Source organism: Prionailurus viverrinus, chromosome C2 (genome assembly GCF_022837055.1).
Source record: "Prionailurus viverrinus isolate Anna chromosome C2, UM_Priviv_1.0, whole genome shotgun sequence".
Lineage (NCBI taxonomy): Eukaryota > Metazoa > Chordata > Mammalia > Carnivora > Felidae > Prionailurus > Prionailurus viverrinus.
Genome location: NC_062569.1, coordinates 104,947,040 through 105,523,755, shown reverse-complemented (window position 1 = coordinate 105,523,755; position 576,716 = coordinate 104,947,040). Strand labels below are relative to the sequence as shown.

Below are 576,716 nucleotides of genomic sequence, written 5' to 3'. Positions count from 1 at the left end.
CCATCTCTCTGAGGAGAAAATTTTTATTTTATTTATTTATTTATTTATTTATTTATTTATTTATTTGGGAGAGAGCATGAGAGTGGAGGAGAGGGGCAGAGGCAGAGAAAGAAAATCTTAAGCAGTCTCCATGCTTACCAGGAAGCCCGATGCAGGGCTCAATCCCCGAGGCCCTGGGGTCATGACCTGAGCCAAAATCAAGAGTTGGACGCTCAACTGACTGAGTCACCCAGGCACCCCTCTGAGGAGAAACTTAGAAGAGGGAGGTTAGTAAGTTGATCTCAGGACTAAAAGTGGTTCCCATCCTTTCCTTCCTCTACTAGCCCATTTTGGATTCCCCTCACAATGATCAGTTGCTTTGATCAGCAGTTCTTGGTGGTTTACCTGATGATGTGATACCAACTTTTATTCCTTAGAAGCCTGAACTCTTGGTAATCATGCCCTTCTTAAGTTTGGTTCACAGCTACAGTAAGGCAAGGAAGCATCAGGGGGCACAAAGTAGATCACCTGGGATCCACACATATCCCTCGATGTCCCATTGTGTAGAAGCAGCCCGACCTGCTGCTCATTGTGCCCAATTACGCTGTGAATACAATGACTGCTTACCTGCACACCCTTGTGTATGACACAAAATTCCCTTAGTGGTAACCATTTCTTATAGCTCAGTGGGATCTGCACTGTAGCCCCTGTCAAGAGTATATTCCCTTTGGGAACCAGGAACCAAAGCTTATAGAGGACAGAGTTGCAGGGAAGGAAGCACAAATGCTCTAATAATAAGTCATTGGGAGTGTTGTAAATAAGGCTACTTCTTTTGCCACCAGATTTGACTCTCTTAATCTTCCCATTGGGGATATAGCACCATAAAGTTCTCTAGTTTAATGAATACACTGTATCCTGGAGAATAACAGCCCATCCTTTCAGAATGTTGTCTCAAAGTTCATAATTTAGCTGCTGTGTCATTTTTTTTAAAAAAAATTTTTTTAATGTTTACTTATTTTTGAGAGAGGTGGGGGGATGAGAAGCAGGTGGAGCAGGGAGGGGTAGAGAGAGAGGAGGACAGAGAATCCAAAGCAGACTCTGCACTGACAGCAAAGAGCCCAAGTGGGACTCAGACTCACTAACCATGAGATCATGACCTGAACTGAGGTCAGATGCTTAACTGACTGAGCCACCCAGGCACCCCTTAGCTGTGTCTTTAGAAGACCATTCCAGCATCCCATGGGGATGGCTGCATGGATGAAGATGCAGGGTAATGTAGTATGTTATAAAACCCAAGGTCCCAAGATCATGGGCCCATTCTTGCATCTTCATCACCATGAAGTGGTCAGATAGTGTGTAAGTCCTGTATAGTGGTGCAGCTGAGGCTCTGCAGGTAGGAAAGGCAAACCCATACCTGCACTAGGGTCTATCTCTGTGAGGACAAACTACTGGCCCTTCCAGGATAGAAGAGGCTCATTATAGACAATTTGCCACCAAGAGACCTTGAGGAATAGTGCCATATTGAGGGCTCAGTGTTGGTCTCTGTAGCTGACAAGGTTAGACATTCAGAGGCTACAGTTCGGTAAGTGAAAGTTCATGTGTGGGGCCCACACATAACTTCTAGCTCTGTTACTATAGGTACTCCATTCATGTTCCCATTAGGTTAATTCAAGGTGTCTGATAACAAAGCGCGGCTAACCTCAACTGGCCAAGTCATTTTGTTTATTTGGTTGCTAGGTGCCCTTCCATGATGGATGCATTCTTGTGGGTATTAATGTATGAAACAAAATCTTCACAGTCTGTGTCCACTCCCCTATGTCCATCCTCATACCCCTGTATCACACTTCCTTGGCTCTAGTTTTTCAGTCCTTTTCCATCTAGGCCTCTAAATGGATTGACAAGCCATTTGCCACTGTCCAGGAAACAGTACATATTCTCATCCAGAACTAGCTTTCTACACAAAATAGATGACTACGTATACCACTCATAACACTGCTTATTAGAATTATTTGCCCTGTCCACTGTCTTTCAAGGCGACTCTTGGATATAGTTACAATGTAGCCAACTGTTTTTGATCTTCTTCCTTAATTGGGATTAAAAAGAATACATTCACCAGATCAAATAACCACATACTATGTATCTGAGCCCTTCTTAATCTCTAGTAATGAATGATCCCACATCTGCACAGCAGCTGCAATCAGGGCTAATACTGAGTTACACCTGCAGTAGTCCATAGTCAATCTAACCAGCTTCTTCAAAACCTAGGCTAAGTAAATGGAGAAATCATGGGACCCACCAGTAAGCTCTACTCCCCCTAACTCCAGCCAAATGTCTTTGATTTCTTATCTTGGCTAGGATTAAGGAGGATTTTCAGAGGTTTTTATTTGGCTTTCCCTACTATGATAGCTCGTACCCTGCTAGCCAAAAAGTTTTATGTATATACTACAATTATTTCTAATTATACACTGAGGCACTATGAACATGACTATTTGTAGGTCCACAGACTCAATGTGTTCATTGTGAGCTATAGTTTAGCCAGTACCACAGGGCCTGGTCCCCATGAGCCCCCATTTTAATGGGGGGCCATGATGCTACTTTGGGTTTCCATGTGTCAATATCAAATCAGATCCTATGTCTAATAGTCTTTAAAATGTCTGAATATTCACCTTTCTCAATTTACAGTCATCCTTATAGTTTGCCATATGTCCATTTAGGGAAGATCTTGGTGATCTTCACAGTTATATGCATGTCACTGTATAGCGGGGTCTTTCTTCCAAGGGACTCAGCTATCTCTTCCATCTGTGGATTCCACATCTGAAAATTGTCTCAGGTCTGGGAACAAGCAAGGGATTATGACATTCCGTGGGGGCCAATGCCTCAGCCTCTTTCTTTTTCATTTTTGCTTTTGTTTTTATGAATGTTAAGCAGCATTATTGTTACCTGCCCATCTATTTTGGCTGTAGGGGAGTTTTCTTCTATTAATCATTTCCAAAACACCCTAAGAGTCAAGCCCCCTCAATTGCCCCTCAAACCTCACCAGTTGTTAGAGTAATTATGGTTTCCTGGCTTTTGGTAATGAAGCACCAGTCCTCTATTACTTTAGAGCCCCTCACCCCTGAGTGACATTAACAAGCCCAGCTCTGGGACCACCTCACCCAAAATCAGCACTGGCTTAAAGAACTGAACTCATGATGCTCATGCCCTCTCACAGGTACATTCTTGGTGGACTTGGTGAATCATGTGTCTTCTGGGCCCTTCTTTGGAACAAAATCAGGTAGTGGGTTTTCTTTTATTATTTATTTATTTATTTATTTATTTATTTATTTATTTTTTTTTTTTTTAATGTTCATTTGTTGTTGAGAGAGATAGAGTACAAGCAGGAGTAAGGCAGAGAGAGAGAGGGAGCCACAGAATCTGAAGCAGGCTCCAGACTCCAGCTGTCAGCACACAGCCTGATGTGGGGCTTGAACTCATGGACCATGAGGTCATGACCTGAGCCGAAGCTGGACATTTAACCGACTGAGCCACCCAGATGCCCCAAATCTTTTTTTTTCAAGTTTATTTATTTTGAGAGAGAGAGAGAGTGCATGGGGGAGGGGCAGAGAGAGAGAGGGAGAGAGAGAGAGAATTCCAAACAGGTTCCACACAGTGAGCTCAGAGCCCAATGCAAGGCTCAATTCATGAACCATGAGATCATGACCTGAGCCAAAGTCAGATGCTTAACCGACTGAGCCACCCGGTCACCCCAGGTGGTGGATTTTCTAACCTCATGATATATCCAATCCAGCATGACCACTTCCCTCAGTGTCTTTATTGCTTCTGCCATTTACCAGGACAACTTTACTTCTCTCAGCATTAGCCATAACGATATAATATGGTTCCTAAGGACAACGCTGTCGATGAATTTGTCCCATCCTCTGGGTTTCTTCATAGTAGGGCAAATCCTGTGTCCCAATAAAGTACACCTAAATAAATTTAAGTTCCTGTTTTTCTAATCTTATATTCTGGTATCCTAGATAAAGCACCCCAAAATCCAATCCCAGGAATACTGCCCTGGCTCCTGGTGGTACATGATATTCCTTACAGCTTCTTCAGTGTACCATCTTTTTCTTTCCTTATCAGGCCCAGCACTTCTCAGTTGAGGTCATTCTGTATTTAACTCTAATCATCTGCCTAACAACCAGGAAAGAAGATGGAGGCATCTCATGAAGGGGCACCCACCTCTTGCCTTGTTGAAGAGGAGCTTTTATGTGCCATCTTCCACCACAGGGAAAGTCCATAGCTTTTCATAAAGTACTATTCAGGCCCATGCGACTGCATTGGTAAATTCTTCCAAATATTTAAGAAGAAAAAAAATACCAGGTTTACACAATTCTTCTACTAAATAGGAAAACAATAATGCTTCCTAACTTGTTTTATGAGACAAGCATAACTTTGATTCCAAAACTTGACAAGGACATTATAAAAAAAGGGAAATTATAGATAGAGACAACATAAAAGACAGGATTGTCAAATCAGACTCAAAGACCCTCAGGAATAAGAGATTTTATCCATTATAAAGTTTTGCTAACAATCTCAAGAATATAAGCAGTCAAGAGAATAGGTAAAGCAGAAAGAAGCCTTTAACAGTGTCTACACTGTCCCAGATCCTTTCTTATGGCATTGGATGAGCTATTTGGCTAAGCTGGAAAGATATATTCTCTAAGTGAATCCACTTCACACAACATGAAGCATTTTAGGTCATGACACTTCCCTATTTTATACCCAGATAATTATGTAACTTACATGACATTTCCTGGGGGCCCATAAATTCATAGATTCTGGTTTTGTTTACATTAATCAATCCCAAATCAGGGGCATCCACCTCATAGATAAGGACTCACCTCCTAATAATACTACTTTATTTATATAAGCTCTGGTATCAATATGTATACAAGGTTATTTGGGTTATCTTTCTTCTTTCTTTCAGGGAAATACCCTTCCCCCCAATGTTTCCAGGAGATAAATTAATTGGAGATTAGCTACTTAACTCTCTCCTACTCAGAAGCCAATAAATCTCACAAACATAAATGCTAAAATACTAAATAAAATATTATCAAATAGAATCTGAAATATGTAAACAGGCTAATACATCATGACATTGGTTTAACATTTGAATATTAATTAATGTAATTCATCATGTAACAGAATAAATAAGAAAAACGACATGATAACTTCAATAGATGCAGAATAAGCAATTGAGAAATCAACACTCATTAGCACTATAAATTATCATCAAACTAGAAATAGAAGAGAAATTTTCCAACCTGATAAGGATATCTACTAAAAACTTACTGCTAACATAATAACTTAATGATAAAACATGAAGTCTTTCCCCTTAACACTGGAATTAAGGCCAGGGTGTTCACTTGCATCACCTCTATTCAACATTGCACTCATGTCCTAGTCAAGACAGTGAAGAAGAAAGCAGAAGAGAAAGAACACAGGAATATATATTGAAAAATAAAATAAAATTGTTAACCATGTGACTGTCTAGGTAGAAATCTTAAATCATCTACAAATAAGCTATTAGAGTAACTATGTGAATTTAGCAAGGTCAGAATATCATATAATACTGGGTCACTATCAAAATCAATTGCATTGCACATCCAAGTGTGTAATTACACATCCAATTGGATCAGTTGGAGAAATTAAAATATTTAAAATTTATACTAGTATCAAAACATCAAACATTACCTAGAAATAAACCAATTATAATATTAATAATTTTTCTACATGGAAAACTATAAAATAATGCTAAGAGAGGGGCACCCGGTTGGCTCAGTCAGTGAAAGATGTGACTCGATCTCAGGGTCACAAGTTCAGGCCCACACTAGGCATAGAGCTTACTTAAAAAAAAATACTGCTAAGAGGAGCACCTGGGTGGCTCAATAGGTTAAGTATTTGACTCTTGATTTCAGCTCAGGTCATGATCTCACCATTAACAAGAAATTAAAGAAGATTTAAATAAATAATGTTAAAGGAAGAACGACTCACTATTTTAAATATCAATACTTTTTATTTTCTCTAACTTTATCCATAAAGTAAATGTGATACCAACCAAAATCCTAGCAGGTTTTTTTTTGAGGAAATTAATGAACTGAATCTAAAATGTATATACAAATAGAAAGGACCAAGACACTACCAGATATCAATACCCATCATTCAGCTATAGAAATTAAGACAGATAGTGTTTGCACAAAGATACACTAATAGACTAATGGAATAGAATAGAATATAAAACTATGGGTATTTTTCTCTAGACACAAATGCTCTGTTCCTACACCAGCTCCTTTACCCCCACCAGCTCCTTACACCAGTTCCTTACCCCCACTCAAGCTCATCCCCTCACTCAAACTAGAGAAGCTTACTAGAGAGTAAGCTTCATGCCTTGAAGAAGAGAGTCCATAGACAATTCATCAAAACAAACATGCAAAAGAAAGGTTAGTTATTGGCTTTTGAGTTTCCAAAAACCAAAATCATGTCACAAAATTTAGGGTTAGAGTGATGCTTGTCTAGCTAATCTCTTCCATGCCGTACCCTCTCCAAACTCACTCAAAGGAAGAAAAAAAATCTCATCACTGAGTGAGAAGAAAATAAATCACAGTTGGACAGAAAGCAAATAAGTTAATGGCTGGGGAAGGCTTCTAAAGAGAGCTTCAATATTGTAAATCAGAGCATAAAAGAACCACCAGAAAAAATTTATGTGATCTAAGAATGGAGAGACCAGTGCTCTACCTCCTGTCTGGTTATCTTGAGAAAGTTCCATAGTGTTGTTTTGACACTGTGTTATTACAAATTGGAGTAGAAATATCTGCACTGAACAATTAGGCAGACAGATCCTAAACTACCTCACAGACATTATGGGGTCACAAGATGAAGCCAATGTTTTTCTTAATGTGATTGAAAACATGGGAGAAATGACAAGAGCTGACAGACCTGAGGGACCTTTTAGGTGAAGATGTAGTATGAACTCTTTGAAGAGGTTCTGGATGGAAATGCAGACATCTCAAAAGATGTCAGCATGGAGGGTGATATCAGTGAGGACAAGAAAAGATAGTGTTTATGTCACTTGATGCCATCTATGGACAGATGCCAATTCAAAATTGGATATGTCCCCCAAGGCATGACATAACCTAAGTCCTCTGGAGCTTAGCTGTAAGAGAAGACATTATAGTAAATTATTTTAAAATATAATGTCTACATAACTGGAAAATGACCAAAGTGAAGGATTTGTTGTGTGTATGTATGTGTTTGCCATCAGGCAGAATGAGAAATTAAGATACAAATTAAGTTCAGGGGTGCCTGGGTGGCCCAGCTGATTAAGCCTCAGACTCTTCATTTCAGCTCAGGTCATGATCTCACAGTTCGTGGGTTCGATCCCTGCATCGGGCTCTGTGCTGACAGTGCAGTGCCTGCTTGCGATTCTCTCTCTCCCTCTCTCTATGCCCCTCCCCCCCCACTCTTGCTCTCTCTCTAAATTAAATAAATTCTTAAAAAAAGAAACAAAGAGATTAACCTCAGAGTTCAGTTACAGAAAAATTAAGTCATTTTCCCACACACTGAGTATGTGACTTGCAAGGCCATAGCTAATATAGCAACACCAAAGTTTTCAAGAAGGACTGCTGGGCAAGATTGCCTGGAGCAAACCATCTGTATTCAGTTCTTTCAATACAGCCTGCAAGGCACTGTAAGATCGGGGAGATATTTATCAAATTATGTTCTGTGAACACTAGCTCCATTAGATGTTAGCAGAGAAACAAAGTTGGAAGGTTTCTTTGGAGCCAGATTCTCAAAGCCATTCATATATGAATGTTTAGTACAACTCTCCAAAAGACCTGATTTGACCTGGCCCATGTGGCAGCATTGTGATATATGGCCCAGAATCCCCTTCAAGGAAGGACTTGTTCCACATTTGCTGGGAGTACTGTCAACAGGCAGCCTACAGCTCACAGCCCTATTTGGGACTTGCCCCAGCTTCAGACAGCCAGTTCACCTGAAGTCCTTCCTCTTCATGGGGTTGCCCATATCCAATGACCTATCAGTGCAAAGGGTACAAAGTTGCTCGCTTGCCCATCTCAGGACAACTCTGAAGGTCTTTCCAACTCCAGAGCTCCCATGGCGGTGGCCAAGGCTGCTGTTGGATCTGCATTAGGTTCAGCTTCTCCCTTTTGCCCTCTTTTCTACAATTGTTGGTCTGGCGGGCTCTTCTTAATAAACATCCTACAAATTAAACTACATCTTGGAGTCTGAATCCTGGAAAACCCAGTCTGAGATGCCCCACTTCCCAATTCTATTTGCCCACTGAAACCTTTCTTCTCCAAGTACCTAGTAAGCATAGGGTTGAAGAAGCACATTTTGGATGCAGGTAAATACAGGCGTGAGATCTGGGTATTTGTGTGGAGGTTGGGGGAGGGGTGCCTGAGACTTGAACATCAGCCCATGATTTCCTTTGAAATTTGAAACCAGACAGAATTGAAATATAATTTTTAAAGTGCTACAGAATCCATTACCTAATGAGGTGGATGGAGAAGTCTAAATATTATATGACATATGCAAATAAATTTTCTTGTTTCTAATAAAAATGCTTAAATCTCTAAGGTGATCAGTGGTATTGGATAAAATGCACTCATTTCCATCTGACACATACAAATACTTTGCATTCACAGCTGTCTTCGGATATTTAGTGGGAGAAAAAACTGGAAAAGTACAATGAAAGCCTTTGAAAATCGGTTTCAAAAAATAAAAACTGGGCAGTAGGATTTCCACAAAACTGAAAAATCTTCAGAACTGGAAAATCTGTCCCCAAAAGTCCAGTGAATTATAATACACTTAACTTATTAAAATATTTGTGTTTGGCAAACCACTCCGTAATATCATTTCAAGATGTTAATTGTATTAGCAAAAAAAGGGGGGGGGATGAATATGTCTTCTATAAATCTTTGAAATAATCACTGTTTAAAATTTTAACACTGCTTTGTAACAAGGAGCTGGCTTGAAAGACTAACGCCTAAATGATCAGAGACAGTGAACTATCAGACTGCATGATCAGCATAGAGCTATTCCCAAATAAGATGAAACGCATGTAGCCTCTACAAATGCGGCTTGGGAGGAGTTTGCTCCAGCTCACTTGAATAAGCTACTGTCTATGGCTCACAAGGGTCCCGTTCTTAATGAGGTGGTGCGTAGCAGCAGCACACTGTGAATCCAAATAGCAGATGGCAACACTGTTGGGTAGGCTGGCAGTCTGATGTCTAGCCACCAACTGGCAGCAATCATTATTAAACTGATTCATGTGCCCAGGGAAGGTCTTCATAAGAGTCTTAGCAAATGTGAGCAGTGAGAAGCAAATGATCTGCTATTCCTATCTTCTATGGATACTACCTATATATTTTTTTAAAAATATTGCCCCCTGAGGCAATCCACATGAAGAAATGGCATGTCCCAGTGTGAACGGCAGACCTTATTCATTTCTTATATACGCATGTACCTTTAAACATTATAGCTATGATTTCTCTATTGGGTAAATCGCTTTTACTTGAAGGAAATAGCTTCATAGCATTTACCTTATGGACTTAAGGCAAATATTCAGTGATAGGCAAGCACTTACAGATTCTCTAAATAAAGCTTCTGTGAAAATGGTGCTATGAATTTAGTGATAACATTTTCTGTCTCACATAATGAAGCAATGGCCTAAATTGCTCATGGTCCATCTACTTAAAGCAGGTAACCCATCCCCGGGTGAAAAGATTGTTATTGTAATTCTTGGTTAGAAATGCAGAGTGAAAGAGGCACTAGATTTAGAAAACTGTTCTCATGTAAGGACCTTTCATAAGTAAACAATCTGGAAGTGATTCATTTTTAAAATTTCTTTCTTTACAAATCAAAATGCTAAGCAAATAGCATTTTTTTCTTTTCAAGTGTTGAAAGGATCTGTTGTTTGTCACCGATAAAGCCAATTTCAACATTGCTATATATTAATAAAGAAGACTTAAAAAAATAAGGCTTTTATTGAAAAACGAACCCCTGCTTCATTCACTTGTAATATGCTTGCACTTAAAACAAAACAAAACAAGCCTACCTGTTCTCTAAATCTTTATTACATTTGTGTTCTAAAATTAAGACACTAGGTGTCTCTTATGTCATGTGCTTATCATAACAAGGAGAGAATACTACAGTCAAATGTCAGGTATTTTACATGTCATAATCACAAATTTTATTGTATATTCTTTTTATGGTAATTTAATGGAAGCAAAATTTTAAACCTTTTAAAAAAGTGTTAAGATCTTTCTGAATGGATTCTCTTTGACTCTGTCAATTTGATAAACCAATTCAGGCTGAAATATCATTTATAACTTCTAGGGAGAGTTCCTATGTCCTGTATCCAACATGAGGGTGATTCTTTCCAAAGTTAGATACCCAAGCCCTGACAAGAGAGCTCAAAAGTAAGCCCATATGCCAGCTCTCAGATATTACAACATGGAATAACAAACAAGAACAAGAAATCAAGAAGAAAAAGAAACAAGAAATCAAATACTAGAAGTCATCATATGCTTTAATATTTGAAGCTAAAAAATGCAAATCAATGAAAGGTTTACTTAAATTTGTTTGTCTCTTGTTACTTTATGAGAAATAATTTATATCAATGTTAGAAGATAAGATGTCCATATCTTGTCTGTGAAAATAAGTGCCATGAAAAAATATCACGTGTTTAAAAAAATGTCTAAAAATGGTGGCATATGAGTTACTTAAAATGCCTAAATGTTCTTAAAACATTCAACAACTGATTAGACAACAAAAGTTATGTTTTTAATTAAACATTATAAAATGCTATATATTAGGAAAATAAGATAGGATGATGAATGCGTGTCCCTGGATATTAGACCCCACACAATGGTAAGTATAAAAGAAAGCCAGCAGTAAATAGGTTAGTTCAAAGGACATATGTCCAGGTATTCTGATACAATGATAGAAACTTGAAGGTGGACAGATGTATTAACAGCAATATTACATATCCTCAATTTGAGTAAATTTGCCACATTACCAAAAGATGAATATTCTCTTTTAGAAGAGAAGAATTCTAGCAGTCTTGAGCTAAGAATGCTAGAAATTCATTCCTGAGAATTTGTATTTACCAAGTGATTGTTTTTCTCTTCTTCCACCCTTTATTAAAATGACCTTTACCAAAGACAACTATGATATGCATATTGCCAAAATCAAAGTTTCATTCTGTAGGTCTTGCTTACTTTGACTCTCAGGGGCATTTAATGCAACTGATCACTACCACCATTTTGAAACCCTTTCTTGGCTTGGTTTCTAGAAGAGCGGTACACTTGCCTGGCTTTCGTCCTCCCTTACTGCGATTAATTATCAGTTTCCTGTTTTGCTCGTCATCAAAATCCTGACCTTCGGACATCTGAATATTCTTAGATATTCTGCTGTGTACCTTCTCATATCTGAATGAACTTAGACTTGCTATGTACACTCGAATCAGGGCAAGGACTATGTATGTCTGGTTTACTGCACAATGTCCAGTAGATAGTGGATGTTCAAATATTATTGGAGGAATGAATGACTACTGGAACAACATACCTAGTTTTAATAGAAGAGTGTAATCATCATGGTGATGCCCTGGAAATTAAATAGGTCCTAACATTATTTCATTGAGGTAGGTATAAAGATCATAATCCTTGTCTTTTTAGGACAGGAAATTGAAGTTTTGATAGGCCAAGTAATGCCCAATAACATGCAGTGTCTAAGTGTGGGAGCTAAGACTTGTACTCCTACTGTCCCAGTCCAAAGGCCATTGTCTTCATTCACTGCTGTACTTATTGACAAGTGTAAGAGAAAATGAAGAATAGGAACCCTAGTTGAGCTTATGTATCTCCTGGTCCCTTGGTACAATGATATATAGTCTTGAAGTTGATGGCTCTGATGACAGGACTACAAATGCTATTTTTCTTACATTCAAAAGAAAAAGGACCCTATCTATAAAATGGAGATGAAAATCCTGTTAGTGTATCTTTCATTGAGTGTTATTTTTAGGCTAAAATAAGATAATAGGTATGCAAAATATAAATTGCTTTACAAAAAAACATGGATGATTTCCATTCATTAATTATTAATATTAAGAGGTACTAAAAGAAGAAATGAAGTAGACAGGCAGAAAATCTCCCTACTGACAGGGACAGAGTGGAGGAGCAGGAAGAACACAACCAAGAAAGAGCTAGAACATTGCTCACTTACCTAACCCTGTCAGTATGGCAAATAGAAGAAAAGAGAACTAATGTTCTCTAGTTCCCATGTAAAAGATAATGAACATTTACTACACAATTATAGAATTAAAAGATCATTGAGTTAGCCATACTACATTCAAAGAAGAAGAAGAAGAAGAAGAAGAAGAAGAAGAAGAAGAAGAAGAAGAAAGAAAGGAAGGACGGAAGGAAGGAAGGAAGGAGGAAGAAAGGAAGAAAGAAAGAAAGAAAGAAAGAAAGAAAGAAAGAAAGAAAAGACAATCATAAGGACAAAAGTCTGCTGATGCAGTGAAAAAAAAACCTGGTAATTCTGCAGTTAATTTGTTTTGTACCGGTGTGATTTTACCTTCCATTGACTCCAGAGACATTACAATTAGCATATCCCAGGGATGACTGAAGACAGAGTAAGCAGGGGAAATTAGGTTAATGAGGCAGCATAGAGGAAGGCAATTCTGTGACCTCCTGGTCCTCAGAATATACAGCCCTTTAAACTGTAATCAGGTAACACAATTACGAATACTCCCAAGATTTCCTTTCACCACTGGATTCCAGGTTGTAATATTCAATTATTATAGAAAATGGTGACCATGTTCAACTTAAATTCTGGGATTTCACTTAAAAGTTTACTACAGGTACTTTATTCCCTTCCTAGCAAAATAGTCATCACATCTCCATTAGGGAGACTAAGGCCTGTAACTATAGATACCTAGATTTCTTGGTCATGTTTGTGTTTCCACTGTGGACATCACACAAGACATTTCACTTAGTTAAGCAGAAGTATTTCTTAACCCAAAAAGTACAAAGGTATGGCCTAGTTGGCAGAGCTTTGGAGTCCATTAATCAATATCTGAATATCAGTTCATATACTTAGCAAATGTTAACAGTCTACTTCAGCCTCACTATGTGCATTATTTAAATAGATACAGCCCTTCACAAGGGAGTTTTGAAGTATGTGATAATATACTTAAAGTGATCAGATATCCTGGCAGAGTCAGTTTTCAATAAAGCATGGCTGTGACTATTATCACTGATCATTGGAACAGTGATCCCAAAATTGGCTGTAACTTTCACTATGTTTGGGTTTTTTTTTGTTGTTGTTTTTTGTTTGTATAAAAAGAGAAATCCTTAAGTATGTTTACATAGAAGCTATTCTAATGATCTGGGAATTTATGCAACAATCACCCCCTAGTTCTCTTGTAACTTATTTATTAACAGACAGGTGGAACACTAAATGCCAACTACGTCTTAAGTACCATGAGTCTAGGGTCTAGAGAAGACACAAAAATGAATATAATATAGAATTCATTCTAGAAAATACGTAAAGAATAATTTCAAGAAGAAAATAAACATCACAAAAGAGGCATAAATAAAATACTGTGAGAATGCAGAGTACGTGGTCCTTCTATGTGAGGGAAACTGGAAAAGAATCATGGGAGATGTGGTATCTGATCAAAACCTTAAAGTAAGCACAGAATTTAGACACTCAGAGATTGAGGAGGAAGTAGACAAATGAATGGATGATTCATGAATGATTCATTCATTTCAAAGTCTTCCCATGGCTCTACTTTTCCTGGAAATCTGGTGATGACCAGCAAGGCCACAAGAAAGTGAAGTGACATAAGCAAGAAACATGGGAATGGTTTATTATCGCCAAAGGGAACACCGGCCGATAATAAATTTCCAAGCAGATCATGGAAGATATTAAATGCTGAGGTAAAATATTTGGACTGTATTCAAGCCTTTTGGAAAGAAATTTCAAAAACATCAACCTCATATTGAATTTAAAAAATAAAAGCTAGAGGTCTGGCTGAAAGGACAAACGGACTCAGAGAACATTGTTAAAAGATAAACTGAGGCATAGTAAAAATTATAAGAGTTCATTTGATTCAAAAATCGATTTGAATCAGGCAGCTCCAAATCAGAAGTGGTCAGGAGCACTCTGCTAACAGGAGCCAGAGGAAAAACTTTACACAGAGAAAGTGCAGGAGCAAAGACAGGAAATTACTGACTGGCTGAAGCTTGAAGCCTAGTTGATGCTGTGTGATTGGCTCCCCTTAGTGTTTTGGTTTTGTAACTTTGAAGCTTAGATTCTGGTTTGCTTACTAGGCCACCTCAGCATTAGAGCTGCATCAGGCTACTTCCTTGTTTAATTAATTTAACAACACACATATTAAGATCGGGGGAATGGGAACAGTGTCTAAAGTTCTTTCTAAAAAAAATAAAATAAAATAAAGTTCTTTCTAGCAGTGTTTGAAATGTATCAGAAGGAAGGAAGTCTGGAGATTGGGATACAATGGATTGGAGACTATTTCAGTAGGTCATAAGTGAAGTCATGAGGACCTAAACTGAGGCAGAAAGAGGCAAATGAGACACCATGATGATGCTTCATGACTTCATCACTCTGTTCTCCCTCCTACCAACACAAGGAACTTGGTTAAACAAACAAACAAAAATCAAATCCATGTTGCTCTCAACATTTGTACTTACAGGGATGCAAACATTTCCATTTTAAAATTATACATGAAATAAATAGCAAGGTGATTGAAAACTCAGTTAGTCTGGCAGATCTCATGCAAGACAAAAATGTAGAAGACAATGGCTTCCCAAACCACCTGTTATTTTTCATTCTGACATTGTCCTGTCTGTCTGCCTTCTGTGTTTTCCTCAAAGATTTCCAGTTAACTCCTCCCTTCAAGTCTAAATCAGTTGACAAATACTGAACCCCTTTCGTGGCTGCGACCAGCAAGGCATATCCTGCTAACTTTCAATCTGGCCCATTTTTGTGTGATGACACTTTCTTGAAGCGACTAATATTATCTCTATGAGAAAAAGCCCTATGTGTGACTTTTCATTATAAAAATATCCACTGGGTACATAACATTATTCAAGAAAACATGAAAGCTTGCAGAACAAGTAAACAGCTGAAAAGAGCAGCAAGACAAGATACATGTTTCCTAATAAAAACATGGGAATACATTTTGTTATCTGAGAAAAGTAGAGAGATTATCCGAAGAGATATGTAAGGTTAAAAAATACCATGAAAAAATATGTTCACACATAACTATAGGTAAACATACTAATAGAGATATATAAAAATCAAGTCTGTCATATTCACATCCTCTTAGTGTCTACTTATTTTCACCTCACCCCATTCATTCCTCTCCACTCTATTATTCATCCAGTTATAAGATCAGAGACCTGGGAAGTTCACTTAACCTGTCCTTTTCCTAATCTCCCGTACTTGATTATTTTAAATGTTCAGGTCTAGGGAGGCGTTGGTTAAGCGTCTGACTTTGACTCAGGTCATGATCTCAAGGTTCATGAGTTCGAGCCCCACGTTGGACTCTGCACTGACAGCTCAGAGCCTGGAGCCTGCTTCAGATTCTGTGTCTCCCTTTCTCTCTGCCTTCCTTAGCTTGTGCTCTGATAATAAATAAACATTAAAAAAACTTTTTTAATGTTCAGGTTCTAGTCTACTAACTAAATTCCTTGTACCCCTAACTAATTTCAACCAATGGGGGTTCCCCCGCAAATTCTGGTATAGGATAAAATTCAGACTCATTATAGCATAAAGAGCCATTAGGTTTAGCCACATTATAACTTTATCTCCTATTCTTCTTCCATTGCATACTTGCACCTGCTGTTCTCCCTGTTTCCTTCCACTGTGGATGAACTCCAACCAGAAGGCTCAAAGATTACTTCCTTGGTGAAGCCGATGGTGCTCCCAACTGCCCAAGTGTGCTTTCTTAAAATACTTGTTACTTATACTCAACATTTTCTATAATTTACCTTTCTCTACCACTAGACTTAGTGAAATTGTTGAAATCACAGATGCTGTTTCATCAACCACAGTGAGAATCAAAACCATTTACCACTTGCACACACACATACACACACACACACACACACACACACACACACACAGTTTACAGTCAACACTAAGAATTTTACTGCTCAACTCTCTTAGTTAGCATAACTTTATTATTCCAGGAGATTCTGCCCAGGAAGATAGCATTGCAAATAACTATACTGTTCATCCCATGAATTTCTCTAAAATCCACCAAGTCAACAACATATGTCAAACAACATTCATATGTTAAGGTTCTTTAATAAATGTAGATGAAGTAAATATCTTTAAATATATTACTATTATGATAATAGCAACAGAATAGTGAATGCAGCAGAATTATTACCAAATAAAATATACAAATTAATTACAGTCTATTCTATTAACTCTTTCTCTACAGTGTCTGGCAATTCCTCCCACTTTACTAGCATATTGAAAAGGAGAAAATATCTGTATTTTCTGAGAGTGGCACAAAAACTTTTCCAGATAAATCTTTGATCAGAACAAAGGCAGGGCCAACAAATATCCTCAACCAGTCAAGTCCTGTACTTGAGTCTATGCAACTATCAGTGACATGAGAATTGTGATGGTTTTTTCTAATATCTGAAAATTTTTAGGGCAAAAAATAAACATACTAAGTGATTATTTGCATACTAAATATACTAAGTGGTTTAACATGCAATATATGTTCAATACATGCTAGTATTCACCAGGCTTTCATTCCCCACCTCCTTTTCTCCTTCCACTAATTAGTTTTGCCCACTGTCTCAATCTTTTTCTAACTCCAAGCATCGTTCTCTCTGCCCTCTAGATATTATGAGTTGTCATTGTTACTGAATGATCAATCACAGCTGCTACCTCAGGGCTGAGCCCTGGTGCTGCCACCAACTTCCTCCCAGGGAATCCAGAGGGGATTAGACAAATCAAGCACATGCAGGTTGCCAACACTGTTGCCCAACAAACCCATTGCAAGAGAAGCCAATAATTCAAGGGACGAGGGTTTGGAAAAGAAAAGGGGAGAAATTTATTTTGTGTGCCAGCATCTGGAGCAAGTGGCAGTCTCAAACGTTAACAACTGACTTCTCCCCCAGAAAGATGGGCACTTAGAATTTTACAGGAGAGTTTCAGGAGGGTCTGGGCAAGAAAGAAGTTATCATAGGTGGCAGTCAGTATGTGTTCAGCCCCTGATCATGGGCAGGGAATGGGATGTGCAGGGTGTAGTCTTGTAGGCATTCCATTGCTATCAGGGCTTTTCTGGTCTGGTGGTTGGAATGTTCCCGTCATTGCAAAACATTTTCATCAATGCCTCAAGAAAGTACGATAAGAAATAACTGTTGAGGTCTACAGTTGAGCAAGAGGGCTTGTTGACATCATCAGCTAAGTTACCTATATATTCAGCTTTCCCTCTGGTTAATTTCTTTACCTTCTTGCTTTAACTGAAAGTTGGCAGTGTGCTAGGAACACATCTCACCCTTGATCTTCCTCTCATACTCTATCTTGGGTTCTTTAGATAAATGGGTAATTCTAGGCCTAAGGGGAAAAATATACAAGATGATCCTGGATTATCTTGACAAACTTATAGCAAGGAATGTATCAAAGACCACCAGGATCATGTCAAAAGGACACAGAGCTAACTTAAAGAGGCTTCCAATGATCAAAGAAGGGAAAATTTGGGCATCATTAAGAATAACACCTATCACAGATTAAAGAATAATAAACATGTTTAAATACGTGAGTTCATAATTATACTAAAAATAATAATATTGGTTAACACTAGAGGATACTAGAGAATCATCTCATTATTTGAAAACAGATAAAGGAAAATGATCATGCATTTACATGAACTATACCATTGGTGTACCAAATGTTAGATGAGGAGAAATTTCTGTTCATAAAAATGTTCTAAGGGATTTCCAGGCTCAGCCATGCATGATAAAGTGGCTGGTATTAAACTAACTCTTCTGCCAAAAACAACTATAAAAGCTGGATGACATACATAAATCAACTGTTTGAAGGCTTTGGCAAGAAACCAGGACAGGGAGGACTCCCTCAGTCCCTGAGAAAAGGGAAGCACATATGGTGAGCTCTACATTCATGCTATGGCTTTTTTATGAGGACATTTTTCAAATTGTGATACAGGGAATATAGCTCAAACTGAAAGTGACAGTCTTATTGGACTGAGGGAGAAGAGGTCTAAATTCAGGACTGCCAAAGTGGCTTGGAATTGAGCTTCAAAATCCCAGACAGGAAAGGAATTGAGAGAAGGATCCAAAAATCTGTATTCAAATTCCTCTCAACTCATATTGACGCCTCATGGCATTAACGTATATGGCACCACTCATACAAATGGTGGCTGGTGGGTAAATGACATTAAACTGTTGAAGAATTCTTACATTGGTCAGTAACTAGTAAAGCCCTTCATTTAAGCTAGACCACCATAAGATATGGATGTATACTGTAATTATGTGGAAAACACCAAAAGAATATTAAATGTATAAAAATCTTGGAGAGGGAAAATGGTATAATAAACACCACCTGATAAATCTAAAATAATTCAACGAGGGAAAAATAAAAGATTAAAGGACATATATATAAAACATATATAGATCAAAGGGATATATAGAAAACAAATAATATGTTGGTAGATGTAAACCCAATGGTTTTACTCAATTTGGGCTGCTATGTTTTGTTATAGCAAAGGACGGATGGCTTATAAACAACAGAAATTTACTTCTCACAGTTCTGGAAGCTGGAAATTCAAGATCAAGGTGCCAGCATGGTTAAGCTCTGCTGAGAGTCCACTTCCAGGTTGCAGACTGGTGATTTCTGAGTGTGTCCGCATATGGCAGAGAGCAGAGAGGAAAGCAAGTTCCCCTTCCAAGACTACTAATCCCATTAAGGGATCCACCATTATGGCCATCTAATCCTAATTATACATTCAATCCATTGCACCAACTATGCCAGTAGTTATATGGGATATAAATGGACCAAAAGACTTCAATTAAAAGACAAAAACTGACAGAGTAAGTAAAAAAAAGAAAGAAAGAAAAACAAGATCCAGCTAAACGCTGTTTACAAGACACATTAAATATAAGGCTCTGGAAAACTTAAAAAACAAAAAAGAATGGAAAATATATACCATGCAAAAATTAAGCAAAAGAAAGCTAGTATAGCTTTATTAATAAAAGTAAAGTGGATTTTAAGTATTACTGGAAATAGAGTGATATTTCTAAATTATAAAACAGTCCATTACATAGGTAGATAAAACATTCCTAAATTTGTATCATCTAATCTATAAAGGCAAAAAAAGATAAGTCCACAATCATTCTTGGAATTGTTACAATAATTGATAGAATAAACAGGGAAAAATCAGCAAGAATATAGAAGATTTGAACAACACAATAAACCACCTTAAATTAACTGACAGAGACAACACTACAGCCAATACCTGCAAAGTACATTTTTTTTTTTTACAATACACTTAGACATTTGCCAAAATGGACCAAAGAGGAATTTGAATACAGATTTTTGGATCCTTCTCTCAAAGCAATTTTTAACAAATGTCAAAGAACTGAAATAATAGAGTATGTTCTCTGACCAAAGTGGAATTAAACTAACAGTTACATAAAGGTAACTAGAAAAAAAATGTTTGGAAATTAAAAATACACTTCTAAATAACCTATGAGGAAGAGAAAAAATTGCAAGGGAAATAGAAATAATATAAGTTCTTACAAAGTCGCTTTTGTAAGTCTATTTGCTTTTGAATTATTCATTTCATAAACAGCTTTTGGACAACTTTAGAGGAAACTTATGGGCTTATTCTATTTCTCAATCTAAAATAAACTTTTTTCCAACTATAATTCTAGCAATTTCTGGACTTATATTTGTAAAGAGCTGTCAAGGGTCTGATATTTTTATTGCACTTGGTACCTAACAAGCTAACCTACCACAGGTTTTTTTTTTTTTTTAAGTTTACTTATTTATTTTGAGAGAGAAAGAGAGAGGGAGAGAAAGCATGTGCACACATGAGTGAGGGAGAAGTAGGGAGAGAAGGAGAGAGAGAGAATCCCAAGCAGGCTCTGCACTGTCAGCGCAAAACCTGACACGGGGCTCTAACTCACTACCATGAGATCATGACCTGAGCCCAAACCAAGAGTTGAACGGTTAACCAACTGAGCCACCTAGGGGCCCCCATAGCTCACCACAGATTTAAGGGTGCTAGCCTAAGACACAAGATTCCTGGACCAGAGCCAAAGGACTTTATTACTCACAGCACAATAGCATCGTGGTCTTCAAGCTTCTAATGGTTCCCTGCTTCCCAAATCCCACGGGGGTGATATGGAGCATCTCAGGTGCACAGAACTCATAAGAGTGATCAACTCCCTGGTGTAACCAAAACTGAAGGGTTCCTGGTATAGGACTTTATGCAACACTCAGAAAAATCTAATGCAAACTAGGACAAGTTGGTCATCTGTGTTGCTCACACACAGGATTTTGTAGAACAGTTGTGATACCTTGAGCTTAAGAAACACCAAACTTTAAAAGGCGATTGCTGACAAATTTGTCCAAACTTTGCTTTATTAAAGGCATTACCTTTATTATCCTAGACAGCAAACAAATCTGACTTTTGCCTCAGAGAGAGACACTATCTTTATCTTCCAAAGCTGTTTGCCATACAAACATACTTGAGAAGATATTCCAGAACCAGAATCTGTCAATGTATCTGCTCCAAAGATGTGCAGAAATGTAAGACATCTGTGGAAAATTGTCTCCCAATAAAATTCTTATAAAATTATACTACAATTATACTAGAATCATCTCTGTATTAATCTGTATCTTGGCTATGAAAATTAAAAGTCTCCCATACCGTAATCAAGTTTCCTTTGTTAAGAACCCAAAACAACCCACAACTATATGGTCAATTAATCTTCGACAAAGCAGGAAAGAATATCTAATGGGAGAAAGTCTCTCCAACAAATGGTGTAGAGAAAACTGGATAGCAACATGCAAAAGAATGAAACTGGACCATTTTCTCGCACAATACATAAAAATAAGTTCAAAGTGGATTAAAGACCTAAATGTGAGACAGGAAACCATTAAAATCTTAGAGGAGAACACAGCCAGTAACCTCTTTGACATCAGCCATAGCAACTTCTTTCTAGGTATATCATCTGAGGCAAAGGAGACAAAAGCAAAAACAAATTATTGGGACCTCATCAAAATAAAAAACTCCTACACAGAGAAGTACACAGTCAACAAAACCAAAAGGCAACATGCCAGAATGGGAGAAGATATCTGCAAATGACATATTGATAAAAGGTTAGTATCCAAAATATATAAAGAACTTAGAAAACTCAATACCCCCAAAATGAATAATCCTATCAAAAATAGGCAGAAGACACGAATAGATATTTTTCCAAAGAAGACATACAGATAGCTAATAGATACATCAAAAGACGCTCACCATCACTCATCATCAAAGAAGTACAAATCAAAATCACAATGAGATATCTCACCTCACATATGTCAGAATGCTTAAAATAAGTAACACAGGAAACAACAGGTGTTGGCAAAGATGTGGAGAAAGGAGAACCCTCTTGCATGGTTGGTGGGAATGCAAACTGGTGCAGCCACTGTGGAAAACAGTATGGAGATTCCTCAGAAAGTTAAAAATAGAACTACCTTACAATCCAGCAATTGCACTACTAGGTATTTACCCAAAGAATACAAAAATACTAATTCAAAGGGATACATGCACTCCTATGTTTATATGTTTATAGCAGCATTATTTATAATAGCCAAACTATGGAAACTGCCCAAGTGTCCATCAACTGATGAATGGATAAGGAAGATGTGATAGATAGATAGATAGATAGATAGATAGATAGATAGATAGATATTTAGAATGTTACTCAGCCACAACAAGAATGAAATTTTGCCATTTGCCACAATGTGGATGGCACTTATTATGCTAAGTGAAATAAGAGAGAGTATTTGTCTTAATACTTAATAGTACAAATACTATATGATTTCACTCATATGTGGAATTTAATAAACAAAACAAACAAGCAAAGTGGATAAAAAAAAAAAAGAGAGAGAGAAATAAGCCAGGAAGCAGATTCTTAGCCGTAGACAACAAATAGATGGTTACCAGAGGGGAGCTGGGGGAAGTTTGGGGTTGTGGGGGAAGGGGTGTGAAAAAGGTAATGGGTATCAAGGAGTGTATTTTTGATGAGCACCAGGTGATGTATGGAATTGTTGAATCACTATACTGTACACCTGAAACTAATATTACACTGTAGGTTAACTGAAATTAAAATAAAAAATAAATAAAAAGGACCCAATACAAAATGCTTGCTCACTATTTTTTAATAGGAAGGTTGTAATAAAGGCATCTAAGCATCTTGAAAAAGATGACCTATCTCTCAATAATAAGTTGCTAGTTTATCTCAGTGGCAAAGAGTTAATAATAAAGAAAAATACAGGTTTATTTCTACTGTTTTCATTATTCAAGAATATACTTACTAAACAGGTCTCTTGGCATCTACCAAAAGATATCAGAAGCCAGGAAAAAGGCAAAGGAATTTTAGGAGTGGGGAAATGTAAATCAGAAACAAAAAAATAAAAACAAAACAAAACAATAGCAAAAATGATGTCCCTTTTGTTGAATGAAGTATATACACTAGCAGACTGAACTAACTTGGACTTTATGTAAAATGTGTGCAATCAATTTCCCAGACTTTATCAGCCTGTAAGTTCTACTGGCTCACGTTAATTATAACAATTAAAATCTCATTGGCTGTTTCTTCCACCCAGGAGAATTCCTGGGAGTTCCCAGGGGATGTGTTATAAGCCCTCACCAACTCTACTCTCACGATGCTTCACCGTTCACCCACTGGCATCCACTGTCTACCACTGGCTGAGGCCTGGGTCCCACAAGATACCAAGTCTCATCATATTCTGTCAACGAATTAGTCTTCTGTTGCTAGTAATTTGATACCAAATTACCATAAACGTAGTGACTTAACACAAAGGAATTGTCTCACACTTCTCTAGGTCAGAAGTATCTAGAGATACTTCTGGGTACTGCTTAACTGGATTCTCTGCTTAGAATCTTACCAGCCTGAAATGAAGGTGTCTCTGGGATGGGTTTATAGCTAGAGGCTGTAGGAAAGAATCTGCTTCCAAACTCATTCAGGTTTTTGACCAAGTATGGACTGAGGTCCGTGTTTCTTTGCTAGCAGTCAAAAAGGGACCATTCTTAAACTCCTGAAGGCCCCCTGTATTTCTTGGCACAACGCCCCCTTCATATTCAATCCAGGAACACGCATCAAATCCTTCCTTGGGCTTTGAATTTCTAACTTCCTTTTCTGCTCCTACCTACAGAAAATTCTCTGCTTCAAAAGGGCTCATCTGATAGGATCAGGCCCGCCTGGATAATCTCCATTCTTTAAGGTTAACTAACTTGGGACTTCAATCGGCAAAATCTCTGAAAGATGTACCTAGATTAGTGTCTGAATGAGTAACCATGGGATAAAAATCTCAGTGAGGGTGAAGGGAAAGCATCTTTAGAATTCGGTCTACCACAGTTAACCATGCGGGGAAGAGCTCTCACCTCTGCATCTGTTTTAGAGAGTGTCAAAAAAGCGTTGTTTGTGCATCTACATTTGAAAGTTTTTAGAAAATCAGGTCTTTTAGGGTTTAAGTACAGACCTAATGCTCTCCACAAGACTTAAACCTGAATCCAGTATGGTCTTGGCTACAAGTCAAATGAAAGTGAGTATTTTGGTGCCGTATTCAAAACCACCCATCTTCCCAGACAACTAAGATTTTGTTACAGGGTCATACTCTCTTAAGACAAATACTCTCTCAGAAATCTTCTCAGTCCATCAGAAAAACAAATCTTTTGGAGAAATGGCCTTACAGTCTACCGGGCTCGCCCAGACATGTCTGAATTCTAGTTGAGGCTACAATCTGTTCTTCTGCTACATTTACATAATATTGATACGGGGTCTCTGGGCTTCCTGTCAGTCAGAACAGGTCAGAACACTGAGGGGCTGCTCTCTGTGGAACAGAGTGTATGTTTCTTGTTGAGTAGCTACATACATGATTTGCAGTTTGAGATAAACAGAGATTTATGCTTCCCTAGTTCATGTGCTTCCTCAAAGGACAAGCCTCAGGGTTTTTGTGCTTGGAAAGGGTTAGGGCAAAGTAACAATTAACCAAACATTTCTACAAAGGATAGGTAGAGAAACAATGTTGATTTTGCAAGAAGGTCTGCAGGCCCAGAAACAAGCAAATTAGGCTTTGTTTTCTGAGTATAGTCTAGAGAATAGCAAAATCAAAGCAAGATAAAGTTAATGTTAGGAGAAGGAACGGTTGTGTCCTCTCTTTTCACGGTTTTCCATCCATTTTGCTCTAAACATACAGCCCAAATGTCGACTCTGAGTGAATTGTAAAAGAGGCAAACAGAAATGTAAAGGGGGGGCATTAAAGGGCACCAAAAATCTTTATTTTTTTTAATTTTTCTTGTTAACAGGTGTCAGGTATGAACATCCTTGGCAGAAACTAATTCTAAATGTGGAAAAGACTGCTACAACTCAAGCTATATGTGTCTTATCATATTTTTTTAAGTCTAAGATTCACATAATTGCTTTTAGCATCTGTTTACAAAAAAAAAATGGTTATGTGTCTTGACTTCTGAAAATATGTGGAAAAATAGCAAAGTGGATTGTTCAACTTGTTATATGTTTAGGGAGTTGTTCTATTAAACCAACCAGTCAACAGGCAACTGATAAATGAACCAGCAAAAGCAATGGCAAAATTCATTGCAGCATTTTATTTTGCTTTTATGTGTGTCAAGATTATTTATGTAAGAGAGAATCATGTATATAAAGAAAGATACCTTCCGGATTTATATCATACTCACCCCCAAAACTAATGAAAGACTCCGAGCAAGAATTAGGTTTTGTGTTTATGCTCAATCCAGAAAAAAAACATAAAATCTCCTATGAGATTTCGTTTCTAACTCCATAGTCTTAAGTCAGAAAAAAATAAAATTGATAAATAACATAGAGAAAAGGAAAGGCCACTTTCTGTCTGTGTAAATTAAGGAATTAAATGGACTTTCACAAGGAAGTTTAAGTCAAATCTAAATTATTGATAGACAAGTACATATAAATCATTTTGATATTTACATTTAGTCAAATATTTATAAATATTTATTTTTAGTTAAAAAATGTAATCAAGTATTAGAATTCAGATAAAATTAAAAACAATAATCTAAATCACTTAAATCTTAGCTCTCGTTAACTCTAAAGATTCAAAAGGTGCTATAAAGTGTGATTTCTGGGAACAACAAAGAAAACTTTGGGATGTCATACTACATATTGAAACTTGAAGTGAGATAGACTCATATTTGATGCCTAATTCTGCCTCTTTTTGACCGTGTGGCCATAAATAATTTTCTCAGTTCCTCTGAACCTCCGTTTCTTTATCTGTAAGGTGTAAATAACACCTTTCTTTTTTGTTTTTTTTTGTACTGCATATATCTTTCATGTCCTTCCTTCATTCATTTGTTCTAAGGTAGTGTGACAGATGTTTACGAGATGTTTCCCAAACCCATTTCTTGTTTCCGGGCCAACAGCGAAACTACATTTCCCAGAAGCCAGGCATCTTCATGGTTCACGTGACCTGTCTCTCACATGGAATATAAGTACAAGTGCTGTGTCTCATCCAGTCCAAGGCAGTTTCTTTTCCCCCACAATTCATGTGCTTTAATCAGTTTCTTTGCTTTCTAAGATCATATCACAGGTAGTTTTCTGAAGAATTAATTTTTTCAATGTAATTTTTAAAATTTAAAATTGCCTCTATTGTTCTTAAACTTATATTTTATGACTAAGAAAACCCAAATTGTTAAAATTTTCATTGGAAAAAAAAAATGAAAGAACAAATCCTAAGCCAAATGGGACACAGGGACAGCAGTATAAGCCAGGACTGTTCTGGGCAAACCAGAAAAATATGTACAACCTGACTAGAGAACCAGAGAGAGAAAGACATGGAGAGGTAAATAGATATTTCCTACACACATGTCAACCCTCCTGAGAACTGAGAAATATCCTGTTTCTGATGTTGAAACATTAGCAGCAAAAGGCAAGAGGCATCAATTATGAGAAAACAAATGATAATTTCACATCAAACCACTGTTGAGATTGGATCTATATTGTCTTCCAATCGCAATGTTATCCCTATTTTACTTCTTACACAATGAGTAAATTTCCTATTTCCAGCATTTTTCAGCCAACTATCCCCTGAGAAAAGCAAAGCTGCTAAATAAGCTTCCAAATAGACAAGGGAAAAAACATATACCTGAAAAATACATTTACACCTACCCACAAAATAACAAGAGATGGGTTTCAGAAGAGATAGTGTCCTAACACCAAATTCCCTCCTCTTAAATGGAAGCTTTCCCCAGAGCAATTAAAAGGCCACATTGGAGGGGTGCCTGGGTGGTGCAGTCGGTTAAGCGTCCGACTTCAGCCAGGTCACGTTCTCGCGGTCCGTGAGTTCGAGCCCCGCGTCGGGCTCTGGGCTGATGGCTCAGAGCCTGGAGCCTGTTTCCGATTCTGTGTCTCCCTCTCTCTCTGACCCTCCCCCGTTCATGCTCTGTCTCTCTCTGTCCCAAAAATAAATAAACGTTGAAAAAATAAAATAAATAAATAAATAAAAGGCCACATTGGGGAACCATTGCAAGTTAAAGAAAGAAGAAATTTAATGACAATTACTGTTTTCCTACAGGGACAAAATTCCAAGTAGAAAGCAGATTTCTTTCAGTTTAGGTGGAGAGATTTCTTCCCTCAGTCACATCCTCAGTTCCTCCCTAAGGTTAGCAATACAAAGTTCACAAACACTCTCAAGAAGGTCCACACCAACACAGCCTAAATGGTTACTCAGCTTCATAGAACCAGTCAGGGAGAAAAGAAGAAGTTCTAACTATTCACTGAAGTTATCTCTGAAACCAGAATTTCTGTTTTCTCAATATGCTCTCATAGCAGGAATTATTTTTCTCAAGAACCACAAGAGGGAGTATTCTTACTTCTTTGTCACAGTCCATCTGACACCAAATAGATTTGTATTATTATCCTTCTGCTTGTCTAAAAATGATAAGACGTATTATTAAACACTAGGCAATCTTCCTTATTCATCTGAAATTCAAGTGATTATCTGCTTGTCTCTCATTGATTCATATTTATTATATCCAGGATATTTTCTTAGCCACTCATGATAAAAGAGAAAACAGACAGTATTTCATGCTGGTTCTTTCTTTCATGCGTTTTATCTTGAAATTGTGAAGGAAGATTTCCTGCTCAAGTTGTGTTCAGCAAGTGCAAGACAGCAATGGCAATTCTCCCTAACCAGGAAGAAAGTTATCTAAAAATAATGATACCACTGTTTTGAGTTGATTTCTTGCCTGGTCCCTAAAAGGCTGAAAGCAAATCACAAACATGATTCTGTCAATTATCATCATATGCCTGCATATAAGATAAAGAGGTGGTAACTAATGCTTTCTGCAATAGCCAACAAGTAGTGAGAACCGTAAAACTACTAAAAGTCCTTCTGCAAGATTCTGCTTTATATTAGCCAGGGTAATTAACACCATAATATCCCTGGATTCACACACACACACACACACACACACACACACACACAGTTTATCTCCCACTCAAGTCACTGTCTGATGGGAGTTGAGTGACTAGCCTGGGCTGTTGTCTTCCAAATGATGACTCAAGAATTCAGGTTCCTCCCATTGTGTGATTCCATCATCTTCCCACTGAATTGTCTCCTGACTGACAAGCAAAGGGTGGAATAATTTTAGGGGAGAGAGCTGGAAGTGGTATACTTCACTTGTGTCCCCTAGCCTTTCTCTAGAACTCAGAACCAACCTAATTGGACGAAAGGCTAGAGAGTAAGGCTTCCCATGAGCCTGGAAAGAGGATATATAATTACTGAGCTTCTAGATCAAATGTTTTTAACATGGGCTGTCAAAAGGTCTGTTGGCATAGATGCAAAATAAATTTTGTCCTAACCTTCAGTTGAAATGTAGCATACCCTTCAATTATAAATGTAGGTGTAGTAGATGCTTGTGATATTCAAAGCCACATCCCAATTAGTCCATCTGATTTCAGTGTAGGTGACATAAACAATTCCATGCATATTGTCAGCATCTCTCCTCAAGTATGACATCTCTTTGTTTTTCTGCCTCAGGAATTTCTCTGAAGTCTTGGAAGGTCACTGAGTAGATGCAAGATGCTCAGTAGATACAAAAATGCAGAAATGTTTATAACCATGGGAACAACCCATGTAAACAGACTGGACTTCAGTTCTTTAGCAGGATAATTCCGACTCATATTCTATAAGGTTCTTCTTCAAAGTTCACAAGTGGGATTGAGTCCCAGCAATTCTCAGCAACAACTTGCTCAATAGTATCCCATTTGTTGGCTTTTCTCTCTCCTGTCTCATTCTTTCCCATCTCTCACTTCTGTTTCCTGGGATTATCTCCCAAATTGACTACCTGCACTGAGTCATTATCTCAAGCTCTGCATTCACTCATTATCTCAAGCTCTGCATTCACGGGAACCCAATTTAAGAGTTGGAATGGAAAGTAGCTCCAGAAAACAGCCCCTCAGCATAGGATTTTGAAACTGAATTACCCAGTAGTCAGACAGCAACTATAGCAGGAGGCAAGTGTAGGAGGGAGGTTAACCCCTAATGTGCTGTGGTATTACAATGACTAAGGCTTTCATATATAGTATGTTGAAATGAGGTACAGTTAAAAGGTAAAACGTTAGCATATAAAGTATCACTAGTACTTGAATGGTACAGGGGCCGAAGTAATTGAAAGAATGGAAAGCATTGGTGGATGGATTTTGTCAATTGCCTTACAGGCCTTGAAGAAAGGCTGCTTTCTGTTAGAAGTTTTTTCAAAGTATTCATCTTAACACCCTACTTGAGATTCCAAAGCAATTCCTACATGTTTTATAGTGTTGTTTTTTTTGTTTGTTTGTTTTGTTTTGTTTTGTTTTTTTTGTAATAGCAGCATCCCCAGCATCACTTCCAGGTACCAAATACTAAAATCTATTCCATTTAACTATTGCTAAATAACATACAACGCAAAATATACAGGCTAATAATAACAACATACATTTTGCTTAAATAGCAACAATTCAGGCATCACTCAGGACAGTTTATCTATGCTCCACTCAGCTTTGGCTGGGATAGCTTGAAGGCTGGGAACTGGAATCATCTGAAGTCTTGCTCACTCAGATATCGGCTGGTTGATGCTGGAGATATCCTGGACGTTTGAATGTGGATGTCAGTTAAAACAACTACATATGCTCTCTACATGTGACCTCACAATACGGTGGCAGATTTCCAAGGTGAGGGTTTTTTTTTTTAATTTTTTTGTTTGTGTTTTCAAAAAAAGAGCCATGTGGAAGCTGTATTGCCTTTTCTACATGACCTTGGTAGTGACACATGATCATGTTTCAATATATTCTGTTTGTTAGCTGCAAGTCACTAAAATAACACTGAACACTATTCACAGGAAAGGTAGTTAAAGCGAATCTGTTGATGGAAAGAGCGTTAAAAAGTTTGTGGACATGTTTAAAAACCACAAATGCACACATACTTTACATGAAACTAATTTATAATGTATTGAGGAGGGTACCTTTTGGGATGAGCACTGGGTGTTGTATGGAAACCAATTTGACAATAAGTTTCATATATTGAAAAAAAGAAACTAATTTATAATGTCTCCTATTTCTCACTGATTTAACTGGCTGGTAGCTTATATTAATACAACAATTAATAATAATACTTTCTTCAACACATAAAATATGAAGCAAATATAAGACTAGGAATTTTCAAAAAACCTTTTCAAACAGCATGATGTTTTTAAAACTTTACATGTCTAATTAAAAACTCCCTGGATAGGCTCAATAGCAGAATAGAGATGAAAGGAAAAAGGATGTGTGGGACAATACCAAAAGGTCTAATATTTGTGTAATTGGAGTTCCAGAAGCAAAGAAAAACGGGTGATGCATAAAAAAATCTGAAGAATTCATAGCTGAAATGTCCTACTTTTGGTAAAAGCCAGAAATTTATAGAATTTAAAAGTTCAGGAAATCCCAAACAGGTATGTTCATGCCAAGACATATTGTAATCAAACTTCTGAAAATTAAAGACAAATAAAAAATATTAAAAGTAGAAAGAAAGAACAATGCATTAACTCTATGGAAACAATAATTCAAATGTTGATCCTTATCTGACATCATGGAGGCCAGAAGGAATTGGCTCAATATTTTCAAGTCCAAAATTTTCTTCAGGAATAAACATAAAATAAATGATTTCTCAAGTGAAGGAAATTTATTGCCAGATAACTTACTTTAAAACAATTGTTAAAGGAACTTTTTCAGATCAAAGGGAAATGATATCAAAATAAAACTGATAATATGAGGATGGAAGGGAAAGCTGCAGAAATGGTAGAGACTTAGTTAAATACTACTTCTCTTTAGCTTTTTAAAATACATTGAATGATTAAAGCAAAAATTATTACATTGTTGGATCATTTTTCAGTGTACATTGATGTTACATGAGACAACTACAACATAAATGGGAGAGAATAAAATAAATTTTATTCTCACAAGCTTTCTACATTCTAACTGAAGAGGTAAAATATTGATTTCAAATAAACTGTGAAAAAGTTGAGTATGTATAATATAACTCCTGAGCACCAATAAACTACAAAAAGAGAGAGAAAGAGAGAGAGAGAGAGAGTCAAATACAGTAGGTAAATGAAAATGAAATACTAAAAGAATTCATGCACTCCAAAGGAAGGCAATAAAGGGGAAACAGAAAAGCAAAAAACTGGAGAGGAAAAAATGGAAAATGAATATTAAAATGATAGACTTCAAACCAAATATAGTAATAATTACATTAAATATAAATAGTGTAGACACATATATTAAAAGACATTGATTATCAGAAAGCATTTAAAAAGAAAAGTTAAGTAAATTAAAGATAAAATGATGGGAAAAGATATATCAGGCAAACACTAATCAAAAGAAAACTAAAGTGATAAACAGGGATATTACATACTGGGATATTACATAAAAGAGTTAATCCACCAAGAAGACAAAACAATCCTAAATGAACAACAAAGCTTAAAATATAGAGAGCAAAATTGACAAAATTGAAAAGGAAATGGACCCATAATTATACTGGACAACCTCAAATTCTCTCAGTAGAATAGATAAATAAGCCAACCAAAATCAGAAAGGATATAGAAAAACTGAACAACACCAACAACTAAGTGGATTTAATTCACAATTATACAACACCTGATAATAGCAGAGGGCTCATTCTTTTCAAGTGTACATACAGACTAGATCCTGGGTTACAAAACAAAAAACAGTTTTTTAAAAATTTAATTCACACAAAATATGTTCTCCATAATACCACTGAACTAGAAATTGATAACAAATACAATAAAATTTCCAAACACGTGAAAATTAAATAATATACTAATAAATCATCCACACATCAAAAAAAAAAAAAAGGAAATCTCAAGGTGGTTAAAAAATATACTGTACTGAAAACAAAATTAAAACTCAAAATATTAAAATTGGGGGGATGCCTCTGAAGCCATCCATTGAAAGAAATTTGTAGCATTAAATACTTAGGTTAGAAGAAAAGAAAGGTCTCATTAAACTTTTCCATTAAGAAACTAGAAAAAATAAAATCTAAATCCAAAAGCATAAGGAAATAAAATTGAGAGTAGAAATTGAAAAGAGGAAAACAATAGAGATGAATAAATTGGTTTTTATTAACCTTTATAAAGGTCAATAAAAGTGATAAAGCTCTAGCAAAACTTGGGGTGCCTGGGTGGCTCAGGTGATTGAGTGACCAACTTTGGCTTAGGTTATGATCTCATGGTTTGTGGGTTTGAGCCCCTCATCAGGCTCTGCTGACAGCTTGAAGCCTGAAGTCTGCTTCAGTTTTTGTGTCTGCGTCTCTCCTGCTCACACTCTGTCTCTGTCTCTGTCCGCCTCTCTAAAATAAATAAACATTTAAAAAAAAGGTTTCTTTAGGGGCGCCTGGGTGGCTCAGTCGGTTAAGCGTCTGACTTCGGTCAGGTCAAGATCTCAAGGTTTGTGAGTTTGAGCCCTGCATGGGGCTCTGTGCTGACAGCTCAGATTCTGTGACTCCTTCTCTCTCTGCCCCTCCCCTACTTGTGCTCTACCTCTCTCTGTCTCTCAAAAATAAATAAAATGTAAAAAAATAAAAAGAGAAAACCAAAGTCCCAAATGGAGACATTTAAAATAAATAGATAAGCAAATAAATAAAATAAATTAAAAAAAATTTTAAAGCTCTAGCAAAAGTTAAAAGAACAAGAGAGAAAATACAAATTACTACAGAAACAAAATGGTGGGTATCATTATAGACTCCACAGTTATTAAAAGGAAAATAAAGGAATACTGTGAATAATTAATTGTATGCAAATCCAGTAACTTTTTTGAAATGGACCAATACCTCAAAAACCATAAATTACCAATACTCACCCAAAATGAAATAGATATTCTGAGTAGTATTATAACTATTAAAGAAACTGAATTTTTTTAATTGAGAAAACTTTCCAAAAAAATCTGTTGAGTCAGATGGTTTACTGGTATATTTAAAGAATAATATCAGTTCACAAGTAAGAGAGCAGGGAAGACTTCGCAAATCTATTTGTGAAGCCAGCATGCCTGTGATATCAAAAACCAGACAAAAAGGACAAGAAAATAAAAGAAAATTGCAGACCAGTATCACTCTTGAACATTGACACAAAAATCCTCTAGAAAATATCAGCAAATAGTATGCACGAATACATATAAAGAATAATGACCACTGGACATTGTGACCAATCAATATATCTCAGCCATCTAAAGAAGAGAAATTAATAGATAACCAAAAGATATTTTTTTAAAATTTAAAATTTCTTCATGATTTAAAAAGAAAAAAGTCAGCAAACTAGTAATATAAGGTAGCTCCCAGAACTTGTTAAGAAGGCATCTACCAAAATAAATAAATATATAAAACCTCTCACTGAGATCATACTTGTTTATGAAAGGCTGAATGCTTTCCATCCTAAATGAGGAGTAAAACAAAAATATCCACTTTTACCACTCTTACTCAATATCGGAAATATTGGAAAAGAAAAAATAAAATTATCCCTATTTGCAAGAGACAAAATTGTCTATGTAGAAAATAAAAAGCATTCTACAACAACAGTAAAAACAAAACAAAAAAAAACACACAAAAAAACTAATAAATGAGTTATGGAAGTTATCAGGATTTATAATCACAAAAATCTTATTTCTCTATGTTAACTATGAACTATTGTAAACTAAAAATAATTTTAAAAAACATAATAGTTCTAAAATAATGAAATGCTTACACATAAATCAAACACAGTATTTGCAAGACCTATATGTTGAAAATCACACAGTACTGATGAAAGAAGTCAAAGCAGCCTGAAATAAACGGACAGACATATTATGTTTAGGTGTTATAAATTTAACATAATAAAGGTGTTGATTTCCCCCACTTAAAATTGACCTATAGATTTAATGTAATACCATTTAAAATCCAACAAAATTTTGTAAATATATACAATCTGATTCTAAAATTTATATGGAAAGGCAAAGGGTAACACTTTGAGACCATAGAATAAAATTGGAGGTAACTTAAGAATGACCATAAACTATAATCATCAAGGCAGTGTGTTATTGGTGAAAAGATATACATAAATATCAGTGGAACAAAATAACAATCCAGAGACAGACCAACATAAATATGGCCAATTAATTTTTTACCAAAAACAAACCCTCACATCTTATATAAAAATTAACTCAAAATGAATCCCAGATCTAAATGTAAAATATAAAGCTACAAAGTTTTCAAAGAAAACATAGGAGAAAATTTTCATGACATGAGGTTAGGAAGAGTTCTTAGACATGCTACCAAAGGTACATATCATGAAAGAAAAAAAGTTGATAAATGGACATATTTAAAACCTTTATTTTGTGAAATATTGTTAAGAGAATAAAAAGACCAGTCACAAACTAGGAGAAAATATTAATTCACAAGTCACATATCTAAAGAATAATCTGTATTCAAAACCAACAAAAAATATGGGGCACCTGGGTGTCTCAGTCGGTTAAGCCTAGACTCTTGATTTTGGCTCAGGTCATGATCTCACAGTTTCATGTGTTCTAGTGCTGTGTGGGCTTCTCTCTTGGGCTTCTCTCTCTCTCCCTCTCTCTCTGCCCCTCTTCCACTTACGCTGGCTCTCTCAAAATAAATAAGTAAACTTTAAATAAGAACTCTCAAAAAGTTCAAAGAACTTTCAAAGAACTCTCAAAAAGTTGCCAATAAGAAAGCAACACAATTTAAAAATGGACAAAATATATGTACAGACACTGCACCAAAGAAAAGACTTGGTTTTCAAATAAGTGTAAAAAGTATGCTCATATTATTATTAAACTACAATGTGATACCACTTCATACCTATCAGAAAGGCTAATTAAAAAAAATAATAATACTAAGTGTTGGTGAGGATGTTGGTGAGAGCAACTGAAACTCTCATCCATTCCTGGAAGGCAAAATGGTACAGCCACTCTGCGAAACACCCTGAGAGTATCTTACAAAGTTAAACCCATCTTTCCATATGACCTAAAAAACCACTCCCATTTACCTTAGAGAAATGAAAGCATATATTCACATAACATATGTTTACACAGAAGCTCTATTCAAAATTGCCCCAAACTGGAACTCACCCAAATATCCTTTAATGAGTGAATGGAAAAACAAACTGTGATAGATCTGTACAGTGGAACACTATTCAGCGGTTAATAGCAACAAACTATTGCCACACACAAAAACCTGGATGAATCACAAGTGTATCGTGCTAGATGAAGGCCAGTCTTAAAAGGTTATGTTGTATGATTCCATTTATATGACTTTCTAGAAAAGGAATAGCTATAGCGATGGGACATAGATCAGTGGCTTTTACAGGTTAGGGGATGGCAGAGAGCATGACTTCAAAGAAACAGCATGAGGGTGTTTTTTGGGGGGATGGAATTATTCTGCATCCCAACCCTGATGATGGTTATGAGAATGCATACATATGTTAAGAACTACATGCCAAAATTAGATGCCAAATTTTATTGTTTGTCAATTTTTAAAATTAAAAGTAATTTTTAAAAACTGTTTTAATTATAATTTTAAATATTTAAAAAAAAATCTAAACTCTAGGTGGCTCAGTCAGTTAAGTGTCCAACTCTTGATTTTGGCTCAGGTCATGATCTCACAGGTTCATGGGTTCAGGCCCCGCTACCCTCATATCAGGGCAGAGCCTGCTTGGAATTCTCTCTCTCCCTCTCTCTCTCTCTCTGCCCCTCCCCTGCACGTGTGCACACACGCACTTGCTCTCCCTCTCTCTCTCTCTCTCAAAAGTAAATAAACACTTTTTTTTTTTTTTTTTTTAGAATCTGAACTCTGAGGAGGAAAACAGTTACCATTTTCACCATTTCACTTTCCGGCAAGTGCCGGAAACTTGCTAGCTAAAGGGTTTATATATACATTAACTTCTTAATCTTTACCATAACCCTGTTATTTAAGTATCCTTTTCTACCAATGAGGAAATTGAAACATAAAGAGGTAACTTGCCCATCATCACACAAATAATAAGTGGCCAAGTCAGGATTTAAACTCATCTTTCTCCATCTAGGTCCATACACAATCATTACTTTGGACATTGAGACAGAAAACCAATTTTGGAAGAAGACTGATGGTGGGATATTTCTTTCCAATGGTTAAGATGGGTATAAACTAATATTTATTACAGGCATCAAAACTGAAAAATATTTTAGAAGCCTTCCAATTCTCAAGATACTCAAGAACTGTAAAACTAAAACTTACCTTATCTACAATGCAAAAAGCTAAGAAACTCAAATAACTGAAGTTTTTATTTTTTTAACTGCAATTTACTTTTATGTGAAAAATATAAATGACAAGTAAACAAGCTGATATCAGGAATTTTGAAGCAATTTTCAAAATATACCACAGGGTCAGCATATTTTCAGCCCAATTTCTTAGACTGTCTTCTCTGAAGTGCAGAATGAAAATCAATAAGTATTTGACCACCAACTATTTATGTTCATTATGATAACTGTGTTACTTCGAGATCCTGAAGTGTCTTCTGAATCATTAAAGCAAGCTTAAAATTTGTCCAAATGGTTTTATGACTGTTCATTTAATCATTTCCCCACCCCAAAATTGAAAACCTATTGGTATATAGTAATTAGCCAGATTATTAAATTAACTATAAAATCCCATTCCCTCAATCATTTCAACAACCGGGAGTTCACAGTGCTTATCTAAAAAGCAAAAGCCAAAAAAAAAAAATCTTCACCTTTGTTAAACATACTTCCTGGTTACTGATTTTGAGTTCCATGATCAAGGCACATCAGAAGCTTTAAATTCCTATTATTCCTTATAATCCTAGGGTTAGAGTTCATGTTAATTTTTTTTAATAATTTAAACTGCTGTGAGGGAAAATGCATTCTCAGCTTCTTTTCTTTGTATCCATCATAAAATGTTTCTGCTTTGGGATGCTGGGAAATTCTGCCAATTTAATTTAATTCCTTAAAATTCTTAGTATTATGCCAACTATTGTATTAGATTTTGAGAATCAAAAAGTAAGTCAAGCAGGAGGCTTACTCTCGAGTTACTCAATATCAAATAGGAAAGACAAGCATTTAAACAAATGACAAAATTAGACTTATCTCTAGAGTTTAGAGAGACACAAAGGAAGAAGCAACTTTGGGTAAATGAATGCAGCATAAAACTACTGAATGGATCTTAGCCCAGCTGTATCTACATTATTCTCTGCTCTTCCCCAGGATCTATTACACAAGCAACCATAAAGAAAACCCATGAGGTTTTTAAGAAAGTTTTAAGAAAGATATGTATCGATCTAGAGATCAGCAAACTTTTTTTTTTCCACGAAGGACCAAATAGCAATTATTTTATACTCTACTCATGATCTCTGATTGAAAGCAGCTGTAGACAATATGTAAACAAATGAGCGTGGCTATGTCCCAACAAATATTTACAAAAATAGGTAAAGGCTATATTGGGTATGCAGGACATCATTTGCCAACTCCTGCATTAATCAAGTCAATACAATTTTATGTCTGAGCTTCAAATATAAATGCCTTGGTCCTTCATTGATGAAATGATAAAGGATTAATATCTATAAAAAATTTGACTTCTTACCAATAAAGTTGGTAAAGACTCAAATTCTTCTGTTGGAGATACCTGAAATGCAAGATCCTTCTCCTTACAAATAAAACCTCCACTCTTAAGAACTTTCTTCCTGGCTTAACAAATTGTTCTTTGCTACTGAAACTTACAGCATATATTAGGAAGCACTGAAATTAAAGAGGAAGAGTTTCATTAATCATGTTCTTCCTCTTTCTCTCAGACTTCTGTTTTGAAGTATGTAAGGATTTAAACAGATGGAAATGTGTGTGACCTGTGTGTGGAAGTGCTTCTGTGTTCCATTGTGGCTCATCAGGTCTTTATTCCCTAGCAACTAACACTTTTATAGCATAGTCCTGCAGAGAGCTTTTCAGCAAGTTTTAATTGAGCCAAATCCAGTCCATGGGTAAATGCTTTGAGCTTGACCCTCGATTTGAGGGTGACAAGAACTACCTGCTTACACATAATCCCATACTTCTTTCATCACCGTGTCTGAAGAACGGTAACAATCAGAACGGACACTGCCTAAATACGTGACATCACACAGGGACATGTAATGCCATGACCAGATTACCCTAATTTGTGGCTAACTCTGGGATGCTACTTTCAAAAAAAGTCAATCTGGCATCATCTAGAGGCACTAAAATTCAGGTGAGTCAGCAGGTCAGTAATAAGTGGTACAGCTTTTTTTCAACTGCTGTTTTTTTTTTTTTAAACAGAGTAATTATCATTGAATACAAAATACATCCTGCTTTTAAAAAATATTCTGATGCTTAGCAGAGGTAATGCTTTTATTTTATTATAAGCTGCCCACATGCACTTCTTAGGCTGTGATTCATCTGAACAGTTTTTCATTTTAAAGAACATTTTATTCCAGAATGAAAAAAAAAATACTGAATGCCCCACACTGGTATGGGGTTAGCATAAACATGGGATGACAGGCAGTTAAATCTAAACCCAGAACAATAGTATAATCTTGCAGTATGTTAAAGCTGCTGTATGATTTCTTATGTACAGTATTTTGGTTTTCACGACCATGATTTCAGGGGCCATATGATGAGTCATGGTCCTGTGTATGGCGCTCACATTTTGTTTTCCCTTGTAACTATGACGAGAGTCTGAAGAGATTTTCAGCTCATTCTAATTTTCCTCCCTGGAGCTGCTACTTACTGTCTGCGGCAGATGCTCTGTGCAGAAGTATTGTGGATAGCTCTAGCTTTCAGAATCTGAAGGACATCTCCTAACCAGAGTGCAAGGACCTAAAAGCCCTTAATTAAGTTTCTAATCACAAGCAAGATGGTCTTGCATTAAGAGCCCTTTGAAAGTAGCAGCAACCATGTCATTGTGCCTTTGCCATCATATCCAACAGGATGGTTATTTTAGGACCAAAGGCAATTCTTTCCTCGTAAAAAATGAAGAGAAACTCTCAACCGTCAGTGTGAAGAACAGAACACAGTAGAACAAAACATATTTCCATTTCTCTCCCACATGGCTCTGGAGCCCATTTTACCTAATTTAACAATTACATAGCAAATCCTATTTTACAAATGTTAGGTCATTTAAACCTCAGAGCCAACTTGTGACATAGTTACTATTGTTGTCTCTAATTTACAGAGGAGAAATGAAGCATAGAGGGGAACACAGGGACCTGCTCAAGGCCAGCAGGAAGTGAAACCAGATTCAAATGCAGGTTACTCAGCCCCACTACTAATAGCAATGGGCTACTTACTCTTCCCTTCTTGGAAGAAGTCTCCAGCATCTCCAGCCTCCGACGGGGCTTGAGGGAAATGTCTGATGACTAATACACCAAGCAAACAGCATTCTAGAGTCACCACATTTTAGACATACTTAACACACCGCCATGAATTGTTATTTTGAATTCCTTTGGCCTGTGTAGAATTTATGCCTAAATAAAAGAGAAGGCAACTTCACATGTCTGAGATCATCATGGTTCGTTTGCCAAGGATGGTCTCCTCATACATCATGCTGTACTGCTGGCCTGTTCAGGTGTAGCGTTTGCCTAGGTGAACCTTGTCTGGTTAACAATAGTTGCATTAAAAATCTAAGATGGGTCTGGTGGACTTTTGCTTTTCCAGCTTCAGTTTATACTCAGCTAGGAGCAGTTGAGATTTTGTGCAGTAAACAGAGTTCCCGCTTTAGCCCATGATTTCTGACAGATGCCCAAACTTTCCTAGGAGGAAAGCAACACCAGTCCCCCAGGAGATAACGCAGGACACTCAGTAATGAAAGGAAATGCATACAAACACCATCTTGGAGCTCCCTGCCCTGCTGGCTTAGTAAGGGTCCAGTCAGTGGGGTGTAGCTGATATGCAATTCTCAATTCTCACAGTCCTCCTCCCAGCCCGCAGGACACCTAGAGCTGATACATGTGAAATTGCAGGAGAAATAAAGTAAAAGATGTCCTAATCTGTGTGTTACTGTTTAAAGTATTGAAATAAGTACCCAAAAAATAAGTTAAAAAAAAAGTATTCAAATAAGACCAAAAATGCAGCTTATTATGCAATCTTTTTACATTTTGCTTTAATGTATAGGCATATCTTGTTTATTAAGAATTTTAATTTTAAATAGTTTTAATAGAATTTTTATTATATACATTTGCCAATAAAACAGTGAAACCAACTTATCAATCAATAAATACTTATTTCAAGAGTTATGCAACCACAATTATTAGTACCTCATTTTACTCTCAAAATTTTATATGGTCAGTTGATCTGAGTAAGAAATTCGTTACACAGTGAGGCTGTCCCTTCCATTCACAGATAAAAGCTACAATCACTAGAAAGTTCTTCCTCATATCTGATTCCTGATCAATGTTTGTTTAAGTTCTGCCTTTTGAACTTACACAAATTAAATTTCAGGACCTCTTCCCTAGGAGAAATATTTAAGAATATTTAATCCCACCCAGGCAGATTTTATAATCCTTACGATTCCAGTGTATCTACATTTTCTGCCTTCCTCTTGTAATAACCTTTAGAATATGCACTCAAGTCATTTAACAAATAAATGTTTTCTCCTAAACAAAACAGATAACAAGAGGTATTTCTTTTTAAAAAGTATCTATCTTTTCCTTTGTGGTGGTGGCATTGTCCTCATTTCTTCTCTCTAGTAATTATTTCCTACAGAGACAGTGAAATCCCTAAGCTAAAAAAATCAAAAAGAAAAAGAGGAAATAGAAGTGTTCTTTCAGGAAGAAACAAAATAACAGCAAGATACAAAGAAGCAGATTTCAATATGCCAGCTATAGAAAATTGGCATAGGGTCTTTCAAAGGGCGTGGGCTTTCAGTTTATTATCTACCTCCTAGGGCTTTGTGAGGGTTATATAAAATAATATAAGAAAAGCAGAACAGATTGGAAGTACTATGCAGGCATCAGCGATTATTATAATAACACGTCCTTTTAGATCTTGTTTTATATACCGCTTCCTGATCAAGAAATAAAAAGAAAAAATGAAAACATAACTGTCAGAAATATAGGGGGAAACATAAGAAACAAAATGTTAAGAGACCACATTGTATACTCTATGACAATAAATTTTAACATCCTGTTTAAACATATCATATACTAGAAAAACAAAAATTACCAAACTGATTCAAGAGGAGGTAGGAAATCTGAATAGATCCTTGCAGCCACACAGGGAGAAGGTTGTGAGTCATGGCTGCACTGCTCACCATAGTAATTGCCCCCACTCAGGGCACCTCACCATGTTACTGGAGAGAGCATTCAGTACATACTTGTGGAGGCATGGAATGAATCAAACAAGTAAAAAAAAAAATGAAGATTTTCACCCAAAAAGGCAAGAGAACTAGGCGATTTTAGAGAAAGGTCCATCAAGCATTTTTGAATCAAGGAATTTCTATTACTCTCATAACCAATTCCTCGCTGTAGTTAAGCTAGCCTAGTTAAGCTTGAAATAATATCTATTAATACAGATGCCAAAATCCTAAATACGGTGTTACAAAATTACTCCAGAAGGTAATAAAGAAGTAAAAACTCAAGTGTGTTACACATCAGGGATAGAAGAGCAGTTCAATATTAAGACATCTGGGGCGCTTGGGTGGCTCAGTCGGTTGAGCGACCAACTTCAGCTCAGGTCATGATCGGTTTGTGAGTTCGGGCCCCGCGATGGACTCTGTGCTGACAGCTCAGAGGCCTGGAACCTGCTTTGGATTCTGTGCCTCCCTCTCTCTCTGTCCCTCCCCCGTTCATGCTCTGTCTCTCTCTGTCTCATAAATAAAGAAACATTTAAAAAAATTAAAAAAAGACATTTATTAAGGCAGAAAATCATGATCATATCAATAGATACAGAAAAGACACTTGATAAAATTCAACCATATTCCTAAAAAGAAATATCATAGAAAATGGGAATTAAAAACCATTTCCACAATGTGATTTTTTTAAAAGTATTTATCATAAACCAATTCTAAACATAATTTTAAACATAGGAACACACACTTCCCAAAGACAGGAACAATAAACGATGCACTCTTGTTATTTTAAAGGACTATTTTTTTGTTTTGAACAAAAACTTTTGAACGTTGAGACAAAATCTAATATATATCACCACAAGCTTATCACCACTTTTAAAGTATTTCATAAATGGGATTTTTATGCCCCAGAATTTGCATTTAGTGAAAGCAAACCTCAAATTATTCAGGAGACTAATTAAGTGACATCAATAAGTAAAAAGTATCATCTCCACGTGAGTTTACCAGTGAGAAATTTTCAGCCACCCCAACCCCAGATAAACTGAGAACAATGAATTCCATAATGTCTTTATCAGATGAAACCGTGAGTCTGTCATTTGAGGGGCACCTGGGTGGTTCAGTCAGTTAAGAGACACACTCTTGATTTCTGCTCAGGTCATGATCTCATGGTTCATGAGATCGAGCCCCAAGTTGTCTGCAATGACAATGCTGAGCCTGCTTGGGATTCTCTTTCCCTCCCCCTCTGCCCCTCCGCCTCTCATTCATGCACTCTCTCTCTTTCTCTCTCAAAATAAATAAACAACCGTTTTAAAAAAATACCATTTGAGGGGCGCCTGGGTGGCTCAGTGGGTTGAGCCTCCAACTTCGGCTCAGGTCAGGATCTCGCAGTTTGTGAGTTTGAACCCCGCATTTGGCTCTGTGCTGACAGCTCAGAGCCTGGAGCCTATTTCAGATTCTGTATCTCCCTCTCTCTGCCCCTTCCCCGCTCATGCTCTGTCTCTCTCTGTCTTTCAAAAATGAATAAACGTTAAAAAAATTTTTTTTAATAAAATAAAATAAAAAATACCATTTGATCATTGATCAGAAGATTTGAGCAGTCCTCCAGATACAATCACTGATTGGTTCTTCCCCATTGAAAATTCTTGCCCATGGTGGAAACCTGTCCTCTTGTTTCCTGTCTACACTCTTGTCATTTCTGTTTGAGTCTGTAGTACAAAAGTAAAGAGAACAAAGGCCTGAAGCACGTGGTTAAGTCATCTCTAAGGACTAACAAGTCAAGAAGTTCTTGCCAGATCAAATTCTTTGGGCGCTCTTTGACCTGTATCACCTTTTCAACATCTTGTTAGGATCTTCTTGTCTTGTTTTTGTATCCTTGAGAACTGCTTTATTTGGTTTTGTCTGCCCCAAGACAGAGGTTCACTGGACCCCAGCTGGTGACAGATAATCTTTGGTCAGCTTCTGGAGCTGGGAGGTTTGCACAAGCATCATTTCTGGTAATCACTGCGATTCTAGTAGGATTTTTTTCCCATTGTTTGCCCACCTAGCCAGATACCTTCTTGCTTCTGGGTTTATTTCCTGTGCATTTCTCTGTAACTGACATAATGCTACAGTGATACTTAGTGGCCACTTTGGGGAGATTTTGACAAGAATAAGGTTATTCATTTGAGAGGTGCATTCAAAGAAAAATGGAAGAAACTTTCATGAGACTCTGTTTTGTCATTCTAAAAGAGAGATCACTTTGATAGCAAAGGAGAAATCCTCCTTTTTGCTTTTATACTTCAGGGATTAAAAAGTTTTAGCGTTTTAAATTGTACATTTTATGGTATTGTCAAGGGCCTGAGTTATGGTTTATACTGGTTAAGTCTCGCTCAATCTCTCTCTCTGACTCTCTCTCTTCTTGCCTGTGTACGTATACATGCACATGTGTGCAAGTACAAAAGTGCCTATGTATGAAGATGAGTTTTCCCCAATATAAGCCTACTCCATCCTTGCAGAGGGGAGATAATTAGCCTTTAACAATAATAATTTTATATTTATCTGAAGCCAGCTACTTTTTTTTTTCCTTGTTCCTTTCTTTCCTTCTCCTTTTCCCTACTTGTGGGCAACTTTGGAGATTAACTGATCACACACAAAACATTATTTTGTACTAATTTACACATTCTAGAAATATCTACCTCAGACAGTCAGGAATTTCAAAAAGAAAGAGAAATGTTAGCTGTGCTTCTTTTGTATGTTTTCCCCAGCTAAAACAGTAACTCAGAAAAAGAGGTTTAACTGTGAATTTGGTTAATCACCTTTGAGTCCAGATAAGAAGAAAAGCTAGACACTCAGAGCTTTTGGAATTAATTCAAGAGTCTTAAAATATACCTGATAAATAGATGAGCCCTTGAAAAATTAGAGTAATTTAATTTTAGCTTCAAAACAACTCCATGTCTTCTCCCTGGTTTTCTTACCCTATAAAAATTAATGTTTGCATAATATTTTAATCAGTACAGGATTTGGGTTTAGCTTGTAATGATTTCTATTTTTTAAAATTTCCTCTATTAGTTCCATGGGTCTTGGAAGGTATAATTTTTTTCCAGAAATTGTTTAAAATTTTTTAAAAGTACAAATATATTTCTGATAAGTGAAATCAAACTGACAGATTTTTTTTAAGAATTTAATTTTGTGAACTTTTCTAATGCTACAAATCATAGCATTGCTCTGATTTAAATTGTTCTTTCCAGACCTTTAACTACCATGGTTAAGTCACTAAGATTTTAGACTAATGTTAAATTGTGTTATTTAATAAATGATCTTTGGATACCTAAGTAATTTCAGGTCATTTCAGTGAGAAAAATACACTTTGGTCATTCTATGTAGCTTTTAACTTCCCATGTCTTTTTTTACTTTTAGATAGAGAATGACTACAGATTGAGGAGAGGTGCAAATGTCTATAAATGATATTAAATACATATTTAGTTTATTATCTTAAAATGTATTTAATTAAAATAAAATATACGCTCATAAAAAATGAACTATTACTGATTTTGGTTTCCTTTCTTCTTTTCTGTCATTGCTAAAAAAAACTAAGGGGCACCTGGGTGGCTCAGTTGTTAAGCATCCGACTTCAGCTCAGGTCATGATCTCGTGGTCCATTGAGTTTGGGCCAAATGGGGCTCTGTGCTGACAGCTCAGAGCCTAGAGCCCGCTTCGGATTCTGTGTCTCCTGCTGTCTCTGCCCCTCCCCCACTCATGCTATAGCTCTCAAAAAATGAATAAATGTTAAAAAAAATTAAAAAATAAATAAAATAAAATAATTGAAATTGGTTAATTTTGTTGAAAGTGGTAATAAAACTGACTATGGAGAAATCATGTAGGTATACACGACAATATTTGTTTTGTTTAAAGTATTTATTTACATACTTACATACTTATCTATTTATAAAACTATATAAATAAATTGTATATATATAAATATACAAATAAATATATTCTTAAATATTGCTAACAAATATATATAATTTCTACACTAGTCTTTTTTAGTTTACATAGAGTTAAAATCACTTTTCTGAGCACTGTTCTTTTTTTTTTTTTTTTTAATTTTTTTTTTCAACATTTATTTATTTTTGGGACAGAGAGAGACAGAGCATGAACGGGCGAGGGGCAGAGAGAGAGGGAGACACAGAATCAGAAACAGGCTCCAGGCTCTGAGCCATCAGCCCAGAGCCCGACGCGGGGCTCGAACTCGCGGACGGCGAGATCGTGACCTGGCTGAAGTCGGATGCTTAACCGACTGCGCCACCCAGGCGCCCCTCTGAGCACTGTTCTATGAGTTTTAACACGTATAAAGATACTTGTAAGCTCCACAAAAACAGGATATAGAATGATTTCAAAACTCTCTCAAAATTCCCTCTTACTGTCCAGGAGATGGTCACTCTTCCCTAACAAGTAAACCTGGTAACCGCTGCTCCTCTGTCCCTATAGTTTTGCCTTTTCCAGAATGTCACATAAATTTAACCCTTTTAAGATTGACTTCTTTAGTTTGGTATAAAACATTTGGGATATAACCACAGTGTTATGTATATCAGTAGTTCGTTTCTTTCAATAGCTGAAAAGTATTCCATGATTTTATCTGTTCACTCAATGGAGAACATTTAGTTTGTTTCTTGCTTTAGGGAATTGTGAATAATGCTGGTATAAACATTCACATCCAGGCTGTTGTGTGAACATAAGTTTTAGTTCCTCTAGAGTAAGTACCTAGAAGCCAGCTGTGACAGTGTATGTTGAATTTTATAAGAAACTGCCAAACTTTTCCAGGATAGCTGTTCCACTTTGAATTACCACAAGCTAGGATGTTAGTTGCAGGTTGTTTGGTTTGGGGTGGGGTTTTTTTTTGTGTTTTTGTAGATGTCCATTAATGTATTCCAAAAGTTCTATCCTCCTTCTAGTTTGCAAGATTTGATCATAAGTGAACATGAAATTTCATCAAATGACTTCTCTACCTCTCTCTATTGATATGATCATGTGGTTTTTCTTAAGTCTGTTGGTATAGAGAAATACACTGATTGATTTTTGAATGGTAAACTAGCCTTGCATTCCCCAAATAAACTCTATTTGGTCATTAAGTATTTTTTTAAATATAATATGTTAGATTCAATTTGCTCCTTTTTGTTGAGGATTTCGCACGTGTGTTTATGAGAGATATTAGTCTATAGTTTTCCTTTCATGTACTGTCTTTGTCTGAATTGGGTATAAGGGTAATGCTAGTTACATAAAATGAATTGGGAAATGGTCCTTCTACTTTGTGGAAGAGATTATGAAAAATTTGTGTTATTGTTTCCAAAAATGTTTGGTATAATTCACCAATGAAATCATCTGGGCCTGGAGTTTTCTTTTTTGGACTATTTTTAATGATGAATTCCATGTCTTCAATAGATATAGGACTCCCAGGTTATTTCCCCTTGTTTGTGTATTTCAAGAATACAGTCCATTTCATCTAAACTGTCAGACCTGTGTGCACAGAGCTGTTCATAGTAATCTCTAATCTCTTAATGTCTATGAGATTCCAGTGATTTCTCTTCTCTCATTACTAATATTGGTATTTTGTGCCTTCTCTCTGTTGTTCTTCATCAGTCTTACTAGAGATATATTGATTTATTTATCTTTTCAAGAAAATATCCTGTGGTACTTACTGGTTTTCCTTTATTGTTTGTTTTCAATTTCATTGATCTCTGTTCCTATCTCTATTATTTCATTCCTTGTGCTTGCGTTAGATGTAGTTTGCACTGATTCTCTAATTTATAAATATGAAAATTTATCTTATTGGCTTGAGACCAATATCAGCATTGAGTGCTATAAATTTCCCCCTAAGGATTGTTTTAACTGCATCTCACAGATTTTAATATGTTCTATTTTCGTTTTCTTCAAAATATATTTTTATTTTCCTTGAGACTTCCTCTTTGGTCCATATACTCTATGGAACTATATTATTTAATTTATAAATATTTAGGGACTTTCTAGGTAACTTTCTGTTGTTGCTTTCTATTTCATTTTTTCTACAGAGGCTATAATTTTGTTTGTTTTAATTTAATAAGATTATTTGTGATTCAGAACATGGGTTATCTTGGTCAATATTCCTTGTTCACTTGAAAAAATGTGTACTCTGTTGTTGAATAGAGTATACTATAAATGACAAATAAGTTATTAATTATTTTTAATTATTGTATATTTTCAAAATATTAAAATTGATAATATTATTGATAGTATATAGTACTATTGATAGTATTATTCAAGTCCTCTATATCCTTGGTGATTTTCTACCTACCTTTTATACAGATACTGAGAGAGGAATGTTAGTGTCTGTAAGTGTAATTGTGGACTTGTCTATGTCTCCTTTCAGTTCTGTTAGGATTTGCATCATGTCAACCAGAGCCTTTTAAGTTCTCTTGTTAAATGCACACACATTTAAAATGATAATGTCTCACTGGCAAATCAAGCCTTTGTCATTGCAAAGTCCCTCTTTATTCCTGGTAATTTTCCATGTCCTGAAGTCTATATAGCCACTCCAGCTTTTTTTTTTCCATTAGTGTTCACATGTTACATCATTTTTCAGGCTTTTGCTTTTAATATATCTATACCATTATATTTCAAGTGGGTTTCTTTCAGACAGAATATAGTCAGGTCTTAATTTTATAGCCAATCTGACAATCCCTGTTTTATTTTTTAATTAAAAAAAATTTAACATTTAATGTAATGATTAATATGCTTGGAGAGAGTTCTACCATATTATTATTAGTTATTCATTAGTCACTTTGGCTTTTGTACTTCTTTCCCTTTTTTTCTCTTCTTTTGTATTATTTGAGTATTTTGTAGTAAACCATTTTAATTATTGGCTTTTTAACTATACCTCCTCATATATATTTTTTTGCAGTGGCTGCTTTAGGGATTACAAAATACATGCCTAACTTTTCACAATTCATTAACTGAAAATATAAGTTTAGAGTTAATATTTTGCCACTTCAGACAAATATAGAAAACTTACAACTCATGCATCACTTTTTCCAACCCAACGTTGCACTTGTGATATATATATTATCTCTAATGCAAAGAAAGAAATGCATAGAAAACCCCATCTCACAATGCTATAGTGTTTAATTTCAAAAGCCATATATTTTATAGCATCAAGAGATCAATTGGCCTTATTTAGAAAAAGAGTTCTTACAGATGTAATTAAATTAAGGATTTCAAAATGAGATCATCCTGGGTTACACATGTGGGCCCTAAATCCAATGATAAGTGTCTATATAAGATACAGAGGGGAAAGTACAAACATGAAAGGTAATGTGACCATTACCATGAAGGTAATGTGACCACCAGAGAGGCAGATACTGAAGTGATGCAGTAAAGGAAGCCAAGAAATGCCTACAGCCAACAGAAGCTGTGAGAGGCAAGGATTCTCCCCTAGAGTCTTTGGAGAGCATGTAGTCCTGCCAACACCATGACTTTGTACTTCTATGAGGGAATGTGTTTCTGTTATTCTAAGCTACCAGGTTTGTGCTAACTTGTTAACAACAGTCCTAGGAAACTAATACACCCAGATATTGATCATTTCAGTTTCTTTTCTTTAAATTGCAAACTTCCAAATTTCACTCTGTTACCTAAAGAACTTTTGAGATTTTACATAAAGTTTATTTACTTATTTTGAGAGAGAGAGAGAGCGAGCATGGGGGGGGGGGCAAAGAGAGAAGGAGAGAGAGAATCCCAAGGAGGCTCCATGCTGTCAGATCAGACTCCCACGCAGGGACGCAGGGCTCAATCTCAGGAACCTTGAGATCATAAGCTGAGCTGAAACCAAGAGTTGGACATTACCAACTGAGCCACCCAGGTGCCCTTCGAGCATTTTTTTAAAGGCAGGGTCTTAAGGCAGTAAATTCTCTTCAATTTCCTTCACTTAAGAATGTTTTTATTTCCTTTCATTCAAAGGATATTTCCACTGGCTGTAGAACTTTGGGTTGATAGTTCTTATCTTTTTCAGCACCTAAAAAATGTTCCACTGTCTTCTCACCTCCTGATTTATAATCAGAAATATTCAGTCATTTGGATTGTTGGCACTTTTCAAAGGCTGTTTTCAGGAATTTTCTTTTCTTTTTTAAAATTTGAATTCAAGTTAGTTAACATACAGTGTAATCTTGGCTTCAGGAGTGGAACCCAGTGATTCAACTCTTACATAGGACCCCGAGTGTTCATCCCAACAAGTGCCCTCCTCAATGCCCATCCCCCCCACCCACCTCCCCTCAAGCAACCCTCAGTTTGTTCTCTGTATTTAAGAGTTTCTTATGGTTTGCACCCTTCTCTGTTTTTATCTTATTTTTCCTTCCCTTCCCCTATGTTATCTGTTGTGTTTCTCAAGGAATTTTCTTTTTTTTATATTTGATTTTCAGAAGTTTGATTACAATGTGTTTGGAGGGTTTTTCTTAAGTTTATCCTGTTTGGAATTTGCTGACATTCTTGGATGTAAATTTATTTTTCTTTACCAAGCTTGTGAATTTTTTAGCCATTCTTTGTTCAGTAACAAAGCTTCCTTTTTACCACTAAGATACTTTCCTGAATTTGGGGCATATTTCTCATTTGTTTTAACAAAAGTTTTCTTATTTTTGAGAAAATGTAAGTTACCAATACTAATTTTTACTTATTATTATGTATTTTTGAAATATCACCTGAAACTAGATTAATTATATTAAATGTAACATAATAGTTTAATAACTCAGTGAATTTTTATATTAAAGGAAACATACTAATGTTCATGTACACAGACTGTATAATTGGAAAATATCTGACTTCTAGGCTACTCAATTTCAAAACCTATGTTAATCAGGGATAGTCATATTACACTTTATGGCACAAATCAAAATGCCCTGGAGGTTTGTCAGTGTCCTCACTGTTCATAATATATTTTTACTCCCAGAGTAAAGTTTTATTGTGTTTTCCACCTCAAAAGAGAATTTCACTCTTTTTCCATTCTGAGATTTAGTCTTTAGGAGAGACATCATAGTAAAACTGTCTTGATGGGGCTTGATGAAAAGATCCTTACTAGGTCTTATTAATAAATAATATAAAAGAAAAACTATAGGGTGCGTACCCATAGATCTACACCTGTCAACTAAAGAGATGTAATTCATCCATGAAACACTGAGAAACATCACAACCACACTTTAAGCTGAGGATCCTTAGGAATCTTCTAGAAGCGCATGATTTTGTGGGGTGGAGTTAGTTCCTATAAATGACCCTCAGAGTACGAGGACAACTGTGGATAACAGACAGCTTCCATTTAAGACCTACGAATAAGATCCAGATGAACGGAACCACTGATTTCCATGCCTTAATTTGCATTATTTTTCCTCTATTTCCCTACATATTTTCTTTCCTGTTTTCTTAAAAAAATTTTTGTTAATGTTTATTCATTTTTGAGAGATAGAGCATGAGTGGGGGAGGGGCGCGCACACACACACACACACACACACACACACACACACACGATACATGCAGGCTCCAGGCTCTGAGGCTCTGAGCTAACAACACAGAGCCAGACGCAGGGCTCGAATTCATGGACCGAAAGATTATGACCTGAGCTGAAGTCGTAGGCTTAACCAACTGAGCCACCCAGGTGCCCCTCTTTTCTTTTTTCTGGTTTAAGATTCCTGGTTGTTGGCAGACACTTGTTATTTCTTAACCATGAAAACTGCTAAGTTCCTATACATAAACATTTTTTTTTACATACTTACATACTTTTTGGCATGATTCCAATACCTGCCTATAGTTTGATCGTGATTTGGTTAATGCACGTAATCAAATTAGCAGCTGGGTTATACTTATTTTACTTTGGGTGCTACCCAGGTTTATTTGGTACCATTTCCTTGTTACAAATCAGACAAAACAAATTCTTTGTTGTAATGTTTGTTAATTGGTTTCATCCACCAAGTGACTTATTTAGATGGAAGAAAACACAGTAGATGAGACAAAAACCTAAATAAAGTTCTACCATGTCAAACCTAGAAAGGGGTGTTGTGCTTTTTTTTTCTATAGAAAAAAATACGTAGACGAGTTTGCCTTTGCAATCAAGCTTTCAGAGAAATAGAGGATAGAAAAAGCTAGGGAACAGATAGGGTATATTGAGAGATTGCCTCACTTTTACAGACCTTGCAAGAAAGGTGCATTAGTTAAGCTAAACTCTCATCCCTGTCCAATTTACAGATTGCAGTCAATAGTTTTTTTGTGCTTCAAATCCAATACTAGTTGTTAGAAGCCATCCAATGATCTGCTTTCAGTGGAAATACTCATATATGGATGTCAAATAGAATAGGCCTGGCACAAATTCCATTGCCTGGTGCCAGGCCAATTCTATTTGATATCCACATATGAGTATTTGAAGCACAAAAAGACTACTGACTGCAATCTGAAACCTATAAATTGGACAGGGATCTATAATATCAGTAAACTGATGACTGCCTTCAGGATAGTTCTTAATATCACCCTGAGTCCATTTTGACCCATCAATTTCTCTTCCAAGAAAAATAGACACTTAGGTAATTTAGTTCAAAGAGGAAAAAAAAATCCGAGCTTCAATTTACATTTAAAAAATAACCACTGAAAGAATATTTTAGATTGCTTTCTTCATTTCACACTTTACATGAGGCTTGAAAAGTAGGCAAAGGTACAGAGAATGCAGGAGAATGACAATGTTACTGAGCCCATAGAACTCCTCATTTAAGAGGTTCATGAATTTGGACACAGAGTGGTACAAAATAGAGGCAAGTGCTGCCTGACAACTTAGGGAAACAAATGTTCATATATTACTACAGACCTCTCTTGGATATTGACTATTAACTAAGATTATCTGGGAGGCAAACATAAAAATCATAAAATTATACAATTTGGCTCGTAGCCCCATATCTAGTTGTGTGGCCTTTTTAGATTAGGAATGGTACCAATTCTCTTGATTTAATGTGTTCACTTTTGGCTCCCGCCTTAGAAGTGATTACAAGTTCACATCATAATCTTTCTTGTAGCAATTGCCCATGTTGCAATTCTCAAATGTGTGCTCTCCAGGATCTTAAATTCTTCTGTGCAGTTTCTGTTCCATCAAATGATCCAAACATAATCTTCCAACAACATGAACAAGAAAATCTGTTCCTAATGTAGGTTGTAATGACTACGCCCAGAAATTCTTCACATGACCACAACACATCAAACAATGAGGTAGATCTCTACTGATCATGTCGCTAGATGATAATGGTCTATCATGTGGCTTGGGCTGGAATCCTAAGAAGTGAAAGCAACACAATTTGCAGTCCTTATGTTAAACAATACTGAGACCAGGCACACTTTCCTGTCTCTGTGTTAAACAATACCAGGGCAGAGCAAAAACAACTACCTGCTTGCTCCAGGAATTACTTGCTCCCAAGAAGATAAGCCTGTGAGCCAACTTAACAGCATACTTATTAAAACTAGCAATCTGTTATAAAGCTTCTCTTCAAAACCCTCATCTTGCTGTGCCCATCAATCCAAAGTTATTATACCATATATTCTGTCCAATCTCAACAAGTTACCTATCTTTCAGGACTCAGCTTGCAATTTCCCAACCTCATTGGCTCTAAGACCGTGTGAACACTCTTCTATAATTTTCCCATTTTGAGAAGCTATCAATATTTTTTCACGTTGGTGTTCTCCCTCATTGCTGTAAGTTTGATAAATATAGCCTTGGTTCATCACGGGGCTCCTCTGCTACTCCCCAGTAGATCATTGATACTACTAAACTTTTCATCAAAGTCCCTTTTTCTTACCACAAGTTGCAAAATGGGCCTTTTGTCCTTGGAATATCTTATCTGACTGCTTTCCTATAAAGTCAATAATTATTCCTTAAGTTTCCTTAGAAGTTTATGCAAGACTTTCATCCCCACCTTCAGTAATCCTCACCCCTCTGGCTCATCCCTTAGCCATGAACACTACAGCAGAATGCAGGTAGATATTGGGGATTGTAGAAGAATGAGAAATTTATTCGTTGTCCTACTCTTCTGCCAAACCTACAAAGTCTTATTTTGTTGAACTATCTTGACATGCAAACATAACAGGGGTATTCCTCACTATATAACAAAGAGAAATCCACCAACCACTTTCATGCTTGCATATGCTGCAAGCTTTGCTTTCTGGAAGTCAGTTACTATATGTCCCTCAACCAATTACGTAGTCTCAGATCCTCAGGCCAAACACATGATGATGTGTTTCTCTCCCAGGATGCATCCACATCTTTGTGAAAGCAAGTGTCTCTTGGTCCTAAATTTTTCCCAGTTTTGGTTGCTTGTCTTCTCCATCAACTTCTGATGACATAGTATGGAAAAGCATAAAGTGTTGGGCCTACTAGTGGTTACTTTCTTTACATTTACAAACTCTCCTGAAGCCCAAACTGCCCACACTTATTCAATAGTCAAATTTATCTTTGGAAAGTTTATAGTAAGGGAGATTTGCACATGATAGTGCTCTTCTCCCCACCTTGTAGGATGGCTTCACAGCCTTACAGCCTGAGTCTGTGGAGCTGCTGAGTTAATTAGGGCCAATTAACTATATTACATGATTATCAACTACAACAAAACACTTTTGTGTCTCTTAAAAAGACTAACTCTCGGGAGTTGCGGCAAGATGGCGGCTTAGGAGGACGCTGGGCTCACCGCACGTCCTGCTGATCACTTAGATTCCATCTACACCTGCCTAAATAACCCAGAAAACCGCCAGAGGATTAGCAGAACGGAGTCGCCGGAGCCAAGCGCAGACGAGAGGCCCACGGAAGAGGGTAGGAAGGGCGGCGAGGCGGTGCGCGCTCCACAGACTGGCGGGAGGGAGCCGGGGCGGAGGGGCGGCTCGCCGGCCAAGCAGAGCCCCCGAGTCTGGCTTGCAAAAGCGGAGGGGCCGGGCGGACTGTGTTCCGACAGCAAGCGCGACTTAGCGTCTGGGAGGTCAAAAGTTAACAGCTCTGCTCGGAAAGCGGGAAGGCTGGAGGACAAAGGGAGGGAGAGCTGCTGAGCCCCCTGACAACAGAGCTCAGTTTGGTGGGGAACAAAGGCGCTCGCCAGCGCCATTTCCCCCGCCCATCCCCCAGCCGAAATCCCAAAGCGAACCGGTTCCTGCCAGGGAACTTGCTCGCTCCCCGCAAACACCCAACTCTGCGCTTCGGCGGAGCCAAACCTCCGGCAGCAGATCTGACTCCCTCCCGCTGCCACAGGGCCCCTCCTGAAGTGGATCACCTAAGGAGAAGCGATCTAAGCCTGCCCCTCCTGCCCCCGTGCACCTTGCCTACCCACCCCAGCTAATACTCCAGATCCCCAGCATCACAAGCCTGGCAGGGTGCAAGTAGCCCAGACGAGCCACACCACCCCACAGTGAATCCCGCCCCTAGGAGAGGGGAAGAGAAGGCACACACCAGTCTGACTGTGGCCCCAGCGGTGGGCTGGGGGCAGACATCAGGTCTGACTGCGGCCCCGCCCACCAACTCCAGTTATACACCACAGCACAGGGGAAGTGCCCTGCAGGTCCTCACCACGCCAGGGACTATCCAAAATGACCAAGCGGAAGAATTTGCCTCAGAAGAATCTCCAGGAAATAACAACAGCTAATGAGCTGATCAAAAAGGACTTAAATAACATAACAGAAAGTGAATTTAGAATAATAGTCATAAAATTAATCGCTGGGCTTGAAAACAGTATACAGGACAGCAGAGAATCTCTTGCTACAGAGATCAAGGGACTAAGGAACAGTCACGAGGAGCTGAAAAACGCTTTAAACGAAATGCATAACAAAATGGAAACCACCACAGCTCGGCTTGAAGAGGCAGAGGAGAGAATAGGTGAACTAGAAGATAAAGTTATGGAAAAAGAGGAAGCTGAGAAAAAGAGAGATAAAAAAATCCAGGAGTATGAGGGGAAAATTAGAGAACTAAGTGATACACTAAAAAGAAATAATATACGCATAATTGGTATCCCAGAGGAGGAAGAGAGAGGGAAAGGTGCTGAAGGGGTACTTGAAGAAATCATAGCTGAGAACTTCCCTGAACTGGGGAAGGAAAAAGGCATTGAAATCCAAGAGGCACAGAGAACTCCCTTCAGACGTAACTTGAATCGATCTTCTGCACGACATATCATAGTGAAACTGGCAAAATACAAGGATAAAGAGAAAATTCTGAAAGCAGCGAGGGGTAAACGTGCCCTCATACATAAAGGGAGACCTATAAGACTCGTGACTGATCTCTCTTTTGAAACTTGGCAGGCCAGAAAGAATTGGCACGAGATTTTCAGGGTGCTAGACAGAAAAAATATGCAGCCAAGAATCCTTTATCCAGCAAGTCTGTCATTTAGAATAGAAGGAGAGATAAAGGTCTTCCCGAACAAACAAAAACTGAAGGAATTTGTCACCACTAAACCAGCCCTACAAGAGATCCTAAGGGGGACCCTGTGAGACAAAGTCCCAGAGACATCACTACAAGCATAAAACATACAGACATCACAATGACTCTAAACCCGTATCTTTCTATAATAACACTGAATGTAAATGGATTAAATGCGCCTACCAAAAGACATAGGGTATCAGAATGGATAAAAAAACAAGACCCATCTATTTGCTGTCTACAAGAGACTCATGTTAGACCTGAGGACACCTTTAGATTGAGAGTGAGGGGATGGAGAACTATTTATCATGCTACTGGAAGCCAAAAAAAAGCTGGAGTAGCCATACTTCTATCAGACAAACTAGACTTTAAATTAAAGGCTGTAACAAGAGATGAAGAAGGACATTATATAATAGTTACAGGGTCTATCCATCAGGAAGAGGTAACAATTATAAATGTCTATGCGCCAAACACTGGAGCCCCCAAATATATAAAACAATTACTCATAAACATAAGCAACCTTATTGATAAGAATGTGGTAATTGCAGGAGACTTTAACACCCCACTTACAGAAATGGATAGATCATCTAGACACACGGTCAATAAAGAAACAAGGGCCCTGAATGAGACATTGGATCAGATGGACTTGACAGATATATTTAGAACTCTGCATCCCAAAGCAACAGAATATACTTTCTTCTCGAGTGCACATGGAACATTCTCCAAGATAGATCATATACTGGGTCACAAAACAGCCCTTCATAAGTTTACAAGAATTGAAATTATACCATGCTTACTTTCAGACCACAATGCTATGAAGCTTGAAATCAACCACAGAAAAAAGTCTGGAAAACCTCCAAAAGCATGGAGGTTAAAGAACACCCTACTAACGAATGAGTGGGTCAACCAGGCAATTAGAGAAGAAATTAAAAAATATATGGAAACAAACGAAAATGAAAATACAACAATCCAAACGCTTTGGGACGCAGCAAAGGCAGTCCTGAGAGGAAAATACATTGCAATCCAGGCCTATCTCAAGAAACAAGAAAAATCCCAAATACAAAATCTAACAGCACACCTAAAGGAACTAGAAGCAGAACAGCAAAGGCAGCCTAAGCCCAGCAGAAGAAGAGAAATAATAAAGATCAGAGCAGAAATAAACAATATAGAATCTAAAAAAACTGTAGAGCAGATCAACGAAACCAAGAGTTGGTTTTTTGAAAAAATAAACAAAATTGACAAACCTCTAGCCAGGCTTCTCAAAAAGAAAAGGGAGATGACCCAAATAGATAAAATCATGAATGAAAATGGAATGATTACAACCAATCCCTCAGAGATACAAACAATTATCAGGGAATACTATGAAAATTTATATGCCAACAAATTGGACAACCTGGAAGAAATGGACAAATTCCTGAACACCCACACTCTTCCAAAACTCAATCAGGAGGAAATAGAAAGCTTGAACAGACCCATAACCAGCGAAGAAATTGAATCGGTTATCAAAAATCTCCCAACAAATAAGAGTTCAGGACCAGATGGCTTCCCAGGGGAGTTCTACCAGACGTTTAAAGCAGAGATAATACCTATCCTTCTCAAGCTATTCCAAGAAATAGAAAGGGAAGGAAAACCTCCAGACTCATTCTATGAAGCCAGTATTACTTTGATTCCTAAACCAGACAGAGACCCAGTAAAAAAAGAGAACTACAGGCCAATATCCCTGATGAATATGGATGCAAAAATTCTCAATAAGATACTAGCAAATCGAATTCAACGGCATATAAAAAGAATTATTCACCATGATCAAGTGGGATTCATTCCTGGGATGCAGGGCTGGTTCAACATTCGCAAATCAATCAACGTGATACATCACATTAACAAAAAAAGAGAGAAGAACCATATGATCCTGTCAATCGATGCAGAAAAGGCCTTCGACAAAATCCAGCACCCTTTCTTAATAAAAACCCTTGAGAAAGTCGGGATAGAAGGAACATACTTAAAGATCATAAAAGCCATTTATGAAAAGCCCACAGCTAACATCATCCTCAACGGGGAAAAACTGAGAGCTTTTTCCCTGAGATCAGGAACACGACAAGGATGCCCACTCTCACCGCTGCTGTTTAACATAGTGCTGGAAGTTCTAGCATCAGCAATCGGACAACAAAAGGAAATCAAAGGCATCAAAATTGGCAAAGATGAAGTCAAGCTTTCGCTTTTTGCAGATGACATGATACTATACATGGAAAATCCGATAGACTCCACCAAAAGTCTGCTAGAACTGATACAGTAATTCAGCAAAGTTGCAGGATACAAAATCAATGTACAGAAATCAGTTGCATTCTTATACACTAACAATGAAGCAACAGAAAGACAAATAAAGAAACTGATCCCATTCACAATTGCACCAAGAAGCATAAAATACCTAGGAATAAATCTAACCAAAGATGTAAAGGATCTGTATGCTGAAAACTATAGAAAGCTTATGAAGGAAATTGAAGAAGATTTAAAGAAATGGAAAGACATTCCCTGCTCATGGATTGGAAAAATAAATATTGTCAAAATGTCAATACTACCCAAAGCTATCTACACATTCAATGCAATCCCAATCAAAATTGCACCAGCATTCTTCTCGAAACTAGAACAAGCCATCCTAAAATTCATATGGAACCACAAAAGGCCCCGAATAGCCAAAGGAATTTTGAAGAAGAAGACCAAAGCAGGAGGCATCACAATCCCAGACTTTAGCCTCTACTACAAAGCTGTCATCATCAAGACAGCATGGTATTGGCACCAAAACAGACACATAGACCAATGGAATAGAATAGAAACCCCAGAACTAGACCCACAAACGTATGGCCAACTCATCTTTGACAAAGCAGGAAAGAACATCCAATGGAAAAAAGACAGCCTCTTTAACAAATGGTGCTGGGAGAACTGGACAGCAACATGCAGAAGGTTGAAACTAGACCACTTTCTCACACCATTCACAAAAATAAACTCAAAATGGATAAAGGACCTAAATGTGAGACAGGAAACCATCAAAACCTTAGAGGAGAAAGCAGGAAAAGACCTCTCTGACCTCAGCCGTAGCAATCTCTTACTCGACACATCCCCAAAGGCAAGGGAATTAAAAGCAAAAGTGAATTACTGCGACCTTATGAAGATAAAAAGCTTCTGCACAGCAAAGGAAACAACCAACAAAACTAAAAGGCAACCAACGGAATGGGAAAAGATATTCGCAAATGACATATCGGACAAAGGGCTAGTATCCAAAATCTATAAAGAGCTCACCAAACTCCACACCCAAAAAACAAATAACCCAGTGAAGAAATGGGCAGAAAACATGAATAGACACTTCTCTAAAGAAGACATCCGGATGGCCAACAGGCACATGAAAAGATGTTCAGCGTCGCTCCTTATCAGGGAAATACAAATCAAAACCACACTCAGGTATCACCTCACGCCAGTCAGAGTGGCCAAAATGAACAAATCAGGAGACTATAGATGCTGGAGAGGATGTGGAGAAACGGGAACCCTCTTGCACTGTTGGTGGGAATGCAAATTGGTGCGGCCGCTCTGGAAAGCAGTGTGGAGGTTCCTCAGAAAATTAAAAATAGACCTACCCTATGACCCAGCAATAGCACTGCTAGGAATTTATCCAAGGGATACAGGAGCACTGATGCATAGGGCCACTTGTACCCCAATGTTCATAGCAGCACTCTCAACAATAGCCAAATTATGGAAAGAGCCTAAATGTCCATCAACTGATGAATGGATAAAGAAATTGTGGTTTATATACACAATGGAATATTACGTGGCAATGAGAAAAAATGAAATATGGCCTTTTGTAGCAACGTGGATGGAACTGGAGAGTGTGATGCTAAGTGAAATAAGCCATACAGAGAAAGACAGATACCATATGGTTTCACTCTTATGTGGATCCTGAGAAACTTAACAGGAACCCATGGGGGAGGGGAAGGAAAAAAAAAAAAAAGGTTAGAATGGGAGAGAGCCAAAGCATAAGAGACTGTTAAAAACTGAGAACAAACTGAGGGTTGATGGGGGGTGGGAGGGAGGAGAGGGTGGGTGATGGGTATTGAGGAGGGCACCTTTTGGGATGAGCACTGGGTGTTGTATGGAAACCAATTTGTCAATAAATTTCAGAAAAAAAAAAAAAAAGACTAACTCTCAACTGAACTCATTTTAATTTGTTTATTTTATCTAGAAGGGACCATTCAGTGCCCAGTCTCTTTCTTCTAGGGATGAAGGAGGGAAGGGAGAGGTAGGAGGTCTCTGCTCCTTCTGAGGGCTCCTGTTAAGGTCAGGTTGCTTTGCAAATCTAGGTCTATTATTATTGTTGATGATCTGCTACCTCCAAGCCCAGTCACATATTTAACTCTTAAGGAGAGGAAAGTGGCTTTCTTTTGTTGGAAGAAGCATCTGTGAGAATAATTTGACAGGCCCTTCCATTAGGGCAAGAGTTTTCACCGAGAAATGATGGGCATATAAGCAGTTCAAGGTACACTATTAAACTTATGTTCTTTCCTCATAATATTTAGCACAACTTAATTATATATTTATTGAGGAGATTATTCAATGCATTCCCCCCACTAGAATGTTAGGAACCATATTTGTACATGAAGATGGCTCTTTGGCATATAATTGCTGCTTTTTTTTTTTTTTTTTGTCACAGAACAGGTTCTTATTAGGACATAGAAAGCCCTAAGTGAAGACTTCAAATGAATAAATGAAAGAAACTACACTGGTAGAATGGAAATCAGTCATCTGCAGGCAATGTTCCCTAAATTGTGCTTGTCTTCACTAATATGTTGTACAGTGAAAAAAAAAAGCAGAATGGAATAAATTTTTCATAATGTTGTTTATATTACATTTGATTCCATCCACTCTTTTGGAGTGTAAAAGCTCTGCACTGCCTTCTATGAAACAGAGGTATGAAGAGATGATAGTTCCCTATGTTTATGGTCTTTAAATTGACACTACTTGTGAAGGAGGACTTCAGCTATCTCCATTTGGACCTCAAACTTTCGAATGGATTGAGTTCTTCTTTCCACCTTATTTCTTAACTCAGGCAAAAGACCCTGCAGGCAAAACATTCTGTGATGGGAACAAAAACTAGTGCCTCAGGCAATAAGGACAGCCCTGATGCCCACAAGACCCTGCATGATTCACCCCAAGACAATGATCAACCTTCCCTGTTTACTGCCCATCTGCATGTACCAACAGACCTTTGTCCCACAGTTTCCTTATATAAACATGTAAGTTCTTTCAGCACTTTAGAGACCGTCTTTAAGACATTAGCTCACTGTCTTCCCAATGTTGGCCTCACTGAAATAAACTCCTTTCATGTTTCACCACCGGCCATTTCTCTGCCTTTGGATTTTGTCAGTGGTGAGTGGCCAAACTTGGTCTGTTTGGGACCCCTGGAGCCAGGTGCTCTGGCACCCCTGTGCCTCAGCTACACTTGGAAAATTAACATTGCCAACTCTCTCTCAGTCATCCAACTTCGGTTTATTTTAACAGTTTTTCTTCTTTGTGAACTCTGAAAGTTTGGGAACGACTCATCTGAGATATGTCAAAGTATAATTTTCAAAAAATTAAAATCATGACTCATACTAATATATAGTGTACAGATGTCAAAGATTATTTGAACTCATTAATGAGAGAATCAGCATGATGGTAAACCTGTTTCAAAAGAGGATATGAGAGATTGAAAAAGTTATCAAAAGAAAGAAGGCTGAAATAAGATTGCTAATTTAGATACAGGGCAATGAAATTATAACCTTCGGGGGTTATCTTTTCTACAGAACAAAAATCATCTGAATCTCTACCAGAAAAAAACTAATTTGCAATTTATCAATCTTCTCAATGTTAACATGCAAATTTGTAGAATCTGGGCCTTAATCAGTAGTAAATAGTGCAAGAAAATTAACTTCCCTTAGAGTGGCAGACAACTCAGACCAGCTTGATAGTCTCTAACATGAGTATGAAAGGTGAACAGTAATCTTTCTGCCTTATTTCAAGTTTTGGATAGTTTTTAGTAACGGCCCTGCCTCTAATATTGGATGGAGGTTGTATGTATATATGTATGAATAAGTAAATCTGGATCTATTGATTTATAGATGTGAAACTGGAAGGTGATAAACCAATTAACAGTTATTATGACTTGGAAATAGCATTATGGGTGCCTTAATTCGTGAAGGCTGCAGTAACAGAGTACTTACAAACTGAGGAATTAAACAACAGAAATGTATTGTCTTATGGTTCTGGAGGTTAAAACCCTGTCCTCAAGGTGTCGTGTTTTCTTGAAGGTGCTAGGGAAGGATCAGTTCCAGGTTTCTTTCCTGGCTTCTGGTAGTTGCTTGTCTTTTGGCTACCTAACTCCATCTTTACATGGTATTCTCTCTGTGTCCAGGTCTGTGTCCAAACCTCCCCTTCTTTTTAAGGATACCTGTCATAGGGATTGGACTAGGCCCATCCTAGTCCAGTATGACCTCATCTTAACTAATTGCATATGCAATGACCCTATTCCAAACAAGGTCATGTTCTGAGGTATTGGGGATTAGGATTTAAAGATAAAAACTGGGGGGCACAATTCAACCCATAACAATGGGTAAGTTTTTCTGAGACTTTACTTTCTACACTGTCAGAAAACTAAATGCCAGCACCCATTCCCAAAAACATTCAGTAACAGTTCTGAATGTCTTTATTAGTTTCCTAGAGTTGCCCTCACAAATTACCACAAATTGGGTGGCTTAAAACAGAATTTTTTTTCTCTTACAGTTTGGGAGGCTGGAAGTCCAAAATCAAGGTGTTGCAACGCCACACTCCCTCTAAGGACTGTAGGGAAGAACTTGTCCGTACCCCTTCTGTGATTGCTGGCAATCTTTGGCATTCCTTGGCATTCTTTGGCATATAGCTTTATCACTCCAGTCTCTACCTCTGTCTTCACATGGCTACCTTGAATTATCTTCCTCACTTTTTTTTAAAGTTCTTCCTTACTAGTTTTTCTACGGCTTACCATATACAACTTATCAGAATCATCTTCAGATTTATACTAGTTGAATTGCAGCATGATATAGAAATGTTATTCTTATACAGATCTGTTCTCTCTTCCCATTCTTATATTACATATATATGTTTTGAATCCAACAGTGCATTGTCATAATTATTACTTTATAAAATTGTATGTCTATTAAAGAAGCTGAGAAAAGAAAGAAAAGCAAGTATGCATTTATGGAATAAGTTATATTAACCTTCTTATTTACCATTTCTGTGTCTCTTCACTTGTCCCTGTGGATTCTAGTTACCATCTGGTGTCTTTTCTTTACTCCAATACAGCTGTACTCCTACTCACTTTCTTTGTGCTGTTATTGGCAGATATATTGCATCTCTATGTGTTATAGGTCCAACAATACAATTATGTACATATATTCTTTCACAGTTGCTTTGAAATCAGTTAGGAGCAGATAGGAAAATAATATGTATTTATACTATCTTGTAAAATTACATAATTACTTTTACTAGGACTCTTTGTTTTCTCATGTGGATTAAAATTACTGTCTTGGATCACAGGCAGTTTTTGGTGCTTGCTTTTTCTTCCCTTGTATGGGTCATATTTCCCCGGTTTCTTGCATATCTCATAATTTTTTTTCTTTGGAACTGGACATTTTAAGTAACATTGTAGCAACACTGGATAGTGATTCCCTTCCCCCTTCTCTCTCTACAGCTTGCTTTTGTTGTTGTTATTATTGTTTATTTGTTTAATGACTTGGATAGACAGTTTTAGTGAAATCTACTTCTCCTGCAGTGTGAAACCTCAGATTTGCTCCTCAGAGAGAACAGCTTTGGGCATGCCCATAGTCACTCTGGGACACAGCTTCAGCAGAGGGCTCTTTGACTGTCTCTTTCTCTGACTTCTCTGTTAAGCTGTCTGCCTCCTTTGGCATCACACCAAGCTCTTAGGCTCCATTAATTGCTGACTGATTGGTCTATTGTTTTTGACAATGCCTTGGGGCATAAGATGTTCTGCAGTCTAATCTAATTGAATATGGGCGCCTTTTCAGGAATACTTTTGGAGGACAATTTTTGAGGTTTATTCTGGCCCCAGGAGGGCTCTTCTTAACTGTCTGTTTTGCTGGTTCTCTCTGGTAAACTAGCTGGTCTCTGCTTCAGGTTGTTGTTGTTCATAGATGTACCAACCTCCTCTTAATTGCTTATCACCAAAATTTCCATTTTTTTTTTTTTGAGCATCCTTGGGCTTAAAATTACTCACACTCTGTTTTAAATAAAATCAGTTCCTTTCGGGAAAGCTTTGTAGATGTCTGTTCTTAGGACAGTGCCTCTCCCCTTAGGGGGAAAAAAGATGTCTCTGAGCCAATGCTCTGGGCACTGGGCAGGAATAGTAGCCTCTGATCTTCTTAGTGGGGCCTCTCCAACATGGAACTTCCATCCCAATAGTGAGTTGGAGTGAAAGTAATCAGGGCTCCACGATTCTCAACCTGTCATGCCTGGGTAAAGACTCCTCCCTGGGAGTGAAGACTAGGTGAAAAAAGGCACTCCTGACCTCTCAGCCACACTTACCAGGAATTTAGCCTCTGTATCTCAGAGTGGGAGAGTATGAGAAATACTAGCAGTCTGTGCCTCAGTGTGAAATACCGCATCCCTTGACTGAAAGCTTAGGAAAGAGGGAATCCCATCTTCTTGGCCATATTCATGTGGAGTGCTATTCCCATCATTCTGTGTGGGGGTGGGAGTGAGGGAATGAGCCATGGATCAAGTGCCACAGAGTCTTGCTATTCTTACAGAGTTTTAGTAGATTTCTTGAATTAATGTTTCTACATTTGCTGCATGCCCTTAGCACAAGTTCCAGAGACTTGATTTCCTTAAAAATAATTTCTACCAGTTATGCTTGCTTTGTTGGGGAGCAGGTCCACAAAACTCACGGCTGCCATTCCTGATATATGCTCTTCATAATTAGTCAGTTTTTCAATTGTAAACTTGAACCCACACATGGGGTTGTTGAAGTGAAGAAAAATAAATGTTTACTAATGTTGAGTTTTTCTGGCATTTGGCATTAGAAATATTTGAAGAGTGGACAAGATGGCATTTCAGACTTTTTTTTCTCATTCCATATGGGAGAGTACCAATATTTAATAGAATATGGTTAGAAAAAATGTTTTTAGAAGATTCTATATGTTCAGAGTATTGTAAAAATGTTTGAAAAGCTATGTTTAACATCAAAAGCAGACATCTGTTGGAAGGCAGTTGAAAATGAATATTAATGATATCTAGGTGCAAAACCAAATTTGCCTTCATGAGTCAATCTAACTGTAAGAGCTGATCCAATTATAATCTCTCTCTTAATATTCTTTAACACCAGTTATAACCAAGACAGTTCATTAAGAATCCACATCAGAGTATAAGGTCATGGCTAAAAATAAGTATATTGCCCATGCCATTTGTCAATTTGTTTAATGCATTAGAAATTAGAAGTGGTTTCAATTTCAGAAAAGAAAAAAAAAAGCCATATTAAAGATTTGTACTCAAATATGAGTGTAAAGAAGTGCTTTATGATGCTTTCTTATTTACATTTTCATTTACTTGTATTTCCTGCGATGTGTCAAGTGATTGTCAGTTTACAAAATGTGGCACCTATAAATATGCTTTAATTAGTGATTTAGTTCAATCATTTAGTCAACAAATACTTATTGAGTAAATACTAAGCCACGCTGTTCTAAATTCTTGGAAAATACAGACAAACAAGTTTCCTGTTCTCTTGGAGTTTATATTCTAACTACTGTCTTAAAATAAACAGAAAACTGCAGAAGTGCATTATGTGTTGTACTGGCAGCTGAAGTGCCCTCTTCAGATGCCTTTATCAGGACAAAGGCACTCATTTTTGAGCTACTGGAAGTATTAGTGGTTGATATCTCATAGCCACATCTCTCTCATGGAATTGCTCTCTATCAAAGGGACCCACTTTATCCAACATTACAATCACTGTCTCATGGCAACCTACATCCAATATCTGGTTAATACAAAGTAGGAAGACCCGTCCTCCTTGCATCAGTTTGTGGAGAACTCGGAAGAGCTGTCTCAGCTTCAGAGATCCATGAAGGATCATCTGAGACATTTGCTACAATTCACCACAGTGGAATTTTTGTCTCTATTCAGTTCTGCTTTCTGTACTTCCTTAAAGGTGTTGCTCCTGAAGGAACTCCCCAATACACATTCTACATACAAATCTTCATCTCAGGTCTGTTTTCAAGAAACGCAATCTAAAATGTTAGATACTAGAAACAGTTAAGAAGTCGGATGTAAGTGCAACCTTTGATCCGGATCACTTGCTAAAAGGTGCGATAAAGCTAAGGTCAGCCTAAGAACATAATTATAAGGGTAGTGAAACTTCAGAGAAGGTTCAACTCTAAGCCCAGCAGCTCTGCTATACTAAAGCAAAAGGTTCAATTAAGCTGAGGGACAGAAAAGGAAACCATTAACAAAATGGAAAGGCAACCTAATGAATGGGAAAAGATATTTGCAAATGATATATCTGATAATGAGCTAATATCCAAATATATAATGAACTTATACAACTCAACACCAAAAACAATCGAATTTAAAAATGGGCAGAGGACCTGAATAGACATGTTTCCAATGAAGACATACAGATGGCCATAGAAAACATGCTCAGTATCACCAATCATCAAGGAAATGCAAATCAAAACCACCTGTCAGAATGGCTAACATAAAATAAATAAATAAATAAATAAATAACAAGAAATAGGGGCGCCTAGGTGGCTCTGTTGGTTAAGTGTCCAATTTCAGCTGAGGTCATGATTTCACGGTCTGTGAGTTCGAGTCCTGCATTGGGCTCTGTGCTGACAGCTCAGGGTCTGGAGCCTACTTGGGATTCTGTGTCTTGCTCTCCCTCTCTGCCCCTTCCCGGCTCATGCTCTGTCTCTCTCTGCCTCCCAGAAATGAATAAATGTTAAAAACAAAAATAAAAGGGGCGCCTGGGTGGCTTGGTCGGTTGAGTGTCCCACTTCGGCTCAGGTCGTGATCTCACGGTCCGTGAGTTCGGGCCCCGCGTCGGGCTCTGTGCTGACTGCTAGGGGCCTGGAGCCTGCTTCGGATTCTGGGTCTCCCTCTCTCTCTGCTCCTCCCCTGTTCATGCTCTGTCTCTCTCTGTCTCAAAAATAAATAAACGTTAAAAAATAAAATTTAAAAAAATAAGAAAAATAAAAATAAAAACAAAACAAAACACAAGAAATAACAAGTATCAGTGAGAATGTGGAGAAAAGGAACCCTTATATACTGTTGCTGGGAATGTAAATTGGTGCAGCCACTGTGGAAAACAGTATGGAGATTCCTCAAAAAATTAAAAGTAGAAATACCATATGATCCAGTAAATTCCACTATTTAGTATGTACTGTGGTAGTAGTGTAATAAGGAGTTACAAAGACTTGGTGCTTTGTCTCAACTTGCCAACACTAATTTGAAAAGATATATGCACCCTTATGTTTATGGTACCATTATTTATGATAGCCAAGACATGGAAGCAACCTAAGTGTCCATCAATAGACATATGGATAAGGAAGATGTGGTATATGCATACAATGTGCTCAGCAATCAAAAAGTAAGATCTTGTCATTTGCAACAACATAAATGGACCTAGAGTGTACAATGCTAAGAGAAATAAGTCAGGCGGAGAAAGACAAATACCATATGATTTTACTTATATGTGGAATCTAAAAACCAAACAAATGAATAAACAGACAAAAAGCAGAAACAGATTCATAAATATTGAGAACAAACTGACAGTTGCTGGCAGGGGCAGAGGGATGCAGAATGGATGAAGAGGAGTGGGAGGTACAGAATTCCAGTTATGGAGTCATGGGGATGAAAGTTACAGCATAAGGAATATAGTCAATTATATTCTAATAGCATCCTATGGTGACAGATGGTAGCTACACTTGTGTTGAACATAGCATAATGTATAAACTTGTCAAATCACTACATTGTACACCTAAAACTAATATAACATTGTGTGTCAACTATACAGAAATAACATTTTTTAAAAATTTTTCTAGAGGTACCATAACAAAGTACCACAAGCTGGGTAGCTTAAAACAATTTATTCTCGCACAGTTCGGGAGACTAGAAGTGCAAAATCAAGGTGTATTCAGGTCCATTCTCCCCTCTGAAAGCTATAGAAAAGAAAACTTCTTTGCCTTTTCCAGCTTCTGGTGGTTGCTGGCAATTCTTAGGGGTTTTTTGTTTTTTGTTTTTTGTTTTTCATTTGTAGCAGCGTAATTCCTATCTCAGTCTGTGTCTTCATATGGCCTTCTTCTTTATGTGTTTGTTTCCAATCTCTTTCTCCTCAAAAGAACACTTGTCAGTGGAACTGGGGCACAATCTTGTCCAGTACGAGCTCATCTTAATGATTATATCTGCAAAGACCCTATCTCTAAAGGAGGTCACATCCACAGGTACAGGGGTTAGGACTTCATTGTATCATGTAGGAGACACAATTCAATTCAACATACAACACCCTGAAAGACAGAAATGAGGGGAAATCCTCCCATTGGGCATACTTCAGACAGTGTACCTGGCCATTGTATTAGTCAGCGTTCTCCAGAGAAAAAGAATCAATAGATTATATGAAGAAGAGATTTATTATTTTGAAATTGACTCACATGATTATGGAAGCCAAGAAATCTCATGATCATCCATTTACAAGTTGGAGAACTAGAAAAGTCCATGGTATAATTCAGTCCAAGTTCAAAGGCCTGAAAATTGGGTGGAGGGGAAGAGGTTGAGGGGAGACCTGATGGTGACAGTACAGATCTGTGTCCAAAAGACCAAGAACCAAGAATACCAATGTCCAAGGACAAGAGAAGATGAGTGTCTTAGCTAAAATTGAAAGAGTGAATTGGCACTTTCTACTCCTTTTTGTTCTGTTTAATCCCTCATAGAATTGTTGTTTTCCCACGTTGGTGAGGGTGATCTTCTTCACTCAGTATACAGATTCAAATGCTAATCTCTTCCATAGATAATCTCACATGCCAAATCAGAAAAAATGTTTTACCAGATATCTGGGCATCACTTAGCCGACTCAAGCTGACACATACAATTACCCATCACAGTCATCTGCTTCGCATGTGGAAAGAGAGGTGGCTGAAACTAGGAACACACAGAGACTCATGTGCAGAGGCCAATGATTTGGCTGGTTACACAAGTGTCAGGAAGGAGCAAAATTGAAAGATCAGGAACAAAAAGGGCTGTGGAAGTGGCACAATGAGGGGATACAAAGACTCAACATGTTTTCTCAGTTTGGCAACAATTTTATTTTTTTATAAAGTTTATGTATTTATTTTGAGAGAGAGAGAGCAAGCGAGCCTAAGTGGGGGAGGGGCAGAGAGAGAAGAGAGAGAAAACCCCAAGCAGACACCTCACTGTCAGCGCAGAGTCTGAAGCGGGGCTGGAACCTTGAGATCATGACCTGAGCCGAAATCAAGAGTCAGATGTTCAATTGTATGAGCCATCCAGGCACCCCTCAATTTGTCAACAGTTTTAAATGGTTACCATGCTCCAAATTACAGATATAGAAATAGATTTGGAGAGTAAAGGCCTGATTTTAGATGTTTCTGGAGTAAAGCATGTAGGACTTGTTAGCATCCAGTACCTGGATCAGTACCGGGCACAGTGTAAGTGCTTAATAAATGTTATAGTTAAATGAAAGATTCTAAGTTTTGGCTCTTTCTATTGGATAGACTGCGATGTCATTACTGAACTAGGGAAGATTGAGGGAGAAACTGCTTTGGTGAGTTGAAGGAGGAATCAAGACTGTTTTCTGCATTCCGAAGCCCTCCTTCTGAGGAATTTCTCCAGCACCTCAAGAGCTGGCTAAGCGACAAACAGGTACAAACTAAAATACTGGGCACACAACCCTCAACCAATGGGAAGTGTGAGAGCTGGTGAATAAATGCCTCAGCTTCCCTGGTCAGAAGGAATAAGTCTGAGATGTGTTTCACATTTCTTCCTCAGAGAATTCCCAATGAGACTGAGCTCCATTTGACAACAGTGGTAATAGGCTCATTAACATATTCTGAATTAGCTTTTCTTACTACCCTGTTATTTTCACCAATTACTTGCTTGTGCTTTCTGGACTCACCTTCCAAATAAATGGTTGCCTTGGGCTTTAGTTTTAGAGGGTACACAAACCAAGAAAAACAATTAATGATGATCAACTTTGAGTCTACACATCATCTTTGCCTGAAATTCTTTCTTTTCCCCATCATTCAACATTCTTCACATTCCTTAAAACCCATTTCAAATTTAATCTTCAAGAAACTTTCTCTGGTCGCATAACCAAAAGGGATCAACCCTTCCCTTCTATTTTCCTCTAAAAATGTTCTTTGTTGAGCAATGTGGAGTTAATTTTCCACATGTTTATATCATCATGGGCTTAGGACTCTTTCCACACCCTAAGAAGTCTTGCAGTATACACTTCTAGGCCTCAAAGCAAACACATTCTCTTTCTTTACCTGAATTTATGTCCTCTGAATAAATGGTGCATGTGGCTCTCTGCTTCTTTGGCATGATGAATCTGGAGGCTTGGGTTTGAATATGGGGGAAAGAGGCCATTTAGACTTACAATTTGTGCAAAAAAAGCTACACAGCTCAGATATTTGACTTTTTCCCAAAGGAGCCAAAAACTACAAATAATGATGACATAGTACATAGTAGCTTTTGCCCTGTGTGTATATGTCCAGGTCTTTGAGGACAGAAAGATTTGCTCAAGGCCCTTCTTCCTGTGAATGCCGAAGGGATGTATACACCAGGAGACAGAGCCAAACAAAATAAAACACCTATATCTTGTTAGTGGAACTTGTATCTAAAACCCCAAATGCAAAGAACTGTGCATATCTGAGCTTGCCTTCCTGTGGCCTGAGCCTCCAAACTGAAATCTTGTAATAACAGTCTTTGACAGCCACTTTCTCTCAAGCCACACAGGACAGAGACTAAAAAAAAAAGTGTACTCTATAAAGTGTATACAAAAGAAGAAGAAAGCTCAGGTGAGCAGGTCTTATCTTGTGGGAGGTGCCCTATGGAAAAAGGAAGCTAAGACCATTGTGTGGGCAGGGCTCAGCTCAAGAGACCACTCACTACTTCTGAAGAAGGGGCCAAATAAGCACATGCATGAGATACGTGCTGGGACCTCGTAGTGCACACTGATCACAATTTACTAATAAGCATGACTCAATCAGCATGCTTGAATCTAACTATCCAGATTAATAACTCCTCTATTTTGTAGAAACCAAGAAAGAGAGGTGAAGGAGAAGAGCAGAGAGCTTGGGTATCTGTCCTCTCCTAGAACAGCGCGCTTCTCATATATTGTACCCATTGTCCCCATAAATACAATGCCATCTATTACATCTCTTGGTTTTATCTTTGTGTCAGAAAATAAGTCTCCATATGTTTGTCTTCTCTTCCCAAGCATATTATAAAATCCTAAAGAACTGTCATCTGCTTCCTTTGTGCTCTCCACAGTGCTGGACAGATGAATAAATAAAATTCTCTGGATCACACTTATTATAGCAATTGTATTTATTGATAGTTTTACACACCTTGACTAATTTAATCCTTACAACAATTCTATAAGGTATATGTTGTTAACATTCTCATTTTATAGATGAAGGAGTTGAGACTCAGAAAGATTAAGTAACTTCCCTAAACTCATACACCTAGAAAGTGGAAGAGTCAGTATTTGAATATTTATCCTATACTGTATGAAAACTGTGAAATGTTACAGAGAAAGAGAGGGTGTTGGGGTTGGGGGAGGGCAGTCTACAACACGGTGAGTATATCAGTAACAATTCAACCAGAGGAGCAGAACCAGTAGCATATACATACTACATATCAAGAGATTTTTTTTTTTTACAAGGAATTGACTTATGCAATTATAGAGGCTGGCTAAGCAAGTCTGAAGTCAGCAGGACAGGCAGGCAGGAAAGAAAGATCACAAGCAGGGTTAGAGCTCACAGGCACAGTCTGAAGCTTATCCAATGGAAGCAAGGAAGAAAGGTCCAGGGGGGAAGGGAGAATAATTAAAGACCCATATGCTGTTTCTGGCCTTTTCCTCACGGATGGCCTAAGACCTCTCTTAAAGAACTTCCAACAGATTAAGTTAGGTGCACCTAAAATAATCCTTATTTTGATTAATTTAAACTCAACTGACTAGGGACTTTAATCTGTACAATTGCTTCACAGTGGAACCCAGATTAGTGTTTGAATGGATAACTGGAACAAAATCTGTGTAAGCTATGAAATTACAATCTATCAATTTCCCTAAGAAAATAGCACATCTTAACCAGAAACAGACTGGAAAGAGAATTCTGGAGACTGTTATTTACCCTACCCAAGTTGCCATAACCCAAAGTCATTAAAGGAAGCAAGGGGATTTTAAAAGGCATAGTACAGGGTTAGGTGGAGGGACAACCAAGACAATCCCAAGGGTAAGAACATAGAAGAAGCAAAGTACTCATGGCTTCTTTTGAAAAGGTAATTGAGGGGAGCATGAAACTATAAAATATGGCAATGGCAAATATTCAATGCTTATGAGGGGAGATGAGACCTGCTGGGATTGGAAGGTACCACCAGGATTGAGCACATAGGAGGCCCACAAGGCCAAAGGACACAGAGAAGGTGATGGAGTGAGTGCCATGGGGTAATGGAACAGGCCAACATCTCAGTGCTTCTGAAAAATTTAACATGAATAATTGAATGACCTAGCAGATACAATTGATTGTCACTACTTATGTTATATAAAGTCTCTGTGAGCACTAAAATAGCAAATACTGGACTTTTGCTTCTGGGGAAATACAGGGATAAGTTCCTGTGAGTCTCTGGTCATAACATTTCCATCAACTGATCAATGCATAACCTTGCTTTATGTATGTTTCTGTCTAAAGACACCTTATTTAACATATATTGTTGACTCATTAACATTGAGCTCATGGCCAATAGCACTATAACTTACACCTGAACAAAGCTTACATAAAACATACATTTTTCTCCATAAGGTAAATTCCAGATTTCTTGTGCTTAGAAACACATATACTTGTGGGCCATAGCAAATAGTGAAATAACCAACCAAACACACATACACACACACACACACACACACACACACACACAAACACACACACAGCATTAAGTAGAGTGAGAAAAGCATACTTGTATGCAAGCTGAAACAAGAAGGCAGACCATAACTTTGTTTGACCTCAGCTGGGAATGTGCACAGCAGAGGGCTCAAATTTTTCACCATCCTGTGCATGTCCACAGATGACTGTGAAAACACCATAAGTATTAATTTGGAGGTTACAAATAGATTTTAGTGAGCAGGTAAATTCACAAATATAGAATCTGTGAATAATGAGGATTGACTATGTGTGAAGTTTCACCCTTGGATTAATGTTAGGGATTAGAGAGTCCCAGTCCCTGACACTGACTCCATATTAGACATATTTGTGATTAAGTATATAGTAGGGCAAACAGAAGATTAAAATTAAGCAATCCATTATCCATGCTTTTCTGGATTCAGGACATCCTGATATTGAAACTCCTTGACTTAAACTTAGCTGATCTAGTCTAACTAGAGTTTCATTTAACTCTAGTTAAATGAACCACAGACTCTGCTCTTCTATTGAGTATGGGGCTGTGGTTCATTGCTTCTTTGTTTATTATATCTACTTATGATTCCTCACTGTGGCTGGACATGTAACAAATGCTTAGTTGTCCTTCTCTCACCAACTCTTACTACATGAGCAGTAAAAGGACTATCTGTGACTCTGCCCCTGCACAAAGAAAGGTAACTGGTGAAAACCACTCTCTGGATGACAGGTCTCACTCTGAGTGTATCAGTTCCAATCTTTGGTGAGCCCTCAGGGCTAACTAGCAACTCAAATTTTTCTAGTCCATTCCTGTTGCCCTCTCCCAGACAACTGTTCTGTAACTTTACCTTTCTCTTAGCTTGCTTGGGTGACTGGATGGCTTAAACAACAGAAACTTATTTCTCACAGTTTTGGAGGCCAGAAAATCCAAGATCAGGGTGGCAGTATGATTAGGTTCTGGTGAAAGCTGTCCCCCTGGCTTGCAGATGGCTGCCTTCTCCCTGTGTCCTCAGTTGGTAGATAGAGATGGAGAGCAAACTCTTTGGTGTCTCTTCCTATAAGGGCACTAATCCTATCATGAGGGCCCCACCCTCATTTTCTCATCTAAATCTAATTACGTCCCCAAGGTCCTCCCTCCAAATACATCCTGTTTGAGTGTTAGGGCCTCAACATATGAATTGGGGGAGGAAATGGGAGAGGGATGAGACACAATTCAGTCCATAGCAACCTCTCTTAAAACTTCTGATTCAGCCAGTTTGGACTGGTATGGCTATTTTTTTTATAACTAGAGTCCATTCTGATTGGAACTAGACTAAACTCCAACAGCATGTTCTTTATCCTCAGTATCTGCTGAGAAATTGACTTCCTATGTTGCAACAACAGCAACAATAACAATAATAATCAGAATAGATTTTTTATATCCTCCCAGCATAACCCATCTCCTTAAATCTAGACTCATATCCCTTATCTCCCTCTCATTAATATTAATGAAGTGTCTGTGCTTGTATTCAAAGCCAGTCCTTCCCCTTGTGCCCTAGACTCCATCTGCTTGGAAACATCTATTTCTTATCTACTCAGAAACACCGCCCTAGTAACTGTTCCCTCATGCTCTTCTGTCATCAAAACTTTCTTCTCTAGGGGATAATTCCTTCCACATAATAACATACTTTTATTTCTAGAAAAAAAAAAATTGACCTCTGGGAACCACTCATTTCACTTCTAAGTTCTACTCTAGAGAAGTTTTCATCTCCACCACTCAACCAAACAGCTCCTACCAAGAACACCAACAACCCCCATGTAGCTAAATTCAATGGTTAATCCTCAATTCTCAACTTACTTGGGCCATTTGGCACTATTTACACTTTTCTGGACACATTTTCCTCACTTAGCCTCTGGATCATCACTCTCTTTATTCACTGCTCTGGTTCTCCGTTGTTTGTTCCTCCTTATCTCCCTGATCTCTAAACAGTAGAATGTCCTGTATCTCAATGTTATCCTTTTCTTTTATACATCTACTTCTCAGAATCTTCAGAGCACTTCAGTCTTAGGGCCCCTGCATAGTTGTTCCTTCTGACTGCTACACTCTTACTTGAATACTGCATGGCCTGTTCTTTTGTGTTCTTCAAGCCACATTATAAGTGAGGCCTCTAATGACTCTGATAAAATAGAAACCCACACCCACTCTTCCACTTACTGGCACTCCCTATCTACTTTATCCTGTTTTACTTTTTACCATAGAACTTAGCACGAGCTGACATCCATGTTTACTTAATTATTTCTAGATATTCCATCTACTTCCCTTTGACAAAGACTCTCTCCTAGACCTAACTTTAACCAGGCTCCTCTGAGCTCTTAGATTGACTAGGCTCAACCTTAGACTTCCTTCTATGTCCTTGTTTGATGCAATACAGTTTGAGCAAATTGTTCTTGCTAAATTAGTTTAGCAAAAATCCCCCACTCCCAATTTTGTATACTCCAGCCTCCCATCAGCTAGAATCCTGTTGTGTCAGCCTAGCAAACCCCCACCCTTATGCCTGATGTTTCCTCTTAGTAATTTTCCAACCACTGACCCCCATGTTACTCCTTGGATATAAACCCCCATTTGTCCTTGTTGGAGTCAGAGTTTAGTTCAATCTCTCTCCCTATTCCAAAACTCCACTGTAGTAGCACCCCCTTGAATGAAGCAGACCTTACCACTTTTAACAAGTGTCATGAATAAAACACCTTCATCTCAAATATAAACTCCCAGGGGCTCCTGGATGGCTCAGTCGGTTAAAAGTCTGACTTGGGCTCAGGTCATGATCTCATGGTTCATGAGTTCGAGCCCCACATCAGGCTCTCTGCTGTCAGAACAGAGCCTGCTTTGGATTCTCTATCCCCTTCAATCTCTATGCTTCCCTCACTTGTTCTATTTCTCTTTCTCTCTTTGTCTTTAAAAATAAATAAATAAACTTAAAGAAAAATAAAATGTAAGCTCCCTGAAGTCAGGGATTTTGTGCTATGATGCATTGCAATATTCTTATATACTGTGTACCATATAATATTTGTTCAATGAATGAATGAATGAATGAGCACCTCATGTTGAGAAGCAGCCACCATTGCTTCCATGCCCATATTCTATATGCTCTATAAGTAAACTAATGCACGTGAAGCTGATGCCATTCTTCAAGAATCTTGAGATGATATCAGAAAGGTGTTTTAAATAAGCAAAGAAGTGACTCTAGTCTAATTGAAGCAAAAGCCATTCATTTGACAATTAGTCTTACAATTTTTTTGAGAGCCCATGTGTTGCTGCCTCATGGAGATCTTTATTCTTCCACTGTTATTTAACATTCTTACATGTTGAAATGTGATTTTTCCAATTCTAAGTGTCTCCTTGTACATAGCAAGTTCTCCCTTATAACCCTTCAGAGAGAAGGCCACATTACCTTGGGCCAGGAAGAATCATTTTATCGGTATAAAATGGTTAGTTGGCCCAAGACCCCAGGATAGATATTAATAGATGTAGACATACCATAATTCCAAACTTTTAAGGAGGGGCCAGAAATTTTTACCAGGAAATCCACTTGTGCAGTTATGTTACAGTTTTCTGTGACGAACATAATTGGTGCTCTGCTCCGACTTACCTCCTTGCATACCTATCTACCAGCTGCTATACGTGTTGACTAACACTCCACTCTTCTGAGAATTGTTGTTGTCCAACTCTAGCCCAGAAGGCTACACCCCTCAAACACATACCCAGTGACTCATCTGGGGGTTAAAAGCCAGCCTCTGGCCTCAGGGTGGGGCTAACTTTTTGGTGCAACTTGCTCCAGAGTTTCCCCACAAGATTAGACAGAAATCAGTATCCTGTTGAATCCAAAGCCACACCTAGCCTTTTACACTTAGTCTCATTCCTCCTTGCTTCCCAAGAATCCTAGTCTAGGGCTATGTCTTCAGGGATGAAACCTAAATCACCTTCCAGAGACAATTTGTAGATTTCTTGTAGTAGGTACACACCACACACACACACACACACACACACACACACACACACACATACACACACATAGAGTCAGATTTCTGTGTATCTTCCAAGACTTACAGTTTCACTATCATATACTATATTGACCTGTTATGGCTCCCTATTTTACATTCTCTGAGTCTTTGCACATATTCTTTTTTTGGATGCCCTTCTCTGACTTGCCTAAATGATAAAGTGTCTGCTCCTTATTCAAGACTCAGCTTAAATATCACATCCTCTGTAAAGCTCCCCAGATTTCTCTAGGCTCAGTAGGTCCCCCTTCATAGGTTCCTATAGCATACTCTGAATGATAACAGTATTTGGTGTATGACTTCTCCACTTAACTATAAGCTTCTTAAAGGTATTTTTTATAGGTTTTTAGGAATATCTGGAGTAGAGGAAAGAAATAATATACAACTTTAGAATGCATAAAGCCAATTCATTTTTGACTTACAAACAAACTAATTTAAGAGCCTAATTCTTTCTGAAAGTGATTTAAAAATTGAGAAGACCCTAGAGGGATATATATCTAACATATTAATAGTGATTATATTGATGGTAAGGTTATTAGTGGGGTATTATTTGTATATTTTTATCTTTTTTTCATTTCTTGTGTCAGCAGACCTTAAATGTAATGCAAAATGATTATCCCAATAATAAAAAATAAAACACTGTAGCTTTTCATAAGAATTAAATAATGTTTATAGAAAGGAAAAGAAGAGAAATTTTTATTTTTTAAGAAGAGATTTTTAAGACAAATTAAAATTTATACAAAAAGAAAGTTCAACACAGAATCCAAAATATTATTTTTCTCTGTTGTCTGGTTTTTACACAATGAACACATGTTGCTTTTGTACTAAGAAATATGCATTTTTAATTTCAAAACAATTGAGAAAGATTGCTTAATTTAAGAAGAAAATAAATGTGTCTGTTAAATGCATTTCAGTTTTTACAGCAGCTTTGGCCGAACATCCTGGACAAAAGATATGGTCTGAATCAAACACAAGTTCATCCCTGACTCACTCGCTCTTCCACAATAACACGTAGAACACATGCTTTTCTGCTACTGCACATCATCAATGCCTGCAGCAAACAATGGTCTTTGAATGGCATTAAGGTTTTTCATTGGTTTCTTATATTCCTAACATTTTAAGGTCATGTTCCTTTGCTCTGCACTTATCCTATAATATCTGTGATGAGTGAAAAAGCACATGAACTAGGGTGAAAGGGATAGATTTAGAAAAATCACCCATTGCTCCAGGTAGCCTTTCTCTCAGAAGAAAAAAAAATATATCACCTTATAGAAATTTATTCCTGAATTCCTAACACAAATAAACTTTGACTCTTTTTTCTTGGAGAGAAAAGTAATAACAACAATACTGAAAATGAGATACCATTTTAACTTTATGTATTCTACACTGATAAGTCTTTTGTTTAAATATTGATTTGTCTAAACGAATTTCAGCTTCTTTTCTCTACAAAGTATTATTTAATTCTAGGTTCACCCAGTTAGGGAATACAATACTGTATTTTCGTAATTGAGATCATAATTTTGTATATTGTGATTCAGGTTTACTGGCCCATTTAGAGATTTTGTGCATATCTTAAGGGATAATGTGATAGGAAGTCTGAGCTACACAGCTTGATTCTGTAATTTAAAAGAATCTGTTTGGCTAGGCCTAGTAAAATTAACAGTAATGATACTTATTTCAACAGAGTCTTTCATCTGAAGATCTCAAAGCATCCAACATTTAGAGCACATTATTAGGCCATGCTGACTCTGTGACAAAAATACTGTATTTTAGACATGTTTAAATTTTTCCATTATTTATCTTACTTCTTAGATTGGTGGGTACATTTGTAATTTTCAGAGTCTTGCTTACTCTTGATAGATAGGCAGCCTAGAGAGTTATTACAAACAATGTAATTTACTTTGTACACTAGCACAAAAAGTGTATGGAGGTTATTCTTAGCTCAGATGGGAAAACAATTTAATGTATTTTTAATATTTTGAACATCTACTATGCACCAAGCCCTGTGCCAGGCACGCTACATTTGGTGTCTTATTAAAACCTCACAAGAATCCTACAAGGGAGGTATAATTATTTTTAATATACACGGGAGGGAACCATACATGTAATGGTTTATGCTACCTAAGAGCTCTCAGCTAAAAAATCTGGACTAGAATCCAGATGTATTCAGCTACATTTTGTTGTGTTCTGACACCCTAGTTGCTTTTAGAAGGAGAGAGTGGAGGAGGTTTCTATTATCCAAATTTTTCTTTGCCTCTTTCATCTATTAATAATCCCAACTGTTCATAAAAAAGTTAGAATCAGAAGAAGGAAGCAAGAATATTGACAGATATTCTTCACAGCAGTTTATATCTACCTTTGAATGGCACAGGGGATGGTCAGATGACTAAAAGATAGTGGGTTTATTTAGCTGACTCAGGCCTTGCCTCAACCATAAGGCAATGTTTCCCAAAGCATGCACATATATCACCACTGGTCCACCAGATGATTTTGTTAATATATGAACATTACACCAGTTATATATTTCTAACATTTTCACATAGTTATATATTTTTAACATCTATCAGGAGAGAAATTAACTAGCAGAACAAACTCGTTTTCCTATAGGTGCTATTACTTGCAATAAGGCCAAAAAAGATGGTGCTATAATAATTCACCTTGCAGAGTAAGACTGGCTACTCAGGCAAATTTATGAATGAGTCAAACCTTCAACAATCAAAACTTATCCTTTGGATGTAAGGATGGTATGAATGTACAGACAGCTGATATAGATTCTCATATGTCGTTTTTCCACATTGATCATCATGTATTTCTTACTAATGTATTAATTCATCACTTCTGAAAGTCAGTCAGAGCTTACTATACGGGTATACACCATTGCGAATTATAATCTGGATTGGGCTGGTTTTTTAATTGAAACTGTAATGGGTAAGACGTTTTAAAAGATGTTTAGGCATAATAAAAGATGTTTATAACAAATATGAGCACTAGTATTAACAGCAATAATACTAGGGGTGCCTGGGTAGCTCAGTCAGTTGGGTGTCCGACTCTTGACTTTGGCTCGGGTCATCGTCTCACAGTTCATGAGTTCTAGCCTGCATCAGGCTCTGCACTAACAGTGCAGAGCCTGCTTGGGATTCTCTCCTCACTCTGCCCCTCCCCGCTTGCTGTCTCTTTCTCTCTCAAAATAAGTAAAAATAAACTTGAAAAAATAGTAATAAAGGGGCACCTGAGTGGCTCAGTCGGTTAAGCATCCGACTTTGGCTCAGGTCATGATCTCACAGTTCATGAATCCATGCCCCATGTCGGGCTCTGTATTGACAGCTCAGAGCCTGAAACCTGCTTCAGATTCTTGTCTTCCTCTCTCTCTGCCCCTCCCTCAGTCTCCCACTCTTTTTCTCTCTCTCTCTCAAAATAAGCAAACATTAAAAAAAAATTTTAAATAGTAAAACCACATTAATGATTGAATCATTTGTTAATGTTATAGAAATACCAGCTTCAACCAAGAAACACAAAATATTGTACAAATATCATAAAAATTCTTTGAAATCTGCAATTTCACTGCCAATTGGGAGTGAATGTATTTCATTATGTGTTGTGTTTAGAAACACTGGTGACCTTTTGACACATATAAAGAACACTATGAGAAACTTCCCAAAATATCTGAAGCAAAATAGGACATTCAAGCATCCTCAAACTAACATGCTGTGTAAGAAGTATAAGAATATAAGAGCTTAGTGGTGTTTTGAAATAACTGGTGAAAATATGAGGAATCCTACTGGCAAAATAATTAATTAATTAATTAATAAAAAATAAATAAGTAAAAGCAACGATTGGGGACAAAGTAAGTGAAATGATTGATAAAGTGTCTCTGTCAAATAACAAGAGTTCATTTTAGAACTACAGATATGAAGAGAAAGTAAGGCAATAATTATTATTCAAAGAATGACAAAGCCAATACAATTCTCTGCAGAATGATGAATCCACTAACATTCTACGGTCAAAACTCTTTGGTATTTGTATGACATGAATAAAAGTAATCAATAAAATCTTTTTACAGCCAAATTGTACAACTGGAGAAGTGGGTTTTTTTTTAGAATTTATTGGTGAATCCAAATAAGCAAAAACAATGACAAAAGTGATATTGGGCTGGGGCGCCTGGGTGGCTCAGTCGGTTGAGCGTCCGACTTCGGCTCAGGTCATGAAATCACAGTCTGTGAGTTCGAACCCCATGCCGGGCTCTGTGGTGACAGCTCAGAGCCTGTAGCCTGCTTCAGATTCTGTGTCTCCCTTTCTCTGTGCCCCTCCCTTGCTCATTCTCTGTCTCTCTGTGTCTCAAAAATAAATGAAAACATTAAAAACAAATTTTTTTTAAGTGATATTGGGCTAAACAAAGAAGGTGTGTCTAAGACAACGGGTTCAACAGGAAGACTTAATTAACACAGTTAAGCTACTGCACCTATACATGCAGCTGTATCCAGAGAAATCCTCCCCAGTTGAGATAGACATAAAGAAGTAAGAAACGTGTTTATTAAAACTGTCAGTCATATGCAAGCCTCTGAGTTCTCAACATTTTCTCAGGCTTGGTCAAAAAAATTAACCTAAGTTAAAAATCAGAAATCACTGGGGGTGCCTGGGTGGCTCAGTCGGTTGAGAGTCCGACTCTTGGTTTCAACTCAGGTCATGAACTCACAGTTTGTGGGTTCGAGCCCAACATTGGGCTCTGTGCTGGCAGTGCAGAGCCTGCTTGGGAATCTCTCTCTCTCTCTCTCTCTCTCTCTCTCTCTCTCTCTCTCTCTGCCCCTCCCCACCTTGTGCTGTCTCTGTCACTCTCAAAATAAGTAATTAAACTTAAAAAAATTAAAAATCTGAAATCATTCTCATATGTCATTTGTTAGATCCTCTGCTGCCAACAGGAGCCCTTACATATCCATTCAAATTAATAAATCTATAGAATATTTAATATCCAGGCCTAATATGGCTGTATCACAGATTTAACATTTCTCCTAAAATGATTTGAAGTTCTACTGACAACATGAAAAGCCAAAAACAACTTTGAAAAGAAGAACAAAGTTGGGAGGTCTTACACGACCTGATTTCAAAACTTACTATAAAGTTACAAAAATGAAGACAGTGTGGTATTAGCATAAATAGAGATATACAGATCAGTGGAACAGAACTGAGAATCCAGAAAGAATCCTTACGTTTATATTTAATAATTTTTTGACAGAGGTGCCAATTCAATGAAGAAAATATATTCTTTTCAACAAATGATATTGGGACAATTTAATGTCTTTAAACACAAATATGAACCCTTTACTAACATTGTTAATTAAGTCAATTAGCTAGGGCACATATAAATAGCTCAAAAATGGATCACAGAATGAAGGGCTAAAACTGTAAATTTTCCAGAAGAAAACATAGGAGAAAATTTTCTGTAATATTGTTTGGGCAAAAAGTTCTTAGGGCACAATTACAAGTTATAACAGCAGCAATGAAAAAAAGCCCTGATGAATTGGAATTCATTAAGATTCAAAAACTTTCATGCACAAACACATTACTAAGAAAATGAAGAGATGATCTATAGACGAAGAGAAAATATTTCCAAATCATATATCAAATCAGATAAAACACTGTACTAAAAATATATAAGAACTGTTACAATTCAATAAGAAGATACACAGCCAAACAGAAAAATACGCTTGAATAGACACTTCACGCAAAAAAACAATACAAATAGCAATGATCACATTGAAAAGTGCTCAAGATTATTAGTTACTAGTGAAATGCAAACCCATGAGAATAATGACAATCAAAAATACAGACAATACCAAGTGTAGGCAAGAATGTAGAGATATCCAAACATTCACATACTGCTGGTGAGAATATAAAATGGTATAACCACTTTGGAAATAAGCTGGGTAATTTCTTTACAAATTCAAATATAAGTTTGTCATATGACCTAGAAATTCCAGTCATAGGTAGGTACCCACAAGAAATGAAAATATGTCCATACAAAGGTTTGTACATGAACATTCTCAGGACTATTATTCACAATATCCATCAATTGGTGAATGGATAAACAAAATACAGTATCCATATAATGGAATACTATTCAGCAATAAAAAGAAACAAAATATTTATATATTCTACAAAATAGATGAACCTCAAAAAAATTATGCAAATTAAAATCCAGGAGCAAAAGAGTACATACTGTTTGATTTCATTTTTATAAAATGTTCAAAAAAGACAAATTTATAGAGGCAGAAAGAAGATCAGAGGTTGTCTGGGACTAGAGATGGGAGTGAGCATTGACTCAAATAATTAACTTTAAATAGACTTAAAGGAATTTGGGGGTGGGGAAATGATAAAAATGTTCTAAAACTGGATCATGGTCATAGTTACACAACTTCATAAATTTACTAAAAAAAAAACCCCAGTAATAATAATAAGCATAAGGCTGAAGTCAGTGTCCCCAGTTGGCATGTCACAAACCCTTGCCAGAATTTAGGCAGTTCTTAGATTCAGAATTCATTAACTGAAGGAATGACTAGGTCCCCATAAGGAAATACTCTGAGTACATTAGGGTAGTGATTGACCCACTTGTTCCTTAAAGGAATTTAACTATTTTGTGTGTGTGTAAATGTCCACAGGGAAAAAGAGGGAAATCCATATTCCATGATGGTTCTTGAATACAAAGTCTGAATCAACATTGACACCTGAGGAACTGAAATGCTATAATGTCTATATTAGTCACCTTCTAAACTTTAGCATGCATCGAGTCACCAAGAGGGCTTGTTAAAACATCGATTCCTGAGCTCCTTGTCAAAAGAAATATTCTGGTTCAATGAGATGCTGAATTTCTAAGGAACTTTCAAGTGATGACGATGATACAGGTCCACAGACCACACTTTGGATAGCACTTGTTTATATGATATTATAATGGAAAACTTACATATGACCCATTTGTGGTCTGAGACAACTACTCTGTTAGGAAAATTGCCTCCAGGGCATGCATATGAATCATAAATTTACATAGACATGAGAATATAACTTGGTATGACATTTATATCAATGTGCATGGAAATTCCACTATCTGCACTTTAGTCAAAAATAATTATGTTTCCCTCCTTAAATTTGTCTCAATATTTTAGTTCCCTAATTGGAACTCACTTTGTCTTATAGTTAAGAAAGATTACCCATTGTTTCCAATGAAACATATGAATAAATATAATGTATTAATATTTTATAAAAATATTATGATCCATTAGTAAAAGCATATGTTATGTGGAAGATGGCTTTTTAAAATTTCCACGAAAGAAAATATACTACTAAATGTAAAAATAATTCATCACTGGCCTATTCTGATGATGATTAAGAACAAAAATACTCAGGCACTATTCTTCAAATACTCCATTAAACGCTAATCTAAACAAACAACACACAGCCAAACTTCACCTAAAATGTGCAGGAAAATACCTCCGCATCTAGGCATTGCTTTAAATGTTACCAGTGATGTGCTGCCTTTATTCCTTGCCTTCACTTTTTTGGATGAAAAGGTATCATATTGATATCATCGGTTAAAGCGCAACATTTCCTCCCAGTGATTGCTACTCAATAGTCAAGAATGAGATGCATGAAGTTGGATCACATCATGGGTAATTGCTGGATTGTTGCTTTTAAAATAACATCTGTGTGTATGTGTGCTTTGAGGTGAAATATGTCAGCTCCGATGCCAGAAGCTGATATTATTATAGCACATTTCAAAAGTGGAACAGCTTTCAAAAGAATTTCTTAAAGCACTGTACTTTTATCATGGGAAAAACTTCAGAGCTTGCACGTGAATTCAAGACAAAGCTATGCCTCTCTATGCCATCTGATTTCTCAGCATATTGTTCTTGCTCTTATATTTATACTTCTCAGATGATGAGGGGTCTGTTCCTCTGCCCTTCTTGATCCCCTCTCTGTACTAGACAGGATATTACCCACCTCCTCACTGGAATACTGTGGGGCTACTGGTGTTAACAGAAATGTGAAATAGCGGTAAACTTCTGTTCAGAAATCTTGTCAAAGTTTCTGATGAACATTTTGTTTATAAATGTGCTGGCAAGATTAGAAGCTTTGGAAAAAAATATCAGTGTTGCAAGTTTCTGTGAAAGCATATTTTGGTACAACTTTAATTTGGCCAAGGGGGTAAGTGAGTCACTCCCCCTCAGTGTAGTTCTGGGGGGCCGCAGCGTACTAGTCTAGACCAGCAGTATTGCTGCCTTAGAGAGAGTAACCAATTCAACCAGACTCTCCCCGGACCCCTAGGACCTCATTGATTTCCAAGAGCCCCTCATAAGTGAAGGGCCCTAGGGAGAGGCCATATACAGATGCTTTCTCTGATTTAAAAGTCTGCTGACACCTCCATAAATCAACGTAGCAAGAATGAAACTCCCAGCATGTTGTTATTCATCCACAATCCATGTAAGATATAAACACATGACTTAATGCTTAAAAAGTGTCTGCTTTTTGCAACTGTTTTTTTTTGTCATTAAAAAAAAAAGCATAGCTAATTTTATTAGGAAACACAACTCAAATCCTTTTGTGTAAAGAGTATTTCCTGAAGATCCCAGATTATGCCCCAGAATCAAAGAAAGAGTAACAAGTGGCACAAAAACAGACACATAGACCAATGGAATAGAATAGAAACCCCAGAACTAGACCCACAAACGTATGGCCAACTCATCTTTGACAAAGCAGGAAAGAACATCCAATGGAAAAAAGACAGCCTCTTTAACAAATGGTGCTGGGAGAACTGGACAGCAACATGCAGAAGGTTGAAACTAGACCACTTTCTCACACCATTCACAAAAATAAACTCAAAATGGATAAAGGACCTAAATGTGAGACAGGAAACCATCAAAACCTTAGAGGAGAAAGCAGGAAAAGACCTCTCTGACCTCAGCCGTAGCAATCTCTTACTCGACACATCCCCAAAGGCAAGGGAATTAAAAGCAAAAGTGAATTACTGCGACCTTATGAAGATAAAAAGCTTCTGCACAGCAAAGGAAACAACCAACAAAACTAAAAGGCAACCAACGGAATGGGAAAAGATATTCGCAAATGACATATCGGACAAAGGGCTAGTATCCAAAATCTATAAAGAGCTCACCAAACTCCACACCCGAAAAACAAATAACCCAGTGAAGAAGTGGGCAGAAAACATGAATAGACACTTCTCTAAAGAAGACATCCGGATGGCCAACAGGCACATGAAAAGATGTTCAGCGTCGCTCCTCATCAGGGAAATACAAATCAAAACCACACTCAGGTATCACCTCACGCCAGTCAGAGTGGCCAAAATGAACAAATCAGGAGACTATAGATGCTGGAGAGGATGTGGAGAAACGGGAACCCTCTTGCACTGTTGGTGGGAATGCAAATTGGTGCGGCCGCTCTGGAAAGCAGTGTGGAGGTTCCTCAGAAAATTAAAAATAGACCTACCCTATGACCCAGCAATAGCACTGCTAGGAATTTATCCAAGGGATACAGGAGTACTGATGCATAGGGCCACTTGTACCCCAATGTTCATAGCAGCACTCTCAACAATAGCCAAATTATGGAAAGAGCCTAAATGTCCATCAACTGATGAATGGATAAAGAAATTGTGGTTTATATACACAATGGAATATTACGTGGCAATGAGAAAAAATGAAATATGGCCTTTTGTAGCAACGTGGATGGAACTGGAGAGTGTGATGCTAAGTGAAATAAGCCATACAGAGAAAGACAGATACCATATGGTTTCACTCTTATGTGGATCCTGAGAAACTGAACAGGAACCCATGGGGTAGGGGAAGGAGAAAAAAAAAAAAGAGGTTAAAATGGGAGAGAGCCAAAGCATAAGAGACTGTTAAAAACTGAGAACAAACTGAGGGTTGATGGGGGATGGGAGGGAGGAGAGGGTCGGTGATGGGTATTGAGGAGGGCACCTTTTGGGATGAGCACTGGGTGTTGTATGGAAACCAATTTGTCAATAAATTTCATAAAAAAAAAAGAAAAAAAAGAAAAAAAAAGAAAAAAAAAAAAAGAAAGAGTAACAGGAATGAGGGTCCCTCTGGGAACAGGGTAGGAACAGACTCAAGTGTTGTCAGCCCATTTTGCTCCCTCTGTTTGCCTTATTTTACTCATCACTGCATGACGGCGTTACCCTCAGTATTTTCAGGTGGCAGGAGACGTGGCCACATTTTAACAGCTCCTGAACACATCATACTTTCATAGCTCCTGAACACAGAGGAAAAATACCTTTTCTCTCCCAACTTCAGTTCAGAACTTTCTAGAACAGGACACTAGCTAACTTGGTCTAGACCTCTTGATGCCCCCTGGCCAGTTCACTGCAACCACATTGACCCAGTCAGGCTGGTTATCTACCTCTGTGACCAAGGCATTGGGTGTGTGATTGTGTGTTTGACTGCCCCCGGCAAAACTGCAGGGGCACTTCCATCAAAGAAGCAGGGCGTCTGAGGGGGTGGGGGGAGCAACAAAACCACAATCATTCTTGCTTCAAAATAGTTCCCTCAGCTATCAGCTATAGGAAAGTTATTTTCTCCATTAATAAATGAGAAAATAGAATAAGACAGTGATTAAGATACAAACACACACAGAGTGGAACTGGAATGGGGGCAAATGATATTCATAGCACTCACACAGAATCATTTGTGAGGAATAAACATACTTCGCATAGCAATCTATTACTGCTAGAGTTAGGTTTTCAGAACTCTGGTTTTAGGAAAGCTGAGAATTTCAGACCTTTAAATTGATTAATCAAATATCTGTTTTTAGAGATGTGAGGAAAGGTAGAAGAAAACTTCCAATACATTCCTCAACAGTCTGGGGACATGTTAGTTCGAATATCTCTGGTGACCCAGAAAACAGGAATTAGGTGGTATTTCCAGTATCTTTGTCTCTATTCACAATGGTACCCCTTCTTTCATCTTTCATCTCCAGAGAACAGGGACAATTCTGTGGAATTCGGATCTCTGATAAATGACCAGTGGTTATTTGGAAGTGTCTAATGGTCTAACATCTAAAACTCTAGAGTTATGTATCATATTCAGTCAACTTTTTTTTTTTTTTTTTTTTTTTTTTAGTTAACTAGGTGACTTAATGGTACAGATTCATATTGAACCATCATTATAAGTCAGGTAAAATTTTCATTTCTGTGTATTTCTTGCAATCTAAATGAGACCAACTGTTTTATGAGAGGAAAGGATCCTAAAAAGAACTAAAGGCCAAGCTTATTCAAAAACACTGCAGGCTTTAGAAAATTAAATCAAATTAAGTGGATTGTTAAACTTTATGCAAAACTATACAAGCAAACATTAAATAAAAGTGTCTTGATTGACCAGATATAACCCAAGTTGAAACCAAATTTAAGGGAGACGTTTTGACCTGATACATTACAGTCATTTTAAAAACTGCTTAATTTTGTAAATTTACATTCACTTGAGTTTTGTTTTGTTTTTTAAATAAGAATAACACTACTTTTCTAGCCCAGGGTTTAGGCAGATATTTTTCTCTCTAACACAAATTAGATATATGATGAGTTGAGGGTTTTAAAAATAATACAGAGACTAAATCATGATACATAATTTAGTATCAAATCACATACTCTATAGGAATGTATACCTGACTTCTCAAAGGAAGGTAATGATACAAAACAACCTATTAAGCAAATTTAAAAGTGTTATTCGGGAAGCCTTAGGATATTGTGGTGGCCTGCCATGGTCAGATACCAAGCGTGAATTTTGAGACACAAAATTCTGTCCTTTTATTATAGAAAGACCAGAACAAGAAGCAGTATGATGTAGGGGAAATAACACCAGCATAGGAGTCGAGATGTCTGGAATTTAGTGCCTTCTACAACCAAATAGCCAGTGACCTTGGATGAGCACAAAACCTCTCTGGGGCTCAGTTATTTCTGTAAAATGAGACGATTTGATAGATGGCCTCAAAGTGTATTCCAGCTCTATAATTCCATGACTCCATACATGGAAACATGGTTAGCACAATGCTTAGAGCATAATAGAGAATTAAAAAGATGTTACTACCTCTCAGTTCTTTATTCTTTTCTTTTTCTTCCCTTTTCTCTCAATCCTTTTCATGAACCCAGCCACGTTCTCAAAATGTATTTATTTCTGTATTTTCAATTCCTAGCACAGAGACTGGCAAAAATTGCTATCTATACAAAGGGCTGTCTATCTTCAAGAAATTCAGTCTAATAGAGCAAACATGTAAATAAATTGCATTACTGTACTTCAAGTCCAAAAATACCTTAGTAATTTATAATCCTCACAAAGACAGTACAACAACAGGACTGATGAACTGTTCTTTACGCTAGACCAGAGCAACCTAATTAAGCAGAGAACATCTCAACATCTGAACCAGATTATTTTCAATGATTAGGAACTAGTCGGGTCAGGCAATAGAGGGAACAGAACGTTCATTGGAACCATGACACTAGTGTATTCTATTCAAGTGCAGATACAGTAATTCTAATTACCATGAATTTTCTGCCCTTAAAAATCAGATTTCCTGGGACATACATACCATTCCTTCTGAGTGATTTTTTTAAACTGGTAAGTGGTTTAATTAGTTTAGAACTGCAACTCAATAATCTCTATAACACTTAGTATTCTTTGATTATTATAAATATACATATAATATTAGAGATTATATTTTTATATATTATTTGGGGGCTTGCTATTCAGTTCTATTGATCAGTATGTTTATCCTCTTAAAAATATTAAATACACTGACTATCACAGCTTTGTAACATATCATGATGTCTAATATAGCAAGTTCTCCCACCTTATTTTTCTTCTTTTTTTTCTCCTTCAAGAATGCCTTGTCATGGGGCACCTGGGTGGCTCAGTCGGTTAAGCGTCCGACTTCGGCTCAGGTCATGATCTCATGGTTCGTGGGTTCGAGCCCCGCGTCGGGCTCTGTGCTGGAAGCTCAGAGCCTGGAGCCTGCTTCAGATTCTGTGTCTCCCTCTCTCTCTTCCCCTCCCCTGCTCATGCTCTGTCTCTCTCTCAAAAATAAACATTAAAAAAAATTTAAAAAAAAAAAAAAGAATGCCTTGTCAAAAAAAAAAAAAAGAATGCCTTGTCTATTCTGGGATTTTTTTTTTCTCTTTCATATAAAATTTTAGAATCAGCTTGTCAAGTTTCACTAAAATAAAAAAAAAACTTGAAATTTTTATTGGAATTTCATTAATTCTGAAGACTAGTTTGAGGAAAACAAATCTTCATGATATTAAGTCTTTCTATCAATGAAATATTATGTATTTTCATGTATATAGATATTTTTAAATATCTTTCAAAAAGTTTTAAATTGTTTCCATACAGGTTTGCCAATCTTTTGTTAGATTTGTTACTCTGCACCTATCTTTGTTGCTGTTATAAATGGTACTTTTAATGCTTTTTATTTCTTTTTCATGTATCACCACGTTAGCTAGGCCCTTCAGTACAAGGTGAAATGGCAATGTTGATGAGAGACAACCTCCTGATTTTCAGTGAAATGCAAATACATTTAACCAACAAGAATGCTGCTCATTTTTTGATAGAGACTTTTTATCAAAATTAAAATGTACCCTTGTATTCCTATTTTCTGAGTTTTTATAATGATTATATATTGACTTAATGTTAATGCTTTATTTGCTTTTATTGAAACAAAATCATGTTTTTCCTCTTGAATCTATTAATGCAGCAAATTACATTAATGAAGGTTCTAACATAAAACTTTCTTGCATACTTGGAATAAACTAAATTTGGTCATGATATGTTCTTTTTTTATACTTCATTGGATTTCATTAGCAAATAGTTTATTTTGAAATTTTATATCTATGTTCATGCCTGATATGGGACTGCAAATCTCCCTCATACAATCTCTTCCAGCTATTTATTGCTATAAAACAAAGTTCTCCCAAACATAGAAGCTTGAAACAAAACAATATTTTTAATATGTCTCCTGATTTTCTGGGTTAGAAATTGGACAGGGCTTCCCTGGGAAATTTTTCAGTTTTATGTGGCATTGACTGAGATCACTCAGTGGTATTCCACTAGTGACTGAACTGTACTAAAGTTCAAGACAAATTCAGTCAAATGCCTGGGGTTGTAGCAGGGAAGGCTGGAATGCTAGACTCACTGGGGCCCCTCCAGGCAGTGTCAGGGCCTTTTCACATAATCCACGTAATAGGATAGTCATACTTCTTACATAGTGGCTCAGGGCTCCAAAAGACCAAGGTAGTACCTGCCAGTCCTCTTAAAAGTGAGCTCAGGAACTGGCATAGCACCATTTCTTCCATTCTTTATTGGTAAAGACAGTCACACGCAGTGAATATCATAGAGGAGGAGATATAAATATCACCTCTCTATGGAAGAAGTGTCAAAGAATTTGTATACATGTTTTATCTATCATAAAACCTGTTTGTGATTTTGTTATGAAGGTCAAACTAGTCTAATAACATGAGTTTGGAATATTACCTCTTTTTCTATTCTCAAGGGAAAAAAATCGTAAGATTGTAGTCAACTGCTCCTTAAATGTTTGGTATGTTTCCTCTAAAGCCATTGATCCCCATTGCTTTATTTTTTGTGAAGATAATGATCCTAAGACTATTCAAGATTTCTATGTCTTCTTGAATCAGTTTTGGTAAGTCATTTTTCTAATAAATTATCCATTTTCATATGTTTTCAAAACAATGAAAAAATTGTTCATTGTATTCTGTTTTTATTCTGTATAGAATCCATAGTTATGTTAAATTTTATTAATAATATTATTTGTGTGTTGTAAATCTAGCCAAAATTTCTTAACATGATTTATCATTTTTATTGCATGTTTGATCCTTTCTCCTTATTTTATGTTCAAATTTACTATTTCTTTCTCTCTAGATTAATTCCATTTTTTTATATCTTTCATTCTTATCTATATCATTTATTTCTAAGAATTCATTATATTTTCTGAATTCAAGTTTTCTGTCAATTATAAGTGTGGTGAATATATTCTACTCTGTCACCTGACTTCTCACTCATTTAATGAATGAAAGTTCTTAATTTTAAGGTACTATAATATATCAATCTTTTATTTTATGATTAATGTTTTATATGTGCTGCTTAAGAAATCTGTCACTATTCTCAAAGTCATGAAGATATTCAATATTCTTTTCAAAGAGATCTTATATCTGGAGTTTCTATTTGCACATGGTATCAGGCAGGGTGAAGTATCACTTTTGTTTAAATGGATATCTAGTTGAGCCAGAACTATTTATTGGGAATATCTTCCTTTTCTCACTGCTCTGTAGTTCCTTCTTCATCATAAATCAAGTAGATATATATGCATGGGTTTGTTTCTGGGCACTACTCTATTATGTTGGCCTACCTAAACATCTTTGTGCCAGTACCACATTATAATAATACTGTAACTTTATCATAAGCTTAATACCAGATAGACAAAATTCTCTCATATTGTTCTTCCTCATTAAGATGGTTGATTATTCCTGGCTCTTGGCTCTTTGCATTGCTATATAAGTTTTAGAATCAACTTGTTGATTTCTACAAAAAATCAGTCAGGATTTTTATTGTGATTTCACTGAATCTAGTGGCTCATATTGGGAGGAAGTGCCATCTCTGAAATACTGATTCAAGCCATGAATATTGTATATTCCTCCATTTATTTATGCCTTCAAAAAATTTCTCTACTTCTATTTTGTTTGATTTTTGAACAGTGATCTTGCTCAACTTTCATCATATTTATTTCTAGGAATTGTGTGTGTGTGTGTGTGTGTGTGTGTGCGTGTGCTTAATGCTACTATAATTGCTATTTTATTTTACTTAATATTGTAACTCACTGATTATATATAAAAATACAAGTGATGTTTTCATATCAACCTTGTGTGCAAAAAAACTTTCTAAAATCATTTATTAATTCTAGTAATTTATTAGTTATTTGCTTGAATTTTCTTGAGCACAAAATTATATTATGTGAATAGTGGCAAGTTTTCTTTCGTTCCCAATTATAATATTTTTATTTCTTTTTCTTGATTTATTGCACTGGGTAAGACCTACAGTAAAATGTTGACTAAAATTTATAATAGTTAGTACCCTTACATTGTTCCTATCTCAGAGAAGAAGCTTTTTAACATTTTACCATTGAGTATGATGTTTGCTATAGTTTGTTTTGTTGGATTTGTTTGTTTTAGAATATCCTATATCAGGGGTATCTGGGTGGCTCAGTCGGTTAAGCATCTGACTTCGGCTCAGGTCATGATCTCATAGTTCATGGGTTTGAGCCTCATGTCAGACTCTGTGCTGACAGCTTAGGGCCTGGAGCCTGCCTGGGATTCTATGCCCCTTTCTCTTTCTGCCCCTGTCCTGCTCACACTCTGTCTCCTAAAAATAAATAAAATAAACATTTAAAAAAATTAAAAAAGAATATCCTATATCAAATTAAGGAAGTTTCATTCTATTCTTAGATCAGACTTTTATCGTAAATAACATTAAATTTCATCAAATAATTTTTCTGAATCTACTGAGATAGTCACAACATTTTCTCATTTATGCTATTAATGTGGACTAAACTGATTTCTTTTCTTTTTTGTAGGTGAAATTATTCTATTTTCTTTACACTGATTTATTTTCTAATATTAAAACTAACTTGAACTTGTGGAATAAGTTGAATGAGGTCAATATTTTTTACATTTTATATATTGCTTAATTCCATTTCCTAAGTAAACTTTTAGGACTCACTATGAGTCAGTTTATATATAATTTCCATTTTTTAATATCCTTTTAAAAGTTTTATTATGTGGGGCACCTGGCTAGCTCAATCAGTGGAGCATGTGACTCTTGATCTTGGAGTTATGAGTTTGAGTCTCATATTGGGTGTAGAGATGACTTAAAAATAAAACCTTAAAAAAACATTTGTTTTGAAAATTATACTAGCCTCATAAAGTGAGCTGGTGAGTGTTTCCTCCTAATTTATTCTCCAGAAAAGCTGATAAAATTTGCATTTGTTCTTAAATAGTTTATAAAAGCCACTGGTAAATATCTTTATTCAAGAATATTCAAATCTTTATATCTTCTTGCATAAGTTTTCAACATTCTATTTTTCTAAGACTTTGTTAATTTCACCTAAATTTTCAAATTTATTGGTATGAGATTGAATACATAAAAATCCATAGAAATGTTACCTTTCATTTCCAGTGTGGGTATTTCTGCATTTTCTCTCTCTCTCTCTTTTTTTCTTGATCAGTCTCACAAGAAGATTTTCAATTTTATTATTCTTACAAAAGTATCATTTTGGTTTTGTTGCTCTATCTCATTAAAAAAAATCTACCATTGATTTCTTTATGATTTCTTTCTTCTTTCTTTAGGATTCATTTGCTGTTTTTTCTAACTTCTTAAGACAGGTGCTTTCATTCCCTGACTTTAATCTTTCTTCTCTTCTAATATATATATTTACAACTAAAAATTTCTCTTTCAGCATGGCTTTGGCTACATACCATGAGCTTGACAGATAGTGTATTTACTAACATCTTAAAATGTTTTCTAATTTCTGGGGTGCCTGGCTTGCTCAGTTGGAAGAGCATCTGACTCTTGATCTCAGGATTGTGAGTTTGAGCTCCACACTAAGTGTAGAGATTACTTCAATAGATAAAACAAAACCGAAACAATAAAAATTTTTTTCTGGTTTCCATTGTCATTTCTTCTTTGATTCAGAGATCATTTAGAAAAATGTTTGTTTTCCAAACATTTGGGTGACTTTCTACTTGTCTTATTATTATTAACATTTATCTTAATTCCACTGTGGTCAATGAGCATACTCTATTTTAAATACTTTGGATCCCTTGAAATGTGTTATGAGATGCTTTCTGGCCTAACACATATTGAATGTTAGTGAATTTTCTCTGATCACAGAGAATCAAGCTAAAAATATGATCATTCAGTGTTACTGTGTCTCTTTCTTACCTTTTTTGAACAATTGACTATTTTACACATTCTTTACTGTTTGTTTCTGGTTTTTTTTTTTTTTTTTTTACTGGGGGGGAAGGAGTTACCCTGAGAGATTAAAACATAGATTCTTGATTTATCAAAGTCTTACATAATGTAGTAGTTTTGCTTCTTCCAAGATAATGCAGAAACCTTAGGATACATGACCTCAGTTTATCACTGTTCAGATTTATATGACTTTGTTATCATGTGTTTTAACTCTATATATTTTAAATTCCAAAGATGATGATGATGATGTTGATATTATTATTATTATTATTATTATTATTATTATTATTTTAACAGTAAATATTTCTTCAGGTTTACCCACACACTTTTGGTGTTCTTTTTTGGCATTTCCAATCATCTATCTGGAATCATTTCCCCCTTCTTACTGAAGGACATGCTTCAGGGTTTCTGTGTGTGTGTGTGTGTGTGTGTGTGTGTGTGTGTGTGTGTATGTGTGTGTGTCTGTTTCTTTTTAGTGTGGATCTGCTAATGATGAATTCCCTCAGTTTTTGGATGTATGAAAAATGCTTTCATTTCACTTTCATTGGAAATAGAATCCTAGATTGACAGTTAATTTTCTTTCAGCACTTATTTCATGGTCCTCTAGCTTCACTTGCTTCTATTTAGCTCATTTAGTCTGTCTCCTTTTCTATACATGTATTTAAAACCAAAACTCTCTCCCCAAATGGCTTTAGCTACATTCCATGAGTTTGGATGGTTAATCCTATTTTGATTCCTTTGGAGCTAATAATTTTTTTCTGGCTTATATATCATATAATATTATATCATATCGTATCATATCATATCATATATATATCATATATATCATATATATATCATATATATATGATTTTATATTTAACTAATCTTTAGACTTAAGGTGGGGCTTGAACTCACAACTCTGAGATCAAGGGTTGCATGCTCTTCTGACTGGGCCAGCCCAGTGTACCCTGGCTGCCTTTGAGTATTTCTGTCTTTGTAGTTCAGTAGTTTTACTATGCTATGCCTGTGTGTGATTTTGCTTTTATTTACCCTGTTTGGGTTTCATAAAGCACTGTGAATCCATGGCTTGAAGTCTTGAATCATTCTGGAAAATTATAAGTTCATCATGACTTCAAATACACTTCTGCTTTATTTTCTTTCTCCTCTTCTCCAGGAATTCTAATTATCCATATGTTAGATGTTTCTCAGACTGTCCCCTAAGTTTCTCATGCCATTTTATCTATTTTCTATCTTAAAAAAGAGTATCTTCTTTGAACTATTCTGATTCATTTATCTTTTCTTCTGCTGTATTTAATTTAATTTAGTCATACTCATTATTGCATTCTCTACTTCACAAGGTTTTTCTTTTTTTGGCTGCTTGTTTAGTTCTAGAGTTTCCATTTGGTTCTCTGTTAAAATTATCTTGAACATAGTCAGCATAGTTACTTTAAAATCTGTGTCTGGTACCTCCATTTTCTGGATCCCCCATGGGCCTACTCTTTTTTGTTGTTGTTGTTATTGTTTCTCTTAAATTGTAATCCTATTATCTTACATATTTATGAATTCTTTTTATTAGTCATTTACTTGAGTGCCTGATATTTTACATAAAAATTTCTAGAATTAAATTTAGGTCTATATTATCCTCCCGGGGAAAGATTTTATATTGCTTTTGGCAAGTGGTGAAGGTCCCTGATGGTCTGCGGTCACCTCAATGCAGTTCTAAAAATTGAGATTATTTCAAGCTCGGTCTCAGTCTCTGCAAGGGCTTGCTTCATTCCTGGTTCACTACTGTTCCTAGGGTGTAGCTGTTTTGCTATAAGAAAGAAGTAAAGAAGGTAAGAAAGAAAAAGTAACACAATGTACAGGGTCCCAACTAAAAAATGAGGATTCTACCACTCCTCACCTTTCTTAACAGACCCTGCTCTCCAATGTTTTGAGAAAACACAGGGGCCTAAATTGAATACACTATCATCCAGAGAAGAATTAAATTTGTTTCTTCTGAGACGTAGCTGGTGCTCCCGACTTGAGAACGCTCCAGTCCAGTCAAAGATCTCCAGCTTAATCTGGGGGTCTGGATGCCAGCAACTCATCCCTACTGCATACCTAAGACTCTGTTTCATTATCTTAGCTCTGGCATTGACATTGCAACCAGGAGAACCCTGCTCTTTCACAAATGCTTATCCATTGCTCTAATTTTATATCTTAATTGTTTGTGTTTTCTTCCTCGTGTGTTCATGTGTTTGGGGTTCTTGGAGATTTTTCTTTCTCTCTGTAAGCTCAGTGATGTTAAGGAAATCTTTCTAATGCAGGATTTATGCAGAATTTTCTTATATGGTGGAAGGCTCAAAAGCAAAAATTTCTGCCTTCTTTTTTACCAAGTTATCACTTTGTGAGGTTTTTTTTTTTTTTTTTTTTTTGAGGAAGTATTCTCAGAATACTTACCAGATAGAAGCCAGTTTAGGCTTAGAGCTCTTAAGGGGAAAAACTAATAGTGAACAAAACACACACCTCTGCTAATAACAAATATATGTTTTTGAAAGACTTTATAACATAAATAAAATAATTAAGTCTCCTCTTCTTTCTTATGTTTTACTTGCTTTATAGATGACTAATAAAGCTTAGATGAGTCAATTATATAAAAACTTAGTCTCACAGGGGATCAGTAGGTAATCAAGACAGTCATTTATTTAAACCTCAAATTCTGACTTTGAAAGAAGGATTCACACAATGGTAGTCATCCCAATTGTCTTATTTATACGCACTAGAACTGTCTATACACCTCACGGGCTGACTCAACACAAATGGGAGTTTTCAGTAGGTGTTGAGCGAATGTGAAAGAGGAGAACTAGACTCAAGTCTAGAGAACAAATTACAGCTTTTTTAAAGTCACAGTGAACCATTTTTGTTTCTTCTTTTTTTAAATGTGTATTTATTTTTGAAAGAGAGAGAGAGAGAGACAAGAGTACGAGCAGGGGGAGGGGGGCAGAGAGAGAGGGAGGCACAGAACCTGAAGCAGGCTTTAGGCTCTGAGCTGACAGCACAGAGCCTGATGCAGGGCTTAAACTCACCAACCCTGAGATCAAGACCTGAGCTGAAGTCGCTTAACCAACTGAGCCACCCAGGTACCCTGCCATTTTTGTTTCTTTTATGATTAAAATATATTTGGAGAGTTGGAGCATGCATGAGGAAAAGTGAAAAGTATTCCAATCTCTGGCAGCATGAGTAGTCCAAAATGGCCTACTTCTGCCTAATCACTCATATTTTAACCATAAAAGTAGTACCACTGTGTCCAAAGTTGTGGGGAAAAGGTGGCATAGGGGAATGGTAAAACTATAGACTCAGATCAGACTGACCTTTAGGCTTAAATCCCTGTTCAATCAGTTGCAATTTCACTTTGGGTGAGTTTCTCAACTTCCCTAGACTTCTAGGATTTCAGTAAAATAATGTTAGCACTCACTTCATAAGATTGCTATGAGGTAGGTCACGATCTCACGGTCCGTGAGTTCGAGCCCGGCGTTGGGCTCTGGGCTCAGAGCCTGGAGCCTGTTTCCGATTCTGTGTCTCCCTCTCTCTCTGCCCCTCCCCCGTTCATGCTCTGTCTCTCTCTGTCTCAAAAATAAATAAATGTGGGAGTTGCGGCAAGATGGCGGCTTAGGAGGACGCTGGGCTCACCGCACGTCCTGCTGATCACTTAGATTCCATCTACACCTGCCTAAATAACCCAGAAAACCGCCAGAGGATTAGCAGAACAGAGTCGCCGGAGCCAAACGCAGACGAGAGGCCCACGGAAGAGGTCTCCATGCCCAATATGGGGCTTGAACTCATGACCCCGGGATCAAGAGTCACATGCTGTACCAACTGAGCGAGCCAGAAATCCACTCCTAGGACTTTCGGCAAGATGGCGGCTTAGGAGGACGCTGGGCTCACCACACGTCCTGCTGATCACTTAGATTCCATCTACACCTGCCTAAATAACCCAGAAAACAACAGAGGATTAGCAGAACAGAGTCGCCGGAGCCAAACGCAGACGAGAGGCCTGCGGAAGAGGGTAGGAAGGGCGGCGAGGCGGTGCGCGCTCCACGGACTGGCGGGAGGGAGCCGGGGCGGAGGGGCGGCTCGCAGGCCAAGCAGAGCCCCTGAGACTGGCTTGCAAAAGCGGAGGGGCCTGACGGACTGTGGGACTGTGTTCCGAGAGCAAGCGCGACTTAGCGTCTGGGAGGTCATAAGTTAACAGCTCTGCTCGGAAAGCGGGAAGGCTGGAGGACAAGGGGAGGGAGAGCTGCTGAGCCCCCTGACAACAGAGCTCAGTTTGGTGGGGAACAAAGGCGCTCGCCAGCGCCATTTCCCCCGCCCATCCCCCAGCCGAAATCCCAAAGCGAACCGGTTCCTGCCAGGGAACTTGCTCGCTCCCCGCAAACACCCAACTCTGCGCTTCGGCGGAGCCAAACCTCCGGCAGCAGATCTGACTCCCTCCCGCTGCCACAGGGCCCCTCCTGAAGTGGATCACCTAAGGAGAAGCGATCTAAGCCTGCCCCTCCTGCCCCCGTGCACCTTGCCTACCCACCCCAGCTAATACTCCAGATCCCCAGCATCACAAGCCTGGCAGGGTGCAAGTAGCCCAGACGAGCCACACCACCCCACAGTGAATCCCGCCCCTAGGAGAGGGGAAGAGAAGGCACACACCAGTCTGACTGTGGCCCCAGCGGTGGGCTGGGGGCAGACATCAGGTCTGACTGCGGCCCCGCCCACCAACTCCAGTTATACACCACAGCACAGGGGAAGTGCCCTGCAGGTCCTCACCACGCCAGGGACTATCCAAAATGACCAAGCGGAAGAACTCCCCTCAGAAGAATCTCCAGGAAATCACAACAGCTAATGAGCTGATCAAAAAGGATTTAAATAATATAACAGAAAGTGAATTTAGAATAATAGTCATAAAATTAATCGCTGGGCTTGAAAACAGTATACAGGACAGCAGAGAATCTCTTGCTACAGAGATCAAGGGACTAAGGAACAGTCACGAGGAGCTGAAAAACGCTTTAAATGAAATGCATAACAAAATGGAAACCACCACAGCTCGGCTTGAAGAGGCAGAGGAGAGAATAGGTGAACTAGAAGATAAAGTTATGGAAAAAGAGGAAGCTGAGAAAAAGAGAGATAAAAAAATCCAGGAGTATGAGGGGAAAATTAGAGAACTAAGTGATGCACTAAAGAGAAATAATATACGCATAATTGGTATCCCAGAGGAGGAAGAGGGAGGGAAAGGTGCTGAAGGGGTACTTGAAGAAATAATAGCTGAGAACTTCCCTGAACTGGGGAAGGAAAAAAGCATTGAAATCCAAGAGGCACAGAGAACTCCCTTCAGACGTAACTTGAATCGATCTTCTGCACGACATATCATAGTGAAACTGGCAAAATACAAGGATAAAGAGAAAATTCTGAAAGCAGCGAGGGGTAAACGTGCCCTCACATATAAAGGGAGACCTATAAGACTCGTGACTGATCTCTCTTTTGAAACTTGGCAGGCCAGAAAGAATTGGCACGGGATTTTCAGGGTGCTAGACAGAAAAAATATGCAGCCAAGAATCCTTTATCCAGCAAGTCTGTCATTTAGAATAGAAGGAGAGATAAAGGTCTTCCCGAACAAACAAAAACTGAAGGAATTTGTCACCACTAAACCAGCCCTACAAGAGATCCTAAGGGGGACCCTGTGAGACAAAGTCCCAGAGACATCACTACAAGCATAAAACATACAGACATCACAATGACTCTAAACCCGTATCTTTCTATAATAACACTGAATGTAAATGGATTAAATGCGCCTACCAAAAGACATAGGGTATCAGAATGGATAAAAAAACAAGACCCATCTATTTGCTGTCTACAAGAGACTCATGTTAGACCTGAGGACACCTTTAGATTGAGAGTGAGGGGATGGAGAACTATTTATCATGCTACTGGAAGCCAAAAAAAAGCTGGAGTAGCCATACTTCTATCAGACAAACTAGACTTTAAATTAAAGGCTGTAACAAGAGATGAAGAAGGACATTATATAATAGTTACAGGGTCTATCCATCAGGAAGAGGTAACAATTATAAATGTCTATGCGCCAAACACTGGAGCCCCCAAATATATAAAACAATTACTCATAAACATAAGCAACCTTATTGATAAGAATGTGGTAATTGCAGGGGACTTTAACACCCCACTTACAGAAATGGATAGATCATCTAGACACACGGTCAATAAAGAAACAAGGGCCCTGAATGAGACATTGGATCAGATGGACTTGACAGATATATTTAGAACTCTGCATCCCAAAGCAACAGAATATACTTTCTTCTCGAGTGCACATGGAACATTCTCCAAGATAGATCATATACTGGGTCACAAAACAGCCCTTCATAAGTTTACAAGAATTGAAATTATACCATGCTTACTTTCAGACCACAATGCTATGAAGCTTGAAATCAACCACAGAAAAAAGTCTGGAAAACCTCCAAAAGCATGGAGGTTAAAGAACACCCTACTAACGAATGAGTGGGTCAACCAGGCAATTAGAGAAGAAATTAAAAAATATATGGAAACAAACGAAAATGAAAATACAACAATCCAAACGCTTTGGGACGCAGCAAAGGCAGTCCTGAGAGGAAAATACATTGCCATCCAGTCCTATCTCAAGAAACAAGAAAAATCCCAAATACAAACTCTAACAGCACACCTAAAGGAACTAGAAGCAGAACAGCAAAGGCAGCCTAAACCTAGCAGAAGAAGAGAAATAATAAAGATCAGAGCAGAAATAAACAATATAGAATCTAAAAAAACTGTAGAGCAGATCAACGAAACCAAGAGTTGGTTTTTTGAAAAAATAAACAAAATTGACAAACCTCTAGCCAGGCTTCTCAAAAAGAAAAGGGAGATGACCCAAATAGATAAAATCATGAATGAAAATGGAATGATTACAACCAATCCCTCAGAGATACAAGCAATTATCAGGGAATACTATGAAAAATTATATGCCAACAAACTGGACAACCTGGAAGAAATGGACAAATTCCTGAACACCCACACGCTTCCAAAACTCAATCAGGAGGAAATAGAAAGCTTGAACAGACCCATAACCAGCGAAGAAATTGAATCGGTTATCAAAAATCTCCCAACAAATAAGAGTCCAGGACCAGATGGCTTCCCAGGGGAGTTCTACCAGACGTTTAAAGCAGAGATCATACCTATCCTTCTCAAGCTATTCCAAGAAATAGAAAGGGAAGGAAAACTTCCAGACTCATTCTATGAAGCCAGTATTACTTTGATTCCTAAACCAGACAGAGACCCAGTAAAAAAAGAGAACTACAGGCCAATATCCCTGATGAATATGGATGCAAAAATTCTCAATAAGATACTAGCAAATCGAATTCAACGGCATATAAAAAGAATTATTCACCATGATCAAGTGGGATTCATTCCTGGGATGCAGGGCTGGTTCAACATTCGCAAATCAATCAACGTGATACATCACATTAACAAAAAAAAAGAGAAGAACCATATGATCCTGTCAATCGATGCAGAGAAGGCCTTCGACAAAATCCAGCACCCTTTCTTAATAAAAACCCTTGAGAAAGTCAGGATAGAAGGAACATACTTAAAGATCATAAAAGCCATTTATGAAAAGCCCACAGCTAACATCATCCTCAACGGGGAAAAACTGAGAGCTTTTTCCCTGAGATCAGGAACACGACAAGGATGCCCACTCTCACCGCTGCTGTTTAACATAGTGTTGGAAGTTCTAGCATCAGCAATCGGACAACAAAAGGAAATCAAAGGCATCAAAATTGGCAAAGATGAAGTCAAGCTTTCGCTTTTTGCAGATGACATGATATTATACATGGAAAATCCGATAGACTCCACCAAAAGTCTGCTAGAACTGATACAGGAATTCAGCAAAGTTGCAGGATACAAAATCAATGTACAGAAATCAGTTGCATTCTTATACACTAACAATGAAGCAACAGAAAGACAAATAAAGAAACTGATCCCATTCACAATTGCACCAAGAAGCATAAAATACCTAGGAATAAATCTAACCAAAGATGTAAAGGATCTGTATGCTGAAAACTATAGAAAGCTTATGAAGGAAATTGAAGAAGATTTAAAGAAATGGAAAGACATTCCCTGCTCATGGATTGGAAAAATAAATATTGTCAAAATGTCAATACTACCCAAAGCTATCTACACATTCAATGCAATCCCAATCAAAATTGCACCAGCATTCTTCTCAAAACTAGAACAAGCAATCCTAAAATTCATATGGAACCACAAAAGGCCCCGAATAGCCAAAGGAATTTTGAAGAAGAAGACCAAAGCAGGAGGCATCACAATCCCAGACTTTAGCCTCTACTACAAAGCTGTCATCATCAAGACAGCATGGTATTGGCACCAAAACAGACACATAGACCAATGGAATAGAATAGAAACCCCAGAACTAGACCCACAAACGTATGGCCAACTCATCTTTGACAAAGCAGGAAAGAACATCCAATAGAAAAAAGACAGCCTCTTTAACAAATGGTGCTGGGAGAATTGGACAGCAACATGCAGAAGGTTGAAACTAGACCACTTTCTCACACCATTCACAAAAATAAACTCAAAATGGATAAAGGACCTAAATGTGAGACAAGAAACCATCAAAACCTTAGAGGAGAAAGCAGGAAAAGACCTCTCTGACCTCAGCCGTAGCAATCTCTTACTCGACACATCCCCAAAGGCAAGGGAATTAAAAGCAAAAGTGAATTACTGGGACCTTATGAAGATAAAAAGCTTCTGCACAGCAAAGGAAACAACCAACAAAACTAAAAGGCAACCAACGGAATGGGAAAAGATATTCGCAAATGACATATCGGACAAAGGGCTAGTATCCAAAATCTATAAAGAGCTCACCAAACTCCACACCCGAAAAACAAATAACCCAGTGAAGAAATGGGCAGAAAACATGAATAGACACTTCTCTAAAGAAGACATCCGGATGGCCAACAGGCACATGAAAAGATGTTCAGCGTCGCTCCTCATCAGGGAAATACAAATCAAAACCACACTCAGGTATCACCTCACGCCAGTCAGAGTGGCCAAAATGAACAAATCAGGAGACTATAGATGCTGGAGAGGATGTGGAGAAACGGGAACCCTCTTGCACTGTTGGTGGGAATGCAAATTGGTGCAGCCACTCTGGAAAGCAGTGTGGAGGTTCCTCAGAAAATTAAAAATAGACCTACCCTATGACCCAGCAATAGCACTGCTAGGAATTTATCCAAGGGATACAGGAGTACTGATGCATAGGGCCACTTGTACCCCAATGTTCATAGCAGCACTCTCAACAATAGCCAAATTATGGAAAGAGCCTAAATGTCCATCAACTGATGAATGGATAAAGAAATTGTGGTTTATATACACAATGGAATATTACGTGGCAATGAGAAAAAATGAAATATGGCCTTTTGTAGCAACGTGGATGGAACTGGAGAGTGTGATGCTAAGTGAAATAAGCCATACAGAGAAAGACAGATACCATATGGTTTCACTCTTATGTGGATCCTGAGAAACTTACCAGGAACCCATGGGGGAGGGGAAGGAAAAAAAAAAAAAGAGGTTAGAGTGGGAGACAGCCAAAGCATAAGAGACTGTTAAAAACCGAGAACTGAGGGTTGATGGAGGGTGGGAGGGAGGGGAGGGTGTGTGATGGGTATTGAGGAGGGCACCTTTTGGGATGAGCACTGGGTGTTGTATGGAAACCAATTTGTCAATAAATTTCATAAAAAATAAAAAAATAAAAAAAATAAAAAAAAAAAGATTGCTATGAGGTGTTCAGATATAACAACGAGTTCCTAAAATATAGCAAAGATTCAGGAGGTTTATTAAGTTATTTCTTACTTGCTATGTGTTTCTTGTCTAGGAAGAATGATAGTGTTCTGAGGGACAGTCCTCCAGTCAAGCTCCAAAACAGATCTCACAGCTTATGAGGGAACATGAAAAAACATAAGCTGGTGTTCAATCCATGCTTTGTCTAAAGTGAGTAAATCCTAAATAGCCAACACAAATAAGGAGAAACAAATGGGATGTTTAAGAATCTTTGGTACAGTCATCTATGATATTTTTAGTAATAAAATAGAAGAATTATTTTAATTAAAATGCAGAATCCTAAATCTGACAGTGTTAAACTTGAAAGAATTATTGGTACTGTTGGAGGAAGTAATGAATTTTACAAAGAGAAAAAGAGAAGAATGGCTATTTTAAAAGGCAATTAAATGCTTGGGAGTTGGAAAACAGAGACAATTCTAAAAGTACGCCTCAAGAAATTTATATTAAAATAGTTAATATCCAAAATAACAGAAGCTTTAAGTATGCATATATTATAAGAAAAGATACAAAGCAGCAATTCAGGTATCAGGCCAGCTAACATATCTTACTGCACTTAAAAGAACCAGTTACGTCTTAATTCATTGGGAAGTTATTTATTTCTAATATTTAATATATTTTAAAACTTTTTTAAAGTAATGTTTAATAAGCATTTACTGAGCATTGAACTACTATTGTGCTGGCTTGGCTAGTGAAACACAAAAGAGTAGGATGTGGCTTTTGCCTTCAAGTAAAGCCATATGTTACAGTATGATTTTAATTGTACAAATTTGACTGATAATAGTGTCATGCACGACATAGTGCATTTCAAGTATATAAAGACTGAGAAAGAAGAGACATCTGAAAACATCAAAGGAAAAGATCTATGCCGTATTGTTATTCAAAAGTTGAGAGGAAAGATCCTTCTATATTCTTTCCAATTCACCCTAGCAAAAATAATAGATTACATGTATTGATTTATGCTTATTATAAGGGAAAGGTATGATGTCAAACTCTTCAAATATCTTATTGAATGCCCATAATAACCCTACAAGCTGGTCACTCTTTTTATTCTATTTTCTAGATAAGCAGTTGAGATTGACTTGAGTCACAGATAGCAAGTGGCAGAGCTAAATCTTGAACTTAGGGAGTCTACCCAGGAAAAAGCACTTCACCACTTGCTATATACTGCTTAATAAGCATCCAAGCAAACAGCACATTCTGTCCAGAAGGGACTCCATCTCAGATAACCCATTCCAGTGAAGCCGGCACGCTCTGGAGAGTTCTGTACATTCTTACTTCATTCTCTGGTGCTGCAACATAAGTCCATTGACTTTATTTAGACACTGTCTCAACATTATGCTAAGTGAAATAAGTCACACACAGAAAGACAAAGATTGTATGGTCTCACTTATATGTGGAATCTAAAAACACCAACCTCATAGAAACAGAGTAAAATCGTAATTGCCAGGGGCAGAGGGGTGGGAGACGTGGGGGGCAGATGTTGGACAAAGGGTACCAACTTTCAGTTACAAGATGAATATGTTCCAGGAATCTAAGGTACAGAACGGTGACTATAGTTAATACTACTGCATCGTATACTTGAAAGTTACTATTAGGGTACAGCTTTAACGTTCTCACCATAACGAAAACAAAAGAGTAATTAAGTGAGGTGAAGGATGTCTTAACCAACCTTACTGTGGTAAACATTTCACAATTTATATGTGCATCAAATCATCATATTGTATACCTAAACTCACACAATGTTATACGTCAATCATATTTTAATACAGCTGGGGAAAAAAAGTGAAAATAAATGAAAATTTTAAATTGCTTCAAAAAACCTCTAGGCCCCTTTAGTTCAAGAACTGTTTTATCTTATCATCTGTCTTAACATATAATTATAGGGGCACCTGGGTGGCTCAGTCCATTAAGCGTCCAACTTCAGCTCAGGTCACAATCTCACAGTCTGTGAGTTCGAGCCCTGCATTGAGCTCTCTGTTGTCAGCACAGAGCCTGCTTCAGATCCTTGGTCCCCCTCCCTTTCTGCCCCTCCTCCGATCATTCTCTCTTTCACTCTCTCTCAAAATAAATAAATAAAATTTAAAAATACATAATTCCAATATGCAACAAATTCCATTCAACTCTAACAATTCTAACAACATGCTAAGCACTGGGAATACACCAGTGATTCTGTGAAGTATCTAAAGCTCTCATTATTACTATGATGCAGCAGCCCCCTTATCCTCAAGGGCTATGTTCTAGGACCTCTGAAACCGCAGATAATACTGAACCTTCTGTCTACTATGTTTTTGCCTACACACACAAACCTATGATAAAGCTGAATTTATAAATCAGCCATAGTAAGAAATTAACAATAATTACTAATAATAAAATAGAATAATTATAATAAAACACTGTAATAAAAGTTACATTACTGTGGTCTCTCTCTCAAAATATCTTATTATACCGTACTCACACTTGTGATGAGGTGAGATGATAAAATGCCTACGTGATGAGATAAAGTAAGGTGCATGATGTAGATGCTGTGACATAGCAACAGGCTATTATTGAGCTTCTGACTATATATCAAAAGGAGAATTATTTGCTATTGGACTGTGGTTGGCCAAGAGTAACTAAAACTGCAGAAAGCAAAACCACAGATAAGGGGGAACTACTGTAAAAAGTTTTAGACATAAAAAAATACATATAGAGTTCCAACTATGTGCATGGCATTGATTTAGATTCTGTAACACGTACAAGAAGTTTAGGGCATAGTTCCGGTTCTCAACAAGTTAATAGTTGAGCTGCAGAGAAAGATAAACAAATTCATGAAAAGGTAAATAATTTAAGAGTTCTATTATACACGAGAGAATAAAGCAAAGCTTACTGCAGGGTCTTATGTGATGACTACTTTGTTAGGATATTATGGAGAATATATGTTCTGTAGTATAAAAAAAAAGCAACCCTGAAGATTTTAGATTATAGATATTCAAGAAGGTTTCTTTAATGCATGGTTTCTCATAGGCTTTGTTATGGTAATGTTCATTGTGAATTCCCAAGAGTTCCATAATTTGCACTGTTTGTTTGGAAAAGGAACACTCGTTTCATGAGATTTCATTGCTTCTGTGTAAAGAAAAGCTGTCTTCTGTGGAAAACCTTTTAAAGAACTGATAGGGTTTTATTAAATATGTAACATGCATGCTGCAATCTCCATATATATACGCCAGCTCCATGGACTGCATTGCTCATGGTTGCCCTTCTGAAGAGCTGGGACATGGTGTCACAAATTCTCAACAAAGTACTCCAGCCAGCCACTCCCAAATGATTAAGTATATGTGCTGAAGCATTTTTGTCACCCTTAGAATTAGCGCAGTTGAAGGAGGAAGAAACCCCTGTAATCTGGGATAAACCAGCTTCAAGGAGGAAATAAATATTAAACTGAGTTTTCAAACATGCCTAAGAAATGTTTTCATTAATTGTAAAACCTTATTGTTTTTTCTTCTTTAATTAGATGAAATTATTTGCTTACTCAGTCTTTCCTTTAGCATTCTGGGGAAAGGAAGGTTAAAGGACAGAAATGGAAAAAGACACACTGCCAACTATAATTAGGCTGAAAAGAGTTGCTAAAAATAGCCATTCATACATCTAAGAACTCGTGAGCTCTACTGAATAAGTACCACTGGTCTGACCCAACTCCCTTTAGGCAGGTCTCCCAGCATTTGGATACTAGTAGGATGGTATTAATGGTTACATCTCAAATTTCTCTGCCTCTTCTTCTCACCTGTATAGGAGACAGAAATTGATCCCATGAAAAGCCAGCCCCTGCCCAACTACTTCTAGAGGTTCTGGAAGAACATCTCTAAGGTTTTCACAATCTTCTCATGGTTTCCAGGCTGCGACCCATGTTGCCACTGTCACACACTGACAAGGAAAGTCAGTGAGAGTGTTGATGCTGATGTCAATAATACTGTTCCTTGGTGCTCCTCAAACTGCAAACACGTGGCATGCCTACAGGGCATGGCCTCCCCATAATTCTCTCTGAGCTGAAGTCCCTCTGTGCTTCAAGAAGTAGGAAGAATGTCCTCCTCCCTACCGTATGTCAAGGGTTGCTTTAGAACCAACACAGAGCTGTCTCTCTGCTTTGGGCCCATGTTTTCCTGAGTCACTTATAAAAATACTCCCTTAGGGGCGCCTGGCTGGCTTGGTCGGTTAAGCCTCCGACTTCAGCCAGGTCACGATCTCGCGGTCCGTGAGTTCGAGCCCCGCGTCGGGCTCTGGGCTGATGGCTCAGAGCCTGGAGCCTGCTTCCGATTCTGTGTCTCCCTCTCTCTCTGCCCCTCCCCCGTTCATGCTCTGTCTCTCTCTGTCCCAAAAAAAATAAATAAATGTTGAAAAAAAAAAAAATTAAAAAAAAAAAAAATACTCCCTTCAGCAACTGTTCGGAGCGACTTTTTGGGAGACGATTCTATACGGGTCTCTTACATTTGTGCACATGTTAGAAGTACATATACTGGTTGTCTTTGTTCTGGATTATGTTTTAAAGGATATCTGCATAGCCAAAAGCCTTGGAAGACAGAGTGTCTGCCTCTGGAGCTAGGGACAGATTTGCTGGGGCAAAAGTCAGGCAGGCTGTCTGCCTATTATAATCTTTTATGAAAGATTTAGATTCCCCAAGCTTGAGGTTCTTCTCCTGTAACATACCCCACTGGATGTGCAGACATCAACCAGCCCTATTTATATCACCCTGTGGGAACAGGCAAATATCCTATCTACTGTGCCATGAGTAATAAAGTCCTTTGTCTCTGACACAGGAGCCTCATGTCTTCTGTCAGCATCCATGACAGTGTGCCAGGCTAACCTGTCAGCTTGCAAGCAGAGCAAAATCTTAGACTTTACACAGCTGTAGTCACACCTCTCACTCCTGGATTCAGACATAAGTCCTTGGACAAGAACTGCTATCTGGGACAGACAGTGTGTTGTCCAGGGTAGCTCTCAGATCTCCCATCAAGAAAGAATCTATGTTTCACCCACAAGGAGTGTAGCTCGTGGATATTCTCCAGCTATAACTTGCTCAAGAGCACCTCAGTTTTCAAGATTTCACCTCATGCTCTTCCTGGGCAAAAGTCCAAAGAGACTGGGGAGAACTAGGATGAAGACACTTCTGCTCAGTAGGGGACTCGGTCTCACAAACAATCTTTGCTCCAGAGCTCCCCAGTTGGGCTGGCCAAGACTTTGTCAGATCAGTAGGCTTTCCATACCCAACGCAATTCCCCTTGCTTTGATCCTTCACAGATGTTTCCCCAAAAGCCTGTACTCCCAACCCCTTATCTCAGTGTCTGCTTTCCAGTAAACCCAACTGATATGCCTGTGTCCAGTCACAGACACTGAAACAAACATTCTTCTTCCTCCAAGTATGTTTTGTTTGAGGAGACAAATTATGCTCGGAGACTAATTTTGTCTTTCCTGACAATTTATTTAACACAGGTTTTGCTATGGGAATTTCACAAGCCAGTAGCATAGAGGATAATGTCTCTTAAGAAAATAATAAAGAAATAACATGCTCCAGATCATTGATAGATTAATCACTCTATTGTTCCAGGCAAGGGAAGATGAAAGGAAGGAAGTCCAAATTTAGTTGAGATGCACCTTTGTATAAGTTGGTGAGAGAGTGAGTGAGAGAGAGTGTGTGTGTGTTTAGCCAACTGAGAGCTAAAGTCCAGCTGCCAGTGCAAAAGTAAAAGTCCCTTGTTGCTAGAGCTCGTTGCTAGGGAATGAGTGCACTGGTGTTGACAGGCTGGCAGATTTTTTTTTTTCTGCGGGGCTGCTGTTTGGATTTCACCACTGCATGGTTGTCTTTACCATGGCAGGAGCTAATTGCCCCAAGGTCTTTGGAGAGCTATTTAGATCAGCAAAATGTCACCTTGCCTGGACAGAACATTCTCTGAGAGCCCTCATGAAGTCTCAGTATTTATAGTCAAAATGTCCCTTTGTCAGAGTTATTTCTTTATATGTTTTTTATCAATAAGCCCCCAGTGGGACCCCTCAGCAGCTGAGCTACTGACTTCTGAGAACAGACAAGATGATGGCATCCTCACATAGTTTACTTCATTCTTATATCAAAACAACTCCCCCCGCCTTTTGTCTTTGTCATAAACAAGTAGATGAAAATGAACTTCACTTAAGTGGATTTGAAATCATATCAAACCAATACACAAAAAGAATACCCTGTATGAAAGAATTCATAGGGGCGCCTGGGTGGCTCAGTCGGTTGAGCATCCGACTTCAGCTCAGGTCACAATCTCACGGTCCGTGAGTTTGAGCCCCGCATCGGGCTCTGGGCTGATGGCTCAGAGCCTGGAGCCTGCTTCTGATTCTGTGTCTCCCTCTCTCTCTGTCCCTCCCCTGTTCATGCTCTGTCTCTCTCTGTCTCAAAAATAAATAAAAACGTTAAAAAATTAAAAAAAAAAAAAAGAATTCATATATGTTAACATCTCATATGCATGTGCAGGTTCACACAACATGCCCAGACAAGTTAAGTCCCAGTTTAGGTTCTAGTTGGAACTTCCACTGAATGAAAAATGTTCAATATAGCCTTGTGTTATTAAAATGGTTATTTTAGGATATATTAGGTTCACGAAATGCTCAGTTAAGTTTAAGGATTAACATATATGATACACTGAGGTAAAACTAGAAAGCTAGTCTTAAATTTGGGTATTTATAGTAAATTAATATTTACTGTCTACTTCAATAAATCTAAGATGCCATTAATTGTAATGGTGCAATAATGTTATTAAGTATCATTACAAAAAAGAAAAGCATCACCATTTAATCTATAACACAATGCTAAGATGCCATCTGTTATAAGGCAAATTCCAATTTTAATGATATTAAAATGTGAAAAAATGTGCATCTTTGACCCAATCAAATGCAGTGACCTTGGATTTGCTGGTCTCAGATTATTTGTATGTTTCTAGTACCTGAAGGAAGAATCTCCAACTCCTTAATTATTTTATATGGCATAGGATCATTCTCAATTAAATAAGTAAGCATTTAATTTAATCAGTTAATAACCACATCATGAATAACAATCAAGTGATTTATTTTAAAAGCTTTAAGCTTAATAAGTATATAAAAGTGGGTTTATATTATTAATGTGTTATATAATAGAATATTGAACATTTAATACAACAGGGGCTTTTTTTAAATTCAGAAATCTGAAAGTTGGGGCGCCTGGGTGGCGCAGTCGGTTAAGCGTCCGACTTCAGCCAGGTCACGATCTCGCGGTCCGTGAGTTCGAGCCCTGTGTCAGGCTCTGGGCTGATGGCTCGGAGCCTGGAGCCTGTTTCCGATTCTGTGTCTCCCTCTCTCTCTGCCCCTCCCCTGTTCATGTTCTGTCTCTCTCTGTCCCAAAAATAAATAAAAAAACGTTGAAAAAAAATTTTTAAAAAAAGAAATCTGAAAGTTAATTAAATACTCCTCCTGACACTTAAGGTATACTTTTTCTAATATTGGAATTGGAGTGGAATTAAGACATCAGTGATTCTATTCCCTTCATTTTTCTGAAGATCACCACGAAGCCCAGGAAGTGAGGTGTGTTTCCTTTACAGAAATAAGGTTAAGGGTTAATGACAGCCCAGAAGTGGAGCCTTCTGCTGATGAGATCCCTACCCCTTACCACGGCAGACTGCAGGCAGTCAGACTTGCATTGGACAAGCCCTCCTAAGGCCTCTCAAAGAAAACAAGATCTCCCTCCCTTAGCACAAAGACAATGTGGTCTCTTTGTTGCCATCAATAATGAGGAAGGGAACAAATCCAGTAGGCCCAGACCTTAAAACGTGAGAAAGAATTCCTTCCTCTTATTTTTTTTTAAATCATGACCCTACTAGGAGATTACTGTGATCTACCAGTTGAGGGGGGTGGGGATGAGATGGGACTGTTCAAAATGGTGAATCTGTCGATCTACTTTATACAGCAGCCTTCCTTCTTCCACAGCACCACGAGGAAGAACCAATCCGACGGAGCCATTGCAAAGCAGGAGACATAACAAGAGTCAGGGTTCGAACTTCAATCCCTACCCTCTACTTCCAAAACCTATGGTTCATGAGCACTTATAGAAAGGAAGTTTGGCCATTCCATAGGAACAGCAAAGAAACTAAAAGAAATTTGGTGACGTTTGTTTCACCTTCCGGACAGAGAGGAAAGAAAATTTTGAGGCTGTCTTGAAACATTTCCCTCTCTCTCCTTTTGTACCTCAAACTCAGTTTAGACTAGTCTGGCAGCATGAGCCACCTTCCAGCCCCCCCAGCCTCTGCCCTCTGTCCTGGGGTCAGTTGATTTCACAGGAGGAGATGCCAACAAGAGAACAAACTAGCAGCAGACTTCTGGCTTTCCCTCTTTCTTAAAGCAATATTAACAATTTTAAAAGGAAATTTCAGGGGCACCGGGGGGCTCAGGCAGTTAAGCGTCAGACTTCTGCTCAGGTCATGATCTCACAGTTCATGGGTTCTAGCCCTGAGTAAGGCTCGGTGCTGACAGTGCAAGCCTGCTTGGGATTCTCTCTCTCTCACTCTCTTTCTCTGCCCCTCCCCCTGCCTGCACTTTCTCTCTCAAAATAAATAAGCTTTAAAAAAATAAAAATGAAAAGAGAAATTTAGAGGATAGAAAGGGAAAAGATGAGATCACCCGTAACAGACTGACTTTTTTTTCCTTCTTTTTAAATAGCTCTGTCTTGAACAGCAAAATGCTGGGTTACTGAGTTCACTGATTCATAAAGAATACCCTTTCTATGACACAGCGCCTGGCACACCACAGGTGATTATTAAACATTTATCGAATGCTTATGATGGGCCAGGTACTCAATTGTTTCTCATACATATTTTCTCATTTAATGTATTCCCCTCAACAACTCTGTGAAGTACTACCATTCCTATATCAGAAATAAGGAAACAGGGGGCATAGAAAACTTCATGAAACTGTTTGAAACACCTACACCTGACAATTTCAGGTTACTCTTCACAAAGCTCTATTAAAAAATTGGGTCAATATGTTTTTTCTCAGGTTTGCAATGGAAGGAAGAAACAAACAAACAAAAATGTCCAGTCATATCTAAATTACAAATCCTGTACCTAAAATCAAAATTTCAAATGCATAGACTTCTCATCAAATACAATCCATTCTAAATAGGCTTTACCCTGGGCTTCTCCAAAAACAGTAAGCTCAGTAATGTCATCCAAATTTGTAATGACTAAAAATGAGCCTATTTCATTGGGTGTATGAGAAGGTGAATAAATTATGCTGTTTTTCCTCTCCCAATTTCCACAATTGAAATAGGCAGGAGAGCACAGCAAATAAGACATAAAAATATTACCCTTATGATGGATGTGGCATAAATGTGTGGCGAACATAGTCTTCCTAAAAGCCAGTATCAGAATTGGATTGATTCTCGCGGCTTCTGCCCCACCCCCACTCCCTGATATGGGTGGGGAGGGGCAAAGGGGAGCAGAATCTGCCATGGTTGGGCTCCTCCGCTCATGGCACGGAGAACAGAATGAAGAGCTCTCAGCAAGCAGGCAAACCCCAAAGACAAAGGAAAAGAGGATGTTGATGAGCAAAGCCTCCTCTGAGGGGATGGCAAGAAGACAGGAGTAACATGCTGATTATTTGATTATTGCCCCTCCTGGTGGAACCATGAAGTCTGAGAAAGGAGGTATCCACACACACACACACACAAACACACACACACACACACACACACACGATACATGCTATGTGACTGGGCTGTGATATGGTCCAAGCTCTTCATTTGGAACGTGTTGTGCTTCAGGCACTTCACTGTGTGATCATTTTATTCATAACAATCAGTAGGAATGAAAAATGAAATGACAGAGTCCTGCCGTGGGTAAAGTCGACGTTTTAAGAGGGGAACACTTGTCACTTGCATTAGATGTATAAGACAGACAAATATATGCATAGATATGCATATCTATGCTCACCAGTAGCTTGGGATTTAACGAACTAATAGCTAATGGTTAAATTACATCTGGGAACAAAGGAAAGCCACAAGCTGACTCACTCCGCTGCAGCAATGACTCTGCAGGTGGGGAGCCCACACGTTCAGGTAGGAAGAGGAGGGAGGAGGCCAGAAAAGCGTGGGGGTGAGGATGAAGCAGCTTCGTTGTTTGACAGTAACACCTCCTTTTAAAATGGTACCGAAAGAGGAGAGGGGAGAAGTCAAAATTGAAAATGACTTAGTTGTCCCACAAAGGCTTTCCTTCTCTCCTCCCGCTGTGGGGAATTAAGCGCAGTCGCAGTCCTTCGGTGAGGACTGCAAACCGGAGGGGGCACCGTGAGCCATCGCTGTGGGGGCCGTGGTTGTAGGAGTCCGATTCTGCAGTTTGGAATCCCCACTCCCCAGGGCTAGTCGTAAGGCCTATCAGAATTTCATCATGAAATACTGGATAGATCACTTCTGTTGTTTCTTAGTTCCTGACCTATCAAATTAAGTATTTAAATTTGCAGTTTTGGCCTCCCAGTAACTCCTAAAGTACTTGCAATGCTCCTCACTGATCACTAGAGATACCTGGACCGGCAGCTAGGCAGCTAATGTTTCCCCCTGTCACTTTGCATCAAAAGCAAAGTGGAACTCCAGCCCTGGGTTGATGCCACTGCTTTAACTGAAGCTCTTCACTTGAAATGAGGTGCAAAGCACTGTATCTATATAGATATATTTATATTTATAGAAAGCTTACACATATACGCAATATATATACATACACAGTGTGTGTGTGTGTGTGTGTGTGTGTGTGTGTGTGTGGGTGGGTGTGGGTGTGGCACAATGAAGAACAAAGTACATACAGCCCCTCACGTCATGGTGCATACAGGACCCTTCTTACTTTCATCTATCCAGATCTCACTCATTCTTTTTTCCTTTTTCTTTTTTCTTTCTTTCTTTTTTATTTTTATTTTTTAATGTTTATTTTTGACAAAGAGAGAGGCAGCATGAGCATGGCAGGGGCAGAGAGAGAGGGAGACACAGAATCCAAAGCAGGCTCCAGGCTCCGATCTGTCAGCACAGAGCCTGATGCAGGGCTTGAACCCGCAAACCGAGAGATCCTGACCTGAGCCGAAGTCAGACATTCAACCAACTGAGCCACCCAGGTGCCCCTTTATTTTTTAAATTTAAATCCAAGTTAGTTAACATATAGTGTAATATTGGTTTCAGGAGTAGAATTTAGTGATTCATCACTTATATACATCAGCCAGCGTTCATCCCAACAAGTGCCCTCCTTAATGCCCATCACCCATTTAGTCCATCCGCCCACCACCCAACACCCCTCCAGCAACCCTCAGTTTGTTATCTGTATTTAAGATTCTCTTTATGGTTTGTCTCCCTCTCTGTTTTTATCTTATTTTTGCTTCCCTTTCCCTATGTTCATCTGTTTTGTTTCTTAAATTCCACACATGAGCAGATCTCACTCATTTTTTTTTAACATTTATTTATTATTGAGAGACAGAGAGAGCTAGAGCATGAGCATGGGAGGCGTAGAGAGAGGGGGAGACACAGAATCTGAAGCAAGCTCCAGACTCCGAGCTGTCAGCACAGAGCCTGATGCGGGGCTCGAACTCACAAACTGTGAGATCATGACTCGAGCCAAAGTCAGAGGCTTAACCGACTGAACCACCCAGATCTCACTCATTCTTAAAGGTCCTCACTGGAACCATCCCCAAGCCACTGAATTGCACACACCTCTCCTTCCTTTGATCTCCAGATAATCAACTGTCTTTACTCTCTACACTCCACCTATTCCAAGTTCTTGAACCAAACCATCTAAAGGACCCAGGCCTCTCAGAAGCAAAACATCCATAAATAAATACTGGAACCTGAATGATCCTTCTTCTTGACTGTCAGTATTTCACCTGGTATAATTAACCTATAATTTATAGTCTCCATAAGTGCCTTCAGAGAGGAGAGAGATCTATGAACCACCAAAAATTATATGCAAAATTGTGTGTGTGTGTGCTGTTTCTGGAAGAAGCATGAAAAGCTTTCATGGAACTCCCAAAGGGATACTGAAGCCAAAAAAGTTAAGCTCCTCTGTTTTGCTAGGTGTTAAGCAATTATGTCACCTTTTCAGTCTTACAATGAGCCTGGGCATCCGTTTTACTTCAGCTCTAATTTCTAATAACATAAACATGTCATTTCCAGAAATATGTATTTTTTTAAGTGCTATTAAAAAATTTAAATGTTAAGTCCAATGGAGGTTATGATAAAGATTTTTACCTATTGTAATATGTAAATTGTCCGAGGGCTTATGCCAGCTTGCTATCATTTTACACTAGACCATGAAGGAGAAACTTATGCACCTAAATAGAATTAGTGGTAATTAATTCTTACTGGTTACCATGAGAATCATCACCAGTAGCCTAAAAATGACGCTGAAAATTATTGAAATATGTGTCTAACAGAACTGCCTTGTCACTCTCCATTTCTGTCATTTGATACCTAACATTGCATTAAGACCACCAGGAAAACACTTCAAATTTCCAGAAAAAGATGGACCAAAAAAGTCAAATTCTCAATCTTACAGCTAAACATTCCTAAATATCTTTTATGCTCTAGTTGGCTTTTGGTGTAACAGAATCAGCTGCAGCAGCTGTACACATTTGGGGAGGGGGCTTCAATAAATATTTAAAACAATGAATAAGTACTTGACCTCTTTGATCACAGCTGTAAAAACCTAGGTAGAGAAGAAGAGGGGAAAAAAAACCTTCGTTTTTTTATTGTCTTTTGAGCATTTTCTATTTTGTGTGTAATCAGATGCATACAGTTTTAAAAAGATGCATACAGGAGAAAAGATGCATACAGTTTTAAAAAGAGAGGAAAGATGCATACAGGAGAAAAGATGCATACAGTTTTAAAAAGAGAGGAAATGGGGCCCCTGGTGGCTCAGTCTGTTAAGCTAAACATCTGATTCTTGATTTCGGCTAGGTCATGATCTCACAGTTCGTGAGTTCAAAGCCCCTCATCGGGCTGTGTGCTGATGGCTCAGAACCTGGAGCCTGCTTCAGGGGAGACTCTGTGTCTCCCTCTCTTTCTGTTCCTCCTCCACTTGTGCTCTCTCTCTGTCTCTCTCTCTTTAAAAAATAAATAAAATTTAAAAAAAAAAAATTAAAGACAGAGGAAATGATTCTAAAATCAAACTTCCGAAGAAAAATACTGCAGAAACAGTGTATAATAATAGTAATAATAATAGTTCACAATTCTTAAATAAGAGGTGTTACATAAATTAAAAACTTGGATGTAACAAACACTTCCATGTAAATCCTTATGGCACTCCTTTCATATCAGCACATGACTGTCGCTGTTCTCCTTGCACAGATGAAATAGAATGAGAAGGAATATGCCCAAGATGGACAGAGAGCAGATGAAGGACAGAAGGAAAAGTAGAGCCAAGGGATAAATACACATTCACTTCACACAGAAATTGGTGCAAATTCCCTCAGAAACATAAAATGCCATAATAATAGATGTCTTGCAAGGTGAAAACTATTAAGGAAAGCCAGTGAAAATTTTCACATTACAATCTTAAAAACTTTAAACTAAGAATGAAGATAGCCCCTTAGATTTTGTAGTCCAAAGTACTATAAAACATCATTACAGTAAAAAACCCAAACACTGAAACAGATCTTAAAATTAAGGCTAGACTAACATATTAACATACCCAAATATGACAATGCAGTGAAATACACAGCATTCATAATTAGAAATGGAGAAAGTAACCTTCTTCAGTTTTTACACTTTATGACCTCTGGATTTGTTTACATTTTAAAATCCTCATTTCCTGTGTGATCACTAGGTAGTCCATATTAATTTGCAGTGTTCCCTAAATGAAGTACAGTGCAATTCAGGAATAAGATAGCAGGTTAATCCTTAGCTGCCCTCACCACATCATGGGTTCCAAAAAGATCTGCTACATGACAGAAGTTCAGTGAAAGAGGTGTTTAAATAGACTAACCCACTGAACTTATGCACTAATTCCATTAAAGAAAGGAGGTGAATGGTTAAGCAAAAACATTCCTCTTTCATTTTCTCTTCCTTTTTCCGGCCATTTATTTTTATGGCTACATCAATTGTGCACATCAGGACTTACAAAGCACAGTAAAAAGAGTGTCAGTCATAAGCATACAGAGAGCAGAGGTTTAAAGGTAATATCGGAGAAGTGAAACCAAAAGGTGAAGTTGAGAATTACAGACTCAGTGCAACCTTATATAATATATTATCAGGGAGAGCCAAGCATAACAGAAAGAACTGGAGGAAGATGACAGGGAGGAGAGATTACATAAAATACTAATGTGCCCCCAGGGTTCTGGAACTAAATGGTGAAGGGTATGTTAGATAAGCTAGAGAGAGTTCATTGTAAATTTGGAGTTCAGAGTATAAGATGACATGAATATAGAGATAAGTGCCTAAGTACCCAAGTCAATGACAAATGCATTTGTAGGCATTTTCACAGGAGCTTGGAGAATACACTGATTACCTCTGGTACCCCAGAGGCCTGAAAGAAATAATATGTAGTAGAGGGGGGAAGTATGCTGGGTACCTTAGTCACCTGTAGGATCAGTGTCATTAACAGCTGTCCTATTACCATCATTATGGGGCTCTCTCTCTTATTCATGCCATAGCGGTTTCCATGTTCATAATCATTTCCATCTATCTGATCTCAATTTACCTATCCTGCCATTTAACTCCTTCAGGTCTTTGAGGAAGCAACTATTAAATCCCTGTCCCAAAATTGCTAAAGTGATCCTTCAGGAACTGAGAAAAGTTATCATAGATCCCCTTTATGAGACAAGCAATGTGTTCTGTAGCCCCCAGTAGAAATAGGCTTGGGAGTGACCTAATGTACCTTGACAGTGTACCTTGACACGTACATTCACTCATTCACTGAATAAAGATCTACTGAGCACCAAACACATGTTAGGCTTTGTGACACCGAGGATACAGAGTTTAAAAAGTAAGTCTCTCTCCTCAAGGAGCTCATGGTCTGGGGGAGAGAGGGGCACACCAACAGTAACAATACAATATGTCAACCTCTGCTAGGTTGGGGACCCAGAACATGCCGGAGGGAGAGGGTAAGATGAAGGTAAGAGAGGTAAGATGGCAGGGAGAATCAGAGTCAGCAAGACAAGGAAAGTATTCCCTGGATGTCCCCTAAAGGATCAGCAGAAGTTTGCCTGGATGATAAATAGATGGAGGACATTCTAGAAAGAAACCACACAACTTCAGTTGTAATGAGAAAGTAAATTATTATTACCAAATATTATTTAAGGGAAATTATCATTCTATTATTTCTTCAGAGGTATTCATCTTATTCTTTTGGCAGCTAGTTTCCTACTCTAGCTTCTAGAGTATCATCGTGAACATTTACTGACACCACAGAGTGGAAGTGGCCCTCTTGCTCCAGGTTGTCCTACCAATGTCATTGAGCTTTCTTACTTCTTCAGCTGACAGTCTGGCATCACTGCCTCAAGATTCTGCCTGCCTTATAAACACTATGTCTTTGCTTTCCTCTCCATCCCTGCCTTGCTTAAGTGCAATGGCTTTAATGCCAATTTCATTCTCTTCCATTCCCAATGGCTAGAAAGGAAAGAGAAGTAGAATAAGAAGATGACTTCACTTTGGGGTCCTTCATAACAACTTGTGTAGCGCCAGATTTGAGCTCTCTAATGAACCCATTCTTATCCTCTTGGGTCAGCCACTCTGTTCACATTTGAAAGACCTTCTTGGTTTCTGTTCCATCAATCTGTCATCTTACTTGGCACATGACAGGTGATATGCAGGTGGAAAGGCTCAAATTCCTATATACTTTGCCCTCAAATTTTGTGGGGAAAGTATTTATTATCACCATCTCTAAAGGTACATGAATAAGGGTATGTGACTATAGGTGAAACATAAAGGTTACAAATCATGTCTAATTGTTGGCAGAAAGCTAGAATTCTACCCCATTTTTCCTACTTAAGAAAGCATATTAAAAACATGTCAATTAAGGTAATTTTATATTATATTTATATTATATAGACTCAGATAATCTTGACTCTACCATAATTAATTTATAGCTTACTTATTCAAAACCACCAGAATTTTAAATATTAATAATACCATCTATTATTAGAATCATCTCTCCAATGGTTATCCAATGCCAGTCTGCCTGACACTGTAGCTGGTTGTCTGAGATATACTAGGAGACAGAATGCTGGTTTGTCTGGTCTAGTTTGCTGCATTCTGGTATCCTTCTAATCCACATGCTTTATCTGCATGGTATACTTAATGGTGAATAGCACATGCTTGGTCATACAGATGGTGGAGTGGCCTCTTGATTTAATGAGCGAATGAAAGGTAGAGGAAGAGATTGAGAGAGAGAGCAGAGCCAAAGCTTAAAACTCTTAACCATTTCCTACTGTCATTTGAAAAAAGAAGAGTGAAAAGGAGGTGATTAGAGAGGGGAAGGAAAAGGATTTACAAACATTGAGCACTTTAATTCTCAAAACCAGTCTATGAAATAGGTGCTGTTACTATCCCATTGTGTATGCTTGTGACAGGCTGGTAACTTAACTAAGAGTACAGGTCTAGTAAATAGGACAGACTTGACCTCTAACCTTTCTGGTCCCAAATACCACTCCAGCAAAAGCCAGTCCCCTGGATGACATTTTTCCTTTGTAGGTGTCCACCACTTGGCTCCAGTCTACCAGACTTATTTTATTCCTAAATGTCTCCATATCTCTGGAAGGAACCAGAGAAAAGGAGTCAGCTCATTTCCCATTTTCATTCACTTTCTGACTGCTCTCACAACTTCACCCAAATCAATAGGCTTATGTCCTCTCCACTATAGCTTTTCACTGCTCAGTAAGACCCAATTGGCTGGAGGCTCCTTTCATTAATATTAATAAGTAAGTAATTAGAACCTCAAATGGATTTCTGTTTGTATCAAATCTACGAATTTTTTTATAAAAATAATCAGTAGGTATAATAAATATTTTTGGTTGAAAATTTTAGTCTATTGTTCTTTATTATAATTGTTAGACTATTATTACAATAAGTCAAGAAAAACCTGTAAATGTTCATTTTTTACTTACTTAAATTAGAGATAGTTCAATTTCTGGGGCGCCTGGGTGACTCAGTCAGGTGAGTGTCTGCCTTTGGCCCAGGTCACGATCCTGCGTTTTGTGGGTTTGAGCCCCACGTGGGGCTCTGTGCTGACCAGCTCAGAGACTGAAGCCTGCTTCAGATTCTGTGTCTCCCTCTCTCTCTGCCCCTCCCCCACTCTGTCTCTCAAAAATAAACATTAAAAAAAATTTTAAAGAGATAGTTCAATTTCTAAAGCCTTTACAAATTTCTGCTTCAAGTAGCTTTGATAATACAATACCAACTAAATCTTTAGTGTTTTCATACTGCTAAACAAATAAAAATTTAATCAAAATGTCTTCTATAAGTATGTAGTGCAATTTTTCTAAAAAAAGGAAATGTCCATCTCTTTCTGAGTTACAAATACATATGTTTATCATGATTATGTGGTGGCAGAGGTTCTAGACTCTAGAATTAAAATGTAAGGATTTAAAATTTGATGTTACCCATTTTTTAACAGAAAGGAAAATTACTTGATTTCTCTGAACTTCAGTTAAATAAACTAATATATAAAACAGTGTCTGGTATGCACCCAATAAGACTTGGCTGTTATTAACCTAGAGGGAGTATTTGCTACAAGCAATCCTTCTGAATTTAATTGGGAATTATTGTAAAGTAACAATATGTAATCTACAAATTTCCTCCAAATGTAATGAAATTTTAATACTAAATTTAACAGTGAGGATGATATAATAGTATACTCTGGAGATATTTAATTAAACATTCTTTGTTTCAATCTTGAAGCTTTCTTTTAGTATTCTGAGCCCAGGTTTTTGGTTGTTTTTTTTTTTCTTTCCACTCTCAAATATTTTCATTGGCCTTTTGAAAACTTCATAGGCACTAAGCAAGGAAGGTGTCTGTAGAGCTTGATGGATAGAATGGCCTTGGCCAAGGTAAATAGGACAGCTTTGAATCCTACCTTTTTGGGCTCCAAATACCATTTCTGTGACAGTCTGCTTCCAGGAGAACATTTTTCCTCAGCAAGAGTTTGGAAAGGTTTCTAGAAGTTTTAGTAAGGTTACTAAACAGGGATTCAAAGATAAGATGTAAAGCAATATCCCAGATACCACATGACGGCCAAAATTCCTAAATTACTTTTGCCTGAATTCAGAGTTTACAACAAAATCTAGGTCAAAGCTGGACTTGCAATTAGGCATAGATAGGAGAAAGAGGGATTTATTAAGAGGGTTAGAACTGAGACTGATCCAAGAAGGAATATCCTCTTTAGTAGAGTGGGACTGTACCATAGGAAAATGGTTGTCACGTCATTTTAATTCCAGAACATTATTCCTATGTGACCAAAGAATAAAATGAAGTTTTTACCTCAATATATAAAATATACAAAATATTTACTCTTTCAAAAGGTTTGGATTTCAAGAACCATTATTTAGAAAATCTATAAAGAGTAGTGTATAATGTTATTTTAAAATTCTAAGGAGTTCTCAAAGTGAGCCATACATAGGACTGACCATGCAAAAATATTTCGAAAGTAATATTAAAACACTTTTGCCTTTTTCATTGTGTTGACATTTGCATTTTGCAAATCACATTGCAAAAGCAATGGTGTGTAAAACTGTCAATGCCTTAGCACAAACCAAAGCAGCAGTCCTAAACTGTGCCAGTAGTGACTGTATTTTTTACCTCCACTCAATCAAAGAATACAAGAAAAAGTCCGTGTAACTCTAGAATGTCCTTGATGAAGCAGTAAAAAATTTAATTTTATTAAATCTCAACCCTTCAGTATATTTTTTTAGTATCATATGTGATGGTGTGATGTAATGGGAAGTACACATAAAGCACTTCTGCTGCTTACCAATGTATAATAGCTGTCTCCAGGGGTGCCTGGGTAGGGCAGGTGGTGAAGTATCTGACTCATGATCTTTGCTTAGATCATACTCTCACAGTTCGTGAGTTCAAGACCCACATCAGGCTCTTCGCTAATGGTGTGGTGCCTGCTTTGGATTCTGTTTCTCCTTTTCTCTTTCTCTCCCCCACTTGTGCTGGCTCTCTCTCTCTCTCTCTCTCTCTCTCTCTCTCTCTCAAAATCAAAAATAAACTTAAAAAAATAGTTGTCTCCAAGAAAAGTACTGATTTGAGTTACAAACTGAACTAGCTGTTTTTGTTTGTTTTTTTCATGGAACATCATTTTTACTTGAAAGAAAACCTGACAGCAAACTATAGTATTCATATTTGGGTATTTGGCAAGCATTTTTGCAAAAAAAAAAAAAAAGGCAGGGGAATATGTAGGGAGCCTATGACTTCAGGAAAAACAATCAATAAGTTTAATAAATTTCAAGCTTTTCAAGCTAGTATTAGAATTTTGGAAAGTCTTAACTGCCACTATGAGCTTGGCCTCTTCCCAATACTTAAAGACGTTGCTGGTGATATTGGTGATAATATTAATGAATATGATGTTTTGATATTATATAACAAAATTAGTTACCATTTGGAAGATCTGCATAATTCAGTAAGTCATTATTTTCCAAATAACAATGCATAACAATGTACACATACATTCACAATGGAAGACAGGCCAATGAATTTTAATGTACCAGTATTGCCATACACATGGCAACTAACTTCTAAACAACTATCATTTATCAAATTTTGGCAGAGTAGCAACGAATAAAATCTTCAATTATTTGAAAAGGCTATTAAAATACTTTCTCTTTGGGGCACCTGGGTGGCTTAGTCAGTTAAGCATCCGACTTCAGCTCAGGTCAGGATCTCATGGTCACTGAGTTCTAACCCACATCGGGCTCTGTGCTGACAGCTAGGAGCATGGAGCCTGCTTCAGATTCTGTGTCTCCCTCTCTCTCTGCTCCTTCCCCACTCGCTCTCGGTCTCTCAAAAATGAATAAATGTTAAAAAAAAATACTTTCTCTTTTCCACTTACATATCTCTGTGAGGACATATTTTCTTCATATCCTTCAACCAAAACAACATATCACAGCAGAAATAATGCAGAAGCAGTTATGAGAATCTAGGTGTCTTCCATTAACCCAGGAATTTAAAACATTTGCAAATATGTAAATAATGACATCCACTTCTTTTCTTTTGGAAAATATAATTATTTTTCATTAAAATGTGTCATTTCTTTTAAGATTTAATGAGTTTAACTGCTTTTTTATTTTAATAAGTTGACATCTTAAGTCTTCCTTAGTTTTAATTTCTAAGATGGAATATCATTTGACATAAGCTACATAAAAAAAGGCATTCCTCAATTCTTGCAAGTGAAAAGTGTCCTGTGACCAAAACTTTTGAGAATCACTGCCCTATGGTTAAATGTATTCTAAGCCAGTAACCATTGTGACATCAGCACCAGGTCAATGGTTACCAAATGAAAGATTCCATGCAGTTGACCATTACTTCACAGAGCTCTCCAGTTGGATAGCCCCATAAGAAGCTAACAACCTAAGAGTGCCTACTATTGCCCCTGCTGCTGTCCATAGGGCTTTCTATGATGTTACGAGGAAACAAATAGTACAACAAATAGTTGGACATCCAAAAAATAGTAAGAAAAAGGCCATTTCATTCTGATACTGCTTCTTTTGACTGTGGTCAGGTTTCCTACTCTGGTTTTATTATTAAAGATGTACAAACTTTAAACCAAAAGGGTAAAAGCTGCTGCTGGGCAGATGTGGACTTCAAATCTCTCCAAGATCCGACAAGCTCTTAAAAATTTTTACCATAAATGTAAGAACCACCCAGATTCAACTAGACATCCAACTATGACTTCCTATGATTGTGATCAAGATGACATGAGTACTGATGAAGAAATGAATCTTATAGTAATGCTCCAAGAATATTAAAACTGCCCAAATTGAACTCCTCAGTCAAATGACTGACATTCTCAGTGTGATATCCAAAATGCAGGAAAATACTGACTTTTATCAGAAGCAGATGGAGATACTGGAAACCAGAATGAATGTTAATGAAGACAAACAATGTACAGTAACTAAAGATATCTTCTCTACGAAGAAACACATTGATGCTTTAAAGAAGAAGGTAACAGAACTGGAAAGCCAGAATTGTTGCTCCAGCATACATTGTTTAGAAGTTCTGGAAGGAGAACTTCTGGGTAAAGAGATCATAGAACAACTTCACAAACTCATACAACCAGAAACTTTGAAGAACACATTGGCTTCTACACACGACAGAATCTCTTCAGCAGAACCAGAAAAAGTGCCCAGTTGTCCTGAGCCCACTGATCATCTTGAGAAGAAAACAATTTCCTCCAAAATTAAAACTCCGAAAAAAAGTAACGGCCAAAATGCATTAAGAAGCCTTAGAAAACCAAAGTCAAATATTTATATTTATCCAGACTTTAGTACATGGATCAAGCTAACTTTTGTCCATGAAGGAAAGTGGAGATTTTTCCTCAAAGCTACCAAGTTACAGGAATTCATCCAGGGGCTTCTTTCTAAGCCAACCATCCCTCCTGAGGAACCACAACTCATAACCCAGAGATATTGTCCCTTCACTGGGCCTATTGCGAGTTTGACGGCATTCTGTCTCTCTGTTTTCAACTACGTTCATTGTCTTTTTGGTTTCTCAAAAGAGGAAGTAACTCGACTATAGAGTCCTTTTCTGCTTTGTTTGGCACAAAATAAATGTAACTTGGTTGTTCCAAGCATTGACACATCTTTGCAGTGGTTGTGAACTCCTTGGCAGTTTGTTCACTGTAGGCTTACGGCCTATGAAGTTTTTACGTGTCTCAGGCAAGATATATCATCCCACTGGACAATTGTGATGCATTTTCTGTCAGTGTTCTTGTTTTCTCACAGGCAAGTCATGAGGACTCACCCAGTGCCTGTGTTATAGATCACTGGAAGGAAAGAATAAAGAAGTCAAGGGAATAAAGAGCACATTTGGTAGTCCCCACATCAGTTTTCTATGTCCTCTTGTCTTAGTGGCCTTTGTAGATAAGATCTGTAATACCAGAGACAGACTCCACTAACAAAATTTTAAACAGCATGCAATGGAAAAGATAGCCACTATCAAAGCTACTAAAGTTAGAATTATAAAAATAAAGGGCACTGAAAGAACAAGTTACTGCCAGGAAAATATTCATTGCAAAAATGGTATTTTTTTTTCTTTCAACTTCAGCTTTATCTCCATCAAACAAAGAGGGATGCTACTGGGTATTTTTTACATTTTCATGAAGTGAGACAAATACCATGTCTTGTAGTTTTGATACAGAGGAAAAGGGAACCACTAAAGAGGCATGTGTGAACCAAGTAAAATCTCAACACTATGCTATACAAATTCTTATATGACAACGTCTTCTTTTTTATGAGTCATATACTACATATCCAGGGTGGGCTTCATTTTTAGATACAATAGGTTATTGCGATCCTGATGTAATTTTTCTAAATATCATGCAGAATAGCTGCAAAAAAGTGTTTCCCTCACCACTTAACTCAGTAAATGAAATCTGCTGTCAATAGAGAGTCCTGTGCTGTTAAACTACAAATATTCTTGGTAAGTGTGCTACTTTAAATTATTCTCAGCTAAGAACTTGAAAGGAGGGTTCTGGCAGTTAGTTAAGAACAACTCAGTTTCAAATGAGGAAAAAGAAGCTAAGGTTGGGTATAGAGGAAACTAAGGGAGAAGGAGGATAAGAAGACAGTACTGTCTGGTGCCCGCCTGGTAGTAATTATACATTATAACTTCTTTCACTTCCCAATGCATTTTATTTGATCTTTCTTTACTAATTTATGATAAGATGTATATACAAAATAACTTTTAAAATCTGTCAATGTGGGGCGCCTGGGTGGCTCAGTCGTTTAAGCATCCGACTTTGGCTCAGGTCATGATCTCATGGTTCTTGAGTTCAAGTCCTGCATCGGGCTCTGTGCTGACAGCTTCAAGCCGGCTTGGGACTCTTTCTCCCCCTCTTTCTGCCACTTCTCTGCTCATGAGTGCTCTCTCTCTCTCTCTCTTTCAAAATAAATAAACTTAAAAAAAATAAAATATGTCAATGTGCGACAGGTGCAGCATGGAGGATCTCATTTTTCTCTTCAGGGATTCCTTACCATATTCATTTTAACCTTCTGGGTTTTGTTTTTTGTTTTTGTTTTTTACCTACAGAAGAATGTTAGAGGAGCAGAAAGTGAGAGGAATACTACATGATTTTCTCATGGTCTCAGACTTTCCCCGGAGATGATGACCATTTGACCTGTTGATTCACATAACTTCCCAGTAATGACAGGGAGAATTCTACTTTTGAGTCGATTATTTATTATCATCACCTACACGAGATCTCACATGACTCATTAAAATTATAACTCAACTTGGAACTACATGTGAGCAAAGTTTTCCTCAGTGCTTGCTTGCTTTCAAATTAACCTGCTTCTCAACCAACTCACCTCCATCTCACTTGACTCAGAGGAAGTGATGTCTTTCTTGCCCATATTTCCCTTCCGGTGGTTTGCAGGGTCTCTATCATTAGCCCTCTTCATCCCTCCGTCTTAACCACCCCCTACCAGTCCTTCGTACTCAACTTACAAAAATATGTGCTGTGTTCCCTTGTGTTCCCGTCCGGTCTGGCTGATCTCTTTGAAGAAAAGACCCAACCTCCCTGTCCTTAACTACTACCCTCCCATTCTCTCCAAAGCTCATATGATCATGTCTTCCACAACAGTCCTCTCTCTTCTGGTCCTCTCCCCATCACTCTGGCAGATCCCTCTACCACTACTCATTCCCTTGAAAGTATGATGATTCACTTTAATGGTGTTCAAATCAAAGGATTCCTAATCCAGCTCCTCTGGAGACCTATTGAGCTTTCATTTCAAGTGACTTGTCTTCATCACTTGGGTGTCTATGACAGTCACAAACTCCTTACTCTTAAAATTAGCCTGATTAACACTTCTGATTCAAACTCATGTCTCTGCCAGAATCATAGCACACGTTATCCATATCCCCAAACTGGGAATTACTCTCATCTTTTCCTCCTTCATTTGATGTATTAATCATCAAATATTTTCCTGTTTATCTTCCAACTCTTCATGGAATCCATCCTCCGTCTCTGTCCCCTGGTTCAGGCTTTAATTTTACCTCATTATAAATGAAAAATGTTCCTGCTTGGTTACTCCAGCCTCCAGAATGTCCATAATCCAATTTTAAAAGTCTGATTTTTTTTTTAATGTTTATTTTTGAAGGAGAGAGAGACAGAGTGTGAGTGGGGGAGGGGCAGAGAGAGAGGGAGACACAGAATCTGAAGCAGGCTCCGGGCTCCAAGCTGTCAGCACAGAGCCCAATGTGGGGCTCGAAGTCACAAACCATGAGATCATGACCTGAGCCAAAGTTGGACGATTAACCGACTGAGCAACCCAGGTGCCCCAAAAGGGTGATTTGTTTTTAACAGTTCTAGAACCTTTCCATTGCCCTTCATATCAAGATGAATAAAATCCAAAGTTCTTAGCAGAGCATACACATCCCTTTCCATCCTGCATTTTTACCTTAGGAAAGTACTATTCCATAGTGGTAGAGTGCAATGGCTTTAGTATCAGACTGACCTGATTCAAGAGCTGGCCTGCCATTTACTAGCTGTATGACTTTGGAATTAAGCTAAAGTTTATATTCCCCAAACCCTAGTGTTCTTATTCCCAAAATAAGAATAACAGTCATGCAGGGCGCCTGTGTGGCTCAGTCAGTTAAGCAACTGACTTCAACTCAGATTATCTCATGGTTTGCAAGTTCGAGCCCCACGTCGGGCTCTGTGCTGACAGCTCAGAGCCTGGAACCTACCTCGGATTCTCCCTCTCTCTCTGTCCCTTCCCCGTGCCTGCTCTGTGTGTGTCTCTCTCTCAAAAATAAACATTAAAAAAAATAAAAAAAAAACAGAATAACAGTCGTGGATTGTTGCCAGGAATAATGCAGATTGTTATGTGAAGCTCTCATCAATCTAACTGACGTAGAGTAAGTGTGAAATTAATTGTATTATTATTACTTCTTCATCCCCATTTTCCCATGATAACTTTACATGCAAACCACTATCCAGCCACACTAAATGTCTTGCAGACCTTTTCATATCTTATATCTTTGTAGTTGTTGCTCCTGCTGCCTTGGATGCCCTTCTTTTATCTGGCTAATAAAAAATAATTTGTCACTTGAGTCTCAATTAAAATATTTTTTTCTCTAAGATACCTTCTCTGATCCTTACCCTGTGCCTCAGACTCTTGAGGCAGAATTGGAGACTTCCTCAACAACCCCCACCCGTGTTGCTATTGGTTTTGTATCAACAGAGAGAGAGAGATAGGAAAACAGAGAATAGTATTTATTTTCACCACATTGTCATTTTGTGTTCACATGTCTGCCTCCCTCACAAAACTTGAGCTGTTTATGATAGAGATAGAAACTTAGCTGTTCAGTGAAGAAGGAGAAGAAGAAGAAGACGAAGAAGAAGAAGAAAAGAAACTTACCTGTTTACCTTGAACACCAAAATCAGTTTTACTGCTAACTTCTCAGTAAATGTTTTTGAATGAAAAAAAAAAGAAGACAGAGAAGAAAACACCATTTTTCTCTACCCAAAAAGTGGGTATAAATATAACTAGATGAATGTTTATAATGTATGCCAAACATGAAACCATTGTACATTCATCAAAATGTCTCAGATCATTGTTACTATTAAATTAGATACATTTAATAGGAAGGTAGCACTCAATAGTAAAAGTGTAAGGACACTCAAAGCAGAATAGATCTTAGAACAGTTGTTTCCTGAACATTTATTATGTAATAGGCACTGCGCTAGAGCAGGTGTACAATGGTAAACTTCATTAACTGTGATTTTGGCAAATTCCTTAAGACCTGTGTTCTTCAGTTTTCTCAAATCTAAATTGAGAACAATTTATCTCTTAAGGCTGTTGTGTTAATTAAGTGAGAGCATGTGTATAACCTCCTCAGAACAGTGTTTGACTCAGTGGATACTTAACAAATGGTAGTCATTTCCTTCCTTTGCTAGACTGGAAGTTAGCAGGGGCCATGGACCCTGCCTCAAGGAGCTCACATTCAATACTTTTGTTAGTCATAAAAGAGTTCGGACAAATAATGAACCAAGTGATGGGCTAAATACAAAGGTTGAAAACCAACCTTTGACTCCCGTATCCAAAGATAGTGTGATAAGAATAAGACAGGGTGTGAAGCTCTCCTCCTGTCTGGGCATTCAACCAATATTCCATCATCTGTAACAGCCGTTCTCCAACCTTTAATTGCACACTATAAAAATAAGCATCAGAGAAAAGTATTTGAGGGGAAAGGGAGAGACTCAGTTTAAGATAAATAACTTAGTTCAGTTTGGAATACTTGCTTGCGTGGACAGACACTAAGAGTATTTTGTTCATTCAAAAACAACATTCACCAACATTTACTGAAATCAGACTCAATGCCAGGAACTAGCTGAGCTAGACATAAAGAAATAGAGATGGAAAAGACACCAGTTCTATCCTGAAGAACATACTCTCCAGTGGTGTTCTCTCCAGCTGCCAATTATTTTGGCCTGTGGCTTAGATTTGGAGTAGAAAACATAATGGGCACAGAAAAAGGATGACCATCCCAGTCCATGGGCGGGTTTGTCAAATCGGATGGTCGTAACTTTTTCTGCACTTGGTTATGTTTTAGCTCTAAGGAATCGGCACAAGCTTCTAGGAACAGCTCTCAACGGGACTCTTCCAATTTTTTCTTTAGTTAAGGATCCCCCCCATTTTTATTTTTTTTAATGTTTATTTACTTTTGAGAGAGAGACAGAGTGCAAACTGGGGAGGGGCAGAGAGAGAGAGGGAGACACTGAATCTGAAGCAGGCTCCAGGCTCTGAGCTGTCAGTACAGAGCTTGACGCTGGGCCCAAAATCACGAACTGTGAGATCATGACCTGAGGTGAAGTAGGTCGCTCAACCTACTGATACACCCAGGCACCTCCCCCGCTCCTACTTTTAGATACTCCCCCTCTTCTCAACTCTTATTGAGGACAGGAAAAGAGATGCATGAAAATGCACCCAGGTGATAGCCTGATTCTGATGATATATTCTTTCCACCAGTCTCTTCAGAAAGGATGTTCCCACGAGACAGTGTCCTGATGGAAGGTGGCACACATTTTTTGGATATCCCAAAATCAAAATGTGGCAACCACTCTCAGTTATAGTGACCCTCAGTCAACTTACATTTGCCACCTATAAAGATAATAATTGTTTGATGTACAGTTTGTAATTGGATCACAGCCATCAGTGACATGGTTCTTTGTTGTTATAGCAATATTAAAAAAATTATTCCTATGGCACTCTAATTAGAGGAGCACCATAGGTAACCCAGCTGGCATGTTCAATATGCCATCTAAGAGGTGTAATCAGAAGACAAATCAGGGATGACTTAATGAAGTTTCTGGTCAGAGGCTGGTCTAAAGACAGTAAGTTATTGAAGGAGACAAAGAAGAACTGATGACTGGTGAGTTCAAGCAGGCTATTAGAGGACAACAAAGAGCGATAGAATTTGCTAGATTCAATCTTGTGGCAGCCGATAACAATCAAAGTTTCCTTCCTTCTCAGCAGTAAGATCCTAAAGTCATAAAAGGTTAGCTGTTGGAGCTCTAATGTATAGAATTGTTGAATCAAATTGTGGAATTGAAACTAATATAACATTGTATGTTAATTATAATTGAATTAAAAAAACATATTAGCTATGAAAAGAAACCTAAAGATTACCTAACTCAGTGATATTCAAGTGGGGTAGCCCCAAGGGGCTTTTTAAAATCTCCTGGTAGAGGGGCACCTGGGTAGTTCAGTTAGCTGAGCATCCGACTCCTGATTTCGGCCCAGGTCATGATCCCAGGGTTGTGGGATCAGGCCCCACATTGGGCTCTGCATTGACAGTGTGGAGCCTGCTTGGGATTCTCTTTCTCCCTCTCTCTCTGCCCCTCCCCCACTCATGAGTGCTCTCTCAAAATAAATTAATAAACTTAAAAGTATATAAATTCTATCTCCCTCTCTGCCCCTCTCCCCCACTCACACCCTTTCTCTAAAATAAAATAATAATAATAATAATAATAATAATAATAACAATAATAATAAGTAAAATCTCCTGGTAGATTTTTGTCAATTATTCCCTCCCAGTATCACACATAAACTTATGGGGACATAAACTTATCCCTAACCCATTTAAGAATCCTAACTATAAGGTGCAGTATAACGTAGGGACCAAGAACAAACATCTAGATATTAGACAGGCCTGAATTAATGAGGGCTATGTCACGCACTAGGTGTGTGACTTTGCTAAGTTTCTTAAATTCTGTAAGCAAAATTTCCTTTCTCTAAATTGGGGATAATAATAGAATATACTGCAAAATTATGTGCAGAGGATAAAATGAGGAAAAGCACTTAGCTCAGCATCTGAGATATACTAAGCACTCAATAAATGTCCCATATAACTTGTGATGGTTAATTTTATGCCAGCGTGATTGGGCCAAGAGATGCCCAAATAACTGGTAAAACATTATTGCTGGGTGTGTCTGTGAGGATGTTTCCAGAATATATTAGCATTTAAATCAGAAGACTGAGTGAAGAGGCTCGCCCTCTCCAATTCAGTGGGCATCCAGTCTGCTGGGGCCTGAACAGAACAAAAAGGTGGAGGAAGAGTGAATTTACTCTCTTGAGCAAGGGCATCCAGCCAGACATTAGCATTCCTAGTTTTTGGGCCTTTGGATTTAGACCAGGACTTAGGCGCTGTTCTTAGGCCTTCAGACTCAGACTGGGACTCATGCCACTGACTCCCTCGGTTCTCAAGGCTTTAGGTTTGGACTAAAACTACACCTCCAGCTTTCCTGGACCTCCAGCTTGAAGATAGCAGATCATGGGACTTCTCAGCCTCCATGATTGCATGAGTTAATTCCTCATAATCTCTTTCTATATATCTATATCTATCCTGTTGGTTCCGTTTCTCTGCAGAACCCTGACTAATATGTAACTATGAATGGGTAGCTAGCCAGTAGTTGAGGAAGAAAAAGACTGTGGACCAGAAAGTTAGTTCAACTCACTGAGGAGAAACCTGAAATCCAGAGGCATAAGTGAGTTCCTCAAAGTTACACAGCTTATTGCCAGTCTGGACCAGATACCAGGGCTCCAAACACTGAGCCTGGTACTCTTTAGGCCAATTGAATTATTATTGGATTCTGATAACTGAATGAATAGCAAGATGTAGCAGGAAATGCATTGGCCTAGTGGTCAAAGACCCCTTTAACTGAGTCTCTCACCATCTGTGTGGGATTCCTAATGTTTCTTAAAGTAGGGCAATGCATTGATCAAGGATAAGAAATCTGCCATTATTGCTATACAACCAAAATCCATGTTTCACTATCTCTGAAACTTTGACCTTTCTCACCAAAGTTTGCCATGTTGGTCTTCTGTTATCTGAGCATTTCATCAGGGACCAGGTACAAATATTATATGGTAATATGTGCATATATATACACATATATACATACTTATGTGTGTGTGTATATATATATATATACATAGTCTCAAATTTATATCAAGTATACATATATATCTATATCAAATATATATGTATAGATAAACCTTTGGATTAATTTCTTTGCCTATTCTCAGTGATACTGTTCTGGTTCTTATAATTATAGCTAAAAAAATAGTTATAACAATATTAAGCAAGTGCCTGTGCTCACAGAAACACACACACACAAACTCTTCTAGGAGAAGCCTTAGATGGTACTTCTAAATGCTAAAGTATTTCAAAAAGATGAGGAGTTGTGGGACGCCTAGATGGCTCCATTGGTTTAATGTCCAATTCTTGGTTTCGGCTCAGGTTATATCTCACAGTTTTGCGAGTTCGAGTCCCATATGGGGCTCTGCACTGGCAGCATGGAGCCTGCTTGGGATTCTCTCTCTCCCTCTCTCTCTGTCCCTCCCCCACTTGTGCTCTATCTCTCTCAAAATAAACAAATAAAAACTTAAAAAATTTTTGAAGACCTGTGAATACTGTTTAAGTACCTTATATGTTAAAGTTTGTTATATGTTAGAGTTTAATAGGAAACCTGTATTAATACATTTAACATAAAACCTAGTGAATCACTCTTAGCTTGTCTTCCTTCTCACCATCTTCTTTAGAACCATGGGAGTGCTCTCTTTCCATATCTCTCCTTTTGTATTTTTGATAAAGTGTTACTTTTTCCACCCATGGGTTTCTCCCTCCTTTTTGCCTCTGTCTCTCTCCACCTATGTCTCTCCCTCTTTTTACATCCATCTCAGTCTTTCTCAGGGTGATGTGGCAGTCCATGTTGTCACACATAGATTCACTTGCCAACCAAAGTCATATGGACTTACTGGTCTTTCCTCTTTTCTCCTACTCGATTTCAGTCAATGAACCTTCCTGTTGACTTCTCCCTATTCCTCCCAAATCCCCATCTAGGCATCCCTGACATATTAATCAGGGTTCCTCAGCAACAGAGTCAATGAAATTTATTTATTTGTTCTAATATTTAATATTTATAGAATATAAATATATAGTATATAATATAAATTATATGTACAATTAAATATGTTTATATATTTATATTATATAGAGCACTTATATATGTATTACATGTATATATATTACATATATTATAAATATATAAATATTTTACATGTATTACATATAAATATAAATTATATATTGTATGTATATATATAATTGTATATAGTATATGATATATAATAAAATATTAAGAGTATATAAATACATATAAAGAGATTTATCATATGGTATTGGCTCACATGATAACAGAAGCTGAGAAATCCCACAATCTGCTGTCTACAAACTAGAGACCCAAGGAAGTCAATGATGTACTGTGAAAGCCTGAGAGCCAGAGAGCCAATGGAACAGACAGCAGTAAAACCATGAAGGCTGAGAACCAGGAACACCAAGGGCAGGAGAAGATTGATGTCCCAGCTCACTTCAGTCAGGAAGAGAGTGAATTCAAGTTTCCTCCACCTTTGTATTAATCTGGGCCCTCATTACCTTAGATGATGCTCATTCACATGGAGAAGGCCATCTGCTTTACTTAGTTCAATTCAAATGTTTATATCTTTGGGACATACCCTCCCAGACACACCCAGGAAGAATTTAACCATCTGAGCATTCTGTGGCTCAGTCAAGCTGACAATAAAGCTAATGACCACACCTGATTTCCTGCTCCAATGTCCCCTCAACGTCTGCTGCTGCATCCATTCTCCAGACTTCCCTCCTCAGGTCCCGATCATGCCAGCAACCTTCTTTCACCTGTCCTTTTTGTGTGGCTGCTTAAATGTCCATATCTGATCCTGGACTGTAGCTCCACTCTGATTAATTCTGTAGGGTAGGTCCCTAAACACTTTCCCAAATACTCACTACTTCCTCTATTTTTGGTTAATCTCCCTAAGTTACTCTCCTCACGTATCTTTCTTTTTTTACTCCAACCTTCATTTTTCCCCCCACAGAACTAATCATAATATAGAATAGAATTTTAGTATAGAATTTATTGTGTATAATAAAGACAATTGAATGTTCCTTAGTCTGAATTTCAAATATAGGTGAGTGGAATAAGTTATAATTTAGCTAGGAAAATAATATTAACTGTAGTTTGGGGTTTTTTTTTACTTATTATTTTTCTATTTTCTTTTATTTGAGAAAAGAACTCGCTATGCTGAGAAAATATATGAAAAAGGGTCTAAATCTAATTTTCTTCTCTTTATTTGCTCTAATAGTCTGGTCACTTTATAGCTTCCAACAAATTAATTTTTTTAATTTCTAAGGAGGGGTAGAAGGTATTTTGTTTGCCTTTTTTGGGCAGGGGGTCTGGTTCACTATAAATGGCTTTTAGAATAAGCCTGTTTTGCAGAAACACTGATCATAATTCTGTCTTCTGCAACAATGAAAAATAAAGTCAAGAATGACATGGACGAAACAATTAAACAAAATTTTCTAAACTTCAGAAATTACTGAATTTGAGACGAGATAGCTCACATAGTTCCTCCTTTTCTCTGTCTTTTAAAAAATTCATACATTTTGAACTTTCACAATCGTAAAATATATTCCAATATATTTATATTTATGGAAATATTAAATAACTGAACAGCTTAAAGAAGACAGAGAAAACTGGACAGATTCAATTCACTATGACTCATCTAAACAGACCAAAGAGCTAGGCCTTCTCAGATTCATTTCTCTTTCACTTTATTAAAACAAGCCAGCTCATAATAAATGGAATTTTTAATAAGGAGTGAAATTTCCCCAGCCAACTCTTCTAGTCTCTTGTTAATTCGATGTGTAGTGTATCTGGTAAAGCCAGAAAGACACGTGTGGACATGTTGGGGCTGGACTACAGTAGCTCCCTCTCCCCAGCGTGTTCTTCTGCAGTCTCCACAGTGGGTAAGAACCCCAGTTTAGCAAAGCCCTGAATCAAATCTCCACCCCAAACTCCTCAGTTCTGAGTGTTTGTTTAAATAGTCCCCTTCCCAGGACATACATGGAAAAAGAAAATGAAGAATATATGTCCTCCTCCCAGTCTGTGAAAATTCACCATTTTTACCTGTCCATTCAAATAAATCCCAAATGGAGCAAGGCAGCAGCAGATTCCTACTACTATCATCTTGGGTTTATCTCATCATGATTATAAATGATCTGTTTATTCATAAATTAATTTAACGATCACTGAGTGCCTATATACTGGGCACCATGTTAAGTACTTGGTAGTATGCTCGTGGCTAAACAGATATGGTATTATCCTGAGGCTTCCAGGAAATGGTTTAGAAGCCCCCCACCCAGAGGTTTTCTATTCCAGATGACTCCTCTTCTCACTTTTGCAGATATCAACCTGCTTTCAGTCTCTTTGGAGCCATTGCTATGTGATGACTCTTGCCTCCTGCTTTGGCCCTGGCCATGGCCTGTCACTGCTACCAACACAGGCTGCAGCACTTTCACTTCTCCTTGAGAATTACCATCTCCTCCTGGGATGCCTTCTTGGATTCCCATTGTTCCCAAGAGGAACAATGGTGATTGGGATACCCAAAAGCCATGTCCTAATTTCTTCCACCATGATGCCTCCAACTACATTTCTGTATCTCTATATACAAAATATGCTTTTTCCGCTTCCTTTTATTCCCTGGCCCCAGATTAAGCAGAGATCTGCTGGAGGGGATTCTGGGGAAGCTTTCTTCCTTGATAAAAAGAGACACATGCAACTGGTAAGCACTTCCACATTTCTCCTTCTTCCTGCTTTAAAAGCAGAAATAGTGACTAGAACTTCAGCACTTAAATTATGAACATGAGTCTCCAGATTCTCTTCATGATTATGAACAGAGAATCACGGAGATGCTGGCCCTGGCATTGTTTAGCCACTAAAAAACAAAACAAAACAAACAAACAAACAAAAAAAAAAAAAACACCAGCAAACTGTACCTCACGACTTCTTATTGTATGAGAAATAAACCCCTATTGTTGAAGGGGTTGAATTTTTTTGTTACTCGCAGCTGCAGTTCTTACTGACATATTGCCATTGCCTCTATCCCAGCCAAAATTGCCTCTGCATCTGTGGGGCTTAGTGAATCTTTCTGTTCCTGTGCCGTCCACAAACAGGAGTGAAAAACTCCCCCCAAAGTGTTATCAATCCTGATAAAGTCTACAAGCACATCAGGACTCTCACGATTATTTGGTGCCCGTCAACTTTTATTTTGGTTGTTTGTCTGGGGTTGTGAAACCAGGTGTGAGAAGTGCAACCTGCAGCATGTGTATGCACTCAGATCTCCATGCCAGTGGAATGACAGGGATGCCAACTCATTTCAAACAAGGTTTTGACACCTCATCTCTCAAACATTCCCCTGGTAGGAAGGCACCCACAAATGCCCTCCTCCATCTTATTCTCCAAATAATATGGATACTAATTTTAAGCTCTGGAAGTATATATGTCAATGACCTCAGATCACTAAGATTGTTCCTTCTAGAGAATTTTGGTCATATTACATTCTAGAAGAGAGTCATATTTAAATATTCTAAACTTCACACTCATCATCTCTTTCTTTCCTCCTGTTACTGTTAATAAGTAGCATTTTCTTTCATAGAAAATCTCTTGATCTGTGCAGTAAATCCCATGTCCTCCCACTTTCTCAGGAACTTCCCCCGCCCCCCTCTGGATTATATCCATGGCTTCTTACCTAACTTCAAACTTTCCTTCTTTACTGGACCTCTTTCATAATCATTTAAACCTGCCATTGTCTCTCCTATTCTAAATTTTACTAGGCTACACATCCCCAACTAAAATTGTATCTATTCTACCAGTTACAAGATATATAGTTATAGCTTCAGTTTCTACTTCCTCTGGCTATTGACTTCTCAATCTGCCTTCTGTTCTTATCACCCAAATCCTAGCATTAAGTCACCACTGACCTGCGTGTTGCTACATCAATGAAAACATTCATATCTATCCTATTTAAACCCCCTGTTTCTATTGTTCCCTCTAGCAACTGTCTCTCCTTGCCTTCCATCCTTCCATGAACCTACACTTGACTCACTTTTCTTCTGACTATTGTCAGGCTGCTGTGCTGACTTTTCCTCCTCTACTCAACTTTTTTGTGTAGACCTTCCTCAGGGCTCAGCCTTGGGTCCTTTTCAATTCTCTGTCAAAGTGATCTCATCTACTCCTGCATTGTCAAACCCCATCTATAAACTGTGGTTTCAAAATCATGTCTCCAGTCCACACTGCTCTTCTGAGTTACAGACTCATACATCCAAATGTTTAGAATATCTCCATTCGGGATACTTGAATATATTATAAGAATCTCAAATACAACATTCCCCAATTAAAGTTATTATCTGTAACCACCTTGCCCCAGACAATGTTTCTCCTCTAGTGTTCCCGGTCATGGTGAATGGTACCAACATCTTCCCAGGTGCTCCAGCCAGAGCCTGTGAGCCATCCTTTACACATCTTTCATCTTCACAGATTCAATTCCACCACCACTCCTCCTCTAACCCATTTTGCCCTGTCCCAACCCCAGTTTTCATATGACAATGAGAACAATCATTTAAAATGTAATACCGATCAAATCATTTATCTACTAAAATCATTTCATGGCACCCCAGTACTGAGTATTAAATCGAAAAATCTCTTTGTATTTCTTGAACAAACAAGTTCTTTTTGCCTCAAGACATTATATATGCCTCTGCCAGAAATTCTGTTTCCTCCAGACCATGCACAGCTAGCTATTACTCTCTCAGGTATGAGTTTAATTACTATTTTCTAAAGGAACTCTCTCCTGATTAAGTGAAAAACAGTGTCAGAGTCTCTATTTACTTTCATACCGTCTTCTGATTTTCAAAAGTAGGACTTGTATAAAGAGTACATGTATCATGATGAGCACTGGGTAATGTACACAATTGTTGAATCACTATATTTTACACCTGAAACTAATATAACACTATAGGTTAACTATACTGGAATTAAAATTTAAAAAACTAAAAGAAAATAAAGTCAAGAGCTCCTCTACATTAACGAATCAAATTTGGTAAATCAAAAACATCAACAAACATACATTTTTACAGATATGTAGAAGCTACCAGATGAAAGAAAAAAAATAGGACTTGTAATTAAATCTTACTTGTGTGATTATCTAGTAAGGAGACACTAACTAAATAAGTTAAGCTCCATGAGGGTAGAGACTGGATATAATTTGTTCACTAATGCTTTCTCAATGTCAAGCAGAGGGGAATAGGAATACTGGGTGCTTAATAAGATTTGTTGGATACAGGGGGGCCTGGGTGGTTCAGTCATTAAGCATCTGACTTCAGCTCAGGTCATGATCTCATGGGTCATGAGTTGACCCCTGCATCGGGCTCTGAGCTCATAGTGTGGAACTTGCTTGGGATTCTCTGTCTCTGTCTCTGTCTCTCTCCCTCAAAATAAATAAACTTGGAAAAAAAAAAAAAAGATTTGGGGCACCTGGGCAGCTCAGTTGGTTAAGCGTCCAACTTCGGCTCAGGTCATGATCTCATGGTTGGTGAGTTCAAGCCCCGCATCAGGCTCTGTGCTGACAGCTCAGAACCTAGAGTCTGCTTCGGATTCTGTGTCTCCCTCTCTCTGCCCTTCCCCCACTTGTTTGAGAGAGAGAGAGAGAGAGAGAGAGAGAGTTAGTTGTGTGTGTGTGTGTGCGCACGCACACACTCTCTCTCTCTCAAAAATAAGCAAACATTAAAAAAAAAATTTGTTGGGGGCACCTGGGTGGCTCAGTCAGTTAAGCATCAGACTTTGGCGCAGGTCATGATCTCACAGTTCGTAGGTTCGAGCTCCCTGTGGGGTTCTGTGCTGACAGCTTAGGGCCTAGAGCCTACTTCAAATTCTGTGTCTCCCTCTCTCTCTGCCCCTCCCCTGCTCGTGCTCTGTCTCTCTATCTCTCAAAAGTAAATAAACATTAAAAAATTTTTTTAAAGATTTGTTGGATACATAAACTAAGTTTTATATAGTTCTGGCTTTAATACCTATATTGACATCCTGTTCTATTCACAGACATAAATGATTTTAATTATGACTAAATACTTATGCTTTAACTATGACAAGTGTTTAATTATGATAATTATTTAATTGGACATATTTGTACATCCAGAAGTATGCAATTATAAAAAAAGGATATATTTATGCAAACTAAAAGAAGTTCTGGATTTTTCTAGGAAGTTTATTTTAGGGATTAGATTTTATTGTACTGAAGACTACTGGCCAGACAATCATCATGTATTTTTAAAAAGAGTCTTTAAAAAGTAAGAAAAAAATCAACTAACTCAGTAAAACTGGTATACTGCCCATCAAGTTTCAAAATATACTAGAATGACATTTTCTCGAGACATTTTCTAAGTTCAATGAAATTTTAATTCCAAACCTAGAGCTGTGAGATTAAGTAAGAAAAGAAACTGAAGAGTAACACTCTAAAAATTTTCTCTAGCAACATTCTAATACAAGGACTTAAAGGCCAGTCTGTGTCCCAGAGGTCCATTGATTAATACGTGTAGGAGTAGAATAATTAACATGGAATGAGAGACTACAGGAGCAAACCCTTGCCAATGAGGGAAAAGACCGTTGAGGATTTGAATTCTGAGAAAGTCCAAATCCTCAAGGGCTCTGATCTATTAACATCAGCATATTGTGGCAGACAGAAGTGAAAGAAGTAATTGAGGCAGTTTTCTCAACCTTGGCACTATTGACATTCTGCACTGGGTCATTCTTTGTTGCAGGGGACTGTCCTGTGTAGTGGAGGATATTTAGCAGCATGCTTGGTCCCTACCCAATGGATACCAATAGTACTCCCCATCACCAACAGTTACACTCAAAAATGCTCTTAGACATTGCCAAATGTCCCCTGGAGAGGCAAGATTGCCCCTGACTGAGAACCACTGAATTAGATAAAATCAAAGGGGTTGGGTAATTGAAAAAAAGTACAAATGGACACAAGTTTTCTATCATTCACCCGCATATTGATTCATACATTCATTCATTCCTTGGACAAGACACATGAATAGTGGATACTGCATCCCAGAAAGGACTAGAGCACAGTTTCTGTTAAGAACTGAAAGTCTACTAAAAGACAAAGAGGCCATTGTTTAGAATGTAGCGTGTATTTGCAGTTATGTGACATGTCGGTTTTAATGCATAAACAAAATTACCCAAGAAAGGTCCCAATCGTGCTTGAAATGCATACTACACATGGCTTTGGTAGATGTAGGAAATTAGCAGTCGGCATCCAATTCAGCTTTACAGAATGCCCTCCTGACCTGCAGTTGGAGAGCCCTGAATCTTTTGCTGCCAGGTTTCCAGCTGCAGAGTGGCTCAGTCCTTTAGTCCTTTACATGATACTGAATCCACAAGAGCCCACTTTCTGCTGCTTACTGCTCAGAGGCACAGTCCTGGAAACTTTGGGTTTTCCCCAGCAGTGTTCCAATGTCCATTTCAAGCTCAGAGGGGATCAGAGGTAGGTGCAGTTGGGGAAAGTGTGGCTTCTGGACCCCAAATGGCAGCTATAACACTGTGTTCTTGAATTCAAAAGGTTGGTAGTAGACTCCTAATTCCACTTTCCTGCTCTGAGAGAGGCAGTAACTTTCCTGGCAGGCTAGGTAGTAGTACTATTCTGGAACTTTTCTGAAAGAATTCAGCCATAAGTCTCTGGCAATCTGATGAATATGTATGGGTCTGATTCCTTGAATTATAGTTCATCCTGCTTAAAATATCTAGAATGAATTCTGTTTTTTTTAATTGAGCCCTACAACTCTATACAACAAACTGTAATAGCTCAGTGAATCTATCACACACAGTGTGATCACACACCCACAGTATGGAAACAGATCATAGATTCTTCGGTTAAGCACCAGATGAAGAATTTGGCTTCCATTTAGGGGCCATGCTGCATGAAAAATATGTTTGCTTTTGTTTGTGTGTTGTTGAATTGATACAAGTAAAAATATAAGATTGCACTGTAAATGCAGTGCCAGAGATAAGCGCAGGATGCAATATGGAAATGGTACACAGTCAGGAAGGTTTTCTAGAGAAGTGATATCTGAACTGAGTCGTAAAGTAAAAGTAAGAGTGTATGAGGGAACTTGCATTTGATGGTAGGGAAAAGGACAAAGCAAGCCAACCAGAGGATGTTCAATAGATATGAAAAGTTGCGAAAGCATAGTATATTTACAGACCTGGAAATTGTTCAGGGTAGCTGGAATGTACAATGATAGGTAGGGAGTGATGAGAGATGCACTGAAAGCAAAGAAAAGATCGTGAAGTAGGGGGAGCAATACTACCCCACATTTTTTTACTCTTGAGAGGACACTGATTCTAAGACACATCATCTATTTTATAAGAGCTCTGAAGGGAAAATGGATACCCTACACTAAATGTATTCATTTCTTTTAAAACCAACTAAAAATACCACTCATTTATCAATCTAAACTCTCTCTTTTCAATACCTAAATCAGAATTTGCATCTAAATCTTCTTGACATTTCCCTATAAGGGTCTAGAGGGTCTAGCTATCCTTCTAAATCACTTTCTGTCATTTTGTGGTTAGTTATATTTAGCCTTTCACCGGTGCCTGTGGTCTTGACTTTTTTTAAGATTGACAGTACATTTCAAGCCATATCAAATTATATTAAGATTTCTTCTTCTGCATTTCCTATTTGGTTAGACTCAGAGTTTTGTTTTTTTTCCATTATTAAACTGCATAGTATTATAAGTCAAATAGCTTCTTTTAGAAGTTAGCCAGAAACTTTTAACAGGTCGATATTCCATAACCAAATAAAGGTCCTATGTGAAAACAAATTAACCACACTAACTTCTTCCTGCTTTGCAAAGCCTGTGATCTGTTGCAGGAGATTTGGCAAGTTTGGCACTCTGATTCCATCGCTTAGTGTATGATAGGTGATCTTCTATATACAGAATTTATTTTCATTTCACTGCTGCATCATAAAGATATCTTTTTGCAGACATCCTATGCAAAGAATTAGGGATACAAATCTAAGATTAAATTCAACCACTTGTTATCAATGCAAAAAAAAAAACTGAACTGGAAGAACAATAGGATGAAGAGATTCCATGATGCATGGCTTTGTTCACACAAGCTCAAGAAATTACAACTGGCACAATTCTACAACTCTCTTCTCTACCTGGAAACTTGTAAGACATTTGACAGAGTTTTCTTGTCTTCAGAAAAGGTAAAAGATAAGAAAAAAACTTCATATATATATATATATATATATACATATATATATATATATATATATGTATATATATATATATATATATATCAGGCATACTGGGCCTGGAACAAGTCCAGGTGGGTCCCTGGCATATAACAGGAAAACTTTTCCTTCATACCAGAAGATATGGGGTGTGAGTAATGTTAAGCAAAGAAGATGATTTGAGGTGAGAAGTGAGAGTTAAAAAAGGGGAAAAGAAAATAGAAGTTTCTGCTTTGGTAGAAGAGATAATTTTATCCAAAAACAAAACAAAACAAAACAAAACAAAACTCAAAAACAAAACAAAAACCAGAGGGCAAATGACTCACCATCATACTTGAGAGACACTCTGATGTACAAATAATATATGGTTCCTTTAATTTCTAAAACGTGCTTAATCTTCTTTTTGAATTGCCATCTTGCTAAATAGCTGTAGCATTTTAAAGTTGTTCATTTATAATATTTTGATTTTTCTGGTTTATACTATCTCTATTTATTTTAAGTGTACAATCTACCAGGATTTCATTTCCCTCTCCAACTGGTTTAAAAATCTTCTTTGCAGGGCACCTGGGTGGCTCAGCTGGCTAAGCGACTGGCTCTTGGTTTCAGCTCAGGTCATGATCTCACGGTTTGTGAGTTCAAGTCCTGTGTCAGGCTCCATGCTGGCAGTGCAGAGCCTGCTTCAGATTCTCTTTCTCTCTGCCCCTACCTGGCTTGATCTCCCTCTCTCTCTCTCAATAAATAAACTTTAAAAGAAATAAATAGAATAAAAATCTTCTTTGGATGAATCAGTTTTATGTCTTGAAGATTTCTACCCTACCGTTCCCTTTAGGGATGAGAAGAATCCCTAAAGTGGTATCTAGAATACAGAACATGGGAAGGTGTGTGGCTAGTATAATTTCCAGCCAGCAGGGGCAGAAATGGCCTGACCCTTACTCTGCTCTCTGCCTCCACTCCACAGCAAGATCCTTTACCACCACTTGAGCATGTGCCCTACTGACACTTGAAGCTAATATTGGGACGTTGATGTAGCTCATGAGCTGATCTGTATGGTGGTAAGGGTTCATTCAATATCTCTTGCTGGCTCACTCAGTCCCAGCTCTGCCCACTCTAGAGTTACAGATCACACACACACACACACACACACACACACACACACACACACAGGTCTGGTTCTACACCCCCTGCATCTCTTGTCTCAAGCCACTTCACCCCCTCCCTCATGGCAACACTCTCCTTCACACTGGCAAGCTCTCCAGCCAGTCTCTCAGGGAATTCAGGGATTCCCCTCAAGGGGATGAGAAAATATCTAGATCCCAGCCATAGATTGGAAATTGAGAGTGACTTGGGAAAGTTAAATGTCGGCATTGCTCTCCAACTTTGCTGAACTTTTGAGTGTATTTTGATGTTGTCAATCCCAGCATGGTGTAGGACACTCTATGAGGCATCTCCTTCCTGTGTTCCACATGTGAAAACAAGCAAAAGCCCTAGGTAGTTGATGTTTCCTGGTTTTTTATTAAACTTTTTTTTAACTTTAGAGAGGGATATGAGCAAGGGAGAGGGGCAGAAGGGGTAAGAGAGAGAGTATATTAGGCAGGCTCCACACTCAGCAAGAAGTCCGACACGGGGCTCAATCCCATGACCCTGGGATCATGACCTGAGCTGAAATCAAGACGTGGGATCATGACCTGAGCTTAAATTAAGAGGTGGATGCTCAAAAATGACTGAGCTAGGCAGGGTCCCCTGGATTTTTCTAACATGCTGCCTCTCTATTGTCCAGGCCAAAGCATGGAGAGAGATGATGGGGACTCATACCTGCCAGTTTCACTCTGCTTCTCCATCCTCCCTCCCTTCCTCCTTTTCACAATCTCTTGGACCCGGTAAGAGCTTTTCACATCCTCTGAAGTGATATCTAGAATATAGATTAGGGAAATGTGTGGCTCATGTAATATCTTTGTAGTAGTTAGGAGAACACTAGGTGTTGTAAAAAATATAATATATACCTTGAAATATTATGGCTTAACACAACAGAAAGTTTGTATTTCACCCATATTCTCACAGTTCATTGCATATGTTCCTAGTCAGATGCCCTTCCATGTGGTCTTACAGATGCAAAGTTTCTTCCATCAAGTAGTTTCTGATCTTCTCTTGGCCCTTAAGGGATCCTGCATTTCAGGTTGTGGCAATGACACAAATCATTTCCATTTGTGTCCCATTGGTCAGAACTCAGTAACACAGTTAACCCTGAATGCCAAGGATGCTGAGAACTATAAACTAGATGTGTGTCTGTGAAAAAAAGAAAATAATTCTGGGGGAACAAACTTCATGGTATAGGTCATAGGCAAAGAGAAATCTTTTTACACTATGGAAAAAAAACACTAAATTTTGAGTTCTCTAGACTCGGTTTTTTATATTCTGAAGGAATTTTTATAATCCTTTTCTAAAAGCTGTATCTTCTAATATATCGTCTTGCTTAAAGTCTTATTTTGAATTTTAGAAGCTGAGAGTAAACCTTTTTCTTTGCACTTCTGATATACATGTAATCCACACAGTAAGCATCCCTTGAAGCATAGGGATATTTCCAAATACCCTGAATTGCAAAAGACTAAAGCATATTAATACTCTGGAAATAGTCCTTTTTACACAAAATTATTGTAGCACTGAATGCTGTTTCTGAGACTTCCAAAAGTGCCCAAGAAAGCTACAGAAATGACGCTATCCCTGAAGGAGGTCAGCAATCTAGTCTCATATACCACATAATAAATTAAGGCCCACAAGGAGACTGAAGTCCTCAGCTCCTAGGTTAGCTCAGTATTAATCAAATCTATTCTCCTTGTCTATCAACCTTTGGCCTCAGCAAGACCACCCTAACCTCCAACTTCAGAGTGGTCCTTGTAAGACTTGTTAAGATTTCAGATTTTATCCCAAAGGCTATGAGGAGAGTAACATAAATAGATTTACATTTTTGAGAATTTTGGAGGATAGAGGCAGGAAGTTTATGGCAGTGATCCATAAAAGGCAATGTGAGCATCAGAATTCTAAAAATGCAGAAGGAATTCAATTAGTAGGTCAATTGGATGTGAGGATGGGAAGACCACAAGCATGATTGCCATATTTCTAACCTAAAAATCTAGAAGAATGGTGTTGAAATTCTTTGAGACACAGGAGGAGAAAGTTGGGAGTGGGGAAATATAATGAGCTCAGTCATAGGTATTCTGAGTTTGAACTATCTGCGGTACATCAAAGAGATGTTCACCTTAAGCACCTCGATATATGGCTCTAGAGCTTAGAAATAAGTCTAGGTTAATCCAACACATTTGAGAATCTCTCTAATAATAAAGGTATCATGAAAGTGGATGGGTTTACCTTCCAAAAATTGTGTTAAAGGAAAAGAGAAGAGGAATGAAAGAAGATCTAAGAAACACCAACATGTAAAGACTCTGCAGGAAAAAAAAGGAGCAAATAAAGAGTGAAAAGAAACATCCAGAGAAGTAAGGGGATAGAGGGGGAAAAAAGAAGAAAAAAATGAAATTATCAAAGAAGTTATCTACTTTTCTTTTTATTTTTTTTTCTACTTTTCTTTTTAAAAAATTCAAAAAGCAAATAGGAGTATAGGCTTTACACTGTTCCCACTTGTGGGATGCTGGGGGCCTTGATGTAGTTTCATTCCATTCCATTCCCCTAACCTGATCTAAGTCTTCAAGGACCCACTTTTCTTCCATGGATGCTGAAAACTGGGGTAACAGGGGATTTATTTATACTGTGTAGTTGGACAGAGGATGGCTTTGAACAAAGTCTTGCACAAGGACAAGAAATAACACTACTGTTGGACAATCACCGCGCAATTCCTGGCTTGGACCAAGGGAAATTCTCATTAAGGTCGAAGGAGAAAGGCAACTGGCAGAGTCCGTGGATGACAAGGATACGGACTGAACTCTCAGAAAGCCCTTAGACAGTTGACATTGTGTCAACTGACATCTTACATTGTCTTGCTCTGAAACAGCCCCCCTTCCCAGCTGGATTAGCCCTTTCAGGACCAGCTACCTTCTTCTCACCCCTGTAACCTCTCTGCTCATTTCCTCAGTCTCTGTCCATCTTCAGTTCAGGTTTGGAGGATGGCTCTCCTTTGGGGAATATGGGAAGGAAGGCTTGCTTCCATTTTTGGTGCCTCCTCAAGGTCCCATGGGGTTTTTACACCCAAGTCAGGAAGACACTTTTAGTTGATCTGTCCCACTTTGTTATATCCTTCCAATGGGACAAAGAGCTCAAAGAGATGAGCTACTTCCATCAAGGGTGGGAGGGGATGTCAAAGGAGAAGGAAGGGAAGAAAAATGTTATGTCAGTGAGAAAACATCATTTACTATGTAAAATACTACGCTGATACCAGGGGGCAGAAATCTGGTGTGGGCATCTGGGTGGCTCAGTTGGTTGAGTGTCCAACTCTTGATTTCAGCTCAGGTCATGATTCTAGGGTCTTTGGATTGAACACTAGTTTGGGCTCTGCACTGAGCATGGAGCCTGCTTGAGATTCTATTTTTTTCTCCCTCTGCCCCTATCCCCTGCTCACTTGCTCACTCTCTCTCTCTCTCTCTCTCTCTCTCTGTCAGTCTCTCTCTTGATTTCTCAAAAAAAAATCATGGTGCTACAGTCTGAATGTTTGTTCTCCCCCAGAATTCACATGCTGGAAGAAGGTGGGGTCTTTGGAAAGTGCTTAGGTCATGCAGATGGATATCTCATGAATCCCACAGAGATCCTTAGCCCTTTTACCATGAGATGATACAAGAAGTCTGACCGAGAAGAGAGCCCCCCATCCAACCATGCTGACACCCGGATATTGGACTTCTAGCCTCCAGAACTGTGAGCAATAAATTTCTATTTATAAGCCCCATCCAGTCTGTGGTATTTTGTTATAGCAGCCCAAATGAACCAAGAAAGCTGGACGGTGTTAAAAGGGTGACTTTTGGACATAGTGTACTAAGAATACTATGTGTCTAAAAAGATAAAGATAAAAATGGCCAACAGAGATATAAAACCTTCCACTCCTTCTGAAGAAGCAGTCAAGAGAAACAGATAGGGATGATAAGTGTTATATTGTTACATAGGTCAGTTTTTCCAGGGCCTAAATCCCTCTTCTACCCCAAGAACAAATATGTTTCTTTGGATTGGACATTGGCTCTTTTTGAGCTTCAAGATACCATTTACAATGCAGGAGATCTGTAAGATAGTCAAGAGTCAAATCATAGAGGTACATGTTTTATCAGTCAATATTATCCAGTGTCATATCATTAATTCCAACAAATGTGGCTGTGGGTCAATCCACTGCACATTTTTCCCAACCTCAGGTTCAGGTAAAACCATCAGCCAGGCCCAGGCCACAGGCCCACAATTTTAAAAGGTGCAAGTGGCACCTAACACCAACATCTCTAGCTCTGACCTCATCCTTCACCATGGCTCAAAGTGCTAGACTTCTTCCTATGAGAGAGACTGGGGAGCGATCCAGCTCCTTATATATCTCTATCTACATATCTTTAAAATCTTGCCTTCCTACTTTAATGAGAGGTATTTTGCCAGTATTCCTTTTTCCACAGCACTCCTTTATATTAAAAATAATAATAAATAATAATTTATATCACAGTGAAAATATTCAAAAGTACAGAAATAAGGGGGGATATAATCTTTCTAATATAATTCTTTTCATTAGAATCAATTGTAGTTTAATAGTTTAAAATGTTTTTTCTAGGGGCTCCTGGGTGCCTAGTCAGTTAAGTGTCTGATGTCGGCTTAGGTCATGATCTCACGGTTCATGGGTTCAAGCCCTGCCTCAGGCTCTCTGCTCTCAGTGCAGAGTCCGCTTCGGATCATCTGTTCCTCTCTCTCTCTGCTCCTTCCCCCACCTCAAAAATAAATTAATTTTTTTCTTTCCTCTGGAGCCAGGTTGCCTGGGCTAAAATCACAAGGTCACTATCTATGTGACTTTGTGCATATTCTCTGGCCCTTGATTTCCTCATTCAAAAAATTCAGAAATAATCCCTGCCTCTTACTATTATGAAAATACTGAAGCTCTTAGGACACTGCCTGCCAGATGTCAAGCACTCAGTTACTGTTATCTACTGTTGGTTTACCTTCTTCAATTACAAACCCATTTTCAGCTTGCTAACTTTTTATGTTATCATTTTCTTTAATGCCCATCACTATGCCAAAGATAAAAATTAGTCATTGATAATGATGATAATGCAAATGTTAAGAATCAAGTCTCAAGAGGTCAAAAAGGAGAACTCAGGGTTTTGGTACAGAATGGCTTGGACACTTTGGAAAAATATTATTGGAGAATCTGATCCTCACCCTTACCTGACCACTTACAAAAAAAAAAAAAAAAAATCAACATTTGTGAAGAAAAACACCAGCCCTCAATAACCCATTTGACTGACAATGTAGTCAGTTCATGCATTATTGTGTTTCACAGATTGCCCCCAAAACATTCATTCCATAGTGACTGCAGCAAGATAATTTGTTGTAATAGAAGACATACCATGTTAATGTATTTTCCTTTTTTTTTAAAGTTTATTTATTTATTTACTTTGAGATAGAGAGCATGAGTGGGGAGGGTCAGAGAGAAAGGGAGAGACAGAATCCCAAGCAGGCTCCACACTATCAGCACAGAGACTGATGCAGGGCTTGAACTCATGAACCCTGAGATCACCACCTGAGCCAAAATCAAGAGCTGGATGTTTAGCCGAGTGAGAAACCCAGGTACCCCTCATGTTAATGTATTTTCATACTAAAATATTAACAATAACCAATTCATCAAACTAATTCAGTAACAAAAATTATTACATAACCAAAAAAGAAAACTCATTAGTATTAGTCTGGAATCATCAAAAATATTTCTTTTCCTTGTTTTCTTTCTTTTTTTTCTTTTTTTTTTTTTTAAGTTTTTTGACAGTGTCAGCTGAGAGTAAAAATGGACTGAACAATTGAGTCTAAGGTTAGAGATTACGGTCAGGGTGCTACTTTAATGGAATTTTTTATTATAAATGAAAAAGAATATAGGATTTTTAACACAGAGGAATAACCACTCTGACACTTAGGCCCAAAAGGCTAAAGAGAAATATCCTTAATATTAGCCTAACATGGTGACCTCATTACGCCTTAGTCAGTGTAATCCTTAGCCATTAGCTGAGATATAGATTTTTGTACATGAGGGCATTGTTCTCTCTGTGAAAGAAATGCCTTTAGAAACATTTCAAATAATTTATCAGAAAAGCTTTCTGGTGAGGCTGTAGGGTTAGTGGTGAGAATGTGGCAGTAGTGCGTGTGTACACACTGTGGGGAGCCATCCGGATCCACCCTTCACGACTCAGGCACACATTTTGTCAGCTGCAAGGGAGACTGGGACTGGTGGCAGACCTCTCACAACTCGGGTCTCTCTAGCAAATGCCCTGGGGGAAAGGGAGATGACTCAGTGGAGTTTACACCCCCTCTTGGGGGGCAGTCCACATCCAGTGACTAATTAGCGTGGCTGTAAGAAGGCTAGGTCTCTTTGCTCCGAACAACTTGAAAAGACCAACCCAGCAACGGTGCTTCCTGTGATACCAGCTGAAGCCTTTGTTGCACGTATACTGCTCCCCTGTCCTCTTCATAGGAGTCATTCTGGACAGTATGTCCCAGTAAACTCTCTGAATACAAATCTCCACCTCAGAGTCCATTTCCCAGAGAATCCAAACTAAGACATCACGCATTTATTATTAATATCACTTTTAGCAGAGGGTTAGTTTACTGATTTATAAATGTTGAAGGAAGATGGAGGTAGAATGGATTCCTGAATTTAGCCATACTACTGATATGGAAACAGCAAAGAACTAAGATGGTGGGTTATTATTTTGCTAGCCCAATATCTTGCATGTTTTCTCTCAGTGCAGATCTCCAAACAATTGTCTAAATCATAAAAAAAAAAAGACTTTCAGTCCACTTGTGCCCAACACTCCTCCAAACACCTCTTTACTACCACTACTGCCTTTCAAAGGCAGTAAGCAGTGTTGGCGTTGGGTGATCCTATGAGATTAGAAGGGCTTAAATCAAGTCCGGGCAGATAACATTGGAAGCAAGGACAGTGGAGATGACAAAACAGTGTGTCTTTCCAATACAGTAATAGACAGTATGTGGTACTTTAGATAAGCAATGAGTGACAGAGAAGTCCAGCAAGATATAATCACGACATGTCAACCATTGAGCCTCCACAACTTAGAGATCAAAGCAGCAAGGCATTTGACATCAAGGAGATCTAGAAGCAACACAGTTATGGAATTGAGGTTCAGAACTAACGTTCTAACGTTGTACATATGAGAAAGGCCTGGGCTCATGTTTGATGGAAGAATAAGTGTCTAAAAAGGAGCCACCACTTGATTCTCTCCCATATTCCTAATATTTTGGTTTCTCACCACTTTCTCAACATATTTTCATCTTAGTCATAATCACCTTTTAAAAAATATTGACATTGTATAATTTTTGGAGAATATTCTTATGGGAAGAGACCTGCTTCCATTGTTGCAAATCCAGCTTCCTAGAGACTAGAACCTAGGCTTAGGCTGGCACCTTGGAATCCAACAAGGAACAGTCTAGTCAAAACTCAGGCACAGGTATAAATAGCAAGACTGGATAGATCCTTGGCCAAGTTCTTTTGTCTAAAAGGAGGATTGATTTGTTGATCTCAGAGCCCTGTGTGGGGCTAAACCTACAGGTGGGGATCAGGGAATCATAGCCACTGAGAGAGGAAACATGAGGGGAGCAAGGAAGGAAAATTACTGCAATAGAACAAGGGTAAGACCTGGGACAGTCAAGCAACTATCAAGTTGTTGGGAGAAAGTGGCAATTTGGAGAAAGAGGAGAAAATCACAAGTGCAGAAGAACTCTGGAAAACCTTCTGGGAAGAAAGACACTGTAGGTACAAGAGAAAATGAAAACGAACACGTTCAACTTATTGCTTGTGAAAACTAACTTAGCCGCCAGCATACAAATAGGCATATCTTCTCTCACATGTGAAACCCTGAAGCTTTTCCCTAAAAGCGTCGAGTATATTCTCTTACTTATTCTCCACCCTAAGGAGAAACGAGCTCATTAGTTTCCCTTGCCCCATAGTTCTGATAAAACCAAAAATTCTATTGAATCTAATCAACATTGGTCTAAATATATCCAAAGAGATTAACTCAGAAGATGATGATGGATGGATCTCATATGTGTTTCATACTTGATAAAACTTCAACTATACATTATCTCACTTGAAGAGTGTTTTGACCTGGTATCATTTATTTTACAAATGTGAAAATTGAAGCTGAAGGTAATATTATAAGAGACATCTTGCCAGGAGGTACTGGAGCCAGGACAGAAACGGCAGTATCTGGACTCCCAAAGTAATTCTCATCACATCATTCCATAAAACCTCTCTTAACCTTAACATAGAGATAGAGTCATATACCCTCTGAATACTCGATAAATGTCAATTAAACGGATATTCTGTGATTAGCATTGTTTACCTGTGGCATGACATTTTCTGCCATCTAGTAGTTTTCTAGACCTATGCATGTCAAGTTACCTCTGGGAGCCCAAATTCTAACTGTATAATAAAGAGTTTGGAATAAATATTTTTAAAGATTCCTTCCAGGTATAAAATCTGACAGGTTTCTTTTCCAGTGAATGCGCAAAGCTTCACCATCTGGTAGCCTCTGGAGGAGGGGATATGTGTGTCTATCTGTGTCCACACAAAAGATTTTCCATGTTAATTACATCCAAAGGTTGGCAAATGATGTTCATTAAAGGATATTTGATGGTTCAAAACTTGCCTATATTTTTAATATTCATAGGGTTTTTCTTCCTTCCTTTGAATCTTCTCATGTATATTTAAGGGAGTACTTAATAGTTTTCTAGCACTAATCAACTGAAGTTTAACTTACATGACTCTGTTAGTAATCAGTTGCTCACGAATACTGATACAAACTGTGAGAGTTAGAGGTAGCTTACTAAAGTATATCTAGATTTGCATTCACAAGTCCAGTTGTGTCATAAATGTAATTACTCTTCATAATTACAATTTTACATACATACATTTGATATATAAAACACTTGGTTCATGTGATTTTACAGTTTACAGCTTTCTTTTGCATACACCCACAGAGCTTTTTGTGCAATATTTATGTGACCTTTGAGTCATCCCCACTTATTTCTTTGCCTAGACTATTGAGTGGCTCTGATTGTCCTAAATTCTTTTCTCTGGTATGTTACAAATACAGCCCACAAACTTTAGAAATATGCTTACTACCCAAAGATCCAACTTGATGTTTTACCAAATCTATAAATGGAGACTAATAAGAGACCTCAGTTATGTAAAGCATCTAAAATTCCAAAGTAATTCAGCTCTATATACAGACTAGACCATTTGTTTTCATTAAGAAGCAGGTGTCTACTGAGAAGCATTTGACTGGATCTCTTCTTCTGTGATAGACTATCCTATTTGGCAATTGAGAACCCCTAGCATTGAAAGAGATAGCAGAATATTGCTGGAAACATGGATTAGGACACACTAGGTTGTTTTTGGTTTAATTGTTGCTCTTCATTACTTTTGATGAAAGTCTTTTCATCTTAACAAATCACTTAATACAAAGACAAAAATGTTTACAGTTAGGGGATGGTCCTAATTGTATGTGGGACTGAGTTCCTGTTTACCCAGGAGGTAGGAATGACTCTACTACTTACTAAATAAGTGAGGTTGGGGGCGCCTGGGTGGCTCAGTCGGTTAAGCCTCCGACTTCGGCTCAGGTCATGATCTCTCAGTCTGTGAGTTCGAGCCCCGCGTCGGGCTCTGTGCTGACCACTCAGAGCCTGGAGCCTGTTTCAGATTCTGTGTCTCCCTCTCTCTGACCCTCCCCCGTTCATGCTCTGTCTCTCTCTGTCTCAAAAATAAATAAAGGTTAAAAAAAAATTAAAAAAAAAATAAGTGAGGTTGTACTACTCAAACTGATTTAAAAAAAATTTTTTTTTAATGTTTATTTATTTTTGAGACAGAGAGACAGAGCATGAACAGGGGAGGGGCAGAGAGAGAGGGAGACACAGAATCTGAAGCAGGCTCCAGGCTCTGAGCCATCAGCCCAGAGCCCAACGCAGAGCTCGAACTCGGACCGCGAGATCGTGACCTGAGCTGAAGTCGGACGCTTAACTGACTGAGCCACCCAGGCACCCCTCAAACTGATTTTTATATGGCATTGTATTTTCACATGCTTTTAGTGGTCTTGATGTACATACATTTGTGGAGTTTTTTGTTTTTGTTTCTTAAGATTTTAAGTAATCTCTACACCCAATGTAAGACCAGAATTTATAACCGCAAGATCAAGAGTCACATGCTCTACTGACTGAACCAGCAAAACACCCCCATAAACTTGTTTTTATTTTTAAAATTTTATTTATTTTTAATTTATTTTTTTAATTTTTTTAATGTTTATTTATTTTTGAGACAGAGGGAGACAGAGCATGAGCGGGGAAGGGGCAGAGAGAGAGGGAAACACAGAATCTGAAGCAGGCTCCAGGCTCTGAGCTGTCAGCACAGAGCCCAATGCGGGGCTCGAACTCACGGACCGTGATATCATGACCTGAGCTGAAGTCGGACACTTAACCAACTGAGCCACCCAGGTGTCCCTTTATTTATTCTTTTTAAAGTTTGTTTACTTATTTTGAGAGAGAAGATAAAGGCAGAGAGAGAGAGAGAGAGAGAATACCAAGCAGGCTCTGGGCTCAGTGCAGATTCTGATGCAGGGCTCCAACTCATGAACTGTGAGATCATGCATGATCTGAGCCAAAATCAAGAGTTGGACACTGTAAGCCACCTAGGTGCCCCAAAGACATTTGTTTTTAATTATCAACTTTTTTCCTTCATTTGACTTGGAGTTTTCCAACCAGCACTTAGCATTATTTTACCTTGTTATTTTCCCAGATTCTTAGATGTAATACTTTTTGTTTCTGAACATTTGGATACTTATAAAGAAAGTTATTTTTAATAAAAATAGTACACTAATCTGCATTTGACATTTTTCTTTTATAAGTTGTAATTTTTTAAATATTTACTTTTTCTAAGAGTTTATGAATTACTGTCATTCCACTTTAATATGTACTAATTGTTGTTTCATAATCCAATTTTTATTTTGCTTCTATATAGTTGCCTTTATTCTTTCTATTGACTTTTTCTTATAGTTTCTGTAATTAATAAACAATTTCTAAAATTTAGAACAGAATAAAACTATGAAAGCAAGATCAGGACCATATATACTCTGCTATAGAAACTTAAATAGCCATATAGCCTTTAGTAGAATAATTATAGTATAAAGTAATATTCTGTCAACATGAAGGACAAAAATAGTTAACTTAAAAGTCCAAATGATAATTTTCTTAGGACTCATAGTATAAGGGGCTGAAATATAAAAATAAATCTTTAATATATTTCTGAAAACTAAAATTAGTATATAATTTAATCATTCCTTTATGTAGGAACATTTGAACAAATCTATTTCTCAAGAAATAATGAGACAGAAAGAGATGGCTTTTATAGTGTCACAAAGATAGAATTATTTTACTGCTTTACTCACTACTGAAATGAATTTCTCTATTATATCATAAACTGGGCCAAGACACCATTATGGTACATATATGAATGAGTTGCCATCTTAAATTAATTCTCCTACAAAGAATGCCTCAGAAATTTGTGGAAATCCTTGAAGAATCAAAACATTTTATAAATAAAAAACAATTGACTGAAGATTCATCCCTCAAGCAAGATAGAAGTTACAGAAATTGGCTGCTGGAGGTTTTTTTCTGACTAAAGTATTTCAAGAGACTCTGATTGAAGAAATCATGGTATTAGAAGTTACATGTTTATTTTAAAATAGATTATAGATATAACTGACATACTTATTTAGAAGAAAATACCCTTCCCATATATCTCTGGAAAATGAATTGAGATGCTCCTGGGCAAATGAACTTCTTATGAGTTTACATGAATCTAAAAGGCAAATAAATACTCCCAACTCTTCTAGAAATATGATTCTGAAAATGTCTTCACCATAATTTATATTTCTTGCCTATGCCAGAGTCCAGTGAAAGAATAAGTCATGACTGAAGCCAAGGTAAGATTTAAAAACAAATTTAAGTTTATTTATTTTGAGAATGAGAGAATGAGCAGGGGAGGAGCAGAGAGGGAGAGAGAGAACCCCAAGTAGGTTCCACACTGTCAGCGCGGAGCCTGATATGGGGCTCAAACTCATGAACTGTGAGATCATGACCTGAGCTGAAACCAAGAGTCAGAGGCTTAACTGACTGAGCCACCCAGATTCCCCCCAAAGTAAGCTTTTGATTAAGATCTCAGGGAAATCTGAGCACACAAGTTTGCTGAGATAAAGTATTCAGTGTATCAGCCCATCTCCCCATTTGCATCCTGTAGATCCTCAACATCATTTATTCTGATTAGCTGACAATCCTCCCCTATGCATATATACATGTAAGCTACTCCATTCTTCACCCTCCAGGCAATGGTCCTCTTGCAGACCTCCAAGGTCTAATCTCTGATAATCAGAGTAAATGGACCTAAATTTTACTTCCTAAAGTTATTTTTGACAGAACTGTGGTTTTATAAGGGGCTGTGGTCTATGTATAGAATAAAGATATTATTTATCACCAGACCAGGTTGTTTGGGAGGGAGTCAAGGGACTCAGTATAGTTACCTATTGCTGCTGTTGTCAATTACTACTAACTTAGTGACTCAAAACAACAAAGAAATTATTATCTTATAGTTCCAGAGGCCAAAAAGTCCAAAGTTGCTCTCAGTGGGCTAAATTCAAGGCATTGGCAAGGCTGGTTCATCATAGATGCTCTGAAGGAAGAATCTGTCCCCTGACTTTTTTCAGCTTCCAGAAGCTGCCCATCCCTTGGCTTATGGCCCCTCCTCACATCACTCCAACTTCTTGCTTCATCATCACATCTCCTGATCTCCTGCCACTAACTCTGATCCTCTGCCTCCCTTCCAAAAGCACTCTTATGATTACATTGGGCTCATCCAGATAACCCAAGATAATCTCCCCATCTCAAGATCCTTAAAGTAATCACATCATTAAAGTCCCTTTTACCATGTAAGATAATGTTCACCAAGAAAAGAGGCAAAACTGAAGTAAAACAAAAACATTTATTTGGGGTCTCAGAATTGTAATTTGGGGAGCACAGATTTGGGCAGTAATCCAAATTGTGTCTGCCTGGAAACAAAAGTCAAGGGCTTAAAAGAAAGAAAGAAAGAAAGAAAGAAAGAAAGAAAGAAAGAGAAAGAAAGGAAGAAAGAAAGAAAGAAAGAAAGAAAGAAAGAAAGAAAGAAAGAAAGACTTGTATTCAGTATTTGCAAAAATTTTGATTGGTGTTGGCAGCAGAAAACTAATCTTAACTGAATATAATTGGTTGCCATGCCTATCACTAAGCAAAGTCGCTTACTATAGCAAATTGCAGGTGTTCAGGCAGAGTCCTTGGACTATTTACAGTTTGGCCCAGTTCAAGTTCTGGTTTCATCCAGTGAGGACTTATGCCTATCCAGTGAGGACTTCATGCATAAGGCCCACTTCCTTAATGGCCTCCCAGTTCCATTTTAAAAACCTTTGACATGAGTGACTCCATTTAACTTTATCTTTCACAGTAACAAATTCATGGGTTCTGGGAATTAAGGCAAAGACACATCTGGAGGACATTATTCAGCCTACCATTGTTACCAGAAGTCAGAAGGTATAAATTGGGACTATTCTAACAAAACTGGGACACTGGGTCACCCTTCCCAATGAGAGGTCTGTGACAGAAAAGACTGAACATCGACGGCCATCTTCCCTCTGTGTACTTGAGATTGCCATTGTCAGGTGCTGGTATGCTGTTTCTTCTCCCACCCACAGTCCCATCTCTGCTGCTTGAAATAAATTCCTATTATTCAAGGCCTGTTCCAAAAGCCACCTCCACCGTGAAAGCTATGCGGCTCAGAGTCATCTCCCCCTTCTCTGCTCCCTTTTCAGTATTGATTTATGTCATTTCCTACTGCACTTGCAACCATCTACGCAATTTAATATAAACATATTTGTGAATGTGTCTTTCTCCTCTACCAGAAGTAAGCTCTTGATGGGAAGGACCATACTTTAGGCCAAAGCACAACCACATGCATTCAACACATGCAAAAGAAACATGTCCTCAGCCATTTCTAGGCCAAGGTCTGTTACTGCAGCCTCCCTAAGTCAAATTCCCGTCAGCCTCTCTAGGCAACCCACCAAGCGTACTTGACATTCCAGATAACTGAGGTGCGCTTTCTATACACTAAGGAGAAAAACATTTCACCAGAAACTTCCTTCACGCTGGGTTAAAGCCAACATTTTGGGGACACCTGGGTGGTTCAGTTGGTTAAGTGGCTGCTTCGGCTCAGGTCATGATCTCACGGTTCGTGAGTTTGAACCCCACGTTGGGCTCCGTGCTGACAGCTCAGAGCCTGGAGTCTGCCTCAGATTCCGTGTCTCCCTCTCTCTCTGCCCCTCCCCTGATCTGTCTGCTCACACTCTGTCTCTGTCTCTCAGAAAAGAACCAAAAAAGCCAACATTTTGATGGAATTATGTCTACTAACGGATGTGATTTTTATCAGTAGGATGCTGCCACCCTATCTGCTCATCCTGGTTATTTATTGTAGAAACAAACAAAAACCCCACTTTGACAGTGTTTAATTGTGAACTAAATGCTTTCAGATGTTCACCAACAGTCAAGTCATTTGAACTGGTTTTCGGTTTTTGGTGTTTTTTTTTTTTAATGTCAGACCATGATAAAGTAAAAAAAAAAAAATTATTAGGGGAAAAGATACAAACTGCTACAATTCCATTGGTCATTATTTCTCCGAAAACTGTGTGTAATAGTAGAGGTAATAAGTGGAATCCACAAGAAGGCATGTTCATTTAGTGGACCTCAAATAAGGATATTTATATGCTGAAGTAACCCAAAATAGCCCTTGGTATATTTGCTTCACCAGATGCCCCTGCAGCACAGATTCCTAATACTTTGAGCCAGATTTTAGTGTATCAGAAACTGGGAGAGTAAACACTGCAGAATGACTTACTAGGAAAGTACTTGGGAAGTCATTCAGACCACTTTCTTTTCTTTCCACTATTAGCCACCCCTAGGTTCATTCACAACCCAGGGAAAGAAAAGCCCAAAATAGCCATCAAACCAAGCCTATTGTGAAGCAGCTGTCTTTGGTACATGAAGGCAAGCAGACAGTTGCAAGTCCGAAGTGCAGAGAGCAAACAGACTATACTGAAACAGTAATCATGCTAATCATCAACTTGTTGGCAAATGTGCTGCATTTGTATTTTCAAAGCATTCTATCATCATTAATTAATTAATGAGTGATAATCACTATTGCAGTGGCCTATAAAATTGTATGCAAAATTTGAAAAGAAATTGTTTTGTGTAGTGCGTACTTAAAAAGTGAGAGGGTTCTTGCTGTTTTTTAGTTTGTTTTCCACTAAAAGGTTTTCTAGTATTTAGAAAGTTTTGGTTCTAGTATTATGCCACTCCTTCTGCTGGTAGCATTCTTCCCCAGATAACTCTTGTCCATCTGTCAGATATCAACTCAAACATCATTTTCTCCCACAGACAGTTCCCCAGCCCTGCCAGGCTATTTTAGGGACTCCTGCAGTCCGCCGGCATAGAACTTTTCACCTTCTATTAAAGTGCCTATTTAATTGTCTGACATCCATGCTAGACCATTGATTCCATGAGGGCTGAGGCCTCGTATGTCTTGTTCATCGAGCACAATGACTGATACATGGTAGTCGCTCAGTAAGTGTTTCTTAAATGAATACAAGAATTTCCCATGAGAGAAAGCTAAAAAGAGGCTCTTATTTGCCAACATGAGTTCCCATTCTGTAAGAAATAATCCTGCTCAGCATTCTACTTGCTTTATCTTATTTAATGCTCATCATGTTCCTTTGAGATAGGTACCAAGTAGGAAATTGAAGTGACAGAGAGTAAGTCATGCCCAGGATCACACTGCTGGATAGTGGTGAAACTGAGTCTCAGTCATGGGTTTCCTGATTCCAAACCTACACATCTCCAAAACTGGTGAAGAAGAAAACAGTGGCTCCTGAAATCCAGAAACTAGTCTGACACTCAGAGCTCAGTCTCAGTGTTATCACAAACCGGACTGACCTCAGCGGCTAGACTGTGGGTTCCTCCTGTTGCACATAGACAATCTCACAGAGCATCAACATCAGATAAGTGAGACAAAACAAGTCCACTTCATAATTTTGTCTAAGCACAGACCACAATATGGTCACTGTGAACAACTCACAAAATATCAAGCATACCCCTCTCCTGGCTAATATTTCTGGGTCCCCCCCGCAATTATAGCTTTACCCCTGCCCTCTCTATAGATAAGATTTATTGCTATCCCAGTCATGGCACTGCCCTCACTACCTGATTAAACTCATCTAGAGGGATTCTCTGCCCCCTTAGGCCCTCCTCAAAATCTCCCCAATCCTATAAGTCTTTCTTAACTTCCTCTTACTGAGATGCACCACTGTTCCTATGGTATGTGGCTCCCCTTGCTACAATGAGTAATAAACTTGACTTGTTGAACTACAAGTATATTCCCAACAGTCTCTGGTGAAGGGCATTGACGGTGAGTCATACAAGACCATCCATGGTGCTGAAGAAAGAAAATGCCAGAAATTTTACTTATATATTTTTGTTTAAAAAAATAAAAAAATGAATGCTAAACAATATTTATGTTTAGTGTATAAATATGGCTTTCTTCTTCCATCTCTCCTTCTGTGAGACGGTCACGTGACAAATAAGGTGCATGATAGGGTAACAATAGGTAACCAGAAGGTCACAAAAGGACAAACACTGTATGATTCTTCTTATATAAGACACCGGAGTTGTCAAAGTCATGGAAATATAAAGTAGAGTGGTGGTTGCCACAGGTTCAGAGAAGGGGGAAATGGGGAGTTGTTGTTTCACAGATACAGAATTTCAGTTTTGCAAGATGAAAAAGTCCTAGAGATCTGTTACACAACAATGTAAACAGAGTTAACACCACTGAACTGCACACTTAAAAATTACTAAGACTGGGACACCTGGATGTCTCATTTGGTGAAGCATCCAACTTTGGCTCACACCATGATCTCACAGTTCATGAGCTCGAGCCCCATATCAGATGACCTCCAGCCCCACTCGAAGCTCCCTACTCTCTCTCCCTCTCTCTCTCTCTGCACCTTGTAGGATTCTCTCTCTCTCTGCCAATTACTCACTCATACTCTCTCTCTCTCTCAAAAATAAATAAACAGATACTTTTTAAAAAATTTTTAATGTTTATTTATTTTTGAAGGAGAGAGAGACAGAGATAGGGAGGGGCAGAGAGAAAGGGAGGCACAGAATCTGAAGCAGGCTCCAGGCTCTGAGCTGCCAGCACAGAGCCCGACGCAGGGCTCAAACTCACAGACCTTGTGATCATGACCTGAGCTGAAGTCAGATGCTTAAATGACTGAGCCACCCAGGTGCCCCTAAACAAATAGATACTTAAAAAAATTTTACCAAGACAGTAAATTTCATGTTACATGCTTTTAAATTTTTCAAAAAATATTTAAAGAATTTTTAATTAAAACAATTAAATTTTAATTTTAAAAAATAGAAGAGTGAGGGTTTTACCAAACAGAAGATTTCACAAAGTAACAACACTTGTTCTCCTCCTAGATACTGGGACCTACTGCTGTTGACCTGTGCCCATTTAAGTGAATTTATGTATTATATTAGCTTAAACAGAATATATGTCATACTTGGTAATAATATATAAAGTAGCCAAGAAAATAGTTCTATACATAACAGTGGTTCTCAATCCTGAGTGCATGTGAGAGTGACCTGGGTTGTTTTTTAAAAACACTACCCTCTGAGTCCCACAGCATGTCAATGAAATCTGAATCTCCAGGGGTAGAGCCTAGGAACAGTTTTTCTGGTTTCTGGATTTTTTTTTGTTTTGGTTTTTCTTTTTCTTTTTTTTTTTTCTTAATGCTTATTTTTGAGAGAGAGGGAGAGAGAGAGAGAGAGAGAGAGAGAGAGACAGAAAGCAAGCAGGGAGGGGCAGAGAGAGAGAGGGAGACAGAAGATCCAGAGCAGTCTCTGTGCGGACACCTGAGATCATGACTGGAGCCTAAGTCAGACACTTCACTGACTGAGGCACCCAGACCAGTTTTCTTTGTTGTTGTTTTTTTTTTTTTAATGCTGCAAATAATTCTAATAGGTAGACAAAAGTGGAGAACCATTGAAAATAGGGGTTCAACAGAGATAAAGTTATCCTGACAAAGCACATAAAAGTTCTCAAACTTAAGGGCATGTTACACATTGTTCTTTCACAAGTGACAAGTGTTCCTAATTTATCGAAAACTTGCTATGAATAGTATTCTACCTAGCAGATTTTTTTTGAGAAATACATGAACTTTATCTTTCTTTTTGAGGAAAAAGTAACCCTTTGGTAACAAGTGAAATAATCAGTACTTTTCAAAAGAAATTTGAAAATGTGTGTTGGGAGATTTTCCATCGTTTTGTTGCTGAAAAAAGTGCTGTCGTCATAGCTGTGCAATCAAAAATTTGAAAACAAAGTTTTCTATTCTGTTTAAAAAGAGTTTGGATGGGGGCGCCTGGGTGGCGCAGTCGGTTAAGCGTCCGACTTCAGCCAGGTCACGATCTCGCGGTCCAGCAGTTCGAGCCCCGCGTCAGGCTCTGGGCTGATGGCTCAGAGCCTGGAGCCTGTTTCTGATTCTGTGTCTCCCTCTCTCTCTGCCCCTCTCCCGTTCATGCTCTGTCTCTCTCTGTCCCAAAAATAAATAAACGTTGAAAAAAAAATTAAAAAAAAAAATAAAAAGAGTTTGGATGAATCTGGGAACCAGTGTTAAAATATAGACTATTTACATTAATTTGTAAAAGGAACCAGTTGCCATGAAGGAAGATGGTAATTTACTACACAAATTTCAACTAAAACATTTCATAACTAGTAGATACTGGAAAATTGTCACAACTAACATTTTTTTTTAGCCAATGATACAGTTCTTTCACTTTAATCTACATATTTTGTGAGATTTTTTTTTCCAGGAAGATAGGATTAAAACTAAAGATGCAACTATAATTTCGAATTGTTATTTAAGAATGTGCTTATTTTTGGGGCGCCTGGGTGGCTCAGTCGGTTAAACGGCCAACTTCGGCTCAGGTCATGATCTCGCGGTCCGTGAGTTCAAGCCCCGCGTCGGGCTCTGTGCTGACAGCTCAGAGCCTGGAGCCTGTTTCAGATTCTGTGTCTCCCTCTCTCTGACCCTCCCCTGTTCATGCTCTGTCTCTCCCTGTCTCAAAAATAAAAATAAAACGTTAAAAAAAATTTTTTTTAAAAAGAATGTGCTTATTTTTTTTAAAAACAAATTATATTTCGTAGTAGTGCTCTAATTAACATATTGATATACCATCAAAAATAAAACAAAACCAAATTATACTTAAATATTATTTAATGGATTTCCTAAGTCTATTTTTAAATGTTCTTTATAACACATACTAATTTATTTACATAATTAACAACATATAAATAAACATATATTGCAGCTGCACTTAAAAACATTGGTATTGGGGAGTATGTGCTAAAAGAAAGGTTAGAGAGGGGTGTATGGGTGGCTCAGTGGATTGAGCGACCAACACTTGATTTCCACTCAGGTCATGATCTCACAGTTTGTGGGATCAAGCCCTGCATCAGGCTCCACCTGCTTAGGGTTCTCTCTCTCACTCCCTCTGGCCTCCTCCCTTGCCATAAATAAATAAATAAATAAATAAATAAATAAATAAATAAAGCATTGCACGATACTTCGTCCTCCCCAAAAGTTTACTATTCCCAAATCATATAATATTTTCACATTAGCTATTTATTCCCAGCAAGTGTGGTTAAATCTTAAAATATTATTTATATTGCTTAAGGCTCTAAGTGTGTTAGAAGTAGGAGGGTTTATTTATTTTGTTACATAATCAAATTCAAAGCTGCTACTTCAGAAAAATCTGAGTTGAGTACCAATAGAGCCAACTGGTCTAAAATAGCAATGCTAGTAAGACTAACAACAAACAAACAAAAAACAAAAAACAAAAAAAAAGAACAACAAAAAATTTCAAATATAAAACGTCTAAGAGAATATTCAACATAATCAATAACATCAGAAGTACACTTTGTTCTTTTAATCACAGGTAAAAATTAAAAAATATCTTTCCTATTCCTGGAGTTCCAAAACTGCTTCTCCTGGTAGACTCTATAATGCAAACTATTACTGACTTCTCTTTCTTTGTCCTTGTATTCATATTTTTTCAAAGATAAAGGTATAAAAGATACATTTACATCACTTGGTAATGTAAGTGGGTTTTTATTATGAATTCTTCTATTAGGTGACTTTGCTATGGATGGAAAAATCTTAGGAAACAGAACAAAACAAAACAAAATAGCAATTCATTAAAGAAAACTCAGCCTATCTACAGTGCATGTCATAGGAAATTATGAGTGGTGTACATATGAAAGTCTCATGACACCCGTAAAACCTGATACGGCTATTTAAAATACACATTTCTGTCGTTCATCCCCAAATATATTGCCTAAATTTCATTCATGTAACTGGTTTGAAACACCGGTTTCCTATCAGCCTTATAATACAATAGCATTGCTTATATCTTGTCACTGGTCTTGGGGAAACCCAAACTAAGTATGTCTTGTCTGCTGTATTGGCCGGATCATGTAAGTGGAAATTAGAGACACTTTCTGCCTCCATGTGGTAAAGCCTCTATTTAAAAACCATTTTTGAACGTGCTTTATTAAGGCTCAAAGAAGGAAAGACATGGGCCTGTAAAAGGAATCTTAAAATGGTAGGAAAACCTGCACATGTAGGCAAAGAATAATGGGTGAGTAGAGCCAGGGACGTCACAACTGTGTTCTGAGCCCTGGAATTCTCAGGCAGAGGCCCCAGGGGTCCCTCTTGAAACCAAATCAGATGGATCTCCAGTCTCTTCCACTTGGTTCTTCATCTGACTTTTCCATTCTTTCATTTAAGAACTTTTTCGAAAAATACCTCTGCTGCCTTAAAAAGAAAGTATGAGCATGACCAGGTAAGGCAATGTTCTGATATTGTCTAATCCTGAGAAACCAGACAGTGAAAGGAATCAAGGGAATGCAGAGGGCCCACACAGGGGACACACTGAGTACGAAAATCAAGGAGCCACAAAGAAGTGGGCCACAGAAGATCTCAAATTTCTGTTTAGAGATGGAAAGAGGCTGAGAAGTTTGACAATGAGGAGCACTGATCACAAAGAGAACAGATTCAAGAAGGTAGGAGAGCCAACATTGGGGATTTCTCACATACCTACAAAACTAAATGCTGTGCACCCAGTTCGAGCTTTCTGTTTTCCAAAGTACAGCAATAATTTTCACTCTGAATATCTTCCATCTTAGCTTCTTGGCTATTTTATTCATTTATCTTGTAACTATAAAAGTATTATAGTTTCAGAACCAAAGAGATGGGTAACTTTTAAATAAATTACTATGGGAATACTAGCATGTTTATGTTGGTGATGCTTTTTAAATTCAGTGTAATCTTAATGAGCAGCCATTATATATTTTGCTTTATACTCTCAACATTACATGCAGAATAATGCAAGTTATTTAACTTCATTTTGGTGACAGAATCAAAATTAGCATGAACACTTTTAAAAGTTAAAAGCCTAGTGAGAAAGTTTCCTGTTTTTGTTGAAACTAAAAATTCTTAATGTCAGTTATAAACATATAAATAAATTTAAAAAATAGAAAAACTACTATCTGCTTAATACATGGTGATTTGAAACATTGAAAAATAAAGTGTTCTATTTCTTTGCAAAAAAGCTTTCAAGATTAGCTTGAATGGTGCTTTTGTGTTCATAACTTTGAGGTATAGTATAAAACAAATATTGTGGCTATGCTTTTGTGAACTGGATGCTCCTTTCTAAGTCTGAATCAGTTTCCAACATTTTATCCTTTGCACTTTTAATGTCATAACTATTTGCAAAAGGTCCTCTAGTGAAGCTTTTTGCCAGCATCACTTCTTCTGGGACATCTCCATTTTTGTCATCATAACCACATGAGTCTACAAATTCACTGTCATTATTTTCCTCTGGTTGCACATTTAGAATCTCTTGAACAGCAGAAGTATCAACATTCCATGGCCAGTTCTTGCTTCCATACCCCCATTTACATGTGATTCAAAGTTCATGTCCAGTGTTACCACTTTCATTATTTTGTTGTATGTTCATTTTGTTGGCCAATTCCCTCTTTTGGTAAAAATGTCATGTGGGCTTACCACTGGAAGACAAGGAAGCGACATAACTACATGCTTTGCTGTCCATGCATAAACTGTATAACAGATATCCAGTGACCAGCCACAAATGGCAAGATCTCCTTCTTTATTATGGCTGAGTAATTTTCCATTGTATATATATACTACATCTTTTTTATCCATTCATTTATCAATGGACACATGGGTTTCTTCCATATCTTGGCTATTGTAAATGATGTTGCAGTAATTATAGGGGTGCACATATCTTTTCAAATTAGTAGGAAGTGTTTTGGGGGGGAGGGGAGAGTAAATAGTCAGCAATGGAATTACTGAATCGTATAGTATTTCTATTTTTAATTTTTTTAGGAGCCTCCATACCATTTTCTAGACTGCACCAATTTACATTCGACCAACAGTAGAAGAGGGTTCCCTTTGCTCCACATCCTCTCCAACACTTGCTATTTCTTGTCTTTTTGATATTAGCCATTCCTACTGGTGTGAGGTGATCTCTCATTGTGGTTTTGATTTGCATTCCCTGATGATCAGTGATGTTAAGCATCTTTTCATGTGTCTGTTGGCTATAAAATTCATTTTCTTTTGATTATTAATATATTTGCTCCAAAATTTGTTAATATTCTTACTTTTTGTCTATGTGTTAATTACTGGCAAAAATAAAGGTATATGTATAGTCACTGTATCTATCAAACACTTGGAAAATTTTGCTTGTCTCTTAAGAAAAAATAATAAAATCACTCAGTAAAGATGTTACCTGACAATCATAAAACACATCATTCTGCTTATTATCTCTTTAAATTTTCTACTTTGCTATTAAATTCTAAATTTAATAACATATTTCTTTTTTTTTCTCTCCAATGCCAGCATTTGTTTTCCCCAATATCTGAGCAACTAAAATGTTACCTTATTCTCCAGAATCCTCATTCTTGAGGGTTATTGGCCAGCTAACAGGCAGCATATGTCCTTACAAGCATAAGAAATAAGAAATAGAAAAGTATTGCTGAAGGGACTTTCATGTCACAAAATGACACCTTCAATGATCTCTGAGAGCTCTCCTCATCACTGTTTTAGTCACTGAAATACTGCCACCTTCAGGAAGAAATGCGGGAATCCGCGATTACATTCTCCGTTGGGAAACCTAAATCCAGGCTCCACACTTCCTTTTCTTTAAACACAGCCTTGAAGTATCCTGTTATTTTTCCCATATATCTAAATATTAGTAACTTATTTCTGTATACTTTTTTTTATCATAGACTTTTCTGCAAACAACTAGATCTTATAGTGAAAAGCTGTCCAGAAATAATAAGTACAGTTCACTATTATCAAATAAAAATTACTTCAATAAGGCCAGGGATTTTCAGGTATTAAATTATAAAGCATGAAAAGCAAGCTCGAAAATGTTTTCTGTGCTCAAATAATGAAATATATATAGAAATCTAGGTACATAGTTTAAAAAAATAATTGCAAAAACAATGTATACATTTTATAAGAAAACTATTCTTTAAATGTATTAAATTGAAGCTTCTAAAATAGAATCCCCCCCTTTACATTTTAGTTTCTTCTTCATTCATGGGTTAACAGAAAAATTAAAAGCAGCTCTGTGCCGGTTTTCTTGTGTTTAAATTATTTCAGCTGACATCAAACATTTACTCTCTTCCTCCCTCTTCCTCTCTCCCTCTGCTTTTTTTTTCTTTTACAAATTCAACTTTTCTTTTCATAATCTGCTCTTGATATATTTTTGTAACTTTTCCTTTTACTTATTTCTTTTGCTTATTTCTCATCTTCCCTCTCTCATTAGTTTACTTTTTCTTTATTCAGAAAGTCCATTGTAAGTTATTAATTTCCTTCATGTCCTATAAGGAATGTAGACAATGCCTTCTTTCTGCCTTCTCTTTATTCAAAATCCATTCCATAATATTAGACAATGCCAACAAGTACTTTTTAAAAACATGGTTTTTTTAAAGTACAATTACTGTGATATGTCACAAATAAATTACATAGTCCAATTGCAAAGAACACATACATAAAACCTCTTATTTTTATCCTCTAAAATAATTTGATAGTTACAAAAATGTCAGTTCATCCTAGATTAATTAACAAATTGTATAAACTATGATCTCAATGTGAAAAAAAAAAAAGAACAGATGAATGGGACAGAAACAGCCATAGTATAATATAGAATTTAGCATGTGTGAAAGTTATCATTTTTAAAAAGTGGACAAGATTGCTTATTTAATAAATGATGATAGAATGACTGTTTAACTATTTGGGTAAAAAGAGATATTTTACCTCATAAATACACCAAAATAAATTCCCAAGTAAAATAGAATGATGAAAAAATGCTCAGCATCACTGATCATCAGGGAAATACAAATCAAAACCACAATGAGATACCACCTCACACCTGTCAGAATGGCTAAAATTAACAACTCAGGAAACAACAGATGTTAGCAAGAAAGAATGTGAAGAAAGGGAAACCCTTTCATACTGTTGGTGAGAATGCAAACTGGTGCAGCCACTCTGGAAAAGTTTGGAGTTTCCTCAAAAAGTTAAAAACAGAACTACCCCATGACCCAGCAATTGTACTACTAGGTATTTATCCAAAGGATACAAAAGTATTGATTCAAAGGGGCACATGCACCCCAATGTTTATAGCGGTACTATCAGCAATAGCCAAATTATGGAAAGAGCCCAAATGTCCATCAGTTGATGAATGGATAAAGAAGAAATGGTATGTATGTATGTATATACATATGCATGTATGTATATACATATGTATGTATATGTGTGTGTGTGTGTGTGTGTGTATATATATATATATATATATATATATATAATGTAATGTTACTCAGCAATCACAAAGAATGAAATCTTGCCATTTGCAAAGACGTGGATGGAACTAGAGTATATTATGCTGAGTGAAATAAGTCAGAGAAAAACAAATGCTTATGATTTCACTCATATGTGGAATTTAAGAAACAAAACAGATTAACATAGGGGAAGGGAGGAAAAATAAAATAAGATAAAAACAGAGAGGGAGGAAAACCATAGGAGACTCTTAACTATAAAGAACAAACTGAGGGTTGCTGGAGGGGTGTTGAGTAGGGGGATGGGTTAAATGGGTGATGGGAATTAAAGAGGGCACTTGTCATGTGCACTGGGTGTTATGTGTTAAGTGATGAATCACTAAATTCTATTCCTAAAACCAATACTACACTATATCTTAAATAAGTTGAATTTAAATAAGATCTTGGAAGAAAAAAGAAACAGAATGAACTATTTTCTTAATAAAGGTTTATCTAAAAATGCATGTAAGTATTTATCAGATTATAATGTATATAAGAAAGAAACAATAAAGAAACAAGATTGATATGTGGGGTAACAAAAATTAAAAGCAAATCGTGGGCACCTGGGTGGCTCAGTCAGTTAAGATTCCAACCCCTTGGTTTTGGCGCAGGTCATGATCCCACGATTCTTAGATTCAAGCCTCACACTGTCAGTGCAGAGTCTGCTTGGGATTCTCTCTCTCTCTCTCTCTCTCTCTCTCTCTCTCTGCCGCTCCCCAGCTTGTGCTTACATGCTCTCTCTCTCTCTCTCTCAAAGTAAATAAATAAACTTTAAAAAAATTAAAAGCACATCTGCTATAAATATGGTAAACATGGTAAAGTCAAATGGTAAACATGGAAAAATTATTTTCAGCATTAATGGCAGGTAAATGTTTAATATCCTTATATCTGCTCATATCTTGCAAATAATAAGAAAAGGTAAAAGGCAAAAAATAAGCAAAGGTCATGAATAGATCATTCAAAAGAAGCATTCTCATTTTTTATTTTTTTATTTTTTAAGTACTCTCTACTCCCAATGTGGAGCTCGAACTTGTAACCTGGAGATTAAGAAGAGTTGCATGCTCTACCGACAGAGCCAGCCAGGTGTCCTTCAAAGGAAACTTTCTTGTTTAGTATATATTTTTTAATGTTCAATATCATTAATAATCAACACCGAAAATTAAAACAGCACATTTTTGGGGCACCTGGCTGGCTCCCTTGGTAGAGCATGTGACTCCTGATCTCAGGGTCATGAGTTCAAACCCCACATTGGGAGTAGAACTTACTTAAAAGAAAGAAAGAAAGAAAGAAAGAAAGAAAGAAAGAAAGAAAGAAAGAAAGAAAGTTTTTGCTTCTCAAATTGATGAATATTTTTTAAGTTATAATACTCAGTTTTGGAAAGGATGTCGCAAAAACGGCACTCTCATATATAACCTTTTCGGATGACAATTTGACAATGATATCCAAAGTTTTAATGCTTACCATTTGCACAGTCCTATATGTCCACAGGAAATAATATAGATGTAAAAGAAATTTATATGTAAGAATAATCACAGTGTGGATTGATAAAATAAATAATGGTACATATTTAATGGGATAATATTCAATTATTTATTCAGTTTCAAAAACAATTACATTAGAAAATACTCAAATAGGGGCGCCTGGGTGGCTCAGTCGGTTAAGCCTCCAACTTCGGCTCAGGTCATGATCTCGCAGTCCGTGGGTTTGAGCTCCACATCGGGCTCTGTGCTGACTGCTCAGAGCCTGGAGCCTGTTTCGGATTCTGTGTCTCCCTCTCTCTCTGACCCTCCCCCATTCATGCTCTGTCTCTCTCTGTCTCAAAAATAAATAAACATTTAAAAAAAAACAAAAAAAAATACTCAAATATTTATAAAGTGACTAAAGAGAGTTATTAAACTATGTTACAGAATGATCATAATGTATACTTATACACAGAGAGAAGAAACTGACAACAAATTGTGAATTGACTTTTTTTTCAATTTGAAGACCATAGTTAATTTCCTTTCTTTTTTAAAAAAAATATGTTTTTATATTTTCAAATTTTCTTCAATACTATAATATTCTAATCAGGAACAGAGTTGTTTTTAAAACATTGCAAACCCTTATTTCAATTCCATTTTTTAATGTTTATTTACTTATTTTGAGAGAGAAAGAAAAGGGTACGAGTGAGTGAGGGAGGGGCAGAGACACAGGGAGAGAGAGAATCCCAAGCAGGCTCCATGCTGTCAACGCAGAGCCCAACACAGGGCTCGATCTCACAACAGTGAGATCACAATCCCAGACAAAATCAAGAGTTGGACACTTGGGGTGCCTGGGTGGCTCAGTTGTTTGGGCTCTGGACATCAGCTCAGATCATGATCTCACGGTTCGTGAGTTCGAGCCCCGCAGCCAGCTCTGTGCTAACAGCCCAGAGCCTGGAGTCTGATTCAGAATCTGTGTCTTCCTCTCTCTCTGCCCCTCTCCTGCTCACACTCGCTCTCTCTCTCTCTCTCTCAAAAATAAATAAATATTGAAAAAATTTTAAAAAAAGTTGGACACTTAACTGGGTGTGTCTCAATTCCATTTTTGAATAAAATGTATTAAATGTGCCACTCTGGTGCAGATAGTGAAAAAACTGTGCATGTGGTAGGGAAGAAGTGTATGGGAACTCTCTGCTCAGTTTGGTTGTAGCCTAAAACTGCTCTAAAAAAAAAAAAGTTAAAAAAATTTTTTAAAGATTCCCAGAATACAAATTGGATGCAAGGTAGATCTGACACTGCATGATACAGAATTTTAAAATAATATTGACTTAGTGTAGAAGCCTTTAAGTGTTCTGATCAGGTGCATAATAAATTTTTGTATATCAATTTATTTGAGCAAATCTGTATCTCACATAATGAGGATGAAATTAAAACATAATAATTTTTCATTTGCCTTCTTATTTACATAGGTAGGAAAAAGTGACCTAGGAGAACACTGCCCAGTAGAAACAGAAGAGGCACATATGTAATTGTAAGTTATCTGGGTGCTGCAACAAAACAACAACAAAAATAGTAAAAGGCAATGGCTAAAATGGGGGCACATGGCTGGCTCAGTCAGTGAAGCATGTGACTCCTGATCCTGGGGTCATGAGTTTAAACCCCACATTGGGCATAGAGATTACTTAAAATAAATACATTAATTAATTAATTAATTAATTTTTAAAAAACAATAGAATAGAGAACCCAGAATTGGACCCACAAATGTATGGCTAACGAAGCTTTGATGAAGCAGGAAAGAGTATCCAATGGAAAAAAGTCTCATTAGCAAATGGTGCTGGGAGAAGAATGAAACTAGACCACTTTCTTACACCATACACAAAAATAAACTCCACATGGATAAAAGACCTAGATGTGAGAGAGGAAGCCATCAAAACCCTAGAGGAGAAAGCAAGCAACAACAACCTCTTTGACCTCAGCCGCAGCAATTTCTTATTCAACACATCTCCAAAGGCAAGGGAATTAAAAGCAAAAATGAACTATTGGGACCTCAACAAGATAAAAAGCTTCTGCACTGCAAAGGAAACAACGAAACTAAAAGGCAACTGATGGAAAAGATATTTGCAAATGACATATCAGATAAAGGGTTAGTATCCAATATCTATAAAGAATCACCAAACTCCACACCTGAAAAACAAATAATCCAGTGAAGAAATGGGCAGAAGACATGACTAGACAATTTCCAAAGAAGATATCCGATGGTGAACAGACACATGAAACGATGCTCAATGTCACTCATCATCAGGGAAATACAAATCAAAGCCACACTGAGATACCACCTCACACAGGGAAGGGTGGCTAAAATGAAGAACTCAGGAAACTATAGATGCTGGTGAGGATGTGAAGAAATGGGAACCCTCTTGCACTATTGGTGGGAATGCAAACTAGTGCAGCCTCTCTGGAAAACAGTGTGGAGGTTTCTCAAAAAATTAAAAATAGAACTACCCTATGATCCAGCAATAGGACTGCTAGGAATTTACCTAAGGGATAGAGAGTGCTGATGCATAGGGGCACTTGTACCCCAATGTTTATAGCAGTGCTTTCAACAATAGCCAAATTATGGAAACAGCCTAAATGTCCATCAACTGATGAATAGATAAAGAAGATGTGGTTTATATGTACAATGGAATACTATTTGGCAACGAGAAAGAATGAAATCATGCCATTTGCAGCAACGTGGATGGAACTGGAGGGTATTATGCTAAGTGAAATAAGTCAGTCAGAGAAAGACAGATACCATATGTTTTCACTCATATGTGGATCTTGAAAAACTTAAAAGTAGACCATGGGAGAAGGGAAGGGGGAAAAAAAAGTTACAGAGAGGGAGGCAGGCAAACCATAAGAGACTCTTAAATACAGAGAACAAACTGAGGGTTGATGGAGGGTAGGGGAGAGGGGAAAGTGGGTGATGGGCATTGAAGAGGGCACTTGTTGGGATGAGCACTGGGTGTTGTATGGAAACCAATCTGACGATAAATTATACTAAAAAAAGTAAAAAATAATGATACATAAGTAATAAATAAATTAAACTAATGAATAAATAAAAGTAATGGTTAAAATAAATTTTAATAATATATTTTATGTAACCCAATATATTCAAATACTGCCATTTCATCATATACTCAGTATAAAAAATTACTGAGATATTTTACCTTTTTATCATATGAAGTCACTGAATTGTAAAATTTGAATTTTACATTTGCAGTGCACTTCAATTTAGTCATTAAATTGTCTTTGGAAATTTTGATTGGTATTTAGATTTCATAAAATTTGCAGTTGAGAAAGTAGACTAACAGACCCAGGTTTTTCCAAACATAATTAAATCTTCCTATAACCGAACTGAAAAATGATTTTCAAATTTAAATTTAAATTAATTAAAATTAAATAAGATTAAAAATCAAGTTCCTCAGTTGCACTAGCCACATTTTATGTGGCTAGAGGCTACCTTATTGGTTATCTCCCCACCCAGGAAGGATTACTAGTGAAATATTGACATTGCATATGCTACTTTATGGGGAACAGGCCTGAACACACCTACTAGTCATCAAGTTAAAATCTAAATCTTAGTCATGTTAAAAGAACGCATACTGGGGATTCTTACCCACTTTCTTGGCCTGTCTTTATTACCACTGAATCATACATGTGGTGAGTTATTCTCAGCAAATGTATTTACAAAAAGAGAAGTAATATCCCCATACTGAAAATGAGGTATTGCTCCTGGCAATAAATTGCCTGCACAATTTCACTTCCCCTTGCTACTTTTAGGGATGATTCTGTCACTACATGATTTCTAATAGTAAAGACTAAGGGTGTGAAGAGTGCAAAATACAGGCATTGTGTTATTTTTAGGAGATGGTTTGTGACTGCCCAGACAACAGAACTTCCTCACATATTTAAAAAGTCTCGCATGACCCAAAGGAGTGGAACTAATGAACTGTCCAATGCTCAGCTGTGCTTTTCAGCTTGTCCAACAAATTGGACAAGCCCTTTACTGTTAGAAGCCATTCCTCTGGTGGTGCTAGTGACTGTAATATTTTAAATGCATCACAGACCGGACTTGAATTCTTACACACCTGTTATGTGACGTCGTGTCCTGAGTACTAGCAGTGGAACAGCTAAGCTAAAATAGAGCATGCACATGAACATGGCTGCCAGTGACGTTACTGTTTGAAAAAATTATATCACGACAAATGTTCCTTCCCTTCCTCTGAATAAGTGTATGTCCCCAAAATCATCATCGTCACTTAGTACCATAAGTAAAAATCAAAAACAACTACCAGGGTGCCTGGGTGGCTCAGTTGGTTAAGCATCTGACCTTAGCTCAGGTCATGATCTCCTCATCTGTGAGTTGGAGCCCCAGGTCGGACTCTGCTGACAGCTCAGAGCCTGGATTCTGTGTCTCCCTCTCGCTCTGCCCCACCGCTGCTTGTGCTCTGTCTCTATCAAAAATAAATAAACATTAAAAAAAAAAACCTAGTATGTGTCATGTGATAACACATGTGTGTACGTGAACCACTATTTCCAGTGTGTCAATCAATCATCAACAAACTTTAATTGTACTGAGTGCCAAGAATTTCAACAGTGGTCAGGATACAGTGACATAAATGATACAGTTCCTAATGAGAGAGATTAGATTTGTAGACAGAAGACAACTAACAACATGGCAGCATGTAATTAAGTCAAAGCAAGTGAAACTGTATTGTTCCTCATCACATAATTGCAGCAAAAAAGGAGAGGGGGGAAAAGGGCAGGTAGGGGAAGTGAGAAGGAGAGGTGCAGGAGTGGGGTGAGGGGGAAGAGGGAGAGGAAGGGGAGGAGGACAGGAAGAAAGTAATTTTCACTTAAGAATGCCTTTGATAAAGCAGTGAAAATTATTAATTTTTTTTAATTTTTTTTTCAAAGTTTATTTATTTTTGGGACAGAGAGAGACAGAGCATGAACGGGGAAGGGGCAAAGAGAGAGGGAGACACAGAATCGGAAACAGTCTCCAGGCTCTGAGCCATCAGCCCAGAGCCTGACGCGGGGCTCGAACCCATGGACCGCAAGATCGTGACCTGGCTGAAGTCGGATGCTTAACCGACTGCGCCACCCAGGCGCCCCTAATTTTATTAAATGCTGACTCTTTAGGCCATGTTTTCTTAGTATTCTCTGGGATACAATGGGAGGGAGACATAAAGTACTTCTGCTACATACAGAAGTACAATGGCTGTCTTGAGAAAAAGCATTCGTACAACTGAGTTTCAAGTTGAACTAGTCACTTTCTTCATAGAGTGGCATTTTTATTTGAAAGAACAACTGACAGACTATAGTTTATCAGACTTGAGTATTTGGCAAATATTGTCTCAGATATAAACAACAGTAAGCCTGTCACTTCAAGGAAAACAACCAACTGTATTTCTTACCAATGATAAAATTTGAGGTTTTAAGCAGATAAAATCTAAGATTTAGATTTTAACTTGAATTTTGGAAAACTTGTATGTAAAATTTTTCCTGAGGAAATCAAGCATAAAATGAATGAATATGATGTTTTTGGTACTGTATGATGAAATTAGTCAAAGTTTGAAAAATCTGCATAATTCAGTGAATCAACAGTTTCCAAATGACCAGGGCATGATATTACAAATCATGCATGGGTAAAAGGTCCATTCAGTAGACCAGTGGGCTTTAAGGTAACAGAATATGAAAAGTGTATTGATATGGATTTAAACTCCACATTTTTTAAAATTATCACTAACTTTTTAAAAACTACCACTTGAAGAATTTTGGAGTAATATCAAAGAATAATGACAATAATCTGAAAAAAGCTACTAAAATATTCTTCCCTTTTCCTACTATATATTTCTTTGAGGCCAGATTTTTTTCAAACACTTCAAACTATACACCATATCACAATTTTTGGAATGCAGAAGGAAATGTGAAAATCTAGCTGCTTAGAGCCAGCTAGATACTAAGTTAGATATTAAAGACATTTACAAAACAGAAGACATCTTTTTCAGTTTGTTTTGGGAAGTATCATTATTTTTCATGAAAAATATGTCATTTGTATTAATATGCAGTGGCCTGATCATTATTATAAGTTAGTAACAAATAGTTTAAACATTTCTCCAAGTTTAATTCCTAATACAATGAGTATCCATAGATGCAATTCACATCAACAAAAGCTTTTGGGGTGCCGTCTCAAAATATTTGAGAATTACCAGATACACTCTAGGTAAGGGAGCTATCAGGAGGATCTAAGGAAACCATGCTATGAAACCAGGTACCCGGAATCTCCAAACATACTCCTTCCCCACGATCTTTTGAGGCCTTGAATAAATGGTATTGATTATTTAAGCATGACCGATTTACATTAGTGTTCTTCAAATAACAATGTATTGTACTTGTGGAAATGCAATATTAAATCCCCCCAAGGCAGCAAAAGTCTGTTATTATTATCAGAGACCTACTAATATCTAAGAGAATAACTATATTTTATGAGATTTTACCATGTATTAGTGGTTCCTTTTCATGTCCAAAGTCTCCTTTTTAATATTTATTATCATTTTTACAACACTCCATGGATCTAACGTAAAGATATTGTCTAGCAAATAAGCGGCATTTATTAAGTAACAGTTAATTCATTTTCCTGTTTTACACTGCCCATACAGCTCTGTATTCATGTAACACCAGGCAAAGCAAACATAGCAGAATTTTAGTCTATCTGCAGTAATTATGTGATTTCTGCTTAGATTGTTAAATTTTTAAAATAGTTTGTGGACACCTCCCTATCCCATTTTTACCTCCATAAATCTTTTGGGATATAGAAACTCCAGACTGAGGTTCTCTGTGGCATATAAGGGTTTTTTCTTTTGTTTTGTTTTATTAATTTAGGTTTTGATCTCAAATTGTGATAGAAATGAGTTTGCCCGTTTTTGCTCAGTCAGCAGACATCTGGGAGTCTAGATGTGTCCCCTACAGGAATACACTGTAGTCTCAGGATGTGCAGCAAGAATATATAAAAACTTTGGACTCTAGAATCAAAAAGTGGCTCTCCAGTTAATAACTATGTAAACTTAGGCAAGTAGCTTAAGCTCTTTGTACCTCAGTTTCCTTATACGTGAAATGGAGGTAATGACATCTGCCTCAAAGAGCTGTTGGGTGGCACACCAAATGACAGCCTAATGCCTCATTATGCAAATAAAGTAAGTTGTGTTAAACACTAATATACTGCTTCAAAACTTGAGATTACAAATATTTCATATTATTGCCAATCTATGGCAAACATTTTTTAAAAAGAAACTTTTTGTGGTTGGTCATTGGTACAATTTTGGCCACCTTCAAAACATGGAATAAAACATGGGTCCATACTCAGTGTGCAATTGCTTAATACATACATTTAAAGGTAAATAGCATTGGTCTTTAGCAAATTTAAAATTGCTCAAGTTTATCTTTAGGCACAAAGATCTGTGTTCCAGATCTCATGGTGAACCAGTCCTCTGGTTCAAGAGCTGTAAGAATGACTATCCAAAGAAGCAGGTGGGTCTCTGGTTTCTCTTAGGATAGGATTTTCAACCCAGTTTGGAAATCTCCTATTTGGATCTAGTCACTTTGTCCCACCTGGACCACAAGTCAGTCCTTCTCTTCTCCACTTCTAATTCCTCCTAAGCCCTCTCAAATTCAAATTTAGTATTTTCCTACCAGTTTCATACTACATTAATTAGTATTCATCATTATTTTGGGGAGATTCTACATTCTTACATCGTAATATGGACTTCCATGTTAATGAAATTTCTGACAGTTACTATTTAAATTCTTCCTTTCTTTTGTAATCATGGCTGCATTTCTACAAAGTGTTACAGTGTTGGGAAAAAACATTAAAAGTAGTTATCAATATGTTTTGTTCATAACTGTAATAAAATGAAAACATCTTAGCTTTATGATAAATTCTGTAATTAAAAACTAATTCTTCCCTACTTTGCAAAGGTAGTTCAGGGATTAATTAAGGTCTTTAAATTGTGCATAAGATTTATGTACTTTCTCATTCATATAACTTAGAAGTTGTCACTTTGTAAAAACAGTAGTTAGAGATAACTGAAATAGCCTCTATATTTGTACATCGCATTTCCTTTTCTTAAAAAAAAAAAATCAGTGCTCCACAAATGTATTTTTAATTTACTAAAAAAAAAAAAAAAAAAGTGCTCGTTTCTGAGAAAACGTGGCTTTGTATACGATCTATAACGTCCTTCTGACAATTCAGAGAATTCAAAAATGCTAGGCTATCAAGGGCGGTAGGTTTTCACGAAAATCCGGCCGCTGCCCGATCTCTCCCGGTCTGGACCAATCCGAGCCGCCACAGCGCCGCGATCTCGGAAAAGCTCTGCGCTGCAGACGTATGGCCTCGCCCGCAGACACACGCCCTGGCCCAACTGCCCGGTCCTCCCGGCTTCCCTTCCTAGATGCCTCGGAACCGTCACCGCAGTAATCTGATGACTCTATAGGTCAGCAGTAGTTCCCAACTTCTTCTATTAAGAGAAGTCTTTGTAAAATTCAAAACAATTTAACAGATCCCGCTGCCACCGTCCAAACACATTGTGATAGCCGTAGTTTTCTCTAGTGACTAAGAAAACTTTTAAAACGTCAAAAGCTTCAATAGTTCTGTAACACTCTCAAATGCCTGTACATTTTATTAATCATAATATTTGCATACATAGTAATTTATGCTGTGCGCTAAATTTACAGATGATTGCGCCCACTCCTTGCCCAGGGAAGCCCCAGGGTCCCCAGAAGGAGTCCAGGGTCCGAGGCCAGGGACGCAGGACCTGCTACGGTGGACGTAGAGGCGGTAGGTCTTGCCTCCTACTCCAAAAGTTCAATTATACTCGTTTCTCAGGGACAGCAGGACGCTCTTCCTAATTGTCGCCGGGGCATCGCAGAGTATCTGCTGCCCCCTATCGGTGGTGAGGCGAACAATAGTCCGAATCCGGTTAGAATCAACTAGAAGAGGCCTCTTGAATAAAAGAATATTCCATGACTACGCAGTAGCGAAAGGACTCTCGGAGAACCTGTTTTTCGGAGACAGTCAACTCTGGCCGCCGCGTTTTCACGGAGGGGTTGGCAAGTGAAGGAGAGGATGTTGTATTGTGAAGGGGAATCTGACGCTGCTTTGGTGAAGGCTCAGGATGGGCGGGAGTTAGGGCGGGGTCCAGGATACCCTAAGGGTTCAGTTTATTTTCCACCCACCTATTCAGCAACCCACCTCCCTTCTGGAAACCTTTCATTCTCAGTCGGGATGAGGATATTCATTAGAGCACAGCGTGGGGCTCTCCCAATCCCCTGAAGCATCTGTCCCCTCATATTACACCTTGAGAGCAGAGAGTTCAGTGACACAAGCATAGGTGGGTGACAAAGGCCATCCCACCCTGGGAAGCTGACTCAGCTTTGTCCAGTAAGGGTCTCCCAACAGCGTGTTATTTCTCCAGTCCCTTTGATGGGAATATGGATATCTTCAGAAAAGTAAAATAAATACTGAGAAGAAAGCTCCCAGTTACCCCGAGCTGCCACTGATGCCTGTATATGCGAAATTTTCTCCTAGAACTGCGTATGTAAAAATTGCCTCCACTTGGACATAGCCAAGACTGCTAACAGGCTCAGAACGTGTGTGCCATTGTTACTCAGATATTTCCTATTTTTATTTTCATTAATTTCTTCCGCCCTACTACCACTCTAACACACACACACACACACACACACACACACACACACACACACATTCCAGTATCCTAACTTCTTCACTTATGTCCATATTTGCTCTGGCCCTTTTGGGATGATGGCAAGAGGCAGATGAACGAAAGTGAGTGGGGGAAGGGAGGAAGGGGAAGAAGGAGAATCGTCTTCCACACCAGACTTTGTTTAAGCGGGAAGACACCTCCGGCGGCGGGTCTTTAGGACGACAACGGAAAAGTCCCACTAGGAGCTCACAGCACGAGTACTGGCGCCCCCAACCTGCTGGTGGCGGCAGGAGGTCTGGGATCTAGTCGGTCCCCTCCGAGGGTCCCGCCCGTCAGCGCTGGGGGGTCGGGCCCTCCAGTGTCGCTGGGAGTCTGGGAGAGGAAAGAGACTCCGCTGATTCCGTTCTTCCTCCCAGCTCGCCTTGGCGGCGGCCGCCGGCCATGGCCCCGCCAAGTCTGTGCTCCCAAGCGGCCGCAGGTGCCGAGTGGCCCATCCCGAGCGGCAGCGACGCAGGGCTGGCTGACCCCTCCCAGCGTCCAGCCCCGAGAGGGTCTTCGGTGCGTGGTCGAGGCCCTGGGCCCGGGAGCTCCCCGTTGCAGCGGCCTGTGGGCGCGGCGCGCAGGGGCGCGGGCGGGCGGCGGCAGCTCCCAGGCGCAGGCGGAAGGCGCGGCTCGGCCACGGTCACGGCCGCCGCCGGGTCTCGGGCGGAAGCGCGGGCTCCGGAGGGGAGGGGCTGCCGCGCCGGGCGAGGCCCAGGGCTCCCGGCCCGCAGCGGCGCCGGTAGTTGCAGACCATATCTCAGGCGGCTGCTACGCCTGCCAGGCAAGGATGGCCCTGGTCAGTTTCAGCCCCGTTCCCGCGCGTGGTTGGGACAGGCCGGAGCCCACGCGTGTCCGTCTGTCACTGCGTCTTTCACTTCCATACATTAAGCCCCCTCCACCCGCACAGGCCCCAGCTCTGCGGTTGGTCGCTCCCGCGTCTGCCACCTCCAGGACCCAGAGCCGCCAAAGCAGCCTCCCGGCAAGCCTTGACTTCCCGGATGGGGCCATGCTTTTCTTCTAGGACAATCAGAGCTCCTCCCCTCCCAGCGATCTTTCTAGGAGGCCACCTCCAGAGATTTCGAGGCGATTTCCTCCCCCGCCGCCTTACTAAACTGGTAACTCCTCTCACCAGAAACACCGCGGGGGAATCACAAGCTGAATGTTTAGCGAGGGACCACCACCACTACCACCGTGAAAAACACAACTCAATGTGCGTGTAATGTTTTGATCAGTGGGTTAATGGGGGATAGAAGTTCGCTCTCTATTTTTCATATCCTTGATGTTCACGCTTTTTTAAAGTTACATTGCCCTGTTTTCTGCTCGGTCAACAACACGGAAAATGTGATACTGCTTTTTTGTGTGATTCAAAATCAGTTCTAATGACAGTGACTGAGAATTTCATGGCATCTTGTGAAATAAAATGGAGATGCACACCTAGGTGAGAGTCATTGTATTATATAGTGGAAGGCTAGATCCACCAGCAGCCCTTGAGAATCATTCTCTGCCTCTCTCGGCTCACCCCCTCTAGTGGGACTTCCATCATTTAATTATTTTTTTTAATTATCATGAGACTCTCAGTCTAAGAGTAAGCATAGGGCAAAAGATTGAGCATAACACTTAAACAGTTCCCTCAAACTATCTTTATCCTTCTTGGGGAAGTAATTCCTGGGCTAATAAAGAATTTCAAATTACAGGACACAGGAAAAAGTTGCTTAAAAAAAAAACACTGAAGTTATACTTCCGTTATTTATTCACCAGATATTTATGGAGCACCTACCCAGCACCAAATACACACACGCACACACACACACACACACACACACACACACCCCACCCCACCCCACCCCACACCATACATACATACTCTGGGCTATACAAATGATAATATATTACATCTATTGAATACTTAGTATTATATAGGCAATATAATTGTTTTAAAAGCATTATATCATTTTACCCTTTCAGAGACAATATAAAGTAGATACTGTTATTGTTATTTCTGCTTTATAAATGAGAAAAATGACATATTGCTGACTTGAAATAACTTTCTCAAGGTCGCCCAGGTAAGTGTTATGGCAGGGGGTTAAATCCAGCCAGTCTGATGCGGAGTCCACTCACCCACTACATTCTATCCTCCAGTCAGATCTGGGAATCTGTGTATTTTGGAACCACCTCAGATGAATCTGATGCAAAGTAGAACTTGAGAGGTATTGATATAATCACACTCTCTCATTTTCCTGATCAGAAAACAGACCCATAGAAATGATTTGTCTGAAGACACAGAATTAATTAATTGCAGAATGAGATCCAGAGAGCCACTTCCTGGTTCCTTACCCTAGGTTCTTTCTACCATCCAAACCACACTGGCTCAGTCCAGGAGGAGTCAAGGAATGTAAATAACTTAACAGTTACAATAAATGTACAGTAAAATCTTGATTATCCTTAGCTTTCTCTTCTAATTGTTTGCCTTCTGGAAATTTGAGTGCTGTAGTTCTTCTCCCAGAGGGAGACAGAAACCAGGTGACATTCAATTATTTTATTTCTGCTTATATCAACTGGTAATAACTCTAATATTAAAAATAAAAAAAGGGGGGGGGAGCCAGAGAGGTTTGGTGACAGAAAAGGCTAAAACAAGTTCCTAAAATAAGACCTACAGATGATCCCTGGATTTTGGTTTTCCCTACTACCAATAATTCTCATTGCTGTGGTGAAGGTCTAAAGAGGGAAAGAAGCGAAATGGATGCTCTCATCTTTTTCTTAAATTTTGTCTTATTATTATGTTTGTTTTAGAGAGAGAGAGAGAGAGAGAGAGAGAGAGAGAGAGAGACAGAATGTGAGTGGGGGAGGGGCAGAGAGAGAGGGAGACACAGAATCCGAAGCAAGGCTCCAGGCTCTGGGCTGTCAGCACAGAGCCGGACGCAGGGCTTTAACCCATGAGTGTGAGATCATGACCTGAGTCGAAGTTGGACGCTCAACCAACTGAGCCACCCAGGCGCCCCAGATGCTTTCATCTTAAGGCTACCATTCCTCTACTCTTCCTGTGTACCCAAGTCTTGCCCATTGCTGATACTTGAAAAGTAGAATAAAGGAGAAGGAAATAAATGAAGAGAGTATGATGAATGACTGTAGAGCAATTTCTTTGTTTTGGAGAATAGAAGGGTTCTAGGGCTAAGAGGAAATAAATAACTAGGCTGCTATTCCTCCATCCTCAGCCTCAAGCACTGAGCATAGATAGTCCTACATTGTCATTAAACAAATAGATTTAGCCTGCTTATAACATCCCAACTTCGACTTCTTTTAAAAAATTTTTCTTTGGAATCTCTTGAATCATAGACATGTTGAGAAGCTATGCAAGTACCATGGGGGCTGCTGCCTTTTCTCAACAACTGTGACCACGTTATTTCCTCACTTAAAAATCACTTGCTGATTCCCTAGCAACTCTAGAGAATAACATGTGACTCCCTAACAAGGCAAACAAAATATTATATGATTTTCTCTGACTAGTTTGGTTGGGGCAGAAGAAGTGAGGAAACTAAGTCAATTTGGTTTCTGGGAAGAGAGAACTGAAAAAAAGTGAGGGATAATCTCCTGGTGAGGGGAATCATGTAAGGATGAGCTGGGCAGATCCACTAGCCTCAACTCAGAAATCCTTCTACTACCCTATCTACATGAACAACCTGCTGGTCACATAATGCACTGCCCTCTGGTTGGAATTTTGAGCAATACTAAACTCACTCTAGTCCTCTGTACATACAACTCTGTCTCCTGCCTTGTGTTCTTGCATTATGTCCATCCTCTCCTTGGAATTCCTTCCCCTCTTGTCCTCTTGGTAAATGCATTTATTGCCCCAAACCCTGCTCAGATAGCACATACCTGTGAATTCTTTCCTGACCCTCTGTTACATCCACCCCCCACCCCCCAAAGCAATAATCTCTTGCTTCTTCTGTTCCTTCTGTATCCTCTATCATGGCTCTTAGTCTATGTAATGATTTTTTTCCCATGTCCTTTTCTGTTATACTGGAGCTCCTTGGGAATCTGTCTCTGTAAGTTTTGCTTAGTGTTATTAGAAAAGTTAGGGGACACAGGATTAACATATAGTAGAATATTATTTACATTTTGAACCAATATGCTCAGTGTATTTAAAGCAATAGGCCCACTTGTTACATAGTACAGAATGTCCAAAAAAATCTGGAGAGGAAAACATAGTGTATTTAGGATACTTTTTTTTCAGATTACCCCTTTACTTTAAATTTAGAGGTGCCTAAGCTAAAAAGTTTCCTGGAACTTGAAGAGTAGCATATTGAGCATATTATTTGAAAATGTAAATAAAATATTATATAAATGTAAGTATATCCTGTTTCCTGAATTCCAGGCCCCTATAGTCCTAGCACCTAACACTATGTCTGGTGTCTAACACATAAAAAGTATCTGCTGATTTGTTCTGAATTGAACAGAGCAACCACTAGTCTAGAATATCCACTGGTCGAGGGACCAGCTCATCATAGTTCCAGCCTCTACCTGTACTTTGGATGAGCTCCAATCAGCTTCCATCTCTTTGTCAATCTCACTCCTCTATTTGCTCTTTCAGTTTGAATTAATGTTTTTGCCTAAATTATGATTACTACATGCTTTTGACATGTATTAGGGAAGGGAGTCCCCAAACTTGTCTCCACTGATGACAGTACAAGTTGTTGAGGGGCACAGACAATTAATAAAGCAATAGCATGAAAAGACCTCTGGATCAACTAGTGGGTCGTTCATTCATGTATCAAACAATTTTTTTTCCAGATCCCTCTACATGTCATCCTCTGGGTCAGGGAATACCCTCCTCACCGCCCCCCCCCCACCCCAGACTTGAAGAGAAACTGTGTTCTGTGTGACATCTCCACTTGTATTTGTGCAGAATTTCCTACTGCCAGAAGCTTACAAGTAGACAAGAACTTTTTCTACCTTCTGAGACCATGAGGCCATGCCTGAACCAGCCACTTAAAGACTTTGCATGGATAACTCTTCTGCCAGGTTAACTCTTTAGTGAATAAAACATTTTGTGCATATTTATGCAAAATTCAAGAGATAATTGGTAGATATTTAATAGCACCTCTGGAGCACAAGTATACATATATATGCCCATAGTTCATATCCCTGAAAAGTAGTCTCACATGAACAAACCTATCTCTGTGGTATCTCTAGAAGTTTCACATGAATTTAATAATACCATGAATATCTCGTATGTTTGACCATTTAGGTATATTAGTAATGTTCACATACTCACCTCAGATAACTAATGAAAAAGAAAGCCTGTAATTTAGTAGGTACAGTTGAATATACTTTTAACATCATTAAAATACAGCTTATATATTACTAGGGAGAAGAATCGAGGACTTTAGCTTCTTTAGTCCTGCTGAAAATAATACGAAATATAACAAGAAATGGAGAATTAATGAAGTCTATATGTCTGAGGAATGATTATATTCTTTAACAAAAAACATTTGGGGAACTCTTGGCTCAAAAGAGATTTGAGAAATAGGGGGCAAAGGTTCCTGCCCCGATTAAGGGGCATTTTTAGAAGTGTAGTTTTCATTGTTTTTTTTTTTTCCTTCAGTGACACTCAGGTCATGTCTCAAATTGCAAAGCAACCAAAAATCTCCAGTCCATTATCTGAGTAATTTGGGCCCCAGATAAACTATCTTTGCTTGAATTACCTCTGTGGTTATCACCATTACAATCATATTAGCTTAAAGTAAGAGAGGCAACACAATGTATTGGGAATATCTGGAGCCAAATGATTTGGATTCAAATCCTGATTACCCCATTTATCAGCTCTGTGACCTTGGCCTTGCTTTCAGCTTCTTTCCTCTTTTGGTTAACTACTTTGTGAAACAGTCTATCTCAAATGCCCTGCCGACCAATAGGGAGATACTGTGAGGCCAGCTAAGGTACTGTATATGCAAGCTACACTTTGGATTGCTGAGCAGTTCAAATATATGTTTCTGATGTAGGTCATAAAATTTTTAATTAAAGGAAATATTCCTTGAAGTGAATTAAAGAAATATCCAAATTGATTTCTTGGAATCACTCACAGAATAGGATTCTCTGAATTAAACACCAAGAAACCACTTTCTCAAATATTTGTCCATTTTGTTTCATTTTGCATTTGATCAGTAAATGAGTTCTGATATTGCTATAGCTACCAAACAATTTCTGCTCTGAACCAACGGAGACAGCATCAAGGCATTGACAAAAAGTATCATTGACTTCTCTTGTCATTTTATGTAATTTTTTTCTACTATGAGTTCACTGGATTCACTATTAGCATCTATGCTGATATCCTTGAATAAAACATTTACCAATCTGCAACCATTTATTCAAACATAAGTTTATATGCAGGGCAGAGAGAAAATTAAGGGACAAAAAAGTTCTATTGTAGATCTTCACATTTGTTTATGAGACCATTTTTTCCTAAGGAAAAAAAAAGGCTACAAATTCATAAATTCTGACTTTGTGCTGTTCAAACTGGAAGTGAGAGAAAATGTATTAATACAAATACCTGGGGGTGCCTGGATGGCTCAGTTCGTTGGGCATCTGACTTCAGCTCGGGTCATGGTCTCATGGTTTGTGGGTTCAGGCCCCGTGTCGGGCTCTGTGGTGTCAGTACAGGGCCTGTTTCGGATCGTCTGTTTCCCTCTCTCTCTCTGCCCCTTGCCTGCTTGAGCTCTCTCTGTCTCAAAAATAAATGAATAAACATTTAAAAAGTGTAAAATCAAAGTTAATAAACGTTTAAAAAAAAAAAACCCTGCCCCCAAATACCTGTATAAGAATTAAGCAACAAGAGGATCATAAAACGATACCCATTTCCTTCAGTTAAATTTTCTTAAGACGTATGCTTTATTTTTCACCTCTATCTTCCCCTATGAGTTTGGTGATTAATGATTAAAATATATATCCTTTTCATAATAATTGCATCAATATGCCTCTCCCTTTCATCCTACCTACTGGAAAAAAATGGAGGAAAAAATATTGCAAGATAAAAATATAAAAAAAGTTTGATTCAAAACATTTTTTTTTACCTTGGGTAAGAAAAGAGAAAATTGAGCATCACTGCCCTAAATAAATTATGTAAGAATTACATGTTATATTAAGTTCCTTACATCTTTTAAATCTTACAAGGTTTTAACCATCCCGAATGACTTCCTGAATTGAGCTCCTTTTTAACAGGTAAAGAAACCAGGTTTGACATGATTCCGGGTATCTATACAGCTGGGGTGGGGGGCAATGACCGGCAATTCCCATCTCTTCGCAAATAAGAAGTGATGTTCACTGGAGGTTTCCCTGGAAAGGCCGAGTAGTGAGTAATGATCAGATACAGGGTTGCAGAGGTGTCCAGGGGTTTATAGTATGAATATCTGTATGTGTGGGCATGGTGAAGAGACTTCTCAGAGGCCAATGTTCAAAAACACTAGAAAACACTAGCATTACTACTAGAATTATTACTGCCTCTTCAGTTTTAGGGCTGTATTTTCCTGATTAACTTGGTAAATTAAACTGTTCTTAAGTGAGCAGAAGATAGGTCCATGCCTACACATAGTTCTTTTGTGTTACAGAAACAAAAGAAGGGGTTTCATGATCCACTGTGCCAATGAGTGGATTCATGAGGAGAATTAGTCTAAGTATCACAAGAAAAGGAAGGGAAGACTAGGAAAACCCTCACAACATCTCCACGGCTCCAGTTCATTTTATACTCTCTTCTATTTCCAATCTTCCTTGAAGAACAAAGGACCTGATTTCTTGTTTTTCCTTAGCTCCATTTTCGGTATTTGAGAGACATGGGTTTGCCAGCAAGAGCTCTGCAGTCACCATGTTATATTGAATTCAGCAGTGTGACCCAAAACTGGCGTCAATAGACTTGACTATGTGACTGGCTTGGAACAGTGTCCCTGGTCTCAGGGCTTTGAACTTCTCTCTGACTCTAGGTGTGTAAACCTTCACAAGGGTATCATTTGGTGTACAAACTTCCAAAGAATGTACAGTGTGTGTGTGTGTGTGTGTGTGTGTATACATACATTTATATGTATGTATATATATATATATATATATATATATATATAAATTAAAAAATTTTTTTTTCAACGTTTATTTATTTTTGGGACAGAGAGAGACAGAGCATGAACGGGGGAGGGGCAGAGAGAGAGGGACACACAGAATCGGAAACAGGCTCCAGGCTCTGAGCCATCAGCCCAGAGCCTGACGCGGGGCTCGAACTCACGGACCGCGAGATCGTGACCTGGCTGAAGTCGGATGCTTAACCGACTGCGCCACCCAGGCGCCCCTATATATATAAATTTTTTAATGTTTGTTTTGAGAGAGAGAGACAGAGCACAAGTGAGGCAGGGGCAAAGAGAGAGGGAGACACAGAATCTGAAGCAGGCTCCAGGCTCTGAGCTGTCAGCACAGAGCCTGATGTGGGGCTCAAACTTGTGAACCATGAGATCATGACCTGAACCTAAGTTGGACGCTTAACCAACTGAGCCACCCAGGATCCCCACAAAATTTATATTTTAATAACACTATACAAAAGTTCTAGAACAGGGCTGTGAAAAACCAGCTGCTCTGCTTTTAGAGACTTTTCCCATAGATATTAATTAATAGGAAAATTTAATAATGGCAAAACTTTTTGAGAAATTTAAAAATTAGCAAATAATATTTGACATTTTTTTCTAATTGTGGATTCATCTAACAATTGATTCCTGAGTACCTACTATACAGCAAACATTCTTCTAGACCCTAAGGTGACAGCAAGTGATACAGACAGAATTGTGTTCCTCCACTCCATTCATATGCTGAAGCCCTAACCCCCAAATAATGGTATTTGGAGATGGGACCTTTGGAAAGTATTTAGGGTTAGATAAGGTCGTGAGGGAGGGACCCTCATGATGGGATTAGTACCCTTATAAGAAGAGACAGCAGACGGCTTGCTCTCTCTCCCTCTCTCCATGGGCGCCTGCACAAACAAGTCACACGAACACACAGAGAGATGGCAGCCCCCTATAAGCCAAAAGAAGAGGCATCAGAATGAAATTTGCCAGCACCTGCTCTCAGACTTCCAGCTTCCGAACTATGAGAAATAAATTGATGTTGTATAAGCCAGCTAGCCTGTAGTGTTTTGTTGTGGTAGCACAGGCAGACTAAGACAGCCAGGAACAAAACTGACAAATAACACAGAAGTAAAATCTGTAATGTGTCAGGTGGTTATAAGTGCTGTGGACAAAAATAAAGCAAGGAAAGGCAATGGGGCAGGTGTTATAATTTGTTAAAGAAGACTTCACTGAGAGGGTGACCTTTAATTAATGACCTGAAAGAGGTTAAGAAGCCAGCTCTGTGCCGCATGGGGAAAGAGCAGGCCGGGCAGGGAGAGAGACAGCAAGTGCCCAGGTTCTGAAGCAAGGGTGTGCCTGGCAGGGAAAAGCAGGGGGTGAGTGTGGCTGGAGTGGATGGAGGAGATGGGGTCAGACATAATGAGTGGGCAATGTGGATCAGACGTATAGGACCTTGAGGCCATTTGTTGTAAGGGCTTGGCTTTATTCAGAGAGCCCTAAGAAGGTTCTGGTCTTCTGTTTTATAAGGAGCACTGTGTCTGTGGAGTTGAACTAGAGAGGGCAAGGGTGGAAGCAGGGAGACAGGAGCCGCCGCAGTGGTCAAGGTGAGAAATGATGGTGAAAAGCGGCAGCAGGAGAGGGAGTGACAAGTGGCATAGGTATTTGGAAGGTGGAGCTCACAGTATTTGCTGATAGCTTGCATGTGGGTGTGAACAAGAGGAGTTAGAAAAGACCCCAGAACTTGAGAGGCAGAGCAACTGAAAGGATGAAGTTGGCATTACCTGAACTGAGGAAGACTGTATGAGGGGCAGGTTGGGAGGGGAAATTTGGGATTATTTTTTTAATTTTATTTATTTGAGACAGCATGAGTGGGGGGAGGGACAGAGGAAGAGGGTAGGAGACAGAGAATCCCAAGCAGGCCCTGAGCTGCCAGTGCAGAGCCTGATGTGAGGCTCATGAACTGTGAGATCATGACCTGAGCCAAAACCAAGAGTCAGACATTCAACCGACTGAACCACCCAGGTGCCCCCAAATTTGGGATGTTTTAGGTTCAAAATGTCCCTTATGTAATTTAACTAGAGATATTGGAGAGGCGATGGGATAAACAAGTTTTGGAATTCAGGGGAAGTTTTCTGATCTGAGCTGGAGAAATAAATTTAGGAGTTCATTTAAAGCCCTGTAAATGAATGCAAGGATGGTATTCAAGATATTTAACAACCGGTATGGTGCTGGATGGAGCTAACCAGTCAGAAGATGCTGCTGTTCTAAAAGGTCAAGCGTTTACATTTTAGAAACTAGATCACCGGTAGATGTGAGGGTTCCTGAGTGAGGCCAGAGCCGTGGAAGCAGGCAGGGTGGAATCAGAGAGCCAGAGAGCAGCTCTTTACTAACTTGAGTGGAAATATTTCAACATTTCATCAAGCTGTATAGCATACCAGTGTGCGACAGGTGGAAAGTAGCCCTGAAGGAATATAGAGAAGGAGGAGGAGAAGGACGAGGAGAAGAGCAAGAACAAGAAGAGGTTCGAGGATGCCCTGGAAAGTCCAATATCTAGAGGTGGGGCGAAGGGGAGGACAGCAAAGGGGACTGAGGAGGAAGGGTCCAGGAAACGCAGGAGGGTGTGGTGTCCTAGAAGCACAGTGTCTGCATTGTCCAGTTTGCCTAAGCCGGCCCAAGTTGCTATCTGTGTCAGTGTGATTACTTGTTGTGCTCATCATTCATTCTCAAAAATGCCTTCATCCTGAAAAACAACTACATGGCCTCCCTGCAAAGAAGCAGTTTAAGTGAAGGAATGGTCCGCTATTTAAAGTGCTGCCAGGTGAAGTAAGAGGACAGAGAACTGGTTCCTGCATTTAGGCTCATGGATGCCACGGGGACCTCATCAGGAAAGCAGTTCCAGTGGTGCAGCATGCATGAAAACTGGGAATCAGGGGAGAGGAGGAGGAGAGTGACTGATGACAGTAAACAGAGACAAATCTCCTAAGAAGTTTTGCTGCTAAGAAAAGGAGAAAATTTATGGGGAGCAGGGTGGTTGGAAGGGAAGGTGAGTCAAGACAGGGTTTAGATGATGCTATGGACTGAATGTTTGCGTGTCCCCAAATCCAAATGTTAAAGCCTAACCCCCAAGGTGATGGTATTAGGAGCTGGGGCCTCTGGGAGGTGATTAGATCCTGAGAGTAAAGCTCTCATGATGGGATCCGTGCCCTTAGAAAAGGCCCTAATACCTATTCTTACTGTATAAGAATGAATATATTAACATTATGTATTAAAACCTTTTCTTTGACCTAAAAGTTCCTATTTGCCTTTTGACTTTAAAGGGAATTAAACATTTTCATGGGCCCGTCAAAGTAAAATGGGTCGCAGGTACTGTGATAGCTGTGCCTGCAGATCGATGGCCCTGGATGCTAAGTAGATAAGAAGGGGATGGGGTTAGTGCTCAACAGAGTGCTAGCCTAGGAAGAAGTCCTCGCTGCTCATCCACAGAAACAGGAAAGAAGGCAGAGAACAGGGATGCAGAAAGTAGGTAGATACAGGGCTGGGAATTTGTGCAGGGTGGGTTGTTTTAATTTTTGTGTTTTTCCCCTGGACTGTTTCCATTTCTCAATGAAGTAGTAAGCATAATCATAAGTTAAGAGTGAGGATGGAGGAGGAGGAGGCCTGGAGGTTTGAAGAGAGAAGGAAAGAAGAAAGCAGCCACAAAGGAGTGTGGGAGAGAGGTCAAACTGGGGAATGCATGGTAGAGTTCCAGGGCAGTGCTAGAGGCCCCCTAACGTTAGGTGAGGAATTGAGAAAGACACCAGGCAGCATGAGTTGTGTGGTTTTCCTCCAGCCACATTCAGCTGCCAAGTGCAGGGGTGAGGTGTAGGAGGAGAGCTGGATTCAAGCAGGGATGGAGTTTACCAAGTAAGTATGGAAAAGAGAGAACTGGCAGGGCAGTTAAGGTACAAGCACAAGAGTGATTATGATAATGCACCTTGGAATTGAAGCTGGGTAAGTGTGGAAGTGGGGACAGGAAGGGAGGGGAGACATTGAATGATGGGGGTCTTGACTGTAGCTCCTGGTGGGTCAAAAATAGAGTTAAGCTCTAGAGGAAGTGAATTGGAAAGGTGGCCAATGATGGTGTGAGAATTGGATGCTTGAAATACAGATTATGAAGGGATGTGCAGTTATCATTAACGAGGAGGACTACATATAACACATGAATATCTATCATGCAAAATTTTAAGTATCTCGCATCTCCACACATTCTCCAAATGTGACCACTGTTAACAATTTGGTATGTATCAAATGTATGTGACATTTACATATTACATACAAATACACATTGCTTCAGTGTTGGTTGGTTTGTTGTTGCTGTTTTAAGATTTTAAGTACTCTCTATACCCAACATGGGGCTCAAACTCACAACCCCAAGATCAAGAGTCACATGCTCCACCAACTGAGCTAGCCAGGTGCCCCTATTTGTTTTTTGTTTTGTTTTTTTACATAAATGGGATCATGCTATGTTATCCCATTCCTTATTTGTTTTGCTTAACAATATATTCTGGCATTTTCGTGATTGTTTACATAAATCTATCTCATTTTTTAATGGCTTTTTTTTTCTTTTTTAATGGAATATTCTAGATACATTTCATGTTTATAGTGGCTGATGGAATGTGAAATTCAGGTTTCTGGGTTCCTTTTTATAGACCCTTTCCAAGACCTTTGTAGGGGTTAACAACATGTCACAGGGCCATAGATTTTTGTAAAATTTGCAAATGTGATTCCTTAAGACTACAGTCTCTGTTCGGATTTCCTCCGTGGTACCTTCCCTGTTTTGGGTGGTATTAGAGAGGCTATGAACATTAAAATAAATATTTACTTCCAATTGAATTCAAATCTGAATAAATCTGCATTTTCATAACTAATTTTGAATTGTTCTTAAAGAGCATCTTTCAGATTGCATAAGCTGTAGGTCCTCGGAGCCTAGCTCTGCCCCTACAGGTTAGCAATTCTTCTTTAACAGCCTATTTCCTCAGTGTTGTCTAGATTCCTGGATACTTCCTGGGGCCCCAAACATGTATTGCTGAACTACAGAGCAAAAGTTCTCTCCCTCCCCGCCTCTCTGAAAGCCTATCCTGAGGTGACCAGAGGGGTCTCACTTCCCTGGGTCCCTCAAACCAAGTTTAGGAAATTATGAAAATATACAAGTAATTCTGATTGTCTTGAATGCTATAATTTGGGGTATTTCTGTCATTGTTGCCTTTATCTCTGTATCAAAGCAGATCATAATTAACTGAGAATTTTGATATATAAGACCATTTCAAGATCATCTAATCCTGTCCTCTCATTTTACAACTTTGAGCGCCAAGGCCCAGAAAAGGAGGACCATGACGGTTTATAATTTTATAGTGAAGGCAAATCATTTCTTAAGTAAGGCCAGGCCCTGGGTTAAGTGGGAGGTGTGAAGATCAAGGAGGCAGATCCCAGCTCAGAGACAGAAAACTGTTGGCCACACACCCTTGTAAACTTCAAGCACATTCTCCCTTGCTAGCTAGCAGGCACTAATGACTATAATAAATTAAGAGGGATTAAGTTAGGCAATAAACAATTACACTTGACAACAGGGTGTAAACCTGATGCCTTAATTAATGTATTGACCCATAGCTCTTTCTAGGTTAAGAACCCTGGTACTAATTCAGCCATAATATCTGTTTCTTTCTTTCTTTTCTTTCTTTCTTTCTTTTTCTTTCTTTCTTTCTTTCTTTCTTTCTTTCTTTCTTTCTTTCTTTCTTTTATCTTTCTTTCTTCTTTCTTTCTTTCTTTCTTTCTTTCTTTCTTTCTTTCTTCCTATGCACTAGGACTACACTATATTCAATTTTCAAATAATAATTGCACAGAGCAACATATTAGAAAAATACAGAGACTCAAAATAAACCCGGGTTTGGCCACCCTTTCCTCTAAGAGTGATGATACTTTGACTTACCTCACAGTATTATGAAGATTAACAAGATTATGCCTATAAGTATTCTAAGCTCTTTGGATTTAAAAACTGCAGTTGGCTGGCAGCAACATTTTCTTTATGTCTAGTCTGCTTGGTTGGTAATGAGATATGACTTTAAAGAGAGTAATGTTGGACAGGCATATCCCATCAAGACTTATGCATCCAAACCTGCTTTGTCCCATCATGTGGTCACTGTGGGAGACTACTTATTTTGATGAGGCTGACGTTGCTTAAAACATTTTCTGAACTGCTCCTTAGGAACCGCTTTGGAGGCAGCTTGTAACACATAAGAGAAAAACAGCCTGCTCATGGTTTAGGGCAATTGTGGAAATACAGAAAGGTCTTTATAAACAACAACAATTCAGGTAGTGGGTAACTGAGTAGCCCGCACAGATAAAGTTATGTATGTCTAGCAAAGTAGCAATTTCATAAGAAGATGAGTGTCAGGTTAAAATTCCTCAGCAGTTGTTATAAGGCTCATCAAAAGCAGTTTTAAGCACATCCAGGCATGTGACATTCTCCCGGAAGATAGGAAGAGGAATTTTTTGAATATGAAAAGTCAGACATCTAGCGTTCAGTGATTTGACAGATCATATGCTGGCCAATGATTTTAGTAACAGTGAACATCTGAGTAGTAGTACATTATAATTATTTAAGCATTTTTATGTACATTGGTTCATTTTATCTCCACAACAACCCTAAGATATTGCAAAAATAGACAGTATTATCATTTTCATTTTACTTATGTAAAAAATCAAGCTCAAAAAGTTAAGAGATAAGCCCAAGTTGGCCAATTCAATAAATGAGGCAGACCTCAGATCCACCTCTAGTAACTTCCACTCCAAATTCTTTCAACATTATAATTACTGTTCTCTAAAGTGTGTTATAAAGGATTCTGGACCTCCAGTATGGTCCTTGTAGTGATTTGAAAATAGGCCCACAAATTCTTTGACATTGTTCTCTTCAAAAGTTGGAGCCTAAAAAAAGACTGGAACCTAAGTCATCTGCCCACTGAGTGTGGGGTAAATTTGGTAACTCATGGGTAGGTGTGACAGTGTGTGACCTCTGAGATGAGGTCATAGAAGACATTATACCTTTCTCTTTGCTCTCATGGATCATTCACTCTGGGGGCAGCCAGCTGCCATCTTGTGAGGGTATTCCACCAGCCTACTGAGAATGTGAAGAACTAAGGGCTCCTGGGGTGCCTGGGGGGCTCAGCTGGTTCAGCCTCCAACTTCAGCTCAGGTCCTGATCTCACACCTCCTGAGCATTGGGTTCTCTGCTGTCCGCTCAGAGCCAGCTTTGGATCCTTTGTTTCCTTCTCTCTCTACCTGTCCCTACCCTCCATCTTCTCTTTCTCTCTCAAAAATAAATAAACATAAAAAAAAAAAAAAGAACTAAGGCCTCCCACCAACAGCCATGTGAGTAAGACATCTTGAAAGCAGATCTTTCAGGCCTGCTCAAGCCTTCATATGACTGCCCCAGCCAACATCTCTGCTGCAACCTGAAGAGAGACTCTGACCTGGAACCACATAGCTAAGCCACTTCCTGATTCTCAAAAACTGTATAAGATAATAAATGCTTGTGACTTTAAGTCCATGTTTTGGATAATTTGTTATATAGCAAAAAATAACCAATATATTTCTAGGATCAATTAAGTTTGGGAAACCCTCTAAAATCCTCTCAAAGATTCATAATGTCTATTAATATACAAAGGTTCTTGAAAGTCCTGCAGCAGAGAAACCTGTTTTTACTTTTTTTATAATATAGTTCCAAGTCCCCTTTAATAAAATATCTTTCACAGAATTGGTTTGGGACACTTTGAACTGCAACAGCTATTTCAGTTAGTTGTAAATTTCCAAGTGAGCATTTAGACCAAATACCAAAAACTGCTACAAATCTTGTAGATGTTTGGGCCTCAATTGGACATTCTACAAAGCAATGGCTTAAACTCTTTAAAAATGTCAATATCCTCGGGGCGCCTGGGTGGCTCAGTCGGTTGAGCATCCAACTTCGGCTCAGGTCATGATCTCACGGTCCGTGAGTTCGAGCCCCGCATCGGGCTCTGTGCTGATGGCTCAGAGCCTGGAGCCTGTTTCAGATTCTGTGTCTCCCTGTCTCTCTGACCCTCCCCCGTTCATGCTCTGTCTCTCTCTGTCTCAAAAATAAATAAACGTTAAAAAAAATTTAAAAAAAAAAGTCAATATCCTCAAAGACAAAAAAATTTAAGAAATTGTTGTAGATTAAAAGGAGACATAAAAAAAAAGTGTCAGTTAAATGCAATCCATGATTCCTCATTGGATTTTGGATCAGAACAAAAAAATAGTTATAAAGGACATTATTGAGACAATTCGGGGAATTTAAGTTATAGACTGTATATTAGATAATATTATTGTATTAATGTTAAATTGTCCAGTTATAAGAATTATACTCTGGGACTGCCTGGGTGGCTCAGTCAGTTTAAGTGTCCAACTCTTGATTTCTGCTCAGGTCATGATCTCATGGTTTATGAGTTCATACCTCATGTTGTGCTGCGCTGACAGCACAGAGCCTGCTTGGGATTCTCTCTCTCTGCCTCTCCCCTACTCACACCCTCTCTCTCTCAAAATAAATAAATAAAAATTAAAAAAAATTTAACGGTTAGTCATTTTTGAAAGATAGAGACAAAGTGCAAGCAGGGGTGGGGCAGAGAGAGAGGGAGACACAGAATCCAAAGCTGGATCCACGCTCTGAGCTATCAGCACAAAGCCAGATGTGGGGCTTGAACTCATGAACTGTGAGATCATAAGTTGAGCCGAAGTCAGACACTTAACTGACTGAGCCACCCAAGTACCCCAAACAAACAAAACTAAAAAAAAAAAAAAAAAAAAAAAAAGAATTCTACTGTGGTTATGTAGGGAAATGTCATTTTCCTTAGGTGATATGTGTTAAAATGTATAGGGCTACAATATCAAAATATAACTCTCAAATGATCAGACAAAAAGTGGGTGTGTATTTGCATGTGTGCATACAGGAAGTGTGAAGATGAGTATAGGGCAAATGTGAGCAGAAAAATATCAAGGCCTGTATCTGGAGGTACAGCTCAGCATTAAGATAGGGCAGAAGACATGAAGGCCCTCATCATAATTGCTGAGTTTCGGGGTCTCTGCTCTGAGGCAGCCCTGAAAAACCGGTGAGGGAAGTGAAACACCTGTTCTCTTCTTTTTCCAATACCGAATCCTCCTAAACCTTCTGGTTACAGCAGAAATGTTTCTTCCTGACCATCCTATCTGAAAAGGTTCTTCTCAGTCATTATCACAAAGAACTATGTAAATCTCATAACACTTTCTGTTTTTAAATTTCAGATTTATTTATTCTATACGTCTTCATTGCTCATCTTGTCCTACTAGACCATATGTTCCCTAAGGACATGAATAATGCCTCTTACACTTACTCTTCTTCCAGTGCCCTGCCCAAAGCCTGGCCCATAATATGACTCACAATATTTTTTAGAGTAAATTAACGTTCTTGTCACTTTCTTTTCTACTGCATGGTAATCCTGGGTTACTTCTCATATTCAGTGGACACCAAGTGCTTTTATGCTACTTGTGGAAACACATGTACACACACACACACACACACACACACACACACACACACCAGTATCAGTGTCTCCTATCATATGATGATTTGTTGTCTCCACAACAAGATCTTTTATAGAGGTCAGCTGAGCATCTAACCTTAATCCATAATGTACTGATTGAATAGTGTTCCCCAGAAATTCATGACTACCTGGACCTCAGAATGCAACCTTATTTGAAAATAGGGTGTTTGCAGATGTAATTAGTTAAGTTCAGATGAAGTCATACTGGATTAAGGTGTGCACTAATCCAATGACTTGTGTCCTTATGAAAAGAGAAAACAGAGACACACAGAGACACAGACACAAAGAAGAGAATTGCACATGATAATGAGGGTAGAAATTAGAGTGCTACATCAACAAGACATGGAACACCCAAGGTTCTTGGCAACCACTAGAAGCTAGGAAGAGGCAAGGAAGGATTCTCCCCTAGAACTTTCAGTGAGGGCATGGTCCTATTGACACCTTGATTTCAGGTACGTAGCTTCCAGAACTGTGAGACAACAAATTTCTAAGCCACCTGGTTTGTGGTGATTTCTTATGGCAGCCAAGGAAATGAGAACAGATGGTTTGCACAGATAGTTGTAAAACTGAACTAATGTGCTCTGATATACCCTTCCCAGGTAAGCCTCCACTCTAGGTCTATAAACCTACCACAATAACTGGCCCTATGAGTCAAGTGCACAGAGACTGACCACAATGGAAAGAATTTTGATAATAAGTCCCCAGCCTACCAACTTGTTAAATAGGGGTTGACAATTTATTTGCCATTCCTCTCAGAATACTTGCATTTTAATAGGATACTCAATCATTCAATATTCATGGATCCATTTACTCACAAGGGTTTACCGAGTGTACCCTACATCAGGCATTGCTACAGGTCAGCCAGAAAACTATTTTAGGATACACAAACAGCTTTCCTTGAATGCTTCAAATCACACCCTGGAGATCTCTACCTACTCATTCAATGAGCTCGAAGAACTTATTGGATATTCTACCTGGGGAGTACAGCATGTATATCTTCTGTTGAAGAAGAACATGCTCTATATTCTATCAAAGTTTCTCTGTGTGAGCACAGTTTGGGGAGCTATAAACAGAGTAAAGAAGATGAAAAGCCACTAGTCATATAACCAGTCGAGCACGGTTAGGCTAATCAACACTGGAGAATCTCACAACACATTCTTTCTTGGCTTTGTTCTTAGCTCTCTGGCCTCTTGTTTTGCACCTTCTTTAAATGCCCATCTTCTTCTATCCATTCTGAAAATGTTGATGTTCTTCACCATTTTGTCCTGGGCCCTCTTTGTCTTCTCCCTGGATCTGACATACTCTCCCTGGATTTTTGCATCCGGCTCCACTGGCCTCAATTAGCATGCATTATATGCTTATGTCTCCCCAATCTTTAACTCTAAACCAGAACTTCCTCCTAAGCTACACCCCATTAAATTCAACTGCTTACTAGATAGCTCCCCTTGGATATTCCACAAATATCTCGAATTAAACATCTCCAGAACCCAACCAATTGCTTTCACCACCAAATCTGCTCTTCTGTCACTATCCACCATGTTGCTTAAGCGAGAAACCTCAGGGTAATGAGCTCCATACTGTTTAGCATTGTATTTCCTTTATTTGTCCTAAATTTAGTTCTTCCAAGCTTTGAGGGTAACCCAAATTCTAGTTCTCTCTGATTTTGTGAATATGTTTTTGTTTACCCTTTAACTGATCCACCATTTCTCCTTTCATAATCTAATCTTAATTTCCAAAAAGCCCATCTCCATTTTTTTTTTGAGAGCTTTAATAATCACCTGGATCCACCCCAACTCTTATGTAAAAGACTAGGAACAATCTAAACTGCTAATAGGTCTGGCTACCCAAATTATGATACATCAATATGATGAAGTATTAAAAAAATATTCTAGATATATACTTTATACTCCAAGAAATGCTTGTGACTTAACATTATAAAAGTAGGTTTTGAAATGACACAGAACACGGTGATAACTTTTGTTCCAAAAAAATGTATGACCACAATAGCCAGGTAAATATTGCAGACTGAACAACATTTTCCTTTATTCCTTCTTAAAACCACACTAAAATGACAATTCCATGAAGAAAATAAAGAGGATGATAAGAGAGTAACTGCAGGTGGCAACCTAACACATGAGGTCAGGGAAGACCTCTCTGAGACAGCGATCTGTTATGAAAAGGATGCGAATGAGCAGCTGTCTGTGTGAAGAACTGAAGAGAAGCATGCCAGAACTAGGGAACAAGTGCAAAGGTCCGGAGTTGGGAAAGGGCTTTCATTTTTGAAAAATAAAAACTAGGAGAAGGCTTTGCGGAATTTTAATTTGGGGAGTGACGTGATCTGATTTATGTCTTTATCTCTTTCTGTGGTGAGGAAATCTAATGAAGCATAGTAAGAATGATGGCAGCTGGGTGGTAAGGAAGCCATTCATGTTGTCCAAGTGAGAGTCATAATATTGTTTGCACTTTGGGGTGGCTATTGAGATAGAGAAGTCTGAGATAGTTTTTTGGCGGTATCTTTTGATGATATTGAGACATTTTATGCTGTATTTAGATATATTTTGCTAGTATAGCCTATTTGGTCAATAGGACTTGGAGTTGGATGTTGAAGAAAATAAGCATCTTTAGCTTAAGCAGTGTGGTGAAGGTTATGCCATTTGCTGGGATGATATTTGTATATCGAAGATATCTATTATGATTGAGCATAAATGAAGCGCCCCTTGGTGGAGATGAAGAAGTACTTAATTGCTTTTATTGCTACATGTATAGACTACAAATTACCTGCACAAATCTTCTAGTTCAGGGAAGAATTATTTTAAAGGAAATTCTTAGTTATGGAAATAACTAAGTAGCCAAGGTTTTAAAAGGAGGGTGTAATAACAACTTTCAAAAAATATTTCAATACCATCTGCCTCATTGCTTCATAAAGAAAACTTGTCCTTGGAAGGTGATGGATTGTTTTGCAAAAGGAAACCAGACCTTCTGCAGCAATGGGTCCAACTTGTCGAACTCTGCTCCTCGAAATTCAAAGTGAAGTAGACTTGGAAGGTGGACAGGGTGGTCCTGCCCAAGGCTCAGGAACTGACACTCTCAAGGAGGCCCCTGAAATAACCTTGAGAAAAGGGCAACTTGAGGGTAGTATCCCAGGCTACACTTGTGGAGTAGTCTCCACAAGTATGTGACTAAGGCTAGCTATAATGACATAGTGACACATAGAATGTTTTGTTGTGATGAACAATGGCAGAAAATCTGAGTGCAAACTGAGAGAGCCGTAAGTTCCAAGCACAAGTTTAGAACCCCATTGTGAGGCTGACAGGCATCCAGACCAGCAAGGACATCAAACAGAGCAGACAGGCAACTGTTAGACTTTGGGCACAGTCTTAATAATGACACTAAACACCAACCAGAAGCATTGGCAATTCTGAGCTAATCAGTCATCCCAGATCTCTCTCTCTCTTTTTAATATTTTTTTTAAGTTTATGTATTTATTTGGGGGGGAGGCGAGTAGAGAATGCATGGGGGAGGGGCAGAGACAGAGGGAGAGAAATAATCCCAAGCAGGTTCTGCGCTGATAGTGTGGGGCTATATCTCAAGAACCTAGAGATCATGACCTGAGCCGAAATCAAGGGTTGGACACTTAACCGACTGAGCCACCCAGGCACCACCTAGACCTCTTTATACCTAGCACTAGAGCAGGAATGGCCCTGCCCATCAATGCATCCTCTGCCCTGAGTTCATTTTATCCCTTGTATTCTTGGGAAATTGGCCAGAAGAAAGGAGAGGGGAGGGTGGGTGGAGAAAGCTTCCAAAGGGCAATATTCACTCTCAATGACAATAAGCTCTGTAGATATATTCAGTCAAACTGGTTCCAAGCCTGCATAGACCATAGACCAGCCTCTCTTCACCTGGGTACATGCACCTCTGAGCCAGCATTTCTGGAAGAGTAGGTAAAATCCTTATAATATTGGTTCTCATGTTCCAACAAATAGAGGGCTTTGGTTTCTAGTATCTTAGTGACAAGCTTTTAATTCACTTTAAAAATGTTAATAACCATTTATATTATTAGCAAGATCTTTTTCTTAAAAGTTTCCAAATGTCTAACCTTTTTTGTAAGAAAAATAGACCTTTTTTTTCAGGAAAGAGGGAAAATTTTACTTTGCCATAATACATGGCATGAGTCATGGAAAGGGCTTGAATAATTTGTAGACACATTGCTATTGAGTCATCATGAATGATACAAGACCACTTGAATACTGATGAAGTCAAACTCTTTATAATCTGCAAGAAATAAAAATACTACTACTTTATTTCACAAAGCTCAATTTCAGTTTTACCCTAGATAAGACTCTGGGGCTAGATCGCAACAAATCTCATTCATAGATGAGCAAGCTTGTTCCCTAAGAAGCCAAGCAAGATCTTCAGCAAAGAGAAAGAATCAATGTATCATGCAGAGTTTAACGCAATAAACTCTCCTTGTCCAATAGGCTCCTTTCCTTTACAATAGGTAAAATATTATATTTAAAAACAAACTGGCCCAATTGTGACTAAAATACTCAGAGATCTTGTAATTTTAAATGTTTTAAACACTATAACTGATGGGTTTGATGGGTACATTGGAATGCTGGTGATTTATTATATAATTTAAGTGCCCATCTGTGCAGCTCGGCAAAGACATAGCTGATGAAAATATCAGCTTTCCAGCTGTTTTCTCTGCTCAACAGAGGTCATGAGGATTGCTTCTCTGGCTGCCATCACCACTCCAACAAACTCATCTCTGTCAGGAGGGCTCTTCATTTCCATATTCTCTTGAAAAAGCAAGCCAACAACACTGGTCCTTAATCCTGAAGAATATCCCAGCTATTTTTGAAGCTAGTTGCAACTAAATGAGCCTTGACAATGGTTAAGGAAGTCATTTTCTCAAACTTTGTGTCACTGTGCTTCATCTCTCAGCTAGCTGGCCTGGAATATGGAGGAGCTATGGTCTGACCTAGTTTCCTGGGTTGAATTTCTGGCTCTTTACATTTGTTTTTCAACCCTTAAAAAAAAAGAATGAATTATGCAATACCAACAATAATCTATACCACATTACCTTCCCACCTTTCATGTGCTGCTTAGATACTTCATCCATTCTCCATGGCTCTGGGACTAATGACAAGTTTGGGGACTGTAAGAAGTGGAACAGCAAACTTAGAGATAATTTCCAGTGGATCCTGCTTTGTTTTAACATCATTTACTTGAGCCATATGGACCTAAGTGACTCTACTTATCATCCTTTCCATTGAGATAGTTACTAAGTGGCAGGTGTTATGGTTGGTACCCAGTATACAGGTATGAACAAGATAGAAAGGTGAAGAAGATAGTGAGTTGTTGGTGACTGGTAAACAGGACTAGAAGAAAGGACTGAAAATATATAAAGTGTTTCTATACTATGTTATAGACCCAGTGGGTATTAAAAATTCTTACTACATTGATTGCCTTTAATAGTAATTTGGATACACACTGGAAAATTGAGGAGTTATGATTAAGCAGTCATTGATTTCATAGCTAATGAGCCTTTTATATGCCTTTCAGAGCCCTAAGTAGCAAATCTGCCCCAAGTACAAGGAGTTCAACAGTATCCTCAAATCAGTAGTGTGGGGAAGAAAAGAGAAAGAGGAGAGGCATCCTAAAGGCACTAATAAGATTCCTAATCTTGATCTCTGGTCTCCTGCTCCATCATCTTAGCTTGCTGCCAAGGGTGCTGGCCCAGGGCCCAAAACATTTGCCACCTTGAGTAGCAATTCAGGAGAGGCCAAGTAGAACTGGCTTAAAATTTTGCGTATCTTTAAGAAGCATTATTTAAATACAGAGAGAGTCTTTCAATATCAGTGCTTTGGGAAAAGGCCTGGTTATCCCACTCTAGTTTTGGTTTCTGAGACGTGTGTGTGTGTGTGTGTGTGTGTGTGTGTGTGAACAGATAACATGAAATCTATTCCCTTAACAATTTTTTTGAGTGCACAATAAAGTATTGTTGACTATAATCACAATGTTGTAGAGCAAATCTCTAGAATTTACTCATCTTGTATGACTGAAACTTTATACTCACTGAACAGCAACAACCCGTTTTCCCCTGCCCCCTGCCACTGGCATCCACCATTCTAATCTTGGTTCTATGAGTGACTATTCCACACACTTCATACAAGTGGAATCACAAAGTTATTTGACCTAGGACTGGCCACTCAGCACAATGTCTAGGTTCATCCATGTTGTCACATATAGTAGGTAGATTCTGACATTTTACCTTCACTGCTTAGAACACAGCCCCCAAATACTATGCATCTTGTAAGCATATGCACAAAGCACTTCCTCAACATTGAATTAATTCCTAGTAATCATAGGAATTGTTAATGATAAAGATTCTTCTATGTAACTCATTCAGAACAAACATATATAAATGTGATGGGAAGATTATAGTAAAGCAACAGAAGACAGCTAGATTTTATTTGGAGCATTTTGCTCTCAGTTTCTCTGAACCTCTGTTAACTGCTTGTTTGAGGCGGAGTGGGGTGGGGGGGGATGATACAGTTCTAGAGGTTTCTCTCGAAATTTCTCCCTAGCTTGTCACAATAATAATGAATAATATTTGAATGGTGCTTTACAATTTGCAAAGGATTTTAACATTAATTTTCTCATCCTACCTTCAGTGATGAAGGAGTTGACATCCCTTTTCACAGATGATGAGACAAAGGCTCAGAAAAGTAGTGATTTACCCAAAGTCATCCTCTAAATCCTAGCTGGTTTTAACTATATCCTAAAGCCTTTTATGCTCTGTCATTTTAACTTCAGGTATTTCTATTGCTTGAAAAGTAAACTCTGATGTGGGCAATTATAAGTCAAAAACTTTCTAAGTAATATCAATAAAATTAATTAAAATTAATAAGTTCATAATTGCTTATCCTCTCTCACCTGCAGGCTTATTCATAGAATTGTCATTCAAAGCAAAATTAATAGGGGCATCTGAGTGGCTCAGTTGGCTAAGTGTCCAACTTTGACTCAGGTCATGATCTCACAGTTCATGAGTTCAAGCCCCACAACAGGCTCTTTGCTGTCAGTGTGGGGCCTGTTTCAGATTCTCTGTCCCCCTGTCTCTCTGCCTCTCCCCCATTTATTCTCCCTCCCTCTCTCTCTCTCTCTAAAATAAACATTTTTTAAAAAGCAAAATTATAAGCATGGCCATAAAACACATGTATAGCACTAAGTAGGTATCTCTGTTATTTATTTTCAGTGTGCTAAAATTTACGTACAGTCCTGACATATAAGGCATGCAATAATGTAGCAAGATATTGTTGTAGGCTGAATTTTATCACCTCAAACTCATATATTGAAATCCTAACCCCCAAGTACCTCAGAATGCAACTGTATTTGGAGATGGGGTCTTTAAAGAGGCAATTAAGTTAAAATGAGGTCATTAGGTAGTTCCTAATCCAATCTGACTGGTGTCCTCCTAAGAGGAGGAAATTTGGAGATGGACCACACACAGAGGGAAGACCATGTGAAGACACAGGGAAAAGACAACCATCTACAATCCAAGAAAAGAGTCCTCAGAAGAAAGCAAGCCTGTGGACACCCTGATCCCAGACTTCTAGCCTCTAGAACTGTTAAGAAAATAAACTCCTGTTTCTTCACCACCATTCCGTGGTACTTTGTTATGGCCCTAGCAAACAAATACAATAGCTAAAACTTAGTTGCTTGTATAGGTTAATAACATTACTGTCTTTCAATGTAATGTATGGATGTTCAAATGCCATCGTCCTCAATTTTCAAAAAAATGACTATATTTGTTAATGACAGGGATATGTCTATTATGTTTTGAAGAGAGGCACTGCTCATTCGGCACTCACAATCAATGCATAAATAAGCACATGCAAGTTAAAGTGACACATAAAATGATAATGTTATATTCAGATTTTCAGATCAATTCTAGATGAGATGTAAGAGAAGTTTTCACTAAAGTGGTGTGATTTACACTGAATATTAAGATTAGATAAGGTTTTGACGTAAGTAGCTAAGGAACAGGATAAAGGAAAGGGTATAAAAGTGAAAATCATAGAGAACACTAAATAGGCCAGTTTCACTGGGGCAGAAGAGATTGAGGAGACTAAGTTTGGTTTCTGGGAAGAGAATTGACAGTGACAAATAATCTCCTGATGAGGGGATGGTGTGAGGATGCGCTGAGCATATCCACTAGCCTCAACTTAGAAGTCAGTCTACCACTCTATCTGTAAGAACAACTTGCTGGTCATATAATGCTCCATCTTGTCACTGCCTTAGTCATGTATTGAATCCTTTTCCAGAAATATCCAGAGAAACAGATGCTTCTATTTATGGCAGTGACTCCCAGAATTTCATGGAGGGGCTTTATTCATTGTCCCCACCTTAGATATAGTCAAACCAACCCCCTAGAGCAATGTTCTCAACCTTGGCTGCATAATAAAATCATCTGAAGAGCTTTGAGGAAATGCTGATGCCCAGGCTATAGTCAAGACCAATTAAATCAGATAATGGTGGTAGAAGACAGGCATCAGTATGTTTCTTAAGCTCCCAGGTGATTCCAATGTGTAGCCAAGTTGGAGACTCACTGCCATAGGCAATAGAGCCGTGGTATTAGTGCTTTTAGTAGACTTCCCAAGTGATTCTTTCTAGCCAACCTATGGGAAACATTTGATCCTCAGCACTAAGCATACATCTCCCATTCCTCAGTTAGCTTTCTTTAATCCTCTAAGAGAAAACAAGCATGTCACCTCTTTTTTTCCTCTTCTCTTTCCTACCAATAATCTCATTTGCTAAACTTACTTCCCAATTTGATAGGATTAAAAGGGGCTGTTATACATAGAACTTACAACATAGGAACATAGGGATGGGGTTCCACATTCAAGTTGATATCAAGACTGCAGTAGCTATATTATGAAGCAATGAGTTTAGAAAATACAGTATTGAAAAATAAGATAGGGGCACCTGGCTGGCTCGGCAGAGCATGTGACTCTTGATCTCGAGGTCGTGATTTCAAGCCCCATCATGGGCATAGAGCTTAAGAAAGAAAGAAAGAAAGAAAGAAAGAAAGAAAGAAAGAAAGAAAGAAGAGAAAAGAAAAGAAAAGAAAAGAAAAGAAAAGAAAAGAAAAGAAAAAAGAAAGAGGAGCACCTGGGTGGCTTAGACAGTTAAGTATCCAACTCTTGATTTCAGTTCACGTCACGATCTCACAGTTTGTGAGACTGAGCTCTGTGTTGGGCTCCGCGCGAACAGCGCAGAGACTGCTTGGATTCTATCTCTGTCTGTCTCTCTGCCCCTCCCCCGTTCACCATGTGCTCTTGCTCTCTCTTTCTCAAAATAAATAAACATTAAAAAAAAGAAGAAGAAGAAGAAGAAGGGCGCCTGGGTGGCTTTGTCGGTTAAGCGTCTAACCACTGATTTTGGATTCAAGTCATGATCTCGCGGTTCATGGGTTCGAGCCCTACATTGGGCTGTGCACTGATGGTGTGGAGCCTGCTTGGGATTCTCTCTCTGCCCTCCCCCACTTTCTCTCTCTCTCAAAAAAAAAAATAATAAATTAAAAAAAAATTTTTTTTTTAAAGAAAAAAGAGAAAGAAAGACAAGAAAGACATGGCCCAGATTACAGAGGGGCTAGTCTTTCAGCTGCAAAGCCAGTGGTCTTGAAAAAAATAATTCAACAGGAGAGTAACAAGATCAACACCAGAATTCAAGGAAATTATAAAGAAGAGAACAATGGGACAGAAAAATTTGAAAGAATGTAAAGGAGGAAAATTAACTAATAGATTAAGTATATGAGAAAGCTGGGAATGAATTGAAGATGTAATTCTGAGGTTGTAAGCCTGGGTAATAGAAATTACAAAAATGGGGAAATGACGAGAAGATGCTGAATTTTCTCTGAAAGAAAGTGGAAAAGGGAAGTTGAATTGGGTTCTTGGACTCATCTGAGATAACATGACATTTAGAAAGAAAGGCCAGTCTAGAGACAGAGATTTGAAATCTTCTGCCAAGAAATCTCAGTTGCAGCCAAAAGAGAACATTGGGAAAGATGAGATGAGAACCAAGGATGGAAACTTGGGAAATACCATTGTGGAGATGATGAAGCCAAAAAGAGGTGTCTTATTAGAGACACAGGAGGGGAACCTGGGTAGGGCCACAGAAGAGGAAGAGAAAGGGGAAGAAGGAAGTGATCAGCGGTGTTAAATGGCTAAAGAGAAAGAGGGCCTGAGATAACACATATGATGACTGCTCATTTCATGGCAGTGCCTGAGAGCCACTATTGGCTCTCCATCACCTACAGAATATTAGCCCGGCAAGAAAAAGCCTTTATACATCGGCTCTAATATACTTTTGTGGTGCCTCATCTCTCAACCCTCACTGCTCTATATACTATTCTCCATGAAATATGCTCTTTTAGGCTTCTTTATGTTTATATAAGCTACTTTCTTCCCTTGAAAAAATTCTACTCATTACTCAAGACCCAGCTCATAACACCATTTTCTCTGTGAATCCCTGTGTACCCTTAGTTCATAGGCTAATGCTGTATACTCAATGCTTCCTCGATGCTACTTCAGTTTGTATATAGTTCATTGATAGCACTTACTACAGGCATCATAATTTCTTTTTTACCCACCTGTTTCAGTTTTCTATTGCTATGCAAACATCCACTCTAAAATAGAATAGTGTAAACAACAGCTAATTTTTTATCCCTAGAAACTCTGAGGCTTGACTAGGATCAGCTGCACAGTTCTTCTGTCCCATTGATGTGAGCTGGTGTTACAGTCAACTGCAGGTTCACCTAAGCTGAGGTTCCAAGACTGTACACCCATATGTCTGATGCCCTGGCTGACATAGCTGGAAGAGTGGACTCAAGTTGGGATGCTGAGAAAATGGGACTTCTTTGTTTATATGAGTTCTCTCCACATGGTCTTTCCACATGGTTTCTTCACCAAGGTAGCCCAACTTCTTACACAGCAGTCCACTACTCCCAAAGAAGAGCATTCCAATGGAGGGAATCAAGAACTATAGGTTCTCTTAAATTCTAGTCTCATAATTCCACTACTATTAACACAAGTCATGGGCCCAGAGCTACTCAAAGGTGTGAATACCAGAAGGCACAGTTGTGTGGGGACCACCTTTGGGGCTATATCCCTTATTAGTCTGCCATTTGTCTGAGGGGCAAAGATTAAGTTTGTTTTTTTTTTTAATCTTTGTGGCCCCAATATGTAGCATGGAACTTAACACATAGTGGACATTCATTGAATGATGGTTGAGTGGGAGAATAGAGGTGGAAATGGGGAACTGAGGACTAGGCCAGGTTAAGAAAAGTCAGGGACAGGGTGCCAGGCTGGCTCAATTGGTAGAGCATGAGCCTCTTGATCTTGGGGTCGTGAGTTTGAGCCCCACGTTGGGCATGTAGATTATTAAAAAAAAAAAAAAAAAAAGAAAAGGAGCAATATAAATTTAGGGGTGGGAGTGAAGCGCCTCATAGTTAAACTTCTGATGTTATGTCAAAATGAGGTCACACACATGGTCATCAATTCTGTGTCTGAGTTTAACGTGTTAAACTGTTAGTATAAACCTTTAAAATATATCATAATTCGCACAACCCTGTTTGGCCTTTCCATATTTCTTATATGGAAGTGGCCTGTTAAGTATCTCCTGACATTTGAGAGTCCTCAGGAATAACCAGTTAAGTGTATGTGCTAGGTAGTCACTTTTAAATTGTGTTGCTAAGAGATGCCGTAATATTTCAAGTGGAACTCCCTCAGGAACCACTTCAGTAGGGATGGGAGAGAAGGGTCAGAACTGAGCCTATAGGCTGTGGGCCCACAACCCGATCCCTATTCCAACCAGGGAAGATTTCATTGGTCTCATTCATTGGCACAAGAAAGGCTTTATTTGGAAAAGTAAATAAAGGCAGAGTTTTTTTTTTTTTTCCCCTTTTTCCCTACTAAATAAATTGAGAAAATTACATGTGAAGAAAGAGGAAATGAATAAAAAGATTAACCATGAAGACTTAGTTAAAGCTGGACAGCCTAAATTGGCAGCAAGCCAGCTCAACATGGTCCTATATGGCCGGGCAGGTGTAAGAGACATTGAGGTGACCAGGGAGTCTGGAGAGACAGTTCAGAGGAGGGACAGTGACATACCTTGAGTGTGGGGTCCAGATTTTAGTCCATCTCTGTCACTAACTGGCCCTATAGCTGGGGTAAGACACTTAGCCCTTTTGGGCCTCAATTGCAAAAGGTCACTAGTTTAAATGACTTCCAAAGTCTGGGGTTCGTACTCTACAACTGTGATTCCATGGAGTTAATGAAGCAGTGCAGGTGACTGACAATGATTTCCAGACTGCACATATTATCCATTATAACCAAAGAAAGCTCATTATTTGCAGGGTATGGAGACCAGAAGGGAGAAGTGAAAGGTTGCAGAGTTTGATAGTGGAGTATAGAGTACTCAACTCGGAAAAATACCTGTTAAATTAACTAAACAAGTGAGATATCAGACAAATTGGCTCTAATGCCTTAGGCAACGTACAAAAGCAAACCAAAATATAAACCCATAAATGCCTCCAGGTTACAAAATTGAAATCTAAGGACAACCAATTACAGCCAAGTAGCCTTTAAAACCACAGCCAATCAATAATTTCCTTACTTTGCTGCTGTCTTTTCTCTAGAAGTCTTTCCCCGAGTATCTGTAACCACTTCCGGTTTACCTCTGCCAAATTTGATCTATTTTTGCTCTAATGAACTCAAACTATGCTTCAGTTTATCCTCTAACATACTTAACTAATATAGGCTGTGCATGAAGTACTGATATTGTACTCAGGACTTCGCGGGAAAGATAGCATTTCATTCCCACATCTCCATCAGATAGGTAAATTGTTACCACCATTTTAAAATTGAGGAAATTGAAATTAAAGAGATTGCCATTTGCCTAGAGTCACTCAACTATGTAAGGGACAGAAGAGGGATTCAAATGTAGTCATTTAAGTGAATATCTTTATTTTCCCCTATTCATACAAAATCTGCCTGTATTATGCCCTAAAGAACTAGAATTGTTATCAGCTTAACTCACTTTGTATAACCATAGCTCATGCCTTCAGGCAGACAGACACCTAGTGAGTGTCCTTTTATAATGATGATGCTTGGAGTACTGACAATGTTGTTGCTGGTTGAAGAGAATTTGTCTTTGAAACGCAAGTTAACAAACCAAATCTAGTATTTTATTATCATTTCTACCACAGCATTGTTACAGAATTCTACCGGAAGCTCAACCCTTAAGAAGAAACTATGAAAAGAATGAAAGCATTTTCACGGAAGCTAACAAACTCTGGGTGCTGCTCTATCAAGTAGCTAAATGTGTAGGTGGCAGAAATATTTCGCATGTTCTCGTCTTGACTTATAAATTTGTAAAGTAGGTATCAAAAATAATAATAATAACATCTTATATTTGTAAAACATTTAACCAACTACAGAGGACCTTCCTTCATAGACATTATTTCAGCTGATTCTCACAACTCCTTGAACATTATCATACCCATTTTAGAGATCTCAAACCTGAGGTTTATAGAAGTTAAACTTTTTCTCTAGGGTGATGTAACTAGCAAGTGGAACCAAATTTTTTTTTTTAATTTTTTTTTCAATGTTTATTTATTTTTGGGACAGAGAGAGACAGAGCATGAACGGGGGAGGGGCAGAGAGAGAGGGAGACACAGAATCGGAAACAGGCTCCAGGCTCTGAGCCATCAACCCAGAGCCCGACGCGGGGCTCGAACTCACGGACCACGAGATCGTGACCTGGCTGAAGTCGGACGCTTAACCGACTGCGCCACCCAGGCGCCCCGCAAGTGGAACCAAATTTTAATCTTCGGACTCCAAGTCTGGTACACTTTCCAGTACACTACAATCTATTTTATTAAAGCAAACATTTTATATTATAGTAAAATATAGTAGATGTTATCGGCTACATAGAGTAGAATTAGGGGCACCTGGGTGGCTCAGTCGGTTAAGTGTTGGACATTGGCTCAGGTAATGCTCTCCAGGTTCTGAGTTTGAGCCCCCGTCGGGCTCTGTGCTGACAGGTCAGAGCCTGGAGCCTGCTTCAGATTCTGTGTCTCCCTCTCTCTCTGCCCCTCCCCTGCTCACTCTGTCTCCCTCTGTCTCTCAACAATAAATTAATGTTAATTTTTTTTTAATAGAGTAGAATTGGCTGGTTTCGCCCTCTAGAGGAGGGACCTTCCAAAGACTTGGTCGCTAGAGGTAACAATGTATAATCACAATATTTATAATCATAGTATTAATATTGTGATAGATATTGATTAAAATATGTGGCTATTTTATTTTGTAATGTTTATTTTTGAGAGAGAGAGAGAAACAAAGTACGAGAAGAGTAAGTGCACAGAGAGAGGGAGACCTAGAATCTGAAGCAGGCTCCAGGCTCTGAGGTGTTAGCACAGAGACCTTATGTGGTGCTCCTAAACCACGAGATTATGGCTTGAGCCGAAGCTGGATGTTCAACCGACTGAGCCACCCAGGCACCTCATCTGGCTAACAATTTAAAAGAAGCAAATAAATATAAACCCAAATGTAAGATGATTTTTATTTTATTAAGTAAGTTTTATGCCCCTATGGAGCTTGAACTCACAACCCCAAGATCCAGAGTCCCCATGCTCTGCTGACTGAGTCAGCCAGAGGCCCCCTAAACAAAAGAATACTTTTTAACTTAGGACTGTGAGCACAATTAGTGCTTTTAGTGTACATAGGTTTGGGTCATCTGTTGATATCTGAATGTCTTTTGTTGTAAACTTATTCATAAATTAGCCCAAGGGATCAATAGCTTATGGTTGAGCTTCTGGTAGTTACAATGTTTAAAGAGCTTAATTTCCTTGATCTCAGGGAGAAAGACTGTATGGGGCACATTCCTCAAACCAATGCAGGTCTAGAATTTCCTGTAGTTCTGTGGCCAACCATAGGTATGACCTTGAGGAAATGCATTCACCTCTGATTCTCAGTTTCCTCAACTGTAAATGGAGTAATCATTCTTATATCATCGAATTGGCTTGAAAATTAAACCTGAAGGTGTAAATAAACAATATAGCAAAGGATCTAGCACTTTACAAACATTAGTTCTCTTGACAGACTTGGAAGTGTTGGTATATTGGGCTTCATATGTCTGAAAACAAAACAAAGAAACAAACCCCCAAAATATAAACAAAACCCCTTCATCTCTACCTAGATCTGACACTGAAGACAGGGCTACTTAGTAGCTCTCCTGTTCGTGCTCACAGCCAGGAACTTGGTAGATGCCCGGGAAATGTTAGTTGAATTAAACTGAAATCGAATTACCACCCGCCCACCTCCAGGGTCTCCAGTGTGTAATCAGAAGCCCGCCATAGACCGAATCTCAGCGCCAGGACTGGCCCATATATAAAAGGACGCTGTCCTTTCAGCAACCCTCCTCGGTCTCTGGGCCTTGCTTTTTTTGTCATGGCTCATTCCAGCTGAACTAAGATTTCCCCAAACATGACTGGAGTGACGGGCCGAATCTAACAAGATTAAGTTTAATAGGGATAAATGTAAAGACTTATACTTCAGTCCAAAAAGAATCTTGTACAAGTACTAGATAGGGAATATGGGGATTAGTAGCAACATGTGTGAAAAAGACTTAGGGGTTTTAGTTGATATTAAGCTCAATTAGTCAACAGTGTGCATTTGCTAACAGGGAAGTTGATGTGAACTGAGCTTGCATTAACTCCTGCCCAAGCCTGGTGATTACCCTACTGCTCCAGTTCTTTAGCTTCAGCAGAATCACCAGGAAGGCTCATTAAAACCCAGATTGTGGGCCCCATCCCCCAGAGTCCCTGATTCAGTTGGTCTAGGGTGAGGCTGGAGAATCTGCATGTCTAACAAGGGTCCGGTTGCACTCCCCAGGTCCCTGCATCACACTCAAAGGACTGCCTGCCTCTGTTCTGCCTGGTCAGGTACTCCTGGGAGTGCTAGTAACAAGGACAGTGAAAAAACCAAAAACATAAAAGCGACAAGAAAAGAAAGAGAATGACTGGCTGTCAGGCGCTGTAGTCATATTAGTAAAATTAATAGTAATATTTTACTTAAGGGTTTATTGCAGGTTGGAAGTTCTACCAAACATGTTATATAGAATTAATAATAGTAATAATAACAATAGGAATCACTATAACAACCAACACCCAAAAGCATTTACTATGTGTCAAATTTTATTCTGTGTGTTTTACATATTTAACCCTTACAATAATCCTATGAGGTACAGATTACTATACTCATTTTGCAGATGAGGAAATAGTTTGCAAGAAACATAGCTGAGATTTGGATCTAGATATGCTGACAACAAAATTCCTGTGATATCATGAGGCCTCCCTGGAGGCATGAGTGAAGAAAGATTAGCTTTAGCCTAAAGAAGACAAGAATAAGAGAGAAAGATAAAACATTTGGTAGTGAGTGAATGAACAGAATAGGGTGTATCTAAACAATAGAATACTACTCAGCAATAAAAAATGACTATTGAAGGGTGCCTGGGTGGCTCAGCCAGTTGAGCATATCACTTCTCCTCAGGTCATGATCTCACAGCTCATGAGTTAGAGCCCCGCATCAGGCTCTGTGCTGACAGCTCAGAGCTGAGAGCCTGCTTCTGATTCTGTCTCCTCTCTCTCTGCCCCTTCTCAGCTCATGCTCTCTCTCTGTCTCTCTCAAAAATAAATAAACTAAAAAAAAAAAAAATGAACTATTGAAAACAACATGCAGCGTGAATAAATCTCAAGATAATTATGGTGAGTCAAAGAAGCCAGACAAGAAAAAAATCAGAAAATGGTAACTAATCTACAGTGACAGAAAGCAGATCAGTGGTTGGCTAGAGATGGCTGGAAGGGAACCTTGAGAAGATGTGGGAGGGAAGGATTACAAATGGGCACAAGGAAATTTTTGGAGGCGATACATTCCCTATCTTGACAATGGTGATGCTTTCAAGGGAGTTTGTTAAAATTTATCAAACTGTACAGTTTAAATATACACAGTTTCTTATATGTTGATTGTAGTGCAATAAAGCAATAAAAAAAAACCATATTTGGGCTTAAATGTATTAATTAAAATCCACAAATCCAATATTTGGATTTGGAAGTAGACCATTATTATTCTTCTAATAACTGATGGAAGAATGTGTTTGCTATAATTCCACACCTATAAAACACCTTTTTAATGTTTATTTATTTTTGAGAGAGAGACACACACAGAGTGCAAGTGGGGGAGGGGCAGAGAGAGAAGGAGACACAGAATCTGAAGCAGGCTCCAGGTTCTGAGCTGTCAGCACAGAGCCTGATGCAGGGCTCCAACCCACAAACTGTGAGATCATGACCTGAGTTGAAGTCAGAGGTTTAACCAACTGAGCCACCCACGTGCCCCCCTTCAGCATTTCTAATGTAGACCCAATATGTCTTACCAATGTCTAAGTAGAAATATCAATTAAATAATAATTTAGGTTCTATGAAAATCTAACTCAATGGAAAAATCTATTATTAAATTCTAGTTCATTAAAAAACAATTGGGCCTTAAGAAGTCATGGATTCTAAAAACCAAAATAATACATAAACATAATTACATAGTAGAAATAATACCTTCTTATTAAATTTCCCATTTTAAAAAATTGGCATTTTTCTTCTGAAATAAATAAAAAGATAGATAAGATTATTCCCATTTAATAGATGTTACTATTTAAGTTGTCCCCAAAATGGCTTTTAATAACTTTTTTCTTAACCACTTTTAAAAAAGTTCTTTTATTTGAACAGTTTTTAAAAGTAATCTCTCTGCCTAATGTGGGGCTCACTCACAAGCCCTCAGATCAAGAGTTGCATGCCCTACCAACTGAGCCAGCCAGGTGCTCCTCTTCACCACTTTTGGGAACAAGAATCACAATGTGTTTGGAAGTTGGCTTTGCTCAGTGTCATAAAATGACACTGGTTTAAAATTCACTTGAATGTCCTGGTTTGTCAGAGGAGCTCACCAATATGCATAATAGCCCATTAATGAAGAAAATTACAATAAAATTAATTCATGCAGCCCATGTGTTTTTAAGACTTGGAAGAAATATGATGGCAGTGAGCAAAGATTTCTAATCAAATTTGGAGACATTCCTATAGAACTATTCTTGGAATTTTTCAGGATTACTAATACATGTTGTTCTCAAATTATCTGTGACTTAGTAGATACATGAAACCCACTTGGCTCAGGAACACAAAACTGACTGTACAGCAGAGGCAGATCATGTACCCACTACATCGTTATTCTAATTCCAAAAGAAAACATAAATTGTTCAATTCCCTCACTCTATTCCCAGGGAGAGTAATAATACAAGCCAAGGATAAACTCAAGGATACAACTGGGCCTCCAAGATAAGGAGAGGAGTGGAGTTTGGGTCAGGAGGAGAAAGGAAGACCAAGCTCTCTAACTCATGAAACTTGTTCTCATCCCTCTACCCCACGCCTGGGAGTGAGGTGGGGAGGAGGAGAAGGTCTAAAAGAGACTGCTCCGACCTCCCTGGTGCATGGCCCTGAAAAAGAGAGGTTTAAGGGTTCAATTTCAGCAAGAGAGATCAGGGAGGGATTTGTGAGAAAGACCACAGTGAAATAACAACATGGGTGCATTTGCCATTTACCCTTTGTTCCCAATCACTGTGGGAGCAGGTGATTGCCTAAAACCTCAGGATTCCAAGACTGGGGACTGGGCTTTAACAGGTGACAATCAAGTGGGAAGAAAGGAGAGAATATCCTTCTAAGATGAATTATTGAGGTTCTATAAGAACGAGCCCTACCCAACAAATCTCTGATGTTTTTCAGTATGGTATGGATAGGTAGAAATTACAGAATCATGCTTACGCAGCCCTTCTCTAGGTTCAAGGATACTTTATTATAATTCTTTTTTTTTAATCTTTATCTTTGAGACAGGGAGAGACAGAGTGTAAGCAGGAGAGGGGCAGAGAGAGAGGGAGACACAGAATCAGAAGTAGGCTCCAGGCTCTGAGCTGTCGGCACAGAGCCCAACCAGGGGCTCAAACCCATAAACAATGAGATCATAACCTGAGCCAATGTCGGATGCTTAACCAACCGAGCCACCCAGGTGCCGCCCCCCCACCTTTTTTTGAGAAAGAGTGAGAGAGCACTCAAGCTGGGGACAGGGACAGAGGGAAGGAGAAGGAGGATCCTAAGCAAGCTCAATGCTCAGCATGGAGCCCAAAGGGGGATGGATGCCATGACTCTGAGATCATGACCTGAGTCAAAATCAAGAGTCAGATGCTCAACCAACTGAGCCACCCAGGTGACCCTCAGGTGTACTCAGATTTCAAATGTGTGTCTAGCAACACTTTATTTGGTCAAGAACCACTGTGAATGGCTTGTGGAGAAGGATTTCAATAAATGGAGGGTAACGAGGACTAGCCCTGTGGGCACAGGACATGCGTGTTCATACAGGCTCTTCTCCCACAACTTGGCTTAAATATCTGCTGCCGCTGCTGCCCTGAAATTCTGAAATTCTTATTTATTTGTTTGTTTGTTTGTTTGTTTATATTTTAGAGACAGAGAGAGCACATGTGAGCAGGGGACAGGAGCAGAGACAGAGAGAGAGAGAGAGAGAGAGAGAGAGAGAGAGAGAGAGAATCCCAGGCAAGCTCCACGCTCAGCACAGAGCCCAAAGGGGGCTGGATCCCAGGACCCTGAGATCATGACCTAAGCTGAAATCAAGAGTCAACTGGCTGAGCCACCCAGGAACCCCTGTCCTGAAATTCTTGATAAGTTTTGGACAAAGAGCTCTGGGTTTCCATTTTGTATCAGGCATCAGATGATATAGCCAGTCCTAAGTGTAACAATGTAATATCTGGATGGCAGATTTCTCCCTGTTGGCAAATCTCTTCTGCCGGGGCACCCTCCTCTTGGTTGAGATATTTGTCAAAAGAGACATCATTCAAAGCAACTGCTACTCCCTGATGACCTCTGTGTTCTATTGTTCTTTAGCAATATTTTTTTAAACCTTTTGGAGTTCAAATTTATTTAATCTAAAGTTTCTTTTACATTAAAAAAGAATGCTAGAAGGGTAATCCTGTGAGTATAGTTTCATGCAGAATGTTTTTTTTCTTTATATACATCTGCATCATATCTGCATTCCTACTCCAGAATCACTGCTTATGAACTACCACTACATCCACAAACCTTCCTCCCATATCCACATGCACAATACATTAAAAAATGTCTGACTTTGTCTCTTTATGTAAAGTCATGCAGATTTGTAGATCATCCAGGGACGTAAAGTGAGTACTGACTGACCCCTAATTTGTCCCTTCTTGGCTACAAATGCCACTGGCAGAGGAACCTCTGACACTATTTCCTAAGGGATGAGGCCCAAGTGAAATTATGACCTCTCAGGACTTACTGATGATTAAAGAAAGCTGAAATCCCAAACACAGAAAGAGTTGCTTTATAAGGAAGATACAACTGGGTCCAGGCCATACAACACTGATTTCCTCCCCTCCCTCCCCCCCGCCCCATTGTTTTGTGTTCTTTTATTTCTTTTAACTAAGCTAACTTTTAAAGGGTTATGTCTACAGCAGCCTAGGGAACACACACAGCTGTGTCTGTTATGGTGAATTAGATTTTCTGGCTGCAGGAAAAGTTACAAGATCTGTAGACTGCCTCTTTGGAGTGGAGAGAGAGCTCAATGTGAACAAATGCTGCATTAGAGATGACAGCAAAAACAAAGAAGCTGAAGGATGAAGCGTACAAAATTAGGATCTTCAGAGACCATTTATTTGTATCACACACTCTTTCTACAAGACTCTCATTTCAATAATTGTTACTGTAATTTCATAAGTACAGTAAACCCCATTAATTTGGAGGCTTTAAACTTAAAATTTATATAAGTAATATGATAGAACTCTGCTGGTTTACTTTTCTATAGTGGGCATAAAAATGACTAATATAAAGATGATTATTGAAAATAAACTATGTTAAAAAACATTTAAAAACACTCTTAGTGCATTTTTTTTATTTGAAAGAGAGAGAGAGAGTGCATGCAAACAGGGAGAGGGGCAGAGGGAGAGAGAATCTTAAGCAGGCTCCATGCTCAGTGCAGAGCCCAACTGAGGGCTCGCTGGGATCATGACCTGAGCTGAAATCAAGAGTCAGACGCTTAACTGACTGAGCCACAAAAGCACTCCTGAAAACCCTCGTAAGTGCTTTATAACCCATGACTTTATTTAAAAATGTTTTTGGAGGACACATCCAGCTGGCTCAGTGGAGACAGCATGTGACTCTTGGACTCAAGGTCATGAGTTCAGGCCCCATGCTGGGTGCAGAGATAACTAAAAAAAAAAAATAAATAAAATAAATAAAATAAAATATAAATAAATAAATAAATAAATAAATAAATAAATAAATAAATAAATATAAACTGGGGCGCTTTGGTGGCTCAGTTAGTTAAGCATCTGTCTTGATTTCAGCTCAGGTCATGATCTCATGGTTTATGAGATTGAGCCCCCCCCACTGGACTCCCACAGTGCAGAGCCTACTTAAGATTCTCCCTCTCCATCTGCCCTTCCCCTGTTCAAGCAGGCTCTCTCTCTGTCTCTGTCTCTGTCTCTGTCTCTCTCTCTCTCAAAGTAAATAAACATTTAAAAAAAAGTTTAAAAAATTTTGGAGTTGACTACATACTGTGTGTACAACATCAGGCTAGGTAGGGCCAGTACTGTACAGAAGCATAAAGCAAAGGCCTGTTTTCAGTAAGCTTTGAGGCCAGGGGTTGAAACAGGAAAGGTATAAGGAAATATGATTCCCAATGTCAAGTAAGTTGAAGAGTATGGAATAAAGGCAACAAATAATTTGCTCATTTGTTAGAGCAAAGCTCCTAAGGTGTGAATGGTCATTGCTCTGTTACAGAGCTCTGTTAAATACCTGAAACTTTTAACTTTAGTTCTGTAATGCAGACTTTCCTCTTTACTCAGACACTTCCACTCAACTTTTTGTTGTTGAGCACCTACTTCAAGTAAGAGATGATACTAGATGTTGAAAGGAACATACAAGGAAGATATCATTCCTAACATCAAGGATTCTGATAGATTCCCAAATGAGTATTTCCCAAGGTAAATAGCCCAGGAAGCCTACTAAATGCTTCCTGTGTGTTACTGTTGGACCCCACCAGGAGTGGACCCTGAGACAAGACTGTGTGTGCAAATGGTCTATTTGGGAGGTGACAGAAAGCACCAGCTGGGGAGCAGGGAAGTTAGGCAAGGAAGCAAGGTAGCAATAATAAAAGGTGATTGCTCAGCAGATTCCTACTGTGAGCAACTGGGTTCAGTCTTGCTGGGGAATTCTGGAGACAGTACAGAAAGAAGATGTCTCAGTTATCTGAGGACACCTGGGTTTGTATCCTTCAGCTTGCTTCATTCATTGGTTGAGAACTACTCTTGGGAGAATAAAGGAACACCAGCTCTTATGGCCTGCCCAGCTCCGGGAACAAGAGGGAGGTCCTCAGGCAGCTGGTCACAGCTGGAAGCCCATTTGCTTGGGGTGTGTGGAAATGATGTTCCCAGGGTTAAAGGCAAGGGTGCTAGTGGCACTTGCTCTCCAAGGGGAAAATATGATTCTACATGTGATTAAGAGAGAAGGGGTGTTTTAGTAAGGCCACCCAAGATGAGGGTGGAGGGTGGAGGAACAGCATCACTGACAATCTAAGGGCAGACTATAAGGCTAAAGGCACAGGGGCACCTGGGTGGCTCAGGCAGTGAAGCGTCTGACTCTGGATTTCGGTTGAGCTAATGTTCTCAGAATTTATGGGTTTGAGCCCAATACTCGGCTCTGGTCTGACAGTGCAGAGCCTGCTTAGGATTCTCTCTCTCCCTTTGTCTCTGGTCCTCTCCCACTTGTTCTCTCTCTCTCTCTCTTTCTCTCTCAAAACAAATAAATTAACTTAAAAGGAAAAAAAGATTAAAGGCACAGAGATGGAGAGGGGCCACTAAAGAGTATAGCAGCCATTAAAGATAAACAGCCCTGGGTACACCAAGTTTAGGTTCACAAGGAAAGAGAGATAAAGGGAACCATGACTAAAAAGGCCAACAATAATCAGAACAATAAGGTCTCCTTAAATGTTTAATGTCTTGTCTAGCAAGTTTCAACTCTTTCCCGGCAGGTCTCAAGAAGACCGAATGTTTGATTACTGAAGTGACATGATTAAATTCTTATTTTAGCAAGATTGCTCCAGAAACGTTGTCACAATGTTCAAAATGGCATGGAGGAGGTAGACAGGAGACTACTGTTATAGCCAGGGTGAGACATAATCAGCGATGGTACAAGGAAACTGACAGTAAGAGCAGAGAAGGGGAATAGGCAGGAGGTTCTCTGAGAGAAGTTCCCAGGGCTGCGTGCCAGAGAGGAAGATGGAAGGGCAGAGGACCTTCTTACAAATGAAGCCTAATGACTCATGGGATTCACGACTTTAAGTGAGATAATACATGAGAGCAGGAAGAGGAGGTTTTGTGGTTGGAATTTGGATTCACTGAACTCACAGTAGGCTGCTAATCTGGAGAGGTCCAGCAGACAGTTAGAAAGATGCATCCAGAGCCTCAAGAAAGAGCTGGAGCCAGAGGTATATATTTTGGATTCATCCAAAGGAATTTGCCAAGGGGTGCCTGGTGGCTCAAGCGGTTGAGTGTCTGACTCTTGATTTTGGCTTAGGTCATGTTCTTATGGATATGAGATTAAGCCCCACATTGGGCTCGGTGCTGGGTGTGGGGCCTGCTTAAGATTCTCTCTCTCTTGCTCTTGCTCTGCCCCTCCCCTGCTCATGCTCTCTCTCTCTGAACAAATGAATGAATGAATGAATGAATGAATAAATAAATAAATAAATAAATAAATAAATAACAACAACAAAAGACAAAAGAATTTACCAGGGAAGAGGATAAAGTAAGACAGTTCCAGGTTGACAACTCCTACATACTCAGAATTAGTGATCCTCTGTAAGTACAATCTGGGATAATCATTTCAGAATACTCACTAATTAGGATATAGAATTCACCTTTCCAATTTTTCTTTTAAATATGAACGTAAAAAGCTATGGAGCCATCAAATATAAAAGCTTCCTTCTCTTACCAAATCAAATTTTCTCTATGAATCAGAATATAGAATTTACAAGTATAAATTGAGGATAAAGTGTGAATGCACTGTTCACATCTTTGGGTAATGGCTGAAAGTACCTGAAGCACTACATCCTGACAGGAGTGACTGGCTGATTCTAGAAACATTCTAACTGTGTTCCAGGAGGGGAGCTACTAATTTTAAAGTATAAAATAAAGCAGTCACCCACTTCATATTTGCCAAGCTCTTCAAATATTCTAAATTGGCCACTTGACTTCCTTTTCCAAAGGCTATGTAACTGGTGATCTGCACCTCCAAAGGCTCTGAAGAATATGTCCTGAGCAACTGTAGGCCATCTTTCTGCTGTTTTCCTTACTAAAGCCCAGTAGACATTTTTTTTTTTTGAGAGAGAAAGAGTGTGCAAGTGGAGGAGAGGGGCAGAGGGAGAGAGAGAGACAGAAAGAATCTTGAGCATACTCCATGCTCACTGCAGAGCCCAATGCAGAGCTAGATTCCATGACTCTGAGGTCATGACCTAAGCTGAAATTAAGAGTCAGATGCTCAACCCACTGAGCCACGTAAGCACCCCTAAAGCCCAGTAGACAATTGGTGAAGAAGACATCTGTTTAAGCTTGTGTGAAGACAATTAATAGCACTACTTTACTTGAGTTCTGGATCAAAAGATATCAGCCCAATGGAGAACAACATACTACCTTTATTATTATCATAATCATGATCATTATCACTACCATCATAAACATCATCATCGATAAAGACCAAGTTAGAAGATGTGGCTTAGATGAAGAACAACAATGGGCATCCTAAGGCTGAACCTCTGAATTAGAAAGGTTTATCCATCAACTTATAATCAAAAGTGGACAGCCAAAGGCCTCCCCAGGTGCTAACCTCCCTTGTAAAACAAACTTAAGGCATGAAAAAGTTGACCAGAATGGATGCTCCCAGCAATTTATTCTCAAAAGTAAAAGAGAATGAAAGGGGTAGAGCCATGCATGCCCCATTCTTTAACCCATACTCACCAACAGTTAATTTGTTCTTCAATCACTTTATGTACTTGAATGTCCCGTATCCTGAAAACATAAAGCCATCTGAAAGAGATTCCTCTCTTCTTTGTCACATCCCTCCCTTCTCTACCACTCACAAACTCATAATCCAAAAACTTAGGAAGATGTAGAAAATAGAATCTAGAGTCAGAAAAGTCCTCTAAAATCACCTAGCCTGACATGTCAGTGCAGGGAGATGAAGTGACTTGCCCAAGGTCACACAGTTAATTAGGGAAAGGTCTTAAGATAGTATCCCTTAAGTTTAAAGAAGAGATCTGGAAAAACACAATGTTACTTGATTCCATAACTTTTTGTACCATTCAGAGGTATCTTTGAGCAGAAACATAAGCCAAATGGTGATAACTTTTTCAAAGAATCTCTATCCCAGGAAGGGAACTTACTGAAGTAGCAAATGTTCACATGGCCCTTATTTATCCTGATCCAAGCAATATTTTCTGAGGCCACTAGTTGTGTTCCTTCTCACTCTTGAAAGACAGTCTTTTCTACCTAGAAAATAGCAAAAGACTTATTCTGTCCGTTGGTTGTGGAATCACCTCCCAACTAGCACAGGGCCTGGCAGATAGTAGACACTCAATAAATGGGAAAAGGTGAATGAATGAATAAATGAACAAGTGAATGAATAAAGTTTCCCTCTCATTCAAAAAGAGTATAAGATAAAAAATATTAATGCTGTTCCACAGGCAATAAAAACCTCAATAGAGAAATGCATCAGTTTACTTTCTAAAAGCTTTTGCCTGAAAAAACTCAAATATGAACAGTTATCATTTATATTGACTTAAGTGGAAAAGAAAACTGAGAGAAAGGAAACAGCAGGAGAAAGATCCAACTTAAAAAAAAAAAAGTAGTCAGGAGAGCTTCAATATGTATGAAGGACAATCCTGACAACCTCACGATTTCCAAGATTGACAAGAAAACAGTAAGCACTAGACCAACTTTACTCTTTTTTTTTTAAATTTTTTTTTCAATGTTTATTTATTTTTTTGGGACAGAGAGAGACAGAGCATGAACGGGGGAGGGGTAGAGAGAGACGGAGACACAGAATCGGAAACAGGCTCCAGGCTCCGAGCCATCAGCCCAGAGCCTGACGCGGGGCTCGAACTCACGGACCGCGAGATCGTGACCTGGCTGAAGTCGGACGCTTAACCGACTGCGCCACCCAGGCGCCCCTAGACCAACTTTACTCTTGAGCAAATACTTCCCTTCTGAATACTAGCCCTAGAGCATTTGAAGTCTGTATTTGTGCCAGGAACTTTACATATGCTATTCTATTCCAACTTTACAAACACTCCATGAGGTAGGGATTATAAACTCTGTCACAAACTACACATGTCATGGACCTTCTCAAATGTTAAATTGAAATACCAAGCTTATGCTGTATAAATCTATCCTTAAGCTCACCTCCTTCTCTCTCCTTTGGCTAAAATTTTTTTTCTTGCTCATTCACATGTCAATTCACTAATTTCAAAGGTATTTATTACACAAAAAGTGGGATAATAACTTGTATACACAGGAAATTAACAATTTAGTAATGACATTGAGATACAATTCTATTCAAAATAGCATCACAAGGAAAAATACTTTGGAATAAATTTAACAAAAGAAATGCAAGGCTTTTGCCCTGAAAAATTTAAAATTTGCTAAAGAAGATCTAAATAAATAGAGATATTTCATGTTAATTGAAAGAAAGTCTTAATATTGCCAAAATGACAATTCTCTTCAAATTGATCTATAAATTCAATGCAATTTTTATCAAAGTTCCAGCAGGCCTTTTTACAGAAATTGACAAGCAGATCCAGAAATTTATATTGAAATACAAAACATCTAGAATAGACAAAACAGTTTTGGAAGCAAACAAACAAACAAGTTGCAGGACTTTCACTTCCCGATTGAAAACCATAGCATAAAGCTACAGTTATCAAGACAGTGTGGTAGTGGTATAAAGACAAATAGAGATCAGTGGAACAGAATTGAGAGTCCAGAAATAAATTTTTATAGTCAATTGAGTTTTGTTTTATTTTATTTTTGAGAGACAGAGAGAGCGCACACGCATATGCGCAAGCACAAGTGGGAGGGGCAGAGAGAGAGACAGAGGATTGGAAGCAGGCTTCACACTGACAGCAGAGAGCCTGATGTGGGGTTTGAACCCACCCACCACGAGATCATACCCTGAGCTGATGTTGGACCCTTAACCAAAAAGCCACCCAGGCACCCCCCCGCCCCCCGCCAATTGAGTTTTGACAAACGTGCCAAGACAATTCATTGGGGAAAGTATTCTGTTCAACAAATGGTGCTAAGGACAACTGAATATCCACAAGCAAACAATTAACTTATATCTTCACCTTACACTATGCACAAAACCCAACTAAAATATGGGAGAAAATCTTTGAGATCTTGGGTTAGGCAAAGATTTCAAACATGACACCAAAAGCACATATGTGAAAAATATATATATAAATGGGACTTCATCAAAATTCAAAACTTTTGCACTTTAAAGTACATCATTAAGAAAATGAAAAGACAAGCAACAGGAACTCCTGGGTGGCTCAGTCAGTCAAGCGTCCAACTCTTGATTTCAGCTTGGGTCATGATCTCGCTGTTCATGAGTTTGAGCCCTGCATTGGGCTCTGCACTGTCAGTGCTTGGGATTCTCTCTCTCTCCCTCTCTCTCTCCCCCTCCCCCACTCTGCTGTCTTTCACTCTCTCAAAATAAATAAATAAACTTTAAAAAAAGACAACCAACAGACTAGGAAGAAATATTTGCAAAACTCATGTCAGATTAAGGACTTGTATTCAGGATATATAAAGAACTCTTACAACTCAGTAAAAAGAAGACAACTCAATCAAAGAATGGGCAAAGGCATGAACACATAGAGTTCATCAAAGAAGGCATATGAATTGATAATGGCCATATGAGAAGACGTAATAACACTATTCATTAGGGAAATTCAAATTAAAACCACAATGAGATATCATTTTACACAACAGAATGGCCAGAAGACATAATATAACAAATGTTGGCAAGGATGTAGAGAAATGGGAACCCTCATCCACTGCTAGTGAGAATATACATGGTACAGCCCCTTTATATATGTACTGCCAAAGCAAGCATGGGATAGCCCCTTAGTAAAACAATTTGGCAGTTTCTTAAAGAGTTGAATATAAAATTCCCATGCAACCCAACAAGTATACTACTAGGTATCTACTTCTACTCAAGAGAAATTAAAATATGTCCACAGAAAGACTTGAACTAGAATATTCATACCAACAAATACTGGAAACAACCCCAATATCCATCAACTGGTGATGGATACATAAAATGTGGTCTACCTGTACAATGAAATACTATTCAGCAATAAAAAGGAACTATGTGATGGATGAACTTCAAAAATATGTGAAAAATAAGACAGACACAAGAGACAACATACTGTGTGATTCCATTTATATAACATTTCCAAAAAAAGAAAAATTGATACAGAAAGTAGAACAGTGGTTGCCTGGAGCTGGGGTCTGAGCTGGGATTAACTAAAATGGCAAGAGGGATTTTATTAGAGGGATGACCATGCTCTAAAATCTATTTATGTTGATGGTCGCACCACTTGATAGTTACTACAAATCACTGAATTTTATACTTCATATAGGTGAATTATGTATGCAAGATATACCTCAAAGAAGTTGTTAAATAGAAAAACCCCCTAAATTTAAAAATAAATTAATAACAGCCAATGTATCATTTGGATGCTATACACATTATTTACGTAAGCTCAACTCTTAAAGTCATTACAGAAACATTCCTCTTTTTCAAGGTCATAAAAGTCAGATATCTAAGGCCTTCCTTGTTTTTATGATCTTTACTGCATGAACCCATCCCTTTATTTTTTTTCCTGAAGCCATCCTACTAATCCAGATTTCCCTCACTTTCTTACTTAATTTTGTTATAATTGTAGGTGGTTTCCCTAACTCTATTTACTCCCTGTAGGTTAAACAGCATTAATTGCTAGATTAACTCTCCAGTAACATTGGTTTTATCAGGTTGCATTTTCAATCCCCAGACCTCTAATTGTTTTCATTGCAGGCAGTACACTATGCAAACAATGGCTTTCCTATTTGGACCCACCATATATTTCCAATTTTATTTTTCACTCTTACTGCAATACCTTTACTCTATCAGATTGGTTTCCTCACTGTCCCCTATATTAGTTTCCTAGGGATGCCATGACAAACTGCTACAAATTAGGTGGCTTACAATAACAGAAATTTGTTCTCCTATAGTTCTGAAGTCCAGAAGTCTGAAATCAAATTATCAGCAGAGCCATGTTCCCTCTTAAGAGTCCAGGAGAGAATCCTTCATTGCTTTTTTCAGCTTCTGATGTTGCTGGCAATCCTTAATATTTTTTGGGTTGTATACACATCTCTCCCATTTCTGCCTCTGTCTTTACATGAACTTCTGCTCTAGGTGTTGTGTCTCTTCTCTTTTCTTCTAAGGTCACTTGTCATTAGGCCAACCATAATTTGGGATGATCTCATCTCAAGATCCTTAATTCAATTATATCAGCAGGACCCTTTATTCGAATAAGGTCACATTCACAGGTTCTGGGTGGACATACATTTTGGAGTGTTACCATTCAATCCACTACATCCTATGTCCTTTATATACCTTTGGCCATGTTATTTCCACGTTTGAAATTTCTCTTCTATTGTCTATTCCAGATTCTGCTCAGAGTCTGAGTAGAGCTCACAAAGCTTCTCCTAATCAGAACACCTGATTGGCTTCTCCTTTTTCTGAATTTCTGTGGCATTCACTGTTTCCTTCATTTCTGCACTGTTTATGTTAATGCTTGTAGGTCCCATTTGCCAACCAGATTTTAATCTCCTGTAAGAGGATCTCAAATTCTATAGCAGTGCATCTCAGCTTTGGCTGCATACTGGACTCATGGGGATCTTTAAAAAGATAGTCTTATTTGTGTCCCACTCTCAGAGGTTCTAATTTAACAGATCTGGGGGTGTGGCCCAGGCATGGGTATTTTTTAAAAGCTTCCTTCTTTCATTTACTATGTAGCCAAGACTGAGAACCCATTGTTTTAAAGCCTATTATGCTCTCAGTTGGTTAAGCATCTGACTCTTGATTTCCTCTCAGGTCATGATTTCACGGTTTGTGGGATGAATCCCTGTGTTGGGCTCTGTGCTGACAGCACAGAGTCAGCTTGGGATTCTCTCTCTCTCCCCCCCTCCCTCCCTCTCTGCGTCTCTCCCTCTCTCTCTGTTCCTCCTCCATTCACATGTGTGCGTGCTCTCTCTTTCGCTCAAAATAAATAAATAATCTTTCAAATAAAATTTTTAAAAAGCATGTGATCTCAATAGGGAAGGCTAAAATTGGTTCATGGGGCGGGGGTTCCAAAATCTTAGGTATTACAATGGTTTGTAATCCTTGCAAGCACCCAAGTATAGAAACAGATATATAGTACATATACCTATGGTACTAAAATTTTATGAAGGGGGGGGTAATTAGAGAAAAATGTCTAACATGGCTTCTTAGAGGGGCTAAAATGAAAACTATTGGGAAGCTCTGCTCTAAAGTATATCACCTGTGGACCTTGAAAAACTGCATGTGGCCAAGCCCCGAGAGATTCTGATTCAGGCGTTTGGGTTGTGGCCCAGAATTTTATGTATCAAGTAACAAGTAACATTCATTATGTGCTTACCATATACCAAGTTTTCTCCTGACTGCATCCACACATAATTTCATTTTACAGATGAAGAAACAGAGGCACAGAGAGCAATTTATCCAAAGTCACTCAGCTAGTAAGTGACAGGAAAGATATGAATCCAGGCATTCATGCTCATGTAGTTAACCCCTAATCATACACCCTCAAATACCAGAGTTGGAGAATCACTGTGCTAGAGGGTAGGAAACATGCTTCATAGTTCTCTATTTCCTTCCACTAGAAACAGAGAACTTCATATATAGAAGAGGCTGAAGAGCATTTGTTGAGTTAATGACTGAGACACAAATAAAGAACCATAGAACTGCCAACCAGACAACAGTTGGGCACCTAGATCAAGATCATCAGTCAGGACCACAAGGGATTGGATTCCATTGGCTGCCTGGGTTAGTTATTGTAACACTGGTTAAATGGTAAAGGATGAAGAAGCCTCTGTCCTTAGTCTGAAAGGTTTAGGTAGTACTTAGGTAGTAATCTCCAGTGTATCATGATGATTATTAACACAGTTAAACCAACACAAATCTCAAAATCTTCATTCTCATTGTTTCAAAGCCACTTGATAGTTTGAGATTCCTTCTTAACTTTTTGTAAGTTTTATGGACTCCTGTAGCAATCATATGTGAAATCATATAACATATATTTAGAAAATTATTCTGAGAAAGGCTTATAGACCACTTCTCAGAATACTGTTTCTAATGTATAAAATAAAGTCATGAGATTACAAAGGTAACCAACTATATTGAATTACATTTATCAAACTATCTAAAAAAATGCATGATGGGAGGCACTTGGGTGGCTCAGTGGGTTAAGCGTCTGACTCTCGATATCAACTCAGGTCATGATCTCTCAGTATGTGAGTTCGAGACAGTGTCGAATTGGGATTTTCTCTCCATCCCTCTCTATCTGCCCCTCCCCCATTCTCTCCTTCTCTCTCAAGGTAAATTAACTTCTAAAAAATGTGTGAGAGGGTAATATCTGTGTTTCCTTATTAACATAAAAAATATCTAGTGACAAGTCTAAAAACAACTGTAATTTGAAGTTGTGATGAGTGTAAATAATATTTCAAGATATCCATGACTAAAATGTGACACAGGACTAGCTAGCTAATTTCTACTGGTGACAAAGAGTTACAGGTACTGCTAACACTAATGCAGTTTGTTGCTAAATTCATAGTTGAAAGACATGCTAATTTTCAGTTAAAAGTTAGTGAAAATAAATGTGCAAATGCTTTCCCATCCATGGACAACACAGGGAGACTACTGGATCCCATGTTAAAATCCCTGCTATAGAACTCAGTAGCCTAGCCCTATCTGTTTAATCCTGTCCAACTTTGCCTGCCTTGATTTAAGGAAATGCCATCGACCAGCTCCATCACTGTCAAAATCTTTTGGCCATGAAAGTTCTTCCAGAAGTTCAGCATACAGTCTCTTGACACAGCAGCAGCTTTGGACACAGTGACCCTTACAATGACAAGAATTGAGGTGTGTTGTGGGGAAGGATTAGTTAGAAACGTGTTTCTGGAAAGCAGGCTTTATCTTTGCTGAACAGTCAACTGGAGGGTACAGAAAAAATGCAGATTCTTGGACACTTCCATACCCCCTTCCAAACACCCCTTGAGCTAGCTTCTAATTCAGTGGGTTTGGGGGAGGCCCTGGAATCTGCATTTTAAGTTATCCTGCCAGATGATTAAGCTGTTGCTGATTAGGTACATTAGCTTAGAGTCTAGCTTACCAGATACCTCTTGTGAGAGCAATTTGTGTTTCCAAATGGAAAAGAAAGAAGAAAGCAGTGAAGCCTTTCAGACTATTTCCCAGCAGCTGCCAGGCCAACGGCTCAGGTGGCTGGTTTAGAGCAGCCAGCAGCCTAACTAAAGATTCAACACCAGGGCAGAGCAGTTTATGGTTTCTATAGAATGAATATCATGTGACTAAATTTTCCTCTTTTGAGAAAAGGAAATATTCATCCTCTTCCCCACCTCCTATTTTTCTCCCCGCAGGATGGTGCAAAGACTAAAGGATTCACAGAGAGGCTTGAACTTTTAACAAAGGTGCCAAAGAAACACACTGATGTTTCAGGAACCCCATAACTCTGGAGCACACAGGGTAAGGATTTCTTGGACGCAGAAGCTTGCTGTTCCGCAGCATATGGGATATAGCCTTTATCTTACCTGCGATAATTTTCTCTGCAATCTGGAAGACAGCTTCAGACTGGGTTAAGAGAACAATGATATAAACCTCTCTCTGTCATTCAACCCTTGACCTTTCTCTGGAAGAAACACAGGAGGGAGGGTTGTGGCTTCCTGATCCTTTCATATCTTCAACCTCACCAGTCAAGACTCCATTAGAAACTTAACTAAAGCCACACAGACTCTATCTAGCAAACAAATGGTGAAAGTCTTCATTTAAGACCAAATTAACCCAAACTGAAAGGTTGGAATAGTAGTTTTTTGTTGTTGTTAATAAAGAAGCTATTAAAATAGCATATTTCCCCAACATACTGAACACATCTTTTATATATAACACGATGCTAAATTATATTTAGCAATTACAGTGTGATTTATTTCCCCCCTCTTGTTATAGGGCTATTTATAGTCCTGGCAGTTAATTTATCACTGTTTTAAATTTTTAAAAGCTTCCTATTTAATAGATAGATTGGTCAGTGAAATGTATACAGAGTTTATGGACTTCTCTCCAGTGTTCCATTCACCTTCCATAAATAACAACAGCACTTATTACTACTTTTGTGTCCCCCCTCCACCTCAGTATATCTCCAATGCTTACAACAAAGTCTGACACAGAACACAGACAGTATTTGTTGAATAAATTGAGCCAGGCACTATATTTACTACTTTACTATAGTTAATTTCATTTAATCTGATTAATCAAATATTCCTCATTAAATTCTATGAGGCCAATTAGAATTTTTATCACAACTTCGTATTATAAACTAAAAAACATGAGACTGAAAAACATCAAATGAGTTTCTAAGATTTCAGAGAATCACTGGAAAAACTACCACCAAAACTTGAAGGTGGGTAGGCCCAGGGTTTTATAACTGTTTAGTCCAGGGGTCAGCAAATTATGATTGAAGGCCAAATCTGGCCCACTGCCTGCTTTTTTGGAACACAGCTCACTCATTTCCAAGTCTGAAAGGTAATCTGAAATAAGGAATACTACATCTCCAAATCTTTATTTCCCAAACTTCAGAAAAGAATATACATGTTGAAACTATTTGGCAATCTTATTAACAGCATTTTAATAGTAAACTGTGTTTATATCTGTCAGATTAACTTTTTTTTTTAATTTTTAAAGTTTATTTATTTTGAGAGGGAGGGAGGGAGGGAGGGAGAGAGAGAGAGAGAGAGAAAGAGAGAATCCCAAGCAGGCTCCATGCTGTCAGCGTAGAGCCTGATGCAGGGCTCGAATTTATGAACCATGAGATCATGACCTGAGCCAAAATCAACAAGCCACCCAGGCTCCCCTTGTCAGATTAATCTTAGGCGTCTTAAAACATTAAAACATATGGACACTTACTAATTTATTTAACTCTCTGTCCTGATGTTCAAGGATCATTTGATGATAAGAAAAAGCAGCACACTGGAGAAAGCTTAAGTAAAGACTGAATACAAGGAAATTGCAGAATCCAAGGGCAGGAAGGATCACTGAGTCTCACAGCTGGAATGGACTAAGAACTAGAACCCTATCAGAGCCCATGGCCACTTACTGCTCCAGCTCTCCCTCTTTCCAAAAGCATATTAATGCTCCTTGCCTGTTTATCAACACACATGGCCCACAACGAGTGCCCCTAAGTGGTGGCCTCAATGCAAATGACCTTACACACTTAGCTTTTTTGGCCATTAACACAGTCTCTGTGTCATATCCCTTATTCAAACATCTAATGCACTATTGCTGGGGAAATATGTGATATAAAGATCTGTCTCTTCCTGGGGCACCTGGGTGGCTCAGTTGGTTGAGTGTCTGACTTCAGCTCAGGTCACGGTCTTGCAGTTTGTGAGTTCGAGCCCTGCAATGGCTCTGTGCTAACAAACAGCCTGGAGCCTACTTCAGATTCTCCACCTCTCTCTCTCTCTCTCCCCCTCCCCTGCTCATGTTCTGCCTCTCTCTGTCTCTCAAAAATAAATAAATGTTAAAAAAAAAAAAAAGATCTGTCTCTTCCCATGTTATGGAGGGTCAAATTCTCCAAAAAGACTGTATAGAAGAGAATAAATGGTTGACATCACTAACATGCCCTATTAAAATGATTCACAATATGAAAGGGTAGGTGGCTACCTTTCAGGTGGCATTATAACACTGTAATGAACTAGTATTACTCATAGGAATATATCAGGTCCTTTAGTTTTGCTTCTCTGGATAAAAAGGTAGAAAACCATGCCCTAGTGTGATTTATAATAATGTACTACGTTAAAGAGAAAAGGCTTTGTTATTTGCAGAAATATTATATTTAGAACTAATGTAAACATGATGAATGTCATGCCTTAAAATAATGAACTTTGTATATATTCTTAAACATAAACAACTTACAGTTAAATGGAGTTGAGATGAAGATTTGTATTACTTCTAGATATGCTTGTGTCACTTTTTTTGCTTCTTAATCTGACCTATATATTTGCTTCTCTTCTGTATATTTCTTGTAATATTTATGCTTAGAAAATAGGAATACCAATAAGTATCACAATTTTATAGGCCTATCAACAGCATATTGGCAGACTTTAATGATATTACCATGTCTCTGTCCCAGTACACCTTGTGGTGATTTTCCAGCACATTCTTAAGTTTACCTTAATAATGCAGTATTAATCAATTTACAAACTCAGATCTGAGGTCATTATGCTGACCTACAAAATTAAAGTATACTAGTGTTATTCATCCAGCAGCTAAGTATAACCTTCAATTATTTTATAATTGTTTTGATGAGTGTAGTTTCTCTCGTTCATGAAAATGATAATCCTTTTAGGGATTGTTCCCCCATGTGAGACAAAGATTCACATTTGGAAATTAGTTGATCCATATTGGTGGTGTTTTCACAGACCAAATTACAGTATCTTCCTCTATAAAATTCTAATTTATTCTAGGAATGAAACTGTGATTTTGGACTGGATTATCATGTGTCTTTGCATCACACGAAATTTACTGAGTACCTATAATATTCAAAGAATTTTGCTAGAAGTTTGAGGTACAAAAATGAATAAGATAGTCACTGCCCTCAAAGAGCTTCTCTTTGTTAGAGAACAGCCACTAAATCCTCTAAGCCTGATTAACTGTAGCATGTGTTATAATAGTCTGGGGATAGGAACAAATGCCTCAGGGGAAAAAGAAAAAGACTATTAATCTGGGAGTGAGACAAGAAAATAATGAATGTGACATGAACTTTGAGTTTGGCCTTAAAAGATAAAAGAAAAACTCAGGCACAACGTGAGAAAGTATGGTGATGTAAGGTAAAATTAGTAAAAGAATTGTGTCTAGGATGACTGCACTATATTGGGGAAAGAGGCAATAAATAAGGCTGGATAAATAAGATGGAACCATGGTATAAAAAGCCTTGCATGCCACTGTGAGGCATTGGAATCAATAATAAGGACAATGAAAAATCACTGAAATTTTTTCATTTGGGGATTTATAAAAACATATTTGTGTTTTAGAAACTAATATGGCATTGTGGATGACTGAACAAATTGCAATAATTTCCATAAATATTCATCTAGTATCAATCAAGTTTTCCTTCATTTTGCAATAAAGATATTTATCCAATTACTCAATTAACAGCTATCATATGCCAAGAATCCTATTTTAAGTTATCTTGACCAAATTCGTATTAATACCATTGATTGTCTAATGGCTAATTTTTTTAACTTTAAGACACCCCAATATTAGATTTTCTTTGTACAGATTTTCAGTAGTAGTCAATCTTCATTTATATCAAGTTTGCTTCTTGCCATTTATAATTATGCAATATGGAGGTTATACAATATTAATCATTACTCACATTTTAAAACTTTCAAAAAGAGAAAAGACAAATTACCAATATCAAAAATGAAAGAGGGGGGCGCCTGGGTGGCACAGTCGGTTAAGCATCCGACTTCAGCCAGGTCACGATCTCGCGGTCCGTGGGTTCGAGCCCCGCATCGGGCTCTGGGCTGATGGCTCAGAGCCTGGAGCCTGTTTCCGATTCTGTGTCTCCCTCTCTCTCTGCCCCTCCCCCGTTCATGCTCTGTCTCTCTCTGTCCCAAAAATAAATAAACGTTGAAAAAAAAAAATGAAAGAGGAAACATCATTATAGATTTTATATATATTAGGAAAATATAAAGAAAATTTATCAACAACTTCATGCCAATAATTCCAACAACTTACATGCAATGAACAAATTTCTTGACAGGTACAAATGATCAAAACTAACAAGAGAAGAAACAGAAAATCTGAATCATCCTATTAAACAACTAGAATAACATAATTCAAAAGTATTTCACAAAGACAACTCCAAGTCCAGATGTCTTCACTGGTAAATTCTACTCAATACTTTGAAAATGATAACAAATGTACACAAATTCTTTAAGAAAATAAAGTAAGAGGAGTGCTACTTTCCAACTCGTTTATGAGGACAGCATTACTATGATACCAAAACTAGACAGGAATAATACAAAAACAAAAACAAAACTACAAACCAATATCCCTACAAACTCAAAACTTCTCAGCAAAATATTGGCAAGTTGAGGGGTGCTTGGTTGGCTCAGTTGGTAGAGCACATGGCTGGTTCTTCATCTCAGGGTTATAAGTTTGAGCCCCACATTGGGTGCAGAGATTACTGAAAAATAAAATCTTAAAAAAATATTAAGAAGTTGCATGCACCCATGAATGTGATATTATATCATGACAAAATGTGGTTTATTCCAGAATGTGAGTTTGGTTTAATATTCAAATTATTTTAAAAGTTTAAAAGCTGAGATTTTAAAGCTTCAATAAGCATGCATAGGGTAAATGACTGATAGAGGGACACAAATCCTCAAAATTGATGTCTTATTTTCTTATTTTCTTAATGGACTCAGACCCAGTGAGACACATAGTAAGGGCTGAAGAACCCAGGCTAAGAGTCTGTGCATGACCCTCCCCTGGCCAAATGATTGGTTTATATGTGAGTCCAGACTTAGAAGTCTAAGACTTCTGTGTGTTAGCTAAGCAAAGAGAAGTCTTCTCTGATTCTGGAATCTGAGTCATACCTCCGTTATCTCTAGAACTGCTGCAGCCATCTCGTTGAAAGAGTGAAGCTGACATATGAAGGCCAGTGACAGAATCATAAAAAGAAATTATAGAGATGAAGCCCAGATCAAACCCTTTTCACAAAGCCCTTTTACATCTGAACTTTTTCACAAGAAGCCAATTAATCCCAATCATAGCTGGTTGGATTATTTATTATTAGCTAAAGTAATAAATAACCATAGAAGAAAAATGTGAAAATACAGATAAGCCTACTCTATTTCCATTACTTTTGCATTTACCATAGAAAGTTTCTTTTCTTTTTTTTTGAGAGAGAGTGTGCAAGTGGGGGAGGGGCAGAGAGAGAGAGAGAGAGAGAGAGAGAGAGAGAGAGAGAGGGAGAGAAAATCACAAACAAACTCCATGCTCAGGGCAGAGCCCAACAGGGGGCTAGATCCCATGACCTTTGAAATCATGACCTGAACTAAAATCAAGAGTTGGACACCTTAACTGACTGATCCACACAGGAATCCTTAACCATAGAAATTTGACCATAATATTTAACTTATAAAACCTAAAATTAAGCTCCTCAACAATACAATGTCTCTAGAACACTTTAACTCTGACAATCCCTTATGATTTATAGCTTTTTATATTAGGTATGTCTTTTTCTAGCCTCTCAAAATTATTTTTTGACATGTTTGCTTACATTTACCCATATTTTTACATTTTGTTTTATCATCTCTTGACTCACAGATCACCAATTTAGAATCACTTTCTTCCATGTAAAACACATATTTTAGAATTTTCTTAGGTTAGGGATTGGTGATTGCAAACTCAATTTTTTTGGTCTGAAATGTCTTCATTTTGCCCTTGTTTTGAAGTACAGTTTTTAAAACACTTATTTATTTATTTTTAAGATTCTATCTATCTATCTATTTATTTATTTTTAATATTTTTAATGTTTATTTATTGGGGGGGGGCAGAGAGAGAGGGAGACACAGAACTCAAAGCAGGCTCCAGGCTCCAACCTGTCAGCACAGAGCCCGATGCTGGGCTTGAACTCACAAAGTGTGAGATCATGACCTGAGCCGAAGTCAGATGCTTACATGACTGAGCCACCCAGGCACCCCAATTTTTAAGATTTTATGTTTAAGTGATTTCTACACCCAATGTGGGACCTGAGCTTACAACCCCAAGATCCAGAGTTACATGCTCTACTGAATGAGCCAGCCAGCCACCGTGAAATACATTTTTGAATGGTATGCAATTCCAGGGTAAGACTTATTTTCATTCAGCACATTAAAATTATTCTTTCTTTTGTCTTCCATGGTTGCCCTCATTTTAGTTATCTTTTCTTAGTTATTTGCTTTTTTTCTTTTAAGAGCTTTCTTGCTGCTGGTATTCCTCATTTATCTACAAGGTGGCTGGGTGTTCTGTTGTTTTAAAAGTTTATTCTATTTGGGAATTGATGTGCATTTTGAATATCTGGATACATAGTTTTCATTAGTTCTGGAAAGTTTTCTACGATTAACTCTTCCAATATTTCCCCTGAGCATTCCACCTTTTATCTCTTTCTGGAATTCCAATTTGATGTATGTAAAATCTTGACACCCTATCATTTATGTCTCAATGTCTCTTCATATTTTCTGCCTCTTTAGATCTCTGTACTACATTCTGCATAATTTTCAGTACTATCTTCCAGTTCACTAATTCTGACTTCAGCAGTATCCAATCTGCTTTTAAACAAACCTATTGGATTATTTTTTTCAAGTACTTCATTACACTTCATTTGTAAACATTCTATGTGGTTCATTTGCAAATTATATTGGTTATTCTTTAGTCTTTTATTTCTTTAAATGTATTAAATATACCAACTGTGTTGTTAATTCAAATAGTTAAAGCTTTTGTAGGTTTATTGATTCTGCTGGTTCTTGCGTATTTTGTCCATATTTCCTGGTGTATTTTGTGATTTTTGATGGTGACCTAGTAATTGTTGGGATTTATCTGTAGGACTTTTTTTTTTTAATTTCTGGATTGAAAATACCTTCCTTCTATAAGGATTTGTGTTTACTTTTTCCAAACCCTACAGGAACACTACTAACTCTAATTAGGCATCACTTTATTTTATTATTTTTTTAAATATTTATTTATTTAAGTAATCTCTACACCCAACATGGGACTTGAACTCATGACCTTGAGATCAAGAGTCACACACTCTTCCAAATGAGCCATGCAGGTGTTACAGGCATCACTTTAAAGTTAATATTCACCTTGAATTTCTTCAGACCATGTGGGTGGTATGAATTTGGGCTGTAATCCCTAGGGCCTGGCTTGTGGTTATGAATTCTGAGGGGAAAATTTTCATCCTTCAACCAGTGCCAAAGTTTGAACATTGCAATTTTACTTGCAGTCTTCTTAGGAAATGGGTAATAGGATGGGTTTATTTCACTGTCACACTGAATAAGGGTACAGATTCACTACCAGTGTTTAGTTTACTTTTACACCGAGTATCCTGGATCCTAATGAAATGCAAATCTCAAAATTAGATTCTCCATTTTGGGAGGACTTTGGAATAAATCATGTGTCCCTTGTACTCAACACCCAAAAGTGAGATTCAAGTTCAAAAGATTCAGCGATTGCCACCAAAATGAAAGATATTTTCAGTGTTCATCTTTTCACTTAGGTTTGGCATCTATGTATCCCATTACTTGCCATCTCACTGATGTATTTAAACATAAGTTTCTTATTTTTCAATCCAGCATATTTAGGAGTTTCTCTTTGCTTGTGTTATAGTGGGAATGCCAGTCTGGGTATCTGGTCCATCGTACTGCCAGATATAAAAGTCTTCTCTACATGTCTTCTCTCATGCTCTTCTGTTAGGTAGAGGACTTTCTTTCCACACTGTGCCAGTTACCAATTTATCACCTCCATTCAAAATTCATTCTTCATTGCCTGCTGTGCAAAAATTCAGGTGGGCCTTTCAAAATAGTTGTTATTTTCCAGCTGACATAATGCTAAGCTTCATTAATAGATGGAGATGGAGAAACACTGCAGGATAAAGGGAATTTCTTCCTGTTCTTGATATGCTTCTTCAGTAGCCTTCTGCAGCATGTGCAGCTTCTCCAGCCCTGGCTCCCATAGCGCTCATGGCTTCCCCATTGCCTGGATCCTGTGGTGCACATGGCTTCCTGGGCACCCACTTCCTGCAGTATGTACAGCTTTGCCAACAGCAGGTTCCTGAAGCTCAGGCACCTTCTCCAGTACAGGGCAGCCAGCGGCAAGAAGCAGCCAGTAACCTTCCCCTGCACCTGCTTGGGCTGTTTCTTAGCAAAGTGTCTTCAGTGAGATACCTTCTTGTGATCAGCTTTCCCCTGCACTCCAGAGGGTGTATTTCCAGGACTTCCACCCCAGCAATTTCTCTGCCATGCAGCAAGTCATGGATGTAACCTTTTCTGGATGTCAGATCTGGAGTGGAAGTGAGGAGTTCTTCCTTGGGTATTCCATATCAGTGCCAGGGTTGGATCATTACATTTGCAAATTCTATCTGTGGTCTGTAGAACTCTCTTTACTTCTTACTAGTTAGTTCCTCCTTAGTCAGATACCCAGTTTCTTTACATTAAATTTTTCTTGTTCAGCTCACTGTCTAGTTTTTGTTTCCTGATTCAACCCTAACTGATAAAAACACCTTTATATGTGTATGTATTTTTTATTTCCCTCCTCCTCAACATTCACCATCACCATTCTGGTTCGGTTATATTAGAATTAATCATGTGAAAATGCCATTTCTGTTATATTATTACTTTTTTATCTTAGAGAGAGAGAGAGAGAGAGAGTGAAAACACAAGCAGAGGGGGGAGGAGCAGAGGGATACAGAGAGAATCCCAAGCAGGCTCCACACCCAGCACAGAGCCCGATGTGGGGCTCAATCTTATGACCCTGGGATCATGACCTCAGCTGAAATCAAGAGTCGGATGTTCAACTGACTGAGCCACCCAGGTGCCCCCAAAATGTCATTTTTGTAGATCAACAATAGTATTGGCCATTCCAAGTGATTCAAATGAATATTTTCTCTGTAGTTCCCACTGCATACCTCTGCCAGCACTTATCCTATTAGTTGAAAATATCAATTTTTTAATGTAATGTTGCCTACTATAAGAATATGTACTTCTGGGAGTAGTTTTTAGTCTTTTATTCCTAATGCTCAAATGCTTAATCCAACTCATGGTAATTACTATATGCTCAAAAAGAAAAAAAAATGGGCTTGTTGAATGAACTGAATACTGATAAATCATTTAGGCTCTCTAATCTTCAATTTTTTCCTCTTCTAACTAGAATCATTAACACTTGCTCTATTTAATTCAAAAGTTCTTACAATGTACTAAATGAATATTTGTTCCTATTTCTTAGTACAACTGAGGGTAGATCATGTTGCTGACTGTGTTATGTCATGCAAGAAAAATAATTGAAGAATTACTCCTTAAGAATATTTTATTTTTTTAATATTCCATTTAAATTGTAGAGTTATTTTAAAAACATAAAAAATGCAAAGAAAATAAAAATTATTCAAAGTCCTACTAACTAGAGATAAAATTGTCAATACTTTCATATCGTTATTTCTAGTACTTTTTCTAGGAACATTTTAAAAGCTAAAATTGAGACTACATATATGGTTTTTTACCCTGTTTTTGTTTTTATTCAGTATAATGTTGTGAGCATTCTCCTGTGTCATTAGTCCTTTAAAAATATGTATTTATTGGCTGAGTTATATATCATATGAATAACTCATCAATCATTTATCAAGTTATTGGGACAATTATGTTTTAATTTTTTTGTAATTAAAACAGTATTAAATTTGTATTAAGTATACAAACGTTTACACACATCTCTCATGGTTTCCTTAAAGTAAACTAGTGGGAGGACATACTGGATTAAAGCAAGCAAATATTTCCATGATTTTTTTAAATATTGCCAAATTTCCTTTCAAATACTATGCACTAATTTGCACTCCAACATAAGAATTGCATTTCAACGCACACTCAGCAACACAAAGGTTTGGGAAAAAATGCCAATTTCATTGTTGAAAATACTATTTACTTACATTTGTATTTATTTTATTTTTAGCATGGTTGTACATGTTTTCATATTCATTCCTTTTGATGTTAACTACCTATTTATATACACCTTGTTTGTTTGTTTGTTTGTTTGTTTGAAGTAATCTCTATGCTCAAAGTGGGGCTTAAACTCTCAACCCTGAAATCAGGAGTCACATGCTCCACTGATGGAGCCAGCCAAATGCCTTATACTTTGACATTTTTTTTTATTAAGGTCAATATATTTTTACTTCTAGTTTTTAAAAGTCCTTTATAGCTACTAATCAATTTTTCATATATTTTGAAAGTGTTTATTTCTTTTCATTTTAGTTATGATAGGTTTGTGAAATTTTAATTTTTTATAGTCTGGTATCTTGATTATGTATCAAATATGTAATTATTCCTTCTCCTAGTGTTTCTTGCATTGATTTTATGTTAAAAGGATTCTTCCCCATCCCAATATGAGAGTGTCACCTCTATCCTATCCTTTTTTATCCAGTCCTAGCTCTTATTATTTCAATTTTAGTGAACCACTTGAGGCAGACTACAACTTTTTTTCTAAAAATCTAACATATTCATTATTTGATGATTTGAAAGTTAACCTTAATATATTTGCAAAATCTATAAACAATTCCAGGCATTTTACAGGGGTAGGGATTTAGAGAAACTGAGCTATGTGCTTTACGAGAAGCTAATATAGTAATAAATATGGTTTTGCTTTATTTGTTTTATGATTGTCTGATAAAGTATATAGTGCCCATAATGGCCCAGCCTTTACAGGTCTTTTATTATTTATGGTTTTCATTAAAGATATCATTCTTCTCAATATGTGAGTGAATCTTGTTTGCTAAAGTGGATTTTCCTAGCTTATTATCAAGGTAGGTATGTTGATAGTCAATTGTCTTTAGAATTTGAAATACTATCTTTGCTGAAGAAACGTGTATGTGTGTGCACATACTCACACACACATGTCTTATGTTTGTGAAATATCTGACAGCAATTCCAGTGGAGCCAAAGGAAATGAATGGTAGCTTTACAGAGTGCAAAGTGCTTCTCCCTACCCCATTCTGGCTTTCAATACATTCTGCGTTGCTTGTTTGCCACAACTGATGGCCCTCTTGCATTAGTTTCTTCCTCTCAACCAGCATCTCAGACATCCAAAGTCCTCAGGTTAGGTAGTAGGAGGACAAAGGAGGTTTCTGGGGTGTTCTACTTGGGTATGACATACACTTTCATGTAATGTATTAGAATTCCCCAGGTTTTGGATCCCCCAACCCTACCACTGGAGTTTGCTATATATTTCCCACAAGCAACCCAAAATAATTATCCTCAAGTCTACTTGGAAATCCAGAATGGATCAAAGGTCTTATTGAAAACAATAAACTGCCATTCTGGCTAACTTACTCAGAAAAAAGACCTTCACTTAGAAAATATTTAATAGCTCATGGAATCCCAAAAGGCCTGATGAACCAGGAGTAGAAGCTATCCTGCCAGGCACAGTGCCCCAAAACATGCCACAGAACTAGCATCATGATGTGGTTGCCACTGCCACTGCCACTACCCACTACCAGGATGGATTCTGAGTAGTTCCTGTTTCTTTGACTCAGAGACCAGAGCGGGTGAATCTGATCAGTGGACTTAATAACATAGCTGCAAGGGAGGCTTGGAAAGTGAGTTGCTGGTATTTTCAGTGTTTAAGATGAGGGCTGCCCATTTTTATGCAAAAGGAGTTCCCATGCTGGGTAGATATGAAGAATGTCAAATGCCCATTCCCTAGACTAATGCGGATGAACACCCAGTGTTCTTAAAAGACTCTGGATATTGGGTGACTAGAAGTTCTCAAAGGGACTGATAGCCTCTCCATATACCATCTTGAGTTTGAGATTTACTAATAGAAATCTACCATGTGCCAGACATGATATAACACATAAACAATTCTTGCTATCCTCAACAGACTATAATCTAGATGTGGAAGTAGGACTTATATCAACAAAGTTTTAAAAGGCCTATTTAGTTAAACAAGGGCAATATAAAGTAGTGCATAACTGTTGCCTTAGTTTGGACTTCTCTCAAAGCAGAAGCAGAAGCAGAAGCAGAAGCAAGAACTTGGGTCCCAGTCCCCAGGACTTGGTCCCAGGAAACAGGAGTGAAGGAATATAGAAAGTGGCGCATGGGAAAAAGAGGAAAAGCCAATATAATAGTGCTGTTTAAAGGTCATTATTGTAGACAATGGCAGCTCAGTTCTGACAGTATCTTTAAGAAACATATAGACTAGAAATGGTCACCTAAAAACAGCAGATGAAAATATTTATCCACAGGTTCCCACACCCTGTGGATGGAGGGTTTTCCCCAGAAACAATAACTCCCCCACGCTGCCAGGCTGGGCTTATCCACGGCACCAGTTCCCCTGTGTTGGAGAAAGACCCCAGTGAGCAAGTGCCTCGGGTGTGTGAGGTGGGATGCCCACTGAGTGAAGTGAGAGTGGGCTTCCATAGGGCTCTTCTACCAGCTCTGCAGCTGAAATCAGAGGTGGGTCAAAGGGATGTGACAAGGGACCTAGGGATAACTGTTATAACTGTCAACCTACAGAAACACTTAATTGGGGTGATACATTCAAATGAGTGCAAGGTCACCGTAGGCTGCAGTGTTTGGGGAGGCTTCCTTAAGGAGGTTGGATTCCAACTGAGCCTGGAAAGAATTGACAGAATTACTCATGCCAGATATTTTTGCAGCACATCAGGATCTGGCTGTGCTGAAGGCACCAGTTACATATTCCAGTACACCATGCCTCTGTGATTCAGTCTATATTCTATTTGCAATACGGAATTTGCAGTAACATTACACTGAGGTTATAGCATTTAGGCATCTTTCAAATGCTTGTCCAGGCTTTGACACCAAAATATATTCCCCCCATTTCAAGTGATTTTAGAGTACTAGAAATTCTGATAAAGTTAATAGGGGTTATTTTAAGAGTCTTTATGTACAGAAAATACAGGCTATGATAATTTAACTTAGTGATGATTCTGGTAAAATAAGCTATTTCTACTGAGTAAAATAGGTAACGTATTTTTTCCTCTTTGAATTTTTGTAATCTTTTAAGGTATCTGTAAGATAAAAAATAAAAATAAAATAAAGAACTTGTGTTATATTTAGGAGCCAGCAATTATATCAAAGTGTATATATTAAAAAAGCATTTATAATCTGAATGTAAAATATTGGTCTATCAAGAGTTATATTTTTTTCATCATTCACCTCATCTTACTTATTGCTGTCAATATGTTCTACTCATTATATTGGAAGACATAAAACTCCATTTCTCTTACAATTTGTACAGTAGAGACTTTACCTCAACCTGTCTTGCATAGTCCTCAATTATTTCTAAGCCAAATGTTTTCAGACTTAGAAGTGACTGATTTACAAACAGTCCTGGCATAAGGCTGATTGGTTGTCTGCTTTCTTCCATTCCTCACACTGAGTCACTCCTCTTTCTCCTCCTGTGACCAATCTCTTCACAGATAACCGCTAATCTGACCTAAGTTGATGATACCGTTGAATGGCATAGAAATATGTATAAAAATCCCATACACCAAACCCCATTCATTCCTCTTTTTTCCTCAGGTCAGTGGTGGTCCTGAGTGACTGCTCTGAGGTCTTCCTGCCCTCCTTCCTCACTACTTCATCACCTCAGGTGAGGGTTTTCCCCACAGAGACAACTGCTTACACATACAGGTTCTTTTAAAACACCTTTCTGTTTTCCTTGGCTTCTCCAACTTTTAACAATTTCCTCATGAAATCCCTACCTCTTTGCTCGATGAAATGAGATCATGCTCTTGAATGTAATTTGTAAACTATAAAGCAGTGTACAAAGGCAGTTTATTGTTGTCACTGAAGATCTCCCAAGTAACCCAAGTCAGGTCTGATGAGTAGTGTTCATGATGTGTGTTTCAGAAAGCAGAGTAAAGTCCAAAGTTTTATAAATAATATTTCCTTTTTCATTCTGAAAGTATACATGCTGAGGAATGTAATATTCTATAAAAATGGAAAATAAATATTTAACCTAAATCCAACCTAAATCCAATAAATAAATATTTATTTTAAATAAATTTTTTTTTTTTAACGTTTATTTATTTTTGGGACAGAGAGAGACAGAGCATGAACGGGGGAGGGGCAGAGAGAGAGAGGGAGACACAGAATCGGAAACAGGCTCCAGGCTCTGAGCCATCAGCCCAGAGCCCGACGCGGGGCTCGAACTCCCGGACTGCGAGATCGTGACCTGGCTGAAGTCGGACGCCTAACCGACTGCGCCACCCAGGCGCCCCTTAAATAAATATTTAACCTAACATCCAACATTAGCCATTTTGTCTTCCTTTTTGTCTTTGCCTATTTTCTTACAGGTGTGGTCATATTATATTTACAATTTTGGATCCTGGACTTGTCCATTAACATTATAATAGAAAAACTTTTAATGTTATTATATATCCCATAACATCCTATAAAATGTAATATTTTATTGAAATTCTACACACAAAAATGCCAGTACCATTAACCTCTTAAACCTTTGAAGGTATTCAGAAGTTTCCCTTAAAACACCCATAAATTTTTCCAGCTATTCCCTCTAATTAAACTTGCCTTTACTCAAACTTACTATTAAAAATACATACATGCACATTAAATAGGTTAATTGCATGGTATATAAGTTATATCTCAATACAGCTGTTATTTCACAAACATTACAATAAAAAACAAATACTAATCCATTCCTTCCTAAATGTGATTACATTTTAATTACTTGATAGTGTAGCCGGATAATTTATTGAAATATTAATTTGTGTTTTGGCCTGTGTATTTTTCTCTGCCCTCGATCCCAAATGTTAGTCTAGGATTTTGTATGTCTTTTCTTCAGAGGTAGAAGCTATATGAAGTAAATTTTCCTTCCAACTTCAATAAAAATCTAAATTCACTGAAGAGTTTCTGCAAGATTTCCAAGAGAGGGAAGGGAGAAAGGGAAGACCATTTGAAAGGACCAAGACAGGAAAAATAAGTGCTGTTCTCAACTCTTGGAGAAGCCAAGGGTAGAGAGGGAACAGGATTCTGGGTAGGTGGCCTGGGACTGGGATACCTGGCAGGGCCAGATCCCAGGTGTCAACATAATCAGCCTCACCCAAACTTGCCTTGCCTTGGCAGTGTCAGCAAAACATCAGAATTCCTGAGGCAATAGGTCCTCATGGATCGGCACAGGTCCCAGGGGAAAAAAAGGTTGACCCTAGGGTAATCAGAACCATTTTCCAGAAGCTCTGTGAGAAAATTCAAGAGAATCTGGCAATTGTGCATGAAATCTTTCACAGATAGGAAGTCCCCACAATCACAGACTGGATCTTTCACCAGCCTAGAGGCCAATGATGTGGGCTCAGATTTAAACTGGTTTACAGAATGGAAAGAAATGGAATGATTTTTTACTAAGAACATTCATAATCACTATACTCTAGTGCTGCAATTGTATAGACTGCAATTATTTTGTAAATATCACTTCAGGTATGATATTACTAATCAGTTTCTTAAAGGGAGGATTTTTTTCTCCCACAGTGGAGTAGTACTGCTCTATTTTAAATCTGAAAGAGGGGCAGCTGGGTGGCTCTGTCGGGTAAGTGTCCAACTGTGGATTTCGGCTCAGGTCATGATCTCATGGTTTGTGGGATTGGGCCCCGTGTTGGGCTCTGTGCTGATGGCAAGGAGCCTGCTTGGGATTCTCTCTCTCTCTCTCTCTCTCTCTCTCTGCTCCTCCCCCATTTGCACACGCTCACTCTCTAAATAAATAAATAAATAAATAAACATGAAAAAAATAAATTTAAACCTGAAAGTGATCTTGTAGATCCATCCCTGTCATTTTATAGATTAAAAACTTGAACCCACAGGTTTGATGAATTCCCCAGAATCACAGAGGTAAACCTGAGCTCGAATCAAGTATCCTCACTCCTAGGCACATATCCTCCACTTTCTCAGAATAGTTGCAGTCTCCACATTATGGCACTGGCAGGCATTACCAAGTCCTGTCAGACAGCCTTATAATTATTTACTCTATGGATACAGATTTTGAGTTGGATAATCATCCTATGTTGACTTATAAATCTTGGCTTTTGTGTGATTCACCTGAGAAGGGTGGACTTTCAAATTTGTATATATCACCAGAATAATGCCATTGCCACCTAAGTCACATATTTTTCCATGGCCTTTCTCCTAAGAACAGTGGCGAACACCTGTCATCGTTATATATTGTATAAGAAGAGCACATTATTCCAAGATTTGTCTCTTTTAGAGTTCCTACAGTGATTTCCAAAAGACACACTCTGACCTACATTTTTACTACTTCTTTTTTTCTTAAGTTTATTTATTTATTTTGAGAGACCAAGAGAGCATGAGCAGGGGAGGGGCACAGAGAGAGAGAGAGAGAGAGAGAGAGAGAGAGAGAGAGAATCCCAAGCAGGCTCTGTACTATCGGTGCAGAGCCTTTTGTGGGGCTCGATCTCACACACCGTGAGATCATGACCTGAGCCAAACTCAGGAGTCGGACACTTAACCGATTTGAGCCACCCAGGCACCCCTATGTTTTTATTACTTCTATAACATGACAATGAGGTAATTCGCAAGTAAGAACTAGCAGAAATGACAGCATAACGTGTAAAAGGTCAGAAATACTGTGAAGCAAAAGAATGATATGCTGAGCAAGGGTGAGTTTTACATAAAGATATGCAAATAACACAAAAGAGTAAAACGAAATAGATGCTTTCACTTGTTGTACACGAGCTAGAAACATCAGTATGGAGTGGCACGAGTATGCACAGTTTATTATGACACTTGCAGAACTGTTCCTTTCACTGTCATCCCTTGCATACTGGTTAAACATTTGTTACACACTTTATCACCATTTAAGCGCTTTTCCTACTCACTAGCTTAGAAGCAATTTAAGCAATTTTAACTTCCTACTCTGAGAAAATAAAACTGCCATTAGAAGAAAACACATTTACTTTGATTTATTCTTATCAATACTTTTTAATTCAAAAATATATTTTTCTGGTTCCACCTTTGTTTGATAATTGCAACTACACATTATGGTTTTTGTTGAAGGCATCAACAGATAATTTTTTATCTGGTAACCTCACTAAATTTTGTACTCTAAGGTTTGGGCTTTATTTATGAGAGTGGTTTTCCTCGTTATATAAATATGTTAACAGTTCTCTCTGGTAAACAGATTATGTTGTCATATTACCAGGTCACCAAATGCTGAAGTTAAAGTTCAGAAATAGGGATGTCAGGGCACCCAGGTGGCTCAGTTTGGTGTCTGACTCTTGATATCAGCTCTGGTTGTGATCCCAGGGTCATGGGATCAAGCCCTGTGATGGGCTCTGCACTGAGTGTGGAGCCTGCTTGGAATTCTCTCTCCCTTTCTTTCTTTCTTTCTCTCTCTCTCTCTCTCTCTCTCTCTCTCCCCCTCCTGCCCCTCTGAAGTGTGCTCTCTCTTTCTCTCTCTCTCTCTCAAATGAAAGAAAAAAAAAAAAGAAGAAATAGGGATGTCATGTGGACAACCTGACAGCTCTGACAAGAACTTATAGGATCAACAACTTTTGAGAAGTTTCCTCAGCCAGTATTGGGTCCTAAGTATTCTGAGACTAGAAATGATACTGTGAACATACTCAGATTTAATCAATTCAAGTAAGTAATTCATATTTAAGAAATTTAAAAAATGTAATAAATATAAAACTAATCTGGGGCACCTGGGTGGCTCAGTCAGTTGAGTCTCTGATTCTTGATTTTGGTTCAGGTCATGATCTCACGGTTCATGGGTTTGAGCCCCGCATAGTGCTCCATGCTGACAGCACACAGCTTGCTTGGAATTCTCTCTCTCCCTCTCTCTACCCCTCCCCTGCTCATAACTCTCTTTCTCTCTCTCTAAATAAATAAAAATTAATGAAAAAGTAAATAAAACTAACCTATAAAACCAGATTTACTCCTTTATAATGGTAGGAAGAACTTGGGTGATGAAGTCAGCATAACCGGGTTCTGATCCAGCCTCACCACTACTGTGAGGGCAAGTTACTGAGTATCTCTGAGACTCAGTGTTTGCATCTGTGAAATGCAACATCATGAGGATTAAAAGAAATATATAAAGTACCTAGCACAATGCCCAGTATTAGCGCGTGGTGGCTGGCTATTATGATGAGCATGATGATGACAATAACAATGAGGAGGAGGGGTTGGGGGTAGGAGAAGGAGGAGGGGGTGGCTGTAGGAATCACAGGGATTAGAAGACTCTGTTGGCTGATCCGCATATTTTCTTCTTGAGTTCAAAGACACTCAAGACAGAATTAGAAGGCACTTGTGTACAAGACAATCAGAGCAAAGTGAATTAAATGGAATATTACAAAAGCTTAAACCTTCATGCCATCAGGATCTGGTAGATTCATCTCTACTCTAGGTCCTTACCCATTTGGCAGATAGGATAAGTTTTTTTTCTATTCCAGTGCCTAGAACAGTGCTTGGCAAATGGCACTTGACTAATAGTTAATGAATAAATACGTTGAGTACCCCAGTCCCAACAGTGCAAGAGATAGTGATAATCCCTTTATCTTTGGTTCACCTATTTCTGAATTCAACAAAGGTATTGCTCACTTCTATTTCTCTCCAATCCCCACACTAAATGAACACAGAATTTCTTCAGTAATATAATCAAGGGATCCACAGATTTCTCTGTTACATCAATCACATTTAGACGTTGTCTAATTAAACTCAAATCACTTTGTCATTCACTGCAATCATATTTCCAAATTCTGCAAGTTCTGCCTTAGAACCTAACATATGCTTATGATAGAGACTGGCTAGATGCTCCTGAAACTCATATTTTCTTTGTTCTGGAACACAGCTAGATTACATTTCTCATGACCAATTCAGTTATGTGTGGCTACATTATGGAGCTCTAACCAGTGGAATGTGTGCACAAGTGATTTACATTTCCAAGCTTGGCCCTTAAAAGTACCTATTTGCAATTCAGTTCTCTATCTTCCTTTGTCCAAATGAATGTAGAGAATCTAGTGGCCCTAGAAGATGGTGGAGTCAATGAAAGGAAAAGTCCTGGTTCCCAGAAAAGTCACATGGAGCATAGATTTCCTTCCTCCTCACCATCACATGTATACATGTCTACCCTCAATGGATTGTGACATGAATGAGAAATATATTTTTATACTATTAAGTCACTGAGATTTGGGGGGTTATTTTTTTATGGTGGTTAGCCTGTCCTGAGTAATTAGAACTATACTTATATCACTCTACTGACTTTATTTTAAATATATATACACCTTGAGTACTTGGAATGGTTCATTTTTGTCCTGTAGTCCATATTTACATGGTTACCTAAGCATAGCCTTTTTCTTCTGTTCTCCTAGTCACCCATATAACCAAATCGATCAATAAGCAATCAATTTTTCCCCTAAAATTCCATTTGTCTTCCTTCCCATTACCTATGTTTTGTTTAATAGAACTCTGATTTTCCCACCTGGATCACTAAAACAGCCCCCTATATTTTCTGCTTGCCCCGAGTCTTTCATTCCTTCAATTCATCTCCAAGTCCTTGCCAGAGTGATCTTTCTGACACGAAAATCTGATTTGGTCATTCTTTTGCTAGGAATTCCATAAGTCCCCATCACCTCTTGATTAATATCTAACTAAATGAGCCTTCTTTTAGAGTCTTTTTGCTTGTTTCTCCCTCATCATACACCCTGAATATTATGGCTCAATGGTTCCCAAGTGTGAATCTAAAATACCTAGGTTCTGGGGCACCTGGGTGTTTCGGCTCAGGTCATGATCTCATGGTTCATGAGTTCGAGGACTGCATCAGGCTGTCTGCTGAAAGCACAAAGCCCACTTTGGATCTTCTATCCCCATCTCTCTGCCCCTCCCCTACTTATCCTCTCTGTTTCACCCAAAATAAATAAATAAACTTAAAAAAATAATAATAAAATAAAATACCTAGGTCCCCAGACATCATGGAAGAGTTCTGGAACACACAAAAAAAGTGGTCTAGGCCATTATTTGTTGATTGAACAAATGTTACAGCTTGAATATATATGCATTACAATTAAATTAGTTAATGTACATAATGCATGCAATAGAGATCAGCTATTGTTAACACCGTCATCTTCCAAATGTATGTATTTGCTACTGTGATTAACAAAATAAAAATTTACTTAAATGTAACTATTTGCAATATATTTCTCAATCATAGGATGTTAAAATATAACTACTGTCATGTGCATCAGGGGCTCAACATTTTGAAGTTAAAACACACTTGACTGTTTGGGAACTACTACTCTAGCCATCCCAAGCTATTTGCAATTCCTTGAACGGACAGTGACATTGATTCTAAAAATGTGGTGGATTCTGTGGCTTGGCTTGCTCAACTTCTCTAGAAAGCTGATGCTACTTTTCTCAACTTTTTTTCTAAGTTTTATTTATTTATTTATTTTTAAGTAATCTCTATACCCAACATGGGGCTTGAACTCACGTGCCCAAGATCAAGAGTAACATACTCTACTGACTGAGCCAGCTAGGCATCCCTTGACTTCTTTTGCAGCAAGAGTTTTAAATGCATAAAATAGATGTACCCCTGTGAGATGTAGATATTTAAAACAGAGCTGAGGCCATGGTCCTGCTCTCCTGCCTGTTTTTCTACTGGCTAGCAATTTTGTAGAGATCCTTTTCCCTGGCAGAGTTCCAGCAGCAGCATCAGTGGATGGCAATGTGTTCTTGGACTGAATAATTCCAGTCATGGCCTCAGTATGACAGTACTGTAGTCTTTGGGGAATCAGTCCCGGTGGGCCAGCCCGTAGACTATTTTTCTGGCCCTTCCATAATTTTGTCCTAATTATCCATGCATCCCAAGTCCTTTCCTTCTTAAAATGACTACTTTGGTTTCTCTTTCCTACATTGAACCCTGACAAATACAGATCTTGGAAAGTACAGTAGTTTCCCTCCCCCCCCCACACCCCCCCGACTGCTTATCCATGGGGGATACATTCCAAGACCTCCAGTGGATGCCTGAAACCATAGATAGTACCAAACTACCAAACCCTATATACATGCATATATGTATATATGACTTTTATGTATATATGTTTTTACCTACACATATACACGTATGATAAATTTTAATGTGCAAATTAGGCACAGTTAGAGATCAACAATAATAATAAAATAGAACAATTGTAACAATATACTGTAATAGAAGTTACATGAATGTGGGCTTTCTCTCTCAAAAGATCTTATTGCATTGTACTCACCGTTCCTGTGATGATGTGGGATGATAAAATGCTTATGTAATGAGAGAATGTGAGGCGAATAACACAGGATTGTGACGTAGCATTAGGCTACTACTGACCTTCTGATGATACATTAGAAGGAGGATCATCTGCTTCCGGACCACGGTTGACTGAAGGTAACTGAAACCACAGAAAGCAAGGCCACAGATAAGGGTGGACTACTGTATTGCTCTAATATGAAATGTATGTTCCCTCCCCAAACTTCATCCTCTTCCCGTCCGCAGTTCAAGTGTCTTCCTAGGAAGCCTCACCAACCCCCTCAGCTGAGCCAAATACTTTCCTTTTTGCCCCAGTCATAATCTTAGGGTGGTGCTTCTCACTACTATAGAATAATGGTTTATATTTGCCTATTACTTGTCTCTAAAAATGAACTAGTCAAGCTACTTTTCATTAGTTATGCTTTCCCAGGCAGGTACACCATAAGGACTTGTGGAGTGAATGAATGAACAAATGAACAAACAGGAATGTCCAAAAATAACAAGAACCAACGAGTAACCAATCCATAAAGGAGGAAATGCAGCAACATGGGAGAAGACATGTGTAGTTTTCTTGGTACCCTGTGCAAGTATATGTAAAATAAGGCAGAGCTGAAATGCCATGAGTCTACATATGTTCTCCTTAGACCCCTAACAAAGACACCCATATGGTCTGGACCAGGGATTGGCAACTTTTTCTGTAAAGGGACAGACAGTAAATATTTTAGGCTTTGTGGGCCATATGATTTCTGTCACAACTACGCAACTTGGCTATTTTTGAGAGAAAGTGGTCATATACATAAGCAGATAATATAAAAGTAATGGGAGTAGGTGTGTTCCACTAAACCTTTATCTATGAACATTGAACTACGAGTTTCATATAATTTTCACGTGTCACAAAATATTACTCTTTTGATTTTTCTCAACTGTTAACAAATGTAAAAACCATATAAAAACAGGTTTGGGGGGAAGGAGGGAAGGGAAAGCAGATTTGGCCTCCAGGCAGATCCTTAGTTTGCCAATCCCTAGTTCAGAAGATTAAGGAAAGGTGTGGGTTTGCGGAATGGAGTCACTTTGATATTTTTTTAGTAGACTTTTGTGTGCATTTCAATTTCTTGCCATGTAAAATGGAGGTTATAATATATACTTATATTACTACTATAATTAACTCTGATATAAAAATAATGATGATAAGTAAAAATGGGGGCTTTGAGACCTTGAGGGCATGCCTTTGTCACTTGTAGGTCTCTCCAGGTTTATAAATACTGAAATATTTTAAGTGTTTGATAGATAACATCTGATGGTAAGGCCCTGAAATTCCATGTATATGGCAAAAATGCTGATGAGCAGGGGCACCTGGCTGGCTCAGTCAGTAGAGCATGCGACTCTTGGTCTCAGGGTCGTGAGTCCAAACCCCACATTGAGAAGAGAGGTTACTTAAAAAACTAAAGAAATCAAATAAATGTAGGATCTTTTTTTTAAAAAAATACTGATGAGCAGTATGTGGTAAGAAAGCATTCTTCCCTTCATTTATACCATGAAAAGTAAAGAGGCACAAATAGTATGAGGAAGATTACCACTCCACTTTTGTTCCTATCCAAAAATGGACAAATCACCTTAATTGCAGTTTTCAATAAAGTAGATGTCAAGAGATTAGAGGCCCACACATTATACCTGTTTTAGTTTCTAGGAGAGAAATTTTCTTGGAGCTTTTCAAAGACTCACAAAATTAGAGAGGTGGAGGAGATACCTCCTCCCACCTGCAATTCCCAGCTAAGAAAGTCTTGGACACAGAACTGTCTCATGATGGCTAGTGGGCAGACCCCAGACTCTGAATTCCACTGCAGGGATCTTCCTCCATTATTAGCCTTAAGAAAAAATTATGCTACTTTGTTTTAATAAAAATTGTCTGAAGTTAAACCCAATCATGGCTTTATAACTAAATCACAAATGTTTCCCTGAGTTGCAAAGGATTTCTGTTACATAAAACACAGAGATGTAGCATAAGAAGCCCTAATTTCTCCTCTTTTACTGATAATATTTCCCAAGGTCTTGAGACATGAAACCAAAGGGAGAAAGGGAAGAACATTCTATGGCCTTAGAGACAACAGGTGAGTCAGGTCAAAAAGAAAATCAACAAAAACAGTTCTTGCCACCGAATGGGCGAGCATTACTAAATTCCTTCTGCTGGCTTTGCTGCTGCATTTGAAAAATTAAAGAATGAGGCTCCACTTCCTTTAGGCATTCTAGCCTCTCACGTTTACCTAGTTACCCAAGGATAGTGAACTCTGTATGACTTCATGGCATTTCTCATTCCCTCTGTGTTTAAACAATAGAGTAAGGCCTATCCTGATCATCCCCATTTAAAATTGGAACACCTCTACGCTCACACATAGTCTCCCTTCCCCTGTTCTCTCTTTTTCCATAACACTTATTCTGTTGGCATATTACGTAATTAGCTTATTTACTCTGTCATCTATTATATTGCTTCCCTCAATTAGAATGTAAGCTCCATAAGGGCAAGTATTTTTATCTGTTTTGTTCTCTGATTTGACTAGTGCACCTTGCACAGAGCATGCACTCAGGAAATATTTGCTGAAAAAAAGAAACTGAGAAAATGAAGAATAGAAAGTTAGGCACATCTTGACATATCACATGGTTACATTCAAAAAAGTCTTGCACAAGGTGCAAAGCAAAGATGGAGACAATAGAATCCTAAGAAGACAGAAGAAAGAAGTCTGAGTGAGAGCTACTGCATGCCAGGCATAACACAAAGAGCTTTCTATCCATCATCTTACTCTTCTTCCCACAGCTACGATCAATCTACCTTACAGTTGATGAAACTGAGGCTATAGAACTTGTATGGGTTACACATCGGGTGAGGGGTAGACCCAAGACTAAAAAACCCACATCTGACTCCAAAGCCCATGTGTGTAACACTGTTTGGTGCAGACTATGTAATTCTATCCCGTGGAGTGTGGATGGGGCCATCTTAGCACATAGGCCAAATTTTACTAAAGTGGCTAAGTGGACAGGTTTCTTTTGTAGGACACTAGCTGATTCATGTGGAAGAGATTTTGCTTTCCTGAGTTGCAATCTCCAAATTTACTACCTAAAGAATGTCTATTTAGGAGGTGCCTGGCTGGCTCAGTTGGTAGAGCATGTGAATCTTGATCTCAGGGTTGTAAGTTCAAGCTCCACATTGGGTGTAGAGATTACTTAAAAATAAAATCTTAAAAAAAAAAATCTAGGAGGATCTCCTAAAAATATTCTCTCTTTTTTTTAAAGTTTATTCATTTATTCATTTTGAGGGCGAGACAGACACAGAGCACATGAGCGGGGGAGGGGTAGAGAGAGAAGGAGAGAGAGAGAATCCCAAGCAGGCTCCACATTGCCAGCGCAGAGCCTAACATGGGGCTCGAATCCATGAACTCATGATTTGTGGGTTTGAGCCTTGCATGGGGCTCTGTGCTGACATCCTGGAGCCTGGAGCCTGGAGCCTGGAACCTGGAGCCTGAAGCCTGCTTCAGATTCTGTATGTCTCTCTCTGCCCCTCCCCTGCTCACACTCTGTCTCTCTCTCTCTCAAAAATAAACATTAAAAAAAAATTAAGGGGCCATTGGGTAGCTCAGTCAGTTAAGCCTCTGACTTTAGCTCAGGTCATGATATTGCGATTCCTGAGTTCCAGCCCTATGTCGGGCTCTGTGCTGACAGCTCAGAGCTTGGAGCCTGCTTCAGATTCTGTATTTCCCTTTCTCTCTCTGCCTCTCCCCTGCTTGCAGACAGACAGACAGACACACAGACACACAGACACACACACACACACACACACACACACACACACACACAAACTGTCTCTTTCTCAAAAATAATTAAACGTCAAAAAAAAATTTTTTTAAGGTAAATCACCATTGTTTCACCAACCAACCAATCACTGAAACCACAGAACTTCAAATATCCAAATCTGTCATGTTGTCTGGGCAGTAGAAAATGGTTTAGCAAGCTCAGTGTTCACAGATTCAACATATTGGGGGCAGCAGGCATCAGATCTGCCTCCATGGCTCATGCGTCTCTTTGCCTGTAACCATGTAGGTCAGGCAATATAAAGGTAGAGATCTTGCCCCTGCCTTCATAGGTGTCTTTCCCTCCCTCTCCTCCACCCCGAAACTCCCATTGACACTTTTACACGTACACAGTATTTCTTTTCTGTTTACAAACTGGAACGTGGAAATATAATTTTTTACTGCCTTCATGGATAACAAATTTCTTCTAGAAGCAGTCAGGGAGCAAGTGCAGGCATCTGGCCTGACGTGATCAAAATGGATCTTGAGTAGTGATCAGGACAGAAGGGTCAGGTTGGGGATAGCGTGGGAATATATGCCAGGAGTATATAAGACTTTAAGGATTGGGGAAAGAAAGGCCAGATTTAGCAAGTTCAACTATGGAGAAGTTTGTGTAAACCAGGGGTTCCCCATGGACTCCAATCACACATCTATTACATTTGCCCCACCCTCAGCCCTACCACAGTAACAAGGATAAGGTAATAGTTTAGCTGTTACCACCACAAGCAGGGAAAGGCAAATGTTTCTGAAGGCTATGAGAGAAAGTAAATCATTATTAATCAAGTGATTTGGAATGGTGGTTAAGGCATAGAGAACAAAAAGCTTTATGTCCTGTGAAGATGTTAGGGTGTGTCCCATAAATGTTTCACACAAGTTACTATTTAAAGAAGAAGCACAACCTGACAGAAGGAGCTTCCAGAGTACAGCTCACATGTGTGTGGTCTAGTCATTCTTAAACTGAGGTGTTGATAAAATTCAGCTGGGTTGGTATATTTATTTGAAATTCAGAGACTTCTTCACACGTCAGGGCCAGGAATCTGAATTTTAAACAAGTCACCTGGGTGATTCTGATGAACCACATTTTGAAAAATGCTATCATAAGACTGCTGGGTGCTAAGGGTGCAGCGGTAATGTGGAGCTAAAAACGAATTCTTGTTCTACTACTGACATATGTTAAGAATCCTAAACAAGTTAAGCCAGAAGTGCATAAATACTCTGAAATTCTTCAGTGTTACCTAAATAATTGTGAACACCACTATGTTGTAAAAAAACAAAAACAAAAACCAAGAAACCAGAAGGAAATATTTAGTTCTTTCCATCCATTGCAATTACTGTGCCACCATATTAAATTTTAGCAATCTTCAAAGAATAGCCCACCCAAATTTCTCAAGCATTTCAATGATCACCCCATGGGAAATAAAATCCAGTGCTCCATATCATTGGACACAAAACATTCCTCTATATAACAATCCTTAAACAAAAGCTACTATTTATCGTCAGGGATTGTTTTTACATGCAGCATCTTGTTTAATCCCCACAACAAGCTGTAGAGGTAGGAATCACACTAATCCCCATCTTCCAGTTTAGGAAACTGAGGCCTCAGGCTTGGTAGGTTTAGGAAGTTTGTTCAAGGTCATACAACTAACTAGTAAGTAGCAGAAGCAGTGTTCGGATTCAGATCTTTCTGACTCCAGAAGCCCCAGCTCTTAAGCTCTAAGCAATTCTGCCTCCACTGGGAGCCTCAGTTCACACACACCCTATGAACATGCACAGATAAAGCAAATATCAATACAAATTGCAAAGCTTACTGAGGATACACGATCCCAGTAGAGTAACAGGTCTCTTCCATAAGAAATGACATAAAATCAAAATGTAATTATGCCTCTCCAAAATATAAAAAAATCTAAAATCTACATCAATATCCAGTGTTTGTCATTCTTACCAAACATGATTTAACTATGGAAATAGTCATTCTTATTGCCAGCACATAAACTTTCTTTTTTGTTCAATGTAGCTGCCACCTGAAATCTCCCGTGTGTAGTATTTCCTGACATATCTTCTTATAATTACTAATACTTCTAAACTCTTTTTTTTCCTGAATATTCCTAATACCTTTAGCCTTTTATTGAAATTTCTGAAGCAAACAAAATAATCTTGGGGCGCCTGGGTGGCTCAGTTGGTTAAACATCTGACTTCAGTCATGTCATGATCTCACAGTTCGTGGGTTCTAGCCCAGTGTTGGGCTCTGTGCTGACAGCTAGGAACCTGGAGCCTGCTTTGAGTTCTGTGTCTCCCTCTCTCTCTCTGCCCTTCCCCCACTCACTCTGTCTCTCTCAAAAGTAAAATAAACATTAAAAAAAAATAATAATAATCTCTCCCAACCATTCACTACTACACACAAACCCTAGAATTTAAAAATGAATAGAACTGACCACAAAAATCATAAAAAGGACATGTCCAAAAGTGCCATTTTCTTTCACTTAGAATATAAAGCCAACTTAAGAATCTATATATCTCATAATTCAGCCTTTTTCCTTCCCTGACTAAAGAAAACCTCTTTACTCTTTAAAACAGCTAAACCGGGGCGCCTGGGTGGCACAGTCGGTTGAGCGTCCGACTTCAGCCAGGTCACGATCTCGCAGTCCGGGAGTTCAAGCCCCGCGTCGGGCTCTGGGCTGATGGCTCGGAGCCTGGAGCCTGTTTCCGATTCTGTGTCTCCCTCTCTCTCTGCCCCTCCCCCGTTCATGCTCTGTCTCTCTCTGTCCCAAAAATAAATAAATGTTGGAAAAAAAATAAAAAAATAAATAAATAAATAAATAAATAAAACAGCTAAACCTTGGGCAGCCTCAGATCCTGCAATTGTTCCTTCAGTTTTAGATTCTTCCAGCACTGCGAACTGGTTGTTCTGCCTCTCTTTCTGAATCCAAGGAGCATTGTTTTAAATGCTTATTTTATTTTTGAGAGAGAGAGTGAGAGTGCACATGCATGCGTGTGTTAGGGGGAAGGGCTGAGAGACAGGGAGACAGAGAATCCCAAGCCGACTCCATGTTGTCAGTGCAGAGCCCAACGCCGGGCTCGAACTTGTGAGATCATGACCAGAGCTGGAATCAAGAGTCTGATGCTTAACTGACTGAGCCACCTAGGCGCCCCCCAAGGAACGTTTTTTATTATGTTGTATATCACATCTGTCTCCACTGCTAGAACATAAGCAGGAACTGCATCTGCCTGGTGTCTCTTGCAAGAGCCACCATACCTGGCAAAGAGAAGGCACTTAGTAAATGTTGAATGAATTAATGAATGATTGACCCCATGAAACTAGTGGCTCCTAGAGCTTGGTTCTTTCTTCCAACCTCACCAGAATAATAGGTGCGCTTTACTGAATGCCTCTTTCTTTACTTCGCTCAGGATTGCAAAGCCATGATTTCTCGGATGACCACCAAGACCATGGACCAACACTTCTCCATTCATCACTTTGAGATAACTTTCCAATTGGTGGCTCCCATTCTTTTGGAGTGCTAGAGACCACTCCAATCTGTGAAGGTTGGGAGAGCCAGCCCCCAAATTAGGAAGGGAAGCCTTGATGGAGTGGTGGAGGATGAAAAAGTGAAGGCTTTCTGCTGCCTGTTTTTCTCCTCTAAACAGAACCAAGTCTGCCTGGAGAGAAGGAACTCTGGGACTCTACTTCGAAATTAAGGCTCGGTAGGAAGGACACACATTGTCTAAGTCAGGATGATGACAGGATACCTGTTCGTGTGCAGCCACTGACTTGGTGATGTCTACAGTAGTTGGGCACTTAGAAGGCAGACAGACCCTTATCCCTCTGTCCAAGGCTAGGGACCCAGGTACTGCTGAAGAGGCTTTCTGTCTCTAATTCAGAATTATCTACTTAGAGAAAGGTTTTCTTGGTATTTACTGCCTCCGCCTCCCCAACCCTTCTCGGGTCACATCTGAATGCAAAGTCAGAGCCAAGGGTGGGTGGCTTCTGAACTCATCTCAGCCTTACTTCCTCAATTAAGTCTTTCTTCCTTCCCTTCCTGTTTCTTTCCTTCTTTTCTCTTTTTTCTCCCTTCTCCTTCAATGTGGTGACAAGCAAAGTAACTCATTTCAGTTTTTCTTTTTTTGAATACATCTGGCCAAAGGGCAGTACTTTAACAAACTTACAAGAGTCAATCTGAAATTCAGAAAGACAACTTCAGCAATTCAGCAGATTAGAAAGTTTGTTTTTAAATGAGGAAGAAGATAGTATTGTAAGAAAAAGTGTGAAGCGACAGAAAAGGAAACCATCACTTTCCAAATAGCAAAGTACTCCTAAAACCTGGACTCAATTCTTTGGTAAAGAGACTTCAGCCTAATTTGAGGAAGTGTATTTAATGCCGCCTTTTCAAGCACCATCACATTGTTCTTTTTAAAGCTGTCCTTTCTGGTAGGTCAACTTCAATATATTTGCTTGTTTGTTTTCGGGAACTCCCATATGGTGAAGGTGAGCCTAGAGGTGAATTCACACAAAACCCTTCATTCAACACAACCCTTCCCCTTCCCTTAGTTTTATCTCTTTTAGCTCAAGAAATCATTGTTTTAGTTAACTTCTCCATTGTATGCCTCTCCTGTCAGTCCTATTCCACTTCAGGAAAAAGCAACCTTTCTGCCAGCTGTACTTCCGGCATTGCAGCTGGACCTTCAATGTCCCCGGCCTAATGCCTACCTCCACTTCTTTTGGGGTTTAAATTATAGCTGTTGTCCCTTGCTGTAACCTTACCTGTGCAGTGAATCTAACAAATCCTCCTTTCTTCAGCTAGTTTGAGTAGCTTGCTATAGAATGTAACAGAAAGTAAAAAATATGTTAAAAAAAATTAAGAGACCACCTAGGCACTCTAAATGAGTTGAGAGATCCAAGATCTATTGAATAATATCTGAGAGTCTAGGGAAAACATGTAGTAAAATTTGAACTGTTGAAGACCAACTGAAATCCTCTCTGGAAGGAATCAAGGAATATAACAAATAAATGTACAGTATTAAGAAATCACTTACTTCTGAACATTATGTGGGTATGAAAACCAGGCCATAAACATTCTGAATAACTGCACTGAAATTTCTTAGGATTAAGAGGAAAAAGGTGGATTCTGCAAATTATAGGTGGTAAATGAGACACTGGGTCTAGATAAGATTCTAGAAAGTTCTAGGTAACAGAATTACTCCTTATAGCCTCCCATTCTGGTATTTACTTAAGAAAACTGTTTCTGTCCATAAACACCAAAAGGGCAGCCCTCTGAAACAGGTGAATACTTGCCCCTGACCTGGGGACAAAGACAGCAATGAAGGTAATGCACTTTTGTTTCCAAGCCTGATTATTCTTATTGCCCTTGAGTTCTGCGAGAGACCCCAATATTTGCACAATTAACTTCCCCTTTTTCTTAAGCTTATCTGAGTGGCTTTATGGTCCTTGAAATGAAATGAAATGAAATCTAGGGTAGGTAAAGGAAGGAAGAAAAATCTGGGCACACTTAGACTCCGCGTACGGTCACTGAGACTAGCCTAAGCCTATTTTTCTATTGTAACAGGGTTCATAACTTGATAGCTTAGTTGCACTGTGGCTGTTGGAGATGTTACAAATCTGTTTTCATCTGCCCAGCATCTATTTGCCTTCTCTTACTAGTACTACAATTTTACATTTTACTTTGGGAAACGAAAAGCCTTCTTCATATGCAAGCTTCTCCCCGCCACCCCACCCCCCCCGCCACCCCCCCTTTTCTTTTTTTAAAGTTTACTTTTACTTTCAAAATATATTTGCTACATGCAAAAGAATAATGTAACATCTATGTAAGTTATCAAAGCAACACCTGTGAGTCCACCAAGAACAAGAATGTTACCAATACGTTGCATCCACCTAAATTTTTCTCTCCAAACTCAACTCCCTGAAGCCTCCACCACTGGCCTATCTCCTCTACCCCAGGTAAACATGCAATCTGGTTGGGAGAGTCAAGCAAAATGTCATCTTCTATTAAACAGTTCTTTTTTGTTTTTAATGTTTATTTATTTTTGAGAGAGAGACAGAGAGAAAGAGATCAAGTGAGGGAGGGGCAGAGAGAGAAGGAGACACAGAATCTGAAGCAGGCTCCAGGCTCTGAGCAGTCAGCACAGAGTCAAACGCAGGGCTTGACCTTGTGGGGCTCAAACTCACCAAGCTCTAGATCATGACCTGAGCAGAAGTCAGACGCTTAACTGACAGAGCCACCCAGGTGCTCTGCAAAATGTCCTCTTCTAACTGGACAAAGGGTGAACTTAAAACTTGGGTAAAGGTGATTGGACTCTTCCATTCTATTCTCTTTGTTGACATAAAGAAAGGATGGAAGGAGTTTGAGCAAATTCATCATAATGAGAACAAAGATATTCTCACCTGAAAGTGATCTCCTTGAGTTGACAGTATTCTTGGGCTTTCTGGGATAAGTTCCCTAGCTTTTCTTTTATTTCTAAGAGCCATTCCATATCCTTCCAAAATTACCTGTTTTCACTGTAATTAATCAGTTAGTATACCCCATTCACCAAAGAATTCTTCTCTAACTAGCATTAGTGAATGAAAATTATGAAAATTTCATAAAGCCTTTTCCTTGATAAAGCCACATCAGGTATTATCATGAGTGGGCTGCAAAAAAAAAAAAAAGAAAGAAAGAAAGAAAAAAAGGTAGGATGAGAGTGAAATTGAAAAATAATGGTCACCTCTGGGGAGAAATGGAGAGGAATTGGAACACAGAAAGGGGCTTCAGTTGTATATAAAATGTTTTATTTCTTTTTTTTTTTTTGCAAAGTAGGCTCCACTCCCAGCATGTAGCCCCACACAGGGCTTGAACTCATGACCCTGGGATCAAGACCTGACCTGAGATCAAGACCTGAGCTGAGATCAAGAGTTGGACGCTTAACTAACTGAGTCACCCATATGTCCCTAAAATGTTTTATTTCTTATAAAGAAATCTAAGGCAATTAATAATATGTTAAGAAATAAAATGTCTACATTATCACCATATTAATCTTTATACATTTATTTAGGCTTAAACTTTTTTTTAAAGTCTTATTGTTTATTTTGAGAGACAGGCAGCAAGTGGGGGGTGAGACAGAGACAGAGTGAGAATCCCAAGTAGGCTCTGCACTGTCTGATACGGGGCTCCATCTCACAAAGCTAGAGACCATGACCTGAGCAGAAATCAAGAGTCAGACGCTTAACCAACTGAGCCACCCAGGCGTCCCTTTAGTTTTAAATTTTTTAAATTTAGGTGAAATTAGGTGGCTCTATCACAGGTTCAAGAATTGTGGTCATGGGAGTGCCAATAAATAAATAATGTTAACATTTTGGGAGATACGTGCTCTGGGTTCTGCCTTAGACAGTGCTTTAAACATGACTTGGAAAAATGTAGAGAAGGCATCAGATTTGTGAGTAGATGAAAGACGGTGAGATCAATAGCAAACATGTTGAATGAAATTGTCAGCACACAAAAAAAAAGTTAGCAAAAAAAGTTAGTAAGTACTGAGCAAAGCTTTAACCCATGTTGTTATAAATCCTGAGCCTCAGTTCTTAACCACTGTATAACATCAGGGTTATACAGGTTTATGCCTCAGTTTCCCCAAAATAAATTATATGATACAGAATGGAGGAGGCATGGCTTAACAGCCCACATTTAAAAAAACATTTATTTTTCTTTTGTGAATAAGCACAATATCAGTTAGCAGAGAGATGTGACTGCCAAAAAAGCAAGTTCCATCTTAGGCTGCAGTAATAGAAATTTTGTATCAATGATAAGGGAGTCATGGTCATGCTGTACTCTACACTGCCTCAGTCTTCCCACCCCCACCCCCCACCTGCTCTAGATGTCCCACTTGAAGGAACACCAACAAAGACAATAGGCAGTGTTTGAGAGGAGACCAAGAATTGAAAATGGTGACCTACAAAGAATGTTCTAAGGAAATAAGACTGTCTGAAAAAGACACAACTCAAGGCAGGAGGGGACCATGATAGCTGTCTTCACATATTTCAAGTGCTACATGGAAGAGGGATTAGATTGTTCTGTGTGGTAACAAAGGAATAGGAAAAAGAACAATGGATAATACTTAGAGGAGAGAATTTATGTTCAATATCAGGAAGAACTCTGTGGTGGTCAAAACTGTTAGAAGATGAAATAGATGGTCTTGGGAAGAAGGGAGTTCCCAGGAGTTGGATGTGTCATATTAAATGGTCCTCGTTGGGGGTATTGTTGAAGCTTGTCATGAGATGCTGGCTAGAAAGATCATCTAATGCTAATGTCAGTGCTTACTGGTTTTATTATCAAATCCATTAGTGTAAAATCTTCGTCCACTTAGAGACCTATTTTTATGGTATGATCCTTAAGAGACTCCTTGGTGACTTCCCCTCCTTCTCTCTCCCAGGGCAGAGGGTTTGCAGAACTAGCTGTCTAGAACCTTAGTACTAATTCAGCTTTGCTACTAGTTGTATAATACTGAGGGAATCATTTACACATTACTTGCTTTAATTTTCTTCATCTTTAAAAAGAAAGTCCCTTTCTCTGTCTCACCTAGCTCATGTGGATATTAGTGAATATGCTAGGCCATCTCACATGTATCTAAGATATCTCAGATGGGTAACTCCCCATTTTGTGAGATACCCAACTTTCTCTGGCACCACTCTCATCTCTTTGTTCTCTTTGATCCTTCTTATAATTTATAGACTTTTAGTTTGTTTTTACTTCCTTTGTTCTTTGTTTTGCAAATCTTCCTTGAGTTACTGTTACATGTTAGGCAATGTGCACGTTATTATGCTAGCCACTGTTGTAAAATAAAACGATCAGCAAGACATCATCATTTCTTTAGGTGTTTCTTTTCTTTACACACAAATAATGTAATACAAGGCAAGGCATTTGAATGCCTTAAGAGTAATCTAGATCAAATGCCATAGAAGATCACAGGAGAGGGGGAATTCCAAGATACTTTGCCAAAAATCACTCTAGGAAAGCTGGATAATCTCTTCCTTCATTGCTATCTTCAACTCTGCTGGGATCTAGTATAAGGTGGTTCTCTTCACAATTAGGAATTTTTGCATTGGTGCTAAAAAGTGGTTCAACCGCCCGTTTCAATTTTTAGTCCCTTTGATTTGGCCTTGAGGAGAGAGGTATGTTCTATTTTTTTTTCTTATAGAGTAAAAAAAAAGGGAAGCTAGCAAGGTCAAGTACAAGTCAAAAACTGTTATTTAAGGCAGACCCTCATCACTGTAATGACCCAAAGTTTCCAAGGGCAAAACAAAGCTGGTCTCAAAAAGGGATTTATTACAAGTTTGCCTTTTTAGGTGCCCAGTAATGCTCACTCAATGGGATGTTTGCTTTAACCTGGGATCTGTCTGACATCCCTTTTAAGTACAGAGATGCTGGAATTGGCAGAATGGAGGCTAAAGGGAAATTACAAACACTGGGTGAGTAAGTTGCAACAGGTTCCATGAACTCTATTTGATATTCTGATTAAGTCTTAGAAAACTTTCTGTAAAGCAGCTGTTATTGGCTTTTTCTGTGTGAAATATAAATAAAATTAATATTTACTGAATGTTCAGTAGGTTCCAGGCTTCAGTATTCTACATGGATTATTTCATTTATGGTTAGTCTTACCGTCCCTATTTTACAAATAAGAAAACGGAGTCTTAGAGTGATTAAGGAATTTTTCCAAGGTTACAGAGTTAGGAAGTGGTGAAATCAGGATTTCAATTAGGACTGTATAAAGAAGCAGTGTATAAATAAGGAAATAAGGGTGCCTGGTTGGCTCAGTTGGTTGAGCGCCACACTCTTGATTCTGGCTCGGGTCATGGTCTCATGGGAGATTAAGCCTTACATTGGGCTCTGCACTGACAGCGAGGAGGCTGCGTGGAATTCTCTCTCTCCTCCTGCTTGTATGCATGAGCACATGTGCACACAGACGCTCTCTCTCAAATATAAAAACTTAAAACATTTTTTAAAATAAGGAAATGAATGTTATTTATAGACATGTTTACATAAATGTATACTTATACATATGTGTATACACATATTTAAATTTAGTCTCCCAAAATTACTTTGTAATAGAAGATTCCTATCAAATACAATTAAGAAAATGGACAATCAAGGCCATGAGAAGAAGTGTGCTAACCTTGTAAACTCCACTTTTGTTTGATCATCAAATCTGAAAACAAGAAAGGAAAAATGTAGACCTTTTTATTTTTAAAATTTTTTATAGAACCTTTTAAATGTCCTTTTACAGAGACAACAATCAGTTGTTTTTATTTTAATAACCTCCTATTATGAAAATTGAATAAACTCTATAAAAGTTATTATTTTTCTGGATCATATTAAAAAATGTTTCATTCATTTTTGAGAAAGTGTGAGCAGGGAGGGGCGGGGCAGGGTGGGGGGAGACAGAGGATCTAAAGCAGTCTGAAGCTCTGCTGTCAGAACAGAGCCTTATACGGGGCCCAAACTCAGGAACTGTGAGATCATGACCTGAGCCAAAGTTGGAGGCTCAACCAACTGATCCACCCAGGCACCCTTTTCTTGATCATATTTTCAATTTTTGAGTATCACTGCCATTTAAAATGTCTTAATATTTATTCTCAAATGAGAGTATAAAAATATAAAAAGTATTTCCTAAATGGTAAAATACCATATTATATTAAGTTCTAAGCCTCTTTTCCTTAGCGGTGAGGTCTTATCTATTATACAGGAGACTGATAGTCCATTCCATTGCTTCTCCTAAGAGCAGGCAATTTTCCTTTTCCAGAATCTGGCAATTTCCATTCTGGCAATTTTCCTTTTCCAGAATGTGTTACAGAAGTGTCTAACACATAGATCCCTCTCAATAAAGGATCTGCAAAAGAATATTGAATGATAGCTTATACTGCCATATGATGCCTAATACACCACCAATATATAAAATGCATCTTAAAAAATGTGTCATTCTCCCAATTTAAAGCCTCTGTGGACTCACCAGTTTTCCAGTAACAGTAATGTCTTGCAGTGAGACATTTCTATGCACTTCTATATGCTCTCTTGCATCAGTCCTGATCAACATCTTGCACTATCAGAGGTCTCTAAAGTTGAATGCAAAACTTAGGGGCATGTGCTAAGACTGTATCACAGGAGTGTAGGAAGAAAATGAAACTCTTAATTTTATTTTTCAGTTCATGCCTTTTCATTTTGTTTTTGTGAGGATATGCTTTGTATTGGTAAATATTATATCCATGTAGTGGTGCACTTTAAAGACACAAAGAGGGAGAGACAGAGATAGAGAGAGAGAGAGAGATGGAGAGAGAGAACATGCTCAAACACTTTGCTGATAGCAACATGTGATCTAAAAGTTTGAAAAGTGTATCTGTAAATAATTCTGCTAAGCTAAGCATCATTCAGCCAAAAAAACCAAAACAACAACAACAAAAAAAACACAACCCAATCTTTGCAACCATAAAGAAATAAAGGATGTTTTCCTATGGTTGGGGTTGGGGGTTAGGGGTTAGGGGTAGGCTGGTCTTTTATATTTTTCATAAAATAAATACCCTAGCAAATAATCACAACATTTAACTCAGCAATTAAATACAGCAGCTTGTTTTGACTGTTTTTTTTCCTCCTCAGAAAAGAGCACAGTGAAATCCTGAGAAAGTTTTTCTGATTTTCCTCCATTTGCCTCTTATCCCTGAAGTTTGTCATTTGGAAGGAAGGAGTATCAAGTTACTCAAAACTAGAGTCCTGGGTTTACGTTCCTTCCTCACTGCTATTCTGTGTAATATCGAGGAGGTTATATAATTTGTCTCTGTCTCATTTCTCTGATGGGTGAAATAGAGATAATAATGCTGAGCACCTACCTCATTGCAGTGTAGTGTGGATAAAGAACACTTTGTTCCATCTTTCAAATAAATGCAAAGTGTCATTAATACAGTTTTTAATATTATCAGTTTAAAATGCAGTGGTTTCATGTACTTTTTTCATTTTAAAAGTCATTTTCCTTTAAAAAATAAACGAAATAGCACATTTCTAAATACCACTATTTGTTTTCTAAACTTCATAAACTTAAATGTTCTCTGTTTCTCTTTTCCACTCTTACACACACTCATATATACACACGCTCATTTGATAACTTTATGGAAGTGAGAGAAAAACCTTAAGATGGCATCAAGGAAATAAAAGGAATTTGAAGTAAGTTCTCTTCAGTTTTCCTTTAAGTTTTAAAGCTATGCATCTAGGCCATAAAATCGTTGTGTTTATTTAATCTTCAAAATGTTTGTGTTTAAGGATAATTCACAGACTCTTAAATCAGAAGGAATCTTAAGAAAACATCTGGGGTCTATGATAATGTCTGGCACATAGTAGATGCTGAATAAACATTTAATGAAGGGAACTGGGGGGAGCTTCTTATTTTAATCTTAAAAAAAAAGAAAAAGAAAAAAGTAACCCCAAACCAACTCTGAGCATTAAAGAGGTAAGTTAGTTGCTCCAGATTGTTCATCTAGTTTAAGCATGGGGTCTAGAATTTATTCCTCTTAATTTCCAGCTTTGTTACCCCCCCCTCGCCCCCCAACCACCCAGCAGTCTGTTGACTTGTTTATATAGGACTGCCAAATGTAATCTGCCAAAGATGGATCACAGGAAAAAAAAAATCAGAAAGAACAGTCTTCTTTGCCTTCACCATGCCCAAAAGTCATCCAGCATGTGATGTTCACGTAGGATATGAAATATGTAAAGTAAATATCATATACAATATGCAAAATGTAAATCATATATCGAGCGACTCGAAACGTCTATTTTTAAGGGAAGGGGTCAATAGACAATCTTCCAGGACTTATTCTACCTTATAGCACCGTTTGTATACCCACGCAGGTGATTTGTGGTAGTCTGACCAGCTATAAGTAGACAGGTTTTTTTCAGCAAAACGTTTATCTTTGTCTCTGTGTATTGTTGTATTGATTTTTCTGAATTTACCTATGAACGAGGCATTAACAACCTCAATGCATTATAGCCCCAATAAACTTATCTTGCACTATTTTGGCCTAAGTGATAGCTAACCCATTGACCAAAGAAATCCAGGCTGCTAAAAGCCTTTCTTGGCCACTTGTTAGCCAGGTCAGGCTGTAAAATCATAACACAATGCACGCCTCTTCCATGGGGCACCACACGGCAGCGATTAAAAAAAAAAAAGAACCCTCACTTCCATATCCAGTGGAGTTGTAGTTTATTACTATAACCCTCCCAAGTCAAAAGGACACCAGTTTCAAGCCTAGCAACTTGGTGCAGACAAGGTTTTTCCTCCTTACCCTACTCTGCTGGGCCTCTGTACCTGTCCTCTCCTACTGTCTACAGGTCCCGAACATTAGAAAATAGAAAATGTGATGATCTTTGTGTGTCTCTGTAAAATGTGTGTATGTGTGCGTGTGTTTGGGTGTAACGGGCCTTCTGTTTGGCCGCGCGGCCTGTCTGTCAGGCCGCGGGCCAATGGCAGGCTGCCTTATATAAAATGAGTGTTTTCAGTCTCTCCGGGTTGCATGTACTGTATGTGGAGCAGTGTACAGTGAAGCGGAGGCAGAGCGGCTCCGCGAGCTCCTCTCCACTTTCCCATAGAGGAACCCTGACTGGCCGCTGAGGGCGAGCCACACACACGCCCTCACGCCCGGCGAGCCCGCGAGGTAAGCGCCCCCCATCCCCAGCCCTTCCCGGGCGCTCTCCCCGCACTTTCTGTTTTCCTACTCACTTGCGAGCCGCCGGGCTGCAGCCCCAAGGACTCCGCGGCAGGAGCAGCGGCGGCGGCGGCGGCGGCGGCAGCCGGTAGGGTGGACTTGAGGAAGACGGAGGGAACCCCGCGCGACCGGAGCCGCCGCTGGCCGCTCCGCTCCCCGGGCACTTTCCCCCTCCGCCAAAACTTTGGGTCGGGAGAGGTCGGGGGCGAGGGTCGCGGCGGCCGCGCCGGCGGGGGGCGGGGGGCGCGGAGGCAGTGCCCTGCGGGCGGGAGGCTGGGGGCCGGGCTGGGGAGTAGTAGGCCAGCCGGTGCCAGGCTGCGTTTGCAACCAGCACCTCTCGACACACAGGCAGCGCCGCCCGAGAGGGGCACGGGAGCCGGGGCGCGGGCAGAAGCAGCCCGAGGAAAACAACAACAGAGCCAGCCCTCACGCCGGCGGGCGGCTCGTGGCCGCCCGGGGAGCCCCAAACTTCATCTCGGCGAAAGTACGTGGATCCCAGCCTGCCTGGGAGGTGGGGCCTGGGGAGCTGGGGCAGGGGAGGAAGGTACGAGGAGCCAGCCCTCGGTGGATTTATTGAACGTTTCGTGTGCGTCGGTGACCGGGAACAGCAGCCCAGTTGCTCGTTCATCTGGAGAGTTGGGATTTGGGTGTTCCGGCCCCGCAGATCGGTGCCCTCTCACCCCCCACCCCTAACCAAATGCGCGGCGAGTAGAGAAAGTGCTGTTTTAGTGCCAGAGTAGCCAGGAGGAAGAATAGGGGGAGAGGGGGAAGAGGGCGAGGGAGAAGGGGAGAGAGAAGAGGGAGGGAAAGCGGGAGGGGGGGGGGGGGACGAGAGCGAGAGCGAGAGCAAGAGAGAGAGAGAGAGAGAGAGAGGAGAGAACGGGAGGGAAGAGAGGAGGGGGAAGAGGAGGAGGGAGGCTGTGTCAGGATTTTGCTTGAATGTGGGATTATGTTGTGTCAATAAGTTTAAGGTGGAGAGAGCGAGGCTGGGGGTGGTGGTGGAGGGGAGGAGGAAGGCCTTCGCTGTTTAAAGTCTTATTTCTGAAGGTAAGTTATGGCATTGCATGGTCGCGATGACAGAAAACTTGCAGATCCTTTATCCGGGGATGGGGTCGATGCCTCTAGAAAGAGCTCCCCAGTCGTCTTAAGCCACACTCGTGTTACACTGTTATTTGCTGCGATCCGGGTCGCTAGTAAATTACAGAAATCAGACTCGAGGTTTCTTTTCCTCCTCCACCTCGTCTCGTTCGCTTACCCTCAGAAATTTATTATTTTTTTTTAAATTTCTTGGTATTGTATGAAACTTAACGTAACTGTGACCAAACCCGAGTCCAGTAATTTACAAGGACCCTAAATCCAAGAATCTGGAACACGTTTATGTGTGAAATATCCGCGATCATTTCTGCTAAATGAGGAAGGTAAAACGAAACGATGCAAAAAGCTAAGACACAACATGTACGACAGAGGGGGGGGGGGGGGGGAGAGACGGAGAGAGAAGCTATTTTTTGCTTTCCTTTCTGTAGAAAGGAAAATAAAGCGTGCATTCCCCTTCCCTCCCGGTGTGTAGGGTCTAGGCAATATTTTAACTGTCTGAGGACAAATTAGTCCAGGTGGATCTTGTTGAAAAGTTTTCGCGAGGTGGGGTGGAGGTGGGGGCGGTACGAAGGGGAAGGTGGGTGGAGGTTGTGGGGGATGGGGACGGAGCGAGCTCTGCCACTGCTAATGGTCATTGGCCTGGGGCTTTGAAACCATTGCCTGTCCTGCTAATGACACGTCCAGTTCTCTTCTCCAGGCCGCCGACGCCGGGCTGCCGGCGACTGGGGTACTTTCCCCACGCGGGGAGGGGCTTTCTTCGCCATCCCCTGGGGTTGCCCACTCGCGGCGTGGGGGCCCCACGCGCGCCCCCTCTCCTGCGCGCCGCCGCCACCTCTGCTCGCGCGACTTTTGTAGCTAGCCCGCGGCGAGGGGGCGCGGGGGGTCCCCAGCGCGGACGTCCCCGCGCGGCCACCCCGCGTCGGGCCCCACGCGCGCCGCGCGGTCCAGGCTCGGAATGGCAGCGCCTGGCCGGGCGGCGGTGCCTCCCCGGGGGGCAGCGGAGGCAGCGGCGGTGGCGGCGGGATCTTCGCCGGGGCCCGCGGGAGGAGGAGGAGGAGGAGGAGAGGGAGGAGGAGGAGGAGGAGGGGAAGGAGGAGGAAGAGGAGGAGAGGGAGGCGTTTTCTGCCCAGACCGCCGCCAGTTCGAGCGGGCACGGGGACGGGGACACCCCACTCGTTGCTCCTCCGTTATGGAAAGGTGTTTAGCAGACTTTTACGCCCGGAGTGTGGGATTTGTACTTCATTTTTTCTCTCCCCCCTCTTCCCCAAAGCAAGATGGACTCTATTCCCTTTCTCTTTCTCCCTGTGCCTCTGCCTCTGTCTTGTCAGCCTTTAAGATCGACATTTTGTACTAAGATGCAAACTTGATGGTGACCAGCAACAAAGGCGGGGTGGGATCCCTCGCTCCCTTCCTCCCTCTCGGTTTCCTAGCTACCCCCACCCCGACCTCCAAGACCTGGTGGCCCTGCACTTGCCGCCCGGGCTCTGGCGAATGTGTTTCCAGGCTCGGTTCCGATCTCCAATCTCGGGATTGTGACTGGGGCCGGGCGTTTGGGCGACGGCTGTGGCCGCCCCAGGTCTGCAGGGCTGAGGGCTGCGCTACCTGGACCCGCTGCCGTCGCCGTGCTACCTCCAGCCGGCTCCTGGGCACCGTGGAGGCTCGGGCTGCCTATCGATTGCTATGATTTGGTTACTGGTGTATTTGTCCTGGGGGCGGCGATCACTTGTGCAAGTTGATGAATGATCGCGGTGTGGGTTTTGGGTTTGCAGACAGGATCAACTTTCAGCTTTGTGCATACGGGGAGTAGGGAGTGAGGGTGCTGGAGACACCCTGGAATGCCAGCTGGGCATTCCCTCAGCTCTTTGAATACAGGGAGCTTCTTTGCTTGTATTGCTCCACAGTTCGCGCGTGGCGGTGGGAGGTAGACGGGGGGGGGGGTGGGGGGTGGGGTGGGGGGTGGGGGGGGAGGGGTTGGTGGGGAGCTGAACTCCTGGGTTTTGAGGACCTTCCTTCAGAGGTGTTGCAGGAGTTGGGACTCTATTGTAAAGCTCTACCATACTGATGATGTACCTTTATTTGATACTTTATAGGTCACTATCATATGACAAAGGCTTTGCTGCAGTTCATCTTCCTCCCTGTGTACTTTCCATTTGCCTTCCCGGGTAAGTAAGCAAACTCTTTCTACAGGGAAGCTGGATGGCTATTAGCAATGACCTGAGGGTCCTTACTGTTCACATAAGAAGGTGGCTTATTGGGGTTCCAACACCCCAGAAAGCTTGTCTCCCTGAGTTTCCCACAGCAGAAATCAACTTATGATACTTAGTATTTAGAATTCAGTTGCTGTTATTATTAAGATAGTTGAAATGTTTATTTCACATTTATCTGCAAGTGTCATTTGAAAACTTATTTTCAAATAGTCATTTAGTTGATAATGAAATTTTACAGAGTTGAAGGCCTAGGAAATTTAATACTAGATAATATTGTAGAAAGAATGCAGCCTATGAGTGGAGAGAATTATTAAAAACCCAAAGAAGCATTGTGCAGAATGCCTCTCTAATTATAGTGACTGACATTTGCTTACTCTTTCTTAGGTGCTCTGTCTTGGGTAACTTGTGCTGTTTGTGACAGTTATTTTTGTGGTGGGGAAGGGTGGACTAAGCAGTATAGTAAATCTAGTATTTAGATATAAAAGGCCTGATACAAAAGGCAAATAAACATTTCCAAATTAATCATAATTTTCTGCAAAATTAATATACTTAGAGAAATTGGGTATACTTTAGCAGCCTGTATATGCAATAAACAACGACTCAGAAGTCCCTGAAGCGCCTTTTTCAGACGTATGCCCCCAAATGGAAAAATTGCTGAAATAATGTGTGGGGCAGCAAGTGCCTGAAAAATTAGTTTGTGAGAAGTAACAGTGTAGGTGAGGGTTTACAGAACATGCGAAGGTAGCACGGTGAGCCCCAATTGTTTGCAATTTGCCCCTCAATTGTAAAGAACACCTCAGGTATTCCAAATTGCTGATAAATTCAGAAAACTGGTTGTACTAAATGTGTAAATCAGTTGTAATACTTAATCATGTTACTGTAGTGAAGATGGAGTTTGTATTTTGTGAATGAAAATAGACTTGAACTCTGTTTTCCATAAAAGAAAAAGGAAAGGGGCCTTATCTTTTTGGGATATTATATTACTATTATATTTGTTGCTAAAATGTGGTTTTAATATTAAGAGGAATTGAGGACCATGCCTCTCTGGTAGTTTCCGTATAGTAGCAAAATGTACTTTGACATTGCTGAGAACCTTAGGTGATTAGAAGCTCGGTGTCCAACATCTTTCATGGAATGTAAATATCACATTATTTCAGATAGTTAAGAGAACCTCTTAATGTGTCACATACATAACAGTCTGGAACAATCAGAATGAGATGGTTCTGTAAGATGAATTTAGTGCACACCAAAATATGTGGATTTCAGTGTCTTTGATTTTTTTTTTTTAAGCTTGTTTGCAAGAGAAGTTTTTCATTTTTGAACATATGGCAAGAGTATTCAAAATGCATTCCTGATTTACTAAAGAACACCACATTTATACATGTGAGGCACATTATTTTGTTCACTGGAGCAAACTTTTAATGTCAGTTTTTTTCCCCATGGAAATATGTTTGACCAATTCAAAATTTAAAATGGGAATCAGTAATTTCCAGAATAAAAGCGATCTGATGAGCTCTTGAATTTCTTTGAGATATCAAACAACTGCTTCATTAAAACAATATTTTCAAGAACTGGCTTGGTCTTTGAAGTCAGAGTAGTTTTTGTAGTGTAAAACTTGTAATAGTGATCTCAAAGAAGTCACCCTGACAATGAATTACCAGATATTTGCATCTAAAACATATTTATTTGATTTGAAGCTTAATTATCAAAATAAGAACTTAGATAGAGGTTTTGCTATTTTATTGCCAAGAGTTTTCAAACTTCTCATTTTATTATTCCGCATATCTGTATTAAGTTTTGAAACTGAAGTCTTAATTTGCATTTCACATTTAATGCTAGCTATTGAAAAAGGGGTTCATATATGTTGTTTCTTAGTGCTACGTCCTTTAAAGGTACCCTGGTGGGTTAAGTCCACTAGAGACTTCGATATAAACAAAAACTTGCAATTTTGACACCTTCCTTTTTTTTTAATTCATTGGATCTTTGCGTCTAAATTAAAAAATAAAGTTCTGGGTTTAGGAGTTTGTGAGATGGTTTTGCCTTACACATATAGCTGTGCTATACAACTTGGAAAGTGTATACCTTTGACCTACAGATCTGATCTTTATGCTTAGTCCATTGAAACAGAGATTTGTTTAGACATTGGAATTAAAACACAGCTTTGAGTGAAAGCTAATATGAACAGGTAATTATGGTTTGCTTATGCTGTAACTATGTAATTGATAAGGCTTTTTGTATGTAATTAAAAAAGAAGGAATAGTCTCAAAACAATGTGGCACAATTCATGAAAATCTAACTCAGCAACTAAAGTATAAAGTCATACTTTTCAGTAAAATTACAAACATAATTTCTAATTAATCATCAGCCAACATGCTAAAAGTTTACATTTTCCTAGATTTTATAGAGCATGGGTAAAACAAGGACCATACTTTTAACTGGATCTTACCACGAGTATCAACTACTTTTATATCAGAAATCTTTAATGGAAGTAATAAAGACTTCATAGTTTAACCCTACTAAAAAAACTCTTTGAAAATAGCCTCGTTATCGACATACTTGTACTAAAGGAAATCCTTGATATTATTAATGTCTTAAAAAGTGCAGAAATGTTTAAAATTGTGATATTTAAATGTTTTAAGTTACTAAATTTAGGCAATTAGTTTTGACATATTGCATCATGACCAGTATGGCACACCTGTATTTTGAGATTTAATCTCTTTTTTTTTTTAAATGCTTATTTATTTTTGAGAGAGAGAGAGGGAGAGAGAGAGGGGCAGAGTGTGAGCAGGGGAGGGGCAGAGAGAGGGAGACACAGAATCCAGAGCAGGCTCCAGGCTCTGAGCTGTCAACACAGAGCCCAACGTGTTGGGCTCCCAACTCACAAACCACGAGATCATGACCTGAGCTGAAGTTGGATGCTCTACCTACTGAGCCACCCAGGCGCCCCAAGACTTAATCTTAAGCAGTGCTTAAGAAAGAGACACTTTTCTTGAATTTGCAGCGTGAAGTCCACCTCATTTTTTAACATTTTACCAGAGGGCATCTTTTAAAATAGGTCCGAGTGATAGCTTGTTTATATTTTTCATCAACTTTCTTCCTCTCACTGAGAAATGAAAACAAACCCAAATTATAAAAACATTGTAATTTTATTGTTTGGTTTTTATCACGTGCCCCAGGTATACTGGATACAGGTGGTCCTCAGGCTATACTTTGAGAAGCACTGCTCTGAAGGTACTAAGGATTGAAGCTAAAGATTGAATGAATCTTCCGGCTAGAAGATTCTGTGACCGTAATTCAGTCAGTGGGTTTGTACTACCTCAGGGGCAGTCATCACATACTGTATCGAATTGTAGGGATTTCTATATATTAAGTTACACCTGAGGAAAGCACTTTTTGAGTACAGCTTCACTCAACATTCATATGTGTTCATATTATCCTTTAGAAGGCAATTACAGTTTCTTGAAATGCCAGGACATCATGTTAAAACTGTAAGGATATATGCAGAAAATCCTCATGTATTAATGGGGATTCTTTACATTTTTTTTTTCTTTCAAAGGAAAAGATGAGATGAGAGAACTGGAATAAGTATCAGTTACACAATGGAAATACAAAAGAAGGCAAACCAATAACAAATTCTACCTAAAAGTTATAAATACAAAGATGAAAGACAAAGGGAGTGAAAGACGTAAAGGATTGATTATAGACCATGAAGCATTGACACACCTACCAAAATATAAACTTAATAAGTTAAAATATGTGAGTCACTTCAAGGATCTAGATAATGAAATAACTTCAGGTTCTGAGAAGGTTGTATAGAATACAAAGTAAAAAGAATGAGTTGGATTTTCTCAAGTCTTAGAAAAATAAAATGATACTGTAAAATATTGATTAAATAATTAAACCAATAGTTAAACATGGCCCTTAGGTGAAGATTAGGGAATAAAACAGAAGTTCCTAGAATGGAGTAACTGAGATCATAAAATGGACACAGAATGTTGGGTTTCTGGTAAAGGGAATAACTAAAAAAAACCATCGATAACTTATTTCAAAGGAGAAATAAGAATGAGGGTAAAATTGTTTAAAGCAGTTGTATTAAGTGTTTTTCACTGAGATGTATGGTAAGAAATACCTTTTATATCCTAATCCATGTATAAAAACTGTAACAAAAGTTTCCTTGAACAGTATTAAGGGCAGTGCACTCTGATATTTTTTATTCCTATCTAATCTTTATAAATCTGATGTGTTCCAAACTATTTTATTTAAAAAAATCATGATGTTATTCACTAAATTAATCTTAAGATTTACATTTTGAAAAACACAAACCTGGAGGACTTGTTAAAAATGGAGGTCCCCAGGAGTGCCTGGCTGGCTCAGTTGGTGAATGTGCAACTCTTTATCTTGGCGTTGTAGGCTCGTGCCCCACACTGGGTGTAAAGATTACTTATTATTATTATCATCATTATTTCTAACATTTATTCACCTTAGAGAGAGAGTGCGCGTGCAAGAGAAAACCACAGAGTGTGAGCAGGGGAGGGGCAGAGAGAGAGGGAGACACAGAATCCGAAGCAGGCTCCAGGCTCTGAGCTGTCAGCACAGAACCCATTGCAGGGCTCATACCCACGAACTGTGGGATCATGACCTTAGCCGAAGTCGGATGCTTTAACGGACTGAGCCACCCAGGTGCCTCGGGTGTAAAGACTACTTAAAATCTTAAAAAAAAATGGAGGTCCCATATCTAGATAAGTGTGAGAGGTGGGGCCCAGGAATCTGCATTTTAACTAGTGCTTCAGTGATTCTGAAGCAAGTATAAGGCACTCTAACACACTTTGAGAACTCTGGTTTGGGGACAGGTGGCTAAAGAGTGAATAGGAAGGAGTCATGCACTGAATGTGGGGTTAACGTTCTTTGATGAGTTCTCTTCCAGCTTCAGTCTGTGACTGTATTTCAGTCAGCACGTTTGCAATATTGAGAGAGCCCTTGTCACCCTCTGTTGATATTCCTAGAGTAGCAGGTGTAGTACAAGGAACAGAGGCTTTGAAGCCAAAGATCCCTGAATTCCACTACTGTTGCCCCTCTTGCGTACTGACTGAGGGAAGTTAAGCATGTCACTACAAAATAAGCTTCCATTATTATGTGCAAAAGGGCGTATTAATATTTACCATGTAACAGAATGAGAATTACTGTAGACAGTAATGTCTGCTATGACCCTTATTCACAGACAGCACTCAATATGTATATTTTTATAGTTGTATCTCACCTCATCCCAACTTCCACTAAGTTTGAAGTTTCTTGAAGCTGTGCCTTTTAGTTTTTTTTAACATCCTTTTCTTTCTTTCTTTCTTTCTTTCTTTCTTTCTTTCTTTTTTTAAAGTAAACTCTATTGCCATCATGGGGCTCGAACTCACGGCCTCAAGATCAAGAGTTGCATGCTCTACCAACTGATCAAGCCTGTGCCTTTTAATTTTTGTTTTCTATAAAGTACAATTGACCATTGAACATTGGGGTGCTAATCACACCCCACTCCTGTGCAGTCAAAAATCTGCACAGAACTTTTGGTTCCCCAAGAACTTAACTACTAATAACCTATTGTTGACCAGAAGCCTTACTGATAACATGATCACATAAACAGTCGATTAACACATAATTTGTATGTTATATGTATTATATGCTATATAACAATAAAGTAAGCTAGAGAAAAGAAAATGTTATTAGGAAAAGCATAAGGAAGAGAAAATACATTTATAGTACTGTACTGTAAATATCCATGTATAAGTGGACTGACTTAGTGTTCAAGGGCCAACTGTAATTCTCAACCCTGGTGTCAAGAAACACTGGTGCATTTTTAACTGGATGTGAGGTGTTAGATAAGCACTTTATTACTGAAGAAGGAAATAGTAAGAATAACAAGGATAAAAGATAAAAGGGTAAAAGTGACGAATAACTGAGGCATGCCATAGTTAAGTATGGTGCCCCTTCTAATTTGGGGAATGATTTCCCTACCTCTTTAAAAAGACAGCACAGGACAGGAGGATAGCTCTTTTCATATTTCAAAGTGGTTAGTCAACAGCACTGGGCATTCTCTCTGGTGACTTTAGCCCATCTTGGAATGTCTTAGAGCATCAGTTCTCAAATTTTCTTCTGCTAAGACACATGTGACTGATGTTTAACATAGGGTGTTCTAATGTCCCTGGTTATAGACTTAGATAAATTATGTGGTAGTTCTCAGTGTGAGAAAGTCACTTCATTCCTTATCAAGAAAATATATCAGAATATAAGTGAGAGTGATACATTATAATGAAAACTTTGAATACACCCATATGCAAACATGTCAATTTCTTTATAAACTGTGGTACTTTGTTCATAACTAATTACTTGAGCATTCCTCACAACCAATTAAAACTTACCCTTGTGTCAAGGCATGAAGATTGAGAAGCATTACATCCGGAGTGCGTAACAAATTACATTGCACAGAATAGGCACTTAAATAAAAAAGAGGGGCAAGCTAAGGAGAAGATGAATGGGAAATACACAAAATCCCTGAAATCTCAAACAATGTGAAAACCAAAAGCAAGGAAAAATGCAACATGTGGTTAAATGCAAAGGAAGTACAAAAGACTATGAGTATCAGGGTTCTCAGACTTTCCTATCATACTCAAGTACTCATTGCCTCTAACATAGACATTCATTTAATTTATTTGAATAAATTAAAGTTAAATAACTTTGTATTTCCTAATTTTTAAGGTTACATTTGCCAGGAACATCTTTTTACTTTGCTATATTTTAATTTAGCTTACTTTTTTTAAAATCTCTAATACATTAATAAACTATATGTTTTGCAAATGTCTTTATACTTTGATGTGTAATGATATTGGATATACATTCACAGTCCTTTATCTAAAAAAATCTCTGAAAAACTAATTTTTTTTTTTTCCTCCAAAAGTTTGGCTTCAAAACTCATTTGGTGGTAGAACCTGACCCAAACCGTCATGGCCTTGTTTGAAGTAGTTTAAAGCCTACTTAGAAAGGATGTTCGCATATTCTGCTGTAGAAATAGTAATGTATTTGGCTATGAGGTGCTATCGTAGATCTAGCTAGGAATGTTACGTAATATGTGCTGTCCTCTCCATCTGACCTTTAAGACTCACAAAAATCTGAAGCATACCTGGACCTAAGGGTTTCAGATAAGGGACTGTGATCCTATTGTATTAACTTTCTTAGTTCACAGAGTGAAATTGTCTGGTATTTCTACCCATTTAACTCCGTGAATATCCTTTTGCTGATTTTGATCACTGGTCATCTGAACATGTTGAGTTCATTGTAAGCTGGTGAATCATGTAAGATAGCCTAACAAGACATCCAAACATTATATATTAACTTAGTCAAACTGTCTTTGGAAACCCTGTGGCTTCAGTCATGAGGGTGGAAAGCATCAGAGGTTATAAAGTCAGCTAAGCAAAATGGTAGTTGACGTTTGTACCTCCTAAGTTGAGTAAAGTGAAGGGCTCCTAGGTAAGGAAAGATTAAACACACACACACACCCACCCCACTCCACCCCACCTGTTAGTTGAACTTCACCTGTCCATTTTGACATTGTGATTCCTCTTTGGTATTTGTTGTAGTTGTTAGTTTATTAAACACACACACTGAAATCTGTACTTGAAACTTTTACTTTGTTGGACGTTTCTCATATAATGGTGAACAAAATTTAGGCTACTTTCATTATGGTTTACTGTTATGAGAGGTTTCATGAAGGGTTATATTTCCTTTATTATATTGCCACTTGCACATTTCTTCTATCAGAAAAGTAAAAAACAAAGTGTTTTATGCAAATTTAGTCTAAGGTGAGAAGGCCTTTGAATTATATTGTTTCATATTGGTTCTAGATACCTTTATTTTCAATAATTAACCGTGAAATGCTAAGTAAGATTTTTCCTTTGTACTTTTTTTTTTTTTTAAGTAATCTCTGTGCCCAATGTGGGGCTTGAACTCACAGCCCCAAGATCAAGTCAGATGGTCTACTGATAGAGCCAGCCAGGCACCTATTTTTAATTTCCTATAAAACTACTATAGAAAAACGTAAAGTGTGATGTGAGGAAGAGTACACAGGACACTCTGGGAATAAAGTTAATAGCTGGATCATGATAAAACTTCAATCAGTCTTCATTTATTATGGACCGAAATGGTTAATGGCCAAAGAAGGTTTTTCTTCTTTAATTATTTTTTGATACAACTATATCCTTTGGGGTAGGAAAACCACAGGTTGAGTAATTCAGAGGGAGTCTTATTAGCAATGCTGATTCTTTTAATCTTAAAAAAATGCTGAGTTGTTTTTCAGCTTCTGGTGCACCTCCTGAAACTCACCCAAGTGTTGAGTTCTCATTGACTGCAAAGGGAATGTGGTAGAGCGTGGAACAAAATAAGAAATTAATTCTCTACATCCAGCTGTCAAATTTTGATTATCTTTTGAGTTACTGAAGTTATATATTTTTTCTTTCTGATCCCCTCTCCCTTCTTGTTCCTGCCTTTTTTCCCCCTTCTTTCTTCTCTCTCCTTCTCTTTTCTCTCATCCAAGTACTAACTAGGACCAATCCTGCTTAGCTTTTGAGATAGGTGGCCATGGACTCTTCTCTCCTTTCTGTCCTCCCTGATGTCTATTTTTCTGTCTTTTCTTTTTCTTTCAGCCTTTTATTGTATTCACTCATGTGCAATCTGTGATACTACCTACAAATATTTGAGAATGAGAGTATGGAATTGAACTTTTTTTTCTTTTTACCATTTGATTTTAAAGATTTTTTTTGTAGTTTTGAGTTACTTTAGTAATCATCACTACTCATGTAATAAAGTTGTTAACATATGAATTTGAGACTTACACAGTTCCCTACATAGAAATGTCAATTAGGAAGGGATTATGTGAGTCAAAGTCACCTGTTATTATTATGAAATAAATTGAAGTAAACTCCTTATCCAATCATTTTTGCGTTTTAGGGTGGTAGGATGACTATATAGCTTCATTTATATTTAAGGGAAAGTTAAAAGCAGATTTTTAGCAGAGTTTCCCACATACTATTTTACTTTGGGAGGAATTGAGAAAGATAATCTGGCCTGAGGGTGTTCTTATGAAGCACAAGTTTTATTTTTACTACTTTGTTTTTCACAACGGTTTTCTGATGAGAGGTAATCCTATTTTCGTGGCAAAGAAACTAAGTGTCAGGTTAAGTAACTTGTCTGAGGTCACACAGGTAGCAAGACACTGTCAGGATTAGGAGGGCTGTAGTCTCCTGGGCTTTTTCTGTATTTGCCTCCTTTAGGGCCACATTCCAAGAGGTTAGAACTGAAAGGTTTGGGGCAATTTTAGCCAAGAATTCCTCCCAATTTTTCTTTTTCCCCAAATGTAAAATCTTCATTTTGAAGTCATCGGGTTGGAACACTACTTTTTTTTTTTTTTTTTTTTTACGTTTTTTAAAGTTTTATTTGTCAGCCAGGAGCTTGCCTTGGGGCTGGAACTCATGAACTGTGAGGTTATGACCTGGGCAGAAATCAAGAGTGGGACACTTCACCAACTGAGCCACCCCGTTTATCCCCACTACTTTATCATTCTTAAGGGAGATAGATGAGAAAGTTTCTGAACTGGGGCCTGCTGTCAGTTCTCCTCAGTGAGATCACAGTCAAAGACTATACCAGCCCCAAACTGTGTTTATAAATTGACATTTAGTGAACTTTCTTTCTGGTTGATCTATCTATTATAGAAGTGTCTAATAACAAGTTACTGATTTTACTGTTTATTAATTCCTCTGGTACATCAGTAGAAATCATTTGTTCTTTCATGAAAAGGTGAGTTTTCCAAGCTGAATGTTCTATGATGTTTTTACTCTGATACTTATTTACTTTATTTTAAGCAAATATATACATTTATCTGTATAGATATAGGTACCTTACATACTTTTTTTGTTATTGACTTGACAGTTCTATGCATTACTTAGTGCTCATGATAAGTATAGTCATCGTATGTCACTATACGATGTTATTACAGTATTATTGACTATATTTCCTATGCTGTACTTTTCATCTTGGTGGCTTATATATTTTATAACTGGAAGTTTATACCTGTTAATTGCCTTTACCTGTTTTGCCCATTTTCCCATTCCTCTTCATCTGGCAACCACCAGGTTATTCTCTGTATTTAAGAGTCTGGTTTTGGTTGGTTCATTGGTTTGGTTTGGTTTGGTTTTTTAGATTCCACATATAAGTAAAATCATACAGTATTTCTCTTCGATATATTTCACTTAGCACAATACCTTGTAGGTACATACATATTGTTTCAAATGGCAAGATCTCATTCTTTTTCATGGCCGAGTAATATTCTGTAGCGGTGGTAGTGGTGATGTGTGTGACGTCTTTATCCATTCATCTATTGATGGACACTTGGGTTGCTTTCATATCTTGGCTAGTGTAAATAATGCTGCAGTAAACATAGGGGTGCATCTATCTTTTTGAATTAGTGTTTTCTTTAGGTAAATACCCAATAGTGGAATTATTGGATCATATGGTAGTTCTGTTTTCAATTTTTTGAGGAACCCCCATAGTGTTTTGCAGAGTGGCTGCACCAGTTTGCATTCCTGTCGAGTCAACAGTGCATGAGGGTTCATATCTGTCCACATCCACGCCGACACTTGTTATTTCATGTGTTTTTGATACTAGCCATTCTGACTGGTGTGAGACTCTGGAACTTTTTAATACAGTAAAACTTGGTTTGCAAACATAATTCATTCTGGAAATATGCTTGTAATCCAAAGCACTTGTATATCAAAGTGAACTTCCCCCTCAGAAATAATGGAAACTCAGATGATTCTTTCTACAACCCAAAAATATTTATATAAAAATGATTACAATACTGTAATACAATACAAAATAATAAAGAAAATATAAAGAAAAATAAATTAACCTACACTTACCTTTGAAAACCTTCATGGCTGGTGTGAGGGAGATGAGAGAGGAGAGTTTTTTTTTTTTTTTAATGTTTGTTTATTCTTTGAGAGAGAGAGCGAAGAGGGGCAGAGGGAGATGTAGAATCTGAAGCAGGCTCCCGACTCTGAGCTGTCAGCACAGAGCCCGACTTGAGGCTCAAACTCAAAAACCACGAGATCATGACCTGGACCAACGTTGGTTGCTTAACCTGCTAAGCCACCCAAGTGCCCTGAGAGGAAGGTTATTGGACAGGATGACTTTTACTGTCACTAATGGAATCATTACTATCTATTGGCTCAATGGATCTTTTTCTTATGGGGACCAGTGAATACACCTGCATGGATGTTGACTACAGTACAGTATTAATAAACTCTTATCATATACTGTATTTAATGTAACTGACAATAAGGCAGCAGAGGAAAGGGTCTCTATCTGCAGGCAGCCTGACCTAAAATGAAGCAGAGCATTCCTAAGCTTACTCTTGTATGGAAAAGCAAAGGACTGTCCATAGGTGCTTTGAAGTGACAAAAAATACATGAGTGCCAGTTGTGGGCACCTTTCAACGTTCTGAAAAATCACTTATTTCTGCCAAACACCACAGCCTGAGACCGAGCATCCAAGCATGAGAGATGATCGCCCACAATCCCAGAGAGAAAGAGAGAGGGGGGGGGGGAGAGAGAGAGAGAGAAAGGAACCATTGGCTCAGTTGTGATCATGTGACGTACAGCATCACATACTACTCATATTGCAAGACATTGTTCATTTATCTAGTTAAAATTTATTAGAAATGTTTGCTTGTCTCAAATACTCGCAAAACAAGTTACTTTCAATCCAAGGTTTTACTGTACATTTACCAATATAACACGGATGGTGTTACAAAATAGTTTATGTCATTTGTTTTGAAAATAAGTTCAATATGAGTAGAAAAATTAAGCACATTCATGGACTTTATCATTTCAGAGTATCTGATGATCAAACATGAATTAGATATAGAGTTAGTCAAAAGTTATCCTGTTTTTAATTTTTTTTTAATGTTTATTTTTGGGAGAGACAGAGCGTGAGTGGGGGAGGGCAGAGTGGCGGAGACACAGAATTCAAAACAGGCTCCAGTCTCTGAGTTGTCCTTATAGAGCCTGACTCGGGGCTTGAACTCACGAGCTGCGATACCATGACCTGAGCCATGACCAGCGCTTAACTGACTTGAGCCACCCAGGTGCCCCAAAAGTTGTCCTTTTTGAAGTGGCTTATGGATGCTTTGATTTATTTTTACCGAAGAAACTTATTTCTCCTGTGATTAAGAAGAGATCTGATAAATTACACATTTATATACAAGAAGGAAATCATTTAGAAAATACAAAGTAACTTGTTACTTTTTTTTTGTGCCGAGCCCTATTCATCTGAAATTAGTAAATTCTATCTTTGCAAATTCAGCAAAATCAGAGATATACAGATATAGAAGATAAAAAATTTGTCATTCTTGTTGTTTTTTTTACTGACTTGTCTTTTTGCCTGATCTGTGAAACATGTAAAGAGGATACTTACCTATTTTGGCAGGGTAATTTTTGTCAATGATAATCTTACTAAGGATGTGCCCTTGAATTGTTTTAGCCACATGATACTTTTTCAAAGGTGGTGGACTTCCATTTCTTGTGTTTCATTCCCCTCCCCCACATAAACTACTTCAATACTGTTCTCTTTCAAGTAGGTGGGTTTTCTGGCACTTGACACCCTTCTTTCTACTTGTTTTCTTAGGTCATGTTAAAAAAAAACAGTTTGCACATTAAGAAATTTGATCAAGTATTGGTGAGATTCAGGTAGCAAAACAACTATCGGTTTAATTAGCTGTTTATGGATCGAGTGCCTGTGGTGTGTTGATGCTGACTTCGACTTTGAGAATATAAAGATGAGTATGGAATAGCCCTGTCCTTAAAGCACATGAAGTCTAATGGCTGGAAAATTCCAGTAGATGTAAATATCTATCATACAAGTTATTCTGTGTTAATTGTTTTAACAGATACTGCATAAAATAGTATGGGATCAAATACCCTGAAAAACTAGCTGATTCCAACATAGGAGCTGAGCATTGAAATATGGGGGGAGTTTCTTGCCTGTTACAGTGTTTGTCCTAATTGTCATTGAGGTTGTAAAACTAATTTGTTCCAAGCACTAGAGTGGATTTAAAAAAATTAGGCCTCTAACCTTCATTTGGCTTTTATTTAAATATTAGTGCATCATTTTGTCTTTGGGTCTGTTTTTAAAAGGCCAACTACTTTGTTTTTTGTTAAGGCTTTCAATTTATATTAGAAAGTTAAGTTTCAGTCTCAAGTATTTTGGACTTCCTTTTAAATTATTTTTCCTTAAAAAATGTTTTTTTCTTAATGTTTATTCACTTTCGAAAGACAGAGAGAGACAGAGCACAAGCAGGGGTGGGCAGAGAGAAAGGGGGACACGGAATCCGAAACAGGCTCCAGGCTCTGAGCTGTCAGCACCAGAGCCCGATGCGGGGCTTGAACTCACGAACTGTAACATTATGACCTGAGCTGAAGTCAGACGCTCAACCAGCTGAGCCACTCAGGCGTCCCAAGTTATTTTTCCTTTTTTTATTTATTGCTATTAATGTCACAATCTGTGATGACAACACTTTTGAAGTGAAAGGAAATGGTTGAGGATTCCAAATTATGTTAAAAGCACCTTACCTGGAGTAAGTTTGAATTAGACATCCGAACTAGGAGTCCAAACACATGCCAATAAAAATAGTATAAACTGCAATACCTGAGACTTATTTTACTAGTTAGGAGTGTATTAATAAGATCTGTAGCCCACATATTAAACACAAAATGAGATTTTTCTAGAGAGAGAAAAAAGTGCTTTTCTATTCATGAGAGATTATAGATTAAAAGTGATGCCCAGATTTTCCAGTATGTTTTCTTTTTTTTTTTAAGTTTATATATTTTGAAAGAGAGATGAGCATAGTAGAGGGGCAGCGAGAGAGGGAGAGAGAATCTTAAGAGCCTGACACAGGACTCAATCCCACAAACTGTGAGATCATGACCTAAGCTGAAATCAAGAGTCAAAGCTCAACCAACTGAGCCACCTATGTGCCCCTAGTGTGTTTTCAACCTGTGTTTGTAACTGCAGTTTCTCTCGTGGTTTAGTAAGCCATGGCCTGGAGGGTACCCTAAGTTTGGCTTTCTTTGATCTGCTTTATGCTTGGTGATCTAGATCTGGTCTTTGGAGTCCCCTTTGACTTATCAGACTTTCAGTATCACTTCTTACTCATCATTTTTGTGTTTATTTCACCTCAGAATTATATGCATTTTCACCTATTTTTATTTGTGGCACTCTTTTGACTGGTCATTTCACAATATCAGCCCAGTTTAGATTAAAACTGTTTCTGAAATATTCTGCTCAGTGTTCCAGTTGCCAACCTTGGGTGCTTTAATACCAAACAAAAGACATTCATAAAGAAGAAGCTCATCTGGGAAAATATTTCTTCGTAGGCTCACAACATTGATAATGACCCTAATGTTTACATTAAAGCAGCAAAGAGGAACAGAGATACACAGAATAGTAACTTGTGAGTCCTTTCTTCTATTCTCTTTCTGTTTGGCATCACGGAAGTACAACTATTTAGATCTCATTATTTATCAGTCCTCGTGGTAATAATGAGCTTCTTTGTAAGTTTTGTGTATGGATATGCGTTCTCGTCTCATTTGGTGCCATATTTTAGCTGGGCCTTGAATAACACAGGCGTTAGTGGCACTGATGCCTGTGCAGACAAAAATCTGAGTATAACTTGTGACTGTCCCAAAACTTAACCTAATAGGTTACTGTTGACCAGAAGCCTCACTGATAACAAACAATTAGCACATTTTGTTATATGTATTATATACTGTATTCTTAGAATAAAGTAGAGAAAAAAAAGTTAAGAAAATAAAAAATATTTACATTTTTTTTACAAAAAAAAAAAACATTTACAGTACTGTACTGTAAAAAATCTGTGCATAAGTGGACCCGTGCAATTCAAACTTATGTTTAAGGGTCAGCTGTAGTCCCAGAGAACATGCTCAGGTTTGTCGTCAGTCCAGAGTTTTGTTTTATTTTAATAATTTTTCACATATAGTCTTTACATGAATAAGGCAAATCCATGCAAAATTTCTTACAGCTTGAAAGGGTTTAAGGAATGGGATCACAGGTGAGGACAGAGTTATATGTGTGAGGACCCGATCTCACATACAGTGATGAGTTTACTGCATAAGGAATTATGATCATGAGTCAGTTGTTAGGAAGTGAATGTCCTTTACTTTAATTTTTTTTAATGTAACTGTATATGTCATTCCTGACATATTTCAAATACAGCTAGATGACCTTGAAGTCTAGTATGTAGGTCTTAAGAATTTGGATAATTGGAACTTCATTAAAGATGTTTTCCTTGAAGTTTTGACTTAATCAGTTTTTCAAAACTATATATTTTTATTGAGAAACTATAATCTCAGAATGCTTCATGTGTGTTTCTAATTGATCTTCAATTAGCAGTGGCTACTGATTTTACAGATTGAGCAAGTTTTACTATTCCCAGGTCCCTATGTAAGTAGTTAATGATCTGTAAAGTACACATGGGGGTGCATAAAGGAGTGCAGTACTAATCATTTTATGAAGAAAAGCAATCAAAGAATTGTTCTCTGTCATATCTGTTTGGTAATTCTGGGTTCCATATTTGAATTGTCATTATTTTTTGCAACAGGTATTTATTGAGTTACCCCCAATACATAGGAATTCTGGGGTTTGTAGGATAAAAGGATAATGGCTTTGGTCTCAGGATGTTTCTAGCATAGTAATGGTACACATGTCCCAAATGTGAATGGCTAGTAAGGATGCTGTACTATGTATGGCACACAAGGATGGGAGAGTATAGGCAGTAGGAGTTGATTAGGGAGGAGAAGTTGGGATGGACTTGAACTTTGGTTGTATAGCTTAATGTTTAGACATCCTTGCAAAATGCTTATTTGGGTCTATCAGAGAGAAGATTAATCTAGTGGACAACCCAGGCTAATCCCACCTTAGCCAGACAGTTCACTCCAAATGTGTCATCATCAGTCAAGCCCACTAGTGGCCCATGGGCTTTTAAAAATGCTATTTCCCTCTGCAAAAGAATTTGAGCATGTATCCTTGCTGTGTGTACATTTATTTATAAATTATATTTACTGGGTTATTCACATATTGTGTTTTAAAAATATAGATAGCTTAGAAATAAAAAAAAACCATGAACATGAAGAAAAATGCTAGTATTATCTACTCTAGTGGACTTTCTTGCTCATCTTGGAGTTCAGGAACCCCACTTTGGAGACTATTGGTTAAATTTGGCAGTATCACCTCAAATTTAGGTTACTGTGAGATCATAGTCTTCTTGATTCGCTCACGTCTGTTTCCTCAGCCCCTAGAACATGGTAGAGCTCAGTAAATACTGTTGAACGAATAGGCAGAATTAGGCTGGTTGGTAGGGGTGACAGTCTAGCTCAAGCATGAGGGACCTGGCAAAAATAGAGACCATTTCTGCGCATAGCATTATCTCCCATACCTATAAAAGTGCTTGCTACATAGTAGGGATTAAATAAATAATTACTAGTTGACCAAGTACGGGTGTGGGCAAGCATGCAGCTCAGCATGAGGGATCTGGCAGAGGCTATAGATCCACCGGCATGAAAAGGTTAAGATCCAGGAGGTCCCTTCAGCAGGGAAGAATATGGAGATGGACTACATATAGGTAGGCAGAAGGGGCACAGCCCCTGAGGAGGACACAGTGTTCATAAGAACAACTCTGAGGAATGGCTTCAATGGCCTATGATGTGATAGCAAAAACTATGACCTTTGTTCAAGCATTAAAATCTGGATTTTACTCCTGTCTGTGTCCATGGCATCTAGGACATAGCTGGTAAGTGATTAATTTTTATTGAATTGCTCTGTTTTATACTATCTGTGTGCTGGGTATGGGAGACTCTGAGCCTTCAAGCATGGGTCACCATCAAGATCAGAGGCTTGTAAATGAATCCTGCCCTCATTGAAGCAAAGTCAGCGATTCTGGGTTTGCCTCATACACAGATGTGTTTGTTTTTTTTAATTTTATTTTTTATTTTTTAAAATTTACATCCAAATTAGTTAGCATATAGTGGAACAATGATTTCAGGAGTAGATTCCTTAATGCCCTTTACCCATTTAGCCCATCCCCCCCCCCCACAACCCCTCCAGTAACCCTCAGTTTGTTCTCCGTATGTATGAGTCTCTTCTGTTTTGTCCCCCTCCCTGTTTTTATGTATTTTTGTTTCCCTTATGTTCATCTGTTTTGTCTCTTAAAGTCCTTATATGAGTGAAGTCATATGATATTTGTCTTTCTCTGACTAATTTCACTTAGCATAATACCCTCCAGTTCCATCCACGTTGTTGCAAATGGCAAGATGTCATTCTTTTTTGATTGCCGAGTAATACTCCATTGTATACATATACCACATCTTCTTTATCCATTCATCCATCAGTGGACCTTTGGGCTCTTTCCACACTTTGGCTATTGTTGACAGTGCTGCTATAAACATGGGGTGCATGTGTCCCTTTGAAACAGCACCCCTGTATCCCGTGGATAAATGCCTAGTAGTGCAACTGCTGGGTCGTAGGGTAGTTCTATTTTTAGTTTTTTGAGGAACCTCCATACTGTTCTCCAGAGTGGCTGCATCAGCTTGCATTCCCAACAGATGTGTTTTTAAGCGTTGGCAGTGTCGCCTCCACAGAGGTGTGGTGGTGGCTCTGGTGACCACAACTACCAGATCACATTTAGTTGTTCATTTAAACATCATTTTTAACATGTTGCTCACATACTGTCAAGGAAGAAAACGGAGCTTATGATGGAATTCTTTCTTTTCTTTTTACTTATTTTGGGGGAGAGAGTATGAGCGAGGAAGACAGAGAGAGAGAGAGAGAGAGAGAGAATGAGAGAATCCCAAGCAGACTCTGTGCTGTCAGCACAGATCTTGACATGGGGCTAGATCTCACGAATAGTGAGGTCATGGCCTGAACTGAAATCAAGAACCGGTTGAGTCACCCAGGCACCCCCAATAGAATTATTTCTTATATGCTATCATCCCATTCCTTCTGTCCTCATCACTAAAGCTGGGATATGTCATGGCACCTGCGTGGCTCAGTCAGTTGAGAGTCTGAATTCAGCTCAGGTCATGATTTCACAGTCCGTGAGTTCAAGCCCCGCGTCGGGTTCCGTGCTGACAGCTCAGAGCCTGGAGCCTGTTTCAGATTCTGTGTCTCCCTCTCTCTGCCCCTTTCCCGCTCATGCTCTGTCTCTCTCTTTCTCTCAAAAATGAATAAAAGTTAAAAAAAAATTTTTTTAAAAAGCTGGGATATGTCATGGATCACCCCAATATATACTTTTAAAATTAGTACTGAATTTATTTGCAAATAAATAAAACAAAGTAGTTTGCATTTTTTCTCTTCCTTTTGGAATTTTATTATTTAGACTTTCTCTTTAAAAGGTGGTAAAAAATTCCAGTTTTGTGGTCATAAAATAAACCTGTCATGCATTTTATTTAGCGTTGTCTGAGTGGGGAGAGCAAACATTTCCTCCTTGACAAGAAGCTGGCCGGGCAGCCTTATTTTGGCTCTGCCAACACCAGTCAAGGCAGGTATTCGCTGGTCCTTCGACAGTTTAATCTCATTTGGGACATGTTTATTTAAAGCACTTTTAAATCTACACAATTAATAAATGACTATGCTGTAATTCCCATTTCTGATGTCTTGCAGTAAACATAGGAAGTTCCCCTTTGCCCTGACAAAACAGTTTAGTAGCCCCAGCTTCCTAGAGGTGGACAAAAATTTCTTCAGAGAGCACTCCTGAGTCTGTAGCATGGTCTCCAGATAAAAGCTTAAATAGTTAAAAACTTTTTGCTCTCATCCTTTTCCTCGTTAAGCCATCAAATCTTTCTTTATTGCAAGGCTGTTACTGTTAAGACACAGCAACTGTAAAATAGGTCTTGCGCTTGTTACTGCTATCTAGAGTTTACACTGTGATTTCACTGACCTCTTACTTGCTCTTTCTAACTATGCCGTGAGGTAGATGGTAGGGTATCCTTATTCCCATTTTACAGATGAAGCAGCAGCCTGGGTCAAGTGGTTTTACCCAGGTCACTCAGTTTGCACTGACTCCCCTCAGAACGGAACCCAGTATTCTGGCCACTCCTCCGGAGACCTGCCCACTGTGCAGAGCAGAATTTATTTTCTTTGAACTAAGATTTATTTTTTTTCTCTTTTCCTTATTTTCAGCCTGAAAAGTAACTGTAAATAAATGGAAGAGCAGTGGCGTAGACAACATGGTTGTTTAATTAGTGAAATGGGCCTTAAATTTCTGGTGTACTTAAATCTCTGTATTTAAATAAGTGTTCTCAGATCATATGGAACAACTGTCCATTTGACGATAACTTTTTTACAGCTTGTAATGGAAAATTAAATGCATAGGGAACACACACTGACAAAGAATGTGCTTTGAAGTGTATATTAGGATTCTTAAGTGAGATTTGGATTATGTATCGGGGCCATATTTTTTTCCTGCAAGATTTATTTCTGAAATTATAAGAAAATTAATTAGAAAATATGAATTGATATCTAGATATCTGAGCTACACCCATTTCTGGAACACATTCATATTATAATTTGAAATCAACTGGTGTTTTGAAAGAAGTGGAGGTAGGTGCTGAGGGTTTTTTCTTTTTAACTTTAAAAGGCATTTAAATTTGGCACTCTAGGAAAGGAATGCTTCACAGGCCAGTTAGAGAATTCAATATAGCACCACTGCCAACTACAAAAGAGAAGATCTTTCTATTCAAAAATTACTATAAGATCAATTATTCAATTAATGTTTTACATAGTAGAAAAGTTTTATTTGTTAGGATCTTATCTCAAAGTTCCCCAAGAGTAAAGAGGCCCACTAATTATTTTACCATACTGAATGATAAAATATTGATTGTGTTAGAGTTACAGTACATTTTTACTTAAAAGATTTAAGTTCTGGTGCACCTTTGTGGCTCAGTCAGTTAAGCATCCTACTTCGGCTCAGGTCATGATCTCACATTTTGTGAGATCGAGTCCCGCATCGGGCACTCTGCTCTCAGTCCAGAGCCTGCTTTGGATCCTCTGTCTCCCTCTCTCTCTGCCCTCCCCTGCTTTCTCTTTCTCTCTGTCTCTTCCTCTCTCTCAAAAATAAGTACACATTTAAAAGACTTAAGTTCTGACCCAAAAGCAATTTATTTAGCATATTTATTTGTATAGGTTCCCTTCAATTTTTTATAATTTGTATTTGAATATTTATACTAGCTTTGGCACATGGTGTAGTATTGATGGCTGAATAAGAGGTTTGTTAAAGAATTGCAATTTGAAAAAAAGCCAGAATGTGTGTGTTTACTGAAGGCGTATTAAGAAGGAAGGAGTTAATAACTATGAACTTTCTTTTCTTTCGTTTGACTTTTCATTTAAAATAGAGTATGGAAATAAAAGTCATGAGGATAATTAGGTGCAATTCCTCCTTACCCTCAGCTGTTAAGCAGTGGAATGCAGTGGTCTTTCTTTACCTCGAAACAGCCTGTGAGGAAAGAATTATCATCTCCATTTTAGATGAGGGAATTGAGTCTCAGAAGCTAGGCAGCTTGCCCAAGGTCATTCTTCCGGTAAGTGGTGGAGCTGGCATTCCATTCCAGCTCCTTCTGTCTAAGGAGGCCATGCTCCTACTCACTCCCTTACACTGCCACACTGCCTCTTGTGCTGCCCGCGTGGCATTGTGCCACTCTATAGTGCCATGTACCTGTTTTGACTCCTACTGAGTTGTAATGCTGAGGTGCTGGCTCAGGATAAAAGTACCTTTTCTCTATTTGTGTTCCTACATTGTCACACAGATAGCCATAAACAGACTTGCTTGTTAATAACTATTTCTTGAGTCATTTTAAGCATATGGTAAACCTCTACAGTTTAAAAAAATTAGTATTATTAAATAGCATTCTAAGTGATGAAATACCTGATTTTTTTTTTTTAAATAAATATTGTGCCATCACATAGAAAAGAAAATAAGTTTTGGAATTCAGAAAACTTAAACCAAAAGAGAGTAATAGAATTTTAGCTCTAAAAGGGATATTGTAAATGGTCTTAGCGTAGTCTAATCCATCATTTTAAATTCGAAGAAAGTAAGGCACAGAGTAAGGATCCCGGCCATGTGAGTGGCAGAACTGGAACCAAACCTAAGACTGCTTCGTTTGGTGTTTTGCTCTAGAAATCTGTTTAGCACCAAAATGATGTAGAAAATATTGTTTGTCAATTGATGGCACCATTTTCACAGCAGGAATATGTGACTTTTCCTTGTGCTGTTGTTTATATAAATGGTAAAAAAGATCAAAGAACTAAAATGGTATTGTTAGCATAAAGCTATATGTAATGCATTATACATACTAACTTCGAAATCATTTTATTATCTGACTAGTTGACTTCTAATTTATTTAGTAGTATAACATAATTTTGGTAGCTAATAGATAATAAACTGAAACATGGCTTTGGTGTAGCTCCCTGTGTCCTGAAAACAGAGGAAGAATTTGCAAAACAATAACACATTGTTAAATGGCATGCCAGTTTATCAAATGCCATAAGTTTATTACAGTGTGGTCTTAGGAAAAACCATCCCAGCCTTAACAGCAGCTCATCCTAATCTTAAAGGAAAAGGACTTTTAAAGTTATTCTAGGGCTGTTAGCTTTTGTTCCATCCATGAAAATATAAACTGCTCATAACTGTTGATTAGGAGAAAGAAGTTTGTAAAACCACAACAGATGTAGTTGTGAGTGATTGAGCTGATTTGTGTCCTGGAACGCCTCATGGTGGCCTTGTTAAGAAACTGCTGTAGTGAAACATAGTGACCACATACCTTGTAACTGACCGAACCCACTCAAATGTATGTGGACTAAACATGAGTGAGTTAGGACCCTGGATGATATTTTCAAGGTTGGTATTTTTAAGTTTCATTTGGGAGAAACTAACCTCTCCTCTGCAGGGAGGAAGCCTGGTATGTCTTATCAGAGCTCTGCTTCTGGGAGATCCCCTTGGGGACTGGTCATCATCTAACCCTGACCTTCCAGAGAATAAGGACCAGGTAGTCCCAGAAGCTGCTGGCCTACTTTGCTTGTGTTAGAAAGTTAGGAAAAAAGGTACCCTTTTCTTGAGATATTCTAGTTCCAAATGTTGAAAAATTTTAACAATAGATTGATTTACTTAGAACAAGACACTTTATTGCCTTCTGGCAGGAAGCCAGAGCATAGATCTGTGCTCTGTGATGTAAGTGGCGCCCCCTAGGGTTGTGCATAGCACAACTCGCCCAGCTTTTCACAGAGACCCTGCATTTCTATCCAGGGAAATCATGTGTTTAGATCTCAGATATTAAGACATCACATCAAATCTAGAAATCTATAAATACAGTACTTGGGTATAAAATGCTAGTTATTTAGGAAACCATTACTTTTTAAATCATAAACATACTAGAAATGGAATTAAAAGACTGGATAGTGGAGACATTTCTTTACTTCTGCAGTGCACAACAGAAGGCTCTGTATTACACATACCTTGGTCCATGCAATCTATTTTCAAAGTTCGTCTGTCTTTTAGAGTTCTGATTAAAGAAGAAAATTTTCTGACCTTTATAAAGGAGCTTTCCTTTATTAGATAGGTGCAGTAATAGAATGCAGAATGACTTTATGCATCCACCTCTTTTATCCATCATTAAAAGTTAATTGTCACATCATGTAAGTGCAACTTGATGGGATTTTTACCGTACCAAAAATTGGCAACCTGCGATAAAGAAAGCATGCTCTGTGAGGACTTGAGTTGAGAATGAAAGGGAAAATGAACCTTTTATAAATCTTAAGTGGCAGCTAAGTGGAAATAAAAGCTTTTATTTATTTTTAATTTTTAATTTTTTTTTTTTTTTTTTTGAGAATGGTGATAGCAGATCAGTACCTTATGTTTCGTTGGAAGAAGGTTTCAGAATGCAGCTTGTCTGACTCCAGGGTGGTGGCTTGGGTGACTAGGGACTGTAGACGTTTAGTCTTCTATACATTTGGAAGGATAATAATGCATTCACTGTCTTCGTTCTGGTCCGTGGAATTATTTTAACAGGAGCAATAATTACCTTTCTCATTCTTATTTAAGGAGTGGCAATTGGTGAGATATTCAGCAGGAAATCCATTACCCTACTTGTAGTCTGGTGCTTCCCTGGTTGAGTTTCAGTCTTGCCCAGTAGGTAGTGATGATGCATTAAGTAGTTAAAACCATGGTTGTACTGGGTCATTCATTCAGCTCAGTGACATGTGATTGTAAAATAAAGGAGGCCAAAAAAGATTTTGAAATGGCGCTGTCTTACCAATCCTCACTGTTTGGGAGAAAGGGCAGTAAAGTGTTGCTGGTTTGTAAGAAGGAGACTGCTTATTTACAGTAGCTCAAAGGTGTTAATTATTTCTAGTAGGAATATTTCACCTGAAACCTCAAGGTAATCCTTAACCTTTTACTCTTATTTGGGTCCTGCTGGGCAGTGACGGGTTTTCCCACACTATGGCACCTCACCTGTCTAGAGCTTTCCTGCTGGATTCCTGGCTCACAGCAGACTGATTGAATAATACGTTTGTTTGAATCAGCGCCCTTTTCTGTACCCTCTGAAAGTCAGTTCTATTTAAGACTTGGGAGCCACTGACCATTCATATTTTGATTCTTCAGTTCTTCAGACTTTGCTGAGATAACACTGGTTCTCTAGCCATTCCTGCCCATAAATTACTAGTGTTTACATTTTAATTTTACCATTGTCATAATTTTAGGAAATGTTAGTATTAATAACTTAACAACTTTTAAAGTTCTTTGTAAAATACTGGTTATTTTCTTACTTTATTGATTAAATAAAATCCGGATTTCTTAGATTACATGCCACATTAAGTAAAGCATTAACAAATAGTTTAAGTCACAAATCATTTTAGGAAACGTAACAAAATCAGTTTTTCTCACATGAGACAGATAATTGTGCAAGAAACTTGTATCCTGTCTTGGTGTTTTGTTGTTGTTGTTGTTGTTTTTAACCTTTTAGGTTACGAAAAGGATCAGAACTTCTGGAATTAAGTAACAGAAAAATGTATTTTATCTTCATAAGAATCCATAGTAATCATAACATTAATATGAGGAAATTTTTTTTTGTTAAATATGTCTTATTAATTTAAAATGTATAAATTAGATAGATTTGATCATGATATTTGGAAAATGGGGTGTCCTGCCCAGCCTTTCATTTAGCATACTTAGAAAACTATCTTTATTTCATTATAAATGTGGTACAGTTATTGAAACTGAAAGTAATATATGCGTCCTTTATATCCCCCCAACTCCTGCTGTATTTTCAGAAGGAAAAGTAATTCTATTGGTTTGCCGAGTAGCTTCTTACCCAACCAGTTTCTGGGATGGTCTATTAATGTAACTGCTCTGTGGGTTCATTTAATCTGACTTGTGGGTAATGAGTGTTTTAGGTAAACATCATAATGTTCAGGATAGTTTACTTATTTCCTTGCTTTAAAAATGTGTAAATGCTATGTAAGTAACAATTATCTAAATAATCTGTTTTATATTATGAGAGAATGCTAGAAGAGTATTCGTTCTGACAACATGAAATAAAATTCAAACATTCTCAGATTTTTTCTGTTAAGATTTGTACCTTTAAATCTTAGCTATAGTTAGGATGATGGCATAATTTATAGTTATCCTGCAGAACTTTAAGAAAAGTTTGAAAGAGTTTATGATGGTTCCAAACATCTTTAGTAAATTAATGGTATTGGGGATAATTTACTAAATAACCTGTTCAGTGAATGAAATTATTGAACTTGGTCTTATTTGTATAAGTTATGATTGTGCCTTACATGCTTGACAGTACCTGGTTCAATACCTGTCAAGTCAAGAGGCATTCAGGAGTTACTGAACACATGAATGAAACGTAAGACTGAATTTAGCATCTGCAGGCTCTTCTGACATAGAATTTTAAGATCTGATCGTTTTTTTTCTCAGATTCTCATGAATCTTGGTTTTCTTTTTGTTTTGCATGTGTCCTACCCTTCAGGAAATGAGTAAAATATGATGTTAAACATAACACGTATTTACTACCCCTTGTATGTTAAGTGCTCTTCTGTGTACTTGCAAATAATCTTAAGTTAAAGATGATAACAAATCTTGCTGATAGATATAACTCATCCAACCTCTCCCACTTCTTTTTTTCCTTTCCTTTCTCTTCTCTCACAGATCTTGAAACTGAGGTTCTAAGAGGGTGAGTAACTTAGCTAGGAACATACACAAGGCACCAGCATCTAAGTCCAGAGCCAGTTTCCTTTCTAGTGTCCTCACTCATCCAGGGAATCTTAACACCTGGACTCTTAATTTCGGATTCCTGGAACAACTGTTTTTTTTTGTTTGTTTTTCATCTGCTGGGCTCTTCTTTTCTGTGATTTAAAGCTGAGTTCTAGGCCTAGCCACACTCTTAGACACCTAATTAAGTTGGTCTTTTAATATCTACCTGAGAGGCAGCCTGGTGTCAAAGTATTACCGTGTGTCAGACGAACCCCATTTGAATGTCATCTGTGCTACCTCTTAGCTGTGTGACTTTGGGCTCTGCCGTTAACCTCTTGGAACTCTGTTTTTCTCATCTCTACACAAGAAAAATATTTTTATTTATAAATAAATAAGAAAGTCATTTTGAAAGTCATTTTGAAAAATAAAAGCTACAACCTATGTAAAGGAGTCAGCTGCTTTGCACAGACTCAGCAGCTATAAATTTATACTCCTTTGTAGAAAAGACACTCCTGCCTCTGTTAGTTATATTCAGGGTGTCCGTGTTTATGTCTGTGTTCATTTGTCTGTTAGTAAGCCTAATGTGTAATGTTACAGTTTTGCTCACTTACGTATTAAAAAAAAATGGTTCGGAAAACAAGTGGTTTCCTCGGGTTGGAGGGAATCCTGAATAGGCAATGGTACACATTTAAGGACCTGTGAAGGCTAGTTGGCCTGCAGAGAGAGCACTGGAGGAGGCTTGGGTGGGCAGTAGTAGCATCAGATGAGGAGACTCTTCCAGCATCAGAGGCCGGAAATAATTAGGAACTCTTCTAGAGCGGCCACAGGATCGATGAGGCGCAAAGGGAGCCGAGCGATATTTTACAGGCCCAGTTGACAGCACACTGAAGTACTTCATCTGTAGCTCAATAGAATGATGGTGAATGCCTCCTTTTGCTATGGGAACTCCTTCTGAGAAAATGAAAGCATCAAATCAGATTCACTGGAACAACTTTTCTAAGAGTGTAGCACTATCTAAGTCATGCTCGCAAGAGCCCTTCTAAACACTGTGATAGCAAAAAAATGTTAAGTAAAGTTATTATGTCAACGTTTAGGTAATTTACAGTGGAGTTCAATTTTTATATACTGTAAATATATTTTTATAGTTCTTTGGGGCCCTTTGTATATTCTGTATTATAAATACACACACATCGGGAAAGGAGAGAGGAAATACAGAAATAACCACATATCAGTTTCTTATTTGATGATGCATCTTGAATCAGTAATGCAGCCCAGTGATAACACTGTTGATTTTTATGTGAAAATTCTTTATGATCATCAGTTTTATAAAGTAGTTTCCAAGAAAGCATTTCAGGGAGGTTTCTTTTTTTTTTTCCTTCCCCCCCCCCTTCGCCCATTTAAAGAAACATTTAGAATAATAATGGTATTTAAGTTTATTTAGTACAATACATTTTTGTTAGGAAAAACATTCTTCAGAAAAATCATATCAGCTTTTGCTTTCACATCTAGCATAAATGTAGAAGGCTGTAAGAAGAGACCATATAAAATTTAATATGTATGATTTTTTTTTTCCTTCCAGCATCATAGACCTCAGTAATACACTTGTGTCTTAGGGTGTAAGCCCCGAAAATTGATAAACCCAGATTCCAGCCCTGGCTTTTGCACCACTGAAATGTGTGCATTTCAGTGCCAGACATTTTATTTCAACAGGCCTCAGTTTTCCTACCAATGAAATAGGGACTGGCTTGGAGTGATTAGGAAAGGTCCTTCCCAGGATAACTGCTAGTGACTCTGACCTGTTAGAGCTGCAAGGGAAGAATCTCCCATAAATGCTGACAGATTGTAATTCAGATTATTATTCAGTATTCTTCAGAAGTTTTCCTGACCTGCATCTGTTTTCATGTTAGGAGGCTGAAAGGCCCATGGTTACCTGTGTTGGAGAACGTTGTCCTTTTCTGAGTAGAGTGCAAGCCATGTGAAAGGATGCCCCCAATTAATAACTGCTGGGTTTCTTTCCTTTGTGAGAGATATCAGACTTGATCTGATCCTCTGCCAATGTTAGAGAAGCAGTTGAAACAAACAACTCTTGCTATATTCAGAAGTAAACTTTTTAGTGGACAGTCACAGAAATCTTTATGTTCACTCAGTGAACATTTACAGGGGTCCTTCCTTTTGCCTGGCTGGCGTAGTATTAAGCTCCAAGAATATAAAGTAAACACAAATAAGTACCTGCAGGGCCAGCTTCTATAGTAATAGAGAATATAGGCAGTAAGGACTTAATACAAATTGGTATGAGTACAGTATTACAGATGGAAAAGTGTGAAAACTGAGTGACTAGTCTCTAAATTGTTGTTAAAACTAAGATTGTATTAAAAAAAAAAAGTCAAATCAGTAAAAGTGCTTGAAAAAATTAAAAGAGAGTAGGACTCTTTCCAGCTTCTCCTCCCCCAGCTAAAGGGTCTTTATCTTGAAGTGAGTTGATGAATGAATTCTCATCTGGGTTTCTTCATATTTCCCTTGTTCAGGTTTGAAAACAGGGACATTTCAGCTAGTCTGAACAACCATGACAAGAGGCAGGGAGATGTGCAATCTCTAAGGACATTGCAGCTCCAATTATTTAGGGATTTATAGATCAAAGCCATTTATAGTCATTTTTGCTGAGGTGGCAAAGACCTCATTTTACTCACCCTTTAACTTCTCTATTTCATTTGACTTCATAAGGAGAAAAAAATCTTTATTCCAAAAATTTTGTTTTGAAGTAACAGTAACCTTAGGTTGGTAAGGATCTGCTAAATTTGCTGAGTTTGAAAGGACTGGCCGGTAGTGAAAAGTTTGACTTAATTGATATTTAGATACCCCATTAAAATGAATGATGAAAATTCTCACTGTATTATACCAATGGATTAACAATTTTTATAAATTCTTCTCTATTTATAATAGTAATTGCTACTGTCTTATTGAGTATTATGTACTGGATAATGTGATAGGTATTTTAAATCACTTTATTTAATCTTTATAGGAATATTAGGAGATAGGTATTATTATTCTCTGTTTTACCTGTGAAGAACCTAGGACTCCTGGTAGTTAAATATCTTTTCCACTCAATGGTTTCTGTGCTTCAGGATGTGAATTCTGGTCATTTGGACTCTAGGTTTTAAGTCCAATCTGCCTCCAGTATTTACAGCTGATGTCTAGGCCTGTGCTTTTTAATGCATGTGCTAAAGCACATATTTTGGGTGGATGAGCTTTTTGCCTGTGAGGGCAGCATGAGGAAGGAGAGACTGGTGTTTAAACAGGAGAGGTGCATTGTAATGTTTTTTATTTTTATTTTTGAGAGAGTGCAAGCTGGGGAGGGCCTGAGAGAGAGAGGGGGACAGAAGATCTGAAGGGGGCTCTGTGCTGACAGTAGCGAGCCTGATGCGGGGCTTGAACTCACCACAAGATCATGACCTGAGCCGAAGTTGGATGCTCAACTGACTGAATCACCCACGTGCTCCAAGAGAGGTGCATTTTACAGGCTGAGATTACAATAAGATTGCCATAAGTAGCCAGCAGTAGAACCCAAGACAGCAACTGAAAGATACTTCTCATACACTAAAGGGAAAGGTGAAGAGGTAGGTGAAGGGTAGGTGAAGAGGTAGATAGATGAGGCCTTCAGATATAGTTATTACTACCCCAACTAATGCCTCCCAGGTTTACTTCTGAACAGTTGGAGTCTTCCGAGTAGGATCTGAGAATTTGTATTGTTCACAAGTCCTGCAGATGACTCTGATCTGCGCAGATGCTAGTGGTGTACCAAATAGGTACCTGCGAGCCTAAAGTGGATGAAATATGGGGGATGTGGGATCTGAACCCAGGAGTGCTGTCTATGTAAATGGCTGTTTCTTTTCTGAAGAACAGAAGCTGAGGATCAAAGAATAAAATAGACAGCGGTGAGGAACTATTGCTTACAGATTTAGAGTATTATTCATTCTTAATTTTTAAACCCTTTTGTGGCTATTATTTGTAGAAAATAAATTGATATTTTTCTCTCACATTTTCTGTATTTAAAGTGGGTCTATCTTAAATGATCTGGTACCCAAAGAGGTTTTGTTGCAAATAGACTGATACCATTTCACTTCTCTTTTTTGCACAATATTAATTTTAAGCAAAAGACACGGTTTACTTACTGAGCTTAACATGTACATACTTTATTACTTAACTTTTCTAATTATTGTGTGTATTTGCATTATGCCTTCAACTGTGGAACATTTATTTTCTAGGTTTCTAACAATAGTGGACTGTGTTATTTCAGGAAGATGGTAATATTTTAGGCTTGTTTTGTGATCTTTTTTTTTTTTTTTTTCCAGTGCTCCAGACACACAGTACTATGAGTGATTCTGGATGTGTGGTTATATCTTATGGTTTGTAAATACATTAAACTTGGTAACAATAAATTTTTTTTTTCTCTAAAATCTGGGGTAATTAAAAAAGATGATATGGAAGTAAATCTATGGGAAGAAAATTGAAATGTAATATCGAATTTACTGATAGGCCTATCTTCAGGCCTTTTTATCCACAGCAATGATTATATCATCATTTTTTGCCTCTTCATATTTTGTAAGGCTCTCTACCACATAAAGAATATTTTTTTAGCAAGAAATAAATCCATACAGATAACTGAGAATGGCTTTATCTTAACATGGAAATCCAATTTAAAAAATACCTTTGTTTTCTGCTTTCTTTTCAGAGTATTTATTTATACTAGAACAAAGCCTGTTTGAGGTTCAGTTGCTCAGTTTCCCACCCCTTGCCCTACTCTGTCTACTTGCTTGCAGACCTACAGTTTTGAGTATGAGAGGTTGGAAACAGGATGATTTGACCAAACAGTTGGAATACGTCTGTTGTTTAAGGCTTTAGATGCGTCCAACTCGACAAAGGAATTTGTAGATTGCCAAGGGCACTTTAGCAAAGGAAAAGTGATGTACAGAGGTCAAAATAATCCACATAGATCATGAAAAAAGCTTGGGGAATGCTTAACTTTTTCAAGAAGACATTGACTGCTATGATCATACCATTGCAATGATCATAAAAGTTCAACAACAAAAATACTCATCAAATGGCAGAAACTGAACCAAAAATACTGTCCCACTCACATTTAAGAACATGATCCCCAACTTCTGGAAATACACTATTCATCTCTAGGTTAGAAAGATGTGAATTAAAGAAGCCTCAAGAAAGGACATCTGAGACACCGTGGGGATAGAGAGCCCTAGTTGAAGGAGGCTCTCCTTTCAAATGCTGAAAGCATCTCTGGTTTAAACCTGTGAAATCATGGATAAAACCAGAAAAGAACTGTCCTCCCAAATTCTCGTGAATTTGAATGAGTAGTAATTTCTTAGAGTCCATAAAAATTTCTGGACAAGTAACCACCCCCACATGCATGACTGTCATAAACATTAGCACAGAAATGTTATAAAACTGTTGTCCCTAGAGAAGATAAAAATAGCAAATACAAAATATAATTTAAAAAAAGTTATGATAGAAAAATAATGGGGCATTATAGCAAGTAGGAGGTTTTGGAGTTCATCCATAATCTTGTGGGGTTGATGTCAGGGGAGAAGCCATGTCCTGCCACAACAAGCCCTTGTCTCTACTGTCGGATCGAGTGCCGGCCTGGGTGGCTCAGGGCCTGCTTGGCTCTGTTGTTCACGTGCTCTGATGTTCTATCACTCTTGATTGCTATCCTGCCAAGTTCTTTCAAGATACTAGGATTTTGCTTTCCAGTTTAGAAAATTATTGGTTAATAGAATTCATTGCCTATGAAGCTCTGATTCAATAGATATTTATTGAACAAGTTTATGTGCTTCTTATTATGTATAAAATGTCTTATATTAGATTGAAAGTTTGGAGGTGTGTGTATATATTATTTTACTTTTTTGGATTAGATGTTGTAGTTTCGGGCCTTGAGCCAGACCATTTTGCTGAGCAAACTTTCAGAGCCCTTCTCTCTGTAGGGAAGTATTACATGTAAATGCTGGGTGTTAAACAGCTTTAATAGGTATCTGGTAACTTTCTGCTGTTATAATTTTAATTAACAGAACCAGTGTGGCCGTCCCCCTGGACCTACTGTGATTTTGGTGATTTTTTGGCATTTCTTTTGAAGAGATTGCTTTAGGAAATGTGTGTTAAGGCACAGACAAATCTTATGTGGTAATCCTACCATGTCACCCATTTAAATTTCAAGAAAAGGCTCAATTTTTATAAAACAACAGGTGAAGATGTTAGAAAACTTTGAGGAACCAAGCATCTTTGGCTAGATTCTGGAGCTCTCTTAAATAAGTCTAGAAGCCAGAGTCGGAGGGATTTTTGGTTTTCTTAGTGTTCTGTTGCTCAAATTTTTCTACTAACGTACCTAAATGGCAGAAGAAAGTAAACTCCTATTCAAATAAGGTCAGGGGTCCTAGGCTAGATTGTGCTGCCAGAAGCTCAGATTTGTTGAAGTTTCGAAAGTGCTTTATCTTAAAAATCCATTTTAGTACTGTATTGTAAAATATATACCGTTTCGTTAGGGTAAAATTGACATGGTAAAATGCACAGATCTTAAAAATCCGGATACGTTTTTTAAAATTTATTTTGAGAGTGTGCATGAGCATGCGTGTGAGCAGGGAAGGGGCAAAGAGAGAATCCCAAGCAGGCTGTCAGTGTGGAGCCCAAAGCGGAGCTTGAAGTCATGATTGCGAGATCATGACCTGAGCTGATACCAAGAGTTGGATGCTTAACTGCTGAGCCACCCAGGCGCCCCACTTTTTTTTTTTTTGAGGTAAAATTGGCATGGTAAAATGAACAGATTTTAAGTTTAGAATTTGGTGAATATTGACAAAAGCATACACAAGTATAATCCACAATCTATTAAGAACATACCTACATATTTTAACACAGAAGTGCTGTTTGAAATTATTTTCCATTAAGAAAATTGATACCCTAAGAATATTTACCTTTTTTAAAAAAATTTATTTATTTTGAGAGACAGAGAGAAATTGCAAGTGGGGGAGGGGCACAGCGAGGAGAGAGTGAGAACCCCAAGCAGGTTGTATGCTGTCAGTGCAGAGCCTGATATCAGGCTCAGACTCACAAACCTTGAGATCATGACCTGAGCCAAAGTCAGATGCTTAACCAACTGAGCTACCCAGGCTCTCCGAATATTTACCTTTTTTTATTTTGTGGCTTCTGCTTGTTATACCACTTTGTGTAAGACCACTACCCCTGAAATGGTGGTAGTGGACATGGTATGGTTATTTCATTTTAAGAACTGCAGGCTTCATCACGACAGCTGTGCAAAATGGTTGTACGTCTTAGTGGACTTTAAAGTCTACCTTCAGCTAGAGAAGTTGTTTAATGCCTATTGTTCACCTAAATACCAAAAAATTCCTACTGCTCTAGTTGCGAATAGTTTATCAAGTCAAGCAGTAGGTCTATGGCTAAGAAATTGAATATCCCTTCACATGCACTGTTTTGCTGGTACTCTTAGAGTAAGGCCTATTCACATATATATGATCTCCCATTTAGTTCCTTTAATATCCTTTTAGGATAACAGCTGACACTTTCCTTTGCAGTAGTCACCCTCCAGGAATCTGACTGATGACCCGCTCTCTGTGTTTTATTCCCATTTCTTGAATTCTTTCTTGAGCATTGCCTGCAACTATAACTGCAGATTTCTTCACTCAGATTTTTTCAGAGAGGAGATATTAAAGCTTCCTTTCAGTAGAGAGCAAATTTTAGTTATTATATCTAGTGCAACACACAATATATCAAGCCCACTAGATTGATTTCAGTTGTAGGTTTTGCTGTTAGGTAATATAAGAGATACATAGGGATAGGGCCAATGGTCAAGGAATGTTTAATAGTATTAGGGGAGCTGATGGTGATTACTAATATTTATTGAGAGCTTTTTATGCACTAGGTAGTAGTCTAAGCCTATTGAATGTATTATCTGATTGTATCTCCACAATAATCATTTGATTATTAATAATAGACCCATTTTATATGTTAAGAAGCTACGTGTCTTAGGACAGGTTTCCTAGAAGTAGAGCCTGATACGCAGATTTTTATGCAAGTGATTCACTTGGGGAGGGCCCTCGGGCTCTCAGGAGGAACCTGAGCAAGGAAGGGAAGCGGGATGCTGAGGGCAGTGGTCCCTGGACCTGCAGTGTCAGCATCACCTGTTAGAGATACATATTCTCAGATCTCACTCAGTAATCCTGGCTCAGCAACTCAGGAGTTGGGAAGTAACCTGTGGTTTAACTACTCTTCCAGGTGATTCTGATTGATTGTAAACTTTAAGAACCACTCTGGTAGAGGAAGAAGCCAGGTAAAGATACAAGTTTTGCAAAAATGTAGCCTCGGTGGGATCCTTTGAGGAGTTTTGGAGCATGAATGGCACTGTGAATGACACTATAGGGTTGCCGTTGAGAAGAAAGTTACTTTGGTACTTTGATCTGTCAGACATTGACTGTGGGGGACTTCCCTGGGGAACAGGCAGTGAGGGAGGGGTATAATTTCCCAAAGTCTCTGGAAGAGGTAGCCCTTGTGTAGCTGTGAGCCATTAGCATCCAACACCCCTGGCAGCTGGGTATGCCCACTCAGAGGAATCTGGATGGGGCATCCTAGCTTCTGCTACACTGAGGCACAGGGAAGTTATGTAAATAGTTTAAATTCTCAAAGCTAGTGATGGGATTTGAACTCAGGCACTCTGACTCCAGAGTCCATTTTCCTAGTCATTAGGTTTACTCTCTCCCATGGTTGGAAAAGTAATACCAATAACAACATGAACATAAATGCTCAAGAGACAATTTAGAGGAGGAAGTTGGTTCTGACTGGGGAAAACAGAAGCCCTCAGGAAAGAGGTGTCATATGATGTTTGCCTTGAAGTTGGATAAGGTCTGGACATGTAAAAATGTATGTAAGAGCTTCCTAGGTGGAAGGAATAGCCTAAGAAAAGGCACAGTAGCATGCAAATGTGGGTTTGTTACAGAAAACCAGTTATTCTGTTTGACTGCAGTTTGGCTTATTAAAGAGTTCTGGGAGAAAAGTCTTCAACCTTGATTTGAGGCCAGGTTGCAGAGATCCTTAGATGCCAGGCAAGTGAAGATTTTTAATCTGGGAAGCAGTGTAGTCAGAACTATCCTTTAGGAAGATTAATAGGACAACAGGTGTGTAGGTTGAATTTTAGAGGGGGAAATGGGATAAGCTGAAAGGAAACAATTCTGGAAGCAATCAATGTAGATGATGAACTAAGACCTGCTCTTGGCTGTGGCAATTAAACCGGAAGAGAAATGGGTAGAAAGGATACTACAGAAGAAGTGGTATGGGTGTTGAGGGAATAAAGCAGAGCAAGCCATTGGAGAAGCTCCCTGCCTAAGAGAATGCTAGTTCCTCCACCCAGGGGTGGAGCTTCTGCAGTGGAGGGTGTTTAAGAGTGTGCAGACAAAGTACAGTTCAGGTTCAGGGGTGTGAATTTGGTAGGGGGCAGCCCATGTGGAGGCGTCAAGCAAGTAGCTGGACTGCTGAAATAAAACTCGGGTGCATATGTAGATTTAGAAGACTTCATTGTAGTAGCAATTATTGAAAGCCACAAGGTCTGATAATAAAATTGCTAAGGATGGGAGTAATAAGAGAGGGTCAGTGTCATTTAGGATTAAAATTCTTGGTCCCTTCTTGTTCAGTTTTTTCATCCATTGACTCACATGGCCTCCAAATGAATAATGAAATTAAATTACATTTTGCGTGTTAAATCAAGAGAAAGTCAAACACCTAATGCTTTCTAACTCAGGGTAGGGAATATAATGGGAAAAACAATGGAAAAAGAGTCTTCCCAGGTGAAGGGAAACCTGTCTTTTCAGCTCTTCCTAGGTAGTATCTTGACCCTTTATCTCCTTTTTTTTCCCTTTTTTTTTCCTTTATCTCCGTTTTTTTTTCCTTTTTTAATTAGAGGTAATTAAATAGTTTGGCTTTAAAAAATCTTTCTTGTTTGCTTGCTCTTGCTATAGGCTTATATTTGTAAATAAAAGAAAAGGCAAAAATATCAGCCAATTACTGGGTAAAGTCAACTAGGAAGTAAGAGTAAGATTTCTTTCTTTTTTAAAAAATATTTTTAAAGTTTATTTATTTTGAGAGAGAGACAGTGAGCAGGGGAGAGGCAGAGAGAGAGGGAAAGAGAATCTCAAGCAGGCTCCATGCGGTCAGCACAGAGCCCGATGCGAGGCACGAACTCACGAACTATGAGATCATAATCTGAACCAAAATCAAGAGTCTGATGCTTAACTGACTGAGCTACCCAGGCACCCCAGATTTCTTTCTGATAAGTCATGAGACTCCGATTTAGTTGTATTTCCAGTTGTTTCAGTTTAGATATGTATAGTCAGTTATTTCAGAAAGAAATGTTTAAGTACTCTTGATTAATGAGGCTTGGAATGGCATTTTGTGCTGTAGCTCATTCTGAGTCCAGCTGTTAATGATGTCAGAAGATGCTTCCACTTCGGGTGTCCACTTATTATTATCTAGAGAACGATTTCGTAGACCACAAGTTTCTGGAATTTGTAGTTGGCCAAGGAGTGAAAGTGAATTTTTGCCAGAACGAACTAGGTAGACATTGTCTTCAAAGGTAATCCTGGGGAAAGTGAGACCTCCCTGGCCTCCAACCACTAGTCATGGCATTCCCCTAGTCATGACAATCAGAATGCCTCCGAGGGGGCAAAATCACTTTTCGTTGGAACCACTGTGCTAACTGACCTAAGTGGATCAGACAAGAACATGGAAGTCTGTATGCTCGAATCTTAGGTGTTGCAAGGTGTGGAATAAATGAAGTTTTGCATTTTAGAAACTGATTCCTTGAACACTGTGCTTGGGACAGATTTTCCTGGTTATGTAGAACCCATTCCAAATCCATACAATTTGATACAACTCTTAGAGGAGCAGTCTGTCGATATCAAGCAAAAAATGAGAAATACAACAATTTTACATCTACTCATACCTTAGAGATACTCAAACATCTGCACAAGGGCACATGTTTAAGGACATTTATGGCAGAGTTGTTTTGTAGTGGAAAACTGGAAATGGCATCATTGACCACCAAATAAGGAAACAACATACGTGGTGGGGTAACTGTGAACCAGTAACAATGAATGAAGTGAATTAGTATGGATCAATCTCAAAAACAGCGTTGACAGATGGAAAGCAAATTGCAGAATAATATTTCTTTATATCTTCTGTATACATTTTAGAAAACACACAATGCTATACATTGTTTAGCTCAAATTATGACAGTGTCCATTTCTGAGGAGGAAGGGATGAAGATAAATGGGATCAGGGAGAGAAAAATGGAAGATGTCAATTTTATTTACATTGTTTTGTTTATTTTTTTTAAGTCAAGTATATGCTGCAGAATGTTAAGTTTTGGTGATACACCCGTGCAATTTATAATTAATCATTCTTTGCATTTAAAAATTTTTTTTCAAATGAAATATAAAAGAAACACTTCAATATTTGATGGGCTTAAATTGATATTCTCAAGTTCATTGTGGGATATATTAAATTGTACCTTTTCCCGCAATACCTTTTAGATTTAATGTTCAGCAATGTGTTTGAAGAAAGTGATTGTTCTGTGTGCTATTTCCTTGTCACATTTCCATGCACTAAGCCATGGTTTCATGATTCATTCTTGCACAAACACATGTAGATCTGGATTCTCACACGTTGAAATAAACGCAGCTGTGTTTATTTCAGTGAGATTACATTCAAATAAACACACATGTGATCCCTTATGAGCGTGAACCCGTAAAACACTTGTTGATTTGGTTCTGAAATTGTATGTTCAAATAAACACACTTGTTTTAAGGGAAGTTTCGTTTTACTCGAGTGTTCATGCCTTGAACATGTGTTTTATAGTAGGCAGATGCAGACAATGAGTGTCTTAAAAGAATAAATAGTTCTTTAGAGTCTGTCATTGCTTTAGACAAATGCAGGGTTCATTTAATGGGATGTTTTGGGTTTTTTTTTTAACATGTTGGTAGTTGTCCTATATAAGTAATTAATTAAAAATAGTCTTTGGATAGCACGGTTTATATAATCCATTTATTCTTGACAGGTTAACTGAGTGGAATAGATTTTGAACAAATTAAATAATACATAAAATCTATTTATGAGTATAGTTTTAAGAAGTATTAATGATAAATTGAAAAGTGAAGGAGCTTTTTAAATTTTGGAAACTGCTTCTTTGTTAACCAGACTTGTAAATCTGTGTTTTTATATTTCAAATTTTAGAATAAAAATAGAGATAAGTTCCAAACCTGGAAGAATACTATTCACATTTATATTAATGCTGAAATGACTGTAGGTAACCCGAAAAGAAATGAGTTAACATGCTTCAGCCTTCCAGAAAATATTTTAATCAAATAGAATACAATGTAAAAAATACCAATACTATCTTTTTTTTTTTTTTTTTTTTACCATATGAACCACAAGACTATAGCAGTCAGAGGTCTTTTTATCCCCTTAGAAAATATGGGGTAAATTTTTCTGTGGTATTGGGCAGATATTTAGGAAGTAGACAAACCGATATGTTTTTAGCCTGGAATCCTGAAAGGTACTTTGCTGCTATGTAAGGTTCTTTAGTTTAGAAGTCCTGTCAGTCTCATAGCCTTGGGCTCTCTGATGGATGGAAGGAGCTTCCGGCAAGGGTATGTGGGGGAGGGGATGAATGGGAGAGTAGGAGTGGCAGGTTTTTAGTGGAGGGACATCTTCAGACAGTCCCCTTTGCCCACTTAGGGCTTGAGTATGGCATCTGGGCTCTTCCCAGCCTTTTCCTCAAGACCTGTCTAGCTTGCCCACCATCTCCGTGAAGCTCAGTGTAGCGTTTAGCTCCATGTCTCCGGAGCAGATAAGAGGCACAGCCTTCTGCTTGCTGCCACGTACCTTGCCACAAAGTCTGTATTCCTTTAGTAAACTCTCTTTTCTGGTCACTCATTGCTTTGCTGGATTTGGCCTTTTAGGAACTTTTATTCAGGCATTTCAGAAGGTTAAATATTGTTATGTGCATAAATTCCCTAAATGTAAACTATTATACAGAAAATAAACTTACAAAGTTTAAAAAATTAATGTTTCTGTTTCACAGGTAATGCATGAATACATCTTTATTCATTTATTTATTTTACTGCTTATATATTTTTGAGAGACAGCGCACGGGCAGGGGAGGGGCAGAGAGAGAGGGAGACACAGAATCCGAAGCAGGCTCCAGGCTCTGAGCTGTCCGCACAGAGCCCAATGCGGGGCTCGAACTCACAAACCGTGAGATCATGACCTGAGCCAAAGTCGGCACTCAATCGACTGAGCCACCCAAGGCCCCCTTCCTCCCCTGCCTTTTTTTTTTTTTTTTTGGTCAGAGACCAATACATTCCATAATAAATAGTTTTATTTTTTTTTAGTATTTACTCATTTCTGAAATTAATATAAAAAGTTTTTAAAGTATTTGTTGGCTTACATGTATAGAGCCTATCTTCCTTCTCCCTGTAGAAAAGAAGCTTCATGAAAACAGGGCCTATGACTGTTTTGTTTGCTGTATATATATAGTACTTAGACTAGGGCCTGGCACATACCAAGCACACAATAAAGGTTTGTGAATTAATGCTGTATGAAGAACAGATACAAACTTCCTTTTGACTTTTATTCCCAGTGTTTTGCCACTTACCCCACCAGTCCCTCAGCTTGAGCTTTGATCAGTTAGGTGTGTAGTCTTTAGAACCCTTCAGTGCATTCACTTATATGTAAATTTTCATAGAAGAAAGCAGAGCATGGTCCCTATTTTCCTATACCTTTACAAAACTTGGTATTATTGAACTTCTAAGATTTTTCAAGTCTAATATGTGAAAATGTTATCTTGTTTTACTTTGAATTTTCCATGAAATCAAGCATACTTTCATCTGTTTATTCATTTTTTCTTTCCTGAAATTACCTGCTTATATATCCTTTGCCCATTTTGTTATTGGGCTTTCCTTTTTTTTTTTTTATTTTTGGTATTGCTTTTGGATGGACTTTATATATGTAACTTATATATTAATGTATTGTTTCTTTCTCTAATATATGTTAATACATATGACAAATATTTCTCACAGTTTGTTTTTTTTTTTTAACTTTGTTTATAGTGTCATTTCTCCTGGGGATATTGACATTTTTTACGTAGTCAACTTTATCAATCTTTTCTTTCTTGTCTTTTCTTTTTGTGCTTTGTTCAAGAAGGCCTCTCCTACCCCAGTGTCAGTAGCACTCCCTTGTGTATTCTCTTATACATTTATCTCTTTCATTCTCATGTTTAAACCTTTTTTTATTCCTTTTTTTTTTCAGTTTATTTATTTACAGAGAGGAGCAGAGAGATAGGGAGAGAGAGAATCCCAAGCAGGCTGTGCACTGACAGTGCAGAGCCCCATGTGGGGCTTGATCTCACAAAATGCGAGATCATGACCTGAGCTGAAATCAAGGGCCAGATGCTTAGTGGACTGAGCCACCCTGGCGCCCCATGTTTAAAACTTTTAAAAAATCTACTTACAAGGTAGAGGAGAATCTTTTTACCCCTCCCATCCCTCACCCCCTACACAAAGGGGCAGCCAGATGTTCCAGCTCTGTCTGTAGAGTAAGTGTGTGCTTTCAAATACTTTTATGATGTACCAATGTTTTGGGGTTGATTTTTGAACTTACATACTGTGTTCTCTTGATGTATTTTTCTATTTCTTTGGAAATAGAAGATGGAATTGTAAAGCTTCATAATGTCCGTCTTACTAGTTTTACTAGTTTGTCAGTTGATTCTCTTACAGAAAATCAAGTCATGTGTATTTTCTTACAGAAAATCAAGTCGTAGGTAACTAATGATAGTTTGTCACTTTGTTCAGTCTTTCACCTTTTCTATTTTTCTTTATTTCTGTTTCTACTTTTGGTTAATGCATTGACTAATACCTGTGGTATAATATTGATTATAACTCCTAGTTATACATACACCCTTTTTTGTGTATATTTTTCACGTACTTTAATGTAGCCAATATTTATTTCACTACTCCTAGATCCAGTTTATCATAGGTTAAGGAAATCCTCTCCTATTCTTGGCTAAGAAGTTTTATTATGAATGTGTGGTAAAATAGTTTGTTGACTGAATTGTGTCATTTTCTTCTTTTACACTATTAGTGTAGTGAATTGAATTGATATTTTCTTTTTTTTTTTTTTTAATTTTTTTTTTTCAACGTTTATTTATTTTTGGGACAGAGAGAGACAGAGCATGAACAGGGGAGGGGCAGAGAGAGAGGGAGACACAGAATCGGAAACAGGCTCCAGGCTCTGAGCCATCAGCCCAGAGCCCGACGCGGGGCTCGAACTCACGGATCGCGAGATCGTGACCTGGCTGAAGTCGGACACTTAACCGACTGCGCCACCCAGGCACCCCTGAATTGACATTTTCTGATGATCATCCTTGTATCTGTGAGATTAATGCTACTTGATGTCACTCTTTTTATACATTGTTTTATTATATTTTTTTAAAATTTTACATAAGAATTCTACATCCCTGTTAAAGTGTGATTAGACTTTTTTTTTTTTTTTTTTTTTTTTTTTTTTTTTGCTATTTTTACCTGGTTCTAACATGAGGTTAAATGAACCTAAGCTTACATACTTTTTTATACCTTTATATGCTAGGAAACAGTTTGCTTCAGGTGAAAATTATTTATTCTGAATGTTTATTAGAATTCATACAAAACTGCCTCAAGCTAGTTCCTTTTTTGAGGATGTAGATCTTTGGAAACCTTTTAAGAGGTTTTTCTTTTCTTTTCTTTTTTTTTTTTTTTTGACTTTGGTTGTTGTGTTGTTGGTTTTCTGCTTGTTCTTTGGGAAGTTTTGATAACTTGTATTATGTTAGCCAGCTGTTCATTTCATGTAGGCTTTAAAGTTTGTGGTATAAAGTTGTTCTTAGTCTTCTTTTTAAAATTTTTTTAAAGTGTTTATTTTTCAGAGAGAGACAGAGACAGAGACAGAGCATAAGTGGGAGAAGGGGAGAGAAAGAGGGAGACACAGAATCTGAAGCAGGCTGCAGGCTCCTAGCGGGGAGCCCTATGTGGGGCTCGAACCCACAAACCATGGGGTCATGACCTGAGTCCAAAGTTGGATGCTTAACCAACTGAGCCACCCAGGCACCCCTATTCTTAGTCTTCTAAAGCTTAATCTTTTCTCTGTCTTTAGTTTTTCTCAAGTATTTATGAATTTGTTTATCCTAATTAAGTTTCTCTTTTTATCCTTTTTTTTCTTGTTCTCTTTTTCTAGTGCTTTTGAAACATTTCATCTGTTTTTGAACTTTTATTCTGACATGTCACTTGTTGCACTGTTTCCTAGGAGTACCGTTTTGATGACATCTCACAAGTTTTCTTATAGTGTGTCATTGCCAGTTTGAAATATTTAAAAACTGCACTTTGATTTATTCTTTTATCATTATATCACTTAGAAATGAGGCTTAAAATTTGCAGTTAAATATTTGGGGGGGGGGGCTGTCATTTTCTCATTGATTTCCTATTCTCATTTGTTAGTGGATGGCTTATAGGACAGCAATATTTAGGAATTTGTTAATATGATCATTCTCTGAATATTTCAAATGTCTTTGAGAAGAATGTGATTTCTTCACATGTGGAGTTCAGAGTGCTACATATTTATGTCTGTTAGCTTAATATTATCTTTTAGGTTAATTTGAATGTGTTATTTGTATCCTTCATGGCATTACCTATTCTGCTTTGAATTTACCTGTTATTTTCTGAGAGGTATTTTAAACTCTCCCAGTGTGCCTGTGATTTGTCATCTTCTGTTATCTGAATTGTTTTTTCGGTATATATTTTCCAGCTGTGTTGTTAAATGTGTAAGAATCAATGACTGTTACTCACTCTTGGAATATTATTCTTTTGGACAAATAAATATTTCTTTATCCCTTTTAATGATTTTCTCCTGGATTTCTTCTTTGTCTGTTGTTACTGTTGTTATATGTACTTTCTCTTTCCATTTGCCTGCTGCATAGTTTCACATCCCTGAATTTTAAAACCTTTGTGTGTCATTTTGTTTTAGGTGTGTCTCTAATGGATACAAACATAACTAGATTTTACTTTTTATTTTAATTTAGCCTGAACATATCTCTGATTTTTTTTATTACTCTCTCTTTATTTCTATTTTCTAGACATTTTTTGGAATGATCGTTTTTCTCTATTCTTTCTTTGCTCTGCTGGTTTGAATAGTATACATTTATTTCCTATTTTGTGGTTACTGCTATTTATTTTTTCTTTGAGTTTTAATGAGATACAATTGACACACAACACTGTATAAAGTTTAAGTTGTACAGCATAATGACTTGACTTACATGTATTGTGAAACGTCCATTACCTCATAGAGATACAAATATATATATATATATATATATTTTTTTTTAACTTGTGATGAGAACTTTTATGATTTACTCTCTTAGCAGCTTTCAAATACCACAGCAATATAATATAGTCATTGTGTTATACATGACATCCTCACCACTTATGTATCTTATACTGGAAGCTTGTGCCTTTTGACTACATTTATCCAGTTTTCTTGCCCCCTAATATATTTTTAACATGCATATTTAAGCATGTTTTTCTAACATTGGTAGCTTCTCTCTAAACAACAGAATTTGGATGTGCTCTTACTCTCCTTCGATTCTGTCTCTTGAACTTCGTAGGTTGATAAAGAGATTTCCCCTGGGATTATTGTTATAAGTTTGGTATCTCTTTTGTGGATTATCCTTTCTCTAGTTTTCTGATAATTTTGAATATTTTTGGTTTATTTTCATTACTCAGAATTTCTCTTTGATACGTTTTAAGCGTTTTGTTTTTAATTTATCCCTGTTGGCACTCAGTGGCTTCTTTCACTGTGAGGCTCTGTGCCCTGGGAATCATGTTCTTCAGTTATGTCAAATTCTCAAATACATTATTTTCATATATTGCCTCTCCTCTACTCTCTGTTCTCACTTCTTGGAATTGCTCATAGATAGATGCAAAATAGATCTATCCTCTTTAACTTACATCTCATAACTTTTTATTTCTTTTTCCGTTTCTGTTGTGTTCTGGAGAAGTCTTTGGCTCAGGTTCAAGCTCAAGAACTCATTCTTCAGGGGCATCCTTTTAATGATGCCCTACTATTCAGTCTTTAGTTCAGTAAATGCATTTTTTTCATTTTCAAGCGTTCCATAGTTTTGATTCTAGGATTCAAGATTCTTTTTATATACAACCAGAAGATTTTGAAGTGTATGTAAAGTATAAGGCTGATGGGAGCATATAGATTCCAGCAATAACACAGACCGGTGTTCAGATCTTGTCTCACTACCCCTTAACTGTGTTATGCTGGTTACTTGATGCCTTTGTTTAAGCTTCAGTTTTTTAGCAAAATTTGATTAGAAATGCCACTCTGCTGTGTGGTTATAAGGATGAAATTCTGTACCTATAATATTAGCAAATTTAAGTCACTGTGTGCTAAGAACTGTACTAGGAACTTTACCTCCTTTAATTCAGCAATTCCTTTACAACAAGCCCCAGAAAATATCCATGGTAGTTTCTTGATACCTTATTCCCCTGAAAGCAACCAGTCCTGTCCCTCTGGTTGTTGAAATGTACTACAGAAGCACACCTCTCTCCATTAGTTCTCCTACTTACTGGCTTCTCAAACTTCCTCAGTTACACAGTATTTTCAAGAGAGGTGTGTTTGGCCTGTCCTTGACAGTGTTTCTTATTTAGTGTTTCTTACTTAGAGTAATTTCTTTCTATCCTTGTTTTTCTGCTCAGTGTTTGGTCCTTGTGTATACACGTGTGCACTTATGCATCATTTAATCCACTTACTGAGATTCACTAGTTGAGTTAGGTACCACTGGCGTGTGTTCTCTCCTGCTTGCCATTGTCTCTGTAGGGGATTTACCCTTTTTGAAAAATAATATACTTATTTTGTGAAGAAATCATTTAGCAACTCAATATGAAAAAGTAAATAAAGGTTATGGGAAATTAGTATCATTCTAGACTGAGACCGAAAATGTTTCCTAGAAAGTACACTACTTTTTTTTTTTTTAAAGGTAGTTGGGGATGGTATAGTTATTCCTAACATAATCACTCTGTGCCTGGTGACCAGATCTGAAACTCTGTGTCTCCTAAACTTTTCAGAAATGCTATAGTCAGATGATTTTTTTCTTGTCAGAAATTAGTAGTGAAAAGATTTGTAACAGTCATTTATGTTTTTAAATAAGAGCAAAAAGTTAAAACTCATTACATTCTCTTGAGACAATTGGTGCCTATCAAAGGGCTATTTTATCGGTTTTGTTACTTTTTAGAGAAGCCCAAAATGTCTGAAATGGATTGGGGATTGTCATGTGTTGAAAGTAGTTGCATGTTAGTTTGTCTTTGTATCTAAATGGTTTATAATTACAAGTAAACTCAACATATTACCTCCATTCTTCATAGCCTCATTATTATTAGTTTGTTTACAAATTCTTTTTAAAAGTTGAAATTACCATCAGTATAGTATAATCATTTTAGTATTTATTGTTACAGATGTGGAAACAAGGTGATTTTATTTTATTTTTAAAATTTATTTATTTACTCTGAGAGAGAGAGAGAATCCCAAGCAGGCTCTGCACTACCAGTGCAGAGGGGCTCGAACCCACAAACCTTAGTGAGATCATGACCTGACCTGAAATCGAGAATTGGACGCTTAACTGACCGAGCCACCCAGACGGCCCAACAAGGTGATTTTAAAAAGTAGCATTTACACTATTAGTCATTTAAGTGAAAGATTATCTATTGAAGTATGACTAACAAAGTTAAGGGGTTTTTTTTGAAATATACTGATTTACCTTTGTTTTATTAAGAGGTCCATTAAATGATGTTATATGAGCCACCCCGTTTGTTATTTTGTCTTCAAAAAAAGTTAACACCTTTAATTTACTACCAGGGTACCAATACATGTGTTTTCTGGCTTTTTATAATTTTAAATTTGTAATTTATATATTAATTTTTAATGTTACCCTAATTTAGTAATAAACAGGTTAAACAAAGTAAAAACAATGAAAAGATCTTAACACTCATTACTGGAATAAGGTCGTATTCATAATAACTAAACTACATTAGTGAAACTTTTTCAGTGTTTTATAATTATGATTCTTTAATATGTACATAAATTAAAGAACAAAAAAAGTATCAAGTAAGTTATGTTTAATGGAGATTAAAAGTATTCTTGAAGATACACTAAAATCATCTGATGTCTTTATATAAACCCAAAGTTTCTTGAGGTACAAATAATAAAATGTTTATGAAAATATGTAGGCTTTAAAAATGAAACTAAATTAGACATAGTTCTTGCTTTGTTGACTATTTTCAATAGATTTTAGGGGAAAAACACAGTTTTGGTTTTTCAGGACTGTTCTTATATAAAATCTCTCTTGTTTTCGTAAGTACACTAACATTTTTCATACCAGGTGTCTCCAGTTTTGGTTGTAATGTATACATTGCAATAAAAATAATTTCATAACTATCATTTATTGAACTCTTACTATGATAAGGCAATATAGTGTCAAGGATTATATCACTTCTTCTTCCCCAAAACTGGTGGTAAGAATTATAAACGTCCCCATTTTATAAATGAGAAAATTGAGATCTAGGAAAGTTAGGTAACTTATCCATGATCACACAGCTAACAGAGGACTCCACATTCAAACCCAAGATAACATTGTGTTAAATTATATATGGGTACAGGTTGTTTTACTCTTCTTTGCAATATAACAGCTTTAGATCTTTTAATAAATATAATTTCAAGTACATATTTTTTATTATCTATTAAAGATTAGGCTACTCTTTGGAAATTATGAAGGATAAAGGATCATATCATATATATTTTGGTACTCTATAACACTTAGCACAGTGTCATGCATGATAATAAGCACTTAATTATTTGTTAAAATGAAGTTCCTCATTAGGAGATTAATGAATGAAATGGGTAAAAAAGTGTGTAACAATATTTAAAAATCCAGCTTCGAAGTCCCCATTATTAATTTGATTTAGAGATGAAGCCAAATGCCAAAAAGAGTATCTCTTGACTCTTTGTTTGGTGTTGTCCTTCCACATTATGGAAATACAGATTTATTTTTCAGAGGGATGCCTCAAGGCTGTAGAGGGCAGTGTAAACCAACTCAAGTAGACTTTCTGGGCTAGTGAGGTGCTATCATAGTTGCTGTTGTCCAAATGTCCAGTTAGATTTTAATACCCCAGTGATCTGATCACTGACTATTAGAATTGTTCTCAGATTTAAAAACAGAGAAGGATAAATAAAAGGTGTAATAGACCCACAGAGTTACACAAACCCACAAATGAAGTTAGCAATTAAACATACGCTGTTTCTACCCATACAAAGTCTAGTGACAAAGCCAATACCATTACTTAGATAATCTAGGCCTAACAGCATTTTTGTCTTCATGAACTTGAGGATAAAGTTTCTTGTAAAGAATTTTCTCTTCTCTTTAGTTGTCAAATTGTAAACTTTAATTAAAAATAGTAAAACCCTCAGTTGTCTTTCCCTTTTCTCTTTCCTCCCTCATCACTTTATGAAGGCATAGACTATTTAGTTGTGTATCAAATTATAAGCCATACTAAATTTAGAAAGCATTTAACACTGTCAATTCAAGTTTACTTGACATTCTCTCATTCTGTTGTCCGTATTCATAGACAGTTTGATTATCAAGGATTTGCATGATTGTGTCACTTTTCTGGTGAATAAGATGCTTTTGGACTATATTTCACAGTCAGTGGTATAGGTTTTCATGTAGGGGAAAAAACCCTCAAAACTTACCAGCTCACAAATATTTCAGTTCTGGCAAAATTGCCACCTGTGTTGTTCACACTGGTCATCTGATGGAAATGGATATCTGTGGTCTAAAGAAGTAATGGAAGTAATGGAGAGGATTGTGTTAGTTATAATATTAATTTTTATTATGTACCACATTATCCATTCATTTCTTTTAGGTTTTTGGTTTTGGCTTAAGATAAACATAATTTCCATCACTGAAAATTTCGTAAGTAAAAATCACATCTTTGGTAATTGCTGATAAAGTACTGGTCATTGGCCTGATTTCAGTGGGCAATCATTTCTACTTGAAATAATCTTAAATAGGCATGTCCCTGAGTAATAATAAAGTTTTAATAAATGTGTTTTATTAAAGTCCTTAAGTAAAAACAAAGTTTTTTTTCTTTTTAAAGTTCATTTATTTATTTTGAGAGAGACAGAGACAGCGAGAGTTAGAGAGGGAGCAGAGAGAAAGGGAGACGGAGAATCTCAAGCAGGCTCTGTGCTGCGAGCACAGAACCCGAACCCACGAAATCGCGAGATCATGACCTGAGCCAAAACCACGAGTCGGATGCTTAACCGACTGAGCCACCCAGGTGCCCCCCTAAAACAAAGTTTTAATAAAAACGAAAAAAAAGGTTTTTTAAATGTAGATAAGTGAAGCACGTATGCCAGAAATTGTAGGAGTGCTGACTTCAAGTTTGACTTTTTTAAAATGTGATAAGAACCAATGAATATATAGTTCAGAAGAACTGACTTTATATTTTTATATCCTGCCCATATTCTCATTTGATTTTCAGTACCACCTATTGGTACAGTCAGGGCCGCCTTTATTATCTTTGCAGATGTGGAAAAACTGGGTCTCAGGCAACATGAGGGATACACTGGCATTGAGGTGGCTGGGAAATCACAGCACCAACTGGAATCCAGTCATTCCTACGGTGTTTGCTTAGAATGAAATGGCTATTTTATGATTTTGTTGGCACAAACACTACCTATATTTTGTACCAGAGAATGTTATCTGGTAATTCTTGATAACAATGTATAACTTCAGTTTATTGACCTCACCAACTCACTAACTGTAGGTCAATTTTCAGTTTTTGGTTTTGCTTAGAGGTCTTCTTTTGTTTGATCTAAAGTATAGTTTGAAGCTTGTTTGTGTATTTCATGCATACTAAGGCCAGAATTTAAGAGGATTCATAGAACTATGAGCAAGGATGTGTTAACAGGACAACATTATAAGCTGAATAAATTTGTGATGCAGATTTACTTTCTGACATTCAGTATTCCTTAGGTACAAGTTTACATTCTGAGGATTGATCTCTCTGGTTAGTTAATTTTTACCTTGTGAATTTTGTAGTAGCATTAGGGTCTTGTGTCTTTGGCTACAAGAGACTGACCAAAACTTTTCTTACGACTTTTTGTTTTTCCCCCAAAGCTCTTTATAAACATTAAATCACAAGAAATTTATTTTTTACTGCATCTCTAAAAAGACACATAAAATTTGTTTCCATAAATCCTATTAATTAAAATCCTAAAAAGGATCCCTAAAACACCTGTTCCTCTCTAAAGGGAGGGAGGGGGTGGACCAGTGTGTGGTACGGTTGGTGAGTGTGAAGCAGAATGTGATTCACCTAGCAAGGAAGTAGATGCACATTTGTGGTTTTAAATTTATCAAAACAGCGTTTCCAAAGAGAAAAATTAGTAGGAATAGAAGGAACGATTAGAAGATGAAGATATTCTGCTTCTGTCTTCGGAGGAGGAGAGTTTGAGGCTTGCTTTAAGTGTATATGACTGTGTAAGTTAAGTAAAGTCCAAGTCTCAGTTTCCTCATCTGTAAAGCAGGATAATGCCTTCTCTACCTCTTAGCATATGGTACTCCCTAAGTAACTGATAGTAATAGCAGTAGCTCTTGTTGTTGCAGCAATCTTCAGTAAAAATTGGTACCTGAAGTTCAGTGGAAGCAAAAGGAGTGGACAGGAAAGGTTAAGTGAGTAGAATAAATAACTAGACTCCATAAGGGCTTAGCAACTGGTATGATGTGGGAGTGGAAGTAAAGGGGTACCAAGGTGACTATGGTGGTTCAGGCATGGGGGCTGTTAAAGAGATGGTGTCCTCCCTGACCCAAAGAAAGTAGGGCTTTCAAAGAAGTATCAGTGAGGTAAAGCAGTAGCTTTAAAAACTCAAGATAAGTTTTGTTTTTATTTGACACACTTGTAGTAAATTTGTGTTTAACATTCACCATTTTTAAATGCTTTTAATTAAAATGCCTTTTGCCGGGATGGGGGGAATAAGAGGGTGGTGTTCTCCTGCCTAAGTTTTCGGGACTAATTTGTTTGGCTAGTGAATGTTCTGCCTAAGCAGTCAAATGGCAAAATTTCTATTTAAAATAATCAGCTCTTCTTTAAGACAAATAGTATCTAGAAGTGTGGCCAGGTACATTCATTGCACTGTAAGAGGGAGATCGTGGGGGGTTGGGGGGAGTAGTCAGGAAGCATGTAGGTGGGAAGGGTTTCCTGTTTCCAGGCAACAGCGAGGAGCTCCAGAGAGAAAGCAACTTGAATATAAATTCATTCAGGAGAGGACATTTTACCACTCTGCCTTCTAGCCGGTGGGGACACAGACTTGATTCTGGAAGATAGGGTGGAGTTTAAACTTCATTTGTCAATGGGTAAAGTTATTGGAAGCCTATTTCTCATCAGGTTTTTTGTGTACAAAAAATACCACACACCAGTGGCCCGGTTAGAATTTTACAGTATTTTGAAAACAGTAGCACCTGCGTGTTCAACTCCTTTCTCCTTTTCCAGAAGCACGGGGCTTTCTGTGGCCTCATTTTCCCCTGTCTGCTTAGAGAGCAGAGGGGCTGTTGGCCTTAGAGCTGGCTCTTTCCCTGCCTGCCTCCATCTGCAGGAAGGAGGGAGAAACACAGCACACACAGCACGCTGGGAGCTGCTTCCTCCTCCGGAGAGGCCAGCCCCACAGTTTCACGGTGAGCAGATGGGAGAAGAATCCCTCCCGCCCCCTGGGCCATGGAGAGTGTGGGCCGGTCACCTCCCAGGGACATCGTCCCTGTCCCATGAAATTCAGGAGAGTGGTGGATTTGGAAGAGTTGAAGAAGACATTTGCAGGAGGTAGCTACCTGATCGGGGTGGGTAAATCTTGAGGCTTTTGAGATAACAAGAAAGGCAGTTGTTTAAATATTGGTCCCTCAAAGATTTTATAACTGATACAGTGACTCTGTGAGCCCTGAAGGACCCTCTTATTTTATATTCCAGCCCTCGAGGACATGGGTAGTCATAAGCAGTTGGACTCCGGGGAAGGATTACACAGGCTGGGAAGAGTTGCCTGTGTAGAGTGCATGGGTTCTCTTTTCTCACTTACACATTGTGTTCTCTCTAGAGTTGTTGAAGTGAGCTACTTTGCTTTTAAAATCGGCTTTTCTTTGTTTCACTATACAGCTTATGTTTAAGAGTTTTCTTCAAAATCTAAGTCCAGTGATAGGTCTTGTAAAAAGGGGTGAGTAAGTACCCTGGCAGATCTTGCACTGGATTTGTCCTCTGCTTCAACCAGAGGAGAAAAGCAGGTGCTCTTGTTTCAGGAAGAGTTGTTGGTTTTATGGCTCAGTCTGGAGCCTCCTTTAGTAACTTACCCTGGGACTGTAGGTGGCTTTTGCACACTGGTTAGTTACAGGGCTCCACCATGAGCTGCCCAGACACTTAAGCAAACATGCAGAATCCAAGCTTTATATTGGATCCCCCTCTCGCCATGTGTCGGAAGATGAATCATCCCTTGAAGGGTCTAATCTGTCTCCTTATTGTCCTTTCTGGAAGGGTCACATTATTTAAGTGTAACTCCTGAAAGCCTGGCAGGTCTTTTCAAACAAATGCTGATGGATACTCTGCAGTCCCTCCCATCTCAACAGACTTCTTTATGCTTCTTTCTACATAGACACTTAACCTATGTTGAGGGTGCCTCTTTTATGACCAGAGAGAAGAAATTAAAGGAGGTTAATCCTCATGGTTTATACAGTTTGTTCTTCCTCAGTTTTGCAGCCGGCTTTTAGTCAGATGTTGAGACATATCCCTCTTTTTACCTCTGTCTTCATTCTGAGAACATTAAGAAAGAACCTATATGGGTTGAATATCTTTTAAGTTTTACTATCATTTTCTATAGAGTTAAGTTTTAAATCTAGTTTTAAGGCAAGAGTTGGCAACTTCTAGGGTATTTTTGTTAGTTGCATAATATAATTATATATTTATGGCAGTGGGTTTTCCCAAGTAACTTTGCATTGTATTTGAGAAGGTCATTTTCAATCAGCGCAGCAGATTTTAAAAAGCCAATGATCTTTTATGTAAAATTTGAGTTACTTGTGGCATTATTGTAGATAATTAATTGCATCTAGTTCATTTTAACTGTCTGACACCATCTATAGAGTTCTAGTTCAGATATAGGAAATTATGAAAGATTAATGTAATAGACTATCCATCATTCTTGTTTAAAAATGAAAAAATAAAACATTTAGTTTACCACAAGTTTATGTTGACTGTTTATCTGATTTTCAAAGACAGTGCTTCTGTTGTGCTAGTATTTTGGCAGAAGATGTCTCAAATCCAAAGGTTTTTTTGTTGTTAATTTTTCCCCTTATTATTCTTGTCACTGTTCTTCAGTGTTGTCACCCTTGCTATTTCTTTGATGTCCAGTATTGTTATGTTATGCTGGCACATTCACGTAATTAACACATATTAACAATTTGTTTTATTTACTGAAGAGTCAAAAGTAAAATATCCACATGGGATTTGGTTTAGGAAAAGAACATTACCTTTTGATGTCAGTTACACTAAACTTTAGTTGAATTCTTAATAGTTAAGTATTTACCAAAAATATGACTGATACAGGCATGCTATCAGGAAAAAAAATCCCATGTTTTTAAAATATTAAACAGTCAATATTTTTAAAGAGAAATACTGAATTTCATGATTTAGTCTTCTGTAATTATGCAAATAAAATGTTTAAAATATAGAAGACCTAGGGGTGCCTGGGTGGCTCAGTCGGTTAAGTGTCTGGCTCTTTACTTCGGCTCAGGTCATGATCTCATGGTTCGTGGGTTTGAGCCTCACATCGGGCTCTGCACTGGCAGTGCGGAGCCTGCTTGGGATTCTCCCTCTGTCCCCTTCTCTCTGCCCCTCACATGCTCTCTCTGTCAAAATAAATAAATAAACTTTAAAAAAAATATGGAAGACCTAAACTCTTCCTGATCTGAGGCTGACCTTTTTAATTGTTACTCATAAGTAAATTCCTGAATGAATTTTGCTTAAAGATTAGTCTATATTTAGGAGCAAATGTAAACCAACCTTTTAATTTCTCCTGGAAGCTGCTAGTTTTGCCTTAAAATATCTTTAATCAGACTTTTACTTAGCTTTTATTGAGTAATCACACTTAAGTTCTGAAGTGTGGAATGAATAAAAGAGACATCTAAGACATTTCCCCTGCACCCTGGGAAAGAAGTAAGCCTTTTCTCTATTTCTGCTGAATCTCTTTTGGTGATACAGGCTGGTCTCTTTCAGGATTCCAAAATTTGGGGATTTCCCTTCTGTGATCCTCTATTAGCCAAGTATGAAGTGAAGGGGGACCTTTTTCCCTTTATTCTTCTGTCTTGCAGGGCCTAGCAGTGCTTTTGTACATACTACAAAGATAATAATTGTGGAATTAAGCAGAGATTTTAAAAAAGTAGCTTTGAGAATGGAATTATATGCCAAATTATAATTAGTTTGCTAATTGGACCCCTCTGCTATGGGCATGAGCTGATGTTGTTCCATTTTTATACATTGCATACATCCTTGGTACTTAATATCCTTGAGTTGGCTATTTGCAAACAGAAATTTAAGATAATAAAACTTACTTGAGTTATACATAAAGAATGCACTTTATCAGCAAAAGGGAAGAATTTGTAGAGTTTATTAAATCGAATACTTAGGTACTATTCTCTCGAAGAGTAGTTGTCTGATGTTTTTTAAAAAAAAGAATTCTAGGGGCGCCTGGGTGGCGCAGTCGGTTAAGCATCTGACTTCAGCCAGGTCACGATCTCGCGGTCCGTGAGTTCGAGCCCCGCGTCGGGCTCTGGGCTGATGGCTCGGAGCCTGGAGCCTGTTTCCGATTCTGTGTCTCCCTCTCTCTCTGCCCCTCCCCCGTTCATGCTCTGTCTCTCTCTGTCCCAAAAATAAATAAAAAACGTTGGAGAAAAAAAAGAAAAAAAAAAAGAAAAAAAAAAGAATTCTACATCATTATTACTACTGATAAACATTTTAGAGTTTAGATTCTATCAATTTGTATACAGTATTAATCTATAGTGGCACTTAGGTATTTTAGTACAATATGTTTATATATGAGCCAAAGTATGCCTTTTTTTAAAGAAAAAAAATCTCTAACTTAAAAAAAATTCTTTCAAAGATTTAGGCAGAAGCAATAATTTCTTCTTAGCTTGTTAGGGCATCAGATATTTGGGCAAACTTTGTGTTTAATAAAATAATTCACATTAACCTGGCAAAAGTATTTTTAAAGTACTTTCTGTAGCTAGCAATTGTTTTGCAAAATTGTATGCTTTTGGAAACATTGGGCAAAAATTTGTGCAGTTTTAACTTAAAGAATTTTCATCTCTTCTGTTTCTAAGTCACATTGTATTTAGTTTTATACAGGTGTTCAGACAATGTTTATAAAACTAACATTTTTTTTAAAGTATTGATTTTGTTTACAAAAATATTGAAGGTTATGTCTTTGTGATTTAAAAGTTATTTTCGTCTGTCAGTTAAGTAGCCATCTTAAAGATGGCTTAAAACCCACAGCCACCCAAATGCCAAACTAATTTTAATACTGATTTCAGGACAGCTTCCAGATATGAATTTCAACAAAGGAGAGGACTTTTCTCTCTGTTTTTTCATTGTTTTCTTGTTTGTTTTCAATCTTCGATGAATAGTTCTTTGCTTACTAGTGTCTTACTAGTATTAGTATCACTATTACTGCCTTACTAGCATTGTCCTACTTTAAAGCCACTGGCATAGAAATAAGGTAGTACTTCCTGTGCTAATGTTTTGTCACTGGGACTATAAGGCCAGTTAAAGTATAATGTTTGCGAGTTTAAGTTCTAGAGTCTTTTGTTTTTTAATAGTTTTTAACTCTTAGAAGTTTAAATTTAAATGTTAAACTTTCAATGATGGTGTATTTTCCTGCCTTACTAAATAGAATTTAATAAACATAATTTTACTTTTTTTGATAATTCATAATCACTGTTATTACTGTTAGGATTAATGGAATGAGTTTTGGAGATCTGTTGTGCACTTTGCCTCACTATACATGCTCTATGTTGCTGTTCTTTAGAGAATGATCTGTGCTTTAATCTTTTCTCCTATTGCCTTTTTCTTATCCTGTTTCCTTTTTGACTCTTCTCAGTACTGTTAGCATTCTAGTTCTATGATTTGCTACTAAGATAATGAACTATGTATCGCAACAGTTATCAAAATAAAAATGAACATGTTGTGAAGCTTAAAGGCCTGTCTTTAAATATGGGACTTGTTGGGTATTAATAAAATAAATGAGGACTTTCTCTGCTTTTTTAGGCTTATAATTATTTGTATTTTGAATAGTCAATGGTCTCAAAAGCAGAGTTTTTGATTAACTTGAGTGTTATTGTGTTAAGTTTCTGGTGTAACTCAAACTTTCCAAAGACTCGGAAAGAACCTCACTGATGAGGTACTCAACTGCTTATTTTATGAATAAGGAAACAGAATGAATGATTGATTTGCAGCAGCAATATAGGATACTAGATGTTTGGAGTAATTAATGCTTTATCATTTTAAGAGCAAACTGAGTTATTGAGAGTAGTTTGAAAATGTTGATTCATGTTTGAAAAATATTAATTCTAATGTTTATGCTTTCCTTCATTATAGCCTGATTTCTGCTAAGCCTGAGTAGACTAATGATTCTGCAAAATAGTCTTCAGTTTTGATTTCTGGAACTATTTTTTCATAAAGCTGTTTTGTTTTACAAATGTGCTAGTCATTTCAATTTTCAGGATAAATTGTACTTTTAAATTACATATAGTATCTCTAATATTATTAGTTCTGAACTTCAGCTAATTTTGCAGCTGGTTTGTTTTTAACATCTGAATCCAATTACTGAAGCTATACTATTTTTTTTCTTTAGTTTTACACACCTTTTAGAGTCAAAGTTAATGGTTATTAATTTAACTGGGGCGCCTGGGTGACTCAGTCTGTTGAGCATCCGACTTTTGATTTTGGCTCAGGTCACGATCCCAGGGTCAAGGGGTCGAGCCCCATGTTGGGCTCTGTAGTGAGCATGGAGCCTGCTTCAGATTCTCTCTCACTCTCCTTCTGCCCCTCTCCCCCATCCCCTGCTCCCACACACTCTCTCTCTGTCTTAAAAAAAAAAAGTTACCAATTTAGTGATCAGTTACCAAAACACACTTTTCCCTTTCGCTCTGCCTTCCTTTCTCTGTTTCTTCATTTCTTCCTTCAAAAGTTCATTTATAGACTACTATGTGGTGAACACCAGTGAGCACAAGCCCCTTAACCTTACATTCTACTGAAGACCGTTGATGTCAAATAATTACTTATGCATTACACTAAAACCTTGTTTTGGGAGCATAATTCATTTTGGAAACATGCTTGTAATCCAAAGTTCTTATATGTTATAGCACATTTCAAGAACCAGATGTGATCGTGTGACTTTCAGCGTCAAGTATTGCAAGACATGCTCGTTTTTCAAGTTAAAATTTATTAGAAATGTTTGCTCACCTTGCAGAACACTCGCAGAAGTTACTCGCAATCCAAGGCTTTTAATTCAGATGGTCATAAATGCTTAAAAGCATAAAAGTGGGGTGGGTAGTAAGAGAATTAGTGTAAGTGAGGAGCTGACCAGGTTGTTAGGAGCAGGGCATGCTTCTTTGAGGAAATGATGTTTCAATTGAGATCTTAATTTAGTAGGCTTTTGAGAGACAAAAATGCAGGGGAGAGTATAGGAACAAGGTTGAGCAGAGGGCAGATGGGGTGGCATGAGCCAGTACAGGAGCTGAGAGCAGGCCAGGAGGCAGGAGAGAAACCAAGAGAATGTCTAGTCAGTAACCCAAGAGGGGGAAACAAAAAAGTGTGCATGTAAACCCACCAATTCATTTAGCAATCTGTAGGCCACTGGTGGTCTTACAGAAAGTCATTTTTGAAAAATGGAGGGGGTGAGAGCCACCATAGAGCAGTGGATTGAGGGGCAAGTAAAAAGGGAGAAAAAGGTGGTAGTTGCTGTTGACAATTTTTTTGAAAAGTTTCACTTGGAAAAGAAGAAGAGGGAGAGCATAGAACCTGGAGATGGAATTTGGAGCTGATTATTTATGCTAAGGTAAAAAGGAAATATCTATATTTCAAAGTGGAAAAAAATAGCTTTTCAAAAGGCCCATACTGTACATGTAAAAGCAAATACAGTTAAAAGCTCTTGAAATTATTATGTTTTTAGTAATGTGGATGTTTATAAGAAACCTTTTTTTTTTCCAATTATGGGGCTAAAAAGTTAACTCAGTACTGCAGAAATATGATTCTGCTTCTTTTTCTGTGGTTCTTTATTTTCAGTGGAACATGTTTTATCAAAATTTATCATTTTTAGTGATGCTACATTGGCATAAGCACTTGAAATAATAAGAGAAATATTTCCACAGTAGGAAGCCTATGTAGATACATGAGACTCTTTGGAAAACTAAAAATTGAACTTATTTTACTTATGTTATTAAAACACAGTAGGGGATGCAAGAAAACAAGATATTTGGTTATATTTATTTCACAAAGGAGGCCAATAACTCATAAGCTAACAGGTTCCAGAATCTTCAGATTTCAGTCTATGATTACTTTTATTGGTTATGTTTACACTTTATTTACAGTTTTTGGACATTTCTGTGAAGGAACAATAAAATATCAAGTCTCAGATATATTTTCTGAGCTTGTCCTTATAACTTAAATGTTAAACAAAGGTTTCATTTTAAGAAAACTTAATGTAAAATCAGAAGTGTTAATAATAAGTAGAGGATAAATAAATAGAGGATATTTCCTTGGCCAAAATAACTCATCCACATGGTTCTCTTAAATATCAGTAATCTATTTAAAGAGTTTACTTATATATTATTAACTATTTTTCTATCAGAGAATGCTAGCTGTTAGGCAGAGAAATTTAAAATTTTAAAGTTTTAAGAATCACTACTATTTGAATATTAATCAGGAATGAACTTTGATTAAATAGTCAGTCTGGGGGCACCTGGGTAGCTCAATGGGTTAAGCTTTCAGCTCTTGATTTAGGCTCAGGTCATGATGTCACGGCTCTTGAGATCCAGTCCTGCTTAGGGCTCTCCACTGATAGTGTGGAGCCTGCTTGGGATTCTCTCTCTGCCCTTCCCCTGCTCACCATCTCTCTCTCTCTCTCTCTCTCTCTCTCTCAAAAAATAAGTAAGTATTTAGAAAAATAGTCTGTTATGTATATATCTCCCCACAAATATACATGAATTCATTTCTTAAGAGATACCTTTCATTGTGTGTGTGTGTGTGTGTGTGTGTGTGTGTGTGTGTGTGTGTGTTTATGTTTGCTTATTTTTGAGAGCATGAGCGGAGAGGAGCAGAGAGAGGGAGGGAGACAAAAAATAAGTAAATATTTAGAAAAATAGTCTGTTATGTATATATCTCCCCACAAATATACATGAATTCATTTCTTAAGAGATACCTTTCATTGTGTGTGTGTGTGTGTGTGTGTGTGTGTGTGTGTTTATGTTTGCTTATTTTTGAGAGCATGAGCGGAGAGGAGCAGAGAGAGGGAGGGAGACGCAGAATCAGAAGCAGGCTCTAGGCTCTGAGCTGTCAGCACAGAGCCAAGTGCAGGGCTCTAATTCACCAGCCCTGAGTTTATGACCTGAGCCGAAGTCTGAGCTTAACCCACTGAGCCACCCAGGAGGCCTTTCATTGTGTTTTTTTAGATCTGGTTTCTTAAACTTGAGTCAGGTAATAGACATATCCTCAGGTGTTAGCCAATTCTTTTATTTTTTTTCTGTTTATTTATTTTTAATGTTTGTTTATTTTTGAGAGAGAGAGAGAGACAGAGAGACAGAGAGACTGAATGTGAGTGGGGGAGGAGCAGAGAGAGGGAGACAGAGAATCCGAAGCAGGCTCCAGGCTCTGCTCTGAGCTGTCCGCACAGAGCCCCATGTGGAGCTTGAACTCCAGAACTGTGATATCATGATCTGAGCCAAAGTTCAACTCTTAACGGACTGAGCCACTCAGGTGCCCCCCACTTTTTTCTAATGTTTACTTTTGAGAGAGAGCACGTGTGCAAGAATGTGCTTGGGGGAGGGGCAGAGAAAGGGGGACAGAAGATCTGAAGCTGACAGCAGAGAGCCTGATGTGGGGCTTGAACTTAAGAACCATGAGATCACAACTTGAGCCAGTCAGAAGCTTAACTGACTGAGCCAGGTGTTAGCTAGTTCTTAATGAGAATTAAAAAATTTTTTAATGTTTTATTTAGATGATAAATACAAAATAAATAATGTGTTTTCTAGGTGTTTTGATTACTTACCTTATAACCGAAATTACTATTGGATTTTTGTCACAAAGTTTGCATTTGTGTTTATGATACTGTTGACAATTAAATGTGCACCCAAAGTCAATTTTTTTTTTTATTTTTTTTTTCAACGTTTATTTATTTTTGGGACAGAGAGAGACAGAGCATGAACGGGGGTGGGGCAGAGAGAGAGGGAGACACAGAATCGGAAACAGGCTCCAGGCTCTGAGCCATCAGCCCAGAGCCCGACGCGGGGCTCGAACTCACGGACCGCGAGATCGTGACCTGGCTGAAGTCGGATGCTCAACCGACTGCGCCACCCAGGTGCCCCCCAAAGTGAATTTTTTTAACTATTAAGACCATATTCCTTAGACTGGGGTCCACAGTGTTTGTGGATTTATGTTTGTTGTCAAGGCTAAGTAAGTTTGAGAAATGGTGTCCTTAATTATGGCCTGTGATTATGGTGTCCAGTGATACAGGCAGGCGATTTCACACTGTTGAGGGCTTTGCCACTTTATCTTGCTTTATTTAAAAATATATTCCACCACTTTTTCTGAATGTTTTGAAATCTTTCACATTTTTACAGATAAATGAGATTGTTGTAAGCTATTGAGATTTTAGTCCCATTAACTGGAATGATTTGGATCTCCTTGCAATTTTATGTAATCTAGACTAGAAATTGCTATTATCAGAATTGCTAAAAAAAGTAGTGAAGAATATGTTACAAAGCTTTTCAAGTTGCTATCTACTGTTATTAAATGTTCGGACCCTGTCCTAAAGGAGAACTTATATTGAGGCAGATGCTTGTAGGAGGCGGGTGGAGAGGGTGACTGTGGGACCTGGGTATGTCTAAGCTGATAGGAGATGGGGGGATCATGCCTTAACTGGAGGTGCCTGCTCTAAAATCACTCAGTTTCATTTTCATCCTCCCTGATCAGACCAGACCAACACAGATTTGTGGGCTATAGGCTATTGATCCTCAACCTAGTTGGGGGAACAACTTGGTTGGGGAAAGCAAAACTTAGAGATAAAATAGTTCTTTTACAGTTTGAGTCGAATATTAGTTCATTCATTCATTCATTCATTCATTCATCCTTCTGCCCATTTATCATTTCATCCATCCTCTTCATTTATTCATGTATTAATTTACTGATCACTGAAGTACCTATTATATGCTGGGCTTTAGACATAAAACAGAATCCTTGCCTTTTGTAATTCATAGTTTTACAACAAGTTGGCAGGAAGCCAACCAGAAATTGTACAAGAAATCACCTTGTTTTAATAATACATATCACTGCCAAATTATTATTATCTTTTTCCTTATCTTCTCTTCTTCCTAGGAGATTAGAAGCCTTATCTATTTTGTTCTTTTTATCCCAGTGCTCAGAACAGTGCCTGGTATATAGTAGATATTAAGTAATTATTGAATGAATAGAATGAACGAATGAATGTTTCGATTATTTAGTAAGACCTTATGGGAGGGGAGGGGACATGAGCCAGAATACTAAAAGATAGTGTTGAATAGGTGGAAAAAGAAGTAAGTAACCCACAGACAGAGCCATGTGAACAACAGGTCACAAAGTAAGAAGAGGGGCCTGGAGCCGTGGGGGGAGGGGATGGAAGGGGAGAGAGTAGGATTAGTAAGGAAGCCAGCCTGCATTGAGCAGCCATTTCACCTTGGAGAGAAGCCAGGAGCTAATGTGGTTGAATGAGATGTATGGGGAAGGAGTGTGCACTCAGAGAAGTAATTTGGTTACTACTATGGAATCACACATTTCAGGTTCAGATCCTAGTTTGCCACCTATAAACTGGGTAACTTTGTTCAAGATGCTTTATTTCTCTGTGCCTGAGTTTCTCAATTCCAGTAAAAAAAAATAATTTGGCTATTAAGATTATGTCCATCAATATTTTTAATAACATCAGGAAATGCTTATGTTATTTTTCCTAAAAGTAACATAAGTGAATAAAAAAAGATGGAGTAAGAATTGAACATACAGCATGTTCTAAAGGCAAAATAACTACATGCCAGGCTTTGTGGTTACAAAAAAAAAAAAAAAAAGACTGGGAGTCAAAAATGTCAAAGGTAGTATAATTATAGTTAACATTTATTTTAACTTAAAAATCACATGTATAGGCTACTTGGGAGCATTCGTGAATGTGAGAAGTTAAATCTTCCAGATTAGGTAGGAAATAACATAAACGATGTTTAAAAACATGTGTATTGTCTGAGTTAGTGATGATGTATTATACCCATTTATCCTGCCCCGCGAAACTTCCATTTGGCCTTTTTGAAAAATCCACTTAGAACCATTAGACACCATGTTATCCTCTTTCTCCGATTTAAAAAAAAAATTTTTTTTAACGTTTATTTATTTTTGAGACAGAGAGAGACAGAGTATGAATGGAGGAGGGTCGAAGAGAGAGGGAGATACAGAATCTAAAACAGGCTCCAGGCTCTGAGCTGTCAGCACAGAGCCCGACGTGGGGCTCGAACTCACGGAGAGCAAGATCATGACCTGAGCTGAAGTTGGATGCTTAACCGACTGAGCCACCCAGGCGCCCCAATTTCTCCGATTTTTAATGCAAACTTGATTTTATGGGGAAAACATGAGGAACCACTTCATTTTATTATTTGAGTTTATTAATTATACTCGAGTAAATATCTTTGAACACGTACCATTTGACAAATTATCTTGTATGTGTTCTTAGAAGATAAAGAAATGCACTTGGTGTTTTACCCTCCAAAAACTTATAAAAAGAACTGCTAAAACAAAACTATTAGATAGAAGAAATAATTAGAGAACATTTGAAGTCAAAGCTGTTTAATCCTAATTCAGAGCTGTTCTCCAGGTTTTCTGCTCCCTAATCCGGTGGTCTTTGCCTTGTTTCCAGAGAGCCTTCTTGATCAAGCTCCTTGGTTCTCTAGATAATTATTTGAAAACAAAAATACAACAGAGAACACTAATTCATGTACTCCAGCTGCTTCCCCCTCATCAGCACTGGTTGAAGCGATCAAATGGTTCTTGGCACTGTTTCAAGAAGTTGCACTGGAGGAAGTAGGGAAGCCCAAGTGGTGACTTAGTTTTTGTGAAGTGCCACATAGTAGTTCTACTTTTTCAGAGTTTTAGAAATGGAATTCTGCTCTTCATTTTCTGTGGGAAGATATTTCAGAAGGCAGTTGAACCTGACCATCGCTCCAGTACAGAAATATTTTGGTATTTCTATATGCCTTTTTGAGACACTTGGCCTTCTTAATCATGGAAAAGGCACACAGATGTGTTTAGAGAAAGGGCAGGATCTAGCAAAATTTGTTTTAAAAGAATGATTTCCACAGTTTGGCTAGAGATTTTGCATCACACTCCATGAATTTTGTTTAGTTCTTTCATGTCTTTGTTTTAGTGCTTTCCATCATTTTTCATTTTTCCCCCCAGGACCGTATAGCTTCATGTATAGTACAGAGTTTATAGACATAATATATAGAGTATAATCTAGGGTTTTACAGTTTCAAATATATAGTATTTAAAGTAAACCTTTGTAAACACTTTTGGAAAGATTTTCATCAATAACCATTCTGTGGGACCGGTGTGTTGTACCAGCTCTAAGCATGAAGAGTTTATAAATCAAATAATTAGTTACATGCTTTATAATATGATTAAGCAGAAAATTATTTACATAATGTTTATGTATATGCATCTATTTACTTCAGTTTTCTAAATGTTCACCCCTTTTATTTTACCAGTTGCTCTTTTATTTAAGTGACTTTAAACTTTAAGCTCCGTCCAGAGCACCTCCTACTTACATAGGTGACTCCCTCTGCTTGTTTCTCCCTCTCACTTCTGAGATCATGTTTACTCACTATTTACTCCATCATCAAAAGCCACACCAATGGGCCTGTGACCAGCATTCGATTTGGAAGAGAGTAGGAGGTCAGGGGCTTCACTTCTTAATAACAGCACAGCTTGTGTGTGGTCCCAGCAGAAGTCAGGGCTTTGCCTGCCCCACTATTACCGGAAACTTTGTTACTGACCCTTCATGACCTTGCCTCCTTAACACAACCCGTAATACCTCCAGCTTCCAGGCATTATCTACTCTTGGGAATTGGCCAATTTCCTAAAGGTTAATGCCTTTCTGGAGAGATTTTTTTTTTTTATTTTCCCATAGTCTTAAGGACAGAATCAGAGATTAAGTATAGAATCCTATCATTAGCTTTCAAGGTATATATATTCCTTCTTCTTTGGTGCTTCTAAAAGAAGACTTTTTTTTTTTTTTTAACTATAACACCCATCTAAAAAAAAAAGCGAACTTAAAGAATTTTCCAGTGATCTTCTTAACATTCTTTATTTTTCATAGGACAGTGAGGAAAGCCATAAAAATAGTGAAAGAGTAAAAGGGATAAAAACAATGGTTAGAGAAGTCAGGGAGCTCTGCAAGTCGAATAAAAGGCTTAAAAAGATTTGGTTTAAGATGCAGAAACAATCAGGGGCCCAAAGTGGGTAGGAGGGGAAGGAGGCATTTTGGAAGCAGGTAGACTTCCCCCTCCCTCACAAATTTTACACTACATTGGTGAATGAATATATTTCTACACTTCCCAGTATATGCCAAAAGCTCCTGATTTCAAATAAGAAAACCTAGTTCAAGTCTTAGTTTTACATCTCATTAACTAGGTGAGATGCTTGATTTCTCTTGATCTAAGGGTATTACTCCATGAAATGGAAATAATATTTATTTCAGTAGTTTTCTCTCAATTGAAAATGTATTGTAAAATATGTTTGCTAAATTTTCATCAGTATAATGTTAGTGTATTATAGACCCATCTTAGATGTCTGTGTAACTAGAAGGGGCTTGCTTAAGCATTGACAAATGATGACTTTCAAATAGGACACATCTTAGAGCTAAAGAGATGTTAGAGTACAGGAGAAATAAACCTTTGAGGGGAAAAGTTGTCAGATTAAAAAGAAAACGCAAATAATCTGATTTGAGGGAATATATTTCACCAAATATGATTTATTTATTTGTAAGGGACTATAAAAATCAACAAATGTTAACAATTTTAAGTAATAATACACAGTTAAAAGGAGTACTGAAATCTTATGCTTGATAATATTATATTTATTTTAAAGGGTCTTAATACTAATAAGGATGTTTCCTTGAGACAGAATACTTAACTCTAGGTAATTGAAATGTCTTTCACGTATGTGGTGAGGAGAAATTGTAACTTGCTAGTTAAATTACATTGTTTTAACCTTGCTAATCATTGTGGTACCTCGAATTTGTTTTGCATTGTATATATAACTTGTAAGGTAGCTATGACTGTGGCTTTACATTGAAAAGATTAACCCCATCAAGAAATTATTAAGCTAATAATCCCCCAGTTTAGTGTGACTTTGAGATTTGGGGAAATGTGTAAGCCTGTCCGCCTGCAAAGTGTAATCTATTTACAATTCCTTGTTTGTTTGTTTAATTTTTTTAATGTTTATTTTTGAGAGAGAGAGAGAGAGAGACAGAGACTGAGCATGAGTGGAGGAGGGGCAGAGACAGAGGGAGACACAGGATCTGAGCAGGCTCCAGGCTCCCAACCATCAGCAGAGTCTGATGTGGGCCTTGAACCCATGAATGGTAAGATCATGACCTGAGCTGCAGTTGGACACTTAACCTACTGAGCCACCCAGGCACCCCATACAATTCCTTGTGTTTTTTAAAAGATGTTTTGGGTTTAAAAAATGTGTATTAAGATCACCAGGTGTTCTTTATGAGATTGTTGATTTTTAAAAACATCTTAAATTGATTTTTAGTATAATAACAGCCTTAGCATTGAACAGAATGCTCAATCTTTAGTCTCTAGGAGTCTAATAATGCAAAGAGATCTCAGGGAAATTTGAAACATTTAAAAATAGATCTCTGGAACAACCTGAAGTTTTCAAGTTTATGTGTTTGTTTATTTTGCTGTGTGTGCCAGGGCACAAACAGGTTTTATTAATAAAAGGGGCATGTGCAATTTTGGGGAGCCTTCAGGTAACTTCTTTAAATAAGTATGTTTAGATTTATCAAAATAGTAATCGGGTTTGGTGAATTTAAGAAATACTGGATGATTATTGATCCTAAATTTCTCTCCCCCATTCACATACCTTAAGGACCAACAGTTTCTGTTAGATTGTGCCATTTAGTTTATGGGAGAGTGTTTTGTTTGGTTTTTAGGTTAAGCTAAAAGGTTCTCTTAACCTTACATTTTTGAAAGACCTTCATATGGAAAAAAAGTAGAAGTATGATATTCGGTGGATTTTTTTGATGTCTGACTACATTTAATTACAATTTTACTTTTCTATACAGTGAATTATTTGATCTTAGAGACTAACTGATGTTTTGTTAAATCTTTTAACATACTTGTTGTACTTCAAGGATGGTCTACATTTGGCCTGTGGCAGGTCTAATAGCAGCAGTCAATTAATCAAGCAATATAAAAGTGTTTATCTGACACTGACCTTGTGCCGGATATTATGGGATTAACAAAGCCCCTTGAGCTGGTCAATAAATTTTAAGTGATTATGACCCTGAGGCCTCTCTTTTGTCTGAAAACTGAATGCTGGGCATAGGTTCAGCAAAATGGATATTGAAACATCAACCCAAGGGTGCTCCCTTCTAATTTCCCCAACCAATTGCCAGAAAAGTCATCACTAATCCACTAAATCCTAATCAGTTTTGGTGATTTAAGATTATCACTATCTAAAGAGATAGACTCCTAGAGTAGTTCAGTGGCAAAAGAAACTTTGGAGTCAGAAAACAGGCTTGAAAGTTTTCAACTAATGTTTTAACATTTATTGGTGCAACATAGTGTAGTAGGTGCTGGGGTTCTAAAGATGAACAAAAACAAGATTCTCTTCTGTGGGATCTTACAGGATAATGGGGAAACCAGGTCTGTATTCAAAATGAGAGCCATCAAGACTCTACCAGTGGCACACACAGAGCTTTTGGGAACACATAGGATGCAGTCTAACTGTGCATGAAGGAAATGGACAAACTGATTTTTTCTAGTCCCTTTAAATGAAGAAATGAAACAGAACAAAACAAAGAGCCTTTAGATTTAGACAGTAGCTATAGAGGAGAATAATATGGACTCAAAGACCAAAACCCAGTTATCCAAAGAAACTCAGAAGTAACATTGCATGAGCTTATGATTTTAAGATTTGCCAAAGGAATAGAATTGCAATTTAGTAGTTGAAAGGGACATTTTGCTGGGCTCTGATACTTTTTGATGTAAATACTTTTCATTATACTTCTATCAGGTCGTCAATGAGAGTTGATTAAAATCATCACATTTCCCCTCCGGGTCAGATAACAATTATTAAATAGATAGGGAGTAGACCCCAAATTCTATCACAGGCCAGGTTTTTGACATTTTTCTTCTTAGTGTTCCTTTAGGCACCTGATAAAATTTTATAAATTTGCGTTTCTTTCTTTCTTTTTTTTTTTTTAAGTTTATTTATTTTGAGAGAGAGAGTGTGAGGGAGGGAAAGGGCAGAGAGGGCAGAGGGAGAGAATCCCAAGCAGTGTCTGCCCTATCTGTAGGATTGCATTCTAGTTTTGGCTTTCTTGCCTGTTTTTGTTACCTTGAGCAAGTCACTTAAATATTTTTGTGGCTCAGATTCAGGGTCAAGTGAGACTATAATAATAGTAGTAACCAAATAATAATTCATAGAATTAGGTGCCTAGCCTACCATATGGACATTTAAAATAGAACAGGTAGTATTAGTTAATTTTTAGAAAACCGTATCTTCTCTTTGATGTTGTTTGAATGCTGTTTGCTACTTTTGAAAGTGAAAAGTGGTTCCATCGTGTAATGGTTAGCACTCTGGACTCTGAAAGTGAAAAGTGTATTTTGTGCTTCTGGAAATGAAGCTAAGATTCTTGGGCACCAGATGGACTAGTAGCTTGGAAACTGAAGCTTTGGAGTACCAAATACCTAATAAACAAAAACATTTAGTGAATAGTTAGTAAAAGCAACATGCACCTGTGTGTTGGTGATTGGGAGTAAGATGGGTTTGACACCAAAATGAATGAGGGTCACAACTTAAGAATGTTAAGCCTTCCTCTTCAATGAAACTGCTGTTATATCAGAGCAGACTGAGTTTTTGGAACATATATAGAGTTAAATCTGTGTATACATTATTCAGCCATCCAGCCGTGTTAGTGATCCAGAAACTATATGATCTCTCAAAGTAAAGTCACAAACTTGATGTGTTTAATAAAAGATCTCCATTGTTGACTTAAGCAGTTTTCATCAGAATTAAACAGATCTAGTTAGCTTTTTGCTGATTTCCACACTTTATAGCAAAGGATAGAAAGGGGAGCTTCATGCAGACACTCAGTGGTGAGAAGTGATAGGCAGAGCCTGACTAAAAGGGAAGAACATCCCTTTAAGTAAAGTGTATTCACTTCTGTGAACTCATCTCAGTTTTGTGAGGTAGTTTAGGAAGGTGAAATTAACATCTTTTTATAGGGAAAAAAGTTGGAGCTCAGAGAGTTTCAGTACTTCAGCTCAGGGGCTGGCAGGTTATGATTGGTGGGCCAAGAATTGAACCCACATCCCCCAATTTGCTGGCAGGAATCCAGAAAGGCATCCAGGAGGAGCATCCATAGGTCTCAGGGGCATTATATGAACAGTCCGCAGGATTAGAGTTAGTGAAAACTGTGTGGGAAACATTACTAAAAGGTTAAATCATGTTGGTGTGGTCTAAGAAGATGAGAATGAGTTCCCCATTTTGAGAAGAATTTCGTTTATAGTGGTTTAAAATTAGGAGACAAAACTGTTGCGGTATTAAAAGAAGAACCATGGGTAACTGGGAAGCTTAGTTGCTTGTTTCCTGAGGTTCATTCTTCTCTTCACTTCTTTTTTTTTTTTTTTTTAATACTCTGTAGTGACCCTTGAAAGGTGCTTTGGAATGAAAGAAGGGTGACCAGCATAGTGGTCTTCAAACATTTTCACTCCAGTAAAAGAATTTTGAAAACTGTGGATTCCCTCATGTATTTCTTCATTGACACTTGAAATTTTTGTCATAAGTTTAAATCATTTGCTAAAGGTAAAATTGTTGTTGAGTGTAATTATTGAATTTCTTAATAAAATTGTTCTATCCTTCTTAAACATATTTATTTGAACCAAAAGCCAAAACTATGTAAAACTACCACTATCCGTTTACAACTACTCTTCAGCAGTCTGAAATTTTAGACTGTTAATTCTTCTCCTTGAAGTCTTTGTTATTACACTTTTGTCACTAAATTTTTATCCTTATGTATTATTATGTTTAAAAATCGACCTTTGATCACCTTATCATACTTATGGTAATGAAATTTAATTTACTGTTACCATAAGACTAATATTTTTTAAGTTATTGCAATGATTTTTAGTACACAGTTGATCAGAGTAACGTGGTGAATTAGAAATTTTGATAAGTAATAATAGAAGGACATTTGTATCAGTGCTTTATTGGTGCATTCCTTTTAATTCATGTATCAATGAGATTATTCATTGCAGAAAGAGTTTAGTATGTTTTTCAGTCTTTTTAATGTATATATTATGAAAATTTGTTTACATAAATAAGTTGAAGATGTAAGAGTATTAATATAGCAGTGTCACATAATTCTTTGAACTTATGGGTTCTTATTCAAAATCTCAGAGATCTGTCATTTAAAGTTATGGTTAATGATTTCTCTGCTGACAACCAAATGAGGTCTTGCTACAAGTTTATTCCAAGCAAAGAATTGGCAAAGCCACCTGAGTTGTCAAAGGACCCCGATTAGGGCCATACGTATACTTTTTCACCACCAGTATTTCTTTTTTTTTTTTTTTAATTTTTTTTTTTCGACGTTTATTTATTTTTGGGACAGAGAGAGACAGAGCATGAACAGGCGAGGGGCAGAGAGAGAGGGAGACACAGAATCGGAAACAGGCTCCAGGCTCTGAGCCATCAGCCCAGAGCCCGACGCGGGGCTCGAACTCACGGACCGCGAGATCGTGACCTGGCTGAAGTCGGACGCTTAACCGACTGCGCCACCCAGGCGCCCCTCACCAGCAGTATTTCTAATTGTCCCCTTGCATCCTGCCCAGAGGTTTTTCCTACCCCAGCATGAGATTTGTGATGGGTGAGCTGTGTGCCTTGATTTTGTAAAGGGGGATTAGGGGGATTGGAAAAAGGAAAGTGGAAAGGGGCGGGGGAACCTACTCTCTAGGGCATTCTCAGCACATCAGTTCTAGGAAAGTGTACTTAGAAACATTGGTCTGGAAATTGTTTTATCATCTTTGTGCCTGAGTATTCTTCATAGCCTTTGGCAGCTCTCATGGATGTACTTCCAGGAGTTTGCCCACCCTAATTTGAATACTGTGGTGCTAGTAACCAGTGTATTGTGTGTTCACAATTAAAATTTTTTTTTTCTCTCTGGTGTGTGTGTGTGTGTGTGTGTGTGTGTGTGTGTGTGTGTGTGTCTCCTTTAAACTTAGAACATTGCTGACTCAGGTAAATAGTTTATGTTGTTTAGGTAATGTCCTAGTATTAACTGCTTCCATGCATCAGCTTATAAATTGTCCTGTCCTTAGCGTGAATCTTCGAGATCCTAATGCTCTATAATTCTCCAGATCAGGATTAACACTTGAACTGCCTGTAACTTTTTTTCCCTATAAATCTTTTGCTAGTCCTATTCACATTTACTAGTACCTGGGCAAAGCATATCTTAAATAGCTTAACAGAAGGAGTTGCTTGCAATTTTTAGTAAACAGCAAATAGTTGACCACATTAGATTGCTTTTTTGCTCTTGGCTTATTTCTTTTGGGTATCAGTTCATAAAATTACAGCAGTACAAGAGACCTCAGATATAATTTATATTAACTCTTTCCTTTTACAGAAAATGAAACCAGAGAGATGAAGCCAATCGTCCAAGGTCACAGAGGTGGTATTAGAATAGCAGAACCTGTCTCCTAACTCCCATTATTAAACCCTTAGCTACATCACACCTTCTGCTGCCTTTGGCTAAATTGCATTTCTCACCTCAGTCCTATTTAATATTATTTCTCCTGGGGACTGACTAGCTTTTTGTCGAGTCAGCATTATTTTCTAAATAGGCATTTGCTTTTTCATGGAAGACTTTTCTGAAAACAAAAATACTCCTTATCCTCTGGCAAATACTTTCTGGCGCACGGTAGGACATAGCTAGGCAAGCCTGGGGCCCCGCAGCCCCCTGGCAGTGGCACCGGGGGAGGGAGGGGATGTTAACAGGTCAGAGTAGAGGTGGATTGGCAGAGCTGGGGCTGGTGGGAGGTGGGAAGCTTACATCATTTCCCTGCAACTGGGCTCTGGCGAGGCTGTAAGGCCTCACTTTCCCCTGTGCAATAGTTTACCAGATTGACAGAGATTTGTAAAAGAAAGAAAAGGTACGGTGGGACGGACGCTCCCCCTGTTCATAAATCTGTGCTCTAAGATGAAACTGTCAATAAGTAACTCGAAGCAGCCAGAACTGTCTGTGCTTCGCTCTCCCCCAGCTCAGTTCCTTTCTGCTCCGCCCCATCCCTGCTCTCTCTGCTGCTCAGATCAGCTTCCTGCTTCTCATGAAAGCTGTTCTCCTATAAAGCTGGTCTGCTTTCACTGAAAGCATTATATTCATAAGTCTGAGTCAGGTTTTGTGGAAGTATTGTTGGTTTGGTTTTCTTTAGGGGGACGGAAAGGGAGGGAAGAATGTAAAAAAAGGAGGGGGGCAGACTGAAAAAGCAAAATCATCATGAATTTTGTTGTTACATCGTGTCGGTGTTATAACCAGCTCTGTAGACTGCCGCACTGAAAACATTTCTGTGAGAGGTATGTGCTTGAAAAATGGAAAGGTGACTGTTGGCCGTGGTGCAAACTATCCACACAGCAGCTGCTCAGATGTCTGTGAGGCTGTTATTTTCTAGTGTTTTGATACGGAAAGAGCAGTCGTTACATGAGACAAGGTACAGTTAGCAGCTATTGATAAGATGTTAAATCTTTGCTGCGTCCCCACATCAGGACTCCTGAAATGCTTCTTCGGGCTGCTTACGTCCAGTCAGATCCACAGTGTTCTTCCAGGCTCCTTTTGGTGGTGATTGTCTGTAAACAAGATGATGATCTTTAATACCTCTCTCATTATTTATGAGCCACATGACAAAGATTAACGAGTGAGACTTCCAGGAGCCTAGAAGAAGCTTCGGATTCATTAGGAGCTTTTTTTTTTTTTTTTTTTTGCATTGGCAGATAACAAAAGTAAAAGGAAATGGTTGATGATTTACCGTAACTCAAAGTGAAAGTTTTTTTTTAAAGTTTAGAGGGTGTGTTATGTTTAAGTGGAAAAATCTGGAGGGGTCATTGTGAAATTTAGAAGCATAACCCCACCCACTACAGTGGGTGCCTGACCTATATTAAGGCCAGAAGGTTTGGGAACACATATGGATGTATCTTTTCAAAGGAGATTAGGAAATGTGTATGAACATTTCTATTCAGTGGTCCTATTCAGAGGAATAGGATTAAGAATTAAGAATGTAACTAACACTGAAGGAAATCTATATTTGTTATGAAAAATCCAGGCTTTTCTGTTAGGAAAAGTTTTAGATAATATTTAAAGTAGAAAAAATAAAATATTTTATCATGTACATTGGCTCAGCTACTAGTGACAGAGACCATTCAAACACCAAAGGACTTTCTGCCTGATTTTAAGAATTCCTTTATCACGGGAAAAACTTGAAGTCTTGAATGTCAGCATGCTTTAAATTTATTTTACAACACTTTGGAGTTAAATTGTTTAAGTTTATCGACATATGAATGTGCCAGGACTATTGTCCTTTTCCCCACTACTTTAAGTAGTGCTTAAATTGTAGAAAGCTCTTATTCATGAATAGAATAGGCTAGCTATTATAACTCAACCTGAATCCTTCCCTTTAACAGACTGTGCCATTTAAACTTCACTTCTTTTCAGATATTTGCAACAAGCGCTAATCTTCATGATCACAGAGGATGTTGTTAACAAGTTAAAAGTATAAAAGGTTCTAGAACAGAAACGATTTGGGAAATAAAAGGCTTCTGAGAAGGAATCCCCTCTATACCACACACAGACAGGTAGCCACCCTGATTGTATTTACCTTGGTCATTGTCAAGTGTAGCTGCACATTAGAAACCCCTGGAGAGCTTTTAATATCTACCATTGCCCAGGCCCTTCCCCAGAGATTCTAATTTAATTGGTTGGGGGTGGGGCCTGGGCTTTGATAGATTTAAAACATCCCCAGGTGTTTCTAAGGTGTAGTCAGAGTTGACAATAGTTGCATTACGTGAACATCCCGAGTACTGAAGCATCCCATTCAGTTTGGGGTTCTGTATGTATTGACCCCAGATCTGCTTTGGTTTGTGTCCTTTTACGTCTGAACTTTGTCACTAGCTGCTCATTAGATATTGAATATCATCTCTCCCCTAAGACTTAGCTTTCCCAGGCTAAACAGTCATTTCTCCAGTCTTCAGGACTAGTTTTCTCATCCAGAAAGGACCCTTTCCCTTTCTGGTCACTGCCTGTCCTGGAATCACTCTTGTTTATCAGTATCACCCTTAAATAGGGTACCCTTGGGACAGAGCCCACAACTCTAGATGCGAGGTGCCCAGCACAGGGTGCAGAGAGTACAGGAAAGCTGTAACCCTCTCAGTCTGGACACTGCACTTCTGTTATCGGTGACAAAGATTACGTTAGCTTTTTTGGCAGTCATGTCACACTGTTGACTCATGTTGAGCTCGAAGTCAGCTCAAGCTTTTAGTTCTTTTTCACATGAACTGTACTTAAGTCAGGCCTTTCCTACTCCATGCTTGCAGGGTTTTTTCCCCCCACTGTATTGCCAGGGTTTACATTTATATAAGTGAAACATAAGAGGAAAACCCACTGAATCAGTTGTTCCACACAGGGAGAGTGATGTATTCAGACTGAATGCCAGAAGTTTATGATGTGCATATAGCAGCAATTTTAAAAAGTGATCTAGACCATTCATTCAGATCCACCATTAAATTTAATCTTAATTCAACCCATCTTTGTAGCGTTCCTTCTGATTTATTACTCAGTGCTTGCTGTTCAAAGTTAAGAACCATTTGAATATGCAGCCTGTTTTAATGTTTGCATTCAATAGTTAGTCAAATGCCTTTACAAAATCAAAATATATTATATGCGTGGCACTCCTATGAACTGTTTGTGTAATGTCTTTATTTTAAAAGGAAATGTGTTGAATTTGTTATGGTATTCTTGTTTAATGACGGAAATAGAAGAAAATATTTTGCAGATGATCAGGTGACTTGTCTAAGATCATACATTTTGCTCCTGTCAAGACTAGATGCTGATGCCCACTCCAGACCACAAATGCTGATGCCATCTGTCATTTAGGATAAGACTTCAAAGGAAACCGAAAGGAATTCAAGCCTCTGTGAATGCTTCACTGTTTCTTTTGGGGTATTTAATATTTAATCCCTTAACATATAACTCAGTCAACTCCTGATTTGTTATTCATTTAGTGTCCTGCCCAAAGCAATAAAAAGAGGAGTAAAATGACTAGCCGGCATTCCTCAGTTAACTGAGGAATAGTATTCTTAGGAGTTTGCACATCCTACGTCCCCTTGGAAAGTTATTTCTCCTAACCTCCCTCGCCCAACACACACACACACACACACACACACACACACACACACACACACACACACAGTTGTTGGTAGAGTAATATCCGTTTGCTCATAATGAATCAGCATGGGAAGCTTTTGTATATTAAGGAGAGGTATATATGGACATTCTTTGAATTTTGCAGATAAGGAAACTGAGGCACAAAGCAGAAAAGGCTTCTGTAGCCCTGGTGCTTAGCAGCATATATACACATATATGCATACCTAGTACATAAGGCACACTTATTAAGTACCTGGATACTGCACAGCACTCTTCAGTATTGGTTTCTTCTCCACATAAGAATTGGATTTTACCTTTCTTTTCCCCCCAGCTGTGCCCTTAGGCACTCATTTCCTTAAAAGTGTTGAAATGGAAGAGATTTTTCAAGAATATCTATTACTTTAGAAAAGCTCCAGTGATATAGTAAAAGCTCAGATAACCAGGTTTATTTTTCCTGCCTTTGACACACAGGAAAATAAGCTTCTTTCCTCCCCTTTAAAAAATTGATTCTAGACAATTTAGTTTAAAAAAAAAAGATCTTCAAAGAATGAATAGCCGAGGGCCAGTCTGTATACGTCTGGCCCAAATGTCCACATTGTCATTAGGATCCAGCAAAACTTGATACTTCCAAGACTGACCCTAATGTATGATAAGACCTGCAGTCACCAGTGACTTAATTACATTCACTATACTGTACTTACTAAAGCAAGAAAGTATACTTTAATACATTCTAGGAAGGGTTTCAATAGCAGTAGTTGAAATAAAAAGGCTTTGTAAGTAAATTTAGTCAGTCAGACTAGACTACTGCTTCAGCCTTTTGGTTAATATAGGTTTGATTGTATGTCTTCCTTCACACTTTGAAAATACCTGGCTTTATTAACTTGAGGCTGGCAAAATATGACCAGTAATATTCTCTGAAACTGCACTTTTAGAGCATCCACTCTTCTTTTCCAGAGTAGTCCCAAATGTCTATTTTCTATTTTGGAAGCATATTTTGCATTACTTCAGTTAATACTGGTTATATCTTTTGCTTGGCTATTCTTCTTATCTCATGTCCTGAAATCCATTCTTAGGAATCCTTCCGTATTTTTATGCTTCATAATGATGCTTTTAACCAGATGGTTTTAACAGTAAATGAAGATTAAATGTACACAGAACCATGAACCATGTACACATGAGCCATACAGAAGCATACATTTGGAAACTAATATGACAAATGGATGAAGGTATGATTATTACTGGAATCCATTAATTCTTGAGTAGTACTCAGTACAAAGTATCCATACTTAATTTGGAATCAAAGATGGGATATCAGAAAAAAAGAGATTGGGAAGCACAGATTCATCACAATTACTTTTTGTTGTAGAATTCTAAAATGTAAAGATGCAAAACTCTAATCTCTCTAAATTACTGTTCAGAGAGTGCTTATGTAGACATGTCTTCCAAAGCTTCAGACAAATTACCTAAAATATTTTTTTCTTTGTTTGTTTTAAATAAGCTTTACACCCAAAATGGGACTTGAACTCGTGACCTGGTGATCAATAGTTGCATGCTCTACTGACTGAGCAAGCCAGGCACCCCTGCCTCAGACAAATTCCTTTTTTTTTTTTTCTTGTTAAATGTTTATTTTGAGAGAAAAAGAGAGAGAGAGCACATGGATGCATACGTTCCCATGAGCAGGGAAGGGGCAGAGAGAGAATCCCAACCAGCCTCAACACTGTGAGCACAGAGCCCTACCATGGAGCTCAATCCCACAAACCATGATCAGATCATGACCTGAGCTGAAATCAAGAGTCGAGCAGTTAACTGCCTGAGCCACCCAGGTGCCCCCAAAATTAGTTTTTATAAGGCACATCCCAACAGTCATTTTCCTATGTGTGTTTTTCTTTTTTATTATTTTTATAACTTTTAAGACTGGGTGAAACTCATCAGACTTTCTTTATAAATAACGACTTATTTCTCTTAGTTCTGGAGGCTGGAAGTCTGAGATCAGGGTGCCATCATGGCCAGGTGAGGTCCCTCAGCTGGACTGCAGACTTCTTGTATCTTCACATGATAGAAGGGCCAGGGGAACTCTCTTTTTTTTTTTTTTTTAAATGTTTATTTATTTTTGAGACAGAGACAGAGCATGAATGGGGGAGGGGCAGAGAGAGAGGGAGACACAGAATTGGAAGCAGGCTCCAGGCTCTGAGCCATCAGCCCAGAGCCTGACGCGGGGCTTGAACTCACAAACCGTGAGATCGTGACCTGAGCTGAAGTGGACGCTCAACCGACTGAGCCACCCAGGCGCCCCCAGGGGAACTCTCTTTTAAAGGACACTGATCCCATTCATGAAGGTGCCACCCTTATAACCTAAGCAACCTCTCAAAGGCCCTACCTTCTGTTTTCAGCATGAATTTTGAGAGGGCACAAACATACAGACCTTAGTATTCCGCCCTTGCCCCCCACCCTCCAATCATGTCCTCAAATGCAAAATGCATTCATACCAAAGCATTGCTTCCAAAGTCTTATTAGTTCTAGCATCAACTCCAAAGTTTGTCTAAATATAATTTATGTCAGATATGGATGAGACTCCAGCTATGATTCATCCTGAGGCAAATTCCTCTCTAGCTATGAACATGTGAACTCAAACAGGTTATGTGCTTCCAAAATGCAATGGTGGTAAAGTCATAGACTTAAAACACTCCTGTTCCAAAACAGAGAAATAAGAAAGGAAGGGTTGATAGGTCTCAGGAAACTTAAAACCCAACGGAACAAACAACATCAAATCTTAAGACTCAAGAATAATCTTTACTTTGATCCTGTGCCTGCCAGGCCCGTTGTGGCAGGGGTCCCACCTTCCAGACACACTAGATAGAGTATTCCTGTCCCCATGGCTTAGTTGGGTGCAGTGTGCACAACATCCCTCCTGGGCTGGAGTGGTATGATGGTATGCCTGTCGCTCTACTGGTTGGAGGTTATGCAGTGCCTGCAGCCTCTCCCCCACCCCCACATCTTGGCTGAGCTTTGCCCTTGTAGGGATCTCTCTGGAAGCCTTGCTCTCACTCTGCTTCTGTCCTAGCTCCTCATGGCTCTATCCTTTGAAATTTAAGTGAGTTAGCTGCTCCCCCTGCTTTGGTGGGGGGGGGGGGGGTCTTCTGGTTTGTTGAAACCCAAGTGATGCACTCCTCCTTTGGAAACCAAGGAAGAAATCCTGATAAGCTCTGAATTGCCTTTGGAATTCTTTCCTTGTCCAGAAAAATGTTGCACATTTGAAGCAGTGTGGCTCTGTGGTCCCCGATTATGAATTCTAAGAAGTCTTAAAACCAGCTTTCATTCCTGTTTTCTCCTTTAGTTCCAGTTGCTCTTTTCTCTCTGGGGTGGCTGATAAAATCCCTAGTTCACACCCATACTAATCTCCTTATCAAAAGATCTCTTAGCCACACCCTTAATGGTCTCTTCCAAATGTGCTTGCTCACTTTTTGTAATAGGGATGAGCGGACACTTCTCCAAATTTTAAACTTATGCTTCCCTTTTAAAAATTCTGTCATTTCTTTCTTTTTGCATTTTACTATAAGCATTCAAGAGAATTGAAGCTGCAGCTTCAACACTTTGGTTAGAAAAAGTTCAGCCCAGTGTCCAATTTCATTGCTCACAAGTTCTATCTTCCATAAAATACTAGGACATGAGCATAATTCAGCCACATCCTTTGCTACTTTATAGCAAAGATGGCCTTTCCTCCAGTTTCCAATAACATGTTCCCCATTTCCAATGAAGCCCTCATCAGAATGGCCTTCTTGTCCATATTTCCACAAATTTTCTGTTCAAGACCACTTAGGTTATTCTCTAGGAAAATTGAGGCCTTCTCTATTATCTCTTCCCCTTCTGAGCCGTGACGGGAGTTGTTTTTAAAGCTCTGTTCAAGGTATTGTAGACTTTCCCTGGCATGCACTTCAGAGCTCTTCCAGCCTCTGCCCATTACTCAATTCCAAAGCTACCTTACATTTGTAGGTATTTGTTGTAGCGGAACCACAAGTTTGGTACCAGTTTTCTGTCTCAGTCAGTTAAGGCTGCTATGACAAAAATCACAGACCAGATGGCTTACCAGTAACAAATACACATTTCTCACAGTTCTGGAGACTGCAAATTCAAGATCACAGTCCTAGTTTGTGAATCACAAAACGTCTTACTAGGATAATTATTATTATTGTACTTTGTATTTAGAAAGCTCCGAAGAAAAAAAAAAAGACAAAGAAAATGGATATCAAATGTCTTATCGAGTAGGCCCAAATTAACCTAAATCACCAAAACAAGTATGTATGACTTCTGTATTGAAATATATTGATTTATACTTTTCGATATTACCTTTGTATGAATCTTAGAATTATTTGATTATTTTTATTAAAACACTTTAATTAGATGTCTTTGAAGTTGCATAGGTGTCCCTTTCTTTATTTAACAAGGACTTTCCCTCATCTGGGAGCTCAGAAAAACCCATCTTGGAGAAGATGATGGGTTAGATAAGAGCTGATCAGTAGATCTGAGGAAGATTGGACTGGGAGTAGTGGGAGGAAATGCAGAGGCTGTGAGGTGAGGAAGGGCAGGATACCTAGGAGAACTGGAAGAATCTAATATGGCTTGAGTTGACAAACAAAAAGGGCAGGAGCATGCAGGTGGGAACCAGAATATGTGGGAGTTTGCTTTGATTGAATTATGACAAGCATGGTGGTAACATTGGAAAATTTACAGCTGGGGAGTGAGGTATTTGGATTCGCATTTTGTGAAGATCAGTCTGGTTGCCTCAGGAGGTGATGCTTTTAAGGAAGGCACAAAAGGGGATGCAGAAATCATTCAAGACATTATAATAGTGGTAGCTAAATAGGTGGTGGCAGTGGAATGGGAAGAACATATATTTAGGGACTTGAATTAGTGGTGTTTTACGATTGACCAGTTGTGTACATGAGATGGGAAACTACTCCATGTTAGCATCTGAGTGCCTTAGACAATACAGTGGCAACTGCCAAAATGGGGAAAGCCCCAAGAGAAGCAGATTTGGGGGCTATAGGGAAAGATGATGTGTTTAAGTGTACACCTGTTGAGATTGAAGTGCCTGTACCTAGACTGAATAGTCATTTATCAGTAAAATATGTTTGGACTTCAGAAGCGAGGAAGTGGTTTGAGATTCAAATTTGGCAATCATTGGCATATGGTGATTGAAGCCTCCAGAATGAATGAGGTCAGCCAAGGAGGAGTATGGAATGAGAATATAACCTGATTTTATAACCCTAACCCAAGGCCCTGCAGACAAGACAAGGAGTGAGAACAGGAAAGGAAAGCATACATTACTCACCTGCTTTTTATTTTGAGATAATCATGAATCTATTTGCAGTTATCAGAAGTAATACAAACACTTCATCCATGTTCCCCCAGTGATAACTTCTTGAAAACTATGGTGAACTATCCACAAGAGTATTTACCTATATACAGTCATCTGCAGAACATTTCCTTCACCTCAGTGTCCCTCGTGTTGCCATTTTTATAATCCTATTCACTTTCCTCTTGTTCCACCCCTTTATAATTCTCTGTAACCACAAATCTCTTTCCATTTCTATAGTTTTGTCTTTTTAAGAATGTGACAGAAATAAAGTCATATAGTATGTAGTCTTTTGAGATTGGCTTTCTCAGCAAAATTCTCCAGAGGTGCATGCAAGTTGTATCATTAGTTCTTTTTTACTGCCAAATAGTATTCTGTGGTGTAGAGATACAACAGTTTATTTAACCACTCACTTGTTGAAAGACATCTGGGTTTCCAGTTTGGGGCTATTGTGAATAAAGCTGCTGTGAACATTCATGTACCTGTTTTTGTATGAATAATTTTTTGTTTCAACTGGATAAATGCTGAGGAATGCAATTGCTAGGCTGTATGATAGTTGTGTGTTTAGTTTTTAAAAGAAACTGACAAATGTGTTCTCAGAAAGTCATTATTTTACATTCCTGTCAGCAATGTAGAATAGTCTAGTTTCTCTGTATCATCACCAGAGTTTGGTGTTGTCACTTTTTTAAAAAGCTGTTTCAATAAATGTATAGTGATTGGAATTTGCATTTCTTTGGTGACTAATAATAATCGAATATCTTTTCATGCATTTACTTGCCATTTATAGTCTTTGGTAAAATGTCTTTTCGTGTACTTTGCCCATTTTCTAATTGGATTGTTTTATTATGGTTGTGTGGTGAAGTCCTTTTTTCTTTGTCTGTGGATGTCTTGCACTCATTGAGTTGCTTTTGTGCCTTGGTCAAAAATAAGATGGCATATTTATACAGGTTTATTTCTGGATATGCTGTTCTCTTTCATTGATCTATGTGTGTGCTTCTCCACCAATATCCTACATTCTTGATTAACTGTAGCTATATTAAACCTTGAAATCAGGTAGACTGTTTCCTCACACTTCATTCTTTTTCAGAATTGCTTTAACTCTTCTAGTTCCTTTGCCTTTTCATATAAAATCTAGAATGAACTTGTTTACAACTACTGTATCTACAAAAAATTTGCTGGAAATTTTTAGCAGTTGTGTTAAATCTGTACATTTTGAGGAGAATTGACATCTTTATTATGTTTAGATTTATTTATTTATTTAATTTGAGAAACAGAGCAAGTACATGAGCAGGGGAGGGACAGAGAAAGAAGGAAAGGGAGAATCCCAAACAGGCTCCACACTACCAGTGCAGAGCTGAACACGGGGCTCTAACCCACGAACCATGACATCATGACCTGAGCCAAAATCAAGAGTCGGACATTAACCGACTGAGCCACTTAGGCACCCCTAGTCTTCCAGTTCTTGAACACAGTAAGTTCCCTCATTTATTTAGATCTTCTTTGCATCTTTTCTTTAACATTTTGTCAGCACACAAGCATTGGACATGTTTTATTAGATTTATAAGTTAACTATTTCATTTAAAAAATATTGTAAGTGATATTGTATTCTTAATTTTGGTGTCTACACATTCATTGCTAGTGTATTAAAATTTTGATGTCCACGTGTTCATTGCTTATATATAAAAATATAATTGATTTTTGTGTGTTTCACTTATATCTTTTGACCTTATAAACTCACTCATTTTAGGAGTTGTTTTGTAGATTCCTTTGAATTTTCTACATAGACAATCATGACATCAGCAAATAGAGATAGTTTTATTTCTTCCTTTCAGATCTATTTGCCTTTTATTGCCCTTGATAGAACTTCCAGCACTAGAACTTTCAGTTCTAGTCCAGAACTATTGCAGTGCTAATAAGAGTCATGATAGTGGACATCTCTGTCTTGTTCCTAATGTTAGGGAAGAGGCATTCAATACTTTACTGGTACAATTTAAGCTGTAAGTTATTTTTAGATACTCTTTATCAAGTTGAAGAAATTCCCTTCAGTCCCTCTTACTGAAATGGATGTTGAACTTTGTTACTTTATCTGAATCAATGGATATGATCATATGATTTTTCTTCTGTTACTTGTTAATATGGTAGATTGTATTAGTTGATTTTTGAATATTGGACCATCCTTGCATTCCTGAAATAAATCCCTGGTTATGTTGTATGGTTCTTTACATTGTTGAATTCTTTCACCAATATTTTATTAGAGATTCTTGCATCTATTCTAATGAGAGATACTGGTGTGTAGCTTTTTTTTTCCGTGCTATTTTGTTTGGTTTTGGTGTCAGAGTAAATACCAAAATCATTTTTCTGTTTTCAGTTTTATTGATTTCATTATTATTTCTTTAATTTCTGCTTATTTGAGTTTATTTTGACCTTTTTTCCAGCTTTTCAAATTGAGTTTTAATTATTGATTTTTAAGATTGCCTTTTTCAAAAACAAGGCATTTAGTGCTACGCATTTCCCTCTAAGTACTGCTTTTGCTGTGTCCCCAAAATTTTGATAGGCTGTATTTTCATTTTTATTCAGTTCAATGTAAAAAGAAAAAAAATTCCCTTGAGACTTTTGATCTGTGGATTAATTATAAGTATACTGTTTAGTTTCTAAGTGTTAGGGAGTTTTCCTGTTATCTTTCTGTGTATGATTTTAAATTTGACTCCATTGTGATTAGAGAACTCATTCTGTATGATTTCAATTAAAAAAAATTGTTGATGAACTTGTTTTATAGCCTAGCATATAGGCTTTCTTGGTTTGTATTCCATGAACACTTGAAAAAGAATGTTTATTCTTCTGTTGTTGGGTTAAGTGTTCTATAAATATTTAGATCCTGTTGGTAATATTGTTGAGTTCTTGTATATCCTTTCTGATTTTTTCCTCTAATCAATCCATCAGTTGCTGAGAGGATTGTTGATGTCTTTCACTTTAATTGTGGATTTACCTATGTCTCATAAGTTTTTACTTCTATATTTTGTAGATCTGTTATTAGTTAATACACATTTAGTGTTTCTATATCTTCTTGGTGGCATGGCCCCTTTATCATGATGTAATGTCTCTCCCTGTGTCTGGTAATACTCTTAGCTCTGATGTCTACTTTTTCTGATAAATACAGCTCTCTTTCTTTATTTTGATTACTAATTTCTGTGATATTCCATTTTCATTTTTTTTACTTTCAACCTACCTTATTTTTGAAGTGGGTTTCTTATATACAGCATATAGCTATATCATGTTTTTTAATCCACTGCTAATTTGTCCTTTTAATTAGTGCATTATTTTCCTTTTCTTTATATTCGTTTACTTCCTCCATCTACAATACAATTGTCTAAAATACTTCACATACATTTAAAACCACATCAGACACTTATATTTGTTTAAACCATCAGACATAATTTAGAAAACTCGAGAAGAAGGAAAGCCTATTGTATTTACCATATCTTTGTTTATCGTGTTTTTTCTTTCTGATATTCCAAGATTCTTTTTTTTTTCTTTTTGTTTATTGAACTTCTTTAGCTATTTCTTTATTTAGATCTGCTATTGAAAATTTTCTCAGTTTTTCTTCATGTGATAATATATTCTATTTTCTTGTCCTTCCTGGAAGATTTTCACTGGGTGTAGGATTCTAGGTTGACAGTTCTTTTCTTTTAGTACTTGAGAAATGTGTCACTGTCTTCTGCTCTCATGGTTTCTGATGAGAAATCTGCTGTGATTTGAATTGTTTTTCCTCATGTAGGTGAAGGTCTCTTTTTTCTCTTGCTGTGTTTAAGATTTAAGATGGAGGTGGGGGTAAGATAATTGCTTTTCAGAAGTTTGACTATGATGTGTCTTTCTTGATATATGTCTCTTGCCAAATTTGGAAGTTTTTAGCCACGCTTTCTTTGAGTAGTTTTTCAGCCCTACCCACCCACCCCCCCCTTTTTTTTTTTTTTTTTGGATTGTAAAGAGAGCAAGCACAAGTGGGGGAAGGGCAGAGAGAAAAGGAGAGAGGAATTAAAAAAAATTTTTTTTTAATGTTTATTTATTTTTGAGACAGGGAGAGACAGCATGAACGGGGGGAGGGTCAGAGAGAGAGGGAGACACAGAATCTGAAACAGGCTCCAGGCTCTGAGCTGTCAGCACAGAGCCTGACGCGGGACTCAAACTCACGGACCGCAAGATCATGACCTGAGCCAAAGTCAGACGCTTAACTGACTGAGTCACCCAGGTGCCCCCCCTTTTTTTTAACATTTATTTCTGAGAGACAAAAAGAGACAGAGCATGAGTGGGTTAGGGGCAGAGAAAGAGGGAGACAGAATCCGATGCAGGCTCCAGGCTCAGAGCTGTCACAATAGAGCCTGATACGGACCTCAAACCCATGAACCATGGGATCATGACCTGAGCCAAAGTTGACGTTTAACTGACTGAGCCACCCAGGAGCCCCAAGGGAGACAGGAATCTTAAGCAGCCTCCATGTTCTGCATAGAGTCTGATGTGGGGCTCCATCTCATGACTGAGATCATGACCTAAGCCAGAATCAAGAGTGGACAGATTGAGCCACCCAGGCACCCAATATGTCATTACTGCAATGACATATTTAGATCTTTGATTATTATTCCATAGATCCCTGAGCTCTGTTTAATTTTTTCAGAATTTTTTTTTGTTGTTGTTGTTCAAATTGGATGATTTCTATTCTGTTTTCTCTTTTAGTTCATTTATTCTTTCCTTTTCCCCCTCTGTTCTGCTGTTGAGCTCATTCATTAAGTTTTTTCATTTGGTTATTGCGTTTTCAGCTCCAAAATCCATTTGGTCATCTTTTTGTATCTTCTACTTTTTGTGGAGACATTTTGTTTTAATTTGTTTCATGCATGTTTGCAGCTGTTCATTGAAGCGTTTTTATGAGGGCTGCTTTAAAAATCTTTGTCAGATAATTCTAACATCTCATCTTTTATTTATCATCTATTGATTGTCTTTTTTCATTCAAGTTGAGATATTCCTGGCTTTGATAGGAGAAGTGACTTTCAATTGGAACCTGGATATTTTGGGCATTATGTTGGAAACTGTGGATCTAATTAACCTGTTGTAGTTGACTTCCTCTGACAGTGCTGTAGCAGGGGGCAGGCATGTGGGACCATTTTATTGCTGGCAGATGGGAAGAGAAGTCTAGGTTCCCTGCTTGGCCTCCATTAACACCAAGGGAGAAGGTGTTTCCTGGGTATTTCAGGCAGAGGTGGGAGTTGGGTAGTGTGTCTCCCTGCCCCCCCCCCTCCCCATCCCAGGTCTATGCCAGTATCACACTAGCTTGAAGAGACAGGAGTGTCTCATTACTGGTTTATACATGGCATCCACTGATGCAAAGGGCTAGAGTGGTGAAGTGGTCTTATTACAGTGGTCAAATCTTGATACTCCACTAGCCCTCCTCTCATACCACCCGAGTGGGGGAAGGAGGCAGACATTTTTATTGCTAGATGGAGGATGGAAATCCTGTGTCTGCACATGATGTCCACTGACTCTCCCTATTAGTCCACCTTATTGTGGAGGTTGTGGCTCCTCTTTACATCCTGGTGAGGGTGGAAGTTTAGGAGATTTACTCAGCATTAGCTGGCGTTGGTGGGTGCGAGGCCACTTTTTAACATCATGTTTGGCAGGTGGAGGGCAGTTATTGTCTAAAAGTTTTCTGTCTTCCTAGACTGACCTTTTCCTGATACTTTGTCTAGAGAGAGCTGGCTTTTTGGTTGGGACTTTTTTGTCTATGTCTTATTGGCATTTCTGGGTTGCTGGCTTCTTTAGTTCCAAGTTTAAGATGTGGGGCAAAAAGAAAGTCTAGGGAATTCACCACAGAGTTGTTCCTTGGGTCACAGAGTCCCTACCTAGTCTGCGTTTTCTCTATTTTTCAGAGTTTTCTTATGATTGTTTATATATATATATATATATATATATATATATATATATATGTATATATATATTTTACATATATATATTTTTTACATATATATATATTTTTTACATATATATATATGTAAAATGTTCTGTGCTTTTAGTTGTACTTAGTGAGAGCATTACGGGCAAGTATGTATGTACCATCTGGAAGTGGTATTCCTTCACCTACTTTTCATTGTGGCAAAAAATAAAAATAAAAACACTCCGTAAATGGTATTATGGAGAACATACCCTAGAATTTCAGGGAGAATTATTAACATTGGATTAGGTCTTCCAAAGACAGAAAGATTCTTATCTCAGGTAATTCAGATATCATTCAATTTGAAGACCTGAGTTGCTGCCTGGTGACTGACAGTGACACAATGTTCTTTGATTTTCTTTCCATGTGCTATTTTAGTCTTGGTTTTGTATATGCAGTACAGCAGGAAGCATATTGGGTAGGATTACACCGTTGTAAGTCATTTTCAGTTCTGATGTGATTTAGGTTGATTCCACTGGCCTTTGGTACAATGGGCCAAATGCCCTTTCAAATCAAATTGATAAAACTTATCTCTTGTAAATACTTTTAATTGTAAATACTCCAGCAATTTATTTTTGTCTCTCTTTTTTAAGCTTTGGGCTTAAACTTTTTTTTTTTTTTTTTTTTTTTTTACTTTTTAGATTAATTAGCAAAAAAACTGGCTTTTTTGCACAGTCCTGTGAACTTTAACACATGATAGATTTTGTATACAGTTCAGTGTTAAAAATTTAGAAAGTTGCATCCCTCAAAAAATTTCCTTATACTGTTTATTTGTAGTCCTATCCTCCTCCCAACCCTAACCACTATTCTTTCACTCATGACTATACTTTTGTCCTTTGGTGCATTTAGTATAAAAGGGATCATATGGTGTGTTACCTTTTGGAGGCTGGCTGTTCTTGCTTCCTATAATTCCTGATATTCATCCAAATAGCATCAGTAGTCCATTCTTTTTTTTTCCTCTTTCTGCTGAATGGTATCCTACTATATACATGTGTCTGTATTATAGTTGATTTATTTGTCCATTGGGTTGTTTTCAATTTATAGCAGTTACAATAAAGTTGCTTTAAACATTAGTATCCAGATCTTTGTGTGCATATAAGTTTTGATTGGAGTGAGATAGCATGGTTATATTCTAAGTCCATGTTTATGTAAGATACGTCCAAACTGTTTCTAGAACAGTTGTATCATTTTATGTCCCACCTCCAAATCCTACCTTTTCATCCTTTTCAAAAGTGTTTGCCTTTACTTGTTGGAGGATTTTTATAAATCTTCTTTAAAATTTTTGTCTGGTAATTCTATTTATTTTTTATTTTTTAAAATGTTTATTTATTTTGAGAGAGAGAGAGTGCAAGCAGGGGAGGGACAGAAAGAGTTCAGGACAGAAGATCTGAGGTGGACTCTGTGCTGACAGCAGAGAGCCTGATGTGGGGCTTGAACTCCTCAACCATGAGATCATGACCTGAGCCAAAGTCAGACATTTAACACACTGAGGAACCCAGGCACCCCTGTCTGGTAATTCTAACATTTTCATCATTTCAGATTTGGTGTCTATTGTCTTTTTCTATGCCAGTTGAGATTTTTCCTATTTCTTTATATGCTGACTAATTTTGGATTTTATCCTGGACAGTTTGGTTATTATGAAACATGAAATCTTTTAAAAATTCTATGGAAAATATTGATATTTTGATTGTAATAGGCAATTGATTCAGCTAGCTTCAGGATTAAAGTTCCAGGTAGACCTCTGTGAATTGTGGTTCCTATGTCCATGTAGTTTTCAAAGCCTTTACAGGGTTACTTGGATTTGTCCCACTTATTTGCCACCCAGTGGCTAATCTGAGAAATTATCAGAGCTCTATCTAGTAGTTCAGTTCTAAGTGTCCATGTATACTGTTTAGCATCAGATTTATGCATGTGTAGGTTGGGGTGAAACCAAGAGTTCTTTTAAAGAACTCCTGTCTCAGGGTGCCTGGGTGGCTCAATTGGATAGGCGACCTGCTTCAGCTCAGGTCATGATCTCAAGGTTTGTGAGTTCAAAGCCTGCTTCCGGCCCTCTGCTGTTAGCACAGAGTCTGCTTTGGATCCTCTGTGTCCCCACATTCTCACGCTCTCTTTCTCTCAAAATAAATAAACATTAAATAAAGTAATAAAGAACTTCTCTCTCTGCCCTCTCCCACTTTTGTTTTGGTTCTCTGGCTGGGCAGCTGGGGCTTTAGTTTACTCTGCTCTGCTGTGCAGTTCCCATGATTGTGCCCATTCACTGGGGATAAGTGATTGGAGGATAAAATGACAATAAAAGTTACAGTGGTTTGCCCCACACTCTTGGGACCAGTATTCCTTCAATCAGAAATGAAGATTCCCTCTTGCTCAGAGTTTTTGCTCCTGTGGGCTCCTGTTTTTACTGCCTCCTTCTATCCTAGAAATGCTTGGGGGCTAGCAACATGAGAGAATGGAGAAAATGGTACTCATAATTTATTGTTCTTCCTCTGTTCCCCTGCTGCTTAAGTAACTGCAACATACATCCTGTCCAGGTTTTGTAGCTACATTTAGTGAGACTGACAAAATGGAGTATATTTACTCCCTCTTACCGAGACTGGAATCCATTGGGCTTGCTTATCTATTGGGTTTGAAATAATTAATGGGAAGAGAAAAGGTACATCTAGGTTTTGTGGAGTCTTAAGGTCATACAGTGGGGAAGTCCTCTGTAAGAAAAGGAATACAAGTTATGAATTCAAAATTAGGCACAGTGTTTTGGATGGGGCTATGAAAGCAGAGGACCCTAGAGCTTAAGCTTCGTTGGCTTTAATAAAAACCTGACTCTGGGGAACAGATAAAACATAAATGAATATTGATTATCGGTTGGGCATTTTTTTAAAATTTTTTTTTAACGTTTATTCATTTTTGAGACAGAGAGACAGAGCATGAACAGGGGAGGGGCAGAGAGAGAGGGAGACACAGAATCTGAAACAGGCTCCAGGCTCTGAGCTGTCAGCACAGAGCCCGACGCGGGGCTTGAACTCACGGACCGTGAGATCATGACCTGAGCCGAAGTCTGTCGCTTAACTGACCAAGCCACCCAGGGGCCCCTCGGTTGGGCATTTTAAGGACATTTTTTATTCATGTTTTCACTTAATATTCATTAAAATAAAAACGCAACCTATTTTATCCCCACCTTATGGATGAAAAAAAAAAAGATTTAAAAGGTTAAATCATGCAGATATAAGGGGTTTTATAACTCAGATATTCTAATTCCAAAGCATTTGTTATTTCTCCTACCTGTCGAACTTTATTAAATAAACAAATCAGGGATTACGAGAGACATATAGGCTGTCAGTTAAGAGCATAAGCTCAGAAGCCAGACTGCTGGGGTTTAGTTTGGCTCTGCCATTGATTATGTGTGACCTCAGAAAACTTCCCTAACTTTTCCTTAACCTTCCTGTAGATGTCTGTAAAATGGGGAGAATAGAACCTACCTTCATAAGTTGTTATGAGGATTAAATAAATGATTACTATAAAGCATTTAGAATAGCTTCTGGCATATAATGACTGCTTTTTAACCACTGTGTACACTGTGCATTCAGATAAATCAAATTTTATTTGCTTTGTTAGCAGCCTTCTTGAGCTACAAAGACAAATAACAAGGAAAGGGGATTTTTTTTTCACTTACACATAAGTCATATTATGTATTTGGAATATATACTGAGAAATAGGTTACATATTATGTAATTAGTAATAATTGTACTTTCTGTTAAGAATTAATTTTTTTTTTTAAGTTTGGCGATGTTATTCTGTTTAACACACAAAGCTAGAAGAAATTTTGTTCTATATGTTTGGTTGGAAAATCTGGACGATTACAGGTTAAATGTTTTGGGGAAATGGCCAATTAATAGCACAGAGAGGTAGAATAGTTAAACAAAAAGAAAAATATACTTTTTCTTAGAGATAAAGTCTTACACACTCCCAGACTCTTTGTAAAATGGAGACAGTAGTATCAATCTGCATTAGTTATCTTATTGAAGTGTTAACAAACCGTCATGAAATGTAAAACAATAAACATTTATTATCTCACAGTTTCCATGGATCAGGAATTTGGGAGTAGCTTTCCCGTGTGACTCGGGCTACAGTCAAGATGTCGGCTTTGGCTGTGTTCACGCGAAGCCTTGATTGGGGCTGGAGTATCAGTGCAAGGTGGTTCCCTCACATACTTGGCAAGATGGTGGTTCATGGGGTTCCTGTCAGGTCATCCCTATTCAGTGTGGAAGGGGGCTACTAGGAGGGGCCATCGTGGAGACTGGCAGTCACCGTATGTTCTAAAATTACTTTAACATTTAAATGAGATCGTTCTAGGAAAGCCTTTGGAAACTAGTAGGAGCTACCTGTTTGATTAGTGTGTTTTTCAGCATTGGTCTGTCAGTAGAAATCAGTTTCTGGTTGTTTCCAAAATACAGAGGAAGATGTATGTGTCTCTGTGGAAAAGAGATGAACACTGCTAAGGAAAGTGTGGGTTGTTCTTGTAATTGATCGTTTGTTTAGAAGCTGTGCTGGTTTTTACTTCAGTATCAAGTGATGGTAGCAATTAGAATTTGAGACCAGAATATTGATAAATGCTATAAGCAACAATTCTGACCCACAGTGAACTCATTTAATTACTACCTGGCACATGATCATTGTGGAAGCACAATGTGTTTCAAGTCTGATACATTTTTTGTGTGTGATGGAGTGTCATTTAACTTCTCCTTTCTCCCGGGTTAAGCATGTTAAGCAGAAAAGAATTTTTTTTTTCTTTTCTAAGTAGATTGGATCTTAGTATTGCTAATGATAGAAGGATGGCTTATTTTGAAGAGGACACTTATTAAATTATTTAGAAAATGACACATTACAAGCATGTATAATAGTTATTTCCAGTTGTGAAAAAGAAAGCATGGAGAGAACTCTGTTTTTTCTTTAAATGGTAATATATAAATATTTGGCCACTGGAGGGCTCCATATTTTAAAAAATTATATGAAAGATATAAGTGCTCACTATAACAATTTTAAACAGTACTGAAAGATATAAAGGATTCCATATTATTTGGCAGAGATAATAAATCAAGTAGTTGCTGATTATAAATAGTTATGTGCATATATAAAGTGTAGGTGTTTGCTTCCTTTTCTTACATTGGAATGAAAATAAAACACATTACATAATTTCTTCATAAATAAAATATCTGACAACTCTGGTGTCAAAATACAAAACTAGTTATTTGAACGCCACTCAGTAAACAAAAGTTGAGAGATTAAATACTTTTTTTCTCATCTTTTTTCTACAGGTACTATTTTTATGTGAGGAAACTCCTTGTTTTAGGATTCATTGAGGTTATTTCTATTTAGTTTAATAAACTCTATAGTTATTTCAGTGAATACTGTGACATAATTAATAAAATTCACAGAACAACAGGAGACATTTTGAAATTGAGCCCAAAACAAAAGTAGATGTTGCATAAAACAGTTGGCAGTCACTGATTTTTATGCTTAATACTAGCATTTCTTTGGTCCAGATGTGTACTTTACATTGTTTTGCACTGAACTCTGAGCATCAGGGTTTGTTTTCCAGTTTTAAAGTAAAATGGAAACTTAAAAAAAAATTGAGAAATTAGAAACACTTATAACAGGTACCAGTACCTGAGGGAAGTTCTCCTTTTCTTTCGAAAAATTCTAGATAGGAAACTACTGTGTTCCTCAAAAACAGCAATTTTACTTCCTTGATCTTTCCCACTTGAAAGAAGTGTTTTGATTTCTTTATAATTCTGAAGTGTTTACTTTTTAAATGTTTGATCTGAGCTCAGGGAAGCCTGCAATTTCTAGAATAGTTCAGCATTTTTTTCCCCTGATAAGATGTAGGTCTCTTTGTACTGAGCTTGCAGAGCTGAGGCTGTGTGTTTTGGATGATCTGAGTAGTTAAATTCCCCAGTTAGTCAGTAGCCTTGTCCTTGGCATCTCCTCTTCACAAAGGAAGCAGTATTGCAAATTAATTGCTAATGACGAGGAAACAAACCAAAACCAAAATGAAAAAACAAACAAACATCTTTTATACCTGTTCATTTGAAAACTGTCCAGGGTCTAAGAATATATAAATCCCTACTGATTTCTACATATGAGGCCCAACTATTACTATAGGGAAAAAGATGCCAAAAACTCATGAAGGATGCAGTCTCCAGGTTAGTACTAATTATGCACACGATACTAAGTATCATTATGGAATGATTTTTTAAAATAAAATTAATTTATTAATTGTCAAGTGACAAACTGTGAAACTGTCAAATTTGGCAATTTCACCAGGGGTAATAACCTTCTCTCACTACCTACCTCTTCCTATTCTGCCCACCATCCATTCACACTGCTCCTTAGAATGTTAGACAAAAACCAATGTCCTCAACTTTGGGCTGTGAGCTGTTAGCTACATTTTTTCTTTCTTTTCTTTTCTTTTCTTTTCTTTTCTTTTCTTTTCTTTTCTTTTCTTTTTTCTTTCTCGAGAGGGAGAGAAAGCATGTGTGTGGGGGTAGGGCAAAGGGAGAGGGAGAGAGAGAATCCTAGAACAGGGGCTAGATCTCTACCTTGAGATCATGACCTGAGCTCAAATCAAGAGTTGGACGCTTAATCCAGTGAGCCACCCAGGCGCCCCTACATTTTTTGTTTCTACAGACATACTGCTTAGTGTCTAATGTGTTGTATCTATTTAAGTAGTAATCATAGCGCGTATCTGATTGTAGCCTGCTGGCATGTCGAAAAATTCTGCCCTTCTACTCTTGTAGCCACAGAATGCATCTTTGATAATAGCTATGTCGCAAAACATGTTTCTGGCTAAAAGGTATGGGAGAGGACATGGGACAGAGCATGACTGACACACACCACAGTATCTCCTTCGTTGCTGCCTCATGAATGTGAAAACAGCTCTCGTTGCTTGTGTTGAGAAACTTGGTTTCAATGCCTTTTTCACACAGATCCATTCATATTATTAATGGAATAAACTGGTGAGATGCCTGTCAGGGTAAAGGTGCAGTCTTGCTATAAAAGATAACAAGCCTAATTGGTCTGATTCATTATTACCTGTGACCATTTTAGCCCTGTGCTGTAACCACCAGAGCTCACAAGCACTGTCAGTTTTTAATGCTTAATTTATAGCACTCAGTCCTTAAAAAAATAAAAAATAAAACTGTTTTTTTAAAAAAAGAGCACCTGGCTGGCTTAGTTGGTAGAACATGCAACTTTTGATCTCAGGGTTGTGACTTTGAGCCCCACTGATGGGTGTAGATATTATTTAAAAAATTAAAAAATTAAAAAATTAGAAAGAATGTATATACATTACTCAGTCCTTGTATATATATGTATATATATGTGTGTGTGTGTGTATATATGTATATATGTGTGTATATATATGTATATATATACATGCACACACATATATATTTTTATGTTTATATTTTATTTATCCATAGTTCTCATACGTGGCTGCACCTTGGAATCACCTGGGAAGCATTTAGTCTTCTGAGATGCCTGATATGGACCCTACACACTATTCTCACTTAAGTGCTTTAGGATAGGAAGTGCCTGCGCATCTGCATTTTTAAAAGTCCTGTGTTTTTGCTTTGTTGTCTGGGTTGAGAGTGATTGATTCAAAAGGAAGCTGCATTGTAGAAGCTTTTTGAGGCCCCTACAAGTTCTGATTAGTTAAACAAATGCCTTAGAGGAAATACAGCTATTCTTTATATTTGAATGTACTCTCTCCCCACCACCCTACCCCTGAAGAAAAAAGCCAACCTGGTATAATTTTGGTTGTTGACAGTGCCTAAATTATTTTGAACTGAACCACTTAAATTTCTGGGGTGAGGAACTGGGAAAGTGAAGATCTAACTTCAGATAGGGTTGGCCCCATCCTGATGAGTTTGTCATTTCTCTCCCCTCACCAAAGCAGTCAGCACTATCCTTTCACTTTTAAACCAGTTCTAATAGAAAATAGGATAGGGGTGCCTGGCTGGGTCAGTTCTGTAGAGCATGCAACTCTTGATCTCCAGGTTGAGTTCAGACCCCACATTGGGGATTGAGATTACTTTAAAAAAAAAAAATATATATATATATATATACACACACACACACACACACACACACACACACACACATACATACACAACATATATTTATATTAATTGTTTACATATATATAAGTAATCCGGCTCAGGGAGCATAATTCAGTGAGTGAAATATGCTTCGATGTATAGAGATCTTTTGAAATATTGGGGATTGTAAACGTAAGGAAAAGTCATGGAAGAGCAGTATATGCTACAGGCAGGCCGTAGCCTGTTCCCATAGGGAGTGGGAGCTTCAGGATTAGCACATCCTGACAACAGGTCACACCAACTCCTGAAAATACTCCACAGTGGCAAAAGAAAGGCTTCTTCCCTTCCTCTTCTCTCAGTGCTGAGGCGAAGGAACTGTTGAGAGATCAGACTGTGAGGGTTCCCTGCGACTCCAGTCCTTGAGCTCCTGTTCTCCTCATTCTCAGACGACCTCTTTTGTTTAGACCATGGGTTTTAACCTGTGTGGATTTGGATGATTCACAAATCCTGCTGTCCACTCAGCTGTTTTCTGGTTCATTCCATGGTAACACTACATGTAAAAGAAAAGAGGACAAACTGGATCTCTGCCAACTAGAACAAAGTGTTTAGCTACCTTCTTACTCCTAACCACCTGGACATCCAGGCTTTTCCATGATAGTAGGGTATTACCAACTTGTCACTCTGCTCAGGACTAAGCCCTTGGGCTCAGTTTTGGGCTCATCTCCCTCCTCCCCCCATTTCACTCAGCACAACTGAATGTTGCCTAATCACATCTACCTCACAAAGTGCCCCAGGCCAGCAGTGCTGATAGTAAACCACTTAGATGAAAATAGTGAAGATACTTAGATGGAAAGAAGGAATGAGATGGTCACCACAGAATATCTGTGCAGTGGAAGACTTCAAATGAGTCTCCTGGCTTATGCTATCTAGAAGATTTTAAGCAAGCATTGCGTTTGCTACATAGTATTTAAATTTCATTCTCCCATGTTTGGACTAACACCATTCTCCTTGCTTAGAATTAGCTCAAAACAAAACAAAAAACCTAAAAAGAAAAAGCTAGTAATTTAAGGCAAGTTTAGGTGTTCTGTTTTGTTTTTAAATACAATGCCTTTATTAAAAATAAGGGTCTCTTGCATATAAATATTACCGTGCATGCATTTCTTTTGATATTTGTGCATTGTCCTGATGACATTTCAATCTCAAGTCAGTTTCCCTTAGCTACTAAAGACCCTTTTACTTCTCTCCAGTTGCCACTTGTCTCACCTGTACCTACAAAATAAAAACTTTACTTTTAACCATCATAAATAGCATTAGTAGTTATTCAAAATTTTATGTATTTAAAAACTTTAAAAATTATGTTTGCATATATCCTATTATTTTAAGAAAAATCATTTATGGGAAGAGATCCTTTGCTCAATTCCAAACTGAATCGAAAATGTCTTTTGGAATACTTAATTAGTTGCCTTCCATTAGCACTGGCAGTCAAGAGCCTGTCCCTTTTACAGATCCTAGTAGGAACCCTTCATGAAGTCTTAGAAATACTTTTCATTTATTTATTCGTCCTTTTCACTTTCTCGAAGCATCTAAGTCTACATACCTGTAATGTTTTTGAAGTTCATTTTTATTGAGGAAATACGATTTGAAAAGTTAGGGTTATGGGATTTTGTGTTTTTGCTCTTATGTTAGATATTTGGGATAACCTTCAGATAAGGGTTCACATAATAAAAATGTTCAGTTACAGAAAGAGCTCACCAGGTGGGTATTAAGTAGTTATCTGTACAATGGAATTCTAACTGAAAGGGAATGGCCTCTGGCGGGGAACAATGGCAAAATCCCTCAGGAAGTCAATTATAAGGTATGTTAATCCTACCAAAATATTAACCTCATGATCTTCAATCCCAGAGTGCCTTCTCCACCCTGCAAGTTCAGTTAAAAATATGCTGAAAGGCAAATTTCCTAAGATAATGAAATAAAAATGTGGACCTAAGTCTGTAAGATACAAATTAGAAAATAAGATCCCTAGCCAAACGTGAACATCTGACAAATCCTTTGCTTTCTTACAATTAGTAGCCTAGTCTTTTGGGATGTTAATAAAGTAATGATTAAAAACGTGCCTAGAGAAGCCTTGTGGTTGAATGATTTACCCATCTGATAATTTTTACTCTGGGAATTTTTTTTTTTTTCTTGTGAAGTTGATAAGTCTAACTAACTATTATCTTCTTAATATATAAAATAGGAAAAAAAAACTTGTTATATCAATTACTAGAATAATTTTTTTTGTAGATTTAAATGTCCATAAAGTGTTTTGGATTCCAAAGAACAGTTCTGTGAATATAGATAATACTGTTTTCTTTGAGTTTCTTTTATTAATCAGTTTCAATTCATTGTAACAATATGAACATAAGTTTAGGAGGTGGTAATTGAATTGTATTAATATTAAATCTTTGATTATATGAAAAGATCTATATTGTCTTTTAATTAGAAACTCACATATGATCAATTTCTAGTTGTTTAAACAGTTTGATTGCTACTAGCATTCATTGTGGTTTAAAGTGCAAATAACTAAACTTTCCTTTGATATGTTATTGTACTAGCACATTCGGTAGTTGGAGCAAGGGGATAGAGCTCTAGTTGCTGGGCACCATGACTGCGGAGCATAATGGATGTCAAGCCTCATGGCTTCCCGCTCTCATCTGCTTTGATTTCAGAAAGCTAGAGAATCTTGGAATGCTTGGATCTTAGACTAATGCATAGAGATCAGCCTCAGTGCCCTGTACAAATCCCCATACAAGAACTCCTACTAAAGTTTCTGCTTGAACATCTCCATAGATGGGACAATATCCAAGAAGAACTCACTTAATTTTTGGATCAATCTGAGGGTTGGAAAGTGTTTCCTCATACTGAACACCCCAAACTGCCTCTTGGAAACATCTTTTAATTGATTACAGTTTTAAACTCTGAAACCACCCCGTAAAATGATGCCTCTTCCTTATGAGACTCCAAAAGGATATGAAAACAGCACTTCTTTTCCAGAGTAACATTTTTATTTCCTTTAGCCATTCTGCCCCCAAACAGGGTTGCTTAGCCTCTGTCCATAATCTGGCAATGATCTGGTCCAGAATCTCTTTGAGTTCTTTCTGTCCTCACCTGAATACAGACAGCACTGGCTAGAGTGGCCTCCCAACCCTTCTTGCTGGATGCTGTAGTTCTTCTTGTTTTTTTCTTTTTCTTTTCTAAATGTTTATGTATTTTGAGAGAGAGAGAGAGAGAGAATGCATGCATGCGTGAGCAAGGGAGGGAGAGAGAGAATCCCAAGCAGGCTCCATGCTGTGAGCACGGAGCTTGATCCCATTAATCCTGAGATAATGACCTTGAGCCAAAATCAAGAGTTGGATTTGAGCCACCCAGGCGTCCTGAAGGTGTAGTTCTTCTAAGTCCAGTTTTGTTCTGAGTACTTCACACTGCCATCTTATATTGCAGTTGTCATTTTATATGCTTTTCAGTTCAGGCAGGCATCTTCTGTTCTCTGCTTTCAGACTTTTATTGGTGACAATTGATGCTATAAGTTTAGACTATAGGTTTTATTTTTTAGTGATATAAACAAAGATGACAATGCTTAGTTACAAATCTATGGGTGTGCTTTCATGTAACTTAGTACTTTTATTACTCCACATTTAGAGATTTTTAAAAAATATATTCTTGTAAATTTTTTTTATTTTTTTAATTTTTTAAAATTTACATCCAAATTAGTTAGCATATAGTGCAACAATGATTTCAGGAGTAGATTCCTTAGTGTCCCTTACCCATTTAGCCCATCCCCCCTCCCACACCCCCTGCAGTAACCCTTTGTTTGTTCGCCATATTTATGAGTCTCTTATGCTTTGTCCCCCTCCCTGTTTTTATATTCTTTTCTTTCCCTTCCCTTATGTTCATCTGTTTTGTCTCTTAAAGGTCCTCATATGAGTGAAGTCGTGTGATTTTTGTTTTTCTCTGACTAATTTCACTTAGCATAATACCCTCCAGTTCCATCCACGTAGTTGCAAATGGCAAGAGTTCATTCTTTCTGATTGCCAAGTAATACTCCATTGTATATATTTACCACATCTTCTTTATCCATTCATCCATCGATGGACATTTGGGCTCTTTTCATCTTTGGCTATTGTTGATAGTCTGCTATAAACATGGGGGTGCTTGTGTCCCTTCAAAGCAGCACACCTGTATCCCTTGGATAAATGCCTAGAAGTGCAATTGCTGGGTCGTAGGGTAGTTCTATTTTTAGTTTTTTGAGGAACCTCCATACTCTTTTCCAGAGTGGCAGCACCAGCTTGCATTGCCACTAACAATGCAAAAGAGATCCTCTTTCTCCACATCCTGGCCAATATCTGTTGTTGCCTGAGTTGTTAATGTTAACCATTCTGACAGGTGTCAGGTGGTATCTCATTGTAGTTTTGATTTGTATTTCCCTGATGATGAGTGATGTTGAGGATTTTTTTCATGTGTCAGTTGGCCATCTGGATGTCTTCTTTGGAGAAGTGTCTATTCATGTCTTTTTCCCGTTTCTTCACTGGATTCTTTGTTTTTTGGGTGTTGAGTTTGATAAGTTCTTTATAGATTTTGGATACTAACCCTTTATCTGGTATGTCATTTGCAAATATCTTCTCCCACTCTGTCAGTTGCCTTTTAGTTTTGCTTATTGTTTCCTTCTCTGTGCAGAAGCCTTTTATTTTGATGAGGTCCCAGTAGTTCATTTTTGCTTTTGTTTCCCTTGCCTCCAGAGACGTGTTGAGTAAGAAGTTGGTGCGGCCAAGATCAAAGAGGTTTTTGCCTGCTTTCTCTTCAAGGATTTTGATGGCTCCCTGTCTTACATTTAGGTCTTTCATCCATTTTGAGTTTATTTTTGTGTGTGGTGTAAGAAAGTGTTCCAGGTTCATTCTTCTGCATGTCGCTTTCCAGTTTTCCCAGCACTGCTTACTGAAGAGACATTGGATATTCTTTCGTGCTTTGTCAAAGATTAGTCGGCCATACATTTGTGGGTCCATTTCTGGGTTAGAGATTTTTTTTTCACTTAATATCTATTAGCATTGCAAATTATACTCCTCAATTTATATTGTAAATACTCTCACTCATTCATGTAAGAGCAGGTTTTGATGTAGAGGATGGTAGAGTGAAACTTGCTGGTACCTGTGATGAGGTGAAGACTCTTTGGGAGAAAGTAGATTTGTAAAGAAAGTTTCAAGACCCCAAACCTCAGCGTTAATGTTGCTTAGGATCAATTCTATAGTACTTTTCTTCTAATTTCACATCATCGCGTCACACATAAGCAAACAGTTGTATGTTTGTTGAGACTCTTTGCTGGGTAGTTGAGGGTGCATAGGACAGAAACTATAGTGCTTTCTTGGAACCTTACAGTGAAATTTACGATGAAATTTAGATGGTTATAGCTGCTTTGTAGTCTTCCTGAAACAAAAGTCATATGGTATGTTGGGTATTGTCAGATTTACATTAGCCTTATCATTTCCATCTCTCTTCCTGCTCTAATTCCCACCATCCTCTTTACTAAGAGTTAGGAGACCCCAGTTCAAGGTGGTGGTGAAGGTAAAGTGGGCAGAGAGTTGATGAATCTTCAACTCCATTTTGCTCTGGAGAAAGAAACATAGCTCAGAAAATAAGTGCAGTTGTTATTTAAGTTCTCATATTGGAACTTTAAAATTTCCCTTGTAATAGCATCTGTCCTCTCCTCTACCTTTGTATATCTAATGTACCATTCTCTGTGTAAAATTACCACACATTCAAAATACTCAGTAAGCATATTAAAATGGTAGCTTTGGAGGGGGGGAAGGGCACTGGGAGTGGAGTATGTAATAAAAGGAACCTAATTCGTTAATTAAAATTATCTTGTTGGCAATAGTATTTAACTGTGTTGCAGATATTACTATAAACAAATAGACTTGGTTTCTAGTCTATTCTTTTTTTTTTTTTTTTAATTTTTTTTTTTCAACGTTTATTTATTTTTGGGACAGAGAGAGATAGAGCATGAACGGGGGAGGGGCAGAGAGAGAGGGAGACAGAGAATCTGAAACAGGCTCCAGGCTCTGAGCCATCAGCCCAGAGCCTGACGCGGGGCTCAAACTCACGGACCGTGAGATCGTGACCTGGCTGAAGTCGGACGCTTAACCGACTGCGCCACCCAGGCGCCCCGGTTTCTAGTCTATTCAAGTCGGTATCCTAGACTATATCCTAAAGTTTTCTCAAAATTCATTATACAGAACTCTTGATGCCTACTAGATTCCTTGAAGACTATGAACTACCTGCCCGAATGAGAATCCACAATGTATTACTAGTCTTCCTGTTACTGTTCACCCCCAAGTAGAATAATTGATGTTGAGTTTTAACTGTGTTGTTGACACAGGTTTTGACATTTTCAAAAAATGTAAAAATATTGTTGAAATAGCTGGTGTTTAGAAGTATATCCTAGGTCTGAATTTGCATTTAAATTGTATTGCTTTCTTTGTATCTATCTTATCTCCAAAGTAAGAAACAAGTATTTGTGTTGTTGCTTTTAAATTATAGCAAGCACTGTCTGGAATCTGAGTAACTATAGAACTCAGCACTTTGAAGTTGAGACTTTTGGTTGTGTGTGTATGTTCATAGGTAAACACACCACATATATTTTCAACTTTTTTTCCTTTTTTTTTTTTTAAGTTTATTAATTTTGAGAGAGAGAGAAAGAGAGGGAGGGAGAAAAAGAATGCGATGCAGGGTCTGCACTGTCAGCATGTAGCCTGAAGTGGGCTCGAACCTATGAACTGTGAGATCATGACCTGAACAGAAACCAAGAGTCAGATGCTTAACCCACTGAGCCACCCAGTTGCTCCCATTATGTTCAATTTCTATGAAAGAGGCCTGGGTCAAATAAGCTGATATGAGAGATTTTGTGAAGGAAATAATATGATACCCAAATCTTTGGATCTTTATTGACTATGACTATAAACACAAGTCAAGTTACAAAGAAGATTCCCTTTAAAGCATTATGTTCACAACAGTTTTGGTGTCATATTTTAATTCTTCAAAAATTGATTACTTTTTTTTTCCAGAAACATGTATGGTAACTATGACAAAGCAAAACACTGTATTCCCAACTATTCCAAGTTATGTTTTTACCCCTTCCTCCTAAATCTGAGAAAATAATATCTTCAGGCATGGAAAATGAATTATGTGCCACTATCTACTTAAGTATAAAGCACACATAACAAATTTCAAGACATTAGAAATGTCCTTAGAATTGGTTTTAGATGTCAGATTAACATTAGCCACTTTTTCAGTGTTTTTGTTGAAACCTGAAGCTTGTCTTATAGGAAACAGAAATTGAAACAGAAATTGGTGTTGTAGGAGTACAGATTGAAATTTAAATATCTCAAACTATTATATTTGAATGGCATTATGTGCCAAGAAATTGGAATTAATTTGTTGAAATTAGGATTTGAACTAAAGTAAAATAAATCCATGCTCCCTTTCATTTCTTTTCAGGAGGTAAGTATGTGGTCCAATCCTTTTATGTTCTTTTTCTCTTATTGCAACAAAAATGTAAACCATTCTACTTTCTTTTCTCCTTTCACTTCAGGTGCTAGTAATAATAGAGTGTAACACATCTGTTATTTTGTGTGTTGTGCCCTGATGCAGGTTTCATACCCAGTTTTCACCCAACCATACTGTCCAAGAAGATAGAATAAGCTGATTAGTGAGCCTGGGTAGTATTTCTGTTCTGAAACTTAGGTGGAATTAGATCAGTCCCACACAGTGTACATGGTCCGTGAGTAAGGAGGAGTATTTTCCCAAAATCAGAGTGCTTTTATCAGATAATGGGAGATACATGTATACTGGTCAGGCAAAAACATTTGTGTCTCTCATAATCTACATAAGAAAAGCCAGTATAGAAAAATGCACTTTTGTGGCTGATTATTTTCTTATTTAAAAAATGCTCTACAGGGGGCACGAGGGTGGCTCAGTCAGTTAAGCATCTGACTTTGGCTCAGGTCATGATCTAGTTTGTGAGTTCAAGCCCTGCGTTGGGCTCTGTGCTGACAGCTCAGAGCCTGGAGCCTGCTTTGGATTCTGTGTCTTCCTCTCTCTCTGCCCCTCCCTGCTCACGCTTGCTCTCTCTCTCAAAAATAAATAAACATTAAAAAATGCTCTACAGTGCATTTCCTTTGTAGCTTGAAAGGCTACACAATCTGATTTTTGTTAATTATAAAAAAGTTAAAATTTCAGAATATTTACTAGCAGTTTTGTAAAGCATAGCTATTACAGATGTCTCTTGGGCTGCTTCAGGATAGCCTTTTACTATTCACTTGGTATTCCCTGTAATTGGTGGCCCCTGGGGTTGTAGAACACTGAGCTCTGAAGGGTTGCTATACTAGAATTAGTAACAAAAGGTGGCTTTGTGTCTACCAGTGGGAATATTTGGAGACTATTTTCTTTGTGTTTTTTTTAATTGGCTTAATTTGAACCAAATATTATATATTACTATTTTATTTTATTTAAGATTTTATTTTTGAGTAATCTCTACACCCAACATGGGGCTTGAACTCACAACCCCAAGATCAAGAGTCGCATGCTCCTCTGACTGAGCCAGCCAGGCACTCCTATATTTCTTTAAATATTGACTGCCATAGGAGCAGTAGCAACTAATGCAGAGGCATTTGTTTAAGGATTAGTGACCAGTGGAGTATTTGTACTATATAGCGGCTGTTGTAGGGCATGTGCTTAGTTTTAATGGAGGACATAGTTGGTACTGGGTGTTTCTAGTAGGAGTGAGCATATTTAAAGGAGAATTGCTCTTTATATATTCTCAACTGTCATTACCTTGGCATTTTTAGTCCATATTTAATTTTAATATTGTTAGAACGAAATACACTGACATTCACTTTTTTTTTAAGTTTAATAAACTTTTTTTTTAGGGCAGGTTTAGGTTCAAAGCAAAGCTGAGTGGAAAGTACAGAGTTCCTCTAGACTCCCTTCCTCCATGCATGTAAACCAACTTTAACGCTTTACTCCAACGTATTTTTATAAAAATATTTAAAAAGACAAATATTTTAAATGCTCATTTCTACAACTAAAACAGTGTTGTTCTCTGTCTTCAAACTGGGAGGGGGAATGTGTTCTAGAGCCAAGAAGCAGTCTCTGACCCTCTAACCTTGCGAGTGAGAAGTTAGGCCATGTTTTATGATCCTTTTCCAGTTGAATGTTGCTTCTCTGAAGACTACAGGGAGAATAAGGATCTAATGTAACTTGATCTGGAGCATCCTGTTGTTCTGTGAATGGCAAACTGGAGCCCTGGGTTCTGGCCTAGCTCTGACTCTAGCTTGTTGTGGTCAGAGGGGTTGAATGCAGGAGACTCCAGCTCTCATCTGCCTCCAGCATTTTGTGATTCCATGATTTATTGGAATCTCTAGTGGGGAGGACATCAAATCCTGCAGGTTAGCAGCATGGAATCATGGGAAAAGCACTGTGGTGACCTGAGGTATTTATTGGTCACAAACCAGCTGAATGCCTTTTGTCCCATCACTTTACCTTTTTGGGTCTGCCCTAGTTTCAGCTGTGGAAATGTGATTGGACTTCTCTGTGTCCCTCTAAGAAAACTTTCTTGGATCTTTCTGATAACACAGTAATCACTGTGTGGTATTGTTTGTCCCAGGAACAACTGTTGGGTGAATAAATAACTTCAAAATGGAGTGTATTGGCACTGACTGTGGATCACTTTTGAGCAGATTCTTTCTGTCTTCATATCAGGAATATTCTTTCAATTAACATATTTGAAGCAAGAGTCTCTCTGCAGCTAAGCTTTTACTAGATATACATTAGGTACTTGAAAAGGACAGGGATTATTTCCTGAATAGTAGTTTCTCTTAAACAAAAAAAACCCCACAATGTAAAATATCAATAGAAATGTACTTTTTCATAACATCACACGATTTTAAATTGTTTTTATGATTTCTTTAAATTGTGCTATTTAATTAATTAGTTAATTAAGGGAAAAAAGGGAAAGGCTAGTGCCCTTTACTTCTCAGAACAGAATATTTTCCATTTAACATTTATGTAAATTGCAAATGACTGACTTCCTAAAACTGAATGACTTTGGACTAAATTGTTTAAGTAAATGTGACTTTCTGTATATTGCGAATTACTACTGAAGTGAAAGCAGGTTTAAAGGAACCCTTTCTTACCTCAAAGGACAAGGTGGTTCTAAGGCTTCTCAAGTGGGTTTTATTCACAGAACGCCTCCCTAAAGGTTCAGGCTAATTCCTGAAGTGTGTAGGGCAGGGTTTATTTGGTCTAACCTACCTAAAGTATGGCAGGTTATCCCACAGGGCTGGGATTATCCTAACCTTATATTTTCCAGCTCGGTGCTCAGTGGCTTGATAGAGCTAATGAATCTTCCCAAAGTACCTGGGGTTTCCCTGTTGGTATTCCTGATGTAGCTGCTAGCAAGCGTGTTTTTATACTCTTCCTGGAAGTGAAACTCCTTCTGCCTTAAATGTGCAATTTCCCCTGCCTGAGAAGGTCAAAGGCACATTTATGTAGTTCACAAGAGTATAAAAGAGGCATTCACTGCTTCCCTGCCAAGCCATCTGACGGGACTAATGCCTACTCATTTTCCACCTCTACTTATGGAAACTGCAGAAATTCATGGTTCCACCATGGTCTTTGAAACAACATTCTTATGGCAAATGAGCATTATAATGAAATACCCATATTATCAAATCAGCAAATGTACCTCGAAATTGGTAGGAGTAAAAAGTGGCTTCTCAGACTGTCAGAGTTAAAAGTATGTTAAAACCACCTAAATTAAAACAGAATCTACAGTGAAATCCCACTGGAAAAACTGGCAATTTACTAGCATCCAAATGCTGAGAATATTCAAGGCAAATTTCAGTGTGTTCACAATGTAACTTATTAAATGCTTTTCTGTCATTTAGTTTTAACTCCAGTGAGATTACGGACATTTATTGAACATTTACTGTATGCCAAGCCCTGAGTATCTGTATCTTCTAATAATTTAAGGCAACCTTTAGAAGTGGAGGGATTGTTATCTTCATTTTGAAGGTGAGGAATGGAGGCTCAGAGAGCCCCAGGAATCGACCTACAATTGCAGGGTGGTAAATGGTAGATGCAGGGTTTGGCCCTAACTAAGGCCAGTGTGCTTTGCAGAACACCATGCTGGTAACTGTACTCTATTCTTTGAGACGATGGAGAGGGAAAAAAAAAAAAGCAAATTGCATTACTTTCTCATCAGCCCACGTTTCATGTTCCACTTTCTGATATGAACCCTGCACTTCAGCTAGATCTGCTTCCTGTCCCTTCCAGCATGCTTCTTCCCAGTACTGAACTTTGGCTCATCCCGTGCCTGTAACACACCCCTCATCTGCTGTCTCCCCATATCCCAAATTGCCACGCTTCAGCTTCAGGTGCCAGCTTTAGTCACTTCCCGCGTAGATTCCCTTGTGCATCCTAACTGGTTTGAATTCTTTGTTTACCATTTTGGCATGCATTTTTCTCTACTATTATTTAACATTGTGTGTATGTGTGTGTGCGTGCGTGCGTGTGTGCGTGTGAGAGAGAGAGAGAAAGAGAGAGACGGGAGAGAGAGAGAGAGAGACGGGAGAGAGAGAGAGAGAGACGGGAGAGAGAGAGAGAGAGAGAGAGAGAGAGAGAGATTACCCGACTAGATCATCAGTTTCTAAAAACCAGCAACTAACACACTACTATTTGCAGTGTTAATACGTGGTAAGTTATTAATAATTTCTCAAACTATAAAAGGTTATATCATTTGTATCTGTGTGCTGTTGGCATATAGATAGATGGTAGGTAGTTTTTAAAGCATAATTTTATAATTGGTCAGTATTGAGTCCTGAAAAGGAGAGGATTTCCAAACCTTTCATCTTTTTTTTTTTAAAGTTTATTTATTTATTTTGAGAGAAAGACAGAGCACAAGTAGGGGAGGGGCAGAAAGAGAGGGAGAGAGAGAATCCCAAGCAGGCCCTGTACTGTCAGTGTCGAGCCCAACATAGGGTTCTACCTCACAAACAGTGAGATCATGACCTGAACTGAAATCAGGAATGGGAAGCTTAACTGACTGAACCGGCCACCCATGTGTCCTCCAAATATTTCATCTTGCTATCATAAGAGGTCCATGTCAAACAATGATTGCTAGAATTTTTTGTCTCTGCCTGCTAGTGTTTTCTAACAGCTTACTGGGAATTCCAAACAGATGGACAAATCTGTAATGACTTAGATATCTAGAGAACTCTTGTTTTGCCTGTATTACTATACTATATGTAAAGTTCCTTACCCTAAAGGCCCTGGGTCATGAGGAAATGCAAGGGCCTACGTGGGAAGATGACAGAGAGGTACTTCAAATTTGCATTTTCTCTTAAGAGATTTCCATTTTCAGTATAGCTGACAGTTGTAATTTGTTAAAGATTGGTGCCTGGCCAAAAATGCCTGTGAAATAGCTGTGGTTTAAGCTTCAAGTATAAAGATTTTAACGAAAGTGTTGGCAATATATTGTATGAATAAAGACAGCACTTGTTAAAAAGCATATATATGTGTGTATGTGTAGATTTGTATGTATGTATGTGTGTGTGTGTGTGTAAGTATATATCTGCAGTTATCTTTGTCTATATGAAGATATTTTATTTCAGGAAGTGATTTAACTGGAGGTCAGACTATCAGCTTATTATTTCTAGGAAAAGCATCCTTTGGCCTATGGGTGAACCACAGTGACCTAAAGCATGGAATTCATTGCCCCCAATTGCAAAACAGCTGATGTGCATTTTCAGTACTGTACTATTGAATAATGTGTGTGATGCCACTATTGAGGAGATTGGGTGAAGACCTTAGGCACACACAGGACAGGGAAGGCTTTTGTTAAATCAGTGAGAATCTTTTATTTATTTATTTTTAAATTTTTTTTAAATGTTTATTCCTTTAGAGAGAGAGAGAGAGAGAGAGAGAGAGAGATCATGAGTGGGGAAGGGGCAGAGAGAGAGGGAGACACAGATTCTGAAGCAGGCTCCAGGCTCTGAGCTGTGAGCACAGAGCCTGATGTGGGGCTCAAACCCACCAATTTCGAGGTCATGACCTGAGCAGAAGCCAGATGCTTAACCAACTGAGCCACTCAGGCACCCCAGTGAGAATCTTTTAGACTACAAATAATGATATATTACACAGAAGTAATAGCTTGGAGTTTGTATTTAAGTTTTATTTGTAAGCATGTAGTATATAAAAGAGTGAATTGAGGAAAATATAAGAATTGTACTCATGTAAAGAAGTAGTTTTAAGACAGAAAAAATCTTTTAAGAAAACCTACATCATAACCTATGGGGAGTGGAATACATGTTGCTGGGGAAATGGAGGAAACCAGTGAAAGATTTAGCAAAAGAGTGAGTATTAAGACTATTTTTTGTGACTTGGACTTGTTTTGGCTTTCAGAGGTCATGCTGACTCTCAGATTAGAAATGCAGTCTCAAAGCATAAACATTGGAAGTAATAATTTTCAAAGGTGCTTTCTTGGGTTCTCCATTTTGTTTTCTTCAGGTGTAAAACCAAGAGTATTCTATTTTTCAGGAGAATGAGGAAAAATCTATTTCCTTTTCAATTAGTTTGGCTATTTTTGTTGTTGTTGTTTATGGTACCGTAAATGGAGAGACATCTGTACCATGCATTGTATCATGACTAACAAATTTTTTTTTCATTTGAATGTAATTGTTCTTTAGCAAATAATTGCAGTCCAGAATGACTTTTATTGAGCTTGATTGAATTAAGGTTATGTATGAAAATGAGTTAGTTAAAGCTTAATCTATTATCCAGAGAATTGATGAAAACATCAGAAAAGCAGTCATTCGTGGGGATTAAATATTCTTCCATATAAGTGGGCAACATGGTTGCCTTGGAGTCTCTTCTGAACTGACGGGCTAGTAATGACATCAGGGTGCAAAACACCCAGTGTTGGCATAGAAGGGGATTTTACCATGATGTGCCTTTGAATGTTATACTGTACATTAACACTAATTGGGAGTCTGTCTCATTGTAAGAAGTGGCACCTCACCTTATTTTAGTATAATAAGCTTTTCAAAACATAGCACCCCAAGGGGCAGTGTGTAAGCCGTGCCAGAAAGCCAGTTGCTTTGGGATCTTTCAGTGATTGCTGAGGCCCATTCTTTAAGATAGGTTTTTCAGATGCCAAGTCAGATGCCCAATTTGCAGTAAGAGGTAAATAATAGATATTTAATAGATAGTTCTCCCACCTGCCATGAAGTTTCTCAGAGGGAATCCTGAGCTGTGCCTGATCAGTCCTGCTAGGTATGCATCCCCTGGGGGTGGCGGGGTCACTGGTAGGAAACAGGTCTTGAAAAGGAGAAGAGAACAGATTCTTAACGAGGCAGTGTGAGCTAAGGATGAGAGTGAGGGTTGAGAAGAAGCCAAAGTGGAACTCAGAAAACACAGGCATGAGCTGGCTGAGGTGAAAATCTGCCCTGGCTGTGGAAGAAGGGCACCTTCAAGCCCCCAATCTGCAGGGTTGTGTTCGCACCTTGGGCATTTCTCCCTGCTCGCCCCCCTCTGTCCTCTGACACCTCACACAGCCACCCATTTCCATCACATGATAACACTTTGTGAAGTATTTGTAACTTTACATGCAGAGCAGCTTATGCTGAAACTGCTTTTTCTGAAGCTACTCATGTGGGCATTTGTAAGAACCAGATAAAATCTGGAGTCTCTAAGGTTGGCTATCAGAGAACTCAAAGGGAGTCTGTCTCAGGCAGAAGCTTCAGCCTTGAAATTGACCTCTACTTCGTGGCTGATTCCCTGGCTTCTCTCTCCCAGTCAGTTAAGTCCAACAACATTTCTCTGTTACCCTAAGAGTTTTAAAACCCCTACTGGCCACAGCATAGTCCGCCTCCTTACTGTCCCTCCCCACTTATCCACAGATAGTTGCATCACAGTTGGTAAATTATGGAATAATCATCAAAATAAGGTGTAACTAGAGTCCATTTTTTGATATGTATATGTGTATTTGATTATATGAACAAACACATCGACAAGGGTACCCAAAGATTAGGGAAAGTTTATTTTTTGGCTCCTAAAAGAAGTTATGTGTATAGGATATATTAACATTTTATTTCTCACATAGCATGTGCCCACTTCTTAAACCAAAAAGAACACAAATCTTTAAACCAAAATAAGAATTAAATCCACACTGTTAATTAATGTTGGACCCTCCTTTCCCATTTTTGGCAGTATAATTTTTTTTTTCATTTATACCAATTTATTTACCTAACAGTTTTTTATAATTATTTATTAATGATTTTTACCTATTTTTACAGTGTTTTTCTTTTCTTTCTTTTTTTTAACAGTGTTTATTTTAATGTTTCTTTTCTATATTGACTTTTGGGTTTATATGAAAAAAATTAGGTGATTAAATATATGAGATAATGAATTTTTTTAAATAGTATTTTAAAAAATGTCAGTTGTCTATTTTATGATAGCTAATAATAGACTCTACACCACTACTTGGTTTTTGGAATTGTACACTTAGTAAAAACACAGTCATTTAATTTGAAAGTATTCATATGGGTCCTTTGTAGTTTGCTTCAAAGATCTGGATTTATCATTTCATCCATACTCTGGTTTTAAAAAATATGGGTGTATGAGTAGTAACTTGTATGAAGCCACATGAGACCATTTAATATTTTGTTCATTGTTTGCAGCTGTTTTCTTCAATAGCACTGGGTTGTAACTGAATTGTCTTAAGTCTAGATAGGATTACTCAGATGAATCATTACATATTTTTGATATTTAATTTAAGTGCTTCCATGTCATAATGGCTGATTCGGTAAAAAGCTTGAGTTATGTCACAAAATGACTAATAATATTGATAGAGCTGTAAGCCAGTACATGATATCCAGTTTCTAGAGTACAGAGTAGCTTGTTGATTGTAAAGAAATACAACTGGCAAAGGGGTAAGAAATTCTGTCTTAGTTGAATGTGATTTTAGTATTACCATTAGAGCATCCTAGCAACTAAACAAATGTATCTCACCTAGAAACTGAAATAACTGAATTCTTAAAAGTGATACAACTTAGGTATATGTCTATATTTGCAGTATTATTAATGTCAAATGTTCCATTTAGTTTTTGTGGACAACCTTTTGCTGATTTTGATCCTCTTTCCTATGTTTACTTCATCACTTTTAGCTAGAAAGTAATTTTTTTGGTAACATTTTTTTCTCTGTGGACATCTCCCCTTACTCCTCACCTTAAAAAAAAAAAAACAAAAAACAAAATAAAACAAAACTGTGTTGCTTCACTCATCTTTAAAACATTTAAAAGAAAAATTATAAGATTAATACCTGAACCACAGTTTATCTGGTTGGATTGGACCAGTCATTTAAAATAACTTGTATCTAGTTAGAATGTCAGTTTAATGTCCTGTTTTTCCAGTGGATTTGTGTGTAATTCTACACTTGATTTTAGCCAAAAACCTGACAAGTTATTGCCTATCTATAACTTTAATCTCAGAATTTCCGTTGAATAATTTTAGTGACTGTCTTTTGTTAAATTAAAATTGACCATAAACATTTTAGGCCACTTTCTCTAAATCGTGTTAGCATAGGAATTTTTATTAATTTGCCTGTTTTGGTTGTTTGGCCATTACTCATTTTGGGGGTATAATTTTGCTAAAGGACAAGAAGTGTCAGCTTTTTTGAAAGTCCTTCACGACTCACCATTTGCTTTTGGTCTTTCACAGAATCCTGCTGCATCACAGAAGCTGGAAATTCTGATGTTCCATTCAAATCACAATGGAAAGTCTTGACTTGACCGGTAAGAGCAGCATCACAGGTGCATCATACTTAGCTGGAAGCAGTGAAGCCGGCAAGAACTATGTGCTGTCCAAGCTGGTCTCCGCTTTTTCCTATCTGATACGTTCACCTTCCATGGTGATCAGGGAAGGGTGATACCTTTGTGTGGTTTTTGTCTTTTTTAGTGAATCACTTTTTTTTAAAGTGACATTTTAATCTCCATCATCAAGTAAGTTAAATTTTCCTTTAAAATCATGAATTAAAAAAAATTATGTCAAAATCTCTGATTAGTTTCCCCACAGTAATGACCTGTTGGCGGAACGTCCAATTTATTCAAGTCCTGAATATGTAGAGGTTATGTACCTAAATAAGTATTAAATGGGTCTAGTCCCCATAAGTTATTTTTGTTTGCACTGCCTTTGGCTTTAATTGAAAAATGAATTTGTATCAGAGCATTATGGAGTATTTTTTTGATCTGTTAAAAATAATAGAGGCAGGTGTACCAGCATTATGAAACTGTTTCAATATGAAAACCACACAGCGAAGAAAAACTTGAGATTGTAAAATATATATGTGACATATTATACCAAACTCTAAAACTCACAGATACTATAACTCTGTCCTCTTGTATATAAGTTACTTTCAGAGGAGAAGAGTTTTTTTTTAATGGGTTTAAGATATGGCAATAGTATTTTAAGATTAATCTTAATAATGGCTACTTAAATGCATAGAGTTGTCTCTTTCTGTGACTCGAAGGTGTGATTGCTGATGTCTGAACACTTTGTGGTGAACTGATGTTTTAAAGACAGGAATTTGATGTAAATTAAAATGAACAAATCTAGTAGATATTGTTTAGTTGTAGTTTTTAGGGTTTATTTTATGAACTTATTCATTAATTTTCTGATTAATAGAAAATCTTAAATCTTTTCCTGTTTTTAATTATTTTGATTTGTTAGCTTTTCAAATCTGTCTAGAATATCTGTGGCTACCTTCATGTTTTAGTAAGTATATGATTGAATATTGCTTTTATGACGTGGGTATAAATGTAAGGCTTCTGAGCCCTGCTGCTGAATGTCATTGTCTAAGATTGTACATGCAGTAAGTAACCCATGTACACCTTAGCTTGAATGTCTATTTACTTGGATATTTAAACGCCAGCAAAATCTTAAATGCCATTGAGAAGTTGGGACTTGGTTATCATTTTTCCTCCTTTCTGTGCTATCCTTGAAGGCACAATTAAGTTTCAAATACAGATTCTGGATTTAAGACTGCCAGTTTAGTGCACAGTTGATTTTGGTTTTACTGGGTCAGCAGAATAGACTATAGATATTTGAATATTGATACTGAAATTTTAAATTTGTTCTTCTCCATTGTTAATCCTGAAGGGAGTTGAATATAGTGAGGCCTAACGAAAATTAAATTTGTGGCAGTATTCTGAATTTGCTAAATATGAATACATATCTAGAAAGTAAAGCTGGAAACTTTATCTGATCTGTTCAGGAAACTAAATTGTTCATCAGCATTAGTATGGTGGTCTTGACTTAAGTAGCCCTCTGATCTGTGATTTCTGAATGTTAATCAGATAATTTCAATAAAATGTTTTTTATTGACTATAAGAAACTGACATAAATTCAAATTGCTGATAAAATTTAAGAAGCCTAAATGAAGATGACTAACACTATATACTTCTAGCTTACATTTATGATCATCTTAAATATAGTATTAACTAAGAAACAGAAAAGATGCCGTGTGAAACCAAGAGTAATTTAGGAAGCAGATCCTGGAAGATTTACATGGCAAAAAGATGCTAGAGTCCAATAAATGTAGGAAACATGATGTATCATTCAGTTTAGGCAAAGTTATGTTTCATTATCCAAAGAATTCCCAAATCTGAGTGGTTTATAGCAGTAAAAATGTATTTCTCACTCTTGTTCATGTTCTTGATGAATCAGCTGCCACTGTGCTCAATGTCCTCTTTGTCCCTGGACCAAACCTAAAGAAGCAACCTTTCTGGGATACAGAACTTTCTTTCTTTTCTTTCCTTTTCTTTTCCTTCTCCTTCGTTTATTTATTTATTTTGAGAGTGAGAGCACGAGCAGGGAAGGGGCAGAGAGAGAGAGAGAGAGAGAGAGAGAGAGAGAAAATCCCAAGCAGTCTCTGTGCTGTCAGCCTGGAGCCCAAAGCGGGGCTCAAACTCATGAACCGTGAGATCATGACATGAGCTGAAATCAAGAGTCAGACACTTAACCGACAGAGCCACCCAGGTGCCCTTGGGATGCATAACTCTTAAAGTGGAAGAAAAAAAAGGAATGATCGTGGAAACGTGAAAAACTGTTGGTTGTAAGTGGTACATGTCACTACCTCTCATTTCATTAGCCAAAACATGTCCCATGGTCAAGGAAAGGCTGATTGGGGTGCACAGTGCATATTTTACCTGTAATATCTGAACCTATGGCTCTTTTGGAGAGACAGAGTGCATGTAGTATTTTAAGCTTCCAAATGTCCATTCATTCTTTATAATGAATCTCTTTAACATGTCAAATTATTTGACCACGAATCCCTTCATTTTTATTAATCCAAAAAGAATACAGTGAACTATGTTACCCTATCTGTGACAAGTTCTAAGGAGTTTATTGATGTTTCAAGCATTGGAACTTGTCCCATCATAGAGTAAGGGGTTCTAGTATATTTAATAGACTTATTTGTATTGATCTCTACCTTGTAGGACTGTGAGAATTAAAAAAAGTATGCCAAATGCCTGATGTAGCACCTGGCACATAGGAAGCACTCAAGAAATGGTAGTTAAAAAAAGAAAATTGTGGTCAGAGTTTAAGAATCTTGAATGCACTATAAAATACCTTTCACAGACATCTGACAGTGTATATATATGTAAAATGTGTGTATATTTATATATAAACACAGAAGCATACCTCCAAGGTGTTTTAATATATTGTCCTTAATGTGTAAGAACCTATATATTCTCCTACAGTTCTACTGAAAGTACAGAGTGGTTTTGGCTTTATTACTATTATTTTTTGAAGTTCATTTATTTTGAGAGAGAGAGAGAGCAAGTGTGTGAGTGGGGGAGGGGCAGAGAGAGGAAGAAAGAGAGCATCCTAAGCAGGCTCTGTGCTATCGGTGTGGAGCCTGACCTGGGGCTTGATATCAGGACCATGAGATCACGACCTGAACTGATGTCAGGAGTCAGACGCTTAACCTACTGAGCCATCCACGTGTCCCAGAGTGGCTTTATTCTTAACAGCAAGAGAAAGAGTAAATCCTGCAGAAATATTAGCCCACCCTATGATCTAATAATTCACTTCTTACACTGAAAATACAGGAGTTTTAAGGACAGTGTGACTGCCAAATGTAGATATGTGCCCTTCACTCTGAATAGTAATAAGGTCTGGATTAAATCACATTTGATGAAATCTTGATGCAAGGTACAAGAACAGGAGAGAGTTCCAATGAAATTTTCTTTACCATGTAGAGTAAATGCCGTTTGGTGTCAAAAGAATAAACATTTCTATCAAGATTTTATGTAACAATTTTCCTTTTTTTGTTTGTTTCAGTGGAAAAATGTATTTTTATTAAAACATGGGGACAGCACCCAAGGGCAGAGAGAGCTTCCTGTTTCTATTTTCTAATGAGGGTTAAATTATTTAGACTCCTTCAAGACCTTCTCTATTGTTATTATCCCCTCCTACTCTCAGAATCAGGTACACCATAGTTGATACCTCTTATGGGTCAAAGCTGCATGCTGTCTCTAAAATGACAGTTTCATTTGTTTAATTTAGGAAAACATGTAAAATAATTTGAGGGAGTAAATTACTCTTCAAATTGTTCCAAATTCTTCACTTTATAAATGGGTTGTCTTTTTTTTTTTTTTTTCGTTTTAATTTAGAGGGAGAGTGTGTGCATGCAGGTGGGGAGAGGGGTAGAAGGAGAGAGAGATAGAATCCTAAGTAGGCTCCCCACTTGGCACAGTGCCTAACATGGGGCTCCATCCCACGACTCTATGATCATGACCTGAGCTGAAATCAAGAGTGGACACTCAGTTGACTGAACCACCCAGGTGCCTGTGTAAATGGATCATCATTGTAACTGTCTGTTATTCGACTGGATTATCAGTAAAAACTACCTAAAAATTGTAAGCTCTTTAGTTTTAGAGACGATCTAGTCTTCTTGTGCTGCCATAATAAAATACCACAGACTGGGTGGCTCAGACAACAGGATTTTATTTTCTCACAGTTCTGTGGTCTAAAGTCCATCATGAACAGGATACAGGCAAATTCTGTTTTTGCTGAGGTCTCCCTTCCTGGCTTGTAGATGGCCACCTTCTTGCTGTGTACCACATGGACTTTTCTCTGTGCGTGTGGAGTAGCAAGCTCTGGGGTCTCTTCCTCTTCTTAACAGGACACTAGTTCTGTTGGATAGTGGTCCTACTCTATGATCTTACTTGACCTTTACCTACTTTTCAGGCCTATCTCCAAGTACAGTCACATTAGGATGTGGGGCTTCACCCTCTGAATTTGAGGGCTATTAAGTCAGTTCATAACAGAAGTAATCACTTTTTTGTACCGAAGAGTGAAGTGAAGGTTAAAAAAAATACTTTCTATGAATCTATAAACAAGAAAACCTCACTTATTACAGTTTAAAATTCTAAAAATATCAATGTATCTTTGAGGTGGGAGACATTTGGAATCACTAATTCATATTTCTTCCACTTTGAAGTCACCATGCATGAAAATGAGTTTCTTACAAGTGAAAGAATCAAGTCTAAGAACTGAAAATCAGAGTGATTTGTATAATGGAGGAATTACATCATTGAAAAGTTGATTTCCATGTGTATTCATTGCTTATAGGAATAGAATATATTTGAAAATTAGTATGAAGAGTAACTCAATTACTCTTTGGGTTATACCTTTTTCTGTTTACTATAATCAAGCCAATTCACATTTTTCTAGGCAGTGTTCTTTTACTTTGAGTTGTTTGTGAACTCAAACAGGGAAATGGCATGTAGAGTTGTCCTTTGAATAACGCCGTTATTAGGAGCACCAACCGCTTGCAGGTTGAAAATCTGTGTGTAACTTTTGACTCCACAAAAACTTGCCTACTAACAGCCCACTGTTGACCAGAAACTTAACCTGTAACATAAAGTCAATTAACACATATTTTGTGTGTTTTATGTATTATATGGCATAATAAATTTTAACTTATCAAAATTTAATAATAAATATATTAATAAATTATTATATGCCATAATAAAGCAAGCTAGTGAAAAGAAAATGTTATTAGGAAAATCATAAGGGAGAGAAAATATATTTCCAGTACTGCACTGTATTTGTCAAAACAATTTTGTGTATATGTGGACGCACATATTGATCAAGAGTCAGCTATACTTAAGATTTTGGCAAATGGAAAGAAAAGATTGTGTATTTAAAGTAATGCCAACAGAAGTCAAGAAGTCCTAAATCTGTTATGTCTCCTTGTTATATCTACCTGTTTACCTCCCTCACTCCCTTTTTTATCCCTTTTTTCCTTCTTCTCTCCTTTCCTCAGATATCAGCTCATAAGTCAGGTAATGATTGCTAAGATTTCTCAAATAATAGTCTAAATATAATTCATTGACCATCTGTGTAGTACTTCTTTCTTTCTATATATAGTGTACCTTTTCTATTAGATAAATCAATTGGTGGATGTTTGAGATTCGTTATAGGTTAATAGTACATTTACTTGTTGGATATTGATATAGACTCCACATAAGTCTCTTAGTTTTATCTTTGAATTATTGTAAGTATACCTATTGTATCTCTTGAATAATTTCAGTTTCTGATGATTTGATGCCTATCTAAAACAGAAAATTTAATCAAAAGAAACAAAATTCGGAGACTTAAACATCTTCGTGTAAAAATAATTTTAAATTGATTTATAAAATTTATCATCTCACCTTGTGTATTTATAGACTAAAGGATAAGCCATTGAGCAGTGGTCTAATTTTGTGGATGTTAGTTTAATTGGTTGAAAGGTATTTTAACTCTTATTTACTTTTTATTAAGGTTGTTTTTTTTAATGTTTGTTTTTGAGAGAGACAGCGTGAGCAGGGGAGGGGTGGAGACACACACACACACACACACACACACACACACACACACACACAATCAGAAACAGGTTCCTGGCTCCAAGCTGTCAGCACAGAGCCTGACGTGGGGCTCAAACTCATGAACTGTGAGATCATGACTCGAGTCGAAGTTGGACATTCAACTGACTGAGCTATCCAGGTGCCCCATTTTTTAAAAGTTTTTAAAAAATGTTTGTTTATGAGAGACTACATGGCACATGTGCAAGTAAGCAGGGGAGAGGCAGAAAGAGAGGGAGAGAAAGAATCACAAGTAGGCTCTGTACTGTCAGCATAGAGCCCAACTTGGGGCTTGATCTCATGAATAGGAGATCATGACATGAGCAGAAATCAAGGTTTAGATGCTTAACTGACTGACCTTCCAGGTGCCCCTTGATTCTTATCTACTTTTGATTTCAATTTCACTCTAAAACTATTTACAAGAATGACTCAAACTCAAAAGCCTTGTATACAGTACATTTTAGTAGAATATTTCTTCTGAACAATAAAATTAGTCTACTGATTATGGTATTTACTAGTTAAGGACAGTATAAATTCAGGCATGACTTCATTCCATGCATTAATACTTCCCTGAAATGTCGGGAATAAATTAAATTTTTATTTTTTTCATTTAATTTTTGTTTGTTTTAGAGAGAGAAGGTGGGGAAAAGAGAGGGAGGGGGAGAGAGAGAGAGAGAGAGAGAGAGAGAGAGAGAGAGAATGAATCCCAAGCAGGCTCCATGCCTTGTGGGGCTGAATCCCCATGATCCTAGGATCATGACCTGAGCCAAAATCAAGAGGCTGATGCTCAACCAACTAAGCCACCCAGACACCCCTAAATTAAGTATTTTTATCCTGACATTGGTATTCCCTTTGATCTCTATTATAGAGAAATGTGTTTTCCCAGGAAAATAAATGGATCTAATGGCGCCAAATTTCTCATAACATACTTGTCAAAATTTCCGTGTATTTTAGTGTAAAATATATACTGCATTTACTGGATATTCTGTATGTACACATTTAAGTGTAAGTAGTAAGTATGTATGAGTGTATGCATATAGTTTCTTCATATAACCTCTTCAAGAAACTAAGTTCCTTAGTTTTACACTGGAGTCTTTTTGTTCATGGCTGCATCCCCCAAATCTGGAAACCGTGTTTGGCATATGGAAGTTGTTTTGTTTAGTAAACATTTGATAAAGTAGTATTACCAGAATTCATGTTTCGTTGACCCTATATTCATTGAACTTGGTGTTAATATGTATCCCCTGGTCTACCTGCAGATAATTATTTTTCCCAGTCTGAATTGAGGGAGAATTAAGCCATTCTTCAAAAGTAAAAGTCTCTCTGTGCTTTTCAGTTGGCAGTTAGTCCTATAATCAATAAATGTTAAAAGGGCTGAAGAACTTAAAATGAGCAGCAGAAAGTTTCTGGGTGCCTATTGACTCCTTTATAGCATGCATCGAGTCAACAAGGTTTATTAAGACCTTTGCCAAGTACTTCCCTAACAGTCAATCAGCAGCCCTGCGAGTGGAATGCATGTGAATGTCTGAGATTTAGGGGAGGGAAGTTGGTTCAACGGGGCTTGAAGAGATGCTGTGTGTATGGTACCTGGATTCAGTTAATATATACCAAAAATGTAAGCTGAAGTCCACAGTTAGGTGTTTTATTCTTGCAGGGCGGGGGGAGGGCAGTGGTGGTGTTTATCTTTAGGGCATTTCTGTATTTGAGTTAATCTGTGAAGATGATGGATAAGAATGTTGTGTCTTGGTTTTATATAGACTTGTACAATTTGCTTAGTTTAGTTTGCAGTTGTTCTGCCTCTGCCATTACTATTCTTAAAAAGCAGCTAAATCATGTAACTATTTCAGGGTTCCTTAACATTTACTGTAAGACCATTTATTATCAAGTGTCTCTTCATGGCCGAAGTGGTCCACTTCAGGTGATGTTTTAAGGCACTAAACATTGCCATTAGGCACTTACAGTGGACAGGTTTCTTGAGAGAGCCAGCTGCATGGGGAGGAAGTGGCTCTAAAGAAGGCTTAAATAATAAAAGGCTACCGTTTATCTGATGAACACTGTCCTAAAACATTCTCAGTTCTGCCACACTAATTCCAATGAAGAATTGCCAAATTAGAGAGACACTGAAACCTACAAAATGTGAGGTGCATGCATGCACAGAGTAGTGTATGTCCTTCTGTCCATCCAGGCACCACCTGGATGGACACATACATGAAACTCTGAACCATGCCCTCAAAATAGTTTTGAATACCTACTGTGTTTTCAGCATTATTAGAGTTCCCAAGTCTTCACATTAGGTACATGATAATGTAAAAGAGACAATGGTAAAGTTTGAAATCAGTAGCCGCAGACCATCTCCTTGTGAAATAACAAAGCTCTTGCTGTAGCAGTGGTTTTGTCTCGCTGTTTGAGGAAGCATATGACTCATGGTTCAATTCATTTGGTGATGTGAACCCTTTTTAAAGGAATGATAGCTTTCAGGTTTGAAACGTTAGTTGTTTCTCTTAAAATGGTAGGTGTTGCCTTTAGTAGTCACTGAAGAGTTTCGCTTTTTAGAGAACATAAGATAAATCTCTCTAATGAGGCTTTTATAATCTATCTTGTTGATGGTAAAGGTGTACCAGTTTTGTCTCTTTTTATGAGTTTTAATCATCACAATCCTAGAATTTTTTATGGATTATTTCTATTGTAATAAAATGTTTCATACATTAGAATTTATAATGCGCCTAAGAAAAAAATACTCTAGGGGCGCCTGGGTGGCGCAGTCGGTTAAGCGTCCGACTTCAGCCAGGTCACGATCTCGCGGTCCGTGAGTTCGAGCCCCATGTCGGGCTCTGGGCTGATGGCTCAGAGCCTGGAGCCTGTTTCTGATTCTGTGTCTCCCTCTCTCTCTGCCCCTCCCCCGTTCATGCTCTGTCTCTCTGTCCCAAAAATAAATAAAACGTGGAAAAAAAAAATTAAAAAAAAAAGAAAAATAAAAAAAAGAAAAAAATACTCTAGAAGTTTTACTTCATATTGCTTATACACATTCTTATTCTTGCCTCTAGATTGTCAACTGCATAAATACTCACTATTGCTTCCTGGAGATTAATATGGATAGGCAAAAACATAAAGGTTTTCTTATGGAAGACAGATTTAAATGTGTCACTTTTGTTTGTTTGAGCTGTAGCTTGATCCTTAGAAATGAGGGCTGTGGATTCAGATGGACTCAAGACTAACCTGAATCTGCTTTTACTGTGATTGGGTTGTGGGAAAGTTACCTAGGTTCATCTGTGAAATGGAGGGAATACTGATCATACAAGGTTGTTGTGAGGATTAAAAATGCCAGAAGATGCAATGCCAATTCAGAACTTGACAGGCACTGTTGAGAAAATGTGTTTGTTCTCAAAATGGACAGTAAGTAAAAAGTGGAATTTGACCTTTTGGCTTCTTAACCATTCCTTGAAATTGAATTTCAGGCATTTTATTGTCTCCATTCACAATAAAAGAAATGTCCAGCTTCATCGTGTACGCATCTTTATTACATTGGAAGTCTTTATTGAATACAGGATGGACTTGATTTGAATCATTAGGAAAGAATAATGTTTGTGCTTTATATGGTTAGATACTTTAAAATATTTTCCACACAGTCATATGTGATAGAGGTTTGATTTTTAGATTTCCCCCAGTTTGTTTTGCAATTTATTAAAACCTAATCAAAACTCAAGCATATGAAAATGTTGATGTCATCTATCATTAAGTGGATTGTAGTTACTTTAGGATTATTATTGCTTTATATTCTTGGTATTAACAATTATTACCTGAAACAAATTATTTAAGTATTACAGTAAAGTTTTATAAACTTTTTTTTTCAAATACTATTTTAGCAAGACAACGAAATGTATTATGAATTCTTAATGGCTTTTAAAGTATGACAGCCATTTCATAAATTGGTTCTCTGAACCTGATAACTATAAAACATTTAAAAAATTTAAATACCTAATTCAGTCATGAGTTAACTCTACTAGTTTATTCATAAATTAGAGAAGCAAAATTTCCCTTCATTTTTAGGTCACTGGTTTAACATTTCACAATTAATTGATCCAAGAGAAGCAAGTATTTTTCTACATTTGCAGAAAATGCTAACTCTGTGAAAGTACTTATTTCATAATAATTTTCATGCACATGAGCATGAACTAATACAACTTGGTCTTTGTCACTAATATCAGTAGGTATACTAATTAATTTTGAATATAATTGACATATTTATTAATTTTGAATATTTCTGTAATTGATATATCTAAGGTTGTTTTGAAGATAATTTAGTATCTGTGAAAATACCTGATTCCTTCTAAAAGCTGTTCTGTAAGCTAGCATGAATGTGTTAGGTGTTTGTGGTCTTTTTATAGCAATTTTGCCTTTTCCTAGTTGATTATGTGTGCATTCTAACCATAAAAACCATGGATTTTATAGACTTATTATATACTTTTCCAATTATTAGTGTATATTAAAATTCTAAACCTTTCTAGCCCATCTATGAGCATGTTTGCATTCTTCAGCTCTGTCTTATTTCTTTAATTTTTTTAAAAGTATATTTATTTTTGAGAGAGAGAAAGAGAGAGAGAGAAGCAGGGGGAGAGGGGAAAGAGAGAGAATCCCAAGCAGGCTCCACACTGTCCACGCAGAGCCCAATACAGGACTCAAACTCATGAACTGTGAGATCATGACCTGTGAGATCATGACCTGAGCCGAAACCCAAGAGTCAGACGCTTAACCAACTGAGCCACACAGATGCCCTGTTTTGTTTCTTTTTAGAGCCTGAACGGTCTTCAGTAATTTTACTGGAAAAAATGTTTTGTGTAAAAGATAAAGTAATATATTTTCTGTTCCTCTGTTTGTTTAATAAATATTTAGTGCTATGTGGAACTATTTAGTATTTAGGAACTACTACGTGCAAGTTATTGTTTTAGACAATGTCAGAGTTACAATATGATAATAGGGGAAATCTAAACAGGAAAGAGAGACAAACCTCATTAAGAATTGAGGAAGGTCTTAAATCTCAGGTAGAAAAACTAAGTAAGACTACCTACAGGGGAAAATACTAAAGTCTGGACAAAGCTAATAGACCCCTTTTGCCATTTGGGATGGGCTGTGTATAAAGGTAAAATGGAAAACCTAGAAAAGCCAAATGTAAGAGAACCTTGAATGTCAGGGTAAGTTTACTGTTTTTTCTCCTTAAAAGCAAATGGGCCACTGGAAAATTTTGAGCAGGTGATATTTAAAAGGGATGGATTGGAAGGGAAAAGAGGTAGGCATTGGAAAGATTGGTTTAAGGGACTTAGCAAATCCTAGGTAAGAAGAAGTTGTTCTTCTGATAGCGTTTGCATGTTGTAAATGGAACCACTGTGAGAGACATGAAGGTTATACCCTGTCTGGATGTAGTTCAAAATGTTAAATTGAGGTATTCAACTCACAAAATCAAATAAGTCTTTTTTCCAATTTGCAGGGCAAATATTAATAGATACTCAGTTTTAAGGATTCCTTCAATGAAGATTTTCTCAAACGCTTGGTACCAACTATTCAGCTTGTGTATGTGTGTCTGTGTGTATTTCATGATTATAAATTCAGCTTTCACTGTGTTTCTCAAAGAATACACATCCTGTCTTGTCGCTTGAACCAAATTACTAATCCGTAGGATTTGGCAACAGACAGAACCTGTGCTGAGGCTGCAGAGGGTATCATAAGAGGGAAGGAAGCAGTGGGGGTGTTGAGATAGCTTTTTAATTTAAGCGTGGGTGTTCAGACAGTACTGCTACCAGGAGAGAGATGGTGGTAGAAGCTGATTTGGGGAAGGGGGTGGGTACAGTATAGAATGGATTGGATTTGAAATGCAGAGAGGATATCCATGGGATTATGTATAGGATGTAGTTATAAATTGGTAAGAGCTTGGGAGAGAGTCAGGCTAAAGATAAATGTAGCTTAGGAGAGGTAGAGCTTGAAACTGAGTATTGGTGAAAGTAGGAAATATGGCTGGTTAAGACAGAACATTGGAAAACACCCACCTATTCTCTGTTAAGAGAAGTCTAAAGGAAAGAAAAGCAATCAGATCTGTGGTGGGAAAAGCAAGAGAGTATAGTACCAAAGAAGATGGGGAAGAGTTTCCAACAAAAATGTTGGAAAATGTAGAGCGCTAACTGCCCCAAACAGTGTTTGGGTTAGGGTGATTCAGGAGCCCTTTGGGGAAAGCAGTTTTTGTAGATTGGTCAAGGCAGCAGAAGCCACTTGTATAGTGTTTCCAGTATTCCCTGTTTTACATGTTCTTGATTGTCTTTTTAGCTGAAACTGTATGTTAAGCCACTGTTTTCATGGAGTAATCTATAATGACTTACAGTTCTGCTCCCTGGGAGCATGGAACTCCTCTTCTGTAAATGTAGTTTTAATATTCTTTCCTTTAAATATGTTGCCTTAGACTGTTTCAGATCAAAACTTATCCAGGTGCTAATATCATTTCCTCAAATGCACTGAAGTGACTTTCTTTAAAATATCAGCAAACTACTTTATAAATGCCTCTCCTGTAGGACTTATATTATAATTGACATTACAGAGGGATGAATAATGAATTCCCTGTCTTTGCCAGCTCTTCTTTTACACTAAGTACAGTGATGCTTTAAATAAGGCCCACCGGTTTAATAAAGATCCTGTCGAAAGCTCTTCAGAGTAGTAGGCCACCTGCATATGAAATTTCTGGGTTAGAATCTGATACGTAACCACTTTTGTTTCCATCTGCAGAAAATAGACTCACCCTAATTGCTAGTAATGATTTAATGATGAAAACTCCACTTGTCATCATTTGCATTTTTCCTTCTGTTGTGTGTGTGTGTGTGAGAGAGAATATAGTTTTTCTAGTCTTCACAGTGACTCTAGACATGTGTAGTTATCATTATTCCTATTTTCTATAGGAGGGAACTGAGGCTTAGAATCTTGAAATTGTCTGAGCTTTTTGGCTAATTAAAAACAGAGCCAAGATTCAAATCAGCATTTTCTGACTTTCAAGACCATGTTCTCTACGTGGCCCATGCAGTTTTGTGAATTACTTGAAAGTTGAGCTATATTTAATACCCTTGATGGCAACAATTCATTCTGGTGTGGGGGCTCAACTTCTCATTATTTTCTTAGCCTTTTCCTCCAAGTAGGGAAGAAGAGATCACTTTCATTTGTTTGAACATATTGCCATTTGCCATTATTGGTTATCAGGTACTTTTCTGTGTATTTAATGCCATTATGTATATATGTTAATTTTCACATCAGCTCTATGAGAGGTGGATTTATTTCCTCCAACATTTTATTATGAACTTTTCAAACATCATTATACACTCATATACTCACCATTTAGATTTGACTGTTAACATTTTAATTATACTTGTTTTATTACATATCTGTAACCTATCCATCATCAGTTCATTTTTGACTTAGTTGCAAGTAAACTAAAGATATCACTACACCTCTGTAAATACTTCAGCATACCTATTATGGAATACAGTTCAATATTTACAACTTGTTAATACAAAATTTACATTTAGTGAAGTGCACAAATCTTAAATGTACATTTCTCTGAGTTTTGATAAATGCATACACCTGTGTAACCCAAGTACCTATCAAGATATAAAACATTGCTATTGGTAGGTGTCTCTTCTATTCACATTTTGTAGATAAGGAAACTGAAACACAGAGAGGTTAGTGATCTGCCTGAGGTCACACTGCTAATAAGTTGCAGAGTGGGAATTCAAACTCTGGCAGTCTGGCTGCAGGGTTTGTGTCTTAAGCACACCACCATACTGTCTGGGGATTATTCTCACATACTCAGGTATCCTTTTACATTTGTGTGTACAGATGTAATATTTATTTTTTACATAGGTGTGTAGAAGTAGTATGTTTGGGATTAGAATAGAAATGCTGTTCTAGAAATGCATCATTTCTTTGCAAGCAGTTTATGGCAAGAGAATCTAAGAGGGAAAAATACCTACTTTCATTGAAATATTTGGGTGAATTGAGAATACAGAGTCTGTATAACTCTGTCTTACCTGGATCCTTGATTAATGTTTCCATGTAAAGTGATAGTTTCCTAATGACAACACTGAAATTCAGGAAAATCCTGAAGTGCCACTTGAACAATGAAGGGTAAATGATGTTCAGTATAATTTTTTCTTCAGCATATTTTTGCCCCATTATAATTAGTAGAAAATTGTTCATCTATGTGTGGTGTATGTAGTACTACTCACGTTGATATCTCAGTCTCCCAAATAATGAAATTAACCAATTTGGGATTTATAGTTATGAAATTTGTGAAGTTTCTGACAGGAGTATAATTTTCTGACTTTTCTAAATAAATTACATAAAAATCTGAATAAGGACTGGAATAGATTATATTAATGTTTGTGCGGTTTTTGTTTTTGTGTTTTTTTGGTTGGCAATGCTTAGGTGTATCGTCCCTATGAAAATAAATCGTATCTCTTTCCTACATTGTGTTCAAAGCACAAGCTGTATCTGAAACGTTGACTAGTACTCTTTATTCATTGTCCATGTTATGAAAAAGCAGCCGTTATAGGTATTAAAAAATTGTAAGTATTGCTTAGAAAGCAAATTAAAAAATAAATAAAAGCATGTAGTCAGCAAAACCTAGCCAGTCACTAGAGGGCAGAACAGCACTATATTTTAGGCCTCATTTGAAAATTTCTGGTTTAAAAATTGCTGAACTTAGAAAAATATATTGATGCAGAATTAAATAGAAATTTCTTTGTATTCTTATTATCTTGTCTTGCTGTGAAATCCAATAACATGCTTACCCTTGTATCAGAGGAGCTTTCTGGCAATTACATTGCTTTCAAAAGCAATGATTATTTAGAAGAGTGTAAGTATCCCTCAAGAGAAAATACTAAAGCAATAGTAATAGAAAGAATAATGCATTAAGTGATTTCTTTTTTTAATTAAAAAAACATTTGTAATGTTTATTTATTTTTGAGAGAGAGAGAGAGCGTGAGTAGAGGAGGGGCAGAAAGAGAGAAAGACACAGAGTCCAAAGCAGGATCCAGGCCCTTGAGCTGTCAGCACAGAGCCTGACACGGGGCTCGAATTCACAAACCATGAGATCATGACCTGAGCCGAAGTTGGACACTTAACCAACTGAGCCACCCAGATGCCCCTAAATCATTTCTACTATAGTACCCTGAAATCGAATTGCATGCAGTATAGACTTCAGTTGAGACATGAGAGAATAAGTTTGAGACAAGCTTAGTAGTATTTAAATCTAAGAATTCATTGAAACATGGAGCATTTTTTGATCTTTCAGCTGAAATGTGTTGAATCATTAAGACTTTGAAATTACCAAGTTATAAAAGCAATGAACTAACTCTAGCTTCTTTTTTAAATGTTAAAATTTTATCAAGTGGCCATTCACTTAATTCACTTAATTTGTTTGAAATTTTCTATCATTCTGATATAGTTTCATCTTGACTTACTTTTTCTGATAGATTTTTAAAATAAATGAAGCACTGAGGTAGTGTCCTAGTGAGTAAACTGAGTAGTTCAGTGTCTCAAAAGAAAACTTTATTTTGAATGTGTAGTTTGGATTTATATGATTTATACAGGATTTATTTTTTTTTGAAGTTTATTTATTTATTTCAAGAGAGATAGAGATATTGTAAGCGGGAGAGGGGCAGAGAGAAGAGAGGGCGAGAGAACATCCCAAGCAAGCTCCATGCTGTCAGCACAGAGCCTGAAATGGGGCTTGAACTCATGAAACTGCGAGATCATGACCTGAGCTGAAACCAAAAGTCAGATGCCTAACTGACTGAGCCACCCAGGTACCCCTATACAGGATTCATTTCTAATAGAGAACGTGGGATATCAGAAAACGCATTGGATTTTGGAATCAGAAGAATTGGGGCTCCAATTATCATCTTGCTTATGACCTTAAACAAGTCACTTTAGCCCTCTGGAGTAAACATTTTCTAAGTTGGAGAATTGGAAAAAGTAAATATATATATTATTTACAGCTGGGTCATTTTGAGGATTAGGTGTTTGTGTCTGTGTATGTGTGTCTCCAAAGATGAGACTGTAAAGACAAATTTTAATAGATAATGATGTAAGCTCAGAAAAACCTTAGAAATAACTTTGAAATGATTATCTTATAAATGTAGTAACACGAGGGCACTTATTACACACTGTAGAGTACCAAAAATGTAGTTTCAATCCAAAGTGAGATTGCTGACTTCCTCCCTGTCTCTCGAGTGTCTCTGGCTGCTTAGCTTCTCTGTAACTCTTGACTCTTTGCTCCTCTTACACCATGCTCTGTTTGTTTCCGTGTTTCCTCTCTCTGTGTTTCTCCTGACTGTCTTTGGTCTCTCTCTGTGTTTTTCTTGTCCCAGGCACCCTCAGGAAGACCCCAAGCCTCTAGCAGTACCTGGTATCATCTCCAGCATGTTTATAGATGTGGAGGATTCACTGGGATATTGAGAAATACCAGAGGCGAGTTGTTCTACCGTAGTAAGTCAATCAGCATTTACTAAGTGACTACTGTTTACAGAGCACAGTCGGTGATGCGTTGGGCAAAGAAGAATGAGTTAGGGCATAGCTGAGAAAAAATAAATCTGTAATCTCTTCTAAGTGGTCCTTGCAGGCTAGACACACATGCAAATGAAAACAGCAAAATAAAAAGCTGACAAATAATTGCATAGCTGAGTGGTGTGGTATGTGTGCTGCACAGGCCCAGAGTTGATGGAGTAGAGAAAACCAGGTGGTACTATTCAGGTTTCCTGCATGAGTTTAAAGTAGGATTGGAAGAAAGATACAGGAAGAGAGGGTGGAAGTGAGTAATTTCTGTGAGGCTTGGCCAGCCTGTTGGATTGTCTGTGAGTGAATTCCTGATGGGAGGGTAGTAAAATAAAGAGTGCTAAGCTATAGCCTACCAACAGCTGACTTGCCTTCAACTTCTTAGAGAAATTCAAGTTATGAAAAGAAGTACAGCCTAGTTGAGACTTCCCATAAACATAAGTGGTATCTGTTGCCAGCTTTAGAATTTATAGAGTTTAAGGCTAAATTGTGACTATGAAATAATAAAGAGGTACCCTATGACATAAAATGAGTACATGCCATTAGAATGGAATCTAGGGATGCATTTAATTTTTAATTTTAATTTTTATTTATTTTTTATTTTGAGAGAGAGAGTGTGAGTAAGGGAGAAGGGCAGAGGGGGAGACAGAGAAAATCTTAAGCAGGCTCCACGCTCAGTGTGGAACCTGATGCGGGGCTTAGTCCCACAACCCTGGGATCATGACCTGAGCCGAAATCAAGAATCGGAGCCTTAATCGACTGAGCCACCCTAGGCACTTCTAGGGATGCATTTTAAACATGAAGATGAAATAAAACAGTAAACCCTTATAACAAGTTGTTTTTGTATTAAAATTTAATTTTTGCCCATATATTTTAGACAGTCTTACCTACAGACACACCATGATTTTCAGAACTGGATATGGTTTGAATACCACCCCTGCTAACTGTGTAATGTTGGGCAGTTTTCATAACTCTGAATACCAGTTTCCTCATATGTAAGCTAAGGATGAAAATATTTACCTCAGAGCTATTGTGTGAATTAAATAATTTTATAAATTCTTGAATGCATGTTAGGTTCTTGTTACTTACACTTAAAAAGCATCTTTAAAATAGTTTCTTTTTTTTATTTAAAAAATTTTTTTTTAATGTTTATGTTTATTTTTGAGACAGAGAAAGACAGAGCATGAACGGGGGAGGGGCAGAGAGAGAGGGAGACACAGAATCGGAAGTGGGCTTCAGGCTCTGAGCCATCAGCCCAGAGCCTGACGCGGGGCTCGAACTCAGGGACCACGAGATGGTGACCTGAGTCGAAGTCGGACGCTCAAACGACTGAGCCACCCAGGTGCCCCTAAAATAGTTTCTTAAATATAGTGTTATTTCTGAGACCTTTTAAAAAATAGAAGCAACCCCATAGTATTCAGAAATGCTATATATACAGGGAATATTTATAACATTGGGAGAAGATACAGACAATAACATTAACATGAATAGCTGAGTACTACCTACTACCAACTTAGGAGACAGAGCTGCTCCTGGCCTGGATGGATTCCATTACTTCTCTTTAAGATCACACCCCTCCCCCTGCCCTCCCAGTCCTGAATGTTGACTTTATTACTTCCTTGTTTTTCCTTAGAGTTATTTCACATATTTACGTATCCCCTACATTGTTTTCCTTGTTTTTGAATTTTATATCATTAATACAATATCCTGTTTTCTGATGGAACATCTATTTTTGCCGCCCAGCATCATGTTTGAGTCCTCCTTGCTTATACTTGTAATTCATTTATGATCACAGTTGTATTTCATTGTCAGAAAATAATACAATTTATTTATCCACTTTCTTTTGATGGTCATTTTATTTTTTATTTTTTCATTTATTTATTTATTTTGAGAGGGTAAGAGAGAGAGTGTATGTGAGTAGGGGAGGGACAGAGAGAGAGGGAGAGAGAGAATCCCAAGCAGGCTCTGTGCTGTCTGCATGGAGCCAACACAGGACTCAAATCTCACAAACTGTGAGATGATGACCTGAGCCACAATCAAGAGTCGTATGCTCAACTGCCTGAGCCACCCAGGCACCAGCCTCCCTTCTTAATTAGTTTTATCCTTCGCGGCAGCTGCTTTTATTTGTCACAGTTTTCCACTTGTACCTTCTCTCAAACCCACTTGAATCAGACACCCTGAAATAGCTGGGTGTGTTTGCTAGCTAAGTAATTCTCCCAAGAAAACCACATCATAATAGTGTTGTGTTCTCTTACGTTAAATGAAAATTGTTAGCTGTTCTTGACTTCTGAAGACAGTTGGGGCAGAGAAATAAACGTACACATCTTTTACTGATTTCTTTTTTCCTTAATTCGAGTTGAGATAGAGAAAGAGTGACCCACAGAGACTGTATGCAAGCTGCAGTGACTTAACCTGTTTGGTTCTGCATTGCAAAAGTCCCCAAAGCTCAGGGACTTGGCTCTACTTGTATTGGCCACTCTTTCCCCTTTTCTGTCCCTCATCCACTTCTGTGTTTCTCAGCCAGTGGTTCTTTTGGTATCTGATTATACTTCTCCACTCCATTCCTGTTTTCATATTATAGTTCTTCCAACCTTATACTTTGCACTTAGTGGTCTATAATTTTAGTTGGTTGAGTTCCATATTTTGCCTGTTGTCAGACTGGTTGCTCTATCAGCCACATTCATTTTCTGAGGTTTTCCAGGAGTGTATCAGGATCTAGCCAAGTGCCTAGTGTTTATTATTCATTAAATATTTATTGAATGAAGAAAGGAATGGTGTAAATGCCTGAAAAGCACTGAAATGCCTTTTCCTTGCTTAGCAATAATAATTTCCCCAAAAGCAGTGGGCAAAAATCATGCATACTGAAAACAGTTCTGCCCTTGGGTAGCTTTCTAGACCATAAGTAGTTGTTTTTCCTTGAGTTTCACTCTGGTTTTTTGGAAAAATGAGAATGGTAGACCAGTGATCTGTAAGATTCCTTTTGACTCCAGCATTTTGTATTCTCTCTTCAATTGAAATGGAAATTAGTTTCTCTCTGGATGTCTAGGCACTACTACCAAAGCCTGAATCCATCTACCTTACTGGGCTTTAGGCCCATGACTGTGTCACAGCAACCTGGCAGTTATTGTCTCCCATAACCACAGCAGGTGGGGCATATGTCGAACTTTCCTTTCCTCTCTTTGTTATTTAGGGTTGATTTGTTCTAAAGAAAGACTACATTTATCATTCTTTGTAAAAGTATATTGAATGCCTTTGACTTCCCAGGTTCATTCACCAGGCTGCCCAGGCATTGTTCAGTGTACAACCTAGACTTTTGCACACTCTTGCTCTTCCTCCCCTTCCTTCAACCCCCAAACTGTGTCCAGGGCAGTTTGTCCTACCCTTTGTTATTTGCTGTACAACTTAACCCCATGTCTTTTCTCATATAGTTCAGTTACCATTTTTGAGTCAGTGTTGATTTTTACTGTTGGGCCTTTCCTTGGAGGCAGTGAGTGTGTATTCATCTGGTGCTAGCAGAAGCGTTGTCCATTCCTTTCTCCTGTGGCTTCTCTGCTAGGGATGTCCCAACTTCCCATAGATGGCAAGTGAGGGCCTGAACTCATCCCCTCACTACTTTCACTCGGACTTCCCATAGCTCTTGCAGGGACTCTAAATGTATTATTTGTCCAGATTTCATTTTGTGACTGCCTCTGAACTCCATGGATCAAAGGCCAGGGGCACCAGAGAGCAGACTACATGGAGAAGGGCACAAATTCTGTCTTTGCTTTCTATAAATTGTAAGTAAACATTGCCCAGTCTCTCCTGAGGGTTCTGGTCTTGGACCTGTGTGTTTGACTATGAACTAAAATTAAGCAGGTTCCTTCTGACTTTTATTCAGGAACACAAAATAATGTGTTCCACAATGTCATGAATCTGCTTTGTGAAAAATCCCGCATAATTCTGGCAAATTTTAAGAAGAGAATAGGCCAGAGAAGAATTGTCTATCTAACCAAAAAAAAAAAAAAAGAAAGAAAGAAAGAAAGAAAAAGAAAGGAGAAAGGAGGAAACTTCTTCAATGAAGGATTTACTTTTAACAGCATTAACATAATTAGAAATCAGATTTGGAATTTAGAAAATCTTTGTAGGGTGTTTTTTTTTTTTAATGTTAAATTACTTATTACTGAGAGCCCAGTGGTTAACCACCTGCCTCCAGCCTCCATACACATAAAAGATTCGAGATTTACTGGGCTCTCCAGCCATGAAAAACAAGAAGCCAGACTATCTGTGATAATTCACCCCTCCTAACTGCTTACTTGACAAAACTCTACAAAAACATATTATGCCAGACGTCCTATTCTCAAAAGAAGCAGTTAATACCATCCTATCTCTAGAGGAACAGATTATGTTTTGTTCCTCAGGAATGTAAGGAAACATCCTTTTATGCTTATAAGGGAAAAATGGGAGAAATTACCTGACGTGAAGACTTTACTGATAGGAGAATACTCATTCTAAACTAGTCTTAAATTGTGTCTTTGATTAATGTAAAAGGTTTGACCTATTAAGTATTCACATTAATATTTTAAATGATCAGTTATAAAAGTCTCTTTTGTAATACTAATTCACTTAGTATTTTATTAATTTAGACAGGCTTGAAAGTGCTTCAGGAAACCTACAGTACTCATTCAGTATTCTTGTTTTACTTTAGTATCACTTGAAAGAAAACTGTATATTCTCTAATAATTAAGTTCCAGCAAATACTAATAATACACTATTGTGTTAATAATGGATTGTCCTTTAGTACAGTAAAAAGTGTATAAATACATATAAACATCTGATATAAAATTTCCCTTCAGAAGCTAGGAAGTACATTTATTACAGATTTTGCATTGAATGGGCTTAACTTGAAAGAGGCATTTTTAGATGCTGCATTAAGAATAAACTTTAAACTAAATATTTAAGTTTTACTGTTGTGTTTTATCTGTTATACAGCAAAGTTAGTAATTCATGTAAAAGTAAGCTCAAAGTTGGGCTTTGTGTAATTAAACATGTAATTATACAAAATATCAACTTTAAAAATAGTTTTGAATAACTTCACTCAAATGTAGGTGTTGCTGGGATAACAATATTCATTTTGCCTGGTAGTTTATATCTGGCTAACAAAACAGTGAAATGTTCAGATGGGTCTGTAATTTTGAGGAAGCAGAGGTGGTCTGTTTTCCCGAAGTTAATTTCCCAGTATATTACCATTCGTTATCTTAGTTGCAAAATTCACATTTCTAAAGGGTTACTAGGTTTTATTAAACCCGAAAAATAAATCACCAAGTTTTTTTTTGTAAAAATAGTGGAGAAGGAAGTGGAGCACCTGCACTTTTTTTGTTTCTTCTTGCCTTGAGGAATCAGGACTCCTCCGGGAAGCTCACCTGACATCATAGTGTTGTTAAAGATCACTAAATGTGGTTTTCTTGTGTGTATTTGTCCCACCAAATCTTACTCAAAATCTGTTTGTTTCTTTTCTGCTTAGCCAGTGGACACTTCACTCCCTTTCCCTGTGCTAGCCAAGCACCTTGTCTCATTTGAATGATGGCATCATTGCCCTTAGGTTAAGGTTTGTTTTGAGCTTAGAGGAATCTTGGCTGCTCTTTTCATCCATTTATAGTTATTTGCTGTTACTTAACCCTTAACACTGGTCAGATGGCAGTGTTACTTTCTGTGAGTCTCAAGCTGCCCTGTATTGTGTGTTCATCAATTAATAACCTGCCAATTACTAAGAACCACTAGGGACCTAGAGAAGGTGGTGCTTGGGACCTCTTGAGTCAGAGAGGTAGATCTCCACACCCAGGAGGAGTGGGTCTGATTTTCGCTAAATGGAGTCTCCCTCCCAGTCAGCTGTTCTCGCCGGATTAAAGCTCATGAAGACGCCTTTCTTCTCTTACTGGAGCTTACTCAAGGATCGATTTGAGTACGTTTCTTTTTGCTTCAAACTTCTAAAACTGTGCCAGAGATTTTGTTGATTTGTTGGTAATTATTTGCATTTAAATGATCTCAAAGACCCTTTTCATTAAAGGGTTCTGGCTCTTTTCTCTTAGTTGTTAGTAAGGATGGTGAAATCGTGATGGATTGTTTTCTCCTATTTATTCCTGTACATTTTTCTGGAACTTCAAAGACCAATAAGGGATGCCCACACTTTCTCACCCCCTCATTTTCAGTGAGAGTTTATAGTTACAGGGAGGATGAACTGTGGACCAGTTATAGGATTTAAATCTGATTTTCAGTAGACTTTATATTGAAGACTAATTGTCTATAATTAACAGGTTACTGATGATTGATGATGATGTGGAAGTGTCTGGAGTGGAGGTTAAAACAGTAAGAGCTCAAGAGTCATGGATTTACTACAATCATTTGAGACACTAATAGAAGAGGGTCACTAGAAAGTTATGGTTCATGCTGTAGGAAATTAAGAAATTTGGAGGAAGTAGGTATTATTCTGCCCAGGATCATGGAGAGGGAGAGAGAAGGAGCATTTTAAATAAGGTGCTCTGGGCAAGCAATGAGATGCAAAGAAGTACCCAAATGCCAGTAGCTGGGCCCTGAATGCATCTTACAGGACATAGAGAAGGCAAAGGAAGTTTGGAGCCAGATTTTGCATGTGTCTCTGTGTGTATGTGTGTCTTTGTGTGTGTCTGTGCTGAAGAGAGAGAGTGAGGAGAGGCAGGGAGGGGGCAAAAAAGATGTCAGTGCCAACCTAAACAATTATATTCTGAGAGTAGACTATGAAGTGCCATTGAAGAGTCTGGATCCAGAGAGTGAGAGGCTCAAAGCATGATTATGAATAAATCTACTGATAGAGATTAGTTTGGAAATGGGGATTATCATTTAGAAGCTACTGTAATCATCTCTTGGGGGTGAGGTGGTACCAAAGGACTTAAAGAAGGAAGAAAATACATTCATTTATGTTTTTTTTTTTAATATTTACTAAGTATATGTAAAATATATTTTATTTACAGCATGTGTGAGGCACTCTGAAGGGGTTTCCCGTATTATCTGTGTCTATTCTTCCATCCTAGGAAGTAGGTACTAGCCTCCTTTTATAGATGAATGAACAGACGCCCTTGAATTAGACAGCAAGTAGTGGTAAAAATCCATGGCCAGGCCTATCCGGCCACTAATACTCTTTGCTCTGGCTCACGAAGCATGGAAATAGAGAACAGATGAATGTTTTATCCCTGATTTGATTTTTATCCTTTATTTGGAATTATTAGATGGATCCAAATTAGGACTCTATTCATATTCTTATATACATAATTGTATGTCAATACACTGGAGTTTGAGTTTGATACAGATATTATTATATATTTGGCTCAGCTATGTCTCTCTCACAGCCTGTAGGAAAATTCTCTTTCCTGATAATTTATTTCACTTTATTTTATTATTATTTTTTTTAATGTTTGTTTATTTTTGAGAGAGAGAGAGACAGTGTGAGCAGGGGAGGGGCAGAGAAAGAGGGAGATACAGAATCCAAAGCAGGCTCCAGGCTCCAAGCCATCAGCCCAGAGCCCCACATGGGGCTCGAACTCACAGACTGTGAGATCATGACCTGAGCCGAAGTCTGACGCTTAACCGACTGAGCCACCCAGGCACCCTGATTTTTTTTTTAATTTTTATTAAAATAATTTTTTTAATGTTTATTTTGAGAGAGAGAGTGAAAGAGACAGAGTGTAAGTGGGAGAGGGGCAGAGAGAGACACACACACAGAATCTGAAGCAGGCTCCAGCCTCTGAGCTGTCAGCACAGAGCCCAACGTGGGGCTTGAACTCACGAGCTGTGAGATCATGACCTGAGCTGAAGTCGGACGCTTAACTGACTGAGCCACCCAGGTGCCCCTCTACTCTGATAATTTAGAGAAAAATGTCAGTTGACAAAACTTAGGTCCATATTATGTTTTATACCAATGAAGAACAAATAGCAAGAGATTATATTTCCTACCAAATAGTAATTTTAGTCTACAAGAAATGAAATCAGTGTCCCACTTTCCTAGAATAAAAATTATAGGATAAACTGGAATATTTAGAAAAAGAATTGTGGTTAATTTAATTTGTTTGCAATGAAAGTTAACTAGAAAATTTTTAATATCTATAGATCATTGCAGAAATGTTAGTACACAACTGAATTTCCTGTTAATAGTAGACTGAAGTTTATTTTTTCTTTAAAGTTTATTTATTTTGAGAGAGAGAGAGAGAGAGAGAGCACGCACAGGAGGGGCAGAGAGAGAGGGAGAGAGAGAATCCAAAGCAGGCTCCGTGCTGTCAGTGCAGAGTCCAGTGTGGGGCTTGAACTCAGTAACTGAGATCATGATCTGAGCCAAAACGAAGGCTCAGATGCTTTTAACTGGCTGAGCCACCAAGGTGACCCGAGTGGAAGTTTATTTTTTAATGAGAGGATGATCTTGGAGTCATCACTCTAGTGATTAATAACTGTTTTATGGTTTAAGATATACTATGTGGATGAGGTTGGAGATTTGAAGAATTGCAGGTACTGAAAGCCAATGAATTGCCCACTGTCAACACCAACAATCTTTCTGCCTCCTGCCTAACATTTTCCGAGAGGTTATTTTATTTTATTAATTTTTTTAAAATTTTTATTTTTGAGAAAGAGAGAGACAGAGTGTGAGCAGGGGAGGGGCAGAGGGAGATGGAGACACAGAATCTGAAGCAGGCTCCAGGCTCCGAGCTGTCAGCACACAGCCTGACTCAGGGCTCGTACTCATGAAACGTGAGTTCATGACCTGAGCCGAAGTTAAATGCTCAACCGACTGAGCCACCCAGGCGCCCCATCTGAGAGTTTTTGTTAAATTGATGTTAGCTTGTTTTTATAATTTGTTACTTTATGCTAATTTCCCAAAATGTGGTTGAGGAACATCTATTAGTTTTGTTTTGGCTAAATGAGATTATATACATATTTTAAGTTACTGTTTTATCCTCGAACTGTGCTAAAAATAAAAAGTGAGGGCTTCTGGGAGGTTTTTTTTGTTTTCTGGGGTTTTTTTTTTGTTTATTTGAATCCTGATTCTTATTTCTCTTCGTATAACCTGCATTTTCTTAAAGCAAAAATAGTTTTAGGTTCACAAATAGGAAGCAGCTGTCTGAAATATGTTCATTGACTCAGCTGAATGTCTGCTGTTGCCCAACAAAAGTTATTTGATTTGGGTAGTGTAAAGAAATAAAAATAAGCATTCAGAATCGATTTTGGCTGCTGTAATAAAAACTTCTGTCTGTAACTTGAAGTCTTAAAATCTACATGTAGTGTAATCTTACATTGCAATTTGGAGAGATTTGAGTCTAAACACTACTGAGACTGCTAATAAGAGTAAATGATAATATACCTACCATTTCCTTTAACTTATTTCCTTGATCCTCAGAGGAAGATGAATCGTCATCTGAAGATTGGCCTGACAAGGGATACATCTCAATATTGTTCACAATATGAAAAAAAAAAGTAATTTTCCGTGTGTGTGGTGTTTGGCGAAAAGCAATGAACTCTTTTAGTTTCCCAAAGAAAATCAGTCCAAAGAATGAAATGGACATAGCCAGAAGCATATGGAGAATGATGTCCCAAAACACTTTTAGGAACTGTAAAATTGAGTGCAGTGGTATAAAACTATTCACACATTTTATTAGGTCCATATAGGACTGCAAACTGATTGTCTTCTTGAGATACTGTTGCTGTAAATATTTTTTGAGAAAAAGGGTGTTGATAAGTCTCTGGCATTAACTAAATATTCACAGTGGAACAGTGTCTTAAAGAATACATTTTATTGCACTTACAAATCCAGGTTAATTTTATGATTCTGTCTTCTGAGATCCTTTTCTTGAAAATCATGTGTCTGCAAAGTTGCTACTTGTGACTTGTTCATCCTTGATAGGTATAGAAGATTAATATGGTTGGGGAATGTCCTAAACACCAAATTATGACCATTAATAAAATCCATTATTAACTTGGCAAGTTGGAAATGCTACCTCCTGTTTGATGACTTTCAGACGAAATGTTGTCTCTTGTTTGGAATGTTGAATTGAGAATGAGAGCAGATGTCTTGGAGTTATTTGTTTGAGACTGTAAAGATCTCTTCACCTTAGATCTCCAAGTATAAAATAGTGTATTAATTATTTTATATATTCTTATATAACTCTTAACATTGGCTATGTAAGAAAGATTGTTCTTGTTCCAAAGTCACAATCTGCAAAGTAAGTACTGGGAGAATTTGACCTGTTGATAGCAAGGTTCTAGCTACTTTACGTAGACATATGATAAAAAATGGTATTTTGAGTTAAAGGAGAGCTAAGATAATAGGACAGCAGTTCTCAAGCATAATTGAATATTTTGTAGACCAGGTAGAAACTTCTTGGATAGTTTACAGTGTTTTTGTATCTGTGTTGTGCTGTGTTGTCACCCATTTCTCAAGCTAGCATCCTCTAAGTGTAAGGTGTGAATTGTTTAGAGGTTGAAATTGGGGATGATATGAAAGGACAGCTGGGAAAGAGGAAGAATGTAGACTATGGTATTTTTAGTAAGCACTGTAGTCTGTTGGAATTGGGGTGACCAGTTAATTAAACCTTTCCAGGAAAATACTATGATCTTGTGACAAATTCTCTCATATGTCTGAATGCCTTCTTAGTTCTCATATATTGTTTGGCCTTTTTTTTCAAGGTACCTGTCAAGGCAGTGGGTGCTCAGTAAATTTATGTTGAATGGTGAATGACTGTTGGTCATTTTAATGAAATGAATTTAATGACATGAATTTTAATGAAATGAAATTTTTATATTTTGTCAAGGGTGTCAATGATTTGCTCTGTGTTTTAAAAATGTTAAATGAATAAACTTCAGTTGCCTTCAGAAATGTTACCTTTTAGACTTTCTCAGTGATGAATGAAAATGAAAAATTAACACAGGGACACCTTTGTACTGGTGTCAGCTCTTTAATCTTTTTTTTTTATGTTTGAGAGTGTTTTATTTTATTTATGTATTTATTTTATATATGTTTTATTTATTTATGTTTTATTTATTTATGTTTTATTCATTTTGAGAGAGAGAGAGAGTGCAGGGGAGGTGCAGAGAGAGACAGAGACAGAGACAGAGACAGAGACAGAGAGAATACCAAGCATGCTCCTTGCTTTTGGTGCAGAGCCTGAGGCCTGGCTTGATCTCACAAACCAAGAAGAGATCTTGACCTGAGCCAAAACCAAGAGTTGGAAGCTTAATGGACTCAGCCACCCAGGCACCCCTCAGCTCTTTTATCTTGAACAAGTTCTGCGACCTTGAGCCAGTTTCCTAATTTGGACTTCCAATTTCCTCTTTGAATGAGAGAGTTAAATTAGATAATCTTTATAGTTTGTTCTAACTCTATAAATCTGTGATTTTGAATGAAGAACAAAGTAGAGGAGTGCAAAATGAGTACGAGTATTCCTAAATCAAGTTAGAAGTGTTTAATAAGAGAAGCAGGCACATTCAAAAAGTTTTTAGCAGAATTTTGATGAGGCAGAAAAGTGAACAAGTTGGTAGAGAAAACCTTCCTTATAGGAGAAATGGTGCAAGGATTTGCATAGTAGCAAAAGCTTGTGGGAGATGTCAAGACAATGAGATTTGTTTGCTTAGAACGAAGAGTTTTTCTTGGGGTAAGATGTGAGTTTTCATATTCTCTGTCTAAAAGGTCCATTTCTGATAAAACGACCATTTAAAATCCGTTTTTAATAAAGTTTTATTCAACATTTTTTTAGAAGTCAGGATTTTTGCTACAGTACCCACCTACCATCCCACCCGCTGCCTCTCCAAACCACAGGAATCCTATTATTCATTTCCTCTTTAACTGAGTTGTATAGTTTCCTCACAAAATTCAAAGTATAGCCAAAAGTTAAAAATTCATTAGGCTGTTGGAGAATGAAAATAAAACTGATAAAGGTCAAAATGTGTCTCCTTTATATTTTCCTTTTTACAAATTGCTCTTGATAAGAATAGATTATTTTAACCGTTTGACCCATGTCAAATTTTGTTTTCCTTACAAATATCTCTTATTCAGGATAATGCGTGTCTAATCTAAACTTTCAGACATTAGCATAGCATATTGCATGCAGAATTCCTTAAATTCAAGGAGCCTATTTGTTAGAAACACATTTCTTCTAAACATGTAACTTTTCTTTTTATTGGTGGTTTCTTCTCATCTGAAAGACTCATAGAACATTTTGTGTAAAAAAGCAACTATCTTCAGTGAGTCCTCAAGTATTTAATTTATGTTGGAGTAACAAAATGAATTCAGAGTGGTCAGACCCCAAAATGTAAAGTTCATCATTCTTTTCTTTTGGGGAAAAAATGCATTCAAATTTATAGATGATGTAATTTGACCAAAACCATTAATAATACTTATAATGATACTTATAATGATACTTGAATTTTTGAAGGGAAAGCAGTCTGCAAGTAAATCTATCTATAATGCCTTAAAAAATTGGAAATAATGGGGCGCCTGGGTGGCTCAGTTGGTTAAGCGGCCGACTTCGGCTCAGGTCATGATCTCTCGGTCCGTGAGTTCGAGCCCCGCATCGGGCTCTGTGCTGACAGCTCAGAGCCTGGAGCCTGTTTCAGATTCTGTGTGTCTCTCTCTCTGACCCTCCCCTGTTCATGCTCTGTCTCTCCCTGTCTCAAAAATAAATAAAACGTTAAAAAAAAATTTTTTTAATTGGAAATAAGTGTTAGAGGAGCCTGAAAATAAGCATTTTTATGTAAATATCTTTGAAAATTCTCAGACTGTAAGTAGTATTAAAAAGTATGCCTGTTGATTTTACTTGATTCTTTTCTTTTAATAATTCCCAGTAGTGCCTTTGATCTGAGAAGGTGTCATCTGAATGTTCTTTCAAATACACACATTGTGTAATTCCTAAGTCATTATCTCACTACCCTTTTTCATTTTTCTCAAATTATTCCAAGCTTATAATAATAAGATAAAAAGATCTCCTTTGTAACAATTTTAAAGCTAAATCATTGTGGAAGTTTCATACTGGAAACCTTTGCACTAGTAATGACTTCGGGACTCTTGACATTTAGCTGGATGACTGATCCTAGTGTATAGCTGCCAAGTAGAGGGAAGACATTGAGGCATGCGATGCGCAGAATTGCTTTGACTCACTCCCGTCCCCTGGCAGCGGTTGCAGCCTGGAGGCAGCAATACCAAATCTGTACACTTGCATGTCTGAAAGCTGCTTTTCTTAGGCTCCCACAGCAGTTTGTATAGACGAGGAGCCAAAGTAAGATGTCTACAGAGACTTTCTCAAAAGCAATTCACTTAAAACCTACAAAGAACTCCTTTGAGATTTGGTCCTATCACTATGCCCCTCAGACTTGTATTAAAGCCTTTGCTGGAGAAGTAGTGTTAGGAACAGGCCTGCTAAGTTCTGTTGTGTTGAAATCTGTTGTAGAATGTTTCAAGAAATATAGCTTAGAATAATTTAGAGCTGGAAGGCCCTCTCCAGGCACAGATGGAGGGAACCAGAGATTCAGAGGTTAGATGATTTAGTCAAGGCATGCTTCTGCTTTGACTCGATATTTGAGTCCAAGTTTTCAGACTTTCTCTTATGGGTGTTTTTACCATTTCGGAAATACGTTCTGATGAGTAGGAAGAAGTAAATACCAAAACAACAACAAAAAGGACACTTTTAACCATAGCTTAAAAATTAAGGAGAAGTGCTTTGCCTCAAATTTGACAGGAGGACACAGATAAAAGTTTCAGACCCTGGAAATGGGAACTGATTCAGAGCTAAATATGTGGTGCATCTGTACTTACTCTGTGAGATGAGAAGTAAAAGATGGCAGTTCTGAGGGAAATCAGAACTTTTCCTCTCTATTAAATACTAAAGGTTGACCTGTGAACTTCTACGTATGGGTCGTCACTTTTTCGGCACTTGTTGAGGAAATGGTGTCTCCTCGGCTAATGCAAGCTGAAGGACAATACTGGTGGGAAGCAGAAATGGCTCCTTTTACCCTGTCCATGAACAGTAACGGTTTCCACTTTAGTAACTGCTAGGTCTGTTCCCTTCTCAAAATCACTGATGTAAATTGCTCCACAGAAGCTGCATTGTCCCCATTCCACTAGATTTTCTTTGATGATCTAGAAGAAACTCAAAGCTTCAATAACACCTGTTTGTCTTTCATGCATATGTGGGCAGTAGTTACCCACATAGACCTTTAAAATTAGTGGCACTAACTTGTTTGGTGAACTTGAGCTAACCTTTGATCCCTATGGGTCTTGGTTTTTTCCTCACCTGTAAATTGGAGGACACAGTGACCTGCAAAGACTAGATTTCCAATTCCTATCAATTCTACAAAATGGAGCATTTCATTTTAGGAGAGTAGCTCCTTAAACAGATATTATCCTATAAATTAAATATGACACCCAGGAACAGCAGTAAAACATGCATAGTTTCCTAAGAAAGTCCATTATGTTGGCAACTCTTTTCAAAGTCAGAACTTTTCATTTCTTCAGTGGGTAGGATGCTCTCCAAATAAATTGATCATTTCTTCTTACAACGTGGGAATCTGGAAATATCTAGATAATTAGAAGCTTTTAAAAATATTTATAGACTCTGCTTCTGAAGGCAAAATATTGAGTCTATATCTAGGAAGATTTAGGTAGATGTAGATTTCATCTGAGTATGTCTGGGCCTACACTTTTATCTGAATTATCACAGACTGAAACTATAAATATCTGGTTGGATAACTCAGCCTTCTGCTTTGCCTTATGTATTTATTACACATTAAAGAATTCTTCTCGTTAATTTCATTTTAACTGGTCATAACTTGTGTTATTGCCACCCCTAATGGTAAAAAAAAGTCCTTCGCAGCTTGGACCTACAGGAACATGGTGCTACTTTGAAGGTTTTGCTAGAAACTCTACTGATTTTCAGATATCAGATGTAGCTTATTTAGGCCAGTGAATTTGTTTTCATATAGGATTGAGCAGTGGTAATATAATTACTGTCCTAATATAATGATGTTTACCTTTGATTATCAACTGAAGTGAAGGATAAAAGCACATTTGTGAAATTGGACTTTCTTTCTAACTCGTGTAGGCTGTCCTTATAGGTCCTGGACCACTTAAGAGGTAATTGGGCTCTTCCTTATTCTTTGAGGTGGTGGCAGAGGTTCAACTTGAGAATCAAAATCAGTGTTATCAGTCAGAGGTGTATTTTTTTTTGAAAGCTTAAAATGAAGTGTAATTGACATAAAATAATAGTTTCAGTTGTGCAAACATTTATATATATTATGAAATGCTCACCATGATAGTTTCCATCTGTCACTATAGAAAGTTATTACAGTATCATTGGCTGTATTTCCTGTGTTGCACTATTTTATCCCCATGACTTATAACTGGAAGTTTGTACCTCTTTTTAAAAAATGTTTGTTTATTTTGAGAGAGAGAGAGAGAGAGAGAGAGAGAGAGAGAGAGAGAACAAGCAAGCAGGAACAGAGGAGGGGAAGAGGGAGAGAATCCCAAACAGGCTCCCTGCCGTCAGCACAGAGCCTGACATGCTCTACCCCACAAATTGTGAGATCGTGACCTGAGCCGAAATCAAGAGTTGGGACACTTAACCAACTGAGACACCCAGATGCCCCTGGAAGTTTGTACCTCTTAATCCCCATCACCTATTTTACTCCCCTCCCCTCAGATACCCACCAGTTTGTTCTCGTATTAATGAGTCTGTTTCTGTTTTGTTTGTTCACTTTGTTTTTTAGATTCCACATATAGGTAAAGTCATATGTATTTGTGTTTCTTTGTCTGACTTTATTACTTAGCATAAAACCCTCTAGGTCTATCCAGGCTGTCAGAGATGGCAAAATTTCCTTTTTAATGGCTGAGTGATCTTCATGCGTGCGTGTGTGTGTACCATAACTTTTTTATCTATTCATCTGTCAGTGGACATTTGTGTTGTTTCCATATCTTTCTTATTATAAATCATGCTGCAAAAAACATGGGGTGCATATGCGTATCTTTTCAAATGAGTGTTTTTGTTTTCTTCAGGCAAATACCCAGAAGTGGAGTTACTGGATTATATGGTAGTTCTATTTTTAACTTTTTGAGGAAACTCCAAACTGTTTGCTACAGTGGCTGTTCCAATTTACATTCCCACCAATAGTGCACAGGGGTTCCCTTTTTTCTACATCTTCACCAGCAATTATTATTTCTTGTCTTTTTTTTTAAGTGTATTTATTTTGAGAGAGAGAGAGAAAGGACAAGCAGAGGAGGGGAGAGAGAGAGAGAGAGAGAGAGAGAGAGAGAGAAATGAATCCCAAGTAGGCTCTGTGCTGTTAGCACAGAGCTCGACATGGGGCTCCATCTCACAAACCACATGATCAAGATCTGAGCCGAGATCAAGAGTCAGATGCCTAACCCACTGAGCTAGCAGGTGCCCCTCTTGTCCTTTTGATACTAGCCATTCTGACTGGTATGAGGTGATATCTCACTGTGGTTTTGACTTGCATTTCCCTGAGGATTAGTGACATCGAGCATCTTTTCATGTGTCTGTTGGCCGTCTGTGTGTCTTTTTTGGAAAAATGTTCAGGTCCTCTGCCTATTTTTTAATTGCATTGATGTGCTTTTTTTTTCTATGTTTAGTTGGATGAGTTCTTTATGTATTTTGAATACTAAGCACTTATCAGATATATTTTGGCAGATGTTTTTTTTTATTTTGATGTAGTCCCGATTGTTTGTTTTTGCTTCTGTTTTCCTTGCATGAGAGTACAGCCATAAAACTCTTTCTGGAGTTTTACGGTTTTGAGTCTTAGATTTAGGTCTTTAATCCATTTTGAGTTTATTTTCATGTAGAGTGTAAGCAAGTAGCCTGGTTTCATTCTTTAACATGTAGCTGTCCAGTTTTCCCAACACCAAACAGGTGTGGTCTTTTAAAAATGAACTGATGTCCAACAGCTCAGATCAGAAATGGTAAGGAAATGCTGTAAAGGATAGCTATGTCCTCATACAGATTTGCTGTCTATTTATCTACTTAATTTTATTCACATATGATTGACTAATTACATTGGTTTCAGGATGTGATATTTGTAAATACTGGGAAATGGTCCCCACACTTAGTATAGTTACCTTCCATCACCACACAGAAGTTTTTTGTGTGTGTGATGAGACTCTTAAGATCTACTCTTAGTAACTTTTTACAGATATACAATACATTAGTATTAACCATAGCCACCAGTCTGTGTATTACATTCCAGGACTTTATTTTTTAACTGGAAGTTTGTGCCTTTTATCCACCTAGAGTAGTTTTTCTAACGACTATTCCATAACATCGAAGTGTAGGCAGAGAAACCTTATGAAAACATCCACTAGATGGCACTTTATAATTATGTTTAGAATCAGCCCTCCAGCATTCTTGGCTAGAGAGTATAATTGAAAAGGAGTAGATCTTTCTCTGAAAGAAAGATGGTTGTTGGTGACTATCTTGGACTCATATAAATCTTAAAATCTTCAAGTGAAAAGTTTTTAATCTGGCATTTTGTTGTATCTCTCATTTATTGTACAGAACATATCTACAGCATCCCTGACATGTTCCCAAACACAACATACCTTGTAACCTATATCAGCATCACTGAGAAGCCTGCTTTCCTAATCATTTAAAATTAATATGGCAAGTATAGAAAGAAAGTGGTCTTCGTTAGCCATCAATTAGAAAATAGCACATGTTTTCTGCTAGGTGTCACACATTGATAGAGATTATATATTTTGTATGGTTCCAAAGTTCCTTTTAAGGTTCTAAGCATCACTGACTTCATCCTGTGGAGCATTTTTAGCATTTGAGTTTATTTTCCAAATAATTAATTATTAACATGTTAATAATGTTATTCTTCATGGGGCGCCTGGGTGGCTCAGTTGGTTAAGTGACCGACTTCGGCTCAGGTCATGATCTCACAGTCCTTGAGTTTGAGCCCCACGACAGGCTCTGTGCTGACAGCTCAGAGCCTGGAGCCTGCTTCGGATTCTGTGTCTCCCTCTCTCTCTACCCCTCTCCTACTTACGCTCTGTCTCTCTCTCCGTCAAAAATAAATAAAAAAAAAACATTTAAAAAATAAAAAAAAAATCTTATTCTTCATAGTGCATATAAGTATGTGAATGATTTGGTTAATCTGTGTTTAGCCAATTAACATTTTAAAAAGCTTTTTGTTGCGGTGCCTGGGTGACTCAATTGGTTAAGCATCTGACTCTTGATCTCAGCTCAGGTCATGATCTCATGGTTTGTGGGATCAAGCCCCATGTCAGTCTCTGCTCTGACAGTGTGGAACCTGCTTGAGATTCTTTCTCTCTTTCTCTTTCTCTCTTTGCCCTCTCCCCCTGCTCTCTCTAAAAAATAAAATAAAAAGCTTATTGTTTATGAAAGCCTACAGCATACCCCAATGTTTTCTTATTTTTTTGGTTTTTGAATGATTTGTATTTTAAGTTAGAATTACAATATAAAATTTCCAAAAACAAGAAGAACTCATCCATAATCTTGTCATATAGAATTAATGTTGTGAATAATTTAACATTCATTCTTCCAGGTTTTTTATTTTATGGTTGTGCATATATTAGCACATATTTATACTGTCTTTTCATAAAAAAAGAAATTCTTTTTTATGTCCCATTTAACCTGTCCCCCATTTTTTTTTTACCTAAACATCTTTTCAATGCCAATAAAAGTATTTACACAGAATTCTTAGTCACTTAAATTGTGTCTTTTAAACTGTTCTCTCACTATTTATATTTAGGCTTTTCCCCATTCATTCTACCAATAGAAATTTGGAATGCAGAGATATTCCTTTACTTGTAATATTTACTAACGAGAGCACTGGATTAAAGTGGCATAGTTGAGGGGCACCTGGGCGGCTCAGTCAGTTAAGCATCTGACTTCAGCTCAGGTAATGATTTCACAGTTCGTGGGTTCAAGCCTGGGGTTGGGCTCTGTGCTGACAGCCCAGAGCCTGGAGCCTGCTTCTGATTCTGTGTCTCCCTCCCTCTCTCTGTCTGCCCTTCCCCCACTACTGCTCTGTCTCTCAAAAATAAATAAATGTTAAAAAACTTTTTTTTAAGTGGCATAAATGAACTTTATATTCTGTGATTAATCATTGCGATAATAACAGCAAACCTTCAAGGTGCATATACACTTTTTATATGCAAGGCAGTACTCTAAGCAGTTTCTGTATATATAATCCTCACCATGTGGTAGACACTGCTACTATTCCTTTCTAATAGATGAGATGCCAAGGCACAGAAAAGTTAGGTTACTTTTTTGCCCTAGGGCACACAGTTAACATCTGTTGATCCAGGTTTATTAATCCAGGAAAAAAAAGAGAGTCCACACTGTTAACCTTTATACCAAACCACACAAAGCACTAGATACAGACAAAGTAGAGTTTAGCAGGGTAGTATGGGATTTCTTTCAAAGCTGAATTTATTTTTAAGGTTAAAAAAAAAATAATGACTATAGATTTATATGGTTCCTGTAAAATCAGTATTACCAGAATTTCTTACTGAATGCACTCCTGCAAGTTTTTTAAAGTTTATATAGATTATAGTCTTGCTACACAGCAGATGTCTTATTTTGTAAGGATGACTCAAGAGATACATAGTTTTTTAATTTGTATGGAACTTACAGACCATGGTAATAATTTGATCTTACTTGGAATTTAAGCTCCAGGAGTTTTCTGGGGTTTGATTCAGAGCAGGCTTCTCTGAAAGTGGAAGGTCCATGGCTCCCTCGGTCCGGATGGATTTATTTCATGAACATTTATTAAGTACCTAATATGTGACAGGCACAGTAAATGCCACTGGGCATATGCAGATGAATACAGTGTAGCCTCTTTAAGAAGTACCTAATATATGGGGCCTGGGTGGCTCAGTTGGTTAAGAGTCAGACTCCTGATCTCAGCTCAGGTCATGATCTCATGGTTCTTGAAATTGAGTCCCCCATTGGGCTCTGTGCTGACAGCACAGAGGCTGCTTAAGATTCTCTCTCTCCTTTCTCTCTGCAACTTCCCCACTCATGCACTCACTTTCTCTCAAAATAAATTATTAAAAAAAAAAAAAAAAAGAAGTACCTGATGTATGGCCAGCAGCATTGAAAAGATCCCAGGAGCAACAGACTTCTTGATTACTTGCTTTTGGATTGTGTCTTTATGAAATGGAAAAACTAAACCAAACAGGTTAATAAATGAACAAACAAAAACAAGATGTCAGTACAGTCCATGCTTTCTCTTTCCTCTGAACTTGTCATGAGGGAAATCTATAAAAGCCCTTATCTTGATGTCACATGCTTAAAATTCCTCCATGAAGAATAAGCCACTAAAAACTACTCTTTCCTGGGACACCTGGATGGCTCAGTCAGTTGGCGGTCTGACTTCAGCTCAGGTCGTGATGTCATAGTTGGTGAGTTTCAGCCCCACTTCGGGCTCTGTGCTGACAGCTCAGAGCCTGGAGCCTGCTCCGGATTCTGTGTCTCCCTCTCTCTCTGCCCCTCCCCAGCTCACGCTCTGTCTCTCAAAAACAAATAAAAATGTTAAAAAAAAATTACTCTTTCCCAAAACCATTTTTTAAAGAATGAGTGTTAATTTATTGTGACTTGATCCCATTGTCTCATGGAACAGCCCAGTCTATGACAGCCTGGAGGAGCTGGAATGAGCATTTTATTTTTTTATTTTTTATTATTTTGTTATGTTTAGTTTTGAGAGAGAGAGAGAGAGAGAGAGAGCGAGCGGGGGAGGGGCAGAGAGAGAGGGAGACACAGAATCTGAAGCAGGCTCCAGACTCTGAGCTGTCAGCACAGAGCCCAGCACGAGGCTAGAACCCACAAACTATGACATCCTGACCTGAGTTGAAGTCGGATGCTCAAGCGATTGAGCCACCTAAGTGTGGAATGGGCATTTTAAAGGAGAGAGTCTGGTAGCAATGAAAAGTTCCAGTGAGAAAGTCAAGCCCAAATCCCAGGGGTCAAGGAGGGCTGGAAGGAACAAGTCTGTACCAGAACATAGTTCAGGATTTCAGGTGCGTTTGGCTGAGCCCATAAGTATGGCTGTGGCCAGAAGGCAGTCAGACATTGACAAGTGAGTCCCAATTTTTGATGATGGAGGACGGAAGAGGCCAAACCTTGCTCACTGGCCACGTGGGCAGTTTGGATTGTAGAAAGGTCTGGAAAAGTTGTTTACAGTGCACAGTTGAAGGGTGGCATAAATGAGCACATCTGACTTCCCTGTTTAACTAGATCTATCTCTGAGTGGACTTATGTACCATCTCAAAGAGTATCTCTTCCCAAATTTTTCAGAAGCCTAGGCCTTCTAAAAAGCAGATGAGGAGTACAAGAGGCAGGAGACACACAAAAAGCAAGGGTGAAGTGGTTTCCAGTTAAAATGAGAATGTTGATTGGCTTGACTGGTGACAGAGCCAAATGATGACAGCTTTAGGACATGTTGCACCTGCCAGCAGGAGGCTGGGTTTTCTTTCAGAAACCACTAAAACGATGATTTGTGTAATATTTACAGGAGACATTTGTGATTCTATTGAATTCCTAGAACTTGCTATTCCAGTTTTTTAAAGGCCCCTTCAGGTGTCGGTGGGTCCCACAGAACATGCTGCACAGGTAAATAAGGGACGCACTCATGGCTCAGCTTCCTCGCTAAGTGATTATTCAGCTCTTATATCTAATTAAAAAAAGTACAGATTTACAGTTCCAGATAATCTTTCATTAATTGAACAAGTTGGATCTTTGTTGCTCTTCTGGAAGTTTTAGATTTGCACCTCATGTTTTATAGGTGTCTGTCAGCTCTGCTTTGCTTGGCTGACCAGAAGGCCCTAAACTTGCAAAACTATTTCATACTTAGTTTTGGAGTGTGTATCTATACATGATTCCTCCCTTATTGTAGTACTTTTCTAAAGTAACTAAGTAGTGGAAGCATGATGGTATTACAAATAAATAAGGTTTTAGAAACCTATTTTTTTAAGTATTTTGAGAGAGAGAGTGTGTGCAGGCATGAGTGGGGAAGGGGCAGAGAGCATGGGGGAGAGAGAATCCCAAGCAGGCTCTGTGCTGTCAGTGTCAGCGCAGAGCCCAACACGGGGCTTGGTGTCACCAACCATGAGATCACGACCTGAGCCAAAATCAAGAGTTGGATGCTTGACCAGCTGAGCCACCCAGGTGCCCCTAGAAACCAGTTTTAATAAGGCAAACTGATTTAGATGGTTCATAGGTAATCAATGCAAACAAGACATCGAATATTAACAGGAATAGAAGTTTTATGACATTAGGATTATAAATGACCAGAGGTCACATAGAAAGTATTCAGTTGGGGGCACCTGGGTGGCTCAGTCGGTTGAGCATCTGACTCTTGATTTCAGCTCAGGTCATGATCCCAGGGTTGTGGGATCGAGCTCCACATTGGACTCTGCACTGAATATGAAACCTGCTTAAGATTCTCTGTCTCTCCTTCTGTCCCTCTCTCATGCTCTCTCTCAAATAAAAAAAAGAAAAAATATTCAGGCTAGTCAAGAATACCTTATGAATACAGAGTAGGCAAGCCTTTCACATTCCTGGGAATGGGAGGCTTGCGTTGGGGTGATGGTGGTGTTGGTTAATGTAGTCATTGAGGGATAAACCCTGTGAAGCTGGTTTTTCTGGGAGTTTAAATTACCTTTAAAATGTGATTTTTAAAAATTGATTGATTGATTGATTGATTCATTCATTCATTCATTCATTTTGAGAGAGGGAGAATGAGAGAGAGATGGTGGGGAGGGGCAGAGAGAGAGAAAGACAGAGAATCCCAAGCAGGCTGTGTGCAGTCACACACACACATGATCTGTGACCTGAGCTGAAATCAAGAGTTGGATGCTTCACCAGCTGAGCCACCCAGGTGCCCCTATGTGATTTTTTAAATATATTGGTCTCATTTAGAGGACTGATTCTTAACTAGGGAGTCATACCACCTCCCAGGGAGTATATGGAATTTGTGAGACATCATTTATCTCAGATTGGGGGATGCTACCCCCTGGGGTTGAGGGTTGGGGTGACAGGAAGGGGTAGGAACTTGAGATGTATGTTGACTCAGCAGTGAGTGAAACAGTCTTGCCTAGTAAAGAATGGTCTCACCTGGAGTCTCAAAAACTTCCTCACTAAGAAATGCTGATGTAGAGGGAATACTATGAAAACTTATATGCCAACAAATTGGACAACCTGGAAGAAATGGACAAATTCCTGAACACCCACACTCTTCCAAAACTCAATCAGGAGGAAATAGAAAGCTTGAACAGACCCATAACCAGCGAAGAAATTGAATCGGTTATAAAAAATCTCCCAACAAATAAGAGTCCAGGACCAGATGGCTTCCCAGGGGAGTTCTACCAGACGTTTAAAGCAGAGATAATACCTATCCTTCTCAAGCTATTCCAAGAAATAGAAAGGGTAGGAAAACTTCCAGACTCATTCTATGAAGCCAGTATTACTTTGATTCCTAAACCAGACAGAGACCCAGTAAAGAAAGAGAACTACAGGCCAATATCTCTGATGAATATGGATGCAAAAATTCTCAATAAGATACTAGCAAATCGAATTCAACGGCATATAAAAAGAATTATTCACCATGATCAAGTGGGATTCATTCCTGGGATACAGGTCTGGTTCAACATTCGCAAATCAATCAACGTGATACATCACATTAACAAAAAAAGAGAGAAGAACCATATGATCCTGTCAATCAATGCAGAAAAGGCCTTCGACAAAATCCAGCACCCTTTCTTAATAAAAACCCTTGAGAAAGTCGGGATAGAAGGAACATACTTAAAGATCATAAAAGCCATTTATGAAAAGCCCACAGCTAACATCATCCTCAACGGGGAAAAACTGAAAGCTTTTTCCCTGAGATCAGGAACACGACAAGGATGCCCACTCTCACCGCTGCTGTTTAACATAGTGCTGGAAGTTCTAGCATCAGCAATCAGACAACAAAAGGAAATCAAAGGCATCAAAATTGGCAAAGATGAAGTCAAGCTTTCGCTTTTTGCAGACGACATGATATTATACATGGAAAATCCGATAGACTCCACCAAAAGTCTGCTAGAACTGATACAGGAATTCAGCAAAGTTGCAGGATACAAAATCAATGTACAGAAATCAGTTGCATTCTTATACACTAACAATGAAGCAACAGAAAGACAAATAAAGAAACTGATCCCATTCACAATTGCACCAAGAAGCATAAAATACCTAGGAATAAATCTAACCAAAGATGTAAAGGATCTGTATGCTGAAAACTATAGAAAGCTTATGAAGGAAATTGAAGAAGATTTAAAGAAATGGAAAGACATTCCCTGCTCATGGATTGGAAAAATAAATATTGTCAAAATGTCAATACTACCCAAAGCTATCTACACATTCAATGCAATCCCAATCAAAATTGCACCAGCATTCTTCTCGAAACTAGAACAAGCCATCCTAAAATTCATATGGAACCACAAAAGGCCCCGAATAGCCAAAGGAATTTTGAAGAAGACGACCAAAGCAGGAGGCATCACAATCCCAGACTTTAGCCTCTACTACAAAGCTGTCATCATCAAGACAGCATGGTATTGGCACCAAAACAGACACATAGACCAATGGAATAGAATAGAAACCCCAGAACTAGACCCACAAACGTATGGCCAACTCATCTTTGACAAAGCAGGAAAGAACATCCAATGGAAAAAAGACAGCCTCTTTAACAAATGGTGCTGGGAGAACTGGACAGCAACATGCAGAAGGTTGAAACTAGACCACTTTCTCACACCATTCACAAAAATAAACTCAAAATGGATAAAGGACCTAAATGTGAGACAGGAAACCATCAAAACCTTAGAGGAGAAAGCAGGAAAAGACCTCTCTGACCTCAGCCGTAGCAATCTCTTACTCGACACATCCCCAAAGGCAAGGGAATTAAAAGCAAAAGTGAATTACTGGGACCTCATGAAGATAAAAAGCTTCTGCACAGCAAAGGAAACAACCAACAAAACTAAAAGGCAACCAACGGAATGGGAAAAGATATTCGCAAATGACATATCGGACAAAGGGCTAGTATCCAAAATCTATAAAGAGCTCACCAAACTCCACACCCAGAAAACAAATAACCCAGTGAAGAAATGGGCAGAAAACATGAATAGACACTTCTCTAAAGAAGACATCTGGATGGCCAACAGGCACATGAAAAGATGTTCAGCGTCGCTCCTTATCAGGGAAATACAAATCAAAACCACACTCAGGTATCACCTCACGCCAGTCAGAGTGGCCAAAATGAACAAATCAGGAGACTATAGATGCTGGAGAGGATGTGGAGAAACGGGAACCCTCTTGCACTGTTGGTGGGAATGCAAATTGGTGCAGCCGCTCTGGAAAGCAGTGTGGAGGTTCCTCAGAAAATTAAAAATAGACCTACCCTATGACCCAGCAATAGCACTGCTAGGAATTTATCCAAGGGATACAGGAGCACTGATGCATAGGGCCACTTGTACCCCAATGTTCATAGCAGCACTCTCAACAATAGCCAAATTATGGAAAGAGCCTAAATGTCCATCAACTGATGAATGGATAAAGAAATTGTGGTTTATATACACAATGGAATATTACGTGGCAATGAGAAAAAATGAAATATGGCCTTTTGTAGCAACGTGGATGGAACTGGAGAGTGTGATGCTAAGTGAAATAAGCCATACAGAGAAAGACAGATACCATATGGTTTCACTCTTATGTGGATCCTGAGAAACTTCACAGGAACCCATGGGGGAGGGGAAGGAAAAAAAAAAAAAAAGAGGTTAGAATGGGAGAGAGCCAAAGCATAAGAGACTGTTAAAAACTGAGAACAAACTGAGGGTTGATGGGGGGTGGGAGGGAGGAGAGGGTGGGTGATGGGTATTGAGGAGGGCACCTTTTGGGATGAGCACTGGATATTGTATGGAAACCAATTTGTCAATAAATTTCAGAAAAAACAAAAACAAAAAAAAACAAAAACAAAAAAAAACCATTTTGATGATTGCAAGAAAAGAATAAAAAAAAAGAAAAAGAAATGCTGATTTAGAGTATAGGATATTCCTGCAAGTTAAACAGAACAAGATTAGTAACTGGAAGTCTCTGCTCTTTGGGGTCTGAGGATGCATGCCCCATGCATAAAGAATAAGAGAGGTGGTACTGCAGTCCTGTAGAAATTCTGGAGATCTCTGCACTCACTGTTTTGTTAAGGTAAATCGTCTTTTGGGTAGTTTTACTCAGTTGCTTAAGTGAGGGTAAATTTTATTTCCTTAGTCACAGTGTAAAACTAGCAACAGGGGGGCTATAGATATAAATTTCCAGAGTCTAACACCTGCTGGCCATAAACGGCAGTCTAGATCATAGAAGAAGCTACACCTAAAGCATGTTCTCAGCATCTACTGGTAACGTAATAGAAAGACAAAATAAAATGATAGACATTCATCATTCTTTGCAACAGTATGGTGTCATGAAATCCAAAAGATAATTAGTAGTTAGGGAGGAAAAATGAGGTTTTAGATAGATAATAAGTACACACACACACACACACACACATTTGGTTTATTTTTATTTTGTTTTATTTTTTTATGGTGAAAAAAAATATATGTTTAGATTTAGCCAGCTGGACTCAGTTTAGATTATCCCAATTTTGTTGGCAACATCCAAAGCATCATAGTTGGGAGCCAGTTGAACATATGCTTTCTTTTCTCCATTGGACCTGATGAGAGTATTGACCTTGGCCATGTCAATATCTTAGAGCTTCTTTACAGCCTGTTTGATCTGGTGCTTGTTGGCTTTGACATCCACAATGAACACAAGTGTGTTGTTGTCTTGTATTTTCTTCATGGCTGACTTGGTAGTCAGGGGGAACTTGATGATGGCATATTGGTCAAGCTTGTTTCTCCTGGGGATGCTCTTTTGAGGATATTTGGACTGCCTTCGGAGACACAGTGTTTGAGGCCGTCGGAATGTGGGTGACGTGCAGATCTTTTTTTTTTTTTATGATTGTGGATGCCTTTCAGCACTGCTTTCTTGGCCTTCAAAGCCTTTGCTTTGGCTTCGGCTTTGGGAGGGGCAGGGGCTTCCTTCTTTGCCTTTGGTGCCATCTTCGTGAAAGGGCTATGAGTTTTTCTTTTATTTTTTATTTATTTATTTATTTTTTTAGTTTTTTCTTGAGAGACAGACAGAGACATAGCACAAGTAAGAGAGGGCAAGAGGGAGAGGGAGACACAGAATCCAAAAGCAGGCTCCAGGCCCCGAGCTGTCAGCACAGAGCCTGACGCAGGGCTCCAAGTCACACACTGCGAGACCATGACCTGAGCCGAAGTCGGACGCTCAACTGAATGGGCCACCCAGGCGCCCTGAGGGTTTTTTTTTTAAGGCAGATGTTGAATAAATTCATGAAGATGTTAGGAACATGGGTGGATTGGAATAGAGTTGAAGGAAGGAAATGATTTCAGGTGTTAGCAGTCTTTCTTAAGGAAGGAACACTTACTGGTTTTCTTTCAGTGTTTTGCATTCTTGATAGATTACAGATCATTCCCTGTGATTTCTCAGATATTTGTCTCCAAGATTAGTTATTTCTAAAACAGTTCATTCATGTATTTATCACTTATTGAATGCATTCTTAGTAGTAAACATGTGAATCAAGTGTGAAAGACAAACCTGCAAACATAAAAATTTCAATCCAAGGTGAAAATGTCATAGTAGCTATATGAATAAAATACTACGGGGGCCAAGGAATGCACTCTAGCAAATCAACTTTTAGCCTTTGATCACAATATGGAAATCACGTAAGTTACCTGCAAATGAGACAGAGCAATGTTTCTACTGTCTCACTAGACCCAGAACATTGACTAATGAGTCAGGATAACTGGTATAAACAGAGAATGGAATTTGTAGATTCACTTTTAATTTGGATGTGATATGTGGAGAGTCTGCTTTGTTTCCGTGTATGTAGTCAAGTATATGCTTCACTTCTTAATACTCAAACTATAAAACCTTCTACAGTAATTGAATTACAGACCAAAAAGGCCCATTTGCTACAGTTGCAGTTATTATGTAGTAAAGCAGTTAATTTTGAGCAAGTGTGAAAAAATGTCACATGGTCACAGACAGGATGAGAAGGAGAAAATGGCTTTCCACTGCAGTGTATTGATTGGGTACCTCAGAAGCCTGCCACTTTGTTCTCTATTAAATTACACTTAACATATTTGATTTTAAAATAACTCATACTGGCTTTCTTTTTTGTTTATAAAATTAACATGTCAAAAACACTGAAAAACACAATGTCAAAATAAAAATCCCCCTCAATGCATATACATCTTCATATCCATTGTGAACATTTTGCTCCTTATTCTTCCAATATTTTTTCTAGGCATGGAGACAGTTTCACAGTTTTGTTTTCTTCTAAATTAGAATTGTGGAGTATAAATCTTACTCTGGGTGTATTTAAGGAAAATGTTTTTTCACTCATTGATTTTATTATCTTAATTCCCAATGTCCTTTCTTGTTAGTGTTTCCTTCCTATTAAAAAATTTTTTTTAAATGTTTATTTTTGAGAGAGAGAGAGCGAGAATGAGTCAGGAGGGCAGAGACAGAGACAAAATTCAAAGCAAGCTCTGTGCTGTCAGTGCAAAGCCCGACATGGGGTTTGAACCCCCATGAACAGTGAGATCATGACCTGAGCTGAAGTCAGACGGTCAACCCGTCAAGCCTCCCAGGCACCCAGTTTCCTTCATATTGTAGTGTTTCATATGTATTTCACAAAAAGGGCGCGATTCAGGGTTTGGTATCCTGTGGAGTTGTACATTTTATGAATGTTATGTATACTTCTTTATGTGTTCCCTATATGTCTGTAAAATCACTGCCATTTGATAAGGTTTCCTCTTTCAGGGAAAAGAAAATAGCTCTTTTGTTAGAGTGGAAAATCTTCAGAGTATTTATAAGGATTTATTTATGCCAACATTTGCCTGATGCTGACAGCGTGACACTTTGGGTTATCATTCTTTCCTTCTGCTTCCTAGGACATCACTGCAGATGCTGTGAGTATCCACGTGTTCACATGCCCAGGTGGTTCATGCTCCTTTTTGAAGCCAAGCTAGCAGTCGACCAGCCAAGAATATACTAAGTGCTGGCTCTATGGATCAGCTTCAGAAGTTAGATTTGGCTTTTGGGGACATGTTCAAACAAAACTGTATTTTCCAAGAGCATGAAATACTGTACTGTCCAAGTGCAGATCCAGTTTTCTAATACCTATCAGTCTGTCAGCTCTGAACTTAAAGAGAGTCTGGGTATGTGCATGTGTGTGCACACACATACATGTGTTAACTTTAAAAGCATAGTTCTTTTCCATGGAGGATTTTCTTTTCCTTATTGCCCAGGAAAATTCTAATACCGTAAAGGGGGCTTTTCACCTAGGATTACAAATCTTCCTTAGGATTCAGTTAGACGCTACTGTTAGTCTTTACCTACTGAGCTTTAAGGACTGTTCGTTATTGAAGACCAGAGCTTCCCCCATAATTTTGTCATGTCCATGTTTCTTGTTTTCTTTTTGTATTAAAAGACCCACAAACAATAGCTGTGGAAATTAAGGAAAATATTTTTTGAATAAACGATATAATGCTGTGCTGTTCATCTTCCCTATTTGTTTAAAATGGAACATAGTAGACACTAGGGATATTTTTAATGTCTTAAAAATAGGCTTGTTTCATTATCAGAGCTACGTAGTATTATTAGATTTTTGTTGTAATAGGAAATGGTGAAAGGTCAAGAGTAGATCTCTATTTTAAAATATGAAACTTCAACTCTGTGTAGGTTTAAGGTCCTCAAAAATATCTCTTACAGTTGCAGTATACTTTCAGTGAGTTAATAGAACAGTTCCTGTTTCAGGAGCTGCTGAATGACTCTCCAGGACTGTGTGACATCACACAGTCGGAATTGAGAGGCTCTGCCAGGGGGTCAGATGGGTGCTGTGGCTGAGAAGTTCTTACCTCGTCATAGCCGGCAGCAGCGGTGGCAGAGCCTAAGCAGCTACTTCTAGGCTGACAAAGCTAATAATTCATGATTGAATTTTAGGGAACATTTTTTCCCCATAGTTGGGAGTGGGGTGCCTAACTGAACTATTAATGTCTGCTGTGAACAGTGAGAAAAATGCTTTTCTGAGATCAAAGACAGATACTGTATTTGGAATTTGTTCAAGAAGAATAACTTTGCAAGTACAAATATACTTTTAACTGCAGAATTTTGTTATCTGTCTTCAAAGGAGAACTGGTTGTTGATAGTTAGGCCACTTCCTGCCTTTCATCTTTTTTTCTGTCTGTGGACAAAGGAAAAAAAAAAGCAGCTCTGTAGTAATGACAATCCTTTTTTATGAGTTGTTTTAAAACAGAGGCAACTGAATTAGCTATTTTAGAAAGTACAGTTGGCTCTTGTAGAAATGCAGTCCTAATTCTGTGGTAGGGTCACTACAAATGGCTTTCAGATAACTTCCTGTCAGATCAGTAGAAGAGGTCAGCAGTATAATCTATAGAGAAACTGGAGAGTGGAAAATAAGAATTTATAAGCTTTCGGAGCCAGGACCTTTGGTAGACTGACAGGAGGCTGCCAGAATGGAGAAACAAGTTTTAAGAAATAAGAAACCCTTCTAACGGGAGACAATATCTGACAGAAAATAGACACTGATTTGTCAGCTTGACAGGTTCTTGTTCTTGGAATCAGCATGAAGCTACCTTGAACCACGTAACTAGAGGGTATTTAATCTGGTATTTGCTGAAAGGGATGTCGAGGGCCGCAGTTTGCGGCAACATTAGGCTAGTTGCAGCGTCACACTTGAACAGCCTAAGCAAGATGATTTTTCTGAATAAAATGGAAGGAAGGGAGGAAAGGGGGGAAAACTCATCCAGGGTTGAAACTCATCTGAGTTTGCTGAAAATTACATGTAAAAGACACACCATTCCCTCTCTTCCTCAGCCTTCATTTTTCTTCATCAACTCCTGCCAATGCTGCATCTGTAAGAGGATAATACAGGCTACCATGCCTGAGTAATGGACCCTGATTTCCACCCTTCTGATTGCCCACTGTCTGCTCCAAGTAATGCCTTGCAGGAATTCTCGGTGTCCTTGAGCACTCTGACTAATGTTGTGTTTGGGCAAAAGTTCCAATAACCAGAGAATCCTTCATTCAACTTTTCTGATTTTTATCTTCACTGATTTTCAGTTGAAACTCTCAATTGATGATTTTGCTCTCCTACATTTTGTGGCCATAAGGCCTCTTGTTGGTATGTATTTTTTTTTCCCTTGAGATATTTTATTCTTTAAAATAGTAAGGAACCTGGAGAATTGTAAATTGCCCTCAAAATAGATCATTTTTTGCCTTCTCCATTCTTCAGTGACTTCTCTCATTAGGATAATAGGATAAAATTGCCTTTTAGAAGCTTTTCCTATATTGATCTAGTTCATTTCAGAGGCTGAAAGTGGAGGAGAAGAAAGAAACCAAGAGGTCATTCTGTATCTTATTGTAAATAAATGTGGCAATTTTGAATTTTAAAAAGAGCAGTTTACCCATTTGTCTTAATAATACAACTTCAAAGCAATCAGATGTTTGTAATTTAGTACCAAAAAAAAAGTAATGAAACATCACCAATAATTATTTGCTCAAAAGGGACCCAAACTTTATACCAACTCAGAGAGTAAGAACATTTTAGTTTTAAACTTAAGCTCTTGTGGACTTAGTTTTATAGATCTTTAAATTGATGGGGTTGCACTCTGATTTCTAAGTCCCTTTCAGCTCTGATATTGTGCGGTTTCATTAGTGAACACAAATTTATATTTCATAGAATTCCAATATCTAGAAATAGCCATAAGAACCCTTTTGGTTTGCTTCTCTTTGTTTTAGAAATAGTAGAGTCCAATTTTAATATACGAATAACTGATGATGCTTTTCCCCCCTTTTTTAATGCATTCTGAAGAATTTCATCTTTTTGGTGTTTGGTACTAGGCCAGTGACTTCTGACTGCAGGATGTTTAGGGAGCATTCCAAACAGGTACTAGAGTTACAGAATCCCCAAAGCTAGCTAGTGGTAGTTGCTCAGATCCTGTTATGTTTATGAAAGAAGTAGTTAAAGGCACTGCATACTCCTCTCTACCCCCAATACACTTTGCTTTATCCCACCCAGTTCAGGGGATTTGAAATAATAGAGGAGAAGTTAGAATTTAGGGTTCCATGTAGCTGTTTGGTTAAATGAATTATGAAATTTTGGAAACTTAGTATAACATGTACTCCTGTATATTATTTGGGGAATACTAAATAAAGCAAAGCTCGGTTGTAAAATACTTAACCAATCAGCCAAAGAGTGGAGAAAAAAAATCACCCAACAACATATGTACCTAGTTTCTGTTTGTTAATATTTACTTGTTACATAGAAGTCATTAAATGAACTCAAGGATATGTAATACTATGACCCTTATAAACTACCAGTGCAATGATTTAATTGTAGTTTAGGCTCATAATGCTAATTAAAATGAAGTTAAACCCTGCTGAGTCACTTTAGCAGTCCATGGTGCATGGCACTTGAAAAAGAAAATCACAAGTTAAAGCTGACAAAGGGAATCGTAATGTGTTTTACCTCTGAGCCCCCTGATCTTCAGAAGACTTAACAGGAGACTTTTTCATTGAATCCCATTTTTAAAAAAAGTACTGCAGCAATTGCCAGGTTTACTATTAGCCCGCCTGCTTCTGTAGCCACCCACATGTAGCCAAGAAGCATTGAACATTAGTGTACTATGGCAGCCGGCCCACTCGAGTCTGAGCCCTGGTGTCCAGTGTACTAGTTCCTTAGGTGTGTTACCGCAGGCGGTCTCCCCCTCAAGCCTCAGTCGCCTTACCTGTAAAATGTGCATTATTATGGTTCCTACTCTGCAGAGTTGTTTTGAGGATTAAGTGAATTAATGATTATAGTTAGAATAGGACCTTAAGTCAAGAAATCAAAACATAAAAGGCATATTTAGCCTCACTATTCTCTGTGCTTTGTTCTACGTGAAAATTCTGTTTTCAGTTTTTTTTTTTTTTTTAATTTTTTTTTTCAACGTTTATTTATTTTTGGGACAGAGAGAGACAGAGCATGAACGGGGGAGGGGCAGAGAGAGAGGGAGACACAGAATTGGAAACAGGCTCCAGGCTCTGAGCCATCAGCCCAGAGCCCGACGTGGGGCTCGAACCCACAGACCGCAAGATCATGACCTGGCTGAAGTCGGACGCTTAACCGACTGCGCCACCCAGGCGCCCCTGTTTTCAGTTTTAAACTACAAGTCTTACAATCAAAATGCACTTCACTAAATTGAAATTAAATTTCTGAAAAAGAAGTGTTTATTATTGTTTCTTTAAATGGCGTTTTTAACTTTGTAAATCCAAAATATGAAGTATAATGTATTATTATGATGACTTCTAATACTATAAATATGTAATTTTTAGGTAGAAAAGTTTTTTTGAACTCTTCTGGAAGATAGGTGTTGAAAGCATAGTAACAGTAGTTGGCTGGACTTGGTGCAGTGAAAAATTGAGCACTTTGATTTGTCAAGGACAGACCCCTTTGTCTGCTCTTCAGGTGTGGGGCGCTTGGAAGTCCCCATTTATCTTTCCATCATGAAGGAGCTCCGCAGTGGTCCAGCTAGTTCCCCTCTTGGCACATGAATGCTTTGGATTGATGTAAAGTGGCCAGGATTTAAAGGCCCACGTTTGGCCACATTTATTACCTGTCTGAGCTGAAGATTGTAGTGTTCAGATTTTTCAGTGTCCTAGGCAGAGTTTTGCTCCAGGTGTGGCTCCTGTGATTCCTAATAAATGCAAAAGTAGGGCAAGGTGGTTTGATCCTGTCAACCTGTTATCAGCCTATTAGTGATGTGAACCTTTTACTCTCTGAAAATTTAACTCCTTCGTTATAAAAAACACACTGAATTATTTATAAAGTAATTACTAGGGGGCTTCATGGCCTTGATTTGAAGCTATTAGAAATTGACTTTTTCTTTTAAGGAAAAAATACTTATCCCGTACACTTTCTAAAAAGATATTGGTAGAGTTTTATTGAAACATTAGAAAATTTAATTTTTTCTTATTGTGGGATTCTAAGAAAGCACATAAAAAGTGTTTAAAATATTGGGGCTCCTGGGTGGCTCAGTCTGTTAAGCGTCTGACTTCCACTCAGGTCATGATCTCACCGTCCATGAGTTCGGGCCCTGTGTCGGACTCTGTGTGGACAGCTCAGAGCCTGGAGCCTGTTTCAGATTCTGTGTCTCCCTCTCTCTCTGCTCCTACCCCACTCATTCTCTGTCTCTGAAAAATGAATAAACCTTAAAAAAAAAAAAAAGAAAGTTTTTAAAATATTAATAGTTAAAAAACAACATAGTGAAGATACACAAAATTCAAATTGTATTCAATTTCTAAAGTATAGAATTTATACTATATATCATATAGGTATATATATGTTAATGAATGGTGGAAGGGGATTGGCATAAACTGAGAAAAACAACGTAGGGGGAAATGCATAAAACAGCCGTTGAAACTTTTTTAAGCCCACAGATACTAGCGAGAAATTGTCATTGGTGTAAAGGCTGTGTGAGGGCTGTGAAAGCTGATTTATTGTGTCTTCCTGGTAGGAGGTGAGAAGGGGGAACAGAGGCGCATGTACAGGAGGGAGGTGTTGGGCTCTGTGCTACAGGCTGGCCACAGCTGAAGATATCAAGGTAAAATCAGCAGAGTGGTATAATGGGCCTTCAGGGTCATCTAGAACAACTTTCCAATGCTGAAGACCTTCCACAGTTTTCCTACTCCGTCAATTGCTAATTTTGTCCTTAAATAGACCTGGTATTAGAAGGTTCTCTTTTTGCAAGGTGAAAGCCAGGACTCGATGCTGGGTACCTTCAGTCCCAATCAGTTACTGTCATTGGTCTTCTAGTTCCCTGCTTCTCTCCATGTAGAACGAGTATGAGAAGCATGAGAAGCACGGTTTTACACCACACCTCTCTCAGATCATCTTTGACCAGTTCCTTATGAATACCAACACCATTCCAGTTCTGTTCTCCCGTAAGCATCATTTTCCCATAAAGTCCCACCAATTCTTCTTAAGTCAAACCTGAGATTTCAGGAATGGCCGGCCACCTGACTTCCTCCCAGCTGTGTCATCCTGTGGTACATTGCAGACCCTACCCTGGCCTTAAATCATGGCAAGGATCTGACTAATTTTTTTCAGGAGCTTTTCAAATGGCTATTTTTGTGATGCCCAGAGTAAGAGAAGCCAGGTCAGAGTTGACCAAAGGTGCAGTGACAGGAAGCTCCCCAAACCTGGAGTTCACCCCTGGCTGTGTCCTTGTTGATGGGAATGAGTTCAGCCATTAGTTTAAAGTTAACAGTGGGACAAATTGGGGTCATCAAAGTGAGTTAAGAGAATTGCCTCAATTCTTAAATGGCTTTTGTAATTGCCAAGAATCTGAGTGTTAAGAATGTCTTATTATTATTATATACTGCCTATTCCCTGATGGTTTGGACTGCATTTGTTGCACTCTATTACATGCTGTCTAACTCCCAAATTGTTTCATTATTATATAGACTCTACCTTGCCAATAAGTCCTTTATTGGCCCAACTCATCTTTCATAATCAGTGTCATCTCTCTTAATACTAGTCCATTAATAGGTCCTTAAAAGACTGACTTAGGATCAGGAAGTCTCCTTCTGGCAGCTATATAAGAGCTGTAGGAATCTGCCCACCTCTCAAGTACTGATTTGGTAGTTCTCAAATCCCAACTGATTTGGTAGTTCTTGCTGGGAGAGCTCAGCAAGCAGAATTTTTTCAATGAGCCTTGCCTTCCAGTTTGAGAAATGCTATAATGGGATATAGATAATGTGTCTGACATTTGCTGTTCAATTGTGATTTTTAATATGCACCAGACAGTGACAGGTTTTATTTACCTTTTTCCTAAAATCAGGGTGATAAAGCATATTTTGTTTATTCCAGTTGGTTCTTTTTCAAATTCTTGCCCAAACTTTTTTCTCAAAGTATATTATTACATATATTATTACATATTTTTAAAATATATATTATTACATATTTTTAAAAAACCAGTAAATACTTGGGCATATGCGTAAAGACTTTTTTTTGTTCTAAATATGTTCTGAATTACTGCTTGTGCTTAAAAATCTGTGTGGCAAACATGGGAAGTTGTGTGCTGCTCTGGGATTATATGGCAGATTTGTAGTACCCTTCTGTTACATGTGTTGCATATGGAAATGACAAGCTTTCATGATACCCGTGAAACTGTAACCTGACTATTGTATTCAGTGCAGAATGCTGAAGTTAGTTGGAAATCATGTTGTTTGTTTCACCCTGTCTTTCAAAATAATTTGATGGAGTTGCATGTGCTGTCCATCAATAAAGCATATTTGTTTTGAAAGACACAGCACTCAGGGCTGTCAGTCATAACGACTTCTGAGAGCCCGTTAGGAGCTGTAACAACAATATTTACAAAATGCAAAGTGAAGAAAAGTACACTGAGTCACAGATACACATGCTTTCTTGTGCCCTGATTCTCCCCTCCCACAATGTATTTAGTGTGGCTAAATCCATATGAAAGACCATTTGGAAATATGAATGGAAATTTGGGAATTCTCTAGCTAAAGTAAATACCAAGAGACTAATTAAATGCTAAAAAGGTTTGTAAATCAATTGCCTTTCCTTCTATATAAATATATTGATTAAAAAATAAAATCAGTGATACAGTTAGATGGAAGAAAATACCTGTATATTGGGATTAAAGTTCAGAGTTCTTAGGCTTGTCCTTGGTTTACCCCTTAATGGCATTGGGAAGATTATGTAAGTATCTCTGAGGCTCCTCTCACTCAGCTGTAAAATGGGCATAATTATACTCACTTCTTAAGACTGTAGAATGTTAAATAAATGAATGTGTATAGTAAAAGCTTTGCAAATCACAAAGTGATACATAATGAGAGGTAGCAATTAAAGTAGATTAGGAGGTTTTAATAACTACCAATTTTTCTTACTAGAAAATGTTTAGAACTTATTAATGCAATGTACTCAAATTCCATATTGTAAAGCGCTTTATTATAAAAATCAAAACGGAATTTCTTAGATATGTCAGTAAAACAACTGCCATCTGGGAAAAAAAAAAAAGGTGGGGAGGAAAGCAGTGTGGGCTCATGGGTAGCAGTGTAGCCCCTGGCCAGCTCATAGAGCATGCAACTCTGATCTTGGGGTCATGAATTCAGCCTCATGTTGGAGGTAGAGTTTACTTAAAAAAAATTTTTTTTTAATTAAGAAAAAGAACTTAATGAGAAATGGTCTTAGTAGAATTAAGAATCTTGCTCAGGGGGGAAAAGATACTAAATTTGAAAAGTTCTTTGTTTAAACTCAGTACTTTACTTCTCTCTGAAATCAGCAAACACAATCCTTAATGATGTAGAAAAGATTTTTAAGTGACTTGTCAGGTTTATATAGTTTATAATTCTTTATAGAGGAGCTTTTGTTTATACTATAAAGCATTACCTTTGTATTTAAGTAGGATGCCAGAAGATAAAAATTCGGCCAGCAGAGGGAGATTTATTTAAATTGGGCTGTAGGAAAAATACTCCAAGATGCCTCAGTAAACATGTATCTTGTGGGTAATAATGCCCACTCTCACACTGTGAATAAGAGGAAAACAGAAGGAAGGAGGATACTAAAATGACTCATACTAAAATTTCTGTTTGTATTCTTTCTTGGGTGAATGATAGAAAAATAGAAAAGGAAAAAAGGCAAATGATATACAAATAGAAACTTCTTTTTTGTGTGTGCTAATTCTGTGGTGTGAAGAACTTTTTGAAACAAATGTCATAAAGTTAATACATTTTTTAAAATAAAAACAAGCTTTCAGTACTTGGCACTGAGGTCAGAGCACATTCAGCCCAAACACGTTAAAAGAATACCACCTGAAATGAATGTAAAGGGAATGGCTAATGTTCTGAACAGGGCACTGTTCTGACTCTGATTTAGCAAGCAAGTACTTTTGTGTCATGCACATTATGTCAGAAAATTGGAATATATTTAAGAAAAAAAATTCACCAGTAGTGAAACAAGTATAAAACACAGTTTTCTTAACTCCAAACAGAAAATATAAATGTATCAAAGTTCCCTATGCATTCTAATTAATTTCCTTAACAAATGTGCAGTTTGATACAGTATCATTAAATTCACAAATTTTAAGCAATATTTATTAAATACACATTATATTAAAGGCAGTATTCTGAGTATTTGGGAATTTATTATTTTTTAATTTTTTTTTAAGTTTATTTATTTATTTTGAGACAGAGAGCGTGTGTACTAGCGAGTGAGCAGGGGAGGGGCAGAGAGAGAATCCCAAGCAGGCTGTGTGCTGTCAGCACAGAATCCCACATGGGGCTCAATCTCCTGAATCGCAAGATCATGACCTGAGCCGAAATCAAGAGTCTTCGCTTAACCAACTGAGCCACCCAGGCTCCCCTAAGTATTTGGGAATTTAAGGATCAGCGACATCCTACATCCTTGTAATGTGTAATCTAGTAAATAATGAGTTACCTCAATTCTAGCATGCCAAAGTGTAACGCAGGTAGGCATTGCAGAAGCTAGGATAAGCTATTTCAATAAATACTATCTATGACTACTAGCATAAGATATATCAATGTTTTTTTTACTTTGGGAAAAATTAAGATTTTTGTTTCATAGCCATTAAAACAAGAGGTTTTGCTTTATTAAGTAAAATAAGTTTAACTGTAACTTAAGTTGTTTGCTGTCTTTTTAGAATAAAGAGCAGTAGCTTAGGAAAAAGAAATTCCAAATAGAGATATCACAGATTGTGGATTTTTTGCTGAACCACAGTTTCTGGGTTTTTTTGGTTTTTGTTATTTTTTATGTTATATTTAGAGAGCAGGATGATGGAAGACATCCAGACTGATTATTATTTTTAAATGAAAAAAAAAAAAAACAAAAACTAAGTCATATAAACCAAAGTGAGTCAATCATTTTAGATGAAGTATAATACATTTAATTTTTTTTAAAGTTTATTTATTTTTGAGAGAGAGAGAGAGCACGAGCGAGGAAGGGGCAGAGAAAAAGGGGAGACACAGAATCCAAAACAGACTCCAAGCTTCGAGCTGTCAGCACCGAGCCTGATGTGGGGCTTGAACTCATGAACTGTGAGATCATGACCTGAGCCCAAATCAGACGCTTAACCTACTAAGCCACCCAGGCGCCCCTACTACATTTACTTTTTAAGAATACATGCGATCATTCTTAAAATTTAAAGGGCTGTCTGTAAACTGGTGCACAGAAGATTAATCAGTGTTCAGCAATGGGTACAAGAGAATAGGGAATGGATAATTATTTCTCTTGTGAGGTCAAATTATTCATTACGAGTCATTTTGACATCTGAATAGAAACTATTTCTGAACAAGTAAAATTGCCAGGTTCTGGTTTGGCAGTTTGAGTATGTTAGTTGATTGGGTGCTGGGAATTTTGGAGCTGGAAGATCTCAGCAGGAAAAAAGAACAGGGCATAGTGAGGATGAAGTAGAAAAGAAGCGGTGACAATGAGGAGAGGGGACAGAATGATAGGAATAGACTGCAGGGAATAGTCCTGGAGCTCATTCATTGAATCAGTATTTGCCCACAATGTGCCTGGCTCTGTGTCAGGCCCTGAGATGCCATGGTGAACATTATATAGCCTCTGTTCTCTGTTACAGTCATTTGGGATATAAAGAAGAAAACAGGCCCCTTCATTGTGGCTTATTGAGTGTAAGGTGTTTGAGGACTCACGGGGAGCATCTCTCTCAGACTAGAAAGGGCCAACAGGCCTGAGGTAAGATCCAACCTAAGCCCCGAAGCAGGATTGAGTCCCATTGCAAGGAGACACTTGTGCGCATGCTGAGAGGTCAGAGGCCATGGCAAATTCCAAGTGATGGCATGTGGCTCCGTGTAGGCAGAGCTTTTAAAGTGATAACAGAGCAGAGAAACCTGAGCCATAAAAGCAAGCAGGGACCAAGACAGGAACAGTCTTGTGTGTTAAATGAAGGAAGAAGGTTGGACTTTTCCCTGAGAACATTAAAGGACTGTTGAAGAGATTCATGCAGAGCCTGAGCAGACATTTGTGGTGTGGAGAATTGAAGTCAGCACAGCTATAGTCCGGAAGAGCTGACTGCTGAATCAATGTGGTAGGGCTGAATGAGGAGTGGACCACATACATGAGGCAGAAGGGGCAGAACTTGGTGAGAGGATATCAGGGCAAGAAGGCACTCCAAAGATTTGAATTTATGGTGAGGAAAAAGAGAAATGTCTGTGTGTTCTGGAGGTTTATGTCAAGGGGATGGAATGTCCAGTTCTGTGCACCAGGTTCTGGCATTCTTCCCAGGTGTATATGGTGGAGTCGGAAGCCTGCCCCAGACAAGGTATTTTCTCTGAGAGGCTCAAAATCAAAGGTGTGAGTGCGAATAATAGTGAGGTAGAGAAGCCAAAGCGTGTCTTGAGTTGAAATGAGTTGGAGAGCTTTCTAGGAAATTAATCCTGGGGTTTAGAACCAAGAAGATTAGGAGCCCAGTCAGAAAATAAGGTGCAAGGTCCAGCCCGTGAACAATGTTAGCACCAGGCAAGCCAGTTCTTGGCTGCTAGCTACATGGCCTGGAGTTAGGCAGTCTTCCTGGCTTGATGGCTGGAGGCCACTTTGTACAAACTAAAGAGGACTAGCCAAAGGGAGGAGGGGGATTCAAAGAGTGTTTTAGCCTTGATTGTGTAGGAGAAGGTATTAACTAGAAGGAACTGTTGACAGTTTATCAATAGTTCATCAAAGAAAGAAACTGAAAGACTAGTGGCCCAGGGTAGCAGGATAAGAGATTAAAAAGCACATAATGAGAATGAGAGAAGTTGACCTTGAGTCTCTGCCTTTGAGAGAAAATGGAAGAAGAAAGATGCAAGTTATGGAATTGGTAGACTGAGAGCTTGTGGAGCTTTGGGAGAGCTCACACAAAGAAGCTCACCTTCCTGTGAACCAGAAGGCAAAAGCATTTTCTTAGAATGGCTAGCATTGTGGTGGGAAGGACAATAGGGAAAAGTGATGGAATGCTCTGAGGGCAGAAATCCCAGGTTTGAAACCTGGCCCCTCCTCCACGTGCTGACAGAGTGGCTCAAGCATGTTGCTGAAGCTTTGTCATTTTTAATTGCTTCATATATAGTACCTTTCTCTCAGAGTTGTATTGAGGATTAAAGAAGTTATTTCATGTAAAGTGTTTATTAGCCTGTAGCAAACATTCAATAAATTTGGTTATTAGAAGGCAATGTTGTATAATGGGCAGGAACAAGAGACTCTGAAGCTAGACCTCCTGAGTTCAAATACTGGCTCTACCAGTTATGTGCTAACATTGGGATCTTGGACATCATATAATTTACAAACAGTGTATGGCTCATTAGATGATCAGTAAATATGTGTCCAACTGCACTGACAGTAAATGAGACTCCAGGAGTTTGTCCTCTTGTGACTCAACTTCTCGCCAGTGTGATTATGTCCTACCCATGTGACAAATGCATATAATAAAAAAATCTCGTTAATTTGTAAACTAAAGAGGCAAATTGTATGTTCTATGTGATTCAGTTTTCTCATCTGTAAAGAGGAGATAATAATAGTACCTACCTCTTAGGCTTGTTGTGAGTTAAGAGAATTAATATAAAGCTCTTAGTTTCTGGTCTGTAGGAAGCAACATATACAGAAGCATTATGTATATAGAAGCATTTTATATATGCATATATATCTCATTATTACTGTTATCTTCACTCATCATTAATAGCGGTTGAGGAAAACCTGAGAATTCATAATGGGAACTGTGGGTTGGTTAAGACTGAATAAGACGAGTGAGAAAGGTTGCCGACGAGCCTGAAGATCAACTTGGGATTGGAAACTCTGTGGTAGTGTCAGACCAGGGGAGCAGCCAGCAACCTGGGGCAGACCTAGGGAAGAGAAATGGAGGGGCTCAGAGTTGGGGTTTATTACCATCCAGTTCTGAAAGGAAAAGAGAGCTATTGAGCTGAAGGTACTATGATCTGCTGTTTGAGAGAGTAATAAGAGTCATTGACAAATAACCAGAGATGGGAATAAGGCTACTTAGAACGTGTCTTTAGACTAGTATCAACAGCTGTTTGGTAGTGACTTAGATTTCATTATATTTATTACATCTCCTTGTCGATTTGCGTATTTCTTCTGGTCTCTCCCTTTCCCTTCTGAACAGCCTTTCCTGGGTTTTTACTTTTCCTTCTCTATTTCCTGTTCAAGTCTTGCATAACTCTTCTTTTTTTAGTAAAACAATGTAAAGGCAAGCATAATTAGAAAGGTTAAAAGTATCATTTCTGTGTTTGCTTCTTCATGTATTCTCCGAGCGTCTCCCTGTCTAGTATGGGGATGTTTGCTCTGACAGATCCAGAAAAAAAGCATCTGGCATGTTCATTACCTTCAAGGGTCTTTGTGGGAGGAATTCACATGAAATCATTATGCTGTACAGAAAAAAATGATAATTGTTATATAATCAAGTGTCAAAAAATATGGCACAGCCATTAAATGTGGTGGGTCAAAAAGGTGCTTAGGAAAGAAAGAAATAGGAATTGGGGCAAATAAAGACAGCTTTTTAGAAATGGCAGTTCAGAGAGGCTTGTAGAATAGTGAGTCCGGGGTGTCTGGTGTGCAGGTCTGGAGAGCAGAGGAAGTGCAGTTCGAAGCACCAGGTGGGTGTGGCGAACAGGACAGATACCTACAGGCAGGAGGGCAGTGGGGGGTGGTGAGCTGAATGGGAGGTAAGGCTAAACACGTAATTCCCACAATGCATAGCTCACCAGGTGATCAATAAATAATGTGTTCAGCTCCACTTAGAATACATGAGGAGGACACTCAAGAACTTGTCATCTTGTGCTTTAGATTCTTGTCAGTGTGATAATTATGTCCTAACCTTTGTTAATTTAGAAGGAAGGCAAATGTGTTATGCTAGGCCTGTTGAGCAATAGAAATTTGGTGACTTTCTGATTAAGAATGTAAACAACATAAAATTATAGGAAAACAAAGTTAGGCTTCTTGAGGTACATGTATGTACATGTTGAATTCTGTATGTAAATAGCTTTTTCTCCGTAAGTCACCCCTTTTGATACTTTATCTCTTTTAAGGTAGCTATTGTCTGTCTCTGCAGCCTAGAGCAGTGTGTTAAATTAAGCTCTCCTAAGGATAAATGTCATGGAGAGGAAGTGTAGTAGGGATCTTAAAATACATACTCCTTCATGAAGTAAGGGCACAGGGACCCGAACTACCAGTACAGCTAAGCCCTTTAAATAGTGGGTGCCTTATTAGTATTCATGAAGAGCATATAGATAACATCTTGACAGAGTTAAAGTTTCAACCTGAAGAGCTACTGCTTTTCAATAAGGAGTGCCTTTAAAGATACTCTTTGCATGAATAGAGTAACTGAATTGCTTCTATAATGAGAGTATTACTTTATTGAGTGAGGTATTTTTCATTTAATCTGTCTACAGTTAAGAAGAATTGTCATTAGAATTATAATAAATAGTAAAGATGAGCACTTGTAAAGCTTTTATCTTCAAAGAACTTGAGTTAATCTAATTTGTCACTTAGAGTCATCAGAGATGTGCACTCACTTTTCTGCTGTGAAGCCTGGAAGTGTTCACTTTCCATCCCCTCGGCGCTCCCTTTTGGTATTTCCATGGCCCATTAGCTACTTTGTCCTATGGAAAGTGCCCCGAGAGTCAACAGATGGAAGGCTTTCCGTTAGATCTGTTTCCTGTGTAAGTGTTTGGGCTCTTGAGTTAGGCTTCCTGGTTCTGATGCCATCTTCTCCGTGGCTAGCTGTGGGACCCTAGGCAAGTTACTTAGCCCTCAGCTTCTCCAGCTGGGATTCATAGTAGTACCTGCCTCAGAGGTTTCTTGTGAGGACTAAATGAGATAATGATCATTAAGTACATAGGAACTATAAATAGTAGCTGCATACTAGTATTGTTTTAAACATTATTGCTAGGAACACATCGTTCTGGGCAGTTGTTATATGTGGTTAAGTGTTAGGTGAGGAAATGATTAGCAGTACTTTTTCAGGGCCTGCTGTGTACCAGGCTCAGTGCCACTCCCTGGGATGGAAAAGGAAGAAACCATGGCACCTCCCCTGTAGAAGTTTGCATCCTGGGTTTTTTGGGGAGTGGGTAGGAGGTTGGCACAGGTAAAACAAACTGTAAAACACTGGTGTGCTTGACCTAATAAGATCAAGTACAATCAAAGAGCAGAGAGTGATGGATTTTTAAGATTTTTAATAGAAAGCCTTAGAGAGGAAGGGATATGTGACCTGGGCCTTGGAGGATGAGAAGAACTTTGACAGAAAATGGGAGAATGTTGGGGGGAGCAAGGGCTTCAGAGTTGGTGTGTTTGCCAGCTTCTCTGTCAGCAGGACCCCATGGAAAGACGGAAGCAAGGTGTGTCTTGAAAGCAGCAGGGCTCCCCGTAAGGAAGATTTTAAGCAGGTCAGTCTAGTTTGCATGGAACTCTGCAGCCACCATTTGTCGCTGTCTCTTTGGGTGGTTTTTCCTCTTTGTAGACATGAGAGAATTGTGAAGGTTTGCCATCCTAGTTGGACCTAGGGGAGGCCTTATTTGTTGTTAGAATGTGTGGTGTCCAACACTGAGATTTCATGGGCCTCTTTTACCTTCCCCTGTCTCACTGGGTCTGAATTTCCATTAATATGATTTGGATGGGATTTTACTGGGACATTTAGGAAACAGTTTAAACTCTAAAATGCCCCTGTGACAGCATTCAGTTCACACAGTGTTTTAAAGACTGAAGTGTACTGATTGCCGACGTTGTAAGACAAGATGATAGAAAGACTAAGAGGATCTCATTCACAAAATGTATGACTGTGCCAAGGAACTGTTTCTGACTGTATATCACACAGACAAAGGAAAGGAAACTTTCCATCTTTCTTTTTCAGTTTTGGAGTCTGGGGACTCTATCATCTGGGAAGCACGTGGGCTATGGTTAAATGGAAGACATGTGTTCTCTTTGAACAGTATCTTCGGCTGAGTTTAAGCAAGCCGAGGCTGTCAGTTAAAACCCATACTCCCTCTAAAAAGCCTGTGGGAAAAGGGAGGATTTACTAACACAGAGTGAGAGCTTTCTGGGTGCCAGATTCTGTGCTGGGTATTATACATAAAGTGTTCTCACAATAGAGCTATTATTCAGTTTCAACATATGAGGAAAGGTTAGCAAGATTAATAACTTTATAACAAGTAGTTAGTGGCAGACACAGGATTCCAAATGAAACCTGCCAGGCTTCAGTGTTCATTGTTTTCTTTTGTGAAGTGTGGTGTTTGGTTTGTACCGTTTCTTTTGTGACATTTCTTCTTTAAAATCCTCATGAAGGATTTTGACCTCAGTAAAGTCTTCATGAGTGAGCTTACTTTTGAGTAATACAGTTAAGGGGCGCCTTGGTGGCTCAGTCAGTTAAGTGTCCGACTTGGGCTCAGGTCATGATCCCATGGTGTGGGAATTCGAGACCTGCATCATGTTCTCTGCTATCAGCACAGAGCCTGCTTCAGATCCTCTGTCCTCCTCCCTCTCTGCCCCTCCACTGCTCATGCTTTCTTTCTGTCAAAAGTTAATAAACATTTAAAAATAAATAAAATGAAAAGCTGAATAATAGTTAAATTAACTTTTCTTTAAATTTATCACCAAGTTGGCTTGTATTTAGTTAAACAGTGATTATCTAATTAGAGTCACTCATCTTGGCATAGGAAGGCACACACGGATTGGTTTGTTATTACAAGATAAATAATATTCAGGATTTTGGATCAGGACCTTTAGCTTCTGTGATTTGACCATCTCAGCAGCATAATTTGATGGTACTGAGTCTTTCAAGTAGAGTCCACTGATAGTTAAATAATCTGATTTCAGTTATTCTGGAATTGCAGTGCAGAATGGAAAATGACCCCTTTTAAATAAAGTCTGCCCGTTGCTTCATTTGTTGTGTATAGATGGTTAGCTTAATTTGTTCTTGTTCAAGAACAGGAAGTCAAACTTTATAATACATGGGGTTTTTAGTGGCAAAATAATTACAAGTGTAAGCCTCTGTTACTGTCAGAAATTAACAGTTTTCTCTTTATTGTTGAAATAAGAAGAGTAATGGGCTTAAGTCTCGAAAGTCTGCCTTCTTTGTCTCTTCTACTTTTTCTTCATCCTTTCTTTTCATTGTCCTTTCTTATTTTCTCATTACTTCTGACTGATCATCAGGAGCATCATTTCCCCCCACTCTTTTGCTTCCTTTCAACCGTTTGAAAACTGATCTGTAAGAAATTAAAAAGTAATCAGATAACTATCAATTATTAAAGTATCCAGTTTATAGTTTGAGGTATTTCACAGTCATTACATCAGTTACATGTTTCCTGACTATTTTGTCCAAAGTATATCATTTCCAGTTCATTTGTTCACGTTTTCATCTGTAATGAATGGTAAAAATATTTCTGTCCCTCTTCCTTTGCTCTTCTTCCACAGCTCAGGTGGCCGATGGTTCTTACACACCACATGCCACCGCAGCTTGCATGTCACAGTTACACGTAGTTTTCAGTCACCCTTTTTTTCCCAATTAAGAGAAAATAACTGAATTCAGGGAATGAGAGATACGGGGGTTAATTTTTAAGCCATTTGGATGTATGAAAACAATGAATTATTACCATTTAGTGCAGGGATTCATATGGTTGCTTGTAACAACTCTCACAACTGTCTGAGCCAGGATGCTTCTGAGCACATAAAGGTAAATAGTCTTGGATCATTAATAAAAGGCCTAGTGAGGGAGGTAGGATGTATCCATATAATTGTAATAAAGGGAAAATGTGGTGTCGTTAGCCGTGCAAAGTCTAGTGGATTTCTGGGGAAGGAGAGATAAACTTGCGGATTATCAGAAAAGACATACAGTATCTATAGTGGCATGTCCACTACATGGGAAAGAAATCACGTGTGAATGTGATTATTCTGAACCCCAAAGCCACATGTACCGTCCATTAATTTAATTCTTGATACATACTATTTTGTCTTTGAATATTAAAATTATACACACACACACACACACACACAGGCACATGTACTTAAACACAGTCACACATAATTAAATAGCATAATTAATTAGTCTCCCATTGATTCCTTTTATTATTTAAAAAGTGTGTTACAGGGGCGCCTGGGTGACGCAGTCGGTTAAGCGTCCGACTTCAGCCAGGTCACGATCTCGCGATCCGTGAGTTCGAGCCCCGCGTCAGGCTCTGGGCTGATGGCTCAGAGCCTGGAGCCTGTTTCCGATTCTGTGTCTCCCTCTCTCTCTGCCCCTCCCCCGTTCATGCTCTGTCTCTCTCTGTCCCCCCAAAAATAAATAAAAAACGTTGGAAAAAAAAAAAGTGTGTTACAGGGGCACCTGGGTGGCTCAGTCGGTTGAGCGTCCGACTTTGGCTCAGGTCATGATCTCACAGTCTGTGAGTTCGAGCCCCGCATCGGGCTCTGTGCTGATGGCTCAGAGCCTGGAGCCTGCTTCCGATTCTGTGTCTCCCTCTCTCTCTGCCCCTTCCCTGCTCATGCTCTGTCTCTCTCTGTCTCAAAAATAAATAAAAACATTAAGAAAAAAAATTTTTTTAATAAAAATAAATAAATAAAAAGTGTGTTACATAAACAAAGATAGGATTAAGATGCAGAGTAGGATGATTCTGAGCTGACCTCCTCCCACAGACCACGTACTCAGACTACAACTATATATGGAACAACTCTCTCTGAAGACTAGCAGAACAGGTCTTCTACAACTAAAGATAAAAAGAAAAAGCCACACCGAGAAGGGTAGGAGGGGCAGAGACACAGCAGGGATATCACCAACACAGAGGTTCTCTCTGAGGAGCAAGGAGGTCCAGCCCCACATCAGGCAGTCCCCTACTCCAGGAAGATGAGCCCCCATAATGTCTGGCTTTGAAAGTCAGCAGGGCTTAACAACAGGTGAGCAGAGGGCTATGGGAAACTAGGACTCTGCTGTTAAAGGACTCATGCACAATCTCACTTGCTCTAAGACCCAGCAGAGAGCAGTTTGAAAAACACCTGGGCCATACATGAAGAATGTTTTTTGACTCATTTTAGGGTATATGCCAGAGCAGCAGGGAAATTTCTCTGGGAATGGAAGCACTCACTGGAAGGCACCATTTTTCTTTCCTTTGACCTAGCTAGCCTGTCGCTTGTGGGAGCCATTTCTGATACTCTCCATCTACCTTGTTAGCACTGCTCATTCCTCCCCCTGCATTCCTCTGCTGACTCACCCCAGAAGGCATCCCTCCAAAGGGGCTCCTGCCCTGGTGGGCAGCCTGCGCTGAGACTGCAACCCAGCAAAGTGGCTCCCACTCTCCTGCCACTCCCCACCACCAGGCAGCCTCTGTCCCAGCAAGTAACCTTGGCCAGGACTAGCACCCCCAGCCTCCCCGAGAGTGAGTCTACCTCACTACACTCAGCAAGATCCCTTGGCTGAAACCTCTGTGTGTGTCCCCTTCCCCCCCCTCACCCCCCCCCCCCCCCCGCAAAAGATCCTGCCCCACTGCACCCAGCATACAGTCTCAGCCTGGATTAGAGTCCCCACAAAGCAGCTGGCATTCAGGGAGGGAGGCAGTCCCATTCACTAGCATGACCACAACAGTCATAACCAATCTTCCCAGCCAGCCACACAAGGGGCCAGCCCTGCTCAGCAATACCACAGTAGCCAGGCCTCTCAGCCAGCTACACTGGAGTCCAGGCCCACCCATTAGTGCTACCATAGCATGGCCAGACACTGCAGCCAACCAGGCTGGGGGCCAGCCCTTTGACTAGAGCACCTGCACCTATTCCTATCTAGCCACTACGGGAGGTTGTACACCACCCACTCAGGAGACACCCCTGGAACACTTGGTCCTGGTGACCAGGGACCATTGCACTTCTAGGCCCCACAGGAAACTTTCTATGTAAGGCCACTTCTTCAAGACCAGGAGACTTAGCTGACCTACTAATACATACAAACAAACACAGAAAGTCAGGCAAAATTATATGTTCCAAATGAAAGACAAAACCTCAGAAAAGGAACTAAATGAAACAAAGTGTGCCTGATAAATAATAGTTCAAAATAATGGTCATAAAGATGGTCACCAAACTTGGGAGAAGAATGAATAAGCCCAGTGAGAACTTCAACAAAGAGAAGGAAAATATAAAAAAGAACCAGTCAGAGCTGAATACAATAACCAAAATGAAAAATATACTGAAGGGAATCAACAGCAAAGTAGATGATGCAGAACAGAACAGACACCTAAAAGGCAGGGTAGTGGAAATCACCCCAAATGAACAGCAAAAAGAAAACAATTAAAAAAAAAATAAGGATGCACTAAGGAGAGCACTTGTTGGGATGAGTACTGGGTGTTATATGTAAGTGATGAGTCACTACTCCTGGAATCATTTTGTAAAAAATAAGGTTTAAGGAACCTTTGGGACAGTAACAGGATGCTAACATTCACATTATAGGGGTGCCAGGAGGAGAAGAGAGAGGGAAAAACTTCTTGAAGAAGTAATAGCTGAAAACTTCACTAACATGGAGAAGAAAACAGACACACAGAGAGCACCTGACCAGATGTATTCAAAAGAGATCCACACCAAGACACATCATAATTAAAATGTCAAAAATTAAAGAGAATCTTAAAAGCAGCAAGAGAAAAGCAACTAGTTACATACAAGGGTACCCCTATAAGACCCATCAAATATTTAGCAGTAATATTTGTAGGCCAGAAGAGAGGGAGTGGCATGATACATTCAAAGGATTGAAAGGGGGGCGGGGGGAACCTACAACTAAGAATAATCTACCTGGCAAGATTATTCTGAATTAAAGGAGAGATAAAGTTTCCCAAACAAACAAAAATTAAATGAGTTCATAACCACTAAATCGGCCTTATAAGAAATGTTAAAGGGATTTTTTTAAGTGGAAAACAAAAGGCCATAAAAATGTTATACCTCCGAAAATATTGGGGCCACCATATGGGTTTACTTGCCACTCAAGCAGCTCATCCTGAAGTGATTAATAAGCCACAAAAATAACGGCTTCCTCTTCTGTCTACATAGCATTGGTATTTTTGGAAATTGGGTTGCCTGTGCCAAATTTTATTTGTAGATAGAATGAGAATTGTTAAATGGTCTATGGTCTATCGGTTCACGAGAAACCTTTGTTGCTATATTAAGAGCATAGCAGATAACTAATTCCATTTAGAGTTTTCAGTAACTTTTTACACTCTCGAGGCAGCCACATGAATCATATAATTGCTTCAGAGACTCAGCAGAAGTTTCTTGCTAAAAAGGCCATAGGAACATGTTTTTCTTTTCCTCTCCCTCCTTCTTTTGACTAAACATAGCTTTTAAGAAATTGAAGATTTTTATAAAGATGGAGATTTAAAAATTTTATTAAAATAAAGATTTTACTGTAGCACAAGAAATAATCTGATTATCAATACTGGAATGATTGAATAAATTGCAATACATTTTTATTTTGGAGTATTCTGTAGTTATTACAAAATGAGGACGGTAAAGGTGTATTGGCTTAGATGAGCATGATCTGTGCAAATTAAAATTTCTAAATGGGTGTGTTTACTGCTGTATTTGTATATAAAAGAAGATACAGAATGATGTAGTCCCTAAGGTTTTTAAAATTGGTCAAAGGATAGGCAAACAGGTTAGAGGCAAATGATCATTGACAGAAGAGAATCCAGAAATAGATATGTACACATAAAGTAATTTAGTGTAGGATAAAAGGGTCATTTCAAAGGAATGAGAAAAAGCTGGATTAGTTAATAAATGCTGTTGGGAGAGTTAGCTAGTTATTTGGGAAAAAAAGAATAAGATCCTTATTTCCTTTATCAGAATGAATTACAGATTGGTCCAGTATTAAAATTCTTTTTTATAATGAAATCATGCCAGTTCTAGAGAGAAATATTAATGATTTTTTTTGTTTTGTTTTGAAATGAGAAGACCTAAGCATGAAACATGAAACAATGACAGACAGGATAAATTTGCCTATGCCATGTTGTCTCAAAGGCTTCAGAACAGAATGAATCTTGAAACTTTATGAAAATCTAGTTTTAGCAACATGGCATTAGAAGTTTATTGATACCACTTTGCAAGCATTTGGACTAATGCACACTTTTACTGACCAAAAAGGCAATACTTTTCGTGATATCAGCAACTGTGTTTGTGTTTGTAATCGTCAGCATGAACCATTTAAGTTGATAGCATTTGGATATTTGAATTTTTGCATGAGTACATATGGACAATAATTTGTATATTGTTACTTAAAATGAATGAATGAGAACTATTGAACTAGGAAAATACTGTGAGAATGCATATAAGAAATTGACATGTGTGATTTACCTCTCAGCTGTGGTGCTGGGTGTGATGGAGAATGCAAACCTCATTTTGTGCTATTTTTAGCACAAATATGAATGTGTGTTGTTTTTATCTTTAAGAAAAAATGTTTTTCAAGTCATCCAAAAGTAACTTCGTTTCTAGGCTTCTGAAAAGATTTTGTCACATCATAGGCTGGTCATTGCTTATCACCTTTTAGGGGAAGAGCAAGAACAAAAAGCCTAGGGAGCAAAACTTGGTTACTGGATTCGGGTGCATATGTAATGAAGAGATGCAAAATATTTGTGATTATGTGTGTCACAGATGGGGACAGAGGGTGCTCATCTTGCTAAGTGACCTACAGTGACTTCATGCACTGGGTCCTTGGAGGCTGCACACAGCTACTTTTTAAACATTGTGTGTCATCTTGTGAAATAGTTTTATTTTAATCCAAACGTTTGATTCTTACAGAGTATTTTTTCTGCTTACTAACCCTCCAGGCTCAGATTTATCTTATGGTAGAGTGCAAAACATAAATTATTACAATAAAATGGGAGCCATTGGAGAATGTATGGAGGGCCACCTCTGTGAGCACCTCTTCTCTCCATCTTTTCACAGTCTTCTGATGCACAGCTTTGAGAAACACTACCCTGAGTAAGTGTGAACAGGTGACAGTAACTTGTAGGCATCCTACTGCTGTATTCGGGTTTTGAGTTCTGAAGTTATGGAGTGGAAGGAAGTAGATTTCACAAAAGGCAAATTTTATTAGCTCCATTCAGCCAACTAAAATGAATGTTTGATTATGTACTTAGAATTCTTACTGAATCCAGTAAATGCCTGAGCTGGTAGATACTTTAGTCATTAAAACTATAATCCAATTAAAGCTAAGGAAGCTAAATAAACAAATTTTAATCAAATTTACTTTGATTTCTCTGTGTTTCTCTCCTTTTTTTCCTTACCACAGGTCACAGTAATGAAAGGCAGTAATAGAAATAAAGATCACTCAGCAGACGGAGAAGGGGCTGGAAAACGACCAAAACGAAAGTGTCTTCAGTGGCATCCATTGCTAGCAAAGAAACTGCTTGACTTTTCAGAAGAGGAGGAAGAGGAAGACGAAGAGGAGGATATTGATAAGGTAATTCTTCTGTTTAACATAGAAGTTTTGAATATTCATTCCAGAAACTACAGTGATTGGTGAGAAAGATGCATTTCTAAAAGTCTGTATAACTTGAATCCTATTTAACTACTTAATGTATATGTTTATTCCAGATATTGAGGGTTCCTAAAGTATCTGTACTTCCTAATCATTTAGACAGAAACAGATTTTCTTCAGTGGTATTTCTGTCTATTAACTAATGATTTTCAGGTAATATGGTAGCACTCCAATGCAGTGGAGATAGGGGTATTTATAAAATTTGATGCACTTGCCTGGCACCCACCTCGTTGCCCCTCTGGCCTCTCTCTGCTTCAGCCTAGCCCTGCCTCTGTGGACAGCCTTGCAGCTGCTCCAGCCCTCATCTCCACTGCCTTCATGACATCTGGCTGTTTTCACCCCACCAGTCCTCCGTGGTCAGTCAGTCCTCTCCGTCCCCTTCTCTGGTCTCATGCTTAAGCAGCCAGCTCTCATTTAGAAGGTCACACAGCCATGCAGGTGACTTTAGAAAGCCACACATTCCTCCAAGTCTACGTGGAACTGGTTCCTCCTCCTCCTCATTCAGCTCTCAGCACAAGGACTACCTCCCCAAGAGATGGGGCTTCATCATCTCAGGTGACCCTCCCACCCAACTCATTCCATGTCCAAGGATTTCCTTCCTGGCGTTTCTTACCATTTAACTTGCGCTTAGCTGTATACCTGTGTATGTCTGTCTTGCCAGACTAGAATATAAGCTCAGTAAGAGCAGAGGTCTTGCCCCACATATCCTCCTCTTACTCCTTGGAACCTAGAATGATGCCTGGCACATAGCAAGTATTGAATAGATGTATGTTCAATGGAAGAATAAATGAGTACATATTTCGTGTCACTACAACTTTTATAAGCCTGTTTTTAGTATCCTGCAGACCTTTGACATCCATTCAGTCTTTTGTTCTAGGCTTGGGTCAGCTTCCATTTTTTTCTGTTTTTCCTGTTTCTCAGACATCTTATCTGGATCCTCTTTATAGTCTCTCTCACTGTTGATCTTTTTCTCCTCTTTTACAGAGAAAATAGAGGCCGCCAGAAACGATTCCTTCAGCTTCCTCTACTCATCTGTATACTTATTTCACTCACCCATCTTTTCCTTCCCCTTCTCTTTTCAGAGAGACCACTGTTACTCATTCTATTGAGGACATTGCCAAGTTGATACTGATTTGATCTTTCTGACATATTTGTGCCTGTCGATCACTTGGTCCTGGAGGCTGCCTTCTGTTACTGTTTCTACTCAGCCTCACCTTCCTACCTTCATTCTCTTGATGTCCCTCCATTATTCTGCCCTCAAATATTGGTGTTCTCTGGGCTTGTTTGAAGAAAAAATTAATTTTTGTTTATTTTTTGAGAGAAAGAGAAAGAGCGAGCAGGAGAGGGGCAGAGAGAGAGAGAGAGAGAAAGAGAGAGAGAATCCCAAACAGGCTCCTCACTGTCCACACAGAGCCCAATGTAGGACTCAAACTCATGCACCGTGAGATCACGACCTGATCAGACGCTCAGATGCTTAACCCTACTGAGCCACCCAGGTGGCCCACTGTGGGCTTCTTAATTTCTTTCTCAATCCTTAAATTCTACACTGATATTTTTGACTGTTTTCTTGACATATCCACTTAGATCTCCAATCAGAACCTCTGTCTGAATGTGTTCAAAATGAAACTTTGAACCCCATCATCGTGTATCTTCCCTTTCTCAGTAAATGGGAGCCCCCAACTTTCTGGTTGGTGAGATCAGAAAGCTTATCTGTTTTCTTTTGCTCATGTCTCATATGCATCCATCCATCTATTAGCATATTCTCAAGCCATACCTTCTACATATGTTCTCAGTTTGACTCCTCCTTAGCAAGGTCACCACAGCCTCCTTGGTCCAAGCCACCACCATTTCTAGTGCAGATTAGCATATATTCTACTGCTCTGCCTGCCTCTGCTCTTGCTTTTCCAGTCTTTGCTCAACAGAGCAGCCAGAGGGATCTGTTCAGAATGAAAGGCTGTCTGTGCTGTTCTTCTGCTTCATGAAGGCAGGGAATTCATATGCTCATGGATTTACCCGCACCACCTAGAACAGTGCCTGGTCCCTATCAGTTGCCCAGTACGCAGTTACTGAGAGAAAGAATGGAATCATTGAATTCCCTTCTCTTTTCAGTCCACACCTGGTGATCTCATCCACTTTTCTAGTCTTGCCTTCTTTGTATTCTTACCTCAGTTCATAATCCCAGCCAAGACTTCTCTGCTGAGAACCACCTGACATTTTGCCTACCCGATACCGATCTTTCTGCTCCCGACCCTATCTAATTTCTCTCATTTGAGAAAAAGCATTCTCTGGTGTGTATGAAGGAATCTTGCCACTAAAGGTAGAAACACTCTTCCTTTTTCAACTGTTAAATCCAATTGGATACCAACTGTCTTGGCTCTACCTCATAAATAAATACTGTCTGTGTTCTCACTTCTCCATTCTTATCATTACGGCCTTAATTCAGCCCTGTCTCCTTTCTCACCTGGACAGCTGAAATGAACTTTGAAATGGTTTCTCTAGTTTGGATTGCTTCTTGTTTTGATATTATAATTCATGCTTTACACTGCTGATAGGAGTTACCCTAAAATACCAATCTGGTGATGTCTCTTCTATGCTGAAAACCACTCATGGCTCTCTATTACATCCAGCTGTGGTTTCCATATCCTGGTCTGGTACAAGTGTTGATTTGTTACAAAGTATTACTGGGCCCTGGTGAAAGAAAAATTTAAGTCCAGATAGAGAGTTTTTCACTTTTATATAATTTTATCTATTTATTCATTTGTTTATTCGTTTTTGGGGTTAATTTAATGAGATAATTGTGACATTAAATAGTAGTTGCCAACATTTTTTAATATTCATATTTGACAAAATAAATAATCTGTAGTAAAATATGATAACCTATGTTGTTCCCCCTAAGGTGTTTTTTGTTTTGTTTTGTTTTGTTTTGTTTTGTTTTGTTTTGTTTTGTTTTTTACAGTCTGCAACTACTTATTTATAGGATTAAATGCATGTTATTTTACATGACAGAGCACATTCTTCATGAAGTACGTCCGTCCATACCTACTTCTACAACCTCATGTCCTGGGTCCATGTTCTAGTCTTATATCTACCAGTGCTATTGAACTGTACATCAGTCAGTCATCGAGCCTTAATCCTTTTTCGGTTTCCGTGTCTCTCCATTGACTACCTGACACATTCTGATTCATCTTTCAGAATCTAGCTCAGACAACACGGTTTCTAGGGAGACTTTGGTGAGCTTCCACCCTTCCACTAGTGCTTCACTGTAACACTGGCTCCTTGTAATAGTCATCATACTGCTTTTTAATTAATTTGCTTTTCTCTCTTTCTCCCCCCCCCCCCCACCCTCCACAAACAGTAAGTTCCTTGGTCCAGGATCTTGTCTTATTTATCTTTTTTTCCAGCTCTTGGCTTGAGTTTTATAACTTAGTAACTGAATCAAAAGTTATTCTTTTCTGAAGGGAAAATGTAATTACTTCTTCAACCTACGTAATATACTTTTTATGTCTTGATTTTTCGTAGCTTCTTAGTTTTGAAAGCTAACTAAATATCCCTTATTATTTAGCATTCAGAATGCTAAATAAATATTCCTTAAAAATGCAAATCATTGTTAATGATTGCATACATAATGAGGAAGTGAAATCTATAGCCTTCACTCCCAATAATAATCTCAGTCAGATAGCTATGACTTCAAGATTGTTCCACCATATTATTTTGTTTGAAGATAATCGATGGTTAATTAAATGCATTTGCAATATTTAATTTAAACTTACAAGACTTTAAAAATACCAAATTGGATTAAGCTAGTGATTCATACTAAAGTAGCTGTCGCAGTTTCCCAATAAAACATGATGTAGAAGAACACCGTTGCCTTACAGTAGTGGTTCTCGGAGTGTGATCTTCAGACCAACAGCATCAATATCACCGGTGAACTTTTACAAATATGAATTCTGGAGGCCCACTCCAGACCTACAGAATTGGAAACTCTGGGAATGGGACCCAACAATCTGTGTTTCATTTAACAAGACCTCCAGGGATTCCACTGCCCACTCAAATTGAAGAAGTAATGCTCTACTATATGATGCAGATTAACAACTACCTTAGTCCTTCTTGATTTTAACTATGAAACAAGAAATTAAAGACATAGCTTTAGTAAGCCTTCTGGACTTCTGTTTGTGGTTGTACTGTTTTCAAGAAATCTCATAGAATCATATTTTAGCCTTAGAAGATATTTAACAGTCCTAATATATTCTGAGATTCTGTGATAAGAGGTATCTGCAGCCATGTGCAAAAAGTACCGAAAGAGATTAGAAGCAGAAAGACTAGGCCTGGGGCACTTGCATGGCTCAGTCTGTTGAGTGTCCAACCTCAGCTCAGGTCACAAACTCATGGTTCATGAGTTTGAGCCCCAAATCAGTCTGGCTGCTGTCAGTGCAGAGCCTGCTTTGGATCCCCTGCCCACCCCCCTTCTCTCTTCCCCTACCCAACTTGTTCTCTCTCTCTGTCTCTCTCTCTCAAAAATAATAAGCATTTTTAAAAATTAAAAAAAAAAGGAAGCAGAGAGACTAGGCCATAGGCTCAGGCAGTGGGAATGACAGTTACACAGATGGGATGGGTGGGATCAGAGCTTTGTGGAAGTCCTTGAAGACCGGGAATTGAATGAAATGCTGAGGAAAAGGAGGGATTCAGAATCTATTTTGAAGGTTTAAGCCCAAGTGAATTTACTCCTGTTATCATAGCATTTCACTAAATGATATTTACAGGCTTGAAAATTTACTACATGGTTCCTCCTTCAAATAATGTTAAATGTCTATTTTGATTTTTACAATAGGAGGAGCCTATATTTTTGTGTGTGTGTAAATGTTGTTAATGTTGAGACGCATATATCACAGCATGAGTTTATTTATTTATTGAGCAGTTAGTTAGGTACTGATGTTGTACCAGCCATTGAACTAGATGCCGTGGTTGTAAAGGTAAATAACTTTTGTCCTCAAAGAGTTCACTGTTTAGTGAGGGGGAAAATGTTAGCAATTATAACATGATATATTCTGTAATAGAGACATGCACAGGTTGCTATAGAAACTAAGCAGAAGGCATTGTAAGTTGGTTATCAACCACTAATAGTGGCTGATGATTAATTTTTTTCCAATTTCTAAGTTGTTTAAATGAAGGTAAAAAAAATACAATTTGAAAGCCAAACTGATTGTTAAAGCAAAATTGTCCAGGATGTGTTAAACATCTGGCTTTTGTTTTGGTTGGTAATAGGTTCAACTTCTTGGGGCCGATGGCCTAGAGCAAGATGTTGGTGAGACTGATGATGAATCACCAGAACAGCGAGCCCGGAGACCAATGAATGCATTTCTCTTATTTTGCAAACGTCATCGCTCCCTTGTACGACAGGAACACCCCCGGCTTGATAACCGAGGTGCTACCAAGATACTGGCTGATTGGTGGGCTGTTCTAGATCCAAAGGAAAAGCAGAAATACACAGACATGGCCAAGGAGGTAGGTTACAATGACAAGGTTTAATGGTGGCTGTGAGCAACCAATCCCATACCCCTGTCAGCAAATGTGGAGTCTCTGCCGAAGGTCTAGCAGCACAAAGGTGAATCCTGAAGCAAGTGTTCAGTGAAAACATAAGAGTTTTGTTCCTATTCCTGAATTCCAAGTCCACCTTGCAAATGCTGGTGGAGGTGCCAAGAACAATTAATTACCAAGTTTTTTCATTGCATATACTTCACGTATTGATGTAGAGGGTTGATTTTTGTGAATGGTAATTTATTTATTATGAATGATGGGTTTAAAAATTTTTTTCTAGGAACCCAGCTTCCACTCTCAGAATGCCTATGGTAAAGATAGTAATCTTAGGTTACTCTAGTTGTGTCATGGGAAAAAGTCTTGATCTAGTCCTAATGCTAAATAAGCTTGTGACAGTATCTAAGTCAATTTCTGGGTCTCAGCCCCCTTTTTTTTTTAATGTTCTTAGAATGAGGAAATTGGACACCAATTTATATCCTTTCCACCTCCTTTTTTTGTAATAAGCACCATTATTGTGCCTTTGACTTATTTCTGTTCTGTAGGTATTGCAGCATGCATATTTAAAACCAGTAAAGGAATGCACGGCAGTGAAACATGATAAATTGTGGTATGTGCAGGCAGGTAAACACTGTATACACAGAAACACTTCCATGCGGGAAGGCTGTTTCGAGAGGTGGGACATTAATCAATTCTGAAACCCTATCAGTGACTAAATTCCTTCAAAAACTGTATACCAGTCTGTTGTTAAATTACTCGGAAATTAATGTTAATTCATCATGCTTTTTAAATGTATTATGTAATGGATTTAGCAAGTGAAGGAAAAGCAAAGCAATGTAGTTGTTAGGTTAAACTTGAAAGGAGTAATTCTCACATTGTTCCTTCAACCTTGTAGCTTGCTAACAATCTTGATTCATGAAAACCCCTGCCACCCAAACATTTGGTTAAGTTCTATGAAAAGTTGAACCAGCAGGGGACAAAAATACAGAGTTTCAAGTGACACATTTTATTAGACATCTCAGTATGTGGGAAAATAATTCTTCCAATTGCTGTGGTTTTATTGAGTTGTTTATCAGGCTAACATGTAACATAAATATTTCTTATGCGATGTTAAAGGATATTTGAATCCAGAGTATATGATTAGCATAGTTGGTATGTAATTAATGATGGCACAGACTTTGTCAATTGGCTGTTGTTAAAGACAGGATTTCAACTATGTGGGGCACCTGGAAAATTAAAATCAATTCCAGTAGCCCACATGATTTTAAATGTTTCAGTAGCTTTCAGCTAGTATAACAGTAATTAACAGTAGCACTTTCCCAGTAAATGGCCTTAGATTTTTTTATAGTCATGTTTATATGGTAAAATAAACAATTATCTAAAACCTCATAGGGAACCGCATTAGCTTCCTATAATTAAACACTTGACTTTGTTTTTGGATTGCTGTTTTTTGATAACATGCAGCCTATCCTAAGTATATTGTTTGCCTTTTCTTAAATACAGCTAATTTACAAACCCAATAGGTGGCCACTTTTAAGAGGAGGAAGTATTATTTTCATACAGGAAATCTCTTGCTAATTACTTACTTAGGTTCACAATATTTGTCCTGGTGGCACTGTAATGAAATCTGTTAGGGTGGCCTCCTGCAATCTACTACAGGTGGGGGTGGATCTTCCACCTTGCAATTTGCCTCGTTTCCAGTTGCTCTTAGGAACTGCTCTCATTTGTAGTTAAAAGTGTGGAAGGTTCAGCTACTTTCCGAATTATTATATAATTGGTTTCTAGCCATAAGTGATACTGACTTGTTTCAATTTATTTACTAAATGGTTTTGAAATTACATTAAAGTGCATGTAATTGTGCTGGTGCTTTTTTGTGTGTTAATATTGCAGCCTTAACTGCAATGTCAGCTTAAGCAACAAAAGCTTATCGAGTGACTTGAGTATACCAGGTCTTGTGGTGGTTGCTAGTGACGAATAAGGTCTCCGTTCCTCAAGGCCCTCACGCCCAGGCAGGCATTTTTAAAAGTTTCGTATGTGTAACCTCTTCATTTTAAACACCAAATTTTAAATGTGTTCTCTAAAGGAAGAAGACATATTCTATCAGTATAGTTTTTGTGTGAATGTGAATACTTAAAAAGAGATATATTTTTAAAACAGAAGTGATTAGTAAGTAATACAGCTTTGGAGAGTTTATTTTTTTTATCTGTTAAAACTTTCTCTGACGCTTTTCTTGCTCCTGATTATCTTCTATTTCAGTGCATCTGGTGAGAGGAAACACCCATTGTGGGATTTGTTTTCAGTTTCTTGAATTACTGCCTGGTACTAGTTTGCGTTGTTGAAAAAAAAAGGGCGGGGGGAGGGTTGAATGAGGGTTTCATGTTCTCTGATGAATCTCATTAGAGCAATAACTGGTTATAAGTAATTTTAAAAAATACTATCTTAAGGATATAACCTGGGTTGTTTTCTTCAATTCAGCAGTGTGCATGATGGTACAGTGTTGTGCTCCCAAGATGCTCCCAAGCTCTAACTTCTGTGTGACTGACTGCTTGTTAGGGATGCAGAAACAGCCTTCCTTTTCCTTTTCACATCTTTATGTCCATACTCTTACAAATACAGAACTACAAGTCTGCATTTTTGCCCAAAGAATTGCTGGAACCTTCCACTTGTCACTTAAACTAATGATCATAATTAATTTACATTCATTTTAGAAGATTGCATACTAGACCTTCAGGAAGAGCAGAGTCAGTGCAAAGAAGAGGAGAGGATCTGGAAAGTTAAAAATAGTTTTGAGAAAAAAAAAATAGTTTTGAGTGACTTTGTAATACCCCCTCCCTTCTTTTTTGTAGGATCAGGGGCATGAGGCAAAATGCATGCATTTATTGATTAATTGGTTCATTCCAAGCTTGATGTTTTACATAAGCACAAGCCTGTTAAGTCAGTATTGATTTTCCCCATTCTTCAGAGCAGGGATCTAAGGCTCTTGGGAGTTAATATCTTCATCAGTCATGCACTGTGGAGCTGGGATACTCTTGACTGTTTGACTCCCATACTCTTCATATATCTTGCTCACTTAGATGCCTATGAGATAAGAGGTTTGAGTAATTATGGCAAAAAATGGTAACAATTGAGTGCATGGGCTCAATTGGTTAAGCATCTGACTCAGTTTCATCTTAGGTCATGGTCTTGTGGTTTGTGTGTTCGAGCCCTGCTGATAGCACAGAGCCTGCTTGGAATTCTCTCTCTCTCTTTCTGTCTGCCCCTTCTCCATTCGTGCTATCTCTGTCTCTCTCAAAATAAATAAATAAACTTAAAACAATGGGAGTAATAAAATGTCACAGTTGTAATGGGAAAAGTCTGCTTGTGCTGGGGGCAGTAGGGATATTTCAGAAAAGGCTTTATGGAATTGATGGAATCTGTCGTAGGATTTAGTATAGGATTCAGAGAGAAAGGCAGGGATAAAAGCAGATGTTGGATAGTAAGAACAGTTTCAGGAACAAGAAAGGTTGTTTTACCCCTGAGCTTAGAATATGTGTAACTAACAGGAAATGATGATGTAAAGACATAAAGCATGAGACCAGGCTGACAAGTTTGAAGGTTCAGTTGTATGTCAATAAAACAGTGATGGAATTAAATGCAATAAAATGCAACATGAAGGTAAACTATAATAGCCTTTTGTAAATGTTGGTATCCATTGCCATCGGTACTCTAGCAAAGATTCTCGTCACTATAAAACTCCATGGAGTTTTTAGCAATTAGTTCTTGCTTCATATTTAAGATAAAACTAACCTACTTATTCCCTTGCTTGGCTTTATTAGAAATGGATTCTTCTCCAAAGAAGGTAGACTCTGATTTTCTCATACGTTATAACTGTGGAGAGAATTTTTGTTTACTATCACATATTATGTACTTCACAGTGTCTGAATTCTTAGAAGCATGCTGTGGCACCTTGCATACTACTAAACTAGAGTGGAACCTCATTTTTCCAGCATCCTTGAGAAACTGGTGTTACACATAAGTGTTTTCCAGGGGGATGAAACTTTGCTGTTCCCTTAAACACTTTATCTTATATATTTATCCTGGGAACTTTATTTAAAATTTTGTTTATATGTGTCCTTACTTAAAGCATTCAGAATGCCTTTTGAATTTTTTTGAAAATTCAACACATTTATCCCAAACAACAATTACTTTATAATTTGTAATTTGGTGAGACCTATGTGAACAGTTAAGTTATAGTCACATTTTTCTCCATATGTTAAATGATTCTTTTTTTTTTAAGTTTATTTATTTATATTGAGAGAGAGAGAGAGAGAGAGAGAGAGAGAGTGTGGCGAGAGGGAGAGGGAGAGAGAGAATCCCAAGCGGGCTCCTCGCTGTCAGCATGGAGCCCACCTTAGGGCTCAATCTCAGGAACTGTGAGATCATGACCTGAGCTGAGATCAAGAGTCCAGACACTTAACTTACTAAGCCTCCCCGGTGCCCATGTGTATTAAATAATTCTTAACTCTTCTTTTGAATTTCCTCTTTGCTTTTCCATGAGAAAGCTTTTGGGTCCACCCTCAGCAACCAATTGACATTTCTTACCTCTGCCAGTCACTTTTGGCTATGTCTAATGAAATGACTTATTTTATAGGGGATTTTCTGAGTAATTAGGGTCCCCACTACTTTTGGGGGATGTGGGTAATTAAACCAAAGACATGGGACTCCATGCTTCACAATGGGCCTTGTTTCTGAGACCTTTGTCATTCCTATGTTCCAGATATCAGGACTTTCTCACTGCATTAGAAAAAAATATTTAAATGTTTATTTTTGAGATGATAATAATCAACTTTTGAATATTGCTTTATTCTTCCCAGAGTTCCTTTATAAATATTTAACTTAGAATAATCCCAGAAGGTAGGTGTTTTTTTTTGTGTGTGTGGGGGTGGGGGTTGTTTGCAAAAGCTAATGATGACACTGAGATCCAGAACACTTATGTGATTTATCCAAGGATGCAAGTTAGTAGTAATAGAGCTTGAGCTCTCATACTTGGCTTTCTCCCTTCTCAGACCTTTCTGAGTTTCCAGCTCTGTAAAAGGTCAATAAAGATGCCTGCCCTCATAGGGTTGAGTAAAATGCAAATAAAGCGTGTACATACAAGCATTCTCTTGTAGAGCTTAAAATGCTATAAATGGTAGTTTTTTGTTTTAAGTTTATTTATTTTGAGAGAGAGAGAGAAAATGCACAACTGAGGGAGGAGCAGAGAGAGAGAGAGAGAGAGAGAGAGAGAGAGAGAGAGAGAGAGAGAGAGAATCCCAAGCAGGTTCCACACTGTCAGCATAGAGCCCAATGCGGGGGTTCACCCACAAACTGTGAGATTGTGACCTGAGCCAAAACCAAGAGTCAGATGCTTAACTCACTGAGCCATCCGAGCACCTCTAAAATGGTAGTATAGTTTTTATTCCTGGTAAGAAAACTTAAGTTTGTCTGTATTTGATACTTCTTTACAAAGTAATTATTTACTATTTTTATCAGGGCATGTTAACACAATGAAAGCCTACTAAAACACAAAGCTGAAACACAAGAACCAACAAAACTAATTACATCATTTGTTCAACTTGCAGATACTATTCAGTGTGATTGATAGCCTCTAACCAGATAGATGTGTAGTTAAGTGAGCTAACTACTTGATTTTGGAAATATCAGTCCTTTTAGTTAGTAAACACTAACAGTTAAATATTCAAATCAAATAAAATTATAAAGACTTTATAAGGAACCCATGACTAGTGACAAAAAATAGATCCCACAGCAAGTGATATATTGAGAATTTAAACTGAGTCTCTTAGAACTCATTTTGGTATTGGTTTCAGATATTAATTTTTAGATTGATGGTGGGACCTAATACTCCAATATCCTGTAAGATGTTACTATAGTAACTCTTGATTACTTTGAAATTGATGATCATTCAAGGGATGTAGATAAAAATTAATTTTTGTACTGTTTGAAAAATTACAAATTCACGCTGCAAATTATTTTGTAAAGAGAAAATCTAAATTAGTATGCCTTAGTGAGCACATATTTTAGAAGAAAACTCACACATTTTACAATTCAAATTAGTTAATGTATGAATTTAGTAATACATTTTCAGAAATCAAATGTTTTATTTACCCAGATTCCTATCTACTTTTTAAAAATTAGCAAAATTACTTTAATTAATTCATTTATTTTATTTAATTCATTTACTTTAAAAGTTTATTTATTTATTTCCAGAGGTGGGGAGGAACATAAGCAGGGGAAGGGCAGAGACTGAGAGGGAGAGAGAGAGAATCCCAAGCAGGCCTGACGCAGGGCTCAATCTCATGAACCAGGAGATCATGACCTGAGCCAAGGTCAAGAGTCAGACACTTAACCTACTGAGCCACCCAGCCGTCCCTAAAAAAATTATATTTTAAAAGAAATTCTGAAATTTGTGCTAATTAAATTTACTTTTCCCCTGATTTACCTACATTGGAGTAAAGTAGTCCTTTTAAAAATTTATATATGAAAATGAACTAATCTTGCCATGATAATCTTTACAGCCAATTTAGGTAACCATATCCACAGCCAACTCAGTTTTTCCTTTATAACTTTCCTATAGTAGAACCAAACAATTCCCTGGTCACTTATTCAAGTCACTTTTTGACGTATATAATTTTTATTGGAGTGGCTTTATCATGAAAGTCTTACAGGTTAATGTATGACTTAAAATATTTTTATTCTGTCAAAACCATAAACTTAATTCAGTGTTCTGTCACATAATATAGTCTAGTTTTCTCCCTATTAAAAATACCTAGTAAAAATAATTCAGGTCACATAGTGCTGTTGAGTTTTATTATCTAAGTGAACAATTTTGTAAATTATTTTTTAAATTTATTTATTTTTAAATTTATTTTTGAGACAGAGCTATATTTATTTATTTATTTTAAATTTATTTATTTTTGAGACAGAGAGAGACAGAGCATGAATAGGGGAGGGTCAGAGAGAGGGAGACACAGAATCTGAAACAGGCTCCAGGCTCTGAGCTGTCAGCACAGAGCCTGACGCCGGGCTCGAACTCACGGACCGCGAGATCATGACCTGAGCCGAAGTCGGCCGCTTAACCGACTGAGCCACCCAGGCGCCCCTAAGTGAACAATTTTAGAGTTAGAACTCCTGGAACTAAGACTGTACAGATTGGTGCCACTTCTCAAGTATCTCCCTTCCCTCTTCCACCCTTGGGTAATGTGATTTCTGCTGCCCCCTTGAAGAGATACAACTGTTTCAAAATTTATTATGCTGGGGGTCACTTAGACCCCTGCAGTGTTATAAAATAAAAAATATGTTCTATCTCTTTTTTAAAAAATCAGATAACTTTTATCTCCATGGTTCTGGTAGGTTTGTTTTTGTTGTTTTTGTTTGTTTTTTGTTTTGTTTTGTTTTTTTTATCATAATGGTATTTCTCATATTTGCACCAGAACCAGCTGTCTTTGTTATTTGTTTGTTTGTTTATTTGGGGGGGGGGGCGGGTAGAGGAGCAGAGAGAGAGAGAGAGAGAGAGAGAGAGAGAGAGAGAGAAAATCCCAAGTAGGTTCCGCACTGTCAGCCCTGAGCCTCAAGTGGGGCTCAATCCCATGAACTGTGAGATCATGACCTCAGCTGAAATCAAGAGTCAGACCCTCAAACCACTGAGCCACCCAGGTGCCTCTCAGCTGTCTTTATTTGTATAGACATTTACAGGATTCTTTATTCCTGGACCTCACCAAGGTTGCCATTCTCTTTTCACTGTGCTGAAGAAAATCTCGACTGCAATAATAGCTAGAAATATTACTGGATTTTAGATGGCACCTCCCCCAACCACCATTAAAAACAAATAATTGGAGAACAGTTAGTACAGTGTTCATTAACATTAAGGTGCTTTTTAGGGTCAAATTTCCTTTCTTATAAATGATCCAGAAAAATACTTAATGTTGTGACCCAATTTTTAAAATATTAACATAGAGTATTGTTTTTTGGTATATGATAATGTCATTGTCATATATGAAGTTGGCAAAATACCATGACAAAGGGTATGTATTTAATACCACTCTGAATAACAGTGATTTGTTATTACTGCTAATACAGTGTTGTGGTGGTTGGGGTCAGAGAGAAGAGAGCCCGCATTTGCTGAGCATCATGTATAAATAATAAACTGTGTCTGTAAAGTAGATGCACTTAGGTTATCTAATCAATTGGAAATTTAAAGAAAAAAATTGGAAGCCGTGATGTGAATTTTTATTTTAATGGGAAATTTTTGAAAATCGGTATTTTAGCAAGAGGTTAGTTATCTGCGAGATTAGACCAATAGCCTGTGTGATTGATGTTCTTGGATGAAAACAGGTTTCCCTCTCATGCCCAGCATGAAGAACCCTGTCCCAAAGATCCAGATGGATGGAGCGTATCTCTTTGACCCTTTAAATCCTGTAATGATGGATTTTTGTCACGGAGTTGACCAGAATGTGAAGTGTCACTCAGCTGTTTGCTTCATACTGTATACAGTCTTCCTTCATTTTGCCATTACTCAACCTTCTCTGTAATCCCTTTCTTGATAACCTCACCACAACAAATGATTAAGCCTTTCTGTTGTTTCTTATAGTTGAATCAGAGCAAGTGATTGATGAGGTGCCCAGTTCCAAGGACAGAGAGACATCCTCATACCCCAAGGCTCTTTCTGCCTCTGCCTTTATTTGGTGTTCAAGTGTGTCTTTACATGAATTTATGGCATCTCCATGTAAGCTTTAAATTCCTAAAGACAAGGAATGTGTGTTCTTTTCTCTGTCCCCCACATTCTTAATGCTTTTGCTCAGTATATTTCTGATTGAGCTAATGAATGTTGTCTTGTTACTGCTCATTTACATCAAGTATCTGCAAGCTTAATATGGTGTTACCAGAGTATTGACCCTCCTAGTAAATTCTCAGTTACCATTTTCCATAAAACCCCACATGCTCCATGCTTTTCTCTTGCCTTCTGTTCTTCAACCCATAAGCCACTTCCCCTTTTACAGATCCTTTGAAGAATCATTTTTCATGCTTGAACCAGGGGAATGCTTACAAACCACGTGTAAAAAGAAATAGTATGTTTGTGTGACTAATCGTGGATTGTAAACAGTTTGAAGGCAGAGACTTTAATTCATGCTTTAAACCAGTGTCTGTCATCTAGTCCAGCATTTTTCACAACTGGGACTTTCTTCTTTAAAAACTACATTTTTTTTCCCCCCTCATGGCAAATGTGTTAATTTGTTTGAAAGTCTTTTGTCATTTTATAGAGTGGTGACCTTTGTCCAGATGACTGTTCATCTGACAAACCCAGCCCATGTGCCTTTTACTTGGACACAGTAATGATGCATGTGTCTGCTACTTCCATTTGCACCTCACCCTACCATTTGTCACTTTCCACCTTCAGATGGGAGGCAAGGCTATTTGTCTGCTTCAGCCTAAAATGTGAATCCCCCATGCAGGTGAGTGCAGTAGAGTAGGGTGTCTCTCAGATCACATTTGATTCCTCCAAATCTATTCTGCTGTTGGTGGTAAATTCTAGTTTCGTTCGCCTTGCATCCTATTTTAATTATTTTTGTAAGAAACGTGGAACTGTATTTTTCCATTATTTTGTGTCTGCCTTCCTTCTGCATGTACCCGTGTATCAATGTGCAAATGTACAGCTTTTAAGTTTAAAACAAGAAAGTTTATTCAGAAAACTTGACTTAAGGTAATTTGGGGATAATTCTAAACCATTGATTATTAACATACGAACCCTTACATTGTATTACCTACAGTACAGTTTTTGTTCATATGATTTAAAGTGAAAAGATAGAAAAAGGTTATTTGGATTATATACGCTTTCTTATACCAAGGATAAAAGAACCGTTTTTCCTGTTGGGTTAAATAAAAAGCTGTTGGGAGTGCATACTAAATTAGTTTACTTTACATATGGTGTGACCATTTCAAAAGGCAAGCTTATGGGATTGTAGCAGTTGTATTGATTTAGTAAAGTTTCCAGCAGTTAGTCACATATAATTGAATACATGTTAAATACATTTTTATTAGTTGATATGACTTTTAGCACTATATAATGAATAGCGGTGAATGTATTTCATTTAGTTCTATGGTCACAGAAGGGGAAAGAAGCATCAGAGTTGGGAGAGTTATAGGAGGCAGTCACAGAAAAGTAAAGGGGAAGGGAGGAAGGGAGGATATTGTCAGTGAAGGTTGAAACCTCCAAGACATAGAGTCTGATGGATTAACTGCAACACCACACATCGCAGCTCTTAGCCTGCTCACACTTGCAGTCGAAATCCTACTATGCTGATACTTCACACGTATTTCATTTTTTACCAAATGACGTTTTATGGCATTGCTCTTTACAGCAAGACTGTTGGCACCTTTTTTTCCAACAGCATTTGCTCACTTCATGTCTCTGCCATGTCTCTGCTTTGGTAATTCTTGCAATATTTCAAACTTCTTCATTATTATGTTTGTTGTGGTGATCTGTGATCAGTGATTGATTACAGCTTGCTGAAAGCTCAGATGATGGTTAGCATTTCTTAGCAACAAAGTACTTTTAATTAAGATATTTCGTTGTTGAGGAGCCTGGGTAGCTCTGTCGGTTGAGCTTCTGACTCCTGATTTCAGCTCAGGTCATGATCCCAGCGTCGTGGGATCAAGTCCCATATTGGGCTCCATGCTGAGCATTGAGCCTCCATAACACACACTCACTCTCTCGCTCTCTGTCTCTCTGTCTCTCTCCCTCTCTCCCTCTGCCCCTCTCCCCTGCTTGCTCTTTCTCTATCTATTAAAAGAAAGGAGGGGGGGGCACCTGGGCAGCTCAGTTGGTTAAGCGTCCAGCTTGGACTCAGGTCATGATCTCACAGTTTGTGAATTCAAGCCCACCTCAGGCTCTCTCCTCTCAGCTCAGAGCCCACTTCAGATCCTCTGTCTCCCTCTCTCTCTGCCCCTCCCCTGCTCTCTCTCTCTCAAAAAGAATAAACATGAAAAAATATATATTATTTTTTAAAATAATGCTACTGTACACCTAATAGACTGTAGTATAGTGTAAACATAACCTTTATACACATTGGGAAACCAAAAAATCCATTCGACTGGCTCTACTGGGACACTCCCTTTATTGTGGTAGTCTGGAAGCAAACCCACAGTATCTTTGAGGTATGCTTGTGCTCTTTCCTCTACATGGCCCAGCGTCTTCAAATAACTAAAAAGTTATACGTCAGTTTTCCCTACCTTGTTCCCCTTCTCCCACTCTTGATCTCAGCTTGTTTATCCCCAAACTGGTCACTTTGCTCTGTTAAGTGTGCCTGTATTTACCTTACCCGTATGTCAAAGCACAGAGTTAATTTTTGCCATACTTACCAAATTAAGCAGTGAACAGAATCTGGTTTCTGGCTCTGGTATTGACTAACAGTTTGTAATGTGTACCTGATACCCACTTTGAAGTTGGTGCCATGCTGTACACCCTTGTTTACAATGACCCTACATATTGGTGATATTGGTCTCAATTTATGGAAACTTAAGGGTGAGACCCAGAGAGGTATGTTCTGCTTCTTTGGTCACATAGTGCTAGGGTTTGAACTCTGATGTTTCAGTCTTTACCTAACAAGTAACTCCCTCTTAATCATGGTAAGACATCTTTTTGGATGCTTAAAAAAAATGTGGGTCGAAAGAAACAAATGTGCTGCCTCTGTACCCTTCTTCCACAAATGAACTTTCTAGTAGTTAAATGCATGCTGAGATTGCCATTCAATAAGTAAAACCACAGAAGTTATTGAAAGTAATTTTTCCTTCATTTTGTAATGGGGGAGGGGGGATGAGATATGAAGTCTGTTAAAACTTTCAATCTATATATTAATTAAAATCTTATCTGTTCTTTATTTATAGTATAAAGATGCATTTATGAAAGCGAATCCTGGCTATAAATGGTGTCCTACCACAAACAAGCCTGTGAAATCCCCAACACCCACTGTTAATCCACGAAAGAAACTGTGGGCCTTCCCATCTGAGTCTTCAAGAGATTTGCCAAGCCCCAAGAAAGCAAAGACCGAAGAAATGCCTCAGCTAAACTTTGGAATGGCTGGTGAGTTTAGACATTATTTCTATCTTCTACCTGTTCTTTTTTTTTTTCTTTCTTTCTTTCTTTTTTAGGGAGAGAGCTCAAGCAAGGGAGAAGGGCAGAGGGAGAGAGAGACAGAATCCCAGCAGTCTCTGTGCTGTCAGCACAGAGCCCACCATAGGGTCCAGTCCCACAAACTGTGGGATCGTGACCTCAGCTGTAATCAAGAGTCAGACACCCAACTGACAGAGCCACCCAGGTGCTCCTCTACCTGTTTTTTGTTTGTTTTTTTTTAAGGATAAGGCAATACATTTAGGTAGTACTTTTAATAAATAGTCTATAGAGAGAAAGAGAGAGAAGGAAGTAAAATTTATAACCAGTGTGCAGCATTGCAAATATAGCATATCTGAAAGCTTTGGAACATGATATACATAGAATGTGTATGTATAACTAAAGGAAGTGTGAACCAAGTAGTAGAGTCATGCATATATGTGAATTTCTGGCATTGACATTATGGAAAGGCAGACCGCAAGGTGGAGATTAAGAGCTCAGGGCATTTTATAATGTAACAAAGTAGCTTAAACATACATACACACTATTAGCTATCCTAGTAAGTATCTTAGTTATCATGGGTTCTTATAAAGCCATAATTAATGTTGATCATTTGAGGATCTGAAACCTCAAGGGCAAGAATATGAACAGTTCCATCACAAGTCTGAGATGAATCTGACAGCTGTTTCTTAGAGGGAATTCCCTTTCTACCCGCCATCCCCCTTCTGCCCCCATTCCTGTATGACCCAGGCAAATGAAAACTTCCAGATGGCCCCATTTGTTATGGGGCCTTTAATACTCTTTGGGTGGTAAGGAATGCTAGAGCATTTATTACCGTGAAATAAAGTACTTACATTCATTCTGCACATGGCTCTGTCTTCCCTGGCTGTTGCAGTGCAGTAATCAAGGGAGAAATTTTCCAGGATTAAGTTGGGAGATTGAGCAGGGTGGAAACTATGAAGTTGGTATAGAGCTATATGGTTCCTATTTCATTATTCATTATAAACAAATTTTCTTCAAAATGAGAGCATGAACCATTTACAGTATGGGGAACCTGGGAAAGCAGGATGAACAATATTGGGATTAACACCTTTTTAATCCAGTTTTGTAATCCAGTTTTATTGAGCAATAATTGACCTACATTAATGTATAAGTTTAAGACCTACAGACTGATGGTTTGATTTACATATATTGTGAAATGATTACAGTAGGTTCAGCTAACATCTATCTCCTCCTATAGGTAGAATAAAAAAGGAAAAGGGAAAAGAGGGAAAAAATTTCTCCTTGTGATTAGAACTCTTAGAATTAACTCTCTTAACAACTTTGCTGTATGTCATATAGCAGTGTCAGCTGTACGTATAATGTTGTACATTATATCCATAGTACTTTCTTATCTTGTAATTGGAAACCTGTGACCACCTTTCCTCCAATTCTTCCTTCCTCCACACTGTTTCTCTGCCAATCACAAGTCTGATTTCTTTCTGTGATTTTTTTTTAAGATTCCACATATAACTAGGATCATACAGCATTTATCTTTCTTTGACTTATGTCACTTAGCATAATGCCTTCAGTGTGCATCCATTTCTTCACAAATGGTAGGATTCCCTCATTTTTTATGGCAGAATAATATATCATTGTGTATATATGTGTATATTAAATCGCATCTTCTTTATTCATTCATCCATCAGTGGACATGTAGGTTGTTTCTATGTAAACATGGAACATTTTCTACAGTAGACCATGTGTTGCCACAGAACAAGTCTTAGCGAATTCAAGAAAATTAAAACCATACCAAATGTCTTCTGACCACAATGGCATGAAACTAGAAATCAAAAGCAAGAGGAAAGCTGGAAAATTGAAAACCTCATGAAAATTAAACAACAGTCTATAGAACAATCGATGGATCAAAGAAGAAATTAAAGGAGAAATAAACAAGTTTCTTGAGATGAACGAAAAATGGAGACCTAACACTGCAGAATTTGCAGTTCTAAGTGAGAAGTTTATAGCAACAAATGCCCACATTAAGAGGCAAGAAAGATCCCCAGAACAACCTAACTCTGTGCCTTAAGAAACTAGAGAAAGAAAAACAGAGCTCAGGCTAGTGGAAAAAGGGAAATAAGACAGATTTGATCATAAATAAATGAAATAGAGAACAGAAAAACAAGAGAAAAAGTTAATGAGACTAAGAGTTCGTTCTTTGAAAAAATAAACCTATAGCCAGACTAACCACAGAAAAAATATAAAGGACTCAAATTTAAAAAATTATAAATGAAAAAGACATTGCAACTGATACCACAGAAATACAAAGGATCAGTAGAGGCTACTATGAACAACTATATGCCAACAAACTGGACAACCTAGGAGAAATGGAGAAATGTTTAGAAACCTACAATGTACCAGCACTGAATTAGGAAAAAATAGAAAATCTTAATAAACCAATTATGAGTAAGGAGATTGAGTTAGTAATAAAAAATTTCCCAATGAAGGAAAGCCCAGGATCAGATGGCTTACCTGGTAAATTTTACCAAACATTTAAAGAATTAACACTAGTTCTTCTCAAACTCTCCCAAAAATATCAAAGAGGAGGGACAATTCCCAAATTCATTTTATGATAGCCAGCATTATTCTGATACCAAAATCAGAAAGGGACACTACTAGGAAAGAAAACTACAAACCAATATTCCTGACAAATAATAGATTCAAAAATTCTCAAAATACTAGCAAACTGAATCCAGCAGCACATTAAAAAGATCATTCACTGTGATCAAGTGGGATTTATCCTGGGGATGCAGGGATAGTTCAACACCTATGTGACCATCTCAATAAATACAGAAAAAGCACTTGACGAAATCCAACATCCATTCATGATAAACGCTCTTAACAAATTAGTCACAGAAGAAAGGTATCTTAACATGATAAAGGCCATATAGAGAAAGTCCACAGGTGCCTCATAATAGTGAAAGGCTGGAAGCTTTTCCTTTAAGGTCAGGAATAAGACAACTGTGCCAACTCATCACTCTTATTCATCATCACACTAGAAGTGCTAGCTAGAGCAATAGGCAAGAAGAAGAAATAAAGAAAAAAAAAGTTTTGAAAAAAAGTAAAATTTTCTGTTTGCAGATGACATGACTTAATATTTGGAAAATCCTAAAGACTTAACCAAGAAACTATTGGATCTAATCAACGAATTCAGTAAAGTTGCAGGATATGAGGTTAATATATAAAGATAAGTAGTGTTTCTATACACTAACAACAGATATTCTGAAAAAGGACTAAATCGATCCTATTTACAATAGCATTAAAACAATAAAATAGTAATAAATTTAAATAGGTAAAAGATCTTCAAAAACTACAAGAAACTGATGAAAGAAATTGAAGAAGACACAGATAAATGGAAAGGTTTTCTGTGTTTATGGATTGAAAGAATTAATATTGTTAAAACAATACAGCCAAAAGCCATCTATAAAGAAATCCCTACCAAGATTCCAATGGCAGTTTTTACAGAAATAGAAAGGACACCCCTACAATTTATATGGAGCCACAAAAGAAGACCCTGAATAGCCGAAGAAATCCTGAGAAATGAGAACAAAGGAGGAGGCCTCATACTTTCTGATTTCAAGCTATAAACCCATACTCATTAAGACATAAAAACAGACATATAGACCAATGGAAGAGAATCAGGATCCCATAAGTAAACCCAAACTTACACAGTCAACCAATATCTGACAAGGGAACCAAGAATACTAAATGGAAAAAAGATCGTCTTTTCAATAAATGGTGCTGGAGTAATTGGATATTCACATGTAAAAATAAATGAAACTGGACCCATATCTTAAACCATAAAAAATCAACTTGAAATGGATTAAAGACTTAAATACGAAATTTGAGACTATGGAAATCCTAGAAGAAAACATAGGAATAAAGCTCCTTGACATAGGTCTTGGTAATGGTCTCTTTTGGATGTGGCACCTAAAGCACAAGCAACAAAATTAAAAATCCAAATATCCAAAAATCTGTAAGTAATTCCTACAAGTCAGTAGTAAAAAACAGAAACAAAACCCCAGTAAAAAGTGGGCAGAGGACCTGAATAGACATTGATCCAAAGAAGATGTACAAATGACCAACTAGGTACTTCAGAAGACACTCAACATCACTAATCAATAGGAAAATGCAAATTAAAAAGCCACAATGAGATACCACCTCAGCTTCTTAGAATTAACATCATCAGAAAGACCAGCAAGAACAAGTGCTGGTGAACAGGTAGAGAAAAGGGAACCCTTGTGCACTGTTGTAAATTGGTGCACCCACTAACGGAAAAGTGTATGCAGGCTCCTTAAAAAATAAAAGAAAGAACTTAGTGATTCAGTGTGTGATTCATAGTATAACAAAGTATGTGGTGTTGTCATATATGAACACTAAAAAATGCAGTCTGACGGGCACCTGGGTGGCTCAGTTGGTTAAGCATCCAACTTTGGCTCAGGTCATGATCTCACGGTTCCTGGGTTTGAGCCCTGTGTCGGGCTCTGTGCTGACAGCTCAGAGCCTGGAGCCTCTTCCGATTCTGTGTCTCCCTCTCTCTCTGCCCCTCCCGTGGTCATGCTCTGTCTCTCGCTCTCAAAAATAAATAAACATTAAAAAAAGGGGGGGGGGGGAAGAAATGCAGTCTGACATAATAGCATCCTGAGGAAACAAAATCTTCAGGTAGTTGTCATGTAGGTGTCTATGGTATAATTCTAGGTAAACCACCAAAATGATCCTCCTATGTATCCCAGAAGAATCAAAATGCAGGGCTCTTACTTTTACAACTGTCATTGTACAACTGTAGTTTCGTTCTCCTTCCAGCAGTCTTGGTGAGCCCTGTGGACTTTCCAGATTATATCAGTTGCAGTGTTTCATAATAAAACATTTTATCATCAGGATCATAAAAGACTATATGGATGATTGGCTGGCAACGGAATTCCTTTAATTATCGTTTGTCTTCCACAGCTTTTGCTCCCAGTTCTAAATCAACAACAGTAGGTGTTTTTCATACAATGGCTCTTCACAAACCAATAATAATTGTAGATAAAGCTATGAAACCTTCGAAAACTATGAAAGATGTCTGTTTTTTATACCATTTTTGACAGTTTATTTATCTGCCTTTCATACCTACAAATCGAACTGTCTGAGATCTAGACATCAACCAAGATTTTTACAGGTCAGCTTTACAAAAACAATGTTCTTTTAAAGTAAAATAAGGACAGAAAACACCTTCTTGAGTTTGTGTCATTCTGTGAGGGTCAGTGACATATGTTGGTACTCCATGGTCACGGCCTTGTTGAGATGGTGTATGTGTAGTGGATAACACTGTTGTGATATTTCCAGTGGTATCTCTCACAACACAATGAAAGCAAATAGATTTGCCTTTAATTAAAACATGGTGCCTAGGGCTGCCTGGGTGGCTCAGTCGGTTAAGTGTCTGACTTCGGCTCAGGTCATGATCTCAACAGTTCGTGGGTTCAGGCCTCACGTCGGGCTCTGTGCTGACAGCTCAGAGCCTGGACCCTGCTTTGAATTCTGTGTCTCCCTGTCTCTCTGCTTTTCTCTCTCTCTCTGTCTCTCTCTCTCTCTCTCTCTCTCTCTCTCTCTCTCTCAAAAATAAATAAACATTAAAAAAAAATTTTTTTAAACATGGTGCCTAGCTGTTTGAATCTGAGGGATCCTTACAGGGCCTTTAAAGGACAACTTAAGCTTTTCCTCAACATGGAGCCTCTTCTGTTTTTCCATTAGTCCTTGTCACATGAGATTTTGCTATTTTCAATAATCCCAAAGCAGCTAAATGTATGATTTCCAAGAAGGGAAAGTGCTATAGAATTTAATTGAGTACTGGCCTTGTTGGTAAAGGGAAAGCATGCTATCTGTATATTTTTGATGTTCTAGATAACATTATGTAAGTGTAAATTAATGTAAAGGATGATGGCAATTTTTTGGTCTGTGTTTTATTATCTGTACAGCAAACTTCTTGCAAAGTTACATTGGTACATAACTGAAATAAATCGTCAGGTGAGCATGTTCCTATTTTACTTTATATTTGACCTAAAACATTTTTATTTCTATTAGAAAGCAATCATCCAGTCCTCCTGATCCCTAGAATGACAGCTGTAAAAGTATTTAGCTGCCCTGAAGAACCAAATTAAAATTTTACTTTCTGCTAAATTTATTTCCCCCTCCTTATTTTAATTTTAAACAGATTTAAGTGTCTATTTTAACAAAGCACAGTTCTTAAACTCAACATTTAATTAAAAGTGGAATCTTAAAACAACAGCAAAGTGCCTTGTTTCATCATAAAAGCTAGAGTTCCTGTGTTTTCTGTATGTGTATCTTCCTGTGTGGCTACTTTCCAACACTGAGCTATTTCTAGACCACCTGATCATTTGGTGGCCTGTTTTCCCCTATGATAACCTTTTTCTTTTTTTTTTTTTTTAATAATCTCAGATTATTTTTTCAATTTTTAAAAAAATTTGTATACAAGATGTGGTCAGAGTTGCTTCATGAGTAAGACAGATTGTATACAAGGATATACTTAAGGTCATATCTTTAAACAGAAAAGAAAAACACCTCAGTGTCTTCACGCAAGAGTATGCCTGATTCTCTTTAAAAAAAAAATTGTTTGTTTATTTTTTAGGGGGAGGGGCAAAGAGAAATAATCTCAAGGAGGCTCCATGCTTAGCATGAAGCCCAGTGTGGGACTTGATCTCACAACTCTGAGGTCATGACCTGAGCCGAAATCAAGAGTTGGAGGCTTAACCAACTGAGCCACCCAGGCGCCTCTGATTCTCATTTTTAATTTAGGAGAGATTCCTAAAAATAAAAACGTATTTATTTAGGAGCTATATGCACTAGGACAAGCACTGAGTTAGGCACTGTCATATATGTTATTTCATTGCAGATCTAAAACTTAATTCATTTAAGATAATCTTAAAGGATATAGGCTTGTTATTGTTTTTAATCCTTTACTTGTTTAGGGGCGCCTGGGTGGCTCTGTCCGTTGGGCATCTGATTCTTGATCACAGCTCAGGTCTTGATGTCATAAGTTTAAGCCCCACGTTGGGCTTTGCACGGGGCATGAGGTCTACTTAAAAAAAAAAAAAAAAAAAAAAAAAAAAAACTTGTTTAATTATACCTCTGGATTGTAGATCTACCACATTGCTGTTTTTATTTTGTCCTTTTGTTTCCGTTGGTTATTGAAGGAAGAGAATAAAGACCTCCACTAATATAAAAAGGATTCATTTAAAATCTTAAAAGTATTTCAAAGAAGGGCCTGACTATACTCTTAACATTTAAATATCAAAAATACATCATTATCTAGTGTAAATTTGTTTTTGAAAGTTTTAGAGAAAGATTATTTCAACGAAGCCCACTAGTAGATTTTGGAAGTCCCATTTATAAAATTTGTCTCTGTTCTGTAGTTTCTCATATAGTCTGGTTTTTGTATCAGCCCTAATTTTACATGGTAGAAATAACAGTTTGAGAATGACAATATCAAACTTCTTAGACATTAAGTATAAGTACTCTTTTGGTTTGTTTTTTTTAATCCATCTAAATTCCCCATTCAGTAAGGCACAAAGCATCACATGAGAAGATAATTCATATTGTAAACAACTGTGGAACTGAAGAACAGGTTATGTTGGAATGGTGGGACAATAGTTGAATTTAAAAGGCTCACAAAAGTATGAGTACATACTTAAGCACATATGCTAGGTTATTGCTATATAAAGAGTTTTGAAAGTTTTCTATAAAAAGTTATATATGGTTCTGTTGGATTCTGAGTCTTTGTTAGTATTCCCTTTCGACTCTGTGGATTGTATGTACCTCATGCTTGTGGATTGATGATTTATTTCTTGTTGACTTTTTTAGATCCTACTCAGATGGGAGGCCTGAGCATGCTACTTTTAGCTGGAGAACATGCTCTTGGAACATCAGAGGTAAGGTGGTCCTCATCCCTGACCGCTCTGCTCACGTTGGGGCTTGAAAACACAGACATCTGTATTCTGTTCACAATGTTTTGTAGTTTCACTGTTTATAGCTCATAAGCAAACTTTACTTCTCTTTTTCTTTTCTTTTTGTCAAGATCTATTTGTGCTTTGTATTGTGCCTTGAGTATAACAGTAGTGGTATAAATAAGTCCAAGAGGACACAAACAAGAAGTCAGGTGCAGATTTTTGAGGTTCTGTGAACCTGAGAGAAAGAAATGGAATATACCGAATGTCAGCATCTGCCATGATTGTGTCATGGTCTGCAGGGCAGGTCCTAGGACTCATTCCATCTACTCATAACATACCCTGTTTTTTGTGATGTTCTCATGTAGACTTGCTAGTGAAAAAATGAGAGTTTAATTGTCAATCTCTCTGGTACCTGAATAAATCCAGACTCCTGTGTATGAAACATGGCACTCCAAGATTGCTTTATTCTTTAAAATGGAAAACAAAAAGGACCCAGGCCCTCATGACCTTGGTTTTATGATCTCTTATTTTCTTGCAGTTTCTGGACTGCTTTTACAAAACATTTTTAGGTATGGTTTTGATGGGCAGGTAGTAGCAGTTAAGCATGCATAGTTTGCATTTGTGAAATTTCTTGCTTTTCCAGGGCCATTTAACAGAGGCCAGACAAATTAACCTGCAGGTCATATTGTTTTACCAACATCAGCTACTTGAGATGGAGATTTTTCAAGCCCGACCAGAATCGCTATTTACAGCAACATAGCAGTCATCTCATTCTACTGCAGATACATGTATTTTCTACTTTTTTAAAAAGTTACCAGTATGCCATACAGTGGATACTTATATCACAAAGGCCATTATTATGTGTTGTTTACATATGTGATCCATAGTTGGTGACCGTATATTCAGTTTAACATAATTATTTTGATTCCATTCAATTCAGTGTAGCAAAAGAATATGTAAATTGGTATTCTGGTAGTTACTTACGTGGTACTAATCTCTAGCTGAAAAAAATAGACATGTCACTTTGTGCCTTTACATACTGTTATTCAGCATGTTTTTACTTCCTGACACACTAGAATTCTCAGGAAGTCATTTCCCTTTCTGACACATGGCTGCTACCTAATAGGAACCAGACTGACTCTCACTTAGGTGTAGAGTATCCCAAGCATGAATCCCAAGCTGAATTTTGGAATACTAATGCACACTTGACCTTTCAAGACAGTATGACTCATGATTCCCAAAAATGTGCTGTATTGTTAAAGTTGGCATCACCTTTTCTAACAGACTATACTATAATGATGTTTTCTTCCCAACTTCTGTTACCATTCTTTCTAACTCTCAGGAACACGTTTAAATAAATAAACATCCATCCATAGAACTTACAGATAGATAAAAATAGTAAAGACTGCTTCCTCCCTTCCCCCCCCCCCACACTTTTGATTAAAGTTTACCTCTTGGTCTCTTCTCAGTGAGAAGTTCTCCTCCCTTTTAAGAAGAGCAGGCTTTTGACACAAGTAATTTAAACAGTGCATTGGTCAACCTTTTATTTCTGAGGAATGGGAGCTATTTTGAGAATTCTCAAGCTAAAGAAATTTAAAAAGGTAAATTACTTGAAGAAGTGAACCATGTAGGAGAAGGGAATCTGTGCTCCTTGGGAGGAAGTTGCCAGCAGTTAGGTCTTTAAGAACCACTTCTAAGAATACAGCTCCTTCTTCATGTTTCCTACTTCTCATCTCAGAGATATATTTAGGTCATTATTGAAACTAGTCTTGAGATACTGAAACAATTAAGCAGTGAGTATTGTACAAAATTAACCTATGTCTAAATATGATTCATTCTGAGAGTTCCTATCCTGTATATCAGTGTACTCCATTTAGCACCTATTTTCTGTGCAAAGACTAGTCTTATTCCAGATATAGAAATGTGGTTGTACAACTTTAGGGGCTCTATGTATATACAACTCTATGCACATAGACAGATGATGACCGTAAGACAAATATAGTAAATATGTACTTACATTTTCCTAAGAAAATTATCAGGATAATGAGATAAGGAGAGAGTTCCAGAAATTTCATACTGCTGACATTTGGAACAATTACTGTGATGTCTGTTTACACTATGAGGTGAGACCAGTCAAATAAAGTGACATTTTACAAAAATTCTGCCACAGGAAAAGTCTAATCATAATGGCTTTTTAAAATGCCATGACAGAATTCTTATTCTGAAATATTATTCTTAGAGGGAGGAGAGTTTCCTTTGTTCATTATCCTGAAACCTAACTACATAGAAAAAATCCTCAAAAGTCTATATTTTTAAATGTGGAAATTTTAATATACTAATAGTCGTTTTTAAAAAAATAATTTTAGAAGGTATCGAGGCTTCTTGTAAATAATAATTTTTCAGATGTAAATGATATATCTGAATATCTTCCAATATCTGAAGTAATAAAATTCCAGATTAAAAGCTTCTTTGGCCTGTAATATTTTCTACATCTATCTGAAGTAGTCTTAGAGTTTTAGAGAGAAATTATAGGTTCTTGAGATATCAGTGGGGAAATAATGACAAAGAAAATGTTTGAATTTTCTCTTTTTCCTGAATCTCCTGATTAACTCTGAATTTGCCGGAATAAGTTTATTGCATTCTGAGGTATACATTTTTACATGCTGCTGTGATTGAGGCAGGCTTTCTTCTGCAGTTTCAATTGTGGTAACTTTTCTGACAAGTAAAAGGGATGAAATTTGTATTTACAGTTATTTTTCACATAAATGATTAGCTCTCTACTTCCTTTATATCCAGAGCACATTGAAATGCATTAAGTAACTTTTTTAAGTGTTTGTCATTCATTTATGGATGAGGAAAGAAAATAGATATATTAACAGGAAAGACACTAAGGAGTGACCCGTGGCTCAGAATGCCAGGCTAAGCTTGTCTGTGTTGAGATCCACTGAAATGTAAGCATAGAAGTCTCATTAGGAAATAATCCTGTAAGAGGGAAGGAAACGGAAAAGGATGGTACCAGTGAATATGAGATTTAAGCAAACATATTTAAATCAGAAACCAAACCCGAGTTGTTTTATCAATAAAACACAATATAATGATCAGCTGAAAATAGGCCTACAAAGGGCTGCAGAGGAGCCCATCTGTTCAACATCAAAGTAACATTCACATTAGGAGCACCTGGGTGTCTCAGTCAGTTAAGCATCTGACTTCCACTCAGGTCATGATCTCGGGTTCTTGTGTTCGAACCTCACATCAGGCTCTGGAGCCTTCTTCGGATACTGTGTCTTCCTCTCCCTCTCTCAAAATAAAATTAACATTTAAAAAAAAGTAACATTCACATCAGACTCGGGGAAGAGCTAGACTCGGGGAAGAGCTAAAGAAAAGGCAGTTACATAAAGAGAGTTAAACCCTTACATTTTATATCAGGGAGTTATTATCTAAAGATGAAAATGCAATAAATAAAGTTTATTATGATTATTTGATCTAGAGTTTATAGAAGTGATCTCCAGGACTAAAAATCTTCTATACTTTTTTATATTTGTTACTTTAATAAAAATGCAAAGCTGAATTAAATTACAAAATAAAGGCAGAGAGTGCTGCATTTCAGAGAGTGTGAAAGGGACTGTTGGTCAACACATTATATATAGAACAGCTTGGATTAGTATTGGAAAAGACAACACTCAGTATTGGACCTAAGTCAGCGCCAAAAAGTCAGAAAGTCATCTTAACTAGAACAGAAGGGATAGTTTGGGGAGTAATGGAAAATTTTAAAAGTGAGGCACGATAATCATAGCTGATAAAAAGGTTTGAAGGCATCATTATCTTTTTAGTTGTAACTGAAGGCAGACTTTTTTTTTTTTTAACATTCATTTTTGAGAGACAGAGCGTGAATGGGGGAGGGGCAGAGAGAGAAGGAGACAGAATCTGAAGCAGGCTCCAGGCTCTGAGCTGTCAGCACAGAGCCGGACTGGGGCTCCAACCTACAATTGGTAAGATCATGACCTGAGCCGAAGTCAGACACTTAACCCCAGGCAGACTTTCAATGTGTGGGAAATGTATCAGATTTTAGGTCTGTGATTTTATTTTATTTAAAAAAATATATTTATTTTGAGAGAGAGCGGGTGCGTGAACTGGGAAGGGGCAGAGAGAGAGAGGGAGAGAGAATCCCAAGCAGGCTCCAGGCTGCCAGCACAGAGATCTATGGCGGGGCTCAGTCCTAAGAACCGTGAAATCATGACCTGAAATCAAGAGTCGGAGCCTCAACCGACTGAGCCACCCAGGCGCCCCTAGCTCTGTGATTTTAGAAAGCCTAGTTCTTTTGTTAGAAGTGTAAAGTTCTGATCAAGCCACTTTTTTCTTTGCCTTCCATCCTGTAAAATGGAACTAATAATAATACCCACTTACCTATAACCCTCAAGACATCTATGAAGATTAATGAAATAAAACCTGTAAGGTAGTTTTAACTCTGAAAACTCCTGAAAAGCATTACTGCAGGCACCTAATATTATCACCCTATGTTATTCTAGGCCTTTCATACTTAACTTGAAAGTTTAAGTTATGTCGTGCATCGCTTCTACAGGATGTTGTGTGCGTTACCAACAGCGCATGCGCATGTGCAGTTCTTTGTCCATTGAAAACTTGTAGGAAAGTGCAGTTGTGATTTACTCTCTATCACTAGGTGCTCAAGAAGGAGACAGCTTTTTAATACCTGGGAAGAAATCACTGCGTAGGAAGTATGACTTCAGCAGAGTAGCTGAGTTAGCCTGGAAGTTAGTGGAGGAGATGCTAGCAAATGATGGTACACCTCCATTATGAAGTGACTGTACAGGTCACACGTAAGAATTGAACAGTGTAGGAACTGTGTGCCATCTTTGCACACATTCAGTCCTATGACAGTTATTTGCCTATGCTTACTTTGTGCCAGTCACGTCAGGAAACAAACCCAGACACAAGTCTCTGCCCTCGTGTAACTAATGATATAAAAAGATACAGGGGCTTATTCTTCACATGGTATTTCTGGCTTCAGAGGAAATCTGAGTGATTTTTTTGATCACCATCTGCCTGTTCAAAAGTAAAACAGTTTATCCAAATTTATATATGATTGAACTTTGAAAATATTCAATAGATTTTGCTTCATGTTTGTAATATCAATCTCTCACTTCCTCCAAGGAGCCGTTCCTGATTTGTTGAGCCAGATTTGATTCCTCTCGTTCCTGATAAATGCTCTGTCAGTGTTAAAGCATTATAGCTCTTGATTATATTTAGTTATATTCTTTATTATAAACTATAATAAAATTCTTAAAAAAATTTTTTTTCTCATTGTATTCTATGTTTAAGTCTTGATTCATCAGAAGACTTCAAACAACTGAGATAGGAGCAAAGATAGGATTTAAACTGCAGGACTCCTCGCTTGCAGAGTAGTTACAAAACTATCACTTACTGAGCACTTCCTTCATTCCCGGTACTGTTCTTAAATGCATTACTTAAGAGTAACTCTTGGGGCGCCTGGGTGGCGCAGTCGGTTAAGCGTCCGACTTCAGCCAGGTCACGATCTCGCGGTCTGTGAGTTTGAGCCCCGCGTCGGGCTCTGGGCTGATGGCTCAGAGCCTGGAGCCTGTTTCCTATTCTGTGTCTCCCTCTCTCTCTGCCCCTCCCCCGTTCATGCTCTGTCTCTCTCTGTCCCAAAAATAAATAAACGTTGAAAAAAAAAATTAAAAAAAAAAAAGAGTAACTCTTGATCTTCACAACAATCCTGTGAGTTAAGTCTTGCTTCACAAGTAAATATTAAACCATTAAATGAGGAAGTGGAAGCAGAAGGGCTAAATAACCTGCTCAGAGTTGTGCAACTTGAAGTGCAGAACTGAGATCTGAACCCAGGAGGACTGGCTTCATGCAGGATATGGGGCCTTCAGCCCCCCACCCACCTGACCTCCGCTCAGGCCACTTCTGCTGTGGTGTCCTGTGCTGGACCTTTACAGGGGTATTTCAGGAATGCTTTCTGGCCCAGGCACTATGCTAAGCACTTAGGCTGATTATCTCATTTCACTCCCAACAAGCCCTTTGAGGTTGGTGTATTATTCTTATCCCCATTTCATAAATGAGGAAACTAGGCTAGAGAGGTTAAATAGCCTCTCCAAGATCGTAGAGCCAGGAAGTCACAGTGCTAGGGTTTACATTATGTGTAAGGTTTCTGGTCAACAGTAGGCTATTAGTAATTAAGGTTTTGTGGAGTCAGAAGTTACACATGGATTTTTGACTCCTGTTGGCCCCCCTAACCCTCGTGTTATTCAAGGATCAAGTGTATTTGTTAAGTGAATGAAAGATTATGTCCATGTTTTAAACACTGTGAGTTTTAAGTTTTTAAAACCTATAGATTTCGATAAAATTGAAAGTTCTCACCTGTCTTTATTATAATTTCTGACATCAGTGAAGTAGGCGAAATTATTTTCATACCTGTTGGTACATTTGAGCTCGTTTGATATGTGCCTTCCTTAGGCTGCTAATTAGACTATTCCACTATACTTAGATGCATTGAATTCCACAACCCCCCCCCCCAACTCTTACCCCTTCCCATCAAAGCTTTTATTCCCTTCTCACAGTTTCATAGCTTCTAAACCTATCTGATGAGGAAATACACTATATTTAAATTTTGCATTAAATAGCAAATGGGCTTTTTGAGCTTGCTTTCTCTTCTTTCTTTCTTTCTTTCTTTCTTTCTTGGTTAAGTCACTGTTCACTGCCCATTTTGGCTGGAACCGTTGTCCGGTCTCTCTTTCCTTCCTTCCTTCTTTCTCTTTCTTTCTTTCTTTCTTTCTTTCTTTCTTTCTTTCTTTCTCTCTTTATTTCTTTCTTTCCTTCTTTCTTTCTGTCTTTCCTTCCTTCCTTCCTTCCTTCCTTCCTTCCTTCCTTCCTTCCTTCCTAAGTCACTGTTCACTGCCCATTTTGCCCAGCCTCTTCCATATGTCAGCAGTGTGGGCTTGAGGCCCAAAGAAGCATCTACCCTTGCTGAGTTCCCAGGCCACACTGCTCAAGACAGTGATGAAACTGCATGGGCTCTGTAGTCTCCCAGAGGTGGTAGGAAGGGGTGGTGGGGAAGGTGGGCCGCAAGTGAGCTGGGATAGAAAGAGGAGGATGCAGAACACAAGGATAAAAGGGAAGGGCGGTTGTGGGCACTGTGTTGTTGAGAGCATGTTTTTATACACTGCTGCATTCTGGTTTCACATTGTCCATGGAAGAAGGGAGAGTAGTACTGTTAACTACGTTATCATGTGAAGAAACTGAGGCAGGAGAGATGCTGCTGTCTCAGTTGCTATGGCAGTGATTTGTAGAAGTGGCCCAGAGTCTGTTCCGGACTCCATAGTAGTGCTCTGCCACATGGCTTATAATGATAGGAGAACTTCACTCAATGGTGCTGGATGAATACTCCGGTAGCCCTGGTGCCCTGAGTGAAACCACAGACTTAATCTTCCTTTCAGCCACATGGTGCGTACTCTCAATTTTGGGAGCGTGCAGGTCTATGCGTTGTTATCTGGTTATGCTCCCCAGGGTAACCCAGTGTTCTCAGCTGTGGCTCATTCCTGGGATCAGCTTGCCAGGTGCAGTGCTTCACTACTCAGGTTCTCTTTAACCTAATTTAGGTTTAATTAAGAGTGGCTTTATTTTAATCCTCAAAAACGTTTTGAAGGGACTAACTTGGATGTAATATGCTTACATTTAATTCACCTGTGTTTAAGCTCAAGTCCATTTCAGAGCTTCATTTAACATCTCATATTAAATGCAAATTAAATGATCACTCAGGTACTCTGTTATAGAATACTTGGCCAAAGAAAGCCTCCAATTGTAGGAAAGACTGGGTCATGCTGAATGAGGGCGAGAATCAGATCACTGGCCCTTGGCATCACAAGGGATCTTTATACTTAAACTCTGAAATGGAATCCTCTACTCCCAAACCCTCTCCCGTAGAAGACAACCCCCTACACCCCACCCCCAAACCTTTCTTCTTCAAATTCCCTCTTTCAGTGAAAGGCTTTGCCCGACCCCTTTCCCTCAGCCCTGACATCTTTCCAGGCAATTACTGGGGCCTGGCAAATACCATCTCTGATTTAATTGGAACCCCACATCTCAGCTAGTTTATTTTTTTAACCTTCTAATTGGTCTCCTGCCTCCAGTCACTTCCCAGCCAAGGTCATCCTGCACTCCACTGACAGAATTCTCTAACTATGTATCTCTCATCATGCTGCTCCACTGAGTGAAAACTTTGGCTGGTTCCCCAATGCCTTCAGCCTAATTTTCAAACTTTGTAACATGGAATTCAAATTTCTCTCAGTTCGATTCATCTCCCACTACACTCCCAGGCTTCTCTTCATCCATACTGAGAAAGTCATTGTTTCGCAAACACACAGGGCAACTGCCTCCATACTTTTCCTTCTGCTGTTGTCACATCATTTCCGCAATTCTGGTGCTTCTTCTTGGGATATCTCAGACATTACTATCTTGACTTCTCCCTGTCCCAGAAGGAGTGAAGGCTGCTTCTCTGTGGCAGTTCACCAGTGTGCACATACCTCTTAACTGTGTAGCTGCCTCCTGTACTTGGATCACAAGCCACATTCCCTTAGTTACCATTTTATTCCCTATCATGTAATGTGTACTAGTGGAATGTAAGCTTCTTAAAAGCAGTCAGCAGTCTTTGTGGCTGGCACATCGTAGGTTTTTATTGTGTATTTGTTGAAGGAGTGACTATCAACAAATGTTTGGATTAGCAAGGGATTAGCAAGGGAAATGTATGGTTCAAATAGAACCGGTGCACTTACCCCTTTTGTTGACCATATGTGTGCATCAGAATCCCACTGTGTGTAGCTGTGGTCTTGTGCCTTGTGAAGTGGGAACAGGCTCTTGCTAATATCTAGCTTTCCAAAGCACTTACAATGCATCGAACTGGTGTGATTTTGTTTTATATCGGGAGGCTGGATCACATTTCTGTATCTACTGGTTTCACAATATGAAGTATACTTATGGAAGAAGATACTACTTTGTTGTAGTTCTTCATTTGCTAATAATTCCCCTTAGTTATTAAGAATTATAGCTAAATCATAGAGAAGATTGAATTTAAGAGAAGTTAACAAAATTTTGCTTTTAAAAATCCCATTAGCTGTTTCTTTCTTGGGCAGATAGCTACACCTAGTGGCTTTGTGGATTATTTCAGAGACTCTAGGAACAACTTTTTGGGCATTTTTTTCTCCCTTTATTTAACCTCTGCTTATTTGGTATCTTTTATTTCCTTTTAATTGGTGAAAAGATATTTTTAACTCTCTTTTATTCTGTTATTTTTAGAAGGTAAGCTGATTCTAGCATAGGAATGGAGATAGAGGAATTGATGTTTGTCCATAAAAAGCATGTCCCATGTCATAAGTAGAGTACTGTAAACACAAATAGCAAGGCAATTAGGCCCAGGACCCTCTGATACTTAAATAGGAGCCTTTTGCGCAAAGTACTCTCTTTCTGTTATGTGGATATTTCCCAGATTTCTTTGCCAGATGTGTATATTAATCAGTATATGCACAAATATACACTCTTGCATTGGATGCCGTATTTATCAAGCACACAAGAATAAATTCTACCCACATACATTTTCCGTGTCATTGTACCATATTTATATTTTGAGATTTTTGATGGCAATATGCCTAGCATGTATCACACACATTTCTCCCTTTTAATAAAGGCTATGTTTTATAATTATCCTTATCTTGACAACTTAGAACCATAGTTAATAAATATTAATTGCTGCAGTGAACTGAAGCCTTTAGGAGACACTTAGAAACTCTTTGCTCTAATTTCTTTTAGATAGACTACAGTGCTTTACAAAACATTTGTGTCTATTCTTTACAGTTTTTCTGTCTTCTCCTTGTGTCTCTTTGCTACTGGTATTGTTTCTTTTGCAACTCTCCTTCTTTTGCAATTCTATTTCTATTTCTCCTACTCCTGTCCCCTTCTGAATTGTGTCTTCTAATTCTGCTGTGGACTAGAGAGGCAACTAACCACATAGCTTAGTAGTAACTCAATTCTCCTGGCTTCTACTTTTGTGCCCTTACACTAGCCTGAAAATATATACTAAATCCACAGTGCTTTAAAGTCAAGAGTAACTAATACCTTAAACTCGTGAGTAAAGTTAAGAGTAACTAGATTTTGAGATATTGTCCACTAGAGTAAGTTGCATAGCCTTAGAGATTCTGTTACTACTATTTTAACCATTGGTCAGTCTTTGTTGTGTGATTCCTGGCCAGGTCACTGAGTTCTTTGTATCCATACACACACAGAATTAAGTCAGAGTATTTGTTGTACATTTAGTATGCATCAGGTACATGGTGGGCACAAACTTGCATCTGTAGACTTCTTTGATAGCATAGCACAATTGATACAACATTCAGGATTACAGTGCCTTGATAATTATTTACATTTGAATTCTCTATTCAAATTTGTTTAAGACTGTCCATAATAATGATTTGCAGAGGTTCTCACTTAACTTTAAAACTTTGTGACTTATGTAATTATGGCCAGATAATTTATAAACAGAACTTGAAGAGAAAGTTGACTTTTCTTTTTACAGTTCATATGATCTCTAAGCCACAGGGTATCTAACCTCCTCACGAATGGTACCTGCATGCAGTGTAGCTACCCTAAATCTATTAGATTCCAAATATCTTTCGAAAATTCTGTCACCTGTGTAACCTATATTATTAAATTTTAAGAGTCTTTATAATCTTAATTTAGTCCTAGGGTTGATTTTAAATAGAATTTTGTTTACCAAGATATCTAGGAGCTAGACTTAAAGGATTTCTTTATAAACCAAGAGAGTATTGATTTTTTTTCATCATTCCTAAATAAAACTATTTTTTGTCCAAGTATTCTTTTCAATGAAGAAATTCTTTGTGGCCAGTAATTTCGGGATTGGCTTTCTTTTTGATGCATTTTTTGTCTCCTTGACTTCAAATTCTTGGGGAGTAGGACTGGGCCATTTGGCATACAATTTGTCAAATAGTCAAGTGGCAGTGAGAGAGCCAGGCTTTGGCATCCAGACCACAGGTGGAAAATTAACAAAAGGTTCTGCACTCTTCTCTGGAGTTTAATATCATTAGAAGAAGGTGACCATTACTCTTTCAAATCCAAAGGTGACAACTAAAATTTCAAATGCTGGTTCCTGCCCGGTGACCTGTGACACTATTCGAGAAACACATCTTCAGTGTCTAATGAAGAGCTTCATTGAGAGACTCCATTTTTAGAAACGTAATCTGGGTGACTGTCAGGTGTTTCCACAGGATTCAACCACCTAACATAATCACATGCCACTATTAAAATACATTGGAAAAGGTTTGATAACACAGGAAAAATAATGTATTGTTTAAAAAAGAGCATTCTTTAACTGTATTACAGTACCTCATTAAAAAATTTTTTTTTCAACGTTTTTATTTATTTTTGGGACAGAGAGAGACAGAGCATGAACGGGGGAGGGGCAGAGAGAGAGGGAGACACAGAATCGGAAACAGGCTCCAAGCTCTGAGCCATCAGCCCAGAGCCCGACGCGGGGCTCGAACTCACAGACCGCGAGATCGTGACCTGGCTGAAGTCGGACGCTTAACCGACTGCGCCACCCAGGCGCCCCATAGTACCTCATTTTAGTTGAAAAATTATCTTATACAATTAGAAGAATATATATGAGTATTAATAGTGCTTATCTTTTGTAGATAGCATTACAGATGATTTTTCTTATGTATTTTTTTTTTCAGATTTGCAACAATGAACTTGGATTATTTTATTGTCCGCAACATGTTATTAAAAACTATTTTTAACTTGTTTTGCCTCTATAGTGAAAGAAACTTTTCCCCTAAGGCTTCCTAACATTGTCATTTAGAAAAGGGGGAGAGGGTACACTGATTTAGAATTTAGAAGACGTGTCAACTTTTATTTAATTTATTCAAAAAATACTTGTTGACATTGTGAGCAGGCAGTGTTGAGGATTCTTTATTAAACTAGGGCGCCAGGAGAAGATGGACAATAAACAAATATTTATGTCTTGTGGTAAGTGCTAAAGATAGAGAATAAAGGGACTACTGAATGTTGCGGAGGGGAGGTGTCTTTTATTTTTCTGGTCCTAAGTTTCTTAATCTGTAAAAAGGGTCAGATCAGAAGAATAACAATATCCTTCTCTCAACATTCTGTGACTTTCCTGACTTTTGAATTACACTTGGCTTCCTAAGCAATTATATCACCCAAATACAGAAATAGGTCCTTTTTAGCAATGCGATAAAAGAAGAAGTGTGTGTCTGGACAAGAGTACTGAATAAATAGCAAAAAAAAAAAAAATTTTTAATCCAGTGGTATTTCTATAACTTACTAATAATAAAGATGGCAAGTGAAGATTGCAGAACATTAAATGTGTATGTAGTGAGTAGTGCAAAAGAAAACATGTTTTAAAAGAAATTACTCTTAGGTAAGTAGTAACTTTTCTGTGATTAACATTTGTGTATAGACACACGAACACCTAGAAAACAATTTGACTTTAGTTTTGCTTTCCCAGAAGGTTTATATCATCAAATCTCATTTGCATTTTCATGCAGTTAGGTGATATAAAATATTGGGGAAACAAACAACATGAAAGAAGTAGAGTTTTTTTGGAGTTGGTGGCAGAAAGCCAAAAGATGAAATGGACATCATTGGAGAAATTCTCTTTGATGAATATGAACTTTTCTAAAATGCATTGTCTTATCCATCTCCTGTTTTACTGCATTTAGCTGTTGGATGGCACCTTGTATAAAACTTTGCAGACTAGAACTACTTTTTTGTCATTGTTCGCCTCAAATTAGGGGAATGAAAACTTCTTTCCTCAAATAGGAATGATATAGGTGGCACTTGTCATCTCTTGTCTTCCAGAAACTATTCCTGTGATGCCTCACACCATCTTTTCTTTGTTTCAGATATCCTCTGGCGGTTGTAGGCAGGATGTTTCAGAATCCCCTGAATTGCGTCAGAAATCACCATTATTTCAGTTTGCTGAGGTAATATGTTACAATTTATACTTAATGAGATTATATTGTGAGCTTAAATTTAGGTTGATGGCAGTAACTTAAAGCAATGAAGAATTCTCCTTAGCTCAATTAACCATAGATAGGAAAATAGAATCAAATTTTGGAACTCCACCGTCTGTCAATTAAGGAATAACTTTATGTTTATAGAAGCTTCTCATTAAGTCGTAGTAAATATTACATTTAAACCGCATCACTAATTTTTATTCATGGATAATAAAGTTAAGAATACAATTAAACTATTGTTAGAACTTAGTCATTTACTAGCTGTTAATTTATCAGTTGTTAAATCAGAAGATGGAATCAACTCATGGTTATTGGCTATGCATTACTTTCTTTTAAAAAAAAGAAAGTGCACTTTGCTCTTAATTGAAACTTTAGCATGCTGTTGGCATTTTTCAAGGTCTTATGTCTTGTGTCAAACTTGTTTGATTCCATATGTTTCCAATGTTGCTTTAGAGATGATGTAGAAAAGCACATTGTCCTTACGATCAAATGTATAAAGTTAAGACAACTTCCCCAAATATCTTCATTTGCCCTAGAACTCATTACGGAGCCATCATTGATTAATTTTTTCTAAACATTAAAGTGGTTTTCCCTTGATCATTTGAATTGTCTTTTACTAGACCTTCTCTTGCACTGTCATCCTTCCTAACATATGCCATTGTGTTAGGTGTTGTCCAAAGAGAACATATTTTTAGTTTCAGATTCTTTTCTTCTCTAGTGCCTTTTCCTGGTGGATCTCAACATTTCCTTGGCAAAACTACAATTCACAAAGGCAGAGGCCATTCCTTTTGAGACATTGTTTATAATATACATAAATGCCTTGCTAATACACCAGAATGTTATTGTACATATTTGCTCACATGATATTCCTTACCTATCACTTTCCTTTCTATATGTTTGAGATACGCTGTGTGAATTCCAATTGTTTTATATATTATTTCCTCAAGAATTTAAGGTTACAGAGGATTCACTCTGCACTCAACTTTTAAACAGTAGTTATAGACATGTTGAATAATGTTGGTCCCAATTTTGAAAGCATAGATGCATGGCCAGTGATCCCTGAATCTAAAGATCTAATGAAAACCCTAAAATTTCACATGAAATTTTGTATTGACATATGCACATTTTTGTGGGCTCTATAGCATACCTAAGAGATCCCTGACTCTGTTGATTTATAGAAAGGGTCCCTCTTCCTAATCTGATATTTCTTCAGGAACTCCCTATTCATGTCATTGACTGAGTGTCTCTATCCCAATAATAATTTATAAAGAAATTCCCTTGTTTAGAAACTTGTAAAATGCCTTTCAAAAATCTAAGGGGTTGATGTCAGTGGTTTCTCCATTTCCTTCATTGTCTTATTTAATTTTCAAAGAAATATAGGCTAGGCAATTTCCCTTACATAAACTGACTATTTTCTTTAACTTTTATAGAGGGTTGATAGGAATGAAAAGTGCTCTCTGAAGTTAGACCTACTCAATTCATAATTCCCAGGACTTCAGGAAAGTCCTTGTGGACTCATACATGCAGTCTGTCACATTTGTACATGTTGTTCGTTTGAAATGATAACATTTCATGATTTAACCAAGAAGCATACAATTTTTCCTTCAAATGTCTTTAAAACACTTGGTTAAATTTTATTCACTCACAATGATGGTTTTATATCTACTTTATTAAATAGGATCTGGATCTTTTTTTCTTTTTACTGATGTTTATTCTAAAGATGCTTCTATGGGGGCGCCTGGGTGGCGCAGTCGGTTAAGCGTCCGACTTCAGCCAGGTCACGATCTCGCGGTCCGTGAGTTCGAGCCCCGCGTCAGGCTCTGGGCTGATGGCTCGGAGCCTGGAGCCTGTTTCCGATTCTGTGTCTCCCTCTCTCTCAGCCCCTCCCCCGTTCATGCTCTGTCTCTCTCTGTCCCAAAAATAAATAAACGTTGAAAAAAATAAATAAAGATGCTTCTATGTCTGATTATAGTGGCATTAAAATTTTCTTAATGGCCTCAGCAGTGAATAAAGTCAATAATTCCATCAGTCACTTTACTAATTCTTTCTCATCCCTAAACATTACTTTGATACTGTATCACCAACTGCCTCCATGGTTTTTCTAACCAGCTTAATTTAATTAAGATGAAAAAAATTGACTTCTCTGGTTGAAGGATTATAATTAAGGTGCATTTTATTGCTTAGTAAGTACCCTTTGATGGAGTTCATGAGCACAGTTAATTGGAGAACAATACTTTTATGGGACCGGGAATGGGCTGAATTCATAATGCCTAAGCTTTTTGCTCTTGTGAGTCACTTTCACCCTATTTTGTAGCTGGATGGAAGTATTGTTCACTTTGGAACCAAAATTAGTAACTGACATTGTTCTCAAAAGATCTTTGAGAAGTACTTCCAAGGGCCATCAGAACAAACTTAATAAGGCTACCATATACTAAGTGGAAAAGAAAGGTCTCCTAGTTGAATCAAGTATAGTATGGCAGAGTCCTCCATCCACTGTCCGATGCCTGTAGAGTGAGAGGAAGAGGGAGAAAGAGAGGGGTGTGTGTGTGTGTGTGTGTGTGTGTGTGCGCGCGCGTGTGCGCACGCATGCACATGCATGGTGTTACAAAACAAATGCTGTTCCTCTTCAGTGAATAATTTATTGGGTGCTGGTACTATGCCAGGCAGTGTATTCTGTAGCTTGTTTTCTTTTCACTGTAATCCTGTAAAATGGGGATTATTCTCTTCATCATCATTGTCAGTTTACAGTTGGGAAAAATAAGTCTTAGAAGGATTAGCTGAACTGCCCAAGGTCATGTAGCTAGCGAGCAGCAAGCTAAGATTCAGTCCCAGATACCCTGAGCCACATCCATATGCTTCTCAAACACTGTTTCCCAGCTGCCTCTAAGCAGAGAACAGCTTGAGGGGAGTGGTGTAGGAAAGAGAGTGACTGACTTTCCTGCAGCTTCCAGCTTTTAATAATATTTTAAAAAATATATTGAAATAAAGCAGTTCATCTCAACGCTCCTCAACTGCTGTTTGCAACATACCTGATACCCTACAAGAGACATGGCAAATGAGCCAGTCGTGGTCTTTTGTTCTTCCAATCATCTGTTTTTAGACACATGGCCTTTGTCTTCCTTTATCATTTATACTGTTCTTCTAAAAGGCATTAAGGGTGATGATTCATGTCTTAATCTTTATCAGTGTGTACAGTGGAAATACGTGGCTGAATCTATTAGTCTGATATGGGAAAATGTCCTTGTGCGTTAAAGATTACTTGTTTCCTTTCAGATATCTTCAAGTACGTCTCACCCTGATGCTTCTTCAAAGCAGTGTCAAGCCTCAGCCTTGTTTCAGTTTGCAGAGGTATGACCTCTTTTTGTCGTTGTTGTTGTTAATGATTATTGGGCTCAGAAACTTACTGAGCTCAGGAAATATTAGAATAGAGTTTTAATAACATATAGCAAACTTTAGGCATGCCTTTCGCCATTACGAACATAATGCACGTAAGGGAATACTTCATGCTTTTTGCTGCCTTTGCTATAATCACAGATCAGCTCCATATTTTGTATTCATTTTATAAACATTCATTAAGGAGTTCATTTAGAATAGACCCTTTCCACTAATTCATTTATTTAATTTTACCTTGTTTTTACTTTAAAAGCTTGAAAAAAACTGCTGTCCACATGAAGGCCTTAGGATTCCAATTTATTAAATTTTTCCAGTAGTGACATTAGATGCTGTAATTTATGAATAACTCACAGTAGATGCAGTGGTGAATACAACCTGTTAAATCATCAGCACTTAGCTTTCTATGTGATGTAGCTTTAGCCAGCGTTTTTATTAGTGTTTAATCCCAGGCTTAGATCAGGTCAGCTCTTACAGGATCTCAGATTTCTTTGGTTTGTCAGCCAGAGAGAGAGCACACACTAGAGAGTGCTTACTTAGTGTGAAGAGGCACATCGGATATGCTTGATTTTACCACAAAAGCCCTGGCCTCAACCATATGCTGCTCATTCCTAATGAGCCTGTATGACAAATAATAAAATGCAGATTGATCGTGAAAATAATATGGTGTCTGCTTTCGGTCTTTCCCCTCTTTCCTCTTTTATTAATTCCAACCAAAAATACATATCCTAAACTAAGCAGTTTTTTAAAGGGTTGAGAGAAAATGACAAGCAGGACTGTTCTGTTTAATATTGATGTATTGAATCACTTTGATTCATTTGAATAAAGAGTGCTGCATAAATGAAATGTAAAATGATATCCTTTTGGCAAGAGAAAACTCAGCATCTTACTTTGAAAATGAGGAAAAATTACTTTCAGCTTTTACATTAAAAAAAGAAATCCTGCTTCCTCTTGGGACACTTATCTCAACCACTGTGACTTTATACCACCAGTTGGCCTGCTTATCTGTTAGGCTTCTCTGACACAGTATTTGCTTTAGTTGTTGAGGGCTATTCTATCGACTGGTAACAAAAATATCATATGATGCTACTACCATTTATGAAGAACAATTTGCTTGATGAATCTGAATAAATTAGGATTTTATTATAATTTTTCATTATGATAAGCAGACTGTTATTTCCAGTCTGGGGAAATCGTTTTGTTTACTTTCTTGCTTTCCTTCAGTTGTTGGCATCCATTTATTTGATACGAATACTTTTTTTAAGAGTTAAAAAAAAATTGTGGTAGTGACTAAATTTGTTTTTAATTTTGATGCCCGAGCCAGTCCCATGCAACTTTTTAGAAATATTTTCCTCAAAACAGAATGTATTTGCCATATATTCTGTTTGATTAAATTTTACACTCTCTAGCAGGAATATAGTGGCTCATCTTTGACACACCTGACAATGCATTAACTACCAACAGTATTCAGCTTCATTTAAAATGTCAGTATGGGATATCACAGCTGGTGTTTCCAACGGTTATCTTCACTCAGAACGTGATTGTTATTTAAGTGAAACTATTATCATATTTATGAGGAGTTCCCTGAAGCCCTGGGCAGCTTTGAGGAACCAGTTTGCTGATGTAACAGGGGCTGTCCTGTGCTTCTGGAGAATGAGATCCCAGCCTCTCTTAAAATAGTCCTTGCTACTCAGTATGCTCACTCCTTAAAGCATGAGAAGTTTTTTTCTTTTTTAATATTTTTTTAATGTTTGTTTTTGAGAGAGATAGAGCACGAGCAGAGGAGGAGCTGAAAGAGAGGGAGACACAGAATCAGAAGCAAGCTCCAGACTCTGAGCTGTCAGCACAAAGCCCAACGCAGGGCTCTAACTCAGGAGCCCTGAGTTCATGACCTGAGCGGAAGTCAGAGGCTTAACCGACTGAGCCACCCAGGTGCCCCAAGAAGGGTTTGTTTGTTTGTTTTCCAAGAAAGAAAAGAAACTTTTCTCTCTTGGGAGTTGTGCAGGGATATGTTTGCAGATTTCACTCCTCTGCTCAGTAGCATCAGGAGACATAAAAAGTGTTAATTTGAAAATGATTAGAGTTACTGCAAGACCTCATAAGAGAGGAAGGCATGCATGGTGGCAAAATCAAAATATTTTGCCCTAGAATCAAATGCAATTCCCTCTGTCAATCAGTATATTATTTTTGCTAGTTATATTTTGCTTAGATTGGTAATATTAACACTTTTCATTCCTAAGTAAATTAAATTATTGCATGCTTGTTTATTAATTGTAACTGTTATATATGATTATACAAGAGAAGCACACGGTTCCCTAAGGATATGTAACTTCTCTGGTCAGTTGCCTCAGCTGGCCCAAGAGAACCCTAAGTTTCAATCTCTGACATCTTATGATCTGACCACATTATTGGCCTCATTTGAGGCTGGTTTAATTCAAAGCTAAACAAGATCTAACTACATAAACTAATAAAATTATCTACTAAAATCTGCTATGAGCACAGGTATTGCAGAAGAAATAGAATAGGTTATAATTACTAACTGTAATCATATCCCTAAAACTTTTATAATTATTTTGTATAACACTCATCACCTTTGAGAAAACATAAAGACTCTTGAATTCTTGTTTTAATTAGTCTACAGCAGAGGTTCTCAAACTTTAAAATGCATCAGAGTTCCCTCAGAGGCTTATTCAAACAGATTGCTGGGCTCCACTCCCAGGGCTCTGATTTATTAAGTCTGGGGGCGGGGATGGGGAAAGGTGCCTGGCAATTTGCATTTCTAACAAATTTCCTGTTAGAAAACCGCAGTTCAAGGTCACTTCTCTGTAGTTTGTAATTGTTACCGTGAGTTATTGAATCGTCATTGTTGAGGCACTTCCTAGTATGTCTGGGACCTCATAGGGAAAGGGTGAATTGAAAAGGGGATGGACATGTAATGGAAATCTACTCAATGGCCCACTTACAGCCCCACCTCTTTTCAGAGGGATTTCCATCCTATTATGTGCACTTAGAGAAAAATGGGGGTTTATGTGATTTAGGAAACAATTTACTCCTTAAAACTGTTTAGCTTTGTGATGTTATTTTAAGGTCAGGCAGGCAAAATGCTTAGAGACCATTCCTGCTAATTTGATTTACAAACATTCATAACTTTGAGAAGAGATTAGTTAGATCTTCTCTTGGCAGTGGGTCATTTATTGTGTCAAATAATTATCCTAGGAACACATTGTTTAAGAAACCGTAAGCCCTGGGCATTCTTTAAGTTGAAGTTGTTTTTTCTTTCACACTAAGTCCTGGGTTTCTGCCTTGCAGGCTTAGAAGGATGTTTTTCTTTCTTAATCAAGTCTGATAGTTTCAAAACTCGTTGAAGTGAACCTGCATGGAGTCATGAAACTGAATAAAGAACATTTTGTTTGTAGATTCCCCATGAAAGCTTACATTTAAAGAAAAATATACCTGCTTTGCAAGATCTAGGAAGAAATACAGAGTGTAAAGCCTGTTCACCGCCACCCCCCTCCATTTCAGCCTGTCTCCATTCCTTGCTGATACCCCTAATTCATCTGTGTTCACCTTGGCCCATCTGAAGAGCCATCACTCTGTTTCCTGGCTCTGATCCATTACATTGGTCAAAATGAGTTTCCTATCTGCATCTTCTGTTGTTTACAGGTAGAGTGACACATCCATCACATTTTAGATCTCATTTACTGAAGACTAATGACCACATGTAATGCCAGAAGGGAGCTATTGTCTTCTATCATTTAACAGGTCTGGAAGCCATGACCAGTTCACATACTCTCTTTTCCGTTGTGTGGCTGACTCTTACACCTACAATATATCTTTGCATTGAAATATATTTACTTTGAAGACAGAGAACTAATCTAGATGATTTAGACCAATAAATTTGGACATTAAAACTTCCCTTAGAAGGTATTTACTTTGCCAATATAAATACAGCCATAATCTCCTCAAATTTAAAGCAATGCCACAATTGGATAGATGCAATAGGTGCAAATTTAAAGCATTCATTTTCATGATGGACTGTTCAATATGTTACAGAATATTACACTCGACAAAAACTGCATACTCACACTGCAGCTAATCAGTGTGAAAGTATCACGTGTTTTTATTGGAAGCATTAATATTTCTTTTAAGGTAAGAAAGACCAATCATCCCATGTTGTTCATTTGGGTTTTTAAAATTTTTTTTATTCATTCAATAATTATCAGTCATTTCCTCCCAGACTACAGTGTTTTATGATACCCCTCATAACTCCAGAACACTTCCTCCATTACCTATTTTACTTTTAATCTTTACTACCTGTTTCCGTGGTATGCTTCCCTACCTCAGGCAGCTATAAAATTAACAGTTTAACATCCAGGGTGATCATTTTTCTTAGCACATTTGCTCTGCGTCTTGTGCTATTACACGCACTCTGTTTATCAGAACAGTACATGCTGCCAAAGGAGAGACTATGGAGTTAACAGATTGGCAAGCACCGTCTAATTTGAGGAAAATAAAAAGCAAAGACAGGAATGTACTATGCAGTATGGCCCACTAGGGTCCCCTACCCATAAGTATAACATAACCTGCCCTTCCTCCACTAGCCGACCAGACTTTGAAGAACATATTACTGTGTTGTTCATACTTGAAAGGATGCGTAAGTCTCTTAAATAGGAAAACAATGGGGGAAATGAACAGTGGTATAAACAGTGGTATAACAAATCAGCATTGTAGAAGCTCTAACAAAGCTATCAGAAGAGATCAGATTACTGAAAGAAATGTATAAATAAAAAGAGAGAAGGCCCTAAGACAAAACCCTGAAGAAAAGCATTTAAGGGGTCACCAGAGAAAGGAGAGCCAGCAGAGGAGAACAACAAGGAGTGGCTTGGGGGATAAGAGGGAAATAAGACAGACCCTCCAGTAATGGAAGTCCAGAGAAGAGTTTCCCCAAAAAAAGGTTAGCCATATCAAACGTTGCCAAGAAATCAAGATAAGGACCAGCCACAGATGTTAACATATGTCTAAAAATTAAGAAGCCCAAAGATGCTTTTAGAAAGCATATCTCCCTGGGAATGCAAGCTGGTGCAGCCACTCTGGAAAACTGTATGGAGGCTCCTCAAAAAACTAAAAATAGAACTACCCTGTGACCCAGCAATTGCACCACTAGGCATTTATCCACAGGATACAAGTGTGCTGTTTCGAAGGGACATATGTACCCCTGTGTTTATAGCAGCACTATCAACAATAGCCAAAGTATGGAAAGAGCCCAAATGTCCACTGATGGATGAATGGATAAAGAAGATGTGGCGCGCACACACACACACACACACACACACACACACAAAATGGAGTATTACTCGGCAGTCAAAAAGAATGAAATCTTGCCATTTCCAACTATGTGGATGAAACCGGAGGGTATTATGCTAAGTGAAATTAGCCAGAGAAAGCAAAAATTATATTACTTCATTCATATGAGGACTTTAAGAGACAAAACAGATGAACATAAGGGAAGGGAAACAAACAGAATATAAAAACAGGGAGGGGGACAAAACAGAAGAGACTCATAAATATGGGGAACAAACTGAGGGTTACTGGAGGGGTTGTGGGAAGGGGGATGAGCTAAATGGGTAAGGGACACTAAGGAATCTACCGAAATCATTGTTGTACTATATGCTAACTAATTTGGATGTAAATTTTAAAAAATAAAAAAATTTAAAGAATAAAATAAAAAGAAAGCATATCTCCCCACAGTCATTCCAGGAAAACCATACTGGTTGGTAATTATAGAAATGTTGGGCTACTGGGGCGCCTGGGTGGCTCAGTCAGTTGGACTTCTGGCTTCAGCTCAGGTCATGATCTCATGGTTGGTGAGTTGGAGCCCCATGTTGGGCTCTGTGCTGACAGCTCAGCCTGGAGCCTGATTTGGATTCTGTGTCTCTCTCTCTCTCTCTCTCTCTCTCTCTCTCTCTCTCTGCCCCTCCCTCACTCACTCTCTGTCTCTCACAAATGAATAAACATTAAAAAAAATTAACAAAAAAAAGAAATGTTGGGCTGCTAAAGTACATTGACCCTCCCCCCACACAAGCTCCTTTGGAAATCTTTCTTATACCTACAGATAGGTCAAAGTCCTCCCATGGGTGATGAGGGAACTAGTTCTTACTAGACATAAGTAGTAGTTCCTTTTGAAAGGTAAAGAACCATTCTCAGTTCTCTACTTAGACAACTGTGCATTATCTCAAATGGTCGATAATGCATCCACACAGTCCGAAGTTCTTCATTGAGCCCCGCAGTCTTCCGCGCACAGGGTGTGTGGTAGTAAACAAATACTTAGTGTCGAGGAGCATAAACCTACAACAAAAGGAACAGCAGAGGGAGTCAGTGTAAGAACTAGAACCACTCCGCATTGTGGCTGTGTGGTGTGGGATTACCCAGCCTGTCCTCTAGTGATTCTTAAGAGTGTCATGTGATTATGTGATAAATTTAATATTCTACGAATTACTAAATTTCATGATTATCCTTTAACATTGCAATGTTAGTGTGTAACTAATTTTTGGACTATACTAAGAGAGCTTTATGTTTATTCAAGTTACTGTTGATAAATTCTTGTTGATAATCATTGTACCACTTATTGAGAACACAATATGGGCTCAGCACTGTGCCAGACTCTTCACTGACATAACATCTAATCTTGACAACAATAATATGGGGCAGGTATTGTTTCTGTTTTGAAGATGAGGTAGATGAGACTCAATTTGCTTAAGTTGACAGAGCAAAAAGTAATGAAGGTGTGTCTGACACAAAAGTCATGTTCTTTCTTTTATACAGCCTGGGTTCGAGACTCTGGCAATTCTGTATGTTTGGTACTTCATTCCCTCAAGTAATTGGGAGGTGGTGATTATGTGTCCATTTCTCATAGTTCAGTGATAAGGTGATTTATTAAATTCATCTTGTCTAGAAAAAGTAGAAGTGGCGCATATCAGAGAAAAATTAGGTAGAAGAAAATATTCCAGACTCAGAAAGATTGAGCCCCATTTAGTTAATTTTCTTTAAAAAGAAAAGTGGTTTGGCGGTGCCTGGGTAGCTCAGTCAGTTGGTTGAGGTCATGATCTCACAGTTTTGGTTTGTGAGTTCAAGCCTCACATCAGGCTTTCTGCTGTCAGTGCAGAGCCTACTTCGGATCCTCTGTCCCCCTCTGTCCCCCTCTCCAACACTTGTGTGTGCTCTCTCAAAAATAAATAAAACATAAAAATTTAGTTGGGATAAATTGGAAAGAACTGTTAAAAATGATAGTACCTAGGAAGAAAAATTGCCTAAAATTTCCATAAACTAAATTCTTCTAAATGGCCCAGGTAGCTTGTTAAACATTTTCCTCGACAAAAGCCTCTCGTTCAGCCGGTATTCTAGGAAGAATTCCATTCAGCAGCAAGCTCCCAGTCTCTCCCAGAGCTGATGACTCCACAGAATCCCCTGTGGGACTTGGGGTCACCTGTGAGGATACACTCAGCAGGCAGGAGTGCCTGCTAAACTGAACTGAGAAATACTTCTATCTTAAACTGAGAAAGAATTCAGAATCATGAGGAATATGAAATGCTTAAGCCATAGCTAGCTGCTGTGATGACAGGACTTCTCCAGGAAGAATATTTGTGAAGTTCCTTAAGAATGTATGTTCTCAGCTTTTTTTTTTTTTTACTGAGTTAGGCTTGAAGTTGAAAATGAAGTTTTCATATAAAAATGAGAAAGGACATTGCAGTTCGTTGTTACCAGTGCCTGGCCACTGTTTGGCCAAATTTGCAGAAGAACATGCAGTTGATATAATGTTGGATATGTTGTGCCTCAGCATAGGCCTTAACTGCATAACTTATTTAGATTTGTGGTCTTGATTTTCAATCTTTGTGTGTACTTTAGAGTATCCTCTCAAAGCCAGGGCTAGTGTTTTCTGTAAAATTCTTGGCTTCCCCAGTTCCTATCGTATTGCCTACGACATTTATATTGGATTCTTAAAAAAATATTTGTTGAGGGACACCTGGGTGGCTCAGTCGGTTAAGTATCAGACTCCGGCTCATGATCTCTCCATTCCCGAGTTCGAGCCCTGCGTCAGGTTCTGTGCTGGCAGCTCAGAGCCTGGAACCTGTTTCAGATTCTGTGTTTCCCTCTCTGTTTCTGCTCCTCCCCCACTCTGCGCTCGCTCTCTCTCTCTCTCTCTCTCTCTCTCTCAAAAATAAACATTAAAAATAATTATATAAAAAATGTTTGTTGACTAATGATGCTATCTTTCCCAAATAATTTTAGAGATCCTAAATATATTCCTTAAAAAAATTAGTCACTTCGGTGCATACAAAATGACTCTAAATCCCTCATATTTGGTCAGTTGATGAGTTGGTGTTTATATGGAAATGGAAATGCAAATCTTGTTTTAAGTGGTAGAGTTTAAAGCCTGGACTGTACAAGACAATACTTCTGTCATTAAACAGCTGTCCAAGCCACACCTGGTTTTTGTTACTGTTTTTGAGGTTGTTCATCAAAGTTGGTTTCAAAATTATAATCCCAAGTATGACATCTTTAAAGTTACTTGGTACTTGGGAACAATGATGTTCTCATAAACTAAAGAAAGTTCCTGAATGTGTATGAATGAGAAGCAAAGATTCTGATGACACAATTAATATCCTTTATGTGAATTATTTTCAATACAGATTTCTTCAAACACTTCGCAGCTGGGTGGTGCGGAACCTGTGAAACGCTATGGAAAATCTGCACTCTTTCAACTGGCAGAGGCAAGTTTCTAAGAGTATATGGAGATAAGATCTGCAGAGGTGGAAAAAGTTCATAATAACAGTGTTCTTTAAACTGTACCCTATCCCCTGTGACCATAAAGTGTGTTGTTATATCTCATTTTCAACCATGAGAGGGTAAAAAAGGAGTTTTGCTACTAAAAGTCATTAAGCATTGGAAAAGGGTACTCAAGAAAATGATACAATCTTTTTCCACAGGTTAGTATTGTCAAATAAGGTCAGTTTTTGTCTCAGACTGGTGATGTAAGTCTAGCCTAAACCCAGAAGAATGGCCTGGGTCATTTTTCTCTTCTCTGATTCTCTTATAGTGTCTATAAATTCCTAGAAGACACTACTTTTAAACTAGGTCATTGATGTTTTAATTTGGGGGTGTTTTTTTTAGTGAAGAACTCAAATGACTCCAAATCTGGTTTTGTAACACCTATCGGCTGTACATTTGTTGTGACATGGATATAAAATGCTGCTGTTCCTTTGGTAAATATGCTTTCGTAAATCTGTGAGGGCCAGAACCCTCGCTTGGTGGGGGATAGGTTGGCAAGAAAGGTTCCAGAAGCAGTTGTTGCTGGGGTGGGCACCTACCAGGCTTGCCTCCGCCTACCTGTGACCGCTCTGCCTTTCTTTTGTGAAAGAAATGTCGTCAGTGCTGGGACACTGCAGTAGCCGTTTTCTCTTTTGGTGAGACAAATTAGGAGGTACAAGATGGGTGACCAGAAATCTCTTACATCAAACTTTTTCTTTTCTCTCATTTTTCTGGCTTCCTTCCAATGAGTTCCTTCTGAGTTGTGTTTTTTTTTTTTCATTTTATGTGAGTGATACCGTCTTTTTATAAATCCTTTGTAGTTTGTTAAATTTAATGGGGCAGCCTATCTTCTAAATTTTATGGTAGCTTATATCATTAAAATCTAGGAGTTCTAAACATGTTTAAATTAAGCTTTTAATGTCTACCCATCTCCACATTAGAAATAGAAAAACACAAAGGCCAACGGCCTAAGAGAGTAAAGAAGTATATTAACAGTGGGACACATGAACCCTTTGTTGTCTGACATTAAGCTGACATGCTTCTTATAGGACAAAATCAGATGCAGATAGAGGTCTCCAAATGACTAGAAAACTTCCAGAGACCACAGGGAATAGTTTAAAAAGAACTGAGTGAGTCAGTGGCAAGTACTACTTCAGGTAGAACTGAAATGATAATGACCTGGCAACACGTATGCCTTTGGAGTTAGAGCAAACAAATCTTAGTAAACAGAGGCACTACGAGGTATGAATTTATCTGGTATTTTTAAGACCCTATAGATTGGCAAGACAATGTTTTTGAAAGAAGTGATTATTTTTCTTGAATAATAAGAATGTGTGGCCCTCTCTGCATTTCCTGGTGTGTGTATGTGTGTGCACACGCATGTGCACTTTCATATGCATATATCTTCATGAAAGAGTTTTATATTTGAAATGTATGGACCTTTGAGGTACTTTAGTATGGAGGGTGCAAGAGATGATTTTTGTCTTCTCATTTTCTTTCTTTCACATAACAGTTATATAAAAAAAAGGATTCCCTATTAAATCAGAGCTCATTAAAAAGAACATTCTTCTAATTTGTAGGGATGCATCCCAAATATGAAACAGATGCTATGGTTTAACAGATGTTTGAATGCTGGTATCATAATTTTAAAGGGGTAAAATGACTGCAATAAGCCTATTCCAATTATAGCAAATCAGCTTATACTCAGACTTAGTTTCTTATAACATCCGAGTAAAAATATATGCTTTTGATAAAACAGGGTCGCTAAAAAATAGTTTACCAAGAAAATCCTCTCACATTATTATTTGCACCACATGAATATGATGCCATAATGCTAATAGACTGTGTTTTAGAATAACATTCTAAATCCTACCCAGTTTCTAATTAAACATAAATATATGCACAATGGATTAATCAGCATCTCCAAATAATCACCAATAGAAATATGCTTCCTCAATTTTTTTATTCCATGTATATTTGATATTCATTTTTCTTAAACTGCATATAATATTTAATTATTTCGGGTGCCTCTTCAAATAAGTATAACAGGATACAGAGGAAGATTTTTCCTCTTGCCCAGAATTGGTGCTACTGTCTGAACTATGAAAGAACAGCTTTAAATTTATGCATTTCAAAAGGAAATCTACTAGGAAGCCATCTTCAATTTGGGCCAGATCCTTCTCTTGGGATTTCTAAAGAGATGGTCCAATCCAGCTACTATCCCATGTACCCCTCCAGGGGTTCTGTCATTCCTATCCCAGCCCGTAAGTCGTCAGTGCTCAGGTGGCTATCAAAAACTATCCAGTCATCTGGAATATTTTGATTTTCCTCCCTGTCCTGAAGAGAGAAGGAAGGAATTGCTTTTCACTCTTCATCCCTGCTCCCTGTCAAACAAAGTGAAGGCAGCTCTAAGAGAAAATTTGTTCCCAATTGGGGTGTATCTGTAAGAGGTGTCTTCTCATTCTTTGGTGAGAAGCTAGAAGTGTTTTAGACATAGACTTATTGCTGTGCCCTTCACCTATCTGACCAGGTGAGAAAAGAGCTGGAGGAAGTTGGCAGCAAGGAGAGGTTTGGAATACCCTGCTGTACTCTCTGTTTTGGCATTGTAAAAATGCATGAGTTTCCACAGGTCATGTGACCAAATAGAAAATAGTTCAAGGTGATCAGGCAAGAGGCCATGGGACAGTCATGGGGGGGAGGGGTTGCAGAGAGCAGGCCTGGGGCAGCCTCTCTCATTAGGAAATACACACTTAGAGACAGCTTCGCTCAGGACACTGAAGAGCTCCCACAGGTAGGAATGATGTTCAGTCAGTTTCCACCAGTACAGCTGTCCTGGTTCTAACATTACCAAGCACTTCCCATCGTTAGTAAAAGGACCCAAACCCCCTAGCACCCTTGCTGCAATTTCCCCAGCATCCCTGGGCTCCCCTGATCCTTCCAGCAACTGGAGGACACTGCAAGGGGTCTGCAGGACCTGTTCCAGGCCCTGGACCACATCCCTTCTGATCAGTTTGCATCCCTGCCTCTTAAATAATTTGTATATCATCCCTGCCCTTGGCATCCCCTGACAAGATCATTCAGTCTTTTGTAGTGTTAGCAGGAACAGATAGAAAAAGACGGGAAAAACCATGGGCAGTGAGTTTTGCCTCCACTATTGCTTCTCCTGTTTTTTACAGAAGCTTTAGAACTCGTGAAGGGAAGGGCCAGCAACCAGCCCAGGAACTAACCTCTCCCCCTACCCCACCTCTATTCCTACAAGCTGACACAAGGGGAGAGCTGAATAGTAGACCTCCCAAAAGTATAGGGGCTGTTGCTTGCAAGAAGTGTCTTCTTGGTGAGAAGCAAGAAATATTTTAGGCATGTTCTTATTGCTGTGTCCTACACCCACGTGAGCCGGCAAAAAGAAAATTGGAGGAAGTTGGCAACAGACACAAAAAGACTTGGGTTGGCCTGCACTCTTGGTTTTGGCATTGTTTTATTTCTTTGGACCCCGTAGCCAGGAGATGCCCTGGGGAAGGCCCTGCTTCAGGCATTTGATTGGCATTTTAAGCTGGGTGGATTTTTAATAGCTGAGAGGGACCTGACAATTCTGGGATCTGTTCCAGGTATTTTTCAGGAATCCACTCCAGCTAAGAACAGAGTTGGTATAGTGCTGCTGAGGTCAGGGGATTGAGAAAAAAATACAGTCCTCTATGTTTGAACTTCCATGAGGTTCGTACTGTTCAGTTAATCAGTTGTTTAATTGGTGCAGGTACTATAATGTGTTTCCTTTCATTTTGAAATTAATTAGGTCAGATCATACAAAGAGTTGCAAAGTATCTCCCTGGAGATGATTGTGTATTATAGCTGCTATATAGTTGGAGGACACACAGACACATCTTTCCCTGTATATTTTAGGAAAGAAAATTCTACACTTAAAAGATCTCTGGTATCAAAATTGCCTAGTATAATAAAATGCACAGTTGATTCATTTATTCCAATAAGCGGTAATTATTAAGGGTCCATTCCATGTCCATAACCGTGAGGCTGCTAAAGTTACCTGCATATGGATGTATGAATACTGTTTCTTGTGATAGGGTAAGCTGTGAACCTGCTTGTGAACCTCCTAAGGTCAGTGGTATGAGCACACTCTGCCTCCGGGTGCGGTTTTGGTGTTGGAGAGTTGCCATGAGACGCCGAAGCATATGCCTCAAAATATTATTCTTTGGTTTTACTTTTCTTTTTCTGAAATAATTTTATGTGTTCTTTAAAATAGAGTCTAGGGGCGCCTGGGTGGCGCAGTCGGTTAAGCGTCCGACTTCAGCCAGGTCACGATCTCACGGTCCGTGAGTTCGAGCCCCGCGTCGGGCTCTGGGCTGATGGCTCAGAGCCTGGAGCCTGTTTCCGATTCTGTGTCTCCCTCTCTCTGCCCCTCCCCCGTTCATGCTCTGTCTCTCTCTGTCCCAAAAATAAATAAAAACGTTGAAAAAAAAATTAAAAAAAAAATAAAATAAAATAGAGTCTAAATTTTAATAGCAGAAAATCAGTTGTATTACCTAACTTAAGATAATAATGACTTTAATTCTCTGCTATGTGGTAGGCACTTTCCTAAGTATTTTATATGTACTCATTGAATTTTCACACACATCCTCTGAGATAGGTATTATCACCGTTCCTCTTGTATACATTAGGAAACAAGGGCAGAGAGGTTTTGTGACTTGCCTAAGGTCATGTGACAGGAAGTTGGAGCCTCAGTAGAAACCCAGGCAATCTGTCTCCACACCCAGGCTCTTCCACACTGGGCTGTTCTGTCTCCTTGTTTTAGATGAATGTAAAAGACTCTGCAAGTTGCTTGTTATAGGACTTTGCGTAGTATAGAAGGCTCTATGGAAGACAGCTTACTCCTACACATATATGTGTATGGCTGAATAAGATGACAGATTTTTCAAGACTGCTGTCAAAGAAATGGAGCTGATATTTCCTTTTTAAAAAGTGTCTGTACTTTTGAAACTGCCAAGATATATCTTACACCCTTAAATAAGTAAGTGCCTGTTTGTGAATATACTTTGGAAGATATTGAGAGGAAATTATGGAGTAGGACTCCTGTTCTCCAAGAACTTCTTCTCCAGTTGCAGAGAGATAAGATACAAAAAGTTAAGGGATGAGAAATAAGTGTGCAAATGGTTTCACAGGGAACCATGCAGTGAAATGACAAGGCTCTACTTGTGACGAATGATATACAAAGTGAATTTGTGAAGACAAGAAAGGGAGAATTAATACTAGCAGGAGTGCCATGGGGACCCAGCACAGAGAGCACGAAGACGGTTCTTGATGAAAGACTTGTTTAGAAACTGGGGGTGTAACTAGCAGCCTCTGGGCCACATTTAACTTGCAGAGATGCTTTTTCAGGGGCACCCAATTTGTTGACCTGTATTATATTCTACATTTCAATTAGCGGCTAATATTTTAAAAGTGGAGATTTCAAATAAATGTCTGACTTCTCATGAAAATGTAGAGAATCTAGAGACACTGATCCAACCTTCCCACATGAGAACGATTGGTCAGAGCCGATAGTGCCTTCCCCCTTAAAGACACCATCACTGTGCTCTCCTTTCCCTCCGGAGCCCTGGCTCTGAGGCCAGCAGCCCCTGCCAGCATCCACCTACCCTCGTGCACCTCCCCGTTTTATACCCACACACAGTGCAGATTGTGACCTGCATAATCAAATGGAGAGATGAGAGAGATACAGCAAAGGGATAAAGGGGTAGAGGCAGGAGGCATGAGGTAGGCGGATGATGAGATCAGATGGGCAGGAGTAGTGGGCTGTGCTAGGAGACTTGTGGAAGGTGGAGTGTGGCTGCAGTCAGAACTGGGAGAGTGTTTAGTGTAAAGCAGAGAAACTTGTGCTTGAAGACCATGAGGAGCAAGTAAAGATTTAGGGCAGGGGCACACAGTGGGAAAGCACATTCCCTTGGCAGCTATGTGTAGAGTGGAGTGGAAAACTTCTGGGGACATCTAGGTGTGAGACGATAAGAGCCAGGATTGGGGAGGGGTGGTTTGGCAGTGGGAATGGGCTGTAGAAACAGACACCAGGGATGCTACAGAGGATTTAGTTGGATTCCATGATTGGGTCCATGTGAAAGGCAAAGCGAAAGGGGAGCTGGAGATGGCCCCAGCTCTGAACCTGAATGCACCGGAGAAGAATGGAAGATCGGAGCCCTACTTCAGGAAGCCCGGATGTTTGTGAACAAAGAGGAAGCCCCACCAGCAGAAAAGAAGAGATGAAAGATGCCGAGGGGTGGGGACAACTGAAGAAATCCAATACTGAAAGAGTCAAAAAGAGAGGGGTTTGTTAAGGTAAATGGTCGACTTTGGAAAGCCAGAGGCCCATATTCTCTGAGCACAAAAGGAAGAAAGGTAGAGAACAGTCACCACAGGGTTGCTGAATTTGGTCTGTGGTACCCATTTTCTGAGTTCTACTTCTTTACTTCAGTTTATGAAACTAGTAATGTGTTAAGGTTAAGATGAAGGAAGGGTGCTGGATTTCTCCACATATACTCCTACTTCTCATGTATGAAAAAGCAAGATTGCAGATCTGGTGCTTCCAAGGGAACTGGAAACATTATTTAACCCTATTTATTAAAAAAAGATGATGACATTTTCAGACACCTTGACTGCCTAGTTTTCCTTACATTCTAACTTGTAAAAAACACTTATAATTAAAACCAAATAGGTAGATAAAGACAAATTTATTCTGGTGTCTATAAAAATTAAGTCCTAGGAAGGATGTTGGCTCATTTTAAGAAAAGCTGAATTATGATAGAATTATAGAGATTACATACCACATTGAAAACTGTAGGAAATGCCATCCCTCCAATCACATTAGCATTCCCGACTACCAGGTATGGGTGGTGTTTGACCAAGGTGACTCCATTTCAGTTTTCTGTGTGTCCTCACATACTATTGACGTGCAGTATCCCCACCTCCTCCTCATAGCCCCCTGAAACCTGGAATCTCGGCACACAGCTCTCAGCTCAGCCCCTCCTACGCTACTGTCATATAACTGAATCCCAATACCTATGATATATTTGAGGGGGTCTTTTTTTTTTAAGTGGTGTATTTCTTTCCATAGCTTTTTAGGCAGAGTTGTGAGTCATTTTTAGAAAACTCCCATCCTAAAACTTTTCATTTCATTCCCAATTGCATCAACTTATTTTTGGAGGAACTGAAATAATGGGAATTCTCCTAATGACTTCCTTTAACACTTCTGGGGGAGACTTTAATAGATGGCCTATGGAACAAAGGCCACCCCACCCCATCTAGAGTCTTCAGAATGGGTATAATTTCTGAAGAAATAGTAAAGAGAAACATTTAAGCCACCTTTTCACCTGGTCGTGTTTCTGCAAACCAAATAGAAAACTACTTAATATGCTCAGATTTCAGTGTTGAGAGATGCTTAGACCACTGTTCTGTGACCAGTTATCTTTTATAATAAAGAAAATTGAATTTTCTTAGCAGCAGTGCTATTCTTTATTCTCTGAGACCATCAGCCAGTGTATGTTTATGGCAATAACATTCTGATTTTATTTAATTATGGGAGAAGTGCACATCTTGGAAAACACTGCTAAATGCCATCCTAGGGTTATGTCTACACTGTTTTGGCAGATAATAAGCCAGTACAAAATGATTGTAAACATACCTTGGCTGCAAAACATTTATTTTGTACTAAAAGGCAAAGATTTTGAAATTGAAACTTCTTGATTAGTGTCAGTGGCTCTGTTTTCACACTGCCTTGTTTTTAATCGAGCTGGATCCTTTACAATAGACAATGAAAGACAAAAGATAATTAAGAGTGTAATAGTATGGTACATTTTGGAGCAACTTACCCATTCCTTTGTACCAGTTAAAGAACATCTATTTCTGTGGTATTATTCTTATCTAGTACACATGATTAATTATTTTTTGCTGGTCATTTCACTGTCTTTTATAGCAGAACACATTAAAGAAATGAATCAATATCTTAACATTTGTAGAAAGGAACACATTTTAAAATGTCTTTTGATTCAAAGAGGTAAAAGCTTGTCACAACTCAGATTTATTATGTCTCTGTAGTCCCCCATAGCAACCCCGAGCCTATGGCACAATCTTACCTGAACTGAAAATGGCAATCTTCTTGAACCCAGGAACATAAAAAATAATCCCTCCACTGCACATTTTATCTCACCTCTTCAATATTCCTACTGAAATTTTTCTTTGTAATAATTTTGAAGAGGGTGATTTTTATATGTCTGTCCAATATGTGCATCCTTTAGAATCTCCAGTTTCAACATACTCATTTTCATTTTTCTTTTGGGGGTAAGTTACATTTCTTCCAGCTCATCACTGACAGGCCATTCTGACTACACAAAACAGTGAGAAACTTCAGTGAGGTTTCAGTTATCAAAGTAAAACTACAATATTAGTGATTAATTCTCACTGGTGCTCTTGGGAAGCATAAGTAAGGACAGTGTGAATGCTGGTCTAGGCCAAGCAATAGCGTGGTCCTAATTAGCATTGTTTTTTATAGACTTGTAAGGTAAGTTTCTTGGTATGAATCAGATTGCATTTTGGACTCAGAACTAATGAACCATTCAATTCAACACAATTATCTACGAAATGCCTTCTTTTTGAAAGGTACTAGGATATATTCTTGGAGGAGAGTACAGAGGTGAACAGGATCCATTTTGTGCCCCCTGAGTTACAGTTATAAAAAATATGGTGCCTGAGGGAATAGACCGTAGATATCAAATATTTATGCCAGGCATTTGATTTAAAACATTAGCATTCTGACTTCTTGGAATACAGCCATGGGAATTCGATCTAGAAGGTGTCCTGCAGACATTTTACATCCTCACTCTTCAAGAAGTTTATTGTTCAATTTAAAATAATAATAAAAGAATAAATTGTCATTTACTAAGGCATATTCTATTTCAAGGCTTGATTAACAACCAACCCTCTATTAAGGGCAACTTGACTAATTAATAACAGACATTAATTCTGTGCGTCCCACAGTGCAGTTTTATTCACCTGAGTTCACACTGATTTATGCTTCTCTGTGTCCACTGTGTGCTTATCTGTATGCATGTCCATGCATGTGAACAGAATGTAGTTTGTATGCAGTTTCGTAAGCCCCACTAAAGTTAGTTGATAAATGCACTCAAGTAGATGAAAGTAGATGTTTGTACCCAGTAGTAGAACTGAGCTTAACTATATGTTTAATGAGACTAACTTCTTGAAAGGTAACTGATTTAAGATCTCCTGCATCTAATTTTGTTGTTTATGTTTTTTTTCCCCAATTACAGAATCGTTCAACCGTAGAATGAAAAAATCAAAGCAAAGTACTTAGTGTACCAGGGCCGTGACGTGCCACCAATGATATCCATAAGACTAATTCTACTACTGTCAGAAGCTAAGATTTATTCTATATGGCACAAGGCTACAGAGGGATGGTTGTCAGAATACATTTATTCTTGCTGTGAATTAGGCACTATTTTAAGTGCTGTACATGTCCAGCTCATTGAACCTCACAGTATTCCTAAGAGAAATACTATTAACATCCGTGTTTTATAGATGGGGAAACTAAGGCACAGAAACGTTTATAGAAAATTAGCAAATCAGAGGCAGAGCCAGTCTCAGTCCTAGACAGTCTGGCTCCAGCATCCCTCCCTTTTGGAATAGCTTCTCGATATAGAATTTGCTCACATCTAAGAGTGATGGCATCTTCTAAGAGTTACTACATCCCTAGCTGTTCCCAAGCTGTTTATGTGGAAATACAGACTGTTAATTCCTAGAGGCTTTTGAGAATTATTTCTAATAAAATGTTTGATCTCACAGAAAAGAAGGTAAAAACTGGGTGCTCTCCCAGAGTCTGTTTGCCCTGCATGACAGTTCATATCCCTGGTGGCTGTAGACTGCCTTTTCTGGGTGCCTATGTCCCCTGATACCCAGCTGGGTCCAGCCAGTGGGAGACTCTGGTGGGAAAATATGGAGTGGGGGGAAGAGAATGGCCAGGATGTGCAGGGAAGGGGTGAGGAGGGGTGGGGCAAAGCAAAGGTAACATCTCTTCTACGTGTTGAGCTCCTCCAGTTAGGCCCACCATGGTTCTGTCTTCCTCTGGAGGCCTTCCCCCATTTGTTCCTGTTGTTGCTAATCTCTGGATTGCCTCACCAACCTCCTATTTGGGTGTCTCAGTTCTTTATTACCTGGGTAACCAACCTGTTCCCTGCATTAAATTCCTCCTGCTGGATATGCTTTAAGTTGTTTCTGTTTGCCTAGTTAGACTCTGACTGGAATACAAGCCATTTTCATTTTATATTTAGTATGGTTATAAAATTGGCTGAGAATGCTGTTGGCATACTGTGTCCAGATTTCAGCAAGACTTTTGACAGATAATCTTACCATGTCCTTGTGAACAAAACAGGAGTAATTTAGATTGGATTATAAAACATTCTTAGATTGCTGAAGTTTATTAATGTTCAGATCAAGCTGATGAAAGGGCTCTAAAAGTCTGCCAGAAGGCTCTGTCCTTAGCCGTGTTCTAGTCAACTTACCAAAGATTTGGATGAAGACATAAAATGCAACTTAATCAAATGTGTCCATAACAGAGCTGGAAGGTAATGTAATTCAGAGTTGGAAAGGATAAACTTTATAAGGAAAAATGGAAAATCTCACAACTATATACAAGAAATAAATTATAAAAACATAGAATGGGAGAGACCAAGCTTCCCAGCTAATTAGGTGTGTAAAGAAATCCAAGATTGTTATTGACCACAAGCCCAATACAAGCCAGAAGTATGACTTGGTTTTTGTTTTGTTTTGTTTTTAAAGTGGCTGGGGGGAGATCCATCTTTGGGCCCCATTAGAAGATAAGTATGTTCCTATCAGCTGACAAGTATGCAGTTCTACTTCTCATGTAGAGCATTATGGGAAAGCTAGGAACTTACTCTAAGGAAGATATTGCTAAATCCATGTTCCCTGACCATTGTAAAGCTTTATTGGAAAGTGTTGTGTCTGCACACATTTATTCACTTTTGTATCACAACAACCCAGTGGAGCATGTCCTGTTACCCCGTTTCTCAGCCTTTATTTCCTCATATGGATTCAAGTCAAAGTTACATAGCCCACAGTGCTCTAGCCTTAGGCAAGCACTGTGGTACTTCATCCTGAACCCAACTTACTTCCCAAAAGCCCAGTTCTTGGTTCAGGACACCATACTGCATTTAGGTAAGAGGGGCCCAACTTTTGAAAGGTTGGAAAGCCTTACATGTTAAGGGAACTGGGACATTATACCAGGAGAAGAGACTTGCATCTGTCTCCTAGGATTTGAGAGTCTGTCATATGAGAGAAAGCAGAATTCTTTATGTGACTTCAGAGAACAACTAGTATGATGGAGTGGTAGTTTTTTCCTCAAATTTTAAATATTTCAGAGAGAACCACCCTCTAATACGGTCAGTGTCTTTGTGCAGAAAGTTGGATAATTAAGTCTCAAGAATATTGTAGTAAAGTGAATTTCTACATGGGGAAGAATGTTAAATTAGATTACCTAATATGACACCCAGCTCTGAGTCTGATTTGTGTTTATTTGGGTTTTTGGTTAGTGAGATTTATGATTTGTAGTTTTTGACTCGGAGTTATTTGTTTTATTTTTATAGTTTCACTTCTAGCAATATAATTGTTTTTCTTATAATTTAGGATTAACATACTCTATTTGTGGGAGAAAAAAACTTTTAAGAGCCCGAAACAAGGAAGTAAAGCATGACTAGTGCCTGGTGTAATTACCTCCACAAGAAATATTATGCTATTTCCTGGAATATGTCCCCAGAGTGAATGTCTGCATTTGTTCCATTTCATTCCTAGCTGTGGAATCCTATCAGGGGTGATGAGGAGAATCATTTTGAAATATATTGAAGCAGAGAATGGAGTTTGCAAAGTATTATTAGGTTTGCTCAGATGAACCTATGCAAATACAAACTATAAAACCCAGTGCCTCTATGGGACATGGCTCCTGCAGGGACTTATTAAAGGTCGCCAGAGTGACAGTGGCTGAAAAACCGTAAAATTTACCTTGAGGATGCCTTTCCAGTCTTCTTTCCAGAACTAGTATTGTCTCTGCCCCCATGTAAGACAGTTCTTCATGAAGGGCTAGGATAATCGAGAAAGGAAAATAAAAATCATTTCAAAATCAATGAAAAAACAGCACATTGTCCAACGAGAATAAAATATGCAGGGAGAATTAAATGTGTCAGTGTGTCAGAATTAAAATAACATTTTTGCTTTGAACTTACTTCTGGTAAGTTTTCGCTAAAGGGGAGTTCTCAGTCTTCGTAACTACTTGCTAAGGTCTAAAAGTTAACTTACGTGATTTCCCAAAAAAGATAGTTCCATTGTGAATCCATACTATTTCAGATCTTCCCTGTAAAAAAATCTGAAGATTGTCATGTTCATTTTTTTTTAACGTGCGTGATCTGCCTCCTCTCACCCTTCTGCAATTTCTTCTCAGGCTTATCAATTATAATTCTCACAGAAAGATTTGAGATGTGTTGAAAATACTAAGGGGAAAAATGAAGTAAAAGAGGATCTCCTATTTAACTGAATGGCTTATCTATTTAAAAATGAGTTTTAGGGGCGCCTTGGTGACTCTGTCAGTTTGGCGTCTGACTCTTTCGGCTCAGATCTGATCCCAGGGTTGTGGGGTCAAGCCTCATGTCAAGCTCCACACTGAGCATGGAGCCTGCTTAAGATTCGCAGTCCCTCTGTCTCTCCCTCTCTCTCCCCCTCTCTCTTTGCCCCTTTCCCCTGCTCGCACTCTCTCTCTCTCAAATTTAATTTAAAACAATTTTTTAAATGAGCTTTATATACGTTAACATTTCTGACAATTTTCCATTTGACACAATGGTAAAATTTTTTTAAAGAATCAGTTTCCTAACTCTTATGCTTGATTTGGGGGCTCAGCAAAACCCAGTACTCTTTTTCCTCTAAGCTGCTAATACAAAATTGGTAAAATGAATAATGGAGAAGAACTCCTGTTCTGCCCTTGGCCTAATCAGCATCGTCAGCCTCATGATGAATCCTCAGAGGCAGAGAGGGGAACTTATTGATCTTTGTATTCTTTTGTTTTTTGGTTACATAAATCAAGGCATTTATTATAGGCCGGCAGTGTTTCACATGGTGGAGCTTCCGCTGCTGGTCTTTCATCTCCTTCAGGCATCTGGTGGTAGACCTTCCTGTGGTGGCAGAAGGGGTGCTGTAGGTCCAGGCACATCAACTGCCGTTTTCATGCCTGAACCACAGTGCCAGATCTCCACAGCTCCTCTTTTCATCTTGATTTTGCCACAGAAGGAGCAAGTGTACTCAGCATGCTGGCTAATTTCAATGTTCTTTACCATTTTCCTGAGAGAAGCAACAATAGCAGGTCCCATATTGACCGATCATTCCAGCCTTCTTGATGCATTTAACCATGTCCTCCCAAACTAAGTCTGAGCCCAGAGAATGGTCTTTGTATCTTTAGGGTCCTCCCATGGGGCCTGGCGCTTGGGAGCATTTCAGGGAATGTTTATGAATGAAAGTCCATGTATTGAAAATGAATTTTACAAAAGCTGCAATTTCCCCTTTCAGAAAATAGCTTTAGATTGAATTTTCGAGGTACCTGGGAACTGGAGAGGAAGATGGCAAGTGTTTCCTATAAGGTCCTATGTGTGAAATTTGGGGAGTTTTAAAACATAATCGGATTGCTGCCAGATGTGTTTTAGTATTCAGAATTTTTCAGATTTTAGAAAAATGATGTAGTAGATGCATCTTATGCTATGCAGTTAATTCCCACAGGGCATAATGCAAATGCATGAAGATGCTGATAGCGAAAGCATATGAATAGTCACGTTAAATGTGAATTAAGATGTTAAGTAATTTCACATTAGTTCTGGTCAGAATTTTTAGGCGTGTAAGTTCAGATTAGATCAAGTCTGCTATCAAATGAGTTTAAAACAAAAAACACCATCACTTAGTTTTCACCACTTTTATGATCTTCAGGTTATCTGTCAGCATCTGAGGCCTATAATGTTTTTGTTTTTGTTTTTGTTTTTGTTTTTGTTTTCATTAACCAGAATCCTCTGTAGTTATTTAATGAATCATCTTCTCATTTCTAACTTCAACTGGGTAGGTACAAAATGTTGCTCTTTTTCTCGTTTCCCCAAGAAAAAAGAAAAGGTAAACATCTAAACATTTTGGGGATTATTTAGTCAGTATTGGCATCAGTATATCATCTCACTTAAACCTCACAGAATCCTCTGAGACAATCATTCTTGCCGTCCTTTTTATTTTACAAAGACGGCTGAGGAGTGAACAGTGAAATGTCTCATTTTAGGCCACAGAGTTAGCAAGTAGCAAAACTAAGACTCAAGCTCAGGTCTTTCAACTCTAGAACCCATCTTCTGTCTACCAAATCATGTTCTCATAGAAAAAGCTTCGGATGAAGCTGGAAAATGAGAAATTTGAGTACATGCTTATCTAAAATGTAATGAATATATCATAATGCCTACGGCCTTTTTAAAATTTGAGTTATTGAAATTAGTTTGGCAGAAGTGGGCTGATTATTGTAAAGTTTGCTTTGATTACTTTAAAGAGGGATAGACTTTTAAAGTTTAAGCTAATTTCAAGTGTATTTCAAAAAAAAATATTATTTTGTCATTCTCCCATTTTTGTTTGAACCGTTTAGATGTGTCTGGCATCAGAGGGGGTTAAAATGGAGGAATCAAAGCTAATGAAGGCAAAAGAATCAGATGGTGGAAGAATTAAAGAATTGGAGAAGGGAAAGGAACAAAGAGAAATAAAAATGGAGAAAACAGATGAAGCCAGGTCACAGAAGGAAGCAGAATTTGAAAAATCAGCTAAGGAAAATGTAAGAGATTCTAAGGAACTAAGAAATTTTGAGGAGCTACGAATGGATGATACAATGGATATAAAAATGGAAGATCCCAAAGAAATTAAAAAGGAAGAACTAGAAGAAGATCAAAAATGTAGTCACTTCCCTGATTTTTCTTATTCTGCCAGTAGCAAGATAATAATAAGTGATGTTCCCAGTAGAAAGGATCATATGTGCCATCCTCATGGAATTATGATCATTGAGGATCCCACAGCATTAAACAAACCAGAGAAACTAAAAAAGAAAAAGAAGAAAAGCAAAATGGATCGACATGGAAATGATAAATCCACACCCAAGAAGACTTGCAAAAAGAGGCAGTCTTCAGAGTCTGACATTGAGAGTGTTATATACACCATTGAAGCCGTTGCAAAGGGAGACTGGGGCATCGAGAAACTTGGAGAAACCCCTCGCAAGAAGGTCCGCACATCTTCAAGTGGCAAGGGAAGCATTTTGGATGCCAAGCCACCAAAGAAAAAAGTGAAATCAAGAGAGAAGAAAATGTCAAAGGAGAAATCCTCAGACACCACCAAAGAGTCAAGACCTCCAGATTTCATTAATATTTCTGCCAGCAAGAACATTTCTGGTGAGGTGCCAGAGGGTATAAAAGCAGAACCATTGACCCCCACGGAAGATGCATTACCACCGAGCCTATCTGGACAGGCCAAGCCTGAGGAAAGTGACTGTCACAGAAAAATAGAGACTTGTGGCTCCCGGAAATCTGAGAGGTCTTGCAAAGGTGCTCTTTATAAAACCCTGGTGTCTGAAGGCATGCTCACCTCTCTGCGAGCTAATGTTGACAGAGGTAAGTAACTCCCACAAAAGTGAAAAGAATATGGAAATGTAGCGAATGCCTCCTTTAGACTCATTGAGAAGAGCCACCATAAAGAACAATGTGGCATCAGAACAATATATTTGTACAGTTCTTTATGGTTTATAGACACATGTGTCATTTTACCTACATGTTTTCTAGCACCATAGAGCAGATCTTATATTCATTTTGTAGGTAGTTCTCAGGATATGTGTTCAAATAATTCAAACTTTTTTTTTTAACCTGGTATGGGCTGGCTTCTTGTTTTGAAAGATAAGCACTACATGTTTAAAGTTCTTATGGCTTTTAAAACTGAAGGAAAGAATTTCCTGAATCAAGCAAATCTGTTGGGCAGAATGTTGATCTGTAGGCTCCAAAAGCAAATAATCTGTCTAGCCCTCTCCATAGGTATTCAAAACTATAGTTGAAGGGAAGGCCTCTTTAAAACATAAAACCAGTTAATGTGTATACCTTTGTTTCACAGAGTGTTTTATATAAATTCATCTGTTTTAAAATACAGCATCTGGCTAGGGGACTACCTCTTGCCAAGCTAAATTCCAATTTAGAGATGTCTGAGAAAATGGGTCTAACAAGCCCTGAATGAAGATCCTTGGGAGTACAGGGATATCATTCCAGTAAATCTGAGGGAAATTCACATTAATAGTGCCCACCAGCAAAGGCTTCTACACCTTAGTCTGATTCTCTAATGGGAAAGGTGATAGTAGTTAGTCTGTCTCTTGAGTCACACAGTATGCACAGTACCTGTTGAGTTGTGATAGGAAGACTTATCCCATAGCTGTATACTTTTTTTTGCATGTTGTATTATTAAGGGTGGTCCATCACGAATCGCTTAGAGGACACCAAAACTGAAATAGTTACAAATAGCATCATGCAGACGATACCTAAGGGGTCAACAATTCACTTGTGAAGCAACCTCATCCCAATATACCAAGCACATTCTGTCTCTCAAATTCCCTTAGGGAAACGAAGCTCAGGAAAAGGAAACTCCTCTGACCATGAAGGGTGTTGGAATGAAGAAAGCTGGACGTTTAATCAGAGTGGGACCAGTGGGAGCAAGAAGTTCAAGAAGACCAAGCCAAAGGAAGATTCTCTCCTTGGGTAAGTGTCTGTGAGCACAGTCAGCACACTGCACAGACACCAAGTGTGGTAGGTTTTCCAAGGTAAACCTAATTCAATAACTGCTTCTTCTGGAGTATTCATTCATTCTGCACTTATTACAGTCTTAGCAAGCGAGAGCACAGAATCTCCGCATACCACAGGGTTCCTGCTGTTAACGCGGTTGTGTGAGTGACCGTGCCATCTGCATTTCAGGTATAGTACATAGTATGTAGATTTGAGATGTAGGCTTCAGTTTGAATTGAGACCCACCATGTATTAGTGCTGTGACATCGTAAATCCTTTAATATTGCCAGGACACATTTTTCCATCTAAGGTTTACAATGGATATTATGTAAGCATGTTTAAGCGTAAACATGTTTATGTAAGCATTTTGCCATTTTGCTTACCATATTACTTCATTTAATATTTCTAAAGGTTATGCACATGTATTTATAAAATAATAATGATAGCTCAAAAGGGTAAGGTAAATAAAATTATCCTTCAACCTCTATCTAACCATTTGTGTCGAAACCATGTTCTGTTGCTCTAAGATAAAAATGTTAGATTGACTCTGCTGCAGAGAATACTCAGTTATTAATTATGTGTTGAAATGCAATATCAAGCAATACCATGTACATCGAGATAAAATCATTAAGAATTACTTCATTTTTAGTGTTATTCCAAAGACTCTTAATACCAATCTTAATATACAGGAAGGTATCTGCATATTCAGTTAAACTGTTAAAAATCCTTTGAGATTTCTTATTAGCCCAATTTGAAAAGAATATATTGAATGGAAATAAGTACATTTTTACATTTTTCATATTTTTTCATAAGTGTGTTTAAAGGTATGCAGATTTCATGGATCGGAAGTATTTGGCTTATTCATAAGTATTTGCATTTCTGTTAGTGGAACAATATGTTTTTTCCTTACAAGTTACAATGCTTTAAAATCTGGTAATTCTAAGGCTCCAGGTCATCAGAAATGGGAGATTGGAAATTATTTCTCTTGTTAAATTCCTCAAGATGATTTACTTAGATGATATTTTTTTTAATTTTATGTATTTCTTTTCTAATACTTTATAAGTCCAAAGTAGTTCAAATTAGTTTTGCTTACAAACTCAACTTATAAATAATAACATAAAAATTCTCATATTCATCATTGTCAAATGATATTTTCAAATGCAGAATTTCCTTAAAAAGTGACCACTGAGTGTCAGGACCAATGCTCTGTATCTTCTAGAACTACTAGTGCCCTGTGGGTCTGCTCACTGAGAGAGGAGCAGGTCTCGTGCAGACAGTATGGGATCCTGGGGAAATAAAGCAGAAATTAAGACTCTCAGCAGAGAGGTCTCTGATGCTTCCATTAGAAACTGCTGAGAGCCATGAGAGAGGTGTTTTTACCAATCTTCTTTAGGAACAAGAAAAGTGAAACAATTTTTTGAAAGTCTATCTCTGAAAAGAGATTGGTGTATGGGTTGTTTTTGTTTTAATAATTTCTAAGGAAGGCACATGTATGTAACTGGGAGTGTGGTTTTCCTATAGGCTTAAATCTCTGGTCTTGAACCTCTGGTCTTTCCTGTCCCCCACCGACCCCCCACTCCCACCCCCGGCGACATACATAGGCCTTTCAGAATTAGACTATCTGGGTCTGCTTTGTTTGGAATATACCAGCACAGTGGATGAGCAGTATGAGATGCCAGTTCCTATCAGTCTTCTCTGAGATTTCTAAATAGGCATTTTAACCCCTTTTATCACAGAAAATATGCTATTTGTTGCCAAGAAAAATTCACTTAGTATTGGCAGTTCTAATCTTACAGATCTCCCCCACAAAAAAAACATGGATGATTATTATAGTTGAAAAAAGACAAGGAAAAAAAAGTCCCAAGGGACCTTACGAGTTATAAGTCGCATTTTCATGATTTTCTTTTGATTTTTTCAGATTATCTGAAAAAGTTATATTATAGGTAGCTTTCTGATAGTATCTGATTACTATCTGATTTTTCCATTAGTTACAAATGTTTTTTAACTGGATAGAAAAGGTGATTTTATTAATGAAGCAGTATCACCCCCACCACCCTCCCTGCTTTTTATTTTTTTAATATTTATTTATTTTTGATAGAAGGTGAAGAGGGGCAGAGAGAGGGAAACAGGATCTAAAGCAGGCTCTGTACTGTCAGCACAGAGACTGACACGGAGCTCAAACCCGTGAACTGCGAGATCACAACCTGAGCCGAAATTGGTGCTTAGCTGCCTGAGCCACCCAGGCGCCCACCTTCCCTGCTTTGATAGAACTAATTAATGGCCTTTTTCCATTGACCATTCTTTGGTTATCGGACTGTCTTGTCTCTGTTCCCCAACTTGTGTATATTCCTCCAAACAGAATAGTCTTAGGTGGACACACCTCAAGTACATCCTGTAGGTAGCAGCCTAACACATTAGCTGTTAGCTTCTTGTGAGTTGACTCAAAGCTGCCCTCTCCCCAGAAGGCTTTCCATTCTCCATCCGGCACGCACCACCATTCTGCTGCAGCTTCTCCCATCTGTTTGGGTTTCATCTTAGTTAATAAGTCTCAGTAAGTGGAAGTCAGAAGCCAGCCAGTGATCCAGCAGGCATGCTGCCATTGCTGCGTGGGGGCCTTCGAGACCATCAGAAGCAGCCCAAGGATTTCCCAACTTTGCTGGTGCCGTTTCTGCAGTCATTCCTGGTTTGCGTGAAAGTGGTGCTGCCTGTCTGCCAGTGTGTTCATTGAAAACTGGCTTTCCTTGTCGTTGAGTGGTTTAACGCCATCCTGGTCAACTCTCCAGAATTTGTTTTTATGATCCTCAGAATTTTTGTGTTTTCTTTGTGTGTAGAGATGTTTTAAGCAAGTACTAGTCAGTAAATATGTTTTTAAAAAATAAATCTTATAAAATTGCTGATGGTGATACCCCATCACCAATAAACTTGCCTACACACACACACAAATCTTTACAATGAGAAACTTGTGTGGATGGAATATGCTTTGTGTTGAACTTAGTGGAAAATGTCCATGCCAATGGAGAGAACTTCAAAAATATTCTTATATTTTAAATAATATCTCTGCTTTTCTAAGGTAACAAACAAGGCAACCTTTCTTGTGAGTTGACTGAAAAAACTGTGCTGGTAAATCTTTTCAAGCATTTCTGAGAAGATTTTTTTTTGTCCTACCACAGAGTTTATCAACAGTGCCCTAATTATCAGGGACCCTGTTTTTAAAATGGAGTATCTTAAAATAGGTCTCATATAATTTTCTGTTTAAATATTTATGTCACGTGCTGATTGATTCCATCCCCTCTCTCTTATTAGCTCAGCAAAGCTGGATGAAGAATTTGAAAAGAAATTCAACAGCCTCCCTCAATACAGTCCTGTTACATTTGACCGGAAATGTGTACCTGTCCCAAGAAAAAAGAAGAAGACTGGAAACATGGCCTCGGAACCGACTAAAACCAGCAAAGGTTAGATGTGTGCTCTACAGTGCTCTACAGATGTGTCCTCCTACAGTGTGGTCAGCATCTCAGCCCTCTTCTAAGCTTCTGCAACTCCCTTTAGATACGTAACTGGATTTAGACTGAGGCAGTGAGGCAGCAGCCATTAGAATTTTAGCTTGCTTTCCAGGGTTGTTTTGGCTCCCACCTCACTTCTCTCTCCCTTCTTTCTCTCCTTATCCTCCTCAGCCTCTCTTCTTTGACATCCCAGCCCGAGCATTTGCCCTTAAATATGTCATTTTTTTTGAAAATGTTACACATGGTCTTTGACTTTCTGCTCTTCAGAATTCTAACCTGGAGATGTTAAGCTTTTCTTGAGCAGAAACTGTTGGCCGAGCCTCACCCTTCTATTCACTCTATCTGACAAGTTGAACTCTGGGACTATGAAATTGTTCTATTTGCGTAGTAAGAAGACTCCATTCTTTACTGGCAGTATGAACCAAATGAAAATAATGCTCTGGCAATACCTTTAAATTGGTTTTATTAAGTTTAGAAAAATTCTATTTAGCATATTCGTTTTGAAGAATATCACCATCTTCCCTTGTACATAAGGGGAGCTTTTATATTATCAGCATGACTTGGGTGGATCTCAGCATTCATCAAGGGCAACACTGTAGTTCAAAGAACGGTGGTAAAGAGTGTGAAGACCACCTTTACATGTGGGGCAGGGACTGGGATTCTAAACATAGTAACCTGCTCAGGACATTTCAAGCACAATAAAGGACTGTCCTACCCAAAATGACAGCATTGCTTTTATTGAGAAACTTGTCTTCTGATTTTACTCCAGTCTAAAAACTGGTGGGAAAAATGTATCTCTAGTTTTCCATACAGATGTGAAAGACGTCATCCCATTTAGTCACTTCCTGTAAGGACAGTGAATGGAGAAATGAAGAACTGGTGTGGCTGAGTTTTTGTTGCTTGTAGGATCTGATGGAAGAGTTGATGTAATTTACCCTGTACAAGTGGCTGCCTCCTGCCTGTTCCATGTCAGATCAGATACTTTCCCTTTTTGTGTGCATTTTAGATGGATGGATGGATAGATACAAGATGATACATATCTTCACATGAATCTTGCTAAATTCTAGCATTCGTGGATAATCAGCGATAAATATTAATGAGCAGATACAATTGCATGGATTTAGAGGGACGATATAAGGTCTAGGAAAAATTATGGTTTCTTTGAAGAAATTTAAATTTTCTCCCTCTAGACCTAAAACCTTCTTTGGACACCACAGTTAACACAACTGAGGACAGTCACTTTGTGATCTGTATCTCAAGATAGATCTGTATGGCTGAAGAAAATTCTTCCTTCGTGATTAAAGGTGGAGAGGAACATAAAAGTGATTTCAGAATTAGCTTGGTTTTCCTCTGTGGTCAATAAAAACAAGTCTAGTGAATAAAGAACTAAAAAAGAAATGTTGCTTCACCAAGTTTGCTCATCTGGGAAAAGAAAGTAGGGTTATATCGAGATCTTCCAAGATAAGTAGGAAAGAAATAAAATAGCCTTGTTGACAGGTAGGTAGCTGAACACTGTAATGGATTACCAATGAAATGACAATCTTTGTGCCCTAGGGATATCTAGGAATAGGCAAAGTAGTCCATGATCCCAAAGATACCAGGTATCATGAGCTCCCATAATTCTTGGATTTAAAGTTACTGATAAATACCTGACAAGCCAATAAAGTGGAACTTAATTGATTGATGCACAGGATGTATTCTCTTCCTCCACTCCTGGTAGTTGGAGACATTCATTTTCGAGCCCTGAAGCTGGCCAAATTATCTATCAGGGAATGTAACAATAGATTTATTTTTGTAAAGCTATAAAACCCTGAGTTAGGATCTATTTTCATGAGACCTTCTCTTGGGTCTTAGTTATCTGTTATATGTTTTTCCTCTCCCAGCTGAGATTAACAGTATTTCTTTTGATGTGAAATAGGTTTTTGGAGCTTTGGATTATACTTCATACAATATCATCTTAACGCTTCTGTTATGCCTCTCAAGCCCAAAGTCACTGGTTCTTACAGTGTATCAGTAATTACGTGGGTAGGAAGTCTTTCAAGACTTTAGATTTTGCTCTGCATTCTGACTCATGGAGCAAAATGCAGTTAAAATAAAACAGACACTAAATGATATATTCTCTATTTAGCAAACTAAAGAAATAGTATTTGTAACTAATTGTAATTTGGCATTAGCACCACCAGTGCACTGTCCCACAAGTTATTAATGAAATTATCATACCAGCTGTGCTGTAATTGCCTGATCTTTAGAGGATAGAGAAGATTGTTTTCTTAGACTCTAGACTCTTTGCATCTGTTCATAATGAATTGTTCAAAGCAAAAACTGTGTATGAAATCATTAGTTTATTAGCAAAATAGCATGTGTCCATATGAAACCTCATTTCTTCTTCAGCAGTTTAGCATTTTGCCTTTATTTTCTTATGTGTTTATCATTCAACATTTATTATATTTTTTTCCTGCCTTATACTGGGTATGTTTTTTAGCTACTCAAGGTTATGTAAAATATATAGAATTTTTCTGAACTGTAGTATCTAGAGGAAATGGTTATGTATGTATGCATTTATACAGTCACATATCTCAACAACATAGTATCTGCATGGGTTTATGATTCTGTTTTCCCAGTTGTCTCCTTATTTATATCTGCATTTCCAAAGACTCTCTTTCCCTTGTCCATTGTCCCCTCCGCTATCTTTGCCCTATCCCTCATGTCTGTATACTGGGTCTTGTCAGAAACTCTATAACAGAAACTCTACAACTCTACGACTCTACAAGTAGGTAACTTGGTTAAGTGTCCAATTCTTGATTTCAGCTCAGTTCATGATCTCGCAGTGAGATGAGCCCTGAGTCAGGCTCTGCACTGACAACATGGGGCCTGCTTGTGATTCTCTCTCTCCCTCCCTCTCTGCCCCTCCCCTGCTTTTGTGTGTGTGTGTGTGTGTGTGTGTGTGTGTGTGTGTGTGCGCGCGCGCACATGCATGCGCACACTCTCAAAATAAATAAACATAAACTTTAAAAAAGAAAACTAGGACAAAAAGGGTGAGCATAACTAAATGATACCTTCCTCTGACTGGGCTCAGGCTATATTATAGTAGGCAGAGCACAACGACTTAGAAAAAGATTTTCCCTTGCTTCTAAGAACAAATTACCCAGTAAGTTGTAATGCATCTAACTGGTACAGTTCAGTTCAGGCAGCCCAGGCCTATAGTGTTTTCTGGTTTATCTCCCTTAGTTACTTGTATATATTCAAATAAAAGCTTTAAATTATAAGTCTAAATTTAATTGTAACTTAAGGGATAGGTTTTGACACATTATTTTAAGTATATTGTTAATTTATGAAGCACTTTTTACAAAAGTGTCAGAAGTCAGAGTGCTGTACAGAATAGTAATTTTCAGACAAAGTCGGGTCATGAAGAAAACGTTAATTGAGTTGAACTTAGAGTGTTTAAATTATGCCCCAGCTTGACCCTTGACTTCACTTTTCCCCTGTATATCTTCAGTCTTCCCACATTGTTCCTTAGCCCATTATCACACATGCTGTTGATCCTCATATTTTAAAATTGGAATTCCAAATGATTAAAGATTTTCAATTTTAAAAAATCACAATGATAATAAACGACTCAGGTTTATAAAATTAAAGGTTGAGGACAGAATCCCCCGTTTGGGATTGAGCCAAACTGAGGCTACATTCAGTGTTACCAGACCTAGTGCTGATGTCAGCCAGCCCAGCCCTTCCTATCAAGAAGTTATAGCTTCCAGGTTGGGCAGAACTCTGTATTTTGCCCTGTTAACCGAGAGTCTTCATTGCCACCAGATGTTGTCAGGAACATGGGGATAGCACATTTGCAGATGTACAAGGTGTACATAATATAATCCTGAGTTCCTTCACAAGGCATGCATGTCTGGCTCGATGAGGTAGCTTCTTCCCCTCGTTGAATCCTAACTTGACTGTGGCTGGCTCACCCAGACTTCCTCAAGTCAGCAGATCCACATGCCCAGTAGCTGGGAGCACTTAGCTGTAAATTATCACAAAGGAATTTATTGTTTCATTGTGTCTATTACAAAAATGATAGCCAATTTTAGAATAAAACTTCTGCTTTTTTTATAGCTTAGAAACATGAAACCATTGAACCTGGGCATAAGTCACCACCATTTGAGTTATGCATAACATTTGTTCCCTACGACAGTTTTTAAAAAGCAAGGTTTACTAAATCACCTTACCTGCTGACCTTAAAAATTTATCGTAACAGGCTAATACTGAACTGGCTCCTGTGTCACTACAGCTCTTTACCCCCCCAAAGTGTCCTGTGTCACTACAGCTCCTTAACCATGAACAACATTAATGTTTTGGAAAGGTTATTTATTGTTAATGTCTCTGTGGCACTGCTCTTACCCTCTCAGGCGGAGGTTTTCTGTTGTCTACCCAGCTATGAAGTTAGGTGCCAAGGAGATGGATTTTGTCAAATTATAGGCCATCCTGCCTAAAAACTTCAGTGGAGTCCTAAGCTAGTTTATATGCCAGCAAGAAGTGATTTTTGTCATAAGGAAGTAGAAGCTGATTCAAACGCTCCTTCAAGAAATTTGGTTTGGCGATGCGGGAGAGAAATGGAATCAGAACTTGAGGTGGTAGTTTAGTGAAAGACTGTTGAAGTTTTTTTTTGAGTAATCTCTTCCCCCAACGTGGGGCTTTTAACTCACAACCCCAAGATCAAGAGTTGCATGCTTTACCAGTGGAGCTGGCCAGCACCCCCCATTGGCAATTTTTTTGGTTTCTGAACAATGGCTTCTGAAACTCTCTTCTCCGCTTTACACTTCCTACCTTATTTTCCTTCCATGTATGTTTCTGCATTAATATAATTAACTGAGGGGGAAAATGGTAATAAATTTCCTTATTTTTGCTGTTTATTACAAATTTTGGCTTTCTTTCCTTTAGACAAAATACCACACATATGTACATGTGAGCAGAAATTGTTCACTTCTTGACTCTGAAATTGCTGCTTCCCAGTGACTGCAATTATATCTTCTGTATTACTCCCTTCAAGTTTGTCACTTTCTTTTTTATATGAAATTGTCATTTACTTAGTTTTATTTTATAGCTATAGTTTGGGGGATGGCTAGGAGCAAGGAAGTTTAAAAATAAAAGTTTACAGAAGCTCCTCTATGTACCAAATCACTCTGGATGTTCTTTTCTCATGTTAAAATTGACAACTGCTATCTTTAGTTCTATCCTTAAATTGTACTTTTTAGATTTCTCTGAGTATGGTTGGGTCTGAAAATATGTATCCTTTTCTTCTTCCCTAACTCATTCCATCCCTCCTTATGGTCCTAGGAGGTCTCAGAATTGTTCTTCTGCATTCTTCCACTTCTGTTTTATGTGATTACCTGTGTATCATTCAGGGCACCAGCCTGAAGTTTCCTAGGTTGTATAAAATATGTAAAGCAGTGATTGCAAATGGATTATAGAGAATACCTGTAATATTAGTGTAGTACATACACATGATATATATTTTTTATACTTGTTAAATTTATTTTCTTTCCCTTCTTGCTCACTTTTTCCCAAAAAAAAGTCAACAAGACATTTTCTATTTCTATTTCAAACCACCACCGGCTAACTCAGAAGTATTTGCTTGTGGTTATTTAAAAAGGATGGCTTGGTGTAGTCATCAAAAAAATGCACAACTTTCTGTTATCAGTAACAATAGCAACAACTGTCATTTCTTGAGCTTTTACTTTGTGCCAGCCAGTGGTTTCAGAATTTTGTTCATGTAACAAGTATTATTCAGAACCAGTCATATGCTAAACACCATTCTGGCATGTAGAATATATCTGCGAATGAAAACAAAGGATTGTGCTGCCATGGTGGTTCCTTATGGCAGGGGTACCAGGTAGTAAACAAGCATAAACAAAAAACAAAGCATATAATGTGTTAGAAGGTGAGACATGCTGTGGGGGGTGGGGGGGGGGGGGAAGAGTAGGTTCGATAGAACAACTAGGCAAAAGATCAACGAGGAAAGAGAAGACTTGAACAGGTAACATTAACTAGTCCGAAAAAAAAGTACAGGTATACCTCGTTTTATTGCATTTAGCAGATACTGTGTCGTGTTACAAACTGAAGGTTTGGGTCAACCCTGTGTCAAATATATCAGCATTCTAACATTTACTTACTTGATGTCTCTGTGTCACACTGGTGATCTGTGATCAGTGATTACAACTCAGATAATAGTTAACATTTTTTAGCAATAAGATACCCTTTTATTAAGATACGTGCTTTTTTGTAGACCTAATGTAATTGCACACTTAATAGACTATGGTGTAGTATAAATGCAGCTTTTATATGCATTGGAAACCAAAACATTAATTTAATTCACTTTATTGCGATGTTTGCTTTATTGCGGTGGCCTGGAACCAAGCCTGCAATATCTCCAAGCTGTGCCTCCATATAAAACACTCCACCCATCAATAGTAGAATATATATTCTTCTGCAGTGAACACGGGAGCAGTCTCTAGAATGCATCATATACTAGGCCTTAAAACAAACCAATAAATTTAAAAGGATTGAAGTAATCAAATTACGTGTTCAGACCACAGTGGAATGAAATTAAATGTCAACAGCAGGAAATACTTGGGAAACTCACGAATATGTAGCAATTAAACAATACAGTCTAAATAACTCAATAAGTCTAAATAAAGAATTAATAATTCAAAGAAGAAATTCATAAGGAAATCAGAAAATACTTTGAGATGAATAAAAATGAAAAAACAACATGCCAAAATTTATGGGCTACAGCTAAAGCAATGCTTTAGAGGGAAGTTTATAGCTTTAAATGTATATGCTAAGAAAGAGGAAAGATCTCAAATTAATAACCTAGCCTATCTTGAAACATTGTAAGAAAAAGAGCAAACTAAACCTAAAGAAAGTATAAGAGAGGAAATGATAAAGATGAGAGAGGACATAATAAAATTAAGTAAAGAATAGAAAATCAATAGAGAGTCAATGAAACCAAAAGCTGGTTCTTTAAAAACAACAAATAGGAGAAATGTTTAGCTACACTGACCAATTAAAAAATAGAGAAGACTAGGGGTGCCTGGGTGATTCAGTCGGTTAAGCAAACATCTGACTTTGGCTCAGGTCATGACCTCATGGTTCATGAGTTTGAGCCCCTCATTGGGCTCTGTGTTGACAGCTCAGAGCCTGGAGCCTGCTTCAGATTCTGTGTCTCCATTCTCTCTCCCTGCCTCTCCCCCACTCACATTCTCTGTCTCTCAAAAAATAAATAAATGTTAAAAAAATTTTTTTAAACAAAAAATAAGTAAATAAAAATAAAAGAGAGAAGAGCAAAGTTACTACAATCAGAAATAAAATTGGGGACATTACTACTGATCTTACAGAAATGGAATGGATTATAAAGGAATACTATGAACAATTATATACCAATAAGTTAGATAACCTACATGAAATAGACAATTCCTAGAAAGAACTCTAGCAAAACTGACTTAAGAAATAGTCTGAATAGAACAGTAACTATTAAAAAGATTGAATTTAGTAATCACAAAAATACCTGGGAGAGGAGGGAACCAACCCCAGGCTTCACTGCTGAATTCTACCAAATGTTCAAGGAAGAATTAATATCAGTTTTTCAAACCTACTCAAAAATTAGAAGAGGGAACACTTCCTAATTCATTCTATGAGGCCAGCATCACCCTAATCTCAAAACTAGACAAAGATATCACAAGAAAGAGAAACTACAAGATCCTATCTCTTAAAATAATGGACATAAAAATCCTTAACAAAATAGTAGCAAACCAAATCCAGCAACATATAATAAGAATTATACACCATTACCAAATGGGATTTTACTTGCAGAATGCAATGTTGGTTTCATATCCAAAAATCAATTAATGTAATATACTATATCAATAGAACAACAAAAAACCCATGTGATCATCTTGATAGATGTAGAAAAAAAGCATTTGACAAAATCCAACACATTTAATGAGAATACTCAACAAACTGAGAATAGAAAGTTTCTCAACCTGCTAAAGAACACCTATAAAAATCCCAAAACAGCATATTTAATAATGAAAGACTGAATGCTTCCCCCTAAAGTAGGGAACAAGTCAAGAATGTCCATTCTCAGCACTTCTGTTCAACATCATAATTGAGGTTCTAGCCAGGGCACTTAGGCAAGAAATAGAAAACAAAAGGCTTCTGTATTGTGGAAAGGAAGAAGTAAAACTCTTTCTGTTCACAGATGACATGATATTTTATATAGAAAACCTAAGGATTTCCCTAGAAAACTACCATAGCTTATGAATGAATGAGTTCACCAGGGTTGCAGAGTACAAGATCATTATACAAAAATCAGTTGTATTTCTATACAGTTTCAATGAACAATCTAAAAATATTGGAGAAACAATTCCATCTACAGTAACATCAAAAAGAATAAAGTACATAGGAATAAATTTAACAAAAGAAGTACAACAAATTGAAAACTACAAAATATTGTTGAAAGACAAATAAATGGAAAAACATCCCATGTTCATGGATTAGATGACTTAATATTATTAAGGTGGAAACACTCTTTCAAATTGATACACAGATTCAACCCAACCCTTGTTAGAATGTCAGTTTAATTTTGTAGATACTGATAAGAGATTCTAAAATTAATGTGGAATTGCGAGGAATTCAGAATAGCCAAAATTTTTTCAGTTTCAAAACTGGCTACAAAAACCAGTAGACAATTCAGCATGGTGCTAACATAGTTATATAGGTTAGTGGAATAGAATTGAGGGCCCAGAAATCAACCTGTACATCATTGGTCAGCAGTTTTTCAGTGAGGAAGCCAAGACTGTTCAAAGGGGGAAAGGAATCGTCTTTTCAAAATGGAACTAGGACTGAATAACCACATACAAAGTGAATAAATTGGACTTTTTCAAAATTTTAAACTTTTATGCTTCATAGGACACTAATAAGAAAGTGAAAAGAAAATCCACAGAATGGGAGAAAATATTTGCAAATCACATATCTGATAAAGGACTTTTATCTAGAATATATAAAGAACTGTATGCGTCAGTAAGAGGAAAGAAAATTCAGTTGAAAAATGGGCAAATTATCAGAATAGACATTTCTCTAAAGAAGGTATGCAAATGGCCAGTGAGCCCAGGAAAAGATGCTTGACATCATTAGTCATTAGGGAAATGCAAATCAAAACTACAGTGAGAGAAATACATCCTTATGATGGTCATAATCAAAGACAGATAACAATGTGTTGGTAAGGATGTTTAAGGGCCTGGCAGTTCCTCCAAAGGTTTATAAACATAGAGTTACCATATCACCTAGCAATTCCACTGGTTAGGTATTCTATGTCCAAGAGAGATGAACACACATGTCCACACTAAAGCTTATATGTGAATATTCGTAACAGGATTATTTATAACAGCCAAAAGGTGGAAACAAGCCAAATATCTATCAACTGATGAGTGAATAAACAAAATGTAGTATAATCCACACAGTGGAGTCCTATTCAGTCTTAAAAAGGAGTGAAATGCTGATGCATGCTACGACATGGGTGAACCTTGCAAACATTATACCAAGTGAAAGAATCCAGACACAAAAGACCATATTACATGATTCATTTATATGAGGTTACCAGAATAGGCAGATCTTTAGAGACAGAAAGTGGATTAGTGGTTGCTTAGAGGTAGAGGGAATGCAGAAATAGGGAAGGGTGATAGGTAGCTACAGGATATGGGATTGATTTTTTGAGGTAATAAAAATGATCTAAAATTGGCGACAGTTGCAGATATGTGCAAACATAAAAGCCAGCATGTTGTATACTTTAGGCAGGAGTGTAGATAGTTTGCCTTTGGCAGGAGGGCAGCATGTGTGGGTGCAGATATTGGCAGGTGGGTAGGTGCAACAGGGGCAGCTTATAGAGTCTCCAACTTTTTAAATCCTCACATCAGCTCTTTGAGTTAGGCACTATCGTTATCCCCATTTACAGATGAGCAAACAGAAGTTATGTAAAATGATTTGAGTCCGTTTCACATAGGAATATGCAGAGGGTATAGAAAGAAACCTGCTTTGGGGAGGTCAGTGCTGCCGTTGACATTTCCGATTGGTGATTGAAAATCTTAGTTCTGTTTTCTTTAAGAAAACAAAGATACAATCTGAGACTCCCCTCCCCGCCCTGATTTTTTTTTTTTTTTTTTTTTGGTAAATATTTCTCTATCTTTAAAGCAGGTTTTCTTCCTAAAATAACCACAGAAAAGGCTAGAAAGCTATCTGATGCTAACAGGCCAATTATTGTCCTAAATTGCTGTTCTTACTACGAAAACGTTTCTAAGAAGAGAAGAAATGCCCCTGCCATCCTTTCCTTCATGATATTTAGATTTAGGAATCTAAATCTTTATTGAAGAGTACAACTACTATGCTATTATGGGTTGTAGTCTGTCTCTAGTCACTAAATCTGCAGTTTCTGCTTAAGGAGTCCCAGCCCTACTAGGGGCTTCTGCCCAATATATTGCTAAGGAAAATTTCACCGGGTTTTAAATAAGCCTAAGGAAGGGTGTTGAGCACTAGTTATGAGTAAAGAAAAATATGCAAGATGACCTTTCTTGTGACTCAGTTTGCTTCTACCATAGGTGGGAGGAGGGTGTAATTGTTGAGGAACACACAGTATTGTTTTATGAAACATTGTGAATTTAAAATATATTTATATTAATATTGTCTGTAGGTCCTTTCCAGTCTCAGAAAAAGAACTTATTCCACAAAATTGTCAGCAAATATAAGCACAAAAAGGAGAAGCCTAATGTTCCGGAAAAAGGTATTGGTGCCTTCCATCCTCCATCAAGGTTTCTTGGCCACCTCCATTGTGAACCATCTTTGAGTAACGCTTCTGTGCACCACCTTTGCCTTTTCCTCCCCTTGGCTTGCTTCAGTGTCATCGGCTCCTAATGCAGGCATATTCATTATTTCTAGACTCCACAGCTAATTGCAAAGAGAGATCTCCTTCACTTGGGTTCCTACTCAAATCCCGTAATGTCTCTATTTTCAGCGTTCCATATGAATCCTAAAATTGCTTTGTTTTCATCCGTATTTGGTGCATTTTGTAACTTAGTCTTCTTGAGCTCTTATCCACTTATTTTCTTTGACTTTTCTTGTTTTTCTCATGTTTGGCAGCCATCAAAGCAGGACCACGTTTTCCTATCTCCTGAAACCTTAAGAGTTCCCTATTCATATGAAAGTGCCACCATTTCTGTACTCTCTCTGACCCTTGAGGATTCTTATCTAGGAGGATTCCACTCCTAAGTCGTAACCTATCTTTTTCCAATCTATATTACTTCGTTTGCCAGACTCTTCCCACCCCCTTCAGTCACATAACTTATTTCCAGAGGGCACTAGAGACGCATTGTCCTCCACCATCTCTTCACTCTGAGCATCTATCTTATTGTTATGATTTTGATGGGCCCTTGAACCTCTTCAAGGCTCATCTGAAGATTTCTGCCTTCTCATAGTTCAGGACTCCTATTCTTTCACACAAAAGACAAATGTTCCCATCTGGTTCAGTACAGCCACGTGGCCTGGAAGTTAGGCTTTCTTTAGCATCGCCCTGCATGTTACTTTCGTGACTATGAGCCTACTCATCCGATGCCCATTTGCATTCTACTTGCATGGCCACTTGTGAAGCCTTTTATGTTTCTGGAATGAGGCTTAAAATGCACCTGTCTTCCATGTGTAGACATATGTGCCTCCGTGTTCCTATGTGTAACCTTTTACTTAATTTGGGTTTATTTTCACCTCCACTCTAGCCTCTTAGTTTTGTATGTTACTATTTTTTTCTCTGCTTCCAGTAGAGAAACATCACTTTTCAGGTAAAAATGTTGGCTTTTATCATTCCCTTTGAACTGATCTTCAGTTATCTTAGTTAAAGTCATAGAACTTATCCAGCAGTGTGATTTCATAAAAGGCGAATTTGTTTATTTTTAATCCATTTCCTGTATAGCCTGATTATTTTAGTTGGCAAATGTCATTTTGAAAATTAAATAGTTAAAATAAAATTCTGCTTCATTTGTGTGATAATGTGTCCTATATAAGCTCTTAAGTGTAGTCTTATTTTTATAGTGTATGTGTCTATCCTGGGAATAGAGTTTCACTTTCTTTCTCTCATTGTTTTTAGGAAGTGGGGACAAATGGTCAAACAAGCAACTCTTCTTGGATGCCATTCACCCTACAGAAGGTAAAAGACGCAATACCCTTTGTATCATTTCGGGTAGTCTGTTTTGGAAAGGTTTAAAAAGGCATAATTTATATAGGCTCAGCCAACAGCACTATACCTGATGGCTCATAATTGTGTTGTTTTAAATTTTCAAATCAACTGACAGATTTTTGACCCTGCTAAGGGTCAGGCAGTGTGTCCTGTGGAGCTTAATTTGTCAAGGGGGGCACTTAAAACTTTGAACCACATTCACCAGAAATTAGAGTTTCCCATAATTAAATATATTCAATATTGCATTCATGTTGCAGGCAGGTGCTTACAGGAGTCAGAAGAGAGCCAGCATAGGGTTTTCCTGGTTGGCTGGACGTAGGCATGTCAGCAGCGTTCCTGTCCTGAACTTTGCCCAGCCCACCTCTCAGTACCCCTAAATATGTTCTAATGAATGCTCCAGAGGCTTATGGATAGCCAAGGAAAGTTCCATGTTGATTAACATAACGTTACAGTTCCTAGGTGCAGATTTTACTTCAAAATTTCCCACAGCCCTATTTACTTGTGATGTGTACCTAATTTCTGTTAAATATTGAACCCTCTGGTGAGTACTCATTTCTGTGATGTGTAGGTAGCTGCCCTCTTCTTCCCATTGATTCCTCTTTTTTTTTTTTTTTTTTTCCATTGTAGCCATTTTTAAGGAGCTGAACGTTTTGGTAGCGCTTAATCAGGAGTCGCTTCATTTAAAACCTAGAAGCAATCTTAAAGCTCGTTAAGTCCAACCTCTTTGATTTACTTGTAACCAGAAAGGGGAACTTAATGAAGAAGTCCGCATCTCTTGATTCCCAGATACACTCTCATTTGTATCCTGAAAGAGAGAAGAAAATTAAAATGCACATTTGGCCTAAGTCATTTATCAAAAACACTCATATGTTAAAGATATTTCTCAAAAATATTCAAACTTGGGTTTATAACAAACATGAAATTGTTTGTATTCGGTAGGCACAGCTCACATGAGCCAGATGTCTGCTTTTATGTCCTTGCACTTTTACGAAAACTGCCAGCAGTGTCTCTGACTTGTTACCTCACATTCACCACCTCTCCAGAGTATTGTTTGTGCTCTTAGCTGGCACAGTCAAATGTGAATTGTTGTGCTGGTCTCAGCATTAAATGCTAACATCCAAAATGTGATATATATTAACTCTTGTGTATTTTAAAGATATATTCTGCTCACACTTGGTAAATGTAAGGCACTGAGGAACAGTCAAAGAAGTCTAAGAGGCACTTAAGACCATATTACTCTTTACTTGGAATGATACTGTTCTAAATGTTTTCTTTTTTAAAGAATGAAACCGTGTCTCATGTAGAACATGGTATCATAGCACGTGCATTGTGGTAGAAAGAATGAATCAGATTGGAATCAGGAGACCTGGGTGTTAGTCTTAGATCTGCCACTACTGAGCAGTTTTCAGCGGGACAAATTGTGTTTAACCTCACTAGGTTCACTCTCCGTATGGGTACCAAGTGTGTGTGTGATGCGTGTGTTTAGGGCTGGGGTGAATGATGAGAGGTAGTAATACATCAACCTCAGATGTCCTTTCCCCACTCCTCCTTGCATTATTACCATGGTATGAAGTGGGTTGATGAAAGTTACCTTATTCTGCAGCCCTAATTCTGCCCTATAGGGGGCAGAAAAGTAAATCAATTTCAGTCTTCTAGGCAGTCCCAAGGGTTTAGTGGGAATAGAGCTATTATTGGTGCTATTATATTTATCATTAATGTATATGAATACATCATAAACTTGGAAGAACATGCACTGAAAATTGCTTGGCATGGAGTGCATATTCATTTTATATGGCCAGGAAAAAAGGAATCCGTTTGTGTATCAGAAATTACCAGTAATTTGGGGCACCTGGGTGGCGCAGTCGGTTAAGCGTCCGACTTCAGCCAGGTCACGATCTTGCGGTCCGTGAGTTCGAGCCCCGCGTCGGGCTCTGGGCTGATGGCTCAGAGCCTGGAGCCTGTTTCCGATTCTGTGTCTCTCTCTCTCTTTGCCCTTCCCCCGTTCATGCTCTGTCTCTCTCTGTCCCAAAAATAAATAAACGTTGAAAAAAAAAAAAAATTTAAAAAAAAAAAAAAAAAAAAAAAGAAATTACCAGTAATTTAAAGTGACCTTTTTTGGCTATTTATTTTCATACCTTCCCCTGCATTTCCTTGTTCAGGTGGTGACTGTGTACTTTGTGAATTATCTAGGCCCTTTACTTCATCCTCTTTCACCTATGGTCATACCATTGCTTGTTAAAACTTTACCTTGGGAGAGTACAAATACATAAGGATGGAAGATGAAACTGTTAATTGGGAGAATTTTAACACATGTTGGCCATCCTAGGCAGAGGTTAGACAGGAGTTGTTCGTAGCTGATGCCTATACTAGTTCATTCAACTGAGGGCACGCAGCTGTGAGCTGTTCCAGACTTTGGTTCAGAGGGGATGACTTAAAGTTTACTATGCTTTCTTGGCATCATGCTGAGTATAACTTTTTCCCAAAATTCATTTTTTCCCCAAAATATCAGAAATCTTTAGGTGCTTAGAAATCACATCTGCCGTTTAAATGCTAAGCCTATAATCTGTTTTAAGCATTTTCCCCTATGCTTTTAAAATTCAAAATCACCAAGCCATTTCTTGAAACTCTTGCAGATCATAAAAAAAGATTGCCTATCAGCCTAGAATTAAAGGTTAACTTTTCCTATAAACCAGGGTGACTTGTATCTGCTACTGTGTTTATCTTTCTACCAAGTTACGGTGTCCAGTGCTCATGCTTAAGCTGGAGGTTTCTAACTGTCATAATAATGATGATGATAATTAATATTTAATATTACTTTATAGTTTCCTGAGGGCTTTCACAATAGTTTTTCTAAAACTAATCTTGGCAGGAGACCCAGTGAATTCAGGAGGGCTTATTAGCCCCAAATACGTGATAAAGAAATGAAGCCTGACCAACATAAGCGGGAAAGGAAGAAACCAGCACTCTTTCCACTAAAGTACATTGGCGGCTTACAGTTTGGGATTTTCAGGCATACCTGAGCCCCTCATTTGGCTCAGATGATGCTATTTTAAATGGCATCTTAAAAGGAAAAAAATAAAACAACTCGAACCTTAGACTAAAAATCTCAAGATTAGTTCCCTTTGCAGTATATGAGTACGATTACAGGGGAGAAAAAGTATTTAGAGTTAAATTTTCAAACATGATCCACAACACTCAGACGAACCTTGATCTCTTTTCTCAAGTTCAAAAGAGTTGCTATGTAACTCCAGCAAGGTCTCCTGGGATCTTAGATAAGGCCATTCATTTGATTCTTTTTTCTGTGTTCCATTCAGCATCTGACTACATTTTCAACTGAAGGGAGGCCAACCAAAGGCAGTGAGATTCCAGATTTGGCTATAATAATTTCAATGCAAGTTTGATCCCCCTCGTTGGAATGTGAATTCATGACTCTGGAGCACTTTGGTGGACTCCTGAGGTTCAGTACAAGCACAGTGCTGCTATCTCAAAAAATTTACCCCACATTTTGGGAGCAGAGTTTGGAAAACAAGACAGTCTCTTATTGCCACATTCCTCATGTTGCTCCAGGAGTGAGCTCACATTATCTCTCTCAGATGATACGCTCCAAGTGTGTTAATGATTATCGTGGAGTGTAAAAACTAGCCCTGTGGACTTGTTTTGCAGTGCTTGGGTAGGTTTGTGTGTTCAATTACAAGCCGAAAGAGAAATGACTAATTTGTTTTTAGAGGACAAAAGCCTTTCTTTTCTCACATTTCCATTAGTCTGGCAGAAAGGACAAAAAAGGAACTGGCTTGCTGTTCCTTGGTGCTCAGCTTCAGGCTGTTTTTCTCTCTGAGCTTTTTCCATTTCCTGTCTCTCACCACCAGGCCTTCCTTTGCTTTGCTAACGTTGCTGGGCTCAGATGTACTGTCGTGTCCCACACAACCACTTCTTTGACTTAGCCTTACCTGCCTTCCCCAATTCTTCTTCTTAGGATAGGGTTCTTTCTGAGTGCTGACCCTGAAGGGTATCATTGGTCCTGGCCTCCAGACAGCACAGGATGTTTTGCGGATAGGTAGCTCCTGGGTCAAAGCACAGGGCAGACTCACCCTTATTCCCTTTTCCAAATTCTAACAAGATCTCATCACGTACCTCTTCAAATGTGGATGATCTGCAGGCCCCATGATTGCTTCCTGATCTGGCATTAAGTTTAGAGGAGACAATATCTAGAAAGGTGACATTGCCTCCTTTTTGAGGATTTTTGAGAATCTTCGGTGTATTCTCACATTTTGCCTCTTCCAGTTGGCCTGCAACCTGATTTACTCCTTTTCTGTGTCCTGGTACACCAACCTCTGGGACTTTGATTGTTCGTGTCTCTTGGCCAGTCTCCCTTCAATGCCCCGGCATCTTGTCTGCTGGTTTCTGAGCTTCCCCTGGTCCCAGTCTGCTTTTAGGCCTTACTCTACCTCCCTTTTGCAATCCCTTTGCAGCCATCCCCTTGGCTTCTTACTGTGTTTTTACCAATTCATCTGGAATATATAGGAAATGGAGCAACTACTGAAAAGAAATGAAACCGTTTGAAGGTTTACCACAAGCAAGAGAACTAACTGTCCTTATCAAGGGTGTACTTATCCCTCACCTTAAGATTCTGGAGCTGGCTGGAGGCTGCCTAGGCCCCTGATTCTGGGTAGCACATGAAAAGAAATTTGGGGCTGATGAATCCTTTAGAGCTCATCTAGACCAACCTCCATCTGTACATGAAGAAACTGAGACCCATGGTTCTGCAGTTAATAAATTAAAAAATCAAGAGTAGAATCCAGGTCTTTGTGTAGAAATTAGCTCATCTTCTCCTAAACCACTTGGTCTTTTCTTTGACCTCCTGGGTTCCTTCTTTCTGTAAGCAGTTCTTCTGATGTAATTCACCCTTCATCTTTGTAACCCTGCTACATCCTTATTTCTACAAGTTCTAGATTTTCCTAGGAAGGAGAAGAGGGAAGAGGTTAGTGCTTTTTCTGGAAGGGCCGTCTATAATGTTGTGATCATACTGGAGGGGTGATTAACATTCCCCCCTCTAACTGGAAGGGACAACTGATGGATCTGGATAAGAAACTAGATAAAGTTTGAAGCTTGTGAATATCTAATAGAGGCTATTTATGCTCATTGTAAACTCAGATTGTAGCTTCTTTATACCTATAGGAGGCTTTGAATTTCAAGGCTAATGAAGAGTCATGGAATATTTCTTCCTTGGAGCATTCTAACCAAATTATCTTTTATTTTGCTGGCAGCTTTTATTGAAGTTTAAACTAAAAAAAAAAAAAAATCTTAAGATACATAACAGCACTGGCCTATGGTAAGCTAAATATCAAAGTATAAATACACCAAGACTGTTTCCTGGGTACAGATCTTTAATGTAAAAGGAGCCTTTTTCCTAATTTTTGATTACTTGCTTGAAAAGATATTTGGGAGCAATGCCAAGTAGTTTCTTTTTAATAACTATTATCTTAAGCCAGTTCCCCACATAGCCATCTATTATGCTATATTGAGGTAAGGCCAAGCCACAAATCATGGTATGATTTCTGCCTTATATCCTTTCTTTTGATGTAATTGAAATGATTTCCCACTTGTTTTGGAGTGGGAAACCTGGAATCAATCTCTTGAGGGCAAAGATCTTACAAATTCATAGCCCTCCTTTCTCCGGGATGTACCTAACCTCATTAAAGACCTAGATGAAAATTGTTAAGTGAAGCCTATGCAAGTGTTTATGCCAGCATGTGCATTTTTTCACATCCTGAATCATTCTCATTCTGCTCTCCTCCTCTTCTTTTAGCTTTCTTTCCCTCCTGTGCCCTACATACTGTTGTGTTTCCAAGGTCTACCTCCAGATCCACCTGCTGACCAGCACCTTCAGTTTTCTCCTCCAGTTCAGTTTGCACCAAGCATGTCATGTCAGACCTTGACTTCCAGAGCCACACTCCCCTCTTTGTCAGAAACTGTTTCTGTGCCTGTCTTAAGAGATTGGATGGCTTTAAAATGGAAAGATGCCTCCCTTCCCTGCTTAAAAGCCCTTATAGACCACTGGAATTTAAAAAAAGTAAAGAAAGTTCCAATCGCTAAACTGGACTACATGTATATATTCTTAAAAGCTGTACTCCTATCTACATTTACTTGTCTTTTATTTTATTTTTTTAGTTTATTTATTTATTTTGAGAGAGACAGACCACACAAGTGAAGGAAGGTCAGAGAGGGAGACAGAGAATCCCAAGCAGGCTCCGTGCCACTAGTGCAGAGTCTGACACAGGGCTTGAACTCACAAAAAACCAAGGGTCGGACACTTAACTGACTGAGCCACCCAGGCACCCCTACTTGTCTCACTGTTAAACTGGGAGCGAGGAGAATGAACTCCTGAAGAAATGAGGATATAAGAAGGGATACAGGCACCCCCAGCCTGGCCGAGCTGGGAGCAAGTGTGCTTCTCACTCTTGACGCAGTGACGCTTAGGTACAAGAGTGTGCTGCTGAGTGACTTACTGCGATTACAGTTAGAATCTGGAGAAGCTAAAGTAAACCTTCCCAGGAGCCCTGCTGCCCTGTGGTACTTCGTTAAGTTATCTCACTGAGCACTTTCCCTGCTTCTAGAATTCAGTGACAGAGTGTTTCATTACATGCTAGCATCACCAGCGTCTGTCACGTCCTTCCTGAGCATTCTATACGGGTAAAAGAAGGTCAGGCCTCACAGTTTCTTTTCTGATCAGTCCAGCCCGGTGATGGAAAACAAATGTCCCAATGATAACTGTGAATTTAAGAAGCACATATCTGGGGAGCCCAAGTGGCTCAGTCAGTTAAGCGTCTGACTCTTGATTTTGGCTCAAGTCATGATCTCATGGTTTGTGAGATCGAGCCCCGTGTCAGGCTCTGTGCTGACAGTGTGGATCCTGCTTGGGATTCTCTCCCCACTCCTCCCCCATGTTCTCTCCCTCAAAATAAATAAATAAACTTAAAAATAAAAAAGAAGCACGTATTTTTTTTTTAATTTTTTTTTTCAACGTTTATTTATTTTTGGGACAGAGAGAGACAGAGCATGAACGGGAGAGGGGCAGAGAGAGAGGGAGACACAGAATCGGAAACAGGCTCCAGGCTCTGAGCCATCAGCCCAGAGCCCAACGCGGGGCTCGAACTCACGGACCGTGAGATCATGACCTGGCTGAAGTCGGACGCTTAACCGACTGCGCCACCCAGGCGCCCCAAGAAGCACATATTTAATTAATCTCAGTGTCCTCAGAAGAAGAGAAACTTGTTTATTATCTTCTCCAGGCTAGGTGGCCAAGGGAATCTCAAATAGGGACCCCGACCACATGTAGAAATTACAGTCTGTTGGGACACAATTCACTCAGATTCACATACGCTATCTTTCCCACCAACCTGCGAGATCCAAACTCTTAGAAAATGTTGTTCTGATGGCCTCTTGGTTCAGTATTCTGTTAAAAGAGAGAGAGGGCATCTTAATCCTGTGTACTTAATTTATCAAAGCAAACATAAATAAGTATTTTGGTTGAAAATCACGGGTAGTGTTTTATTTCTTTTTCTCATCAGTACTTTGAAAACTCTTAGGTTCTCCATTCAGATAGCTCGGACATTGAGAAATGTTTCTTTCCAAGAGCAATGTTGATGTCTTGTGTTTTTGTGTGTAATCATATATGATCTGTCTGTCCTATTTCAGCCATATTTTCAGAAGACAAAAACACCGCAGAGCCTGCTCATAAGGTTAAAAATGCCCTATCCATTCCCAACACTCCAGAGCCAACAACAACTCAAGAACCCTTGGTGGGCAGCCAAAAGAGAAAAGCAAGGAAAACCAAGATCACTCACCTTGTCAGGACAGCAGATGGCCGGGTGTCACCAGCAGGAGGTACTTTGGGTAAGAAGAGGGAGCCTTAAATGAGAGATAACCAGAGCAAGCCGGTGACTGTCATGGCCCTATTGGCCAGCAAATGACGATAAGCCAAGTATGGGTCCTCATTGGAAAAGGGGTCTGTTCTGTGGGTTTGATCATAGTAACATTTTCTTTCTCTGGATCTCCTTGAGAGCTAGTTTTCCACAGACTCCCAAATGTACAAAATGTGCACATTTTAAAATCACAGCTCTTTTTCCAAAAGCATTCTTAGAAAAGAAAGGTAATTTTTAGGACTGTGTGTTTCTCCTTCTCTTTCTCAGCATGCACAAAAATAGTCTTCATTAAGTAAATTCCCAGAGATCCTAGACTTTTAAAAATACTAGCTGAATCAGTGTTTCGTCCTGGTTCATTGTTTAAGTCACTACAAACCATATTATCAAATATTTCAACCAATGGATTAAGGAACCTTAGAAAGCATCCAGTCCTTCCTCTAAAGCTGACTCAGACCACTGAGGGAGCCTGAGAATGCTCCTGGATTTCTTGAGTTCTCTGGGCTAATCTTGAACTACATCTGAACTTACTGTGAGTTTCTCCATGTTCAGTCACGGCCTGTGGTCTATTGCTGTTTCTCATGGCCTCCATGGCAGCAGAATTGCCAGAGGGACCCAAGTTAAGGAATGGAGTCAGAGAGTGACACTGAGCAATCCCCTCAGATCTTGGGGTGTCATTAGTGATCTTAGCTGTTATTGCCTTTTTTCTGCCTTTTAGCACCCCAGCATCTCATTCCATCAGCTTTGAGTTATCCCTCCGCCTTCCCTAATACAGTTTCCAGAAAAAGGACACAGGTCCATAATGAATTCTATAAATAGAAAAAGAATGTTTAGAGCAAAGGAAAAACAAGAGTGAAAGACAAACCAAGAAACAGACTCTTAACTATTAGAGAACAGACTCATGGTTACCAGAGGGAGGTGGGTGGGGGGATGGATGAAACAGGTGATGGGGAGTAAAGAGTACAGTTATCGTGATGAAAAACTAATAAAATGTCTAAAAAAATGTTTAAATGAGTATTTTTTGAGAGGGATATTTTAAAATACCTGATTAAGGTTAATGTAATTGCAAATAAAGATTCATTGCTGAAATAGAATAGGAGGACAATTAGTGAGTTTTGTGCACATTTTTTTGTGTTTAGCATATGCAGATTGTTAGGGCAGTAAAGCACATTAAATACCCCCATTTATATAAGGGATGAAGATCAGAGACGTAGGGTTTGGTTTTTGAATACAGTGGACTACTTAGGTAGAAGATAAGGACTAGAATCTATTTTTCCTGATATTTAGTCCGGCAGGCCCGTTGCCCCTTCCCTTTCCACTCTGGGTTCTGTTCTGTGATTTTGATTTTTTTTTTTAATGTTTGTTTATTTTTGAGAGAGAGAGACAGAGAGCAAGTGGGAAAGAGGCTGAGAGAGAGGAAGACACAGAATCTGAAGCAGGCTCCAGGCTCTGAGCTGTCAGCACAGAGCCTAATACGGGGCTCGAACCCACGAACCCCTGAGCTGAAGTCGGATGCTTAATTGACTGAGCCACCCAGGTGCCCCTGTAATTTTGATTTTATAAGTTGTTATAGCCTCATTTTCACTTACAGAAAGAGTGGAAGAACGTAGAAAATATTACCTTCATGTAGAAAAGCACATAGTACTGCCATGTCCTAGTATAGGACATTTATGTTCTTTATCAGTTGCTTTCTATTTTTAAAATGTTTTAAAAACCATGATAAAGATTCCTCCTCCTTTATAATGGCCATGTAATCTAGAAAGTGTACTCCTTCCCTGCAGGTAGATTTTCATAGCATTTAGCACCTCTTTGTAAATACCAGGGGGCCCTTTGTCTTCTTTCCAGTAGGTCTTCAGAACACAAATAACAACTTGGGATCTCACTGGGATTAGTTCAGTGCTGGTGATCCTAAGTGTTGGTGTCACAGCGTACCGAGTGTCCAAGTTGCCATTGCAGGGCATCCTACGGCTTCATCAGAAACGTTTGCGCACTTGGGTTTTAGGGGCTTTGTACAGCATCCACAGGCCCCTTTGCAGAAGTCCCATAGGTTTTACTTTGGCCAAAGCCCTTTTTCCCTCTCACTCTGAGACTGACCTGTTCTTTGACCTTGAATAAAACTCAGCTTCTCTTCCACCTAGCTTCAGGGCATAGCACTGTCCATAGTTGCAACTGAGCTTAATAAAAGAGTTTTGTTACCGTGGGAGCAGAAAATCCTTGATAAAAGCCTTGGTATTCGATGGATGACAAAAGTGAACAAAGAATATTAGCTCATTTCACATGGTCTGCACAGAGTTTTCTCTGTGTCCCTCCTCTGGAGAGAACATGGTGATCCTCCTGTGATCAATTTCCCTGTCGTTACAGATGACAAACCAAAGGAACAACTGCAGAGGAGTCTCCCTAAAGTGACCGAGTCCGGCTGCAGTGATGACTGCTCACACAACACTGAGGCCGCGGAGACGCGGAGCAGCACTCCGGAGATGCCAGCCGTGTCTGCGTTCTTCAGTCTCGCCGCGCTGGCTGAAGTGGCCGCCATGGAGAACGTACACAGGTGAGTGGTGTGCTCCCCCAGGATGTGGGGGGTCCCGTTCATCCTCACTCCTGGGCATGGAAGAGGGATGGAGAGAGCAACGTGGAAGCCGAATCACTCTCTCTGATGTGATTTGTGGCCTTTTTCACAATGCTTTGGGGTTCACGAGACTTGGTTCAAGAGCAAGTTATGTGACATGTTCCAAAAGCGTATGTCCTAATTAGCAGTGTGGGAAAATATAAGATAATATAGTCAGCCAGGTATTGCATTTTAAATATACTATCCTGTGGCTAAACTTCATTTCCATAAAAACCTGAAAGAGCAGAGAAGCAATATTCTCTAATCATTAAGTTGGAGCTTCGAGGTCAGGCTTCAGAGCTGGGTTTGAGCCCTACATCCTTCACCTGTAAATTGCAAGGTCTTGAGCAAGATTGGTCATTCACCTCTCTATCCTTCAGTTTTGCTTCTATAAAATGGGTGTAAGTGACACTCATTTCATAGAGATGTTATGTGGAATGAACTAATGTTCCAGTGCTGGTACATGGTAAATGCCCTGGTTAATGATGGTGTTGGCAGCAGTCGTGATGGGAGTGGAAGAAAACTGTGGTCAGGAAAAAGTGTCTTGGCATCTGACTCATGGACGGCAGAAGGTCTGGATTTTTCTTTAACTGTCAGTTTGCTACAAAGTCAATTCTCTCGGTCTCGGTTTTCTCATCTTCCATGGAGCATAATGATAGCCCCAAAGAATCACAGAGCTGTAAGGATCACGTGAGATCATAAATCTGAAAGGCTTTTGAACTCAGCAAAGCCTCACAGAAAGTATATTAAAGTTCTACGTGTATAATTGGGACTCTACTATTTAATGGATCCTTTGGGAAAGCAAAAATAGCCATTTGTAAATTTGGGTATTTCGTACTTTTATTCAAAGTAGATTACCCACAGGTGAGCTACTTTCCCAGACTTCCATCTTCAGTACAAAAGTTTTAAATCTAGCACAACTTCCATACCCTCCTGTTGGGCTGCATTGTCCCTTTCCACATCCAGGTTCAGGAGGCCCTTTACCTGTCATGTTACAGTTCTAGTGCTTCCTCACAGATAGCCTCTAGATAGTTCCAAGAAGTCAAATTCCTTTTCCTGTGTGTACTGTAAGTGCCTAACAGCAAGAGAATGCTGACAGACCTTGTTAAAATCTGCTCAAATCTCTGAAGGAGATCATGCACAGATATCTCCACTCATACAGAGGACAGACTCCTACACGTGTGAGAAGAATGAAATGCATGCCCGCATGTTACTAAGTGTCCCCATAAATTTCAGATAAAAGGCAATGTAAAAATTTGGAGAGGATCATAATGCAGGGCTCAGCAAGGTCTACCACACAGTCACCCAGTGCTGCCGCCAGCATCCCCTTCCAGACACAACTGTGGTCACACCCTGGCTCTGTTAACCAACCTTCCGTGACTTCCAGTTTGCAACAGCAGAAAGCCTCACCAAACCTTCCCACTCTCCTCTCTGCCCTGCGATCACGTGGGATCAGTCGCTGCCACCTGGATAAGCCGGGTTCTTGCCTGTGTGCCTCCCCGTCTCCGCGAACTCCTGGTTCTCCTTCCGTCGCTAGTCCTGTTTTCTGCTCTGTGTCTCCCTCCTGAAGTCCCTGCATACTTTCTATACATGCTCTCTGAGACCAGCTGCCACACTGGGCTGTAATTATTCCTTGATATGTCTGTCTCTTGAATTTTGAAAGCAGAGCGCTGGTTTTAATCCTCACATCCCCAGCTTCCTTAGTTCCTGCTACATCAATGGATGAATGAAAAAATGAATGGGTGAATGAATAGATGAGATGTTCTTAAAGTATGACCACCTACGTTCACTAGCAAGCATAGAAAAAAGATTCTTTTTTTTAAATCTCCTATTAGACAGAACAATATTGCATACTAGAATCTTACTATCAATCTCATAAATGGTTAGTGTTCTTAATATCTACAAAAACAGATCCCCCTTAAGGGCCCTTACCTGTTAAAGCAGAACCTCCAGACTGCCATCTACCTGCAGGCTTAATGTACTTTTACCTGGGTTGCACACCCATTGACTATTGTTTTCGCATCACCTAGGTTCATAATTTTGAGGGTGATGAGCAGAGTTGGGGTGGAAACATATTACCTGCATTCTTGCCAAGAGAAATCATAATGTTAGGTTCAGAAACCTGACATAGAAAGGCAGTTTTGCAAAATGCAGGAAATAGGAAGTTGGAATAAACCTTCGTTGAGAGCCTGTTTGTTTACTAGGACTTCCATAAGGGGAAAGCTCATTAAACTGAGTCCTAAAATGAGCCCTGCCGGGTGGGTCTTTCTGATCCCTTTTTAACGAAACTGCAGACCATTAACTTGCCAAGAACCCACATCTAAACTGAGTTAAGATTTGAACTAAGGTCTTTGAACTCCAGTGTCTTTGCCTTTGCTCAGACATGCTGCTTAAGCAATCATCTGTCGTGTCCTAGAAAGTCACAAAGAGTCTCACCGACCCTTACGCTGGGAACGGCAGCATCCGTTATTTGTAGCCATTCTGGGCTCCCCCCTCCTTTGCTTTTGTTTTCTAATTAAACTGGGCTTTCACCCTAGTTGCTCTCTGTCCCTGTTGCTTTTTTTTATACTGTACTTTTCATCTTTCACTTTTTTTCTTCTTCTGTTTCCTTTTTTCAATACTTAATTAAAATTCTTTTAGCTTTTGTAATATTATTACATATTCAGTCGTAAAGGTAAAAAAATGGCATTTTAATTTCATCTTTCTTGAACAAAGAGTTGAACATATTGAACAGTTGGTGCTTACAGCATCCCCACATGACTGAACAGATTAATCCAGAGGTTTGATTATAGCACATGTTTTGTTTTTCTGAAATCCTAGTATCGGAGGCTAAGTAATTATTGGATTCTGAAATCCCCAAATGTTGTAATTTATCTACATTATTTTTGTGTGTGTGCATCAAGAGAAAGAAACTTGGATTTAGTTGTAAAAAAGGTATCATTTGAATTTCTAAAAAGCTGCTTTTGTTCCGTGTCATCTGAAGAAGATACGATGTGGAAAGGGTCAGGCCACTGGAAGCCTTGCTGCTGCATCACAGATTTTCAGCCCAGCGCTGTGCGACACAGACCACTGTAGGCCAGAGCAGTGAGCGCACCTTGTCTGGTCTTTGGTAGGCCTGTTGGGGAATGTCAGGGAGGTGCCCAAACCTGTCTTTTTAGAATGAGAAGCTCTGTGGAAATTAACCAAGAATTTGAAGGGTTCTCTTACAACTGTGAAGTAAATTTTTTCCTACTCATTAAACAAAAGCAGAATAAAAAATCGGCTAAGTTTGGTGTAGTTCAATCCAAATGATGGTTATTTATATGAATTTTCTTGTCTAGAGTTCTGTCTCTGCACGTGTTGATTTTACCCAAATTGTGCGGGTTTTCTCGCACTTTAAAGACGAGTCACTGCCTGCCTTCTTCCCTTGCACTCTTGCTCTCCATGTGCCTGTGAGACTTTTCTTTAGTTAGGAGGGTTTCAGTGTTTTCATTCATTTGTGTTAGGGTCACAGGCCTCTGGTCTCCAGCCATTGCTTTAATTACACTTAAGTTTTAATATTACAGGCACCTGGGCAGCTCACTTGGTTAAGCGTCCCACTGTTGGTTTCAGCTCCGGTCATGATCTCACAAGTCGTGAGTTTGAGCTCCACATGAGACGCCCTGTGCTGACAGCATGGAGCCTGCTTGGGATTCTCGGTCTCCCTCTGTCTCTGCCCCTCCCCCCCAAAAAATAAATAAACACTTAAATAAATAAATTGCGTTTATTATTATATGTCTTAGGAAATAATCCTGGAGGTTATCAATTAGTAGAGGAGAATTTTCCCCTTGGGCAGCTTGAGGAAAGGAATGGGTCCTGTTTTAATACCAGTGGATCAAGAGACTATTGTCTTAGAACCACTGCCCTTGACTAAAAGTTTTCCACTTCTTAGGGAGTTGCCCCAAATCTGTTGGTGCTTCAGATTTCATCTCTGCAAAATGGAGATGGTTGTTTGGGACACAGTGTGTTGTTGAGTCATGTGAGGTGAACTGAGATAAGAAGTTTTTCAAAAAACAATAAAAGCAGCAGCTAACAGTTTAAATAGCATCAGTAACAAGTCAACATTAGCTGTTAAACAAGATATTGGAAAGCTCTTATTGGTTACTCATCATCCTCTCCTGTGTCGGATAACATATTCTAAGTGGGTGATTTCTTTTGTTCTTCCTCTTGTTTTGCAGAGGTCAGAGGTCCACTCCGCTCACCCATGATGGACAGCCAAAAGAAATGCCACAGGCTCCTGTACTTATTTCCTGCGCTGACCAGTGAAGCGCCCTTTAATTGTAAAACATTGTGCTTTACCTACTACCCTAGCCTTGTCTTTACGGAGGGATGCTAGTGAGTCCATGTGGTGGAAAATATAGACTGCAAACAAGTGCTTGTTGCCCCACACGGCCCAGATTCACTTGAAGCAGAAGTTAGCATCCTGGGCCCGTTTGTTCTTTTGGAACCCAGAGTCTTTGAGGGTGAGGTTATCTGTCTGATAATGAGCAGAAACAGAATGATCCTGGAGCTTTGCTTTCTATTGAAGGCTTTTGACGGTAATAGGTGGTAACTTGGTAAAAGGCTGCCTTTACTGTAGCTCATCCAGCGTCTCTTTTACCAACCGGAGAGTGTGAAACTAGTTTCGTATATTACCTAGTTATTCTTTCAAAACAAAAACAAAAAACAAAAAAACAAAAACTGACGCACTGCACTAGTTATTATTAGATATTCTTAGTCTTTTTTGTACATGGAGATTTAAGTTCTAAGATGGTTTATATAATAGGTTATACCTACATTTATATTGTAGAATAATATTAAAAAGCCTGTTCCAGAGACCCCCAAGCAGCACGGGCAGGCACATGTACCATTGTTAGCGGTGTATGCTCGGCCTCGTGGTCCATATATTCTGCACTTTTATATTTGCCACCAGAGTGGTAGTTTGCTGGTGAAAAGGAAGAGAGAGAGAGAGAGAGAGAGAGAGAGAGAGAGAGAGAGAGAGAAAGAAAATTACAATTCTTACAAGCTGAGTTTTTTTCTTAGCCTTGAGTGACTAAGAAGAATTTGCTTGGGGCAAATTGTGGCAAATATTTTCCCAGACAGGGGAAGAGTCCTACAGATTACAGATTACTGATGTTTTCATGCCTTGAGGATTCTTTTATTTTTACACAGGGGTCTATGTGACCAATGGATCGTTCATACAAACAAAAAAAGAAAAATATTATTCAGAAGTGACCTTAGTATTACTTCACTATCCTAAACACATTGAAGACACTCACTTCATGTGGACTTTGAGCTACAGACCTTTTACATCCATCCCAGACAGACTGGACGGGTAGCAATTGCTATGCACAGCCTAATTGGCACTGCAGGTTTTTAGAGCCATTTTGAGTTGATGTTGTCAAGGAGGTGTTGAATGAATAAATGCCGAGGGAGGGATGCCTGACCAGAGTGAGATTCTTAGTCACAGATCCACCTGCAAGTTTGTTTCCTTTTTGTGTTTTGTTGCTTTCGGACATAAAACCAACCATACATATGCCAGTGCCAAGTGGATTACCTGGCTTATCCGAACATTCGACATACCGACTTAACCACCTGACATTCACAGTGTCTTGTTTCCTAGCAACACATGCAAAGTGATAAATCAAAATTAGTCGGAGGCTACCGAGTTTACAGGGTATTTGTTCCATAGCACAAAGTAGATCCCCACTCTTGCATCACAGCACAAACTACCAAATTTTAATTATTGGATTCCAGCAATAATTTTTATTGGTTTTCAAACTGGCGGAATTTTGATAGCGTTAGTTCGAGTTTGAAGCTTTTGAATTAGATCTCTAAATGATGACAGTTTACAAGGTTTTATCTAGCTTTCTTATTTATACTTGACTGAATTGTAATGATGATTTTTTTTTTTTCTAATCGTAATCTGACCTAATAGCCATACAAAAAACGACTCTATTAGTACTGACTAGGTTTAGCTTTTCATAGTTGTAGATATTACTTCAGTTTCGGTGCTGGAAAATATGTACAACATACTAACAATTGAAAAGAATATAGGGATTTGTTTGGGTTGTTTTTTTCTTCAAAGCAGGTAAAGAGGACAGCAGAGCATTGGAATAGTGTCCTCAAAAATGCATAAACATTGTGGGCGTGGAGGAAGAAGGATTTAGAAAGCTAGTTAGTCCGAGGTTAAAGCTTAACCCCATTCACGTAGAAATAAATCAGGTGAGCAGCCCCAGATTTTAGCATAATATTTTTACTATGATGCTGTTTTATTAATATTTTCTAAATTTCAAAACACAAAGTGAATGTTTGAAAATTGCTGGGTCCCAATGTTGGTGGCTGTTGGAGTTTTTGGACCACTTGCTAGCAGTGATTTAAAAATTATAATTAGCTAAAAATCCAAAAACAAAACAAAATGAAACAAAACAAAAACCAACAACAGAAATTGTTTGGTGCAGAACATGCACCTTGACAATGGTACTAACTTGTTATTCTCTAGAACACATTAGAATAGATCTATTTTTGCCAGAGCACCGCCCTTCAATCCTCCAATTACATTTCACTAGATTTCCTTAAGAGATTGCTGTATATTCATGGGACCTTTTTTAAAAAGAAGCAAAACAAAAGATTACTTTTTTCTATGTGATTAATATCTTACTTGATCTGCTTTTCCTAAACCTCAGTGGCTTTTCCCTTAGGCAGGGGTGGGGTGGGAGGGCAACCTACTGGATATGACTGTTTTCAGATACTTAAAAAAACAAAAAACACACAAAAAAAAAACTTTTTGTAGAAATGCTTAATTTTTAAGCGGTTAGGCACTGAGAGTAGCAGAAATCCTGCAAAGCTTTATAGTCCTTTAGACACTCGCCTTGTTGTTTCTCTGAGTGAAGTCTTGATTTCAATACTAGTGCTTTTCTCATGCCCTGAATCCGCTGGTGAGGGGTGTTGGCATTTTCAGGTAACAATATTTGTTAGCACAGATATTCCCAACCAACATGTAGTGCCCCCCCATCTACCATTTTCATTTCATTTATATTTTGGAAAATCATATTGCTATGGTGTGTACCTTAATCTGCCAGCAAACACCATTGACACTAACATTTGTCCCACAAGCATCCTCAAGAGAAGAAGTTCTTGCACCTTATGTATATCTCAAGCAAACCAAAATACGATGCCTGCTTTGTTTTATTCTAAATTGTTGTATCATATCTTTCTGAAAAACCATTCTGAATCTAGTTGAAATTATCGATATTTATGCTTTTAACCTTAATTTCTGGATTCAAACCTGTATATAAATCTTTTGAAAAAAATTGTCCTAGCCCTTCTCTGTGATGCCGAAGTGGATGATTTAGTCTCAGATGGAGACGCAGTACTGTTCCAGTTTTCTTTAGCCTTTTATTTATTTAGTTGTTCTGGGTATTTTCCTATGTAATTTTGAAGTGTGTAGAGTATATTATAGTAACTGAAGCTGCAGCTGTAAGAAGCTGAGTGAAAGAAAAAAAAATACTGTAAGACATCCTTTTTAAGTTTTTATTTGTTTGGATAACTGTAAGGAGATCAGGAGAAGGAAACAACGTCCCACAGCCACATTGACGATACAGGTTCTTATCCCCAGATTAGGTTAGTTCCCAGATTTTAGATCAAACTGTAATTCATCAAAGCCCTTTTATAAGGATGAATCATACTGTTGTAATTCTGACAGTCTTTTTCCCACAAATACCAGAACTATGTTTGTTTAATTCTGTCAGAAGAGCTTTCTACCAATGCCATCTCAAAGCCATGCTGAAATCATTCCCATATTATCACTGATTCTGGTTCCTGCGATGGAACACTCCGAACAAAAAGGAGCATCTGAACTGGTCTGGTTATTTATATTCCAACATGTTTATTCCCTGTCACTTTCTTAGCAAGTCAGATGCTACTCCGCCTAAGTCATTTCATAAAATTTTGTTTGCACTCTGCAGTCTTTGGCTCATCGTATGGAAAAGTTTGCACCTATGTAAAATCTCAAGCAAATTATAAGTTGATCCAGAACCAGGAGTAAGCTGGAAGCTGACACGTTTTGTTTATACAGTGTGGGAGGGAGGGAGGGTATCGAATAGCTCTGTTCCAAGTTTGGCGTTTGGCATTAATGTGAAGCAGTGGGACCATGCTGCCTGCTAAACTACTGTATGAATCCCAAGCGTTCTGGAGACCAGCAGCTGGAGCTGGAGGCCGGCACCCACCCAGCAGAGGAGAAGAGCCACCGTGGCCTCGCTGGGGAGAAGGCAGGAAGTCCCGCCAGGCCTGGAATCAGCATTTGCAAAGGGAAAGTCGGGGTGTCCGTGATGCTGTTGAGGAGACTCACCTTTGATTGCACTGCTCCATAGAGCCCTCACATAAGGCCAATTCTAATGGGCTACCTCGGCTTTAAAAGTTAATTTCAGTAAGTCCTGTTTCAAAGGTCTGTCTTTTTTTTTTTTTTTTTTTTTTTGCTTCTACCTTCAGTGCCACTGTTTCCCACTGCAGTGTTTTGACTTCCCAAACCACCTTCTCCAGAGAGAACAATGTATTGCTGAAAATGGGCAGCAGAAGCAAATGTCATTATTACATTTGACCTATAAAGTATTCAGAGTGACTGCTAGGTGGAAATGAAAATTTAGCTCTCCCCACATAGGACCTTGTTTTGCACCTTATAAAGAGTGTACTAATTGTTAATTAGATGTTGCTTTTATTTATACAAGCATTCCCAAAGAGTTAGATTTGGATTTTGTTCTTACTTGAGCTTTTGGGGTTTTTAAAACTCATCTTATTTAGATTAACATCATACTCACGTTAAGAAACAAGTTGTTCAGTTTATCTTACCAGATATGTCTGGTGAAGTATTCAGGGTTTGATGGACTGCTTTGCTTTAGTTTGGAAGTGATAGCTAAGTTTATTATACTCCATATTAAATCACCTTGTCCTTTTCACTGGGGACATTATTTTCTTTCTATTTCGGATCAAAGAAGTGACAACAAAAATAGTGAACAACAAGACAAATATATTTGATTCCCCCGATACAGCTCCCATCTGTGCTATGCTTTCCTTAAAAAACATAAGTACACATTTTCTTCACACACAAAAAATGCAAGTTTCGTCTCCTGGCCAAATTTTATTTGCGATGGTAGGGTTTATACTAATAAGTTGAAGGAGGAAACCGTCTACTAAGTTCTCTGGCCACTGTTATCTTGTTGCAGTCAGTGGTCACAATTGATCCTGCCCTCATTTGGTTTTTGTGCACAGAGCTAGTTGTCATGAAAATTACTACTCCTTCCAAAGATTGCCCGGTCACTTGGGCCATAACTGGTTACTGAGTAACAAGGACCTAATTCAATGCCTCCGAACTCTCCCACCTGCACCACAGTCATACCTCACAGGCTCTAACGTGAATCACAAGGGCACGTGTGTTTCACCAACTAACACTGCTGGTCCTTGGCAGTTGCCGGGGGCCGGCCCATGTCCCTGGACGCCTCAGGTTAGCGCCTGGGCTCTCAGAACAGCAGAACTGGGGGTGGGGCAGGTCTGTGACCTGGAGCTCGGCACACGCTCAGCAACATTCTTCGCGTTTCATTAGCACTAAACAAGTCTCTTGCTCTCAGGAATTTGTCCAAAAAAGAATAAAAACCACCTGAGACTCCATTGTTCCAGATTATGAACTTTTCTCATAGGTTTGAATTGCTTACTTACATGTCCTAAATTAACCATGGCTTCATTTGACCACCAGGTCTTAAGTCTGTTGACAGTTTCAGCATGACTGAATTGCTCATTTTTTTGCTTTCAGAAATTGGCTTGGTTCTCTTTAGAGTTGGTGTAAACATGCCATGTAATAAATGATTTCCACTTAATGGTACAACAGAATTATTGCTTTCTTAGATGTATGTGTAGTAAAAGTCAATATACACATTTATATAATTTCTTTCTTCAAAATCTTATACTTAATTTGATATTTCTAAAAATTGCACATGTAAGTCATGTGTATAACATGCTAAAGTACTTTAACTGTGATCTTAAAACTGAATAAAAATATTTAATAAAAATTTGAAATATTTTAAAGATATTATTCAAATATCTTTCTTTACATTCACACCCCTGTCTGTAGAGTAAGTGCCTTCAGTATACCCTGTCTACTAAAAACAGTAGGGAAAACACTTTAACAAAAGATACTTCAGCTCTTTCAGAATGCAAATGATGACCTCCCCCAAACTGTTTCCTCATAGTCCCAGTGTTTGAGTGGCTTGGGCTGCTTCTCCCTCATGGGGAGAGGAGAAATCAGCCTGACAGAAGAAAGATCTGCTTCATTCTGCCACTTAGGAGCAGGGCCTCCCTGGGAAAAGCATGACCTTGAACATACCAACTCTCCCTGAACTGTGATAAAACTATGGAGGTGATAACCCGTAACCTAAAGTATAAATTCAGACCTCAGTCTTGCTGGATGCGATGTCCTGAACCTTAGAACTTTGGCTATGTTGTTTTAACCCTTCAGAAGAGCACACACACATAGTATATAAATACAGAGTATAATGATACCACAGGCTTTGTTCAGACAGAGTTGGCTTCAAAGTCTGGTTCCACTTATCCATTTATCATTGGGCTTTTCGACCTCCTTGAACCCCACTTCAATTACAAAATGATGGTGGTGATAATGCCTCCTCACACTTCTGCTCGGATGAAAAAGAATACTTATGAAGTTAGGGCCTGTAACAGAAATGTTCATCAAATGGGAATTGTTGATTTTATGATTTTTTATTCTGACTCAAAAGTTGATATGTTTACGTATATTTGAAAGAGACCCTAAGTATAGCTAGCTTCCTGTTTAAACTTGTAAGGGCCTGCTGCATGAGGAGTAAGCTATAGCAGGAAATACAATACGGTGTAAAACTCAATATGTTAAATTCACATTAGGCAACTCACGCTTGTGTATGTAGCACTATGGGATTTTTCCATAAAATTAGTCTGCCTGATGAATTACATGTCCAGTACTCCAGGACACTTTTTTTTTTTTTTTAATTACTAGGAATGAAATGTGTTGTAGTGATGATGGAAGCTCCATACCAAAGAATATAAATTCTATTAGAAAAAAAGATTACGGGTTAGACGTGTGTGGTTTTATGGTTCTATATGTATTACACAGATCTGTCCTTTGGGGTAGAACATAGCCTCTTGCAAGGAAACATAAAACAGTTATCACTAAGTGAGCTAAAAGTAATACCACTGACTCCATTCCATACAACTGAAAGAACATAAAATCGTTAATCGTAATTTTTCAGCAACCTTTTCACCTTTTGAAACTATGGAAAATTTCAAACATGTGCAAAGGTAGGAGGCTAGCAGAGTGAATTCCATAGACCCATCACCCACCCAGCTTCAACAAATACTAATATTTTCCCAATTCTTGTTTCATTTGTATTTTACCCATTTTTCCTTCATTTCATCTCCCAACCCTAACTATGCATATCCAAGAAGTGTGATTTCATGTATAAATACTTCATATACAGCCTTTAAAAACAAATATTTTGATATGCACAAATTTTCTTTTTTTAATGTATCGCCTCCTCACGCTTCCAAAAATATGTTTGTTTCCTGCCCAAAGCAAAAGGAATCCGTGAGCCACAGGAAGAGTCGTGCTGGAGGGAAGATAATTTGGAATTCGGTTATGCTGTTCCCGCTGAGTATCTCTAGATTTACCTTTCTTGACCCAGTGTTCTGAAGAGAGCTTCATCGGAGAGACCCTTTTCTTGGCATGTCTTTATTTGTTTATTTTCAGCCTTGCTTTTTATGACGTTTCCCTTTTTTCCAGACAGTGTCTAAAAAGTCCCAAGGGCTAAAACTTTTATAATTTTATATAAAACTTTAACAAACTTGTATGTCCTCTACACTTTTCCCTCCACTGCTGTTCCCACTCGGGTTTTTCTCTCTCAGACTTACAAGAGTGAAATCTGTGGAGGGGAACAGTGGAGACAAAATTTTAGATGAGCTCTGGAAAGCGGGTTGCCGAAAGGTTGAAAACATCTGGAACCCTGAGTCAACAGGCCAGAAATTAAAAGCGTAAAATGAAGTCGCTCCTGGAAGAGAGAAAATGGTAACTCCTACTTTACGGCTCAACCCTAGGGAATTTTATAAAAGGTCATTTTGTCTCAAGGTTGTGTATTGCAGAAGTCAGAAAAGAAAAATGTGAAGATTGAAAGTTTCTTGAGAATGATGGAGGGTGAAAGGGGAAAAGGGAAAGTTCAGACAAACAGGTCTTTCAAGTTCGATGTCTGAAAGTCAAAATGGTTTTAAAGCCAGCATGAAAATATTTCCAAGAAATGTACTCAAGTATCAGTGATTACATTTTCCTGGTTTGTACTACTATTGGGCTGTGGAGCTTATGAAAGGCACCTTGAATACATACGATTCATATCTTCCAGAACCAAGCATGAAAGTACTGAAAAGATATACAAACAGTGGAAATGTACTCGGTAGATGCAGAAATAGGCAATGATTTGCCATCTAATTTGAAGCATGTATTTGAAGTATAATAGGAAAGCAGTATGATACAATTTTAAATTATTTTTCCTCCAAGATATTTATTCTATAATTCTTGAAACGAGAAATTCAGATGATGTTTTATAATTTTAAATTTTCATTTCTCCCATACTATCTCTTAGGCATTTATACATTTATAAGTATACTAGAAATAAAAGAGCAATATTCTGCACAGTCCTAGAAGAGCTAAACCCTTTTTGTAAATAGAATATGAGGTATTTAACACACTGATGCTAGCCTCACCTTCATTAAAATTGTTATTGTATATCAATCAAAATCAAGACTGTATTGTTAGAATAAAATTGCTTAAAAACCCTGCTCTGTTCCACTTCTCTGTTCAAAGCCCATGAAAATTATTTCACCTCACTTGCTTTGGCTCTAAGAGAGTTCTTTGTGATCCACACCTCTCGTCCATTCAATAGTTTACATCATGCTCCTGTAACAATCTAATCATTCAGCAGAACTGCAGTGGATGACTGCTATTGGATACCTGCTAAGTACCAACAAGACAGTCTTCTGGGGTGTATAGTCTAGTGGGGGGGGGTGTGCTCTGGTGGGGGCTAGAGATATGTATCTTTAATTGAAATGCAATATGGATGAGGTTGGGCATGAGAATCAAAGGCTGTCAGGAAGAAGCTACATATAAACTCATGAGAAACATAATATGCATTTTGAAGTCTTTAAGGGGAGAAAATGGGAATGTGTTACTGTTCTACTTCAAAATTTTTATTTTTTTAAAGTCCTTTTTCATAGAAGAGATCTTGGCACAAGAGCTGCTAAGACAAGGCCACAGATCTCTGAGAATGACAAAAGTGAGACAAGTGTTTGGGGGAGATCCATGATGCTGTGCACTTCCTTTTGGTGTGTTGAGGCATGGGTCATCCCAGCTATGTTGACTCCAGGGCTGATGTGCAGTTAGCACATCAGCTCAGCCTTGACACAGCCTAGGAATATTTGAAATGGTAAGGTCAAGCAGCATGATTTAAGCGTTTGGCCTTAAGAGTCAGAGGTAATTTTGATAGCCAGAGAGTGTGATTCTCTGACTTCTTTTCCTTCTCCCTTGGCTGTATCCTTTCCTCAACCTTAGTCCCAACTCTTGCATGTTACTGAAGTGCAATCTTTCCAATTGTTGCACTTGTCTTCAGCAATAGCACACCTCCCTGCTTTTGCACCCTGTGCACACAAAAGCTGTATCTGATGGCCCTTTCTTCTCTACTGGGGATATTTGTAAGATCTTCATGGCGGGGTGAATGACTCAAGAACCCCTTTGCTCCAAGAGGATTCCTGGAACAAGATGGGACCGTTGTGAAGGATTTGGGTCTGAATTTGGGTCTGAACTGTACATGTGAGACTTTATTTGCTAATCCTCGACCATTGAAAAGGACTTCACTCCAGGAAGTACCTATTATCTAGTAGGACAGCAGGATTACTTCCCCTTTGGTAGTATGGAAGGTGGTGTATCTACTTTTTACATTAAATGTTCATCTCAGTATGGCCAAATCATACTGCCTCCAGCTTTTTAGGGATTGATAGTTAAAGGAATTCTTTTAGCTCCAAAAACATCTGCTTTAAAAAGCAGGATGATCTCTCTCAGGTTTGCAGACTGCACTGTAACTCATGCATGAATTGAGAAAGGTTTTAGAAATTTAAAGAGTTTAATTTGGAGTTCATCAGGCATCTGTCTGTGGCCCCCCAAAGACCATCAGTGAGATCTGTGTTGCCAAAAGGCTTCATTGGTCTTCCTTTCCCCACTTCCCAAACATCTAACTTTCCATGAGTGGGTTGCCCATGTAGCAACATTTCTTAGGGACCTAGTTGTGCTGAGGACCCAGCTGAGGCAGCAGGAGCAATGACAGGCTTCACCTCCACAAGTCCACCTGACAGGGCACCTGGAATTCGAAGGCAAATGCAGAGCATTGACTGTCAAGCATGCCACAGTCCTCTGTAGGACACTGTTCAAACTAGAATCAGACTAACATCTTTTATATATGAACATTTATCCATGTGAATTCCTTTTTTTGGGTTCCTCTTTCACTCCTACCCACACATCCAATATTCCATATGCCTTCTTTTAAGAAACAAATGGTTTTCTGGTCCGGGTGCGCACTTTTCTCTTCCGAGTTGCCTTTGGGTGACATTCTAGCCTGCCGCCACCACCTGCTCCTCAGCCAAAGATCTATTTTAGGTAGAATCTGTCCCAGTGTTTCAGCCTACTGCAGAGAGCAGCATCAGTAATTGGTAGGACAAATGAACAGAGTCATAAATTAGCCGATGAATACTATTTCCTGGGGCAGAGCAGGCTTTCGCTAGCAGTCAAAGACAAGGCACAGCCAACCAAGTGGCAAGACTGCACAGCAGGTGGGACCCTGGAAGACACCCCAGTCATGGAGCAGGGAACCGTTCATTTTTCCCTGACGGTTCTCCTTCCCCTGCTGAAGAGCACTGGCTGAGGGGACAATCTTCCAGGTCTTAGAACAGAGATGAGATTTCTGAGATTAAATTGCTACAGATGAGCAACGCTGTTCACACTTCCCGGTCACATTTTTATTTTTCCTCCCAGTCAACTTTATTTTAGGGTTAGAACTTTTTAACTTAAACGTTAACCTTACAATAGCTTAAGCCCTTACCATACACACACACATAGTTATCAGTTTGAAAATCAGGCAGAAGAGTGATCCATTTCATGTGTCAGGGAGCAAGAACGTCCTGTCCCCTCTCTGGCCGGACTAAGAACCAATTTGACACGAGACGGATTAACAGGAGAAAATCAAATTTAAGAGTGTACCTACGGGGATCCACACGGAGACGGAATTCCAAAGATAGGCAAACCAAGGTATAGATGTCATCCAGAACTAAGGAGAAGCGGGGAGGGGGCTGGCACTTTGGAGGAAAAGAAAGCAATTCACAGGAAGATGAAAAAGAGTAAACGTTTGATAAACACATGCTTGCTGGCAATTCAGAAACGATGAACATGGAAGACTTGGATCAGTCAGGCCCTGCCAGGTTCCTCCCTGTCTACCACACCTAGTTCTCATCCTAATGTAAGGATCTATGGTGACAGTTCTCTTCCTGGAGCAGGTCTTCTATCTTAATCCTTTGTAGGCATTTAAAGTAGAGATCAAGAGCTTTTCCGAAATCTGTTGGGTGTCGATTGCTTTTTAACTCAACGTCATCTTCATGCCACAGTGGCCCGTCTTGTGGCAGCCTGCCCTCTCCCCCCAACACATGTAAATAAGACCTACCTGTGGTCCCAGGACACAAAATAAAACCTAACAAATGGGCACTTCTATCCTCTACCTGTTTTTAAAAATAAAGCTAGTCTTTAATAGCACTTACATGGCACTTACACCCAATATGTTTAAATAGAATTATATGTGCTTCAAATTCACTACAGTCTGATCCACATTTTCCAGTTTTAAAGGTACAATTTTTCCCAATTGCCCATGAGCTGCCCGTTTCACTGAGCGATCTGCAACAACATTGTATAAACCTAATTATGTTCATTTCTGTGGGGCCATTTGTTCCTTGACATCCACACCAGGTAAGTGTAACTCAGTTTATAAATCATCAGTTTATAAATCTTCTCCTCTAACCTCCTTGCACTTCTTTAACCTGAGTTGAAGGACCTACTTCTCACTTACTGTCAGAGGCAGAATGTCTGGCTCCTTCCCAGATCAATAGATGCACCATCGCCTTACGACAAGGCCTCCAGGGAGCCGCAGAGAGGACAGAGCTACCAGACGCCTGAGTTCATTTGCACTTTCCACTTGGCTATGATTATCAGCCAGAGAATATTCTCCTGAGATGGATGAGATCGGGTCTATTTCAAATGACTTCGAAAGGACAATGCTGTCATCGCATACTTGAGGAAATTGCCGGCTGTACAGAGGAAGAGAAGTGACTTTCTGAAATGTGATAGTGAAGCATGACTGTAAAATGAAAAGCAATTTAAATGTATTACTGGACAAAAACCATTAGCCCAATGAACATAAATAACCTTACTGAGGAAGGGCACCTGTTTCCAAATAACTTCTCCTTAGTTTCAGGGGAATTTCTCTCTTACTGGAAGGCCCTTGAGTGTCATTAAAGGGGTTTGCAACTGAAACATGCTATCAAGGAGTCAGATTTTTCCACTTGTGTAAACAACTCCATTGAAATTACTGTGACTTTTTTTTTTTCCAGGCAGGGAAGCCAGTAACAACTGGTCTAACTAGAACCAGGCAATTTCGCTTTCTGAAAGAAGGGTTGTCAACTCCTGATGATTCCTCTCGGATTATCCTCACAGATGCTGCCAAATTCCTGTTGACATCACCCACACCATTAGCCACTCCATTAAATTCTTTGTATGGTTAATGCTGTCTTTATTTAAACCGATTCAGCAAGAACTAGAAGAGGCTTTAAATCTCAAAGCTCAGAAAAGATGCAAAACGCAGAGACCCCGATGTCGCCTTAGGCTGGACCTGTGAATCCAGGTAGGTAGACGTTTGCACGTGGGTCCCCATACCTGGATGATGTCATTGGAGTTATCCACAATGCAGAGTTATCGTCATGATTTCATAACTACACTAGCAGTACACTGATAGTTTATGCAGTTTCCTAACATGCCCCTAAGTCTCACGGTGTGGTACCCTCCTCCCAGGAAATTGAGACTGTAGAGTAAGACTTGGGTGGAGGGGGAGGGGAATTGTTGGCAACTCTAGCAAATGTGTTCACCGCTGAGCCAAAATGCAATACATCAGTTCACAAAAAGAGAGGGCTTCACTTTTTTGTTCTAGTATTGTTTATTGCTGTTTACTTGTTTGCCAAAAGAGGAGAGGGGGTTTCTAGGACCATCATCTTGGAATCTCTGTCTCAAAATAGTTACTCCCCAAGGGGACCCGGACTACAGGCACCCCAAGATGGAGACTGATAACTGGAGGAGAGAGGTCCCCCACATGAGGAAAGTGGGGTGAGGACTGCCAGGTGCAAGGCCTCTGAAAACCACGTCCTCTTGAATATAAATCTTCAGCCCGGCACAAACAGAAAACAGACATCCCCACTGGAGCCAAGTTGCCAGGAGGGGGACCCATTCTGTACAGTTCTGTGCACTCACTAGCACTGTGCTAACACACGACAGGCAACCAGAAAACCCCCTGTCTCTAATGTGAGCACCACAACATCTACTTCCATTTTATGGATGCAATGAGATACTACATTTGAACAAATTTTGTGAACTTTAAAATGCTACCTACCCACCTACCTACCTACATACATACATACATCAAATGCTATATACAAATGTAATGGTTAAAAAAAATGGAACTCTTTAAGAGAATAAAAGACAAGCCATAGGCTGGGGCAAAATATTCTCAAATACATATCTAATAAAGGATGTGTATCCAAACTATACAAAGAATTCTTAAAACTTAAGAAAAAAACCAGTTAAGACAAAAGACCTGAACAGACACCTCACAAGAGAAGATGTACAGATGGCAAAAAAGCATATGAAAAGATGCTCAGCATCCTATGTAATTAGGGACTGGCAAATTAATAAAACAACATACCCCTATATTCCAATTAGAGTGGCCCAAATCCCAAATAGCAACACCACCAAATGCTGGCAAAGATGTGGAACAGCTGGAACCCTCATTCACTGCTGGTGGGAATGCAAAATGGTGCAGCCACTTTGGGACAGTTTGGCATTTTCTTACAAAGCTAAACAGAGGCTGACCATAAAATCCAACGATTGTCCCCCTAGGTATTTACCCAAATGAGTGCAAAACTTATGCCCATACAAAAAGCTGCACGTGAATGTTTATAGAAGTAAATAAATAAATGCTGCAAACTGGAAGCAGACAAGATGCCCCTCAATAGGATGGAGAGATAAACAGATGAATACAATGGAATATATTATTCAGTGCTAAAAAAAGAAGAAGGAAGAAGAAGAAGAAGAAGAAGAAGAAGAAGAAGAAGAAGAAGAATTGTCAAGCCAGAAAAAGACATGGAGGAAATTTAAATGCACATTGGTAAGTGAAAGAAGCCAATTGGAAAAAGCTACAGGTTGTATGATTCCAACTAATGGTGTTCTGGAGTAGGCAAGACTATGGAGAATGTGAAAGGATGTGTGGTTGGAGAAGAGGTAAGTAGATGAAACATGGCTCATTTTTGGGTGGTGAAAGCATTCTGTATGATACTGTCATGGGTGATATATGACATTATGCATTTGTCAAAACCTATAGAATATATACCACAAAAGTGAGCTTTCATGCAAAGGATGAACTTCAGTGAATAATGATATGTCAGTATTGGATCACCATTGTAACATGCATACCACTCTAACGGCAAAATGTTGATGATAGAGGAGCCTGTGGGGTGGAGGGCTGAGAGAGTGAGGGGTTATGTGTGTATTCTCTGTATTTTCTGTTCCATTTTTTCTATAAACCTAAGACCAGTATAAACAATAAAGTCTCTGGGGCACCTGGCTGGCTTAGTCAGTTGAGTGTCTGACTCTTGGTTTCTGCTCAGGTCATGATCCCAGGGTCATGGGATCAAGCCCCCTGTCGGGCTCTGGGCTGAGCATGGAACTTCCTTGAGATTCTCTCTTTCTCTGCCTCTGCCCCTCTCCCCTACTTACACACTCTGTCTCTAAAAAATTAAAATTAAGAAAAAAATCTATTAATTCAACAAAAAGTTAGAGAGTATCCTCCATGTGTCTCCTTCACAAATATCACAAAAGGGGAGTTTAGTAGCTGAAAAGCCATGTTGATTTCCTCATTGACATTCTTCTGTTTAATGAATAGGTAAACTATGTGAAAAAAGAATTTTTTTTCCTACCATTTTCCTCCTTTGGGATTCAATAAAGTCTGAGGGGTTTTTTTCCCCTGTTTTGGACAGGAAAAATAAATTAATAAACTTTTCCTTTTTCCTGAATTGGCCCAATACAAAAAAGATTGGGAAATACTGCATCTAAACGAAAATAAAAAGAAAGTTCTCTTGCGGGGAAGGATAGGTGTCCCGTTTTACACAGGTGCTCCAGCTCGGGTCCAGATATAAAAGTTTCACAAGTATAATCATCAGCAAGTCCTGATACCTCTCAAAGGGAAGGTGGTTATCCTGTTCTGTTTGACTAACCCACTTTCATATTTTAGATTTGGAGAAATGACTCACAAACTTTGCCACTATTCTGACACCCATTTCACAGCAGGTTTGGAAACAATACAACATTTATTAGGGCCTAGAAAAAAATCTGAGAGGTATGAATCTATTTTGAGAGGTGATAGACCTTCACTCTCTCATGAATTTATTTATCCGTCTGCTCAGCACATATTTACTCAGCCTCCTGAAAACGGGGGCTTGAGCTTTGTATGGGAGATGGAAGGAAAGGCCTCGTTTCCGCCTCAACAAAATCACAATCTGTTGGGAGCTTGTAAGACAAGAAACTTGAGAATTATAATATAAAATAATTTTATATTTTAGTGCCTGAGAAGCACAGTGAAGGAAGCCAGGAAAGCTTCCCAGAAGAGGGGATTTATTAAGCATATAATCAGGGCAAACCATCTGAACTCTGCGTCTGATCCATGCAGTCAGCAACCATACTGCAGAGAGACCTGTCTTTCATTGAGGAGAGGGGAATAGCCTCTGTTTTTTTGTGTGCGTTTTTTTGTTTTGGTTTGGTTTGGGTTTTTTGCAAGTAGCAGAAGGACCCTGACATAAAGAGAGAGAGGGCATGGCTGGAATTCCAAGAGGGCACAGACATTACAAAATCTGATAACTTCACCTATTTCTTCTTCACAATATTTGGACTTTTTACAATGTTTCAGCTGGCAACGCTAACATCTCCATTATTTTTCTTTAATTGGATTTTCATAATAAAAGTATGATCTTCAGTACTACTAAATTAGAAATCGGAATCATTTTTTAAGTTTTGGTAAGAAAAGTATTGACCCTTTGGCCTGTTGCCATTCCCATGCTGCTCTTCTGTATTGTCTGCCCAGGGCCGTCTGGACTGGACTGCGTCTGCCGCGGTGCAGCGATGTGGGGCAGAAGCTCTCACCCAGGAGATTCGAGACCTGTTTGCGTTACAGATTGGCCCTCATTTGCCTCTCTGGGTTACCCAGGAAAAAAGCCTGGGATATTCTTAAGGCATCCACAAATTTGGGGCACTTAAAATAACATTTAAGGAAAAAATTAGTAAAAAAACAAAAAACAAAAAACTAATTTGACATTTGCTGTTGTATTAGTTAAGTCCCCGGAGGAGAAGGATTGCACAATGGAATTGGGCAAATTTGAGTTTTGTAAGGAAACTACTCACCAACGTGTAGGGAAACACAAAAGAGTGCAGGGTCCGTGGGCTGATAACAGAGGGCCCTGTAGTCCTCCTCCTTCCCAGGCCTGAGGAGGCCGGGTCCTGGAAAGGTAACTTGCACTTGAAGACACATGGAGAGGGCAGGTGATGGACAGCCACCGTCAGGCATGGGGACAACAGCTTTACTCTCCTTCCTCCCTCTAGTCTCCTGCTCTGTTCCCCATTAGCCAAACCCATCTGGAGCCCGGAGCAAGAAAGCTTGTGGGAAAAGTCAGTTCATGTAGCCTCCCAGGACACCAGAGCAGGATGGAGAAAGGTGAGGGAGTGGAATAGGCCAGCAAACAAAAGGTACCTGGCACGGGATACTAGGTATTCACTGATGGCACCAAATCTTGACTTACTTTATTTTACTTTATTTTTTAAATTATTTTCCTTCATTTTTATTTAAGAGAGAGAGAGAGACTGTGAGCATGGGAGAGCAGCAGGGAAAGTGAGAGAGAGAGAGAGAAAGAATCTTAAGAAGGCCCCATGCTCAGTACAGAGCCCGACATGGGGCTCGATCCCATGATCCTGGGATCATGACCTGAGCCGAAATCAAGAGTCGGACACTCAACCGACTGAACCACCAGGCGTCCCTAGAGTCTTGACTTATTTTACATCATAGTACATTATTTTGAAATACATGCTGGGGGAGAAACCCTAATTTTTCTTCATGCTCCAGGCACCTGAAAGTCTCAGTTGGGCCTCCCTGTTCAGTGTGTCTGGCCTGAAGAGGAAGAGTGTTAGAACTTGGTACTTTTCAGTCAGCTCCAGCCCAAAATATCAAAGGCTCCTGAGGAGGGACCATATGTCTTGCTCAGCTGAGTGCACTGGGCTCTGACCTTGAGAGGAGCTGGGCTGTCAGCCTGAAGGGCAGGGCAGAACCATAGCCTGCTGGTCAGGCCACACACATGCCCTGTGACTGTGTTCTGCATCTGTCTGGTGACGGTGGCACACCGCAGGCCTGTCAGAGGCAGAGAGAGGCGTACTTCGGGAGGCCAGCTGTCCTGCTGGAGGGGGAAATTAAAAACACACAGAGTCAACACACACTGAGTTTAGAAAAAAATTGGGGTCAGCGCATGGCACCCCAATGGATTTTTCCAGGGGAAGATGTTTGTGGTTATTTAATAAAGTTGATATCTCTCACTAGCTCACAGCAGGGAAGAGCACAGAGCACCTCCATCTGTACTGGGTACCAAAACAGAACGTTTGTATTTAAATATTTGAGTTAAACATATCTTGTGTTTGTCGAGCATTAATGCTGTTGACATTGTTCCACAGCCGCACTCTTCAGGGAGTTGGAATCTGTCTTCGATATTAGTCAACAGACCTTAGAAAACATTTGAATAGGAATCAGGACTGTGCACGCATCTCCAAGGGGACCTTGAACTGGGGAAGGGAGATGAACTCCAGCATCAGGGAAGGCGAGGATCTTAGAGACACACGTGCTGGCTGCCATTTTTGCTCCCGTGAATCTCACCTTGGAGGACGCGCATCATCCTGCACGGAGCCTCCACTTGCACTGCAAGACGCGTCTCTTCTCTGGAGTGAAGCGTTCTGGTTCCCTCCCGGCCCAGCATCTACCTTGAATTCCTAGAAAACTCATTTCTAGCCTGTTGACACTGGCCTCACACACTTGACTCCACTTCCCTCTGCTTAACCTGGCCTCTAAATTCAGAATCTATGTCCTAATGTCTTGGGAGAGAAGGTAATTCACCAGTGGGGAGCTGAGCCATTGAGCAGGTGGCCGAGGTGCTTGTGCTGATACCCTCCTCTGCATAGGTAGTGTCCCTGTTTCACTCCTCCTTCCCCTGGCTTGTACCACGGGGACCCTCTGTGACAGCCGAGGTCCAAGGCTGAGAGGGCTCAAGGAAGGGGCCAGGAGGAACTCCTCACCATCTTTTCTATTCTGACCATGTAGCCCCCTGGGCCGATTGTGTTTTAAGAGCCTAATGTCAAGAGTGCTTAACTTAATGGGCCTCACGTGGGTTAAAAAGGATATTAGAGCACCAAGTGAGAGCTGTAAATTTTCCTCCGTGACTTGGGCCTGACCAGGGGCAGCTGGTTTGAAGGAGAGACTAGCAAGATGCCATCTGGTCTATGCAGAGGCTCAGAGTGACATAGCACGATGGTAAGGGAGGGATAGAGGGTCTAGTGTCCTAGGGACAGACTCAGCCAGAGCCAGAAATGAGATGAGAATGGTTAACTCTTCCTACCCTGCCTTTTCCTGCTCTCCCCAGGCTTCTTTCCTTCCTTCTCTCCAGTGCCTCCCCAACCCAAGTCTGGGCCTGGAGGAGGAGTGTCTGTTCTCCAGGACACTATGTTCTATGCAGGGGAGGGGAGAGGAGAGGGAAGAATCCACCCTTCATTGCAGTTTGGGACCTGAGACCAGTGGGGAGCTGTCATGTCCCTTTGAGAATATGTGCCAGGCAGCTCTAGCCCAGCGCCCAGGTCAAATGGATGAGACAGATGGCAATGTGGTGCTGGACTTGGGGTTAATTGGGAGATGGTGTGTCACTGTCACGTATCAGGGCCTAGAGACATGATCTGGGCCCTCATCTTCTAACTCTACTCCCCAAAGAGAGATATGCATGCTAGAGAAGCAGCCCTAGCCCACCCAGCTCCCTTTCTTTACACCCTACAAGGGACCCCAACCCTTGGTTTCCCAGCCTCAGAAGCCCCCAGGGACCAAGTAGCCGATTCTCACCCCCTTGAGCTATTTCTTCTGGAGGAGCACCCACTTCTACAAACACTGCCGCTGTTCCCAAAGCCACTAATAACCTAAACCCCCACATCTGGGGGTGTGACCGCACAGCTTATTGCCCTTGACCCTCAGCAGCGTTCCGTCGGTTGACTGCTCTGCCTTCACAGACTTCTCCTGTTTGACATTCTTCTCAGCCTCCTGGACACCTGCTTCTACCTGGCTGGCTAAGCCCATCCTGTCACCTTCACTAGTTCCACTAGGTTATTGAGGCCCTTTGGTCACGAGCTCCTTCCACCAAATCAGTGCCCAAGGCTGCTGCATAACAATCTCCTTCCTTGATTAGAGCATCTTAATTATGCTCTAGGAATTTGCTTAAACAGATTAATCATTCTGGAGGACAAATATAGAAGCTGTGCTTGTTGAGGGCTCTGCTCTGAATATCCCCTAGGAAACTCTGATTACACCTGCCCACTGGGCCTCTGCCAGGGCTTTGAGTGCATCAGGGACCTAGACACTGGTGGAAAGCTGTGTGCCACTCCTGCATGTCTCTCTTTGCTCCTGCGGCCGGCAAAGCAGGCTCTAAAGGGGGGTTAATGCCTGGTTGTGAAATTGAGGTTGGGGATTGGAGGTGGGGGTGGGGCGTCCTGGTGCTCTCTCCCCTCTAGGGTACAGTCTGTACCCTGAGGAGTGGAACTGGGGACTCTTTCCCAATGAAATTAAAGTCTTGGTCAGTGTACTTACTTGTGGCAACCTGGGCCCACAGTGGTTCTCATTAAAATCCCTCGCTTTTAAAAACTACTGACATTGGCACCTCACCGCAGACCAACTTAATCATAATTGTCAGGATCCAGCATCTTTATTTTGAGAAATCGATTGGAAGAGCATACTAAGTGGTTCCCACATACAAGCCAGGCAGAGAACCACAGCAAAATTTGGTTTTGCTTCTGTGCACGTAAATATGGGAGGGAGTCGGCCCAGAGCCTTTGATCCTGAGAACTGGTCTAATACTAATGGAAAGTAATGTATGATCTATCCAAAGTGGGTTTTCACAAACCCTTGAAGCTGGGGCAGCAGTGTTTCACGGTGGTTAAAAGCCAGGGCTTTGGATCAGACTATATGGATCTGAGCCCCGTTCTACCATTTCCTAGCTCTGTGACCTTGGATAAACTACTTAACCTCTCTGAGCCTCAGTCTTCTGATAAAGATTGTACCAACTTCATAGGGCTGTATAGGGAGGTGGGTAAAATTATACAAGCAAAGAGTTTAGAGCGGTGCCTGGCATATAGTAAGCTCTCAGTAAAAAATAGCTGTCATTATTTTCCTCCTTATTCTCCTCAACATCACCATTTGGTTCAAGGACAGAATAGCATGTTCATAAGAAGCCAGGTCAGTAGACTTTTCCTAGTGTGTTTTCAGGGTTCTCTAGAGAAATGGAACCAATAGGATGTGTGTATAGAAAGAGAGAGGGAAGGGGCGCCTGGGTGGCTCAGTCGGTTGGGCATTCAACTTTGGCTCAGGTCACGATCTCATGGTTTGTGGGTTCGAGCCCCGTGATGGGCTCTGTGCTGACAGCTCAGAGCCTGGAGCCTGCTTCAGATTCTCTGTCTCCCTCTCTCTCTCTGCCCCACCCTGGCTTGTGCTCTGTCCCTCTCTCTTTCTCTCAAAAATAAACAAACTTTAAAAAATTTTTTTTTTTAGAGGACAGAGGGAGGGAAGGAGACAGAGAGAGAGAGAGAGAGAGAGAGAGAAATTTATTACAGGAATTGGCTTATATGGTTATGGAAGCTGAGAAGTCCCACAGTCTGCCCTCTGTAAGCTGGGGAACCAGGAAAGCAGGTGGTATAATTCAGTCTGAGTCGGAAGCCCTGAGGCAGGAGCTCCCCTGTCTGAGGGCAAGAGAACATGGATCTGCCAGCTCAAGCAAAGAGAACGAATTCGTCTTTCCTCTGCCTTTTTCTTTTATTCAAGCCTTCCTTGCTTTGGTGTTGAGGATCTTCTTCACTTGGTCCACTGATTCAAATGCTGAACTCTCCTGGAAACGCCCTCACAGACACACCCGGAAATAATGTTTTAGCAGCTATCTGGGCATCCCTTCGCTTCGTCAACATGGCACGGGTACAGTTAAGCACCGCACATCTTCAACAGGCTTATCCGGAAACAACTCGATGATGCTTCCTTTGCCAGTATTCTCCCCTTGTAAGGAATAACCAGGAATTGAAATGTGGTCTTTTCAGGGGTTTATAGCCACAGGAAGAGCCAGATTACTCTATTGTTTGAAGATTGTCTTTTGGAATTTTTTTAATTGTTGGAAGAGAACCAAAAATAAACAAATAAGGCTAATCTACTCAAAAGAGTGAATTACAAAAACAAATGTAAATAGAGCCTTCAATAAAAAAAACCTGTGTTTTTCAGGTCATCGCAGTCCTGGTTGAACTATGCTGTACTTTTAAATCTTAGCATATAAGAAACTGCTAATATCCATAGTTTTACAGGCTAGCAGGGCAGGAGAACTTGGAGGTGCTGAAGAAGGCACCAAGTTCTGTGTGGGTTCAGAGCGAGATAAATGAGCAGAATCGTGCGTCCATGAACCATGCCAAGGAGTATGCAATTGAGTCTGGAGGCCAAGAGATTCATTTTATTGTGTAGAAAGAGTAGTGTGGAAGGAGTTTATAGACAGACCCGGAGGGGGAAAAAAATCCGAAGCAGAGAAACTGATCAGGAGCATGTTTAATCAAGGAAGTAGAAAAATGCAAAATATTTAGGCATTTGTTAGTATTCTGTTTGAAGAATATAAGTGATCCAAGTTTATAACTAAGACATATCTTTGGCACCAGCAACTATATGGAATGTAAGACCATACTTTTTTTAAAAAAAGATTTACATTGCTACACTAAGATAATTTTCTTTTTCTAATGTTGCTTCTATAGGAAATTAAATGTAAAATAAGGATATTTGACTTTTCACTTCACATTAATAAATATTTTTGGGTCATCTCAATGTGTGTGATACTATGGGAAATATTAGACCAAATTAAAGATATGATCTCTGTCATTAAAAAAAAATAACATTTGGGGCGCCTGGGTGGCGCAGTCGGTTAAGCATCTGACTTCAGCCAGGTCATGATCTCGCGGTCCGTGAGTTTGAGCCCCGCGTCAGGCTCTGGGCTGATGGCTCAGAGCCTGGAGCCTGTTTCCGACTCTGTGTCTCCCTCTCTCTCTGCCCCTCCCCTGTTCATGCTCTGTCTCTCTCTGTCCCAAAAATAAATAAACGTTGAAAAAAAATCACATTTAAGGGTGCCTGGGTGGCTCAGTCGGTGAAGCATCCAACACTTGGTTTGGGCTCAGGTCATGATACCACAGTTTGTGAGTTCAAGCCCTGCTTCGGACTCTGTGCTGACAGCTCAGAGCCTGCTTGGGATTCTCTCTCTCTCTCTCTCTCTCTCTCTGCTCCTCTCTTCCTCGTGCTCTCTAAAAGATCATAAAAGACTCGAAGGTGGCATCATGGAGAGGTGGAAAAAGGACAGAACTTGGTATAAAATGATCTGGGTGGAGCCCACCAGTGACTAGCATTCTGAGTTCTGAGCTCATTCGTGGTTTTCAGTCTTAACTTCCTCTTCTATATATTGGAGCTAAAATATGTGAAGGGTTAGTGTATTTGTGGAGGGATTAGACATGGTCCGCGTGACCAGCGCCAGAAGCAAGATAGATATGGGCAATAGAAAGATAGAGAAAGAACCGATATGGAAAAGAAATTTTCTAGCCTTCAAAACAAAAATAGGAAGCACTCTCGGTGTCAGGAGGGGTGGGTTTCGTGTCTCTAGAAGTGTGTAGAGAGGACAGAGCAGAAATGATTCAAGCATCAGAGGATATCTTTTCCAGACACGAAGTGGAATTAAAAATGGCACTAAATGAAGTCTCATCAACATGCAATGAGAGTACAAGGCAGGAGGCGGCCTTCTGGTTGAAGACTAATGAGAAGGTTTCAATTTAGGAGGTTTTTACTGCAGTGAGCTGACTTTGAATCTAATACCTTTTTTTTCTTACTCTTTTCTGAGATAAATCTATTTTAACTAATTCTTAAAATATATTGTACTGGGTGCAAATATAAGGCCTCCTTTATTTCTGAAGGAAGTGATTTCAATGAAAAGCTATATAACCCTAATGTGTCTGCCAAAGGCTTAACTATTCAACTATCAACTATTGAATCAACTATCAATACACTGATAGATATATTTAACTGATCCATAGGGAGAATGAAATACGTCTTTTATTTGTTAAGGCATCTAACTGCCAAGAATTTAATTTAGTAAGGGGAATTAATTGTAGGCAATGTAAGCTATAAAACTGACTCAAATCAGTATTTTTCCACATGCCTATCATCA

The 576,716-nt window shown here is 38.3% G+C and overlaps 2 protein-coding genes and 1 pseudogene across 12 annotated transcripts; 2 read left to right on the top strand and 1 right to left on the bottom strand.

The window, feature by feature from the left end:
* The first annotated feature begins 125,540 nt into the window (after window positions 1–125,540).
* Window positions 125,541–126,833, top strand: CCDC54 (coiled-coil domain containing 54). The gene is given in 2 exon segments (XM_047875800.1): window positions 125,541–125,753; window positions 125,755–126,833. Coding segments are annotated over 2 exon segments (987 nt in total). The 3' UTR covers window positions 126,529–126,833.
* A 145,101-nt stretch (window positions 126,834–271,934) lies between these two features.
* Window positions 271,935–558,836, top strand: BBX (BBX high mobility group box domain containing). 11 transcript variants are annotated; one of them, XM_047875036.1, is made up of 19 exons: window positions 271,935–272,064; window positions 275,301–275,372; window positions 385,166–385,239; window positions 401,757–401,874; window positions 454,406–454,576; window positions 459,917–460,156; window positions 472,106–472,301; window positions 480,225–480,292; window positions 493,279–493,359; window positions 496,666–496,740; window positions 505,470–505,550; window positions 520,316–521,324; window positions 522,311–522,449; window positions 525,777–525,925; window positions 536,706–536,795; window positions 538,149–538,208; window positions 545,934–546,131; window positions 548,519–548,705; window positions 552,959–558,836. In XM_047875036.1, the coding sequence occupies exons 5-19, from the start codon at window positions 454,415–454,417 to the stop codon at window positions 553,044–553,046; spliced, it is 2,823 nt and encodes a 940-aa protein (XP_047730992.1). In that variant the 5' UTR covers window positions 271,935–272,064; window positions 275,301–275,372; window positions 385,166–385,239; window positions 401,757–401,874; window positions 454,406–454,414; the 3' UTR covers window positions 553,047–558,836. The 11 variants fall into 11 exon arrangements, with proteins under 11 accessions (XP_047730992.1, XP_047730987.1, XP_047730996.1 ...); XM_047875031.1 differs by lacking the exon at window positions 401,757–401,874 and adding an exon at window positions 272,464–272,599; XM_047875040.1 differs by lacking the exon at window positions 401,757–401,874 and having other exon boundaries at window positions 545,934–546,122.
* Window positions 428,610–429,082, bottom strand: LOC125174936 (60S ribosomal protein L23a-like; annotated as a pseudogene).
* Window positions 558,837–576,716: the final 17,880 nt, after the last annotated feature.

Bases quoted from the DNA above. Each gene is read 5' to 3' on its own strand.
- BBX (XM_047875030.1), top strand. From the start codon at position 454,415: ATGAAAGGCAGTAATAGAAATAAAGATCACTCAGCAGACGGAGAAGGG. The intron at 505,551-520,315 runs GCAAGTTTCTAA...TGAACCGTTTAG, and splicing joins CACTCTTTCAACTGGCAGAG to ATGTGTCTGGCATCAGAGGG. The intron at 536,796-538,148 runs GTATTGGTGCCT...CATTGTTTTTAG, and splicing joins GCCTAATGTTCCGGAAAAAG to GAAGTGGGGACAAATGGTCA.